A 576,716-nucleotide genomic window follows, 5' to 3' on the forward strand; every position below is an offset into this window, starting at 1 on the left:
AATATATAAGAAGTCATGCATAGAAAGGAATTGCCCTTTGGTTATTTTTTTAAAAAAGTTTTGGTTCGGATTTTTTTTTATGATAGAAAATGTAAAATTCATTTCACTAGGATATCAAGGAAGTAGTCAATTTTGTCATTGACTATTTTGCCCATATTTCCTAGGATATTATCAGAACAAGAATGTGTTCATTGCCCCAGGGAATTCCAATAAAGCAGAAATGATCTCCATGCAAGCTCTCAGATGGAGGTAATAGAAGCAAGCAGACCACAACTGCTCCTGCCTCCTTCAGAAATGGAGAAGTGAGGTGCTCCCCTTCCTTGTTCCCACCCGGATTATCTGTAGAGGCTTGATAGGAAAGCAGAAAAGCTTACCCTTCAGATTTCACAGTGACAATCAGAGAAATCCTAGTCTTGCTGGGAGCCACCTGGGCTCAGTGGGGCATGAAACTCATTCACATTCTTTTTTTAAAATTCTTTTTTTATTAATTAATTTAATTTAATTGGATATGTATGACAGCAGAATGCATTTTGATTCATTGTACACTTGCAGCACAACTTTTCATTCTCTGGTTGTACATGATGTAGGGTTACACCATATGTGTAGTCATACATGTACCTACAGTAATGATGTTCATCTCATTCCATCATCTTTCCTGCCCCCATGCCCACTCTCCACCTCTCCCTCTCCTTTGCCCAAAGTTCCTCCATTTTTCCTATGCCCCTCCCTCCATTATGGATCAGCATCCACGTATTAGAGAAAACAATTGGAATTGGCTTACTTCACTTAGCATGATATTCTCTAACTCCATCCACTTACCTGCAAATGCCATAATTTTATTCTCTTTTAATGCTGAGTAATATTTCATTGTGTATATATACCACAGTTTTTTTTAATCCATTCATCTATTGAAGGGATAGGTTGCTTCCATGGTTTAGCTATTATGAATTGAGCTGCTATAAACATTGATGTGGCTGCATTACTATAGTACCCTGATTTTAAGTCCTTTTGGTATAGACCGAGAAGTGGGATAGCTGGATCAAATGGTGGTTCCATTCCCAGTTTTCTAAGGAATTTCCATACTGTATGAATGTGCCTTTTCCCCTACATCCTCTCCAACTTATATTGTTGTCTATATTCTTGATAACTGCCATTCTGACTGGAGTGAGGTGAAATCTTAGAGTAGTGTTGATTTGCATTTATCTAATTATTAGAGATGTTGAATATTTTTTCATAAATTTGTTGATCGAATGTATATCTTCTGAAAAATATCTGTTTAGGTCCTTAGCCCATTTATTGATTAGATTATTATTATTATTATTATTTTTTTGGTGTGAAGTTTTTTTAGTTCTTTATACATCCTGGAGATTAGTGCTCTATCTGATATGCATGTGGCAAAAATTTGTTCCCAAAATGTAGGCTCTCTCTTCACCTCATTGATTGTTTCTTTTGCTGAAATGAAGCTTTTTAGTTTGAGTCCATCCTATTTATTAATTCTTGATTTTATTTCTTACACTTTAGGAATCTTGTTAAGGAAGTAAGGGTGTAATCTGATGTGATGAAGATTTGGGCCTAGTCTTTCCTCTGTTAGACACAGGGTCTCTGGTCTAATTGCTGGTCCTTGTCCACTTTGAGTTGAATTTTGTGCATGGTAAAAGATAGAGGTTTATTTTCATTTTGCTGCATATGGATTTCCAGTTCTCCCAGCACCATTTGTTCAGGTTATCTTTTCTCCAGTGAATGTTTTTGGCACCTTTGTCTAGTATGAGGTAACTGTATTTATATGGTTTTGTCTCTGTCTTCTATTCTGTACCATTGGTCTACATGTCTATTTTGGTGCCAAAACCATGCCATTTTTATTACTATAGCTTTGTTTTATACTTTAAGGTCTGGTGTTGTGATGCCTCCTGTTTCACTCTTCTTGGTAAGGATTGCTTTGGCTTCTTTGGATCTCTTATTTTTTCAAATGAATTTCATGATTGCCTTTTCTATTTCTATAAGGAATGACAATGGGATTTTAATTGGAATCGAATTGAGTCTGTATAGCACTTTGGGTAGTATGGCCATTTTGACAATATTAATTTTGCCTCTCCAAGAGTATGGGAAATATTTCCATCTTCTAAGGTCTTATTCAATTTCTTTCTTTAGTGTTCTGTAGTTTTTATTGTAGCGGTCTTTCATCTCTTTTGTTAAGTTGATTCCCAAGTTTTTTTGTTTTTGTTTTTTGTTTTTTTGAGGTTATTGCAAAACGAGTAGTTTTCCTAATTTCTCTTTCAGAGGATTCATCACTGATGTATAGAAATGCATTTGATTTATGGGAATTGATTTTATATCCTACTACTTTGCTGAATTCATTAATTAATTCTAGAGGTTTTTCTGGTGGAGTTTTTTGAATCCTCTAAGTATATAATCATGTCATCAGCAAATAATGATAGTTTGAGCTCTTCTTTTCCTATTCATATCCCTTTAATTTCTTTCATCTCTCTAATTGCTCTGGCTAGTGTTTCAAGGATTGTATTGAATAGAAGTGGAGAAAGAGAGCATCCCTGGCTTATTCCAGTTTTTAGAGGGAATGCTTCCAATTTTTCTCCATTTAGAACGATGTTGGCCTTGGATTTAGCATAGATAGCTTTTACAATGTTGAGGTATGTTTCTGCTATTCCTAGTTTTTCTAGTGTTTTGAACATGAAAGGATGTTGTATTTTGTTAAATGCTTTCTCTGTATCAATTGATAAAATCATATGACTCTTATCTTTGAGTATATCAAAATCTCTGAGATACAATGAAGGCAGTGCTAAGAGGAAAGTTCATTGCATTAAGCTCATTCATTAAAAGAAGAAAAAGTCAACAAATAAATGACCTTATATTACATCTCAAAGCTCTAAAAAAAGAAGAAAAAACCAACACCAAAAGTAGTAGAAGACAGGAAGTAATTAAAATCAGGGCAGAAAAAAATGAAATTGAAACAAAAGAAACAATTCAAAAAATTGAGAAAATAAAATCTGGTTATTTGAAAAAAAAATAAATAAAATTGACAAGCCCTTAGACACCTAATGAAAAGAAGGAGGGAGGAAACTCAAATTACTAAAATTTGAGATGAACAAGGAAATATCTTCTATATTGAAATATAGAAGAAAATTAGAAACTATTTGACAATTTATACTCTAATAAAATAGAAAAACTTGAAGATACCAATAAATTTCTAAAGGCATATGATCAACCCAAATCGAGTCAAGAAGTTATACACAATTTAAACAGATCAATTTCAAGCAAGGAAATAGAAGATGCCCATCAAAAGCTTACCAACCAAGAAAAGCCCAGGACCAGACAGGATTCACAGCTGAGTTCTATAAGACCTACACCAATATTCCTCAAATTATTCCATGAGAGAAAAAAGGAAGAAATCCTTCCCAGTGCATTCTATGAAGCTAGTATCATCCTGATATCAAAACCAGGCAGAGACACATCGAAGAAAGAAAATTTCAAACCAATATCCCTGATAAACATTGATGCAAAAATTCTCAGTAAAATTCTGGCAAATTGCATACAAAAATATATTTTTAAAAATAGTGCACCATGATCAAGTGGGGTTCATTCTAGGGATGCAAGGTTGGTTCAACATATGGATATCAATAAACATAATTCATCAGATCAGTAGACTTAAAGATAAGAATCATATGATTATATCAACCACATTCTTAAAACTCTGAAGTGAATGACAGAAGAGTCTCTTATAACCTCTTTAGAAATGTGGAACTCCTTTTCCAACTCTTCTTCTTTCCCTAGCCACCTTACACACTCCCTGCAGTACCCTAATTTGAAGAAGACTAATTTAAGGGGACAAATACAATAAGTGAGTTCTTACAAACAAAGCTCAGGCTATTCAGGGGATGATGGTATGGAAACTGAGATTTCAAAAAGGCAGGGAAGTTTATCAGGGAGAGCAAATATCATTATAGAAGAGAAAGAAAATGTTTGAATATTGCTCTTCAGGTTAAGCAGGAGCACATTGATAGGAAATGGTATGGCAACCACAGAGAGGTCTCAGAAATACACAAATAAGAGGGAAGGAAGCACAGCATAATAATTATGAGAAAAAATATTTTCCACACATATGTATAATATTCCATTTAAATATATGGATATTAATATTATATGTAGTGTTTTAGTTAGCTTTTCATTATTGTGACCAAAACACCTGACAAGAACAACTTAGAGAAGGTAAAATTTATTTGGATCTCATGGATTCAGATGTCTCAGTCCACGGATGGCCAACTTCATAGTTTCGGGCCCAAGGTGAGGCGATGCATCATGGGGGAAGGACCCCAGGGGAGGCAAGCTGCTCAGCACATGGAGGAGTCAGGAGGCAGAGAGAGAGAGAGGACTAAACTTCCCATGGTATGCCCCCAGTGACCCACCCACTTCAGCCATGCCCCACCTTCCTGCAGTTATCACCCCATCAGTCCATTCAATCTGGGATGGACCGATTTGGTTACAGCTTTCATAAACTAATCATTTTACCTCTGAATATTCTTGAATTAACAGGAACTTCAGGGAGAACACCTCATATCCAAACCATAACATATATGTGTATATTTTCTGCATAGATGGGAACACCATGGAAGATTTTTACTAAGAGCTAAAAATTTAGTTCTGGGGTGAGAAAAAAATTTATAAAAGTAAAGCTCAAAAATAAGATGATAACAGAATTGCAAAGAAAATAAAATTTGCAGATCAGAGGAAACAAATTGAGACCACTTTTAGAGAATGAATATAATTAAAACAGAGAAGAAAAGATAGATATGACAGAAAGTTGAATTCCTGGCAAGAGAGAAAACATGAAATAATTATAATTAAAATGGAAAAAGGGATGAAGAAAATCAGTGATTATGAGAGCTCTGGAAAGGGGGAGTCAACAGGAAGACAGAAGTTGTATTTGCATCAGGAAAACAACAAAAAGAATAGGGAAGGGATTAAAAACATGGACAAATTTCCCTGGAATTAAAATACACACACACACACACACACACACACACACCTGAATGTATGAACTGAAAAAATACTGTACATCCTATTTTGAGAAAAAAATAGCTATTGATATATAATTGAATGATTAAAAATCAAGGATGCAGTAAACATTCTTTAGATAGACAGGAAGAAAATCTTTCCACAGCAATGGAACAGTTGGGCTACCCTCAACCTTATTCAGTGCAACATTAATAAGGAAATATGAAGTTCTAAGAAAATACAAAATGGTGACCCAAACATTGTACACAGTCACATTAAAGCAAAAAGACAATAAACATTTCCAAACAGTAAAGAGGTCTGAAAATATAATATCTATGGGCTCTTTGTAAAAACAAAACAAAAAAATAAGCAAAAACATAGCAAGCAAAACCACCAAAAATCATTACCTAATAATAAAAACTAGCTAACCAAGAAACAAAGAAATAATAATAATAATAAAAGCCTCTGAGAAGGGTGAGAACTACAAAGTAAAACAAATGAGATAAACCTTAAAGTCATGTAAAAAATGGTATCAAAAAACAATTTGAAATTACCATCATCTTGTAGACAGAAAATTTTGTATGTTCTATCGATGGGAGACAATTCTCTGTGGGTCTTTCATGTTTCTTTCAAGCAGCAGCATTGACTATCTTTGTTCTGAACTATTCTTTCAAAGCTGATAGTAAACAGCCTTGGAAGACAGACACTGTATCTTCCTATGTAACAAATAGCAGCCCTGCTTACTGCCCACTATAAAACATAAGGGATATGTAAGTTTGAGGTTCGCCTCCTTTAGTGCAACTCACTGCAAGTACAGGGACCTAGTGGGGCCGGTCCAAATTGAGTTAAGGAATTTGAGGGCAAATGTAATGGATGAAAATGTGCTGGTGCATGGTGCTTGCTGTGCCCTGAGCAATATGTCCTTTGTTTCTGATTCATGAGTCTCATTTCTTATCTCAGTAATGGATCGCTAATATGTTAGCTTACATGTAGGATGAAATCTCAGATGAGCCACAGTTCTTGACACATGTCTAAATAAAAATAACATAGAATATAACAAAAATGGAAAGGAGGAGAAAAGAGGTAGATGGAAGAATGAATACTAATCTCATTTTTTGGCAGGATGACAATGAATAATATCTGAAATATAAAAATGTAATTTAGACAATAACTATATTGATATTTTAGTAATTCTTTTGTACTTATTTCTTTAGAAAAGAATACTTCTTATAAAGAAGGTTACCAATGAACTGAAGTTCAGGAATACTTTACATTTCTTTTTCCTCTATTACATCCAAGCAAAATTTAATCTAGTATGTTCTAATTATGTATAGCATGAATTACATAATCTCATGTTTTCATAAAATTACTTTTTATTCCATTTACTTATCATTTCATTTGCACACATTTAGAGAGAAATGTCTAGAATAATGTTCATCAAATGTTGACCTTGATTATTTCTGAGTGTTGGAACTTGGGTTGTTACTTTTTTCTTGTTAACTTAATAGACACATATAGTTTCTACAAGTAGTGAAATGTCATTATTCTTTAAACATGTAGAAAAATACTAAATATACGTGCATTTTCCTTGACAAAATTTCATCCAGAAAGCCTAGCTTTGATCTTTTTTTCTAATATTTTTTTTAGATGTCAATGGACCTTTCTTTTATTTATATGCAGTGCTGAGAATCGAACCCAGTGCTTCACACATGCTGGGCAAGTGCTCTACCACTGAGCCACAACCCCAGCCCTTAGCTTTGATCTTTACAGGTATTCTGTGCTAACAGAAACTTCAAAGTACATAATAAAGAGTTCAGATATCTTAAAACAAAAAGCAAGAGTTGATAAGTTTCTCTAAAAGAAAAGATTTCTTTATAGCATTGGGCTCAGAAACTAGTTTCTTCCACTTTGTCATGGGAGAACACACAGTGCCTTATTTTATAATGGCATCATTCAGAGCATTTATGTGAGAAGAGAGGAGTCCTTGAGAGTCAGTGTGTCACAGGACTCTGATAGTTTTGGTGACAGCACAGTGGACATAATGGAGCTAACAACATCACTCTGTGGAGGCCAGCAGGCCAGTGGAAACCCCTTCAGAATGAGCTCCTCATTCTTAACCTCTGGTAGCTGTGGAAAGAGAGTACCAGAAAAACTGAGCCCAAGAGAGGGTGATACATGAGAAATTGCTCATTGTTAAAAGTAAGAAACACCAGTTATTTTAAAACTTCAGATCCATGGGACTTGCAATTACCCCTTTGGCAAAATAAAATACCTGTAGTTAAAAGCAGAATATAACTAAATATTGACCAAATCAATGACTAGGAGTAAAATGACTAGATAATGAATAAATGCAGAGGGAATGTGTAAACCCTTGTTGTGCATATACAGTGTTTTAACAAATATGTACATACCTGCAAATAGCAATGCATATTGCAACCAACATGTACAAGTTCTTCAAATTGTCAGTAAATTATCAAAATTTGTATGGCCAAAAAGGAAGTAAGCACATAGTTTATTAAGTACAAAGTCCACACCATTTCCCCTACTGCTAAGAAAAAAGCAGCACAAATTAAGTGTCAAGGGGAGACACCTACTGGATTTGTCACATGAGGCTCAAGATGACAGTGTACAAACCAGCTTCTCTAAACCTGGAGTGAACAGCAGAGCAGGGGGCCCCTCTGTTGATGTCTGTCTTACTGGCCTCTAAGAACACATGACATTCCAGCAGGAGGTTTTCCCAAAGAGCTACAAAAACCATGTCTCCCTCCTCCGGACTGGGAAAGCTCTTTCCAAGCATCCAGGGAGAGGCTGCATAGTGGAGTTCTCAGAGGAAGGGCAGCTGTGGCAGGTTTGTAGGGGGCAAGGGCCAGAAATAGAGTCACAGTTTTAGGAGGAGTCTCTTCAATGCATCAATAGAGTCATACAAATATACATCTCACTTTGTTTTAAGATGTGGGTTCAAAGGTAAGAAAATATGGAAAGAATATCAATGACTAAGGGATTGAACTGTGAAATCTGCGGATCCGTGGAAAGTCAGATGGACAGTGAGGAAGCATGCACATACATCTCTCCCTCCCCCAAGTGATTTTCCAAGGGAGTAGCCTCATATAATACTTGCCAAGATCACACGGTGTCCAGGTCAAAGATCTCTAAACTGAGGTACCTGCTCTCCCTAGGGAAGTACATGGACAGAACAGAGGGGCAGGAATAAAATAGTACATTAACTGTTTGCATTTGTTTTTATTTTTGTTTTTATGGTATTTATAAATTCATAAACAAAACTATGCTTTTGGATGGGGTCAGTTGCTCCCAAAGTCTTTATTAATTAAGGTGGGTGATGAAATGATTACCACTGTTTACTCTGAAGACATTCAGTTTAGTAAGATGTATTTGCAGTTTCAAAAACTTGACCATATTCTTCTTATTCTGCTGGGGCTCCACCCTTGGGGGGTTCCTGTGTTGTATGTACCCTTCCTGGTCACCACCCCCATGGGTGCTGTGTACAGTGGGTAAGGCCCTGAGGAACAGAAGCTAGAAAGTGCCAGCACAGCCTCAGGGCTCAGGACCCTACAGAAATTATTATCCAGGAGGGACTGTTGATCTAAATTAGAGTGACACTGACGGCCCTCTAATTAGTGGAAATGAAAACTGTTAATTAAAACGGTAGCTTATTGTTCCCTGGTGTGGTTGCGATTTGCCACGTGGTTTTAATCAAAATCAAACCATTTGATAGAATTCTTCATCTTCAAAATAAACATTAAAAAGAGGGAGAAATAAAAGGGATCTCACAAAAATAGAAAAAAGACCAGTAAGGGATCAAGGGGAGGGAAAAAGGAAGGACAAAGCAAGGTCCAAGGGAATGAAATTGATCAAATTATGTTCTGTGCATGTAGTAATATGCCATAGCGAGACCCACTATTCTGTGTCATTATTATGCACCGATAAAATTTTTAAAGAGGAAAAAAACCTCATTTACTAAGAATCGTTTTTTTGCTGACAAATTACTTTATTCAAAGCTCATGCTCAGTGTGTTAAGTTTTAAAAATTTATTGAAATGTTTTTTGCCGCCAGTCATTACAGTCTGAAATATGTACCTTTCCCTCCTAAATTTTGAAGTCCTAATTGTCAGTATCCCAGAATGTGATTGTAATTGAAGATGGGGTCTTTTCCACGGTGATTAAAGTTAAATGAAGTAATTGAATGGGTCCCAGTTCAATATGAATGGTGTCCTTATAAGAAGAGGAGATTAAGATGTAGACAAGCAGAGAGAGAAGACCCTGCGCAGACACAGGGAAGGATGACCTGGATAAACCAAGGAGAGAGGCCTCAGCACAGACAGCTGTGTGGACACCTCATCTTGCTTCCAGAACCACGAGGAAAGGAGAAAAACACGTTTAAGCCCTTGGCTGTAGGAAGTGTGGCATCCTGTTACACGGTGTTTTGCCCTTTCCCCTTCTAAACACTGTAATGGGAGATGGGTTGTTTGTGTAAAGTACTCAGAAGAGAACTTGGCACACAATAAGCAATTGTGTACTTCTAGGATATAAAATTCAAATGTAATCAGGTTCCATTGCAAGTAGACAGCTGACAACAAGAGTTAAATACCTCCTTGAAACAGTCATAAAGACCCAGGTATCAGGTGTGCAAGCCTCACAGTTGGTTCAAGAAACTTCATCAGTAGTATTGATCACATCAAGCAGAATAAACTTTCCATTTTATTTTCAACTTCACCCATTAGTAAAGTGACTATAATTTATTGCTCAATTAAGATGTTTCTAAGATCAAAAGGGGTTCAACCACTGGTTGTACCAGGACACTGAGTAGCTTGTGAACGCCGGTCCCAAGCACACTCTCCCAAACGCCACCTCTGCCATTCATAACTCCACTGATCTTTTTTCACTTTGTTTCAGGAAACTTACATCCTCTTATGCCAGTATTGAAATTAGACTCTGTACCACTAGAATATTTGTATCTTCTTTTTTTAAATATTTATTTATTTACTTGTTTTTAGACTCTGTACCACTAGAATGTTTGTATCTTCTTTTTAAAAATATTTATTTATTTACTTGTTTTTATGTGGTGCTGAGGATTGAACCCAGGGTCTCATACCTGTGAGGCAAGTGCTGTATGACTGAGCCACAGCTACAGCCCCATTTGTATCTTCTTGTAGTTAATACCATGATGAATTGTCAAGACTTTATTAATAAATCATAGACCAAACGCTTTCCCTCAATGATAAAAATGCTGACCATACAACACATTCAATAACATCTATAAAAAGCTTCATATATAATGAAGACACTCTGAGGTCAAATAGAAGTCTCTTTCTCCAGAATAAGATTTGGAAATCTCTATTCTGAGATTCAGGCTTTCTGAGAAAGATGATTGGGATGTGAAATCATCTATCAAACTCATTAAATTATACACAAGCTTCTTTGGCTCAAGAGGTGTCTCAATGCATGGCTTTGTTTGATTGCTTTTCAGAAACTTTGGCATTTATTTAGTAATATAATATGTGTGATTTCTTTTTTGCACGGCTTTTGACATTGCTTCTAAGAAAAAATTCAGTTCTTTTTCCCAACCAGAAATAAAAACCCATTTCTCTAGAGTTCTCACTTTACTTACTCTGTTCTTTGATGTCTAAAAATCTCAGATTTATGTGGAGGTAAAACCCCAAATGGTGTCCAGAACTTAGGATTTCAAGTTTTAGTACTCTTTTTGCCCTAGCTATAAGGATATATATTCTCATTATTTTAACTAGGGTAAATTGTGAATATTTCATTGAAGTAATGATTCTCTAATTTTCCTAAGCCTTATATTTTACAATGGATTTTTGCACGGGTCATCTCACTTAATTTTTATAACAGATCCGCTGTCTGACTTGCTATGATGCTGTCTTGGAGCTCAGAATAAAGCTCAGACAGGTCGTACAACTTCAGGCTAGAAATGTCAGAGCTAGATTTGTACCCAACAGACTTGGGTCCATTCCAGTTCACAACATCACCATTGCTTCCTAACACTTATCTCAAGATAAATTACAACATGTGGATTTAGAAGGAGCCGATCAGCTTAGACTCTCATAATGGGAATCTTTTCTAATCTCTGAATTGGGCTCAAAGTACAACCCGTTATCTTCTCCTATTTCTTTCCGTCTCTTCTCTTCTTTGAATCATATCATTTTCTCTGGCATTTTCATGACTGTTGATGTTTTATGTCTCATCTCCATGGTAATAAAAGGGAGTTGCCTGTGAACCTCATTAAATAGAGCAGTAGGTTTAGTTTAGGAAACATCAGCCCAGATGCACACTTTCAAGTTTTTGGAAGCCCCCATAGAAAATTAAGCCAGCTCAGAAAATCTATTAAGAAAGAAATCTCTTCTGTCCAACCCCTTCCTCTGAAACTTCTAAGTTTTTTTAGAAATTTGGATTCAGAATCAATAAAGATTCATCTTGATTGGTTTTTTTTTTTTTTTTTTTTTTTTTGTTAAAGCAAAGGATGCAGCACATTGAAAACAACATATCTTCTGAAACCTACATAATACAGTCAGGTTTTGCTATTATTAACCTTGACATTTTAATATATTTCAAACAGATAACCTGCCTCAAAATTACCCAGAGTATCTGCTTAAAATACAATCTCTGGGCTCAATTTGCAAAATCAAAATATCTGGGAGAGGAGTTGTGAAACTTGCTATTTAAAGGAGAACCCAGGTGATTCTCAGGTGAAAGTCTAAGGATGGCAGTCCTAAGAAAGCAAACTCCCTCAGTTCACAGTGCTGCAACCACAGAGCTCTCATGGAGCTTGGAAATCGTTGGCAGTGAGCCTCAGAACTGCTGAGAAAGGGGACTGGGATGTTGAACCACCCATTCCTCTCATTACAACTGTAGGGACCTCAGTGAGATTATGGTACACATGCAATAGGTGGATGAGGAAAGTAAAGCCAGGGTAAATAACCAAGGAAAAGTTCTTTTTACTATTGTCCACAGCACCAGACAAAATGATGACTCAGTTTTTTCAGCTGTTTATAAATATCTACAGGCATTCTCCCAAAGAGATCTCATACATAATTCGGTATCTTTACAAGTGTTGAATTTAGATGCAAGTGATTAGTTGACATAATGTTATATTTTATAGACACTCAGTCAAATATTTGTTAACATTTATTAATTTGATAGAGCATCTTTCTTCAAAATAGGAAATCTCTACAGTAGAATCCAGTAATTAAGAGCCCTGGCATCAAATACTACCTTGGAGGTAGAGTTTAGTACAATATAACTGGTTGTCAAGCTGTGTCTTATCTCAAATTCCCATTTTTCAGTTCTCAAATTTTTCAGTTTCAAAAATGGTTTAATCACTTCACCCAAAAGTCATCAGGAAAATGTACTGACAAGAGATAGCTGGTAAACTGGAAATGTGATGAAAAATGTAGTAATCGATAATTCCCAATATTCCTGTCATCAGTGTGGCATGTAATCATCTCTGGAGGGAAAATATCTTAACTAAGTTGGGAAATCAGCCTGGTGATTGCATCTGAGAGTGAAGCAGTTTTTATTTTTGGTTATTTATCTTTTTATTTATTTTCCTTTTTTTACTATAGAGAGTATCTGGCTGTTTGATTGGATGTTTGTATTTATAGTCTAGGACAGTGCCTTCCAACCTTTGCTGGGATTACTGCTTTGTATAATGACTGTATTTTTAATTTTGTGAAAACCTGTTGCTCTGGACTAAATGTCTGTGTGATGGTTAATTTTATGTGTCAAATTGGCTGTGATTCTCTAAAGTACACTGGCTAATACAGTTTTGTATTCCCCGCAGATTCGTATGCTGAGACCCAATTGCCAGTGTGATGGTATTAAGAGCTCTGAACTTTGGAAGGTAAGCGGGGTGAACCCCTCATAAATGAGATTAGTGCCCTTATAACAGAGACATGAGAGAGATTGCTTCCTCTGTTTTCCATTGTGTCAGGATAAAAAGAGAAGACAGTCATCTGCAAAGCAGTAGGCAGGCCCTTATCAAACAGCAGGTCTGCTGGCACCATGATCTTGGGGTTTGCAGACTCTGAAACTGTGAAAAATAAATGTTCATGGGTTGCGCCACACAGTCTGCAATATATTTTTATTCTAGCAGTCTTAACTAACACCTGTCGAGCTTTACCCAAAATGGCTATAAATTTTTATGTTACTCTCTCAACAATGTGTGAGAGTTCCAATTGCTCCATATCCTTGTCAGCACTTGGTATCATCAATTATTTTTAACTTTAGCCATCCTAGTGGGCGTATGATACCTCAATTTATTTTAATTGCACATTCCTAATTATTCATGAGGTTGAAGACCATTTCACGTGTTTATTTGCTGTCTGTATCTCTTATTTAGTGAAGCCAAATCTTTTGCCTGTGTTTTTCCAGTGTTTTGTGGTATTTGTATACAGATTCTATAAATGCCTTGCTAGACCTGTGTCTAGATTTTACTCATTTTTTTTTAGTTTTAAAAAGAATTATTGCAAAATGGCACCTTTTAAAGCATTTTCAATGAGGTCCTACCATATGATTGTTTTTGGTATGTCTTTTTTTTTCTTTTCTTTCTTTCTTTTTTTTTTAAAGAGAATTATGTGTTCTGCAAATGGAGACAGTTTTATTTCTTCCTTCCCAATCAGCATACTCTCTATTTATGTCTATCTCTCCTTGCTATCATCTATTTTATCATCTCTCTTATCTTATTGAACTGACATAAAACTTCCAATATTGTGGTCCACAGGAATGGTGAGCATGGACATCCTGGTCTTGTTTTAGATCTTAGTTATTATATTTTTCAGTTTTGAAATCTCAACATGGATTTTTTTTATATCTTTTATTTCTTTGCTGAGGCTTTCTGTTTTTCCATTTCTTTCTAGAAAGTTCACAGTGCTGGTTGGAGAGAGTAGCATATACTCACTGCTTCTTTCCTGGAACCCAAATCCTTCTTGACTTTCCACATACATTGAATTTTTTAAAATAGCTCTATTGAGTTGCAATTTGCATACCACAAAATTCACCTATTGAAAGTGTGTAACTCAATGGTTTATGGAAAAGTTTTAGTGTATGTAAAATTTGTTCAAATACCACCATGATCCCCTCAAAGAACTCTCATCCTCATTAGCAGTTACTTCTCATGTCACTCAACTTCTATATCCCCCCACTTAGCCTCACTGAGTTACTTACTGTTTCTATAGATTTGCCTATTCTGGACATATAATTTAAATTAAATCATACAATATGGTCTTTTGTAATAGCTTCTTTCAATTATCATAGTATTTTCAAGGGCCTTCCATGTTTGAGGTATATTTGTCCTTTTTCCTTTCATTGCTGAATAATATTCCACTGCCTGGATATACCACATTCTATTTACTAGTTAACATTTGATGGCAATTTGGATTGTTTCAGTGTTTGGCTATCACGAATAATGCTGATGTGAACATTTCTGAGTAAGCTTTTATGTGAACGTATATTTTCATATTTATACCTATAAGTGGAGTTACCGGGTCACATGGTTAACTCTTAATATTTGTAGAAACTGCTAACAAGGGTTCATCATTTTCAATCTCACTAGTGCTGGAAAAGTGTTCCAATTTTCCACATTCTTGCCAACATTTGTTATCATCAGTCGTTTTTATCACCACCATTCTACTGGGTGTGAAGTTATTGTATATTATCCTCATTTTTATCCTTATAACAATGCCACATTGTCATTGCAGCTTTGTACTAACATTTGAAATCAGGAAATGCCAGTCCTCCAACTCTCTTCACCCTTTTCTTTTCTCTTCTTTTTTTCCTTCCTTTTTCTTTTTTGCCTATCCTGATTTCCTAGCATCTACATATGAAATTTATAATTGCTTGCTAATTTCTGCAAAGAACCCAGCTGTGGCTTTGATAAGGAGTGTGTGAATCTGTGGGTGGACATGGGCAATATTGTCATCTTAACAACATTAAGTCTTCAATCCATGAACCCCGGATGGATTTCCACTTAACCAGCTCTTCTTTAATTTCCTTAGGCAATGTTTTACAGTTTCAGAATATAAAGTTTGCATTTTTTATTAAATTTATTCAAGGTATTGTAAATATGTTGCTTCCTAATTTTTGTATTTTATATTCCATTCTGTGAATTTTAATTTTTGTATTCCCTGAAGTCCTGTTTGTATGCTTGTTCATACTAGCCTAGTAATTCATGTTTAATATATTATTTAATATAAAAATCAGATCATACTAGGTTCAGTGGTGGATGCCTATAATTCCAGAACATAGGAAGGCTGAGGCAGGAGTATTGCAAATTCAAAGCCAGCCTCAGCAACTTAGCAAGGCCCTAAACAACTAAGCAAGACCCTGTCTCAAAATAAAAAAAATAAATTAAAAGGAGCTGGTGAGATGGCTCAGTGATTAATTACCCTTGGATTCAATCTCTGGTACCAAAAACAAACAAAAAACCAAAAATAAAACATCAAATAATAAACCTCAATGTAAAACAAAAATGTATGAAAGCCCTAGGAGATAACAGGAGAAAGTATAGATAACCTTGGATTTGGCAATAACTCTTGCACAAAATGCCAAAGGCACAATCAAGAAGGAAAGAATTGACAAGGTAGATTTCATTAAAATTAAAGTTTTCTGCTCCATGAGAGACCATGTCAAGAGAATGAAAAGACAAGGCATAAAGTAGGAGAAAATATCTATAAGACATATCCCATAGAAGATCATTATTCATAATATCCAAGCACCATTTAATACTCAAGAATAGGGAAACAACTCCATCAAAAATGAGCCAAAGACTAACTGACACAAAAGGAGATATATAGATGGCAAATAAGCATATGGAAAGATGGGCCACCTTGATGTCATCAGGGAAATGTAAATACAACAACAGTAAGATACCACTGCAAATGTACCACAGTGGCCACGAGAACACTGAAACCCCTAACAGGAGGGGAACAGGAAACAGCAGGGACTCCTGTTCATTTCCTGTGGAAATGCAAAATGTTGCAGCCACCTTGGAAGACCTTTTGGTTGTTTCCTACAAAGCAACATAGACTCTCACTGTATGACCCAGAAATTCTGCTCCTTGGTGTTTGCAAAGATTTGGAAACTTATGTCCACACAAAATCCTACACAGGTTTATAACAGTTTTATTGCCAGTTGCCAAAACTTGAAAGCAATGAAGATGCCCTGCAGTAAATAAATAGATAAATTAACTGTAGTATATCCAGACAACGGAATATTCGGCACTAAAAAGAAATGTGCTATTAAGTTAGGAAAAGTCATGGAGAAGACTTAACACATTACCAAATGAAAAAAATCCAATATGAAAAGTGAACTATTCCAGCATGAACTATTCCAACCAGACAATATTCTGTGAAAGGCAAAACTATGGAAACAATAAAAAAATCCGTGGTTGCCAGAAGCTGGAGGAGGGAGGAATGAATAGGAGTGCAGAGGAGTTTTAGGGCAGTGAAAACACTCTAGGATAATGTATTGGTGGATATTTGCCTAATAACTTTCTTCCAACCCATGGAATATGCAACACCAAGCACGAAGCCAAATGTCCACTGTGGATGTTGGTGACAATGGTGTGTCAGTGTAGAACATAAGTTGTAACAATGGTGGGGTGTCGATGATGGGGGAGGTTATGCATATGTGGGTGCAGGGACATACGGGATATCTCTGTACTTTCTGCTCAACTTTGTTGGGAATCTAAAACTGCCCTAAAAATAAAGTCAATCATTAAAACAACAAGACAAAAAAAAAATACCATAAAACAACAATAAGAAAAAAAGATCCTATTCAGATCAATCAGATGTAGAACTTACACTGTAGGCTTCAAATATGGTTTATATTTCTTGGAACTTTAATTGCAGGACTGATATGAGGCTTAGTTTGATGGTACGCAGAAGATTTGAGTTTGCTTCTGCGAGGTTCTTGAGGACACTGCCTACCCACTTGGAGCTAAGTTTGCAGATGGGATTTTATCACACAGGAAGTACACATTCCTGTTCCAAAACCCCTGATTGCTAGTTTCTTGTTGGGGTTCTTTCAGGGAAACTTGTTTCCCCCTTGCTACTCACAAATCCTAGATCAGATAAGGTTATTGACTCTCTCCCTTCATATGGTTGTATTTTTCTATTTTATTCTATTTCTGAGCTTGTCTTATTTTCTAAGTTCCAGCTTTATGTGGGGTCAATTGTCCAAATCTCCAACCTGGTTTTGTTTTGTTTTGGTTTTGGGTTTTGTTCCAAGGGTTGAACTCAGAGGCACTTAACAATTGAGTCACATCCCCAGTATGTATGTATGTATGTATTTATCTCTCTATCTATTCATTAGTTCTGGTCAGTTTTATATGACAGTAAAAATCTCTTCAATTCATTGTACACAAATGGAGCAGAATTTTTCACTTCTTTGGTTGTATATGAAGTAGAGTCACATCATTTGTGCAATCATACATATACCTAGGGTAATGATGTCTGTCTCATTCCACTATCTTTCCTACCCCCTTGCTCCCTTCTCCCTATCCAAAGTTCCTCCACTCATTCCATGCCCCCCCCCATTATGGATTATCATCTACTTATTGGAGAAAACATTCGGCCCCTGGTTTTTTGAGATTGGCTTATTTTGCTTAACATAATATTCTCCAACTCCATCCATTTACCTGCAAACGTTATAGTTTTATTCTCTTTTCATGCTGAGTAATATTCCATTGTGTATATGTACCACAGTTTCTTTATCCATTCATCTATTGAAGGGCACCTAGGTTGGTTTCACAGTTTAGCAATTGTAAATTGTGCTGCTGTAAGCATTGAAGTGGCTGCATCACTGTAGTATGCTGTTTTTAAGTCTTTAGCATATCCCCAGTCTTTTTAAATTTTTAAATTTTGAGACAGGGTCTTGTTAAGTTGCTTAGGGCTTTGCTAACTTGCTGAGGCTGGTGGTGAACTTGGCGACCCTCCTGCATCAGCCTCCTCCCAAGTTTCTGAAATTACAGGTGTGTGCTATTAAACCCAGCTCAAGCTCCAGATTTTGTGTGTAGCTCTTTAAATTTTAGCATCCAGGACCCCAAGGATTGATAAAAACTACAGACACTACCACCCAGCACTCCTGTGCCATTCTAATTTGTTCTTATTTTGAACTTCTCATTATTTGTACTCTTCTATTAGCTCTTCAGTAATTAGAAAGCACTTTAAAATATCTTTAGCTGCAAATTTCCTTTCTTCTGAACATTAATTCTGCAATGTTACCTGTGATGGAACCCAATTAATATTTCTTTAATTTCAGTCCAATTGAAGTTGGAAGGTATGAAATTTGATTCTGGTTCTAACAGCATGAACTTTGGTAAGACTCTGATTCTCTTTGCCTTAATAGCTTCATCTGTGAAAACATGAGGGGATTAGACTAAAATGATCCCCACAGACGTTTCCAGCTATGTATGCACATGACTCTTAGATGCACTGATTCCTAATTGTGCAAAACTTTGATTGCTATTCATCACATTCGGGGAGTTATTTTACATTGGCAAGGATGAGATGTTTCTCAAGTATAGGTTTCCTCTGATCTGAGTGGCTTATTCATTTTCTCTTAGTGGGATCTCTTCTTCTTATTGGGGCCCATACATTTGATTGATGAGTATTGTAATTCTGCTTTAAAATACTCCTTATATATATAATATGTCAAAATACACTCTACTGTCATGTACATCTTAAAAGAATAAATTTAAAAAAATATTAAAAAATAAAACTAAATCTACCAAAGTAAAAGTTTGGGTTTCTTTTCTTCATGCAGATATCCTTGAAAATATTTCACAATGTCTACAAACTCTCCTTTCTCTTTTAGATTTCTTTAAGAGGTGCTGGCCGTAGAAATTTGAAAATTTCTGATAACATTCTGAGATATATTTTTTGCAGATTCTACACTTTCAAAGCCCTTCAAACAACAAACCATAAATTGGGAGCAGGCATTGAAAAGGAAAAATCATCTTGAAGCAAACACTGTTTATTGCTGAGAACCCATGAATCACAAAGAACAATGTAACCCAAGTGTGTTTTCCTTCTGCTATTTGCAGTTGCAAGAGCAAATTGTGGCCTTGAAGTAATGAAATGCATTGAGATGGTACAAAAATGCATTATTCAGTTGCTTGCTACCTAATGTGATTTAAATTGTTTTTCATTCCATTATCCTCGGCTCCTGGGCACTTAAGTTGAGGCAAATTTATGAGTATTTCATAATTAACAAGTGTTCCTCTCTGACAAAGAAAGTAGCCCAATTTCAGGGGAGGACAGGGGTCTTTTATTCTCTGTCCAAGCTGAATTTCTTCTTCAACGCCTTTACTTCTTACCCGTCTGTGACTCCATTAACTTTAAAAGCAAATTAGAATCTAGCCCCTTTAACTGTTCTCACTTCACTCAAATCAAAAGGCACTTAATTAGTTTGCTTCTAGGATATATTACTGCAATAACAGGATCTAATATAAACAATATAAAATGATGGTCTAAGACTGTGCGGGTTCAAAAAAACCTTGAACGAATTATGGTCAATGCCTAAAGGACATCTCGGACAAAGTCTCTGACTTTATCCAACATTTGCAAGACTTTCATCTGTATATAAAGCTTTAAAAGACCCATTTTCCATGTTTGGGAATAATAAAGCTTTTGACAAAAATAAAAGTTTGACAGTTCGTTGTTCCAAGGCGGTTTCAGCAGAGTCTGTTTATTCTTAGCAAATATGAGGGACTCTTGATGGAAAGTGACTTGCCTACCTTCCTTACCTTGACTCCAGCAAGGCTGGCACTTCAGGCCCTGTGGACTCTTGTTGGTGGTGGCAGGGTCACATACCAGGTCTTTGAGCTGCTCAAGAGGTAGCAAGACCTTCAAAATGGGAGGGCAGACATAGGAGGCTTCCTCTTCCTGTCTTAATGTTAATGTACTCTATTTTTACACTGTGTGGTCACTTTGGGGACATGCGTGGGCATTTCTTAAACCCCATACAGATTTAGAAAACATGATTCAAGTACTGCTGTGTGACTCCCAAGATTACTTAGTGAAACAACAACAACAACAAAAATGTACAGTCGTCCTTTGGTACCTGTGGGGACTGCTTCCAGGATGAACCCTCAGATACCAAAATCCTTATATAAAATTGCATGATATATCTATATAACCTACAAATATCCTTCCGGATGGTTTAAAAACCTTCTCTAAATTACTTACAACACCTAATACAATGCACATGTTATGTAAATAGTTGTTATATTGTATCAGTTAGGGAATAATCACAAGACAAAAGTCTGTACATGTTTATTACAGACAATTTTTTTTTCCAGTACTAGGGATTGAATCCAGGGGTTCTGTACCACCGAATGACATACTAGAGGAGTTTGTATATGGTGATAATCACCCAGATGAGCTGGAACAACTGAGAGGAGTGAGAAGGAAAGACACAGACACAGTCATCAAAAGTGCAGGAAAAGGGACTCCATCACTCTGGAAAGGCTGGTTGGGTTCAGAGCATTCGTGCTCCTTGCTGATATTGAAAGAGGTGGGAAAGTTGGCAGATTTGGGTAGATGAGAAAGTTCTCTGTTCATTGAATTCACTTCCACAAGGAATGAAGGGGAGCAACGGGCACCTACCTGTTTCTAAGCCTTAGTACTTTAGGCTTTTAAGAACAAAGGCAGCTTCTATTTAAAATGGGTGCAGGGAGGCAGTACAAATGTAGAGGATGAAAATCATTAAATAATATAGTTATAATGATTGAAAGAAACCCCTTTCTATATTCATAAGGTTTCAGAAAATGGAAATGATTAATTTGAGTCTAAAATAGTCAGATAAATAGTGTTTTGCATTTAATATTTTAGGCAAGTCAATTTTGCTGACAATGAAGAGAGACTTTCAAGAAGGTTAGGTAAACCCATTCCAGAAACCGGGGTGGGGCACAATTTTAAAAATACAAAAATGTTACCGAAAGTGACAAAGAAAAAAGAGAAATGGACTTACTCTATTTCTGAATTAGAAGTCCTGATTTAGGCTATCATATTAAAAAATGGCGTCTTTTAAAAGGAACTTGTCAAAATGATTATAAAATGTTTTGGGAAGAATGTATAGTTTTGGTTGAAATTTTTTTCTTGAGCAAAGAAGGCAGATTCTAAACATTTTGAAAGATTATAAAGATTAAGTTAGTATACTGTTAGCATAAGACTGGACAAACTAATGTGCAAAACAGGAAAGGAGAATAAAGAAACAGACTTCAAATTTTAAAATATTTGCACCACAAACTAGTGAAGGAAGAAGGATCATTCACTGTTTGAACTAAGAACCTGATTAGTTTTTGTTTTTAAAAATTTACATTCTCATCAGCATACTGTAAATAAATTTAGGAAGAATTAACGACTTATACAAAAATCAAACCATGTAAAAGATACAATATATTTTTCATATAATTTTAATTATCTTTGAGAAATACCATCTTAATCTTTTTTTTAATTAAATTTTTATTTGTTTTAATTAGTTATACATGACAGTATAATACATTTATGCACTTTGATATATTATACATAGATGGATATAGTTTCTCATTTTTCTGAGTATACGTGTTATAGAATCACATTCATCATGCAGTCATATATATATATATATAATTACTTTATATATATATATATATATATATATATATATATATATATATATACATATAAAGTAATAATGTCTATTTCATTCTACTATCCTTCCTATCCTCATATCCTTTTCTCTTCCCTCCTTTCCCTTCCCTCTACCTACTCTTAGGTAACTCTATCCTTATTTGGTGCCCCCCTCCCCATTGTGAATTAGCATTCACATATTAGAGAAAACATTTGGCCTTTGGTTTTTGGGGATTGACTTATTTTGTTTAGCATGATAGTTTCCAACTCCATCCATTTACTAGCAAATGCCATAATTTCATTCTTCTTTTAAGCTGAGTAATATTCCATTGAATATGTGTACCACATTTTCTTTATCCATTTATCTATTGAAGGACACCTAGGTTGGTTCCACAGTTCAGCTATTGTGAATTGAGCTGCTATAAACATTGATGTGGGGGCATTACTGTATTATGCTGATTTTAACTCCTTTGGGTATAAACCAAGGAGTGGGATAACTAGGTCAAATGGTGGTTCCATTTCAAGTTTTCTGAGGAATCTCCAAACTGCTTTTTATAGTGGTTGTACCAATTTGCAGTCACACCAGAAATGTATGAGTGTACCTTTTTCCCCACATCCTCACCAACATTTATTGTTGCCTGTATTCTTGATGACTGCCATTCTTATTGGAGTGAGATGAAATCTTAGTGTAGTTTTGATTTGAATTTCTCTGATTGCTAGAGATGTTGAACACTTTTTCATGTATTTAGTTGATCAGTTGTATTTCTTCTTCTGTGAAGTGTCTGTTCAGCTCCTTAACCCATTTATTGATTGGGTTATTTTTGTTTTTGGTGTTAAACTTTTTTGAGTTCTTTATATATCCTAGAGATTAATGTTTTATAGGAGGTGGATGTGGTAAAGATTTTCTCCCAATCTGTAGGCTCTCTCCTCATGTTATTGATTGTATCCTTTGCTGAGAAGAAGCTTTTTAATTTTAATCCATCCCATTTATTGATTCCTGATTTTACTTCTTGTACTTTAGGGGTCTTGTTAGGGAAGTCAGATCCTAGGCTGACATGATGAAGATTTGGGCCTACTTTTTCTTCTATTAGGTGCAGGGTCTCTGTTTTAGTGTCTAAATCTTTTATCCACTTTGAGTTGATTTTTGTGCAAGGTGAGAGATGGAGGTTTAATTTCATTTTGCTACATATGGAGTTCCAGTTTGCTAGCACCAATTGTTGAATAGGCTATCTTGTCTCCAGTGAATGTTTTTGGCACCCTTGTCTAGTATGAGATTATCGAATTTATGTAGGTTTGTCTCTGAGTCCTCTATTCTGTACCATTGGTCTACAAGTCTATTTTGGTGCCAATACCATACCATTTTTGTTACCCTACCACTGTAGTATAGTTTAAGGTCTGGTATTGTGATGCCTCCTGCTTCACTCTTCTTGGTAAGGATTGCTTTGGCTATTCTGGGTCTCTTATTTTTCCAAATAAATTTCATGATTGCTTTTTCTATTTCTATGAAGAATGTCATTGGGATTTCAATAGGAATTGCATTAAATCTGTATAATGCTTTTGGTAGTATGGCCATCTTGACAATATTAATTCTTCCCATCCAGGAGCAGGAAAGTTTTTTCCATCTTCTGAGATTTCCTTCGATTTCTTTTTTTTAATGTTTTGTAGTTTTCATTGTAGAGGTCTTTCATTGTTAGATTGAGTCTCAAGTTTTTTTTTTTTGAGGTACCAACCACCACCACTACTACCTCTATCTAACTTCTTAAAGCTTGAAAGACAACAAAACATTGACTATATAAAATGCTAAATTTTCCATTAAAAATATAAACAGAATTGAAAGACAAACTAAAAAACCCTATCAGAAATAAATAAACTCATTAAAATAAATAAGAAAAGTACTAAGTTCCGTTAGGTAAATGGACGAAGTATAAGCAGATATCTTACCAAGAAAAATATAAACTATTACTGAATGTTTGAAAACTGTAAATTTTCTGGAAATAAGTAAAATGGAAATGTAAACATTATTACTATTAATAAAAATATTACTATGATAATTTTGGTTGTTAAAATAGAAAAAAAGTTCTTTATATAACTTAGAACTTAGTAAGACATATGAGGAAATTGGTAGAAATTGGTAGGAAATTGGAAAGTGATTTTAGCAATATGTATTGGTAGGAAATCGGAAAGTGATTTTAGCAATATGTATCAAACACATAAACAATGTGTTTCCTCTTCTAAGGATTTAACCTTAAGAAAATAATCAGAAATGTGAACCTAAAGGAATGTAAATGATGTTCATTATATGTCTATTTATACCCATGAAAATTTTTTATATGTGTGTATAAACAAAGTGGGAAGGAAATGTATCAAAATGTTAACATTATTGTTCATTGTAATGAAATAATGAACAAGCACTATTTTCTTCTTAGCTATTTTCTAAATTTTCAAGATAAGCATATATTTTTCGTTATAATTTAAGGAAACTCTCTTTTTAAATGGAGGAATGTATCTGAAGTTCCATCAAATGAATTGTGTCCAGCTATCTGTTGATAATCCTAAATGTATTTCAATTAAGGAAAGAGAATTCTTATTTATAGCTGAAAACATAAGATAGCGAGAATACACATATCTCTATAAAAATTTAAATTTTCTACATTTACCATTTTAAGGTGAAAATAATAATTTTAAGGCCTTGTTTGTAATTTTTAAGATTGAAAACAAACCTATAGGCCATATTTTTTTAAGGTAACTGCTTGACTTCCTACTGACCTGCAATATTTCATATGAGCATATAACTCAAATTATTTATGCACATTAATAAAAATCACATAAGTATACATTTTTTTAAATCTTTTTTTGTCAATAGACCTTTATTTTATTTATTTATATGTGGTGCTGAGAATCGAACCCAGTGCCTCACACATGCTAGGCAAGCGCTCTACCACTGAGCCACAACCCCAGCCCCAAGTATATATTTTGATAAAATAAAATACTGAGAATGTGAAACAGATGTTTACAAAATACTTCCTTTAATATCCTAAGTGTGATAATTCTACCATTTTGTAGGTTGTCTAACTTAAAACACAAAATCTAGTCAAGTTGGTGACAAAAGAAATGCCTAGAGGACAAATGTGTAATTTATCCTTGTATATTATTAATTTATGAGAACTTTGCTTTGAAAATTTTATCTTTCATATATATCTCAAAAAAACTCATTTCTGTTATAAATGTTTTCACAAACAACACAATTTTATATTTAATTTAATTTCCATTATTATTTTCTAGAACAGTTTGCACACTAAAATATTAAAGAAGAAAGATTTTATATTGAACATATAACTTACAGCAACAGTAGGATCTGCTAGTTTATTTTTTATAAGATATTTTTTTTCTCATATTTTAAAAAATTCACAAGACATTCATCAAGGAAGTATTTTTCACATCATCAAAACACTGGCTTTACTTTTAAAATTCTGACTGTGTCCAAATTTATAGCATGTCCATTATTTTTGGGTGTGACAGCAGAAAGGCAAGGAAAAATCTTTAGAATGTAAAAAATAAATTCTGAAATATTTCCAGAGATACCATAATCAAGAAATAGCACACTAGACAGTGACATTATGAGGCCTAATTAATAATCGGCCACACGGAGGACCCTCATTTAACATTAAGATCCTTCTCATGCCTTTAATAACAAAGGCAATCCTTTGAGCATCCAGGAAGTTCTTCAGAGAACTCGGTAGAACTCTCTCCATGGAATTGCATGGAAATGGGCCAGCACAAGGAGAGGCCATTCCTTCAACTATGACCATCTTTGCTTATGGGTATCTCCAATTTTTTCTTTATTTTTTTGACGACGACCATTGGTTTCTTTACTGAATCTCAACCTCTTCCCTTTGTTTAAAATTGTAACGGAAGATTTGATGCTTGTCATGGAAGACATAAATCTTTCTTGTCTTTGCCTTGACGCAGATGCCTTTGGACTGTGTTTAAAAGTCACTTTATTTCAGGTACTTTAAAAACGTTTTGATCAAGGAACAATTAATAGTTTAACCTATTGCAGTGACAATAAAGCATAATTTCGAGCTGTAGGAGGTGGGGGTTGGCAGTCCTTTGCCACTTCACAGTTATGTGGCTATAAATGACTTGCCGCCACTCAGAGTCCTAGTTTCCACATCCTTGAAGGGGAAAAATTGCTTATTTCAAGGCTTAGAGTGAATGAAGCTTAGAAAAGATAAAGTTCTGAAAAGTACTCTGTACAGTGAAATACTAATACTCTTATTATTTTAAGACCATGTTTCTTTGTCTTCCCTTCCTCTTCGTGTCTCTGAGGCTTTCCAGATCTATAATTGAATCTGCTGCTTTGTCTTTGTTAATATTCTAAGTTTATGCTAAAACCTAAATGCAACCATGCTCTGGAGCCCACTTATTAGTACCGTATTCTTTTCCAGTTTATCTATAGGGTACAGGTGCCGTTCTAGGCAGAGGAGCGTGCAGTGTGGCACACTAAACTTTGAACAATGAAATGACAGAGATAAATTAGAATAGCAATGCAAAGAGCTGGTAAGAATGAGGCCAGTTTTCATTTTATTGCACAGTTCTTTGAGGCTGCTGTAATCATTCTACTATAAATCTGTAAACACAATAGGCACTGTATGATTTGAAACAAAATGATTCAGAGGAATAGACCAAGAGAGGCAGAGAAGACTTTTAAAATCCTAATATGTGTCTTTGAATTCTACGATGTATGACCTTACAAACAATTATAGTAATTTAACTCTTTATGCACTCAATGAAAGCATTTTCTTCAAGAATTTGCCAAAGTTGTACACATTCTTTAACTTAATCTTTCTAGTTCTAGAAGGGCCTGAGAATTTCCCTGGGTCTGACTAGCCATTTTAAGAATAGTTACCACTGTTTAGCATCCCTTTATTCACTCTATAAATATTCATTAAATATTTACCACATGCCAGTTTTCTAGGCCACACGTATACAGCACTACACAAAACAGTCACCCTCTCTCTCCCACCCCTCAAAGTCATTGAACCTACATTATGTTAGATCATAGGAAGCACTGGGAAGAAAAATAAAAGCTGTGAATGGAACAAAGTGTTGGGGGAAGGCTTTTGCTCATTTATTTGCTTGTTTGGTGATTTAGTTAGGATGGCCACAGAAAGCCATTTGAGAAAAAGTTTGCAGGAGGAAGTGGGGAACCACCAGTGTAAAGGTTCTGAGGGGTAGTGTTTGTGTGTCTGTCCCATCTGAGATCAGCAGGGAGACCAGTGTCCTTCATGGAGTGAGGAAGCTGGACGATTGGTGGAACTGTGGACAGGTGACGTTCTGTGGGGATAACTTTGGGAACTTAGAGAACTTGGTGACTATTAGCTTCTACTCTAAGAGAATGAGTGAGGAAAAATGGAGGGCAATGAGCAGAGGAGAGGCATAGGCAGATGTACATCTGAACAGAATCAGCTGATTACTGGAGAGGGGGCCTAGGGCAGAAGTGCAGAGAGCAGTTTGGAGCCACCGCAGTGATCCTGGCCAGAGCTGATGGAGGGTCAGGCCAGAGCTGTAATTCAGTCACCTAAAACATGTGAAAGACGCTGCATGGGGCACTCTTGTCAGGATCATCTGAAGGAGTGAGCAGGAGGGTGGTGGGTATGTGAGTCAGGAAAGCCTGCGTTCATAAGACGGGAGGAGGAAGAACAGTTTGCAAAGGATACCAAGCCTGGCTTAGGGCTGTAGGTGAGCTAGGCCTGTGCTGGACTTCCACCTCAGGAGAAGGACCAAGATGGTTCTCCTTCCTGGGGAGGCCACACAAAGATATCTGCCCTCACCCCCTGGGCTCAACATGGCACTGGATGTCCTACCCTGGAGCAGTCAACACTGGAAAAGAAATGGAAGACATGTAATTTTGAAAAGAAAGAGTGAAGTTTTATTTATTCTCAGCATAATCATCCATGAAATACTCTTAGGAAAACTGAACCTGGTCCTCTCCCACCCCCCAAAAAAAACCTATTTGAACCAATAAGTGAGTTCAGCAAGGTCACAGGATACCAGGTGAGTTTAAAAAAATCATGTTTCTTCAAAATGCCAAGCAATGCTTAGAAGTTGAATTTAAAAATGCATATGATAACAATGCAAATATGAAATATTAGGAATAAATTTATAACGGTTTTCAAGACCTGTGCATTAACAACTATAAAGATGTTGATAATGGGGCTGGGGATGTGGCTCAAACGGTAATGCACTTGCCTGGCATGCATGAGGTGCTGGGTTCGATCCTCAGCACCACATAAAAATAAAATAAAGATATTGTGTCCACCAAAAACTGAAAAATAAATATTAAAAAAATTCTCTCTCTCTTCTCTTTCTTTTTAAAAAAATATGTTGATAATGAAGATTAAAGAAAATCTAAATAAATGGATAGATCCTGATAAAGAACATGCATCCAGATATTTTTATATATTTATTTTTTAGTTGAAGTTGGACACAATACCTTTATTTTATTTATTTATATGTGGTGCTGAGGATCGAACCCCAAGGCCTCGCATGTGCTAGGCGAGTGCTCTACCAGTGGGCCACAACCCCAGACCTCAGATTTTTATTAACCACAACAACAACAACAAAAAAAATCCCTCTCGTTACTCCATACTCAACTCAATAAAATAAAATAGGCAAAAATTTGACACTTATACAGTGAAACATGGTCAATGTCATTAGTCATTAGGGAAATGGAATTAAAACCATAATGAGATACCACTCCATTTAAAATTAAACATATTTGAATCTGGGGAAGGAAACAAATATTCAACCCATAATAGATGAGGTATGGCACAGGAAATGAGGTGTTGGGGAAGAATTGGGAATACATTTGCTGGGTGGCAGATTCTACCAGTGGTAAAATGTTGCATCCCTTTGGGATATAGCATGAAGAGGTGGGGAGCCCTACTTGGAGGATGTTTTGTGCTTAGTTGGACCTGAGTACACAGGGCTTGGCATTAGAGATGTCACCAGGAGAGCCGTACCTCTAGATGGCCCCCAGGAACATGAACAAGGAATAGCCAGAATAAGCTGAAAGCTGAAAGATTTTTCTCTTGCCTTTCTCTAATTTCTGGTGTGCAGAAGCCTCTAGGTTCTTGTACCATGACAAAGGAGGGAAAAGCAGCCCTGAAAAGGATTTATCTTCCTTATACCTCTGTTCATGCTAGTGGCTAGATTTAAGTCAAATTAAATTAGAAAAATGAATGAATAAATGTTTCCAGCTCTTGAAATCTGTGGAGCAATCCCTAACTAACTGTTGTACATTTACAAATACCTACTACATTCCTGGGTCTGCTGAATAAAGAATAAAAAGGAGTAACAGCCCCTGTTCTCAAGTAGGTCATAGCGAGTGGGACATACAGAGATGCAAATAGTTAACAAAGAGTCTAGTAAGTTCAATCATAGGAATTAGTACACAGTAGTATAGAAATATGGAATAAGGGGGCCCTGTTGTGGCCACTCTGAAAGAGCAGGAAGGACTCCGACCCAAATTTTGGTTCAGATGTCAAGACTAATAATCCCCCATAAACCCTAAAGACTTTGGGAAGCTTTATTTTTTACAAAATTGAGGTCTGTAGGGAGAAGCCCCTCAAGAAAGTCCAAAATGGTTTGATAGGCGAGGCTTTTATTGTGGCCAGGGGTGGGGCTGGGCTTGAATCTCCTGATGGATCCAAAGGAGGGTGCAAAGGCTAGGTCCAGAGGCTGGGCTTTCTTATCAGTTTATCCAGATGTGGCACATACCACAATAGGGAGAGGGATGGGTAAAAATAGACAGCTAGCAACAGTCAGATATAAAAAATGGAGCCAGGTGCTTCATTGTAGCCCCTAGTCCATTTTCTGAGAAGTGGGGTGGAGACAGGAAGTTTTCTGAGAAAGGTTATATCAGAGGTAATATGAACCTTAAGGAATGAGTATTTCTGCATTTATCGATTGTTTCTATTTATAAATATATGGCAATTGCAAAAAGTTGACAAATACCAAAAAGTATAAAAAAAAATTAAAATTCACTCATGACTCTGCCATTCTAAATTTAACATTTTTGTTTAATGTTAAATTTTCCCCAACTGGGTAAATTTGATCATTAGAAAAAGTAAATGATCAAAAAATGAAAACGTGATTTTTTTTCTGGTATGCTTTTTACTAACTTCAGTTATTTTAAAGAACATGTGTCTTTTTCTCCATGATGTCTTGGTATCATTGTTATTGTTTTAAACTTCATGTATATTCAAATTTTCTTACTATACCTGATGATAATTTCCTATTCCATTACTTTAAACACAGTGGAACTGCAACTACTAAATTTTTTTAAAGTTTGCAAATCTACAATTTTATTTTTGTTTTTGTTAGAGTAGTGTTATTTTTACCACTATTCTCATTTTGCTGTCAGGAAATTCTGGAATTCAGACCTGACCTTTCCTGTTCAATGCCTCAAGAAGAGCTGAATTGCCAAAGGACCAACATTTGTAACTCCTCCATCAACAGCACAACCTACATTTGGAAATCCACATTCTCTCATTTTCACCTCTCAGGTGCTTAAGGAACCTGTCAAATTCAAAAAGACAATCAAATCCTTTCTGTTTAAAGAATTTCAAGGCAGTTTGTCAATAATGTTTCTAAAGACTGATAGAGTGGGTTCCCTTTATCCCTATAATCCTCACCTTTTCAAATTCCTTATTGGTTTATTTCATATTATTTTTATTGTCCCACATAGGGGAAAGGAGGAAAAGGAGTCCTCTTTCCTGTCTTGCTTATTCCCTAGTCTTCCTTGGTCATTTCTATTTCACTGTACTCTATTTGGTGAATAGCAGTCCACATACCCAATTATAAAAACAATGAAGTTATCTTGATCATGAGGCAAAGGTGGTTATAGCCTTGGGTTTTGCAAAGAAAAGCCTCAATGTGCAATCATCTTGAAAGACCTTGGTTCCCAAGATAATCCTTAGTAAATCCCCTTCCAGCTCATCCAAAGGAGACTGACTTTGGATCACAGAAACATGTGAATGTATTTGCAGTACCTTTGTTTTCATTAAGATATTTGCATGAAGTACATAATACAAACATATGCAGATTGGCATTTCTTTTTAAAAGGGGAAATGCATTTTAGATTCTTTACTTTCTGGAATCATCAGCTGTTCAGAACCAAAACCTGAAACATTTGTTATCTAGCCCTTTACAGAACAAGTTTGGGGATCCCTGATCCCATGCCCAAATTTACCAAAAGTTGGTAGTTGAAAAGAAATGATAAATATTTCAGGTGATGGATATGCCAGTTACTCTGATTCAATCGTCACATGTTCTATACAGATATTGAAATATCACACTCTAACCCATAAATCTGAATAATTATTATGTGTCAATTAGAACTTTAAAAGTACATATTTTTAAAGAGTTGATTGTTGATACAGTACTATAGGCATTTTATTAATTAAAAAGGAAATTGTTGGTAGTTACTCACATAAAATAACAACATTATTTATACCCATTGCAAAAATGTCTGTTGGACGGAGGGTATCATGGCCAGTTTGCACATGGACAAAATGTGAAGCAAGTGACTTCAAAAAGAATGCATGTGACTGTCATATAACTTTTTATTAGTGTTCATTAGTTTCTACAACTGAGCTATACTGTGAAAAAAAAATAAGTGCAGAAACTATATACCATTGAGGAAATGCACAATTAAGTGTCATCTTAATTAACAAATGTTGAAGGATCTTGGTTTGCTCTGTGTACAAAGCTATAAAAGTCTAGTTTGTCTCTAAAGAAGCTTAATCATAAAATCCACCAACATTTATGAAGCTACATGCCAAACATTCTAAGCACTTTGCCTGAATTATCTGTCTTCATTCTCCCAGTAGCACTATGAAGTAGGTACTACAGCATGAACTCATTTTAAAGAGGAAATCCCATGGCTCAGAAGGTTCAATCACTTGCCCAGGGCCATGCAACTATAAAGATTCAGAGTGTAACTAAGAGCTCAGAAACCCCACCATTGTGTACGCCATTTCCCCCAAATCCCCAGTTCTGTGTGGTCTGTGCTCTGATTGGGGGTGGGGGGTTATCATAAAACACTGTGGAGGAGGGTGGGATCCTGGAGAGGCCTTCTCAGAGAACCCAGTCTGGAATGATAAACAGGATGTGCGGGCAGTGGCAGGAGAATACATTTCAACCCTCCCCAGTAATTCTTCTCCTCCCCCAGCCCAACCTATGGCGTCCATTCTGAATGAAGCTGCCCTCCTCTTCCTTGTTAGGGGCTCTTGCTCTCTCCAGTGCACCCTCTAACGGCAGGATGCTGCTCTATGTTGTGTGCCTGCTGTGATCTTACTAATCCACCTCCCAGGGATGAATGACAGATGGCCTTTCAAGACCCTATCCTCATAATGAAGATGGCAGTGAACATCCGTATAGACCTTTGTGAGAATTTTACATGCTAGAGTGGAGTTGCTCAACCTTTGAGCCAGTCTGTGTGCCACACCCAAGCAAGGCACAGTCTTCTGTATACCAACATATACAACTGTGTACCAAATGCCAATATATAATATAGGTATTATACTTAACATTTTGTTACATTTGGCAAGTTAATACTTGACATTTGTCAGCACAATCCACATAGTCCTTAATATATCTGGTCTAAAACCACAAGCCAGATAATTCATGGCTACGTCCAGGATGCAGATCAAACTCTTAGCTGGAACTGGCTAGGCATTCACAGCTCTTGTTCTTACAACATTCTTACAACAGCTGAGCACTTGCTTGATGTGTTGTCCTCTGTGATTATTTGTCTCTGATTCCCATTTTACTGTGAGTTCTCCAGGGCGGGGAGGGCATGTTACCCATCTTTTAGATCCAGAGAGCAGGACATAGTGCGCAGCATAGGAGCACTTGATACGAGCCTATTTACCTGAACAGAGAGAAAACAGGATTGAAGAACCAGTTTGAGAGGAAAGAGGGTCACATTTTTGGCACATTGGAATTAAATAATCAGTTTAATTGATAGTGAAATGTTCATTTTATTTATTCAGAAAATCTAGAACTTCACATTTAAAACAGAAGAATGAGTTTGGAGACAAAGTTGCATTTGAGTCATCACGTTTGAGAGAGTTTGGGGACAAAGTACGATTGAGTCTTTACTAGTGAATTAATGAATTGCATGGAGAAATATATTGAGCGAACTATGGAAAATAGGTTTACTTTGCAGTCATGGAACGATGGTCCTCTGCCAAAGAAGGCCAGAGGAGGAAGCTTGGAAATAGTGTTATGGTTTAGGTAGGAGGTGTCTTCCAAAAGCTCATATGGGAGATATTGCAGGAAAGTTTAGAGGTGAAATGATTGGGTTATGACAGCCTTAACCTAATCAGTGCATTGATTCGCTGATATGGATTAACTGGGTGGTAACTGTCGGCAGGTAGAGTGTGGTTGGAGGAGGTATGTCACTGGAGGCATATCTTTGTGTTTATATTTTCCCTGGTAGCAGAGCTTTCTCTGCTTCCTGATTCCATGTCCTGAGCTGCTTTCCTCCTCCTGCCTCTCTGCCTTGATGTGCTGCCTCACCTCAGGCTAGGAGCGATGGAGTTGGCTGAGTCTCTCCAACTATGAGACCTAAACTTTTCCTCCTCTAATTGTTCTTGTCAGGTTTTTGGTCACAGAATTGAAAAACTAACTAAAATAAAGAGGGGCCTGAGGGGGAGACTCAGAAAGACAGGTTTAGCTACAAGAGAGGAATCATTGGGATGTCTCTACACCAAGGGGAGTCTGATGATCAGAGGAACAGGTGTCCTTTAGCACAAGGCAGTAGGCTCAGAATGAGACTGAGCAGAATCTGCCAAGTCTGAAAATTTATATTTAAGTAGTGTCTTCAATAGAGCCTATTAATTTATATTGACATTTAGAAATGTTCATCATTTTTATTTTATTTATCTTCCTTTTTGCCTTAGTTTCATTGTTGGACACTTGAAATACCTATATAAAGAAGAAATTCAGAATGTAATAGTGTAGAAAATATGGAATTTTACTGAAAGCAGTTACTTTAAAAATTTTTGCTTATCAATTACTTTATATCCTGCAGTTCTTTTATTTTTTAAACATTAGCTAATTCCCTTGTCTCATTATATCACATAAGAGTATCTCCAAAACTGTGGGAGCTTTGTATGTTTTAAAGAAAGGCACAATAGTGTGTTTTACCACCACATGCTAACATTGAAATCATTTGTTTCAAGAAACCTGCTTTTCCCCAGCAATTCCATGAGGAACTAGAAGATATATGAACATGGTTTTTGCAAGGTTACATAATATGTTATTATGTTCTTTTTTATTATCTGCTTTCTTCCTCATTGGATTTCCATTTTAATGAACATCCTAAGTTTCTTGTCAAAGAAATTTAAACACTTTCTTTTTATAATCTCATAGAACTTCTTGGAGAACACAGTTTTTGCGAAGATCTTAAATTTCTACCTCTTCAGAAAGAGTCTTCTTTATAGTCTTTATATTTTATAAATCCTTCATCATGATTTTTATAAGTTATTTCTTCCTTCCTTTTACCAATCAAAAGCATAATCTTTCAAAATTTTCTGGAAGGAAAGAGAAATTGCCTTAAGTCATTTTCTATTATTTCCAGGAATAGAATTAAATTAATGCAATAAAACTTAAAGAAGAGAGTCTTCCTTTCACATAGCTTTCATGCTCATTTCTTTTATTTCCTTTGCACCTGAAATTTACGTCTCTCTGTGCCCACAGTCAGTGACTTGTAAATTGTTTTTGCCCATCTACACTTCTGATTTCAGGCCCTGGAAAAAGATTTTTTTTTTTGAGTCTTGTGATTTCCTTTTGTACATCACTTTCAGGATGGTAGGTTGTGTTAAGGTGATTGTGATTAGGATGTAACTTGGGTTCTCTGGAACTCTGTCGGGCATGGTTAACCTTTGCTCACCTCTCTCCTATCTTTCACTAATATAGTAATTGGTGCTCATAACCCCAACGTGGCCACTCTGCCTTCTGAACCATCAAGGTTGTCAGCCTGGTTTTACTAGCTACTTTATTTATATAAGTCCTTTAAAAAGTTATAATCCTGTAGATCAGGGGTAGTGGCACAGCCTGTCTGAGGCAGGAAGGTGGAAAGTTTGAGTCCAGGCTGCACAATTTAGCAAAATACTGTCTCAAAAAATTATAAAAAAAAAAAAAATTTAAAAGGCTGGAAATGTACCTCAGTGGTAGAGTGGTAAGGTCTGGGTTCTATCCCCAGCACTGTCAAAAAAAGTTATTATCCTTTAGAAGGAATTCTTATTAATCAAATTATTTGGTTAACTAGATCACCTCTTTCTTTGCTCTATGCTGGATATCAGAAGACCTGGCCTAGTTTGAAGCTGGCTTTGTGTATTACAGTTTGGAAGTTGACTGTTCCCCAAAGTTTCTTGTGTTGTAGCTTGGTTCCCAGGGTGGTGTTGTTGAGAGGGTTATGGACCTTTAGGAGGAAGGGCTTTGTGGGAGGCCCTCAGATCATTGAGGGTGTGCTCTCAAAAAGGATTGCAAGGCCCTGGTCTCTTCCTCTTTCTCTTTTGCTTCCTGGCCATGGGGTGAGCAGTGTGCTGCACCATATGCTTCCTCCCATTGATGTGATTAGGACCCCATCAGAGGTCCTAAGTAATGGGTCCATCCAATCTTGGACTAGAACTGCCAAAACCATGAGCCAAAATAAATCTCTCCTTTTTATGAAATAATTACCTTAGGTATATTGTTATAGTGGTTTTAAGCTGACACAGTATGACTGCATGATTTTTAAACTTTTCATATGTAAATCCTATCTTGCATTTTTCTCTGTATTTTTTTTCTAAGAGTTAAAGTCTGGTTCGGGTGAATTGTGGTTGTTTTGCATCTGCATCTACATCTGTACATCTCCACGAGACAGAAAGACAAAACTCAATACTGATAACTGGTCTCAATTCAGGGTTATGACTTTAAACCTCTGGTGTGACCCCAGAATCCCTGACATGTTTGTTCTTGTTCTCCGGTTCATTCATGTCCCTGCCTCTTGGAGGACTGTTTCTGCGGTATCTCATAGCTCCCTTGCCTCCTGCTCTCTTAGCAAATGACCTGGACTCTGGTCATTAATCAGAACTTCCACCTCATATTCCACCAAATATACCAACCCACCTGAATCTGTCCCCACAGATTCCCCTATTACCATCTCCTCTGCTGCCACTCAGTCTCTCTTGGGTCAGCTCCAGCTGAGATAGCTCCAGACAACCCAGACATTGACCTCTGTGGTACCTGATCTAGGTCAGTTTTAGGTTTCATTTCTCTGGATACCTCAGCAGCACTGGACACAGTTGCCCTTCTTGGAACAGCTTTTCTTCCCTACCTCACTAGCTGCTCCTTTCCCCTCCCTTCTGTGGCTCTTTAGAGTCACTCGCAGTTTCTACATGTTGGAGTGCCCTATGTGTTAGTCTTAGCCTTCTTTAATCTAAACCCATTTGGTCCTATGACTCAAAGTACCAAAACTCTTGCTCCTTACCTTCCCTATGCCCAAGATTACTCTGTTTATGTCTTCTCTGCCTTAGGACAGAACAACTCATTCACTCAATGGGTCATGTCAAATATTTAGGAGTCGACGTTGGGTCCTCTCTTTCCTTTGTCTGCTTCCAGCAAGAACTAGAAATAGAAATTCTGAATGCTTCTTATCTTAAAGGTTTACCACTATTGTGCCCAAATCCAGGTGATGCCTAGCTCTTGCTGGAACTATGAAGTAGCTTTCTAAGTGCTCTCAATTCTTCTATTCTTGCAGCTCCTGTTAAATTATGAATCAGTTCACCTTGCTCCCTGGGCAATACCTTCAGTGGCTTCCAGCACATTTGCAATGAGCCCCAAAGCTTATAGTGATTTGGCTTTGCCTCCCTTTCTAGTCCAGTTGCTGCCCCTTTCCTCCACACTGACTGTGCTCCAGCACAGGGGCCTGCTTGCTGCTTCCCAGACACACCATGCGTGGTGCTGACCCATCCTTTCATTCACTGTTTCTCCACCCGGGATGCTCCTCCCATGGGAATCTCTTGACACATTTCCTTCCTTTCTCCACTTTATTTTTCTTTGTATTTTTGTCATCACCTGAAATGAGATAGTTATTTATTTATGCTCTATGGGGTAGAAACTTAGTCTTTCTTGGTTGCTATTGTTTCTGCATGCTTAGAACAGGGTTGGAAATAATGATAGACCCTCAATAAATAGTAAATAAAAGTAATTAATGGAAAAAGGTGTCTCTCATATTTTCAGCTTAGACCCACCCCACTGGTGCATATTCTTTGGTATATGCTTTCTTTGGTATATTCTTTGCTACATGCTTTCTTCAATATGTTTTTTCCTAAAGATGTTTCGGTTGATAAAACAAAACACATAGACTGAATGCCTTAAACAATAGATACTTAGTTTTCAAATTTCTGGAGGTTGGAAAATCCAAGATCAAGGTGCCAGAGGATTTGGTTCTATGGGATGTGGGGGGGACAGAAGAGAAGAGGGGAGGGGATATAACTCAGTTACATGCACAAGGCCCTGGGTTCAATCCCCAGCATGAGAGAGAGAGAGAGAGAGAGAGAGAGAGAGAGAGAGAGAGAAACTCAGCTGTTTTCTTATAATGGTAGGAATCTCATTGTGGGGGCTCCATGACGTCATCTAAACCTAATTAACTCCCAAAAGACCTACCTCCTGACCTCCACAGGGGGATTAGTGCTCCAACAGAATGGGTTTTGAGATGACACATACATTCAGACCTTATCACCTCTGTTGTAGCTCCAGCCCTCCCTCAGCTCCCAGCCCTACAGAATAGCTCTGATCTCTGTCATTATCAAGCTCATCCTCTGAGAGATGGTAAGTGTTCTGTTTTCATTATAATAGGCCATCTTGTGTCTTTCTACCGGGGTGCAAGTCATTCCTTCGGGCAGTGGGAGTTTTTATCACCTCTGTATTTGTTTGATGTGTTACTATGGAAATTCATAAGCACAGAGACTAATAAAGAGTGTAACAAATCCATAGTAATATCACTCAGCTTCAACAATTAACTCATTCTTAATCTTGTTTCATATATTATCACCCACTATCTCCTCAGATTATTCTGAAGTCAATCCCAGGCATTACGTAATTTCATCTGTAAATATTTCATCTCCAAAATATAAGGAATATCTACCTTAAAATGGACAGAAACAAAGAAAATGATTTGATGAAACAATGGCATATTCACTACAACCACAATTTTCCAAACTATGAAGTTGGTATGTCTGTATGTATGATGTGCACACACGAATGCCAATTTGGCAGAAATGTACTGCAAAATATATACATAGAGATACATACACAAAACTTTAAAAATAGGAAGGATTTTCAATAATGTTCACATTGGGGTTTTTTTCCTCTTCATAAAATTACTTGGTTTTCTGTTTTATATTTTCATTTTGTACCTTTGTTTTCCATGTGAACATACACAATATCTAAAATTTTTAAAGAATGAATGATATTAAACTATAGATACAAATTAGAATAGAAACACACAGGGGCTAGGGTTGTAGCTCAGCGGTACAGCACTTGGCTAGCAAGGGTGAGGCATTGGGTTCCATCCTCAGCACCACATAAAAAAATAAATAAATAAAACAAAGGTATTTAAAAAAAAAGAATAGAAACACACAGAAGTTTAAATTTCTTTCATTACTTTTTACATAAGGGATCTGCTGAATAATTGTGTCTGTTCTACTGAAAAAACTCTTCAAGAAATGTTTTATTAAAGCCTCACTATTACCTGAAAAAAGAAAAATGTGTTACTGTGATTACTGATAATAGTTTATCACAACTAGAAATTAACAATTTCTTAAATGTCAACAAATATCTAGTTACTGCTCACATATTTCTTCATTTTTAATAGTAATATTTTATGTTTGTTTGAATGAGGTTCCAGAAAAGATATCGATCTACATATCATGTCTTTGCAGAAGTCTCTTTCTTTCTGTCTTGATTGTTTTCCCCTTTTCCCTGATCCCCATTTTTCTTGAAGAAACCAGGTCATTTTGTTCTCATTGCTTCTCTCACATGTTCATGTGTTATATTTTCTATAAATTGATAGTTAGATGTAGAGCTTTGATCAGATTCTGGTGCAATATAGTTTTTGGCATGACTACTTCATAGGTGGCTTACTTTCAATAAGAAGTAAAAACAATGTCTGTTTCTCTCTCCTTTTGTGAGATTGTCAGATATTGCTTAGATCAGCACTCACCAAATTTTTGGTCTTAACACATGCATTTCCAAGCTTTTGTTCATGTGGAATTTATCTATTGATATTAGGAATCAGAAAGGAGGAAAATTTAAATTTTTACTTATTTGTGATGACTATGAAAACCCTGTACAAATCATAATAAGTGCCATACTTTTATTAGAAATAACTTCATCTTCCAAAATAAAAAAATTCATAAGAAGAGGGACAATGTTTATATTTTTTTATAAATCCCCTTTACAGTCTGGTTCCACAGAAGATGACAGCTAGACTCTTATCTGCCTCCCCATGCAGTCTGTTGCTTTAATTAAAGTTATGAATTTCATCTTCACAAAAATGTAGAGTTTGCAGTGCAAAGATTATTTTAGTACCCTTTTCAAGGAGTTGTGGATATTTTTCTTTATCAAAATGTGACAAATGGTAGTTTATTAGAAGTTAGTTGAGGTATGAAATCTGAAACCATGTCAATAAACTTTTTCACTCTGTAACATGAAGATTCATTGGTTTATCTTGCTGTTTATGTGTGGGGGAGGGGAGTGCGGGGAGGGGTAACCACGGATTGAACTCAGCATTGCTCAACCACTGAGCCACATCCCCAGCCCTATTTTGTATTTGAGTTGCTCAGCGCCTCACTGTTACTGAGGCTGGCTTTGAACTTGTGATCCTCATGCCTTAGCCTCCCAATTATCTTGCTCTTTTACTGGATCTCTTGCCTATGCATGATTTTGTAACATTATTTGGAATATATTGGGTCACTGATATATGTGATTTATAAATGTGGAAATATTTCACTATTCAATACTAAAGAGCAACATTATTAACTGTTAGTGTTATTAGAAAAGTCTATCAATATTGAGAATCTCTCAATTTCATGGTAGCAGATCAAAGCTTGCCAAAATTCAAATTTTATTTGAAAGCTTGAATATTACCACTGCCAAAAATACTGTTGGTGATTTACCTGATATGTCAGATTTATTTCATTCATTTTCAAGAAAATGCTGCCAAAGGATTGAATGTATATAACCATAAATTTTTCTGCCTGTCATTTTGCAAAATGAAAATGATGTGCCATGAAAAGTATGGCTAGTTCAGCTGGCAACTCAAGCAATCACATAGATGGTTCTCAAGGTCAGATGCATCCACGTGTCTCACAAGTCATTCTCATTGCATTATGTGGAATATTTTTTAAAAGTATACAAAGGTAAAGATTAATACAATTCATACTTTTTACTGCTTCATTAAGGAAATTCTTCACTGAAACTAATCCTGTCCCTTGTAATGCAATGTGGTAGAAAATGCAATTACTTCTAGTAGCATAGTGCCACTCATTGATGCTAGGGCACCAGCCCTTTTTGACCATCATGGTCTTTGCAGCATTAATGCAAAGTTAACAAAGAGAAAATGAGATTGAATTTGTGATCTTCCTAAAACAGTGTTAGGGATCTTCAGCAGTCCATATAGAAGATAAGCTGGCTGAGATCCATTCATGCATTAGGAGTTGCAAAGGAACTCTTCCTCGTCAATGATTTTGTTTCCTGGGGTACAGATCATATAGAAAAAAAAAACAGAAAAAAATGTTTGATTTACTTCCTTTATGTACCAGTTTTCAAAATGATAAAGTGGTTCTGAAATGTTCTCTAAAGGTTACTGTTAATCTGAACAATCAGAGAGAGATTCTCCAAAGAATAATGGTATTTACTTGAGATAGCATTACATTGGGAATATGGTGTCATAATAAGCTATGGCAAGTGTGCTTTCGATAGCATCTTGTCTCAATTGTTGCAGTCTTAGAGAATATCAAAGATAATCTTTGTTAAAGAAATTTGTACATATGTGTGCGGCTTACAAAGAGTGGGGTATGGCACAGAATATGAAGGAAAGTCCTTGAAATAGGATTTACTTCAGACAGGCAGGCAGGAGCTCTCTCCCTTCATCACTTTTTCAGACTCTATTTTTTTTCTAAGCCTGACATGAATAATTTTATGTTGGTATCAGCAACTTTCACTTGTCTAAAATAGCTTTTATCAATATCATTTCACTTGCATAAGGTTATGTAACCCAAGTTTGAAGCGCTATGTTAACTTTGCTGACATCAGATTGGGAAAAAAAAAAAAGTACTCCTAAGAACTGTCTATGTTCATTTAACAAAATACTGCACCAACAACCATTTTTACCCCCAGGAACTACTGGATTCATCTTTCCTTCTCTTCTTGAGTACATTTCAAAGGACAGAACTTTTGGAGATTGTAAGAGATGAGGTGATAAGAGTGTAAGAGTGTTTTTTAATGGACCTCATTTTATTTTCTATCATGAATACCATCTTTTTGCTCGGCACTCTTCCTGTGAGTGACCTCTCAGTCTATGACTTCTCGAATGTGTACGCCCCCTTCCTTCTTTAAAGAAAAGAAAGGCCTGTTAGCAATGAATAATCTAATGGCATCCTGCTGGTGTTCCCTACTGCTCCTTGTCGCTCCTTCTTTCAAATATGTGTTGTCACACACAAGTATAATGTCTGCAGCTCAGGCATATTAACAGACATCCCCACCCAGCCTGCCCTTAATTAAGGTGCCAACCCCACGCCTCATTCCCAGCGGTGAAGAAGAGATTGCCCCTTACATCACTCAAGCCCATTATTCTCTCTTCTCCCCACGACATATGTAACTTCTTGATGTTGTTTTAGCTCAGGGTTTAAGCCAAGACAAGACATATTTAGCATTTTAAGATTAATATTGTACATCCTCTACGTTTACAAGGCTAGACACCCTGGGGATTCACATTTAATAGATGTTAATGGAATTTAATTTTATACATGCTAGGTATGAACATCTGTCTCCTAAATAAAATAGTATAAAATCTTATGTGGCACCAAGAAATCTCCAAAACAAATTGTTTTTCACTCTGTAACCTGAAATTGAGTTACTGAGCAAAGCAGAAAAGCTGTTTTTTAATATGTGGAATTTAAAACCTGAATATAATTATCATTCATTAATTTCACTGAGTGCCAGTGCTAAGTTAACTTTGCACTTTGAAATCTGAAACCATGTCATATAGTGATTGTCATAGTTCTGAAACAGTACCTAAAATAAAACTCTCTCCACAACTGGTTTTCCCAGTGACTTTCATTAGGCAAGGAATCTTCCATGCAAAAAAGTCTCGCCTCAAATATATTAAGTAGTAATCAATATGATATATATTTTGAAATTTTTATCTAAAGGAAAACAATTCTTAGAAAGCATTATCACTCAAAAATATCTTGTAAAGTTAAACATACTTGACAACACATGCTAGGTAAATTAATTTGGAATTCAAGGCTGTACCTAGGATCATAAAAGCCACTTATTTTTAAAGTACATTTTTGTCTGCATGTCAAATATAATTTAATATCAAATTTTGGCTAATGTTATCATATATAGAATTTGTATATAGTAAAGATAGAAGGCAGAACCTTTGTACCTTTGTAATCTTCACAATTCGTGAACCAGCATATAAAAAACTACCAGTTATTCTGTACATATTTTAAATGCTGAAATCTCTTCAGTTACAATTAATGAAGAAAAACTCTTTTTGCTTCAGTGCCCCGTACTGAAGTGCCTATTTAATAAACATATGATGATTTTTAAAAATCATTTATGATTTTAAATAAATGATTTTGACAGTAGCCAAGTGCTCACAGCAAAAATGAGGTCATGCAGTGTACTGCAGTGAGCCATGCAAGGGACAGAGCTGAGTTCTTGTCCCAGTTCTGTCACCCATTAGCTGTGTGATCTTAGATAAGTTACTTGACCCTCCTGGACCACTTATTTACTTCATATAAATTTGGATGTCAGAGATAATAGCAAATAATGTTTGAGCTCTAAAAGGCTACAGTTCTAAATCTTTAAATTGTTCTTTCTTGTTCTTGGCAGTTTTATTGTGGACTTCATCCATATGTGTCTACAGAAAAGTAGAGTCATATTTAGACTATAGAAGTTCTGCTTTGTGCTTTCACATGTTAGCCTCTAGAAAAAAAATATTAAAAGGTTTAATATGCTAAGGCAGGTGGTGGAAAGGAAGAAGATTCCAGGGTTCATACAGAAGACTTGAGCAAGTGGGGGGAAGAGAAGGGAACCCTGGAAAGGAATCCTCTATAGCTCAGACTAATGAAGTCTCCAGATAGCAAGTTTTTCAAGAGGTCAAAATGAGGAGGTTTTATTTATGACAGATTAACAGATTATTAGTTCATAAAAGGTGTCCCTTCCAGAAAGAGCACCAGGATGCTTTATTTCCTAATTAGATGGTTTTCTGCACATAAATAAAGGAGAATCACTGCTGCCTGTCAGGGAGACCCTCTGACAAGACAGGGTCCTTCTTGTCTCTGTCCTGATTTACAATATGACCTTGGGCAAGTCATTCATCTTCCTCTAAACCAGTTTCCCTAATTATAAAATGGAAATAAAAATACTCACTGCCTTGGCTGAAGATTAATGAGACAAGATGAATCTCCCTAGGCTCCCAGAGGGTAAAGCTTGTGTATAAGAAGGCAAAGAACTAGTAAGAAGCACTGTTGGACTTTTCACACAACAGGGAGAATAAAAAACCAGGACAATAAAATCGTCTTCCTTTAAGTTTCCCGGTCTGAAAAAGAAAGAACCCAGTGTTCCCTGCTCATTACAGCACACCTGTAATTGGTGATAACTCTTGGGCAAATTAATGTTTTGGTGCCTCAATTTCTTCTCTGTAGGATATTGGATAATAATCCTACTCATCACATATGTATAGATAATACATATAGATGCCTTGCATATACTGATTTCCCCACAAATGTTTGTTTATAACCTCTCTTAGACCAATTCAAACTAGGAAATATTTTACTCTTAAAACTCAAGTTTTTATGAGAGAACACTGGGATGCAAAGATTAACATTATGTAAATATTGGTACTTAAATTTTTTTTTTTGTCGTTGTAGATGGACAGAATCCCTTTATTTATTTTTGTGTGGTGCTAAGGATTGAACCCAGTGCTTCATACGTGCTAGACAAGCACTCTGCCACTGAGCTATAGCCCTAGCCCAATATTTGTACTTTTAAAAGGTGGCGGGAAACTGGTAGCCATAAAACCCAATGCCTTCTGCTTGAATAAAATGAGTTTGGAGGACTTGGACAACGCCTTAAAAATTCGCCAGTGCGGACACGAGGGGGCACTGTGCGTCCGCTTTGGCGAGGGAGAGGCGGCCACCCGCGCGGGGCTGGGAGGATTGAGAGCATCCAGCATCCCAAGGCCCTGGCGCCTGGCGCTCCACCAGCGCCACAGATCCTAACCCGGACTCAAGAAAGGGCCGCCTGGGTGATCCAGGCCTGGGAGCGCTCTCAGCCCCACAACTATTCGCGTTCGTCTTTCCCTTCGCTGCCGAATATAAGGTTTTCTGGCAGCTGTTTTTAATATTAGATTCCCTGAGTTCCGGAGCTAGGGAATCGGGAACCAACTGCAAATGTAAAGGAACATTTTGGGCGCATCTACATTGCGCACCTCGGCATAAAGGAAAAAAGCTGTCAGATTCCGTAAGGGGTCCATGTCCAAAGATGTGCTTGAGTTCTTCCAATTTAGGGAAAGAGGAACGCCCGCCTCTCCCCGCCACACACACACGCCCAAAGGCTAAACACGCAGCAGACTGGGAAAGGACTCTAACATCACTACTTGTCCACTTCTCAGTGTCAGGGCGACAAGCTGGCACACCCCACGAACACGCCTTCCAAAAAAGGGTCCAAGGCAGGTCCCGAATGAAATCTTTCAGGTCTGAAATTGAACCGCACTTGTGCTAAAAGGAGACAGTGTGGCCTCGGTCCAAGATTCTTAACTACTCTTAGTACCCCGCCAAAGAGGCGTGATACCGGTAAAGTGATCCAGGCAGGATCTGTTCCACCTGACGCTTGGGTCCCCATCTCCTAAGGTTGCTCAAGCAGGATGAGGAGACTCTAGGGATTTTGCTAGTCTCTAGAGAGAAAGTGTCGCCGGCGGAGGTTGTCCTAGCGTCCCCTCTGTTACTAGAGGCATCTGGTTTATTGATTTCTTTGCGATCCTTGGGCGGACGAAGCGAGGGTCTGCTCTGATTCCCGGGCTCCAGGACCGAACACCTCGCTTGTCCGTTGAAAGTCATGTCACCCAGGGCGCTCGGATAGAATACAGGGTGGGGAGACCTGAGAAAGAGCATAGGGCAGGAGAGGGTGAGGGTAGCCAGCTGAAAGCAGAGCAGAACAGGCGGTTGCACTGGCCAAGGAGAAACCACAATCCATCCTAAACTTTCGGATATCTGGGAGCCTGGCAAGAATGAGCCAAGCGGGAGCAACAGCAGCCTCTCCACGCCGGCGTGCCCAGCTGTAGCAGGAGGTGCTGCACGCAGCGCGGGCTGGACGCGGGCGGTCCCCACGTCGCGCCCACCCGCCTGCCAAAGCGCCGCCGGTCGGTTCGGGACACAGAGCAAGTGACCACAGAAACAGCCAGATTGCGGGCTCCAGCCTTCACAGGAGCTCGGAGGAAGAAAGGGGGATTCAACGCGGATCGGAAAGGGAGAGAAGATACTCGATTTTGAAACCTTGCCTAGCTCTGTGTGGGTGGCGGGGTCTTGCCCTTGGGCGGCCTTGGGCACGCAAGCTGAAGTCAGGTAGACTCCGGAAGAAGTGAGCGCAGAGACTTTCACGGGCTAAGGAAGTCGAATTTAAAAAGAAATGTGGAAAGCAATCCAGGGTGGCCACTGGAGCCCGGTAGCTTAAAAACCACCCGATCCCCACTAGGAGGACGACAGTGACTGGCACTCGCGAAGACTCGGCGCTCCCGGGCAGCCGCTGGTCTGCGCGGAGGAGCCGCCTCCCCAGCGTGGGGCGCGCTTGCAAACGCCAACCGCGGCGGGCAGAAGGCGAGATGCGGTGCGCGGCCGCCGGACTGTCCGGGCTGGGGAAACTCTGGGGCTGCGCCGCTGGGTGCTGACCCAGGGCAGGTTCGAGGGGTGTGCCCGGCCCCGCCCGCCTCCGCCCCCTCCTGCGCCCCTCCCAGTGGCGGCGGCGCATCCAGGGGCGGTGCGGAGCGCAGCGGCTCGCTCAGCCGCCAGCTCCTGCGAGCTCCGAGGCTGCTCCGGGAATTCACTTTGCTGCTTTTAACGTGTCTCTCTCTCTCAGACCGCTTCGAATGGCTTTCGGTCTCTGGCCTGATCGTTTCCTTTAACAGGAAAACTTTACTGCGATTTCTTTTTCCCCTTCGAGGAGAGGATTAAAAGTTCCACGAACTGGTGCCGCCCGTGCCGCTTGGGCGCTGGGAAGGTGTTCGCCGGAGGGGTTCCCAGTCCCACCATGTGCACCAACATAGTTTACGAGTGGCTGAAAGCGCTGCAGCTCCCGCAGTACGCGGAATCCTTCGTGGATAACGGCTACGATGACCTGGAGGTGTGCAAGCAGATCGGAGATCCGGACCTGGACGCTATCGGGGTGCTGGCGCCCGCACACCGCCGACGCATCCTGGAGGCCGTGCGCCGGCTGCGGGAGCAGGATGCCGCCGCCGCGGGCCTCTACTTCACACTGGAGCCGCAGCCCGCGTCGCCGGGGCCTCCAGCGGACCACATGCCCCCCTGCCGCCGGGGGGAGCCGTGCGGCGGCCCAGCCCAGGGTACCTGCGGAGACCCCCGCGGCCAGACGACCGCCCCCCGGAGTAGGGAGCTGGTGAGCTACCCCAAACTGAAGCTGAAGATCATGATCAGGGATAAACTCGTTCGAGATGGCATCCACCTGAGCAAGCCCCCTTACTCCCGAAAGGTAAGGAGGCGCCGCCCAGGCGGCCCGGGCGGGAGGAGGGTGGGGACAGATCCAGACTGCTTGCGCCGGGCTGGGCAGCCCATTCCAGGTGACAAGGGGGAGGGCAGGATGGTTTGGGTGTCTGGAACTCTTCTCTTTTCTGTTATCTCTTTATTCCTTCCTTCCTTGTGTCACTAGTGGTTGATAAGACAAGATCCAGCACTCGGATATTAACTCAAAACTAGCTCGGATTCTCTGCGTAGTCATTGGGTCTCATCTGTTAGTGGTTGTGGACTTGGAGTTGCTTCTGGTAGTAGGGGGATTCCCAACGTCTCTGTGGTGCTTGGGTCTTCAGGATACCAGAAAACATGGTCAACACCGAACATTATATTCAACCTTCCTTTTCTTCTTTACTTTTCCGAGTTCTGATAAACTCCCCAAAGAAATAAATTGATGAACTCTCTTGAATAAAGAGTGGGAAGTTGGGCCCAGTTGCTCTCAGTTCTATAAAATAAATAACCCGGCCGCTGCTGCACATTTGAGGAGTGTACCATTAACCTGAACATCCTTGGGAGGGAGTTAATGAAACACGAAACATGTGCCCATGCACTTGAGTGAGACGCCTTCTTTGAACTTAACTATCCCGTGTTTGGTAATAAGGAACTGAAGACATTGGGAAATATGGGGCCAGAGGGCGCCCTTTGGAGGTCTGCGGTGTCAACTCTTTGGCTGCCATTGATCCAGATGAGATGAAGTAGGTACAACTGTGACTTACTTCTAGAGAGTCTGAGGTGACATTTCAGTTTCAAGAGAGGATTCTGCAAGGGGGCGGGAAGGGGTGGGGAGCACCTTGGAAATGCTCACAGCTGCTCTGGGAGCAAGGCTGAAATGTGCAGTGGGCTTTGAATAATTAGGTAACAGAAAGTGCTGTTTTACCCTGGAGCTCTGCCTCTGTCTCTTGGGTTAGTCCAGTTGAGGTTTCTGCAGCTGTCCACAGAGGCCTGACTTGACAGGAAATAAACAGCATAAGTAACCAACCTCGCCTAGATTGCACAGGAAAATGAACACCTCAACTTGAAAAATCAAGACTGGGAGAAGCCCAGGGAGAAAATGATGGCAAGGATGCTCATTTGACAGGGACTGAAAACAGCACCCTGGTGGGGAAATGGGGATGATCTAGTGTTTTGTGGGCATCTGGGGCCCTTGAATTGCTTTATATTCTTAAGTGTTGGTTATAATGCCTGGATTTAAGAAAGTTCAAGTGAAAGCTATGTAATAAGCAGATGGAAATATAGGGTTTGATATTATCCATCTATTATCTTGCAGGTAAGGGAATAACCTGCTTGAGAATATAAGTTGGTTTTTATTATTAAGAAGACAGGTCAGGAGGACAGTGGGCCTCCGTTTAAACATACGTTCCAGTTCCCTGCTCTGACAGTACTATTGATGTGTGCCAGGAGCAAGAATGGATGCAATTTGCCAAAGCAGTTAGCATTAGGTAGAGAGGGATCCTGGTCAGTCATACAGGAAGTTACTCCTGGAAGAAAGGAGGGCCAAGCCAGCTCCATGTTTGTTATGAATTGCCACCAGAATGTAGGTGGGCTTAGACTGAGAGACTGTAAGTACCTGGGCATGTGGTGAGGGCGCAGTTCAAGTCCTGGCCACAAAGGGCAGCAGACGGAAGGTGTGTCACTAGGGCTTGCTTAGTCTTCAGGAAAGCTGTGAGGTGACACAGCTGAGGAGGTGGGAGGCTGAGGACCTGGGTGATAGGAGTTGGCACTGTGATGTGTGTTAGTTCTGATCCTTACTAACCCAAAGACAGGCCTAAATATCAAACTTGGAAACTGTAAAAGATTTTAAGAATATGCAGTGTCTGACTGTAGGCTTTGAAACTGTGGACTCCTGCCTAGATCAGAGAGTGATAAAGCAGTGCGTTTTTCTAAGTTAGATTTATGTAAGAAAATTTTCACTTGCCTTGTTATGCTATTTACTTTCCACATAAAGAATTATTTCATTCAACTTTCATATAAATACAATAATGTTTGCTAATAAAGATATGGCCTGTTCACTTTCTGTACATACTAATTCTCTTTCTTGAACTGATAGAAGGATAAAAATGGGAGCAGAAGGGTTTTCATTACCTCCTTCATAGGTGCTCCAGCTGGGGACCCCCCCCCCAAAAAAAAAAATCAAAGCTGACAAACTTTCTTGTAAGAAAGAATAACTCACTTTGCCAAAAATTAAAATATAATTAAAGGACATGAAACCGCATAGAGGTGTGTAGTAGCAGATCCTGTTCATTTGGAATTTATTGCATGTGTATTCATTGCTTCCTAAGTTGTGGATTTAAATTATTTAGGGATTTTTTTTTTCCTTATGCACCTCATTCACTCATAAGCAGTTCAGGGAATTTTTCTTTAAAATGTGATCTGCATTATAATTTTTCCAGATTCCTTAGCTCTGTCATGATCAGCATGTGTAATATTTGTTGTGTGCATTTGGAATTCTGCTTGGAAGATAGGCTCCAGCCTCCTTTATGGTCATTTGCATTGTTGATCCTTGTGGTTTTATGCTTTGGTGAGAATATTAGATGGCTTAAAAGTGGATTATATCAAGGATGATCAGAGCATTTTTCCAAGAGTCACCAGGGTGGATTGTAGGATTTGCTCCAGTAACTATTCAGGTTTCTTGGTTTAGTAATCAGTGATTTAATATGGAATTAAAAAGCAAGTTTCTCCTTGTTTCCCAAAGGGAGTCTGTAGCTTTGGAAAACCAGGAGCTTTGAAAGAGCACCAGCTTTGAAATTGGAGATGAATCCCTCATCTGCTCTGTAGCTAGCTTCTTTGACAGCTGTGATTGTTGCCTTTACAAATAGAGATTTTTATATGTATATATATTTTTTAAACCAAGCTTCTCTATGTCATGACCTCTCTAGGTTACTGTGGTTGACGGGATGCAGAAGGCCTGCCCTCAGAGATCTTGGGATTTAGCAGAGAGAAAATACATAGAACAATAATGATGACTTGGAACAGTTGTACCCAGGTTAATTTTCAGGGACTGGTGATCAGCAAGGTCAGAGGAAAAGAGGAGGAAGTCCTATTTAGAAGTCCTGTTTAGAAGCCACTTGAAGCTCTGTTTTCAAGGAGGAAGTGACTTGTCAGAACAGGCAAAGATTCTAGTATATCTTGGTGAAATAGCAACCATGCCAACAAAGGCCTTTACAATAGACAATGAGAGTGGAGACATGGGGCATGCCCCTCTCTAAAATAGAGTTTGAGAAGGTGGATCTACAGCCACTGGAGGAAGAAGGGAGACTTTAGGTCAAGGGAAGTGTTTCGTGGGCTTGTGTTTGAGAATGAGAGAAACCGGAGCATGTCTAAGTGTTCATGGCAGTGGTGAGAGAAGGGGAGACAATGAAAGTATGGGAGGAATGGGAGAATTAGAGGTTAAAGGAGAACATTACTGATGTACAAATGTTAGTGGCTGTGATCAGACTTTTTAACCATGCCTAAATATAAACACTATGCAATAAAACACATAGAATTAAATACAGTTACACAGAGAAAGGTATCCTTGCCGTATATTCGTACCACAGGTTATAGGTTATGCATGGTGTTTCATTGAGTTCTATGAAATGTAACAATGCTTGTGAAGGGGTCTGGGGTAGGTGTGAATGGTAACAGGGCTTTAAAGATTCTTTCCACACTTGAAATGGTAGAGTGCAGGCCCCAGGGAGGTAGGAGGTGGAGCAGGCTTCTAGGCTTCTGGACTGAAATTACCTCTTGCCACATCTATCAGCTGAAACTATTTGAGTTAGTATGACTTATTGAATAATGCTGGAGAAGTGTTGATCTTCATTTGTACCTTAGTGCTAAATGAACTAATTAACAAGACTCCATGGTAAGAGGGCTCTCTATGGATACTCTGGAGGGACAGCCTAGAATGGAGGAATTTAGAGATGCAGAGGTGGCACGAAGGTTTCTCTGTATGGAGGAGAGAAGAAGGATTTAGAAAGGAAGGGGAGATGCCAGCAACAGACACACTTCTGTCATTTGGAGACCTGCCTGGGGTCGTGGCAGAAGTTGAAATGATAATAAATATTGCTTCTCCCAAGAATTCCTTCTGCCTTCATGATATTACCAGGACAGATTGGAGACTGGCAAACTTAAGATTTTCCCAGGTCAATCAAGATCCTCAAGTGTCCTCAGCCTAGATCCTAATGGGCTTTTTTGTCTTTGGTCCCTGATTGGAGAACTGAAGGAAGAAGGGATGGGACACAGACAAGAGCTTGGGCGGTGGTGGGGCTGCTGCTTTTCTCTTGCTCCTGTGGTTCTGTGTATGGAGTTTCTGTGTAAGTGGACCTGCAGACATCCTCCTGTCTGTTCATCTGTCTCTGTCCATCAACCCATTGTTCATTGATCCATACACCCATCCTCCAATTTTACCAATACTGAGCATGTGCCATGTGCTAGGTTTTCGGACTGGGATTGCAGGGAGCTAGACAGATGTGTGTTTATATGTGGAGGGCCTAACCCAGGATTTGGCCTGAAGTAGTTACATTATATCAAAGTTAGTTCTACAAACCTCAGGGGTTAGAGATTTTACACTTGTGTTCCTTTCAAATGTTAACAAAAGTTCAACTTTGGTGAGAACTTGAGTAAAGGTAATGAAAGATGAAGTTAAAAGTCAAAACATGTTTATTTCTTAAGTGTTATTGGAGAAGGACTGGGAATTAAAGTGCTGGTCCTCAGTTCAAATGGCAGTCTTCAAGGATACAAATCATAATAAATGCTGGCAAGGATGTAGGGGAAATGGTGCACTGAAACATTGTAGGTAGGACTGCAAATTAGTACAACCACTTGGGAAAGCAGTGTGGAGATTCCTTAAAAGCCTAGGACTAGAACAACCATATGACCCGTCTATTTCCACTCCTTGGAATTTATTCAAAAGAACTAAAATCAGCAAACTCTAGTAATCCAGGTACATCAGTGCTTGTAGCAGCCTAATTCACAATTGGCAAGTTATGGAACTAGCTCAGGTGCTTGTCAACAGATGAATGAATTGAGAAAATGTGATACATACACACAATGGAGTTTTACTTAGCCATGATGAATAAAATTATGGCATTTGCTGGTAAATGGATGGAATTGAAGAACATCATGTTAAGTGAAATCAGCTAGACTCAGAAGGTCAGACATCAAATGTTTTTTCTCACATACAGTAGCTAGAGAAAAGTAAAGGAAAACAAAATGTGTGTGTGTGTGTGTGGGGGGCTCTGATCCCATGAAAACAGAGGGGAGATCATTGGAATAGAGGAAGAGGATTGAGGAGAAGGGAATGAGGGAGGCAGAAGGAGGAGGAAAAAGGAAGCACTTTGGATTAAAGTTGAGCCAAGTATGGCTCAACCATATATAGCATGGACTATATATGATTAGGTCATAATGAATCCTACTTTTATGCTTGACTATAATACACTAATAAAAACATTTCAGAAAAAATGCTGATCCTGCAGGACATGCATAAGAAGATGTCTATAGCAGGGCCAGGAGAAGTGTGAGGTAGGTCAGGAGCTCAGGGTGCACAGATAAAGAGGTGCTTGCTCTCCAGGTGGTACTAGACATCCAGCCATCATTAACAACATTCCTTATCATGAAATTTCAAGTATGTGCAGGTATCCTCAGTGTCTCTCAAACTGCACACTAAGCATTCACCTACTCTTCCTACACCTAACTCCTACCCTCAGTAACAATGTGCTGAGAGCCATGATGATGTTGGTCTCCCGAACTCAAGCAAACATGGTTTCTGTGAGGTCTGGCAGGTCATAGGGTTCATCCAGGTGAGATCAATTCTGTGGATTGAGATTACGCTTTCTGACACCACAGGGTGGTGGTTATGAGTACAGGCTCAGATCCAGACTGCACAATTCATATCCCAGCTCTGATCCATACTAGATCACCCTTGGCTCCTCTGTGAAAAAAAAGGGCCTCACTAGTGACTACCTCATAGGATAGTTATGGAGATTAGATGAGCTCACACTCATGAACTTACTAGATCAAAATTTGTAACACTTGCCTAGAGCTGCCCCAACATGTTCCACAAACTGGGTGTTTGAAACAACAGAAATGTGTTCTCTCACAGTTTTGGAGACTGCAAGTCCAAGATCAAAGTCTTAGCAGAACTTTTAGGGCAAAGAGCCTTACTCTAAAATCCTAAGGACCTGTACCTAGATTCACCTAGACAGGCCTGCCAAAGGCTACAAACAGCATCCCTGTATCTGCTACTGACACCTCAAGCACCACTAGGTCTGCAGATCATGTGATCGAAGGTGGCAAAACAGCTCCAACTGCAGCTTGGGCCTGCAGCAGAGCCTTCTGTTGTTCTGGGCCTCACTCACTCAGAATTGGCAGCTTTTTGGGTCACACAGTAAGTGGGCTGGAGTAGCACTTTCAAATGAAGATGTGGCCTCCAAATAGAGGCACATTAGACATTGTGCTTCCTTCTTGGTTGTTGTAGGAGGTCAGACGCAACAACTTTATTCTTCACTTTAGAAAGGGTCTCTTGTTATGCTCCCCACCACTGGATCCCTGAAAATTTACTGAGGTGGAAGGCCCTGAGTCTATCAGGTTCATTTACCACTTTCTGACATGCAAAATGTCATACCAATGAATCAAGGGTGGTCACTTCATCTTGCTTACTAGTGTATTTCTACATCATGTACGACCCGAAGAATGAGAAGTTATATTCCATTTATGAATAATGTGTCAAAATGCATTCTACTTCATGTATAACTAATTAGAACAAATTTTAAAAGTCAGTAAAAACAATTACAGAATTTAAATATTCAAAATTATGTTGCAATTTTTAAGAAACAATCACTTGAAAGATAATATTGTTATCATTACTCAGATCATTTCTAGAACTTCATGCCCGTCTACAGTGGCGGCAAGCCCTTGTCCTCAGGTAGATCTGGTTTGGGGTAAATACTTAAAGTAATTTGCAATAAAGTCAGTCAATTGAGAATAATGACATTAAGTAAAATGTGAAATGGAGAATGGGGTCTCACTACTCTTGTTAGGACTTGCAAACTGGTTTTTGGATTTTATGATATTTATCATCCTTTTCCTATTTTTAAACCTTTAAAGTGTGCATCCATGTTTGCAAATATGGAAACTCCTCCAAATACTTTTCAGAATACAGAAGTCAGTTTCCTAGCATTTGTGAAGAACAAGACACAGTGATGGTCTTTCCCAGTAGGAAATAGCTGCAAAGTGCCTATGGTGCTGCTGAGAAGGAATCAGGTAAACTGCACAGACAGGAAAAAACTGTGATGCCCTTGGGTTACTCAGAATTGGGAAAGTGCAAGAAGGTTCATAGGCCTTTGTATTTGCTTGTCTTGATGTTCCTAGACAGCTCTCTTCCCTACATTGTTATGTCCGGTCTTAAAGGAGTTGTAGTTGAACTCATTTTTCCTTCTAGTCTCTTGACTAAAAAGATGCTCAAGTCAGGGGTACAGAATTAAAGCTTCCTTCTCCTAGGAGTAGGGTACTGTCTAAGGTAGTAAGACATATGTTTTTGTCAGCTTCTTTGCTTCTGTGACCAAAAGACCTGACAAGAACAATTTTAGAGGATTAAAAGTTTATTTGGGGGCTCACAGTTTCAGAGGTCTCAGTCCATAGATAGCTGGCTCCATTGCTCTGGGCCCAAGGTGAGGCAGAACATCATGGTGGAAGAGTGTGGTGGAGGAAAGTGGCTCAGGACATGGCCACCAGAAAACAGAAAGATTCTCTCACCAAGGACAAAATATATACCAAACAGGCATGACCCGGTGACCCACACATGAACTTTTGGGGGACACCACATATCTAAATCATAACAGTCAGAAACCATTATGTGTCATAGCTTCTCAAGGTCACAACCTATGTAGGGTTAGAGCCAACAGTGAGTCCTTGGCTACAGCAAAGACTTGTTTTTACCACCAGCAAAACTGAGCTGAAAGATTTTTAAGAGTTCTTTTCTAAGTTTTGTGAAATAATGCTGCTTCAGATCAACCACTGATTTGGACTTGTGGAGACCTAGGAAGAGAAGGAGGGAAATCTTTTTCTTAGTCAATACAAGAAATATTAAGGGACAAGCATGGTGGCACATGCCTGTAATCCCAGCTTCTGAAGAGGCTGAGGCAGGAGGATCTGAAGATCAGAGCCAGACTGGGTAACTCAGAGAGACCCTGTCTCAAAGTAAAAAGGGGAACTGGGAGGCAGAGCACCTGCCTGTAGTACTAGAAATTAAACCCAGTACTACAGAAATAAACAATTAAGGGCCATAACTGGGGATCATGCCAAAAGGCATTAAGCATATGATCTGTCTTACATAAAGGCTAAGTGATATCTAATAGTTTAAAGATTTCATTACTGCTTCTAATTGACATAAATAGTCTGAGGCTCTCTAAAAAGCTTATTGTTACATTTCCATAAAGTTATAAATACAAACAAAATAAGACCTATTTTATTTGGAGCATGTCAGAAAGAAAGACAATTGGTATGTATTTATTTTTATTATTTTTAACTTTTAAAAAAATTTCCTACATGACAATAGTGGAATGCATTACAATCATAATTATGCATACACGATTTTTGACTTAACCAAAATCATAATGACCACATGTGACAAAGTTTAAGATTTTTTTCCCCAAGAAAGTAATAATAGAGGCATACCTATTTGACACCCAGAATATGCCACTGTTTAATACCTACCTTTATTTGACAAAATTATTTTAAGTAATAGTCATGTAACATGCAGTGATTATTATTTTCTTAATTCCTTCTTTTGTTTTAAAGAAATGAACAATTGAAAGAAGAAATTCACTTAAATTTTAAAAGGATTCAAATTTAGTAAAAATAATTTCATCTATTGAATAGAATGTGCATTGAAATTTTTGCACTTTGCTGTTTGTATTCTGTCTTACTGTTTAAAGTTTTCAACACAAGTAAAACTAATATAAGAAAGAAGTGAAGTTATCCAAATGCTGTTTTTTTTTTTCATTTTTTACAAATCATGGTGCTATCATTATTTCAAGTTCACTGCTTAACTCAAGAGTATGTAATCCATGAAGGAGGTACAATAGCTTTACAGACTTATTGTCCAAAAGGACTGCGTAACCAAGTGTGTGGCTTGGGGTCAACTCTGTAACTGGGGACTCTGAATTAACTTCCAGTGACACTGCAGTGCTTATTGAAGGACAGGTAATGAGAGATGCCAATTCAAATCTTAGTGCAGATCATCGAAACCCAACAGACACTAAGAGCCGCAGTTATTTAGGCCAGCAAAAGACCCCCCCCCCATGAAAAACGTGTCTTGTCAGTGACATTGTTTAGAATGTCACTGAATTGTTAGTACAGCATTTTCCTAATGAAAGGTTTTACTCTGTTTTCAAGAACTCCTTCCTGTCTACAACTGGGGTGAGCCCTTCCCTATGCTTTGTTAGTACAAGATATGAAAAAGTTTTTTTCTTATGTAGAGCCCATATTTTTCTTACAACCTTGTAGTATGAATTTGATGGCATAATATATATGAAGTTTCTTTGTAAACTCTAAAAGAACTGTCCACATTTAAGGTGTCCTCCACTGATAGCAAATAAATGTTTATAACAAAATTTCAAAGGTATTTCTGTTGGAAAACAGCAAACACTCTGAATTGAGAAAATTGGGAGAAAAATTAACTGGACCAAGAGAAATTTTACATGGCCTATGTTGAAACATCTAATGTTATTCTCTATTCCTTTAAAAATATTTATGTGGGGCTGGGGATGTGGCTCAAGCGGTAGCAAGCTCACCTGGCATGCGTGCGGCCCGGGTTTGATCCTCAGCACCACATACAAACAAAGATGAGTGTTTGCTGAAAACTAAAAAATAAATATTAAAAATTCTCTCTCTCTCTCTCTCTCTTTAAAAAAATATTTATGTGTCAGAATATTTTTTTACTCATGCACTAAACTTATATCACATTGTGTGAGAATAAGGGTCAGGTTATTTTTGTGTAAACAGGTATTATTTGAAAAATGATTTTTCCACAGCTTTATTAAGATACAATTAACAAATAAAAATTATATATATATATATATTTTTTGCATAGTGTACAGTGTGATGTTTTGACATATGTGTTTATTATGAAATGATTAAGTCAAGCTAATTAGCTTTATTTATCACCTCACATATTTATCATGTTTTTATGGTGAAAAGATTTACTTAAGCTCTAATCTCTTAGCAGTTTTCAAGTATACAATACATTTTATTAACTATAATCCCAGTTCTGTATGAGGGAGCTCCAGAATTTATTCATCCTGTTTAATTGAAACTTTATACCATTCAACCAACATTTCCTCATTTTTCTCCCACTTGGAAAAAATGATTTTCATCCAAGAAATTTTCTATCTCAGGTCAATCATAATTAATTTAGGCATTCTCTTATTGGGTTGGAAACAATTTACATTAATTATTTTCACATTATTACCTATATTATTATTATTATTATTATTTTAATATTTTGTTAGTTGTTGATGGATCTTTATTTGTATGTGGTGCTGAGAATCGAACCCAGTGCCTCACACATGCTAGACAAACGCTCTACCACTGAGCCACAACCCCAGCCCCTACCTATATTATTGATTATTATAATTTTCATTATTTGAGCATGTCAACTTTGAGAAATGAAATTTTGGCATTATTTAAATTGTATTAAGACTATCAGTCTATATAATTTGATGTCTGTGGGTTTTTTAAATATCATGTATTCCTGTTCATGGTACTTGATTATTTTTTCTACTGGTCTTACACTACTTCTACTTGCTTTGCAAGAGGTATTCATGTATTAAGGACAATAATCATTACTTCACCGAAGTTGAAAAATTTGTCTCTCAAAAAGAATATGTTTAGTTTAGAATTTGATACTTTTTGGATATTCAGAAATTTAAAATTCTTATATATTATACCTTATCAGGAATTTTTTAGCTGTTTCTTCCAAGCTAGAGAACTATAGCTATTACAGACTCAGAATTGAGGTAGAATATTTTATTTAACCTTAATTGGAACAAGTTACTTAATCTCTCTAAACCTGAGTTGCCTCATTTATAAAATGCATATACTATCACCTGCTTCTTAAGGCTTTTGTGATGAATTAATGAGGCATTCACAAGAAGGGTCTCATGCAATACCTGACACACTGCAGTCATACTAAACATCTGGCTGATATTCATGCATTGTGCATAACTTAATAAACAAAGTTTTTCTCTAGATGAAATTCATATCCTAAATTATTTGTTCATCTCCTTGCCATTCAGTTGAGATGCATTCTTTTCACAATTAAAAAATTCTTTAACAAGAATAACATTTTTTTTCTGTTCCACCGTTGTAAATGTTTTGCTATTTATCATTTACCTTGTAGATTTTCTTTTTTTAATTAAGCATAATCAATCCTATTTTTGCAATTGCAATTATATTTATGAATCCCTTCACTAAGCCACAGTTAGTGTTTTTGTGTGTATATATCTATGCATACACACACACGTATATGCACACATATATACATCTTTTATTTTTATTGTTTCTTTTTTTAACATTTAGCTCTGTAATAAGTCTCTAATTTATTATGGTACATAATATAATCTAAAGCTCTAATTTTATACATAATTATACACACAATAAATGTATCTCCTATTTTACAGAAATTATAGCTCTCATATCTTTGTTCTGGTGTTATTGTGTTGGCTAGAATTTATAAAGCAGTGTTAAATAATAAATACAATTAGGCCTCTTCATCCTATTGCAAATTCTAATGAAAATGCCAATATTTTGCTATTATTTTTATTGGCTCTCAGTTTAGGACAGTAAAAAAAAAACATCCTTCACAATGTAAAGAAAACATCCTTCTTTTTCTAATTTTATAAGAATCTTTACTGGGAGTATATGTTTAATTATACAAAATGTCTTCTTAGCAACTTGAAAATAAGTTTTTTTCCTTATTATATCTCCTGTTGAGATGGACATTAATTGATTTCCTAAGATTAAACTGTTCTCACATAGCTCTGGTAAAGTAAAACATGAAATGTCTCTTGAATCAACCTGTGAGCACAGGAATTTATATTAATCTTTCTCCCAGGACATGATTACACTCTTCTACATTATATCTTTTCTGTCATGAATAATGTTTGACACTTACCTTTAGTTGTGTAACCAGTTCATCAATTATTTCCATGATGTTGTTACATTTGACTTCCTGCCAATAATTTTTTGGAAGTGATGGTTGTCTGTCTAGACAGGTATAGAGACTAGCAGTTTCCATACCCGAAAGGCAACAGCCATGTAATTGGAGGTAATAATTTAGTATTCTTGTCTATTTCTTGTATAGAAATTTTGTTTTTGAACAAGGGGGTGGAGACTCTGAAGTGGGTAAAGGGTTAGCCTATATCTCTGTTGATTTTACTGTTTTCATAGCAAAAAGGGTCTTTTCTTTCTCCAAGCATAGTTTAGGAAACTCCTGGATTCTGGAAACATATTCTTCTCCTTTCCTTTCCCACATTTCCCATCCTTCACTTCCCCCCAGTCGTCTGTTCCCTTTTTGACCCTTAACCACTCCCGTAGCCTTAGTGGAAGATATGGCATCTGGCAAGGAGTCCCTATCTATATAAAATTGAAAACCCTTATAAAAGAAATCAAATTGGCATTCATTTTAAATTGAATCTTTGGCTTTGCATAGCAAGAATAGCCCAATGTGTAACACAGATGAAATTGGAAAACTCTGAAAGAAGTATTAATTTAACAAACCTTGATTTGTATTTAAACATACAATGAAAGGGTCAAATAGATGGATTTTTTTTTTCTGATAAAGTCATTGAAGCAAGGATTAAAAATGGGGTGTAGGAATAGAATGTTTCTGGAGAAGATAATAAATCAGGTGCTGCACTCAGCTGAGTTTGCAGAAATGGATACACCCAACACTTCCCAAGCTGGCCATCAATCATGCAATAAAGATACAGCCACTTTCAAGTAACCATGTATCAACGCAGAAGTCAACACTGCTGTATTATGAAGGCTCCTCTGGGAAGCTCTTGATTGACAAAAATAGTACTGCTTTAAGTAGTAGCAATATTTTCATGGCCTGAAAGTAATAAAACTATAGATGAGCTTTATGAAGGGAAAATATTTTACATAAAAAAATTCCCCACAGAGCAATAGATGGGACTTGCTTCCTGCAGGATCAGGTTAAGGTGCAAAGTATCTCCACCTCATGTGGGAGAAGAAATTGATAATTCAATGTTATTTACATCCAAGTCACTGTCATTTATGGGCATCTAATGAAAGCATGGGATTATTTTCCATTTGGATCACATAAAATGTATCTCTAGCTTGCTTAGGCTTGTATGGTAGGAAAACAAATGCAGGGTAGCAGGATATGCCTATTGTACCCAGGGCTGAGCCAGAGGGTTTACAAATTCATTTACTCTTTGAGACCCACTTTGTTGCAGAGGGGTGAAAGAGAGAGTTAAATTGGAGAAATTAACTTTGAGTTTTATTATTATGTTATTTTAAATCAGTTTTTACTGCCACTTTTTTTGGCATAGGAATTTGGGTCAGTGTTTTTATCTATGATCCTTATATGGATGAATATACTCACCTTGAAAATGGTAGTTAATTGAATCTTATGATCATTTATTAAAACAGTATGTCAATGACCCAGCTGACCTGCTGGGGCCTTTTTAGGTGGATTTGTTGACAGGAAGTACAGTATGGTCCATCATCCCCAACATGGCTGTGCTAAGATGCACATGCTAAATTATATTACAAGTGCATTGTGGAGAAAGGGGGAGTGATTTCTTTTTTTAACTGAAAGCTGGAAAATTGAAAAAAGCAGAGATGAACAACGAACTGAAGCTATATTTTGAATTTTTTTTTCATTGTGCTTTGATTTCATTAATTGTGATAATTAGAATTATTCTGCACTTGACCATATGTTAATTAGTTGTTGGCTTTTCTCCTCACATCTGGAGGGGTCTTCTCGGCTTTGAGTCACCTCCTTTACTCTCTTTGTGGAGTATAGAAAGATTACTATTTTTCATCCCCACCTAGATTCACTTTTTAAGTCAGAGTTGGGCAAATTAGACAACAGCCTTAAATTTGCCAAATCATAACAACAGAGATGTTTATTTATTATTATTTCCAACAGGAGGTGGACATTAGTGTATTTCCTACACTATTTTGTTCATGTCTTGTGACACTCCTCTAATGTCGAAGTTATTCTTGTCATCCCTGTTTTTTACATGAGGAAAAATGAAGCTAAAAGAGTTTGGGCAACTTATGCAAAGTCACTCAACTAGTAAATTTCATTTGGAAACCATTTATGATTTCCAGAGCCAAGGGCCTCATCATTGTACAGTTCTCCCTAAAACCATTGCATCATGGGATTTGGGAACTATCTCTTGGTGAAAAATAGGTGTGAGATAGGCAATGGATATGTCTTAGAGATTTTATTGCTTTGTAAAAAAATTTTGATGGCATACTAATTAGTTTAAATTTCAAAGATGTTATGGTAGAATGAATCCATATTTTATATTTCATTTAAGATATAGGGAATTCCTTCATTCTTTCAATGTGTATTATAAGTACTGACGGACAATAGGAGGTATGAAGAAAAAGTCCTCTATAAATGAAATCACACTAATTTGGTAACAAAAGTTCATGTTATTAAACTTGAGCATCCAGCCTCTTGTTCCATGTTCTCTGTAGGATGAGAAAGTTATCAGTCTTTATTGGCCATATATGATTACTACTGTGGTACCCACTGTACAAAACAATATTGGTTTTCTTTGGTTCCGGTCTTTAGGAATTTTTACAATATTAAAATCTTCTCTAAATCCACACTTAAGATCTTAAGATCCAAGGCTTTTAAGATTAGAGATGGAGAATAACTTGGAGCCAGCAGCCATTTAATAAAATGATTCTTTTCTTACTTAGACTAAGTCTAGAAGTTAGTTGGTATTGCTTTTTGACCTCCAGCAGATTTTGAAGTGCCAGAATGACTTATTTGACATCTGGGGTTGGATTTGGAAACAGTTGTAAGTCATTTTGGTAGATAAAGTTAGCTAGTGACTAGTCCTGTTTTAAGTTCCAAATCCTTAAATTAAATAAAAAAAAATAAATAAACAAAAATGTGATTATGCAATGTCCAGACTGAAGTTCCACATCTCCAAATTAAATAAAAAAATAAACAAAAATGTGATTATGAAGTGTCCAGGCTGGTTTTGTAGATGTGGGCATTTGCAGGGGAATCAATGTCTTAATACCTTAATCATGTGTGTGGCTACACTGTGTCATGAACAAGTCTCCCAGGAAAAAATCGCTTTAAAAAATGCTTTTTTTGGGGGGAAGGGGGCATATATAAAGCTTGATTTTTTAAAAATGTACTTAGTCATTTCTAATAAGTATCCCCTCTATATAGATCATGCATTTGAATGGTCTTATTTTGCTATTAAAATTGAGAACAAATATTTAAAATTCAGTTAGTAGCAATTATGAACATAGGGAAACAGACTCCTTGTTCTCAAGCCTTAATTGTGAAAGAGGAAATTGACCTGTGCTGAGGAATTAGTATATTAGACAGCTCCAATAAGACTGGGCCGTGTTCCATCTGTGAAATCATGTGTGTTTTAATGGGAATAGGCCTGGGATACCTTGAAAACATAGGCGTGTGAATGAAAGATGTATATACCAAACAGTGGTTTTATTGTGTTGAAAAGAAGGAAAGGGGAGTTTGGAAATTATGAGAAAATATTGGTTATACTGTAATGTCTGCTAGGATTAGTAGCTGATTTTATAGGATATTCAACTCTCGAGTTTTGCTTTTCACATAGGTCACAGAGAGCCCCAAGAAAACATCCCTCCCATGTTAGCAATGAGAAAAAGATGAATAGTCTACAATGCCACTTGTTCTGTCCCCCCAGAGATCTGAGGTACAAAGGCAGCCAGGTGATCTAAATTCAGTTGAGAGAAGGGCGAGTCTTTGTTGTGTTTTTGGCAGAGCCTAAGGGGGAGGGTTAACAACCATCAAAGTAGATTTGAGAAAAACAACTAAAGTTTTTGTGAATTTTTAAAGGCCGCTATGGGTTAGCATGACAATTTGAATTCCCAGGAACCACAGGTAGAAAGATTTGTATCTTCATGCCAGATCTTTATAACAGGCCTCCAGTGGGTATTATGAGAACTATTAGGGGCAGAGCAGGAAACCCAGACAGATTCTAAGCTGGGTAAGTACACAGGTGGTGATCAGTTACCCCTGGAGAATATGCCCCAAATCCACCAGAGTCTGGGACCTTCTGTCATAGGACACAAAAACTTAGAGGTGGGGGCTCAGTAAACAAGAAACCTGCCCAAACACCTGACCCAGATAAAAATTGGCAGCTATTTGGGTAGATATTTAAAAAAAAAAAAAAAAAAAGATGCTTTCCTTGCCCTGTGCTGACACTAGATAAATCCCATCTGTACTAGGGGAGACCTAGGAAATCCACTTATACCCAGGATCTGAACAATACAATGTGGTGGTGTGCCGTAGCTGAAAGGATCAGGCTGAATCCAAGACCCACATCAATTCAAGGTCGAGATGGGCAGTCAGTCAGGGGTGGAATCATGTAGGAATACTGAGAGACTCTCATCCCTGAAGCTCCAGTGCAGAGTCCTTCAAAGACAGAAGCTGCAGCAGAGGAAGAACCTTCTTGACTCCCGTGTGAGACACCCCTGGAGCAACACGTCCCAAGCTGGGGGAAGAACGTGAGCACCCAGAACAGCACCCGCAGTGGCACAGGTGTGCAGAGACTGCAGAGAGAGGGTGGAGCAGGAGCACTCAGGAAAACTCTGTCACCCCAGGCTTCATAGAACAAGTTGGCTGGAATCCACTTCTAGAGGAGCTGGAAGTCCCTGCTGCACTGAAGGTTACTATAGTAACAACAAAATCCAAATCCAGCTCCACCACTACTTAGACTGACTGGACCACCCATAATAATGCCCATGGAAGAGATGTGCCCATTTCAGAAGGACATCGGTTTATCTCAGGCCCAGCTGTTCTTTTACATATGTTAAGTTTTACATTTAAGCAAAATTTACACATGGAAAAAAAAATGACTTACGGAGAAAAAAGTAGTTAGGAATGGCTAGGAATTTGGAACTGTCACATACAAACTGTAAAATGGATGTTAATTATTAAAAAAAGCATCATACTTGAGTAAAATGTTAATGGAAATGGTACAGGGGTAGATAGGATCTCTCTATACTATTTTTGTAATTTTTCTGTAAATCCAAAAATAAAGTTTAATACAAATTTATATTGTTAAGGAATACATTTGAGATCTATTGTTAGGGAGATGAAGGTCAAGCCAGAGATCAAGAAAATGTATTTCCAAATCACACTATTAATAAATGGTAACTGGAATAATAACTCTTATAACTCACTAATAAGAGCACACAGTAGACTCAGCTGAAAAATGGAGACATATTTAGACCTTCACCAAATAAGATATGCAGGTTACTGTTATGCATGTGAAAAGATAGCCAGCATTGTTAGTTGTCAGAGAAATGCAATTTTTGCCACAGTTTTAATGGCCTTTCAGAACCAAGTGCTTTTGATAATGTAAACATTAAGCAAACATCTCTACAAACATCTCTACAAAGACCTGTATATAAATAGACATAGCTGCTTCAATTAAAATTGCCCCAAATGTGAAACAACCGTAAGTATCATCTACTTGTTAATGCATCAACAGATTTCCATACATCTGTAACTACAGAATAAACTGGACAATAAAAAGGAACACATTACTTTCAACAACATGGAAAAACCTCAGAAACATCAGGTTGATGGAAAGAAGCCACACATAGAAGATTACATAGTGTGTAACTCCATTTATATGACATTCTATAAAAGCCAAAACTGAAGGGACAGAAAGCAGATATGTGTTCACCATGGGCTGGGATGGAGGGATGGGCTTGACTATAAAAGGGCACATGGAACATTGAGATGATAGTAATGTTATGAATCTTGATTATGGTGGTGATTACATGACCATATGCAATTCTCAAAACTTATTGAGCTGTAGACTTAAAAAGGGTAAGTAATTTACATTGTACCTCAACAAACTTGTCCAAGAATGCTGTTAAACTCTGGAAGAACAGATAGTGGGTTCTCATAAAATGCATGTTTAAAATGAAATTTAAGAAGCTTTTGGTAATTTTCTGTTCCTATCAGACTGTGCTGTCTGGTGGCATTGAGCCTACTAACCTCTCAGTGTCTTGTTTCCTTATATGTGAAATGGGATAACAGTCCTATCTTCTGCGACTATTTTTGTGTGTGTGTGTGTGTGTGTGAGCATTTAATTAATTAGTACACATAAAGTACCTAGAAAAATCCCAGAACATAGCAAGTACTCAGATGACATATCTGTGATGATGCTGATGGGGAATTAATTTTTATGTATAGTAGGGGCTGAAACGTTAGTTCTCCATGTACTAAGGAAAGAATTTACAGAAGCATCATGAGTTTTCTTCAAAATTGATGTTTGTGCTATTGACTGATCTCATTTCTGCATTAATTCAAGAAATCTGTTTTTGAGCACTCTCTATACAAGGCAGGTGGTAGAATTACCTTGATGAAGAAGACTTGGTGTGTGCCCTCAAAAACTTACTGTGGAACAGACCAATTTGTAGGGTCTGCATTCTCTGTGATAAGTAGTACTAGGAGTGAACAAGAGGACCTGCCAAGGTGGACCATGGTATAGGCATCTCCTATGGCAGAGAGGAAGATATTTCATGGAGTGGGTGATGGTATGGAGGTCCCTAAAGAGGCAAGCATGTCATCACTTTGACTCTCAGGAATAGTGATGCATTTAAAAAGTCTACGGAATACTCACACAGGAAGGGGAAAAAATTAAAAGTGGAATCTGTGTAAGGGATATTTGGTTTTGTAGTAAAGTCTGTTCATTGATATCCTAAGTATTGATTGGTAGCTAGGCTTTACAAAGCATGTAGTTCCCATTGTTTTCCATCACAATGGGAAGATCAAATTTAAAATAAACCAGAGCCATAAAAATTCTGAGGACATCAGTGCAGATTTTAATTAAGGTGTGAATGAGCCAGGGTGATTGGTCACCATGTGAGCAAAATCAACAGATGGCTGTGTCACAAAGTCTGGATAAAGAGAGACCTTTGTCAGCCTGTATTAGGAAGCAGTGGTTGCCGCCAGTGTTCCAAATGTGCTGGACAGATTTTGCTTCTTGAGCAGGACCAGTCTGTTGATCACGCACAGACAAACAGAACTAAGAAACCAGCTTGCCTTCTGGAAGGCTGGGTGGTTTTATGGTGGTCATAAGACATTCATCCCTAAACCAATTTTAAGTTCCAGCAATCAGGGACAGGTTTAGATTATCTGAGGCTGTATCACAGCAACCACACCTGGCTGCCTGTTGACACTTTGTCAGTGTCACCTTCATTCCATGCTCTTAAAATGGCCTGATAGAAATGAATTCTTGGGGTAGAGCTCAGACATGAAACAGGCTTGTTGGAATTCAGCTAAAAAGCTTGAACCTGTACAGAGGGAATGGGAACGGTGATTTTCTGGGGAAACACTAAACCTAGATTTTTTTAGACTTAGTGTTGGTGAATTTCACATTTAGTACTCTACCTTAGCGTATTACTTGGTTATTATTAATTAATATTGTTGGTTGCATTCAGCAAGTGTTTATAAAACATGAAGAATGTGCAAAACACTATTAGGTGTTAGATGGGGGAATTAACAGGTGACTGTAGCATAATTGTGTCCTGATCTGGAGAAGGGTACACATAGACACACGTTTCAGAGTTTGCACAGTTTAAACAATGTATATGGTCTCTGAGATATTCACGACTTATATTGCTTGATTTAAAGAAAAAAGTTAGTGAAAAAATAATTTCTAGTTTTAGAAATGGTTTGAGAGAACATTTAAAAACATATACATTTGGGAGTCTTCTGCACTCTTTCTTGTGGTGGTCTGTTTTCTTTCAAGTGGATTAGTCGTTACCATATATGGGGAAGATATTTTTCTGATATTTCGTTTCTGCTTAACAAAACTACCTAAGAACTATCAAACTAACCATTAAGAGGTTTTTTTTCACAGAAAGGAAAATGTTTGTTGTTTGTGTTTGAGATTTCTGTTCCTTGAGAGTTAAACTTATTATTATTTTTTAACTTTAAATAGAGGTAACATGGACAGGAATCACATTCATACCAGAGGAGGAATGATTTTTAGTAATACAGTAACAGCACCAGGTTGCTGTGTGCACAGGTGTGGACACATACACACCTGCGTGTCTCTGCACATTTTATTTGTTGGGATTTACCTTGGAGGAGTAAGGTGTGTGAGCAGGAGGCAGGTGCAGAAGGGTTTTTCCCAGTGATAGGCATGTCAGTTCTCATTTCCTCTCTGTTAAGGGGTATGAAGTGCAGCAGCCTTGGTGCCTTCTGGGGCCAGCCTGCTCCTTCCTTCCCCTGACTTCTTGGAGAAGTGCCATCAGATCTCAGCCCCTGCCTCCCCAGCCACAATTGGCTGTGGTTTTCCTTTTTGTCTTGTGGTCCCACTGAGGGTTGTGTAATTTAATTTAAGAAGCAGAACAACCAGTGAGAGGCAAATCTTGAAGACTGGGGAAGTTCCTGTAAGTGCTAAAAATCACCAACTGAAAAGAAAGGAATGTGGTGGTGGAGTTAAGGAATTAGTGAGATGCTGGCCAGGCCAGTGGTTCTCAAACACAAAAAAGAAGAATCTGGTCTTGGATTCTGAGCCCTGCATTTGCATAATCAGCCTTCTATGCAATTTGTACTTGATGTCTTAATCTGTTATTCTGAGAACTATGAAATCATGAAATGCAGATCCAAGTTACTCCAAGTTAACCTCTGAACTTGACCTAATTTCACTTGGAATTAGCCTTTTAAAAAACATTCTTTTTAGTGATATATAACACCAGACTATACCCTGACATAGTCACAGAAGCATGGAGTGCAACCTGCTCCAATTCCGTCCCCAGCACTCCCTGCCCCCTCCACTCCACCACTCCACCAAAGCCTCTTCAATTCATTTACAGTTTACTTTTTTTTTTTTTTTAAATTAGCGTCCTGGTCCTGTGGATACACCCGGTGCTGGGATCCACCATGCCACATCCATGAACACACATAAAAAAGTCCAGCCAGATTCTTTCCGCTGTTCTTCATTTTTCTTGTTTCTCCTTCCTCTTCAATCCCCTTAGTCTCCTCTGCTGATGATCTTTCTTTTGATAAAATTTCCTTTCACTTTTTTTCCCTTTCTCTCTCTTATTTTGGACTAGCTTCTGCATATCAAAGAAAACCTTCCACCTTTGACTTTTTGGGACTGGCTTATTTCACTTAGCACAATAGTCTTGTTTAAAATCTGAACTACTGTCTTGACTGTAGCAAATGAAACAGTGTTGTGTTTATTAAACTTATGCCCTCCCCTGTCCCACTACTACTGTAGATCTTTCCCTGCTTAGGAAGTCTGTATTAAAAAACCCAGAATATATATTTCATTTATCACAGGACATTTAAACTTCTAAGGATTTTAAAATAATACTTTTTAGTGGTAAAATAATTTCTTTAGGCTTGAAAATGTTCAATGAATTTTTGATCTAATGTTTTATAAAAATGCTTTGATCCTGTTTTTTGTGGATAAAGTCCAGTCCACATGTGAAATTACACTAAAGTCAGGATGATCAGTTATGATTATGTAAATTGTAGAACTGAATCTGGCTAAGCATTTAAAATACCCTGCCTCAAATTGCTGTATTTAATTGTAATCTTAGATTATTATCAGGATAATTGCTGTTTTAAGTCTTCTTATTTCCATGAGATGTGAAGGCAGACTCATGTCTTAGTTATTTCATCTGCGGAGCCCCCACACAAGGCCTGGAGGGTACCCAGTGAGCATGGCACTGAATGGAATGGTCACCCAGAGGACTCTTTCCTCCATTTTCGTTTTGTGCATGTCTGTAGAAAACATAGTCACCAAAATTTATGTCAGAACTATAGCATTATTATAGCAATAGGTTGTCTTCTCATATAAGACTTCAGCCAGAATCAACAAAAATGTTCTAATTCATTGGCTCTATGGTATATGATAATTTTGAGTTCATTTTTTTTTTTTTGTAAATTGTGTGCTACACATAATTTATTAAACAGGTTGTGTCCTTTATATCATCACTATTTATAATTTACAATAAATTATGAATATGTATATGTGCACACATTTTTCCTCCTCCAGAGCCAGTTTTTAAACCCTTAGCATCATATCACTGAGGAAGTCTTTTTATTCTATCTAGTTACTTCTAGGATTTTGGGTAATAAAGACTAACTAAGGTTCTTTTGAGCTGGGATTTGAAAGACAGCCATATATGACTTCTTTGTGCTCTGCGTTTTGGGGGACTGAACCCAGGGGTGTACTATTTAAAAAAAAAATTTTTTTTTTTTTTTTTTTTTGGTACCAGATGTTGAACTCTGAAGCTTTTGACCACTGAGCCACATCCCCGGTACTATTTTGTATTTTATTTAGAGACAGGGTCTCACGGAGTTGCCTAATACCTTGCTTTTGCTGAGGCTAGCTTTGAACTCTCCATCCTCTTGCCTCAGCCTCCTGAGCCACCGGGATTACAGGCATGTGCCACCATGCCCAGCTATTTTTTAAAATTTTGAGACAGGGTCTTGCTGAATTGCTGAGGCTGGCCTTGAATTTATCATCCTCCTACTTCAGCCTCTGAAGTTGCTGGGATCACAGGAGTGTGCCACCATGCCCAGCTCCTGCACTACACTCTGTATGGTGGAATGAAGGCAATGTAGCTGTGGCCCCATAATCAGGTCAGGCCTTGGGTTGGAGGGGCTTGGTATTCTGCTACAAGCCAGCAGAGCTCAGACCCCATGCCAAATCCCAGACCAATCCACGGAGTCCAGGGTAGATCCAGGGCTCCTAAAACATGATACACAAAATTTGGGGAGCCTCTTTAAGGCAACAGAATGAAAAGTTTAGGTAAAAGACTGGAAATCCCAGGTGAGTGGCCCTGTGGCTTCAACTTCCTGGTAGACCAGATTGGACCAAACTGAACATTTAAGAAACCACATAGGTTTGCAGCTCAAGAATGTGAAGGTAGATACTAAGATCTACAAGAATATCAGTGGAGGCAGAAGTCAGCAAACGGAGGGTCACCACCACTAGTTGGCTAGGATGAGGAGCCTTCTGCTAAAGGAACAGAACCATAGGCTTTCTGTCTGACTCTTTCTTCTGTTATTTTACGAAATTGACTCAGGCACTTGTAGGGGCCCAGTGGGTCTGAAATGTGCAGGACAGACCAACTGCTACAGATCCAAGGGTGAGCCGATGTTGCAATCTTGAGCCTGAAGGTAGTCTGGAAGCAGAATTCTTTTCTTCTTGAAAACATCAGTCTTTTCCGTTTTGATTGGATGAGGCCTACCCGCATTTTGCAGGATAATCTACTTGACTCAAAATGTTCCGCTTTAAATGCTAGTCACATGTTAAAAAAAGATGTTAAAGAGACATCAAGATGGGTATTTAATATAAAAACTGGTACCACTCCCAAGCCAGGTTGACACATAAAATTAACCATCCTGGTCTAGAGGAGGGCTTGTGAGGGCAGGCGACCCCTGCCACAGCATGGAGGTAGCCCGAGGCACCGAGAATGGAGGAAAAAGGCAGCAAGTGAAATATGGGGTTCAGCTCTCTGCAGTGCTCTTAGCTGGTTCAGTGGGGCCTCTGGGAGGTAAATCCTTTTATCCTTCCATCCTGAGCGAGTTTTCTGCCATGTAAAATAAGACATTTGTAGAGACATGCCACATCAGAAGTGACAGGACTGGGGTTTACATTGATTTTTTTTTTTTCCTTATGGAACCCTGTTGGAGGAAATCTGAACGCCCCCCCCCCGCCCCCAACAGTTAACAGTTGCTTATCTAAATCAATGTGAGGCACAGAACAGGAACCAGCTCCCTTGAGCAGGCTGCACATCTCTGGAACGTGGTATGAAAATCACTGGCGTCCATCTCCCCCCACTCCCCCACCATGTTTTCTTTTCTCTTTTCTTAACTAACTACTTCTCTTTTCTTAACTAACTACTTAACTCCTGAACTAGTGTCTATCCCATGATCGTGGAATAATAGAATCAAGAATCAAAGCCATTCCTTCTTAGCTGCAGAATTCTTCCTGTTGAAAGGCCTGTAGTCTTGCCCTTGCTTGCACTGATTTGCTAAAACATCCCCCCCCCACACACACCTTCTGATATCTGCTAACATTTTTACAATTTATAATAAGAGTTTCATGGCATACAGGACTCCACTTGTAAAGAAAAATTCTAATGATGGTGAGGTCAGAACCATAGATCTTAGCTGAAATTATGTGGAAGTGAGAAAATTTTTAACTTTCAACAAATATACTATTAAGGGTCTTCATATTGGTGTTTGTGTGTTTGAGCTGATCATACCCAATTATAACTGGGTATAATTGACAGGACTTGCAATATTTAGGCATAAATAACTTAAGAACACCTAATTCTGAAATTATGCAAGTATTGGTTATTTAGAATTATGGACAGTTTCTTTTAGCACTGAGATAGGTCTCTACTGATGAACTTAAGGTTGATAAGACAAATTTATAAAATATTAAATGCTCAAGTAAAGAGACACTTAAGGCAGCCAAGATGAGAAGTCAGGCTGATTATTAAAGGGACTGAGAGTTGTGAGTAGGGAGAATGAATTTCTCAGGAGGAGCTGGCCTGGGAATTAGAACATAAAGGGTGGACTCAGAGCCAGGTCTGGATCTGAGTGGGAAGGAGGAGATGGAAGGGTGTCAGCAGATGTGTAGCGTGGGAAAGAAATGCTCAAGGGAGCAAAGTCCTCTTCTCTCAAAGGCAATTGGAAAGGTATGTTTAAAATTAATATACTCAAAAGAGATTAAGGCCCCTTAAGATGCTGGCACATGGTGAATAGGAAATTACCACATATAAAATTTTATAAAAGACTCCCTGTGGAGGTACAGTGTTATTATAAGACAACTTGGTTAGCAGGGCTATCACCTCCATTGTGGACAACAGCCACATTGATAATAGATAGAAAATTTGGGTTTTCATAAGATGCTTTGTGTTGCTTCATGAGTTGTATGTTATAAACAGTATTTTATGTATATTCATGCCAGTTTAAGTATTTATGGAATGGTCATCTGACTCTAAAAGATGTACAGGTTTAATGTCTATAATCCAAAAAAATAAAATGCTCCAAAATCTGGAACTTTTGAGCATCAACATCATACCACAAATGGAAAATTCCACACCATGAAACTACATACTACATAACCAGTTACTGCATACAGTTATTAAAAATATTGTGTAAAATTACCTTCCTGCTATGTGTATAAAATATATATGAACTATAAACAAAACTTGTGTTATGTTTAGACTTAGGTCTTATTCCCAAGATATTTCAGTATGTTCAAATATTCCAGAATCTGAAAAAATCATCTGAAATGCTTTTGGGCCAAAGGTTTTTGGGTAAGGGGTACTCATCCTAAAATATCAGATTTTCCTGCCTACCTAGCAATTCTGCTCAAGAGTAACATTTTAAAAACTTCATATGTATAGCCCAACAACTGACCCATAGTTATAATAAATGTTTATAAGAAGCATATTCAAGATTTTAAAGTGGGAATTATTAAATTATTAGCCTTTAAGCTTACAAATTTATATCCAGAGACTGGCATTCCGTAAGAATGGCTTGCTGGCCCATCCTATCTTCAGTTCTTTTCTTTTTTTCTTCTTTTTTTTTTTAACCAGGAATTGAACCCAGGGCATTTAATCACTGGGCCACATCCCTGGCCCTTTTTATTTTGCATTTTGAGACAGGGTCTTGCTGAGTTGCTTAGGGCCTCACTAAATTGTTGAGGCTGGCTTTGAACTCGCGATCCTCCTGCCTCAGCCTCCCCAGCCCCTGGGCTTGCAGGTATGTTCATTTCTTAAGTGCACAAAAGTAACAGTGTAGCTCTAGTGTCCTTGATCTTATTTTTTTTTTTTTTCAAATTTAGTGACTTACTTTGTCATTTTTGTTAAGGAGGTTAATGCTGATGTTGCAAGATCTTGTAGTTGCCTCTGGTGAGGGTGAGTTTGGTAGTGACACTGCCATTGGCTCATGACTTTATATCCTTTTGGAAATAGTAAATTCCATTTGGTTTTTCCATTCTATTTTTGTTATTGTTTACTTGATAAATGTAAAATCCTGAGTGAATAAGAAAAAAAAAATCCAAGGAATTTTGCTCCAGAATCAACTCTTCAAATTTTACAGTATAAAATGTTCTTATTGCTCTAGACAGAGCAAAAGCTTTCAAAGTTAATTCTGCATAGCTGAAATTCTCTGGCACAAAATAATTCTGAATACTAGTAGAAAATTTATGGATTTCAATTAGAGTTTGTAGTGTATCATAATTCCAGTTTTATATTCCATGCAGTTCAGTGTTTTGGATTTTTAATGGGGCCAGTGCAGTAATAATAAAAGTGATTCAAAATGCACCCAGTAATTACAGAGATTTGCTGTTGCCTTTGCATTAAAAATGATGATGATTTATGCTCAGAGAAATTGCGGTCTGTGGCTCTATTTAGGGTATTCTTGCTATTAGGCTGCTTATTAGTTATGGTCAGTGATTTAAAGCTTAAGAGCTACATTAGAGGGCTGTAAAATTATTTATTTCTTAATAGATAATAGTAAATTTGAAACAGACGTTAGGTTAATTATAATCTTGTACATTAAAGAATATGTATTATCCCTTTGTCTCTTCTTAGGTCTTTTGAAATCCATTTCAAGTACATGGAAATACAGGTGATTGGACTAGACATCTGGTGTATTTACTTCTGCCTCCTGGTTTATAAATAGTTAACACCTTTTCTGAGTGTTCTCAAAACAGTTTTAACTTCTCATTGTGAATCCTTCTCCATGCTAAGCACATGATAGTCTTCACTATAACTTGTCGTTCCAGATTGACATTCCATGAATGAGGCTGAAAAGATCTGAGGGTCAGGGCCTTCTCCTGATCTGGGGTGGAGGCCGTGGGGGATGGGAATGCGAAGGCTAAGTATACTTTAATTTGGCATTGCTGGAGGAAGTTTGTCATTATTCCCATCATTAATAATTATGTATAAATTTACGTGTGTATATATACATGTACACACACTTGTAAAAATTAGGTTTTATATGCTTCTTATTATAACTCTATAAGAAATCATCCAGTGTAAACATCAAGATGCATCGGAATAAAAATTCCTTATAATATTTATTTTGATATTCAAATTCCTATTTAATGTTTAGGTGTTATATTAAATCAAGAGAAAAGTTATAGAGAAAGAGACTGTCTAGGAAGCTGTTAAATCAAATGAGAATATATGTATTTATCATAAGTTAGGCTATGCTTTTAAAAGGAGATATCAGCTCCTTTTCCCACACCCAACTCAAAACCTTAGCATCACAAATACTCTTTTGTGGGTTTGTGGAGACTTTTTTTTGCCTCAGTGACCTTCATCTTGTGGCCTAGCCTCTCAATACTGACTTCTTCGGGGACAGTGGCATAGGATGATTTTAGAGTGAGGCTTAGAAGAGACTTCTGTTGTTTCTGCTTACAACTCATCGATCAGAACTCCATCAGAGGAGGGCCTCGGCCTATGGTTAAGGAAACCTGGGAATGAAAGCCTTTTGGTGTGTTGAAGAAAAGGGAAACAAAATAGTAGTCTGTGAATATCACACGTTTTCTCTGCTGCAATATGTGAATGCTTCTGTGCTCAGCATGTACTATTGTGAATTTACAGCTAGGAAAATCATTAATATATGACATCTTTTAAGTAGTTTCACGATCTCCCTGCTACCTTCTGCCCCACATACTAATAAACGGAAAGAAAATCCGTTGGTTGCATCCAGATTCCTATCTCTCATGGCTTGGTACATGGTCATTTATCACAGTCGGCCTCTATCTTCCTTTAGAGCTGCTGGTTGCCTGGCCTAAATGCAACCCTGCCCACTGGGCAGATGATAGTCCCCATTAGTCTGTCCCACGTTGGGCCAGCCTTTCCATCACTGACCTCTCCTTCCTTGGTCCCCAGGGAATTCCCTCCCTTTCATGAAAATTAATGGTGCACATTCAGAAGATGCGAAAGAGTCATTATTTAACTGTTTAACAGAATACTGCAGATGATAAATCCAGTTACATATTGTATTAGTTTTCTATTGCTGCTTAATAAATGACTACAAACTTAGTAGCTAAAAATAACTCCCATTTATTATCTCATAGTTCTGTAGGTCAGAATTCTGAGCAAGTTCCAAGCTTGGTTAGTTGGGTTCTCTGCTCAGTGTCTTACTGAGCCAAATGCAAAGTATCAGCCAGTCTGGGCTCCTCTCTGGAGATTAGGAGGGAAAACCTGATTCCAGGCTCATTAAGGTTTTTGGAACTGTCTAGTTTCTTGCAACAGCAAAGTGAGGTTCCCATTTCTTTTGTTGGCTGTTACCGTGGGTCTGGGTCTAAAGACGGCCTCCTTCCTCTTCACCTGGCTCCTTCCATGTTTGACCAGTAGTAGTGGACTGTAGAGTTGTATCATCTTTGAGTTTTGCATGTCTCTGACTTCCTGTTTTCCAACCAGAGAAGCACAGTGCTTGAAAGGGCACATTGTACTAGGCTAGCCAACCTGAACTATTTTCCTTTTGTCACATACTGTCACCTTCTCATGGGAGTGTGACATCTCATGCATTTACAGATTTTATCCACACTCAGAAGGGAGGGCAAGAATCACTGGGCTTTTCTTAGAATTTTGTCTACTATGTGTTTCTTGCCCAGGAAAAATTAGGAATTTTTTGTTTAGTAGAACTGGCATTTTTGCTCAAACACAGTTTTGTCAAGTAAGAAATTCTTCTAAAATAAGAATTCAATGTGAGTATGGCTGGAATTGGTGGGAAAAGAGAATTTTCTTTCAAAAGCTTCTTGATGTCCAGAAAATGTTAAAAAAGAAAGTTCACTTAGGTCATGGGCATATAAAATAGTTCACTTGCTTGGTTTTAAAATTAAGAACAATATTTATAAAATTTAATTTATTAAGTACACTTAAAAAAGAGTAATAGTCAATAAAAGTAGAGAGATGTCATGGGAACTGGAATGTCCATTGAGATCTTAATAGGATAACAATAGCCCTAAGTGGGTCATCTTGCTAATATTTTTATAAAAAAACACTTTGTAAACCAGGCAGGGAGACACATTCCTGTAGTTCCAGTTACTCAGGAGGCTGAGGCAGGAGGATTGCTTGACCCCAGGAGTTTGAGACCAGCCAGGGCAACATAGCAAGACCTTTCCCAAAAACAAAACAAAAATTTATGATTTTACATAAGTGGTTTAATAATTTTCTTAAGTATTACTTCTCCAGAGAGATCATCCTTTGAAGACTGGCAGCCCTGTCCCTGCCTCTCACTGTCTTACTATTTTTACAGAATTTGACAGGATTTGAAATTATCTTGTGTGTTTACATGTGTCATTGTCTATTCTCCGCATCCCCACTTGAATACAGAATGATGACTGTAATGTTTTGTATCACTTTGACCCTGGAATACAAATACAGGAAACCGAGTCCTGGCTCCAGTTCTGTCATTAACTCGTTTAGATGTCAGCTAAGTGTCTGTGAAACAAAGAAATTCACAGTATAGGAACGAGATGATTTCTAGTGCTTCGGCCTCAGCTGGTCCCAATGTTTTGTTTTCTCCTTGGACAAAGGTCTACTGGAAATGACGTCCTTTCTTTGATTGGCACTTAATATTTCTAAATATTGAGTGGCCATGTGTATAAAGAAAAGAAGGCCCTATGAAGGAGTTTGCACAGGGTTCCTTAGAGTGAATTATTTCTCCGGCCTTTGACTTTCTGCCCATGGAATTGAGGTCCAGTGTATTATATTAGCTCTTAATTACCTCTCCTATATCCCCCCCATAGAAATATTGTTGGAAGTATTGTGTGTCCCAGTCTTGAACTATGACACGCTTTGGGCAACAAAAGGTGAGTAGAAGTGATGTGAATCTCTTCTAAGCAGAAACTTTACAAAACTCTGCATAGTTCAAAAATTTTAAATCTTTTTCTCTTTGTTATAATGACTGACAGTGTTTATAATAGAAATTCTTCTGTCAGCTTTGGATCTGGGGTGAAGAAAATGGCAAAGAACTATAGCCGATCCGTAGTAGATTTGTAGCATGACCGAGAAATAAACCCTTCTCTTTAAGCCATTAAAATTCTGGATCATTTGTTACTGCAGCATTAATTGGCCCATCCTGACTGATACACATGGCCTGATACTTATTTGCACCACTGAGATCATCTTGGCCTCAAGTCTTATTTTAGCTAATATTAAGCAAACAATTTGACATGGGCTTCAACAAGCACAGAACACAGGTGCAGTCTGACAGTTCACTGATTTAGGTACAGGCTTCCTGCTTTATGTCCAGAGACAATAGGAAGTCCAAGGAAATTCAAATCTTGGACAAGGCAACATGGACAAGTGGGAAATGGAAGCTGAGTCATAAATGTTTCCCTGCTCATTTTCTTCCTTGCACAGTTCTGAATGATACTTCCTAAGGCTCTTGGGGGAAAGTACTGTGTAATTTAGCAAAACATCCCCAGTGGTCAACCCCATCATACATCCTGTGTTGGTTTTCCCTTCCCTTCCTTGTACTCTCTGGAATTTTGGCTCCAAATAAATTGCCTGCTCATGAGCCTTTGTCTCAGATTCTGTTTGCTGGAAGAACCTGACTCATTACCACTTAGACCCTCTTTTAATTGGACTAATCAAAACATTACCCCCATCCAGAGTGAAATATTTAATTTCACAAGTAAAGGCTAATACTGTATACTTACAATAACTCACACAATATAAACATTTTGCTCTTAACACTGGAAGTTATTGTTAGGTTTTCTGGTCCAAAAATAAGTCCTCTCCCTGTCCCCACCACACAGATTGATCCCCTATCATTAGATACTTCTCAGTCCATCCTGATGATGGTGGTGTACAGGTATTAGATGGGAGGAATCCATGTTTTTGAGATTCAGCCAATTGTCGAATAGCACATTGGTAGGCAAATCTTTAAATTTTATGACATGGTTGACGCTTTGGCACAATAGTCATCCTTCACACCCACACCTTGTTGCCCACCAGCTCTGAGTGCCCTGTACAACAGTTGTCGGGTACCAGGGGAAATGCTGCCCTGCCCAGGCACTGAGTTGACCCCGTTTCCATAGTGCCTTGGCTCTTGCCCCTCCTGGACTCCTTGCCACTCTGTTCCCTTAGAATCCTAAAGTCCTAGCATGATAGAACCAGAGGATATTTTAAAATCATTTGGCCAGCCTCTTTATTTCATAGATCAGAAAATAAATCCATAGAGGTTAAGGAAAGTGATCTGTTTTGTGGGGTGGGGAGAAAAATTGAGGGGGATATAATTTGGACTGTTGAGAAGATACTGTTCTTTTTTGACATAATTAAATTCTTGATTGTGATGCTCTTAAATGAACCATGAAATTCTAAGCACTTACAATGCAAGTGTGATTTTTAACTAAGGCTCTTTCCACCCCATCTGAATGTTAAGGTGGCAGATGCATAACTAATCTTAGCTGAATCTATATTAAGAAATCAGCAAGGTGTCTTTATTTAACTTGCATGATCTGTGAATATAATGTAATGTTAAATAGCATGATTTTGCACGTTACATCCCAAAATAAAAACAACTTCTTCTTTAATGTGAAAGGTTATTTTATATTTAGGCTCAGAGGGAAAGAAAAGTACAGAAGGAAAAAATGGAAGAATTTGTTTCTAAATGTGATTTGAGCAGGTGTGTGTGTGTGTGTGTATGTATCTCTGATGGACCAAAGTCAATGCTTGGAATTGTGTCCTATGACATACACAGGAAGCTCCTATCAATAAGGGGGAGGGCATAACCTTCTTTATCAATAGAAGGGAGGGTAATACATTTTCAGGGTGGGGGGAACTGATCCCATTGAACCTCTGTGTTTTTACTCAGGTATGTTTCCATGGATCTGTATGAGTCCCAGGAAGTTTGTGTCCTTTCTATTTTGTTTTGGGAACCATGGCTCCTGCAGAAACTCCATGAGTTTAATCTCTGTTCTCTATTTAACATATTTGCTACAATGGGTCAGATTCCTGAAGGGGTGAACAATGAAATATTTTAAGGCCTTTGGAAGATTGTGTGGAGAGGAAATCCAGTTATTCTGAGTTAAGATGTAAAAAATGTTGGCCTTTAGCTTCTTGAAATGCTGCTGTCAACTTTTGCCTCTTGCATGCTGACCAGGGCAAACATGTAGGACCACTCGTGCTGATTCTTAAATTTGGATTCTGGAGTTTGACTCTTGCTTGGTTAACCATTTTTTAAAATTTTAATGTGTTTGAACTTCTTTAAGAATCCAATTCTAGCTTCTGATGATTCCATTTCCCCGTGAAAATACTCCCAGTGCCAGGAACACAGACGCTTGAGGAATAAATACAAGAGTCCCAGAACCTATTTGGGTATCAACTGTTGTCAGTGATGCTCCATAAATAATATGCTTTATATAAATATATGTGAAGTTGTTTCTAAATTTCTTGGTCTCTTTTAAAGCAGTGATTTTTTTCAATGTAAGAAAAATATAACAGTGAGGTTATGCTGTGTGAGTGTTTCTGCTTATATGCATACACACAGTCATGTGCAGTGTGGGGAGAGACTGTTTTTAAAACAATTAAAGAGGTCTTGATGCTTCAACAAGCTGAGAACTACTACCACAGTACTTATGTTCTATAGGGCATGCTTCACAAAGCTAAATGAAAAAATTTTTAAAGTTAATGGCTAAACGGTGCTTAAAGCACACGCATTATTCATGATTTATTTTAATAACATTTGTGGATGACTAACTTAATAATGCCACTGAACATCCATTATGTTTTTGTTCTGAAGATGTGCCTAAGTATCTATGTCTCCTCAGGGGTGGGTTTATATCACTCAGTGATTGAGCTGAGATGTATAAATTCCACATCTTTGTATAAGGCAGGCACTAGAAAAACATCCAGATAGACAAGCCAGATACTGTTCAAAGCAGACTTAAGATTTTAAGATTTTAGCTAATTTAATTGTCAACAGCCCCCTGTGATGGAGGTATTAGTCTTGTTCCTATTTTATAGGGGAAATTAAAGGAGAGAGTGGTTAGGTCCACTGGGCCCAAGGAACCCTATCTGGGAAGTGGCAGGGTTGGGGTTTGAATCTAGAGAGCAGATCCCTTACCCTGGGCTGCTTCCCCCAGGAATTTCCCATTAGTCCTGGCTGGACCAGATGAGATGACAGCCAGGGGTGGCTAGGGGCTGACTGGTTTGGTTTGAGGTAATAAAAGCCATGTGTCCTTCATTCCTCATGTTCCCTACTGTCTCCCCCAAAACTACCCCCCATACCCACCCTGTGCCCACTCTGAATACAACGCATTAGGTGACCTGGGAGTGACTGAGGGGCCAGATCTTCTCCGGGGAACTGCTACTTCCTAGGAGCAAGAGTGAGTGGTTAGGGTCTCCAGTGTGTGAAGCAGCTCAGCCCTACTCACATCTTTTGCTGCTTCGGGTAAGCTCTTACACTTCCTCAGAGTTCATTCGGACAAGGCTGGCCTCTGAGGGTTGTTTAGATGACTCCCTATGGCTGTCCTTTAAAACCCTTAGGTGGTGGTCCATCATAGCTTGCTGTTTTTGTTAGATGTCATAGTGTCACTTTTCACCTTTGCCAAAGCCAGACACAAGGTAGGGCAATAGAAAACAGCTCGAGCTCCCTGGATAGGCCCTCACTCTGGAAGCCACTAAACATGCAAATATGCCTTTTTGCAGAATTGCGAAAGAGGATTATGACAGTTGTCTTGCTTCCCTGCCCATTCCAACTTGGCAGGTGAGGTCAAGGCCCAGTGGAGGCCATGCTTCAGTGTGTAGGGGCTGAGACTGGATGCCAGGAGACAGGCAGCCGGTTATTTCGATGTGGCAGACTGGCAGTTCTCAGAATTGTCTGCATTGCTTTGAAAGGGACTGGCAAGCAAGTATCTCTGTCAAGCAGGTTTTTCTGAACCCACCAACCATCTCTGCAAATCCTCTCACGAGACATGAGTGAAAGGTCACCTCACCTTCCTGGCAGGAAGGTACCAATTTTTTGGAACCAAGCCAGATGGGAGGCCAGGAAAGCAAATGTGGACTGATTGCTAGAAAGGAGGTATCATGTGAGAGGGCAAATTTGTATTCCAGACTGATAGACTGGTCTAAGACTTGCTTGATGCTGTTTATGTGACATCTTCCCTGTTTCTTGGGTCCAGAGATGAAATCAAGCAGTGGTTCTTAAAGCATGGTCCAAAGACCCCTGTGGGTTATATAACCCTTTCAGGGGTCTGTGAGGTATAATTTCACAGTAGTACCAGGATGTTACTCATTTTTTTTCATGGTGTAGATGTTTGCACTGTTAGAAGAAAATCAAGGATGGCTGCAGATGCTGGCACATTTGTACCTGTCTGTATTAGTATGTTTTATATTCTTCACTCTCATGTTTGTCAACCCCCCCAAAAAACTATTGATGAAGCAATAGAAATTAATAAATTGATTAAATCTCAGCCTTTTTGCACATTTAAAAAAATTCTGTGTGACAAAATGGAACTACTAATGAAGCACTTCTTCAGAGGAAGTGTATATGACCCTTGTCACCTGGCCAGCCACTTATGCCATTGTGCAGGATGCCAGCTGAGCATCTTGCTTTGTCATACAACACCATGTGTACTTGAGAGGACATCTGCAGGGCAAACTGTGGTCATCTAGACTTGGGTATTTGCAGATTTCTTAATAATAAGTGAACCTAACCATTCAAGGAAAACAATTGACAATATTTGTTAATAATAAGCTGGATGGTTGAGGGAAAATTGGGAACTTAAAAAACGCCTATCTGTCACAGTGAGATTGACAGATTTCTAGGACTTGGAAACTTTTTTTTTTAACAAGACAGTTGGCAATATTATGTTTTTTTTAATGGCATAATTATTTGTGTCAACCTTTGGAAGATCTGCTTAACATAGGAACCCAATATTTTCCACATGAGCAATGCTTGATGTTATATAAAGTCATGTAATGAAAAGTACATTAAAAGTAGAAAATAGACCAGTGATTTTAATGGAGTAGCAGAGCACAAAAGGTTCATTGATACAGTTTCAGATTTCACATTGCAACTGATCTTTTAGAAACTGCCTGTTGCCATTTTAGAATGGTATCAAAAAGAATATCTATAATTATCTAAAAATACTTTTCAACTATTCCTCCCTTTTCCAGTGACACATCTGTTTGAGGCTGGATTTTCTTCATGTACTTCAACTGAAACACATGTTCTCTCTCACACATTGAATGTAGGAGATGAAAGTATTTTCAGTTTATCAGGCCAGACATAAAGAGATAGACCAAAATGTAAAACAATGCCACTCTTCTTAATTTTGGTGAGAAATATAGTTATTTGTGTTAACATATAGTGCATTTATGGGTGTTACTTTTTAAGGAATTAAATATTTTAAATATTTATCAGCTTTAATTCAAAATACAATAAATACCGATAATTATAACTCAAATAAACAAAATCACTTTAAAAGATGCAGACATCATCCCAAACTGAAATGTTTAAAAACTGCAAATGTAGAATATTGTAGTATTTTCATACTGGAAGTTTTTGAGCTGTCAAGAGAATTCAAAAAGGATTTCCAAATTAGGAATCATGACTGTTTCATTATGTATTATTAGATATATGAATAATGGTTATTTAAATATTTCTCCTTAACATGAAAAAGTCTTAGAGCTCAAATATACTTATATCACACATTAAACTCTCATTCTTAAAAACTGATATCAAAACAGAAAACTACTGAAAATTATGTTCAACTTTAATTCATCAGAGATAAATTTTGGCTACAACTACAGTGTGTCATTTGTAGAAAAATGTTTGGAAATAGCCACTGGAAACTTCTTTCTTATCTTGCAATTTAAAGGAAATTACAGTATTCAAGTAAATAATAAACTGGTAGACATTTTTAGCAAAAGAAAAAAAATAGTTCTGTATGTTAACTATTTGCTATTTTTGGTGCTGTAGCAGCTAGCTGCATCTCAGTATGCATTTTAATATACATTGTTCCACATATATATTATATATGTGTATGTAGTACATATTTTAATTTATTTTTATAAATTGAAATTATGTTTTCCCTTACATAATTAAGAGGTTTATATCACTAATTAAATAAGAAAAAGTCAATTTTTTCTTTATACATTATGAATGAGATTAAACATATCATCTAAATAAACATTTTGCACATTTTATATTCTGAATAAAAATAAAATACCTTTTGCCTATATTTACATTTGTGTTCACTTTCAGGAACAATGAAGCAATTAAATATATTCCTAAGAGCATTTGAGAAATTATGTATTTTGGTGAAGGGGCTCTGTATTAGTGTCCTAGGGCTGCTGTAACAAAGTACCACAAACCAGGTGGTTTGTAACAATCAATTGTTTCTCTCATAGTTCTCAGGGCTGGAACCAAGACATCAGCAGGGCTGTTCTTTCTTCTGTGTTAAATAAGGCCTTTGTCTCTTCCAGATTCTGGCCATTCATGACAATTGTTGACTTGTAATCGAATCTCTTCTCCTATCTTCGTGTGGCTTTCTTCCTTGTGTGCTCTCCTCATGAGGACATCAGTGGGCTGGGGATGTAGCTCTTGATAAGCATGCACAAAACTCTAGGTTCAATCCCTAGCACCAAAAAACCAAACCATAACAAAACAAAAATTACCAAGCCCCTCAAGAGGACACTAGTGATTGGATTTAGTGGCCATCTTAAATCCAGGATGATTTCATCCAGAGATTTTTTTTTTTTTTAACTAATTATATCTGTTTCCAAAAGCCCTATTTCCAACTAAGGTTACATTCTGAGGTTCTAGATGAAAGTGAATTTGGAGGGACATTGTTCAACTAATACAGATACCCGACTGAAAATGACTGTAGTGTATAGAAGTAATTTGATGAGGTTGGGTTTATTGTTGGACAGAAATCCTTTGCTCCTGGTTAGCAACTTGACCTTGGCAGATTATCTACACTTTAAATCTTTAGCTTCATGTATAAAGTTTGGTCCCAGATCAACATTGAGTTATCCTGGGTTGCCTAGAGGAGATTATGTATAAACACACCTTCTTTGCACAGTGCTTGCTACAGAGGTCATTCATCCAGTAATTAGTAATAGTAATTTTCAATTGTTGCTAGGGCAGGAGATAATAATAATCATAGTATGTATCATCAGCATACTGTTAGTGGCAGTTATATTGGAGATAATCAGAATAATAGCAGACTAATACTAGTGTTGATTTCAAAGACCATTAGTACTTGATAATGGATGATTTTACTGCGAGTACGTGGGTGAGACAGGCAGGAGAGGAGAACCTCCTTGAGCAGCCTGGGTGGAGACAGACGTCATCAGAAGAGTTCAACTACAGAGCCATCGAACGTGTTCAGCTCCTGTTCAACACACTCATGTTCAAATCGCTCTAGCGCTTATGTGTTCCTGTGTTCTGGGCCTTTATAGGCCTGTATCTTGGTTGCATTTTGGGTGGTACCAGAGACTTTTAAGCCTAATGCAGAGAAAGACTCTAAAGCCCACTGAACCTGCCTTCCTGCAGCAGCCAAGTCTTTGGGAGGTGATTTTAGACAACCCCACTTCCTACTCAGAGCTCTGCTCTTGCCCACTCCAGCATCCATTCTGCAGACAGCACCAGCTTCATCATCAGTTGCCCACTCCCTCCGTCCTTCACCTCCAATGTGTTGGCATCTTTACCCATCTAGTCTTCTTTACCTTGATATTTATTTATGTATTTATTATTTTGGTTACCAGGGATTGAACTCAGGGGCACTAGACCACTGAGCCACATCCCCTGCCCTATTTTGTATTTTATTTAGAGACACGGTTTTACTGAGTTACTTAGGGCCTCCCTTTCAGCTAAGGCTGGCTTTGAACTCACCATCCTCCTCCCCCAGCCTCCAGAGCCTCTGGGATTACACGTATGTGCCACTGCACCCAGTGTTTCCCTCTATTTTTGATGAGGAATTACTTCAATCCCCTCTCAGACTCTTAATGAGTACTCTTTTTTTTTTTTAAATTTCACTTATTTTCTTTTTTTTGTTGGTTGTTCAAAACATTACAAAACTCTTGACATATCATATTTCATACATTAGATTCAAGTGGGTTATGAACTCCCATTTTTACCCCAAATACAGATTGCAGAATCACATCGGTTACACATCCACATTTTTACATGATGCCCTATTAGTAACTGTTGTATTCTGCTACCTTTCCTATCCTCTACCATCCCCCCTCCCCTCCCCTCCCATCTTCTCTCTCTACCCCATCCACTGTAATTCATTTCTCTCCTTGTTTTTTTCCCATTCCCCTCACAACCTCTTATATGTAATTTTGTATAACAATGAGGGTCTCCTTCCATTTCCATGCAATTTCCTTTTTCTCTCCCTTTCCCTCCCACCTCATGTCTCAGTTTAATGTTAATCTTTTCCTCCTGCTCTTCCTCCCTGCTCTGTTTTTAGTTGCAGGGAGGACATTGCTGGTGGGACTGCAAATTGGTGTGGCCAATTTGGAAAGCAGTATGGAGATTCCCGGGAAAGCTGGGAATGGAACCACCATTTGACCCAGCTATTGCCCTTCTCAGACTATTCCCTGAAGACCTTAAAAGAGCGTACTACAGGGATACTGCCACATCGATGTTCATAGCAGCACAATTCACAATAGCTAGACTGTGGAACCAACCCAGATGCCCTTCAATAGATGAATGGATAAAAAAAATGTGGCATTTATACACAATGGAGTATTATTCTGCACTAAAAAATGACAAAATCATGGAATTTGCAGGGAAATGGATGGCACTAGAGCAGATTATGCTAAGTGAAGCTAGCCAATCCCTAAAAAACAAATGCCAAATGTCTTCTTTGATATAATGAGAGCAATTAATGAGTACTCTTAACGTAAGTAATGATTATGCCCCTGATTACCACCACCACCCTTTTGCCATTAGTCTCTCCATAGAAACTTTCCTCCCTATCTGTGTGTCCCCAGGCTCCCTCCCTGTTCTTAAAATCAATTGGCATTTCACCTCCTTAGCCAGACTACTAAACTTCATGAAAAAGTAATGACTTAGTCCTGGCTTCTTGTGACCAGAGGTTAATTTTTATAAAATTATTGAACATACAATACAAAATTCCCAGACAATAAGTTCCTGATCATTCCCTCTGCTGGGGGAGATGAGCTGTGATGTTACCTCCAGCTGTGGGGAGGTCCTGGACAGAAGGGAGCACCTGTAGCCAGTGGCAGACCTTGGTTCTTGTTCCTTGTGTGGGAAGTTCGCTGATTCAGAATATTCTGTGATGAGTGCAGCAAAGTGCTTTTAAAAGAGTTGCGAATTTACATAGCTATTCAGTTGGAAAAATTATAAAGTCAGTTAATGCCCTGAGGACAGCATAAACAAAGATGTTTTTGTTTTTTAACCTCTGAATAAGTTCCTGAGAGTTTTCTGAATAATAAATGAGTAGGAAAATTTCCAGCCAGCCTCTCTAGTGTAGTTGGTTGAAAAGCTGCAGATAAGTCCTTAGTGAATATTAGATCTGTGTGGGTCCAGAGGAGACTGTGAGAGGCAGTTTCTTATAACCCACTTAATTTGTCCCAGAAACTGAAATGCCATATCAGCACCTACCAACCTGTCAAGCACACACCATGCATGAAAACAGATCAGATGGTTAAATAGAGCAGTTTGTAATGGGACAACATTTGGGTATTTGTTTTTAAAGTCACACACACACACACGAAGAAGAAGAAGAAGAAGAAGAAGAAGAAGAAGAAGAAGAAGAAGAAGAAGAAGAAGAAGAAGAAGAAGAAGAAATCTGTGTAGCTTATTTCAGAATAGCTCAAATGTTTTTCTAGTCTATAGACTGAGGAACTCTATCCTGTAGGACTTCTCTAGTATAAAAAAGTGTAAAATATGGATTTTGCCCTTGGAGAGGTTAATAGTTAAAATGAGGCTATATTTAAATCCCCCCTCTAAGTAAATTCTCACCTTTCTTAGCCCCATAAATAAAGCCAGTGTGACATGGCTGAATATTGGAAATGTTTTAATCTATCATGAGGTTTAAAAAATATCCTATGTTTTATCACCAGTACCACTAACAGTTAAACTTTATATCCCTTCAGTCAACTACAAGAGAAGACAGTTGTTTGTATCGTCCTTAACTGTGTTTTGCCCCCCAAACTCTTTGGAAATTGCAGAGGCTATTAATTTTACACACCAGTTATTTTTTTTTTAATTTAAGAAACCAAATATGGAGAATTTGTGTATTGACTTTGCATCTACAGTTGAACTATGTATGCACTATACAGTAACATCACAATAGAGAGACATTTCTCAGTGGGTTTAGCCTGCATGCAACTCTGATTGCCTTTAATTAGGGGAAAATCAAAAGCTCAGAGAATAACAGATTTGAAGTCAGTTAAAATCAGAGTAATCAACTTAGAAAAAAAATCATCTCATAAATCTTAATTTTTAACCATAGGGTAATAGTTTAAGTATTGAATAACTTTTTCTGTCCCTTCATATTTCTCAAATTAGAGTACTAACATTGATAGAGTTGGCATGGGAGAACTGCCAAATCTCTGGGAAATGAGAGGCTCCTCCCTGCTTCATAAAAGCCTAGGGGAAGAAAAAACTGAGAAAGCCACAGTTCTGCCTGAGAATTATATTTGGATGGTCCTAATACAAGGGCTCTCTGATTGAGCATGGTCTCACAGTCAGGTACGGGGAGGAAACCAACTAGCCTTTTGGCTTTACTAGGAACAAGGAGATGATAATTTGGCACACTGCAGACAAACTGCTGGCAGTTTAATTTTTTTTCTCCCCAACCAGGCTTGTCTTTAAAAATAGGAAAATATTGGGGCATGGTGGCACATGCCGGTAAACCAGGTGACTCAGGAGATGGAGACAGGTGGATTGCCACCTTAGAGGTCAGCCTAGGCAACTTAGTAAGACCTGTCTCAAAATTAAAAAAAATAACAAGGGCTGGAGATGCAGCTTAGTAGTAAAGCACCTCTGGATTCAATCTCCAGTACTAAAAAAAATTTTTTTAACTTAAAAAAAAAAGGAAAACAGGCAGGCACAATAGCGTGCACCTATTGTTCCAGCTATTGGAGAGCCCCACCAAGACAGGAGGAACTCTTAAGCCCAGGGATTCAAGATCAGCCTGGGAAGCATATTGAGACCTATGTCTTAAAAAAAGAAAAAAGAAAAATGGGAAAACTTCAGGAGTATTATGAACCAAAAATAAAACATGGAATTTATTCTTCCCATGACTGGCTTTCATGAACTTTGAGAACTTAGAGGTGATTGCTTTCAGGATTTTTAAGCCTGTCTCATATAGAACTAAGGAAGAGGACAAACACATGTGAATAGACATCGTTTTCCTTGGAGTGAAGACAGCCCTGGTTTTCATGATAGGACTATCCCAGAACAGTTGGGAGAAAAATGAAATACATGGAGTGCATGTTTGCCTGTATTAGCTTCAAGATGGTCAGAATTTTAAAAAATCTGCTGATTTCTATTCCACTAGAAAAATGGGATCCATTAGGACCAGGCTCTGGGATGTCACAGTGTGTATCAGCCACCAGAGTATGATGAGTATTCGTGACATGGGAATTACTAATGTTTCCTATGATCATGAAGCAACGTGTGCAGTTAATTACTGTTGTCTGCGGCTGCTCTCACATCTTGAAACTCTCCATGACCCAACTGCAGAAATCCTGTTTATCTGCTTCCCACCACCTCCTCCAAAGAATGAAAAGTAGCAAATTGCAAGGCTGGGCTTGTTGGATGAATGTGATTTGTTTTTGTGGAACCAGAGGTTGTGGAGGCTGTTGGCTTGTCATTAGATTTGTGAAATGACTTCATGGTCAGCGTCTCCAGATGAGTTGCATGTGGAGGTGTGGATGTGTGCTAGATGAAAACCTGTCCGAATGTACTTCCTCTCTCTCTGTGTGTGTCCTGGATCATACAGTAGGTGAGGCCATCTTCCTGCTTTCATGCATGGGGCCAGGGTCCTGTGGCCCTTGCCTGTCCTAGCCCAAGTCGTCTTGTAACTCTGTGGCCTAAGGCTTCTTCTTTTTCTTTCTTTTTTTTTGGTTGTTGTTTTGGTATTTTCCCCTGATACAAATAGCTAATTATCTAATACTCTATAATAAATATAATTTTCATCACTAATGTGTTCTCATTTCTTCACTTCCTAGAGCATTAAAAAGCAAACATCTTTCTTCTTTATAATACACTTCTTTGTATTAAAGTGTATTTAGAGGACCTCCCTCACTACCCCACTCCCCCTCCAGAACACACCAACAACTTGGCTAATCAAAATAGATTAGCATTAACTTTTTCACAGATCATGATAGGAAGTGATATCAATATAGGAATTGTCATGGATATTGTTTTTTGAGGGTGACTATTTGAATATATTAGTTATTAGATATTTTTTTTAGTTGCAGCCAAAATAAACAAACAACGAAAGGCCTGAGAATAACTTGATTCTCTGGAGAAAGAAACACCCTTCCTGGATAGAAATACTTTCTATCATTTAGATGTGATTGCCTGGTGGTGTCACCCAAACTAATTAATAATGACATATTAGTTAACATGTTGCCATCAGCAGGTGGCTATTGGAACAGGGGTGAAAACAGCATGTGCTAAAACAAATTGTACCTTAGAGAAAATGTGCAGTTGTTCTTTAAAAGTCTTCATGATGGCCGGGCACAGTGGTGCATGCCTATTAACCCAGCAGCTTGAGAAGCTGAGGTAGGAGGATCACAAGTTTGAGGCCAGCCTTGGCAACTTAGTCAGACCTTCTAAGCAACTTAGCAAAACCCTGTTCCAAAATAAAATAAGTAAATCAAAAGATCTGAGGATATAGCTCAGTGGTAACACAACCCTGGATTCAATCCCCAGTATTACAAAAAGTCTTCAGGATATTTGCAATATGATTTTAAAATTTTTTTTAAGTTGTAAATGGACACAATAACTCCATTTATTTATTTATTCATTTATTTTTATGTGGTCCTAAGGGTCAAACCAAGGGTCTCAAACCTGCGAGGCAAGTGCTCTACCACTGAGCTACAGCCCCAGTTCTGCAGTATGATTTTTTTAAAAAATTTTTTTAGTTGTAGGTGGGCACTTATACCTTTTTTTTTCTTAATGTGGTGCCAAGACTCTAACCCAGTGCCTCACATGTTCTAGGCAAGTGCTCTACCACTGAGCTACATCCCCAGCCCACATATGATTTATATTTACTTATTTTTGACATTGGTTAAGCCTCAAAAGATAAAAAATTGTTGTGATATTGGAGAGATAGAGACTAGGAGGGAAAAAGAAAAAAAAATGATTCCACGTTTTCCAATTTAAAAAAGTTTTACTGAAGCAGCAGCCTCAAAATCCTGGGAAAAACTCGGGCATCCTTTTTCTCTCTTTGTATTCTCCTTTTCTTCCTGTTCTTTGTCCACCCTGGATCTGTCAAGGGATTCTCAGCACATGGTGTGGCTATGACAGATGGGCAGTAAATAATCTGCTGCTGTCTTTCAGTTTCAGGGGATCATTGTGACAGTGAAGGGGTTAAAACTGTCAACACCTATCAGAGCTTGCAGATAATTAGTGTAATATAAACCCGAGAACCTTGATGCTGATGACCACACAGCAAATGAATTCTACTAGTTTCCTGCTTTGTCAGAAATCCTTATTAATTTCTTTCTGACTTGTGTTACAGCTATGCTTTTTAAATGCCTGTGTGAAAAAATTATTGTTTATGCATATAAATGATAATGATTAAAGATGATTGTGAATCTTCCTTATCATAGAAGATGCATTTTGAATTAGCACTTGCAGATACAAGTTGAATAGATAAGTACCCTTTGGCACTTGAACATAAGATGGGTAGCCTTTACACTCAGGGAGAGTGTTGACTGTTGACTTTATTATTAAGGATGCAACGTGTAGTATTGAGTGATGTAGGGATGCAAACAGTTACAAAGTACACTTTAATCATACATTCTTTTTTATATAAAAGCAAAAGAAGTAGACTTTTAAAAATTAAACAGATTTGGGCTGGAGTTGTGGCTTAGAGGTGGAGTACTCACCTAGAGCATGCAAGGTCCTGGGTTCAATCCTCAGGACCATATAAAAATAAATAAATAAAACAAAGGTGTATAAAAAAACAGATTTGAAAAGAATAAAATCCATTCTTCATTTATTATCTTGAAAGAAAAACTTGCTACATAAAAAATCAGAGATTCTCAAAGCTTTTTTTTTTTTTTTTTTCCCAAAAGTCCACCTGGTAACCCAAGAGGAACAAATATGGCTTAAAAGCAGGAGCAGGAATCCCTGATGGACTAGGGGAAGAATGGGTAAAGGAGAACTTCAATAACCCAGATGTGTTCAAATCCGCAGGTCCCAATGGCTGGCATCCTAGAGTACTTAATGAATTGGCCGAAGTCGTCACAGAACCGCTAGATATCATTTTTGAGAACTCGTGGAGGACTGATGAGGTGCCTGAAGACTGGAAAAGGGCATATTTAGGATCTTCTTTCAAAAAGGGAAATGGATGGTGACCCTGGATATACTCATCAGCTTAACTTTTTGCTTGGAAAAATTCTGGAATAATCAACTTAGGAAACTGGGTAACTGACTTTTAAGAGCCAGAAATAAGGTAGTGAAATATCACAGATAAATTACTGAGTTCATTTTTTAAAACGGACACACCAGCATGAGACACAGTCTTATGCATACACTGGGGTCTTCCCCTCCATTCTGTCAATTCTTCATAAAAATAGATGATGTTAGTTAAGGCATTTGGGTAAAAATTATTTTAAGTATAATACAAAAAGTAGGTTTCTAATCATAATCTTTAATTATATCACTTCTAACTTTAATCTTAAACAATAGGCTTAATTTGATATGTTAACATACACATTCTTTCACTTCTTTTAGGACCCTCTTTTCATTAAGTTGTGATATTTCATAATTCTATATAGAATAGATTGGTGAAGGAATTCTTATTTTAAGGTGCTTTATAGTTATTTAATAAGTACAGACATAAAGCAAGTGAATTAAGGAACATAACCAAGGGAAGACAATTTCTTCTGACTTCTCTTTTTAAATCTGTTCTGGCTGAGGTTAGATATTCAGATTAAAAAGAGTGTCATGCTCTGACATATATCGAGCAAGTGCCAATTGTTTTGCTTCGGGGGCCTCTGAATTGCAGTGTCTTGGCCCACCTCCCTCCATGGGCCTGTGGGTCTGGGGACAGAGAGAAGGCAGTGGGCACGAACAGCCCTGAAGGAGAGGAGGTTGAGGATCAGGGAGGAAATTAAGGTGAAGCTGGAGTTTTTATGATTCCTATTGTTTTTTTTTTTTTTTCCTTTGGGTGTTGGTAGTTTTATTTTCTACTTAGAAAATGCAAGCTTGTTGATGGGACCAAAACTTATTCAAAAGGAGGCTGTGGAAGAAGATAGAGTAGTGGCTGGGAACTGTCAAGATCCCCTAAGCAGTATCGTGTTCTTGCACTGTGTGGAAGTATACAAGAGAGATAAGTTTACATCAACACAGGACAAGAATAGGAAACTCTCGGAGGAAAAGAGATTTAATGTTCATCTCCTGGAGCATACTGATCGCCAGGAATAGATAGATAATTAAGAAGGGATTAGGTCTCCAAGGACACTCCTAACACAATACTATTTTTTTTTAAATATAAGGTCTAAATAGTTCAGCTACTTTTAGAGATTAATTTAGACACTAAGTAAAGTATGTCTCACTCTTAAATACAAATAAAAGGAAATTCTAAAAGTGTGTGTAGGTTGCCCTTTAAACTACACCTAGCTGTGGTTTTGTAAGGATTATATACCAGTCAGCCTTTCATCAATTTTTGAAGTAGAGTCTTTAAAATTTTCAAGCTGGGTTTAATTAAGGGGTGGGGAGTCTATATTGATTATTGATATAATTTATTGTGATAGTAAATGGCTTCCTGTTTCAGACCTCATTTCCACGTGCAGCATCTGTGGCAGATTTATTTCACAGATGTACATTTGCATGTAGCTCTTGGGCTGTGGCTGCACAGGACTTGATTTCTGAAACGTCTATTATTTTCACTATGGGCATTATGATGCAGTCCACTACAACCCCCAAAATCAAAAAAGGCTCTTGGTCATTTCAAGTTTGATTTTTTTATTTGAGTAGTGACTGACTTCACTTATTTTGCCAAAGTTAAATCCTTTCTCTGAGTCTGCTGTTGAAATTTGAAAATATTTAATACTCTACCTAAATTAAGAGTCACAGTTTAGAATCATGAAATAGCCAAGAGATTTTAAAGACTTCTTAGTTAAAGCTATAGGAAGAAAATTTTTAAATAATAAGAGAAGTATTGAGGGAAGCCTTCTTTGCATTAAATAACATGAGGTCTAATATAAGAGAAAGGAATTATTCTTACCATGAATGGTATCTGGAGATAATTATTCTTAAGATGAGTTCTTCAGGTTTTTTATTCAGTTTATTTAAATACTAACGATAATTTTGAGTTTTGAATGTAAAGGAAATAGCAATTCACTAAGGGGAAAATATATTATCAAGACAAAGGGCAATCTTGATTTATATTTCCTATAACACCAAGAGAGATTTAAGTAAGACTGTTTTTATCACATTGAGGAATTTGGAGGATTGTAACACATTGTTTTTTTGGTTCATCTTAAAATTTGAGGGGTATGAAAGATTTTATTCACATAAAAGATTTCTTGGCATAGGGACACATACATTTAAGGGCTCTTTCCTCACCAGAGGGAGAGCTGAGCCAACAATCTTGGGAAAACTGGATGTGTAGCAACAAAAGTTGTTTCTCCATTCAGAGAACTCAGGCATTTTCTCAGTCCAGAGAAATCTCCTGCATGTTGCTGCTGTGACGTGAACACAGGAGGCATTGAGTTTTCACTTTGGAGTTACTCAGATCTCAGTTCAGATTCTAGAGTTTTCCTAATAGTGTTTTCCCCATGATGAAACTATTAAGAGCATAAGCTGTAGTGTAGCTTGGGAAAGGATCTTAAGTGGTGAGGACATTACTAAAGCTTCTTTTTCCTTGTTCATAAAATGGGAGAAATAAGTATAGTGCCTCCTACAGTTCTTAAGAGGCTCAAGACCTCTGTGGCTTATACCCACTTTTAGTTCTTGGTCCAGGATTGGCATGAAATAGGTGCTGACTCCTGTCTCCCTTTCCTTCCTGACTTTCTGTAATTTCCTCTTCTGTGGAACAGATTACTTTAAAACTGAGTAGAGAACTCAAGTGTAAATTGACATGCCCATCTGCCGCTGTAGCCCACAGCATAAAGACCTCCTTTGCTTTCTTTTTTGGAGACATGAAAAAAGGCTACCGTGTTTCCTCATGGTAGGAGTTCAGTAAATGTTTAGTGATTGAATGAAAAGAATATGATATTTAAAAAACAATCCTCAGATTCACAAAGACCAGCATTTTCAATTCTGGGGAAATAATCACATAGACACATGAAGGATTTTCATTACCTCTATGTTTCTTGTAGCATCTTCAGGTTTAAAAATTTGGAGTGTAAATGAATGAGTGGCAGATGTGCAGTTTCCAGTTTCCTCTGATTTTATGACTGGGGTTTATAAAGGAGGAGTGCAAATAGGCATTGCCCCCGTAGTAGCTTCTTCTGGGATGCATCCAGCCAAGAGATAAGGCTGATAATGGTGGATCAGCAAACTCTTCTCTATGGGAAGAGAAACCAGCTCAACCAGGGACTGGGAAGTACCTGTCTGAGGACTGAGATCGGCATGTCTGAATTTTTCTGTTACTAGGCTGAGTGCTGTAAATGGATCCCTTGTATAAGTGGTTGAAGAAGAACAAAAAGAGATTTAAGATAATAAAGTTCTTAGACAAAATGTTTGACTTAAATAATCTCTTACATGTAATAATGAGGTATCAAAATATGTCCAGGGAGCTGGAATATTTCAATATCTCAAAGTAAATAAGTGATAAATAATAGAATATTTTACCCAGGGACATGTGAGAAATGAGTGGGAACCTAATCCTAAATGACCAATTCTCAATTCCAACCAAGTGCCAGGTATCAGAAAATTCTTAAATAATATTAACTGATGATAACTTAGAAAAAAACTGCATAGGGTCACACATAGATGCTTTACTAAATAAAAAAAAATATTCAGAGCAAATCAAATTAAGCTTTTTTTTTTAGAATTTTCTAATTTTATTCTGATCTTTCCCAATTACATATCCCCACATCAGACATTTTACACTATTCAATTCTTTGATTTAAAACTCCTTTGCAGCTTTACCTTATTGATCTCTAATGAAATAAAATCAAATAACTTTCTAGTCCATGATTAGAAATATTTCGATATCACTCTTTGGGATGTTTCCATAAAAGGCAAATGGGGCAAAGATGTAGTTTAGAAAAATGAATAGCACAACTTTCTTTTTTTACTTATTGAATGAAAGTGAAACAGGAAAGTGATGTTTAAATAGTTTAAATTCTAGAGATGCTTTATTTTTTATTGTTTTTGTTAAAAGATACCTTTTTAGAGGAAAACAAGTAGTTAAATTCTCCATATTGAGAACTGGTGGTTGGTTTTTGTTTACAGTTTTGCCCCCAGAATTTTCTTCCACTGTACCAAAAGGAAATAAGGCAACTTTTAAACATTAATATGGGAAATGTCTACTATAGATTATATTCAGTATCCTGCTCTTTTTTTAGATGAATTTTTCCTTATTATTCTACAAATGAGATGCTGTGTGGACGATCTCAAGGACAAAGTGGTATATTGAGGGAGACAAATGTCAGACGTTTTACTGTTTATCACAGTTGTGGCCCTGTTTCCTAAGCTTAAGAATATTCTGAGATGCAGTTTGGGTTACTAAAGCCATTATTCATTGAAGAGTTGTGGCTACACAGAAGTATCTGCGGGGCCGGAACAATCAACATGTGTATATCTAAGTAGCCAAGCACAGATTTGTTCTAATTGAAAGCTACCATTTGGTTTTGTAAACACACTAATTTTTTCCCCTTTTCAGTTACATCTTTTTTAAGGGCTATATGTGAAGACTCCATGAGAAGCCTAATTGGAACGTCGTTATGAACCATGTAATGTAACCCGCACAGCTCTGTCATTTGCAAACATATGTCTACTTTTCAATAAATGTTATGGCTGCACAGCAGTTCTGCCTTGGCCTCTTTTGTGATCATTCTGCATTTTGATGAATGTGATCGTTTTTGCATTGTTTAAATTGACAATGTATAAATGTTCATGGTATTACAGTATTATGGTCAGCATGGGAAATCAGAGCTCTAACTGGAAAGAAAGGAAAATGCAAGTCTCTGCACACTGCATGCAGAATTCAGTTAACACCATCATACATATAGGGATGCTTTTGTCCTGTTGTGTGTGCTTCCTGTGGCCTTCTCTTGTGTAATTTTCTGCTGTCAGTGGCTCAGGCAGTGGGAGGTGGGGTAGTGGGGTATATCGAGTGGTAGGAGGGAGCTTGTGTGTGATCGTGTGATTCTGCTATGGCTTCTGCAGCACAGATTCCGCATCACCTGAAAAGAGAAGCAGTATCTCAGCAGTGGTTAAAACCAGTCTTGGATTCAGATCCCAACATAACTACATTCTGGTTTCAGAGCCTTGAAAAAATGGAATAATAATTGTACTTGATCAGCATACTCACTAGCCCAAAGAAATTTATCTGAAGAAGTTTGCAACAGTGCTTTGGGTTATATATAAATGTCATGATGTGCTGGGTCTTGATGGTTATCAGTGACTCTTTTTATTCCCACTGAATATGAGGAGAAAGATGTAAAAATTTAAATTCTGGAAATCAAAAAAGACCTTAAGATTCACCACATCAGATTCAGAAACTGCACAGTTCAAACACTAAAAAAAAAAAAAAAAAAATAAGAGTTTGTGGCATCTCATATGACACACCAGGATGGTGGCAGACAAGAAGTTTTCCCGGATCCTTTGCTACCGATTTTTTGTCCAATATAGATCTTAGAAAGTATACCTAAAGGGTTCCATGGCTTCTTTAAAAAAGACCCATCTTTCTAGATTGGACTTAGTTTGAACTTAGATCTGTGGTTTTAAGACATAGCCTTGACACATTCACAAACCAAACCTCCATGGAACCCTGATTTTCTGCAGGGGCCAGCACCAGGGTACAGAATCCTGATCTTCCCTCGTTCTTCACGTCTTCTTTGATCTCATAGTTCATGATATTGGTGAGTGGCACAAAAATATCTTTTTTATTTTTTTAGTTTTAGAAATAGGGAAATATGGGGTTGTGGCTCAGTGGTAGAGCACTTACCTAGCATGTACAAGGCCCTGGGTTTGATCCTCAGTACCACATAAAAATAAATAAAATAAAGGTACTGTGTCCAACTACAACTAAAAAAAAAAAAAAAAAAAAAACATTAAAAAAAAGAGAAAGGGAAATGCAGCAGTAAAGCTCACAAATAAATGTTTAAGAATAAGATGGTCTTTGTCATTAATAAAGTCACTTCACATTAGGCAGCTTTAAAAATGTCTTTCATCTGAATCTGGATAATGAAAACTTCTAGTCTCATTCTGGGCCATCTGCTGCCCCACTAAAGGTTTTTAATTTAAAAGAGAAGTCTTGAACAATTGCAAGTGAAAAACTTAGCCCAAGCCCTACCAGAGTTACTCTGAGGACAGAATGCATTCATGTAACCATGGACACTTTTTTGGCTAGCTCCTCTTCTTTAAAATACCTTCGTGTACCAATAACAGGATGTCTGTGGAGTCTCATCTGTTTCTTGGTTGAAAAGTAAGCACAGATCATGAACTGTATATATTCATTGTGTATTCTTTGACATCCCTTTTAGCTCAATCAATTTAACTCCAACTTCATTTTGGAAGTTAATCTACATAAGAGAGTTCACGAAAGTAGACGTTTTGAGTGAAGAATATATACATTTAGTTTTATTTCAGATCTTTGCCTATAAATCAGAAGCCCTGAATCCGGTCTTGGTTTTCCTAGGGAGTAGAGCTGTCTAAGACACTTCCTTTTACACCTTCGGTCACCCATCTGTAAAAGTGCTCAGGGAGCAGGATTGCCAAACACGCCCTGCGGAAGGTCTGAGAAACAGATGGTATCTGAATAACCTCACGTTCTTTAGAAGGAAGTCACTAAATGACTTACTCTGCTTGTTTTTTGCTGGTTTCCACCAGGCTGTGAGCACATCTGATTGCCCCCACTAGCTGCTTCCTCAGTTCCTAGTATGTGTTTGTCACCTTGTAGGTGTTCCATAATATTGTTGAGTGAATGAAGGACCGAGTGAGCTTTCTCCCATGCCTAAGGAAACTGAATCCTGAGGTTGTCTGAGCTGGTTCTACCAGGCATTGCCTATTTTGAGGGATGGTGGAGGAATACTGTGGCTTTATGTCTGTAGGATAGCAATGCCTTCCACCCTCAAATCTGGGAAACAAAAGTTTCTCTTTATTAGAAGTTTACCTTGGGGTATGGTTTTGCTTTTACTTGGGTCTTCTGACATTCTTGTTTTGTATAATTTCTCAAGTAAAATTTTATATATTCAATGAGGTCTCCTTTTGCAGGAATGTATTAAACACTGTGGTTGGCAAGGGCATGTGCTTAGACTAACATGACACACTATTTGAATTAAGGTTTTCTTTCCATCATTTTTTCCTAATCTGAATTGTGAGAGGATTGGCATCTATTCCTGCAAATTAAAACTAATAAGTACCAGCCTATCCCTGCAATTAGAGCTAATCAAACCCCTTAATTCTTTATCACATACATGTTAGCATATGGTATGCTGCTAGATAAACTGCAAAGACATTTTCAGAGCCGATTCTTCGCGCTTCGAACTTCCTTCCCAGCATTTTCACACACACCCCTTGCAGATATGAATTTGGGACCCATGATTTTTGTTCTTGGAAATAGAAACAACTTCAGGGAAGGTTTCTTTTGTTCTTATATTTTACCAATAGGAAGGCAGAAAAGAGTGGAGTAGTTAGGAACGGTCCAGGATTGTTCAGACCTGAGCTTGAGTCCCAATAAGCTGCTGAGAGGTAGAGTCCCTTGACCTAAGAGGGGCCTGTAGCTCTGTGGTGATTGCAAACAGTGTCTCTGTTCTTTTTCTGATGTGTGTGGAGTTTGTGGAAGGGAGGAAGAAACATTTCAGCTTTAGGGTCACAAAATTCTGGATACAAATCCCAGCTTCCCATGCTTGGCTGTGACTTATGCAAACTACTAAACCCTTTCCCATCTGCTCTATCACCTGGAAAATGAGGTAAATACCACCTCTTAAAATACCAGGTGTGATAACTGATAGAAGGCCTTATGTGTGAGGAACATAAGTACTTTTTTTAATTAAAAAATTCTTCTTTTTGTTTACATATGGCAATAGAATATATTATGGCATAATTATAAAAACATATAATTTGCTCTAATTCAGTCCCCAGAATTTCCCCTCCCCTCTCTTCCTCCCACCCAATTCCCTTCCCTCTACTCTATTGATCTTTCTGCTATTTTCGTATAGTTTTTTTTTTTTCTTTTTAAAACTAGTGTCATGTGATGTACATAGTGGTGAGGTTCACTGTGGTGTGTTTTACTACATCAGCTAGGTGGTGGTGGAAGGGGTGGGAAAAGAGATTTGTAACTCATGAATGAAAATTGTTTTCAAGATATGTTAGTGAAAAAGCTTGCATTCCTGAATCAACTACGAAGCAACATTAAAAATACAGTTGCCAGCATTTTTAAAAGAACATTTAATATATGTCAGGCCTATTCAAAGCACTTTACATGTATTAGTTCACTTAATCTTCACAACAACCTTATGAATTGATGTTGTTAATTTGCCCAAGGTCATATAGCCAGTGACCAAGTAAGCGGAAATTTAAGGCTCAGCAGTTTCACTTTAAGCCTATCCTCTTAACCTTTATGTCTTCTAAGAGTCAAATGTAATAAAGAATCAAATATAAGGACCATATATCAAGAAATAAGATTGACAAATTACCGTAAAAAGAGGGGATGCTCTAGGGATCAGGACACCAGCTAAAAATGTCGTCTTCGTCCATTTTGATTACTATGAACACCAGAGAGCAATTTATAAAAACAAATTATTTTCTGATAGTTCTGATGGATGGGAAGTTCTATCAGGGTATTGGCTGTTTTTTTTTTTTTTTTTCTGGTGAGGGTTTCATACACTGGGGGAAAGAATGCTGTGACCTTACATGGCATAGGCAGAATTGAAGAGATCAAGTGCTTCGTGAAGCTTCTTTTAAGGGCCTTAGTCTCATTCACAAGGGAGCAACTCCTGTGACCCAGGCACTTCTTAAAGGCCTCATCTCTTAATACTAACACACGGATAACATCTTAGTTTGGGAGGGGATACATCCAAACCATTGCATTCTGCTCTTGGCTTCCCAAAATTTGTGTCCTCTTTCCATGCAAAATGTAGTCACTCCATCCCAGAAGCCCCCATCTGAGATGCTGACTTGTTTCAGCATGAACTCAAAAGTTTAAGTCCACAGTCTCATCCATCACCTTCGTCAGGTGTGGGTAAGACTCAAAGATGCATTTCATCTTGAGGCCAGTTGCTCTGCAGCTCTGAACCTGTGCAATCAAACAAGTTATATGCTTCCTAAGTACAATGCTGGGGCAGGCATAGGGTGGACATTCCCATTCCAAAAGGAGCAATAAGAAAGAAGGAAGGAGTCACAAAGCAAGGCCAAAGCCCAACAATGCAAACATCGAATCTTAAGGCTCCAGAATAATCTTCCTTATTCCATGTCCCACCATCTGAACACACCAATCTAGGAGTTGGTCTTCAAGGTTCAGACAACCCCACTCTCTTTAAGCCACAGTTCTCATGGGATGGAGGCAGAAGCCTGAGGCTCTTACAAGTCTGGCTTTGCATTCTGGGGGTCACACCTGTCTGAGAGTTCCCTAAACCTTGCCCTAGAGCAGCCTGTCCCTTCCTAGGTCTCTGCCTGGGCCCCAAGGTGGTATTTTTTTGAAATCAGGGTGGTGGTAGCAGGGTCTCCACAGCCCATCCCTGCCTGCAGTATCCACCATGTGGATACCAGCAAGGCTTGCTGCATGTGCTTGCAGAATGCTGGCCCCAGTTGAACCCAAGTTCTTGCCACAGCTGGGGTAGCCACCGACTCCTGTGCTGGAATGTGGGGAGCAGCATCTTGAGGTGGCATTGGGTAGCAAGCATTGATATCCTGTGGATGTCCCCCCAAATTTATTCTGCTCTCAAGACTCTGGTATTATGGGTGTAGGATGGATGTATCAGCCTTGAAGATCTTTGAAATGCCTTCATAATCGTTCTGCCATCGTCTTGATAAACAGAACCTGGCTTCACACTATCTTATTAATCTCTGCACCCTTGATTTTCCCTCCTAAACATTTTTTTTTTTTTTTTTTTTTTTTTTTTTTTACTCTTTATATGGCCAGGCTGAGAATTTTCCAAATCTTTATGTTCTGCTTCCCTTCAATTATGAATTCTGTCTTTAAATCATTTCTGTTTTCTTGCATGTTGCTATAAGCAATTAAAAGAAGCTGTGCAGCTTCAGCACTTTGCTGCCTTGTGATTTCTTCAGTCAAATGGTCTCATCCGTCATTCTTAAGTTCTGCCTTCCTGAAAGTCCTAGAAGAACATAAGTCAGCTGGAATTCTTACCACTTTAAAATAAGGAGAGGCCTTGGGGGTGTAGCTCACTGGTATAGCGCATGTTCAGCATGTGTGAAGTCACAGGTTCTATCCCTAGCACGAGAAGAAAGAAAGACACTAGAAGAAGGGTGCCCTTTCCTCCCGTCTCCAGTGCCTTGTTCTTCATTTCTACGTGACACCTCATCAGAACAGCCTCCTGTCTCTCCATGTTTCTAGCGGCTTTCTACTCGGGACCACTTAGTCAATCTCGGGTGAGACTGAGGCTCTCCTCATCTCCTGCACCCTCACCAGAATCACCCTCCATGCTCCATTCTTGGTAGCAGAGGCAAACCCAACATTCACTTTAAAGCTGCTCTAGCTGTACCGATTACCCAGTGCCAAAGCGGCTTGCATATTGGTAGGTATTTGCTATAGCAGACCCCTAGTCTCAGCACCAGTTTTTGACTTCGTGTAGTTTGTGCTCCTACAACAGAAAATCTGAGACTGGATAAAAGGAAGAGAAATTTATTTCTCACAGTTCGGGATGCTGGGAAGTTCAAGATCAAAGAACTGTCAGATTCAGTTCTCTAGTGAGGACAACGTCCCCCAGAGAGAGTTCTCTGTGTCCTCACCTAGCTGAAGGCAGAGGGTAACAGACCAACAGCTGCACCTCTTTGGTAAAGATCTTAATCCCACTCACAAGGAAGAAGCCTTATGGATAGTCACCTCTCTAGGGCCCCACCTCTTAACACTATCACATTGGCAACACCTGGATTTTGGAGGGGACACATTCAAACCATAGTAGTCAGTGTCTGATATATTGCATTTCATCAAGTCTAAGATGGGGTCAAGTGAAAGATCATCATTAAGTATCACAAAGAAAGAAGGATGCCATCAGTCCTACTATAGAAAAAGTCCACAGTACTTTTTTATTTTCAACATATTAACAGAACCATCTGAGACTTATAAGTGGATGTTTATGATCTGTCACTCATACATAAAAATAAAGCTAAGTAAATGCAAGGTGACTCTATAACAGTTTTGCACATTTGCACATAGACTTCTCTGCACTACTTTTTGAGTCATGTACCTCTGTGGACCTGGGACCTCAAAGGTGTTCTGGCCAGCAGGAGTGTCGTTAGTACAGTTGTGAGAGTGTCTGGATTTTCTCCACACTCACACCCTTCTGTGAGTTTAGATGCTGGAACTCTCTTGGTCTTACTCATAGTTATTTGCAGCAATTCATTCTTCCCATGGCCACAAAATGCTGCTTTGGTTGAAGTGTCCCAAGCTTTCAGCTCTCTAGTTGTGCCACTAGCCTGCAGCCATGTTTCCACTTGTGCACAGGGTGGAAGCTGGGTCACCATAGTTCTCTAGTTATCGTTCTCCACCCTGGTTTCACACGTGTTTAAATGTGGAAATGCTGGCCACATGTTCCAAACCAATGAAATATGCTTGTCTATCAAGTTACAAGGAAATTTTGATGACCCATTTCATTTTATCTACAGTCCCTGACTGTGTTGATAATGACATATTAGTCATTTTGGTGTAACTATCTTGGACTCAGAATAAAAATTTATTTTGAGCTTTTTGGTAGTTGAGTCTGTGCTAATATTATTCTCTAGTGGTCTCTAACATGATTTACCCCACAGACATATAAGATATATGGGTTATTTTTGGCTTGCTGCCATTGTTCTGTATTTTATGGAGATCCCTGGCTCATGGAAAGTCTTTAAGCAATGATTTAAATATTACTTTATAGAATTTAGCACCTTCACCCATGGAATGATACTAGTTTGTAAGTGGATATTTTTATTATTAATAATGATGCCTAATTATGGGATGACCTCTTATACTACCAATACATATGCCCACTGTATGGTGCAGGAATGTTCTCACTACTGGTTCAGGATGAGAAGTACTATATGTTCCCATTAGGATTCCAAGTGACTGCTCAGAATTTACAGTTTGGCCTTTAAATCTTAGAAGTCTGTTGAACTATTTCTAAGTTCTTGAATATCAGGAACATTGAGGCTTCCATTCCTTGCGCTCAGAGGATGTGTGTTGCAGTGGACAGAGGGTGGGGCTTTGGGATCATGGAGAAAGGGTACCGAACTGTTCTACCACTGTGTGGTCTTTTTAACAAAGAAACATCAAGTACTTTCACTAGTTGGAGCAACCTATGTACAAATTTCAGTGAATTCTTCTAACAACCCAGTGAGGTCATTGCTGTGACAGGTGAGGAAACTAAGGTTCTGAGTGTGTATATGAACCACATTGGGCTGATTTGGTGATTGAAATGGAAACTAATTTTATTACTTTGATTTTTAATTGTGTCCTCCTTCCACCATTCCCTAAGGAGAATTAAATTGCCATTTGAAATTACTTTATGGATTTGGAGAGGAAAATAAGCTTTTTAGAATTAAAAACTTTTTTTTTTTTTTTTGCTGACAATGGACCTTTATTTTATTATTTATATGTGGTGCTGAGAATTGAACCCAGTGCCTCACACATGCTAGGCAAGCACTCTACCACTGAGCCACAACCCCAGCCCAAGCTTTTTAGAATTTTTAAACCCAAATAAAAATAATTTTCTATTCCTAATTTGATTTTCCCTGTTTTGTCATAAGTGATCACTCATCACCTTTTTTTTTTTAAATTAGAGAAGTCAGCAGGCAGATTAATATCAACCTGAGATTGTCTCCTGCCTGAATATTCTCCATGATCCCTAAATTGAAGGAATTTGTACTTAGAGCCACTAAGTGGATTTTCCCCCCAGCAGTTTTGAAGGAGGCAGCCTAACATCCTCTGAACTTTTGTGATTTGATGACTATCCATGGGTAATACAATAAACTGGGGATTCCAGTAGGTCTTATCTTTATACAATCTCAATGTCTGCATTAGAAATATTCCTTTTAGAAAATTGTTTTAATGCCTTCACAAATTATAAAACAGAGTAATATTTTGGGGTGATGGGGATTGAACCCAGACGCACTTTAGCACTGAGCCACACCCTCAGCCCTTAGTATTTTATTTTGAGACAGGGTCTGGCTAAGTTGCGGAGGCTGGCCTCAAACTTGTGATCCTCCTGCCTCAGCCTCTGGAGTTGCCGCCATTACTTCCAGGCATGCCCCATTATGCCCAGCAAAGCAGAGTCATATTTATATTCATGTTTAAAAAGAAGTTGCTTCGTTCATTTGGGAAGTATAATTAATTAAGTCATAGTTCTGAGAAATACTGCTATTGTTTCCTCAACTTTTAAAGCCTGTCCACCCGCTTGCCGGCTTCCTTCCCTCATTCTTTCTTTCCTTTTCTTGTTTTCTTTTTCTTTCTTGGAACTGACAACTGAATAAATCGAATGTCTCTCTTTTAGCCCACAAATCCTATTCATCTGCTTTTATTTTTCCATGCTTTAATCTTCTTCCAAGTACATTGGAAGAATAAGTAAGCATACTTTCTAAAAATCTTGGCACATCTCCTGGTTTGGGAGGTGTAAGGAGAGCACTGGCAAAAAAAGTGATTTTTGAATGAAAAATTAAGGCTATGCTTATATTTAAAATCCCCAGAGACATCACTGATATAAACCAAAGTAGCCATTTTCAGTAAGGAAAATAGCCAAGTTGTATGTGTTTTTTGGTGATTGAATTTTTGTAAAAGCATGTAACGCCCAAATATATATGGAAATCTAGTGTGTAGTATATTCATCACACAAACCACACACACACAGTGTAATCCCAACCAATAATTGGACAAAAATAAGCTGATGAAAGTTATAGTCTAGCCTCAAGTATACTATTATAAAGGTCCAATTTATTAAAATAATAGATCAGTTAAACACAATTTTAGGAAACAGGCAAAACTTCTTACTGTGCCACACAATGGAGAGAAGTTGAAACACATTTACAAAGCTGACTTTGTGGATTTATATATAGCAAAGAAAATAATAGGAAGGAAAAGGCCAACATTTTATGTACTAATGCATGTAGTGAGCTATGCCTTCAGCATACTAAACGTCAGAGGAGAGGCTTCCCTTGCCTTGGTAAGTTTATTGAATCTTGTTTTAGAATTTTTTAACTCTAATTATCAGTTGCTTAAGGTTTATTTTCATACCATACCTGCTTAGTTATGCTAGTGGAATGTTTGGGTGTGTTTTATATATAACTCATTTATTTACATATCTCATATATATACACACATATATATATATATATATATATATGATGCATACATTTTATACATAATTTACCTGGGTTCATAAACATTAAATAACGTTGAGAAATTAAATATACATGTTTCCACTCCCACCTCCTTGAAAGAGAGTGCTCTTATGTGACGATAGTTAACCTGCGCTGGGTACTGCTTCTCTGTGCTCACATTTATAGATGATAAGGGAGATTTTAGATTACACGAGTTATAAAAATTCCATGAGAATATATCTTTACAATAAAAGATTTTATTTATTTATTTTTTGTTTTCCTCTTTTACACAGTTGAATCAGTACCTAGCTAGAGGCATTTTTGTGAGAATATATTTATTCTTTGATTCAAACATAATTATGAAGCATCATCTACTTTTAGAAAAATAAATAGCGTAACTTTCTCTTTGATGGTTGAGTTGGTCATAGAAGGCATGGAGAATGATAAAATTATAAATATGAATAGGTTTTAGCCTGTGTTACTAGAAGGGTTCCAAAATAATTGGGAATGAGTAATCATAGGAGAATATATGGCAGAAGTTGTACATGTGGATAAGGGTTTTTCATATTTTATATATAGTATCAAGAGTAACATATACAAAGTGAACAAAACAAAAACAACAACAACAAAAAAAAACAGTCCACATTTGTTACCAATGACAAAACTCAGTGTATCAAAGGAAAGAAGAATTAGACATGGGTTGAATTCCTTTCTGACACCTAAATCCATATGGTCTTGGGCAAGTTACCTGCCCTATTTTAGAACTACAAGAGCTGTTTACTTAGTTGTATGTATATAGTAAGTGCCCAATAAATGTCTGCTGTCATCATTTTCATGTTCGACAGATATGCTGTTAGAACTGTTTAATGAATCGAGATCCAAAAACATCCTGCCTAAGCAAACAGTTTGAGAAGAATTTATTGATCAGTGTCTCCTGCTATAACTGTAGTGGGTTCCGAGAGAATGCAAGGAACGAACAAAGGATGTACCACGTGCAGCAAGAGACAGACGTTCAGAGAAGCAGTCTTCATCCCAATAGAGTGGCACTAGTGTCACATTCCTCCAGTGTGCTGGGAAGAAAAGAGACGCGTGTAATTGAGATGAGAAGTCTTAGAAGACACGGTGGGTAGGATTTAGGTTATTGAGGCATGGGAGTAGAGTGAAGGAAGGAGGACCCAGTGAGCTCCAGGAGCAAAGGCATAAAGGGAGGGTTCTGCAGGAGAAAGGGGATTGGCTGGCAGCTGGAGCTAAGGATGTGGGTGAAGAGAAGGGAAGGTGCATCTGGCATAGCATGGAAGCTTGCTTTTGAGTCTTACTTGGTATATTTAGAAGGAAAAGTTTTTTTTTTTTTTCTATTGGTATTTCTAAGCTTTCTTGCAGTTATGATGGATGGCATTCACAGGCGCAATATTTTCCCATGTGACAAGTATGTGTGGAATCCTTACTCTGTGGCGGGCACACGGCTGTCTGTGCCAGGGAAAAATAGACCTGGCATCTGCCACCATTGAGCTACTTCAAGAGGAATGGAGGTAAGGGCAATTCAATGCCAGCTAAGACTTTCTCTTTGACTCAAGAAGGAATATCAGAACGCAAGTCCATGCTCATCTGGTTATGACAGGAAGAGCCTGATACCAGCCCCTGAGAAGAGAGGAGGGTGGTCCAGAGAATAGACAGCAACCTTGGGCAGAGAGAGGGATGACTTTCAGGTTAAGGTGGATAGGATGGGTATGACTGTGGGTGCATAGATAGGCTCAATAAGTGGCTGTTGAGTAAGGTCCTGTCTGCATGCTGGCTTTGCCAAAACCAGTGTCATATGCAAGATTTCTCAAGTGACTTTTGCATTTGAATGCAGTTAATACAAATATCCTCATAAAAAGAATCAAAAATCAGATGTGCATCTGAAGTTGGTGTAGTGCTTTAGGAAAGCTGCCCTGTCCAGTGTCCTGTGCAGAAGGACTTGTCAACCGCAGTCTGATTGGAAGCTCTGTGATGAAGAGGCACATTAGGCATCCCCCTTGGCTACCTTAAAAGCAGAAAGCAAGCACGATAATTGTTTGGGTTTTACTTCTTTGCAGTTTGTATAAAAAGTTCATGGTTCTAATTTTTAAAAATCTATCAAAACATGCCCTTGAATGTCTTAAGGTGCAGAGACTTAGGCTGCAGGTGAGGCTCCTGATTGGCTGGGTGTTGTGATCAAAGGCCCTGGTTATCAGCACCTGCCATGTGCAGCAGGGGTGTGCCATGTGTGCCTGCCACGGTGTGCAGCTGAGACGTGACCTTTGCAGGTGCTAGAAAACACTATTTGAGTCAGGCATGTGGAGTGTGCTGGGATCTGGGTGGCATCCATGCCTGAGAAAATCTTATTATGCAAAATGAAAATATAACTAAACATTAAAATACTTAATGATTTCTTAAAGTAACATGCCCTTTCATTAAGTGAAAACAGGATGTATAAAATCCATATCTAGTTTTAAACATAGACATTTCATTACATGAATATTTCTCCAATATGAAGCTGAGCAGCTGTTTCTCCAGATGCCACATCAGGGCTCTGGAGGGAATTGTTGCTAAATCCAATGCCATAGTTAGCTGGATATTGCAAGAAACACTACAAGATGTATCCGATCTAATCAGTAAGCCTGAGCGAAGTAAAATTTAAACACACAGCATGGAATTAATATGGGAATTTCGATTACATTCTAAACAAGGGGAACGTAATTGCCGTGCTTTTGAGCTTGCACATTCTAATTTTTATTATTTAAACCCTATTAAGGATCCATCACAAGAACCTTCTTTGTTTTTCCTATAATCAGTTGTCATTGTGGCAGCCAATTGTTTGGAGAGACAAAGTACAACATTATTATTTATGAGGAAGAGCCAACACACACAGTCCACATGTCCCCAGGTGACTCTAAAGTGCCTGGGACAATATATTAAATTATGTGGGTAACTATAATCTTTCAAGAAGGATCCAGAAAGTTACAGGCCGTAAGTGCTATACAGGAAGCAACTATGGTGAAATGGAAAACTTCTGACCTTCTGTCTTGTAACCTGTTGCCATTCTATACCAAAGTGGCAAAATGAAGAACAGGCATATTTATGGAAGGATTGCATGGGTCTAGAAGAATTACTTGAAGCTGGGAGTGGTGGCTCATGCCTGTAATCCCAGTGACTCAAGAGGCTGAGGCCAGAGGATTACAAGTTTGAGGCCAGCCTCAGCAACTTAGTAAGACCCTGACTTAAAATTAAATAATAAAATGTGGGGGAGGTAGTGCGGGGGGGGGGGTGTAGCTCAGTGGTACAGTGTCCCTGGGGTTGATCCCCAGCACCAAAAATAAATAAATAAATAAGCAAATACAATACAATACAATAAATTAGAATGAATTACTTCAGAGCAATATAAAAAACTAAAAAAATATTTATAAAGATCGATGGTTTGTCTTGAAGGACATTTATTAGGCAAAAAACTAGTTGATATTTGATTTTGTCAAATAAAAGATAAATCTCTCATGTATTCTTTTCTTTCTAAGATATTCTAAAAATATTCACGTGTATCATCAAGCTTCAAATACTTTAAAATACTTCAAAGAATATTGATTTCAATACAAATACTTATAGTTTATACATTAGGAAAATACTGGAACATTAAATGGCAGTATGCTAACAGTTCTTACCTCTGATTGGTGTGGTATGGTCATTTTTATTATTTTTCTTTATTACTGAGTGTGAGCACTCAGCCTGTGTTAACTTCATGATTATTAAAACCACCAGCTACTAAACAAACAACCCCTAAGCATGTCACAGACTTTTATGAAAGGCTCTCACCTTGTTCAGGTATTCTTAGCCAGAGATTTTCTTTTGTGTCTCAAAAAAGTGTCTTTTGCTTTTACAGCATATTTTGTTGATGAGAGGTTCCTTTAATCTCTGTGATTTGATCCATTACTCCTGTGACTCTTCACTGTTCATGTTCTTTGACCCAGATATTACAGCACTGGAGTCCTGGACAGTGGTTACGTATCCTGACAGTTCTCCAGCCCACATCCCTCGAAGGCTTCTCCATGTCCTTCTCTCTCCGGGGCTGGGCCTAGGCCCACACTCCTTGTTCCCAGCTAATGAGGCCCAGAGAAAATGTCAACTTCCAGTGACATTTGTTGGCCTGATTCTACAAAACATTGTATCACTGATAAATTATTAGACATACGACAATTATATCTGTATTTCTGTTAGTGTGGTATGTCTTCTTGGAATGAGTAAATATGGACATGTATTTTTTTTTTTAAGTCTTTCAGGCCACTAATTAGGTTAGCTCGTGAGTGCCTAGCAAAATGTACCTTGAGTGTTATCCTTGGCAGATATGAAACCAGCTAGAAAACCTTGGTTAGAAAATGTGACAGGGAAAGAGGAATAGGAGAGAAAAATAATTGTTGACTTCACAAAAGCAACTGCTGGTAAATACAGATGTAACAAATCAATGGTTCTTGATACTTTAGAGAGTCTAAATGTAAGAGCACAATGGAAGTACTTGGAGAAATGGCGTTACTTCTAACACTTGAACCCATTCATGATTATTCTAAGTGCTTTCCCCCAACCTCAGATGCCCCACCACTTGAGTGAATCATTCTTCTTTGTGGGTGGTATGTTGGGGTGGGTGGGTGACAGACTGAAGACCATTAATAGTGACAGAAGATTCTGGAGACTGTCATGGCAGCGCTTAGGTGGAGGATCTGTTGTGGAGAGGAATGGAGGCCAACTGGAAGATTTTTAAACACTGACAGGTTCAAATGTTAAAGCCACAGAGATAACTCCCAATGCCATTGTGTTATCAGAGGGGATAGAAGCCAGCAAAGATGGGGATGGTGGAGTGGCAGCATGAACTATTTTCCAGTGACTGTTAAGTCAAAAAAATATTCTCCTAAAGTCAATAATTAATCTCACCAAAGGGAAGATTTTGCTCTTAAGAGCTGCCATGAGCTCTCTACTGCCTCTTATGAACTTTATGTAATGGCAAGGACTCTTAATGAGAAGGCAACAAAGTGCTTCTGTTAGAAGGAGCATTAACTCCTAGGAATTCATTGAATGCATTACTACTGCAGCATAAGAAATCACTCCTTAATGGCCTGAAAAAAGTATTCCCAAAGCATAACAGTTTACTCCCCTGTTAGCAGGACAAGCAAGTCCCATATGCAGCATTAAGAACCTGCCATCTCTTTGTCATTTATAAGAGAATTCTTAGCTTCTGTCTTTAATTACTTGTACACAAATTACACTTTATGAATTTTGAAAGAACTTTGATTTTCTTAAGTCCTAATGCCATCTCAGTTTGAGCGTGAGAATGTATGCATATGTTCACACACTGTGAGTGCTAAACCCAGATAGCGAAAAGTAAAAATTTACTATTGATGTAAGTCCTGTGGAAAGGACTGCAAAAGAGATAAGAGTTGTAATTGAAATCAAATTTTCTTCATGTCACAATTCTGAACAACTTGGTCATGACAACAAGAAATGGGTCACATCAAAGAATGGGGTGGAAGGTGAATATGAGCTTGGAGTGGAGAAAACAGACGTCCTTAAGGATGGCCATCACATGGCGCCATGATTAATTAAGGTATCTGCCAGTCATATGGGCTTGAATCATCACTTTGGAAAGGGCAGGGAGCCTCGATATTTACATAGGGATCACTCGCTCATATTCAGTGTGCTGTCATTGCTTCTCTTGGCAGCCTCTGACTTGTTGGCAAAATGTCTTCAATTATGGGCAAACTGCCTAGTCTCATATCATCATAGACCAATTTGTCAAGATGTGTGTATTTGGAAAGCAATGGAAACAGAAATATTTTACTTATTTTAAAAGGAAGGGAGGAAAACCTAGTGTATATACATTCAAAAAATATCAGATCTTATGAAATTTTACTCTTAGATAAATAAGATGCCCATGCCATCTGTAAAAGAAAAAAAAAAGAACTAGAGAAGAAATAGTTTGTTAATGATAGTGAGAAAGCTCTGTGGGTGTTTACAGAGAAATTGCCATATGGAGAAGATAAAATATTTCTACCTGAACTCCACATTGAAACTAATCAAGATTAGACTGATCTTACTTTTAATAAGTCCACATTGCCTAGATTAAAAAAATCATAATTTCCTTCATACTCTAATAATCACGGAGAATAAAGTATTAGCCATGATAATTTATATTATAAAGAATATAAAGATATAAGATAAATATAAAGATACATGGAATGTGGAAGAAAAATGTGGCAGCAAAAATAAAACAGAGTAAGGGCCAATTAATGAAATAAAAGCCAAAATGAAGGAATGCGTTAACATTCTTCCATTTTTCTGGTTCCTTGCCTCTTTCTTCAATACGCTGTAAGGAAAAAAAATCATGATTAAAGGAATGAATAACAATTATTAGTTCATAAATTATGTCAACCCACATTTTGTTACTTTTGATATACAGCTTTATATGTTATTTTAAACTTTGGAAAATAGCTGCTTTCCCACGAAGTGGATTGTAAAGTAAATACGTTTAAAACAAATATTATTTCCTATTAGATTTAGGTATGGAGCTTTAGGATATTTATTTATTTGTGAGTTTACTTGTTTAACCCATCTTCCCTGCTTGATTATAAACTTCAAGAGGGTAAGTACCATGTTTTTTTCCAACACCATATTTCTAGCACCTACATTCATTGTAATTCCTTGTAAAAATATTTTTCAGTGACTATTGAAGGCATAGTGATCTGCAAAAATATCACCTAATATAATAAATCTAAAATTTATTAAATATGGGTAAGAGATTATTTGCTCTCATGTTATAATGAGAATATTCTAATAAGCATCAGGGAAATGCCTTCTGGACTTAGAGTTGACCTTAAAGCTTCTTTTTTTCTTGTAGCATCTTTAAGTCCTGGTAGGATTCTTCCTCCTCCGGGGTCTTCCTCACCAGTCTCACATAGTTTGCCCTTCCATCTACTAGAGCAGTGACTTATTTTGGAATTACTTAGCTCCACTCCTCCACTCAAGTTGTAATAGCTATACCTCGGGATTCATCTGAACCATGTTTTATACAGTCTAGGGGATTTCTATATTTGCAGCTTTGCATTTTAGAAATTAATTGTGGATCCGTTATTTCCACTTCTAAAATTTAGACCTCTGTGCATAGACGTCTTAGAAGGAATGATGCTTATCCTCAAAAGTTTAATAAAAAAAGAAGCAATGAAATTAAGATGCTCAAGCAATGCTGCCTGGCAATGGCATGTTGAGGAACGAAGTCTGGAATAAAGTTGCTTTAGGTTCCCTTATTAATTATTAAGAGAAATCATTATATGTTGCTATACAAGCTTGGTGGGAATTTGAAACAGATATGCATCTAATTTATTTTCAGATATTTGAGATAAATACACAATATGAATAATATTGCCTGGTTTCCATAAATCCTTTTAGTTCCTTGAATAAAATGCTGTGTTTTATTACTCTGTGATGTGATTTTTGAAATAACTTTTGGAAGACTAATATTCAGTTTATCAAGATAATATACTTACATTGCTTATGAGGACCACTTAGGAAAAGCAGTATTGCCCCCCCCCCCCGCCACTTCCCCTTTACTCATTTTTTTCTGGTGCTCTGATTAAATACAGGCATGATTTTGTGCCAACTTCTCACCCCTGCCCTGTGCCTGTTGTCCTAGAACTGTTATCAACAGCTCCCACTCACGTGTACCTTTCAGTTGCAAAAGTCAGGACTGTTATATGGTCAGTCCTTCTACAATGACTACTTTGAGAGCACTTTCCACATATTTCTTCACACACTTTTTTCCCACTTTTCTTTACCATTGCTCCTCATAGACCTACCCTGCCATTCTTGGGTACACCACAGAGACAAATAAAACACGGCCATTCTGACACATGAAGAATTGGGAGCTGAGCCAGTCTAGCTGGGTCTGAAGCCCAGCTCTGTCATTCACTAGTTGTGTGACTTGGGGTGAGCAAGCCAGTCTCATCAAGTCCCAGGGTCCTCATTTGTCCATGAGGGTGCCAGTAACCCTTCTTATAAAGGAGTTACAAGTCTGCACTCTGGCACCCCATTAGTTGTCTAAGAATCCCAACTCCCCCACACCTTTGTAGGATAGCATCACAGGAATTGATAAATGCACAAGTTCTTAGAATAAAGCCTGATACAGGGAAAGTGCTCAGTGTTAGCAATTGTTATTAGTGTTCTGAGAATGACAGCATAAATGCAAGTGCCTACCACATAGCACTCAATAAGTGAGATCTAATTACATTATTGGGTACTTACGTGGCACATCTCTAGTTTCTGGCTCTTCCTAATCCCAGCAATAATGTATTCATCATAGACATTCTAAACATGCACATGCATATGTATGTGTATACAGACCCAGAATTAGAAACTCGCAACAGATATTGCTTCATATCTCCAAATAGATTGTTCAGGGATGCCAAAGTACAGTTAAAAATCTAGCAAAGTGCCAGCACGTTTCGAATAAGATGCAAATACAAAATCTACTTGCTCTTATAGGGTTTGTATAAAGGCTCTGCTAAATTAGAAATGCAGAGAAGGGAGGGTTTATTTATCCTGTTTATTCGAAGTGAGAGCCAGAATCATGATGCTTTAATGGTTCTAAATATTTTGTTGGATTTTTCCAGGAGAGAAATTATATTTGTCTCTAAAAAGGCCCATACATATCTCCCCATCTCCCCATTTGAACAGTGAGATGCTTTATTTTTTAAGAAGAAGGCATATAACGAAGCATGACTCCTTTGGAATCTGAGCTTTTCCAGTGAATGGGGAGAAGTGAATGTGGATGTCCTGACATCCCCCTCCGGTACCTAGCTTGGGGCTTTCCTGTGCTCTTAGAGCCTGCACTGAGAAGATCACATCACACAGGAGAGGAGACTCATGCCTGAACGCATCTTCTTTCTCTCTTTCCTCTTCTTTCCTAGGAACAAAGAATTCTACTTAACCTCCTGAGCAAGTGACTCTTTTTGCATAGTTTTGAACGTTTCTTTGGGACCAGCTTACATTTTAATGCTTCTTTCAGAAGGATGGGCATTCTAGCACAGATTCAATTCAGTCACACACCTGGATAACGTGCTGCTGAGTTTCCCATTGAAATGGAAATTTATTCACTTAAAAATAGGACACTTCTACTAAATTTGACTTATGGTACCTAGAATAAGGACATAAGGTTCACTGTAGAATTTTTGGAAACTGACTTAAGTTGTGACAAGCATGTAGCACCCATATGCGTTATATCTTCCCCACTCTTCAGGCAGTACCTGCTCTAGGGGCATGAAATCTGCAGTCCTGGGCTACCTCTGAGAAGGGCTTAGGGGAGTGTGGCCTCTCAGAAGATCTTCTGTCTCTTGAGATCTCTCCATGTCTCTGGCCTGGGGAAAAGGAAGCCACCAAGGAATCCGGAAAAACAGATTGATTAGAACTGGAAAGTTCTAGAGGATTTGGCTTTCCCTAGGCCCTGGAGTGCCTCGCCCCTCATAGTCAAAAAGACATTCTGGTTATTCCTAAACAGCAATTACTGTTAGAAATTGCTTCACTCCCCCAGTGCTTTCTTGTTCAGAGGCTCTTGTTTACAGGACAGTGTCTTCCTGGCACCATGCAAATGAAGAGGCAGCTCTGATGGGTTAGAGTCAGTAAGAGGTGAGCATGGGCCGCTGGGGGCTCAGAAAAGGCACCTGATTTGGTTGGGGAGGAAGAGAAAGAAGGGGAGGGGGAGGAGGAGGGAAAAAAGAGGAGGAGGAGGAGAAGGAGGAAGAGGAGGAAGATGAGGACAATGATGATTAGCTCCTGAATTGACCCCTGCTATTTTCTCAATTGCTGATACCCAGCAATGAGATGACGGAGCAATGTATGATGCCCACCTTAGCCATGGGCTTTGTGCAGGCTATCTAACTCTCCTGCTCATCTGTGAGACAGATGACGACACCCAAGTTAGAGGGGTGCTTGAGGAGTGAGAGAACACATGTGAAGTGCTCAGCTGGTACCCAGCGTAGGGATTCATAGATGCTGCAACAACTGTAAATGTTGTCCATTTTTCTTCCTCTGCACTCAGGATCCATTTTATCCACCCACTGCTGAGATCTTGAGCCTCCTTCAACCATGGTAGATCATAGATTCCTGGAGCTAGAAAAACTCAGTATTCTATAGTCTGTGGATTTCAGTTTTTAAAAACTATATAGTAGATGATTGGAACCCTGTAGAGTTAATTGTGTGGTATGTTGTGTTTAGATTAATGTGGGGCAGAAAAGATGTGGTACAAGGTGTGACTTCATTAGGTCACATCAGAAGTGAACAGCTGGGACTAGAATCCGGCACCCAAGCATTTGCTTATTCATTCATGCACTCATTTTGTTAATTCATTTTATTGAATACCGAGCACCTGCTCTGTATCACGAACTACTAAAACATCTGAATTTATAGTGCAAAATAAATCAGTGTTGCCTTCCTATCCTAACAGGGCTATCAGTCCAGTGCAGAGGTGGACAACATACAAATAACCCTGGGAGTAAGTATGTGATAAATACACTGAGGCGACAGAAGAGGACAACTAAGCAGGATGGATGGGGAACCTACTTTTGATTGAGGGACAGAGAAAGGCCCTCTTTACACCAAGTTACCAGTTGAATAGAGCCTCCATAAGTGCCACAACATGTTCAGTTAAAGTGTTTGAAATAGTGACCAATGCCCCAGCATTGTGTAGAAGCATTAGCTACTACTTATTTGCAGCTGGCTGAATGCAGCCCTTTTCAGATCACCTTACCTCAAGAATTATCAGAGACTGACACAACTTGAACACAGATTTCATGAGACTTGAGACTGCACAAGCAGTCCTCACCGTTTCACCCATGTGCTATCATCTCTCCACAAACATCTTGCACTTACTTTCCTTCTACATGTGGAAGGACTAGAGGAAGCATCCATTGTAGGAGGACTGCTTACTCTTTTGGTAAACTCACCCCAAGAATGTAAAATGAAAAGCAACAGGAGTGAAAGAGGAAAGAGCCACAGGGAGCACCTCCATTTCCCAGCTTAATTAGACTGTGGGTGAACAATCTGAGCACTCTGTTCGTCTCCCCCCACCCCTTCCCTTGCTCATCTTTTGCTCATTTCTTTGCTTGTTAAGACTTGATCAGAGGTTAGAAAAGAGCAGAAATAGGAAAATGTAATAGTCTCCATTCTTTTTTTACTAATAGTTCTTGCACAAGCTTTGGGTGGCAGGGAAGACTGAAGGTGAAATGAGATTATAACGAAGTTTATAGGTAATGCCATTGATTTTAATTATGTTAAGGTCTGAGTAGCAGAGATAATTAAGACTGAGTTTGTTTTACAAGTTTTCATCTAATCCATTATGTTACAAAGGCAGGTATTGGTAAATAGCTGTTTTCACCTTAAGGAATATTATTAGGCAGATGTAGTAGAATTATTGTGATGGTTGACTCTTTGTAGTAGTGAAAACCTGGACAGGAGTGTAGCTCAATGACAGAGCACTTGACTAGCGTGCATGAAGCTGTGGGTTCAATCCCTAGCACCGAGAAACAACAACAAAAGCGAACAAACCCCAGATGGAAAGACAGAGGCAGGAGAAAGGAGTAGGGGAAGTTCAGACTGCAGCTGGCTCTGGGGAAGGAGAACTTTAAACAGTCTTCACAACCATCAGTCAGAGATGGTCACCATCGGGTATCTCTCTAAACTCTGGCCACGTGAGGAATTGCGGTCCAGCCTGCTGGTCTTCAGATAGTTTTGGAGTTTGAAACTCCCTCTGAGGAAAGCTGAATTAAATTCTATGTCATTTCTTTAGGTATTTGTGTTTTCTTTCCTCAAAAGTTGGTGATAAGGGTCCCCCAAAATGTGACAGTTCTGTTTGCACCATAATAATTATTCAACTGACACATCCATCTCTAACCCCTCATGGAAAACATAACTTCACTAAAACTACAGGTGGAAGGTTGGTGGAGGAGCTGTTAGCTTTGCTCGGTGGGCTGATCTTCATGAACTGGCTTAGACCTTGCACTGCCTGTGAAGACCACTGTCATCTTGAGACTCCCTCTGCCTCAAGAAGCCCCTTAAAAATGCCCCAGTATACTTGAAATTTTTCATAAACAATGGAATATTTTTCAAAGTATCCACTATAATAAGTGAAAAGCTCTATATAACTGTATAACTTAATGTTCACATCTAGCCTATGAAGTGTCTCCTGGTATTTCTCCCTATTTAGTGGTCTGAAGCTTAGAAAAACTTTCCCAAGAGTTTCAGTGGCACTTGGATTTTAACTCAGGCCTTCATCCCAGTCTTTGAAAACTTGCTTTTCTGCCTTTCTAATGTCAGCGTGCTCAGGGGTAGGTGCCCTACTCCCTGCCAATCTTTAGTAGCCTCTGAACTCCTAAACTTTAATTCATAGGCAAGTCATCAATATTCCTCAGGCTTCAGTTTTCTTACCTGGAAAATAATGACAATGTGTGTCCTATATACAGCTTAATATTATTCTTAGGGTTTTTTTTAATGTGTCTGGGGTAACTGGGGCTCAAACCCATGGCCTTACCCATGCTAGGCAAGCACTCTACCACTGAGCTGTACCCCTGTCCCCATATAATTTTAATATCAAGACATGGATGAATGTGGTGTCGACCCTGAGTGGAATAGATTTCACTGGTTAGGCACAGCAAGGTAAAATGTTTGGGACCCAGCCTGTTATGGTTTGGGTATAAGGTATCCCCCAAAAGCTCACACGTGAGACCATGCAAGAAGGTTTGGAGGAGAAATGACTGGGTTCTAATCTTAAACTAATCAGTGAATTAATCCCTGAGTGGTAACTGGAGGCAGGTGGGGTGTGGCTATAGGACGTGGTTCACTGGGGGCATGGCTATGGGTATATTTTTTTATCCAGAGAGCAGAGTCTCTCTCTGCTTCCTGATCAACATGTGAGCTATTTCCTTCTGCCACACTCTTCCTCCATGATGTTCAGCCTCAACTTGAGCCCTAAGGAATGGAGTCTACCTACCTCTGAACTGAGAGCCCTCAGATCTTTTAGTCACAGCGGTGAAAAGCTGACTAAAACACAGTCTGTGTACATTTGCATTTAGTAATAACTTCTTTTATTTTTTCCAGGTTCCCAGTTACATAAGATATTCATGGCCATGTAAAAGTCATTGAAAATTGTATTGAAAATAGATTATTTTAGTAATTCCTTTCTCTTCCTTAACTTTTCCTTTGACCAGGATTATATATTTGTTTATTTCTCTTTTTTCCATAGGGTTTGTTTAAATAATGGCTCCTCTAGCTTTTGTCAACAATATGTGCTAGTGTAGACAGATTTATTGGTCTACACTTCCTTTGTCTATATTCATAGTGCATTCAGTACTATAAACTTTATTGTAAATATTCTCATGTTTTTTACCTAAGTATGATTTTTAAAAATTGTCTTAAAGGTTTATTTTCAGTTTCTGATTTATTAGTCCTACTAGGCTGTGGTTAGGGTCATATTGCTAGTTTGGCAACATTTGGGTTGTCTATGTGAGTGATTATTGGAGATGAACGTTCATTTTCTGAAAATATGTTTTCCAGAGAAAATAGGATTCTCATTTTCTCTTACAATATTATTTTAAAAATTCCATTTGAATAATGAGTCATCAAACAAGCTAGTGTTTCTCTTGCCCCAATTATTAATGAACCGTTACCCAAAACTTCATAAAGTTGTACAAATGATTTATAAACATCAAGATTTACTACAGTCATATTTCATTAATGGCATTTCTTTAAAAATTATCATTTTTCTAAACTTGACAAACATGCCCTTTTACTAATATGTGTACGTGCCTGCTTCATCTGTTGGGTGCTTTGGAAGAAGGGCCTAGGTTGTGCTTTGATTTCCCTTTAAATTCATTTTAAATTTGTTCAGAGCTTTATTTCTAGGAAATGGCTTCCTCTTTGGTGCCATATGATTCAAGTTCCAGATAAGCACCATTTGAGAACCCTTCATGTCTTAAGTGCTATGGTGCTGAGTCATGATAGTTACAGGGTCGGGGGTGGAGGTACTGGGTTTCAGTGACCAGCTCAGGACTCGCCAGGATTCATGGTGTAAGATCTGGGCTGCGACTGTCTAGTTAGCCAGTGAGTATTTTACGAGGATATTTATCTTATAGATAGTTCTGTAGAAAACGAGCAGTTTCTCAGCTATAAGGTTGATGATTTTTAGGATTAATTAGTAGGGTTATTAATCCAAACAATTAAATTCTTTCCTAAGAGTACAGCTGTCTGATTAATTAATCTATTAATTTATCAGTGGTTTCTCCAGATGTCTGTTGAGATACTGTCCCTTGAGCCCTGCTGGGATATGTTTTCAGACCATGAATTAATCCCTTTCACTTATTCAACTTCATAGTAAAAGGAGACTATTTATTAAGAGAGCCCTGTTGTGATTTTGCTGTGAGCAAAAATCTATTTGTAATTATTTCAGGTAATCCTTCTCACTCACGTATGTGACATACTTCTGTGTTGTGAATTGATAACGTTTGATAAAATCTTAATAGCTTTTCAGATGTATTTCCTCTCACCATACTGGAAGGTGTACTTACAAAATTAAACATTGCAGCTGAAAAGAGAAAATTCATCACATCCTAAAACATGATTTATTTATTTCAATAAAGTGAGAAAATTATACCGATATTTTTAGTCATATACATTTTATGACTTCTGTGAGACCCGTTGCTTTCCAAGGTAAAACTTTAATTGACAACCTGTTTTTTTTCTGACTCTGGCTTCAAATTCTTCGTCACTGCAGGTCACACGAGAAGTCTTTCTGTGACTCTTTCTGGAATACCCAGGAAGTCATGGGTCTAGTAACTTCTGGGCTGATGTCCTCTGCTGGGCATGGCTGAATGGCTGTGTTCTCTGGTCAGCCACAACTAAGTTGGGTACACTTCCTCTTCCCTGCAGGCCACATAGAACACTCCACCCGACATGGTGTCTCCTTCCACTTTAAGGCTGATTCCTTCCTGGCACCATACTACTTTGGCTAGAATTTGCCAGGCACTTCAGGCACAGCCTCACCACACCATTGATGCAGTGGAGTCTTGAAGTGGCAAAGCACCAGGGTATTCTTATAAAAATAGGAAAGAATGATTCTCTCTCCCCAACTTTGTGGGGGGTGTGTGTGTGTAGGGCTGGGCAACGTATTATAGCAGAAAACAACAGATCTTAGAATCAGAAAGACTTGGATCTGAAGCATTCATCAGCCAACTGTCTACAGAGGTTAAGAAAAGGAGAAGGATGAGGATGTTGACTTCACAGGATAGCTGTGGGCCATTGCAATTGAAATACGGAGTATAATCCAGGCATCTCTTCATCCTCTTCCTGGAATCCATCCTTGGAATCCTCTGCAGAGTTAATAATAGCTTCTTTACATCTGACAGGTGCATTCATTCATTCATTGTTCAGCCTGGAGCTATTGTATGTTCATTATGCAACATTGCTTTGGTTTATGTCACAAAATTGTGTCCCAGGTGTGTGAAGGTGGGGAAGAAAACCAGAGGGGGAGAAAAATCCTGGGTGGTTGTTGAGGCTGTGAATGCATTTGAGCTCAGCAGCATGAATATATACAAATTAAGAAGATGAGAGCTGAGGGCAGACTTCTGGGGGACAGGGGTATTTCAAGGGAGGACAGGAGGAGAACATTCATGAGCTGGAGGAGGAGATGTGGTCAGTGGAGTAGGAGACTGGCAGAGGGACAGAACCACAGTGGGGGTAGTCACAGAGACAAGGGAGTGTTCCAGGGGGCAAGTTTGAAATGTGCCCAGTGGCTCCAAGTGTCTCTTGATTGGGCAAGGCTAGGACATTGGCAAAGAAAGCCCAATTGCTTAATTTGAGAAGTGAGTAGAGAAAGAAGCATGAGTGGGAAGGAGAGAAGGCATTCAAGGAAGGAAACAGGGTCAGGAGTGGTTTGTACTTCACATGGAGGAGACTGGACATCTTATGATGAGTTCCAGATGGTTTTGCTTGTCAAAATAATTTAGAATTCACAATAAAATAAGGTTTTTAGAATTATAAAAAATGCCAATATGTCATCTCAATTTTAACTATTAAAGTAGGATATAAATTCAATCTAATTTAAATATAGGGTTTTCCCAGATTTGAAAGGGAAACTCATCATTTTTTTCCCTCAATCTCTTTTTTTTTTTTTGGCAGATTAAATATGACATTTTAACTCATGTCATACTTTGAGGTAAAAGTACAGTTCCAAACATTTTCTGTCTATGTCTTTGAGGCCTCAGTGTTCAACTCAGATGTTTCTTTCCTGTGTTAGATTTTGCAGCAATGAGAACCAGACCCATTATCAGTTCATAGTTCAGTCCCATTTCTTGTCATAAGAGATTTGTAAAAACATGAGCTGGCTTTGCTGGCCTGCTTGGTAAAGCATAAGACCTTGCATACATTACATTGGCTTTGGCTCGCTCTTTCATTCATTCATGAGTCTTATTTCATGTATTTTACTGGGCCAGCGTGGCCCAACACCAGTGTGGTGAGGACCTGGGGACTGGGGCTCTGAGAGATACTTAGAGCCGGAGCTCCAGGGCCTGAGTGGACACTTCCACCCCATCCTTCCTCCCTGTTTCTCCTGGAGCCTCCAGTGATAGGGACGAGAAGCCGTCTTATTAGCAGAGAGTAGAAGTTACGTGACAAGGGACCTCTTACGACGTGGGCAGAACTGGGTCTGCAGAGGCTCCTGCAGGATGGAGAAGGCCCGGCGATGGTTCCTCACGGACATTCCATTTGGTGATGGGCTGCGCTGGTGTTTTCAGCAGCTCTCCCAGATCCCACTCTTACAGCTGTGTCTGCTTTCTCTCCAGCTCCGTAGAGTTCATCTGGAAGTCAGTGTGTCCCCGCACAGGAACTGACCCAGTGCCCAGAGTTTGACATACCAAACTTTCCCTTTTCTTTTTATTTTCCTTTCTTGGTTTCAGACCAAGAAAAAAAAATTCTTTCTTCCTTGATAGATAAAAGAGGTTAAACGGAACCAAAAAAAAAAAAAAAAGGCCAATTTCTAGCCAGGTGCGGTGACACATGCCTGTTAATTCAGCGGCTCAGGAGGCTGAGGCAGGAACGTCGCGAGTTGAAAGCCAGCCTGAGCAAAAATTGAGGTGCTAAGCAACTCAGTGAGACCCTGTCTCTAAATTCAAAATACAAAACAGGGCTGGGATGTGACTCAGTGTTTGAGTGCCCCTGAGTTCAATCCCTGGTATCCCCCCCCAAAATAAAAAAAAAAAGACCAATCTCCCATTTCCTTTCTTTTGGGAGTTCTCTATGTAGCACCTCTTCAATCAAAGTCTATCTCTTCTGCAGGTTTGTCTTTCTCTTTAGCATGAAAATTAGATGAAGAAACCTATCTATTCCTGGATTACATTTCTTTCTCCCTACTTTCCCTCTCTTCATTTAGAATCCTATGTTTTGACATAATTTATCATGGGTTGTCACCTTTGATGATTAAAATAGGCACTAATGAGATGAAGCTTGTCAAGACTTGATCACAGGTCTCTGTACCGTCAGATGGTAATAGGACATCCTCGAGAGATGTTGAGAAAGCAAGAAGTGTGAGAACAAATTATGGATTTGTGAGGATGAGGGCAGAAGTGAGGTAAGCCTGCCCCACATCAGAATTCTTAAAGGAATCATCTGCCACTATAGCTGTCTCACCCTGGACTGCATGGGTAAGCAGAACATCGGGCAATGTGGATAGACGGATGCTAAAACTCAGAGTGAGATGTCCATACTAGGAATATCCTTAAAAACAGATGTTTTTCTTGATGCAATTGGGATGGAACTAAGAAGATTGCTTTATTTAAGTGACAGACATAACACAAGAGTCTGACACCTTAATTAGCTTTCCATTGGTTTTGGGGGATTCTGCAAATTGACCTCAGAGGAGGCCAAGTTTATATCCTACTCCAGTGGAACTTTCTATTGAAGATAGACCTTTTTGCTTTGTCCAGTGTGGTGTAGCTAGCAAGTTGGCAGCAGTTCATAAATGAACAAGTCATAAAATCCATCGGGTTAATGCCATACTAATAATATCCTAAATACCATCAATCAGAACTTTTGCTGGACTCTAGGCAACTATTTTATTAAGATATTTGGATCATCAGGACAACTTCTCCAACTCCTGTGAGAATTTAGTGTAAGATTTATATTTGATCATGACTTGGCAATTAATGATTTTTTTATTAAATTGTACTGGGTATCTGTTTAATATGTTTTCGAGTTGAAACCTCAATAGATCTTGAGAACACACTTTTTTTCAAACTTACACGAACGGACACATGCCCATATTGTTTGAAGATAAACATACCTTGGATCATAAGTCTCAATCTTGGTTATGAATTGGAACACTTGTTAAAAAAGATACAAAGTAAGAAAAAATAATTAAATCATATTTTTATCTGATGTTGCTGTTATCCCTGTCTCCCAGGGGACGAAAGGATTAACCTTGGTGTGCTGGTGGGTGGATGGATTTGACACAGCCTGCTTCACTAGGAAGGTGATTATGCATTTCAGGGTTTTCAGGGAGAGAGAAGTTGCTGCCAGAAGGAACGTGTGCTAGGGAGCGTTCATATTTTATGAAAACTACATTGGTCCATTGCCTCCTTCACTTGAATTAGCACTCAATTATCCACAAGGAAGGGCTGAAGACCCAGCAGAGTTGGAAGATAACTCCAGTCTCATTAGCCCAGCAGCAGCTGCCGAGTCCCTTCCCCTGACCACACTGCAACGGCTGGTTTCATCTTTGCTCTTGACTTTGTAAAAGACATAGATGCATTTTACATTTTTAAAAATGCCCCAGCACAGATTGGGAACCATGTAACAGCTTGAGAACTGGTAAAATCTCTCACCTTAAATACCACCCATTCCCATTTGAGATTGGCCAGGCTGAAGACTGCAATCTTTTTAAAAATCCTTCCGCAGGCTGGGGCTGGGGCTCAGCAGTGGAGCGCTCGCCTAGCACGTGCGAGGCACTGGGTTCGAGCCTCAGCACCACATACAAATAAAACAAACAAAATAAAGATATTGTGCCCAACTATAACTAAAAAAATATTTTAAAAAATTCTTTTGCCATCCAAGTGCATCGTTTTTGACATAATGTTTTTGATTCCGAATAGAATATTGGGATTGGAAAGAGTGATGGTGGTGAATTAGTGCTGTTAATTTTGGATCTTAAAAAATCATATTAACCTTTTAAAAAAATTACCTGTGGGGATAGTATATTGGCTATATTTTGGAAATGTCTCTTTGCTATGTCTGAGGGATCCTGGTGGAAGAAAAGAAGTCACATTTTTTTTTTAACTTAACAGAATTAGAGTAGCTCTAAAATAAGGAAAATTGTTAGGTAATTAGCAAGAGAGAGAAGAGAAATATATGTGAGCAAATGATACTCAAAAGCATGTGAATGAGGCAGTTGGGGGACACCGAAAGACTGTTTCTCCATGGAAATAGTGAAAAGGGGCGACATTATCTGAAGTCGATAAGCACCCGTTGGAATGGGTGTGATGGAAATATATATTCTAGGCATACACAAATTACCATGCTATAACTTTAAAGCCATGGGAAGGTTTAGATGAAATTGAAAAGATAAGATTGCTCAAGTTCAAGATTCTCATTCCTTAAAGAAGAAACCGATCTTATATTTCTTCCTGGGGAATTACATCGGATACATTAACTGCAGTTATTTCTGGGTGATTACCACAGAAATTAAATTGAGTTTGGGGGGGGGTTATTAATAAAAGAGTCTATCAGCATAATTTCAGGACCTCGGTTCTATTACCCAGGCAAATGTCATATTTTATGTACAGTCTACGATCAATTTTGTGGGCATGGAGGTGTCTATAAATGTTAATCTGGGTTTCTGTTGACAAACAGAGAAAGCTTTTTCATTAGATTTCTAGTTTTGACCTTTTCCATTAGACTCAGACAATCCTTACTTTAAACTACGGGCTCAGTGTTTCCAATTTGCTCTGGTTAGAAACTGACAATATTAAGTAAGTTGAGTTGAAGGGACAATGAGCACATGGCCCCCTGTCTCTCAGTGGCTGTGTCTCCCAGTGCCAGCGCCTGGCCTCTTCACAGCTGCCTGCTCCTGAGCTGTTTTGGGGCCCAGCCAGGGTGTGTCATTTACTCATTGGCATACAGCTAGTTGTGGAGAAGCCAGGTCTGGAACCCAGGTTTCTAAATTCCTTGCCCAGTACCTTTCTGCTAAGTCACTGCATGGAATTGGGGTGAGTTGGCTTTCTGTGTTATCTATGCGCGGAGTAAGCCCATCAATATGAGAATTGTCTTGCTGGGAGATAGAGTGCTAGATTTTCTGGCATATGTGCAGGAGTTGAAATCTGGGCAGGATGGAATTATTCTCTGTGTATTTCTAGCTTTGGTTGATACAGTGCTCCAATACTTTTTCTAGAAGACATTAAGTTATGAGGCTGCATATGTATTTTTAGGCCTTCATTTTCTATGGTAGTTAGATAAAAAAACACAAATTTAAATTTAGAAACCCTGATTTTTTAATCAGAATATAGGCTTAATCATACTAGAAAAATATTTTATTTCTGAACCTAAAGGATGGCAAATGGAGAAATTGTAAATTTAAAAAAAAAAAAAAAAACAACATCAAACTGAATTATCCCAGACTGACAAGATTGCTTTTTTTTTTTTTTTTTTGTACTAGGGATTTAACCCAGAGGTGCTTTACCACTGAACTACATCACCCCTTTTTTATTTTGAGACGGGGTCTCATTAAGATGTTTAGGGTCTTACTAAGTTGCTAAGGCTGGCCTTGAAGTTGTGATTCTCCTGTCTTAGCCTCAGTCTATGGAATTACAGGAGTGCGCCACCATGACCAGTTGCAAGATTGCTTTTCACATAGAAGTACTAAATTCTCTTTTAGTAAATGATGCCTAAATGTCAGTACTTATGGCTTGAGTTAGTGCTTAGATCAGTGAAAAATCTCATTTTAAGTGCTGCCTTTAATTTTCCCACTACAAAGACCTGGCAGTTCTTGATGAAGTGAGTTAAAAGGATAGCACACATGTTCTCACTTGGGATGGGATTGTGAGGGAATTATGCCCTTTCCCCCTACTACTTAAATTCCAGCCAGAAAAGAGTTCCCCTGTTAGGTTAAGTGCTATGCAATTACAAAAATCACTTTCAAGAGGGGAAAAAAATTAGTTGGCCAATTTGGGGAGTTTTGTAACATATGAGCCTGTGCCAACAGGGTTAGATGGGGATCCACTTTCAACTGTGGTTTTCAAAAGTGGAACTAGTCTTGGCTCGTCTTTCCTTGATGTGCCAAGGACCCTTTGCTCAGCTTGGTTGGAAGAGTTCTTTTGATTTGCTGACACATTGGCTTAATTAAGCTTCAGCATTATGGGATTTGTGAAGGAAGGCTGGTAAATTTGCTGAGTAGTTTACTGAGTACATAATTGTCTTAATAATGGTTTCCCAGGTAGGCCTTCTAAATAAAACACCTGTAGCCTGCATGCACTGATGTTAGGAAAACTCTGGGGTGTGCCTATTGGATAACTGGAGAACAAGATAACTATTTTTGAACAGATAGTGGTGAACCAGAATGTTTTCCAGTAAGAACTTCTAAAACTCTAAAATGTGGCCACTGATCTGTATCTTATGTGGGATAATTAGAGCCCTAACCACTAGATAAATAATCTATGGTCAGCTTGCATTTCCACATCAAAGGTTTCTTTGATTTAATCTTCTGTGTCACTTTCAGTGCTAGATTTGTGTCATGCTAATATTGCTGTTCTTATCACCAGAATTTTAACTTTATAAAGTGTATTGGAAGGAATGGATGGTAACAAATCTGTAAATAATCCTTGTGGTTTTAAGCCTATTCTGGAAATGAAAGTGTCATGTAATGTGCTTGGAAAATATTTTTTCAGGGTTTTATGTATATAATGCAATGTATAGAAAGTGAGGTGACTAGAGAGGATATCTTTAAAAGTATTAACCCATTTAAAAATCTATTGAAATTCTATTAAAATCAACCATTTATACCTTTATGTTTTTCTGCATTCAACAAAATTTATGCAACTAGATCAAACATTTTGCATGATTATCATGCAGCAAAGAAAGATGAAATGATGCATAGAGCCCAGCAGAAATTAACCATAAAGGCTGTATCTGCTTCTGGACAATGTATTTAAAAGAAAAAAATTCTACTTTTAAGGAGGGAAGCCAAAGTAGTAAAGGGAACAGAACTATCTTCCATGAGGGATTTTTGAGATGTAGGATGTTTATCACAGAGAAGATTCTAGCAGGCCTAGTGCTGTGTCCAGCATATCAGATGCATGAGTGAGCAACAGGCTTCAAATACTGGGGGATTATCATGTGAAAGAGGAATCAGATAGGTTCTGTTTATCCCACAATTAGAATGAGGGTCTATTCTGCTTGCCAAAAGGAAGGGTTTTTTACTTTCCTGATGTTTACAGGAAGACAGGTACTCTGTTTAAGGGGGGTTTGCTGCCTGGCACAGACTGGTTTTTCCTTAGGCACTTGTGTTAGTCAGCTTTCCATTACTGTAACAAATGTCTGAGAAAATTTGCTTATAAAGAGAAAAGGTTTATTTTGGCTTACTGTTTTGGAGGCTTCAGTCCATGTTGTTTGGCCTATTGCTTTTGGGCTTGTGGTGGCACAGTACATCATGGTAGAGGAAGCTGATCACCTCATGATCAGCCAGGAAGCAATGAGAGGGCTGGCTGAGCAGAGAAGAGATTGGGCTGGGATTCTAATATCTGCTTTGAGGACATGTCCCCAGTGACCTAACCTGCTCTCAGTGAGACCTGCCTCTTTAAGCTTTCAGCACTTCCCAGTAGTGCCACAGGCTGGGTACCAGGCCTTCAACAACACAAGGGCCAAACCACAGCAGCATGGGCGTCGAAGAAGACTAGCGACATCCAAGTGGGGTCAGGTGATTTTGGGGGCCTTTCTTGATTCTTACTCGCTGTAAGTCATATTTCATTGTTTCTTTGTTTTTCTTGGATTCTCACTTGATTTCCTTTCTCCACTGTAGCTAGTGGTTTAATAATGCCGTTGGACTTATTCAAACCCAACAAAACAGTCATGCATAAGATGAGACAGGTCCAGTGGCTCAAGGTAGATTCTCAGTTGCAATAGTCTTGATACATGCATAGCACAAGAAGCATCTCTTTCTATGGCATTTTAATATATTGATTGATGGATGGATGGATCTACAAAATGGAAGCTAACTTTTAATAGTTTTTACGCATAATTTTGAAAGAGTCTATCTAGAGCGGGTAGTGGATCCAGAGCCCAGAAACAACTTCAATAGTTAAGACTTCCAAAGCATTGCACAGGTCAGGGACTAGGTGAAGAAATATAAAAATCACATAAATGTACACATATACAGACTTGTTCTCATTCAGACCTCACATATTTATATTCCACATTTAGTTCTATATTTTCATGTTCCACATTTTGCAGATGTGGAAATGAGGAGCAGAGAGATTAGTCAACTTTTTCATAAGGCCACACAGTAGTGGAGCCAATAATGAATCCAGGCAGATTGCTCCAGAGTATGTACTTTCAGTGAGTGTTATACATGTTCCAAGGAGAAAAGCAGAGAGCCTGGTTCTCCAAAGTCAATCAAATCTAGCAGATTTATACAAAGAAAAGTACACATATGAAGTTTCTGCCTTCTGCTTTCTAAGTTGTAGGTCTGATGCTAGATTGCAAACACATTTGAAAACAGCAGTTTGTAACTGTGGTTGGCAATTACAGTCACTTGATGAGCCTTCAAAAATCTTTAGCTTTACCCAGGCATGGTGGCATATGTCTGTAATTCCAGCAGTTTGGAGGCTGAGGCAGGAGGATCATGAGTTCAAAGCCAGCCTCAACAACTTAGTGAGGCCCTAAGAAACTTAGTGAGACCCTGTCTCAAAATAAAAAGTTAAAAAAGGGGTGGGGATGTGGCTTAGTGGTTGAACACCCCTAGGTTCAATCCTCAGACTAAAACAAACAAACAAAAAACCTCTAGCTTCTACAATTGTTTTTACTAACTCAGATAGCATTTTGAAAGTCCTTTTGAAAATAGAAAGCAATCACTTTTTAAATGATAATTGTTTTCTTGTATCAAATAGGTAACATCTATTATGTTTTAAACTTCCTCTTAGGGTGTTTAATGGAGTCTCCCCTCAACCCCAAATTCATCTGCTCAAATCCTAACCCCGTTAGTACCTCAGAATATGACCCTGTTTGGAGATAGGCTCCTTATGAAGTAATCAAAGTGAAATGAACTCATTAGAGGGAACCCTAATCTAGTATAACATGTGTCCTTATAAAACAGAAGAAATCTGGGGAGATAATCTACAAGCCTGAGAGAGGCCTGGTGCAGATCCTTCCCTTGTAGCTCTCAGAAGAAGCCCACTCTGTTGACCTTGACCTTGGACATCCAACTTCCAGACTGTGAGATGGTACATCTGTTGTTTAAACCACCCACTCTGTGGTGCTTTGTTACAGAAGCCCTAATATAGAGCAGATTAATAGACTGCTTCAAAGACGAGACTTCACGTTTCTAGTAGATTATGAAAAAGAGAACATATTTATGAAATCAGGAAAAAACCTGACTTGTATAGTGCATTTATTTTCCTTAGATACCCCTGGATTAATATTCCTAACAGTCTAGTTTGCGTTAGCACCACTTGTGGCTTTGGTTGTTTTCCTTAAACAGTTGGGAAAATAGCCCCCCAAAAAGTATGATGCTCCCACATTACGCTGTACGCTGTGCTCTGTAAACTACAGGCATAATTTTCTCGCTTATGAAATACTTCCCATGCTGGGCACAAATCTCTTGTTACACCTCTTACATTCTACACGTTTGGGTTTACATTTGCATTTATATGTGAAAAGTATTTGGTCTGGCTGATAAACACAGGGAACGGAAGGAAATGGATAATTTACCTGAAGTATTTAGTCCTGAAGTATAATTTCCACTATTCCTAGCTGATCTACCCTTTTTGAGTAAAAAAAAAATAGAAGGAAAGAAATCTCCTATAAACAAGACATGTCTGTATTCAAGACATGACTGGCTTTGGTGCAGTGACTACACTCCTGGGAGCAATTGTCCTGCTAGGCAATGTTGTATGTAAGCTGTGCCCCGGGGATGTGATTCTATAGCAGTCTTTCCCCACCACCATCTGTTGTGCAATATATTTCCTATAAAATTGTATTCAAGCATGGAATTGAAATTTGTATCATTACCAGTAGTCTACTAGAGAAACACATTTGCTGGATATGCCAAAGTAACACCAGAATAGCTTTGAAATTCACATCACCTACCAGTCCTTTCCATCAGACCTTCATACACGCCCCAGGAGCATCACATCCGCCTCCGTCTTAGGAGACTGACAGTTTTAGTCAGCTTTGTGTCTCTGGGACCAAAAAACCTGGCAAGAAATACTTAGAGGTGGAAAAGTTTACTTTGGCTCAAAGTTTCAGAGGTTCAGTTCATGGTCGGCTGATTCCATTGCTCTGGACCTGGTGAGGCAGAACATCACGGCACAAGGGTGTGGTGGAGGAAAGCTGTTCAGTTCCTGGTCAGAAAGCAGAGAGAGCTTGAGTGCAAGAAGCCATGTGTAACATAAACCCCAAGGGCACACCCCCAGTGACCTACTCCTCCAACCACACCGTTCCTGTTACAGTTACCACCTATTAATCTATTCAAATTATTAAATGTATTAATCTACCAATTGGGTTATAGCTCTCAGTAATATAATCATTTTTACCTCTGAACATTCCTGTATTTTCTCATTCTTGAGCTTTTTTTTTTTTGGGAGACACCTCCTTATCCACACCATAAAACTGACCAGTTCTGGAGTTAGCATTCTGGAAGGGTTTGATCATCTTTCCCTTATGGCTGCCGAAGGTTTGATCAGGATTTGAGGTGGTGCCCAGAAGGATGCCCAGGGATGAGGGGGATAGATTGTGGAGACAGGTTGATGCTGAGAAATTCTGGGGTCAGTGAATGCCAGAGGTCTTTGTTAGAGGCCAAAGAGCCTGGCTCTGGAGTGACTGGTTGTGAATCCTTAGAAGATGCAAGAAAAAGATCTGAAAGAAGAGACTGACAATGAGCTTCAAGCAGGAGCTGGTCAGGAATCCCTGAGCAAAGTAAAGATCCACCACCGTGACCTCTAGTGTGGGTTTTTATGACGAGAAAGGTGAAGGCACATTGGACTCCTCTGAGCATTTAGAATTGAGGAGACAGTGTTCAGACTTATTGTGGGATAAATTCTTTAGTCAGGAGAAACAGAGATTCCTTGAGGTCACACAGAGGAAGACAGCCTGCTTACAAGGATCTGTGACTGGAATCTCACTCAGACGGGTTGCCCTGAGCCACGGGAGACATCATACAATGGAGCCTCTTGGAAGTGAAAACATCATCTGGGAAAGAATAATGATCAGCAGGCACCGGACAACTGGAACATCTGGTCATCTCCCTCCTGCCTGAGCACAACAGGTGTAGATACTTGTTAGAGTACGAGCTGGGGGTGTAGGCCAGTTCTCTGATTCTGTTTTCCTGTATAGGCCTTTTGGCTTCACTCCTATTAATAATTGCTGATCTATCATTACAAGTCTCAAGTTCGAGCTCTCAGAAAGCAAGGGTAGGAAGACTTTAGTTGGCCAGTCTATCACCTCATTGCTGTCCAGAAAGAAGAGGGGCTAAGCTTGCCTGTCTTTAGACTTGATGAGACAGCCACATGGCATCCACGTGGAGACTTATGTGAAGAACACTGTTGCTATTGGCAGGGCTGTGGGTTTGGTCCTGTTCTGAGACTTCTTTGGCCTACAGTACAACCTACCTAATAAGTCACAATGTGTACAACTGCTACACTAATCCAATGGCCTAAACATTGTTTATACCTTATATTTTCTCTGTTTTAAAATTCAGAACCTAATTTCACACTGCTTCCCAAGGATCCTATCTATACTTTATTGCAAAGTATTGAAGTCGTAGGAATCTGGTCTCAAACTATTTTCCTAACTTCCTCTTTTATTACCATTCTATTCTAACCTTCCTTACTATTTCAGTTGTTCTACTAAATGCCTTTACCTATTCCAATCCTGCTCCCAAATATGTTTGTTCATTTAATTTTAGACTGTTATTTAAACAAGGGCCTCAGAAAACCCCCAGAACACAGAGGAACATGATGTGACCTCTCTGGGTCACTGTCTTCATTTATAAAACATCCCAAGTTACATCATGTCATCCAAGTTCCATTCTAGCCATTGAGAGGACTCAGTCTTCTCTCTTTTTTACTGAAGTTATCACACTCAGTCTTAGCTTAGATATGAAAATTATGATCGGCTCTGACCTCGGTCCTGTAATCTGCTCCCACTTTCTGTACTCCCGGAATGGCTGTCCATGCAGCAGGAGGGGGTCCAATCAGTGGTCCTCACCCTGTGGATCTCCACATTTCCTTCTTTATTGAGACCCTGGTCCTCTTAAATATCTTCTGAGAGCACTCTGGACACCTTCTTGGCATTTGCCTCTGGGCACTTACCTTGCATTTCCCACAGGGTGATTCTCTAATCCCCACAATGCTTCTTCCACTGGCCAGAGGAGTCCACTCATTTTCTCTTCCCCCACTGCCCAGTGGCCATCACACTCATTGCCTGTTGTCTGGGAAGAAGATATATTGACACTTGGAGAAGCTCAAGTGAATTTCTTTAACTGTTTGTCAAATGAACCTGGTATCATAGTACATACCTGACATCTTAGCAACTCAAGAGGCTGAGGCAAGAGGATTGCTTGAGCTCACAAGTTCAAGACCAATCTGGGCAGCATAGTGAGATCCCATCTTAAACAAACAAACATCCCCCCCATTTTAAAAAAAATGAATTAACTAACACAAGAAGAGGAAAAATGAATATATAAAGCAAAGAAAGTAGAAAAGGAGATCAAGAGACACAAAAAGAGAGGGAAGGAGAGGAGGAGGAAGGCAGAAGGGGGAGGGATCAAGAAAGAGGAAATAAAGAGATTGCAGAGTGGGAAGGAGGGGAAGAGAATTATGAGAAGAAGTTTTTGCCTGAATTAAGCATCTTCCCTGTGGTTGCTCCTCCCATAGTCATTCACCATCAAGTAACTATACATCCCTCCTTTCCTTGTCCTGGTGTAATAGGGGCATCAACACTTCCTGTCCCCATCCCCAGGACAAACAACACAATCCATGAGGCAGATGGATTTTGTCTTAAGAATGATGACATAAACAGACAAGGAGCTTCTAATTTTGTCTGGGGAAATCCAGAAAGCTTGAAGGAGAAGACCACACTTGCCGCAGTCTGGCTGGGCACAAATGCCGCAGTCTGGCTGGGCACAGAATCACGAGCCACCACACAGCTTGTAGATTCAAACAGCAACTCTTTATTCCCGAACTCACACCAGCCGTCTACAATCACGTTCTGGGGAAATCCACGTTCTCTGCCCAAATCCACGTTCTCTGCCCAAATCCACCTTCTCTCCCAAATTCACCTCCACTGGGCTTCTATCTCCAAAATATACTGTCTGAATCCCGTGAGAACTCAAGGGGAACTCAGGCAGCAGGATACGCCCTATTCCCAGCAGGAATAATCTTAAACCTTAAACCTGGAACCTAAACTGGGAACGCCCTAAACAAGATTATCTTAAAACCGGGAACACCCTAATCTGCCTTGGTCCTTGAGCAAGGTTAAGTACATTCAATGTCACTGCAACATGGGGTACGCTGGCAAGGAAATTGTCATACTTACTTGGCTAATGGCTCCCAGCATCTCCCCCCTTCTGATTAATTAAACAACAAGCAATGCGGCTTAAGGACCGTGCCTGGTAGGTTGTCCAATTCAACATATGGTTCTTACCCGTCATCGGAAAACTGACCTTTAGGCGTCAGCCTCCTGTCTTAGGTTGATACCACTGCAATTGAATCATACCCGTCACTGACTACCGGTCCAGCATACAGCCATACTTGTGGATAGGTCTATGCACCAGTGGGGGGGTGAGGTTCTTTGCCTCACCTCTGTTGGCCCCCAAATTTGGCCTTGGTGCCAGTGGGGGAGTGAGGTTAATGTGGCTTATGGACCGTGCCTGGTAGGTTGTCCAATTCAACATATGGTTCTTACCCGTCATCGGAAAACTGACCTTTAGGCGTCAGCCTCCTGTCTTAGGTTGATACCACTGCAATTGGATCATACCCGTCACTGACTACCGGTCCAGCATAAGCCATTGGCCCCCAAATTTTAGACCATCACTAGCAGAAGGGAGGAGGATACAGAAATGCCACGACACCAAGCCAATTGACGGCTCCTTGGGAAAAATTGCATCACTGGTGACACCATCAGCAAAGATATGTCAGCACTACCACAATTAACATGGGGTGCGCTGGCAAGGAAATAAAAATTGCATCACTAGTGACACCATCAGCAAAGATATGCCAGCATTACCACAATTCGCTGCACCAAACGATAGTTACATAGTCCAGGCAAGTTCTGCAAGCAGTTCAAAGCAGAGGAATCTATCAATATGTCCATTTCCTCCCAAAATCCGTTTCCTCCCAAAGTAAGTTGACTCTTTGATTGAGCATTACTTGTTGAGTTCTTCACTGGCACTGGGATGGAGATAGGAATTCTGGCAATGATGCTAAAGAGACATTATCCTGAAAAGAATTATTAAATATAATGAAAAGGAAAGGTGAAAGTAAACAAACAGATCTGTTAACCTACTTTAAAAACAATGCTTAACAGCCTTTTACCTAATTTAAACTAGTAAACAAACAGATCTGTTAACCACCTTTAAAAACAATCCTTAACAGCTGTTTACATAATTTAAATTAAACCATTTAAATCACGTGAATAAAAAAATAATAATAATTCGGATCCATTTTTTCATGAGCGCTCCTCATATAAGAAATATGGACATACGCACATACAGACATACAACACAAAACACAAGAGTGTACACAAACGTACAACACATAATAGTAAAGGCCTTGTAGCTTTACCTGGGTGAAATCTCCATTGCAATGTTTAAAAACTCCACAGTCAAAAAATAAAACTGATCAGAAAAACATTAACCTAGGTTTGTATGAGCTCAAAAAATAAAAATAGAACCTTATGATGTGGAAAAATGCAATAATAAAATAGCTATTGAAAAAAGCATCCTGGTTAATCACTGTCGCAGATGTAAGAATGGCCAAGCTGGAGTTCTGGATATCAGCTGTTATGGATTTGAGTCAAATCATCTTCTTTTCGATCTGTAGAAACTGTTTTAGTTAATCTCTCTGGAATCCAAATGGGCTGCTGTTCTCCCTGTGGAAAAACACAAACAGACCCCCGACTCCAGACAATCACTGGGTCAGGACCTTTCCATTGTCCTGTTAGAATATCTTTCCAAAGTACTTTAGGCTTATGTACATTTTTTGGATACATATGCCTTTCCGCAGCACTAAGTCCTGATGAATCCAAATTTAAAAAGTTTAGAGTAAAAGGCGTTATTTTAAGTTTATCTGTGGGGGATATATATCCCCTTCTAATTCCCTCTTTTTGCTTTAATAAGTATATGTCTGTATCTAATAGTTGTCTTAGCTTTTTGCATTTTCTATCTGTGTAATACCTTACTTGACATTTTCAACCATTTTCTATCTTATTTCTATCTTCTAGTTTTTTTTTTTCCTAAGGTTTGTATTTTTACCCTTAGTTGCTTATTTTCCTCCTAGTTTTTTTTTTTTTTTCCTATTTTGTGGGTTTAAAATTTTTGTCTTCCTACATCTTTTCTATCTTTCTACATCTTCTTTATCTTTTTTCTTTTTAACTTTCTATACTTCTGTCTTTAAAGTTTTTCACTTTAAATTTTTAATCTTCTTTATCTAAATATCTTTTATCCTATTATCTTCCCATTTTTTTAAAGTAATGCCTTTAAGATTAAGCTTCTTTCCTCCATCGTGAAGGCATTTTAACCACCTTCAATTTAACCTTTTAAAGCCTTTTAATTATCATCTATACTGTACTTTTAAATGTACTTTTTCACCACCTACAGCTTCACTCTTTTAAATGAGGCTTAGATTTTGTTTAAATCGCTTCAATGTTAGTTTACATGGCTGCCTTTCAACCAAAGGCTTTTTTTTTAACTCCATGGAGAAGCTTTGTCTCAATCTGCCATGTACAAATACCTTTTTCTTCTTTCTTCCTTTCTCAAGCTTTTAAACTAAGTCTAGTTTCCTCAAAATCTTTTTAAATGGCATTTTACAACTTTTTACTTTACCACACAGAGATTATCTCATCTAGAAACATTTCTTTTTCCTTTAACCTTTTATATTAATATGTATTCCCACATTTTGAATCTTTTTATCTCTTTTTTAACTGTTAACCCTTCTTATAAATTTACATTCTGAAACAACTCTTATAAAATTTCTGATTTAGACAAATTACTCCACTTTAATAAGATGAAAGACTTTCATGTTTTTTATGATACTATAATACTATAATTGAAACCCAACTGAAACTTCTTATACTCTTTGTATATAAATTACACATGATAGAATCTTAACTCTTAGTAACCTTGTTTTAGCAAAGACACAGACCAAAGCAATATTAAACCTTTTTTCCATTCACCAATTTATGAAAACACACATGCTTAAATATATTACCTTATGTAACTTAATAAGTAAAGAGTGGTTGATGTTTCAACATTTTAGCTTTGTAAATTAATCAGAACTTTGTAGAAACCAAGATCTTAGACAAGTGTAGCAAACAGAACTAGCCATCTCTTTCTTGTTGAAGAAAAATCCTTCTACAGGATACCATGGTGGTCCCATTGATATACTTAATAACTCGTCTTTAAAAAGCCATGTGCTACATTTTTGTATTGTATCAACATATGTCCTAACTGTTCTTGGTCTTACTGGGGTGCCTCTTTCCTCTAACAATTTCTCTTCCTTGGAGGTGAACAACTTCAAATCTTGAGTCAACCATTTTCCCCAGTTTGCCTGAGAAAGTTCTAGGAACAGGCAACTTGAAATAAAAACAAAATAAATCAAAACAATAGCATATTGTTTTTTGAATTGGTCACCCATTCTTTCTCTCTTCCTCAAGGGTGAGAAATTTCACTTACCTCTAAGCTTTAGAAGTTCCCCGTACGGGCCACCAAATGCCGCAGTCTGGCTGGGCACAAATGCCGCAGTCTGGCTGGGCACAGAATCACGAGCCACCACACAGCTTGTAGATTCAAACAGCAACTCTTTATTCCCGAACTCACACCAGCCGTCTACAATCACGTTCTGGGGAAATCCACGTTCTCTGCCCAAATCCACGTTCTCTGCCCAAATCCACCTTCTCTCCCAAATTCACCTCCACTGGGCTTCTATCTCCAAAATATACTGTCTGAATCCCGTGAGAACTCAAGGGGAACTCAGGCAGCAGGATACGCCCTATTCCCAGCAGGAATAATCTTAAACCTTAAACCTGGAACCTAAACTGGGAACGCCCTAAACAAGATTATCTTAAAACCGGGAACACCCTAATCTGCCTTGGTCCTTGAGCAAGGTTAAGTACATTCAATGTCACTGCAACATGGGGTACGCTGGCAAGGAAATTGTCATACTTACTTGGCTAATGGCTCCCAGCACACACTGAGCGAGATCAGCAGGGTTTGTGAAGCCCAGATGTCCCTTAAGACTTGGACAGCAGCCTATATAAAGATAAGCTTATAGGATGAGTGCACAGCTAATACATGCAGCAATGTAGAAGAATCTCAGAAACACTGGGTTGACTAAAAGAAGCGAGACACAAGGGGACACACTGATGATCCCATGTCTGTGAGTTGAAAAACAGGTGCATTAGCTCCTCTCTATCATCATGACCAAAATACCTGATAAGAACAGTTCAGAGGAGGAAGAGTTTATTTTGACTCACGACTTCAGACGTTCAGTCCATGGTGGGCTGTCTTGCTGTAGGCCTGAGGTGAGGCAGAACACCATGGTGTCAAGATATGACAGAAGAAAGTGACTCAGCTCATGGAGGGTGGGAAGCAGAGAGAGAGGAAGTGGCCAGGGACAGATATAGTCCCCAAGGCTACTCTCTGCAGCCGATGCTCCATCTACCTATAGTTTTCAGCATCTCTCAGTAGTCCATTTAAATCATTAATCCACCAAATGGATTAATCCACTGATGAGGTCACGATCTCTCCTAATATAATCTTTCACCTCTAAACCTTGTGGTGTTGCCTAACACATGAGCCTTTGGGAGCAGCCCAAATCCAAACCATGACAATAAGCAAAATTAATGCAGGGTGTTGTATGCTATGAGCAGGTACGTGGGGTTGGGATAGTATTGCCTGGGAAGGGACCCAAGGGAACTTTTTGTAGTCTTGTGAGTTGGTTTGGATAGTGAATACCTGGATAAACCTATGCAAAAATTCATCAAGCTGCACTTCACTGAAGAATTTTGCATTTTACTTTATTTGAAGTCCACTACATTTAAAAAACTAAACAGAATGAAAGGATGCATATAGAAAAGTAGATTAAAAACAAAAATGCAGTCAAACAAAGCATCTCAGGCATTAGCCCTGATTTTATAATTCATATTTCTGTATTTAAAAGCTGGTTGAAATTTAAAATTAGGTTTCACTGATGCCATGGGAACACATTAGTGTTCTGATTTTAAAATTAGTTTCAACAAATGTGTACTTTTACATATTTATTAACTTAAAAATAGGTCACTAATAATGTTTGTCTAAATGCCTTTGAGCACCTACTTTCTATGACTGGGGGAAAGTACTCATTTTTATTTACATCAAAATAAGATTGAGAAAAAGTTGAGATTTTATTTATTTGAGGGGAAATACTATTTCATTCATAACTATGAACTTGTTTATAAAAACCCTCCAGAAAAAAAAAAAGTGGAAGAATTTGCTAGGCATACACTAGCAAAATCCAAATATTAGTAAATGTTTAGTTCTTTGAAATATGCCTGAAATGTGTGTCATTGTAAACATATCTTCCTCCACAGAGTGATATGAAAACATTGGCCGGGTTGACTCATTATTTTGCGAACTGAAAGTATATGCAGTCGAGTGTTAAATAAATAAGTATTCACCACACTTGGAAACACACTCTACCAACAATGTAAGAGTTTCTTCACTGTAACTCGGAAGTCCATGACTTTGACCTTGGCTTTTAAGCTGCTAGTAGAAGATTCTTCGAATTGTGCTGCTATGAACATCAATGTAGCAGTGTCCCTGTAGCATGCTCTTTTTAGGTCTTTAGGGAATAGACCGAGAAGGGGAATAGCTGGGTCAAATGGTGGTTCCATTCCCAGCTTTCCAAGAAATCTCCATACTGCTTTCCAAATTGGCTGCACCAATTTGCAGTCCCACCAGCAATGTACAAGTGTACCCTTTTCCCCACATCCTCGCCAGCACTTGTTGTTGTTTGACTTCATAATGGCTGCCAATCTTACTGGAGTGAGATGGTATCTTAGGGTGGTTTTGATTTGCATTTCTCTGACTGCTAGAGATGGTGAGCATTTTTTCATGTACTTGTTGATTGATTGTATGTCCTCCTCTGAGAAGTGTCTGTTCAGGTCCTTGGCCCATTTGTTGATTGAGTTATTTGTTATCTTATTGTCTAATTTTTTGAGTTCTTTGTATAATCTGGATATTAGGGCTCTATCTGAAGTGTGAGGAGTAAAGATTTGTTCCCAGGGTGTAGGCTCCCTATTTACCTCTCTTATTGTTTCTTTTGCTGAGAAAAAACTTTTTAGTTTGAGTAAGTCCCATTTGTTTATTCTAGTTATTAACTCTTGTGCTATGGGTGTCCTATTGAGGAATTTGGTGCCCGACCCCACAGTATGTAGATCGTAGCCAACTTTTTCTTCTATCAGACGCCGTGTCTCTGATTTGATATCAAGCTCCTTGATCCATTTTGAGTTAACTTTTGTGCATGGTGAGAGAAAGGGATTCAGTTTCATTCACACTAGCAAGACTGTGGAACCAACCTAGATGCCCTTCAATAGTCGAATGGATAAAAAAAATGTGGCATTTATACACAATGGAGTATTACTCTGCATTAAAAAATGACAAAATCATAGAATTTGCAGGGAAATGGATGGCATTAGAGCAGATTATGCTAAGTGAAGCTAGCCAATCCCTAAAAAACAAATGCCAAATATCTTCTTTGATATAAGGAGAGTAACTAAGAACAGAGTAGGGACGAAGAGCATGAGAAGAAGATTATCATTAAACAGGGATGAGAGGTGGGAGGGAAAGGGAGAGAGAGGGGAAATTGCATGGAAATGGAAGGAGACCCTCAGGGTTATACAAAATTACATACAAGAGGAAGTGAGGGGAAAGGGAAAAATAATACAAAGGAGAGAAATGAATGCCAGTAGAGGGGGTAGAGAGAGAAGAGGGGAGGGGAGGGGAGGGGAGGGGGGATAGTAGAGGATAGGAAAGGCAGCTGATTACAACAGACACTAGTATGGCAATATGTAAATCAATGGTTGTGTAACTGATGTGATTCTGCAATCTGTATATGGGGTAAAAATGGGAGTTCATAACCCACTTGAATCAAAGTGTGAAATATGATATATCAAGAACTATGTAATGTTTTGAACAACCAACAATAAAAATTAAAAAAAAATAGAATTAATACAAATGCATTGTTTTGGAAGAGTGGAATTTACTTTCTATTTGATACCTAATTGCTTTGATTTTTTGGATGATGTTGTTTATTATATGACAATGTGTTGTCTTAGAAGACTTATTTTATGTTACTAGACTTGTTAGCAATCACAATCATTAATTTTAATGTATTCATATTATTTTATCCACTTTTATACAAGAAAAACAACAAAAGCATTGTGTAAGAGAAGGTTCCAGAAGCTAAAAAATATTTCCTTTTTGTAATTGGTATGTGTATATTTATTTCTAGTGGAGTAAAGCAAAAATGTTTGAAAAAAAAAAAAGATTCTTCAAAAGGCCCTGGGAATAAGAAGGCAGTGAAATTCAAGTTCTGCAACTTGTTGTCTGACTTTGGGTCTTTGTGTTAACTTTTCGGAGGCTCGTGTCCTCTGTACGAGCTGAGCTGCTGGTACCTGCCTCAGTGTGGAGCCCTGTGAGGACGGAGTGACAGAAACTGACCGCGTGGGTCTGGCATATAACAGGTGCTCAATAAATGCTGTCCTCCCTCCCTCTGCTGGGGATTCTGTGGTCACTACAAACCCTCCATTAGGCAGCAATGGTGTCTACCCATCACACTTTTGCCTTTTAACTTTAATAGTTTGATTCATTTGGTGTACGATCATTTCAGAATATAAATTAGTAAACAGAGAGGGAGTGATATTTGTTTCAGATAATTTTTGTTTCCTTGTTTTCAGTGTTAATAAATAAATTCTAGATGGACAGAACAAGTTAAACTTATGGGACAAAAGTTTCTTGCCTGAGGTTTATTTATTGGGATTTATCTCCACCTGATTGAGGCACTGTGTGTGTGTGTGTGTGTGTGTGTGTTTGTGTAGTGCTGGGGATCAAACACAGACCTCACACATGCTAGGCAGTCACTCTGCCACTGAACTCCATCACTTTAGCATTGATCTCTCTTTCATGGTTACCTGAGGAGTATTGTGGACAGTCTTTGGGTGACTTTTATATCTGGAATGAGAGGGTGCTCTCTCATCTGAATGGGAGGTTTGCAGCATTATGGTAACTCAAAGGGTTAATAAGAAAAAAACATTGTATGTACTTGACAACAAGGTTGGAAATGCTCAGAAATTCCCACAGAAGCAGGATCTCTCTTGTAGGTTGTGTGTCCAACATTGGCTGCCATGTTACTGGGGCCTCCAATGACCAAAAAAGATAACCTGGCAAAAGCAACTTTTCTGATTCATTGGCCTTTGGAATTGGTTTGTGACTTATAGACTCTACTTAGAACATAATTATGCCATTTCCGTCTTCACAAATGTGGCATGCTCTCGAATCTAAGCTGCAGGGATAGCTTTATGAAATGAAATTGCTCCATAGTGCTTTAAATGGAAATTGCCGCACCAGCTACATGGCAGTATCTATTCTGGAAGCTAATTGAAATTGCTCTGGCAGATGCTGGAAACAAATGCTGGGTTATATTAGCTTATGAGGGTCACTTTCTCCACTGTGTCACATGCAAAACTCCCCACGTTGCCCTAGGTTCTAGGAAAGAGGAAAGGACCAGGAGAAAGGGAATTTGGCCGCTGTCCTCCATACAGACTCAATGTGTGAAAGTGTTTAAAAGATAAAACAGGTCAAGTGTGTCATTTAATTTTTAATACTGATTCTGTCTATATATCAATATATTCATTTAGTCTTTTATTCAACAAAAATTTATCGAGTGCCTAATAGTAATAACAAAAATTTATCGAAGGCTTAGAATATGCCAGAGTATTCTACTTTTTAAAAATGTTTTAACTCATTTAATCCAAACCAAAGCCCTATAAACTCTATTTTATAGATGAAAGAGACAAAGAGGTGAAGTGACTTCCTTAGTGTTGGTTAAGTGCTCTGAATATACTAAGTAGCGGGAGGAGTGATAGAAACACACAGATCTGTGAAATGCAGCTCAATGCTCTGGGGCATTAGAGTCTAGTGGAGTGGAGACAAGAACAGAGAAATTGACTAACCCATGGTTAAGCTAAGTGATGGAAAAATGGCTCAGTGCTGGGGATGGGGGGCAGCTTCATCATCCTATCCTGGGTCAAGAGAGGTCATCCAGTGGGGGACCAGTCTGCCAAACAAAGGAGGATGCCATATACTAGTGATGACTCTTAAACCCCTGGTGCCAGTGTCCCCAGGCTTCTCCAAGGCCCCGCAGGCTAGATTGATTCAGTGCAGAGGGTCTGGTGGATTCCTAGTAAATCTTGGGAACTTTCGGCTATCTTCTTTTCTGGTTAATGGCCTAGTGACACATTATTATTGCTGTTTAAATTATTATGGCTTCTCTATGAAGTATAATGTATTTTATCAATATAAGCAGTGTTAGTGTTTTGCCCTTGGAACCACATCTAACCCCTGCTGGAAAGGGCAGAGACACCATTGTCAGCGTCATAGTGCCAGGAAGCCCTGTGGATTCTTTCCTTTCCACAATCTTCTTCTTCCTCCACCCACCACCTGCTGTGCTTCTGCAAGTCCTTGCTGCCCTACACAATTCATTCACCACCTCCTTTTCTTCTTGTTCTGCTCCCTACCCACAGAATGACTTTGTCTCTTTTGCTTACAAAATCTAACTTCAGCTCTACTCCTGCATGCCCCTGTGGCCAGCTGACTTGCACCACCACTGTCCTTAGCTCTGCTCTCAGAACGAAGACCACAGTTCACAGCATTTGGTTTGCACTCTTATTCCCATAACCCATATTTACTGGGCACCAATTATCTGCAAAGCCCAGGTAGTAATTCTGCCTTCAAGGAAATACAAAGAAGTGGTAGAGATGGAGACACAGGCATGTCTGCTTCTGCTTTAAGGTATAAAATGCCCTAAAAGCCATAAGGTAAATTTCAGAGGGAGGAACTCTTCTAAAAGGACACGGAGAGATTGTGTGAAGGAGACTGTATTCTCGAAAGTGGAACTTTCTCACCAACGTGCGGGGACTTGGATACAAGGCAAATTAAATAGCCATCTCCTTAGTACAGAGCTTCCTGGAAGAACCTGGCTTTCCTGGAGGTTTATCTTGGAGGGTTGTATAAGGAATACCATCTCATCTAGGCACAGTCCCAATGTGAAACTGATGAGTAGCACTTACTTAAAGAAGCATTAGACATGAACATTGGGATTGTGTGTGTGAGGAGTAAGAAGGGAGATAAGGATAGAAGAAGGGACCCTAACCGCTGTGGTGGGCGTGGTGTGTGTCTGCAGCAATAAGCAGATCAGCAGTAGGCAAATGCAAGTAGTCAAAAAGAAAGGTGGATTAGAATTCAGGCTCTCAAATGTCAGGCTGAGCTTAAATTTTATTCTGAAGTTGGAGGAGTCAATAAAGATAGCAGAACTGTGTCATCCGAACAAAGCTTTGTGTAGATTTATGATGCTTCTCAGGTTACAGAAGGAAAAGAAACTAGAGGTGAGAAGAACTTTAGGAAGGTTTTTGAGGTTTTAGAAGTAAAGGACCAACATGAAATAGAGCAGTGATCGTGAGGTTGGGCAGACACAGGAGGTGTTTTGAAAGACCATCATGGAACTTGACCTCTGATTGGAGGAGCCAGTGTGTGAGTCAGGGGTGGAGGTGGAGGAGAGAGAGGGGAAGTCAGGGATGAGGCCAGGGCCCGGGGAGCCTGGTTTCTGGATCACATGTGTCATTGTAGCCACTCTAAGGTGACATCTTCCCTTCCACTTTGCTGACATAAGCTATTCCAATCTAAGGAATGACTAAAGATGGTCTGAGCCAGTCAAGGCCCTTCCTTTCCCTTTGCTAGTGACTGTTACAGATGTGACCCAGGTCTGGCTGACAATGAGAGAAGAGATCTAAGGGCTCCCTGACAAAAGAAAGAAGCTGAGGGGCACCTTTATTCTCTCTCCTTTTCTTCTTTTCTTTGGATGCTGTTTTGACACCTTGGTGGTGAAGGCATCTTGGAACCATGAAGGGGAGACCAAAAGCATCATGGAGAAACCAATCTGTCTTCCTTTTCCTCTCTCCCCCACCCTCTTTTTCTTTGCTGGAGATTGAACCCAAGGTTGTTTACCCCTGAGCTACATTCCAGTGTTTTAAATTTTATTTCTTTGAGACAGAATCTTGCTAAGTTTCTGAGGCTGACCTTGCACTTCGCAATCCTCCTACTTCGGTCTCCTAGTTGCTGAGATTATGGGTGTGGGCCACTGTACCTGGTGAGACACCAATCTAGAGTCCTGATAATGTTGAGTTTGGAATCAAACAAGGAACCCTGTGTCTGAAGATTTTCTTTCAATGTGAGACCATACATAACTGTACAGTTAGCATTTGGCTGTTTACAGCCAAACACATCTGAAATGATGAAATGATTAACAAGCACATGAGAGAGGACTGAGACGGTGTGATTGTGGTAGTGCAGCAAGATGAGGAGAGAAGGTGACCAGTTCTGTGTAAGGCTAAGTTTTCCCCCACCCCAATATAAGTATTTATTTTTTTCTAGTCACATAGGCTTTACCGTATAAATTTATGGGGTATAAAATTATGCTATGCTTTATAACTACAGCATAGGATAATGAAATCAAGCTAGTCAACATTTTCATCACCTTAAAGACTTTGCTTAGTTTTCAGTGAGAATAATTTGCTGTTTGGTCTGGTGGTTGGCCTTCCTCATTCCTCTTCTGGTGTATCTCCCCAGCTGGAGCAAAACATCCCCGGAGATGGGCAGTGTATTTACCACTGCTCCTTCCAACACACATGGCAGAAAGTAGCTTTAACTGACTTAAGATCCAAAGGAGAATTTACTATACATCTTGGGAGTGTTTTCTAGAAGCCCAGGGTGGCCGGGCAGCTGGACCTCAGGAAGGAATGGAGGCCTGGTTGGCAGAGCCAGATGGAGCTCTGTTCTGTCTCTTTTTCCTGGTGCAGTCTTCTTCCTTTCTCCACTTGATGGAGCAGGAAGATGACTGTGACCACGCCTCTTGTTCAGGAGACCAATCAGAATGGAAGTCACCTGGGCCTAAGCCTGCATTCGTGGATGCGCAGTCTGGCCTGGTTTAAGGAGCCACTCAGGACTGTGAGGTGACAGTTTACAAGTATAGAACTATGTGTGTACATAGGGGAGAGGGCGGCGGACAACCAGGAGGGGTCGAGCTTCACAGACACCCCAGAATATGTCTACTACTCTGACCACTTATTTAGCTGCTTGATTCCAACAAATTCCCCCAAACAAGAGGAATCTTAATAAATAACTCTCCTCATATAACTTTAATATTAAAATAATTATACAAATGTCAAAGGATTCAATATAAAAAATTGCACATCTGTATTTGGAGACATATGGTGTGCCTTGAATTGTAGGAAATATTCCGCTGGCCTGATGTGAGAAGTCTGTCCTGTCCTTCCCCTCTGCAGCAGCCATGGCAGGATGATGCAGTGGTGTGATATCATCTGCTATTTCCATGACTTACCTTCCTGTTGCCATACTTTCACTGAAGGAAATGATGTAACTCGCAACAGTTCTTCCGAAAAGCCCAATGTAGGGTACAAAGATAAGGTCTTGCTACTTTGATGGCATTGTGCCAGGTGTTTCTGAAAACTTAAGATCTCAAATGGTCCCAGAATTTAAGTAAGATTGAACCCATTAGAATGTTTTAATTAGAATGAAATTTAACTGAGGGCTTAAACATATATTTATTTCCTGGGTAGATTTATGTTATATTCTCAAGGTTTATAGTTCTGAAAGCTAAAGGGAGAAAAGTCTAAAATCACCCAGTTAGGTTAGGGGCCAATGGAATATTTCCTACAAGGTCTCAGACATAGGAACCAGGCACAGAGGCTGGCAGCCTCAGTTTTGCTTAATGTGAAATAATTAAAAAAAAAATAAACAAACTTTTGTTTTCAAGTAAAAAAGGAATAAATTATTATGGAGAGACCTCAATAAAAGATTGAAACATTAAATGTTTTTTTTTAAATTTGAAAACTGCCTGTTTAGGGCATTCCTCCTCTGGCTTGACCCAGTCCTGCAGTGCCACTGAAGTGAGGACAAAGATAGTTTTTATTCCAGACCAGGTCTTTGGCTGGTGTGGGTTTCAGGTGGGTGCGTGGAGGGTGCATGGGAATGTGGTAATTTTCTATGTGAATGTTCAGGCCTGTGAAGGGCCCTGACATTCATATAGAAATTTTTAATATTTTGTGGTTAATATTTTTTAGTTCATATGAACATGATGTTCCTACTATTTTGACTTTTAATCATTTTGATAAATGCTGCTGCTTCCATTTTTTAGGCTTTCCTGGCGTTAAAGTCACTCAGTCTTAGAGCTCAAAAGGGACAGTGGCTCGTCTAGTCTAACTCTCACCCTATAGAACTAAGTCTGAGCCTGGAAGAAATAAATTATTAGGGGAATTGCTGACAGTACTTGACTTAGTTTGGTGTGAAGTCACTCAGTTTTTATTAGGGGAACTGGTTAAAAATCTGGTTTTCTTAACTACCAGTCCTAATTCCTTTGAGAAAATGAACATATGGGTAGGGAGAAATGGTGGAGCTCACGAACGCTTTTGCAGATTGGAGTTTCTTCAGTGATGTCTTTGGTACCTTAGGCCATAACCCCTAGGTTGGCAAATGACAGGCCCACTCATGGTGTATTCTTAGACAGTCCACAAACTAAACATCTTTACAGGCCATAAGCAAATAACTACAAAAACAAAGACAAACATGTAGCAAAAACCAAATAATAGGTTCAAAATACTTAGTATCTGGTTCTTTGCAGAGGTTTGCTGGCCCCTAAGGTACCACAGCAGGCCATGGTAGCTCCAGCCTTGCTAACAGGACCTTACTTTAGTTCCTGGAAACATGGTGCCCACCTTCAGATAGTGGGCCAAAGCCAGTCATGATAATGCTATTCCATGTTTCTCTGCTTGATTTACTGTTGAAGGTAGTCATGTGACTTAGTTCTGACCCATGAGACCAAACTGTAAGCCTTTATCCAGGGGAGGAGGTGTGGTTTGGGGGATGTTTTGCTTTTCTGATGTATTCATTTCGTAGTGCTAGTCTCACTTCTTTGTAATGAAATGGCTGGAGTTGCAGTAGCTCTTTTATGACGGTGAAGTCAGGAGGCAAGAGGATTACAGCACCATTGCCCCTGACATTATTAAATCAGTGTCAGCAACTACGTATGTCAAGATGTCATGCTCTGTGTAAGAAAATTAAGCTTCTGTTTACTTAAGCCACTATAATTGCTTTATTGTTGCTTATATTCAAATATCTTCCTACTTATGGAGACACTACTCAGCTTCAGAAATACCTATTATTCTGAGGGTTCCCCCCAAACCCCTAGAAAATATTTTCAGGTCAATTAAGAGCTACTAGACATTTTCTGATCTATATTTTCCTAGTTGCCCTTCACTCCCTTACTGCATATTCTAACATAGACTTAGTTGTCATTAAGTGATATTTAAGTATAAAGATAAGCTACATCCTTGGATAATTATCCCTTTAGTTTCCAGATTTCTAAAATGCAAAAAAAAAAAAAAAAATTAAGGCATGAGAGCACTTGGCGTAGTTCATGGCCCATAATTAGCACTCAAAAATGTGTGTGGTTGTTGCTGTTCCGGTGGTTGTTATCTCCTGGTCCTCTTCTTCCTCCTCTTTCCTTCTGTAGGTCTTTAATAAAGCAGTGTGCACCTTAGATCATATATGCAGGCCCAGCCCTTTAATAATGGCAGGAAGGCAATGGCCTTGGAGCTGCTCAGGAAATATTTATCTAAGGAGGAGAGGCTTAACTTTTAAATTCAGTGTTGGAAATAACCTGAAGATTTCTCAATCCCTGGGAGTCATTCTGATATGAATATTGATATGAACCATCTTGGAATACAAAAGACAGCAGCAGAGGAACTGCCTCTTTCTTCTTCAGGGTTTTAGAAGTTACCTGGTAAACTGAATAAAGATATGGAGGAAAGAACTTGGCTCATGTCTAACTGTTTGGTGGCTTTAGAGGATGGGTGGGATGTGATGTCTGGGTGAGACACATTTGGTGTGAGATTTTTTTTTTTTTTTTATCAGACCAGTTTGTATTTCTCATAAAGAACCCTTGAGGTTTGGGCAGGAAAGAGAATCTATTTAGTCAAATTAGGAACTGGGGTGGGGGGAAGTGCTTCTTTTTTCAGTTGATGCTTCAAAAGGAGGAGTATTCCTATTGCAATAAATTATTTTTTGATTGCCTATATACCTCTTCCTGCTCCACATCCCCATGCTGAATGGCATCATTAAACAGTGCCCGATGTGAATATTAATGCAAGTCAGGAGAAGTCTGCCAGCCACACACAATGCATTCAGATGTTGGCTTTACATAATTATCCTTCCTTTTTCCTATGTTCTTTTATGATGCCCAGTCTAGATTTTGCAGTGCTATCTAGTAAATCTGCAGTGAAAAATTTCTTTGTATTTGGATGACAGCCTTAAAATATTGCCAGCCTTAGACCCAGATGAAATTTGTCTCAAAAGAACACAAGCTACTGGCAAAAGTGAAATTTTATTGGAATTTTAAAAATACTATTCACAGTCCACTGATATTTTCCTTCTTTGTTACAGATGTTCCCTGATACTGGATCTCATTGTTCTCATCTCTGTGTGTAAAAGGGTTAATAATGTTGGCCACGGTATCCCAATGCCTTGTATTTATTCAAAATAGTTTTTGAATACAGAATGAAAGGCCCAGTAAATATTTCTAATCTATGAAAACATGTAGTTCCTCGTGAATGAAAATATGATAGCTGTAGACCAAAGGATATCACTGGTGGATAGCTCATTTTCTTTTCCCTAATGTAGATGCCCCATTTTTAAAATCTAGTTACAGACTAGATTAGGTAAGGGACAAGGAGGACCCAAATAGAAAGAGATCATAAGGCAGCTTCTGATTCAACAACTTGGTATAAGTGAATTGTAATCAAGCATAGCAGAGGAATTTAAAAACCATATTTCTAGATCATGTTTAAGTATTGATCATGTTTAAGTAATTGTGGTTAATAGAAAGGTAATTTCTAAAATCTGACAACTTGGTAAATGAAATGTAGCCCTGATTTTCAATACACCCATCCCAGCCCAATGGAAGACAGATTCTTAAGTACGTTTCTAAAATTAAAACAAAAACGGAGCAGACCCCCAGGAGCCATGGGGCTTTGCTAAGATCCTTTGCTGTGTTGGCAGGATTACTGGAGGAAGGTCAGTGCAGTTGATCTGAATTTCAAAGGCATTTGTCCAAGGATCTCATGAGGAACGCATGGAAAATAGAAAAACTTAGCCTAAATCAATGGTTTTCAAAGGGTCATTAAACACCAAAGATTTTTTCCAAACAAAAAGTTGCAAGAAAATGGAATATGATTCCTTCCCAAATAAAAGGAAAAAAAAAAAGAGACAGAGTTAACATTAGGAGAGAAGACCCCCACCCTGTCGCCCTCACACCCAATCCCCACATCTTCTCCTTGCCCTCCATGGTCCCCAAGCATGGATCTTGTAACTCTGTGGAAAATCATGGGATAATAGGATAATACATTGGGCTGTGGCCATAATTAGTTGAGTGACTGTACCCAAAGAACTCATTATCACACTGGTGACAATCCAGCACATACCAGGGGGACATCACAGACCCTCATCTTCCTTTCCTTATGTCTTATTTTTAAAATTTCTTAGGTAGATAAAGATATTAGTGATGGAATTCCTGAATAGGAAGCTATGAGGAATATTAATGTATTGGAATGAAAGGCTAAAGAGATCTCAGAGGGGAAGAGTGGTTGACAAAGGAGATCCAACAAGGTAAAATTCAATGGAATAGATGGAAAACTCTGCCATTGGGCTAATAGAGCCAGGCATATATATTCAAGACAGGTGTTATAATTTGGAAGCACATATGAGAAAGTTTTGGCATTTGTAGCTGGTTTTACAGAAAATATCAGTCAAGAGTAATAAAAGGGTGCTGTCCAGGACAGGGCAACCGATGTTGCCGTCTTTGATGGTTAAAGCCAACTCAGGCGTGTATTCCGCATGGCGGTAGTAATGGTGAAGCGCTTACTCTGTGTCACACATTGTGTTTTTCCTTGTCCTCTCCTGTTCCCAGATTGCATTCCTCATTGAGATGCATCAGGAATCCTGTTTATATGCCACCCCCCTGCCCCACATCCAGCAGCATGGAGGCTTCTTCAGCTGCCCCTCAGCCCCATGTTATCTGGAGGGTCTGAGTCCAGCAAGGACCAGACCAGGAGTTTTCAGTCATGATTCCTCAGTTTTCTTAAGACAAACTAGTTTTGGCTTTTTCATCTATTTATTGCAAAGAATGAGCCAAAGGCTCAGAGGTGATTCAGACCCCAGAAGTGATGTGTGTCATTTAACAAGAGACCATGGTGTTGATATTTGATCTGTTCTAACCTGGCATCCGGTAGTAAAATTTGAAAGTATATGCAATGGCCAATGCCCTTTTAAAAATACTAAAAATCCTTAAATTAACGTTCTTTTCAAATTGATGATGTGACAGGTATTAGATCAGTTCCATTCATAACTGAAATTTTTACAGATTATTAAATCAGTGTTTCTATGCAGAAATTTTTATAATTAATCACATAATTAATGTGAATCCTTCCTTCCCTGAACCCTTTCCACATTCTTGTCTTCCCACCTTCTTAACTCACGTCCTTCCTCCCCCCTCCCTCTCCTTCCACACTTAATAAGGGTCTCCTATGCCACAGTTACTGTGGAACAGAGGAGAATAAAAGTTGGGTGTTCAGATATAACCCTTGGATGAAGAGGGAAACAGGGTGACATGACAGAGATATAGGCAATTTGTGTGTGTGTGTGTGTGTGTGTGTAGGAGGTGGGGATGCTTTCTTAAAGGGGATACACCAAAAAGAAAGACTGTCTTATTCAATGCCTAAGCTTAATTAACTTTGTTCCAAAATGTACCAAATAGAGCAAGAATCCAGGAGCCTACCTAGTCTTTTTGTTTTAAAACGGCAGTGACTGTTAAAGATAAACTTTACCACGGTTACCTGCTACTTGTGCTAAGAAGATGACAAATTCTAGCCGGCACCTCCGCTGCCTCTTCTCTTTGTGAGAAGAGAACCTCTTTGTGAGGTTTCCTGACCCGAGGGCTCCTTCAGGCTGTGGTTTCTTATTCCTTCTGACACCGGGGAGAAAAACAGCCAATGACACTATTGGCTTAGCTGCTTGCCGAATGGATTGGGAGTGACTAGGGGCATCTTGTGCTCATTCTGGCTCCCACAATCTAGCATTCCCTGGCCACAGCCTTAGGCAGGAAGCTTACACCCCCATCGGCTGACAACTGCTATTTTTCCACAGAAAGGAAACTTGACGTTAGTACAGAAGTGGTTTCCTCTGGAGGCTAGCCTGCAATGCGTCCATGTAAAGTACTGAAAACAATCTGGGAACTTGCGTAGACTTGAACATGTTAGACAGTAATTTTGTTTTTCCAGGTATTCAGTAAGTTGCAATGCTGACTCATCTTCTTCTTTTCCATCATTCCTTCATTTTTTTTTGTGTATGCTCAAAAAAAAAAAAAACTATCCATTCTCTCCTTTTTGATTTATAGAGGTACAATTAAAGTTACAGTTCAATGGTGATTGGCATATTTACAGTTACATAACCATTGCCAAAATCAAGTTTTGAATGTTTGAATCACTTGAGAAGAAACCCTGTATCCACCAATATTTATTTCCCATTTCACCTGTCTCCACCCAGCTCCCAGCAACTACTAATCTCTTTCTTGTACTACCAATTAGTTTTTTCTGGATATTTCATATAAATGGAATCATTCAATTTGTGGTCTTTTGTGATGGGCTTCTTCTACTTAACATAATGTATCCAAAGTCCACCTACATTGTATCCAGTATCAGTTCTTTGTTACTTTTCATGACTGACTGACTGACTACTATTTCATTGGATGGATATGCCGTATTTGATTCATTCATTTTTTTTTTCAAGGCACCAAACTTTTATTTCTTCTATAAGATTATAACTATTTTGAGGGGAGAGTTTTTCCCTCCACTAAACTTATATTGTGCACATAGAGTAAAAAAAATACCCTTTCTGTATCTTTTTTATTTTAACAGAGTAAAGGTTCATTAAGGAAAGAAAAGAGAGGGAAAGTGAGAGAAATAGTTTGACAGAATGGATTGAATGAGTAATTGTAGAAAAAAAAAGGTCAAATAAAGAGAAGCCCTTCCTCTTAGAAGGGCAGGGATGGCTTTGGAAGAAGACTCCTACTAGATAGAATTGGGAAAGCCACAGGGGACAAACAGACAAGCACAGGCAGTATGAGTAGAGGCCAGAATTTTAGGGCACTCATCTCAGATTACATTGACAGTCTTGGCAAGGGCATCTGTACGCAGTTTTATTCTTTACGTTGTATGTATATCGTAAAATGTCAAAATTTGAGTATTCCATTCATGAATAATTGAAATTCTTCATGATTTCGGCCATCCTCATCACCATTGTCACTGTTGTCAGCTCTCTGGCCACCATGAGATGGATGTTGGATCAAACTTAAATTAAAATAGCCATTTCTTGGTACTCAGGACAAGTATTAACTGCTGCTTGGTACTCAGGCACTTGGCACTGTGGTATTGAGTGTACTAAAATACTTCACATGACTTATTTATTTTATGAGTCTTTTTATAATCCTATGAGGTAGGACCTAATAGGATCCCCAGATGTACTTATGAGAGAAAGGTTTAACTGACTCTGATGTCTCTTCTTCTAGGTAATTTACAAGTGCAGCTCCCAAACTGTTAGTCTTATTTCTGCTTCTGTCTCTAGTGAGTTCATGACGATTTTTAGTTACAGTGGTTTGGATAATTGTTAGCAAATCTTCACATTTGAAATATTCACACCCCTGCATTCCCATGTCGGCACTTCCCACCTCTTTAATTTGGGTTCAAATGACTAGCATTAACCACTAGAATAGTGGGAGGCATGAGGTGGGCAGAGGCCTTAAAACTGTCTGCACTCTGGTTTGTCTTTCCTGTGTTAGTGGTCCCCCATGAGAAGAGGACACCAAATAGCCACTTCCCTTTCAGTTTGGACCCTAGAATGAACATGGATAGGGAGCAGACTTCAGCGAACCTGCCTGTGGCCATGCCCAATTGATTTTCACATTGGGTCAACTATGCACATTCATGAGCAAGAGAACAAACACTTGACATTGCCATCTGCTGGGTTGAGGTAGTTTGTTACACAGCCTGACTGACTATTACAATAGTTATCTATTTGTACTTTCAATCATGCATCCATTTAGTAATTAATTCAACCATGATTGATTTGACTGTGTAGTGTCTGTCACTCATAATTGTAGATGTTGGGCATATAAAGATGCAAAGATTTTTGTTTTGGTGATGTTTAGTGTTTAGTCAAGAGAGATAATATGCCCATACAGTATTAGAAGGCAGGTTAAAATCTGTAAATGCCTTGGCAGGCAACTATATCTATTCTTTGATAGTTCTGAGGAGAGGATTATTATTATGACTGATTGGAGGGATCTGGAAAGGCTAAGGTACAAGGAAATATGTCATTACTGGGAGAATTTAATGCCACTGAACACCAATAAATGCTGCATTGTGAGGTTTCTTTCATGATTTTAGCAAGCAGAAGTGAAACCCGCATCAAAAAGTTAGACACTAGATATTTCTTATCAAAAATTGAGAAATCAGAATCTCTCCCTATAATGTTGCTGTGAGCATGAAGTCAAGCATTTTCATGAAATCATGGGAATGAAACTATAGAATCCTTCCATTTTGTTCTTTTTCTGTTGCCTGGCCTGCATGATAGACTGTAAGATATCTGTCATCCAATTCCTGCATCTGTCACTTTTTACTAGTTTTGTTGTGTCCAGTGCTTGGCATGGTGGCCGGAGGTCGTGCTGTCCACTTATTAAGCATCTAGGCTCTGGGGATCTGTGATGATCCAGCCTCTCAGATCAGTTAGCATTTCTACACCTAGTCATCCTTCTACAGTGTCAGTCCTGCAGCAGACCGTTACCAGATGTTAAACATATTGTTCACAGTGTGGTCCCAACAACCCTAATGAACGAGCCTGGAGCCCAGAGCTACCTGCCAACACCCCACATTGTATTATGGTCAGTAGCCTAGTTTCCAATACCTTTCAGCCCAAACAGAGGGAATATGTTTTTTTAAAAATACATGGGTGGGCATGGAATGCTTCAGCCTGTTCAGCTAGATGGGAATACCAAACTCTCCTTATACCTTATGCTCAATACAATAAGCTTATTTCAGCTTCAGATTCCTGGGGAACCCGTGGTCAAGTGCCCTGATCCCTCAGAACTTCTACTTTCCCATCTGCAAAATGGGGATGGCAGTAACTACTTACCGCCATTGGAGTTATTTCAAGGATGGAATGAGATTAAAGGTTTAATTCTATTGTGATTATTTGATTTAAGGGATAAACGACTAGAAAGCTGTTATTACTTTCCACAAAGTAACAAGTACCTTGTTACTTTCCAGATATGACCAGGTTTTGCACCATGGCAGGGCTGGCTCTTTCAGTGATGATCTTAAAATATATATATATATACACACACACACACAAACACACACACACACACAGCCTAACTGGGAAACGTAGCTGTGGCTCATATGCCTTTTCACTTTGAAAAAGAAACAAAGAATCCTTCATCTCATAAATATTTTCAGCTTTTCTGAATTCACCTTTGTGCAGTAAAATGGTGCTCACTGAGGTGGGGGCACTAGGACTTACGAGTTCATTCTCTCTCCTTTGTGGGGCAGCTGTTTCAGGAAAATGAATGGTAGACTGTCATCACAGCGCTTTCCTGTGTGTGATTTAAACATCTTCCTTTTCATAAGCAAGTTCTGCATTTTTTTTTCATTTTAAACCAATTTAATACTTTTGTTCAGTACCAGCCATTATTAATTTCTCTCATGCACATATTTCAAATTCCTCACATGACAGTTTTGAGAAACTAATGAAAATTAGAGTGTGTTAGCATATCACATTCCTACAGAGACCTGCTAATACATTCAATTACATTTAGTAATGGTAATGGAGACTACAGAGAAAAGCGTTGCCATTTATACTTGCATGCTCAAATTCATTCTCTCTCTCTCCCTCCCTCCTTCCCTCCCTCTCTCTCCTCTTTCTCCCACCCTCACCAAATATTTGGAAAAAATAGAGCATAATGTAAAAGAAAAGTCATTTTCGATGCTATTTTGAAAAGTGGTTATTTCTGAAAATGCATTTCTTCTGGCTATGAAACAGGAGGGTGATAGCACGTCACTTACTTATTATTTGTCAGTTAGGAACATTAGTCCATTTATCTACACTATGGAGAATCTTCCTTTTTGCTCACCAAAGGCTTCAAAGGAATTACATAAAGATGTTTTTCTCCCTAGATACATACTTTGGCAATTTGATTTTGTTTTAAAGTAGCATAATTACATTTTCTCCATCCATTCTGTGAATCACAGCCATCTTGGGAATACCTTTGAAAACCCTGATTAGGGATGGGAGGTATGAGTGACAGGTGCATGAGCACATTCATGTTCACGTGTCTCCTGAGCCTGGTTTGAGATTAAGCTCTGCCCAGCAGGACTGGCCCTGGGTGTCATGGTGTTAGCTTGAGATGTCTGGGCTCAAGTAATTTGTGTGTGCTGTGGCCAGCAGGTTGGTCAAGCTATCTACACACAAATACATATGGAGGACTTCAATTCTTGATGCCAAATACTTTCATATCCCATTATGGAATAAAGCAAATGCATATTTATTTTGTCTAATTCTGTCCAATTTAATACTTTCTATTTCAGATGATGACATTCTGGAATTCAGGGACAGCATCACTAAATTTATTTTGTGTAACCTGTATATGCATTTTGACAAAAAATTAATAGTACATTTGCTTATTAAATAGTGATTTATTAGGCTAGTGTTTTACAATTTGTTTGTTAATTTGTTTGTGTCAGATCACATTCTGGTTTATTATTCTCATTAAGATAGGCTAGTTAGGACAGATATACTTTGGTTGACCTTCACAAGTTCAGTGTCAAGCATTATGCTGTGTTCATGGTACAGAGATGGAGAAGACCAAGTTAATATTTAAATTGCAATTACTTGACAAATGAAGTTACTTGGTATCTAACCTTTTTTGATTTTTTTAGTCTTGGAATCTATGCCAGGAAGACAGAATTTCTAGCTGTGATGAGGTTACAATTCTGATCTAAGCACAAGACTATAATTTGTCTGAACTAACAAAATGAAAAGTACAATTAATAAGGTTGCTCATTTAAAAAGTGCTGAATATTATCCAACAATTGTCTATGAAAATATGTGTGTTCAAGGTAAGGTTATTAAAGTTTTATTTCCATTAGCCAATGTATATATTTATGCATGTGAATGATGTTTTAATATTCGACTTTTCCTTTTTTATTTTTATTAGTGCATTGTAGTCATACATAATAGTGGCATTCATTTTGACATAATCATACATGCATGGAATATAATTTGCTCCATTCAGTCCCCAGTACTTTCTCTTTCCCTCACCTCCTCCATCCTCCTGTTCCTCTTCCTCTACTCTATTGGCCTTTCTATGATCTCTTTATAATTTTCTTTAAAATTAATACTTTTTAGATAAACATGAAGGTGAAATTCACTGTGGTATATTTGTATATAGTCATAGCATGACTCAGCCAATTTTATGACACTCTTCCTTCCTATTCCCATTCCTCCTCCCAACCTCTGAACTTCTTGCCTCTAATTACAGTGATTTTGCTTTTATTTTTTCTCTCCCTTTTCCCCTTATTTTTCTCTAGCTTCCACATATGAAACAAAACATTCAACCCTTGACCTTCTGAGTATAGTTTATTTTACTTAGCATGATGTTCTTCAGTTCCATCTATTTACCAGAAAATCCCATAGTTTTATTCTTCTTAATGGCTGAGTAAAACTCCATTATTTATGTATACCACATTTTCTTTACCCATTCATCTGTTGACAGGCAGCTTCCATAACTTGGCTATTGTGACTTGTGTTGCTATAAACATTGATGTACCTATGCTGATTTTATCCCTTTTGGATAAATACCATGGAGTAGGATACCTGGGTCATATGGGGTTCCATTCCTTTTGAGGAATCTCCATACTCAGTTCCAGTAATTTATAGTTCACCAACAATATATGAATGCACTTTCCCCCCAAATCCTTGCCAACAATGATTCTCAATGATTGCCGTTTTAACTGGAGTAAGATGAAATCTCAATGTAGTTTTGGTTTGCATTTTCAGGATTGCTGGGGATGTTGAACATTTTTTCACATATATGTTGGATATTTATATTTTTTCTTTGGAGAAGTATCTGTTTAGTTCTTTTGCCCATTCATTAGCTGGATTGCTTTTTGTGTTAAGCTTTTGGGGATTTTATATATTCTGGATATTATCTTGTCAGAGGAGCAACTGACAAAGATCTTCTCCCATTGGTATTTTGATGAGGATAGCATTGATTGTGTGTATGCTTTTGGTAGTATAGCCATTTTGGACAACATTAATTCTACCTATCCATGAGCCTATGAGGTCTTTCTGTCTTCTAGGGTCTTCAGTTGCTTTCTGCAGTTTTCTATAGTTTCCATTGTAGAAGTCTTTCACCTCCTTGGTTAAGTTTATTCCTAAGATTGTGTGTGTGTGTGTGTGTGTGTGTGTGTGTGTGTGTATTTAAGGTTATTGTGAATGGCATAGTTTTCCTGATTTCTTTCTCAACAGATTCTTATTCAAGTATAGGGAAGCAATTGATTTATGTTACTTGTATCCTGCTTCTTGGCTGAATTTGTTTACCAACCCTAGAAGTTTGCTCATGGAGATTTTCGGGAATTCTAGATACAGGATCATGTCATCAGCAGAGATAATTTAACTTCTTTTCCTTTTTGTATCCCTTTAAATTTCCTTTTCTTGCCAATTTCTCTAGCTAGAGTTTCAAGAACTATGTTGAATAGGAACAGTGAATGTGGGAATCCTTGCTTTATTCCTTATTTTTGAAGTAATGCTTTCAGTTTTTCTCCATTTAGTATGATGTTGGCCTTGGGTTTGTCATTTTACAATGTTGAGGTAAGTTCTTTCTATCCCTAGTTTCTCCACTATTTTTAACATGAATGGATGCTGGATTTTGTTGAATGCTTTTGCTGCATGTATTAAAATTTCCATGTGATTCTTGTCCTTAATTCTATTTATGTGTTGAATTGTATTTATTGATTTGCATACGTTGAAACAACCTTGTATCCCTGGGATGAAATTCACTTGATCATGGAATCCACCATCATGGTGTACTATCATATTTTGAATGTAGTAGTGTTTTGAATGTAGTTTGTCTATATTTTATTAGGATTTTTGCATCTATTTTCATCTGGCATATTGGTTTGAAGGTTTTCTGTCCTTGGTGTGTCTTTATCTGGTTTTGGTATAAGGATGATAATGGCTACATAGAATGAATGGAAGAGGTCCTGTCCTTTCTATTTCATGAAATATTTTGAGGAAGAATGGCATTAGTTCTTCAAAGGTCTGGTAGAACTCAGCTGAGAATCCATCTGGCCCTGGACTTTTCTTTTTTGTAAGTCTTTTAATTGTTGCTTCAATCTCATTGCTTGATATTGGTTTGTTTAAGTTTTCTACATCCTCATGGTTCAATTTGGGTAGGTCATATCTATCTATAAATTCATCAGTATCTTCTAGATTTTCCAGTTTATTAGAGTATAAATTTTCAAAATACTTTCTAATGAGTGTCTGGATTTCAGAAATATCTGTGGATGATGATATCTTCTTTCTCATCTCTAATTTTGTTGATTTGGATCTTTATTCTTTTTCTTTTGATTAGTCTGGCTAAGGATTTATCAATTTTTAACTTTTTAAAGAATCACCTTTCTTGAATTCATCCTTTCTATTTTTTCACTCTCAATTTCATCAGTTTTTGCTCTGATCTTAATTATTTCCTGTAGTCTACTGATTTTGGAATTAGTATTTTGGAATTTTGTCCTTCATTTTTAAGGACCTTGATGTATAATATTAAATTATTTATTCGAGATTTTTCTATTTTTTAATGTAAGAATTCAGTGCTATAAACTTTTTGTTAGAACTGCCTTCATACTGTCACAGATATTTTGATATGTTGTATCTCTCTTTTTTAACCTTTTATCCATCTTTTTAAAATTTCTTACATACATGACAATAGTAGAATGCATTACAATCATAATTATCCATGCACAACACCATTTTTTGTAACTCTGTATGTAAAGTATGTTCTCATCAAATTATGCCATTATACATGAGCTCTCTTATTATTATTATTATTATTATTATTATTATTATTATTATTTTGCATTAAAATTCTTAATACACCTTTATACCACAATTTATCATATCTCTGATTGTATATAAGATATGTTGACACCAAATTCACATCTTCATACATGTATTTTGTATAATGATGAGGGTCTCCTTCCACCATCCATTCTATTCCCTTTCTCCCTTCCTTTCCCTCCCACCCCTATTCCCTATCTAGAGGTAATCTTCCTCCCTTGCTCTCCCTCCCAACCCCATTTTGAGTCATTCCCCCCTTATATCAGAGAAGACATTTGGCATTTGTTTTTTGGGGATTGGCTAACTTCACTTAGCATAATCTTCTCTAATGTCATCCATTTCCCTGCAAATGAAATGATCTTATTCTTTTTTATTGCTGTCTAATAGAAAAAAAAGTAGGCCCTAATCTCCATTATATGGGGCTATGCCCCAACTTCCTTAATAAGATGCTTATAGCACAAGAATTAAAACCAAGAATAAACAAATGGGATGGATTCAAACTAAAAAGTTTTTTCTGAGCAAAATAATATGTGAGGTGAACAGGGAGCCTGCATCCTGGGAACAAGTTTTTACCCCTCACACATCAGATAGACCTCTAATCTCTGGGGTATATAAAGAGCTCAATAAGATAAGCACCAAAAAAACCCAAATAATCCAATCAATAAATGGGCCAAGGACCTGAACAGACACTTCTCAGAAGAGGATATACAATCAATCAACAAATATACGAAAAAATGCTCATCATCTCTAGCAATCAGAGAAATGCAAATTAAAACTACGCTAAGATACCATCTCACTCCAGTAAGAGTGGCAGCCATTATGAAGACAAACAACAATAAGTGTTGGCGAGGATGTGGGGAAAAAGGTACACTCATACACTGCTGGTGGGACTGCAAATTGGTGCAGCCAATTTGGAAAGCCATATGGAGATTCCTTGGAAAGCTGGGAATGGAACTACCATTTGACCCAGCTATTCCTCTTCTTGGACTATACCCAAAAGACCTAAAAACAGCATACTACAGGGACACAGCCACATAAATGTTTATAGCAGCACAATTCACAATAGCTAAACTGTGGAGCCAACCTAGATGTCCTTCAGTGATGAATGGATAAAAAATGTGGCATTTATACACAATGGATCTGTTGTATCTCTATTCTGATTTCTTTCTAATAATTTTTTTTTATTTCTTTCCAGATTTTCTATAGGATTCATTCCTTATTCAAAAGTGTATTAGTTAATCTGCAGGTGTTAATATGGTTTCTGTTTTTTATCTTATTTTTATAATTTCATTCCATTATGGTCTGATAGAATTTAATGAATTATCTTTAATTTTTTCATTTTTTGAGACTTGTGCCCTCAAATACGATCTGTTTTAGACAAACTTTCTATGTGGCACTGAGAATTAAATTCAGTTGTTGGTAGATGAGATATTCTTTAAACTCATTTAATTAATTTAATTAAGTTCATTTAATTAATAGTATTTTTTGGTTCTGAAGTGTCTTTACTTAGTTTGTGTCCAGATAACCTATCTAATAGTGAGAGTGTTGGGTTGAAATCACCCAGTATTTTTGTATTGTCATCTCTTGGACACTTTATGTTGAGAAAGATTTGTTTTATATCTGTAGGTGCACTGAAATTTGGGGCATAAATATTTACAACATTATATCTTATTGTTGGTTGGTTCTCTTAACCAGTATGAAGTCTCCTTCTTTGGTGTTATATATAATTTTGACTTGAAGTCTACTTTGTCTGATATGAAAATAGCTACTCCTGCTTGCTTTCAGTCTCCATTTGCATGGTATATCTTTTTCAATCCTTTCACCTTCAGCCTGGGAATGTCTTTGCATATAAGATGAGTCTTATGTAAATATGACATATGATTATGTTTTATCTGTCAACCTGTCTTTTGATTGGAGAGTTTTGGCCATTTACATTCAGTGTTGTTTTACAGATATAATTTTTATTTCCTGATATTTTGATTTCTAATGCTTAATTCAGAATTGATTCTTCTTAATTGACTATTTGAGTGAGATTTTCTAGCTCTGATTTTTATTTTTTATTTCTTCTTATTAAAATATTTTATTGAGTATGCTTTATAGTATAGATTTAGTGGTTATGTAGTCTTTTAGTTTTCTGCTTATCATGGAAGGCTTTATTTTATTTTCAATTTGAAGGTGTTTTTCTGGAAATAGGAATCTTGGTTGACACCAATTCTCTTTTAGGGCATGATATATATTATTCTAATACTTCCTGGATTTTAAGGTCTAGTCTAAAATTTAGTTGAAATCCTAATTAGCTTACTTATAAATGTGAATAATCATTTTTCTCTTGTGGCTTTTAAATTTTAATCCTTGTTCTATATATTATTCATTTTAAATATAATATGTCTTAAAGAGGATCTCTTTTAATCTTGCCTATTTGGGATTCTGAATGCATTTTGTATTTGGATTTCCATCTTTCTCCTGAGGTTTGGAAATTTTCTGATATTTTTTAAAAGGTTGTATACTCCTTTAGTTTGTATACACTGATGAGTCTTAGATTTTTTTTTAAATATTATACCAGATTTCTTGAATATTCTGGTCATGGTCTCTTAATGTCTTTTAGTAATTTTTTACTTTATTTTCAAGATCAGATACTTTGTCTTCAGGGTCTGGGAATCTGTATTCAAAGTGGCCATATCTATTGGTGATGCCTCCCACTGAATTTTTAATTTGATTTTTTGAGTCAGTCTTTCCAGGTTTTCTGTTTGGTTCTTTTTCCAATTCTTACCTCTTTATTGAAATGATCTTTCAATTTCTGAATTTTCCAAGTTCATTTATTGTATTTTCCTGATATTTTTGCTATGAACCTTCTAAATTATTTTTCCAACATTTTCTCCTTTGTGGTGTCAATAAACTCAGTCATGGAAGTGTTGCGGGCTATTTGTGGTGGTTTGTTCCCTTGCTTTTTCATACTGCTTGTATATCTACCCATCTTTGGGATGATTACTACTTATACCTTTTTGCAAGGGACAGTGAGCTTCTGGACTGATTGAATATTTAGGTATTCATATACACACTCAACATGAATCTTCTGCTGTTCCCAGTATCAGCACCATTTTGAGAGGAGATACTAAACCCTGTTAACTATAATCACTTCAGAGACAATCTATGTACTAATAAAATTCTCTCATCAGTTTTTCTTTCATTGCTTCCTTTCTGGGCTGTGAAGAGGTTGAGGATTGCTGCTGAGATATGCTCTGCCATCTACATTCTCTCATAATAGCAACCATTCTCTTTAAGCTTCATATATAATTGTGTTGTTCATATACCTCAAAGACAGTCCAAGTTGGGTCAGGAAGGATAAAGGATGATATTCTGGGCTTCCTGAGGATAGAGACTCAATTCATCTCAGTGGGCTCTGCCTCCAAAGTGTAGCACCCTCTACATCCCTATCTTTCCCAAACCCCAATGACCTTCACCCCTTTTGTTTTGAAGTCTTGGAGGAATAGCAAGAACAGATGGGAGCTTATGACTTGTGTTCCCTTATCACATTCACCTTTCTCACTAGGAAGGGTTGAGAAAGGTGCTTAGAAATTTCCTCTGCATCTTTCCATGGATTCTATGTGTAAATCCTAAGAGTTATTCAAACTTATCAGTTAGAATATCAACTCTGTTTTGTTTGGTAGTCCACCTTGTAAAACTTTCAGCATAGATTAATTGTGTGTGTGTGTGTGTGTGTGTGTGTGTGTGTGTTGGTGCAGGTTGAACCTAAGGCCTTATGCATGCCAGGCAAGAGCTTTACCACTGAAGTACATACCCAGCACAGTGTAGATTAATTTTTAAATAGTTTTATTTCTTGACAAATAATAATTGTATTTAGCATAGGTAATTTTTGATAACTGGGTAGAAACAGGGACAACTTCTAATTAAGATCTTTCTTTTTTTCTGTTAGAAAATGTTCCTGCTGACTCTAAAGGCAAGAATATTACAGGTTATTTTGTAAGGGTAGAAATGGGAAAAAGAATAACTAGCAATCTGAACTATTTGGCTGAAACCACATAGGACATGGCTAAATGGCTAAGTGGTAAAAGATGACAACATAAAATTAAGCAGATCTGTGCAGAATCTAACCAAGTTTCAAGGACAGACTCTAAAGTGTGGTTAAATGATTAAATTTTCCTCACATATTCTAGGAGATATTATTAACTTCAACATTTATCCAAATAAGCCAGTATTACTGTGTCCAGTTCTATTTAAAACAGGCTCAGTGGGAGGTATTCTTATGAAAAGAAATAAAATTTTATGATGCTGCATCTTTAATACAAAATCAAAACACCTAGAAAAGTTGTTAGGCCAAATGACCAGCAGCTTTAAGACACGACTGTCATTGCTCTGACCTGCAAAGTAAGACCTGGGACTTTCTCTTTAAGAGCACTCTGATGTTTATCTTGTTGCTTAGCAATTAAGTATTTTTTAATTTATTGTTAGCTTTGCTTGTTCTGCCTCCTCACCTCCTCAGATTCCCTTTGAAGATTCACTGAATTCTTGTAGAAACTCTAAAGTTGTCCAATAGTAAGTTTGGATTCTTAATCCTCTGTAAACTTGCTTTAACATCAGAAGACAGGAATAATGGCTGGACAATGACAGATGCTCCTCACTTTGCTGGATAAAGTGGGGACCAGGCCTTTTAACTTGATCCCTAAGTTCTTCTGTCAGGGTCAGCCTCCTCCACCCTCAGCTGCAAAAGTTAAGAAGAGATTTGATTCAATATGGAAGTCCAACATTGCAAGATTTCCCCTAAGAATTCCCATTTCTACGTGCTTCTGTTAAAAAGGACTTCAGCACACATGACAAAATTCTCCGGAGTTTATCTAGGGGCCGTGGACCCCTGGCTACAGGACATCAAAGAATCCTCATCACAGTGTGTGACAAGAGTCTCCCTTTCAGAGGATGAGCCTTCTGTGCATGGTAAAGCAAAGAGTTCCCAGAGAGGCAGAAGGAGGAGCACATTTCACAACTTTTTTTCTTTTTCTGTTGGCTTTTCCAAGTTGTTTTTTGCCTGATGAAATTATTCTCTTTCCTTTGCCGTCTTTTAAAATTAATTTTTCTCAAAAAGTAATGGTTGAATGACTAGACTTTCATCATAAAATTTCAGAATGTCTATAAAGAGCATGTGTGTTATAAATGATGATTCAGATCCTAAATTTTGAAGAGTTTCGTACATGATTAGCATCCAGCTGTCTCAAACACGCTGTGTGTTTCCTTTGGTATTCTGCCTTGTGTGCTGTTGCAAGACTTTTGCAGTGACATTTTTAGTGTATGGTGGGAGGCAGGAAACACAGAATCTGTTCATTTCACCTACAAACTGAATAGCTTTAAAAAGTTTTGAACTGAACTTCTTGTTTTTGTCACTGGAGTTTGAATTCATGATGCATTTTCTTAAAATTATTTTCTCCTTAATTAACTGTAAAATGCTTTGAAGGAAATCTTATCTTACAGTACTTGGTTTTTTGCTACCTTATAACAATGACACTCTAACTGAGATGTTTGATTTATTTTCCTGTGTTACTATTCTGTTTTAATTTTTACAGATCAGTATATAATGGAATTTGTTAAAACTTTACATTTTTAATGCAAAAGAGGACATGGGTTATTATGCACACATTACACAATGCTTTATTTTTTCCTTCTAAGGAAATAATGAACTGGATTGCAGCACGCTGTAAAAATGTATGTGGAACTTGAAGTTATTTCATAGTTTAAAAAAGTCCTCTTCCTTTTTTTAAACCTTACGACTTTAAAATTATGATAGCTTTATTTTCCAATTTTTCTCATTGAACTCATTGTTTTTAGTTCATTTAATTATATGTATCAAGTGATATGAAAAAGAACCTGAATAATGTCTCCCTTAATAGAAATGGTACTGTCTCAGTTTCCTCATCTGTAAAATAGGCAGTTTGCACTTGATGATCCCAATGGTCTCTTGAAGCTCCAGTATAGACGCCACTTTAATCAGGGCAGTGATCAGGTCTGAGATGTTGCAGTGGCTGAATTACCGTGTTCCTGTACCACCATCCTGATATGTGACCTTCCCATTAATACTGTAAGCCCTCTTCTGCATGTTCCCTGGAAGTCCTTCATTCTTTGGGTTTAGTATCAGCAGCTATCTAGCCCAACCCTTGCATTGTATAGAAAAGAAAAACAGGACAGTATTTTATTGAAACATCCATGTAAGAACAAAGAAATGGTCTTTTTTTTTCTTTCCAATAGATTGTGCAATCTGAGTCTTGCAATAAGTAATCTTAAACCAAGGCTGTTGAATCTCAGAGCTAATTCTGCAAACATTCCTGACTGAGATGGAAACCAACCCACCCATTCTAAAAGAGCCCTTCTTGCCTGTCTGGGGTGCAGGGCCTCAGTGCTAATGCAAATAGGGTCCCAGGGGTGAGTTGGCTGCTATCTGTACTATCATCATACTAAAATAAAGTCACCTAAGAGTGGCAACTTTATGTAATTGGGCACTTAGGTATGCCCAATTCTGTGAAGATAATTGTCCCTTCCCTAGATCCAAGAAATTTATCAAATGAGCTCATTATGTGCTAATAATAATTTTGTTCACTACAAATCCTGAGAGGGAGTACTTAGATGTTCCATCTATTTCCTACTCTCTGTTTCATTATTCTATCTGATATTGCAGATCTTCAGGTCAAAGGATATGTGAAGTTGTTGGTACGTCAAGAAGATGGTTTCATTCTGCTTATGAATGGTTCTAGAGTTTATTTTTGTTTAGAGTTAGCTCAAATATACTTTTATTCTGGGCTTCATCACTCCATCCATTTTTTTAAGGAAATGAAACATTTGTTTTGATGTTCCCTCCACAGTCCTTTTAATCACGTGGGTAGATGTTTTTCTTAATTATCTATGGTGGTGGGGACAAGATCAACTAAAATACACAGTAAAGAAGTTGATTTTATCCAACCGTGTAGTAGTTTTATTTCTTATTTTGATGCTAGTTTAGTAAAAGTGTAGATCACTGATATTACTTGAATTTCCCTTCTTTTAACCTATAGTGACATTTAGAGGGAAGAGGAATAAAATCTGCAAATGAAACGCATCCCCAATTCACTAGGTTTGTCACTCAGTTACCAATGAGAAGCAATTTTGAGTTCTGTTTTACTGCTCTAGTGAAGTGTGTAGTCTGACACATTGTGTTATGCAGAATTTGGCGTATTTTATGGATGACTACTAAAGCAACAATAACAACAACAACAACAAAAAACAAAACCAAAAACGCAAGAGGAAGAGATGAAGGAAGAGAGGAATAAGGAAAAGGAAGAAAAAAAATGATGAGTTCTTGGTTCTTGATATGTTAGCAAGTGTTTGGGATCTTAACTTGCCCCTGGGGTTAACTAGTATTGTAGGTCCAAGTAACTGGGTTTAAATGTCACATATAATGACAAGTAAGAAAATTGGGATGTTATTTGCATGTGAATGAGAATAGAGACGACTGGGTATTGATTCATTGTGTGAGGAATGCTTGCCCTTGGTGAAATGTGTTACCTTCTGTGAAATTATGAACACTATTTCTTGCTGACTGTAGAATGTAGACACCAAGTCTAGACATGTTTGCTCCTGAAGTGTGGCTCCAATGAGAGAATTGTTTTTAAACAAAAGGAAACAAAATGCAGAGGAGGTGAAGAGTCTTGAGTTCTGCATGCTTGAGTTTAGGACTCTACTTGGTGTCTCTCTTTAGTTTTAGGAGGGGGAATGGGAAGCCTCTTCCAAGAAGCATCCATGATTAGTGGACAAAGGCATTTTTCTCATATTCCTTGGGAAATAACTGATTTCTCTAGGAGGAATTAGATTAGTTCTTGTATTGTTTTATGTTATGAAAATTCCACTATATGTTGATTTAATGTGCTTTTTATTTATACAGCTAATACTTTTTACAGGAATAAACACAATCACAAATGAGAGACTATTAAGGAGAACATTACGTCTAGACAATGTGTCTATCTCAAGACATAATAAGAAGGTCTAAGAGTTTGATAAAAATATATACATACACACAAATATATTTGTTTCTTAATTGTTTCTGTAGAAACATTATCAAGAACTTTCATTGATTTGAAAATACTGATTTTTCCCAAGGCCATTTAGCTTCATAATCCTTTCATTCTATTAGATTATAATTAAAGCTTGATTTTTCTTAGTGTTTGTATTTGTAAATTTGCTGCATTATATTTAACCCTAAGCCAATAATTCTTCAAATCATCACAAGAGGAATAGGATTCCTGGAAGTCCTTTGATTATCTCAGGGTCAAACAATAAATTAGGATTAGGGTCAGAATCAGAGTTCACCAGCCATGTGATGCTGAATTCCAAGCTATTGTGGAAGCATGCTGGTTGTGTTTTGATCTGCATAGAACCCGAGGTCAGGATGCTGATAGTTGGGTTTTTGTACTCTGTGAAAAGCCACTACAAAACCGAACATCAGAAACTGTGCGGGAAGCCCCCTTCTGACAATGGGGAACACAAGCCTGCCGGGACTGTAACAATGAGATGCCATCATCAGAGGCCCCGTGGGGCTTGCCAAGCTGGGGCACCTGAACTCAACAGGACACCTCACTGATTTGAAGAAATGTCACTAGCAGCTGATGGCATGTGCAAGGAGGGATGATGATCCTCACTTGGGGGTCCCTTGTCCTGACATCGTTCTTTCAAGAAATTGAGCAAAGCCCCTAGGCTATGTGAGGTGAGCATTCAGTCCTCTAATATGTCACATGTGCCGTAGGTTTCTAAAGCAAAAAAAAAAATAAATAAATAACATCAACCCTTCCTCTGCTTCAAGTGATGATGCTGATTTTCACATTAGAATCAGAATTTTTCTAGAGCTTGTATATTTATAAATTAACTGTAGATTAAACGTGCAGGCCATCAGAGGAAAGAAAGAGCAAGTTATATGGAATTCTAATGTGCTACATAGGATCTTGTGCACGTATGTGCACACTTTTTGTCTCAAAGGATTTTTCATAATTTTGTCGAGGGCAGACGGTGGGACCACAAGCTGGAATGAGAACGAGGCAGGCTGGGGATGACAGCAGAAAGATTGACGACTTCTGGGAGAAACTGAGGCTCTGGTTTACCCACAGGAAGTCGGTACCACTTGGCTCCAGTTGCTGATCAGATGAGGAATACAGGCCCATTGCTATCAGATTTTAAGTCTTGTTTTCATAATGAATTATAACTCCAGGTTTCCAGGTGAAACTTCTCATTCTTTCATAACACCTTAAGCCAAAGGAAACAATCTGCAGGCAGAAATGGCCCTTGGGTGATCAGTCTAGCATCATTACCAGTGGCTTGCTACATGTGAAGCTTTGTGCCAAGCGTTGCACACAAAAGTGCTGCTTAAGCCTTCCCCACAGCCCTGCAGAATATGTGTCATATCCTGCTCTACTGATGAGGATGCTGAGATCCACTGCACTTAGGTAACTTGCATAGGCTTTAGCAGTTAGTCCTAGGAGATAAAGGTTTCTAATATCAAGCTCAGCATTTAAGTTAGTAAATGTCTATTGAATGTGGGGTATGTGTCTGGGACCTACAAGACTCTAGGGGGTCCTAAAAAGAATGAGGTAAATGCACAAGGCTTATAGTTTGTGTAGCTGAATACATCAGACGAGGGCAAATGTAAGATACTTTTAGAAGACAGAAGAGCAGAAGATTGCCAAGAGATGATGCTGATCTGAGACTTGAAGAGGTGAATAGGAATTGAACAAGTAAAGGGGTGAGAGGTCTTCTGGGTCTGCATGGTAGAAATTTCAGAGGTGAGAGAAGATGTGGATTCTGCCGTACAGAGTTGTTTGTGTAATTGGAAATAGAGCACAACACAAGGATTGTGAATGGCAGGAAGAGATGAAGTTGGAGAAATAAAACAGAGGGCTCACAAAGGAAATAAATTAGGGGATAAAACAGAGGGCTCACAAAAGATTAAGCCAGGGAAGGACTCCTGTTTTAAGATTGAACAGATTGGAGAGGTCACTGGATATGGGGGCAATGATAAAGGCAGGGAGACCTCTAAGAAGCAAATGGGAGTAATCAGAAGCAAGGATAATATCTTAAAGTAGTGATTGCAAAATTCATATTAAATGATGTAAGAAAAATTTTAAAATATAGAATAAACCAGAAATAGTGACTGAATAAATGCAGGGGATGAAGGAGAGAGGATAATCAAAGAGGAGAGTGTATTGTTTTTGATTGAAAAACCTTTTAATTAGTTTTTAAACAAGTGAAATATGCCCAAATGTACTCATAAATTTAAAAAGACAAATTTAAAGAGCACTGAGATACTGTTTTCATCTATTGACAAAACTTCACAAGTTTGACAACTTTGTTGTGAGGATATGAAGAAACAGATACCCGAATACATGGTTGATGGGAGTTCAAAATAGTATTATAATTCTCCTGGAGAGAAATCTGGCAAAACATATTAAGATTACAAATGTATTTACCTTTAACCCAGTAATTTCACTTCCCAGAATTTATTTTACAGATATATAATTTTATACATTTGTAGATTTATGTAGAAGCTTATTTATTGTAGCACTGTGTATGGAAAAACATTCATCAAAAGAGGTCTGGTTAAATAAACTACGGTAGATTCACACAAAAGGAATACCTTCCAGTCATAAAAAAGAATTAGGAAGCTGTATATCAAGATGAACAGAGATTCAGGATATATTGTTAAGAAAAAAAAGAACAAAGTAATGAATAGTGTATGTTGCAGCATGGTCCAACAGAAATATAATGTCTACTTGTATTTTTATTTTTATTTTTTAGGATTCCACAGTCTTTTTGGGAACTTGGTTTCCAGGGGCTTATTTTTGTTGTTGTTGTTGTTTTTGTTTTCAATTTTGTTTATGGTTGATGTGGAAATTTTTATTGAAACATTTTTATTGTGTATATTTAAGGAATACAATATGATAAAGATAAGGTAAAGGTTTCTGGTTTAACTGATAGTGTGGGTGGTAAAACCATTCACAGAGTGAAAAATTCACAGAGCTGGCTTTGGGGTATGGGTAAGGGCCAATAAATATATCCAATTCAGATGGGTTGAGTCTGAATTTTGAGGTACCATGGTATTCTCAGGTGGAAATATGTGGTCAGTTTGGAGATATGTGGTGGTCTGGGGAGTAACCTGGCTGCACAGGTAGGTTGTAGGTACTTTGTAAGTACTAGATGGCAATGGAAAGAAATCATGGAAGAGAATGAGTCAGCCATGATGGGGCACGTGTTAGGAGGAGCATAATCGCTCCCAGAAGATTAGTTCCAGACATTGCGAGTTGCTAATGGTTACCCACGGTTGGGCTTCTTGGTGCCCCAACAGATATCACTGAACAGATGAATTGTCACCATCATCTTTCAGAATTCATCTCCCAAGAGGAAATTTTCAGTGACTTGGGAGAATTGCTCCTGGAATAACCCACACATTCTTCTAAAAATGCCTCCTTTGAACTTGCCTCAATAAAAGTTAATTCCTCTATGATGCAGGTGATGGAGTGCCGACATTCACTTGAACCCAGTCTTCCACTGGGCCACTAAAAGAGATTAAATAAATTGATCAAGGTTATGTGATAGAATTTGAACCTAGGTCTTTGGGACTTAGTTGCATTCCAGGATCAGTTAGTGAGCTTGATCATGGTTTAGTGGGTGCACTTCACTCTGTCTGTTTTACAGAAGCAGATGTATGGAGTGCTTCCAAAGAACTAGGCCACTGCCAAAAGGGGAGGTCAGAGCCTCTGGCTGACTGAGGTGCACCCATATCTCTTCCTTTCAGTTCACGTATAAGACTTTATAACCATCACTCTGCTGGAAAGATAACTCTGCAAGAGATGTAAGCAAGAGCCTCCAATTTGGATCCTCGTAATGAGATATGACTTATTTTAAATATTTCCATTCAGGCAGAACAGATGTGCTTGTACTTTTTTGGACACATCTGCAAGTCAGCGAGAAAAATAGAGAAATGAACTAAAAGTAATTGGTCTGGAACTTTATTTGGAATTACAACTCAATCAAAAGTTTACTTTTAATTCCTGCATTTCAATACCAGTTAAAAGTTACTCACCAATGATGCTTCACCATATACGTGTAATCAACATAAAAACTTGATAAGTAAGAAACATGATTTCTGTTCTTCCATGTGAACATTCCATTAAGCTTTAGCCCTTTGGCTGATAAAATCCATCATTTTGCAAAGTAGAATTGATCGTGGAAGCACATTCACACAAAAAGACGTTTTTCAGATTACCTCTGCTGGGTTCTGATTAGCAATGTTTATGTTCCATTTAATGTTTTCCACATGCTGTTACCCTTTGAAAGTTTGGCCTGTGCATTTATTCTCATCACCAGCTGTGGAAGTCTAGACCCTAGGCAGCAGTTTCAAAACAAATGTCTGGAGATTCTGGAATTCTGACCACCAGAACAATTTATTTTAGTTTAGTTTTGCTTCAGTTTTCATGGAATGAGAGTTTGTGAATATAGCCATAAACTTCACATCTATTTTATCTTTTTAACAGGGTCATCTTGTCATATGCTTATTGACTTCCAACGTGAAGAATATTGGCACGTTCTCTAGCTCTACAGATAAAGCTGAATATTCTAAAAAATTCACATGAAATAAATTATACTTTTTTTTTTCAAAATTAGCTTTGTTATCTTGTAGAAGTGATGTATGTTCAATGAGTGGAAGAAAAGTCAGCCGAAGTGCAAAGTCACTTAAGATTTTACCAGCTGGACAATAACAGTTTAGTGACCATCCTTTCAAGATCTCTGACTATGAACATATTGCCAGGTTTTTTTTTTAAATGATATTAATTATTAGCAAAGTTATACATATAGCTTGTATGTTGACTCATAGTGACCAAATAATTTGTTGTCCTCACTTGGACACTTTGGAGAGTGAAAGGGGTGCTGTTAATAATCAGGTACACAATAGGTATGCACCTGGACTCTTCCAGGATTCTTGGACCAAGAGGGCCCCTTGCATGGATTCTTTGCTATATATGTATTTGTTCATTTGTCATACATTTACTGAACATTTATTATGTGCTATGTATTCATCAATAAAGAAAATAAGGCCAAGATTGACCTCAAGGACTCACAGTCCAGCAGCAGTTAAAATGCCATGGCATGGGGATCGCAGTGGAAGGCCATCTGTCATCTTATGAGAACCCTTCTGGGCCATTAGTGAAGGTTGAGGTGAATTTCAGAGGATTAGTGGAGTTAGCCTGGCAAAGAGGGGAACATTCCCTATAAGAAGGAGTGATGAATGCAAAGACAGATGGAAAAACATATATGAGATTTGGGGAAGCAGAAAAAGACTGGGGATGATTCTGCAGAAGGGTCCCGATCTTTGGTGGGAAAGGAGCAAGTGGCTTAAGAGGAGGCTGCCTGCAGTCAGAGGGCTGGTGATGAATCACCTGGAGGGTTTTGTTAAAGAGATTAGGTTTGGCCCTAAGGACACATTTTAATCAGAAAAGCCATTAGACCTGCATTTTAGAATCCTGGATGAAGATGCTATTCATGAGAAAGTTTGGGGTGTAACTGATAAAATTAAGGAGATTGCATCAACAGTGTTTGGGACAAGGGGAAAGAAGACATCAGGGAGTCAAACCCAGGTACCAGACTGGATGATGGAAGATTTGCAGAGACACAGAGCTCTCGGGGAGGAGCTGGCTTGGGAGGGAGCAATGCCATTTGAATTTGTTTGGTTTGAGTTTCCAAGAGGGCATCCAGGTAGGCATGTCAACCTACATGATCTTAACAGGTACTCCAGAGACAGACCTATGGTAGACTGAGAGATGGAGGAGTTGGTAGCTCATAGGTGGTATTTGAAGTCTTGGGAATTTGAGGCCAGTTGAATTTTTATTACTTATCATGAATTTCTATTAACTCTGGTTCAAGGTTATTGAATATGTAATAGAGTAGAATAAATGGTAGCTAAAATTATGACATTTTGAAATTCACTCACCCCCACCCATTTTTATGAAAGAAACATTTGTCTAGGACATGGAAAATACCACTATTCAGAATTTATTGTCCAGAGGAGTTGGCAGAGATTTTTAGTCAAAAATCAAATTTAGAAAAGTCCTCATTCATACTGGGGAGTGAAATATAAAAAGAAAGAATGAAAGAAAGAGAGGATCCTTTTCTTTCCCTTTCATAATGAAGAGACATGATTCAAGCTTCCTAGTTAAAAATAACAAATGACTACAGTTCAATCTGCACTGTGGGGACCTGATGCTTTGTTTCATTGCAGTCCATTAACAATTACAACATAAGGTAGTGGCTGCAACTTTCTCCATTGCAAACTCTTTAACATGATTTTCCCCCTGGGAATAGCTTGTCTTTCCAGTTACTGTGGTCTGGGTGTGTTCTCAACAAATTCATATGTTGAAATCCTGCCCTCCCTGCAGATAGTATTTGGAGGTGAGAGGTCACAAGGGTAGAGCCCTTAGAGTGAGATTAGTGCCCTTAGAAAAATAGGCTCAGTATAGAGAGTTAGGGGGTTGGGGGGGGGAGAGAAAGAAAGAAAATAGGCTCAGGGAGCTCATTTCTTGGCTCTTTGCACCAAGTGAGGTCACAGCTAGAGGTTGGCAGTCTGCATGAGAAGCTAGACCTCACCAGAACCCAACCATGCTGGCACTGATGACAACAGACTTCCCAGCCTCCGGAGCCATGAGAAATGAAGTTAGAAAGTGGTGGAGTTTAAATACCACATAGTCTAAGATATTATGTTACAGCAGCCTGCACAAATTAGGATACTTAGTGTTCAAATTTTACATGAAGTTCAAATCAAATTCAGTGGAGAGTAATCAGAAACTATTGGAGCTGTGAGTGACATTAGAGTCCTTATCCACGTGTCACATTTTAGACATGGCAACTGAAGACCACAGCAATTCAGTGCCTTCCCCCGAGGTCATGCACATGCCTGGACAGCAGGGGTTGAAATTATACAGCTCTGACACCTCCATCCATCCCCCTCCCAGATGGGGATCATGTGTCAAAGAAGGGTTAATATATTAATCATCCAATAAGTAAAATTCCCTCTCATCCCCTTCCTTCCTATTTAAAATACTATTAAAATACTAATAATACTATTTCAAAATACTAAAAATACTATTTCAAAATACTAAAAATGAGAGTGTCTGATAACCACATCTCAGTGGGTCATAAAGGAAAGAAAAAGAGGACAAAGGAGTCTGTCTTATGCTGTCCCCTTTGCATTTTTCTCTTTAATTCAGCATACACAAAATATTGTTCTCCATCTGGTTGCATGTCCCTTAGTTAATTGCACTAAAAACCATTTAGTTTCATCAGAAAAATTTGATTCTGTTTTAATAAGAGATTTTTTTTGTTCACTTTTTGAGGGTTTTTAAAAAAAGTACATTTGAAATTATGAATGTTTTATAACAATTGTTTGCCTCTCAATCTATCAAAATTATAGATATTGAAAAAAAAGTAGAGATTATGATGTTTTCTGTTGTCTTCTCCCTTTAATTTTCTATAATCCTATCAAAAACCTGAAGAATAAGTGCCAGGCATTGGTGACATTTGGCTCAGTAGAAATGACAGAGGAGGCTGGACGTGGGACTGGCAGGCCAAGTGTCCTTTGGGGGGCCCTCAATTCTGTTCTCTATCGATTCTCTCCTGGTTCTGTGAGAGTTGGGCCAGATTGCTTCTGCAGCTCCTTGTCTCTCAGTCTGTTACATATATTTTCATTTTCTCACAATTTTGGACTCCTCACACTTTCTCCTATCCTATCTAATGTGTTGCTGAATCCTGTCATTTTATTCGGCCAACATTAGTGTACTATTTCTTATTTATTCATTTGGTGCCAGCCACTGTCTCCGATGCTTTCTTTGCCTGTCATCTCTTACCCTCGTTAGACCTACCTTCCTGGGTGTGGAGAACACCCAATTCCTGCCACTTCCATTTGTTTCCTTCCCAGAGATTAAGTGTCCCTTCCTAGTGTACACATGCAATGCTCACACTGACGTACTTACCCTACCATGATCCCTTCCGAGTACTCCGAGGTGATGGTGTGTTGTCACCTTGATGTAGCATTAGAAAATGAGAAGCAACTTGAACAGATTAGGACCCATGTTTAAAATTCAGTTATTTCCTCTAAATGGATCAAATTGTCATCTAAATAGGAAGTGAGGTCCATTCAGAAGTAGATAAATACTCACACATAGAGTTAAATAGGTTTGCCTTACAGTCAAAAATTCAAAAAAGAAAATGTCCTAAAGCCTTGTTGCATGATTATTTGCTTTTAATTCCATATTCATTTGATTGTCTCATTTACAAAATGGCAGCTCAAGCCATTTAGGACAGTGGAAGCCTGAGTCTCTGCTGCACGTATCACAAATAGAGTGTGCATGTGAAGACCTCACACATCCATATGCATGTTATCCATGGCTCCATGGAGCAGTCCTCTTAATTACACTTTATATATGCTGTGTGCAGCCAGGCATTGATCTTTCAAGTGCTGTTGTCTGGTTCAAAGACTTGTAATTAGGCAGGAAGATCTGGTAAAATGGATTCTATGGAATTGTTCAAATGTTCCGTGTATATGAAATTGTTCATCTAGAATTATTTATCTGGAAAAAGACAGTTTCAAATATGCACCAAGCCTATTTTAAAATTTTTATTTTTTCTCATTATTTACTGTTAGTCCACGTGTTTCTCGGACATTTGCAAATTGCAGGGCTTTTCAGTTTTGCTATGAAATTGCTTTGTACTTTCCTGTGGGCCTGCTAATTGGTGAGCTCTTTATCCAGGAGATCAAGAATCAGGGGCTTTTTTTTTTTTAACCCATTGTGAGCTCTCAGATTGTCCATGGGTATGGAGAAGAGGAGAAAATGCCTTTGAGACTTTGTGGCTTTTCTATTCTTTTATTACCCTGGTGACAACCTAGAAGACATAATTCTGAGTGACAAGAAGAATTTAATCAACAATTTAGAATAGAATCCCCTGATATTGAGTAATCTGTAATGAGCCTTGTTTTGTTTAGTGTTTATCATTTCTTTGACTTATGCATTCTTTTTCCTGCAGGATAAAATCCTATTAGGGGTTTAAAATTGAATTCTGCATTGCAGTTCTGAAAACCATGAAAGGAACAATGTTTATTTTTCTGGAAGGCACTGTCCTGGCTTGTGGGTGGTGAAGTGAACATTCTTAGAATTTTCTCCTTTGAAGAAGAAAAGACCAGGAGATTCCTTGTTCCTCTTTTACACACAAATTCACCATCATCGCATACCTTTTTACAAAAGTATGAATTTCCTTACTAGATTGTTTAAGAAATGATCTCTGCACAAGGCACTCCATTGGGATTCACAAGTTTTAGAGCTGGGGTAAAGAGTGGAAGTAGCCCCTGGACAATTTCTGAGGCTCTTAGGAATGTAAGTTCTTTATTGCTACAAGGCTTATTGTTTTACCTATACACATGGCGTTCCTTTCTAGGGCTCCACTCTTGCTTCATTTTCGCATTTTCAGAGTGTGGTTTTTCATCCTTCAGATTAGCCTCTGCTTGCTGCTCCTGCTGCTGCTGTTGTTTGTACCCTGATGGAAGTGCCAGTGAGTGAGCAGCACCCTCCAGCCTGCAGGAGAGAATTTTCTTTTCCCCATAATTCTTAACAGCTTTTACATCAGAGTGATTTTCTGCTTGGTTGGGTTGACTATTTTATCTTAAAAAAATTTAGTGAATATATGTGTATATATGGAGCATGGACACACACACACACACACACACAACATCATGACATACCATTTTACAGAAGCATGTGCATCTCCTAAAAACCAAGTTCAACAGCATCCAGGAGATCTAGATAACCTCCCCAGCACTCTTGACATCTGTTTGCTGTGACTTGCCACCCATCCTCCTACCTTTGTCAGCAAAGGCATCTGTCAGCCTGGGCATTGATGGCCATCATATCTGGGGTCCTGTAGATTGACAAGCACAGCAAACCCAAGTGAGCAGGATTATGAGTGACAGCTCATCACATACATGTTTAGTCATCCCTGTGATGGGCATCCAGCGATTTGACTTTCAGGCACTGAAATCCATTTCATTCTTTCCCTGTGTCTTTTCCATGCCCTCCCTATATGTTTTCCTGAAGAATAGTTTGCTTTGCTTTATGTTTTGTTTCTCACATACACAGCCTGGGAAAAGAAGGATAAAAATGTGTGCAATGTGTGTCTCCTAGGCTTGTTTGAGCATACAAATTTTCCATTTCTGAAAGTATTTGCAAAGTGAAGAAGGCACTCTGGTGTACACACAGAAACAGACTTCACATACGAGTGTGAAAATAACACTTGACTAGCCATAAAGTCACCCACGTGACAGAAGTGATTCTACTAACTAGCTAGGCGGCTTAGACTTATGTTCTGTCACCAGTCGGGATTCAGTGCTGTCACATGTAGTATCTTCAAACTGAAATTTTCATTTATACAGATTTCTCTTCTGGAACAATGATAATGCATTCATGTCCACTTTGCCCTGAGTCTCTTATAATGTCTTACAGCTTCTCAGGTACATCTAGAATATTACTGAATGAACAGAAAAACTAATCTCTATGCAAAGACATTCAGAATGACATATTAATCAGAATCTGTGAACTAAAACCAGATTTTTCAGTATAGAATTATAACCAGCGTGAAATGCAAAAGAATGTTTATTTAATGTATTAATTGCAGTATCGCTTGGTTCTCTAGAATCCACATCAGAGAGGTTGTAAACTCTACATCTTACATCCAATTGATGACTATTTATTATATTTTTTCAGTATAAAGCTATGATGGTCATTAAAAAAATGTGTTAAATGGGGCTGAAGTTGTGGTTCAGTGGTGGAGTGCTCACCTAGCACGAGTGAGGAACTGGGTTCAATCCTCAGCACCATATAAAAATAAATAAATAAAATAAAAGTATTGTGTCCATCTACAACTAAAAATATATTTTAAAAGTGTGACCATAGGGTACAATAAAAGTGACTTTAAAAATCATGTAAATGCAAAAATCATATAGGTTTTCAGAAAAAGTGGACTTCACAATAAAATGTATTAAAAAGAAAGAAAAAATACTTTATAACACTAGAAGCCACATTTCCAACAAAATAGTAATGTAGTTATGAGAGTGTATACACCAAATAACACAGCAACTGCCTCTATAAAACCGAAAGCAATAAAATAGAATATAAACTCCAGAATAATTCAATTACATATAAAAATTCAGTATAAAATAAAACTATTATATCAAAATACTAAACAAACATGATGTTTTTGTAGTAAATAGTATTGGGGAAACTGAATGAAATTTTTTAAAATGACAAAATTGGACCCATTTCTCATACCTCACAGAAAAATAAAGTTCAAATTCATCACAGATCTAAAACAGAAAAAAAAATGAATGTATACGCATACTAGAAGAAAAATGGAATGAATCCCTCCAAAGCTTGGAATAGAAAAAGGCTAATTATTATTTGAAAGAAAACAAAAGATACATTTAGCTACATTAAAAATAAAACCTTTGGACATAAAAAAGCAGAACAAACAAAAACATTCAAAAAGACTGCAAGATAAATGTCTACTAAGAGAAAATACTGTCAGCATTCATCTTTGATAAAGGTATAAATGTGCATTAAAAATTAAGGGGAAAGTGAAGCTGGGTGTGGTGGTGCATGCTGTAATCCCAGTGACTCAGGAGTCTGAGGCAGGAGGATACCAAGGTGAAAGCCAGCCTCAGCAAAAGGAAAGCACTAAGGAACTCAGTGAGACCCTGTCTCTAAATAAAATGCAAAATAGTGCTGTGGACAAACAAATAAACAAAAAACTTAAGGAGAAAAATGAGCAAAATGCCTATAGAAAAATGGGCATAAGAAAGGAAAAAGCAATTCACAGAGAAAATTTTATGAAAAGATGTTAAAATCCACTCATACTAAGAGAAATGAAAATTGAAAAAACACCAATACTATTTTTCATCCGTTGATTTGCAAGCTTAGAAGTGTGATGATATATTCTGTTGGAAATGCTGAAGGAAAGAGGCTCTCAGCTACAGTGCTGATGAGAGTAGCAAGTGGTACCTCCCTGTAGAGGACAGTTTGCTAAATCTGGCACAAGTGCACATGCATTTGCCTTTTAACCTGGAATGCCACTCATCATAATGTACTCTGAAGGTAAATCTCCAACAATACCACATCCATCTGTCTATTTGCACACGCATATTTGTATGCATGTATATATGCATAAAGTATTCATTGAAGCATTTGCAAAGTATTTGAAACTACTCATCCAAACATAGATATTGATTACAAAAGTATAGAATATATGCATGCACTATTATGTATCTGTAAAAAATATGAGGAAGACCTTCACAAGAGAGTGGTTTCCAAGGCATTTATACTCAGGTGAGAAAGGCTATGTGGAAAGTATATTAATATGCTTCTGATGTGTATGAAATGTAGAAAATTTAGAAAATATGCAAATATCTGCTTATCTTTACTAAGAGACACACAGGAAGACTAAACCAGAAAACAATGAAATTGTTTAGTTGTAAAGGAGTTGAAAAAGAATAGGGCAGAGGGGATATAGAAAGCAATGATAGTTCTCTGACTAAATCTTTTTGTGCAGTTTTGACTTTTAAAAGCATGATAATATGTGCAAATTAAAAAAAAATACAATTTCTTCTGAGAATGGGCAGCAAACTAAAATAAATGTACTGCATTTCATAATGAATACTTTAACTACATTGAATAGGAGGAAAGGAAGCAATGAGAGAGGGAGGGAAGGAGGGAGGGAGGGAGGGAAACATCTATGTAACTTATTAACACGGAATTTGACTATCTGTCCTTAATCTTAGAAGCATGGAGTGGTGGTTGCATTCAAATCTTCAACACTATTTAGTAAGTTTGTTTTGGGTATGGGCAAAGCAATTTTCAAGCTATTTTAGATACATAATAAAATTGAGAAAATAAATAAATATGTTCATATTTCTGGAATCCAGGGTTCTCCCTGGATTTAATGTGGAAGAGACACATAAATATGAAATTGGAGGAAGCAAGAAAGAGCCATATGGGGATAAAGAGGAACTGGAGTTATCTCAGTGAACTCATGATGTGTAAAATATGTCTCTGTTTGTCATATGCATATGCACATATGGGTGTATATATAATTGTATTTATTATGCATATGTGGAGATCTTTATATATTTCTGGGATTTTTTTACTGAGTAGATAAGAAGGAAAGGCACCTGGTAGCATTGACCCTACCTTGTGTCCATATTTTGGTCTCTAATATCATTCACCTGTTCTAAAAGGAACCAAAAGCCCACAAAGAAATGGTTGATTTTAGGGTGGGGGCAGGATAGACAAAGATCCTGGACTTTGTTATACTACAAAGAAAGGAGATACTGAAAAAAAACGGTGAAATGTAGCAGCCAGCAGGAAGGGGATTCTCCTCGAGCACTGAAATGAACTGCAGTCATATGTCATTATCTATTGAAAACATTAGGAATTCATGCAACCATGCCAATAAAAAATAATGATTAAAAATTTAAAAAATAGGGCAATAAGAGGGCCCTGATTCTGGGAGAATGGCGATGGCAGACTGGTGTATGTGGAGGACTGGAGGGTGTGCAGGATTTGGAAAAGTAATAATAAAGATTGGATCAAAGCAGGTTGAGCAAATGATGCTAAACCTAGGGAGAAGTTTTGATGATAACTAATAGGATATTTAGATAGTTTCACATTGTTTTTCCCATGTACTTCTTGTTAATTTTGAAGGAGAAAATCTTTAACCAAATGATCAAAATGAACCTCACTAATGAGGGCTGGATCATACACCATTAGCTTTTTTTTTTTAAATTGATTTTTTAAAAAAATAAATGACAGTGGAATGCATTACAATTCTTATGACACATGTACAGCACAATTTTTCATATCTCTGGTTGTATATAAAGTAGCAAGGATGGTAGAATGTGATAGTCATCATTATCCAATGTACATGTATGAAGACACGAATTGGTGTCAACACACCATTAGATTTGATGCCCTGAGAGGGACACATTCCCATGCGGTGTTCCAGCCTAGAATAATATCTGAGTCTAATCCCAAGGAACTTCTGTAAAACTTGAAATGAGGAATATCCTATTCAAATAAATAATAAATGAGAGTGTGGGGAACTATATCTTCAAAAATATCTGTTCTGTAAAGACACAGAAAATTATCACAAGAGACTATGGAATGATCCAGATTAAAGGTTGTAGAGACTTGACAAGTAAAGGAAATATCTGAACCAAATCAAATCCTGTGCTGGAAAGTAGAAAAATGATGTAAAAGACTCATTTGGGACAACTGATAGAATCTGGAATGCTAATTGTGGAATAGATAGAATTATTACTTCCATGCTAAATTTACTGAAGTTGCTAACTATAGTGTGGCCATAGAAGAGAATACCTTTATTCTTAAGGGATAAAGGGCTTGATGTATGTAATTTATTTTGGGGACAAAGAGGGAACATGACCTACTTTCAAATTGTCCAGGAAAAAAAAATGAGAGAAAGGTGTACCTGGAGTGGGGAAGGAGGGAGGCAATGATAAAGCAATAGATAAAAATGGTGAAACTAGGTACTTTTGGTTGTCTTTGTCAATGCAGTCTGCTACAGTAAAACACCATAAACTGGGTAACTTATAAAGAACAGAAATTATTTCTTATAGTCCTAGTGCCTGGGAATTTCAAGGTCAAGGTGCCAGTAGATTCAGTGTCTGCTGCGGAGGGATGCTTCCTGGTTCTTGCATGGCCACCTTCTTGCTGGGTGTTCACATGGTGGAAGAGATGAGGCAGATCTCTGGGTCACTTTTGTAAGGACACTGACCCCATTTATGAGGATTCCATCCTAGTGACAAAGTCACTACCCAAAGGCCTCACCTCTTAATGTCACCACAGGGATTAGGATTTCAGTATATCAGTTTTGAGGGGACACAAACATCCAGTCTATAGCACTAGAAAAAGGGTAGATGAGCATTTTTTTTGTCCTATACTTGTTTTGCATTTTAAACGTAGTTTAAAACTGTTTCCAAATCAAAGGACCTTATAAATGGGGGGAAATAATGTCAAGTCTGTGTCCAAATGAAACTTACACAACTGTTAAAAGATAATCTGTCACCACGTTTGAGGATATCTTAATAAACCTTTTCTGTGGCTTCTGGGGTCAGTCCAGGGCTCTCCCCAGAATCCTATCCAATGCCTGAGCCCAGACCGGTGAGGAGTATGGTGTTGAATCTAGAGGGTGTTAATAATGAATTATCTGGGAACCAGTATTACATATTTCATAGCTGTGTGTGTGTGTGTGTGTGTGTGTACTGCAGAGGGAACAGAATCTATTTAATAAAGCCCACAAAACCAGAAGTGCCCAAGATGAAAGATCACAGTTATACGTGGAATTGTTGCTAGTGAAACTTTCCCTACAGGGTTGTGGTTGATTTAGCAAAGGAGACACTTGATACTATTCATCTCCAAATGTAGAAAACTTTGATGCAAAAGTGAAAGCAGCAGTTGTTAAAGTACTTGGTACAGATTTCTGGTCACCTGTATACTTAAAAATGATTCACTAACTGAGATGATAAGAGAGACAGGAAAGAGATTAAGAGCCAGATTGTCATTTCCTACTGAGCTAACAAGGGGTTTGCTCATTGTTGAGTCAGAACATGGGGTGAAGCACTCTTTGAGCATGTGGGATGAAGGTAAGAAGTGCCCTAAAGATGAGTGAAGATGAGATTTATTTTGTGAGGATCCATGTCAATCTTTCTTGGATATTAATGATGATGAAGAACTACTGTGCAAAACCCTCATATGGTTCTGCTGATTTCATCTACAGTGTCATGTCATATAATGATGTTTCACTCAATGATGGGCCACATGTACAATGGAGGTTCCATGAGATTGTAATGGAGCTGGAAAATTCTAATCACCTAGTGATGTTGTGGGCATTGTAAGTTCTAGTGCAACACTTGACCCACATATCTGTTGTGGTGGTGCTGGAGAAACAAACCTACTCTACTGCCAGAGTGTACGTAATACTTAATAGTTCTAGTAAACAACTATGTTACTGGTTTATGTATTTACTATACTATAGTATAGTAAATAGAGGCTACTCAGTTATATAAAAAGAAATTTGTTGTGAACAGTGTGCTGCATTCCTCTGGCAGTAGCCTCATCCAGTTTATGCTTTCTGTGTCCTTTGATTGCATCAAGAGGCCTCATCAAGTGGCTGACCTGCACCTTCTGCTTGTATAAAGACATTCTGTGATGTTGGAACAACAATAAAATCATCTAGCAATGCATTTCTCAGAGCGTATCCCGTCATTAAACAGTGCATGACTGTATGCTCATTCATCTTAGAGATGAGGAGACAGGAGCAAAGATATAATTTACTCAGTTTATAAGTGGTAATTACCCCAGAGCCTGAACTACTAAAGCTGATTGACTCTGAGATTAAAGGAATCTAGTAGAGAGTGAGCTTAAAGACACCTTCTCAAAGGCAAACTTCCTTCTAGCAAACCCTGAAGATTACGCTCTGTGACAGAATGGGCTGAAACATTTAGACCACTGTGTTCCTAACAGCTTTATAATTGGCAGGTGACAGTTGGTGTGCTGTGAATTGTTAATAGGTTAATAGGTTTTCTTTGGGGGAAATGAGTTTCCTAATCAAATAAGATTGGGAAACAAGGATAATTCTCAGAACATTAAAAAAATTAACTTTTACATTATTGATCCTGGCAACATGACTGAGAAATTTTTGTTTTTATCTCACTGCTTCTATAACATCAACTGTTTTGCTATTGTCAAGGCTTAAATTGCTTTGGTGGCCTATAAGATTCCCCAAGGGACCATGTAACTAGGACAAGATAACCAAAACAATAGGATTCATGTCTGTAGTTTTGGACACTTCTGTCTTTTATAGTAGCTCGACTTCTGTGTGATCAAATGGTGTGGTTTGAACGGTGGAAGGGCTATTCATTCCAAAAGATTCTTGGATGTGTTCAGGAAAAGAAGGAAGCACAACTTCACCTATGTTTCCTTCAAAGTATAGAAGAATGAGAATATGTCTGTTAAATTCTGTCACCATGTTCGGGGGCATCTTAGTAAATCTTTCCTGTGGCCTCTGGGGTCAATCCAGGTCTTTCTCCAGAATTTTCTCTAGTGCCTCAGCTCAGTGCAGTGAAGCTAAGGCATCGGAGAGGCATTGTTAAACAAAAATGAGAGAAGTTGCAGCTAGAATACAAGTAATGAGCTATAACAAACAATTCTTTGGAAATATCTAGCACTACGGCATATGTTTATAGCAAGAAGATACACTTCCCATGCTGACTCCCAACCCCCATGTTAGATTTTCTTAACTTGTAGTGGCTGAAAATAGAACTAGGAAAAGCTGTACTCAGTCTCCTGTAGGTCACCGCCCTGTTGTGCCTGTGGAAAGAAAGCAGCTCTGTGGGGAGGAGGGGAGGTGGCCACGAAGTCCTAATAGGCCATTTTCTGTCTTCTCCCTATGATTGTCCTCAATCACTTGGCAATCACGATGCTATTAGGAGCACCCTGACCGAATACACTCACATGCTTAGCTTTGCCATTAACAACATTGACAGGAAGCTTTGAGGTTGTTGGGAGCTGATGGGCCTTGAGAGCCTTGAATTAGACATCTGCCTGTCCCTATGACATGCTGAAATGGCCCCGCTCCTTCTAAGGAGGAATGCTCAGGCAAGAATTAGAACTGTACATGAGTGAACATCTAAATTGTTTTGTCTCCTGTGTGACTCTTTTCCTATTCCACCATTTGTCACGTGCAAGTGTAATAAGTCATGGTTTTGTGGCTTGTGCTAGAACTGAAGTTCGGTGTGCCTTGGGGAACAGGATTTATAGAGTGACCTGCAGAGCCCCTCCCTCCCAGACCTACATCCTGTGCCACCTCTCTACCCTGCTGAGCCAGTGGTGGGCAAAGCAGATATTTCCAAGTTTGAGCACCTGGTTGTGGTCCCGTGGGCCCTTTAGATCTCATGATCAGGTAGAAACTGTCAAATCAGGTCCAGGTTTCTTTAGGAAAAATGTTTCAAGACCCATTTCTTCAAGTTTCATTTTTAGATCATCTGTCCATTCTGCCAAGTGCTCAGTGAGGTTATGCACAGAGTTGTCCCTAACACATGGATCAGGAGGATAAGAATATCCAGCCCGGCTGCTGGTGTTGGTTCTGGATTGCAATACGCAGTAATATGTGTATAGTCCTTTTATGAACAAAGGTCACTAAACATTTTTTTTCTCTTTTTCAGGAAAAGAACAACCATGGCAGGGGGAGGGGGAGGTAGAATCTTGAGATCTCTAATAACTGTCACCCTTAAAAAGCATTTGCATTTGAGACCTTATCTTTAGATTTTTTAAAAAAATCTTCCTTTTAGGAGAATAACATTTTAAAATATAAAATTAAAGAACAAAAGCTTCTTTTTTTTTATACACCTGGAAGAAGTAAGACGTAACATATTTGGGAAAACACACCTGTGATCATTACAGATTATAATCAGACATGGTATTATAATGGAAAACAGTGTCTTTTATGTTTCAAGGCAGAAGTTTTATCTCAAACTTCTTACAGGGGCTTGGGCTGTAGCTTGGTGGTAGAGTGCTTGCTTAGCATGTGTGAGGTCCTGGGTTCGATCCCCAGCACAAAGTAAAAACTAAATAAACAAAATAAAGGTATTGTGTCCATCTACAACTAAAAATATTTTGGAAACAAACAAACAAACAAAAATTTCTTACAGACATCTTAGAAGTAGGGGGCATCATATGGTCTTGGAAGGAATTATTAGTTACCAAGTTATTATTCACTCTCAAATGAATACCAGTCATGTAGGAAACGGACTTGCTGGAAGCACAGTGCTAAGATTAGCAGAGAGTCCTTGCTCCCTAGGAGGACCAGGGTGTCGCCACTTGTTTAAGTTCATGGTTTCCCAACTTAGGGTTTCCCTCACTTATTTCCTCCCCTTCTTTATGCCTCACAAACAAATAGGGAGAAAGAGCATCAAAAGGGAAAAGAACCCATGTCATTCTATGGGGAAGACCACAGGACTGGGGCTACCCGTGATTCTGGGTGAGCAGTGTCACTCTGTTGTCATGGCCTGAATTAAGTGAACAATAAAAGAAGTCATGATATTTTATGTACTGCTATGCCTATGTTCTTAGGAACAGCTGAAGTTCATCCTGTTTGTAATTTACCAAGCTTTGGGAACAGAAAACAAATGAGGTTATAAGCATCTTCTTTCAGAGATGAATGCTCCAGGCAGACCTCTGGGACACCCTCGTCCTCTTGGCAATTAGCAGCCTCATTCAAACCTAGTGCACTGGCTCTCTGATTTATTTTGAAAATGGAAATGAATGAGGAAGTAAAACCTTAGAAACAGAGGAAAATGGCTAATTTCCATTTTGATATGTAAGAAAATTATGTGAATTAATGAAGGGTTTGAAAATTAAATATGGAACCGAGGAACCAGTTACTGAATTTGTGCAGTAAGTTGTATAATAAATGCAATCTCTCTGGGAACATTGATATCCTTCCCCTTACTAATGAATGCACATCAATGTGTCCAGATCCCTCTCTCCAAGCTCTGTACTGGGTGTGAGAATGTCCAGGTAAAGACATGGGTTTAGTGTCACTGATGGACTATTTCCAGTTTGGGACTCATTCTGTTGTCTGATTCTCCCAGAATAATAATTCTGGAGAATTCACCTCTTTTGCTGCATCACTTTTTGCCTGCATTTAATCATTTCAATCTGCTGTCAGTCCTTCTCTAAGCCATGTGCATAATTGGATACATGTACTACAACAAAAAGATCCACTTTGACACCTGCCACTTCAGAAAACAAGAGCACATAAAGAAATGAGGATATTATAATAGACAAATGTATTTATTGTGACAAGTGTGATTTGTTTTTAATTATTAATATTTCACAGCATACTAGTAACTGTCTTGTAAGATATTTTGTAAAAGCAATGACATCTGATAATCTGTCATTACCACATTAGCATACCTCTATGCAATTAAGGCTTTAGTCAGAAGAGGGGTTGACTTTCATTTTTAGTGTGAATTACCATGAAGCTAGAGAAAAATGTGAATATGAGAATAATAATGTTGCATTTATGTTGAGCTTTTCATCAAATGATTTGAAGACACTTGGTTTTTCCTGCCACTGTGAAATCCTAAAACCTTAATGCTAGAATTCCCAATTTTGTATATAGAATTCTAGAATTCTGTTATACCTGTCCATTTTTCTATTTTTTAAATGTGGCATGCATTTTTTTAAAAAAGAAATTTGCACACTTAATCTGTAACAGAGCATCACACATTTTTAGTTATAACTAATTAAGCTATGAGAATAAAGTTAAACTGAGAAAGGCTATAGTTCATATTTTGTTTTTGTTTCCATAATGATGAAGGAAATTGTAAGGAACTTTAGCAATTTTGTCAGTTGTGATCGTCTCATTTTAACTTCACTCTGCAATAGAAACTCCCCTAGTCAGTCTGCATCACCTCTATTTGAGTTCTGGTGTGAGTTTCCTTGACAAACTCACAACATTGAGAAGAAAGATATGGAAGGAAAGATCCTGCCCCTCCCCCATGGCCACAACCCTTTCAGAGACTAAAAAATCTGATTTTGCTTTAATTTGTACTCAGCAGTGTCAGCTCTGTGAGAGGAAAGGGCATCCCTGCTGACAGCAATCATTATAACTCCAGGAGACCAGCAGAGATAAATACACTATAAGCCATCTTCTGAGTAGGTCAAACTTGTCCTTATACTTTTGAGGTCCAGGTACTTTGCAAAGAGATTTCGTCCATCGGATGAGTTTCTCACTGATGCCCAAAACTGTGCTTCTTTGTGAATATGTTACACACTTAAATATTCCAGTTGTGTTTACTGAAAGATTCTTTTTAAGTGAAAATTTATGCAAATATTCAGCAAATGACAGTCTCCATGAAATGAAAACAAATAAAAACACAACTCTCCAGAAACCTTGAACATCATATGTAAATTTAACTGGCATTTCATTCTAATCTCTCATGATCGAATTGGATATTTGCAGAATTAATTGAAAATCAAATATACATTTGATATGTATGTCAAATTTAGAAGCATTAAAATATCTAGGTTTTTAGCCTTTTTTTTTTTCTTTTTTTGCAATTAGAAAGAAATCTCTAAATCCTTCAAAAGATAAAATAAATAGCACCAAGGAAGAATCTGCGGGTGGAATTAAATTATGTTGCTTTTCACTGCTGCTTTGAATGTTGTTGCTATTTCCTTTGTTCTCTGTGTTGGGCCTACTGCAGCCTTTATAAAATTTACTCAGGTAACAATTTCTTCATCATGTCCCAAGATTGCCGAGAAGCAAGTGGGGAATCACTCAGCCTTGTTTAACCAGAATGAGCATTTGTACTGTGACTGAGGAACATGTTTCCAATAATGAAGATCTTTCCCTAAAAGAATGTTTTTATTGTATTTTCTACTGTATTGCCTTAACTGCATTTAGAGAGCAAATTTAAGGAACTGAATCTATATACATAGTTTAATGTAGTTTCTATGATTTTGCAAGGATGATGCTTTTTCCACTTTGTATGGATAGATCTCTTTCCTTTTTATATTCATCATCAGATAAACCCTATGGTGTATCTTATGAGTTAATATTTCAAAAGTGTTGGAATAGCTCAGGAAAGAGGGGACATATCAAACAAAATTGTTATGTCTACATGGCAAGATTATGGATGAGCTTTATTTCATTTCTCAACTTGCCATTGAGAATTACATATATATATTTTTAATAACCAGAAGAGAAAAAGAATACTGTTTGAGGGAAAAAATAAATAAAAAGGACATCAGATCAGTGACAACCAGGCTGCCAATAGGTGTTCATGGGATTCCCACTGTGTACCTTCCACTAATCAACTCCAAGATTGGAGATTGAACTCAAGATTCCTGCCTGATACAATTAGTGACTTCCCACAGCTTTTGAACCTGCCTCTTCAACCAGCCTCAATAACCATTTCCACAACTGGAGTCTTCAAAATGTCAAGAAAACACTATTTTTTTCCAAGAGAATTCTTGGTGTAGTACCTTCTCTTGATAAAGATGTCTCTGATGTGAGTCTTTTTTAGAATTTAGTAAGGATGTATGTGTTTTTAAAATTTTTTTGCTCTCATTACAAAATGACTTGATAAAGTAGCCTTGCTTTGACTTAAAACCAAAGATTTGTATAGGGTGTATCCCAGCTTGTTGGGACTTGCATGTGTATTTAGAGAAGAGGGTTTTAAATAAAAATGTTTTCTAGGGAGCCCAAAATGACTTCATTCATACTCTACCCGGGGTGCGTCTGACAGCCATTTCAGTTTTCCCGTTGGTTGTCACAAGCTCCAGGGCCTTCCTTCTCAGATCCTGACTTCCAAACTGCTTTAGAAAGCAGATGATAACTGAAATAGTCTCCCCTGGTGGCCTCAAAAAGCCACACTCCATCTGCATCTAAAGTGGGAATAACTTTTCTTTTTGTGAACACAGTAGAAACAAAGTCATTTGGTAAGGATAATGCGTTTGGAGTTGATTTAAAAATGCCCACTTTAGTAAGTAAAATGAGATACAGGGAAGCCCTCATACTGTATAGCTTCTATAGACAAGAAATAAATCCCAAGCCAGAACCAAAGAAATCCATAGGATCCTCAGATGAGTAGAGATGTCTGAGATGCTGTTGATGGTTTTGCCCAGCTTTCTTTTTCAGGTTTATTCCCATAAATTAAATCTGCAGCCCTCTTCCCTGGACTGCTCCCCTACATCAAACTTCATCACCAGAGTACTGACACTTCTCACCCTCAATTCTTTCATGTCATGGGTCCTCCAGGTAGAGATGACATGTCGCTTCCACACAACAACTTTATAGAGTGTCTGGTTGGAAATAGCCCTTCTCTCCGTGAGCCATACTGTTATTAAAACTTTATAGAATTCAGCCTGGAATTAAAGTGGTTGTTTACATATCTGTTCTCACTATTACATTATTAGGGATTTTAGAGGTGAAAATAAGGCCGACGTCTTATTCATTTCTCATTTCCCCAGTTTATTGTTCAGAGTTTTGCACATATTAGGCACTAGGTAAGGTGTTATTGTTGTTGTTTAATTTGAATTCCCAACATGTATTTATTTTTATGGTGAGGTGTTGATTAGAGAAAGGAAAAAAAGCATTAAAAAGTAATTTGCAGGAATTGGTAATAATCACATCTAACAATTTGTATAGCGATTTGCAGTTTTACAAAGAGGCGTTGGCATATAATAATAAGAAAGACTTAATGGCAAAGCCTGGGCTGGCACATCTTTATGACAAAACCTGAAAAGGCTAAGAGAAAATTGAGAGGGGAGGTGTGTCCCCTGGTCCTGCCTGCCTCTTTCCTGTGCAAGGAAGGTTGCTCAGTGCTCTCCATTCATTGGTAGCTTTCTCAAGTCCGACTCCTGTCTGTCTGTATTATGGTAAGAAAAGAGCCCTTTTCAAAGGTGTTGATGTCTTCTACCACTCTGAGGTAGGTGACTAGCAACTTGGCAGTGAGAATACAATTGGACTTTTCATACACCTTTTGCAATTTTTTCCCCTCCTCTCTCTCTTCCCAGTCTCCTTTTCCACAGAAACTTATAAGCATAATGAAAAGAGAGAAAAAAAAAAATAGAAAATGTTGAAATAACGTTGAGAGTGAAAATGGAATGGATAATTTTGAAGTCTGTTCTGATTATAATTTTTCCTTATGAAAATTCCAGGGGATGAAAGTAACATTCTAACTAAAACAAAATTGATAAAGATATACATGTCATGAGCTTTTATTCTTTGGTAGATTAGTTTAAAATATCTTAAATATTGCAGTATAAAATATCTAATTACAAATTTCCAAATAAAATCTCAAACTTACAGTAGAATAATAATAATAATAAAGGCAGAAATTCACATTTACTTCACCAAGTAAATGTGAATTTCTGCCTTTATCATTCTGCCCTATCCTACTCTCTTTTTAAGAATGAAATTTTGTTAAATATCTTATGCATATTCTTATAAGATGTTTTGTACGCATTTATATACATTCATATGCATATAGAATATCATATGCAAAAATAACTTGCACCATACTATACATATTTTTCTGTAATTTTATTTTTTTTTTACTTTCAGTGTACCTTTGGAGATTTTTGTGTGTAGATATATAACACTCTACTATATTTTTTTATGGATACATAGTTTATGATCTTTCTGGTGATGATGGACAGGTAATTTCTAGGCTTTTTGGATGGCAAATATTATTGTGCATATATATGAATATATCTCTGGCATAGAGTTACAGAAATAAAATTGCTGGGTCAAGATTTAAGCACATTACATATGTAGAATTTCTGCCAAATTGTCACCAGAATGGTTGAATCATGTTACTGATATCAGTGGCATGAGAGAACATGGTTCCCCAATTGTCTTCCATGGGTGTTATTTTTTTTTTAATATAGTGTCAACAAATCTGGCAACAAGTAGCTCATTGCTTGTTATTTTTTCCTATCAGAGAAATGTAGAATCTTTTCAGTGTTTTCCAAACTTTTTGAACGGGAATTGCTAGTTTTCTTTCCTTCTGTTTCCATTTGTCTTTTTATGTAGTCCTGCTCCAAGGCCACATTTTGGAAGTTACTGAAAGTGTTTTAATACAGCTTGCATGTAGTAGAGCAAGTCCTTTCTCATTTTCCTTTTCCAGAATTTTCTTTTAGCTAATCTGTGTATTTACTCCTCCAGATGGATTTTTGGAATCAAACTTACAAATTCCACAGAAAATTCTCTTAGGAATTTTGAAGCAGTCTGCATTAAGTCTGTAAGTTAAAGTTAGTAAAGGTTACGTGCTTGTAATATTAAGTTTTCCAATTAGGAACATGGTTAGCCTCTCTACTTAAAGGTTTTTACATGACTTTCTATACAACATTACAGCATATGTGCATTTATCTTATTGCTAGAATTTTATGAAATTTTCCCATTACATGTTCTTATGATTATTAAGGATACAAAGAAAGCTATTGGTTTTGTTTGCCTAGTTCTGGACACTTTATGGTAGATTTTCATTAATTTTACAATATGTTCAGTGCATTTTCATGGATTAAGACATTTTTAAATTATAAAATAATATATACCTCAAAGTCAAATTTACAAAGTCTAAATTTATAAAATAAAAAGAAAATGTTCCTCCATCACTTTTAACAGTAAAATGTGAATATTTTTTCACTTATAATGTAACAAACTTCATGTTACATTCATGAATGAACCCTATTCTTTTGAAAAACTCTGTTGTTGGTATAGGAGAATCAATATTTTTTTTATTTTTTTCCACAAAAAGCATATATGTGTAGTTAAGTAAGCCAATAGAAAATAATAGTAAAAAGTTTATAATGAAAAAAAAAAAATCACAGCCCTCTCCATTCCATCCCATCCACCAGCCCTAGAGACCAATACTTGTAAGCCATTTTTTTATTACTTTTTCTGTTCATGTTTCTAAATGTTTTGATAACAGTGCTCTTTTATTAAAAATTTACTTCTTAACATATAATCATAAAAGTTGTATATATTAATGGGTACCATGTAATAACTTAATAATATACTGCCTTTTCTTGATATTTCAACTTCTGTTGGCTTGTCTTTTGCTCCTTAATGTCCTTCCAAGTAATATATATCACAATATTGTTTTAAACTTGTCACTACTGTTTAAACTTCTAACAATTTAATGCTATTTATTGTGGGACCAAATGGCACACCATGACTTGGTTTTTGTTTTATATCTTCTAGGTAAGCCTTATTACTTCTCTTCCTAAACTTATGGCACTTTTATCTTTTTCCTCTCTTATATTATTGGCTAAGACTTCTAGAATGGTGTTAAATAGTAACAATGATAGATACTACATTATTCTTATCTTGTCCTGGGCTCTTACAGAAGTGCCCTTGATTGTTAATTGTTCAGAAATCTACACTTAAATTTCTCAACCAAGATAATTTTTAATAAGAAAAAAATGTTTTTATAAAATAATGTTTTTGCCTATTTCTCTTGAAACTGCCACTTTAATGGAAATCTCCTTTATTGATGTTCTCAATTTTTTTCTTCCTTAAAAAAGTCCAAATTTATAACAAAACCATTATCAAATGCTGATTTTATTTTTTTTAAGCTCATATGTATCAAATCCATGAAAAACAAAGTTAAAGGAAAACAATAGACCCCCTAACCATCAATTCTTCAGTGAAGGGATTGCAATAAAGCTCAACAATATCTAGGGCAGTGTCAGCAGAGCAACATGAATTAGAGGTGGGAGGTGAGGAGAGGGCATGATCTAAGCTGTAATTATTTGGAAAGATCAGTAAGTATAACTGGAGGTATAATTACAATTGTTCCATGTCTACTTTACTGACATAATGTGCTGTAAATGTAAGTTGAAAACTACTTTTGTGTGCTTTTATTTCATGTCATTTTGGGATAAGAGAGAAAATGGGGACAGTGGTTATGATAAATTGTCATCTCCTAAGTGCTACATATCCCTGGAGATCCTTGCAGAGTTTGGAAGGTAAAGCAAGACAGTCTAAGCTTTTCCTAGGTAATGGAGATGGAAGAAATTGGAGGAGTGAGGGGAACTGCTAATGCCCCATCTGCCTGTCACAGCAGCAAATGCTTCCTGGGAGCTGGTATGCAGAGTCCCTGATTATTTGGGGCTCATAAATTCTGTTTCAAGCTGAAAATTCATGTTTCCACCATTCCCTTTTGATATCCTAGTACCAACCTGTAAGTCTAGAATAGCAGCATTAGATGCTAAACCTAATACAGTTTTTCCTTATTAAAGATCAAGTAGACAATCTCTAATCTGAGTCCTATCCTACACACTCCAACCAGGGTTTTAGGGTGGCACAGAAACCCTCCAGTACTGTGTGATGACCCTTTTCCATTATTGTATTCTGCTACAGAGCCCAGGATAAAATCTCTTACTGCTTGAAATACTTGGAGTGGATCCTGCTTTCCTGTTCAAACCCCAACAGATTTGGTATCATTCTCTCATTTCTTAATGTCCTGAGAGGTAGATAATTTTACTCTGCCTTATTAAAAGCAAAAGATATAAATGCATGACTTAGCAAAAAGATTATCTACGAGTGAGGAGAGACAGCTGAACAAAGCAACTGCCTATTCTCTTCCTACTGTTTTCCCATTCTTTCCAGATCTCAAGCTAGGTTTCTCTTCTTGCACATGCCTGCATCATACAATAAGGTACTATTATCCTTTGAAGCCAAGAGTAGCATATGTGAAACCACTAACTCTTGCCCATGGCAGACATCAATAATTGATCACAGCAATCTTGCCTGCTGATAGCCGATTTGGCCTACATTCTTCTTAGTACAATGATCTGGCCAGCCATGAGTAATTGATTGAAATTGGCATTAAAAAAATCCTTATGTGTTACTCCACGGCTTTGGAAAAAAAAAACAAACCCTCAAGGACATAAAAAAAATCATTATGTTTATACAAAAACAATTATACCAAGAGATTGACAGGAAAACCATACATGTTTTGTTTTATTGGTAACCTATCATTTTAACAAGGGTACTTAATGCTTTAATAATAACTAAAGTGTAGTTTCAGCCTGTGTTTGTAGGCTCCTTTTAGAATTGTAAGCATGGTTCCAAAATGTGAAGGACCCATACTGAACCTGCTCCTTCTGCTTAGCTATTGAATTGAGATCATCTTTGCAAGCAAGTACCTAATACATATCCTCACTATAAAATGTGACTATTTCTTCAACAACATAATTGAAATAGATGTTCTAGAGATTGTTTTACTCTTCAATGATGTCATCTAATTATCGATAAATCCTTCTTTGTTCTTTTGTGTGAGTCACTTTAGTTCATTCTTTGAGGCTTCTCTGTACAGAAGTTGTGGGTTGCTAGCTTATGATATTTTGATTGAGACTTATACATGATGTGTCATTAAGGTGTCACTGTCTTAAATTTACTGCATTTGATAGAGTATTGTAGCCATTTAATAGTCCAATAATATAATTTAGACATAGATTTGAGGTTAATTTTTGTACAAGGGGGAAATTGTAGTATTTTCATAGAATACATTTAAAATAAAATGACAATGATTTTTTTTTAAAATACAGAATTGCAGAGAATCACTTGAGTTCAAGGACAATTCATTGCATAAAATTCCTGGTCATTTGCATTAATAAAGTGCCATGCAAAAGAAATAAACTTTTTTCCCCTGCATTTTATTATACACTTCTAGATGTGTTCAAGAATGCCAAGAATTTAGCTTGAAGGTTTCATATATCCACACCAAGGACAGTTACCTTTTCAACTATTTTACAAGCTCTGAAAGCATGGAGTATGTTGCTTTTATGGTAATTGAAGTTCGTCATCTTTCACTCAGTTGCCTATTTGTAATGTTACCCCTGAGAAAAGTCATCTGAAAATGCAAAATGTACCCAGAAAAGAATAAGCAGAGCATGCTATAGGTTTTTAAGTTCAGATATATTTTTCTTTTCTTTTTTTTAAACTGCTGCCAGGTTTTGGGAACTCTTTGGGAAGCTGGAGGCAAAACATGCATAAGAAATAATCTCTGTCTTCCAGAATTCACTGTCCAACCCTGGACACCATGGTATTGGCAATCAACACTGATCCTGCGTTCTTCAACTGCAGGTTCCCTTCCTCGGCTCCTTGGTGTTTCCTCAGAGCTCACCTAATCAGCATGACTTCTTAGACCACCCAATTTCAACATTGCTGTTTCCCTTCCAACTCTTAGCACTCCCTGCTCGCTCTCTCTCTCGCTCTCTCTCTCTCTCTCTCAATATTTTTATTTGTAGATGGATGCATTACCTTTATTTTGTTTATTTAGGTTTTTTTTTTTTTTTCAAATATGGTGCTGGGGATGGAACCCAGTGCCCCATACATACTAGGCAAGTGCTCTACCACTGAGTCACACCCCCAGCCCACTGCTCTTCTCTTTAACAGCACTTTTATTAATAGATTAATGTACTGTTTATCCTTCTTGTTTATTGCCAATTCCTTCCTTCTTTTGTCCTGCTTCTTGATAGATCCGCACATCCTAACACATTGCTGACACATAGCGGGCAGTTCACAGTATACAAGAGGGATGGGAAGAGATTCAAAGAGAAAGTAGCATTCCATCCAGACCTTGAAGAAGAGACTGAGGGGTGCAACTTTCCAAGTAAAAAGATCACCATGAACAAAGGCACATATTTGCAGAGTAAAAAGTGGCCTGGGGGTGGCTCACAAGCCTGGGTTACACGTGGGAAGGAGATGCAGGACTGAGGGAAGATAAGGAAAAGGTAGGAAATGAAGGACAGTGGAACCAGATGGTGAAGGGCTAGATAATAATAAAATTGGCATACATGGAGTTGCTTTCCTAAATCAAAAGGAAAATTTTTCTTTTCATTCTTTCTTTTTTATACTGGATACTGATTCCAGGGATTCCAGAATGCTAGCCAGGTGCTCAACCATTGAACTATATCCCAAGTCCAAGAGAAATTTTTCTTTTTGAAGACAATGGCTGTTTTCTTGATTTTTATGACTTCATTTCATAAGCCAAATCTTCAAAGTTACTAACAGTGAACCTTCTAAGGGTTAGCAGCACAGGTGTGTTGAGGGGAGAGGTGGGCAGTGGACAGTCATCTGTGATTAGCAAGGGATGTCTCAGACATTGCATATCTGGACCCCCCTGTGTTGCACAAGGCTGAGAACTATCAGGAAGGGCCAGATGTTAAAGAAGTTATCATCTTGAATGAGTAGAATGTTTCTGAGGATTATGGCAGAGCCATCCCTGAAGTTTCTAAATAAAGTGGAGGGAGTGAAGAAAACAGGGCCTTTGATGTTCAGGAACTCCTGAGAGGAGCAGTCCCAGGATGTGGGGAGGCAGAAGAGAAGGAGAGCAAGTCTTTGAGGACCCCTGGCCCTGGTACTGGAGAAGGAAGGTTTTGAGCTTAAGAAAAACTAAGCTACATTTAATGTGAGAAAATAGAAGAAAATATTGGTTCTGTGGTCAAGTATGTCACAGAGGATGGGATTAAAAAATGCAGAATGGATGAGGTCCTCATAGGGGTCATCATGCGCTCTGGGTGGAAGAAGAGTTCCTGGTTAGGATGTAGGTTGTGGGGAGACACCCAGGAGGGTGTCTGGGGATACTAGGTGGCTCAGGAGTGAGGCCTTGGGGCAATACTACGGAGGCACTGGGAGATAGAGGGCATGGGGTGGGGTAACTACAGTCCATAGGGAACTTGTGAATCAACAGTATAGTCCCAACCAAAGAGTGAGCAAGCATTCCACTTCCAAGCTAGGATACTTGCTGATAATTGAAACACTCCTGGGGGATCCCAAGTGTCATCTTACATTACCCTGCAGATAGCTGCTTTACTTAGAGTTGCATTTAATAGAGCTTACGCAGAAAAAAAATAAAGAAGTGTACAATCTCTTCTCATTCTACATCTTTAGTTAAGGACTTTTATTCCACTGAGGGGTGGAGATGGGGGCAGAAATAATGTGTAATTTATGGTAAATTATCATAGATATTTATAGACACATTTTACTCTTAAGATTGTCTTATTGGTATTTTATATGCCTGACTTACAAAGCCAAGGCAATCTTGTATTTTCCTGTGCACATTAAAGCACACATATTCATTTATATTAGAATAACATTGATAGCATTTTGTGTCTTGTTACTATTAAAAATAAAACAGTAGAGTTTACAAAGAAAAACAAAATTTGTTACTGTAAAGTACCACGGTCCCTCATTGTTACGTGGTTACAGCATCTTCATATTTTAAGGAATTTGCAATCATGTAAAATGTATTGAATTTGATAGACTCCCACCATAAAACAGCTGAATGATTCATAACAACCAACAAAGGGGTTGCATTTTTTTTTCTGCTTGGCAGATTAACTGCTGGTTTTGTTTCCTGCCAGATAGCTCCTTGTAACGTAAGTAAGTAATAAATCAGGATTATTTTCTTCCTTTTTAGGGTTTAGTTTTTGTTTTTTCCAAAGCCTACCAATGCTCTCTTTTCTGGTGGGCAGAAAGACTTGGGACCTAATCTGCAGGTGCTTCTTCCTTCATCAATAATTTTATTCAAATTCAAACAGAAAGATAAAGTGGACGTAAGGATGCACTGGCATGGAGAAAGAAGGCAAAGAAGAGCAGCTTGAGAAGTGGAGTTCATGAGATAGGGTATTCCCATCAATATCACTTTGGCATGTTGTTGGCAAGAGTATCTGAGCTTCCTTGTTTTTAAAAATACCTTTAATGAGTTATACTTGATATACAGTGTACTGCATATAGTTTTGGTGTACAATTGTATGAGTTTTATATACACATATACTCATAAAATCATCATCACAATTAAGATAAAGAACATATCCACCACCTCCAAAAGTTTGTAATTGCTTTTTATAGATGGATGTGTCTGGCAATGGTATTGTAGATGAATGTATGCTTATGTCTACACCATAATTTATGGCTATAGATACATACTATAATTTTGTGGAAATACATAGACACAGTATACACACATTCATATTCATTCTCTCTCTCTCTCTCTCTCTCTCTCTCTCTCTCTCTCTCTCTCTCTCTCTCTCTCTTTCTGCTTATCCATTTACCTGTTGATGTATATTAGGATATTTCCAGTTTCTGACTATTACAAATAAAGTTTTATAAAGAACAAAGTTAGGGACGTTTATGTATACATTTTTGGGGAGAACATTTGCTTTTCTATCCCTAGGAATGGAATAGCCAGATGAAACAGTAGGTGTGTGTCCAACATTTCAAACACTAACTGATGGGTGAATGATTTTCCAAAGTGGTTGTGACATTTATATTTAGACAGGCATGTGTGAGAGTTCTGGTGGCTTCACATCCTATCCAATGCCTGGTCTCGTCGAGCTTTTTAATTTTATAAACTCAAACAGATTTCTAGTGGATTATAGTTTTAATTCTCTAATGATTGAGGGTATTAAGCATCTCTTTATATGATTGTTTGCATTTATATATTATTTGTTTGTATTTGTAATTGGTGAAATGTCTATTCCAATATTTTTTAGTTTAGGTTTGGTTTCATAATATTAAGTTTTGTGGTTTTTTTATTTATATGTTCTGGATCAAAGTCTTTTATCAGAAAGATGATTTTCAATTATTTTTTCCAGTTTAGGATAATTATTTCATTTTGATAATAATGATTTTCAAAGAGCAGGGTTTCTTAATTTTGATGAAGTCCAAAATTTTTTCTTTTTTCTTTTAATCATTCTTTGGGTGTCATATCTAAGAATTCTTTGCCTAACTGAACGTAGACATTTTCCTATGTTTTCTCCTAAAAGTTTTGTTTTGTATTAATTATCTTATGTCATATAAGAGATGGATGGAAACAACAATAACATTTTTTTGGCATATGATGTCCAATTGTTCCAGCTCCATTTGTTGAAAAGTTGTTTTCCCTTCTGAATTGTCTTTAAAACACTTTTCAAAAATCAGTGGATCCAACTGATCCAACTTGGTTGGTTTATTTCTGGACTCCCTGTTCTTGTCTATCTTGAAGTCACTGCCACACTATCTTTTGTATAATAATTTATAAAGAAAGGTTTATTTAGTTCACAGCTCTAAAGGCTGTAAGTTCAAAACCAGGTGGCTACATGTGGTGAGGATTTGCTTCTCTGTCAAACTACAGCAATGGTATCACATGGAAGAAGTATGTGCAGGAGTGGTGAGAGAGCATGTGTGGAGCAAACCAAACCTGTGGGGTGGTTTGCTTCATAGCAATCCACTCTGTCAGTAACCAAGCCAGTCCCATGAGGACTACACCACTCCCAAGGGTCTACCACTAATCACATCTGGGAATAGTGCTCCTATGACATAATCACCCCCTCCAGGCCCCACTTCTTAAACATTCTACCAACTTTCAAACCGTTACATTGAGGGATTAATCTTTTAGTACATCAATCGATGGCTGACAAACCATATCCAAATCATAGTAGATATTTTCGAGCGTTTTTAAAATTGGTTCATTAGTTATACATGACAGTAGAGTCCATTTTGATATAATTACACAAGCATGGAATATATCTTATTCTAATTAAGAACCCAGTCCTGTGAATGTACACAATGGTGAGTTTACAGTAAGTCTCTGAAGTCAGGTAGTATAACTCCAGCATTATTCTCCTTTTTAAAGTTGCTTTGGATTTTCTGAGTTCTTTGCATTTTCATATACATTTTAATTGAAATTGCAAAGAAGTTAGAGATTAATTTGGGAAGGGTTGACTCTTATCAATATTGAATCTTCTGATCCATTGATAACTCTCCATTTATTTCAGTCTGCATAAGTTCTTTAAGCAATAGTACATAATTTAAGTGTTCAGGTCTTAGCATTCTTTTTTTCAGATTCATTTTTTAGAATTTCACATTTTGCTATTATCTTAATTTTTTTTATTCCAGTTTCCAGTTGTTCATTCATTGATAGTATGTGGAAATACAAATAAATTTTATATATCAAACTTCTATCCTGCAAACTTGCTAAACTCACAAAATAGTTCTAGTAAACTCATTATCCTCTAAGCTTTTACATGTAGATGAACATTCCAGATGCAGTTAATGCTGGTCTTTTTTTCTTCCTGATCAGATGTTCTTTATTTCTTTTGACTATTATATTGTGTAGAACCCACATAACAGTGTTGAATAGATGTGGAATGTGGGAAGGGCTGGCTTCATTGCTTTATGGGTTTTTTTTGTTGTTGTTTGTTTGTTTGTTTTGTGGTGCTGGGGATTGAACCCAGTGCCTTGTCCTTGTGCATGTGAGACAAGCACTCAACCAACTGAGTTATAACCCTATCCCCATTGCGTTGTTCTTAATCTTATGTGAAAAACATTCAGTCTTTTCTTTAAGTCACATGTTAGCTCTAGGCTTTTGCAGATGCCCCATATCAAGATGAAAAAGTTTTCTTCCAAAGTTTGCTTAATTTTTATCCAGAATGGATACTGGATTTTGTCTGTCACTTCTTCCAAATCTAAAGTAATGTGTATGTGTGTGTGTGTGTGTGTGTGTATATACATATATGTATATGTATATATATTTTTGTCAATATGGTGAATTACATTGATAGAAATTTGAATGCCAAATCAACTTTTTATTCCTGAGATAAACTCACATGGTCATGTTGGATTATTATTTTTATATATTATTGGATTTGATTAGGTAAAGTTTTGTTAAGAATTTTGCATCTGTGTTCATGAAGGATAATTGTCTATAGTTTTCCTGTAATCATTTTTTTTTCATGGTTTTGGCCTGATGGCAATTCTTCCCTCAGAATGAATTTGGAAATACAGGTTAAGTATCCCTTTCCCAAAATGCTTGGAACCAGAAATGTTTTGGATTTCAAATTGGGTTTTTTGGATTTTGGACTATTTGCATGTATATAATGAGATATCTTGGGGATAGCACCCTAGTCAAAGCATTAAATTTATTTGTGTTTCATATAAACCTTAAGTGCATGACTTGATTTGGACAACTGTCTGTTTGGTTAGAACTGGAGGTCTCTGTGAGTTTTGGTGAACCCATAGATCTTCAGGTCACTCCAGCATGCACTCTATGGAATCCAAAGCCCTCAACAAAAGTTGCTAACCTTTCCTTGACATAGCTGTATGTATGCTAAAGTGGATTTTGCTTTACTTTACCCCCAAGGAAACCTGAACTATGTAGCTTTATTTTTAAAAATTAGAATCAGATCCTGGCTTAATATTTAGTTTACAAAATTCCAATCTCAGAGTTAATCAAGTAATAGATTCCAAATTATGTGCTGAGAATAGCAGAAAATTATCCTCATTAGTCTTGACATATTTAAACATTATCTTTATATGTAATATTTTTCTCACGAGTTCTTAGAATTGATATACCTTTCTTGTACATACATCTTGAGACGGTGATGAAATCTTCATTAACTCTTACTTATTTATAGGTATACCTTAACTTTACATACTACCTGTGCTGTACAAGAATCGGTAAATTCTAATGAAAAATATAGTTTGGGTTTTGTTTCTCATGAAGTTCTATGATAATCAAAGGTTTTATTTTGAATGAGAAATAACCATTCTTCTTTCTGCTCCATTGAGTCATACTTTCATTCATTCAATAAGTTGACAGCAAGTGACCTCACCCCCAATCCCTCTGCCTTGTCATTGGGAAATGTTGATTCCTGCAGCAGAGTTTGGGCTGAACTTTAACATTGCCTGTCACTTAAGGAGTCTGCTAACTAAACAAAACTTACAAATAGAATTGATTGCAAGATGAATATTTTGACTACTTCAGAGTTTTTAATACCTGAATGGGGACTTAAGTGAGATAAGTTGGAAAGTTATTTAAGATTCCATATTTCCTAAGAGTGATTCTCAAACTCTTTGGTCTTAGGACCTCCTTTTCCTCTTAAAAATTATTAAGGACTCCAAAGAGCTTTTCTTCGTGTCACTCATATCTATTGGTATTTACTATATTAGATAATAAAACCCAGAAGTGTTTAATAATATGAAAATACATGTATTGCATGCTATTTTTTTAGGCTTCGTCAATTATTCTGAAGTAAAATTGGTTCCCCCTCTCCCCTCTTTTTTTTTCTCTTCCTCTCTATTTCTCCCTCCTTCTTGTGAGTGCAGGGCAGAAAATCAGACAATGACAACTAGCACATTTTGGTGGCACTAATTGATTCATGCTTAAGAGACTGCAGTTTTCTATCCAATGCTTTTCTGGGATTAGTATAAATGACAACAGAGTAAAAAAAATCACATGATGTCTTCGTATTATTAAAAAACTAGTTTTGATCTTATAATCCCCAGAATATACTTTAAGTACCTTCAGGGTTTCTCAGACAATTTCAAAACTACTCATGAACTACTGCTTTGATGAAATAATTGCAAATACTTATATATTTAAAACAATATCCTTTGCTTTAATTTCTAACATCATTTTTGTTAAAGCAACAACATTCCTTCAGAACAGTGCACAAATCATGAACGTTCATTTTGGTCAGTTATCTCAAAGTGGACATGGCCATGTCCCACCACTCAGATCACAAGTCAGAACATAACCCACGGCCTAGAAGCCTTTACTCCATCCCACCCTCCATCTCCCTACTCCCTCCAGAACCATTTTCCCCCCATATTATCAGTTCTTTCTGTTCTTGTACTTTATAAAAATGGAATCAATTAGCACATATTCTTTTATGTCAGCTTCTTCACTTGACATCAGGCTTGCAAGATTCCTCCATGTTATTACATGTTGTTGTAATTGGTTCATTTCTGCTTATAAATAATTACATGTGATTGTATTATATACATATATATTTGTGAATGAATGTGCCATGGTCTATATGTGCATGCTACTGTGACCTCACCCCCAACCCCTCTGCCTTGTCATTGGGAGATGTTGATTCCTGGAGCAGAGTTTGGGCTGAACTCATTTATGTTTCTTGTTTTTGATCCTGAAGAGGAAGGCTATTCCACATGATGTTGCATATAACTTTTGGGGTTCTTTTCCTGCACATGCCTCTCTGGTGGGCTTCTACTAGAGATAACTAGGCTGGGTCATGGAATCATAGGTCACACATTCATGCAGCATCAGTGGATCCTGCTAAATAGTTTTCAAAGAGTTTTGAACACATTTACACCACCACCAACAGTGTCTGGGAATTCAAGTTTCTTTGTTTCCTGGCTAATGTTGAACATTGCCATCCTTTTTTGATTTAAGCATTCTGGGATATATGTTCGTGTTTTACTTTTTATTTCCTAGATGACTAATAAAATAGAGCATCTTTTTCCTATTCGATCAGCCTTAGCTTTGCACAGAATTGCAAAATTATCTTGTAAGATGAAACTGTGCAAAACTAACTTAACAATCAACAGAGAAAATTACAATGATTCTGGGACTTTTAAAACTTTTTGACAACATATTTTTTTAAAAAGCTCTAAGACTGTGGGTTATAAGTTTATAGGAAAGTAAAAAAAAAGAGTAGTACAACTAAAATGTGTTTAGTTTACTGTGATTAAAATATTGAGAACATTGAGAATGAAAGTATTTTATTTATAACGAGTTGAATTAAAGGAGTTAGGACAGTGCTTCTCATTGCACAACTTAGAGCAGGAACAAGCATCTTTGCTTTGCTTTAGTAAATTGTCAGACTCACTTCCAAGTTTGGACTATCTTCCAATGGTCTGTCCCTCACATTTCCATTCTGCAGGCTATAACTTCACTCTGTTACTGGATTCCTTTGCTGTGCAGGAGCTTTTTAATTTGACACAGTTCTGTTTGTGAATTCTTGCTATTATTTGCTGAGCTACTGGTGTCCTGTTCAGGAAGTCATTGCCAGTGCCCATATATTGAAGAGTTTCTTCTATTTTTTTTTTCCTAGAAGTTTCAGAGTTTTGGGTCATACAGTTAAGTCTTTGATCCATTTTGAGTTGATTTTTGTACAGGATGAGAGATGGGGATCTGTTTTTAATTTTCGACATATGGATATCCAGTTTTCTCAGAACCATTTGTTAAAGAATCTATTTTCTCCAGTGTGTGTTTTTGTTATCTTTTATCAAGAACCAGTAGACCAGTGGCATAGAAGAGAGGACACGGAGACAGACCCAACCAGGTGTGGGACATCTTAATCCTTTTCAACACAAGCTTGTCCCTCAGTTATGGATAAATGTGCCTCCATTGGGTTCCTCTGGCTGCACAGTCTGAGTCTCACATGACAGTAGTGTCCGCATTCCTATGGTCAGTTATTTCTTCTCTAAGTCCATTTATATTAAATATTGATTTCACTTCTAAATTATTCGTCTTTTTTTCCTTCTTCCTGATAGGTTTCACTACTTCTTTGTTGACCCATTCCCTCTGTTGATTAGCCTTTTGTGTAAATCATCGTGTGAGTTCATCCCTGGGTTAGGGAAAGCAACACGCTAGCTTCATGCTTCGTCATCAGTGTATGAACTAAATAACAGATGTGCAGTGGCCAATCACCGACAGGCTTTCAAAGAAGTAGTGTCATTCATCACTGATCATGATAAAACAACTATTATTTACTTAGTGATTTTAGGGGGCTTTAGAACTATAAGCCAAGTTTATATTTCATACAATTACAGATAAACCGTGGCATTGTAATGAAATTGGCATCATATTAGATGAGGTGTTGGCTGTCTTGTTGCTACTTCTGAGGTTTGTGCATATCACATGTAAGACTTACCAATATTTATCACTCACGTAGGTGTACTCTTTTGCAAAGTATCTATTTGTATCTTTTGCCCTTTCTTAAACAGCCAATTGTCTTCCTTATCAGTATGTAGGAATTCTTGATATAACCTGGAAATTAGTATTTCTTAATGTGTTGTGGATATCTTCTCTGACTCTGACTTGTCTTTTTATTGTGTTTTATAGCATCTTTCAATGCATGTAGTTTAGTTTATGAGTTGTGCCCTTTATAACTAATGCTCTTTATGTTGCATTTGCAAAATCTCGGGCAATTTCAAGGTCAAAAAATATTCCATTACCTTCTAAATGCTATATGATTTACCTTTCATAGTTAGAGGTATCATCATATGGATTGATTTATGTAATGAGATAAGGAGGGAGACAAGATTTACTTTGCCTCTCTGAATATCTAGTTCACCTGGTCGCATTTGTTAAGCATCCTGTACCTATGGCTGTGCTTTATCACTTTGTAACCTACCTGTTAGTTTTTACTACTTCTTTGTTGACCCATTGATTTCACTTCTAAATTAAGTAAGTGTGGGCCTGATTCTGGTCTCTCTGGTCTTTCTAGTGTTTTATATGTTATCTTTGAACCAATACTATACTAGCTTAATTACTAGATGTTTGCAAGAAGTCTTGGTGTACAATATAATAAATATGTCTTCACAATAGTTTTGGCCCCTGTGATTCCATGTTCATTTTAGAATCAGCTTATTAATTTAATAAAAGTAAATGCACTAGAATTTTAATTGAATATGCATTAAATTTATTAAAAAATTAGGAAAAAATGACATCTTTATTGTATATATGTATGTACACAAATACAGAGTTTTAAACTCCATCTCTCGTTTTTCTTCATTATCTAACATTCTTAGTAGTTTTTAATTTATCCCCAGGGGTATTACAGTAAAATATAGAGACAATTTGAAATTATCTTTATCCAAAGAAGATATACACATAGAACCACACATTTCTAAACCTCACAAGGCATAATTATTATATTATAAAATCAATATTCATTTAGATTTATTCTCATGTTTATTCTGTTTTACTTTATTTATTCCTCCTTCACACTTCCATGGGAATCATTTCCCTCTTGACTAAAGCTTGACCATTAGTGTATTTTAATGCACTCTTCCGGTGAAGAATATTAATTTTCACTTATCTGACAATATCTTCATTTTACTGTAATTTATAAAGGATATTTTATTTATAGAGGACATTATTAGTGTGAATAGAATGTTATGGTTGCTGTTCACTTTTAACATTTTGAAGATGCAATTCAATCATCCATTGACTTGTACTGTTGCTGCTGAGGTGTTAGCTGTCTTGTTACTACTTCTGGGAAGGTAAATTGGTTCCCCTCTCTGGTAGCAACATGAAATAGTAACATGACACCTGTTGGGTTTATTTTCTTGCTTGAAATTCACTGAATTTCTTGGAACTCTGCTTAAATTTTTCAACAATTTTAGAAAAATTTGAATTTCATCTCTTCATATATTTCCTATACTTTTGGTGTGCCGTTTTCTTTCTCCTCTCAATCTGGGCCTTGAATTACATTTATGTCCTAACTTTTTGCAGTGCACTGTATTCTGTTTTGTTAGTTTCTGTGTGTTATATTCATTTGATCTGTTTTCTTTGATTTTCCCCCTTCTTTTTTTCATTTTTGCTTTAATTTTGAATTTCTGCTAAAATTCTGTATCTTGTTTTTTAACTTCTAATTGTACTAATCTTAGTTTTAAGAACTTTTATTTCTGATAACACTAATATTGGAATATCTTGTGTCTTTCTCTGGTTTATATTGTCTTCTAATATTATGGTTAATTTTTTATGTATTACCAAATTTAATACACTAAAATGAAGAGGTAATTTGGAATTCTCCATGTTAATTATCTTTATCCAAAAAGGATGCAGTTTTATTTCAGGAAGCACTTAGGATAAGGGTGGTCATTTTAATCCACAGAGGGATTGAATTGATTTCGAATTTGTATTTAGATTTGTAAATGCTGGTCTGTTTACTTTTATTTTTAGGATAGAGCCTTTCTAAAATAGGGTCTACAATAAAATGCAGTGACCATAAAATCCAACTTTTGTCATTTCTGCTCTTTAAGACTGAAAGAAGTCCTCTGAAGCTTCTAATTCCCTGCTTAAGTACCTTTAGGTAAAATCCATGTCTGATACCAGGCTCATCTCTCTGAACCTCTCTTGGTCTCAGGGTTTGTATAGTAATCTAATCTCTATTGATTTGTATAGTCTCCAATATTTAAGAGAAAAATTTTGGGGGTCCAGCTTTTCAAATTGTTTCAAGTGGGACAGTTTATAACAAATTAGCTCACCATCACTAGGGATCAAAATCCTGGCTTCATTCATTACAGAGAAACCTAATCAGAAGTCTACTTGATATAGTTTTGTGAGGCAACAAAAAGGTTCCATGCTCAAGGTGACAATCAGGCTAATATAAAAACTCTTCCTAGAACCATCAATGTACAAAATAGTGGAAGTGTGCATTTCTGCTGAAGTCTTTCCATCTTTGGCATGTTCTCGGTTTGTATCCTTAGGTTAGCCTTTGAATTGAAGGGATGAAGCTTGCTGAGAGTCTTAGAAAGTTTTAGTAAGAGGGAGGTCATTAGGAAAGAGGAGCAAGACAAAAATCCATTTCTTTTTTTTAATCTTTTTTTTATTGGTTGTTCAAAACATTACAAAACTCTTGACATATCATATTTCATACATTAGATTCAAGTGGGTTATGAACTCCCATTTTTACCCCAAATACAGATTGCAGAATCACATCGGTTATACAACCACATTTCAAAAGCAATGATGTGAGGGCAGTGAACAAGAGAGCCCAGGCTGACAATCAACGTCTCCAAGATCGCCTGGATTGGAAAATGTTGAAAGTTAAATGCAAATTCTGTTTACCATACTGTTATTCTAAATTAGTGTAGTACTAAAAGGGAAGAAGCCAGCCCAGAGGGAATAGGTTCCAGACACAGCTCCAAAACATATCAGTTAATTACCTTAGAAAATCTAATGAAGTTTTCTGAACATCATTACCCTCATATGTAAAATGGTGACAATACCTCCCATTGCTAGTAGGAGGACAAAGTGAGTGGGTGGTGTTTATAAAGCATAGGGGCTAGCAGATGCTTACCTCTGTTAACTGTCTTCCTTTCTCCTATGAAATTTAATGGCATTGAAAATGGGTTTGTGTTTGTTTGTTTGTTAGGGAGGGGGAGGTCTTTGCAAGTGTACCTATATAGTAACATATTAAAAATTACAGTTCTGAAAAGACTGAAGATATGTTGGTACTTTAGGAGAACAATCATTTATTATCAGAAGCAATTCTGTCTTATTGCTATGGGGCTTTCTAGGAAATAGATAAGGTGAATGATTTTACTCTCTGTGGAAATATAATTGTCTCTGGGGTGATATGTGGCAAATTCATAGGGTGATGCTTATTGGAGTGAATGCAAAACCTTTACATTTCCTTAATCTCTGAAAAAGTTCTTTTGTTTGGAAAAATCAACGCACAAAAAAGTACTATCTTGGAACAATTTGAAAGAGAATTCTGCACTAATGCTAATGCTCAGACTGAGATCTGTAAATTAGAGCCTATCATAACTTTGCAGAGAAATGCCTCATTGTTTAAAAATGTCCCACAATGAAGAGCACCTAAACAGTACACTTTTTAATCCAAATTCAATCCAAATATTGATTTATACATGCAAATAAATATATTCACATATGTAATAATTAGCTTCAAACAAAAATTAGGACTATCTGTTTTTTGAAATCTAAATTTTAATTCTCCTACTATACAAACTCATATCTGCATTATACTTTATTTCATGGCACTTATCTTGATGCAGTGATTATTTTTAAAAATAAATATTGTTTTAGCTATTTGTTAACTAATGCTGGCCTATACCATACCTAATCTAAGGCACATCAACTTACAAGCGAAAAAAGAATCATCACATTTGTAATTAGATCTTTCTGGTTTGGGAGAGGGGATGTGTTTACATTTTTAATAGAAAAATTAATTGAACTTTTTGTGTGAGAAATTTTAAGATAACATTTGACAATGGATGAATAAAGCTGCTTTTTTTCTATCTAGTTCCAAATAATAAATTTATTATAAAATTAGAAAGAAAGAATGAGCCTAAGTGGACTTTTCTTATGGGTTTTTCAGCCAATTCTCTCCACTGTAGGAAGCATTCCACAAGGAACAGTGCCTGGTGGGCAAGGAATTAAAATAGAAAGGAACAGGCTTTGGAAGTGTGAGGCCCAGAGACCTGCTCATCCAGTGGGCTCATGTCATTATGCCAATGGTTGCTTGGTCGTGAAGACTAGTTTTTAGTTGTCTAAAATTGATAGCTAGTTGGGTGAATATTTAATAACAAGTTTTAACAGTTTTAATTTGTCTCCATTAAATCTCATTTCTAGAATAACAAGGTATAGTGGAAAATTGAAATGAGAAGTGTTTGATTCATCCTTTCATTCTTGTTCTAGGAATTAATAAAGTCTTTTTTCTTCTCTGAGCTAAACCCCCCTCACACACACACACACACACACACACATACAAAAAAAACAAAACAAAACAAAACAAAACATTTAGTACTTTTTCCATCTGTAATATGTCCATAAGTATCAACAGGGTTTAGTTACATCACCTAAAGGAATGAGTCCCGATTATTAAGTAAATATATAGTTCACCAACTCCCCATGTCTACGTGGCCAAATGAGTATTGAATTTTGGTTACTTAGGAAACTACAGATTTACTCTCCTTAAGCTGTCACTATTCCAACAGTCTCCTGACTCCTTTTTTTGGAGTTATCTTTAATCTCAGGCAGAAGCCACCCCAAGTAGCTACCTCCTTGCTTGGCAGTGGTGTGTCTCAGTCTTGAACCCAGGTGATATTTCTTGGCTCACAAGCTGGGCCCTCTTTTATTACTCTCACTTATGAAAGACAACACCATCCAGAAATCAAGGCCAATGTCACAGGAAGTTTTTTCAGTCTAAAATTGTTCTTTGCAAATATGAAGTACTACATAAATCTTGCTCAGGCGAATGTGCTGATGGGTCTGAAAATCATTCAGAGGGAATTTGAAACACGTCCAATGTGAACAATCACAGCCTTGTTGAAATACGTATGTAGGCTTCAAATATGAGTGGGATGTGTGTTATATACATATGTATTTCAGACAAGCAAACATGCCACATACACACACACACACCTCCTCCTGTGTAACCAAGTACAAAACATCATGACTTATGTTGTCTCATTTGATTCTTACAATATCAATTCAAGTGATTATTTCAGGGTGTTAACTTACCGAAATATGGGAATTCTTGTGTAGTTGTATTAAATGGAGTGTTCTAGAGAACAGCTGTGCCTTTCTTTAGTATGGTGCATTTCTACCCTTACAACCCTTTTAGTAAGTAACTCCTTTGCATTGTAAGTCTTAAATCACTTACTCTGCAGTTAAACAGACGTTCTTTTTACCCAGGTCTCAACATAAGGAACTATTTCCCATCACATGTAGGATCCCCTGTAATGTGCTTTCTGGCGTTGAAGGATCTCATTCTTCCTATGGTTGAAGCCATCATTTATTTAGCAGTTTTGTGGAACAGAGAAGAGGGGTCTGTCCCTGTGCATGTGTGTGTGCATATGTTTGTGTGTGTGTGTGTGTGAGAGAGAGAGAGAGAGAGTATGTTCGTAGGCCTTAGATAAGGTTAAACACCAAAAATGACTTACATCTGCATAACTAAGAAGCTGTTTATTTAGTGATAGCATCGTGGGACATAGGTGGCCATTACAGTCATTCAGACAGTGCAGGCTCAAGCACATTCTCTAAACTGTAACTCCTTGTAGCAAACACCTTGTAAGATACAATAAGCTAAGGACACAGGTGTTGGTACTATGGTCCCCACAGTGGTATCCATGAGATTTAGAGAGGCTGCTCTCTCAGAATTCTGGGACCTCTGAACCCACTCATAAATGTTTGCTTTTGGCAAATAATTGGGGATACAGGTTAGGCTCACAAAAATTCCTCTCAAATACTAATGATTATTTAAAAACAGATATGTAGGGATTGGCCCAGAATGAGTGCCGTTTCCTATAGCAGAGAATCTTTAAAAGTTCAGAAAAATCATCATGTTGGGGAGGGGTGGGGCCGACAACAGAAAAACCTGTCACCACTTACAAGAGCTTCATTTGGTTTTCAATCAATTGAAGGACTTTGCAGAAGATGGTACTTGTTAAATTGATCTCAATTAAAATCAGTCTGAGTGCACGCTCTGTCTCCGACAATAGCTACACGGGGTCTGGGAGAGGAGTCTTGCTATTCTGCCCCTAAGAGCCCCAGCACCTGTCTAGACGGTATTGGCACTTTTCCTTTTTTTAATTTTCACCTCAGCCTTTTCTTCTAAGCAGTCTTTGACCTCCCTGGCATCCCTAAAGAACTCCTTTCCAAGTGCCTGCGCCTCATCTTCCCCACATTGTAATGGAAATGCAGGGAGGAATCCAAGGCCGCCCAGCAGTCTTTCACCTCTGACAGCAGGGCCTGTGTGAGGCACACAGCTGTCAGGACACTGACAGGGCTGCTGCCGCAGGATAATTGGGTATTTGAGGAAGATTCATAAGGCAATGTGCTGCAGAGCCCCGTGTCCTGCCCTGGGGCAACAGGGGGCACAGAGGGGAAGGAAGAAAGAGAAAAGGGGATAGACAGTATCTGTTCCTGATAACTAATAATGTATTTATAACAGGAAATGATGAAGACTTGCTTACCCTCACACCATGATCCATGCAACTGCAGGAAGGGTTTTCTGGAGTTTGCAGGATTGTGCTCCGGGCAAGATGGACCAAAGCTAGGTTCCTGAGAGAATCTGAGAGACTGAAACAGTCCCATCCACAGTGAGTCCCAAGGCCAGGTCTGTTCCTACCAGGAAGTTGTTGTTTTTAATCAAAGCAAGGCATCTGACAGCTCATTATTAAGAGACAACAAGAAGTGACTTTATTAATATAGCATAGTGTTGGTTCCTCTGCAGATTAAAGCTCTTTGTTCACTGTGACAGTCTGCTTAGGCAGCAGCTGGTAAGGGGTGCCAGGTGGGTAAGTGTAATGTGCTAACAATTAACCTACAGTTCCTTTTTTCTGATATTGCCCCTTTCAGTGTTCATAGATGGGTTGTCATGAAAGGAGATGGAGACAGAATCTTCCCTGTGATTTCCTTGTGCAATAGACCCTGTGGCTGGCACAATCTGTCACAAACTTATCGGGGCTTCTTTTCCCAAATACTTGTGATTTTTGCTTATGGAACATGATATGTTGGTATGGTTTGCCTGCCTTGTTTATGAAAGGTCACACTTCTTCATCAAACTTAAAATTCTAGAAATAAAAATGAAATTGTGGTTGGTTGATTCAGGGTATGCTGCTTTTAAATATGAGATAGAAAATTTGGCAATAATTTGTAATATCAAAACTATGAAATGAGATTTTTCCTTCTGTAGTGATAGCCTGGGACTTCTGAGATCAAGTGTGAATAATAATAAAAAGTATTCTGATTGTAAGTGATTTATGTTTGGTAACCTGGAAAATGATTTTGAAAGGTGGATACTGGCATCAATAAATAACAGCCCATGATACAGAAGTCCCTACTCACATCAGAGTTCTGTCAGTCTGCATTTTGAAGGCAGTCACATCTCTCCTCCAGCCCAGGTACTTCCCTGTTACAACTGACTCCATGAAAGTCACGGCTCATTGAAGCTGCAAAACCAATGTGAGTTGTCCAGGCATTAAAATAAGAAAAGGGTTACATTTCTCCTTCTTGGACAATGAACAGACATTTTTAGGACTTGTTCAAACATCTTTTTCTCATTGGTTAGTTTATATCCTCAGAGATATATTTCCCCATTGGGTATTTTTTAATTAAAAGATTTACTTTGAATTTTTATATTTATCTCTCTCTCTCTCTCTCTCTATATATATATATATATATATTATATCTATATATCTATATATAGCAATATATAGATATATAGATATGCTATGTATCTATATAGCAATATATAGATATATAGATATCTAAATATCTATTTTTTTTACCATAAGACCTCTAGAAATCAAAAGCGTTGGTTCTTCTTAGTCCCGTTGTGCTTTTCAGATTGTTCCTTATTTGGAATGATAACTTAGGTGTTAACATAGCCTTTGTTTTCTGCAACCAGAGAATACAGGGCAATATAATAAGTGGATCAGGACATTAAATAGGTAAGTTATATGATGCTGCTAATTAATTTTGGGGTGGGGGTTAGCAGGGATTGAACCCAGGGACACTTGACCACTGAGCCACATACCCAGCCCTATTTTATATTTTATTAGAGAGAGGGTCTCACTAAATTGCTTAGCACCTTGCTTTCGCTGAGGCTGGCTTTGAACTTACAGTCCTCCTGTCTCAGCCTCCCAAACTGCTGGGATTACAGGCATATGCCACCAGGCCAGGCTTTTTTTTTCTTTTTTCTTTTTTAAATTAATGTTTTTGCTAGTAGAAATTAAGAATGTGATTGTTGTTTCAAGTTGCTTATGTCTTTAAAAAAAAAAAAACTATAGATGTTCTTCCTTTCATTCACTTACTCAAGCAGAATTTACAGAGTGTACCATGTGTCCAGTGTTGTGCAAGATACTCACACTATGAAGTAGGTAGGACTTCTGACTCCAAGGGAGTATGGTCTTACGCAAGACCATAAACACTGCAAGGGCAAGGTGAGAAGCTCACCAAAGGCACAGCAGGGACATGAAGCAGGTGTATGTGGTGTGTGTGTGAGCGTGTGTGTGTGATTGTGTGTGTGTACACACACACCTCTCGCAATTCTTACTTACATTGTATAAGTAATCCAAAAGTGGTTAGAGGCACAGAACATTTCTTCCTCTGCTTAATTCATCTCTCCTCTTCCAGATTTTCCGATAGTGATCAAATTAATGTCCTCCAGTTCAGAGTGTTTTCCTCCTCAGGCACACTCTGTTTCAGATGGAGATGAGCAGGCAGTTTCTGTGGGGGGCTGGAGGGAGCCAGGCTGGGCTCAGCTTTGGCATTCACTGAGGAGCATGCATTTTTCTGTGCTCCCTGTCCCCACCTCTTCTCCTTAGGCCAGGCTCCCTGGTACCCCACTTTGTCTTCCCCTTGCCCCTAAACTGGTTTTCCCTTCCTCCTCTCTTCATTCTTTTTAAACTAGTGCATAACAATTATACCTAATAATGGGCTCCATTGTGTCATATTTGTACAGGAATATAACATACTTGTATCTTTCTATCCCCTATCACTCCCCTCACTCTCCCCTCCCACCATCCCCTTCCTCTTCTCTAATAGTCTCTTTTACTTGCAGGCCATCTTCCCCCCCCCCCCCTGGATTCCACATGAAAAAAAAAAAAAAAAAAAAAAAAACATGCAATACTTGTCACTGTGAGTCTGACTTACTTCGCTTAATGTGATGATCTCCAGTTCCATCCATTTTCCTACAAATGACATGATTTCATTCTTCCTTATGGCCAAATAATACTTCATTGTGTATATACACCATATTTCCTTTTCCTATCCATCTGTTGGTGGGCACCTAGGCTGATCCCATACTTGGTATTGTAAATTGTGCTGTGGTAAACATGGAGATGTAGGCTTCTCTCTAGTATGCCAACTTTAATGCCTTCAGGTACATACTTGGATGTATGGAAAACCAGTTTAGGGGCAAGGGGAAGACAAAGTGGGGTACCAAGGACCCTGGCCCAAGGAGAAGAGGTGGGGACAGGGAGCATAGAAAAATGCATGCTCCTCAGTGAATGCCAAAGCTGAGCCCAGCCTGGCTCCCCCCAACTCCCCACAGAAACTGCCTGCTCATCCCCATCTGTAACAGAGTGTGCCTGAGGAGGAAAACACTCTAGACTGGAGGATGTTAATTTCATCAAAATCAGATCATATGGTAGTTCTGTTTTTGTTTTTGAGGAGCCTTCATACTGGTCTCCATAGTGACTGTGGAAATTGTTGACCAATTTACATTCCCACCGATGATGTATGAAGGTTCCTTTTTGCCACATTCTCACCAGCATTAATTGTTTTTGTATTCTTGATAATAGTCATTCTGTCATTCTGACTAGGGTGAGATGAAATTGCAATCTAGTTTTGATTTGCATTTCCTTGATGGATAAAGGTTTTGAATATATTTTAATGCAATTATTGGCCATTCTTACTTCTTTTGAGAAGTGTCCGTTGGGTTCATTTGTCCATTTGTTGTTTGGGTTATTTGCCTTTTGTTGTTGTTAAGTGTTCTGAGTTCTTTATATATTCTGGATATTAATCCTCTGTTGAAAGAGTTGCTGGCAAAGATTTTCTCCTGTTCTATAGGGCCAGCCCTTCACTGTTGATTGATTCCTTTGCTGTGCAGGAGCTGTTTAATTTGATGCGGTTCTATTTGTCAATTCTTGCTGTTATTTACTGAGCTACTGGAGTCCTGTTCAGCAAATCATTGCTGTGTCTATGTCTTGAAGGATTTATTTTCTTCTATCAGAATCAAAGTTTTGGGTCTCACACTTAGTTCTTTGATCTGCTTTGAATGTGTAGGTAGACCATATGGTAGTTCTATCTTTAGGTTTTTTGGGGGAGCCCTATACTAATTTCCACAGTGGCTCTATTAATTCATATCCCCCATCTACAGAATAGGAGGTTCCTTTTTCCTACATCCTCACCAGCAGTTATTGCATTTTGTATTCTTGATGAAAGTCATTCTGACTGGGGTTGGATAGAATCTCAATGTAGTTTCAATTTGCATTTCTCTGATGGTTAAAGATGTTGAGTATTTATTTCATATAATTAGTGGCCAGTTTTTTTTCTCCCTTCATTTCACAACTGAGTTTGTGCCCCCTTCTCTCCACCCTGCTCTGTGTGTTTGGGGGTGGGGCCTATCAAATTCAATATGTTACTTTATGTTAAATTCTAATGTGAATTCTATATTAAATTCTATGTTCTCATTCTGTATTAAATATTTCACAAAGCAACAAACATAGAACATTACTGTATTTGTTCAGGCATCCTGGAAACAGGTGATTAGGGTCTGAAGCAGTCATCCAAGGCTCCTGCCACCCATGCCTTACTGGCCACCACAAGCCAAGTAGAGTCGTGAGTCAGGCACACCTGTCACTCACACATGCCTGAGGCTGGCATCTGGATGGGGGTTCTGGTCCTTATAACATTTTGTCATTTCCTTAATTCCCTAAGACAAGAGGAAGGGACATCAAACTCCACAGTGCAGAGCTGTAGGGTAGGACTGCAGTATGCTGTGGATCTGGTTCTGTTCAGTTAGCTGAATGACTCTGAGAAATCTTCTTAACTTTTTTTGAATCTCAGTGCCCACTTCGTGGGTTGTAAGTGGACTCAATTCTGTGGGTTAATGTCCATAAGACAATCAGCATGGACTTTCAATGTAGTATGTGTTCCATTAAGTATCGAATACCCACTGTTTGTAGGTATTTTAGTCAAGGCCAGTGGGGCAGAGATTGAGTAAGAGAGAAAAAAAATATTTAGCATATTTCTTATCACAAAGCAAATAACTTATGTACTTTCATACTTGTATGTGCAAATGAGTTATACATACACGTGTGTGCTATGTACACACCTTTAGAGAGAGTGGTTTTAGATCAGGCTGTTATAACAAATTTTACCATAGACTGACAGGCTGGGCTGAAACAACAGACATTTACATCTCTCTCTTCTGAAGGCTGGGAAGTCCAAGATCAAGGTGCTGCCAGATGCTGAATTTAGTAGGACCTGCTTCCTGGTTTGCAAATGGCTGTCTTCTTGTGTCCTTGGGTGATGGAAAGAGCAGAGCGCTCTCTTGAGGTGACTTTTAAAAAGAGTACCAATCCCATTCAGGAAGGTTCCATCTCAGGACCTAATTATGTCCTAAAGGCCTCACCCCCTCACATTAGAGGTTAGGATTCAAACACATGGATTTTAGAGGGACACATTTGGTCCATAACAATAATGTTCCCTTGATGTGAAAAACACTTGCTCTCCATTCTCTTTGTTGTCCAGCTAAGTCTTTACCGCTTGGCTCAGATTTGGCATCCTGGGGGAAAAAAGGTTCAGACTCAAAAGTCTGATGTAACATCTTTCCTCCCCATCCTCCTAGTTCCCTGAGCAAACTTCTGTCCCGGGATAAATTTGTCATATAGAAATAATTTCATTCATTCATTCATTCATTCATTCACTTCACAAATTAATTCACACAAAGCATTCACTGGGCCCCCGGCGTACAGCTGAGCAGTTCAGGGAATGGTGGCCCAGGGCAGTCAAGGCCCTGCACTGGCACAGTTTCTATTCTAGTGGAGAGAAGCAGGTCATCAACAGGTCACCAACTAAACACAACTGTTGAGAATTGTGCTTTTGTGGAGATGAAAAGATACTGTATGGATTCCTGGGCTGAAGAGAGGGAAATCAGAAAACTGACAGATGGGGAGATTCCAGGCAGGGCTTTCTGCTGAGGAATCCAAGTGCAAATGCTCAGAAGAAGAAATCAGTGTGGCATGTTTGGGCAAAAGAAAGGAGCCTGGTAAGGCTGGGCAGTGGTGAGCTGGGGTGGCAGGGAGTGGTGTAGAAGACCAATCCATGAAAAGAATTTCCTCACCACCTACTAGGCGCTGAAGACCACCTGCATTAGATATCCTGATTTCTATCAACTCCCCAGTGGAATTTTATTTAGAGAACCCCTTTACTCCATCCCAACCCTCCAGCCCATAGTATCCTTGATCCATGGGGATTCAGATTCTTCAGCACCATGCACAATTTCTGGTACAGAGCAGGAGCTCATTAGGTGTCACCTGCATATTTGCATGAATTAGTTGAATACTGGACACAGGAGAAAATGAATTAATGCCTTGAGAAGATATTGCCCTTCCTCTTGAAGAAAAAATGACTTCCCTCTCTCTAAAAAAGGGGGGGCCTAATCTCTCTTACTTTACCCATGTGTTCTGCAGCACTAGAAGATTTTACAAGTTATTTCTTTTGAGAATTCTTGAATGCCATTTAGCATTGAACAAAATGCCCCCCTCCCGCTAATTATAATTATACAAGCAGTGAACTAAACAGTTGGGGGTGAAAGAAATTCTGATGATGATAAAAATGCAAATAGTTTTCACACCAGATTAATTCATTTAACTAACAGTCCTGATCTTTAAACATTAAATGTTTGAGTGTGAAGTATTTTATTCTTGAGGGAGATAGTCCTCCTCTGGATTGGGTCTCTAGCCCATTGCTCTGTCAGAAGTGATTCTAAAACAAACAGGATGCATATTGTTAGCTAGTTATTAACTAGCAAGTTGCAAATTCTTTAAAACAGGATGTAATTTACATGATTCAAGATTAGCAAGACTCAGGGCACTCCCAGGCTGTTGGAGGGTAGGAGAAGCAAGTCATTCAAGGATCTGAATGGATGTTTGTGTTATGCGTGTGTTTGACTAATATTTGAATTAAATGTTTTATATTTAATCAAAGTAAAATTGAAGTTCATTATTACTGCTGATATGCAGGACTAATTACAGGAAATAACCAGCCCTTCCCAGTTCAGTGCCAAATGCTGACAGAATGGCAATCTAATCCCTGGAGGAGGAAACTGTAGGCCTCAGATCTGGAGGAAAATTTTGTCATTTAATCATTTATATTAAATCCAGGCTTTCTTTTGATTTGGAAAAATAAAACTTACTTGTATTTCCCTTAACCTTTATTTTATTTAGTTTCCATTATTAGAACAATAATATTTTTCTAAATATAGGGTCAGATTATAACAGTAATGTCTCTCTTTCACCATCCTGGTTGGGAACCACCATTCTAACCTGGTCCCCCTCTGCACAACGAGAGTAAGAGGTTGTGTGTGATGAGGTTCTGAGATTAAGCTAAGTCACAGAGCTCTTTCAAGGTAAAGTGGGTGTATGGTAGGGATTCTGTTCCTGTATGTCTTATATAAGTCCTCTAGGAGTCCAGAAATTCAAATTCTGTTTTTTTTTCCTTCTTCAGTCATTCAGGCCTATTTCTTCTATCCCTGTGCATTCTACATGTTAGGTGGGTGGCCCCATGTGAGCTGGCATCTGCCTCATAGTCTCTGTGTACCTGTGTTTGACGTGTGTAGCAGCAAACATCTGACCCTGAGTGATTTTTTCTGCCAAGCATGATGAACTCTGGAAGTATTACCGAGTCTACATTAGAAGTATGTGCCACAGTCTTTTATAGGACTGGGTCCCAGCCCTGCGATTTCACACAGTAAAGAACAACTGGAATATTTTTAAACTATTAATGAGAAGGAATATGGTAAATAGGATCTGCTGGTGGGAAATTGAAATCACAGATTGAATTACATTCTTCCTTAATTCTTGGCTAATTTACTAGAACAGACCAGAGCAAAAGCCAGAAAAACATAGCCCTAAAGCATTAAATAAAAATTATCTGGTTGAAGAGGAAGATAAATCAGGGTGGAAGCAAGAGTCTTGCTAATGTGCCTGGTTGTAATTGTTTTTAGCTGGTTGAAAAGGATCTTGAAGCTTACATGTCCTGCTAGATAAATGAGCTGCTTCCCTCCTGTCGACTACATTCTAACTCGTTTCCTGAGCCTCTGCATGGGCAGGCAGAGGTTAGATAATAATACAATTATTTTTATAATAAATACTGAGCCACTACTTAAGGGGTTTAGACACAGGTTTCAACATCCTCACTAAAGGGCATGATGAAAGAAAAGTAATTAGATATTCATCAGTGCTTTACATTTTTTTTAAGTGCCAACGAAAGCATAACATGATAGATGTAAAAAATTGTATATGAACATGTATATGCACATTAGATGAAATGCACAATTTAGACGATGCATAATATATAGATGATATAAAATATTTTTAAAACTAATGTGTATTAAAGTAGAAGGGTTCATTTATTTTGGTTATGATCCCTTGATACAATTGTATATTTTTTAGATAGTCAAATTAATATGTCCCTAGATAGTCTTTGGATGAAACAGAGCTTGAAAGGTAGAAAGAAATATATTCCAAGATAAATCCAGAAAAAGCACATATAATAAATGAAAGAAATTCATGGAGAAGTTTGTTTTTAAATTATGAGCAGGCATGTGAAACCCATAGAAGATTGGGAAGTGGGAAGGGATCCAAGCAAGATCCCTATGCAAAGATTTAAAACCCTAGATGACAGGGTGGAGAACCTTTGCACATGATCAGAATCATAGCAAAGCCATGACATATGTTTGAACTGATTTATGGAGGAGAGGCGGTACATACAATGGGTGGTGAAAGGTTTTTACAGTTAGGGATAAAGCATGCTAATGAAAATAATGGTGTGTGAAGGTTGTTGCAGAGAGATGTTGAGGTCAATAAAAATAATTTGGAAAGCTAGAGAATCTAGGAGTTCATGTGCAAATAGCAGGGAAAACCCACCATTCTGTGGCCAGATGTTTAGTACTGAGTATCATTTTCAGCTGGGCACATGCTCTCTTGGCGGTGCACTATGCTGAATGCTCCTAATTTTGTTCCAGTAAGTGCCTCATCATGATGGGCCAGAGGAGCTGCTTGCCTCTCATATTTTAAGGGTTAGGAACATAGTAATTTGTGTTTGTGAAATACTGTATAATCTGTATGTGTATATGTGTTTCCCAGAAAATCTATATACAAACCCCTCTCTTTCCCATCTTGAACTCTGATTAATTGGCACTCAGGATCCTGTTCCTTTAGGCCAAGTATTGGGAAATTGAAAGCAGAGAATTCAGTAAGGACCTTACAAGAAGCTTTGGTCCTTTAAGTTTTAAATTTCTACTCATAGTGTGTCACAATACCTAGTCTGTTGACTCACTCATACTTTGAATATTTAATCTTTAGACTTAGTTTAAAAGTCGGCATTTCTTCCTCCCCACCTCCCCCAGTCGTTTGCAGAGTTAAAATAGAATCCTACTGTTAAAGATGTTTGTTAATGATGAAACACATTTCCACCCAGGCATTTTTATCAAGTAAAACCTCAGAGTACATAATAGCTTGGTTTACATATTGCTTGGTTATTCCAACTTTGTTTTATCTGGGAACTAAGAATAGACCAGAGATTTGAGCTACAAAGTCCAAACCTCTCAGCTAGAGACTGCCATAAATATCCCAACAAATATATTTTAAGTGAAAAGATATTGTGGAAGAGAAAGTACATTCCAAATGAACACACCTGTCTCCATCATGGGGAGGTGGAAGTAGAGAGCATTGTGGAGACAAAGCTGTGATAAAGGTGCAGATGTCCAAAAACTTGGTGCCTGAAGACATACCTAGGTGCACATGGAAATTCCACATTATCTTCAACTCTTCAAGAACAACTGAATTTTAATAATTTGCAAGATGAATTAGGAGATGGTTGAGGATCTTGCTTATAATGAAGGGCATATAGAAACTCTGAACATTTAATTTTCAAGGAAAAAAAAAAACCTCCACTTCTAATTATTGCCCAAACCCTTCTCATTTTATTAGGCACAATTCCATTAAATTATGTTCTTCACTCATCATCTCTTTAATGAAAAAAAATTACATTTAAATACTCATGTCAAATAGAAACCCATGCAAAATAGATTGGACTACTCTAGTAATCCCAGAAGAGAAATTTAAATCCTATAGTTAATTTGTAGCCAATTACAAATTGTACTTCCAGTGCAAATCAGAACAATGGGCTGTGACAGGTTGCGGGGGTGGAGTGGGGAAGAGTGGGAGAAGGATACATTGTCTTCTTGTGTTTTGATGGCCTTGGAAAAAAGACAACCAGATCCCTTTAAGCCTGGCAATAGTAAGTATCAAAATACACATGGTCCATACCTTCAAATGGCAAACAACAGAGAAAGACAGAAGCCTGTTTTTATGGGGGTTGGGGGTGGAGAGAAAGAAAGAAGAAAGAAGGAAATGGAAATGCCTAGAAAGCTGCTTCGTTGTAGCAGTCATCTTCCTCTTTGGGGAGCAGTTGACAGAGCTCTTTGAACCATGTTACTGGTCTGGTTGAGATAGCACATCAGATAAATCCATTGACATCTTGGTGAGGTGCTCTGTACACCAAGTGTAATGTTTTGTCAGTGCAGAGAAAGGGAGATGGAAATTATGAACAGTGATTTAGTAGATTGAAACACTTGTGCACAAAAAGCATTAGACATCTCCTCATTAGGCCAGTAAGGTGGAGGTGAACTGTGTAGGGCAGCAAGAAAGCTGGAGTAGAAATCAGATTTCACTGTTGCCCAGTGAAATATGCTTCAGTGTTTTGCATGTTCTCATTTTTCTTCTCTTAAGTAAACAAAAAAAAGGGGGGGGGGGCATGTGAATTTCACATGAACTTTCTTTGTAGAGAAATGTATTTTTTAGGAATGTATATAGAACTAAGGTAGATTTTGCCAAAGTAAATGGTTTACCTAATTGTGTCAGATTCTTATGTCTGCAAGAACTACCATCAAATTCTGGCTTTGGTATTATAAAAGGAATAATTTGCTGGAAAATTCTTGATACATCTATCCATTTAAATGGTCCTTCAAGTTTAGGCTATCATTTTATTTATAGATTACTGAAGTCTTTTTAAAGCTAGTAAAAGAACTTCAAATTTCTGCAGTGTTTCTGAAAGATTAAAGCAAAAGTCCACTAAGAAATGGAAGGGTTGAACTGTGTCTTCTTGTGTGTTACTTGCATTTTGCATTCCAAATAGGAACCATGTCAAGTGCATTGTGTATTAATCAATCAAAATGCAAAAGTAACAGAGAAATTTACCATAACAACTGAGAATATTCCTTAGGGGAGCTTTCATTGCACTGCCCAGGTTTCAACATAGAGTAACCCAGCTGTCCGGCTATTGATTTGGTCATAATTATCTGCTGCTTAGTAATTATTTACATATGCATTGGAATTATGTCACTATGCTTTTCAGTGGGATTAGAAGGAATGGTGAAAATATATGTACTCTTCAAGGGCAACTCTATGCTTTCCAAAGAAAAGGACCCATTAAGAGGCCTTTTAGTGGGCTGAATTTTTCACTGGACCTAGTCCCACTCAGACAGGCAAAGATGGCTAGATCCAGTTGTGTATCTTATTCCTACATACACTGGAGCTTGAAGTCATTTTCTAGTTTAAATTCATTAAAGTACGTGTGCTGGTGGTATGTGTGTCTCACTGGCAAGTATTACATTATAAGAAATTTTTATTATTAGGTAATTATTGTGGCTTGGATGAATGATCTTACCTTTTGACAAATTTTTATAAAGGAAAGGGGGGTAGAAGACAGTATTCAGTTTATTTTGTTGTATTGTATGAATAAAAAGAAAAACTAATTTAAAAACTAATTCATTTTCCTAAGAATAGAAGCTAAAATGAGGATTTATTTTTATTGCAATACTGTGGATCAAACCCAGAAACTTTTATATCATTAGACAAAGACCTTACCACTGAGCTACATCCCCAGCCCTAGAAGCTAAAATTAGGGTTTCTGGCATAAATACCCCATTGAGATGATACTAAAGATTGACTTCCTTTTGGTTCTTAGTTGTATAACTGTACAAGGATACTGAGATTTGGGGGTCCACACTCAGACTGAGATTGTGATCCTTTCATTTTTAATTTTGTCCAAGTTAATTTCTGATATAAATAGGGACTGATACATGATTATGTACAAAGCCAACTTCTGAAAGTTGTAGCTCAAGTTTCCTTTGAGGAACAGAGTTTCCAGTCATTAACAAGGTGCCCCTCATGTCCCTACGGTGTTCATCATGGTTATTTTCTAGTGTGTACATATTGGTAAAACTATTGGACATTTCATCTGACTTGCTCTTGAATTATTGAAAACTTAGTAAGACTTCTCTTTACATAATATTTTAATAAAGAGCCAAACTTTCAAAAGCGTTCATGTTAGAATTTGCTTTTATGATGTAAATAAAAATTTCTGTCAACTTTGTTTGAGCATTAATAAATGCTCACATTTGCATTGGGCATAATTTAAATACAAAAGAAACCTCTCTGTACTTTCTTCATGGCCCGCCTTCCATATCTGCATATGCCTTGGGAATACAAATATATTTCTAAAAATATTCCTACTTTGGTTCCCTTCTCTGTTTTCCAATCATTTTATCCAACTGCCATGTGTTGAGTGTCTACACATTTCATTTACAGAATTGTTTACGTTGTGGGAAGTGAAGGTGAACAAAATATTTAAAAGCTGTAATGGTCTGAAAATAATCAATTAATAAATAATTGAGTTGTTTTCTGGAGCTCCTGAAACCCCTCCCACAGGTGTTCTTGAACAGCAGGAGATGAAGACAATTTCCCTGAGCTGTAGACCAGCCTGATCTAAATACGAAACACACTCCACTTCCTTCCGGTCCTCCTTATTCTTTGCTAGTGTTTAATTGTAAAACCTTTAATTATCTATTTAACAGAGACATTCATTCAGAGTTTATCATTTATCTTTTGAACATGTTTGCATTGGTGTTTTCTATCATTAATTGAACACTCCTGGATTCTCTTATGTTCTGGATCTGAGATACTTATCACCATGTGATATTCAGGTGATTGTGGATTAGAGCAGTATCAGTGTGCCTTTATTTACACTCCTCTTGACCTCTTGTGGAAAATATTTTTTTTCCTTGCTTCATCAGCTGATTCTGTTTTGTACCACTGGTGACCCTAGAGATGAAGGATGAGGGGTTATGATATAGAGGGAAGGCAGGGGTGGGGAGAAATTCAGGGTGGTGAGGAAGAGCTCTTTGGAATTAGATGAATCCCAAGAATATTTACTTCCCAATTTACCATCTTTCTAATCTTGGATTTTCCAAACCCAAATTTGCTCATCTGTAAAATGAGATCATAATATCTATGTTATGGGCTAAACATTACTCCCTGCAAAATGTCATATGTTGAAGTCCTCACCCCGGCACTTCAGAAGGTGACTGCATCTTTACAGAGGGTATTTAAGATAACATGAGGTCATATGGGTGTGCCTAATCCAATATGATGAGTGTCCTTGTAAGAAGAGGAAATTCAAATGCAGAGGGGAAAATGTGAAGACACTAGAAAAAGATAGATATCTACAAACCAGAGACAGAAGCTTAGAATGGTTCATTCCATTTTTGTCCTGCAGAAGGAAGAAATCCTGCTGACACTTCCTTCTTGGATTCCAGCCTGCAGAATCATGAGAAATTTCTGTTGTTAAAGCCTCCCAGTCTATGCTACACTGTTACAGCAGCCCTAGCAAACTTATACAACCTATCTCATAGTTTTGTTGAAACTACACTAGATTCAATTTAAAAGTGCTTATGATGTGTAAGGATATCCAACAAGTAGTAGTTCAATAAAAATGATCAGAGAAAAGAGAAAGGAAGGAAAGTGGACACTTTTTTAGAAATGTATTTGTATTCTTAAAGACTGTGTAGAAAGTGGGTTACAAAGAAAATACAAAGAAGTTTCTTTTTGTTTAAATGAAGCCCCATGCAAACGTGAACATTTATGGATCAACTGTATTCAATTGTGTTTTCCTTTGTGTTTGTCCCTTTGGGATGATAAATGAATCCAAATGGTAACAAATGAGCCTCAGAGGAGAATTTATGACATTGAGCCATAGAGTTCAGATGGTATCTGCATGCTGAGTGCTTGGTAAAAATATGTAAGTACTGGTGTCCCAATCTATTTGGTTTTGTTGAATTGGTTTCACACTTCATTGCTTTCTGGCAAAGAAATATTGTGAGCCCAAATAATTTTTAAAATTGCCAGTGTTAAAATGATGCCTCCTGCTATTTCTTCATGCTCCTCTTTGAATAATCAGCGGTGGCTGTATTTATGTGGATCCAGAGTGCATTTTTAAACATTAGTTCTACATGCTGAGTTACCCCTTTTAACTTTAAAAAAAAAGTTCTTTTATTTATATGCTATTTTTCAAGATGAGTAAGTGTAAGATTCTTTTTTTCTTATTTTATAACTTCAAAGAATAAATCTTTCTAATTCAAATTGGGTAAAATTATAACTTAGAATAATTGCTTTTAAAATGCCTGAATTTCTTAGAAAAATGTCAGGGTCGACAAATTTCTTGATATTAGAATTCTTCAGCCACCTTGCCCTTCACCCACTCTGATGGGACGTGTCTTATTAAACACTCATAGGTCTTTCTGAATCATAGTGGCAGTACCTAGTGAAGGTCATTTAGGTGGGGGAGTTATATTTCAGGCAGTATTCTTTACTTCCATTCATATATAGAATTAAACCTTAATTGAATTGATCTTTGCTTTTCCATTCTTTCCTTTTTTTTTTCTTTTCTTAATATGCTAGGGATTTAATTCAGGGCCTTGCACATGGTAGGCAGTCTCAGCAATTTAGGGAGATTGTGTCTCAAAACAAAATATTAAAAGTGCTGAGTGTCTGCCTCAACCTCCCAAGTAGCTGGGATTGCTGGTGTGTGCTATAAGTGCCTGGCATCAAATTCATTCTCTAGGATGCCAATCAGATTTAAAAAAATAAGTTTGGTTTGTTTGGTTTTAAGGTGATTTTATAAAGAAAGTCCTCCTGGAACAGAAACAAGACAGTGCATCAACTAGGGAGTTAACCGGCTCTCCAGCTTGCTGGCCGCAGTTCTGGCTTAAGTACCGTGAGTCACAAAAGAAACACATAAGTGACCACAGCAAGTATGTGTGTTATAAACTGTTAACACCTGGCACAGTGGGGAAAAGACCTTAGCCTAATTGACAAGACAGAAACTTCCAGAAGTTTCCAGGACTGTTCTAAGTTTCAAAAAGGGATGATAAAAATTCTTCTCTGCATTTGGCTACCGTCGTCTCTTCCCTGGAGAAAGTCAAAGGCTTCACATCTGGTCTCACCACCTCGGCTCCTCCAGTACTTCCTCCCCCATCTTCCTAAAGCTCAGTTGCATCCCCTGCTGGAAAACCTGCACCTGCTCCAGGTTGTCTTCTAGGTGAAGTTTAAGTCCCTCCACAAGGCCCACCAAGTACTTCATTTTCTGGGACGACCTTTTACCTTTTTGTGCCCTTCCTCCAGACAGACAGAAACACCTGCCTTCTGGACTTTTTTTTTGTCCCTGTTAGTGTTTGTTCTCTTTTCCCCTCTTTTTAGATACACAGGACAGTAGAGTATATTTTGACATATTATATGTATATGGAGTACCACTTATTCTAAGTAGGATCCACTCTTGTGGTTGTACATGAAGAGGAGTTTCACTGGTGAGAATTCACATATGAACATAGGAAAGTCTGTCTGATTCATTTTACTGTTTTTCCTATTCCCATCCTCCCTCCCTTCTCTTTGTTTCTCTTTGCTACTCCAATGAACTTCTATCCCCTCCCCACCTCTTATTGTGTGATATCTTTGTGATATCCACATATCAAAGAGAACATTCGGCCTTTGTTTTTTTGAGATTGACTAATTTCACTTAGTGTGATAGTCTCCAGTTCCATACATTTACTGGAAAATGCCATAATTAAATTCTTTTTATGGCTGAGTGATATTCCATTGTGTACATAGACCACATTTTCTTATCCATTCATCTGTTGAAAGGTTCTTAGTTTGGTTCTATAGTTTGGCTGTTGTTAATTGAGCTGCTATAAACATTGATGTGGCTGTGTCACTGTAGTATGCTGATTTTAAGGCCTTTGGGCATAAAACAAGGAGTGGGATAGCTGGGTCAAATGGTGTGTCCCATCCCAAGTTTTCTGAGGAATCTCCATACTGCTTTCTATCATGGTTGCACCAATTGGCAGTCCCATCAGCAATGTGTGAGAGTTTCCTTTCCCCACATCCTCGCCAACATTTATTGTTACTTGTATTATTGATTAGTGCCACTCTGACTGGAGTGAGACGGAATCTCAGTGCAGTTTTAATTTGCATTTCTCTCATTGCTAGAGATGTTGAACATTTTTTTCATATAATCATTGGCCATTTGTATTTCTTCTTCTGTGAAATGCCTGTTCAGTTCTTTTGCCCATTTATTGATTGGATTGTTTGTTTGTTTTTTGAGTTCTTTATCTATCCTGGAGATTAATGCTCTATCTGAGGTACAGGTGGTAAAGATTTTCTCCCATTCTGTAGGCTCTCTATTAAGGTTCTTGATTATTTCCCTTGCTGTGAAGAAGCTTTTTAGTGTGATACCATCCCATTTATTGATTCTTGATTTTACTTCTTGTGCTTTAGGAATCTTGTTGAGGAAGTCGATTCCCAGGCCACATCATGGAGTGTTGGGCCTACATTTTTTTTCTGTTAGGTGCAGGGTCTCTGGCCTAATGCCTAAATCCTTGATCTACTTTGAATTGAGTTTTGTGCAGGGTGAGAGATAGGGACTAAATTCTATCCTACTACATATGGATTTCTAATTTTCCCAGCACCATTTGTTGAAGAGGCTATCTTTTGGGCCTTTGCACATGGTGCTCCTCTTTGTCTACAAGCTATCTACCATCCATATGCTTTTATCTAGCCACCCCCTGTTCTTCATCAACTCCATCTAGGCTTTCCAGCTCTGGGAAACATTCAGTGTACCTTCCGTGTGCTTCCCTCACTCTCCCAGCCACTTACCCTGTAGTTATCATTGTATTAAACATATTGATTACTGTTTTCTCCCACTAAATAGTAAGTAATTTGGGCACATGGACAGTATCTTGTTCCTGTTATAGACAATACCTAGGCAGTGTCTAAAGCACAAAAGAGTATGTACAATGAGAAGTAGGAAAGGAGAGAGGGAGGGAAGGGAGGAGGAAAGGAAGTCAGGAAGGAGGGAGAGAGGAGCAATGGAAAGTACTGAAGTGGAGGAAAGCGACCAGACTCCCTGACATGAACAGAGAACTCACTGTCCCACCCGTCTCTCTCATTCCGTCTGCTGATGCGTCTTGGAATCGGGAACCTTTATCTCTGATTACACATAAGTCAGTGGCCTCCAAGAGTGAGCCTGCTCCCAAGCATCTCACAGGCTGTACGACGTGGGTCTGGGATTTGAGTGCAGACCTGCCAGATCCCCAGACCTGTGCTCTTGCTCTGACCCTGTGCTCCCTCTCACAGCTCCAGCTGTCACAGGACCGAGAAGGGGAGGACACGTGATCACCTTGTGTTTCCCCACAGCCTTGATCAAGTCAAGCAGGTCTAATCTCAGCTGCTGCTCATTACCCAAGCCTTCCTGTGCTCCAGGCTGAAATAGAAATAAGCTTTAAACAAACCCACTGGTCTATTTTCGTTAATCACTATAAACTAGTGGCTGTAGCAGAGCTGATTCATCTAATTGAGGATGGAGAAAATATTGCAGAGACTAAAGAAAAGGCCAGGAATGCCAAATTAAATTTCTTGGAAAACTAGTGGTTTGCATTTTTCAAAGGGATCATTGCTGAATTCATAATCAGATTGTAATGAATTTCAGCCCCAGTATTAAGCCTGTGGTACCCAGAAACCAGGAGGTATGTTTGTGTTTTGAATTCCTTGCATCATGGAGTGTCATGTGCATAAGTACACTTAATTAGATACTCTGATGACATTAGTGACAGTGTCAAATGTCATGAATGGCTAATTGCTTGCCAATCGAAAACCCTATTTATATAAACACCAGGGGCTCACTCTGAGGTCTGAACCAACCATCTTTTAAGCCAAGACATATCTTTGTACAAAGAAACAAGCATTTTCATGCAGAAATCTAGGAGACATGGTTGGGGCAACAAGGACATTTTTAAAGAAATCACCTCTTATCTGATTTGAGATTAGAAACTATCAGAATTTTAAAAAATTACTAGCTACTAAAATGTGCAGTAGCATTTCATGGCCATTATATCTAACTAAAGCACAATACTATCTTCTACATCTTATATCTTCTAAGCATACTTTGATATTTGAATGGAAGGTTTCAGCCAAGCAGCTTAATTATATTTTGAAAGCAGTTCTGGTGTGTTAGCTTCACAAAGTTAACCTCCTACTTCTATTCCAACACCCACACATACTCACATCAAACGGAAAGAGAAAAACAACTGATGAATTTTTATCCAGGGACATTGCTTGTGGTTCAGACTTTTAAACAGAAAAGATGTTTTAAACAGAAAAGGAACAGTAAAGGAACTTCCATTAAACTTTCCTAACTTTGAAGGTGGGAAATGAAGCCCAGAGACTTTAAGTTCACCTAAAGTCACTGAGCTCAATGCTGTTTCCACTGTACCTCTATTATGGACTGAATGTTTGTGTCACCTGTCATTTTATATGTTAAGGCCTTTCCCCAGTGTGGTGGTATTCGGGATGATATCCCTGGGAGGTAATTGGGTTGAGATGAGATCATGAGGATGGGTCCCCCATGAGGATATTAGTGCCTGTAAGAAGAGGCAGAGAGGGATCTTTCTCCAAGGACATGCACCAAGGTACAGCTATGGAATATATCTTGAAAAGGCAGAGCTATCTACAAGATGTGGGTGTGCCCTCAGCAGACACCAAATCTGATGGTGCCTTATATTGCATTTCCCAGCCTCAGAAATAGAGAAATAAATTTCCATTCATATCTGTTGTAAATAATTTACACTATATAAGTCACCAAGTCTGTGGTATTTTGTTATAGACTAAAACAACCCTACTCACATGAAAAAGTTTGGAACAATTTGCTGGTTCCTATCAATCAATTTTGATAATTTATCTTCTCAAAAGTCTTGATATTGGCATCATTTCTTCTTCATTGAAAATTAGAAGATGTGAGAGTATCATTTTCTAAGTAGTATCTGGAGTAAAAGAAGAGAAAAAATCTTGTTTCAAGATTTCTACACATGGTGTCGTTCAGATGAGAAATTTCCCTTTTTTGTAAAGTATTGGCTTTGATCCTATAATAAAATTACTCTCAAGAAGTAGACTGCTTACTATATGAGGTGAATTAATTTTTACGGTGATGGAAATCAGCTCTTACAGGGCACTAGGGTATCATTGAGTACATTGGAAAAGGTAATTTTCTGAAGAGTGGTTTATTTATCGTCTACTAAGGTGAGCACTGAAGGGAGGATGCACACATCTCCCACTGAGTGTGTGGAGAAATTGCTCAATCAGGCATTGCACATGGAGGCTGGGCTTGTCTCTGAAGGCTACTTTACACTAAAATAAATTCTTTCCATGTTTTCCTAGTCTGCTGAGCTAAATGCAAGAAAGTTAGAGAAAGAACAGGAAGCCTCTGAAAGGTGTTCTTCACAGACACCTCTGTGTGGTGATCCGTCTTTACCTGCTCATGAGTTTTTGAGATTTTATTTCAGGATGAAGCAATTTCCACCATTTACTGAGGTAGAAAAGAATAGAGCTTGTGGTAGCTCGTTTTTCATGATTATGACAAAATATTGGAGACAATCTGTTTATAAGGAGGAAAGATCTATTTGGGCTCATGGTTTTAGAGGTTTCAGTTCTTCGTCAGTTGACGTCGTTGTCTTTGGGCCCCGTGGAAAGGCATACTTCATGGTGGGAGCAAAAGACGGAGGAAGGAATGAGCTGGGTTCCCAACATCCCCTTCAAGGGGACTCAAGGGCACACCTAATGTACTTCCATTAGGTCCCACCTTCTAAAGGTTCACCACCTCCAGTAGTACCTCAGGCTGGTGACCAGCCCTTTAATACAAGCAAAGTATGCCCAGGTAGAAACCTCAGGAATGGATGGTCTGGCCAGGTTTAACAGCAGCTTGTTCCTAGAAGATGTGGCTTCTATGTATGGTTTTTGGAAGGGGCTCTTTCTCTTCTATTAATTAAAAAAGAAAAAGGCACATAATTAGTCACCTGTGATGCAGAGAAGCCTTGAGAGGCGTGCCGATCTGTAGAGGCCAGCCGGTAGTGAGTGTGGCTTCTCTCTGATTCTGACCTCAGTGTCTTTCTTTGTCTTGTATTTCCCAATGCCAAATAGTCCAGAGGGAAATTAGCTCTCACGAATAGCACAATATCATTGAGATTAGCAGGAAGAGTTATTATAAAAAGGGGAGGGGGGCAGTGGAAGGAGCCAGAAAAGTCTGTCTTAGCACTGTAAATTCTTTTGTGGAAACAAGCTGGAATTCAGCGATGGTATCGGTGCAACAGCTATTCAAGTGAATCCCACGCTGCTGAGAGTCAGCCTCACATAGCGGTGGTAGTGAGGGGTTAGTGCTGTGAAGTCAAAAGGATGTTCTGTCTGCTCTAATCCATGCTCAGAAAGCTGATTTCACTGGGATAAGCTAAATCGAGACCTGGAGCATGAAGACAAGTATCAGAATTCCCCAGAGAAGCTCCAACAGATATCAGGAACACATTTCCCCTTGCTCACTGGGCTGCTTTTACTGGATTAGGGCTTTTTCCTGGAGTGTCCATTGTAAGGGTGATGGCTTTGAACCTAGAACACTGATAAAGTGATATCTGATTCCATCCATCAAGGGTTTGGGCCTTTGTTTAGCTCATTCTTAAACACTGAGCTCTTGAAGAAGGATATCATGACTAAACTTGAGCTGCCTCCTATTTGATAATATCATTCCCCCAGATTTCTGTACTTCACATGTTAATTCACCAGCAAGATACAGAGCTTCCTTCAGTATCCACTATGGTATATCTCAAGGTAGGTATGATTTACTACTAAGTTGTTGAAACAGTATGAGGAGGACTTGGCAGATCTGGTAAAGTATCCTGGGGCAAAGATGAAAACCACGATTTCTTTTGTTTAATTTTAAAATATTCAAATTATAATTTATATCCTAATTCATGCTATACCTATGTTTGATAATAAAAATGTAATATTTGCTTCAAAAGTATTTGAGAGAAATTAATGATATGGGAAAGTGGTCCACACTTATCCCTAGCACCTGAACACAACACACTTGCACACTCCCTGGGGTATACCTGTCTTTCTGAGAAGAGTGGGTGTGCATACAGTCTTTGCTATCCTAGATGTGCTTCATTCTCATTTAGTCTTTCAGGTCTAGAGAAAGGAATACAAGATTGCAATGAATGTAGAAATAAAAAGTGGGTAAATGTATTAGTCAGTGTTTTTGTTACCATAATGAAGTCCTTGAGGCAGACTACTTTATAAGGAATGAAGTTTACTCTGGCTCATGGTTTTGGAGGCTGAAGTCCAAAAAATATGGTGTAAGCTCTTGCTAGGGTTTCCCTTGTCTGTATCACATCATGGCGGATATATACATGTGTATCTCTATATCTCTGTGCTCTCTCTTCATATCAAACCACCTGGACATAGTCATGGGACCTTCACTCTAATGATCAAATCTAATATCATCATTTCCCAAAGGCCCCACCTCTACACACCAGAGTGGGATTAAGTTCCAACCCTCTTAGTACCATTAACATAAGAAATCATTCATAAGTCATGATTTTATGGGGACATCTACATTCATACCATTGGAGTAGAGTATCCGAAGTATCTAGTCATTGACATCTGGGTGAAAGGCAGGAAGAAGATCAGTGATGACAATGGTAATTTAAACCTTCCACAGCTCCCTGCTCCCAGGGGAAATTGCACAGTCTACATATTGTGTGTAGAGGTTGTGTGAAAGGAGTCAACTTCCTCACAGAAAGAATGGGAAGAAGAGCTAAGATTAATTTTGTCATATTCCTGAACTTCTCAGTACTTGTCTATAAATAAACTGCATTAACTACATATGAGAGCTTAAATTTCATAATGAAAATCAGTTTAAGCCAATTGTATTGAAAATTTTGTATAATTGCACCATTTCCTTAATACACTTTATATCCAACAGCTCTCAAAATCTTGGTTTGTTCTGGATGATTTCCAGAAGTTTATAATTTTTATATCCCCTGAAAACACACATGTTAATGTTTATGATGTTGTTCAAATACAGAAACTAATTATCATTAATGGAAAGTATTAAAAGTCATACAGTCCTCATATTTCAGCTTTTCAAAAAGAGAAAAGAAAAATGTTTGGTATCATTTTCTGTAAGATACATGCACGGAAATTTATTTAAATCTATGCCAATATTCTATCTTTGGGATAGATTATAGGATTTAATGATTACAGGTATTTTTCTTTTAAGATTATCTTTTAAATTAAATATCAGCAATCATCAGTATCAAGGAAATCCAGATTTGCCAATAATTGCTTATAGATGAGTCCACTCAGGAAACTTCCTTCCATGGCTAGCTAGTTATGTGGTAATGAGTCACTTTACCTCCAGCATGTAGTCAATTTGTTTTTCTTTGTGCAGAGAACAATTAGCATTGTATACTGATGCACATTCACAGACACCATGAAGGAAGCACCAAACAATGGGAGAACTGTATTTTCCCCTAATGCTTTATTGACCTAACTGTGCATTTGCCAATATTTCATGTCTTTTTCATCTGTCCAGACCTTTACACAAGCAATATTCTCTCCTGAAGTGCTCTTTCCACTTGTCCTTATGACAGAGTCTCATTTAATATCTCTTATTTACATTCCTTAGTACCTCTCCCTAGGCAGAAATGATTGCCCATTCCCCTATATAAGCAATATTTCTGTAACACTTTGAAACATTTCTAACACAACTCTTTGTTATAATACATTTTAGCTATTGACTTACAATCCTCTCCCCTAAATAGGAATTTAATGAAGACAAAGACTTGTTAATTCATATTTTCTCTTACTTTTGTACATGCCTTGTTACTTTTGATTGAACGCCAGACATTGTGTGTAGAAGAACAGAAGAAACTGAAGTAAATTTTATATTAATACCTAGAAATAGATACACTTCTTGTTCAATGGGGCCATTATTATAAGTGGTTGAGTTAGTCTAGTTTGTTTTTAGACTGGGTTTGGCTTTGTTGTTGCTATAGTTAATTTTCAGTGTAATGCAGCATGTTCTTCAAACTCCTCCATTGGTGAGCTACTCTTACCCTGTGCTATGGATCTGGGACACTGAAGGATATTTCCTACTATTCCTCTTTCATACTCGTATTTCTGCAGCCCCTGAACACCTGGACCATTCTTACCCTTCTTCCAGCAGCAGATTGCTATTGCTCATTACTAAGTGCTAGATTTGTGATTGGACCAATTGAGTGGAGGGTTGTTAACTGATGTGGCCCATCATCAACCCTAGGAAGGTCATGTGAGTCTAGAGACCCTGGGTCATAGGGGCAGGGCTTTCTCGGCTCTTCTGCTTCTTTCTTTCTTGTTCTTACCATAACAATCAACCCTGAGTAGACAAGAGTTTTCAGCTCCTTTTCCATCAGTAACAGATGGATTCTTACTCTCATTTGCAGATTTTGGTCTTAGGATTTCTCTCTTCCCTCTCCCCAGGACAGAAGACTTTTGCTTCTATCCTTCCCCCAGAAGATCTTTGAATCTTTTACTGGGTTTTCTAACCCTGCCTTAGCAGCTTAAGGGTTTTGTTTTATTGAACAGAAGTCGATGGGAAGGTAGCAGAACTTTGATGTTGTCCCTAAGTGGCAGCCAATTGCCTCTCACACTCCTGTGCCATTGCTGGGTCTTGTCCCTTATCCACAGCCCTGTGCATGATCACACAGCAGAGAGTTATAAGTAGGTGCAGATCCTTCTCATGTCTAGGGCTTCCAATCATTCTGAACTTTCAAGCTAGCCCACATTAGACTTTAAGAGTTCATAAAATTTAAGCTTTTCTTCCTACCAGTTCTCCCCATAGTCTACCAATAGCAGAACAGTTTGTTTCTTGGGAGGAAATTTCTCCATTTGAATTCAGTTCATTGTATTGCCTCGTGACTTAATTTTCCTGATAGTTACAGAAAGTTGTGATTTTGTAGATGATCTGCTTGTTTTTTCATTGTTAGTATGTGAGTGATATTCTTTTGCACCTGTCTACATTCCAAGGTGAAGTACAACTCTGATACCATCACCTAAGCACCCAGCCCTCTGTAGGAGGCCGGAACACAGGAGATACTCCTTAACCTATAGGGAGTCACATTTCTTCTCATTCACAAAATCCATGTAACATTGTGGGGGGGATACTTCAGCATTTCTTTTTAACATTTCTTTTCAAATCCTCTAATAAGAGTGAAATAGTTGAGGAAAAAATAATTTTTATTTTTTTACTTGATTTCCACCCCCCCAGGATTTACATTAAATAGCAACAGATTTTGAATGTTACCCAATGGTTATTAATCCGTTAGTCCTCATAGAAAAATAAGTCTGTCACAGATCAACATATTGGGCTATTTTTAAGGCAAATCTGAATCTATTTGTTGCCTGAAACAAAAATTCAGATAAGACAGTCAGGATGGTTTCTGACAAAAGTACTACTGAGCCATCTCTTTTGTCAATAGTAAAAACAATTATTTAAAAATTTTCAACATTGAAAAAGTCACCTAATCCTGTCTCCTGTGTAAATGGGCCGTACCCAAATGGCATCCTGTGGCTGCCCACAGTCAGGGTGTTGCAGACTGTCCTGCCAGTGCTTCTGGTTTTTGCAGTGAGGGGGAGGGGAGCAGGCTATTTGCAGCCTTGAGAAAAATCAATTTTCATCTTCAAAAGATGAAACTACCAAGCAAGATATTGACTTAGAAATAAAGTGTTTCTTAAAGACTTCCCATATCCTATAAATGTCAGACCCAAACCTAAGAGTTTGGTGATTTAAAGTTTATTGCTAATTTCAAACAAACATGCATATTGCTCTGCCCCAAGAAAAGAAATAGTTCTATATAATTTTCTTGCAAAACATTTTGTTACCAATGTATAACTAGTGTCAGAACCTGCAAAACATGTCATTTTTTTAACTGATAATATAACTTGATCCCTTTATATTTATTTTTTCATTCTAAGGTTTGATTCTTCTTTGTCTCTTTGATAAATTATTTCTACATTTTATGATAAATTTTATATGAACTTGGTTTGACATATTTTTACATGCAGTTTTTGCAATGTGCAATAGCTGCAGTTTAAATTTTAATGAGGAGATCTTTAGTTCTCTCCTGGCCTTGAAGGCTCAATGAGGTTGTTATGATTTGGATGTGAGGTGTCCCCCAAAAGCTCTCATGTGAGACAATGCAAGAAGGTTCAGGGGAGAAATGATTGGGTTATGAGACTCTTAACCTAATCAGTGAATTAATCTTGTGATTGGGATTAATTGAGCAGTAACTGAAAGCAGGTAGGTGTGCCTGGAGGAGATGGGTCCCTGGGGGTGTGCCTTTGGGGTATTTATTTTGTAGCTGGAGAGTGGAGTCTTTCTCTCTGCTTCTTGATTAACATGTGAGTGACTTACCTCTGCCACACTCTTCTTCCATCATGTCCTGCCTCACCCTGAGTTCTGACGAATGGAGCCAGCTATCTGTAGATTTAAACCTCTGAAACTCTGAGCCCCCAAATAACCTTTTCTCCTGTACCATTGTGCTGATCAGGTCATTCAGACACAGCAGGGTAAAAGCTGACTAAAACAAAGGTCAAATGATAGTATGGTTGCTATCCCAATTCTCAAAATACAGGTGCACCACTACGTCACAGGTTTGGGAGGTTGTGGGAGTAGGCAGGCCATCTCTGCAGGGTCTGAGCCAACCCACCTTTGGGAGAAGAACTTGGAGGATATTAGGAGTCTGGTGTCCTTGTCTGCTTCTTGGGAGTCCTGTGTTGGGCGGCTTTATCCTGATTTGAAGCCTCCACCTGGATGCTATTTTAGTAAGAGAAAAGAAGAGGCAGGAGAAGAAGAGAAACAGTGTGAAAGGCCGAGATTACTGTTTTCTTAAAGAGGGACTCAGCATAACCTAAAAGGTAATCAGACTAAGCTTTCAGCTGGATACGAATGTAATAGTTCAATGTTTCCCATGATTAACTCACTGAACAGAGCTACTGAGGATAACAGATTAGCTATAGATAAAATAAACTAATTACTTCTTTCCTTCTATATCATATTAGTTTTTTTTTATTAGGTATTAAATTTATAATCCTAATACACATTTTTGAGAAACTATTATTTACCAGAAACTGTGAGCAGTAAAAGAAATAGAATTTGGTTTCTGCTTCAAAAAAGGCTTTTTGCAAATGGAAAAATAGCCTGAAATGATCATCTTCTGCCCCCTAAAAACCACCCACTTCTGTTACTCCCTGCCTCTACCCGGTTTTTCCTATATCAAGGAACATCACTTGTATGGAGAACTTAGGGAATATTTTTGAATAACCACAGTAATAATACCCACAATTTACAGGAATTTTTTTCTTTGTAACAGACATTGCACATCTAATTTGCATATATTATTTTATTCCTCACAATAATCCTACAAAAAATATTTTAAGATATTTATCATTGCTTAAACTGAAGTTCAGGGAGATAGAGCAGCATTCTGCTTCAGATGAAGTCTCAGAGTCAGCCCAGTTCCCAGGCCTGGGCTCCTGACCCACACGTGGCCACTTCTTGACTCTTTTCACCCACCCCTTCTTACTTTTACGTGGTATTGGCATTAAGAGCAAGGACTTTGGAGCAGAAGCCCTGAACCTGAATCCAGACTCTGTTGTGGAAAGACCTCTGTGTTTCCAGACACATTCCTTAACCTTTGCTTGCCTAAGTGCCTTCACCTCCAATAGGGTGCACGTGGCCTGGAATGGTCCTAAGGATTCCAGGAGAGAGTACAGGGCTCAGACGGTACCTGACTTGGCTGCAATCGCTGTATAGGAACCCAATGGCGTTATTATTATTTTATACTTGCATTTAATTTTTAAAACTGCCTCTTCCTGTCACCTGAATTTCACTTAGACTTTGTTAATAGTCTCTTAATTGGTCCCCCTGACTCCAGCTACAACTCTCTCCTCACTTACTTTGACATAAATAGAAAGTAGCATTTCTAAAATTGCAAATGGTTCATATATTTTCCTGCTCAAAAACGTTGCATTTTCAGGCTCAAATTTCAAGTCCTTAGGAGAATGTCCAGTGTCTTCTGTGGCCTGTCCCCTGCCTGCCTATTAAGTTGCATTTTGCTTTATATGCCCTCAGATGTATTTTGTTCTAAGTACAGAGATCTATTGCCATTTTCTAAGCAGTTCATGGCCTCACAAGTCTGTTCCCTGTCTCTGGAAAACCTTTCCTTGCCTGATTTGCTTGGCAAACTCCTGCTCATCCCTCAAAGCCAGCATAAATGTGTCCTCCTGCAAGGAGTCTCCCCTGCATTCACCCTCTACAGACAGGCACCCTTCTAAATTGCTTTTATAATGTTTTAAGTGTACCTCTATCACAGCCCTTGCTGCATGGTATTGAAACTAATTGTCTGTCTGATCTTGATTTCCCACCAAACTCCTAATAGCTATTCTATTGCCTTATTCTTCCTGTTATTCTGAGGACCAGCACAAGGCAGACACTCAGTTCATTCTAGTAATGACAATGGAGAATAAACCTGGCCAAGTAGAGCATCTCTGTGACCTCATTTGGGGGACATTGTTCCGTCCATGGTGGTTTTCAATAGTAGGACTTCTAGAAGCTTTGGCACTGGCTCATATTTTTAGATTTGTCTTCTGAAGCTCACGTGAGGCCCCTGAACGAAAGAAACAATTATCCTCTTAGTTGTGTCAGCTAAAAAAAGGAGTCCTGTACCCAAAACATCAGGCTTCTTGAAAAGATTCTGCCTTTCTGTCTCAGAATAGTTCATGGTTTAAAACAAAAACCAACAACAACAAAAACTGATTGCATCAAGTATGATTTGAAAACTGGCAAATAGAAAGAACATAGCATTTCTCTGAGTTTTTTATACGAGCTCCATCAGTAAGAACCAATTGGTGATGGTGGTAGTGGGGAGGCTCTTTATACAAGTATTCTAATCCATAGATCAGAATTAAATAACAGAATTCTAGTAGCACCATTTTGAGCTACTTAACGTGTTCCCAGTATCTCTGGAGTCCAGTGTCAAGAGTAGAACCATCACAACAAGAGGGACAAGAGTCATCATGTGTTCCCCGATGGAAAAGCTAAAACAAATGGAATGTTCATCTCCCAGCGATTCACATGGTTTGCAATTTCTGCTGGGTCTTCAGTCTACTTCACCTTCTCTTAGAGACTCTCCTCTCCCAGGGCTGTTTTATCTAAAATTGCAAACCCCTCTCAGGATTTGCCTCCTCCTCTTTCTACTCTTTATTCTTTATCACTGCCTAAAATATGATATGCTTTATCTTGCTTATTCTTTGTTTCCCAACTAGAGAGTTCAAGATCCATGAAAATTAGAATTTCTACTTTTCTGGCAAAGAGATAGGATCTGATTCTGGACAGGCCTCTAGATACTGCTGCTGATTTGTAGGAAATACAGAGAGTAGTGAACTTCAGCCTAGTTATGTAAACTGCACAGAACAAATGAACCAGACTCTTCAGTAGGTAAAGAAAAGAAAGTTATGGGAAGGAAGAACACATCAGATCTGAAAGACAGGCAGGTCTAAACTGCAGTGTCTGGAAATCTTGCTACAGTGACAAAACTGTAAAGAAACTGAACGACTTGATTTCTATAAAGTCAGGATTGTGGCAAATCTCTTTATGTGTGCTGTTCTGCAAGATGTTGGCTTTTAATACATTCATTAAGTGATCTCTTTGTTTTGTGGGATTATCTATACCTGTGTTTTATTTTAAAATGAATAACAGAAAGTGCTCTTTAAAATAACTTTTGCAAAATAAATAAATAAATAAACAAATAAATAAATAAATAAAAATAACTTTGCACAAGGCTGTATTCGTCTGCTAGGGTTACAGAAACAAAATATCATGGACTGTGAACAACAGCAATTAATTTTTCCACAGTTTGAGAGTTTAGGAATCTGCAGTGAAGTTGCTGGTAGGTTTGGTTTCTTCTGAGGCCTCTCTTCGTGGATTGTAGATGGACACCTTTTTACTGTGTCCTCAGGTGTGGCCTTTACATCCCTGATATTTTGTTGTCTTCTTATAGGGATACCAGACATATTGAATTAGGGCCCCACCCTTATGATCTCTTTTAATTTTAGTTACCTCTTTACAAATCTCATTTCCAAATATAGTTACATTAAGAGTTAGGACTCAAACATATAAATTTGGGGGAGAGGATGTAACTTAGCCCAAAATAAAGATTTTTTTTTCTTTATTTTTACTACTAGCCACGCAAGATTGACCTTGCAGAATATTCTCAAGTGTCTTGGTGGAGGAGTTGGTTCACAGACACTAACTGATGTCACATCACGGGCCAGGAATGTTTATGAGTGCCAGAGATTCAATGTTGAATAAAATACATAAAAATTCTACTTTTTATGGATCTTGTACTCTCTAGTTGGGAAACAAAGAATAAGCAAGGTAAATCATATCATGTTTTTCGAAGTGATTAATGATAAAGAATAAAAAGTAGGAACAGGAGAAGGCAAAGCCAGGAAGGGGTTTGCAATTTTAGATAAAATAGCCTGTGGAGAGGAGTCCCTAAAAGAAGGTGAGTTAGATGAAAGTCCTCACGGAAATTGCAAACCATGTGGGTGGCTGACGATCGAACATTCCAGGCAGGGGCAACAACAGGGACCAAGATGTGGAGACATGGTGTGCCTTGTGTCTTTAAGAAGTAGCAGGGAAGGGCTGGGGATGTGGCTCAAGCGGTAGCGCGCTTGCCTGGCATGCATGCGGCCCGGGTTCGATCCTCAGCACCACATACAAACAAAGATGTTGTGTCCGCCAAGAACTAAATATATATATATATATATATATATATATATATATATATATATATATATGAAGAAGTAGCAGGGAAACCTGTGTGACTGGAGCAGCATGAATGAGAGGGAGACAAAGAGAAAGGGCAGCGGGAAGGCCTTGGGGGGGTCATGCCAGGCACAAAACATGGGCTCTTCCTCTAGCGGGAATGGGAGGCACTGGAGGATTTTGAGCAGAAGCATGAAGTTGTCTCACTTATATTAATGGGATCACTTTGACTGATGCATGAGAATAAAGCCAGACAAGGATAAAAGTAAGGGAGAATTTTCAGGAGCTCTTGCAGTAACCTAGGCAGTCAGTGGAAGAAGCTTGAGGGAGTAAAGAAGGCTGCAGGTGTTTGGATTCTGGATAAGTTTTAAAGGTGGAGCCAACTAGGAGAAGTCAAGATGTTCTAAATGTTTTGGACACCTGTAAGGAAGGACAGAGTTACCATTTTCCCTGGGATCGTTTTAGGGGGAAGATGGGCATTCAGCTGGAAGAGTGTTGCATTTGGGATGTCTAGCTCTAGAGTTCAGAGGAAGGATCTGGGACACATCTGCATGCAGATGGCATTGAAAGCCATGAGTCAGGATGAGGTCACCTAGGATAAGCATACGTAGAAAAAAGATGAGGTGCAAGATCTGAGCCCCCCCCCCCCAAAAAAAAAAGATCTGAGCCTCCGCATTCCAATGTTGGGTGGGAGAGGAGCACAAAATCAGACAAACAGGAGGGTGATGACTTGCAAGCAGGGAAAGGAAAGGTTTTAAGGATGGGAAGTGACCACTCTTCCAGGTGTGGTGATGCAGAAATGAGATGAGAACTCCGAATTGACCCTTGGCACGAGCAGTGTGGGGACCATTGGTGACTTTGATGAAACCAGTTTTAACGGAGGTAGTTGCAGAAGAGTGATTGGAGTGGATTCAAGAGAAAAATTGGGACCAGTGAATATGCACTATATTCTCAAGGAATTTTATTTAAAAGAAAAGGAAAGAGGAGAAATATTTTTTATTATTTGTGTGTGCTATTTTATGAATTCAAATTGGCTTTTACTATGTATCTGTCTGGCTCACGCCTGTAATCCCAGTAGCTTGGGAGGCTGAGGCAGGAGGATCTCGAGGTCAAAGCCAGCCTCAGCAACAGCAAAGTACTAAGCAACTCAGTGAGACCCTGTGTCTAAATAAAAAAAAATACAAAATACGGCTGAGGATATGGCTCAGTGGTTGAGACCCCTGAGTTCAGTCCCTGGTACCAAAGCAAACAATAACATAGTAACAGTGATTTTAATGAGTAAATACTGAACCTTGCCTCTGTGACAGATATAACATTTTAAGCACTTAAATAACTCTCAATCTTTTAAAAAAAATATTTTTAGTTGTAGGTGGACACATACCTTTATTTTGTTCATTTTTATGTCATGCTAAGAATCAAACTAAGTGCCTCACATGTGCTAAGCAAGTGGTAGTGCCTCTACCACTGAGCTACAACCCCAGACCATAACTTTCAATCTTGACCATCACCCTTTAGGGAGATATTAAAAATTCCTATTGTAGAGATGAAGAAGCTGAGGCACAGCAAAAGAGTTTGCTCTGTATTACACAGCTGGCAAGTAGTGGAAGCAGGCTGGAGCCAAGACATTTGACTCCAGCCCCCAGAGTCTGCCATCTCCCCAGTTTAACTGTGTTTTTATGATGGCAATGTCATTGTAGAGTATAATATATCTAGGGATGACACAGGTTGGTCAGAGGAACATAGAGTATATTTGAGAGAGTCTCCAAAGGCTAATTTATTTTTTAAAAAATGCTACTGTGCTCATTATAGCTTATTAATCCAGAGAGGAGTGCTATGAGCCTATGTGACAGAGAAAATAAACTTCATTTTCCTTGGTAGCTTAGCAAGACAATGCTGCTGAATAGATCTCAGCAGTCATAACCTTTGAAAACCTGTTTCTTTTATTCTGTTCTCTCTAGTCCTTACTCTCTGTCCTCCTAAACAGTCTGTTAGTTGCCCAGTCAATAATCCATGATTAGAATCACTATTAAACAGTTTGTTCTCTCTTTTCCTTCCCTAGCCATTACAGAAAAAAAAAGTATCCCAAATCACTGCTTCTTTGTTGATTGATTGATTCATTCATTCATTCATTCATTTACTTACTGTTTTATCCATTACTTTTGGCTCTGTAGTATAGCCATCAAAAGAATTTAGAGGGGCTTATTGTCATTCATTCATTTTCTGTATTTGTGAAGCAAAGGGCTGCTAAAGGTGAGGAATTACGTCAGGAGTGTATTAAGAGCCAAGACCTATAACCTTGCAAGTGAACCTGTGGCTGCAAAAAGAAACACACACGGCCCCAAGTGCTTAAACGTTTTCTGAAGCCTTGAGACTTGGAAGCAGAAAGCAAGGCTTTCAATGATGTGAAAACTCACAGTCAAACATTTTGTGGGCTAATGAGATTTTTCAATGAAAATGCAAAACCATAAAATATTACTATTAAATAGAGAACTGATGAAAAGCAATTATTGGAATGCAGCGTACTTAAAAAGAGGATTGGATGTCAGAAAAAGGACCATCAGCCGGCATCCCTCATTTTGCTTTGTAATTGTAATTTCTAGCCCATTCGAACAATCCTATGACCCTTGAGAAAAGAATTAGTGATTGCAATCACAGTCTCCTAATCAGGCGTCTTGAAAGGAGCAATACTTGAAAATCTTCCTGATATACAGGGCTTGCCAACTAGTTTTGCAATTTCTCTTCTATATTACTGCTATGATTTAGTGTTTCAGGTTTGCTAATAATTCTCTAATAAACTTAAATCAAACATGGAAGTTGAAATAAGGGAACCCATAATGTCATCTACAGAAAATGGGAGTGGTTGGTTTTATTTTTGTCACTTTATATGAAGCTTGGATTCTTGCAGGAAGTTGGTAGTAAACAGTACAATTGTCAAGGCAAGAGCCTGGCTGCTCATATGGTTAGAAATGATGAGGCAGGGACATTGCAAATAATTCACTATGAAAAACGAATGTGACGTTATTTGGATGCTTCAGATTTATTTTTGATGGAATGGGTCTTGTTTTCCCTGGTGTAATAATAGGTTTTGCAAGGGTATTTGTTTTTGGAGTCTTGTTAGAGGGGACCTGGCTTGGACCATAAAAGCCACAACATCTTTCCCTTTTCCTCTGCTAGTAACCAGCCTTCTCCAACAGAATCAGGAGAGCCATTTTTATGGATAAACACCTGTTGTTGGAAGCAGTGTTTTAAATAAGATATAGAGAAAGAATTCAAGGCACAAATGAATTATTCACTCTAAACGAAACAGAGCTGGCTGTAATTTGTAATTTAACAGGGTAGTTTTCTTGAAACATGCTGAGTCTATTAACTCCTTCATTTAAGGAGGGCCTTAGCATTACTGGAAGTTTCTGTGTATGTCTTTGGATGTCAGCTGATTGCATCTCATTCATAGCTGGGTCTGTCAGGCTGCCTACAGTTTGACATTTCTAGATTTTCTTTCTATTGGAGTTGAAGTGAATTCACATACAAATGAAAATATTATTGTTTAAATATTTAAATTTGTCTGATTGTGGGAGTAACATTAAGTTGGTCATAACAAAGGAATTACTAAGTTAACAACATAGAGTTTCAAAGAATGCCAATGATTAAATAGCCAAGCACTTTTAAAAAATCAACGTACATATGTTTTATAACAAGATCTTATTTGAGTAACATATATGGGTAATTCTTGTGTGTGTGTATGTGTGTGTGTGTGTGTGTTTAACCTTTTTATTTTTTCCTAGAAACATGGTTTTTATGTGGATCTTCTGCAGAGGGTACTTGTTTGCAGTGGTTTGGGGATTTGAAAATAAGGCTCTGAAACAGCTGGGCTGAGATTACCATTCTAATTTCACTATGGGCCTTTCTCACATCAGTGGTCACAATGATTTTTTAGTCACTCTGGTCAGGACTTGGATCCAACTACAGTCTCAGAGGTGAAGAGTCAAAGGGTAATCCATTTAGCCAGACAGTTCTCCAACTAGAACTTGGATAACCATTGCAATTATTTTATGCTCTCCTCCTTTGTCCAAGAATTGCTATAGCTGATGTCATGTTACAATTCCCATTATGATTCGTGTTTTCCTGAGATTTAAAATTATGAAAATTCTTCAGGCAGAAAATGGGCACATATGGTTATCACAGAAAAGCTGTTTTAAAGCCAATTTTAAGATGAGCTGCTGAGATTACACAGACTTAAAACACTTGCCCTGTGAAGGGGCCATTCCCTGGGACAATGCTAATTATCAGCAAGTTGAGTCAGTTTCCAGTTTCTTAAAATGTGAAATTATCCTTGTCTTTTCTCCACTGTCCAAAATGGAAAGGATCAGAAATAAGGTAAAACTGAGTATTTCAATCTTAACTCTTACATTTAAGGCTAAAATATTTTCCCCTATGATATAGAGTTGTCCTCATGACAAAACAAATTATATTGGAATAGCTGGAGAACCCCAATAGGTGTAGTGAGAGTTTATTTGTGTGAGTTTAGTCATAATTCCATCCTTTAAGTGGTTTGAGTCCTTATGTGTTGCATTTCCTAGCAAGGTTATTATGAAGGTTTTAGAAGGTGTGATTACTAAGGAAGGGCTACTATACTAAGGACTGCATTTCAGATTCTAGTAGGGTCTAATTTTTTTTTTCCTTTAGACTGAAAACTGACCTTACTGAGGAATCTAAGGCAAAGACAATAATGGGTTTTGCCTCTTTCTGTGAAGGTAAAAGCTTTATGTGTCTTTGCATTGTACATTCAGACTTAGAATACAAAAGCATCTATCTGAATAATTAAATCCAGAAGGCACACAACAGGCCTTCTGTAAATGTTTTTTTTTAAATGGATGAGAAACGAATGTTAACTAACAGTATTGTAAAGTGAAGCACATAGGTAGGATGCACCAATTTCCTTCTGCAATGTATCCACTCTTATTTCCATCATGCCTTGGTAGGGGCTGCCAAAATGATATTTGAGCCTAATATGTTCTCACCAGATCACATGAGTTTTGTTTTAAACACCAGCCACAATCAAGAGAGAGACAATTATATGAAAAGCATTTATTGACAGAGAGGGTAACGCACAATGGAATAGCTGGTTAAGCATTTCTGAAGGGAAAGCCTAGTGTTTACTCAAAAGAATCTTCCTTCTTTTACTGGTTTCCATTATTTCCAACTTGACAAATTGTGATCAATACTGTGTTATTGGTCTGATAATTAACAGATGATGGCCTGTCTGTATGAATAGTAAATGCTCTGTACTAATTAACATTTGTTTTGATCACTTGGCATTTAGTTGTCAAAGGCAGCTATTGTGATGGCAGTGAGTGTTAGAAGAGGGTTTTTTTTTTGTTGTAGCTTTTGATGGATATGGGAAACAATTTTTTAAAAAATTTCTGTGAAGGGACGCCTGATTTCTATTATTGCTACTGTAATGTAACTACAGTAGTCTGAGAGCTCATTTCAGATCCTGAGTATTCTAATGAACTGTAACTGTGACCTCTCAGCTTCAAGAAAAAGGGAAGGGGGGAGGGAGGGAGGGAGGAAGAGAGAGCGAGAGAGAGAGAGAGAGAGAGAGAGGGAGGATTTGAAATCAAGGTGGAGATGGTGGAATTCTTGAATAAGAACTTAAATTGCTAAATATGGGTGATTGGTATATAGCTGATTTAATTGAAATTTAAAGGCTAGTATGAGGTTTTAACAGTTTCAGAGATTGTATAATCTATTTTGAATTTTTTAAAAATCACCTATTTTTTTCCATTTACTGGGGCTTCAAGGTTATGTGGTCATCTATAGAGCCATCCACTTGGTCACCATTGTGGAATGAGTGTATGTTCTAGAAAGATGAGGTGATGATGTTTGCTTTTAATCTGAAATCACCACATCTATTTTCCATATGTTCATAGAAATACTTCAACAAAGTACAAAGCCTGTGGATCCTATATTTTAGGTGGACACAGCTGCAAATCCTGGCTTCAAGACTTGTTTGCTTCCAGGGAAGCCTTGGGCATCATACTGGAATCTGTTTCCTCACCTATAAATGTGACTAATATATGTGAGTGGCTATGAGGAGTAAGTGTGATCATATATGTTGAGATCCTATCATAAAACTTGGCACACAATTAAGAGAAGAAATTCCAGAGGTAGATTGGCTCCTTCTAAATCCGGGTGATGTCACATACTGGCCCAGGGATTTTGGGCAAGTAATGTAACATCTGAGTGTTTTGTTCGTTATCATTAAAAAGAAGATCCTGTTATCATTCACTCTTATGCAGGTTGCTTCCAGATTAAACTGTTGACACCTGCTAAGGTAATTAGAAAAATGTCTGGCACATCGTCCATGTTACGTGTAGTGTTTGCTATCACCACTAGGACCATAACTCTGGTGAGTGATAAATAGTTATGGTGATTTTACATGGTTTAATTCATTCAGGTTACTGATGGAAGCTTTCACCACAAAGACCCCTTCTTAACTGACTTGAACATTTGAAATGCCATCCATGAGGGGAAAGTCTTCCTTTCCGTAATGACTGAATTGACTCAATTTGCCTTCATTGAACAATTACTAAGCACAGTGTAACTCAGAAGAGGGAGCACGTGGACTTGGATGCAGGGAAGCAAAGGACTGATACATACCTGCACTGGTTATCGATATACCCTTTCTTGAAAGGATCTTTTGATGGGCTTGAGCATTGTGAAAAATAGCTTAAAAAGGCTATGTCAGACAAGACACTGGAGTTTCCACATTTTGACCAAAAAACCAACAAAAAAACCCCAAAACCCACTAAACATATTACATTTAAAAACTGTATTTTAAAGCATTTATCATAATATTTAGTCTCAAAGATGGATTTCTCTTTTTCTTTCTCAACTCATGAAGATTGAAGATGTAAATTTTAATTGGGGACCTGCTCTTAAAATCACTGATTTTATATGGTTAATGGATAAATACCAGATGTGTTGAAGGTATCTATATCCATTCATGTTAACTACAAAAGGCATGCCAGTCCTATTTGGGGTTTGAATTGTTCTCTGTGGATACCATAGTGATATTAAAAAATTAAAAACAGCAAATATTTAAATATAGAAGGTTGATTTGTGCTAGGGTTAACTTAGGCATATAGGTCTGTTATACCGATAATATGCTTCCATGATAGATCATGTATTACACATGCATTATAATATGCGCACTGTATATGAAAGGTGCACACGCAGTGACTTCTATACTTGACAGTCTGTCCCTCTCATCCTTGGGCAGGCTCTAGTCTTTCTGATTTCCCCTTTCATCATGCTTTTTCAGTATGATTTCAGTGGGCAACACTTAATTAAACTTCATCTCCTCTTTTTACGCTCCAGGTATTATTATGCCTCTCCCTTCAAGAAGTAATTTGCGCGCTGTTTATTGGAGCTGTGAATTTAATCATCTCAATCCCATGCTACCACGGGATGACTATAATAAGATGTATTGACATTTCTCTGGAACATATTTTTGCCTCCATTGTGTGTTGTTTTGTTGGAATACTGAAGGCGATGTTCCTCTTATGGTGCATCTAAATAAAAAGCACTTCCTCCTTTAAAGGCAATGAGAAGTTTAAGTTACTGTTCTCAGTAAGTGCCCTGGGAGCTGAAGTTTTTGAATAAGAGCGGTTCTAGAAAGGAGGCTTGAAGGGCTTCGAGGTACAGTTTGGGATGAAACAAAGGGGCTTGGAGCTAGGAGAGAAGGGTTTTCCCCCCTGGGCCATGACAGAGTAGGGTGTCAACCATAATTCTCCCACCTGACCTCTCCTGGATTACTTGTACACATGTATGTATTTTACGTCTCACCCATATCATCCACATACATAGAAATGCGTATATTTGTGTTTTTATGTGCAAGCTGGGACATAGCTTTTTCCCCATTCTATGCTCCAAGAGAGAAGAATGAACAGAGAGAAAGAAATGGTAGAGAGTAGGGAGGATGGAAAGAACGTAAAACCATTACGCAGTGGCACCCTTTGAGATGTAAGGTGCTTCATTGTAAACGTTTTACATACAGTAAGAGATATTGCAGTCACAAACCTGCCCTATAGCTGAGGGTGGAATAACTTAGCTATGGGCCTGAAAAATATTTCTGAATGTCTGTCTGCCGGTTTTCCTCTCTTGAAGTCCACAGGGTTCAAACAAGGTAATGCTGATAGTGAATCAGGACCAGCCCTTTCCTGAGGGCAGGAACCTGTCTGGTTGCCCCTGACTGTGGCTAAACCCAGATTTGGTATAGGTTCCAATCTTTAAAGAGAGGTCATTGATCTGGATATTTATATATAAAATATCTTGATTTTAATTTTTTGGGAAATAATTCAGACCCCCTTTTGATTACTCTGAAACACACCCCCACTGCCACCCACCACCTGCAGCAGCCTGTGGGCCACCTACAAGTTTAAGCCTCAAGAGTATGACAGACCTAGCATCAAGCCTTCTGGAAAACATGGGGGAGCAAACTGGGTCTTCTGTGGATTCTCCAGGAGGTCACCTGACTCTTGAACAGCTCTGCACATTCAGTGCAGTGTCTGGGGGAAAGCATCATGGTAATCATGACAGGTTGCCCTGTGTCCAGCAGGCCAGGGTTTCTAGAACTGTCTCCCGTATGCCTGGTGCTGAGGCTTGGGTCTTAAGTGTCTCCCCAAGTTCACGTGGTGAAGACTTAGTCTCCAACCTGTGGCAGTCCTGGGAGGTAGTGAAACCTTTAAGAGGTAGGGACTGGTGGATGGACCTCAGGTCACTGGAAGCATGACCTTGAAAGGGATCCTAAGACTCCATTCTGTCTTCTTTCTTTCTCTTTTGTGTCCTGGTCATTCGGTGAGTGGCTTTGCTACAGCACATGCTCCTGCCCTACTGTGCTGTCTTACCACAGGCCCCAAAGCTACAAGGGCCAACCGACCACAGACTGAAAACTCCCAAACTATGAGTGAAAAGCAAACAGTTGAGCAGTTGAGATTTCTGCCAGAAACCTAACTTCTCTTAAGTAACTACATGGCCTAGGTTTTAAAATGTGTTAAATAAGTTGCTTCATTTTTAAAATGAGAGATTTGCTTCCTGTGTATATATTCAAGCATTCACCATGGAATGACTTCCCTGGTGTTCTGCCTTAGATTCTTTTGAAAAAGGGCAGGGTAATCATGAGTTGGGTCAAATTCTTGTTTTTGTTATAAGATAGAATGTCTTAGTCTGATTTTGTTGCTTTAACAAAATACTAGTGACTGGTTGATAAAGAAAAGAAGGTTATGTAGCTCAAAGTTCTGGAAGTCCAAGAGCACAGCAGCATGGTCTGCTTGGCTCTGGCGAGGGCCTCATGGTAAATGGATTCTTGTAACAGGCAGAGAAGTAAGGAAGCAAGAGACCAGGGAAGAGTCAGGCTCCCTATTTTATAACAACCAACTCTAGTGGAAAATACCCTGTTCTTTAAGAACCACATCAAGTCCTTCTGAAGGTGGTGGCCCTAATTATCTCCCTTAATAGGCCTATTACCTTAACACTGTTAGCTTTCCTTCAGTGTTAGACCTCCCAGAGGCAAAGAGAATTTTTCTGTTCAAACCAGGGGTTTGAGAGACCCTAAGGGGAAACATTTTTCTTTTTGCTGGGGGTCTATAGACTATTGTCCTTGAAGCTAGTGACACATGATGAACACTCAGAAGAACCACCCACTCACAGGATGTTGTTATTCTTTGCTGTCTTAGGAGTCTTTGCTAAAAAGTCTTGAGAAGTCTTTGACTAGATAATTGCTCAAGTTGTTTTTGAGTTTCACGTTTGTTTGCAGGGGTCTAAGAGTTGTAGTGAATCAAGGGATTCCCTTGGCATGACGTGCTCATTGTAGAGTACTAGCATTTTCTGAGCTCTTGAAATGTATCTACTTTCAAACGCATTGGAAGTAGGTTAATATGAAAAAAGGGCACATGGAAATGGTGCTTCTGGAGAATAGTGGTGTTGCTGCTGTTTTCCATGAAGCTCACGTGTTATTGGCTGTAATCTCATGTGCCTTGTCCAAGGGTCTGGGTGGTACCCAGCGTCAGTCCTCACTGTGAGGAGGGAATGGTCCAGTGAGAACCTTGAATATGTACAAAACCAGTGTTTTGCAGGACCCTGATCTTTCTGGGGGTGACCGTGCTTGTATGTCCGCATAGCTTCTCCTGTGTTCTCATATGTTTTCAGGGCACATCATGTTGGCATTTCTTGGAAGAGATTTAAAAGGTTTCTTCCCAGACTCCTCTAAACAAGACCCTTCCTGTGTCTAATTCCTCTGGGTGCATGCTTGTATAAGAAACTAGGAAAGGATTTCTCATCGCCGTTTTGCAACCTACATTCAAAATGCAGTCTGAAGACGTTATAAACATTTATAAAACTTAACAATAAGATTCTAGTCAGTGACTGTGGCCTTTTAGTTTCCTAGACCTCTTCTTAAAAAAAATAAAAGGAAAAACACAAAAATGTGTTTTACATAGACAAGAATTTTAGTAACAACATCCCCACACAAAGAAATGATAAATGTTTAAGGAGGTGGCAATGCTAATTATCCTGTTTGATAATTACCCATTACATACATGTATTGAGTTATACAGTACTCTAAAGTAGGCACAATTAAAATATGTCAATAAAAATATTTCTTAGGAAAAATACAATGTCAATAAAACTGTAGTGGCATTTTTATGGAGCAGCTGCAGGTTGATTTGTATCCAGGTGGTCTTCAGCTCTGTCCATTTCTGAGCATGTTCACGTGTGTGTGTGTGTGTGTGTGTGTGTGTTTCCATTTTCTTGAGGGCAGAGAGGTTGCCTGCTATAGGCCTCTGGAGGTCTTGTGTATTTTTAATTGTTGAATGGAAATGGTTCTTAGCCATGTACTCTGGGACTAAACACTAATACTTTTCACATGACCTGCATGTTTTCGGGACGCTATCCTGGGGCTGTTCCTTCATGATAAACAGATCACACAGCTATTTTATGATGTACAAAATTACTATTAGATGAGAAAAAAGTCTTACCTGGAAAACACTTCATTCCTTATTTCAGAACTGCAATGGCCTTTGGCTTTCCTTCATATTTATAGTATTTGTCTGGGAAAGCATTCGGGTTGCCCCTAGAGAAACAAGCTGCTTGCCTGTTCTAAGCGGGCTGAAGGGAGACTGCTCTAGCCAGCGGGAACAACTGGGATGGTCGCCTCCGCAGTACAACAGAGGCTTCCAGAAGATCCAGGTGCTGAGGTTTCGTCCTGAGCACCTCTGCAGAGTATTTCAAAATACAGGTGAGCAACTAAAAGTTATTTTCCCTCATCAAGAAAGAACCAAGTTTTTACTCTTTTCCACCCCCCAAAAGTAATAGAGAAAACAATTAATTTGACCTTATTTGGAGTTGAGGATGTCACTATTGTCTTATCTGGAAACGTGTGTTTCAAATAAATCTTAAAATATGGATTGACAAGAAGGCCATTGTTCTCTAAATTACTATATTGCTCTAAAACCAAATACAAAGGGAATTTTAAAGAATACCACATTTTCCATTATTTTGACAATCCATCAATTTATAAAGGTAGTCTGAGCACACACTTCAATTTATTAGAGATAATTGTTCTGGGAATGTTAACACTCAAGCCCAATAAGATCAATAATAAGTTTATATCTGAACTTGGGGTTATGATTTAACTTTAATCCTGCCTATTTAACTTACTCCTGGACTATTCACATACTGTAGATTGTTTTTATTAAATATATTAAATAGAACATTCATCTTCTAAAATTCAATCACTTTATTTGAAGAAAATAAATGTGATTCTAACAGATTCTGATATTCTGCTTTTTCTTCTTAACTATTTCATTACATTTTATATATTTTTATTAGATGATAATTGATGTTCCCTTCATTAACTCATCCTGAAACTAGTGCATGCTAGGAATCCCTAGAGAAAAAGCACCCAAAGATTTTTAACTTAACAGTCTGTGTCCTGTGTTCATAACTATGTGGTTGATTATAAATTAAAATGTTTAAAAAGAGATGTCACAGTTAGGCCTTGAAATTCATTTCTGGAAGGGATTCATATTTAGTACTTATTCAGTGCTCACCATGTATTAAGAAAACAGAGGGTGTTGAGGGCCTCAGTAAATTATGGAGGCTGACCTTGAACTTATGATCTTCCTGCCTCAGCCTCCCTCCTGAGTTGCTGGGATTTCAGACATGTGTCATAGCAAAAGGGGTTGGGGATGTAGCTCAGTGGTAAAGCCCCTGGGTTAAATCCTCAGAGAGAGAGGGAGGGGGTAAAGAGGGAGAGAGATTGGGATATATAGAGAGAAACACAGAGGTTAAGTGAGCTTTATGTGGATATCATATCTGTTAAAAGGTGGTGACTACATTATTATGGAAATTAAATGAAGTAATATTTGGAATAAAATTAGAATAGTTCCTGACAGTATATGCTACATAAGTATTTAAGTAAAATAAATATATGTGTTGCCCAAGTAAATTTATATCTACAGGAACAAATGTGAACATTTCAGTTATTATAAGTAAAAAAGTTACCCTTGAGACGGACAAAGGAAAGTAGGATGCTTACACTGAAAGAAAAGTCATTTTTATATGGCTCACAGGATTCCGTGGGAAATTGTATCAACTGAAAGAGATGACCTAGTTTCTTCAACCAACAAAAGAAAAAAAAAATTTTTCTTAACCAGGAAAAAAGAAAGGAAGGAAAAGAAGAGAGTTGTAGATTGAAAGATCTGTGAGACGTAACCATTACAAAGGACGCACCTTACTTGGGATCCTATTCAAACTAAACTAACAAGAACATGAGAAATATGAACATTAACTGGAAATTTGATAATATCGAGCAATTACTGCTAAAATTTTGATTGTAGTATTATATTCTGGTTTTGCTTCTTTTCGAAAAAGCATCCCTCTGTTTTAGAGAATCATACACAAATATTTCCAGATGAAATTATGGCTGGAATTTGATCCAAAATGACTGAGTATATATATGCATATAGTATGTGTATGTGTGTTTGTGTCTGTCTGCCTGTCTGTGAGACTATAAATATAATTGTTAATGAGTTTATTAAAGCTAGCAGATAATTTTACAAAGGTTAATTATTGCTATTCTTTCTATTTCATACATATTATAAATTTTCCATAATAAAAATATTTTAAAATATAAAAAAAGAAAAAAAAAGTCTTTAGTGGCAAAGTCATTCTCAGAGTTGTTACCGTCAATAATAATATCTGATATTTACAGAGTGCTTTAGGTGAATTTTCTCATTTAATCTTTAAGATAACTCTAGGGGCCAGGTCTGATTATTAGATCCCTTGGAGAGATCACGCTGTGGAAGAGTCTCTGCCCTTCAGGAGTCTGTCTTCCCCAGGAGACAGATGCCTGGATCAGACAAGCACCTCCTGAGAGCTGTGGTCCAGAGGGGGACATCCACGCGACCTCCCGTCCTTGCCAATGGTGTTTTGCAAGAGCCCACACCTGGGTGTGTTAATCATAGTCCCCTCGAGTGTGATCAGTGACTTAGAAGAACAGGCTGGGCACTGAAAAGCTCCTAGGCTGTGTCTGTGCCTTTGAGCAAGTGACTGTCTTTATTGACTTCTGATTTCCTTGCCTATAAAATTTACTATGGAGTTCTTAATTCACTGGGTTTGTGATGATGGCATCACAAACCCATGAGGACCTGGAAGGGCTATATGGACAAGCAGGCTCCTCCGTATGCACAGAGCTCAGGTACAGCGAGGGTTCAGAAATGGGTTCTTCCTGGCTGCCTCCTTGTTTTGAGTTTGGTGAAAACTCCGAAGTGGTCCCCTTGGCCACTCAGACTCCTGGACTTAGCTTTCTGTCTTAAGGGGTGGCCGCGAAGAATGCATGAAGAGTGGAGGTGAAGTCACCTGGGCTGCTCTGCTCTTCTGCCAGGAACCAGTTACACATCCGTGTGCATACACTTGAGTGTGTGTACGTGCATGCACGCTCATGCGTGCGCACACACGTGTTGGGTTTTTTCCCAGGCCCTGGGTGGTTCCAGTAAAGGGTTTTGTCATTCTTTGTTTTTCTCTCATGTACTTTGTCAAACAGTGATCATTATTGTGGAAATAATAAAACAATTATCATCAAAGTGATAATTGATGAAGATGAAGAAGCAGAATTAGGGTACAAATTGAGACTGAAAACTACAGAGTTTGCTGATGTGTTTTCATAGTCAGTTGGATGTCTTTCAGACAGTGTGGCAGAAGGTCTGGGATGAGTTCTAATGACCAAAGGTGGGAAAAGTTGGATTTTAGGAACTTGGGGTAGGTCCTCAGTATTCAGAAGGGTAACCTGGTATATTTTACTAAACTTCTGGAACAAAAAGCAGGGGTGCCTAAGAGGCATCCTGGATTCAGCAAGAACAAGGCATCCACATTAGGCAAATTCTTTTAATTATGGGGTTACCAGAGTAGGATATGGCTCAGCAACACATGTGACCCTGTCAAGATTTCAGTGGTCTAATTACTGCAACTCTCAACTTATCCACATGGAATGCAAGTCATCTTAGGTATTTATCATAGCAATGAAAGGCTGACTAACACATGAGCCTTGGAAATGGAGTCCACCTTGTAGTGAGAAACAAGATGTCCACTGCTGCAGAAGGACATCCACTTGTACTCGTGTGTGGAGGAGGTGGGCTGTGGTGTAGTCTTTGTTCCAGAGCATGGATAGGTGGGATTAGAATCATGTTCCACCATTAACTAGCTGTGTGACTTTGGGCAAGTTACTTCAGTGCTCTGTTCCCCAGTTTCCTCACCTGTACAATAGGAAGAGTAATAGTGCCTCTCTTGTGTGGGGGTTGTGACTTCTTGTGAACAAATGAGCACTTCAGTGGTGCTTGGGTGGTGAGTACTATATAAATTGTTTTTTAAATCATTATCATATGGCCAATCAGATAGAGGATGTTTTCTTGAGGAACTACTAGAGAAAGGCTAATCACCTTCTTCACCCCTTCACCACCTCTCTGGGTTTGACAGTGGAGCCATATATCCGTTGGCTTATGAAAAAGGGAGGGAAGAGGAGATAGGGAGGAGGGAAAGAGAGGCCAGCCTAGATTACACTGCTTTTCTTCTCAATCAGGCAGTGAAGTCTTTGGAGCATCCATAGAAAATAATTCCCAAGGGAAAATAAATTTCAGAGTTTGTGCATACAGCAGTTGACTGATTATTATCAATTTTGCATCTGAAGTATTTATCCAGGAACACGACTAACCTAGATGGCCCAGGTAATCGGTCGTTTGATCTGAAAGTACAATTAGGTCAATGGATGGCTACTAAGCTACTCTCCATTTATTGATTGTTGTTGATTTAAAGGCCAAGGGCCTTCTCTCTGTCTAAACTGCATTTTAGTTAATGGCACTTAATGATATTTTTATGCTAATAACCTGAACTAGTTGACATCTTGAGATCCATCTCTTTGTTGCCCAGATTATAACTGTCTTTGCTACCCAACTTTTTTGAGAGGAAATTGTGTCTGTTAGTGAATAATTTGTGCAGACAGATCTAGTTGGGGTATGAAGCACCTATATGGCATAAGTTTTCAGTAAATATAGGTTGAGTCCAGTCGTATGACAGAGAAACCAGAGGCACTTCATGTTCCGTGCAAAATACTGACCATTAAGCTGAAAGGTGAAAGAGTCAAGGACGCATTGGTATTCGTTTTCCATGCTCAATGTAAGGAAAGTTACAATTCCTGAAAACAGACGAGTGATTGTTTTCCTGTTCTATGATTAGTTTCTGTGTCTAGTTTCTAAATGTGTATATACAAATAGCAATTAAATTGCAGTTTTCTTACATACAATCTTAATGTCAACACTGTGCAAATTGTTTCAATTTGCTGTCATTCAGACTTTGGATAAATTTATGCTTTCCTTTCCTCTCTCTCATTCCTGATCTGCTTGTTGCACATCCTGTCTCTCCCTGGAGAGAAACTGGTTCATTATATAGTACAAAATACAAGACATCCATATGTCTTGGCACATACGGGTGCCTTCCTGTAGGAGACATAGAATGATGCATTTTGCAGAACTTGGAGAGGATACAGACTTTACCTGCTTAGCTTACACTGGAACATATTGAGGGGTAGATTCTTTTTCTTAAGCAAAATGATTGCTGGTTAGAAGTCAAAATATAGACGTGAAGTGATGGCGCATCTTCCATATGCATAATTTGTGTGTGCAATCTGCTTTAAATAGTAGTTAATTAAAAATGTGCATTTTTTTGTTAGCTGAGTGAAAATATGAGCCTAAATTTCCTGAAAATAATGTATTTCACTTAGTTGGCTCTCTGTTGCCAACCTGCATCACCATATTATCAACCTATCTCAGTCACTCTTGTTTATTTACTTATTTATTTCCATTTCAGTGACAGAGAGATGTCCCTGACTTCCCACCTCCCTCAGAATAAAAGTCTGTCTCTAGCTTCATCTACTGTGTCCTTCCTTCCCTCTTATCCACCTGTTCAGACCAGGATTTTCACAGTTTGTTGAGGACCAGAATAATGGGGGAGGGTAGGGAGCTGTTAAAACACAGACGGATAGACCCTGGTCCTCAGCCGGGGTTATGACAAAGTAGATCTGGAAATTTGCATTTCTGACAAACTTTCAAATGTTGCTACTGCTGCTGATCAGGAGCCCATATCACTGCTCCAACTCACTCATTTACCTTCTATTCCTAGAGCAAACAGGTTTATTTCCACCTCAGGGCCTTTGTACTTGCTGTCTCCTCTGCCTGGAAAGCTCTTTCCCAGATATTCCTTAGGTATTTTCTTAAATATTCTTTTCTCTGGAGAGCTTCTTTGGCCACTAGACACTCCCTGTCTTTCTTCCCTGTGATACTTTTTTCCCTCCATTTCCCTCTCATCCATTTGATATATTATGAAGCTTATTTAATTATAGTATTACGTAATTTCTTTTTTCATCTGTGTCCCTACTAGAATATATGAACCCAAGGTGTAGGGATTGTTTATATATGGTGGGTCGGTCCCCTGTTGCACCCTGAGCAGCTTGAACACTTGGTACCTACCAAGTCTGTGTTGAATGAATGAATGTTGTAGTCAGCCTCTTTTGCTGCCATGACTAAAGGACCCGAACAGAATAATTTTAGAGGAGGAGAAGTTTATTTAGGCTCTCACAGTTTCAGAGGTCTCTATCCATAGACAGCTGGCTCCATTCCTAGGGGTTTAGGGTGAGGCAGGACATCATGGAGGAAGAGTGTGGCAGAGGGAAGCAGCTCACATGGTGATCAGGAAGCAAAGGGAGAGACTCCACTCACCAGATACAAATATATACCCCAAACCCATGCCCCCTATCCCCACCTCCTCCAGCCACACTCACCTGCCACCAGTTACCAGTCAGTTAATCCCATAAGGAGTTAATTCACTGGTTGGGTTAAGACTCTCACAACCCAATCATTTCTCCTCTGAACCTTTTTGCATTGAACATCCAAATCATAACAAGGAATGACTAAGATTAAGAATTTATAACAGGGAATACCTGAAACTGCAGGTACGCACATGTGTACACGCACACACACACACACAGGAAATGGTTTAGCCAGTGATTGTTCTAATTAATGAGTGATGAAGGTCTACAGCTCTCTAGGAGTGTGGAGAAACACTTTACCTTCAGGAGTTTATATCCTGAAAGACATGATTTTTTTTTTAAATTTTTTTTTATTGGTTGTTCAAAACATTATAAAGCTCTTGACATATCATATTTCATACATTAGATTCAAGTTGGTTATGAACTCCCAATTTTACCCCAAATACAGATTGCAGAATCACATCGGTTACACATCCACATTTTTACATAATGCCCTATTAGTAACTGTTGTATTCTGCTACCTTTCCTATCCTCTACCATCCCCCCTCCCTCCCCTCCCATCTTCTCTCTCTACCCCGTCCACTGTAATTCATATCTCTCCTTGTTTATTTTCCCATTCCCCTCACAACCTCTTATATGTAATTTTGTATAACAATGAGGGTCTCCATCCATTACCATGCAATTTCCCTTTTCTCTCCCTTTCCATCCCACCTCATGTATCTGTTTAATGTTAATCTTTTCTTCCTGCTCTTCCTCCCTGCTCTGTTGCTCTCATTATATCAAAGAAGACATTTGGTATTTGTTTTTTAGGGATTGGCTAGCTTCACTAAGCATAATCTGCTCTAGTGCCATCCATTTCCCTGCAAATTCTATGATTTTGTCATTTTTTAGTGCTGCGTAATACTCCATGGTGTATAAATGCCACATTTTTTTTATCCATTCATCTATTGAAGGGCATCTGGGTTGGTTCCACAGTCTAGCAATTGTGAATTGTGCTGCTATGAACATCGATGTAGCAGTATCCCTGTAGTACGCTCTTTTAAGGTCTTCAGGGAAAAATCCAAGAAGGGCAATAGCTGGGTCAAATGGTGGTTCCATTCCCAGCTTTCCCAGGAGTCTCCATACTGTTTTCCAGATTGGCCGCACCGGTTTGCAGTCCCACCAGCAATGTACAAGAGTACCCTTTTCCCCACATCCTCTCCAGCACTTGTTGTTGTTTGACTTCATAATGGCTGCCAATCTTACTGGAGTGAGATGGTATCTTAGGGTGGTTTTGATTTGCATTTCTCTGACTGCTAAAGATGGTGAGCATTTTTTCATGTACTTGTTGATTGATTGTATGTCCTCCTCTGAGAAGTGTCTGTTCAGTTCTTTGGCCCATTTGTTGATTGGGTTATTTGTTTTCTTATTGTTTAATTTTTTGAGTTCTTTGTATACTCTGGATATTAGGGCTGATTTTTAATCTCCATAAGGAAACTATCAAACTAGTATCAAACCACTAAATGTGTGGTTGAAGCCTAGTCTCCTGCAGGATACAAAAGAATTAAGATCTCAAAGTCTAGTACTCCCCATACCAGTATTTTTAATTTTTTTTCTTCTTTGGACTAGAGCATAATACTTTTATTAATGTTCATATTTTCCAGAAGAGGTCTGAGCTGACTCACAATAAATACAAATACACATAATAAGCAGAAGAAAGTACATGAATAAATATACAAAAATCTGATAAGGCAATAGACAGGTAATAACAACTTTTAATGGAAATTATCACTGCATATTGAATATCAATTGATCAGGTTGTAGCATTGTATCATAATGTTAAAACCATGTACATCCCTGGCTCTATGGTTTAATTTGTTGATAAAATAGATTGTGGTTATATTTAGAGGGTAAGGATATAACCCTGCATATTCCTCACTATTTCTGTGGTCAAACTGAAGGTCATCATCTTCTTCTAGATTCCTGATCTTGGTCATGTTTCTTGGCAAGTGCATCTTACTCATATCACCTCTGCCTTTGAAATTGAACTAGTGCCTTCACTGAAAACACAGAGACTACTTCTAAGTCTCAAATAATGCCGTCATCATTCATTGGGATATTAGTTCTCACTCTTTCTTAGCTATATTTTTAACCACCTAAATTTTAAGCCCAACAGTATGAATGTTTATCCCTGATTTATAGACTTGCAAAGTTTTCAATATATTGCCATGATGGAAATTTTTGGAAAGCAGAAGGAAATGTTCATTATTCTATCATCATTTGTAGGCATCTCTCTATAATCCTTTTCTGGAAATGGATAGAGATATTTTCAAGCCTTGCAAGTAATAATTATAGTATTGAAAAAATGACAGCTTGTGTGTGCTAACTGTGATCTGTGTACTTTTATTGGAAACATGCAAATTAGGGCTCATAGAGGGCTGCATAATAATAGCCTCTAATTAGGTCATATTTCCCTGAAATCATATCATATTTACATATGCTGGCACTGAGGATGACACCATGGAGGGCCCTTTGGTGACACACTTGTGGGATCCAACCTCGTGATGGCTCAGTCAGGACAGGAATGAACACGGGAAGCTCTGCGAACCAGGGGAGACTTCGGCACTCTGCACTTGAGCATTTCCCCAAAGAAATGTGGTAAGAGGCAATTTGAAGCCTGTTGGAATTTGTTTGGAATCCAGATTTCTGCTTTTAGAGGTACTCACTGTGTACTTAAGGAGTTCGCAGACAATTGGAAGCAATTTGTGGGTTCCTGCATTTATTTTTGCCTTACAGCCCTGTAGCAGTAAACTGTCAGAATACAACGGAATTGGAATGTAACGCGTGTTTCCTTTGATTTTACAAGGAGTATGACCGATTTCACTTTGAAAGAGAAATGTAACACTCAGTGCATTTGCTTAAACATTACTGTTATCAGTGCTGATTCTGACATTCAGAAAACCAGGGCTGCTTCCCTTTCCCTTAACCAGGGTGATTAAAACAGGCGCACACACGGGGAAGTGCTGTGTTCCTGGAAGGCAGGTGTGGCCCAGAGGACAGGAAGGTGTCCAGGCCTTCCAAAGAGCTTATCATATCAGAGGCATATAGCAAATGGGAAATCACACACCTGTCCATGCGCATACCTGCGTGCACACACACGCACATCACCCCTACCTATAGATTTAGCTGCTTCAATCTCATTAGTACAGCGTTCTTAATATTCAAAAATATGGTTAAGAACTGCAAAAGCCATCTTTGGCCTACAAGTATTAATATGTAATAACCATAGTCATTGATACTAATCTTGGTGTGCCTTTTCTTCTTCTTTTAGAAAGGGAAAATATACAAAAGTGCTTCTCTGAGACAGTGAATCAGTGAATTTTCTGTTAGCTATTAAAGACAAACCATGACCTTCTAATCGTACAGTTCAGCTCCAGCATCCCAACCTCGGGATCTGTCCTGCAGGATGCCCGCTGGGGTCAGCACAGGCTTTCTCACTCCTGATATGAATTCCATGCATTTCCATGCTTTGGGAATGGATTTTAACCTGGACAAGGTTAAGATCATATGTCAGTAACCCTTAGTGAGTGCAGCCTGTATACAGACTACCTCATTTTGCCAAGGGCTGTGGGGAGCCCTTAAAGGAGATACAGTGCTTCAGAGTTCATGGAAATTATAGAAATGGAGGCTATTATAAATAAAAAGATATTTAATTATAAAATATAAATTTTATTACTGACTTCTACAATGAACTTTCTCAAACTTCTTCGATGCTTTCCATTTCAAAAATGTTCAAAGGAATGCTTTCCATTTCAAAGGGTTTGAGTAGATAATATGAACTTGTCTGGTAAGGATCTTATTTCTTAAGATGGTTTTAGAACCATTGGCATATTTTGAATATTCTCAAATAAGGAAAAACAGATGTCATTTGCCAGAATTTTAGAAATAAACAAAAATCATTAGGAGCCCAGTCTAGGGAAGAAGATCTATAATCAGAGTGATGAACTTTGAGTTGGAATAAAACAAAACCCATGATTTTAGTCAAAGACTCACTGTACTAAAGCTGAAAGCCACTAGTTTTTGCCAGTGTACTTGTGTTGTATAGAATCCTTCAGTGTTTGAGAGTTTCAACATTTTGCTATACTGATAAAACTGATTGGGGCCATGTGGTACAATATGCAGCAGACACAGTAATCAGAATTTGTTACTTCAATAAAATTGGATATCAAAAAAAGAAACCTTGGTGTTTGATCATAATTTTGATACCTGTACTTTGTGAATCTTGGAGATGTTGGTGTTTTCCACTGAATCTTTTGTATCTAGGTTATATTAAAAGAAATATATATTTTTTTAATTTAAATAGTCAGTGTTGCTCTACGTTTTTTGAGGATGAAGCAAATGTGAGCCACCTTAACTATTTACACTGGTCACCCCAAATATGCAGTCTAGTGTTTCCAGAGAATTTTCTGAGATGTGGTGGTTCTTGGATTACATGAAATTGGTTTTAATTCTGCCATTTATGACTCATATGATTTGGGTTTCAGTCTCTTTATCTATTAACAAGATGAGGTTGGACCAAATGGACATTTATATCCTTTTCACCCCTACTATTTTATATTTTTTTCCTCCCTTTCATGTAAGTCATTAAGCCATCATTTTCATCTTAAATGATCTAAATCTTTGACATCTTTAACATTTTTACTAACGAATCCCAGAGATTGACCAGACAGTCCTTTGGTATAGTAGTGTAAACATCTCCTACAACCTCTTAAAAAGTTTGTTGGTATTAAAATCATGGTTCTCCACTTTCTTTTGTTCCCAGAAGCTTGTCTTAGCATTTCTTGTGGGTGTGTGGGAGATTTATCCCACAGAGCCCAACATTCATTTTTTGCTTCACGTGATCAGCCTCTTTTGTACTGACGTCAAGTAATATTCACTGCAGCTGTTAGTATATGACAGTCGACTGGCTGGACTTGGAAATACTGCTGCTCCTCGTTGAAACGTGTTGTCATATATTCCTGCCGCAGTGTGATTGCTCTTCTGCCTTCACGAGTTATTCAAGAAGAAAATTAGCCTCATTTCTTTACAGAGACACTTTGCATAAACACGCAGCCATCATTCATCCACAAATCCTGTGAAGTTAAATGTAATCAATTACATTTGTATAGAAGAAGTCAGGGTGCCACTATCGGGGTGTCCTTATTACCGATGGCTGAGAGGGGTTGATGGCATCAGAGCAGGGGCCTACATTCTTTTGCAGCTGGGATTCCTTGATTTAAGAATGTACTAAATGTTTTTATGGGTATAAATACTCACAGATGTCCTCATTTTCTCTGAGTGGTGCGGATGCCATTTTGAGACTGGTTAGAACCCCTTCCCCTCCACCACCGCCTTTGGTTAAGTGACAGAATTATGTTACATATAAGCCCACACAGTGCAATTCAAAAATCATTTATCTATTTGGCATCAATTCTGAGACTTCAGCTTTGTGCTGGTGTTTGTATCCTAGGAATAGATTCTGCTTAAGGGTCATCGATGCTGAGAATGTATCTTCAGAGAAGTGGTGTTGGAACAAGAGAAATTGCGTTTACATAGCAGAAACAAGTCATTAGGATTGGAAATGTTTTAGTCCTCAGAAATGTTGAGGTACTTTATTGCCTTATTTGCTAATTTATTCCATTATTTACTCAATACTTTCAGCAGAATAAAAAAGGTAAATGACATCCCTCTTTCCGGCCTCAATGCTGATTCTAAGGAGAGAGTCTGCTCTTTTAGTTGGGTCCCACTAACCTTTCAAAATGAAAACAAATAAACAAAGCAAGATCGCAAGGCCAGTGAGTTTTGCATCAGCTGGATGAAATCCTAAGTAAATTATTGCTTTAGACAGTGTTTGGCTCTATGATTTGTTGTTTAGTTTAGGATAAATTGTACGCACCGCTGCACCGTGGCAGCCTGCACTATGCCTACTTTGAGCAGCCTTGCTGGGTGTCAGAATGGGGTAACAGAGCCATAATTTATAGTCACTAATATGAAGATGTTATATCAATTACCTAAGGAAAAAATAACCCACTGGATTTATATTCTTTAGTTATTAAAAAGTGGCAGCTATCTTAAATTAGTTATAGAAAATAAAGAATTTAGCGACAGAAATTAATCACTGTCATGATCCATACACAGACTCCGAGTTCAGCGCTTGGCAAAACATTTGTTTGGGAAAGGAAAATTGCTATTATGGTCACCCTAATAGAAACAGACAATCAAACAAATCTTAATTTAAAAGATTTCATGTGGTCATAAATCATAATGGCATTGAGATTTAAGGCACAAAAAAGCAACTTCATAAAGAAATGAGGCATGCCATAGAGAGCCGGCAGCCAAAGCTGGTGCCCTCCTGTCCATCCATCCTATTAGCCATGCTGCAGATGTGATATTTCAGTCCCAAACTAGGCTGTTCATTTTGCAGGGAAATACAGCAATCTCCTAATCTGTTTTCCCACAATGGACATTGCAGTCTCTTCCAATCTGTTCTCCACCCAGCAAGTGCAAGGGGCAGCCTTAGAATACAAATAGAGTTATGACATCCTTCCTCATCAAAACTCACTAGTGACTTTCAGTTGCAGTTAGGATGAAATCCAGCTCCTCCCTCTCCCCAGTGGCCTATGAACCAGCATACTGGCCTTCCTTCACTTCCTTCCCTCCTGGGTACCCACACCATACTGATGTTTAATCTGCATTTGGTGTAACCCATTATTTCCCAAAACTACTTTTACTTTCACTTGAGCTGAGTCACACAGCAAATACCAAACCCAAACAACTAACAAGACCTTCTTAACCAGAGAAAAGAGGTAGGCACTAAACCAGTGGAATTGGAATCACTTCCTTAATAATTGTGTTATGCCATACACCATGCTGATTGTCATATTAGCTGAGTGTTGTGTCCTGTTTACACATGGTGAAATTTATGACACCTAAACTGAGATTTTTGTGGTGAAGCACAAATGTTTGCATGCCTGTGAGTGATAGATGCCCCATTATGGAGTATTACTTGGTAGTTGTGACATCCTCTTGGAAAGCAAACTACATCATCAACATAAGCTAAATTTTCCTCATTACTGCATTGCTTTACCATCTGTCTGCTTTGCTTTTTCAGGCTTCTTTAAATAGGCTTCAGACTGGCCAGTGTCACCAAGCATCCAGCCCTTACAGATGGGGCCTGGCTACAGGGCCAACTGGACTGCAGCTGTGTGTGGTACAGGCCAGGTCACACACTTTTTGGCCAGTAACTCTTGTTTGGTTTTGACAGTGATTAGATGGCATTAATATGTCAAAAAACAAAGACAAAAAACAAACTAAATAAATAAATTTTTGTCCATCTTGGTGAGATATATATAGGTGATAAATTTTAAACAAAAATATCCAAATTTCCAACTCTCAGAATAAGCAACTCCTTCTCAAAGACTGGATTCCCAAGTCAGAAGTAATGGGAGAATTATCTCGAGTCAATGAAGGGAGTCAGCATTTGGCAGTATGTTTTCAAAATGGAGTAATCAGTGTATTCTATATGGATTATTTGCAAGACCTCATTACAATCATTCTTTAGGATCAAAGAACAAATAGATTTGGGGAGAAAAATCAAATGTAATTTCTTTTTTTCCCCCAATATTACATTATATTGAAATGTGGATTTCAAAGCATCATTCTTCCTGAACATAATACAACCTCATGAAAATTGCATTTCTACACTCTTTCCTGTGAATGAATCATATAAAATATAACTCAAAATAGGAGAAAAGGAGACATAACTATATCTAATCGTTCTGCATGGCTCAATTACAAAGGACACAATTCAACGTTTCAAATAAACATACAGAATTAGTGGAAGTGTGTCTATCTGTGTAGTAAGATAGACTAATGGATCATTTTTCATAACCTGGGCCAGAAAGTAATGACTCAGATGTAGCTAATCTTTGTTTTGTAACCAAGGAGCATATTGATGGAAATGATGCCTCATTTCAAGGGCAGGTCTCCTTCCCACCACCATCTGCTAGTAGCAATGGGCAGTTAAGGTATGTTTGGATGTCTCTTTATAATAGCTTTATACTAAAGCATATCTTAAACTAAAACTGCCATAACAATCCAAATGCTTTTAAGATTCATTTGATTATTTTTGACTGTATTGAAAAATAACATGATATTTGGAAGTGTTATAATTTTCCAAAAATAGAAAAAGAAAAAGAAAGAAAGGAATTAACAAATTAAGACAACCCGAGCCTACCAGAACTAGCTAGCTGCCATTTTAAGTGCATTAAAATTATTAAAGCACATTAAAAAGTCACTTCCCACAGCTCCTTCCTTTTAAGGCATCTTACCAAGTTGCCAATAGGAACACACAGACGGGGCGCCATTTGTTTGTAGAATATTGAAAACACTCGTGTTAGTTGACGCTTCTTCACTGGGACAAAATACTTAGAGGAGGAAAGATATATTTTGGCTCATGATTCAGAGGTTTCAAATCATGTCAGATATGTCCATTGTTTTGGGACCTGCAATGAGGCACAATCTCATCAGGGGTGGAATGGTTTAGCAGAGCCAGGAAGCAGAGCGATAGGAGAGAGGAAGAGAAGAAGGGGCCTGGGACTAGATATAGTTCCCATGGGAATACCCACAGGGACTCACTCCCTATGAGGAGGTTCTACCTCTTACAATTTTTTTTTCTTTTTGCTTCCTAATGATCAGTTCATCATTGAATCCCTCAATGGATTAATCCAACCGTTTTATCCAACCATTTTCCCAAATCCTTACCTCTGAATATTGCTACACTGGGGACCAAACCTTCAACACATGAGCCCTTGGGGGACAGTGCACATCTAAGCCATAACAACACTGATGGTGCATTTAAGTGATTGCCTTTTCTCTTTACAAGGTCATGGGAGTGTAGGTAAGTGTAGGCAAACACATCTATATCTAGAATGATTTGTGAATGTTTGGCTTTGCCTAAACTTCTATTTAGTTTGCTTTAATTTCTCCATTGATATCCATCCTTCACGACAGCTGAAGTTTTATATTGATCTCTACTCAGTCAGAATTCATGAGGAATTTTAAAACAAGATAGAGATATGCTTACTTTTCTGTTTGGGGAGGAGAAGGAGATGATTTGATGAATAAATCACTTTGAATTCAAATAAAATCCCAAAATAACATTTATCATATATGCATGGAAAAAATGAATAATACATTTAAAACTTCTTTACCATTTCATTTCTATTTATAAATAATTTCTTAACAATTCTTTAAATAAAATCCTTTAAAATTTTTATTTTGTATCTTTGTGAGGAAATAAACTTTATTTAAAAAATAATTTTTGACTCCAACTTCTTACTTAACTTCAATCTTATATCTCTCATTTCTCAAACTGCTGAGTGATAATGCAGATGGTCCTTGACTTATGATTAGGTTGTAGCCCTGTAACCCCATTGTAAGTTGAAAATATCATAAATCAAAAATGCATTTGATATGCCTAACCTACGGAACATCAGAGCTTATTTAGCCCACTTTAAATGTTCTTGGAACACTCACATTAGCCTGTAGTTGGGCAAAGTCATCTAGCACAAAGCCTGTTTTATAATAAAGTATCAAACCCTGGATCCCCTCAAACCCTGACAATACAGTTCACTGAAGTGTCAGTTGTTCCCCCTGGTGATCATGTAGCAGAGTGAGAGGTGCTACTTGTTGCCAATGCCCAGCATCCTAAAAAAGCTGTGACCACAGCCCCCTAGCCTAGAAAAGGAGCAAAATTCAAAATCCGAAGTTAAGTTTCTACCGAGTGCTCATCACTGTGACACTGATGCATAGTTGACAAATCCCAAGTCAAATCATTGTTGGTTGGGGCCTGTCAGTGTATACCCTACAAGGCCTTAAGTACACTATTGCGTGCTGACTGTTCTGCTAATTTTAAAGATGTTACAAATTTGCTTGTTAGAACTGGGTGATAGGAGATAGATTACAATTCATATGTTTCAATGTAAAGTCTAGAAACGAGGATGCTTTGGTACAATTGTGTCATTACTAGACTAATTAAATCATAGAAATCTTAATGTTTGAAACAGTTTTGTCAGTTATGTTTTTTGTTTGTTTGTTTTCAGTACCAGGGGTTGAACCCAGGGGTGATTTCCACTGAGTCACATCCCTAGGTTTTTTTTTCTGTTGTTGTTGTTTTTAGGAGACAGGGTCTCACTGAGTTGCCTAGGGCCTCACTAAATTGCTGAGACTGGCTTTGAACTCATGATCCACCTGTCTCAGCCTCCCGAGCTGCTGGGACTACAGGCATGCCCCACTGTACCCAGTGAGTTATGGTTTTTGATCATATAAAGAAACATAGTCCTTATAACATTTTTAAATGTTCTATTCCAACTCTCTAGAAAATCACCTATAGTTAACCATAATGTAATTTTTCTATATTAAAAGTTGTATTTTAAAACTTCTGTACCAATTTTAGAATTTAAGTAACTTTTCCTATAGAATAATTGTTACAGATGTGTTGGATTCTACCAGAATATTTATATCAGATCAGTCATATTTTGAAAGTATGCTTTTATAGATTCTATAGTAATAAAAGAAATATTTTGTACATTTGGGGGGTGATAGTATTGAACTTAGGGCTTCTAATGTGCCAAGTACACACTCTGCTCCTGAGCTACACACCTCCAGTCCCATATTTTTTTTTTACATTTAGAGTAATAATTTAGGGTCCCAGTAGTGTATCTGTCCATTTCAAACTTTGGGGGTCAGTATCTCACCCCTGAAGATCTTTGATTTGTAACCACAATATAATATTTCACTTTTTAAATATTTTTAAGAGAGAGAGAGAGAGAGAGAGAGAGAGAGAGAATGAATTTTTTAAATAATTATTTTTTAGTTTTTGGTGAACACAACATCTTTATTTTATTTTTATGTGGTGCTGAGGATCAAACCCATATTTTACTTTTTGACCCTTAAAAATTTATGGATTCTTTGATAATCAAATCACTTTTATCTCATTTTGATGATATCAATGAATAACAGGGGGAAATTCAATTCTTTTATAGTTTTGTTTAATATGATTTTCTTAATTGCTGCAAGGTTTAAAAAAACTAAATTGAAAAATCACAAAATTCATAAACTCTTGAGTATGGGACATTTAGAAATCACATAGTTTAACCAATTTAACATATCAGAGCCTCAGTCCACTAAAATTGAAGCCTCCCCTGGGATTGTAGAGAACCCAAAACACTTTAGGGCTCTTCATTCTAGATTTAGTGCTTCATACCCGCTCTCCAATCAGTCAAAATATTTATTCAGTAGTTCATATAAAATATTAAAGCTTTAGAGAAGATTATAGGTACATTACAATATATTTCCTGTGTACAGGAGTGTAACCTATAACTGAGGAGTATATAAACTACTTAGATAAATATTAGTATTCCTCGGTAGAGTGTAATAACTTCTGTATTATACAAACTATAACATTATTCATCATAGCTACTTTTTGTTTATTTTTCAAACATACCACAAAACAAAAAATGGTAAATAAATACACAAACAAGCACCAATGTCATGTCAAGCTATACTGACATTTTTGTGAAAGCAAAAATTGACTATACAGATTTTATTTTAAGGTTTCAATCTTTTGTTAACTGTCCATTTTAAAAATTAACTAAACTCTATACTTCATTTACATTTACTTTGTTTTTACCTAATGTACTATTTTTGTTCCAGAATCCTGTCTGGAATACATTATCTTTACTTGTTATGCCACATAGATTTTTTTTTTTACAGTATTAATATTGGAAAGTATTTACTTTGTTTGGTTAGAATTTTGGCATCCATTTAGAGTTGTATCTGCAATGAGGGCCTCCCTTGCCTGGCTTAGACCCGATTGGGGTACACACACACACACACACACACACACGCATGTGCACAGATCATTTTATTCTATTTTAAACAGATGTTTATTTAGCTTCTTTTATCCAAAAGGAAGGCTTTTTGGATAAAAATGTGATTCTAGGATACAATTCAAAATAGGAGCATATTTCATAAATAACTCACTTATGTTAACTGGTATTTATGGATGAAGTTGCAAATTTCTGCTATAAATATCCAGAGTTCCACAGTATGCATTATCTGAACTCTGAGATCAAGCTTCATACTAGTGTAATAAAATGAAGACATAAACCTGACAAGCCAGAAGCCAGAGATAGGTCTGCCCTTCATCACAGCACATCTAGTAACATCCCATTTTTACCTTTAAGATCAATTTTGAATTTTTATAAATAAGTATGAAGTCTACATTTTGTTTTCTCAAAAATATCTCACTTAGTAACTTAAATGCAGGATAATTATTTTTGCCAGATGTTATTTACTGAAATAATTTCTGGACCAGACGATAGCATTTAACATTTGGTATAATGTTTTGAAGGTCTCTCATGCCCCAATGCATTTGGACTTATTACCAAACCATTACTACCAGACTGGAAGTTTCAATAATTTATAGAAGTCATTACGCCAGGAAGAGTAGTAACTCTGTCAAAGAGATGACTTAAATGTTCCACATACATCTCATAATCTTTACTCCCCTCATCTGAGTTTCTCTTATGCCTGTTTTTCTTATATATAAAAACAGCAATATTTTGAGCAAAATTTTGAAAGAAAGGCTCTATTTCATCACATGGCATAATTGTTTATTTTCTGTTTATAAATATTGTATACAATCCAATTTAATCATGTTACTATGTCCTTTCAATTATTTTCTGATTTCCTTTAGCGTTGAGATTGGACTTTGCTTTCTCTTGGTGTGCAGAATGCTTTGATATCATCATTCTAATTGCTGACTCAAAGATTACACAAAAGAGTAACATTTCTGATTTAGAATCCATATCACTCTGGAGAGATTTGCCTAATAGAAACAGTGCATGTCAAGTTCCCTTGCCTAAGCTTGTCTGTTCTGTTCAAATTTCACAATGTACATTCATGCCTACATTCTTTTACTTTACTAAATGGCTCTATAAAGAAAGGTGTATTTAAGGACACATTTAAAAAATCGTGCTGAGGTTTGCAGTAAAGCCATGGTTCTGTACATTTGAAAACAATTTTTTTTTCTGTTTTGAAACTATGAACTCTCCTTTGTTGGCTCAGTACCATGAATGAGCCATTTTTTTCGAGGTGAGGTAAATGAAGTCTCCTCTCGTGGAGAAGCTTAATTCTTGTATTAAATACTGCTTTTCAACCATAAAATGCTAAATGCATATTTGGAAATAAGACATATAACAGGACTTCTTCTTAAAATGACAATATACACACACATGCATTTTCTTCTCTTCAAACCCAGCTAAAGTGCATTAAGAGAACATGTATGTGTGTGTATGCGTGTGTGTGTATTCACAAGGACAAAGAGAACCAGACTTTTCAGATAAAAAAATTATTTAACAAACCTTGCTGAAGCAGAAGGCAAATAGAAATTGACTTATCAGAGCAGAGGTGATTTCCACCTGACCTACAGAGGACAATATCACCAAAGAAATGAGTTGGTTTGCTCCTTGGAACCCTACCTTGGGACACCAGAAACTGTCGAAGGCACAGATGAGGTGTGGGCGGAAAGTGCAGCTTTGGTGGGAAGACTGCACAACAGGTGCACATCACTTCTCCCCAACACATCACCCTGGGAGCCGTGTGGCTCTTGGCTCTTTTCACTGGAGAAACTCAGGGGCACCAGTTGAACACTGAAGTGAGCCCAAGGATAAATACAGACATCAACTTTAAATATTAAGAAAAAAAAATCACCTAACATTTTACAAAAGCCTCATATTGAGAGATAGGTAGATGTCTAGAAGGACTAAAGTTTTTCTGCGAGTAGAAAAAAGCTAAAGACAAAGTTGGCAATATCTACAAATATATGTGGAATATGTCTGTAATAAAAAGTAGCTCTGAAAAAGGAGCAGAGCCCAAGGAAAGTGCCTGGAAATTAGAAATATATTAGGCCACGTGAAAAAGCAGAGTACAAGGCTTGGAATGTCAATTCATGAGGATAGAAAATAAGAAGAAGGAATGAATTAGAAATAAAATTGTAGGATCAGTTTAAGAAGTCATTTTTCCCACTTAAGGATTCCTGAGAGGTAAGAAGAGACAATGAGGAGGAAAGTTAGCAAAGAAATAATGAAGTAAAATTCTTTTAGAATAAAAGAATACAGCAACTCAGGTTAAATGGATCCACTAGCCCAGCAAATAAAAAATGGATAATTGAAATCATCAGAACATTTCAGAACACTGGGAATAAATAATTTGTATATTGAAGGCCTTAATTTTCTTAAGCTTCAAGTGATATTTAGTCATTCATACCTAAAAATAAAAGAGTATCAGAAGGACTTTGGATAATTACTAACTACACTGAATCAATGAAATTTTAAAACTCTGGATAAAAAGTGTTTTTCAACCAAGAAATTTATGTCCAGCCAAACTATCAGTCACACTAGTGAAGGATGAAAGGTGTGGATATACCTCCCATGCATCCTGTCTTAGAGGACACTACTGAAGAACAGAATCCAGCAAAACAAGAATATTACCAAGAAAGATAAATGTGCCAGGTATGGTGGTACGTTCCTATCAGCCCAGCTACTTGGGAGGCTGAGACAGGAAAATCTCAAGTTCGAGGCCGGTCTGGAAAACTTAGTGAGACCATGTCTCAAATACAAAGGGCTGAGGATGTAGCTCAGTGGTACAGAGAACCTGAGTTCAATCCCCAGCACCAAACAAACAAACAAACAAACAAAAAAACAACAGCAAAAAAAAAATCATGTATGGGTTTTGTGAACAAAGTTTTTGACAGAAGAATAATAAAAGCAATTGTCAGTATGACATACAAACAGAACAATAGGTACTTATTAGAGCAAGTAGGTAGAGGGCTGCAGGAGAGAAATATCCAAAAGCCAAGAACAATTGTTAGAGTACTTATATGAGAAAGATTTGCAAAATTGATTGAGACATTCTACAGATCCATTGTTGGGAGAAAAGAAGTTCACAGAAACTAAGCCAATGAATAATGAAAGCTTCAATACTACTAAGACAAAATGTGTATGAGAAAGGCATGCTAATCACAGGATGCCATTTGGCTTGGCAGTGAGCAGTATTTCATTGTTACAGTGATACACACAGTGACTGAACCAAAAGTTGTGACTGAGTTACACTGAGAGTGTTAGGGAGGGAAGTGGGTATGTGCGCTAGACGAGCCACCACAACAGAAAGTCCGTACAGGCTGTCTTAGGCTGGATTCCCTGGAAAGCGCTCTCTGTGCAGGAAGCTTTTTAGTAATCTGTCTTTAGAATCAACAGCTGTGGAGGATGAAGGATGAGGCATGGGCAGGGAGGAGCTGAATTGTGATGGTGACGAAGCCACAATAAAACATCTTGCTCTGGAGCTGAGATGGTCTAGAGTCCACTAGTTATTGGGGCTGGAAGCCATGAGGGAGGTTCTATGGACCAAATGCTTGTCTCTCTCCCAAATTTGTATATTGAAGACCTTAATTCCCAAAGGGATGGTATTTCAGGGGTGGAATGGGAGATAATTAGGGTCAGATGAGGTTATGAGAGTGGGGTCCTCATAATGGAATTAATGTCCTTATAAAAAGAGAGACATCAGTGCTGGTTCCATCGCGTGAAGACAGCAAGAACGTGGTTGCCCTAAGCCAAGAAGAGAGCCCTCACCAGCACATTGATCTTAGTGAGAAACATCTGTTTTTTAAGCCACCCCATCTGTGGCGGTTTGTTGTAGTAGCCCAAGCTGACTGAGACAGTCAGGATCGTGACCTTGGGCAAGGTGGATCTTTTGACTGAAGGTTGTTCTCAGACTCATCTGGTGCCCAAGAGCCACTGGCATTGCCATTACTGGCAAAGGGAGGTAGGCATGTGGAGAAGAGTGATTGTCTTCCATTTCTGACCTATTTAACATTCTGATTTCAGCTGTGTGCTCATATAACATTGATAAAATTAAAAACTTAAAAAGCAAATTAGAGATAAAGCTGGGGTTCAATTATGGAAACAAAGTGTTAAATATAATATTGTTTTGTTGGTGGTACATAATAATGAAGTGTACCAATACCTTTTTATATTCAACATTGTCAGATGTTCGTGGAAACATACTGGTAATAACAACATTGATAACTATAGTAAATGAAACTCCTACTGTGGCCAGGCACTGTGCTAAGTGAATTTAATACATTATTTCATTTAACCACTGACTGTTTAAAGTGGGTTTTGTTATCTTCACTTTACTAAAATAGAAATTTGCACCTAGAGAGAAGCTGAAACTGTTACTCATGGTCACAGGACATTGTGCATAGCACAGCTAATGTTTGATTTTAGGTCTTGGTGTCATTCATAGCCACTGTACCTAATTAGGCAGCACACCTCTCCCCCACTCCTGTACATTTGCTTGAAAGTGTTTCCATGCCAGTCAGTTGGTGGCTCACATCAATAGTTTCTTGCACTTGGATGCCAAACACCACTGAGAAGCTGTGACATTCTTTCTCTGGTTTTCCTCTGTGGTGTTCTGTTTATATGGTAGAGATTAATAGTCATTAAAAAAAAAATCCCCAAACAAGCATGTGCAGGAAAACTCCATTTTTCCCTGTTTTATTTTTTATTTTTTTAGCTTTTTCATCCCTGTCACCAAAATACCTGACAAGAACAATTTAGAGGAGGAAAAAAAAAAACTTATTTGGGGCTCACAGTTTTGGAGGTTGCAGTGCATGGTCATCTGACTTCATTGCTCTGGGCCTGGGGTGAGGCAGCACTTCATGGGAGAAAGGGCCCAGCAGAGGAGAGCTGCTCCCAGAGTCGGGAAGGAGAGAGAGAAGAGAGATGCTTGAGCCTGACTGACTGCAGAGAGGACCAGAAGAGTCACCTTTCTAACCCGCCCCAGTGACCCACCCCCTCCAGTCTCAGGCCACCCTACCTGCCTACAGTTACCGCCCAGTCAGCTCATTCAAACTAGGATGGATGATTAGGTGACAGCTCTCATAGTCTAATAATTTTACATCTGAATAGTCCTGCCTTCACAGGAGCTTTTAAGGGACACCTCATATCCCAACCATAACATTCCCAAATGAATTAGCCGAGAAGGGACTACCTTGGAAGTAAATGAAAGACCTGGGAGCCAGGGTGTGTTCGGGTTCTCATTTCCTAACTTACTAGCTGTGTCATTTTGGGAAAGTCTCTTAAACATAACTAGGCTCCGAGCTCACCTTTAAAAGGTGGGTATAATACTACTACCCACCTCACTGAGTCCTGGGGAGGATGAAATGAATTCAGACACATAAAGCACTGAGGCTGTCCCTGGCCCTTTGTAGGTACCCAGTAGGTCTCAGCCATTATTACAGGTAAGCATGAAAGAGCGGAGTTACAATGGCTCAAGTGCTCTCAGGCTGCTTCTAATGAACAAAGCTCCATTATTCCATTTAAATACCATTAATTTCCTGCATTTCCATCCTTCCTCTTTTCAGTTTTGATTTCCTCTTCTGTCTTAAATAAGGAAATAATTGTGTAAAATTTAAGCTTTTATAAGGGCATTTAATTCAATGCCCTTACAATTACATATTTTCCCTGTGTTTCTCCTGTCCCTCTCCCTCCCAAGCACATTTTATTATTCATCAGTAATGGAATCAGGTACAATGTCACTGTCCTCTCCTGCCTTGCTTTTGGAAGAGAAAACAAGATTAATAAATCATAATCATTTGCACATGTTTACTCTCTTTTGCTAGAAGACAGCATCTTCATAACCTTTTAAGGTTCGTGTTAGTGATGTGTTCCCAAGGTGTAAATGATAATGTTTACACAGTTTGGTATGTTAATGGGCTTTCACTTCCCATTGCTGAATTTCTCTTTGCCATGCTTAACCCTGTGTTTCCTGCCTGAGAAAATTGGAGAATGAGACAAGATTGGTCTCATTTGGCCAGATTGTGTTTGTTTTCTTGGTTTATCTCACTATCTAGAAAGGAATTTATAGGTTCCCTTTGGTCTACTTAAACTCTCAAAGAAAGGTAAATCGCCCTGAAAACTTGCGATGGCAGAGAGTGGGGGCAAACCCTGTGTCACACGAGGACCAGAAGCCATTAGAATAACTGACACCTGGTGGAGTCCATGTGTGTCCTTCCTGTGAGCTGTCGAACGATGCCCTCTTTGGGAAGAGGCTAAATGCCTTCTGGCTTTACTCCAGTTTCTTAGCTGATGATTTTAAGATTGAAAAAGAAAATGCTTGGGTATGTAGCTGGGGATTATGATCAGATCAGCCCCCAGCTTATCCATTTCAAATCTCCATTTAGCCAAAGCTAAACACATTTTGGATTAGCTGCCTTTTGAGGTTATCTTGGTCCCTGCTGCCTTCTATTAGTCTTCACTATACTATATATATATATATATATATATATATATATATTTTTTTTTTCTCTTAATACCTAGTCTCTCAGTCTAGATTGAGGTCTTGCAGTAAAGGAGGCTCTCCTTTCTACATGGGGAAAAAGAGATTAAGGATCAGGATCATAGAGTCACTCAAAGGAGCAATTTCCCCCTAAGTCCACACGAATTTGTGACTATCAGTGTGATTTAAGTCATGAGACTGCTGAGTCAGGGTATCTGAATCTTTCACTACTAATTGATGAATTGAGTTGACCATAAAACCAAAGTGATTTTACTCACTATTTTCTTTGTCAATGTTAATCCTAAATGTGATGTGAAATGGGGACGCCATGAGGATTTTTTGGAAATCCAGTATATTGAGTATTTAAAGGGGTTTTGATTTTTATTTTGCTTTTACAAATGGAGTAGATTTAAATGGAGTAGATTTTAAGAGAAATTAAGAGGCTCTTACACAGATTCTAAGATGACTTGCTTTTGTGTGTGTGTGTGTGTGTGTGTGTGTGTGTGTCTGTGTGTGTGTCTGTCTGTGTGTGGTGCTGGTTGAACCCAGGGCCTTGTGTATGTGAGGCAAGCACTCTACCAACTGAACCGTATCCCTGGCCACCTGATTTGCTTTATTATTATTATAATTATTGTAGATCTTTGAATGTGTATCTTGTATTTCTTTTTGGAGAAATAAAACGAACATCTTTTAGAAAGTAAATTTCAGATCCTAGACAACTGAATGAGCGAGGAGGAAGTGTTCCATCCTTAGAAGCCAGCTAGTCCACATCTTAAGTAAAGGAAAAAAGGACAATAATTCATTAGTGATTGCTACTGAAACAAAGTTCATTCAAAAGAGATTATAAAAGCATAGGTTATAAATCCTCAGGCATTTGAGAGTAATTAGACTTTCAGATTAAGGACGATCCTTTCTAAAACCCCAAAATTATTTTAAAATATCAGCTCTTTCTTGGGGGAAAATATAAATGGTAGGCTGAGGCTTTGGGGATTGCTTTTTGTGGAAACTCCTGGAAAGACCCATCTCTGAACATGTCCATTCTGCCCTCCAAGGTGCTCTGGGTGGACTAGATGCTCACATGCTTTCTGGCTTTAGGACAAGCAGTGGGCCTGCCCAGGGTGACACAGACCTTCCGCTTGCTACAGGCCCACGTGGTTGTCATTACAGGCCCTACTCTCTATTCTTCTGCTCAACCGCATCCTATTTCCCAAAGCAGCCATGCTCTGCCCTGGTTATAAAAAAGAATGAAGTTTGGCACCTCACATCCTTTCTCTCTCTTCCTCTTTCCTTGATTCAATTAGAATTGAATTTGTCCTCATAGAAAGTGGATTCTTGTTGTGACAGTATCTGTTTGATGCTTAGTGTCTTAGAGGTGGGGGTCAGCATTATTCCTCTGTTGATTTCCAGCATAATGTGGTATCAAGAGCATTCTGATATGGGCTGTTTTGATAGAATTGAGTCAAAATGTGAAAAAAAAATGATTTAAATCAACAAATAATACCCATAATATAGAAAACCAAGTCAGACTGGAATTTTGAGCTTCACCCCATTTCTGGTCCAAAACCCCTCAACTCCACCCATCCCTAGGCCACAGGTGTTCTCCCTTTAACCCTGTGTTTATCAAGAAGGAAAGATAAGGGACAACAAGTATTAGTGGTTTAAAGAATGCAATATTTTATTTTATTATTAAAAAAATTTGGTTGTCATATATTATGTCAATACTGACATAATATATATATAATATATATCATTTATATATATATAAAATATATAAATATATATTATTTATATGTGGTGCTGAGAATCGAACCCAATACCTCACACATGCTAGGCAAGTGCTCTACCCTGAGCTATAACCCCAGCCTACAATATTTTATTTTTAACTAAAATTATTCCAAGGTTAATGGAACTATAAGGAATGGAACTATAAGTCAATTCAACTATAAGAGCTATAAGGGTACATTAAAAGACTTCCTGCCTACTCCTAGCACATACTAAGTGCTCAATGAACATTGGCTGAAAGCACATAATTTGATCTGGACACTTTAAGCTTTTATTCTGAAAAAGAGGTCTACGTACTCTATTGTCAGAGACTCAAAATCCAATCTTGTAAGTCTGAAACATCAGAGGTCTCCTTTCCTCCTTCACGAGACAGTAATTGAGTTCCAGTATGTGGGGATCTGCTACTAAATATGCACTTGCAATTTGCATTGAAATGTCAAATTCATTATTTGGGAATACTCCAGGTAACTTAGGAAGGTATTTAATTTAAAAACCTTCCTGGGGGGAAAAGCTTAGCCTACATCAGGTGAAACAGGAAGCATGGAACTTTTAGAAGTCAAGTGGTCAGTGGGATGCTCAGAACTTAGGAAAGGGCAGGGAGGACTTTCCATCCTGACTGGTGACATATCAAAGTATTTTAAAACATTTCACACTTACCTAAAATGTTTAAATGCTAGATAAGCACTGACAGCAAATTTTGAGACTATTAAATTTGGCTTCTGTATTCGTCTGCTTGGGCAGCCATAACAAAATATCACAGACTGGCAACGTAAACTACAGAAATCTATTTTCTTATAGTTCTGGGGGTTAGATGTCCAAGATCAAGGTGTTGGCAGATTTGGTTTCTTCTGAGGGCCACGAGGGAAAGAGCTGTTCCAGGCCACTGTCCTTGCTATCAGAGGCCAGCCTTCTCCCTGTGTCCCCAACAGGGTGTTTCTCCTGTGCCCTTGTTACAAGGACACCAGTCAGACTGCATTAAAGCCCATCCTTAGGACCTCATTAATCACCTCATTGAAGGTCCTGTCTCCAAAAGCAGTCACATTTGGAGGTACTGGGGTTAGAGCTTCAACATGAGTTTGGGGCAAAATAATCAGCCCATAACAATGTCTAAGCTTGAAGCTGCCTTAGAAACAGATGGCCTAGTCAGAAAGCAGGCATCAGATTCTCACCATGAATGCACCAGGGAGCAAGACGGTCATCCATATCATGTCTCTCATAGGGAGGTCCCCAGTCGCTTGGCAGTTGTCTTAAGTAAATCACAAAGCAAGTATTCTCAACCACTGGTCATTTGCACCACCACCCCAGGAGCCCTCCCTTCCTATGACGCGTCAGTATGCCTCACCTGCTGCATTGCGGGCTTTGAAATGTGCTCTTGGGAGACAGATGCTGCATGTGGGAATCTTGGGGTACACACTGCATAAAATACCAATGGGCTGTATTTACACCGATCCATTTCTCAGTTCCCAACAGACCCATTCATGTTGCACCCTGGTGTCTGAATGACCAGACAGATGGGCTAGGTTTGAAAACTGGCCCTGTCAGATACAGCTGGTATAATGTGGGAACTTGGGGTGGTCACTGTCTGTCTGTGAATCATGTTCTTTTGTCTATAAAGAGGAGAAAAGAGTGACTAAGTAGTGGGGGGGTGTCTTAGCCTACTTTGGATGCTATAACAGAATATCACAGACTGAGTGGTTCAGAAACAACACATTTATTTCTCATAGCTTAGAAGCTGGGAGTCCAAGATGAAGCTGCTAGCCCATCTTGTGTCTGGTGAGTGCCCATTTGATTCATAGATGGCTTTCCTCTTGCTGTATACTCATAATAGAAGAAGGGGCAAAGGAGCCCTTTGCGGTCTCTTTTTTTCTATCTCATTCATAAGAGCCCCATCCTTATGACCTAAACACCTCCTAAAATTTCTTCCTCTTTCTACCATGACCTGGGATGGGGGGAAGGATTTCAACATGAATTTTGGAGAGACATAATTATTCGGCACATTGCAGGAAGACTGAGAGAGATAATATGTACAAAAGGCCTTGTGTATAATAATGAATTCACAAAAGTAAATCTTTATGATATGCCTTACAATTTTACCTTTGAATTTGAACCAAATGACTCCTACCTCCTCCCCTTCATACATACACATGATTAAAAATAGCATGAGCACAGGCAGAGAAACAACCTCTAATCTGAAGTCTTGAGATTACAGAAAGGGCCCCAAAGGAAGTCCCTAAACAAGGCTAGGAAGAGATCCCTCCCTCATTGATACTTCTCAGCTATCCCAGAAGAAAATTGGAAGGGAGGGGTCTTGGGAAGGACATTCAGTTTTACTGAACTTACATGTGTCAGTCCATGGTCCCTGTCCAACAGCCTCACTGGGGAGACCTGAGCCTTGACGGGGTCCCTGGGAGGCCAGGTGTACAGTGACAGAGCTCACAGACCTTGGGTTCTCATGACCTGGGTTTACATCCTTACTCTGCCGACATCTAGCTGGGAGACTTTTCAAGTTAATTAACCTCTTTAAACCTCAGTCTTCTTATCTGTGAAGTGAGAATTCAAACAGTACCTCCTTCAGAGTGATGTGATCTATAAAAAGTGGGAATGAAGTGTAGGTAGCATGCCAGGCTGAGCTTCCTGAGGAAGCCCTTGATAAATACATGTTGACATTGGTGTGCTGGCCAGAGCTGGGACTCACAGTCATGGTCCTCCTTGGCACTCTCTTCTCCTGGCTTCTGTCTGGTTTCTCTCATTTTATCCTCCCCCACCCCCCACCACGTCACCATGAAGTTAGAGGAAGTTCTTCCAGCATACTGAAATGTTCTCCATGCTCCAGGCTCCTGACTGCCTCCTGTGTATGGGGGACGAGACACTGAAGGAGGATCAGGAGTCAGTCAGGAAATGGAAGAAGGAAGAGTGAGGTCATGACAGAAGGGTCATTGATTTGGGTGTTTAGGATCTGGGGAAGGAGAGGCTGAGTGTACTGCTCGGCTTCCCTGACCCGGAGCCACACCCAGAGTAAATGCCCTGAAGTTTCCCAGCTGTGTGATCCTGGTCAAGGAACATCTCACTCTGCCTCAGTTTCCTTCTCTGTGAATTGAGGACAGTGAGGATGATATCTGAAAGGGTTATTATGAGGGCATGAGGTGATATTTAGAAGGCATTTAGAACAGCGCTATAGAAGAAGCAGAATATGAATGGTGTTCATATTTTTTATAGCCAGAATAAGTGCTGGAAACAGACTGCTGATAAGATGATTCCCTCCCTAATCCCCATTAGCATGTGGTTAAGCTACTTCCTGAGGCTTCAGAATTTCCTTTTTTCATTTACCAGCTGGGTGACATTGGACACGTTGTTTAACATCTCTGTGCCTCAGATTCTTCATATAAGAATTAGAGATGAGAATACAGTGCCTAGATCAGTGTGATGGTGAATTTTTAGTTGTAGATGCACACATGCTTCTATTTGTTTGCTTATTTATTTGTTTACTTATTTTTATGTGGGGCTGAGGATTGAACCCAGTGCCTCACATGTGCTAGGCAACTGCTCTTCCACTGAGCCACAACCCCAGCACCGCCCCCTGCCCCCATATGTGAAGATTTTTGAAGGGTTGGCTCAGTGTGCTCGTGCTATTGTTGCTACTGTGTATTTTTGTCAGCAGAGCTGAGGTAAAAGTAACTCAAGTCTAGATTCTGTGAATACTTAGGTTCTCTTTGTCCTCAAGCAAATGAGGTTCCCTCCCCTGGCTGAGGGATCACTGAGGATGTTTCCAGCGTTGGCTTTCTCAGGACCTGGTCTTGGTAATAATCAGAATTATTAGGATTATTCCTTCTCAAAAAATTGATTATTTAGTTGTTTCTGGAAATTAAATAAGAAGTACAATGTAAATTTTAGATATAACCCAAAGAACCGTCTCAGCCTGGGGGCCAGTCGTCCGCTTGGACCAGTTCTCTATTTTTTTCCCCTTTGTTCTCTGACAAAGAGAAATAACTTGAATCATGAACTTCTTCACACTCTGGCAGGCAGATGCTTGGGTGTCGCCCTAAAAGGACATAAATCAAGATGTTTCAGAACTCCCCTGTGGAAACACCTCAAGTGTGTCTGGACCCACTCTCTCCCTGCCTCTTCTACCTGCAGGATGCTGCCTACAGTAGGGACGAAGCTCAGAAAGGCCTCCAAGAGGTGGACCTTGCAGTTTTTCTTCCTCTTTGAGCTTAAAGACAAACAATCGCTTTTAAAAGTGTGGAACTGTTCATACAGTTCAGTGACCTTCCATTAAAGGAATATTTAAAGTAGTATTTTGAAATGTGGTAACAAGGGATGTTGAGTAAATAGTCCTTCAAAGGAATTTTCCTGGAAAAACTGAACAGACTGGGGTTAATGTCTAGAGGTAATGGCCTCTCCCCGTGGGTCATTAATTCCCAGGAATTGGCCTGGGCTTCAATTGCTATTGCTTAAGTAAACAATAAATAACATCACACAGATATGTAATGAACTATAAAACGACCACTTCTCAACCTGCATTGTAGATATGCCTCCAGCCATACCAGACTGCCTCCGATTAATCACCTCCCAACTTGATTGATTAGTTTCAATCAGCACCCTGTCCCCTATTTTCTTTTAAAATAGATTAATTCCATACTTACGAGGGCAGGGAATAAAAGCATGAATGTTAGGCCCAGTAAAAATGGTGTCTGTGCTACAGTTTATATTGATATGTTTTTTCCTGTTTTTCCTCCCTCTATTTCTTTCTACCTTTTCTATTTTTCTGCAGCAATTAGTTACAATCCGTGCCATGCCACAGTAATACTAAGATTAGTGCTGATAATAGTGGTTAGTGGGAACTGAATGCATCTTCTGGAAGCAAGGACTGCTCTACTTGTGATAACCATAGGAGGGTTTTATGATCTCCAGTTTCTTCCACCATCTTTTCTCAGTTGTCTTGCTGGATCTCTCTGCAGCCTCTAAAATAATGATCTCCTTCTCCACAAAGCACTTTATCTGCTTGGCCTCCATCCTCTTTGGTTTCTTCCAACCTCATCATCGACTCTTTCTTGGTATCGTTTTTGATCCTCTTTTTTAAAAAATATTAACTATGGACACACACACACAATGAAGTTAATCATTTTAACTATTATTAACAGCACAATTCAGTAGAATCAAGTACATTCACAGCATTATGTAATCATTATCACTCTCTACTTTCAAAACATTTTAATCACTCAAAATGGAAACTTTGTACCATTAAGCAACGATTCCCCATTTATTCCTCTTCCAGGCCTTAGGATCCTCTATTCTACTTCTGGTATTAATGAATTTACCTATTCTAGATAAGTCATTTCCACTTTTTGCCTTTTGTGAATAAAACTGCTATAAATATGCATGCAAATAGTATGGAATTTCAGGGTCAGATGATAATTCTATTTTTTAACTTTCTAAGAAATAACCTGGGTGTTTTCCACAGTAGCTTCTGTACCATTTTACATTGTCATTGGCAATATCCTAGGGTTCCAATTTCTATACATCCTAACATTTGCCATTTCCCATTGTCCTTTTATAACAGGCAACTAGTACCCATTGATTGGGTGGGACCTCATTGTTTCTCTATCTTGACTCTCAAACTCATCATCATTGGAGCATTTGAGGACTTAGTCTCTGTGTCTTCTCTTTCCCATACACTTACCCTTTCAGAGATCTTCTTCTACCCCTGAGTTTAAATACCTCAGACATGCTGATATATATATATATATATATATATATATATATATATATATATATATATATATATGGCTGGCCCCACCTCCCCCTGTCCTCTAGGCTCTCGTGAGTCATTGCCTATTGAGCTTGTCTACTTGAATGTTCAATGGGCATCTTAACAATGAAATGTCCAAGACTGAAGTCACATGCCAAGCCTCTCCTTCTCCCACCAACCATGACTATTTCTCCCCAGACTGTCCCTGTCAATGGCATCTCCATTTTCCTAGCTTCTCAGACCCCAACCTGGCATTCATCCTTTACTTTTCTCTTCCCCTAGCCCTCCATATCCACCAGAAAATTCTTTTACCTCTATTTTGAAAGCACTCCGGAACATTGGCTGGGTCTCCCTTCAAATGCCACCTATACAAAAAGGAATTCTCTATCTAAAACAGTCCCTTCCCATTCACTGTCCATCCCCTTACCCTGTCCATTCTTCAGGACACTGTATGCCACATTATATTTGTCCCCTGAACCATACTGGCAGAGCAGGAGCTTGTCGATTTCTTTATTCTTGGTCTCCTTTGCCTATAATAGTATTGACCAAATGGATCAAAACTACCAAAACATGTCTATTTCAGTTGGAAGTGTTTGGCCATATGTTGGAGATTTTCCTTCTAAAAGAGAGAATTTGGGGCAACCTACATGAGCAGATATTATTGCTATAACACAGACACATTATTTGGTGGAGGCATCTTGGAGTTGGAGAGACCCCCTCCGTTTTTGAGGCCCTCTTCACATGGGGTTATTTGTCTTTGACACAGCTCTTTGTTAAGAATTTTGTCTTCAGCAAGAGAAGGGGAAAATGCTGTTATTAAAATACGAAATGTGTCTTGTCATTAAAAAACATTAGTGGCCTATGAATAATAAATAATTATATTATTATTACTGTAGAATTCTTTTGAAGATACTCGGGGTTAGAGATTCTATTAAATTTTAAGCTCCTTGAAAGCAGAGTGATGCCTGAGGCCACTCTGTGTTCCTCTCTTATTTAATAGGCACTCAGTAAGGAATTGCTGAGTGAAAGTATGGAACCTCTTCCACAAAGGAGAATTACCCTTTTTCTTTGTGCCTCCTGGAAGGAGAGAGAGCCATGCAATGAAGAGGGTGGGTGTGGGTTCAAGGTATGGCATTGACCAGCTGTGTGGCTTTGAGGAAATCATCGGAGACGTGGAAGTCCTTCTCTGTGAGAGGCGAAGGGAATCTTAGGCTCCAGCGTTTCCTGTCTGCATGGAGGAGACCTGCAGTCGTAGGAGGTGAACCAGGAGGTAAATCGCAGTCTAGACTTTGTTGCTGTTGTGATACTTTTCATAATGTTTCATTTTCATAGAATAAAAGAGTAGCAGGGAAGATGGAAACCGAGCTTTTGAAAGCTAACTGTGCCACCAATGAGCTGGGCACTCAACCAGGCATCTGCAGGCTTCGTCTCCTTTAATTTTACTTTTCTTTACATCACATTATTTTCATGTATAGATACTCTCAAAATTTCCTTCATTTTATTACTGCATTCTTGAATTATGTCTTAAAGTTGAAATCCCCTTAAGGAAATATTCTCTAAGTCAGGTCCAGATCAACTTTTTGAAAACAAGGCATTGTGAATCAATATTTTTGAGGAATTATTGAATTCTATAATTAAAGAAATGTAAAATAATCTTGTATGCAGGTGGATTTTTATTTGTTTTCCTGGAGCAAAATATTAGCTATTAAAATGCAACAATAATAAATTTTTTCATACAATAATAAATTCCCTTTAAAAAGTACAAGCCATTCAGAGAAAAGTTGGCAAGTTGTTTTTTGAATTTTTTAAAAATTAGTGACATATTTTAGTGGGACTTAGGACCTTACTGAACCTAATGTGCTAATATGTGAATCCTCTTATTCATTCAAATGCCCTTTATTACTTCATTGCTTTTCATAAAGTATTTTTAGCCTTTACTAAATATTAGAAAATAATTCATTTTGTTCAATGAAAAGAAAAAAATTATTGCTAGATCACCAATAGAAAATGGAAGGTGTGGGGCTGGGGTTGTGGCTCAGTGGTAGAGCACTGTCCTTGCACATGTGAGGCACTGGGTTCAATCCTCAGCACAACATAAAAACAAACAAACAAACAAACAAATAAAAGTATTGTGTCCAACTACAACTAAAAAAATATTTGAAAAAAGAAAATGAAAGGTATACACAATACACAAGCTCAATGTGTTAATAGTTTTCTGGTTTTTTAATTGACCTAATTTTTAAAAATGAAAGATAGTTTTGTCACGTGCCTTAAATTCGATGTTTCCTCTGAGACTCTAAGAGAAACATTCCTTGTCTAATTTAAATCTATGGATATCATGGCAATTGAAAGCCATCTGAAATCTCTAGGTGGAATATTTTAGTTAGAGTCATCTTCCTCAAAACTCTAAACTCACAGAGTGTTCTTTAGCCCATCCACTGTTGACAGAGCTCCAGTCCAGTCCTGACACTTTCTAGTTCTGGTTTTAAAGAGCCTATCCTCTGTGCTTCAATTTGTTCAACAATGAATAAGGATAATAACAGAAACACTGCCACATTTATTGATATATAAAATTGATATATGTTATAGTATTCTAATTTACAGAATTTTTATATGCATACATAAATTATGTAAACACACACACCCAATATCTTCAAAATAGTGCTGGCCACTTTATATGTTATTATGGTTTAGATATAAGGTATCTCCCAAAACTCATGTGTGAGACAACATAAGAATTTAGAGGAGAAATGATTGAGTTATTAAAGCCTTAACCCAATCAGTGAATGAATTCACTGAAGGAATTAATTGAGTGGTAAATGAAGGTAGGGAGGGTATGGCTGGAGGAGGTGGGCATTGGGGGCATGCTTTGGGGTATATATTTTGTATCTGGTGAGTGGAGTCTCTTTCTGCTTCCTGATCATTATGTGAGCTGGTTCCCTCTGCCACACTCTTCTGTCATGATGGTCTGCCTCACCTTGAGCCCTGAGGAATGGAGCCTGCATTCTATGGACTGAGACCTCTGGAACCCTGAGCCCCCAAATAAACTTTTCCTCCTCTATAGAGTTTCTGGTCGGGTCTTATAGTCACAGTAGCAAAAAACCAAACCAACCAAACAAACAAACAAACAAAATAACCTTATTAAAACATGCATGTTAAGTATTAGCTCTGATTAATGGTGGTGGTGGTGATACTGGTGATGAGGATGGTGGTGGGGGGGGGGTGGCTTAGTCCCAAGGTATCAAATAGTAACAACAACAACAAAAAAGAACCTCTTGTCATTGCTTATTCTGTCCTTCATGATGGGTCAAGTGATGCTATGCAGGGGAAGACAACGTGCACTCGAAGTGGGTTTTAATTCTATTGACAAATCATATGCTTATCTTTTTGAAGAAATATTTCCTAGAGCTGTCGATGCAATGCATTCACATTTTGTAATTCTACTTTATAAAATCCCACTGAGCTCTTTGAGATAGGAAAAAAAATCAGCTAAAAAGAATAAATGGCCAGAAGTCACACATTGGGAGAGGTCAAATAAAATAAATATGTTCAGCACTGGGCCTAAAGGTTGAAAAAGAGTAATTTAAGTGGTTCCACTTAGATAATATGACAAAGTTCCAACACTTTATAGCAGGCACAGTATTTCTTGCTTAAAAGTTGTGTTCAGATACATTCTTTCTTCATTCTCATCCAGCCTGTGCAAAGAGGCGCCAGTTATCTGCACCAAACTGTAGCAAGAAAGGAGGGTATGAGTATATGAACATGCCATCCAAGCTAATGATACTATGGATTATAATGCAATAAAATAATAATCCATCTCTGCTCCTAGCACAGTGATTTTTAATTCAGCCATGACATCCTATATGGAGATGTTTATCCTGCACTTCTTTCTCACTGTGGAAATTATTCTCCTGAAATCTGCAGGGGACTATCTGATGTCTCACCAATGGGGCTGTATCAGCCCCGGTGATTAAAAGGATTACTTATTTGCTTACTCAGAAAGGATTAATGGCCAGGAGCAAAGGCTTTGTTTAAAAATCATGTGCCATGATGTCCCGGAGCTTAAGGAAGAGAGTATAAAAGATATTAGCCCATTAGATGAAGAAGCTTTTTACACAAAAATTAAAATCTTCATCCAGCAAATGGACCCTCACTGATGAATTCTGAACTAGCATTAAATAAACAATAATTTTCTAGTAATGTGCTGCCATTGTGTTTTGGCATCCCTTTAATCCAGGGTCTGTTGGAACTATTTTACTCGAGCTGATTATTTGGGGAGATGATTTTTGTGTGTGTAATTGAAGTCTAAAATATGGAGTCCTTTATACTTAATTGCATACTAAAACAAAACAATAAGATTAAAAGAGCATTTAATTCTCACAATGCCTGGGGACTTACCATTTTACAGAGTATCTATAACATTCTAGTTTATATATAATGCAGGTCTTCATATTATTTTTTATTTTCTTTGTTTGAGCTAATAAACATAACAGCAATTACAATGTTTTCTGTGGTCCAAACATTACTTGCTGGCAGTTACTAAATTCTGAACCCTATGTATGAAATTCCAAAATTGAAAAAAGTCTCAGGATCTGGCTGTGATAACTGCTATTGGTATCGAAAATATCAAGAGTAATAATATACAAGAACATCAACAGAATAATTACAGCGTTGAACCTCAAAATGCATCAAGCGTTACCTAAAATCTATTCCTTTGTGAAATTTTCCATTTGGAAAATAATTATAGTGTCTCTCCATGTCACTTCCTGCTTAGCCTATAAGATTCTAATTATGGGGAATTTTTTTATTGAGATTCTTTCCCCCCACATGTTCTTCCAAGAAAAAGTTAGGATTAGAAATTGCCAGCTTTTCTCTCTGGAGCTACAAAGTGAATACTGTTTAGAGCATATGAGTGGATTAAGAGAGATTCTCAAGGTAGCCTTGGCCTACCTCTGGAGTCCTTAGGGCAGGGCAGGGTCTGTTGTGGAAATTCAGGTGAGGAGGAGGAAGCCACTTGGGGCCAAGGTGTGGATGGGCAAGACATGCCTTTATAATCTAAGGTTCTCCTTATCCTTACCTGGACCTCTGAGTATTTCCAGATCCATCACCCATCCCTGTAAGCAGTGATAGAACAGAAAAGTTATCCTCTTTCTTTTCTATCTGAAGTCGAATTAAGTTTCTTAAATTGAGGAGATTTTTAAGCTTAAGAGATGCTTAATTTCTTGGCCTAAGAAGCACAGATGGATACTACCTTCTTACATAATAATTAACTGTGACTAGTTAAATGACATCCATCAACAGTTTACCTTTCAATAAATACTGTTTCTCTCTGTCATGATCATTTTGTAAAACGTGTGAACCATTCTCACCTACTTGTGGCTTCACTGGTTTATCTTCCCAGACAATACAATCTTTTCATTTGTTTTATTTCCCATAAAAACGGAAAATTTTCTTATTAACCCCTGTGACATTGGAATGTATGTTTTGTTTGCTGCCAGACTCGACTAATTTTATTGATATATTTTACATTAAGCTGCCTGGTAAATCTGCAAATGCAGCAATTATTGCAGTGAATTGAATTTCAGAGGCAAGGCCCTGATTTTTCCTTCGAGACAATACAAATGATGCTGTCTAATGCTAGTGATAACTAGCCATGAGCCACATTCTCTCCAATGAATACCAGGTTTATAATGAGATGGTAGCTTTCCTTTTATAGACTGAAGGAAATTGGTAATGAAAATCTAGAATCCCCCGCCCCCTGAAAATTATTAAATCAAAAGAACCACAGTTTGCTGCATTAATACTATAACTGTAGCTAAAACAAACCGTTTTATATGTGTGATTACAAACATTCTAAAATTAAGGTAATATACAGGGTGTCAATTTCCTTTTTAAGTACTTGATTTTGTTCAAATAATTCGAAGTTTTATGTCAGCAGAGTATTTTTGCTACTTTCAATGAATTGTTCGAGTAGATTATCAAGTTATTTGAGATATAAGGATCCCTTGCTGCATTCATATGCTCTGATTATTTTTACCCATTTTTTAAAAAGAAGTATAAGGACAATGACTGTCCTTCTTCCCACCCAATATGCTGAAATCTTTATATTCCCTAAAGGCCACTCCCTCTCTGGTTCTGGAATTGTGCTGGCTTCTGGTTAGAGAACTGAAAGTATTTGACAGGTGACATTGCTTGCTTTCCTTACCTATCCCACTTCCTGGAACTGGCCTGTCCCCAATGCCTCCTCATTGTCCCAGCTCATTCCCCAGCTCTCCAAGTCTCAGACACTGTGCTTACCTGCTGCTGACCTCCCGCTGACTGGCCGGGCTGGATGGCCTTGGGTGTGGACTGCTTCTTGATGTGCACTTGATTTCCTTACCCAACCTTCATAGGTCTTTCCAGACTTCGGGTCCTGAGTGCTGCTGTCACTGCCAAACCCCCAGTCCACCCTGTTTCCAACCTTAATCCCAGACTTTCCTTAAATACTGAGAATTTGATGGGAAGGAAGCTTTTGAGAAGTGTGTGCCCAATGCCTCACAGCCACGTCCAGACTCTGATGAAGTTGAATATGTCAAAGTGCAGTGACATTTGAAGGAAAGCATAAATGAAGAGTACAAGAAACAAAAAACGTAAGTGCTTATTGACGAAGGCAAACGACTGAAGGAAAAAAGCATTGGTTGTTTGCAAGAAAGTCTCAAGAGATTGTTAATTCAATTCTTGCCAGATAATGACTTCTGATAAATTCTTAATTCCTAAGTTAAGAATGAAAATGAAGAACTGCTTCTTGAATCAGCCACATGATTTCAGTTTCCACCATGTGGAATGGGTCTTGGCATGACAGGGATGTGACCGTGTGTACCCTGGCTGCTTTCCAAGTGTGGCTAATCCCCTCCAGCCAACTCAGTTGCTTCTAATTTCATCAGGAATGCATGCTTATTTTTTCATCTTCTGTTTGCTTTGGAGCCTCGATTTTAGGAAAAGAAGACATTTGGGTTCTGTGGAACATCTCCTAAGCCTATTCATCTCCAGTCCCCTTGTTTTAACATGTTCCCCAAGCATCTGTATATTGCTTTAGCAGATTTGGATAACCTTTTTACATTTGCATCAACTGAAATTTGAAATAACTGGTTTTGATATACTGTTACTGCCGATGCTTTTGTTTATTTAATTGTAAACATTCCATAATAATCTATTATCCTTGAAAAACACTAATTTTTTTTAAATTGGAAGCTTGTATTATAGTTATGTTATTTCCATATGGATGAATATAGTGATCTGCAGTCTAATTTATTCATCTGGAAATTCAAAACTTCATTTTGTGAGGCAAATATGAGCTCAGCTACTCCCTTGTGGTAAATTTAAATGCATATTCTCATTGCTCCAGAATATATCATGCATACCTAGTTAAGAGACCTTGAAGCAAAATTGTTACTTCTGAATTTCATCAGGCAAAGTGTGTATTTGCGTTGGCTTTAAACTTAAAGGAGAAGGGCTGATGTGGAAAATTTTCTCAGGTGCAGAAATCAGCAGACTCTTCACATAGGGTGACATGGTTTCATTTGTGCATCCCAAGTTACGTGAGTTGAGCCCATTATGATGCTATTCATGTTGCTGCCAGTGGTTTTTGAATTTATTTTGAAGTCATTCACTTCTTCTTAATGTTTGTCCATACCAGGTGATGGGGATGAGAGAATCCTTGCCTTTGTGCATCAGCTAAACTGGAATATTCTAGCATGTTTGCCTTGATAGTTTAACTCCAATGGATGACACAGCACTCTGCATATATATTGATTTCTTAAAAATTTGAGTTCTCAACACTTAAAATATTTGCAAGGATATTTGCCTTCAGTATTGGTTAAATTTTACCTTGCATACAGAATTAAATAGTTTCATGAAGGGGAAAGGAGGAGAAAAATAATTTATGACAAGAAATCTACAAGCACAAGGAATGTACAGAAGTTGAGATGTAATGTTTAGCAAACAACCTTCAAAAATTATCCTGATAGGTTTATTTGCATGTTCATAGAAAGGACCTAAATTTGTGATATGGGCTCCTGATCATAAAGAGTTTTGTTACAGAAAAGTCTCAGTGACGAGGCTAATTTATTCTTGCCAATTGCCCATGGAAATGGAATTAAGCCTCGTTAACGTAAAAGGGAATGGATGTCCTCCATGATGGAGGAAGACAGTGTCTCTAAATAGCAGGTGCAAAGTCCTCAAAGTGTATTTTTCTCACCTGGATAGTCAAGGAGATTTCTAAAAATTACTTTATAAATCTTACTTTTTGATGATTTCTGAAATTGAATTCAGCTAAGCTGAAGCCTTTATTGCATTGAATTTTCATGTAAGGCAAGGACCACAGGACATGAATAAGAATTAAAGAGATCCACAAATAGAGCAATAAAAAAAATTCCACTTACATTGCACTTGGATACCACAATTGGACTGAGTCCTGAATCGTCATCGACAGCTTTCTCAATCTTGTCAGTAATGATGGCATCCCATGGTGGCAGCAAACAGAGAGCAATTTTCTGCAGTAGCTGTTGGGACCAGTTTGTATTAAGATGAAATGTTTTCATGAGACAAATACATACATGAAAGCCTTGTACTTGCTTTTGTCTGATGCAAGATGTTTTTTTCTCTGCTTGGTCAAGCATAGAGTGCCCTTTCTGAAATGATATTTGGAAAGGATCCAGTGGCAATGGGTTTCACAGTATCCATTGCATTCTTATTGAACACAGCGTTTTTATAGGAAGGCAGATTAAGTTAAGCTTACTATCTCTAGCAACATAGCTTATTGGACCATTTTAAGGCATCGTTTGTGCTACCAATAAGGAATGTATTTAGTTTATATCAAGGGTTACCTAAGTATTAAATGAATGGATAATAAGGCTTTTTGTTTTTAATGTGAAACAATAATTGGAAAAAAGTCTGCTTATATGTCAACCCAAACAGCTGAGCTTGCTATTTGATTAAGGAATTGGAACTGCAGGGATGAGTTTGTTAGAAATGGAAGACACTGAACTGACAGATGTCTGCCCTGAAGGTTTCTGATTCTAAATCTTTTGTTTTCAAAATACTTAGGGTATAGTGCTTACATTAAAACAACCCTATGGATATTTAAGTATAACGCCATTATAATTAAGACTGCCTAAATTATTTTGAAAGCTGATGACAACTACAGAGACTTCATACCACTAATTAAATGTAAAGAGAAATCCTGAAAGAGGATATTATGGAAGAGTTTGGCATGTTACCTTCTTGAACAAAATATCATATTCATGAACCTAGAATACTGTATTCAGTGATAAATGAAAGATGACTATAAAATTAATGAGGAAATGTTTGGAATTATTTTCCCTTGAGAATTAAAAGTCTGTACATGCTTTCAAAAGTAAGACTTTGCAATTCAGTACATCAATTTACAAGAAGCAGAATATAGCATAATGACTGAGAGTGTGTATGTTGGTTTAAAAATAATTCTGGAAACATATTAAGTACTCCATGACAATTAGCTCTTGGCTAATGGAGGTGTAATAATGCTTACCACTGAGTTACAGAAATAATTTAAGGATTTTGATCCAGGGCCCACTGAAAACCACCACTGTTCACATATGGAAATTTTATTACTTTTATAACACACTTCCTACTTAGGTCCTCCCCCGTATATTGTACTTGTAATTTTTGAGAGACGTTTTAGGGATGATTTTTATCAGGAGGCTGTTGTTGTTTGGTACTGGGGATTGAACTCAGGGGCACTTGACCACTGAGCCATATCCCCAGCCCTATTTTTGTATTTTATTTAGAGACAGGATCTCACTGAGTTGCTTAGGCCCTTCCTAAGTTGCTGAGGCTGGCTTTGAAATTGTGATCCTCCTGCCTCAGCTTCCTGAGCCACTGGGAATACAGGCCCACACTGCTGTGCCCAGTATAAGGTTTTTATTTTAGAATACTTTTAGATTTACTGAAAAGTTTCCAAAAAGAGCGCTGTTCTGTATACTTGACACAGATTTCCCCTATTACTAATGTCTGTGGATTTTGATATATTCACTATCATTAATAAATGAACATTGACATTATTATTATATTATTATTTAAAATAAAATCCATACTGTATTCAAATTTCCTTGATTTTTACTTGATGTCCTTTTTCTCTTCTAGGATCCCAAATACCATGTCACCTTCAGTATCAATGTCTTCATAGGTCCCTGTTGATTCTCATAGTTGCTCATATTTTCCTTCTTTATGATTCTGGTAATTTAGAAGAGTGCTGGTCAGGCATTTTATAAAATCTCAGTCCCTCAAGTAGGATTCATGTCCTGTTTTTCTCAAAGAAATTCAAATCAAAGCTACAGTGAGATACCACTGCATACCAATTAGAATGTCTGAAATTCCAAAGCTGACAATACTGATCACTGGCAAGCATACAGAGCAACAAAACCTTTCATTCATTGCTGATTGGAATGTCCATGCTATGGCCACATTGAAAAAAATTTGGGAGTTTCTTACGAAGTAAACATAGTCTAACCATAATCCAGCAATTGTGCTCCTAGTAATTTACTCAACTGGTCTGAAAACAAGTCTAAAAATGAACCTACTGCAATTCATAGAAGTTTTATTCAAAATTGTCAAGGTAAATCATAGATGAATGTACAAATAAGCTGTGGCAATGCAATACTATACAGTGTTAAAAAAGGAATGGACTAGAAGCCATCAAAGATGTGGAGGAATCTCTAATTTACAGTACTAAAAGAAGCCAGGCTGACAATGGCTACATATTATATTATTTTAAATTATATTACATTCTGGAAAAGACAAAACTGTAGAGTCAGTAAATGGATTGATGGTTATGATGTGTTTGAAGAGGGAGTGGAGTTGAATGGGTGGGACAGAGAGGATTATTAGGGCAGTAAAACTATTGTGTACGATACTGCCTATGCCATTATGTATTTGTTAGAATCCGCACAATTTTAAAGCACAATGACTCTTAATGCATACGAATTACAAAATCACTTAGGTGGTTGGGGAATCTTTGGATGGAATGTAGGATGATGAAGGAAATTATTTAAAATGTAGAAAATAACATCACTGAAGGAGGCAGGAGAAAAGTTGCTCACCTAAGTAACTTTGGAAGTAAGTGATTATTGTTAGGACAAAATGAAAGAAACTATACCTGAGCATTGTATTCTAGTTTATAAAAGGTTGCCACGTCTGAAGCCACTCTACTGGGGTACTAAAATAGAATCGGTAAGCAAATGAATGGTGAATGGTGTGGGAACCAGATTTTCTCTTGTGGAGTTTGCAAACAGGGAAGAGGATAAATCCATTTGGTGATGGATTAGAAATGCAGCCATGACTTATGGCTCATGTTTAGTTTAAAGAGAGACATATGTGTGTATATAGAGAGGGAAGCATTTATACATATATGTACATGTGAAAATTCACATACTGCTCCCTTGTCTTGCCAGATTAGAGAATCTAAAGACAACGATGCCACAACTGTGACAAGCACACCTAGTGCCCAGATCTTGGTTGATAATTTGATACTCTAATAAAAGGAAGCAGGGCTCCCTAGAGAAATGAATGATTCCAGGACTGGAGCAGGAAATAATACAAGATGAGCCTAGGGGATTTCATTATTAAGAGAGAGAGAGAGAGAAGGAAGGAAAGAAGGAAAGAAAATACTGAACAAGCATCAGCCAAAACCTAAACCAGCAAGCCAGAGGGACACAGACATCAACTGAAAGAGCACTCAGTGGCCAAAGCTGTAACAGTCAGAGCACAAAAATAAAGTATAATTGGATTGTAACTCAATAGTAAAAAATAAATATCTGTAAGTGCATTCTGACACCAATAAGTGACTATGTAAAGAAATAAATGGGGGGAAGAATAGACAAATCTTCCATGCAACGAATTTCAGGTAATTTATGTAGGTCATCTACTCTCCAAGAAGTGCAGCATAACCTCCCAGTTTCTGAGGGGGACCTTCACAGAGAGGCTTCCTTCCAGGAACTGCATGTGTGGGAACGATGAAAAGGAAGAGCTTTCCGATGGAGAAACCTGGCCAACACCACCTGAGCCAGGTGTCAGTGTCACCTGTGCCAGGAGCCTGTACCATTGACAAGATGTGGCACAAGTGAACTTTTACCTCTGTGATCTCATTCCCCAAAACCTAGAGACCCAGTCCAATTATGGGAAAAAAAAAAAAACAGACAAATCCCAACTGAGGGATGTTTTACAAAATGCCTCATCACACAGCCACTGTCCAGGCCATCATACTCAAGGGAAGTCAGGGTCTCAGGGCTCATGGCAACTAAATGTGATGTGGTCATGCATGGTATCCAGGAACAGAAAAGGGATAGTGAGTCAAAACGGAGGACGTCTGAGTAAAGTATGAACTTTACATATAACTAAAATATATATTTGTATATACATATAAAATATTTGTAGATACATATAATATAATCTCCATGTTTTTGAGCATAAATATATCTCTCTTTAACATGTCACTTTTCCATTGTATAAATCAGAAATACTGGGGGAAAAAATGAAACATTTATTTATGTGTATCTATTTGGGTTATCTCTGTTTTTTATTCTTTTGGACAATGGTGATTACATATATTTTGTACAAAAATGTTGACTATCTTTCTTTGGATCTACATTTGGATTCTCAGTTATTTTCCATAGTTCATTCTTTCACCAAAACCATACTGCCTCCCCTAAATTAGCTTTACAGTAAATCTTGGAATTGTATAATGTGAGGGGTCCGACTCTGTTCTTTAGTATCATGTTGGCCATTCTTATCATTTTACCTTTCTGAAAAGTTTTAGAGTCAGTTTGTTGATATCAACAGATTAGTTGACTAGTCATGATTCCTTTTCAGTTATTATACTTGGCTGTCAATAATTGTTTACTGTTCCAAAAATTTAAATACTGTCAAAAATTTGCCTTCATTGCTAATGTAGTCATCTGCAAAATAGTTCAACAATTGCAACACTATTGCAGAAAATGTGTCTAATCTCCCAAGGTGTCTTCTTTGATGAGCAGCACTTATTTGAATGCATGAAGTTGAATATTTAAATATTTAAATCCTATCTTTGATAAACATTGCATTATACAGTGGTTATGACACCTGTCCCCATCCCAACCCCAGGATTATTGGGAGAGTGAGTTGGTAAGATTTAAATATGTTCAGAGCTTTAAAATACTACTTATTCTTATATTTAACCGATTTTTTAAATTAAAATAGAAATCTTTGTGTAGAACTTAACCTCACATAACCATCCACTACAAAATTTATCATTTATTTAACTGTTGTTTAACATTAGACACTTTAAAAGCACAATAGTGCATTATATAAAAAGCCCACTGTTCTACAAAGGCATTTCATTTCACCTTCGGATACATTAAACGTTTGTAATGTTAAACTTAATGGATTTTGAGAAAGTATTAAATTTTTATTAAAAGAACAACTTTGAGACTATGTAAACACATTTAAAAATATAGTAAGATTATGAATATGGAGAACTTTTATAGACTTCCCCATTAAGTTTTTGTCCATATCATATGTTCATTCAGGATAAGACATAAGAAGCATAAAAATTGAATGTCCATTACCATAGACTGTACCAGAAGGACAGAACTGCAAGATTTCTGTGAGTGTATTCTATTCTTAGGTCGTATAGCCTGCAAAGATTCCGCTGGCAATATGTCATCCTTGGGCTCACTTGGCATTTGGCTTTGAGGATGACACAAACACCAAGAACAGCCTGAGCCATGGAGTAGGACAATTCAGAGAGCTCCTGTCCACATGGAGGGGCCACTAGGTGAAAGGTATAATCTATTTAGTACCAAAAATTTCACTGTACACCAGAATAAATATCACTTAGTATGAAATGAATTAACACATACCGTGCAGCATATTAATTTTCAGTGCTGGGATCAAGCCCTGGATCTCCTGCATGCTAGGCAAACACTCTACCACTGAGTTACACCCCCAGCCCATTTTTTTTTTTAATTTTGAGACAGGATCTCATGAAGTTGCCCAGGCTGGCCTTGAACTTATGATCATCCTGCCTCAGTCTCCCAAGTAGCTGGGATTACAGGTGTGCATCACCATACCTAGAACATTCTTTTATTTTTAAAAAGGGATCTCAAAAGATTTTCATCAGAGTAATTATTGGAAATAACATTGTTAGTGGTTGAATGTTTAGTGTTAACAGGCTAATGAACTATTAATATTTTAAAAATAGCATTAATAATAATGGTCCTCACAATGAATCAATTCAATAAATAATGTTTACAATGTATTGATTGGCAATTGCAATATCCAAATAGGTTAGTCACATTATTGAAACAAATACATTTATTCTCATAAGAGAAGAGAAAAATATTCTAACCAAGTTTTTACCCAATAGAACTAAAAATTATTTTATGATTTTATTAATAAAGAAATATAAAAAAATGCTTATAACTAAACAGGTGTTTGATTTGAATATTAAGTTTCATTGAAATTCATGTGTTTCGTGATGTCTGTTAAAATTGAGATGTCAAAAGTAATTCCTATTTTTAATATAATTACCAAAAAGAGACTTATTCCCCCACATATGGTGCTTCCCAGATAGCATCTAAAATTGAAGAATGATACGGTATGAGAATTAGTCCTGTTCACATATCCCATCATTATTAAAAATTCTGATAAACCACACACTGCAGGGAAAATAAAGGTTTATTTATTTTTTTATGGAATCCTAATTTTATCACTATTAAGTCATATAAGTGACTTTAATCACTCAACAGCTATATTTTGAGCTTCTTCTTGGTGTTTGTTTTTTTTTATGTATTCAACATATTTTTAATTATATTCTCTTTGTCATTATGCCCTGGAGTAAATATAGGAGATACAATAAAGAATGTGATAATCTGGTCTGGCTTTTGGGATGACACAAATACCAAGAGCAGCCAGTTACTTGTACCTGGCAGTTTGCTTGGTACCAAAACAAAGGCTGAAAATCCTCTATTAGGAGCAATGACTGAGGTAAGCACAGAATCAACTGAGGAGCCACAAGGAAAAGCCCCCATCTTGCTAGTGTGCTGGGTAGACCTGGTGTGGAGGGAGAGGAGAGCAGAGGTCAGTGACCATGGGATCTGGAAGGATAAGATGCTGACCCAGTTTAGATGAAGCAACTGCTTTCAGACCTTGGACAAGGCATAGCAAAGGGTTGTCATATTTGAAAGAATGAGAGTTCCACACCCAGCGTGAGCTTCTTCCTGGACTTACCATGGTATCACAGGGAAATGAGGCTGGAAGAGTGAGGAGCCTGTGTTATTGGCATTGGAACAGATAAACAAATCAATAGAACAGAATAAAGAGTACAGAATTAGATCCACACACATATGGTCAATTAATTTTTGGCAAGGTAACAAATAAGTTCCACAAAGAAAGGAAAAATCTTTTAAATCGATGGTGCTGGCATAACTAGATATCCATATGGAAAAAAGAACCTTGATCCCTATCTCATGCTGTACATCAAAATTAATTTGAGATGTATCATAGGCCCAAACATAAAAAGCTATAACTATAAAGCTTCTAGAAGGAAGAAAAGGAAACTATGTTTATGACCTTGGGAGGCACAAAGATTTCCTAGGACACAGAATTACTAATCATCACAGAGAAAGTTGGTAAACTGGATTTTATCAAAATTGAATACTTCTGTTCATTAGGAAACCCAATTAGGAAACGAATAGGCAAGCCACACACTGGGATAAAAAGTTTACAATACATATGTTTGCCAAGGGACTTGCAGCTAGAATATATAAATGACTGCTGGAATCTAGCTGTACAAAGACAAAATGCCTGATTTTTTAAAAAGGGGCAAAGTACTTAGAGACCTAACAAAAGCAAAATATGCAAATGGGCAGTAATTGTACAGGAAAGTGTTCAATATTATTGGTCATCAAAGGAATACAAAGTAAAACTAAATGCAGACCACTGTGAAAACACTGGAAAGGCTAAAATGAAAACCAAAACAAAACAAAACAACTAACAGCATCAAACATTGGCAGGGATGTGGAACAACTGAGCCCCATAGATTGCCCATGGGAGTATAAAATGGTACCACCAAATTTAGAAGGCAGCGTGGCAATTTCTTATGAAGTTAAATAAGCATGTATCCATGAATCAGAAATCCCACCCCTCGGTATAAAAGGAAGAAAGGAGAACATATGTCCACAAAATATTTATGCAAGAACTTTCAGAGCAGCATTATTCATAGTCTAAAACTGAAAACCATCCAATGTCCATCAAAAAATGGCTACACAATGAGTGGTATATTCCTACAATGGAATACTTTTCACCAACAAAAATAAATTAACTGTTTACACATTCAACAGAAATGAGAATCCCCCAAAAGACATGTTCAGTGCAAGAAACCAGATACACAAGTGTGCATAGTACGGGATTCCGTTTGTATAAAATCCTAGAGGAAGCAAAGCCACTCCTTTTTAAATATGTGTCACATGAATGGTTGCCCTTTGGGGGAGCATCTGTTGACTAGGAAAACATATGAAGGAATTTTCTATGGGTGTGCATACCTTGGTTGGGTGTGTACTATACAAATGTAATATTTACAAAAACAAACTCTCTGCTTAAGGTCTACACATTTCACCATATGTAAATTACACTTCAATCAACATCAGTAAATGTTGATTAATAAACATTTTTAAATAGTTCTTTTCTCTATAATATCTGAGACTTTCAGTTTTCCTTTGTGTATATTTGTGTGTTTTATATATAGCATATTGAATATGTTGCTAAATAAATTATAAACAAATTGTACGTTTCTTAATTGATGCCTATATATATGTATTTGTGTGTATGTTTGTGTGTGTATGTGTGTGTGTGACTTTGACTTTTTTCCTGCCTAAATCAGTCATTTGGAAGGCTCTGACTCTTCCATTTGCAAAACCTGTCCCTAATTCACCTCTGCCCTTGCGTGTTCAGCCATCATCATCTCTCATGTGTCTCCTACACAATGTCCCTGCTCTGATCAGTTCTTTCATCTGTGTTCTTTCAAGCTGAGGCTTTATCTCCCTAAACTTATAATATGCTTATACCACTTGATTAAAAACCTGCAGTGGTTCCCACTGTCCACATGCCTGTTCCTCATGGCATGTGATGATGTGCAAAGTGAAGGTCATCTGAAGGTCTTTGAGACCGCACGTTGTATATTTGCAATGTCATGCATACTTTGTTAGGATCCCCTGAGATGAGGTTGGTTACTCACCTACAGCATGTGGATGAGACAGTTAACAGCTTAGTTAAGCAAGTGGCTCCAAGTTGCATAAAAGGAAATAACAGGTCAGAATTTGGACCTGTGTTGGACCCCAGAGCCCAGATCCAGGCCCACTACACATACTGCCCCTCTCTTGAGTTGGGTAAAAAAGATTTACCAGCACAGACTTCAGACTCAGGCCTGGCTCCAGTGCCCCATCCATAGCCAGTGTCCCTGCAAGATTTGACACCTCCATTCTTTTGTTCCCTCTGCTCCCTCCAAAGCTGCTGCTCCTTCTGGCCTTGGGCTCTTCATCACTCAGATCCCCATGCAAGCGCCACTTGCTAGGAAGTTGCCTGGACTCCTGGGGCTGCTCATCGAGACACAGTAAAAGGTGCTGAGCATCAGAAATAAGGAAGCGTGCTGCCTGAGATCTAGAGACCTTCAGGAGTTTCTCTCCAGGCACAGCGCAAGTGAAACAAATTTAAAGAACATGCTGAGGAGTGACTCACAATTCACTGAGATTGAATGGCAACATGGATGGGAAGAAGGAAGAGATAGGAGGGAACAAGTCCACTTAAAGTTCTGATGTTTACAAGGGAAAGAAAAGGCTTGTGGTGCCTTTGAAGCAAACCACTCAGTCTATAGATCTGTTCAGCTGTCCCATTTAAAAAAAAATTATTTGTTCTAAGTTACACATGACAGCAGAATGCATTTTGTTCCATTATACACAAATAGAGCACAACTTTTCATTTCTCTGGTTGTACACAATGTAGAGTCACACCATTTGTGCAACCATTTTGGCCCTACATCCAGTCTTATCTCCATCATTTTTTTATGTTGAGGATGTGTTTCTGTATCCCCTCCCCTCACTGGAGCTCCTCCAAAACAAAGACTGTCTTCCTTATCTTTGTTTTCCCTGGTCCTTACATACAGAGAAGGTTCATAATAGCTGCTTGTTTACTAAATGAACGTCTCACTACTGATCTACCATCAAAGTTCCTCTGCCTCATTTTGACCTCCCACTGTAAATTATCTACAAGACAGTAATAAAAAATGGTTTAAAGCTCACCTGAAAAACTCAAAATCTAAAAAAGAGAAAAAGGCAGGGGGTATATTGCTTCTTAGGCCGAGCAACTACTCCTTAAGCGCACTGTAGAATGTTGAATTTTTTAGAGCTTAAAATGATTGGCTGAGATATTAAGCTGCTTTGCCAGCTGTTCAGAAAACGGATTGCTCCCAGCATATAAATAACTACTGTTATGTCTCTATAAAATTCTAGACCTTGGATGGCATATTTGATTAGAGCAAAATAAAAAAGAAAGAATTGTTATAAACAAGAAGCTGAGATTAAAAAGACGTACTCAGTAACTACCTATGGTGAGTTAAAATTGTCTTTCCATGAGTGAACATTGAAATTAAATAAAAGACTTGCAATCTTAAAGGTACTAAAACATAGACCTTCATGCAGTTTAATCACGCTCCTGGTGATCTCTCCTTATCCCCTTCAAATGGTTATTCCCTCCCCCACCCCACCAAAAGAGAATCAGTTGCAAGCTGGCTTAACAGTTTCTAGCCCATCTCAACGTAACATCTACTTTGTATGATGGTTGTTACGAGGAATTTTCTTGTGCTTCCGGTAGTAGTAATTACTGACCAGGTGCATCAGATACGAGCAATGGCAGCTTGTGGATGCCCATGTTCAGGTCTGAATCTCCTGTTTCCACTTTAAGTGGCCACTGTGTGTCTTTCCCAGTGATACTCCTTGCCCTACCTGATCTCAGCTGTGTGTGACATTATCGCTCTCGTTTGTGATGTTATCTGGTAGTAATGGAAATCCAGCTTCCTTTTTTGAAATGAAAACAATTAACAGACTTGAACAGACCTAGTATAAGGAACTTTGGTCAATAAAAATGTGGATGTTGAGGATGTTAAGAGAAAAAAAGGAAAAGTCTTGAACTAGGTATATTGTTTCATGCCAGCCAGTATTTACAGAGCAGTGAATTTTGTTCCCAGTTCTGCGTTAGCTCCTGAAGATATACTCAGACACACAGGAAGGCACAGGAGAGTCTTCTCAGGAAGCTCAGTGAGACACAGTAAAAGTTGTCAAGCATCAGAAATAAGGAAGTGTGCTGCCTGAGATCTAGAAACCTTCAGGGATTTCTTTCCAGGCACAGCGCAAGTGGAACAAAATTTAAAGAACATGCTGAGGAGTGACTCACAATTCACGGAGATTGAATGGCAACATGGATGGGAGGAAGGAAAAGGCAGGAAGGAACAAGTCCACTTAAAGTTCTGATGTTTACAAGGGAAAGAAAAGGCTTGTGGTGCCCTTGAAGCAAACGACTTGGTCTTGGTTTCATTCTCATGGTCTGCTGCATCAGGGCTCATCTGGGGAGCACGGCAAGCAGGAAACCATTTACGTAGTGAGAGGTTGACTGCCACCAAGGGAAGGAACCAGGAGGAGCCACAGATAGAGTAAGATGTGGAGCCAGATCCACAAAGAAGACAGAGAAATGGTGCCAACCCACAGGTTCTTTCAGGCCCTTGATCTGCTGGTGGGAGAATCAGTGAGCTGTGTATACGCCGAGAAGGCATCATGTGGCAAGATTATTAACCCATTCAGCTAGAACAGCACTTAGGGTCACCAACAGAGATTCACACCACTATGGGGATGGACACTAGGACTTCATGGACAGCTTCTTTTTTATTAATGAGAAAACTTTGAATGCTTTTGCTACCATTTCTATTCACATCCTTCAAACCCCATCCTTGGCACCTTTTAGAATGAAAATATTAATGGAGGTGTCAATTCCTGGGGTTGCAACATAAGGTGGTGTCTTGTATTTGTTTTGGCATATTTTGACTTTGGGGAACAGCTCCTACCTGCTCTGGAACTGAGCCTCCTTGCGTGCTCTGACCTCTATGGCGAGCATGTTTCATTGTTCTTAAACGTTTGCCTGGTGTACAGCACTGCACAAGGTCCTTCTTGATTGCTGGCTTTCCAGCCAAGCACAGAGCAATCCTCTAGGCAATTTTGAGAGTGCCATGGACTGAATTATATCTCCCCCAAATCCACATATTGACACCCTAACCCTCAGTGCGGTGGTGTTTGGAGAGGGAGCCTTTGGGAGGTGATTAGGCTTAGAGGTCCTGAGGGTGGGGATTAATGCCCTGTGGGAGACACCCAGAGCTGGGTCTACTGTCAGGGCAACCCAAGCTGATTAATACAGAGAGGGACTTTAAATGGTGGAAACAAGCCTGAGAGAAGATAAGCGCTTATTTCAGAATTCAGGTAAATAGTATTCCATTTTACTGAAATAACCTTTGCTCTTTTCACTTTTTTTTTTACTGAAATAACAAGCAGGAAATAACCTTTCACTCTTCACAGTATTGCATTAAAAGTTGGATAATGTGCTTCATCCCCATATTAAACATTTTCTATACTGAAAAAGGAGATGAGGTTTAAATTATCCATTTTTTCTTGTGGATAAACTGTTGAGGGCTACCACCTTAGACAATGACATGCATTCTTTATTTAGAAACATTTCACTGTTTTCTTCATATCTCTGTGACTTGCCTTTCTTATATGTGGACATGTATTTGCATAAGGGGGTGTACTGAAGCTACATCTATATCATTAGACTAGAGAACTTAGTCTATTGACTTTCTGAAATAAAACTCTCAGCTTAACACCAGAGACATGTGACTTCTGTTAAATAATACAACTGTGTGCTGCACAATGATGTTTCTGTCAGTGATGGACTGATAGACCTCATATAAGGTAGTGGTCTCAGAAGATTAATTTTTAATTGGACTGAAAAATTCCTCTTGCCTTGTATTCTTACTGTATGTTTTCTATGTTTAGGTGTACAATTACTTCAGCACACGTTACAGTCGCCTACCGTATTCAATACAGTAGCATGCATTATGTTCATCCATCAACAGATACCACACAGTCTAGGCGTAGGGCAGGCTACTCCATCTAAGTTTGTGTACACACACCAATGGTGTTCACACGACACCTTGCCTGGTGGACAAACACATTCCTCAGAGCCTATTGCCATAGTTAAGCATCACATAATTATACTGTCTTATGATAATGTTTTATCATATTTTAGTGAAATGTGGATAAGCAGAAAAATAGAAATAGAAATATGATTCTCATTTTTCTCTCAGCTGTCTTGCATGGTTTCTGAACTAAGACACATTTTTTTTCTCAAGAGTCCTCAGAGAAGAGGCTAGCCATGCTATTTGTGTCATTGTATGGAGAACAGTGATAGAGATCGGGCAGTTCCAGGAGGGGCAGCAGGCCTCATGTATGGGGCCAGCTACACATTCAGTCCTGTGCTCGTTATGCCCCTAGGTCACTGAGTCTTAACTTACATGTCACTAAAATTAAAATAGCATAATCTAAGGAATTATGAGATATGTATCTCTAGGATTGGTACTGTCAGAAAATCACTTGTTTAAAGTGTAGTTTAAGCAAAAATTCAGCTGTTCTATTTTCCCAGTTTATTTTAAGTGATTTGAATGTAAAATAGATGAAGTTTTGGCAATTCTTTTAGTGTTATTTCCTTGGCTGCATTTGAACCATACATCTCTTGGTTTGAAGAAGCTCTGCTTGAGTTATTCCTTTGAGGACAGAGTGGTGGATATACAGACAGGCAGATGGAGGGGAGGCAGAATAACAGGTTTCCTTTTAGAATGTATGGAGTCTAAGCCAAAGTCCAGCTTATTCATCTTAAGCAGTTCTTTTGAAACAAAATAAGGATTCCTCCACCAAACAATTTTTTGTTTTATATTTGCAAATGCACAGAAGTGATGTTTATGGTGTCAGTACTTCATTTAATGGATCTTGGATTGCATGTGTAGTGAGTTATGGCAAAAAAATAGAATTTAACATCTTCTAGTAAAACAGGCATTTATTACCAGAATCACTGATCTGCCCTGGAGATGTTTGTTTATCTTTTATGACATTTGTCAAAACAGGATTCTCTATTTATTTCTTCTCTATTCATTATTTTTTCCATCATTCATTTCTCTGAGGCTGATGATGTTTCCACAGTCTAAAAATCTCAGTGCTTTTCCTTCAGGTGGACATTTAGGTCTTTTCCAGAAAGTCAGTTCCGGGCCAGATGCACAGATGGTGACCCCATTCCTCCAAAGTGTGCCCCATGACTCTACCCTGGAATCATAGGTGCTTACTGAAATGGGGTTTCCAAAGCTGATGTCACTTGGGAAATCAAAAGAAGAAGAAGGAGGAGAAGAAAAAAGCTCAGGGGAAGTGACATTTCAGGTTATTTTCTTTTAAAAGAATAAATGCAATTAATACTCATGTGCAAGGCATTCAGAGAATTGATCAATTATTGGGAAAAAAATAGAAAAATAACTGTGGAGTGAGGTTCTTCATTTCTTTACTGACATGTGCTGCCTGGGTGTTGATTTCACTATCATTTTGGATTTAGGTCAATACCCCGAGTCTGTCTCAGGCTACTTTGGCACTGTGGACATTTGGAACTGGATCATTCCTGGCATGGGGACTGTCCTGTGCGTTATATAATGTTTAGCTAAATCTCTGATCTCTGTTAACTGGAGGCTGGTAGCATTGTTCCCCACCACCCAGCTAGGACAACTAAAAAGGTCTTCGGCCATTGCCTATGTCCCTGGAGACAAACTCCGTCCACTCCCTACTGAGACCCACTTGTCTTTATGTCCCTAGTAGTAGCTACCTCACCATTTATTTGAAAATATCTATTGGATGACTAAATGAAAAATTCAAACTAGTGGCTCTGTGTATATAGCTATTTCTTGGTGTCTGCAGAGAATTGATTTTGGGACCCCCACAGATACTCAAATCCACACATGCTCATGTCTTTTATATAAAATTATATAGGATTTGCTTACAACCTTATACAATTATCCTGTATACTTTAAATCATCTCTGGATTACTTATACCACATGCAATGTAAATACTATCTAATAGTTGTTCTCTTCTGTACCATTTAGGGAAAGATGACAAGAAAACAGTCTGTACATGTTCAGGACAGATGTAATTTTTTTCTGAATATTTTGACTTCCCATTGATTGAATCCATGGATGCAGAGCCACAGATATGAAGAGATGATTATAACCATTTATTTGGTGTTTGAATGTATGTGTATATATATATTTTAAACAGAGAGATTTTATAGAATAATTTTCTAGAAGAGCTTTCATCATTACTAAGATAATTTAAATATAATTATTAAATCATTCTCTTCATTATTTATAGGCATATAATAAACTTTTATCATATAGATGTTTCCCTATAAATTTAAGAGGCATTACTTATCAGTACCTTTATCATTTCTTTCTTGTAGCATATTATTGAATCTGGTCCTAGTAAAGGTTTATGATGTGTCTTTCAGAAAGGGTACTGGACTATATTGGTCCTTTTAGAACAAATGGTCCTCAGGAGTCAGTGACTCAGGAGTATGGATGTAGCCTCACCCCTTGGGGCAGCCTGGTAGGGAGATAGTCTTCAGGACCTCCTGGGAAGAGATGATTCTGAGTCACTGTCAGGGGAAACTGAGACAGTAAATAAAGGTGGGAGAAAAGCCAGGGACAGGGTAAAGCATGGTGAAGTACTCTTCCTCTTAAGGCTGTACTTTCACTTGGTCAACCACCAGCGTGACAGTGTTAGCATAATTATCATTCAGGTAACTGTTACAGGCACTGTGCTGAGCATGCTTCTAGATTCACTCATTTAATCCTAACAAGAAGGACACAGGAAGTGTGTTATCATTGTCGCCACTGTATAGCAAAGAAAACTGTAGCACAGAGTAGTCGATTCATATCATTCATAAATTCAGTAGCTATCACTGGATGATGTGCTAGGTATTGTGGTTATAATACCATGTCTTTATAAAGACATTATCCTTGACCTTGAAGAACCAGTGTCCTCTGGTAAAGAAGATCTTTTGAACATATGCAGGACCAACGCCATAATACATGAATACCATAAACGGGGAAGTAATAATGTGCATGTGATGCTTACTACACAACATTGAGCATGGTATTTAACTTCTCTAAACCTATTTTCTCATCTGTGAAATTGGAAGAATAATAAGACCCACTTATGGGGTTGTTGAGTGTACAATATCTGGCATGTTAGTAGGTGCTTAATAAATGTTATGTAGTAATAGAGTGATAGTGGAATGAGAGCCCATTTCCATTTGGGTATACAAGGTATTTCATGGAGGTAATATTTTAACTTATCCTAAAGGTTGACAACACAAACCTCTGATAATAGAGGGGGAAGTTCATTCTTAATGGAGGAAATAATACTAGTAGAATCTAGTGCAGGAAAGTGTGGGGGAGTGGGAGGAGAAAAGGTAGAAAGGTGCGTTCTGAGGGTACATCACTGCCTCTGCCTAAAACTCAGGACTTGGCACTTCTGTTAGGCAGTGTGGAACCCTGCTAGCTATGGAGTGGAAGGCCACCGTGCTTTAGGAAGATCTGTCTGCTTTTGAGATGCAGGATGGGCTTGTATAGGAGAGAGTGGCTTCCAGAGACACAATTGAAAGACATTTGCATTGAACAAAGTGTTCTGTGCTTGTCATAATAGGTCACAATGAACCCCACTGTAAAATGCATGAATGAAAACCATTAATAAAAAAGGCAGCTGCACTGGATCTCGCAGAAAGGAAGGAGGGTCCTCGGGGCCATGGCAGTGGCAGGCAAAGGGGACAGAGGGTCATTTGGATGATAGAACTGACTGACTCCTGTGGAAATGGATAAGGGGGTTGTTGCCAGAAAAGATTTTGAAGTGTTATAGATATGGAGATGAGGAACTGGGAGCTTTTACAGCAATGACGATTCAGGAAACTCAGCTTGAACCTGCCGGGGTTGCTAATGAGTTTACTTTGGACATCTTGAGTTAGAGGTGCCATCTGTTTGGGGATGAACAACGAGCAGTTCTCCTTTCCAGGGCAGAGATCTGGAGCCAGAACTCCAGAAAGTATTTAGGCTGATGTGGAAGTAGCAACTGGAGAAAGGAGAAGGGATCTCATTTGCATAAAGATAATATACAACTTAACAAGCACCTCCCCATGCCTGAAGAGACCAGGGAGAGCAGAAGGGAGTTTGAGAACCAAAGGAAACTTTGAGACGTCCAGAATGGAGGGTGACTCCAGAAAGCAGAGCTGGCTCAGGGACTCAGATATTTCAGAGAGGCTGAGGAGGAGCATATGGAGTTGGGAGAGCATAATATAGAATTGCAGATTTGTCTACGTGTTCCCAACCCTCATAAAACGCAAGAGCTATATTAGGAGATTTATCTTCACAATAAGCACTGTTGCCCTGTGACTGATGAAGAAACTTTGCAAAAAGAGAAAAAAAAGAAAAAAAAAGAGCAGCCGGTTCAAATGCCAACCTTGGCGACTTCCGATCAGAGGGGAGTTGGTCTTTGAAAATAGTGGGTGTCCAAGTGTGTGTAAGTGTGCACGAGTGTGTGTCCATGGAAGTACATAAGCAGGCATGAGCGTGCACCTGTGTGTGTGTGAGTGTGGTATGTACACGGGAAGGGTTTGGTGAGAAGGAGGGACCGGCCCTGTGTCAGCCCTGATTGATGGTTGCGATATGGGAACATCAGCCCAGCGTTGCCAGCAGTTTTCATTCTTGAAAGAAAAAGTTAATCTAGTGCTATATTCTTTACAAATGTGTAAGCTGCGTGTTCTTAACTGTTGGCTCAATTTTTTAAAAAATCTGTCTAAAAAAACCAAAGCATATCTATGGGTGGGACAGCCCATGAGGATCAGTTTGCTTCTCTGGTACAGACAGTGTGTTCTTGAAGGTTCTCTGTGAGAAGAAAGAGAGCACAGCTCCAAGAGTGGGCCTGGCTCATGACAGGCGGATGACTATTTGTTTAATGAGGAACTAAAAAATAATCTTCCCTCATCCTAGTTCCTCATTAATATCGACCTGTCAATATTGGCCTCTCATTACCTATTAATGTGACTGCATTCATACCACTTGTAATTGACAATGGCAGTAGAACAAAGATCAATTTGCAATATTGTTATATGAGCACCGTTGAAAGTTAGTAATGATTACAAGAGGAATGTGACTAAGTCAGTAGACAAGCACGCCTCATCGTCCCTAGTAATATATATATATTTGAAATTGTCATATTTTCTGCTTGTGTAAATTTAAGGCTGAGACACAGGTGGGTAGGGAGGGAGGGAGAGATTTAGAAGAATAGGGGTCTAGAAAATGCTTTGGCTCGGGTTCTCTGTAAATTCTCTCACTTTCTACAAATTATTTACTTCTACAAAGTCTCAGTCATAGACTTCTAAGGATATTTGTTCTGCTCAAACTTGCTAGAATTGAATTTACAAATAACTTATATCTAGATTATATAGATTTGTGAATGCCTGAAAGTATTCTGTGGGTACGGAGTTGGGAGATCATAGTTAGAATTGCAGATTTGTCTATGGGTTCCTAACCCCCATAAAATGCAAGTGCTATATTAGGAGATTTATCTTCATGATAAGCACTGTTGCCCTTTGACTGATGAAAAAACTGAGGCACAGGAAGGTCCAGAGACATGCTCAAGGTCACACACTTTGCAAGTTACTCAGCTGGCGTATAATGCAGTCTGACTCAGATGCCTGTATCTTGAGGCAGCATTAGCCAAACTAAGCTGCCAGTGACTCGTTCCATTGAGTTTCTGGAAGAAAGTTCTATTTTCTTCCTAAAGTAAAAATAGGCTTTTTTTTTTTTTTTTCATGCCAGCCTGCAGGGACAGCTACAGTTTTCTACTTTCCTAAGAGAAATTGCAGGAGTAACTCTTTGAACTCAGTCCCGGTGATTTCCAAGGGGACTCGTGGATCCGTGTCTGAATTGTAATTGTGAAAGCTAAGGAACTTTCAAGTTCTTATCTTTCTCTTGTTTTTAAAATCTTTTCCTTAAATAGCATTTTTTTTGACTGAGCTTGGGCATGTGTGAAATTCTAGAAAAAGAGGTCAAATGTCCTCTCTGTGTTCCTTGCCTCATTGTTCTTTTCCTAGTTAAATCTCTCAGGTCATGTTGTTCAGGGTCTATGCAACTGGGAGGGGAGGAGGACTTTTCAGACTACAAATAATTAACTTAATCTTTTGTAAAGCCTTCAAAAAGATGCCTACAGTTGTGTCAGGCATAAAGCCCAGTAGAAAGCATTAGTATGGTTATTTTTTTCCTCTAGAAGTTCAAATGTGTCTGCTCTTTGTCAATTTGAAAGAGCATCTAGGGTTTTGTCTTTTAACTTAATGTATGTGTGTATTTGAATGCAAAGGTATAAATATTTAAATATGTAATCTATAAATATATTCACACATACTCCAATGCAATCTATGTATTCCTTTAGACAGATGTTAATGAGATGATAAATATTAATACACTTTTCAGGTATACAACTTCGTGAGACTCAATTCTTTTTTTTTAGGCAAAAAATATGTTCCTCTGTAGCCATACCACACAGACTTAACATCTGTTTTAAAGTGTGTTAAAATCCAGCAACTCAATGTCAATTGGCTGTGGCGTCACGGTATGCTTGCTTGATTATGGCTCTCACTGGGGGTGCAGAGCTTTCCGGTATCATCCAAACCTCCAGAGCACCATTCAAAGCAGCTGGTATTCTATATATTACATAATTATGAAGCACACAGTGTAGTTTAGAATACTTAAGAGGCACTAGGGGCCCACTTCTCAAAATATTTACAGCCTTTTATTCTTCTAAAAACAATAATTTGCATGCCTAAAATGATTTGTGTACCTTTGCCATGCAAATTTCCTTTGGCCTCTTTTTTTCTGGTAAACCTTGCTCTGAAAATATCAGTGTTTAGCACTGAGTAGACCAGAGGGAGATGGAGTTGGCAAAAAACCGAAGACTTAAATGTGTGCCCCAAGTTTTGAGTGTTCCAGGGGAAATGTGAAATATCATAGAAGGAAGAAGGTCTGGGCTGGAGACATAGCTCCATGGTGGAGCACATGCCTAGCATGTGTGATGCCCTGGATTTGATCCCCAGGACTAAAAAAAATAAAAAGAGGAAGGCATGAGTGGAGAATCCTCTACTACGGACGTGCCTAACACCTGAGCAGAGAGGTTCTGATTAACTTCCAGCCTCTGCATTGAAAGGGACCTTCATGGCCTGGGTGCCCATCCAGTAGGCCAGCTCCAGTGACTGTCACCGAGATAAAACAGCTCTAAGGGGATTGATTTGGAGTGCCTACACCCCACAGGGAGGTGGTAAGGCCTAGCCTCCTACCAAGGGTTGGATAGTGACCATTCTCTGAGCTCAGCAAAACTGTCGTGCAGTGGGGCTGCCCCTGTGCACTTCCATCTTTCCAACTCTCACCTGTGCTTCCGGACCTCACCCACTCAGTCCCACACTAGACAAATGTAAATTGTGCCACCTGTGTGCTGGGCCCATGCTGGACCATGGGAATCTAAAGATAATTGTGATGCTGTAGTCCTTTAGAGACTCTATTTTTAAAGCACGAGAGAAAGGCATAAATTCTAGTAGGTATATCCAGGTGCCCATGGCATGATGGTAAAAGAAATGCCCCTTCTGTGTCACTTAACAACACATTCTGGGAAATGCATCACTAGGTGCTTTCATCCATGTGGAAACATCATAGAGTGAACTTGCACAAACCTGGATGGCAAATGTCAATCACTCCATGTGGGCCCTTCCGACTTAACTTATTATTTACTTTTTTGTTCACTTTCTGATTTATTATTTATGTTGATGTTGCAGGGCTGGCCTCAAACTCCTGGGCTCAAGCTTTGGTGTGGCCTCTTGACTTAACTGAGAGATGTGATAGACCTTTTGTCTGAGGCTGCCTGTCAGCATGTCCAACAGGCTATTTTATCATAAACCTGGGTGGTGGTTTCAATAATTAGAAGGAGTATACTCTAAAATAACAACTAAAAGTAGAGTACAGTGAATATGTGAAGGAGCAACATTTGTTATCATTATCAAGTCACGCACTACACAGGTGCTCGAGGCATGCTTGTGTACAACTAAAGTGCAGTGAGTTTGTTCACATCAGCATCACTGCCCACGCGTGAGTCGCTGATTGCACTGTGACATTTTGAGGATGCGGACATCACTGGGCCGAAGGAATTTTTGAGCTCCATTTTAATCTTATGCGCTTTGCAACTCAGGTGATTCCTAAGGCAGAGATGACAGGAGAACTCTCTCAAAATGCCTGGGGGTGTGAAGGGCACAGGGGGTTTGGAGTGTGGGGGTGGAGCAGGTCCTGTGCTAATATTTTCTTTGTTTAATGACTACATTTTTCAACGGAGCACTTTGAAGCTTTCCTAAGCTACCTATTTCTTGCTAGTGGTCTGTGTCTATTAGGGATCAAGGGCTTTAGTCTGTGGTATTTACTGAAAATACTCAATGGTATTTTGGTAGCATTGCTGGGCTGGTGGAATGGGCCCCCTTGAAGGAGTCAGATAGGGGCTGAATGTTCTGGGTCATTGTCACATGATTTATCTCCGGTGGCAGAGCATTTTATCTGGACTCCAACCCAATTTGAAAAATATAATTAAAAATGAGTGTGCTTTGGTAGTAAGTTCAAAATATAGAAGCTCTTTATGGAATTTAAGCTTAATATGCACCTTCTGTTTACAGGACTACTTTAATAAAAAGATATTAGAAAGAGGAATATATAACTGAATCAAAGTATTGATTAAACTTATCTAAGTATGTGTATAGGCACTTATACAACAGAAAGAAAAATATTGTACCATTGCACATATATGTGAAATTTATTAAAAAGAGATCAAATCTACAGATACAGAGAATAAGACAGTGGTTACCAGGGAGGGGGTGAGGGGAGAAAATGGAGAGATGTAAGTTAAAGGATGCTAAGTAGCAGATTTGTAGGAAGAACAAGTATAGAGATCTCATGTACAGCATGAGGACTATAGTTAACGAAATTGTCCTGTATTATGGATTTGTGTTAAGTAAGTAGATTTCAGTTGCTCTTGTCACACATACATAAAAGTGTGAGATGATGGATGTGATAATCCACTTCACTATAGCAACCATTTTACTCTCTGTATGTATCCCATAATGTCATGTTGTAAGCCTCAGATATGCACAATAATAATTTTTAAAATGGTATTAATACTAAATGTGTACATAATATATATTGAGTATACAATACTAAGTATATGCAGAGTACTTAATGCAATCTTACATACAAAAGGCAACAAAATGGGCAAAAGTCTTAGTGATGCTTATTTTGGACAAAATGTTACAATAGACAATTTTTTAAATGATTTTCTGTGTGTTTGCAAAGATGTGGAAAATGAAGCTATATTTCTTCCATAAACAAAAGATAGTGGTTTTTAGTTGTTCTCATAAGGAGTACAGTTTGAAGGTCGAAAATTAAACGAAATCATCTCCCAGAAAAGGACAGGAGAGTTACTGTTAAGCATCCCTAGAGGGCAGTCTTCAAGACTAGACTCACCTCAAACTCAGGCATTGAAGATGATGCAGTTTCTACTTTATTCCTTCATCCAGTAAGAGCACCTATTGTATGCTAATGCCAAAATACAAAAGAAAAGCTTGCCCATGACCTCAGAGGGCCTCCACTCTAGCTCAGCAAAGAGACAAGTAGGCAAACATTCAGAGACAACTAGCAGGTGTAACAAAGCAGCGAATGAGCAGGTTACAAAGAGAAAGTGGTTAATGAAAATGGAAACCTTGCCTAGAGTATCCCAAATCTCCTTGAGTCTGAAATAATACGCACCAGGCTTCCTGCCTGTGTTCTCTTCTTCCATCTTCATTGCAGCTTAATGTTCCATTGAGACCACATGCATTTCTGCCTTGATTTCAGATCCCTGAATACAGGAGAAATTCTGTATATATTAATAGGACAAATAAAAGCTCCAGTATTGTGTGGGCCTTTGTATACAGTGGTAATAGAAAATTGTTCATTTCAGATTCAACCAAACATTTGATTTTATAAATCTGGAAACTGTATAGTGAAGGAGAGGTAGCTACATCTGATCTAAGCAAGTAATGATTGATTGATGTTTCTTTCATTACCATGTGGTGAGGGAAATTGTTTTCTCATAAAATTTGTAGCCTTTAATATGCACCACAGTGTCTTTTTCTTAAAAAAAAAAAGTCTTATCTATCAGCCAAGGTCATATTATCTGTTATGCAGGGGGGAAAAATCACTCTTAGCAGTGCAAAAAGACAGCAGAAACTTCTATCAAATCATATTGCATGGTTTGCAAAAACGATACTATACAGAAAACAGTTGTATGTGGAAGGTTTGCTTGAATTATTACAATCTCCAAAGGGACCTGGCTTTTATCTGGTGTCCAGGAACTGCAGTGGGTAGCAGTATCCACTCTCTCAGTCCACAGGATCCAGTGCCCCTAGCGGGAGTGTGATCATTCAATTTTCACACAGCAAGAGTGACGGGAGCTAATTGTTTAGATCCTGTTCATGTCCTTCCAACCCCATGCACTTGACTTTACATAATAATCTGAACAGCTAGTTGGAATTCTACTAATAGAGCTCTAAGCCTGTAACTAGAATGTGCTAGAAAGGTTGGTTCTAAGTGTTGAATAGAAGACACATTTCAATGAAAAGAAATCATCCCCAAAACTTAACTTAGTTAAAATTTAGGCTTGGCTTTTGAAAAAATAACTCCTTTTAGTGCATAACACATTAAGGTGTATTGTGAAGGATGTTTCTATGTATGTGAAAACACACACACACACACACACACACACCTGTTTGATGTGGAATAAGTGATGGAATCATTTTGAGTCTTAGACAACTAGAAACTTGAGAGCTTCCTCAAGAACTTCTAATGGGAGGTAATGTGGGCCTCTTAGAGAATGAGACTGATGTTTTTTCCATTAAAATAATGCTCAAAATTTTGGTGTGCTAGGCCAAAAGCCTGAAGAATCTTTGGTAGATGATGTAAGACCATCTTGATCATGGTGGTGGTTTCATAGGAACACACACAAGTGAAAACTTATCTATTTATATACTTTTTTAAAAAATATTTTTTAGTTGTTGGTAGACCTTTGTTTTATTTATTTATATGCAGTGCTGAGAGTCAAACCTAGAGCCTCACACATGCCAGGCAAGTGTGCTAACACTGGGACCCAGACCAGCCCTATTTATGTACTTTTAATGTGTCCAGTTATTGTATGTTGCTTATTATTTCAATAATGAAAAAGCAGTTGTAGCGCACTGGACTAGAAAGCCCCATGCATACCTCTCATTGAGAATTGTGTGGGTCAACTAGAACAAAAACCAACGTGCTAACTTTGGCAAAGGTTCATGTGCGCCATTTCTCTGGTCATCCAGAATTCCTTTTGAGAACTAGGAAAATGAAAAATTGTGGGTGAGTTTAGTGCTAAACGTGTGTGTGCCCATTCAGCATCCAGGACAGATAACCACTGGCCTGGACCTGTCATTGGCCTGGAGAGAGATGGCAAGGTATTGCATCACTGAGGACACTAGGAAGGTGGTTAGAATCCAGAACGCAACTTAGCAACACCAGCAGGTTATAGTTATCCCTTGTGACTCTTCCATCCAACAGTTTGTGTCTTCTTACACTTAAAGGTCAGATCCACTTACTTTTAGCTGCCTCCTCCATACATTCTTGCTATTTACAACAAACGAAGCAGACCAAACTGTAAGAATAGGGCAGAAGAGAAAGAGTTTACAAATTCCAATGTTTTTTAACAAAGGGCAACAACTTGCTTGCAGGAGCTTCCTAACAGTATAAAGAGACTAGCCTCTAGTCACTAGTGCCAGCCTCCTGCTTTGGGGAGCTGGAACATAGCTCCAACATCTTCAGCTCTGTCCCCGGGGGAGGAAATCCTCAGGTCTGTGTCTATTGGGCCCAAGCCCAAGGCTTAGGCATGGACTGGGGCTTAGGTAGGTTTGAACAGTGGGTGAGAAGAGAGGCTGAGACCCAGAGGCAGCTAAGAGAAGTGGGATGTCCACTGCTCACCTGTTCCCATCCTTCCCAAGTCATGGTGGAGACTTCTCTCTTTCTGTCTTAATATCATGCATCCTGGCACATGGGTAAGGAGATAAAAAAGAACCAAGAAATTTGAGCCATCGTATCATGGGTTAGTATGGGGAAGACAGAAGAGAGAAAGGGGGCCATTTCCAGTGTGGAATATGGGATAAAAGGGTTTAAGGTGGTGCAGGACACATTCATTAGGTAAGGATTTCTTTGATCCTTTCTGTTGTAGAAATTAGGTACACATAGAGGGTTTTTTTTGAACCCCTTCTTTTATGTTCAGTGTTTCTTATTCTCCTGCCTGAAAAGTATTTCTCTTTCAATTCAAATTAGAATCAGCATTTGAAGTCCAGACTTATTTTTGAGATATGCATGTGGACACACTAGCATCCCAATACCCAAATGTTTAAAAGAACTTTAAAATTAAACAATGATCATGGCCACTTCTCTGAACATCTGAAAGAAGAAAGCACAATTATTCTTTATGGGCTGGAATATCCTATTATAATTATCTTTAATCCATACTAAATGGGCTTTAAGAAAAAGGCTTTCTTTACCTCAGTTTGATTGCATTTTTTCGGTTGTAATGATTCGAGGTAGCTCCTGCTAATTTTTGTTAGCCATGCACAAACGCAAATAGTAATGAGGCTTTTGTGTATGTGTGTGAAATTCAAAATCCACCCCTAGTCTATTAACTCTGTAAAGAAAGTTACACCATAGGAGTCCATAGGAGTCTGAACAAAAAGGCTTCTATTGTACAAAACCAATTTCCATGTAATCAAGTTGGGCGACAGTGTTTGCTCTTGAATGATATTTGTGCAGCGTTGGAGGCCTGAGCTATGGTCTGTGCAGGGGAGTTCTGTCACTTAGCCAGTGTAAAGGGCAAGGGGAAAAAAATGCTTCTTGATAGTCTCCTCTGAGACTGTGAAGCTTCATGGTGGCTGGCCTCAATCATTACTTTTGTCAAGCTAAGCTCTGATGAAGCTTGTGCGTCTTGTAACTGATTTACTTAGAAAACAGCAAGAGATTTCGGTAAATAGAAAAGTACCTCATCTGGGTCTTTAGGACCTTTCTTGTCTTTGATGTGTTTTGTTAAAGTTTTCGTTACCATAAAATGAATTTTTTTCCATGTTGTGTAGCAAACCACAGTGCACATAGTAGGAACTCAATAAATAATGCATTATATACTCATTATTATATGCATAATGAATGAAAGAATTAAATGTCTCCTAAACAACAGATGCACAATAGTGTGACTTAGTCTTAGGATTCTCTTCTAGAAACTCATTTTATTTTGATCTGAATGTGTTGATTTCCTACACCTTTCTTGTAATGGAAAAATTAACACAGTATTTTTCCATGGATGTGATGCAAAAGTACTTTTGGATTGAGGAAATATCTTTGTAAGATTAGAAATAAAATTTTACAATGTAGGCAGTCATTAGATGATTTTATACCCTCAATAGCACTTTAGCTCAGTGAAGAATCCCAGTGTACCCCCTGCATGGTTTTGCAGAAATCTCTGAAGTTTCTAAGCATCAACCTGATTGTCATAAAGGCGACCTGCAGAAGCTCTCGTGGGATTGCCCAGGAATCAAATACGGGAGCCAAGAGCTGCATTTAAGAAGCAGCACCATACTGGCATGCTGCGGGGTTCTGCCTGATAAATCGATGCTGATACAATTGTACAAGTCTGTAATCAGTTTGAGATCATGCTCTGGTGTGTTCTACAGCAGACAGATTGCAATTTTCACTTTAGTTTTCTAGTAAAACAGAAGATGATTGGGAAAGTTACCCTGCAGTGTACTTGTTAATAGTTTAAAAAGCGGCAGGGTGTGTGGGGGGTCTTCTTTTGTTCATTTGGTGACTACAAATTTGAAAGAGTAGATTTTAGTCCCTTCCTTTTGTAAGGCCTGATTTTTTTTTTCACTCTATATTTTACATGGACATTCCCTCCCCTATCCCCGCACTGCATGTTTCTCTAGAAATTTGTGCAGATGTTTCATATCTTTGTCTCCCTGGGAACTAGCACAATATCTAGAATTTTTCAGAATGAAGTAATAGACACATGCTTTTTAAAGTTAAAAAACAAGCAAAAAACAACACGAGGGTCTTTGGTGTTACTCAAAAATGCATTTTCTAATATTATGGATTTGCACCTCCACCTATAAACCTGCTAAGCATGAACTCTTGTGCAATCAGGCCAAACCAAACATACACATTAAATGCACACCAATTTATATAATCAATCCAGTTGGTACTGACAATATTCATTTCATGTGACAGGTAAAGTTTCATTGAAACTGGTTTAATGCTTGCAAATTTTAAAACATGTTTCCACTTTTTTCCCTTTCCTGTTGGAGTCTTTATAGTTTTGAAAAGGATGGACTGTTATTTAAATCATCATCATTGTGTCGGTTATTATTCTTTTTAACAGTGAACATGAATTTAAATCACCTTGTTTTGATAGGTTGATTAACTTAATAGAGCACCTCAAAATACACATTCTTTTTTTTAATACCGTATGTGGAAAATTCTTAATTGTATGTTTACTTCTATTCTTATTGTGAGTGAAATGCGTAAAGTGGGCATGTCCAGGGCCCTTCATGAACATGTTACTTGCAGTCACTGCTCTGAGTACCTCATGCTATGTCATCTCACAAGGTTTCAACTCGAGTGAGGTTTTCCTGGGGAGAAAATTGAATAATTTTATCACAGCTTTGTTATCGGGAGTCCTTCCCGTGTTGCAGAATTCTAATATTTCCTAAGATTTGCAAAACTAGAACTCATTCCTCCTATCTCCCTTGTGCCACAGTTTAGGAAACATTGCCACAAATGTTTTTTTAAGTAAATGAATGAAACATCATCAACGTGACCTCATTTAGAAGATTCTTTAAATAATAGAATACTAGTTTGCAAATTTTCTTTTGTGCTTGGTTTAGTTATATTTTTTCTTTGATTTAATGGAAGTAATAAAATTGCTCAATTTTTTGAAAACATGTTCGTTTTTCTTTGAAGGATTTCTGAAGTGTTTGCCTATAAAAAACTTTGGGAGATTTTTAAGCTTTCTGTTTCCTCAAAGATATAATTTTGTTTCCACCCCAAAATTTCCCAGGATTTAGCAGATTCCTAAAATTCAGAATCATTGGAATTATTTTAACTCTTTGCCACTATTTTTGTTAGTGGCTTAACAAATAAAACAAAGCACAAAATCTCAAAGTATAATGTAACACCTTAGGGTTCACCTATCAGCAATAGACTTGCAGTCTAATGCCTGCCATCTACCTTTTACAAGATAATTAGGCACTAGAAGAATTTCACTTGGTACTGTAGAGAAAGAGATGCAGCCTGGCTATTCAATGCTATTTTATATCCCTCTTTTTGTTTAACCATGAGCAGGGTGATTATTTTATAGCTTATTGAAGTTTTAGAGATTTTGAATAAAGTGAGAGCAATAATAACTTAGACTTAAATATTTAGAGGTAAATAAACAATTCTGTGACTCAGTTGAATGCACATGATCTCATTGATGCTCACAAAACTCATCTGCAAGGAAAGTTGTTATTGTTTCCACTTGGTATCAGGAAAGCATTTTCTAAGGGAGAATCCTGACAGTCCAGGTCTGTCAGCAGAGCTGGGGTACTTGGACAGGGGTGCAGCCCTTCCTTAGAGCCAGAGGTTTTTTCCAGGTGCTCAGATAGAGCCTACCTATCTTTAGAGCTTTGGTGTCTTTGAAGTCCTTGGCACCCTGGAGCTGGCTTCCAGTTTTAAATTCTGTGTCTTAAATTCTGAAGTTTTAATTTCTGTAGCTGATATTTTGCTTTGGAAAGTTGCAAAAAATTGATAGTTCTTAACATAATTCTAATGCATGAAATTTTGGAAGTGAGTCTGTGGTCACACTCTTAGGCTCTAAATATTCAGCATCTTTGGGGAACTATGAGAAATTCTTTGAAAATGGTTTAACTTGAAAAAAAGATCAGAGTTCAATATGCAAAGGTTTATATGGATGACACTCTGGAAAAAGAAGAAAACCTAATATAGGAAAAATATCTGAGAAAACAGGTAAATTAGAAATTAGCTAATTGTATTTTTTTTAAAAAATGAATTCTTTACTTTGTAAAATTAGGTCCCCAGGGTTCCTTTATATGCCTGGTTCTCATGGTGCATTTAATGTTTGATCATAGATCATTAACCACTTGATTCAATGGCTGGGGAAAAAACGAAGAGGAAAAATTGCTAAGGTTTGAGAATCAATACTAATTACAAAACAATCAAAAGGGAGGCATGCATATCTGAATTTAAAATGTGTATTTAAAATATAATGGGAAAGTTCCTTTTGACTGACTATAATTTTTCCTTTATGATTTTGCAAAAGACACTGTTGGCAACCTGAGGTTCTTTTTTACCCTCATTGCTAGTGTGTTTTGCTCATTTATTCATCTTTTGCAAATTTATCTATTTACTATCTAGTGTATTCCAGACACTGTAAAAAAGTCTCTGACCTCATAGAGCATGCATTCTGTTTATTAATTTTATTTTGAAATGTTATAAAAATGGTAATATGAAATGGTAATGAATAAGTTTAAAAACTCAAATGGCTCCATGTGATCACATCTTTGCCTTTTATAGTGTATCTTCTTTATACACTTTCTGAAATATATTATTATAATGAATGCTTATTATTTTCTGGATTATTTGTAAAAGATAAAAGGAAAAGCTTTCCTTAATTTGGTTCTTGGCATATTTATATGGATGTTTTGAGGCAATAGAAATGGCAATTATCATAAATATCCCAACTGGCACATTTTATTAGCACGAGCCCACATAACATAGGTGAATCAACTTGACACTTTTTTCCTTTAGCTCTTTGGTGACCATAAGAATGGTTCTATTATAGGTGAGTAGTGTACATTTAATTTCCTTTGGTAAGTCTGAGGGATTTAATCTCATCAGTGAATTATGAGTTGAAGGTGTATTTGTGAGTTTAAAAATCTCATAATTTTCATGAAGATCTCTCTGCACTATAGATTTCATGAAAGAAAGTAATCTATTAATACTTTACATATATTTACTTATTCGTGTGGAGTGGTGTTACAACTCCAAATTCTGTTTATATAAGCTATCCATAGGAACTGATTCTAATTCATTTATTTTTACAGTGATTATAACTTTTAGTTGAGCAAATATTGAACTTTATTAATCCCACCTGTGTATCCTGCTGGGTAATAATATGTATTGGCACATGTATTTAAGATTCTTCAGGCTTTGAACAAAAATGTTGCCATGGGAACCTGATTTCGTAGCCCATAGTCCTTTGCAGAACTACACCTGCCTTATGGTAGAGGTTTCCATGGCAACGGTTTTGTTCCGGGAACATAGAACTTGAGCAGAATATGCCACGAGTCTCTTTTAAATATGTGCATTGATAGTTGTGATATTGCTATAGTTGATGTGAGTATTAGAAATATGGGTGACCCCGTGGTGGGCAGCAGTGTGGTTCTTGTTTGCTGTGAATAGCTTCCTATCAAGTTCAGCAGTCACGATGTACTGGATTAGGAAATTAGAGCAATTTTTAGTCTCTTTTCCCTCTTTCCTCAATTCCCGTATTTGTCCCTTCTGGAGTATGGTGAAGAAATCTTTCTCAGTGTCTGGCATTACCAGTATGATCATTTGTGAGAATGCAAAACCACAGGAAAAGATGTCTAACTAATGTATGGCCAAGCTCAGCAGACTCTCTGCTCAAAGGGCAGCATCAATCTTGGGGCCCTCTAATGCTATAGAATATTCTACTAATGGCTCTTCAACTTCCTCACATAGACTTACTCCAGAGAAGGTCATGGGCTCCAATAACCAAGCCTCATGAAGATGGGGTGAGAATTAGTTTTTATATATTTTTTGATCCAGTGTCTTGACTCTTTATCTCTTAAATTAACTTTCAGTGTAAAAAGAAGTTGACAACTCTTAAATGAAAGTGACCCAAGTCCTTTCTTTGCTCATCCTTCATTTGTGTCATATTACATTAATAACTAAGGCCATGTGGAAAGAGTGTGCGATTGCCCTGTAACAGATAACCCAGGCTCATCATCGCTGTGTTATTAGGGTTCTATCAGCTGTTATATGTATTTTCATCCATCAGAGCCCTGCTCGCCATGCTGGCATGTGGCTGTTCGTTGGCAGTTCTCAACGCATGCAGCAGTAGAGTTTTAGAGCAGCTGCGGTGGTGGCTGCTCACATTCTAAAAGAGAAACTGAACGGGAGCTTTTATTAATGTCAATCATCCTCTGCCCACAGAGATATCAAAGGGACTTTTAGAGACCCCAAGGCTGCTTTCAGCCGAAACCCTGATAAGATCGTCTTCCTTGATCAGGGAAAGGGATATAGGAAAAGGAGTTGAGTTAAAGGCATTAGAACATGTCAATGCATTCAGAATGCATTTATGACAAATTAACTCAAAGTGCAAATAGAGATTGATTTGTCTGATTGAGTGGAAGCATAATTTAGATGCCTGAGGTCAGGCTTCTGCCAACGTAAGGGTTTGGACAGTTAAACAAATACAAGGTGGTATAAAAAAATCATGTCTTTTATGTTTATATAGAGGGAAGGAGGGAGGGAGGGTGGGCAAACATGCTAGTGAAATGATAAATTCAGTAAATGAATCTGGAAGAATGTCACTACAAGTGATGGCTACAAATTGTCAGGGAGTTTCAATAAGCGAAAAGTGGAAGGAATGTAGTGTAACTGGCCTAGGCCCAAGGTGAGAGTCTTGATCTTCGCACTCCCTGAAACCATAGATTTGTCTCTTCAGTTGCTTTTCTGTGAATTAAATATTGGGCCTGAGCCAAGATGTTAAAACTCTGTGCTCTGTGAATGTATATATAAACATGGTGGAGAAGCTCATAGGAAGGGCTTTTTGTTAAAAAAAAATCGTAGAAAAATGACTTTGACTAGAACAGTTTTTACTTGCTTAGCAATCTAGAGAGCTTCATTTGGAGAAGATGCTTCCTGAATCAGAGAAAGTTTCAAAACTGTTGAACTGCTGATTTCTTGCATTCTGTTCAGCAGTAATATTATAGTCTATGCCCCAATCTTTGTTAAGTGTATGCAGTGATGGATTTGAAACATTGTTTAAATATAGATACACTAGCATTCAGCTCATGGTCATTGCTCAGTTAATATTTCTTCAGCTCAACTGAAGTTTCTTCAGTCCTGGGAATGGACCATGAGGATTCTTTTCCTAAAATGCCAAAGAAATGCTCTGAATCATTAGGAAGGCTAGATACACAAACAGTGGCCTTGCTTTCAGGGTTTGGCCATACCTAGGAGATTTGGCCACTGAGCCTTCAATTCAATGGGAGATGAAGACCTAAAAGCCCCAGAAAGATGAGAAAGGGAGACTCCATCACCAGAATGCTCCAGGGAACAGAGACCAGCCAGCTACACCACAGGACAGATTAAACTATTAGGGATTTAGCCCTTCAACATGAAATCTGAAGGCACTGTGACCAAAGGCTACAACCTGTGAGGAATACAGATCAATGGGCATGGATTCATTCATCCTGAACATTATTACAAGTTCTTTGAGAACTTAGGGGGCGGACTGAGGTCTAGAAGAAAAGCTCCTTTACATAGGAAGCAGGTCTTTTAGTGGGTTAATTGCTTTCAGAGTTCAAATAAACTGGACATGTAAAACCTGAACCCAGTGAGGTCAACACAGCAGATTGATTGGGCCCAGCCTCTGGCAGTTTTCTTATGTGACCTGGCAACTGTGTCTAAGAAGAGGAGGAGAACCTCTGTGGCCTTCAGAATCTGCCCTCTGAAGGGTTATTCTACAGCTAAGATAGACCAGTGGTATTCTCCTGATTCACAATGGATTTCATACATTGAAGTCCCGCTTTCTGTACTTGATCTCACAGTTATATCCAACAAAGGGGAGAGGCAAATTCTTTTATGATTCTTTTTTTTCCCCAAAATTTTTGCTTATTTTGGCTGAAGTCTAGCAGGTGGCAATTTGGCATCAAATTATAAACACGCACACATATGAATATATACATAGATGCTTGTATGTATGTACGTGAATATGTGTTCACAGAACCTGTGTGTACATACAAGTCAATAGGGCAGTATGTCCTAGTGACCCACCAAGAGCCCTATGATTTGCAGATGTTCTTTAGGTGGATAGGATGGAGATGGGGACACTCCAGGTAAAGGCGAGCACATGCATTAATGCCCATAGGGAGGTTTAAATTCTAAGGAGCTACAGGTGGTGCTTGCAGGGCTGCTGGAACTTGGGGTGATGGTGGGCTATGCTAGGAAGTGGGATTAAAGAATACTAAGAGTGGTGATCTAAGTAGATGCCAGATAATGGGGAGTTTTGGATATTCTATTACAAATGTATTCATTATTTCATAGGTAACTTGGCACCATTGAACAGTTGTAAGCGAGATGATGAGCTGTATTTACGAAGGCTCATGCTGCAAGCTGGATAGAGAACAGATTGGTTGCAAGGGTGAGATCAAAGAGATCTGTTAGGTTAATGTGATTTGTTAATATGGGAGAGAGAGGCAGAAAAAAAAAAGAGTACCTCAATTTGCAAGCAGTAGCAATGGGGGTGGAGGGTAAGCATCTGAGATTTCAGGCTATTTTTGTATTTTACTCCTTTCTAATAAACTTTCCATTTACATTTCTATCTCAGTAAGTGGAGGAGGAAAGACAGGCAAACTGGTGAATTTTTTTTATCTTTGTTTGTCACCTGTTTTCATTTGCTCCCATTGTTCTACTTGTACCATTTAAGCCTTCTTGGTGTAGGAAAAGGAAGAGGGGGAAAATCATTCTAGTTCCTTAAAAGCAAAATAACTAATAGGTTATGAATGAGCTGAGTTTATTATTTCTTCACTAAGCCAGGATTTTCTGTAATGAATTTTGTCAGGAAGATCTAATTAGCCATAATAGCAGTCACTGAGAATAGTAACAGGAAACACGCTCAATAGGCTCTGGGTAGGCAATTTCTTGTCTCCTATTGTTGCCTCTTCTAACCTTTACAGTGCACTTTGCTCAAAGGAATATACAGTCTACATGCTGGAGAATTATTTAAGTGTGAAGTTACATACATCTTCCAAACACAAAAGCTCTGCCCTCTGGCACATGTAAAAGAAATAGAGATTCCTGTAGAAATGTAAGAAATGCCCTCTTTTGATCTGATGTGAAGATGATGATAAAAATATCTAGGTCTGACTAAAATACCCAGTCATTAAATAAATAACCCTAAGTCACAAAACAAGTTGAAGGGGAATGCAAACTGTTTCCATCTCAAAAATAAAACAAAGAGGATATTTATTATGGAATAAACATATCAAAGCGCCAATGAATAGGCAGGTCAAATTGTTAAACTCAAATCTCTCTCCCCATTTGTGCAGCTACCACACTTATTCATTTTATACTTTTAGTGGTAAATTTGAGCATATATGAATATATGAATATGAATATATATGAATGGCAGGGATCAGAAAAAAGAGACTTTTCCACCCCAAACCTGCTAGGGTTATTAGCATTCCCTCCGGTCCTGCTTTCCTCTTTTTCTCCCAACACAACATCTCGCAGCTTAAGATGAAAAGACTTATTGGATTCTCTGTTGTCAATTGGACAAGTCCTCTCTGGGGTCCTTTCTGTCAAGATCCTCGGATTCCATTTGAATTTAAAACAGACCTGTAGGCTTGGGACACGTGGCTGCCCTGTGTTCCAGGAAACAGAGGAAGAGTTATTTTTAAAGCATCCTACAAAGATCTTCATTCCTAAGGCTGGGTAGGGGAAATCAGCAGATGTCTCACAATGCTTGTAAGCAGTTAACTATGTCCAGGTCACCCATGAAGGAACAGGATCACTTAGGGCAGCAAAGATTGAATGTGCAGAGTTTTTCAACTCCTTCTTTTCATTTCCTTTCCCCTACCCACCCCTGGAGTTCCTGCTCTCTTTCCCTCCCCTTGTCTCCCCTCCCCTCCTCTACCTACCCTCCATATCCATCTTTCTTTCTTTCTTTCTTTCCTTCTTTCTTTCTTTCTTTCTTTCTTTCTTTCTTTCTTTCTTTCTTTCTTTCTTTCCTTCTTTCGGCTTGAGGAGCCATATAACCCAGTGACCTTTGGACTGTTCTGGCAAGACTTTTTTCTTTTGGTAGAATATCTGGCTATTTCTCCCTTTATATCCAAGAACTATGACATTACTCCCTTTTTAATTTAAATCTAGAAGATATTCTTTTATCACATTTTCTTCAAGAAGCTATATTCTGATTCTTAAAAACTAACTTATTTTGGTGAAATCTCAACTGTCAAAGCATTATCCTAATACTAAAATATTTTAAGTTAGATTGTGTGGTATAGTAGAAAAAGCAAGGGAAAGAGAAAATAATTCCGTTGTGAAACAAGAAGAAAAACAGAATGTGGCAAAAGCTATAATTGATGATAAATGCCTGTGGGACTTGTAAGAAGATTTTAGATATGAAAGTAAATTTAATTTTATTGTAAATTTTTCCCTTTCCCGTGTGTATTTTCTTTTTAAATTTTGTGTTTATGAAGTTCTTTTTTAAGATACTAGGGACAGAAGTGTTCCTACTTAACTTCACTTGTATGATTATCTAAACTGATATTTCTCTCCTTTTATCAATAGAACTATATAAAAAAAAAAAGAGGTGGATTTCCTTGTCTCTTTCTTGTACTTAACTCCAATTGATTTGCTGACAAGCATCCATATAGGAGAATTCCCCTAATATTCCACAACATGAAACTCTCCCTGCAATCTGTCTAGTCCCCTGATTGACCTCCCCATTCATCATCTCTGTTCTTTCCAGCTATCATCTCTTGTCTGCAGAGGTATCCCTTCCCTCCTCCTCCCTAGCAAAGTCACAGCCTGTCCCAGATCAGATCTCTGGGCTCTTTGGCTATTCTACATAATCTTGTATTTAGCCACCTACGTAATTAATTCTTTTTGATAGCTAATCATATTAATATATGCTGCTTCCTCCTCTAGTTCCAGGAACTAGGAAGATCACCTCATGTCACTTCTATATTGCAGAACCTACTTAGCATTTACAATTTACCAAAAGCTCCCAAATCCTAGTCCATAAAATAAGTGCCCCTCAAATGAAAGGAAATATGAGGACTAGAAGTGAAACTCAGTATTAGGGCTCTTGCCCTACTGATAACAATAAAATAATGTAATTGTTGAGCCACTAAGCTCAATTTATTTGATAATTTTTATTTTTCATAATGTCATTGCAAAAACTGTCATGTTAGAATGTCCTTCTTAGACATAAAATAGTAGCCGTTTTTAAATAGCAGGATTGTCGTTTTTAATTTTCTGAATAAAATAACAATTCAATGCCAGTCTTTCAAATTCTTTGAAATTGTAATTTCAACATCTGGAAACCAGTGGCCAACAGTCTACCCCATCAGGCCTAGCAGTTGTTCCCTTTTGGGACCTCCTGCATCTTTGTGTGTGACTCACAGACCACTCAGCTAAACTGTGGTACTTTTTATCCTTTTATATCTTTTCCTGTCTCTGTAGCTGACTCAGAGGAGAGCCCCACTGTATACCTACTTTGTGATGGCTAATTACAATTAAAATGTGGATATCAAATCTCAAAAATATGCATGTTGCATTATTGAGTACTCATAATTACTCCAAATTTGGAAAGCTAAAAGAAATCAAAAATTTTCATGGATTCATTGTTATTAGGTGAATTAAGATGATACATTTTAGATGCAAAAATAGCATAGACCATGATTAGAAAAAAAATCTTTAAAGTAAATTTCACACTGTGATTATGGAAAGGTACGAAAATCACATGGATTTTGTAAGTCCTACATAGAATGCTATCACCACAGACTTAAGAAAAGAAAGAAGACTAACAGGTCTGAATCATTTGCTAGTAAATTCTATCACCATAAACTTTATAGTGTTTCCAAGGCATGTTGTCTTTTTCCCTTATTAGGCATTTAAAATCATACCTTCTTCCTGTGTATGTAAACATAGTTTTAACATAATTTTTTAAATCAGGAAATATGTTTCTGTTTTCAAGTCATGTCTAGCTATCAGTCCCATTTTTACAAATATTCTTAGTCCGTGGGACATATTTTCTGCTGAGCACTGTGAAATTTAATTCAGAAGTGCTTTATTGATGCTTCGTTTTCGTGACCTTTCCAGTCCTGTGCTGGTGACATATTGGTCCTCAGTCTCCAGTGCTTTGAGAATCTAATAGATAGGATGGAATGGGTCAGATAATGAAAGTCCCTGGTACATTAACTTTCAATTTCATGAATGTCTGAATATTGCAGAGAAGATGAATAGCAAGACTTCCTTTGCTTTTACATTTTAACATTTATAAGCTAGTTAAATTTCCCTTGTATTATCAGCAGCCGAGTCCTAGTCTACAATATTAACACACACATTTATATTTTTGAGCAGTAGTGTAAGAGTTTAAAATAATTTATAAACCACAGAGCAGGCGACTTACAAATGCAAGCTACTAAAAGAGATGAATAAATAGGGGTTTCATTTCACATGAGTTACAATATGTGAAGGACACACGGAACAGGCTCCTCCTGTGTTTCTCTTTGTTTTACTGACATGAGAGGAGAGTTGGGAATGTAGTCAGTCACATGACTGATCTATTAGTAGGTAGTTACAATCAGTCCCAAAAGCAGTGTTACTGTTTTGAAGAAGCATTAATCTTCTTTGAAGACGTTATAGCAAGTGTAATCATTTGAAAGAATCGGCTGAAATGGACTAATCTCTGGGATGAGGCTCTAAATCACCAGAGTGATAGAAAATACAGAAGGAGACTGAGTGATTAGGTGAGGACAGGGACCAGAAGGCACCTAGTTGCTGAGTTGTTGGGGTTTGGATACTGACAGGTGAACTCATTTGTATTCTGTGGGGCTATTTTACAAGCCTTGTAAGCATCATCTGCTTCTGCCCTATTCCATGCTTAACACCATATTTATGGTCCCCATTTTTGTGAAATATGGCCAGAATTAGACAATACAGTGTGGGCTTTTGGATTGTGGTTGATATTCCAACTGTATTTAAAGATGTGCCCTCTCCTGCCATACTGGGCAAGCTATATTTTAAGACCTGAGATATATGCCCTAAAAGGGAAATTTGGTCATCAGGTTGACTCAGAATTCTGACATGGGAACTTCACCTAACTTGTGCTCCTTAAGTATATAATTAAATGTATATAGCATATGCTTTCATATTTTGATAAAGAAATCAAGAATGGGTTCACCTTGAGCTAGGGATTATATAGAGGTGAAATGGCTGTTGTGTTGAGATTGGTTTTGTTACCTGGTTTCTTTGAGATGTCAGCTCCTGGCTCCGGTAGCAGCCTCTCCCACAGTGAGAGGACATCAGTTGCTCAGTTGCTCCTTTACTTAAACATTTTTCCAGGAAGTATTTTTCTCCAGCTCATCTTAGTTCACCCCAGTCTGCATGTGCAGCCGCCAATCATGTTGTGCCATTTACACCTTCACTTACTACAGATGCACCAACTGACCTCCATCATACCTACTCCAGGGGGTGCTTTTGGAAGAGGGTTGATGGCATGGCTTTGCATTGCCTGCCATGCCATTCCTGGGTCTGTCTACTCTGAGGTCCATGTTTGACTCCTCCACTTTGCTCTGTTCTGTTCCACTTCCAAGCAGCTGACCAAGCAGGCCCCATGTTAGCTGGATTTTGGAAGGGTTGTGCCAATGGAGGAAACTCTAGAGGGGGAATTGCCAAGGGGGAGGAAGGAGCTGGGGCACTTCTCTCCCCTCAGGCAGTATGATCAGAAGATACTGCATTTCCTCCTGAGATCCTGCTCCTCCCAGGTATTCCTCCAAAGTTTCAGCTTTTACTAGGTGGCCAGGGCCTCTGGTCTCCATTACCCAATGTTATAGTTTACAAGTTAAAAATCCCCAGAGATCCATGTGTTAAAGACTTGGTCCCCAAGATGGCATTATTGGGAGAGAGTGGAACCTTTAGAATACAGCGCTTTGTAGAGATTGATTCATTTGGGGTGTACCCTCAAAGGAGATGGTGAAGTCCAATCTCCTTCTTTTCCTCTGTTTTTATTTCCTTCTTCATGATGTGAGCAGTTTGCCTCACAGCATGCTCTTGTCAATATTTTCTGCTCTTTCCAGAGAGCCATGCAAACTTGGATTAGAATCTCAGGAACAGGGAGTCAAAAGAACTCTTTTCTCTTTATAAATTAATTGTCTCAGGTATTTTTTTTTATAGTGACAGAAAGCTGACTAACACATCCCACATTCACTGTCTGTTTTAGCCAGCTTTTTACTGCTGTGACTAAAATATGCAACAAGTACAACTTACAAGAGGAAAGGTTTATTTTGAGTTCAAGGTTTCAGAGGTTTAGTCCATGGTCAGGCAACTCCCTTGTTTGGGGCCCTAGATGGGGCAGATGTTGGAAGGGCATGGCAGAGGAAAGTTGCTCTGCTCATGTTAGTCAGAAAGCAGAGAAGGAGAGAAGGAGGAGCCAGGAGAACAAGATATAATTCCTAAGGGAATGTCTCAGAGACTTGCTTCCTCCAACCACACCCCCCACCTGCCTACAATTACCATCCAGTTCAGTAGGTAGTCCTTTCAATTTATTAATTCATCATATGAATTAATCCACTGATGAGGTTATAGTTCTCATAATCTAATCATTTTACCTCTTGTATTAACACAGGAACTTTTGAGGGACACCTCATATAAACCCTAATATCCTCTGCCTGTCTCTGCTAAAGGTAACAGTGGCTTCCTGCTTTTCTTATCTGCAAGTGGCATGACTGTCCATATTTGGTTTTTCAGCTCTTCTGTTACCTGTATAAACAAGCCTTTACTTCAGATTTGCTCTTTTGAAATGCAAAGAGTGTGTGACTTCTGTCTTCCTAGTTGGAGCCTTATATGCCCACACTGTCACTGCTTCTTATATCTCCCACCCCCAACCACATTGCTCTCAAAGGAGGACACTTTCTTATCAAGCCAATAACTTCAGACACAGCAAACTTTCTCATTTCCCAATGAGTATAGTATCTTCAATATTTAACTGGTAAGTTTGCAGATTCAGAAAGATTACTACCCCAAACTTTCCTTGTCTTGTGCACATGATCAGAAACCATCTGCCTACTTACGGACTTTGAGAGTTTGTTTTTTTAAGCTTAAATTAATATCGATCTGCTTTATAATTACTTTTTGTTTTAATTAGTTATACATGACAGTAGAATGCATTTTTGCACTTTCATATATCATACATAGATGGGATATAATTTCTCATGTTGCAGAATCATATTATTCATGTAGTCCCATATATACATACAGTAATAATGTCTGTTTCATTCTATTGTCTTTTCTATTCCCTCGTCCTCTCCCTTTCCCTGCCATCACTTCCCTCTACTTAATCTAAGGTAATGCTATTCTACCCTATTGCCCCCAGCCTTGTTGTAAATTAACATATTAGAGAAAACACTTGGCCTTTGGTTTTAGGGGATTGGCTTATTTTGCTTAGCATGATATTCTCTAATTCCAGCCATTTACTAACAAATTTCATAATTTTACTCTTCTTTAAAGCTAAGTAATAGTCCATTGAAAAGCTTTTTCTCAGCAAAGGAAACAATAAAGTGGGTAGAGAGCCTACAGATTGGAAGAAAATCTTTACCACATCCACCTCCTGTAAAGCATTAATCTCTAGGAGTTCTTTATATAAAGAACTCAAAAAACTTAACACCAAAAAACAAAACAAAACAAAACAAATCTCTAGGAGTTCTTTATATAAAGAACTCAAAAAACTTAACACCAAAAAACAAAACAAAACAAATAACCCAATCAATAAGTGGGCTAAGGAAATGAACAGACACTTCACAGAAGAAGAAATACAATTGATCAACAAATATATGAAAAAGTGTTCAACATCTCTAACAATTAGAGAAATGCAAATCAAAACTACTCTAAGAGTTTATCTCACTCCTGTCATAATGGCAGTCATCAAGAATACAGGCAACAATAAATATTAGTGATGATATGGTGAAAAAGGTACACTCATACATCTGGTGGAACTGCAAATTGGTTTAACCACTATGGAAAGCAGTATGGAGATTCCTTGGAAAATTGGGAATGGAACCACCATTTGACCTAGCTATCCCACTCCTTGGTTTATATCCAAAGGACTTAAAATCAGCATACTTTAGTGCTACACCCACATCAATGTTTATAGCAACTCAATTCTCAATAGCTAGACTATGATTAATACTTATAAACATAATCTCCCAACCTTACTTGGAATATCCTTTAAATTCAGTCTTTGCATCTTCTCTCTTCCTCCCTCCCTACCTCTCTCCTTCTGTCTCTCTCTCACTTCTCCTCTCTCCCTCTCTCCCTCTCCCTCTCTCTTGCCCCTAGCACAATGTCATATACATATTAAGTGATCAAAAAAATTTGTCAAATAAGTCAATGACAAATGTTTTCCAACTAAAAATGAAGTTTGTATAAAAATGCTCCTTTGTTATTAATGATGTTATTGCTAGTTGCTGGAAAGAATTTAAAAACAAAAAGAGAAAACAGGGAACTTCTTTCTCTACAAAAATTGAGAGAATTGGGCTAATATATAAAAAACATCACAAACAATATACTGATAGAAATCTTGAAAGTTTTAATATGCTCTTCCTAGAGATAGACTCATATTTCAGTTACCAAGATAATTAATTCACTAGTTATTTTTTATAATTTTTTCCTGTGATATAATCAGACCCTCCTGGTTGCTGGTGGTCTAAAACAATCAAGAAATCCCCATTCTCTTTGTCATAGTAATTGGTTCAGATAACCTAGACATTAAACAATCATCTTGTGGCATTCCTCTGGTCAATCTGGACAGAAATTGGTTTCAAAAAGGGCACATGACTCAATTTAGGTGTGTGAGATATGAGTTAAAGTTGAAGGGCTTCTGGGGATAATTTTGGAAAATGTTGGTCTGCCCTGTCTGGACTGCACCGAAGGTCGCTGTGAAGCCCAGAACCATGTTGCCGCCATGATGGGAGCCAGTCTCAGGATGCAGCTTGACTTATGGAAGCCGCAGCAGGCAAATGGAAATACGCTGGGTCCTTGGTACCATCACTGGGCGGCTGATTCTGAATTACTCCTCCCTGTAAATTTTACTGTTTTATGAGCCAAACACTTTGAATAAGGCTTTAATTTAAATGCATTTTAAAGCATCTTGACTGATACTAAATGCTCATCTACTCAAATTCAAATGCTTGGTCAATGAATGCTCTAAACACAGGAGGATAAATTAGGCCATCAGAAGATGAATCAAGTGAACAGAACTGAGTGACTTGGTCTTCCTTCTTTCTTCCCTTTCTCCAAGTCACAAGTGTTTGGAGTTTCAATAAGAGGCAGGAGGCAGAACGTAGTTAAGACCTAAGCACAGGGTCCTTGGAATCACATAGGCTTTTGTGTTTGATTTCTGGCCCTACCTCTGTAAAGCTGGGTAATAATACCAGCTGATGGTGTTGTAAGAATTGAAAGAAATACACTTCTAGATGTCCATAGAATATTGTGTACATGCTAAAGCTACTGTGATTCTTCTGTTTTTATTAGCATTTTTAGTGTTACCATTAAGCAATAGCAGTTGGCTCTCAACTTTTTGTCTCTGATGCTATTTTTTCCTGAGTTGGTTCTGTCAACCTGACTCTACATAAGTAGACCTCCCCAACCCCAAATTTGTGTGAATATCTCTGAGTTGACATATCACAGGCACAGATGACAGGAAAATGAACTTATCTAGGGTTGGAGTTTAAGAACAAAGCTTATTAAAGGTAAGGCCATGCATACACGGCTAAGGCAGCAGTTCTTCCCATTCCCTGGGACTGTGTCACTGTGGAGACACGAGCCAGGCCAAAGGGACAACAGAAAAAGGCCAAAGCACATGCAAGAGTGAGGACAACAACTAAGCACTCAAAGTCAAATGTCAGGCCTTCTTGGCGCCTGGAATCAATCACACTGTTGGGTATTCACCGCCAACATTTTTATGGAAGTGGAAAAAAGTTTAACTGAATTTTTAATGGCTAGTTCAAATGTTACAAGTCCTGAGATACCATTGGCAATCCTCCCAACCTCAGCGCTTCCACCCAGGAACTAGTTCCTTCTGTGCCCTTGTCTATGTGACCACCATCTACAGTGTTGTATTTCAGGGCTCATGTGTGTTTGTCTCAAGAGCCAAACTCAGGATTTTGATAAATGAATACATGTCAAAGAATTGCAGTTGGGCAGAGCACTTTTTCTGCCAGGCCAGAGTTTAAGAGGCTTCAGTGTCCCAAGGTAAATCTTTAAAATAACATTTTTTTAAGTTTCCAAATTCCTAATTTACCTATAGAGAATTTCATATTTGGACCAATTCATGGCTTGTCAATTTTCTTCAGAAATAAGACCCTCTTATAAGAAAGAAGGAAAGAAGTGAAATGTATAAAGAGCCTGTTAGGTGTCCAATGGCTCTTGGCAGACATTGTCGCATTTGATCCTCACAATCATCAAATGAGGGAGATACTATTAAGCCTGTTTTAAAATGAAGAAACCAGAGCTCAGAAAAATATTCAATAACTTGTCTAAGGAAAGTGGCAGAGCCGAGAGGAGAAGCAGGCCTTTGATCCAAAGCCCGTGCTTTTTCGCTGTATTAGTTCTGATGTTTAATTTTTCAAAATACGTGTTCCTTTTCATTATGAGCTTTAGCATTCATCAAAGGAAATGTCTGTATATGTAAATTCCCTGCACTGATAGACCAAGTGATTATTTATAGCCTGTTGACATTTGCTGAGTTTTCCACTCACATTTACATTTGCCTGACATCCCCCAGAGAAGGCTTGGAAATGTTTTGATGGCATGTCAGAGATTTCTAAGTGTATATTCACTGGTTCATTCTACAAACATCTTTTGAATGTTTACTATGTTCAAGGCATTGTGCTGGGGTGAAACATACAAAAACTTTGAGGGGCAGTTCCCTGCAACGTTGATTACAAGGGCAACAATTCTTAAAGAATTATTCTAGGCAGGGGTCCAAAAATGCATGTAGCTGTCTTGTGTGGGTTTATCTGAGAGCCATGTACATTTCTGACAGCCCAAACTCGGGACAGGGGCCACCTGATCCAGACAGAAGGAAGAGAAAAACTCAAAGGGATGGTTGAAAGAGTTGAAGAAACCTGTACAATATTTATATTAGAAGGTGCTTTACCTAAAGCAGTGAAAGATATGAAACAGAAAACAAGGAGTCAAGAATTAGGCCTTCTGTTTAAGGGATGTTTGATTCTGAGCACATAATTACTTCATACTCAGTGGCAAAACATACTTAGTGGCAAAACATAGGTAATGACACTTTTTTCAAATGAGGGGATAACAGTTTGATAACATATGAAGTGGTACATAAATGCCAAAATGATATAATCATTAATATGCATTCTAAGCTTTCTTTGATGATCTGAAGATCTTGGAAATGTGTGGAAGTAAATGTTTTATGTATTGGACAGAATACATGACTGACCAGGCTTAGGGCCCAGAACTGGAAAGGCAGCTTTGTTGACACACATGTATCCACAGAGGCAAAATGATAGTTGGAAATGGAAAAGAAGCCTGGATTTTGAACTAGGAAAGTCAGAAATGTTTATTCAAAAGGCAGAGCACAATTAAACGGGAATGAGAAGAGTTATTTTTCTAGGATACACATAGCTAGTCCTCATCAAAATTTAAGAGACATCTAAATGAAATGGAGATTTGTGATTCTGCAAATGTACAAGCTTTGGCTTTTTATGTTCTGCTTCATTTATCTGCCTTTTGTTATCAGCCAGAGGAACATTTCTTGGTATGAAGCAAAAACTATTGAATCTGAGTTTAAGGTTAGATTATCCTGATTCACTGTCCTGCCACTCAAAGTTACCTGACCCACCTTTCATAAACTCAGAACACCAAAGAAGATTTTCTGTCTGAGCCATCCAGCAAATAAATAAATACATCAAACCACAGAGGTCTTTTTATTTGGGTTTGAAGATCAAGTTTAAAGTGGTCTTTAAAAATATTAAATCCAGCTATATTTGGGGTTTGCATTTAGTAGAATGAGAACTCAGTTCTCTTTCCCCTATTCACATTAGTTCAGGCCCAGAGGATATTTATTAAACAAAGAACAGCTGAAGAAACGAATGTTAAGGGAGGGAATTGCTTTTCCTGCAGTCCAACCTATTTTTAAATTAGCAGAAGCAAGTGCTAATATGAAACCCTCTGACCAGTAATCACATTTTCCTTTCACTTTGTTGGAACATTGCAGCAATCCATATTAGCATTTCACACTAGTTAAGAGAGCTCAGTAAAATGGTCCAGAGAGACTGGGCAGGGTGAGAGCTGGGGAGGGAGAGGTGATGTGGGCACAGAGGTTTCCTGGGAAAAGAACCTCAGTAGGCAATTTCATGTGGAAGCTAAAAAGCCTTTTTTTGGACAGCAATTTAGAACTAAAGCACAAAAGACAATGAACACGGCTCCACACCGAAGCTGGGTTATAGTTTACTCAGGTGCTGACACAAAATCGATATCGCCACCACCTATTGATGATTTATTTCAGTAATTACTCTTGAACCTATAACTAAAATGCTGTCAAAACAGGACAACCGTATGCTGCTAAATGCTTGTGCTTTCTTCTTTCAGTAGATTAATTTACATGTAATAATGAAAACAGCACCATTTCCTGATACTGACCAGTCAGCAATCTATTAAATGCTTTGGAAAATGAGGATGAAAAATTAACAATGGCTTTCAAACACCTTCAGCAGGGTGGCTTGGGATTAGACTGAACATGGGCAGTTATTTTCCCATTGATCTGGTTAAGGTGATGGGTCTCTAGGACACAATCTGGAAGTACAGGGACCTGACACCCTTTTTTTCCAAAGCAGAGCTCACTGGCTCAGGGAAGGGTCTTAGTCATTTTCCATTACAGTCCTCCCACTGGGCTTCTGGTGAAGGTTCTCTGGCTGCTGGGAAAATTTCTGAATAAGGAAATGTGTTCCCTTCCTAGGCAGCAGAGGAACATTTACAGACAGCTAAATATTAAATCATGTCTTATGATTTGTATTGAAATGCTTTAAAAGTCATATATTAGTGACAGTGTAGTATCTACCAGTTGATCCTAGCTTTCCCATCTGGAACTGGATGGAATAAATTTATTACTTTTTTGGAATCAGTGATTCTTTAACTCTGGATTTTTGAAATTGTATGTGGGAAAATGCATCTTTGTTTTCAGTAACATCCATCAGAACTCGAGAATTTATTTTAATTATAAATGTCCACAAGTACTCAACAGTAGTATTGGCAATGTCTGTCTATGGCTTTGAGACTGATAGAAATCACACATTTTCATGAAATTTTATTTGCTGCACATTTCTCAAAGTAGGTTTTGTGCTCACCACCTTTGATGACAGTTCTTTATTGTATTGATAGATATTATTTAAAGTTAAAAATGTCAGAAAATGTTTATTTTTAGAGCAGTTTGTCACTGAATTTCAACGAAATCAGTCTCATTTTAAATTCTATGTATTTTATGCTTTCCAAAATAGTTTTTCAGATAGCCTAGATAGCCTTTCAAGATGAATGACAGATTTAAATGTAAAACCTAAAACTGTAGAATATTTTAGAAAAACATATTCAGAATCTAAGCCTAGATTTTAGAAATGATACCAAAACACAATCTATAAAAGGAAAAACTGATATATTAGTTTTCATCAAAATTAAAAATCTTTGCTCTGTGAAAGACCCATTAAAAGGATGAAAAGTCACAAGTTGGGAGAAAACATTTATGAATTTTATGACTGCAAAAGAACTTGTATCTACAATACATAAAGAACTCTCAAAATCCAATAATTAAAGAATTAAAATAGTAAGAATACATGACTAGAAACTTTACCAACAAGTGTATACACAGGGAAAATATGCCCTAAAAGATATTTGATATCATTAGTCATAAGGGAAATGCAAATTAAAAATTACAGTTGAGATTTCACTACTTACCTATCAAAATGACTGAAAGAATATAGTGACACCACTAAATGCTAGTGAGGATAAAGGGAAATTAAATTACCCATATGTTGCTTGTGAAAAGGTGCATTGCTTAGGTGCCCTGAATAATAACTAAGCATATATAAGCATATATATATATATATATATATATATATATATATATATAGATAGATAGATAGATTTCTTTTATTCTAAGCAGCAATGTCTGTGCAACATTTCAAGCAGAACCAGTTTCTTCATGTAGTTAATATATATGTATATATATATATAATTTTTATATATTTTATATATTATATTTATATATTTTATATTTATATATAAAATATATTTTATTTGTCTTAGAGAAATAAAATCCTATCTTTACATTAAAATTTGTGCATAGTTGTTCACAGCAGCTTTATTTGCAACAGTTAAAAGCTGGAAACAATCCAGTTGTCCATCAAGAGGAATATGGTTAAATAAACTGTATTGCATCCACGCCATGGGATACTATTAAGCAACAAATAGCAGTGAACTATTAATATGTATTCTCTCAGGGGAATTATACTGAGTGAAAAAAATGCACCTAAGTTCAATACCATTTATATAACATATTTGAAATAAAAAATTATAGAAATAAAGAACAAATTGGTCATTTCCAAGGGTTAGGGATTTGAGGGACTGTGACTATAAAGGATAGCACAAGGGAGCCTAAAATGATTGAACATTTGTATCTTGATCGGAGTAGTGGCTACACACAGCCACATATTTAACAAAATTGCACAGAATTATACACATACATGCACACATGATGCATGAGTCAGTGTACAACCACTGAAATCTGTATAAAGCTTGCGGATCACGTCTGTGTCCGTGTCCTGGTTTTCACATTGAAGATGTTAACACTGGCGAAAGCTGGGGATAGGGCACACAGACCTTGTACACATCTTTACAACTGCAGGTTAACCTAGAATTATTTTCAAGTTGAAAGCTTTGGTGAAAAGCCCAAATAAACAAGAACACTATTAAGATGGACATTACCAGGCTGCCAAAGTGGTCTCTGGCACCAAAAACAAAGTTTAGGAACTCTTATTATAATCTCCTTTCAAAAATGGACTCCTTATACATGAGGAACTACTTGATCAGTGGGAACCAAGGACTTAACTAACTTCTGCTCAAAGCACAGTCGTCCTCTTGCTAGCCGCATGCACCTGAGTGAGGGCAAGCTCCTTCACTGGGTTTGTCCACCTGAGTTTGAACCAGTGATGCCCAGGGCTAGCCAGCCTCAGCCTCCTCTTGCTAGTGTTCTCATCTTCCTTCCTTCCTTTCTCTCTTCCTTCCTTCCGCTCTCCCTTCCTTACTTTGGGGAAAATTCCTGTGTTTATTAAACAGACTCATATATAATTTCTAGAGAAGACTTGCTTCTGAGTGGTCTTATTCAAGCACTTTCCTTTTAGAAGAAGCAATTAACTATATGTAGAAACTGGTTCTGCTTGAAATGTAGCACAGACATTGTTATTTAAGAAATCTATTCTAAGGTTTTTAAGTGGTCAATGAGAAGCATTTCCTATAAAAATTTTATATGACTGACACTTTAGTATTGTTGTCTTAGTGCAATAGTTTACTGATGTCAAGACTCAACACTTGTTGGCTAAAACAGACTCCTAAACAAATAAGAAGTTAAAAATTCTCTTTCTTGCAAGAAAAATAGAAGATTGAAAGAATATTACCTTGATGAGCAACATCGTAGTTCTCATTCTTTTGACCACTGGTGGGATATGACATTGTTCATTTTCCTAGAATATCAATGAGACAGACTCAAAGCAGGCAGATTTAGCCCCATCCCTTTAGTACCCACTGATCCCCACTTTTTTTCTCCAAAAAATCATTTTATTTCTCCATAACATAACTTTTTATATCTAAAATTTTGTTTTCAGAATAGAAAATACACTTGCCAAAATCTCACCACCGATGGACCTGGAGGGAAATAAGAAAATCCTGTTGGCAGTGTTTTCTACTGGAAAACATTTATACCATAAAACCTGCAGAATTGGACCAGAATGTCAATGTATCAGTGTCTATTTGCCTCAGTTTCCTCACCTAGAAAATGAAGGCATGGGCTTTGTGAGCTCTACAGTTATTTCTACTATTTATTTTTTTTCAGGATTCAGACATCTATGAGAGTCTAGAGACCTGTAATCCTGAAGTTTTAAGCCTTAGCTTAACTCGTAGCTTTGTGTTGGAAGATAGTGATAACTAATATTTACTGTGCATGTAGTCTAAGCTGGACATGGTGATTTTGTCATCCTGCAAACAACTCAGAGCATAGTTACACAACCTAGAAGTATGGAGCCATCTCTCTATATAGTACAGCCGACTGCTCGGAGGGTACAAACCTGCACAGGCATTATTGTGTTGAATGCTATCAGCAATTGTCCCATAATGCCAAGTATTTGTGTATTTTAAACATATAGAAATTGTACAGTAATAAAATGTGTAAAAGATGAAAATGGTAACACCTGTTCAGGCCACTTGTCATGAATGGAGCTTGCAGGACTGGAAGGTGCTCCAGGTGAGTGAGTCCGTGGTGAGTGAAGGTGGAGGCCTAGGATGTGACCTAAGCTACTGTAGACGTCATGAACGCTGCACACTTAGGCTATGCTAAATTATTTTTCAAATTCTTTTCTTTCTTCAATTTTAAATTAAAATTGGATTAGTATAACATTTTTACTTTATGAACTAATTTTTAACCTTTTGACTTGTTCATAATAACAGCTTAAAACATAAGCACATTTCACAGCTGTACAAAGATGTCTCTTTTTTTCAAATTAGATAAGCTTTTTTTCTATTAAAAAAAACCTTTTTTCCTTTTTAAGCCTTTTTGGTTGTTTGTTAAAAACTAAGAAGCAAATGCATGCATTTGCTGAGACACACACAGGGTAGGATGATCAGTATCACTGTCTTCCTCTCTGTCTTGTCCCACCAGAAGATCTCCAGGGCAATAATATGTATGAAGCTGTCACCTTCTGTATTGAAATTCCTTCTTCTAAAATCTCTCCTGAGGGATTTGCCTGAGGCTGTCTTGCAGCAACTGTTTTTTTTTCCCACACATATATATATAAGTTCACCAAAATCATTATAAAATGTACAGTACAATAAGTACATAAACCAGTAGCATAGCCATTTTCCACATGTCCTACACACAATTCTATGTCCCATACTTTTATATGACTCGCAGTGAGTAGGTTTGTTTGCACCAGCATCACCTCAATATGTGAGTAATGCATTGTTCTGTGACATTAGGATGGCTATGACATCAGTAGACAATAGGAATTTTTCAGTTATACTTTACTCTTATGGCACAACTGTTGTATGCATGGTCCTTTGGATGTAGCATCAGTACTGGGTGTGTGACTGTACTTACTTCACCCATCTTTATGTACTTAATCCCTGAAGCAACTCATTCAGAAAGGTGCTCTCACTTGTAATATCTTCATTTTAATGATGAGGAAACTAAAGCTGAGAAGATGAACATATTCAACTAATATATATGGCTAATAAATGGTCCAGATGAAACTTGGGCTGACTAGCTCTCAAACTTCAGTTCTTAACTGCTAAACCTTATTGTCCTATTAAATTTCAGAGTTTGCTCAAAGTATAAATAACACCCACTGCCCACTTAAGTAGTGATACACACATATGACCACACGTGGTGGGCACATAAGCCAGACCCCAAGCATACAACTTGGCCAACAATTCCTAGCAGTAGCACTTGGATACAACCAAACCATATTTTCTGTTTGTTGGGTACCTTTCTATCTAGGATGCATAAATTCTCCTAGGTATTTAGATTTGAATCATTTTTTTTTCATATGGAGTCAGAATTCTTCATATTTCTAAATTCTATAAACCAGGGAGTGACAAACTATCTGTAAAGAGTCAGTCAATAATTTAGGCTGTAAAGGCCCAAGAATGTGTCATAACTACTTACTGATGCTATTACAGCACAAAACCTTGCTGCAGTTTGCCACCCTCCTTTAGGTAACTCAGAATTCTCTGTGAGGGTTGCTCTGGGTAAGTCCAAGGCACATTCTAAATGATGATTATTTCAATGCTGCATTTTAGTGATCAGTCATAAGCAGATGCTCCCTAAATATCTGTTTTCTAAAAAAAAAAATCCTTCCCATTCATGTGCAAAAAATAATTCCTAAAAAATTGGACAGAAAAATTCACAGGTGCCATTTATCTGTCAGATATAATCAGAAAGAAGAAGAAGAATACTGTTTAATATTGAGAGCACTGTTTTAAAATTTATTTCTTTTATTTCCTATGGATGTTTTAGTATATTAGTAAATATTCCAAAATTTTCCAGCAGGCTCATTTGGTTCATTGTTTGTTTTATGATTTCTTTTCTTCTGCTTGTAAGAGAAATGCATGCTTTTTTTTCCTCCTAAGAATGGCTCCTATACAAAGGTTTTGATTTACTCAGAAGTAATGTTCAAGGTCATATTTTAGTACTATTAGTATTGTATTATATTGGTACTAAAGTGCTTAATGGACAGTGAGCATTAGTTTTTGTGTCCTGATTTAGCCCTAATGGTGGATTATTGCTGATCTATGCAGCTTTAGGATTAATTGTCCAAATTAGTTCAAGGCAGGCCTCAATGTGTGAAAAAAAGTTTGACGACACTCTATGCTACCACAGCGCCCAAGGCATGTTCACAATTGCCATTGCCTGTACAAGAATGCAGTCCATCACCCGAGGCTTTTTCAGGCAAGGGCAGGACTCAGGCTGGAGACAAGGTGTCAATCTGGGCAAAGAGTTAAATATTTATTGTTACACAGTGTTTGAATAAAATGTGTGCATGCAGTTTTATTCAATTTTTAGTTAGGTTGTGGCACACAGTGACAAAGGCATTTGTTTAAAAAAGAATAGTGACATACTTTTGATAAGATGTGTTCTGATGAAAATGGGGGAAAGCAAATAATATGGCTTAAGAGCAGTTTAATCTGTTTGGCATCTTTACTATGTATGCTTTCATACATTTGTTTAAACTTGACTTTGCAATCCTTTATTTTCATACAAAAACTCAAAGTGGCTTAGAGTGTCTTGAATGCTATTTGAATAGCTCTGGAATCTTGTGGAGACATATGTATACAAACCTGGCAAACTTCACAGTTTTCTTGCTTTGAAAGAACATTGTGAAAAACAGTGTACTTAATTATGAGTTAATTAAATGATAACATACCAAGGAAATTTATTATGGATACAAATAAAGCTCAGCTTTAAAAAGAAAACACATTGTTTGATAAATACAAAACATCTACATCTTGCTAGAGATGAAAATTAACTGTTTGTAAAATTAACCAGAAGAGGCCCATATCTAAAATTAAACTTGTATTATTTTTGCTAGATGAAATAAAATTCCATGTGAGAGCTTTTTAAAATATTTATGAGAGGTCGATATTTCAATAACAGTATCAAAAATATTGCAGCAATCTCAGCAAATAGGCGTCTTTGCTTTAAAAATGTCAGTTATTCAGTCTTACATTTTGTATTGTGTTGGTTTTAATTATTATAAAGTTGTACAGTATTCTGACTCTTACTATTTCATTAAATCATCTTTAAAACATAAGGCTTACTTAGAAAGCAACACTTCAAGGTGGAAGATTATAAAAGAATCATACAGTATATCTCAGAGGATCAGAAATGGCAGCATTCTGAATCCCACCTCAGTTCGTACCACCTCTTAATTTTTTTGTGAGCTCCAATTCATTATTTCCCGTCTGTTTTTTCAGCACCTATTAGTAGCACCTATATTATTAGTGATTATACTGACTTTAAATATAAAGCTCCATATACATATAGGCTACCTCAACTGTAATAGGTGGTATATATGGATATGTTCTATGCACCATATACATATGGTATAAATGTACATATGTTCCAAATACTTTTAGCCAAAATCAAGGAATGCTTTGGATTTACATATTTTTTTGCTTTGGATTTACATATTTTTTTTAACTTTTGAGAATATATTTGCTATCCAGAGGGAACGGTTAGATAATTACATAAGATCAACTCTTACTTCTCCCCAGCTTACCTCAAATCTTGCAGCAAATGTCCATCCAACAGGTCACAATTGGTTTGAGTATCTCAAGAAAATGTATAATAAAGTAGAACATCTAGATCTCTGTACTAGGAATGTTTCATTTGAATTGTATTAAGGAATAAATATTGCATGTCAATATGTAGGTATTTTTCTGAATGGCGGTGAAGTTTGACTTAGATATGTTTTATCCTTCAGGACAAAAACCTACTGTTGTTTATACTAGTCAAGTATATCTCTATGGTGTTGCAAAACTCCTAAAATAGATCTAAAAGTACTAGACTTTTTATACTTACTACCATTTACCTTGCAAAGCCCTAAAATTTATAGAAAAATATAATACCAGTTTTTACATTTCATAAATATTCTTGATCCTGCTTGATAAGCAAGTGTTTGTTTATTTAGCATACAGAAATACAGCACTCAGTAGTATGTACATTTATACCATACATATATGGTGCATAGAATATACCCATGTATACCACATATTACCGTTGAATATATATATATATATATATATATATATATATATATATATTTCAGTATAATTCCTAATAATACAATATCTATGATCTTTTAAATTAAAAGATTAATTAATAGTATTGGCATTTTTCTCTTTGGACAGAATGTGGGAAATATTTGAAGACCTGAGAATAATTATGTTATATATCTTAAGTATCTGCCTACTATATTATAAACATATTTTTAGTTTCTTCAATAAATTCTTAGTTATCCATATTTCCAATAATATAATAGTCCTTTAAAAAAAAGACAGTTAGCTGGAGGCTGTACTATTAAGACTGAATTGATTATATGCAAATTGATGCAAGATGCAAGCAGCAGTGCTTTAAAATAAGTTTAGACATGTGTTTTAATTGAAAAATACCTGCAAAGAACTGCTTCCTACTCTGCATTAATTCTCCAAGTGATTTCATCAGGATGATGCATAACAGAGGAGTAGTGTTCACTGTGAGCAATGAAGACAGCCAGTGTCTTAAATTAAAAATGCTCATAAGGAGATGGACAGAGAACTCCCCTTCCCCTCTTGAACCAACACATTGCTCTTTTCAATGGAAGCAGGACCACCCCCAGGCATCCATTCATTTGCATTAAATTACAGTCAATGCAAGTAATTTGTTGGAAATATTTTATAGTGCAAGAGTCCTATACAGCAGTCACATTCATTTCTTATAGGCCCTTAAAACACGTCTTTATTGTTCTTGGCTCTTTTGCATTAATAAAGGTGACTCCCTTCTGGTTCACTGGTCGAGTCAGTAAGGAACAAAACAGAAGATGCATCCTAAAGTTGAATTCGAGGTTTGTTAGCTTGTACAGAGTCTGATGTCTCCTTCAGTTTCCTTCTAAAGAATGGACACATCTGAAGCAATGCTCTCTGACAGGTCAAAGCCATTCCAGCCAACCAAATATATTGATGTTCTGTGCAGCAAATTTCTCTCATGGCCTCTTTCCTCTAAGTCTCCATAATAGGACTGTCACTGGGGTCCTTGCCATGGGAAATCTAAGAAAAAAACTGCTTCTCGAGAAAGAGGAGAGAAAGCTCTGTGAATGATATGAGGTGATAACACCTCCCTTGTCAGCCACTCCTGGCTCTTTTGAAAGACATATCCCAGAATCTGAACCTGTGAGCCACAGCAGAAAGCTAAATAAATACCACGCACCAAGAAACTTTGGGGTAATTCTCAAAATACCACTCAATGAGGAAACCTGTTAAATTATACCCCTGACCTGATCAGGCAGAAGCAGACAATCAATTTAATACTTTCAGAGGAGTTTTTTTTTTTTTTTTAATTTCTATATGGCAGTGGAATGCATTACAATTCATATTACACATATTGAGCACAAGTTTTCATATCTCTGGTTATATACAATGTATATTCACACCAATATGTGTCTTCATACATGTACTTTGGATAATGATGAGGTTTTTTTTTTTTCTCTGTGTCTTTTTTTATTAACCTGTATTAATTATACATTTTAACAGGGTTCATTGTGATAATTTCTTACATGCATACAACGTGCACTGGTCAAATTCAAACAAGCACTAAAGTAAACGAAGTAGCAAACAACCTAAATATGTCAACTGTATCCACATTTTTTTTTCTTTAGAAAAATTACCTTTTGAAGAACAGGAGAATGTTTTACTATAGCAGTTAGTATTTTCTTCCCAAAGCCTCAACCATTAATTTTCTACAAAAGGAAAACTTTGCTCTCTGAGACACCTATCCTAATGACTCTGACCTTTTAAGTTAGCACTGCATATAGAAAAAAAAATGCTTTATCATGATTAATGAATTTTTCTATATAACAATCCCTGTAAGTTGAGTAAGTATTATTCTGTTATCATTAATTTCCCTTATTGTCAGAAACAAAAAAATACAAGTACATCTCAAAACTATTCTGAATTTTCTTAGGGAACATTCCATTAGTGCTTTTTTTTAAAAAAAAAATCAATTCTCATTTCTACTGAAAAGGCTGATTACTTAAAAATACTCATTAAGGACCTATTCTGCAGCAGACATTATTGTGATTTAGAACAACTAGTATAGACATTGGTGTTTGAATAAACCTCTCCAAGTCATTCTTATGTGTAGCCCAGGTTGAAAATCATTGCTCAGGATGCCTGAGTATGGAAGGCGGCTAGGAGGCTTTCAGAGGGCAGGAGACATATCAGGTTCACCTGAAGTCTCCACCGTATCTCCCTGGGTGTACTCAGGCTTGTTTGACCTCAGAAACTAAGCATGGTTGGGCTTTGCTAGTGTGTGGAATGGAATTAGATCTGAAGAGAGGGTAGAAGTGTCCTAGTGAATGAGGAACAGAGGGGATTCTCTAGAAGGAGAAACAAGAAGTTTATATGCAATCAACCTTGGCAGGACTGGACACCTGCTGTTTTCATCAGCTTTTTCACTGCTGTGACTAAATGACCCACCCAGAACAATTGTAGAGGAGGAAAAATTCATTTGAGGGCTCACAGTTTCAGAGGTCTTTGTCCACAGGAAGGCGGCTCCATTCCTCAGGGTAGGAAGATGCAGTGGAGGGAAGCAGCTCACATCATGGTGATCAAGAAGCAGAGAGAGAGAGACTCCACTTTCCAGATACAAAGATATACCAAAGCCATGCCCCAATTCCCCCTCTCCAGCCACACCCTCCCACTTCAGTTACCACTGAGTTAATCCCTATCAGGGGATTAAGTCACTGATTGGGTTAAGCCTCTTACAATCGGATCATTTCTCCTCTGAAACTTCTTGCATTGTCTCACACGTGAGCTTTTGGGGGACACCTCACATCCAAACCATAACACTTGCTCCTTGGTGGGACAGAAGAAACAATAAGGTTGGTCAGGACCACACTGAAAAGAACCTTAAAACAATGCTGGGTAGGTCGATTTTACTCACAGGTCATGGAGAACCACTGAGTCTTAACATTCTGAATTAATAAATGCTGTATAAACTGACCAGTGTTTGAGAAGGGAACATTCAGGTGAGCGATGATGAGGGATTTAATAATGCTATAAAATAGGGTATTTAAGATAACAAGACACATACAATGTAGACAACCAGATCAACCATTCTAGTTTTGAGGCTGTCAGACCATTGAAGAAATGTTTTCTTAGAGAAGACGTTGTAGAGAAGGGATTACAGTGTGAGAACCTCTGAAAGGACAGGCATTTGTGTCATTTAGGTGAGCGATGCTGAGAGATTATGACCACTTCAAATTGACTTTCTCCACTGCATCTTGAATCACTAAGTAAGCATTATGACTTCCTGTGTACATTTTAAAATGTTTTCATCCTAATTCTTTTCCTTAAAATTTTGCATGATTTTATTTTATTTTATTATTTTTATTCTAATTTGTTATATATGACAGCAGAATGCATTACAATTAATATTATACATACAGAGCACAATTTTTCATATCTCTGATTGCACACAGAGTAAAGTAAGTCACACCATTCGTGTCTTCATACATTTTCTTTTTTTTTTTTTAATTTTTATTGTTGGTTGTTCAAAACATTACATAGTTCTTGATATATCATATTTCACACTTTGATTCAAGTGGGTTATGAACTCCCATTTTTACCCCGTATACAGATTGCAGAATCACGTCGGTTACACATCCACTGATTTACATATCGCCATACTATTTTCTTAGGGTAATGATATCCATCTCATTCCACTGCTTTTCCTACCCCCATGTCCCCTCCTTTCCCCTCTCTCCTCTTTGCTCTAGAGTTTGTCTGATCCTCCCACGATCCCCCCCAACCCCATTATGAATCAGCATCCTTATATCAGAGAAAACTCACACATTTCTGGTGAGACCGCAAATTGGTGCAGCCTAGATGGAAAGTAGTATGGAGATTCCTAGGAAAACTTGGAATGGAACCGCCATTTGACCCAGCTATCCCACTCCTTGGTCTATACCCAATGGACTTTAAAAGGGCATACTACAGGGACACAGCCACATCAATGTTTATAACAGCACAATTCACAATAGCTAAACTGTGGATGGAACCAACCTAGATGCCCTTCAGTTGATGAATGAATACAGAAAATGTGGTATGTATACACAATGGAATAGTATTCAGCACTAAACAAAATAAAATCATGATTTTATTTTATCTTTCAATTTTTAAAATTTGTTCTAATTAGTTATTATGCTAATTCTATGACAAAAAGATAATAGTGTCTTTGAATCACAGGTGTTGCAACAACTAATTTTTAGCACCAAAAAAGTAGATGATTTCTATAACACAGTGAAGAGAGCATTTAGTTCCAATTGTTCTTTTTTAAAAAGGAAATTTAAATATCCTAAAGAGATCTGAATCAATGAATTAATCAGTAGATGTACCTCCTCTACTTGAGGCACTATAAAGAATGTAGAGAGAACAAAGCCAGCACCCCTGAAGGAGTCTTGCACAAGACTGGGCCTGGTGGTAGGGCACACCTATAATCCCAGCTACTAGAGAGACTGAGACAGGAAGGTCCCTAGGTCAAGGCCGGCCTTGCATAGTTAGAGAGGCCCTGGGCACAAAAACAAAAAACAAAAAACAAAAAAAACATTAGGTGGAGGATGGGGGCCAGGGGTGTAGATCAGTGATGAGTGCTTGCCTACCATGCGTGAAGCCCTGTATTCAATTCCCAATACCATACATAGGGAAAATAATAATAGAGTGCACGATTTTGTACAAGTACAGGCAACATTTGGGATAAAAATAAATCAAAATTTTAGTAAACAAAGAAGGCTTGAGGAAGAACAATGAAACATTTTGTTTTACTCCTAGGGTATGTTAGATACATTTTTGGCTAATTCTTACCGTATTATACATTGTAAATGTTCTGGCTATTTATTGTTGAATGAATAAATAAATGAAATTGGTCATGAAATTTGCTAGGTAGATGGGTAAGGTTTGGGATTTAATAATGCTATAAAATAGGATATTTAAGATAACAAGGACACATACAATATAGACAACAAGATAAACCATTTTAGTTTTGATGCTGTCAGACCCATTGAAGAAACGTTTTCTTACAGAAAGCAAGATTGAAGACAAAAAAATAAAAAATAAAAAATGAATTCAAATACCTGAAAGGTTCTTTTACTAGAAAACTCTCACTTTCAAGAAAGGTGAGTTACACCCAAGATTGCATGCTTATGGGGTACTATACTTTCGTATAAACTGAGATTTTTATTTAGACATTAACTTGTTGAGATATTATAAAGGAGTTTAAAGCATCATTGCACTAGAAGATCTTCAACATTTATTATAACTCTTAGAGTTTATGTAGCAAATATTAGAATGTGTTTGGGTTCACTTGAAGGGCTGGATTCAATCCCCAGGACCATATACGGGAAAAAATATAATAGTCATAGTACATAGTTTTGTGCAAATACAGACAACATTCAGAATAAAAATAAATCAAGAACTAAAAATAAATCAAATCCTTCTGCTTAGCATGTCAATAATCCTAATACATGAAAATGGTCTCAATATTCAAATTAAAAGGCAAGGGTTCTCAGATTGGATTTTCAAAGCACAACCCAATTAATTGCTGCCTCTCAGAAACAAACTTACAACAGAAAGACACAAATTGTTTAAAAAGCAAAAGAATGAAAAAAGATATCTGATATTAACTGTAATGAAAAGAAAACTGGAATAGCTACATTAATATCAGACAAATTAGATTCATAGCAAACAATATAGCAACCATGAATAAAGTGCACAATTCATAATGGTAAAAGGGTGCCATCATCAAGAAGATATAAAATTGTTTCTTGCTGAGAACCACTGACTTAAATGGAATAGAAACTTTTTAAGAGACAAAAACTCCCCAAACTCAGAATAAATAGATAACTGGATAGCCTTATATAATTTCAAAAACAAGTTATGGTTAAAAATATTCATACATGTCACTGTGGAACTCACTAGTGAAATATACCCAAACACTTAAGGAAGAAATAACATCCAGTCTACAAAAACTTTTCAAAAAAATTGATGACTGGTGATTACTTACCAACTCATTCTATGAGACCAGAATAACTCTGATACCAAAACTAAATACATTGAGAGGATTTGAATGTTCCCAGCACAAGGAAATGATGAGTGTTTGAGGTGATGGATATGCTAATTACCATCATTATACCTTATGTACATGTATTGAAGTGTCAAATGTACCCCCTAAATATGTACAATTATTATGTGTTAATTAAAAATAAAAATATATTTAAAAAGAAAAAAAACTTCAAGAAAAAATGAAAACCAATATTCTTCCCCTACCACCCCCCACCCCCGCAACCCCATAGTATACTGGGGATTGAAACCAAAGGTGTTGTACCACCAGCTAGCTAGACCCCAATCCTTTTTATTTATTTTTTTTTAATTTTGAGATAAGGTCTCATTAAGTTGTCTAGTCTGGCCTGGAATTTGCAATCCTCCTTCCTCAGCCTCCTAAGTTGCTGGGATTTATAGGCATGCATCACTCTACCTGGATAAAACAATATTGTTCATGAATATAGATGCAAAAGTTCTCCAAAAAATGTTAGCAAATGGATTTCATTAATACTTTTAAAGGATAATATATCACAACCAAATAGGATCTATCTCTGGAATACAGGTTGGTTTAACATTTTAAAATTTATTATTATGATTTACCATATTAGCAAACTAAAAAAAAAAGGAAAAACAATATGATCATTTCAATAGACGTTTTTATTTATTTATTTATTTATTTTTGTACCAGGTTTGAAACCCAGGGTCACGTAACCACTGAGCACACCCCCAGCCCTTTATTTTTTAGTTTTTATTTTGAGACAGTGTCTCACCAAGTTGCTAGGCTGACTGGCTTTGTCTTTTGTTGTTGTTGTTGTTCTATTTTGTTTTGTTTTAATTTATTGTTTCATTTTTGGTGATACATGACAGAAGAATCCATTTTTATATAGTAATACAAGCGTGGAATATATCTTATTCTAGTTAGAGTCCCACTCTTATGGATATACATGGTAGTGGGATTCGATGGGTTGTTTTCATATATGTATTTGGGGAAACTATATCAGATTCATTCCACTGTCCTTCCTTTGATTCTTCCCCCTCCCTTACCTTCATTCTGCATTGCCCAATCTACTGCACTATTCTTCCCCTTAATTCCCCCACCATCATTGCTGGTTAGCTTCTACCTATCAGAGAAAACATTCAACCTTTGGTTTTTGGGGGGGACTGGCTTACTTCACTTGGCATGATAGTCTCCAGATCTATCCATTTGCTGGCAAAAGTCATAAAGTCACTCCTCTTTGTGGCTGAGTAATACTCTATTGTTTATATATAGACCACATTTTCTTTATCAATTCATCTATTGAAGGGCATTTAGGTTGATTCCATAATTTAGCTATTGTGAATTGAACTGCTATAAACATTGAAGAGGCTATGTCACTGCAGTATGCAGATTTTAAGTCCTTTGGATATATACCAAGGAGTGGGATAACTAGGTCAAAAGATGGTTACATTTCAAGTTTTTTGAGGAATCTTTATACTGCTTTCCAGAGTGGTTGCACCAATTTGCAGTCCGACCAGCAATGTGTGAGTATACCTGTTTCCCCACATCTTTGCCAACATTTGTTGTTATTTGTATTCTTGATATTTGCCGTTCTGACTGGAGTTAAGATAGAATCTCGGTGTAGTTTTAATTTACATTTCTGTAATTCCTAGAGATGTTGAACATTTTTTTTTCATTTATTTGTTGGCCATCATATTTCTTCTCCTGTGAAGTGTCTGTTCAGTCCCTTTACCAATTTATTGATTGGGTTACTAGGTGGGTTTTTTTGGGGGGGTATTAAGTTTTTCTACTTCTTTACATATCCTGGAAATGAATAATTAATACTCTATGAAAAGTACAGGTAGCAAAGATTTTCTTCGATTCTATAGGCTCTCTCTTTATGCTCTTGATTGTTTCCTTTGCTGTGAAGAAGCTTTTCAGTTTAATGCTATCCCATTTTTTTTTTATTATTGATTTTACTTCTTGTGCTTTAGGGGTCTTACTAAGGAAATCAGTTCCTAAGCCGATATGTTAGAGTGTTGGGCCAACCTTTTCTTCTTGTATGTGTATGGTTTCTGTCTCATACCTATGTCCTTGATCCACTTTGAACTGTTTTGTTCAGGGTGAGAGATAGGATTAAATTTGATCTACTACATATGGATTTCCAGTTTGCCCAGCACCATTGTTTGAAGAGGCTATCTTTTCTCCATTGTATGTTATTGGTGCCTTTGTCTAGTATGAGGCAACTGTTTTTATGGTTTTCTCTATGTTTTCTATTTGTCTTTGTGTCTGCTTTGGTGCCAATAACATGTTGTTTTTGTTACTATAGCTCTGCAGTATAATTTTAGGTCTGGTATTATGATGCTGAGGCTGGTTTTGAACTTGTGATCCTTCTGCCTCATCCTCCCCAGCCTCTGGGATTAAAGGTGTGTGTCATGCCTGGCTCTCAACAGATTTTTAAAAAAAAATGATAAATTTCAACATGAATTTCTGAGTATAAAAACTTTTGAGAAAACTAGAAATATGGAATGTCCTCAACTTAATGAAGGACATCTATAATATATCCATTTCTGACATTATAGTTAATAGAAAAAAAAGAAACTGTTTTCTCCCCAAGATCAGGAAGAAAGCAGAATATTTGCTCTCATCCCTTCTATTTAACCTTTTACTCAAGGTTCTAGCCAGATAGGCAATAAATAAAAATAAATAAATAGCCTCCAGATTCAAAAGGAAGAAGTAAAACTTTCTTCACAAATAACATGACCAATTACACAGAAAATTTGATTGAATCTACACAATAACTACTGGAAATATTAAGTGGGGTTAATAAGATTGAGGGGCACAAGATGACTATAAAACTCTGTTAAGCATCTATGCACTAGCAATGAGCAATTGAACTTATTAAAAATACCAGATATAATGGCATAAAAATATAAACTATTTAGAGATAAAGCTTAAAAGCAAATGTAAAAATACTAAAAACAACAGAATATTGCTGAGAAATTAAAGACCTAAACATAAGTTGAAATAGATTGTTCTCATGGGTCAGATATTATTAAAATGTTAATTCTTCTCCATTTTATGGATTCAATATAATACAACCACTTTGGAAAATAGTTTGGAAATTTCTTAAGAAATGTACCTATTGTATGTTCCAAGCTTGCTTTCATGATAGCATAACAACGGTAGTCAAGTTACAGTGGAGAGGATGAACAGCCTTCCGTTTCCATCTACTGCAGTTGTTTACCATCTGGATATTTCCTAAATGAACCTGATTGATGTTGCCCAGACAAATTACCACTGGTCCATTGGCCACAATTTATTAACTGACCATATTCAAATGTGTGGTTCACTCCCTTTGGGGCAACTATAGCTCTTGGGCCTTCCTCAAATATTTATTTTTATTGCTATACATATTCTTAAGTTGCTATGATTAAGGACTTTGAAAAGCACTGTTTAATTTTGTTTTTATTATCCTGTCCTTCTTGAGCAATTTATTGTGTTAGTTTAGGGGCACTGGAGGTACCTAATTCTCCTGCAGTAAATTTATGAAGCTCTTAGATATTGTGCACTTGTAAATGCTTCAAAAGTAGTTAAGCAGACCTGGCTTTGGCAGTTGGAGACAATCAATTCTCAAAAATGATAAAATACTTATAATGTACAATTGATGATGGAGAAGCAGTCCCCCATCAGTTCTACCGCTGACTCATTCCAATCCTCTGTGAGGCCTTCAAAATATAGAAGCATAATAACTGTCCTCAGTCAGTCTTATAAATTGGTCAGAACCTGTGGTTACATGTATGCTCTAAAGACTTCTGGTGCTTCACAATGAAAGCAAGTACTGGATTTTTCCTCCGTTGTTCATTTATTCAACAAGTGTATACTAAGTATCTACCAAACACCAGGCACTATTCTTTGAGAATACAATCATGAAACACAGAATCAAAAAATCCCTCTTAGAATTTGTGTTCCAGTGGGAAAAAAGACAATAAAACAGCATAAGTAAGATACTGTTTTGTGAATACATGTAAAGACAGAGAAAGAAAATGGAAAGGGAACTGAAACTCAAACAGAGAGTTTATATTTTTCACTAGGGACCAGAAAGAGCCTCATTGTTAAAGTGACTAGCAAGGAAAGACCCCATAATTGTAGTAATTGTCCAGAAAAGTGGATGCTCGTGACCCATCGAGATGGGCATTCCAGAGTGCCTCAGGGGCCCCTTATAGAACTCCCTCTGAGCGCTAATCTGCTGAGTCAAAGACATAGGTGGTCCTGATTAACCATGTATCCTCTAGTCACTCTGATCATGGTTAAGAGCTAGACTTGCTGGCATGATTTTCTTCCACCTTGATCTGAAACACTTTACCATATAGGCTGTGGTGTTTTGGGGATGTGGCCCCCCCAAAGTTCAAGTGTTGGAAGTTTAACCCCCATATTTATATGTTAATGGTATTCATAGATGGGGCTTGGGGAGGTAATTGGGATTTGAGAAGGTCATGACAATAGAGCCCCCACAATGGTATTAGTGGCTTTATAAGAAATGAGACCTGAACTAACACACTTGCCCTGTCTCACCACATGATGCCCTTCACCCCATTAGGATGCAGCAAGAAATCCCTCACCCCAAGCCAAGCACATTCCTGTGCTGTGATTGGATTTCTTAGCTTCCTTAGGGTGAAAGGATGGATGAAAGTATCTGGATTGCTGTGGATTTGGGAAAGGCTGTTTGGAAGGAAAGATGAAACAGAGATGATTAAACTTCATTGGCTTTCCTTCACAAGTTGACACATGATGAGACATCACATGGGTAGCTAAAAGATAAAATAGTTCTCCAGTTTTGATTTACCTGTGAATTTCATTTACCTGTGAATTTCACTGATAGCTGTCCAACAAGGGAACCAATGTTGATAATTAATCAATAGCACAACACACTGAAAAGCATTTTTGTTTTCCTTTAGGGCTACATCTAAATCCTAGTGCATGTTCTCCTGGCTTGTGGGCACAAGTTAATTATCTTTGTTCCTTTTTATTTATTTATTTATTTATTTTGGTTTTAGTCCCCTAACTAAATTGTTGAAAAGTTTTCTCTAGCATGTTATTGAAATTTAAAGTACTTATATGAGCATATATCAGAAAATAATTTGTATTCATTTATATTTAAACACAGTGGATATTATTTATATCAAGTACTAAATAAGAAAGTAAGTTTCCTATAATGCAAATTAACTATCATATTTGTTTTAAAATATTTAGAATAGTGTATTTATTTCACAGCGCTGCCCTCCTGAAATACCACCAATTGATTGGTTTAAAACAATAGTAATTTGTTATCTCTGGTTTGGACTCTAGAAGTCTGAAATCAAGTTCAGGGTCATACTCTCTCCAGGCTCTGGCCAGGGGGCCCTTCCTTGATTTCTCCTCACTTCCTGTGATTGCTAGAAGTCCCTGGCCTTCAGGGATTTGTGGATGCTACTGGAATCTCTGCCTCCCTTGCCACATGGCCTCCTCTCTGTATGTTCTGTTTGTTTTCTTCTCTTCTTATAAAGACACAAATAATATTGGATTAGAGCCAACCACAATCTCATATGATTTTACCTGAACTTGTTTATAATTATAAAGACCCTATTTCTAAATAAGATCACATTCATAGGTACCAGAGGTTAGGACTACAACATATCTTTTCTGAAGACACAATTCAACCTGTAACAACTTGTATCTTAACTAATGACCCCATTCAACCTAGAACTACTGCAGGTTTTTAAAGGGTCAAAATTTTAAGATACCCATTCATAGATATTCGTAAAGACGATTTTATACTTTGAAATCCTTGGAATTTGAATAAAGTCCATGCATTTCTTTGAACTGTGGAGATTTGATAAATGCCAGCAATAGATTTAGAAGTTATAATTTCTCAGGCTGATCATACCCCAACATGACCTTCAGACACACTGGAAAAGAAGTTGACTGTCAAAATATCAGCCTGCTTCTAATAGAAACACTAAAGTTAGGAGGTCTTAAGATAGCTTTCTTCAATAAAACCACATACTATGTTTTACTAACTTCCTTTGTCAAAACCTTAAGTATGACTTTTTTTTCCATGAATGGCTTCCATCAGAATATGTAATTTCAAAATAGGAAGTGAATGATTTCAATAAATTGATTTATGTCTCCCTTCTCACCACGAAACAATAATTAAAAATAATAAGAATATATAGAAAATAGTTTAACTATAAGACACATCTGCAGGAGTATGTAAAAGTTTTCTCTTTCTAACTGTGAGGGTCAACTGACCAAGAAAAGCAGAAATCAGGTCACTGGTCTTGCCAGCTGACAGCACTAATCATGTCTCTAGTCTCCTGACATTTCCGTTCCATTGTCAGGTAGGTGATGGTACACATAGAAAAGCCCTTCTCCAGGGCTGGGGATGCAACTTGTGGTAGAGCAATTGTCTAGCATGCTTCAGGTCCTGGGTCTCATCTCCAGCACCCCCAAAAAATGGTAGAAGAAGATTAAGGGGGCTTGAATTATACATGCTGGATACATGTATAAAAATACCACATAGAACCCTCTTAATATATACAATTAATGAAGATTAATAACAGTATTTTTTTAAAAAAGAAAACCCTCTTCATTTTTGCCACTATGATTATTTCTAAAAGTCACCTGGTTCGTCACAACCTCAGCTCCCTCCATCACAACCCAATGATTTCTGCCCAAGCTTGCAGCCTAGGTTCCTGTCTAGAAAGGGTAAACTTATTTGCATTACCTCTCAATTTGTGATGCTCATGGCCCATGGACATTTTTATATTACCAGGCTTCTTAAAATGATCCAAAAGAAATGTAGTTTTATTGTGGGACTGAGAAGAATTTCTGCAGGAGAGATCAGGGAATTAGCCTGAGTTTGCAGCTGACCTCCCTCCCTTGGGTTCACTTCTAAACCCTGACCTTCCTTTCCAGGACCCACCCTGCAAGCCCAGGGGGAAAACAGGCTGAAATAAATCCTGAAGTGAAATCTCTGAAGGGTGCTCCTTGTGTGAACTTGGGGCAGATATTCCTCCCTGGCTCTGTGACAGCAGCTGCTACTCAGTGACACAGAGCCAAGAGTAGCCCCACTGAGCATGCAGCCTGCACATAAATAGATACATTTCAGTGCTTCGTGATGGAGATGACAGCTCAGAAGAGAGAGAAGTCCAATGTGAGGCCAGAAAGCATCCTCAATAATAATTCTCTGAGGGTATCCTTTGCCTTCCTGAGTTTTTACCTTCCTTAATACAGAATCGTCCGGAAAAGTCTCTTCAATGCCAGTATAAGTTACAGACAAAGGAGATAAAAGATGGGATTTCTTTGGTGTTTAGATCCATATGTTTGTGTATATGTATGTATGTATACATATATATGTAATTATGTTTGCAGTTATCCAAATGCTCTGGAGAATTGGGTTGAGTGTTAGGAGGAGGTATGTATTGCCCTTCTTCCTTGAAAGTACTTCTAATGGCAGTCATCCTGTGGTACCCATGGTCCAGTACCAGACTTCAACCCTGCCAGGGGATCCTCTTCTTTGACAAACTTCCCAGAATTTGTCAATTCTCTCCATCAAGGTGGTTTTTTTCTTATCTTTTATTTCTTCAGTTTTCCCCAAATGTGTTCTTTTGACCAAGATAGAAGGACCCATCAGGACCCAAGGGTGTGAGAAACTCTACAGTCCCTACTACCCCAGCTTCTGGCATCCTCCAGAAATTTCCCTTGCACCCTGGGAGCTGGGATGGAGTTTGTTGTTTTGTTTATCTTAAACTTATTTTTAATTGGTTCTTTTTAGCTATACATGACAGCAGAATTCATTTTGACATAATTATACACGCATGGCATATCTTATTCTCATTAGGAGCCCAGTCTTGTGGATGTATGTACAGGATAGTGGGATTCACTATGCATTCATACATGTACATAGGGAAATTATTTCAGGTTCTTTCCAGAGTCTTTCCTTTTTCTATCCTCCTCCCTTCCCTTCATTCCCCGTTACCTAACCTACCGAATATCTATTCTTCCTCTCCCTCTTCTTATTGTGGGTTACCTTCCACACACCAGCAAAAACATCAGACCTGTGGCTTTGGGGGCCTGGCTTATTTCACTTAGCATGATAGTCTCTGGATCCATGGGATAGATTTTGAGAAGCTAGAGTTTGAGGGAAGAGCAGTTTCTTGCTATTCAGAATTTATTTCCTGGAATTAAATATAGTAATGTAACAAGTTTCCCCTAAAACAAATGTAGCATTTTATGTTGTCAAATAGAGGTCACATGTGAAAGTAAATATTAAGCAAAGCTTTATGTTAAACAAAATTTAGAATTCATTTTTATTGTCATTCCTGAAAATATTGCCAGATTTTGTATTTTTACATAAAAGTGGTATATGTTCTATAGAAATCAGTGTTTTGTGGTCAGTTTTATCTGATTTAAAGACAAGCTACCAATATGGAAACCACCCATTGTCTGGAATGTGTTTTGCCTTTTGGTCTTAGCTGGGATGAACATTTTCAAAGTACAATAACCACAGGCTCAGGAATCACACCAAGGGGTGCAGATGAAAGAATGAGAAATTCCAGCAGGTAAATGACTTTTCTTTACAAATTGATCTTATTAACAAGGGACTGGGGGAAGAAATCTTTTTTTTTTTTTTTTTAACCTGGCAGTATCAGTGTCATAGAAGGGTTATAATTTCATAGTTTTTCTAACCTTTATATTTATTATTTCAAATTTTGAATTGGTGCATTGTAAGTATGCATAATAGGGGATTCATTAAGTCATGCAATTAACATAATTTTATCAATCTCATTCCCCAGGACCTATCCTTACAAGGTCATAATTTTTAGAATCAATGTTTCTTGAAATTAAAATGTTTCTTGAAGACTGAGCATCTTCAACATTTTACTACATCTTCTGAAGTAATTTTTTACTTTGAAGGCCTAAGTTTCCCTTTAGCCTCAGAAATATTGTTTTAGAATTAATTCACATTAGTAAAGAAGGACTGGTGGGGAACAGGGCTGTCCCAGATGAAAAATTCTCTCTGATATAACTGCTTTGATTTATGAGGCTGAAAATTTCATCAACTAAAAATCACAACAGAAGTTGCAGAACACTTAAATATCCTTTGAAAGAGCACATTTACTGCCTCTAGTGATGATGTAAAGCTAGAAGACTTTGTTACCTATTGTAAAAACCACTGAAGTGAAACCTATGTAGAAGGTTGTTTATACGAAAATTGTAAAATGGAGCTAAAGATTAAGTTGGCCAACAACTTTTTCTCCCTCTTTTTGGTTTTCCTTTTATGATATTTTCTTCTATGCAGGCATATATAAGTGACAAATTTGTCAGGGCATCAAATAGGACCCAAGGTCTTACCTTTTACTGTTCACCTGTCACTTCTATCTTAGCTACCAACCCACCCCCCTCAGATATTAAGTTTTGCTTGTCACTGACAGTGGAAAAGAAGCCACTTTCTTATTTCTTCTCACGTTCCAGTTTGAATCTTTTTCTCTTTTAGAGGACAGTGCACAGATATCTGCCACCTAACAGCATAAACATCATCCTCACCCACACATGCTGAGGAACTTGGCTTAAAATGTCAGTTTCATTGTTTGAGAATTAAGAGAAACGATTGGTCCCTAACTGGAATTCAAATGGATGCAATTAGTTTTAACACTTTTCCTATTAACAAATCTTTTCATACTATTCTAGAAGTAAAGAAATTATTTGGTTAATAGATAAATGAAATCACTGAACCCACCATATTGTGCTGCATCTCTGAATGATGCTACACACAGTAACACCCCAGAAAAGCAGTACCTTTTTCACAATGCATTTTTGAAAGATCACAGAATGCCATGTTTGAAAGGAGCAATACTGGACATTTTATAAAACCCATTAAGTCAGAGATCTGTAAAGGAATCTTGTTGTGACAGAGGACAGCCAGCCTAAGGTCATCTTTTTTTTCTTTTTTTTTTTTTTTGATTATTTATTTTAGTGTGTGAATACAAGACTTTGTGTTATAGCTTTTCCAGTTACATAACTTTGACAAAACAAGCTCAACGAGTCTTACAGAAAAAGATGGCTGTTTTATGAATCTTATTACATCCCACATGTCTAGTCCTAATGTTTGAAATCTCCTAATTCTCCAGGGTTGTGTATTCTATATCATTGCCTGTTGCCCGGGGCTGATAATGTACAGCAGACAAACAAATTCTTCCAGGCTAAAATATCCAAAGGCAAACAACTTTAAAATAGGTTTCTTTATTGCAGGCATTCTTTCAGAGTCTTTACAATGCTAATACACATCGTAAAGCTACACTAGGGGAGTAAAATATATTGCTTTCCAAACTTATTTCACCAGGGAACCATTTGCTGGGCGGGCATCTTCTGAAGCCAGGGTTCCATGCATCATACATTCTTCTTACTTTACAATGAAATGAAGTTGAGACTCGATGGTAGGTAGGTGTATTGAGTATACCATGTATTATGAACCCATACATACAGACGGGGAGGGGGTATGACAGAGAGACACAGACAGACGGACGGAGTAGTGAAAAGGGAGGAAGATGAAAGATCTGTGGTCAGGTCACCTGATTGTTGGAACCTGGGAGTTGTGTAATATTTGGGCTGCACAGATGTCAGGCACTGGTGTATTTTTGCCTTCCTATTACATTGTTAAGTTCAGCCGCTTCTCTGTTCTATTGCTTGCCTTAGGTTAATAATTGTTGGGTGAATTAATATATGCATGAATGAATGCCTCCAAGATTTTCTTTTTTGTGTGTATGGTTGGTTTCCTGATATTTTCTGAAAGGATTTCAAACGAGAGCTCGTCTCTGGGGACCCATGTATGCCAGAGAAGGATAATTATTATGAATTTGCAAGACTGAGTCTTCCGTGTCTATTTCAGGGGGTATTATAAGGCAAAAGAACAAAACTCTTACTGTGTTTTTCTAAAACCTAGTAAGTTTTGAATACAACCAATTATAAACAGATGAGTAAATAACTGATTGTCTATTTAAACAGTAAGTGCATTTAAGCCTATTGATAACCTACTAGTCTAATAAGAAAAAAAAAATTCCAAAGCAAATTTGAATAATAGGTTTAATATAAAATATATTTTAAAGCTTTATTCTATTGAGTTCTTTTATGTTTTTCATTAAAATAATAAACCTGTATGTTTCTCATAGTTACCCTACTAAAAGAATCGAGTTTTGATTTACATAATTATATTTAATGTTTACTATTTAAACTATTATTGTTATCTAGTGAGCAGGGATTCCTCCCCCCCACCCCCATAAACTACTTCCAAAAATTCAGGAAATCAGGTAAATTTGTATATACCTGCAAGCAGACATAAACAGAGACATATCTATCTGTCTTCTGTGGATCCGTGTATAACTTGTCCATTGATGAGCAGAGATCTTAGTAAGTAGGTTTGAGCTCATTTCTTTTTTTTTTCTTTTTTGAGCTCATTTCTTGAAATCATTTTTGAGGCATCTGAAGCTTAATTATATGGGAAGAACCCAATTTTTCTGCTTTACACCAACAATGCATATAATTATAATAGGAAAGAGGCATTTCCTGAAGGAGGCAGATAAGACACCAAGACCACTGGGAAATGTTCAAAATGTAATGAAAAGAAGAGCAGCAAGGTACAAAACTATGAGGAAGGGTTCCACTATGTAATGGGTACATGGGAAGAAAAAAAAAGAAATTATACCAAAATGCTAATAATCTATCATTGATTGATGAGATAATAGACAATTTTAATTATATTCTTATACTTTTTTCTTATATTCCAAATTCCTACAATTTGAAAATGAATTTTTTGAAAGAATTCTAGACTCCCTCCTATATTCAGTTTCATTACGCTCCTCTTCCAAATAGGCAAAAAGGCAGGAAGCCCATTGCATGTTCCTAGAAGAACTTCTGCACCTCTGCATGAGGTACACTCTGGCTAAAGTCGTTTTTATTTTATTTTTTTTTTAATTTTTTTATTGTTGGTTGTTCAAAACATTACAAATTTCTTGATATATCATATTTCACACTTTGATTCAAGTGGGTTATGAACTCCCATTTTTACCCCATATACAGATTGCAGAATCACATCAGTTACACATCCATTGATTTACATATTGCCATACTAGTGTCTGTTGTGTTCTGCTGCCTTTCCTAACCTCTACTATCCCCCCTCCCCTCCCCTCCCCTCCCCTCTTCTCTCTCTACCCCCTCTACTGTCATTAAAGTCGTTTTTAAAGAGCACTAAATACTGTGCAGACACAAAACAATTAAAGAGGGAGCATGCCACAAATTAGACCTTGTTGGGCTTATTTCCTATAGAAGTATGTGACTTGAAGTTCTGTTGAAATGTATAGTTCATCCAGGACTATTCAAGAATTGAGTTACTGACCAGTATTGAGAAACTTTGTATGGAAAAGAAAGTTATCCAGAGGGAATGCTAAATAGCAATGGTTTTATGAATGCTAAGATCCAAATTGGGAGAAGGAAAAATTTTGTTTTTCTCTATTTACAGATGAGAGAGGAAACTAATTTATAAACAAATTGCTGCTAGCCTTATGACAGTAAAACACTGTTTTCCAATTATGCCTTTCATATATAATATATATATATATATATATATATATATATATATATATATATATATATATCCATAGATACATGCAGGTATATAGATATATACAGTGTATAGGAAAACTGGGTACAAGCTACTGTTATATATCTAGTCTTATTTTCTCACAATTGTGGCCAATTAGCTATACATTAATCTATTTGTTAATTTTTACTGTATACTGATGATGTTTTATATTTTATGGTTTAAAATATAGTCACTAGTGAATATATATAGTAATGAGAAAAATATCTTCAGATTTGCTAAACAATCTGAAAATATGTGAAACATATTTAAACTTTAGTAATAATATGTAAAATGCCTTTCTAAGGAATTCATGGTAAGGTCAGTATGTTTGTGATGGGAAGGAATGATTACTATTGTTGAGAAGAAAATGTATTAATTTCTCATGTGCCTACCCTGCCTCCTCCATCTTCCAACCACTTAGTATCATGAGATGCAGTCAGAGAGGCCAAGGACACCCTTTCTTTTGCCATCAGATACATGGCATGCCATCGATTCTTTTTAATAGCATCATAGAGATGTTAGCTGTAATATGCACAGTAGATTCCTCTAACCAGAGGAGGATACGTACTTCTAGTTTGCTTTTGTGTTTAGGTTTAAATGACTCCAGTCTTGTAATTCTATGGAGCTCCTGAGATTTAGCTTTGACAGGACAGTGTCCTGTTGGTTAACTGAAGATATTGTTGGCTGAATATTTGCATCTCTTCTCTTGCTGAAAAACAGTTCTGTTCCGTCGAGGTAATTTCCTACTAAGAACACAAGCCTAGAATGCAGATTTTAAAAAAGATTTTCCAACATTGCCAATGAATTTAATGTTATATATTTATTTCTCTTTGTCTTTAAGGCAAATCCTTTATGTCAGGTATAGTGAGTGGGTTGAAGAGAATGCAAATTATATATTTTTAGAGGATTGTGAATAAAATTAGAAATGCCATTAGAAAACTTATTTGGGAACAGATTGACTTACATTTATGATTATTCAAAGCTGAAAGAATATTGAATAGATGGAGGTAAATACATGGTGAAAATTCCTTCTACTGAAGCATGCTTGTAAGTTCTTTCAGATGGCTTCTTGGGTTATATAAATTTAGTTTGAGGTCATTATATGGATAATTTGTTACTAAGTAAAGTAGTTTGTCAGGTTACGAGACATTAATCTTCCAATAGGTCTTTAATTAGGACAGATGCACTAAATAATTCATAGCAAGACTTGGCCTGGAAACATTTATAATACTCAATTATACCATTTTACAGGCAATGGCAAATTGTTTTTGTGTAGTCTGGAAATTGTGGGACTTAATTAATTACCTTCAATGTTTTAGACATCTGCTCTGCACTCTTTTAAATGCATTAAATTGGCAACTCATGAAATGGCTAAAAATAGGGTTCAAATTCCCCAGATGGGAAAGGGTGAAGATCAACTATGACAGGAAGAAAAGTCCCAGTGTGGTGTACAGGAAATATGAAACCAAATTACATAGCCAGCAACATTTGGCTTTGAAGGCTCTCAAGTGTGTGATAATTATTTTTAAAAGAATGAAAATTTTACGTGGTTTTTAAAAGCACTTAACTTGCTGTTAAATACATTTCTTCCCTGGTTGCCTAAGATAGGCTGCCATCAACCAGTTGGGAAACCAGGCACAGGACAGATATAAAACATGTATCAATCTCTGTCATGTAAACACCTCTGAGTGAAATTTATTTCTGCACAAACAAATAACTTTGCCCCTCTAAGTTGTATCAAAGACGTGACAAAAATAAGTGCTCTGGAAGTATTTGCAGAAGCATTTTCATGTCACAGATCTTCAAGCGATGGAAAGGGGGAATTAAGAGCTTATTCCATTTGTAATTAGATCACAGAAAACAGATGGTGATGGCATTGCAGTGGGTAGGGGGAGGTGACCACTTAAGTAAACAAAGGAAAAAGGATCCTTCACTTCATTTTTCATCCTAGAAATCTCTCCAAGAAATACGTTGTCAGGATCTTCTGCTTAAGAATACTATGAGAGTGAATTACAAAGGAATGAAGCACATGCTGAAGTGGGGGGGGGCGGAGTTTTCAGAGACAGGGCTCCACACTTACCCTTGAGAGTGAGCATTGGACTGGGGGCCTGGCATAAAGTCGCTTCTGGTCTGGGAGCCCAGATTCCTGCAGCTTTCTGGAAAGACATTTCTTCTATGTCTGGGTACCCCCTCCAGGCTGGTGGGGTATAGGCCCCAGGTCCTGTCCCCCAACATAGACATTCTGGGACAGCAGGTGGGACATTGGAAGCAGTAGTGCTTTCTACTTGAGTAACTTTTGAAGAGGATGGAGATACATGGAGTTGACCATGGACATGCTCAGTGGGTGAACCAGAGCTCTGTCGCAAAATCACTCAGAGAGAATCTGAATGAGCGCTATCCAACAGACAACAAAATTCACATACGGTTTTTCACATTTTCTTGGGGTTACACCTTAAAAAGCAAAAAGAAACAGATGGAATGAGTTTTGATGACCTTTATTTAATTTGATAAGTCAAATGATCATTTCTACTTGTACTTACTGAGTTATTTGTGTGAAAATTTTATAAATTTTAATACAAGGTCTTCAAAATCCAGTGCATATTTACACGCATAGCACATCTCAACTTGGCTGAGCCACCTTTCAAGTGCTCAACAGCTCACTGTGGCTGTGGCTACCCTTTTGGACAGCACAGCTCTAGACGATGAGCAGGATAACAAGCTACATCCCCATCTGGGAGGAGGATAAGCAAGGTAGCATATAACCTGGGGTATGGGCCTACTGCAGTGTCTAGGACATCCACTAGTTAAAGAAAAGTTTTAGACAAATTAATTTAGCAAAGAACAATCCATGAATCTGGCAGCACTAAAACCAGGGGAGGTGCAGAGAACTCTCCCCAGCAACAAGTGCAGACAGTATTTACAGACAGAAAAAGAAGCTGAGATGCAGAAACAGCCTGATAGACATTTACCATATATAGACATGGTCTGATCAGATGGCAGCCTATGATTGACTAGAGCCAACTACTGTGATTGGCTGAGGCCCTACTTCTTACAAGAATATACTCTCTTAGGTTGTAGTTTGTTTATATATTAAGTTAGGTTGCAATTTGCTACCTATAGAAACAGTTTCAGTCCAAATTTAATTTAAGAAAATAAAATAAATGCTATTTATCATGATCCCCAAAATCCTATTTCCTTGTTTATTAAGCTCCAAATTCACATTCATATGATTTTCATTCACCTCCATTTCCTGCTTCTAAGACTAAAGGTTGCCCTTTTCTGTGCCACTGAAGCCTAGGAAGAGGGAAGGACTGTGGAGGGATAGGGAGAAATAAAGAAAACTTTGAAAAAAGCAGCTTCCCCCAAACTTACAAACCAGCATTTCCCGGAATTTCTCCACTGGATCATTTTGCTTTTGAGGACAATGTCCACCTTTGTAACATAGGGATGATACGGTTTGGGAATGGGGGTGGCAGTGGAAATATTTGTATGTATAATTGTTTGAAAGCCCTAGTGAGGTTTATAAAGGGAATGCTTGACTCTGTTGTTTTAGTATAACTATTCCTCTTTAGAAAAGAAAACAATGAGGCACTTGTACATTTCTGGCATGTTTTCTATAGACCAACTGACCATTAATACAAACCTAACCTAAATATTTTTTGACAGTGTTAATTTAATTAGAAACCTATTTCTTGACAGACTCATTTTTTTTCTTTTTTACTTAAATGGAGGAAAATCATATACAAATGAACTGATAGTTTGGAGTTACATATGACTTTAAAAGTAGTAGTTTTTTAATAATTATCAGTATAAAAAGTAATACACTTAGCTTAAGGATGGTACTGTAAAAACTATAGAAGTCCAACTGTAGCTGTCTGTCTTTGGTGCTACGAGACTGCTGTTGGAGGCTAACTGACCCACGGATATAATATACCAGACAAGACTGATCACTAAAATTCAATCTTGTTTTAAAGATTACCCAGCAGGAGGTGAGGAAGGAAGAGTTACAAAAGTAGGAAAAGTTGGGAATTTTCCTTATTTAGTATGTCAAAAAACAAAATTACAATATAAAATCACTTTGCTCCTTGGGCACCAACCACAGGTTCTAGAACAGCACTGTTTAGAACTTTGAATAGTAGAGTTTGGCCCTGCTTTGTCCTATAAGAGACATCAGCAAGAAATCATGGTAAAAATAAGTATATATGGTCAGGTATATCATTCAGAAATCTGTCACTTTGTTCCAGGTTCCTCTTGGACTTTCTTCCCTGACTGAAATTCCTCCCAAGCTCCAAATCTTATTTCCATAAGGCCAACCAATTGTTTCTAATACAGTGAATTAAATCTGCAACTATTTTTTTGTTTCCTAAGTAATTAAAGAAAGAGATGTTTCTGTGAAAAACTTAAAATACATATAAATAAAGTTCTTTTAACCTTAACAAATGATTCTAATTAAGAAGGGGAGAATAAGTGGGGCATGGTGTTGCACACTTGTAACCCTGGTGACTTGGGAGGCTGAGGCAGGAGGATTGCAAATTTAAGGCCAGCCTCAGCAACTTAGTGAGGCTCTGACTGAAAATAAGAAAAGGACTGAGGATGCAGCTTAGTGGTAAGTACCCCTGTGTTCAATTTAAAAAAAGAAAAAGAAGAAGAAGAAGAGGATGAGGAAGAAAAGAGAATATTCTTACCTACTAAGAAGAATCATGGGCTCTTTTCCAGTCTATAATCTCTTTATTCTGATTAATGGGAATAGTCAGCAGTTACTAGGAGCACATTGTATGCCATGCACTGTTAGTGCTTGGCCTGAATTAACTAATTTGATCCATAGAGCACCCCAACCAGGAAGGGTTATTATTCTCATTTTACAGATGACGAAGCAACACAGCAGAATGTTGGGTCACTTGGCAAAATTTCTGCTGGAAGGGCACAAAAGTATATCTGAACCCAGGCGTATAGGTCCCCTTTATGCTGTTTACCCTGCTGGAGTGTGGAATAAGGATTCATAGAGGCTGACATGTCATAGGACTTCCACGGACTGATCTTCTCCATGGTCCCCTGTGGAGCAGGTGTGAAGGAAATCCCTGTCCCATCACTTCACTAGGTCTGTGACACTGCTTAGGTCATCCTGAGGGCAAATTAAATTAGTCATGAATCTGGCAGCACTAAAACCAGGGGAGGTGCAGAGAACTCTCCCCAGCAACACCCCCTCCCCAACAACTCTCGTAGTTCCATGAGAATAGGAAGTGTTCCAATTAAATTTTCTTCTTTGATAGATATTCTGTAATCCACTTCAGACATAATGCACATACAAGTGTGCAATCAGCAAGTGTTTGATGAACTAAACTATCCACACCTTTGTAACACTGCCTGTAATAATTGCACTCCTAAATATCTCTAAAAACTAGCCATATGGTGAAAACATAGGTGAACAAATAAACATATTTATGTGACATCTATTTTTACTATGTTGTTAGTGGATTTTTCAATAGTGTAGGGTCTCTGTGGAAAGAAAATATGTTGCTATTAATTGTAATGTGAGTTTCATACAAAGAAGAAAATGAATAATCTAAGATATGTACATAACATTTTTAAAAAACATGATAAAAGAAAATATTCAGTGTGTATATTGTAGCAGCATTAATGGTACTTAGTTATTATAATGGATTATTCATTAAAAGTATAAATTTCTGATTAAACAGTTCTAATTTTATAACCAGAAAAATTTTAAAGTAACTGAGATAAAATAATGACTTGCTGCTTAATTTGGCTTCCTTTCCTTGTAATTACAAACTCAACACTTTCTTTTATCAGATTTATCATTACTTCTTTATTAATTGAACTAGCTACTGCAGTTTCCATGCCTACATTCTTTTAATGTCCTCTATACCTTTGGGAAAGTTAGGAAGTATTTCATGATGCATCACCAATGTTATTTCAAAATCCCCAAATTAGCAGTCAGCTCACTTTGTACAGAAAAGATGGAATTGAGTCAATGAATTGCTTGATACTACATGTCTCTTGAGAACAAGTTATCAAAAGTGACTGCATTTCTAAAAAATGTAACATCTAGAGTTGGATTCTATCTCAGTCTCTGCTACTATGGAACAGAATATGACATTTATTTAACTGCTTAAAACTTTGGACCATGCTAAGCAAGAAGACAAGCCTTTATCTTCGGTTGTGGAAATGTCCTGATTTGCTTCATTTTCCATAATCACGGCTTCTCAGTCATTACCCAAATATGATGTTTCTAATGTTTAAGATCTTCCCTCATTTCACATTAGATCTTAGGTTTCTTCATCCTGTTATTGATCTAAAATGTCTCTAGCTCTCTTGGGTGAAGGAAGAACATGCCTATGTGTTGCATCAGATAATTCCTATTATTGAAAAGCAGTGTTCAATCTCAAATGACCTTTTCTTATATTTATTGTCAAGCTAGTTTTACAGCCCACATTAAAGGCAAGCATTTGTGCAAAGGCTGAAAAGCATGTCACTGTGTCGGGGAATAATGTTCTAGAATGTTTGCTCGGCCAGCACTGCAGCTCTCCTGAAAGCAGGCAGTAGGGTCCTGAGCATTAGGTCCCATAGTCATTGCTACCTGTTGTTAAGCCTGCAATGAAAGCAAGGCCTTGTGTCTTAACATGGGCCCTAGGGAAAGATGGACGCATGCTCCTGTGAAGGATTTCATCTGCAAAGAGGGGCTCTATGCTTTTGCTTACAGCTTAAATACTTTGAAAAACATGGAACAAGAATTTTCTGGGTGTGGGAAGGGTCAAATGGACACTTGCACTTTTCATGAAAATAAATATAATATTCAGCATGTGGCTTTACTTTATGTGATCTTTTATGATTACATGTGCTTGTGATGACAGATTCAGTCCGTGGGATTTAGGCAAGACTTTGAAAATGGCCTAATTATTATGCTAAGCTCTGCTGAGAGTTTTTTTTTAGGAGGTCTGGGCCACTTCACCCTGAGAATGCCCACACTGTAAGAGGGTAAGAGATGAAGTCTCTTAATTGCCTCCTATTTACTCATGCTATTCTTTTTTTTTTTTCAAGTATAGATTATTCAAATACTTTCCTTTCAAGTTTGTGTTTATGTTTAGAATCTGAATTTTCAAACCTCTTCATTTAAAATAATAAATAATAATTTTTAAATTTCCATGTGGTTTGAAAATGAATTTCTCATACTTTAACACTAGTTTTGTACACTAACTTTCCCCCTTCAAGACTGAACCACTTCACTGGAGACGTGTGAGTTATATGCAGAGAATGCTAGGTTCTATTAAGCCCACCAGAGTTCTAGATACTGAAATTAGTACAGTAACCGCACCAATCAGAGGGATGGCAAGAGTGTGGCCCCAGTCAACTATTTTAACTGTGAGTTGAGACCTTAACAGTCCCAAGGGTCTGCAGTATGCATTCAAGTCCAGCCTTCCCAGTGGCATCATGCAGCAATATCTAATTTTTCCCTTTATACTTTCACATCCTTCTCTTGTTGCTGAGTCTCCCATCCTAGAATACTAGAGGAGAAACAAGGACCCCTTCATGGGTGCGTACCCTACTCACTCAGAAGGTCCCATGCTTGGTTGAATGCTCTGGACTCCCTACTGACTGGTTCAAAGTTAAAGAAGAAGAAACAAAACAAAACAAAAACTTTATTACCTCTGATACACTTCATGACACATTTTCAGAGGACAAAAATGCTGGCTTGTACAAAGAAAGAGTTTCCTCTGTTTGATTTGGCAGAGGATAGTGATGTCTTCATTTGGGACCAGGCTAGTCTAAGCCACTCTTTTGGGAGTTCTCATTTTCTTTTATTTCTGCTACCACTGCTAGAAAGTGGAATGTTTGAGTTAAGCAATTATGGGTGATCAAACAGCTGTTTGAGCCAATCATTGCCTCTGCCAGGGACTTTGCAAAGATCAATTGCAATGATAAGGATCATTGTATTAAAGTCAGTTGACATAGCCATCAATCATTGTTTGAAGTAGAGTTTTGGCAGACACTGGAGGTTAGTGGTTAGGAGTCTGCATTTGGTAGCAGACAGACTCCTGTTGAATCCAGAACCATCCCTTAATAGTAGGATCTTGGAAAAATTCTTTTTTTCCCCCAAATCTTAAGTTTTTTTTAAATCCACTTATAAGGAGGCTAATAGATTCTGCTATATGAGTTTGTTGTAAAGAAGATAATCCAAGTAAAATCCTGGTGCAACATAACATTAGAACTACTTCCTTTCCTCTGTGTTTTGGTATCAATTTTCCACCCTCTCACCATCCCTCTTACCCCATCTTTGTTTTGCTCCTTGTTGTAGGCTATAGTCCATGAAAATTAATCACATATTTCAAAATAACTAGTAAGGAATTAGAAGTTTCCTGACACAAGAAATGCTAATAATGAGGTGGAAATGCTAATTACCATAATTTGAGCAATATATACTATATACATGTATTGCATTATAATTTTTATATATAGTTATGATTTTAATACTATACCTCATAAATAAGTCTAAATTTTATATGTCAATTTAAAAATTCTAGTACGAGTGCCTGGCACATAATATGAGCTCAATATTGGTATTAAACTCTTGAGAAAAACTTAAAAATCAAGAACCATGAAAACTTAAGAGCTGTCACCAACTGAAATCTTGTAATCAAATTTTAGGTACTATACGTTTATATCTGTATATCTTCATCTATATCCTATTGGTCCTGTTTTTCTGGAAAATCTTGACTAGTACAAAAAAGTAATGAATTTTTTGCTTTTTTTTTCTTATCACCAGTATTAAACACAAATGTCTCACTGAAAATTTGACTCACAGAAATAAATATTTTGGAATGGAATTATTTTAAGGAGGTGCTGGGATGTTGAGTCTTTTCTGTGACATCAGATAAAGCCACTTTCCTATAATGGAAGAAATTGAATATCCACAAGAAGGCATGTAGGATCTGGGCGCATCTCACCATCCAGTGCTCGCCTCATATGCACCACGCTGCTTCCTGGGCTGTGCTGAAGGAGCTGCAGATCTCACCACTGCTCCTGGGCAAGCAATATTGATAAAGAGTTTTGCCTTCCCATGAAATGGCTCAGCTAGGGTAATTATTTATCTGCACAGGCGGATGCCTCCAGTTTAGTGTCTGTGGACTCCTGTGAGAGCAGAGCTGGGTGTGATTGACAGTAGCCGAAACTCTTGTCACCTGGGTAAAACCCTGCTGGTAATGAAGCATTCATACTCAGACCTCACCTTTCTGGACCTGCCAGGCTGCATTTGCTGGCAGCAACTCTGAAAGCTTTCCATGGGAAAATGATGTTTCAAAGGTGCCAATTACAGCACATATGTATTTCACCTTGAGAATTTCAATTGGCAAAGATAATATCATGGGTTGCCCTTAGAGTTTTGATGGGAGGTTCATTTGTACTAAGAAATCTGATCGAAATGCAGTTATTAACTGAGGCTTTTGAAAACAGTGAGCAAAAAGCAATAGGAGATTGTTTTTTTTAAAAGCATGACCTAAAGGACCATTTACCAGCTAGCTCTCAGCAAATGTTTTAAGAATAATGGTGTGCAAATAACTGTGTTCTCCTAGAAACCAACTGGATTTTGGTTCCCCAACGGAACATTGTATGTAAATATAAATTAGCTTTTTCTAACCCATGGTTTTGGACACTTGGAGGGGGTCTCTTTTCTTTTTTACACGACAGGATTGAGTGGGAAGGAAAACTGAACTTCCATTCTAGTTCATCAGCACCACTCACCCTTTCTTTTCAGGACAACTCTGAGGAAAAGAAATGAAGTCATAGAAACTAATGTGGCTAATAAAATGAATGCTTAGAGAATACCTACCTGAGCCAAATGTTTTATGTGCATTTTTTAGTTTAATCCTCACAAAAATCCTGTGAAATACAGAACATTTTTATTTCCATCTCCTCTGAGAGAAACAGGTTCTAAGATATCAAGTAACCACTCCAAGGTTGTCCCGATAAGTAAAGTTGCATGTTTGGCTCTTTCTCCTATAAGTATATAAGTCAGTCTCTCTCTCTCTCTCTCTCTCTCTCTCTCTCTCTCTCTCTCTCTCTCTCTCACACACACACACACACACACACACACACACACACAGAGCTGCCCTTCTGTAATTCCAATCCAGGCTTCTGTTGTATGGGGTGAAAACATGGGATAAACAGGCACAATTAAGCAGTAGAGTCTTAATCCAGTGTGCCTCTACTGGGCTTTTTTTTTAATTTTTGTTTTTAGTTGTAGATGGACACAATACCCTTATTTTATTTTTATGTAGTGCTGAGGATGGAACTCAGTGCCTCACACCTGCAATGCAAGTGTTTCTACCACTGAGATATACCTCCAGCCCAGCCCTGTCCTGGGCAGTTACTATAAAAGGTCAGAGAAAGGGCAGAGCTTAGTAGAAAGAATTGCTTTGTAAATGGATTTTCAAGATGGGTGAAGATTGTGGCTTTGGCCGGCACCTTCCTTACACCCTCAGCTCATCCCATTCAGGCTCTTCTGCCTGGCTCCTGTTGGGTTCCCTCACCCCAACTTCTCTTCCAGCCATCGCCTGCAATTGTAGCAGGTTTTCTGTGCTGTTCAGCCTCCACCTGACACATTGTTCCCACCATCCCACCAGTTAAACAGGGTCTTTCTAGAAGGCAGTTCCCATCAAATGTCAGTCAAATTCTTTGTAGAAGTGTGCTCGATTCTAAGGGGAAGAAAAATCTGAATTTAAAAGAACCCTTGACTTGAGAGCCTTCTCATTCTCAATAACCTCATCTTTGGGCAAGGATGTAAATCTACAAGCCTGTATACCCTAGACGCCTGCGGGATTCATTCTCCCTTCTTAACTTTCACTGGAGCAGTTTGACACAGGTTTTAGAAAAAGCAAGAAGCACATCCACCTGCCATAGACAGTAGGATGATAAGCCCCCTCTTCCACATGGATGACCGAATTCTATCACCTCAACCCGGGAGTAGCTCTGACAGCAACAGAACCCATTGGCTAGTTATTTTCAGAAATGACAGCTCTGTAGCAATTATGGGAAAACCAAGATCTTTGTTTTGGGCAGGAACTCTTAACGGGCAGAGGAGGGTGATATGCAGCAACACAGGAGAGTGAGGCAGTTCATTATCTAAGGGTAACATGGGCCGTCATTCTACCGGGCCCATTTAGATGCGGCTGCTCTCAAAATAAAGCTTTCTCCAAACCCCCCATCAAGGTTCCCTGTGGCAGAGGCAGATAAGTGGTACATCAAGCCTCACCCTCTTCAGTGGTCTTGTCACACCCTCCCTGGGGACATGATACAGCATCCTGGAGCATCAAAAGTCCAATATCACAGCTCACCTGTCATCTTACCCTGGGCCTGCACACAGGGGAGGTGTCCCTCCAGCTCTTGATTTTCTTTTTTTTTTTTTGGTGTTCTCTCTCTCTTTTTTTTTCTTTTTTTTTTTTTTATTTTTTAACAGCTCTTGATTTTCATAACAAAGCTCCAACTTGACTCCTGCTTGTCAGAGACCCCAGCCACCAGAGCGCTTTTGCTCCCACAACACACAATAGCTGCTGGCTGTGTTCTGCATCTCAATTCTGCAGTGTCTGCTCCCATCAAATTCTAGTGGAGAGAGCCGCCCAAGGGACCCGCCAGACATCAGCTCAGCTGCCCGTGAATTTCTTTCTTTTCTCAAGTCTGACCATCAAAAAAGTTAGAGACCTTGAGAACACGAAATCTCAGCTTCCCATAGCAAAGCCCTCATGGTACTACGAAATTAACACGATGCCCTTGGCTTTGATCAGGGGTCTATGTGAAAAATGACCACATGAAAAATGCCCCTGCATTTGGTGGAGCTGCTGGGAGAGTCCCATCCATTACCTCGGTCAGCGCCCCATATAAATATATGAGCAAGTCCTCGGAGTTCAGCGCTCGACCAAGGGGGCTTTCTTCTGATGAAAGTGTGCGTCTCTGTTTATAAGATAACAAGAGCTCTTTGACACATCCTATTTCCCTTCTTTGGCCTGAGCTGCAAGAGCCCCCAGTTAATATTTCTCCTCTGTTACAGCAACTTTCTTTGACTTAAGCTCAGAATGTAACTGTTCCCACTCTCTGGCCCCCTTATTACTTGGCATTCTCCTAGGAATGGAGTTGGACATTATTCTATTTATTCTCACAAGCACACCTAAGAGTATGTATTTGCTATCCTTGTTTGATAGATAGGGAAAATTAGGAAGAGAAAGATGAAGTGATTGATCACTTCTAACAAAAGTTATAAGCAATAAAAAAGGATACAGAAAAATTGAGGTGTATGGTCACAATAAATGCTTTAAGTAAAATGTTCCTGTGCTTGTCACCATGTGTAACCCTGGCAAAGCCACACATGGTGTTGATGTGGCGCTGGCTCAGCCAACTAGCATTTCATTATCACGGACAGGCTTGTGAGAGCCAAGAAAAACGTTCAAAACAGAAACTTACCATGGAACTCAGACATCTACGTTAGGAGAGAGAGCTCCTGTGTGTATATGTTTTGCCCTATTATTAAGGAAGCAAAATTTAGAAGACAAGTAATTATAATTTAAGTAATTTGCTTAATACAGTATCTAAAATTACTGTCAGATAAACATTTCTTGAGAAGATCAAAATATATGGTTATTTTACATTTTCCCATTTGGATCTCTTTCAATTTCTGCAGTTTATTAGCTTGGTTCAGTGTCTTTGAGCATTAGTCAACATTTAAAATGTAGGTTTTTATGATTCTGGGAGAAGCAATTGCTTCCAAGGGAGAAAACATTCTGTAAATTACATGTAAATGTTTTTACTTGGATGAGTTCTTTCGCATCTGTGCAGAGGATCATTTTAATTTACACAAGAATGAAGGTTTTCTGTGATTGAATGTAGTACGCACGCCTGTGTATCTAATTTCCACTTCATTTATACCGGAGTCTAGCAGACACAAGGGGCATTTTGTTATAATGTAAGTGCTACTTAAAAATAAAATAAAATTATAATAAAAAGCTAAGAATTAGTGTGCCATTTCTAATTTTATTTCAGAGCTGCCCCTCAGAGTGGGTTGGAGCAGATCTGAGTCATGTAATTTGGCATTATGATGCTCTAAAGATATAGGTCATAAAAACTTCATCCCAAGGACAAAACCGAAGAGAAGCTCAGAAACATGATTGACTAAAAACATCCAACCATCTCTCCGTTCCTCCCAGCTCCAGCTCAGACTAGAGTATATTCTGCCTGTGTAGGAAGCTGTTCTCAAAATCACTTCCACTTCTCTTTTCCTTAATCTCTGAGATTATATAGCCTTTATAAAAACTGGATATTTGAAAATCCCAAGGATTTTAAAGGTGGCAATTCATTCAGTTTCTTCTCCCTGTGCCATTAAAATCCTTTGGAGAAATAACCACCTTCTCGATTCTGTTTATTGACAGTGAAAAGGATGTGACATTTTGACCTTAACCAGTTGCTAGGGTGAAGACCAAGTTACAGGCTTTGATGTCCTAATTTTATTGTTCCATCCCTGAAGATGTAATAACAAAGAGCACTGAAATGTGGAAATGGGTTGGAATATTTTCCTCTTTCCAATTTAGAGCCACAAGACTTCTTTCTTGTTTATCTTATTAGACCTACATGATTAAATGCCCCAAATGAATGAAAGGTTGTAGCTGAAGAGTTCAAATTCATATAAACCAGACAGCTTTTGGTCTCTAGGGCTGTTCCTCCTTCTTTATGGCTTCTTTGTTAGCACGATTACATCTAGAAATTTACATCTACAACACATTTTTTTTTCCAGTTACTTCTACACTTTGGCTACCTTGGGAAAGAGTGGTGGAATTTCCTGACTTACAACAGGGAGCACTGAGGCTCTGGAGAAGGACAGGCATCTTGCCCAAGATTAGATTAGTGCTGGCAAGTAGAGCGGAGAGCTTCCCATTCTCCAGGGACGGTCAGCACATGGAAACAGGTGGTCCGAGTGGTGGGGGGAAAGACCAGCCAGCATGTGATAAGCTTTCTTTGCATCCACCAAGAAGCTGTCTTCTCACTTGGTCCAAGTGGGGCAAGTGGGGGGGACAGGCACCCCCCAGCAGGAACAGAGAGTTCCCCTTTACACCTGCTGCTGCAGTGTCCTCTGAAAGAGCTTGTGTTTTCAGGTTTGGGGACTATGTGCTCTAATTTCTGATATTTCTATAGTCAGTTACCTGCCTGTAGAACCACAATTTCTTTGGTAAATATTTTTCCTTATCAAAAATTAACTTTGAATTTATTTTAAAAATTCTCTCAAGTTCAGGTAACTAAATATATTAGTGGGTTGTTGTAATGACTCATTTGCATTGAAATAGTTGGAAAGGGGTATTAGACAAACTAAAACACACACCCACATACACACATACCCAATCTTAAGCATATTTTCATCATATATGTGATTTTTGCTTGTCTTGTATTATTTCAATTTAAGTGTTTTATATGGGATATGTTTCTTATACAGACACCAATTACTGGAATCCATTTAATTCTGTGGCATTCGGGGTTACCTTAAATACTGAATTGAATGACAACATTGAAATAAGACTGTATAACTTAACTGTCTGTCACAACGTTTGCATTATTGGGGAGCTGTCATTGTGGAAAGGGGAGAAACCTTGAACTATTCATTCACCAGAGTTTTACTGAATAAGAGATAGCTATTTCTATCTTAGAAGGTACTGCTTTTAACCTTACTTTTAAACCAGGATTCAATCCTTAAGGTTAAGAAGCATTAGTCACCTTTTATAAAAAGGTTTTTTAAAATCGTTGTTTTGTGGCAATTAATTTCGTTAGTCTAATGATATCAATATATTTCTTATCGATATATTCCTTCCTAACAGTCTACTGCATTGCCAGTATTATTTTTGTCTCTTGGGTATTTTCTCAGGCAGCCTTTAGAGTGTTGTCTAAACCCAGCAAACCCAAAACAAATTCAGTGCCATCTCTCATAGAGTTTAAAGGCTTCCATTTAATAGCAAGTTTCAACATCTAAGTTTGATCTTCTTTTTTAAAACTATAAAATAAGTCTGGGTCAAGATGGCAGTTGTAACAAAACATTTCATTTTCTCTTTTCCTCTAAATGCCTTCAAAATAAGGTGTGTAAGAATTGAGCCTTCAGGTAAACAACAAAGTGTACCATGAGAGAGTTAGAAATTTGGAAGAACTGCAAAAATTTTAAAAGCAAGCAAGATTGGGTCCACAGAGAAAGGAAATTGTAAAAAAGCAAAGCAAAACACAGCACACATGCAGGAAAAAGCACTGCTCAGATTAAGTGTAGGGGAGGATTACCATTGGGGTGGGAACTTTCCAGAGGCACTCCAGGCTTAGGAACAATGAGTAGTGGGAAAGGGCTCAGAGCAATGGGTTGGGTAATTATGCAGCAACTGCACTGGGAGCCACCCAGCCAACAAGCTCTTTTTTTATCCCTGGCTCCTGCTGCTCTGTGGGCAGCAAAAAATATGCCTAGATGGTTTCATGGGAAAATTCTGCTATATGTTTAAAGAACACATAATTCCTGTGTTACACAAATAGTTCCGAAGAGGAGAAAATGTTAGAAAGTTTTCCAACTCATTCTTTAAGACTAGCATAACACAATAAAATGTGATAAAATAAAGAGAAAGCTATAGTTCAAGCCTATTTCTGAACTTAGATGCAACAGCCCCTAAAGAAAATACTTACAAATCAAATCCAGAAGGATATTAAAAAGGGTATTTCCCAGGAAGACAATCATGACTTATCATTGAGTCTTCACATTATGGTGTATGGGAAATTAATATTACATCATATGTATTGGAAATAACTGTATTCACAGAATTTTAAAATTTAGTCCATATGCTCATCTCTACACATGCCAAAATTGCATTTGATGTAATTCAATGCCAAATTCCAACCAAAGCAATGAAATGAAAAAGATCACACAAACCCCAAACAAAATAACTCCCAAATCACATCCAGAATAGAAATGAAACTGGATAAAGGGCCTCTATCAAAAATGAAAGGCAAATTTTTAATGAATTTACCATTGTAAGGAAAGAGAATGTCTCTAGGGCTCCCTGCTGAGGTCTGCCTCTTGTGGGTCACACCTTTGTGGATTCCCTTTCCCTTGAGTGTGGGTGCGACCTGTAACTCCTAACCCACAGAATATGACAGAGTACGGAGAGGCCTCCTGGATTTCATTAAGTATAGGAGACTCCATTTCAGTAGTAGATTCAGTCCTATCTGGTGCTTAATTGGCCTAAAGAGGAGAGTGGCAGTATCATGAACAGGACAGGGAACTAACAATTGGCATCTAAGAACAGAAGGAAGGCTTTATTCAATAGTCAGCAAAGAATTCTGAAGCTTCCATGCCTTTATCCAGGAAATAAATTCTTCCTTCAGCAAGCTTAGAAGTGAATTCTCAAGTGGAGTCACCAGCAGCACAGCCCTGTCAACACTTTGACTGCAGCCACTGAGACCTTGATGCTGAGAGCCCAAAGCAACTGGCCTGTGCTGCTAACCCACATAAACTTGGGGAAATAATTGTGTGCTGTTTTAAACTGCTCAATGTTTATGTTTTTTTTTGCAGCAATAGGTACATAAACTATGGGGAAATAATTGTGTGCTGTTTTAAACTGCTCAATGTTTATGTTTTTTTGCAGCAATAGGTAACTAACACAGTCTGTTATTCATTTTTTTTTAATGTTTAGAGTTTTTTAGTGATGGCATTTAAAACATTTATTTGCATGCAAAAACCTTCAACTACAATTTGATAAATTCTGACATCTATGTACAATCATGAGGGCAACGCAGTAATTAAGAACATGACCATCATTCTCAATTTTCCTCAAGCCCTTCTGTGATCCGTCTCTTGTACGCCTTCCCCTGATTACTGAAATGACCACTGATTTGCTTTACAGATTAACTTGCATCTAAATTATAAAGCATATTCTTCTTTTGGTCTGGATTCTTTCACTCAGTGTAGTCAATTTGAGATTCATTCCTATGACAGCATATAAATAGTTCATTCCCTTTTTATTATTGAACAGCATTCCATTATATAGATAAACCACAATTTGTTTATCTTTCACCTGTTGATGGACATTTGGGTCCTCCCCTGCCTTCATGCTGTAACAAATAGAGCTCTGTGAACAATCATGCACAAGTCTTTACACAGACATACACTTTCCTCTCTGTACAGAAAATACCTGCAAGCAGAGTAAGTGGATTCTACAGTATGTATGATCAATTTTTAAGAAAATAGCAAACTATTTTTTAAGATGGGTGGACCATCTTACATTCTCAAAAAGCAATGTGTGCCAGTTTCACTTTCTCCATATCCTTGATAGGATCAGTCTTTTTGATAGTAGTCACCCCAGTTCTCATGTGAGTATATCGAAATATGATTTTAATTTGCATATCCTGATTAGTAGTGATGTTGAGCATCTTTTCGTCTTCTTAATTTTCATCCATGTATTTTCTTTGGTAAGTTGTCTTTTCAAATTTCTGGTTGCCCGTTTTATATTGGACTGTCTCTTCATTCTGTCAGTGATTTGCACATACTCCCTCTTATTTGCAAAATTGTCTTTTCATTCTCTTACTAGTGTCTTTCAAAGTGCAGAAATTCTTAATTTGGATGAAGTGCATCTCTTTTATGAATCACGCTTTCGGCATTTTATCTAGGAAATCTTTGCCTTCCTCAAATTCACAAAGATTTTCCCCAGTAATCTTTGTCATTTTGCAAGGATCAAGTTTCCTCTGTTATCACCTTTCTCACGCTTGAAGGACTTTAACATTTTTTGTAATGCAGGTCTGATGATGATGGATTCTTGGCCTGGACATGTGACTCAGTGGCAGAATGTTCGCCTAGTATGCTCCAGGTCCAGGGTTCAATTCCTAGTATCACAATTAAAAAATATTGCTGATGCTGATGATTTTTTTTCAGCTCTTATATTCCTAAAACCTTTGCATTGAGCCTCAATTTTGAAAGATATTTTCAATTGGTAGAGAATTCTAGTGGATAATGTTGTTCTCTCAGTACGTTTTGAGTTCATGGGGCACCATCTTTTAGCTTGCTTTGTTTCAAAGAGAAGTGTGCTGTAGTGCTTATCTTTCTTTCCTGGTATATAATATCTTTTTTTCTATGACTGCTTGGAAGATTTTCTTTGTATCTTTGCTTTCAAGTCATTTGATTATGATGTGCATTTGTGTAGTTTTCTTCATTTTTTGCTTCTTGTGGTCTGTTTTGTCTCCTATCCTTTGTATATTTTACATATAGATTCATATATTATACATATAGATTTAGTCACTTTATATATTATACATATAGATTTGGCTACTTGAAGTTATTCCCAGTTCACTCATTCTGTTAGTCCATTTTCCATTAACAAATAATGGACTAACACAATTAGTGAACTGGGAATAACTTCAAGTAGCCAAATATATATATATATATATATATATATATATATATATATATATATATGTATATATATATATATATACACACACACACACCACACACACATATATATACTCTCTCTCTCTCTCTCTCTCTATATATATATATATATATATATGAGACAAAATACCAGAGGCTAGATACTTCATAAAGAAGACATATTTAGCTCACAGGTCAGGTGGACACATTGGTTCGGCCTCCGATAAAGGGTCTTTTGGCTATTTCTCATTCTGGTGGATGAGCTGCTTTCAAGCAGTAGAGATCACTTGACAATATAGGAAGCCAGAGAGCAGGAAGGAGCTGGTCTTGCTCTTTTATAGTAACTAACTCTGATGGGAACTGAGGTCCCACAAGAACCTTCTGAGGATGATTCCCCTAATGACATCATCACCTCCCACAAGGATCTATTTCTTAACTTTCCATGACCTTCCAACATCAGAACTGAGCCCTTGGAGGCAAGGTTAATGTCCAAACCATACTACTGAGTACTGAAGGTATATTCTATTTTTTTGTTGTTGTTGTTTCACTCTGAACACTTCCTATTGCTTTGTCTTCCTGTTCACATTATTTTTCAGTCCCCAATGTCCTGTCTCCTATTAAATCCCATCAACTATATTTTTTAACCACACACATTTATTTTTCAACTTTAGAAGTTTACTTGGATCTTCCTAATATTTTCCATGCCTCTACTTAACTTATTCAGTCTTCCCTCTAGCTTTTCAAACACATGGAATACAGTTGTAACAATGATTTCAGTGTCTCTGTCTACTAATTCTATCATCTGTGTTATTTCTGGGTCAAATTATTATTAGATGCCAGACATTTTTAATTTTACCTTATGGAATTTTTATATTTCTAAAAATATTCTTGAATTTTTTTTCTGTCATGTAATATGGGTCAAAGGATTTTTTCCCATTATGGATGCAGGATAGGCTCCCAGCTTAAGAGGGCACAATGAGCCAGAGGTGACCTGACTGTTGGGAACGCACCCTCCTCCTGGCTCTTTGAGGGCTCTGGGCACTGTTGACTCTAATCCTTAAGGTGGTCCTTTCCCCAGCCTCAGGTACTCCCTCACACACGTGTTTATTAGAATGCAAATGAATTCCCATCAGTAACCCTCTGCAGATCTCTGGAGTTCTTTCTCTCTGTAGCTCTTCCTCTCTGATGTGCTGCCCTTGAGCACATGAATCCTGACCGCCAGACTCCCAACTCTGTCACCTCAACTCAGGAAGACTGCCAGTTTCTACCTGGGGTCCCCCTTTGCATTCTAAGGCTTAGAAACTCTCTCCAGGCAGTAAGTGAGGCCATTATAGTTTGTGTTTGTCTGTTTATTTGCAGTGCTGGGGATTGAATCCAGGGTCTTACACAAAAACTCTCTACTGAGCTATATTTCCAGTCCTTGTTCAGGATAGTCTCAAATTTGTACTCCTCTAGTCTCAACCTCCTCAGTAGCTGGAATTATAGGCATGGACCTGAAATTTATTTATTTTTAATAATATAAAAATGTTTAAATTTTCTGAGTTGGAAAAAATAACACCATAAGCAAGTATAAAGACAAATGTGAGATTAAGGGAAATAATTGCAACATGTGTGGAAGAGAAAAATTAATATTCAATATGTACAAAATATAAGTTATTAAGAAAAAAACAGTCAAATTCACAGAAGAAATAGACATGGCTAAAATGCATATAAACTTATACTTGACCTAATTAATCACCATGTAATATAAATGAGCCATATATTTTTTTTCAATTATCTGAGAGTAAGCAGCAAAAAAAAAAGATTAGTAAATTTCAGTGTTGGCACAAACAGGCATAGAAATGGAGACTTACAGAGACCAAGGATAGTAATATAGATTTCAGTAGGCTTCTTGAAGAGGTTAAGCAATTCTATTAAAAGATTTGATGTGCATGCTCTTAAACTCAATGAATCCAGTTTCAGCAGTCTGTCCTATATTTATACTTATTTACATATGTATGTATAAATTTTCAAGTAAGTACTTATGCAAAATAAAATCAGAAACCTAAATAACCATCCATTGGGAATGGTACAAAACAGGGTGGTGTATCCATAGTGTAGCACACTACAGAACAAAAAAGAATGTGGTAGTGTTCTATGATTTAACAAATGAATATTTCTAAAACATATTGTTAAGCATAAAATATTATGAAGTGATAGATATAACAAATTTCCATTTATGTTTACGATTTTTGTTTTTATGGTGCTAAGGATTGAACCCTTGTGTATGTGAAGCATGTGCTCTACCACTGAGATCGAACCTTAGCCACCATTTATGTTTTTAAAATTAGCTTCACATAAGAGTTTATAGTCTTATGAAAATATAAAAGCTTAAAAATAGACTGAAAGATTGTGACTTCAGTGGTCAACCAGAATTACCTCTTGAAAAGGAAGGAAATTAGGAAGTGGATTAACAGAGGAGACTTTTATACCTAAATTCTGTTTTGCTTGAAGTTCAAAAAATATTAAATGGAAAATTACAAAAATAAACAATATATAAGTTTTAAAAGGCACATTGTTCTGAGTAGTGTGATGAAATCTAGTACTGTCCTACAACTAGAAGGTGAATCGTCCCTTTGTCTGGCATATCTACCCAGTATATGCTACCCACCCATTAGTCACTTAGTGGCTGTCTGGTTTGTCAGATGACTATAGCAGCATTGCTGTGCTTGTGTTGTTACTAACTCACAAGAGTAAAGATAATTGCATTTGGATTTGACAGAGAAGCTATGATGTACTTCATTTAAGTATCATCTCATGTCATCACAAGAAGGATAAATATAGTACAATAAGACATTTTGAGAAAAAGAAAACATATACATATAACTTTATTACAGCATATTATTATAACTTTTCTATTATTGGTTCATACTGTTACTTTTTTTATTGGTTACTTATCCTAAGTCTAATTTATAAATTAAACTCTATCATAGGTTGTATATAAAGGAAAAAAAAACATAGTATGTATAGGTTCTGGTACTGTGGTTTTAAGTGTCCACTTGGGGTCTTGGAAGTATCTTGTGTGGATAAGAGAGGGGACTACAGTTTGTATAATTATAATATTAAAACATGAGATAAATTAAGTGTTAAAATAAGAAGGAAAGAAAAAAGAAAAAGAGGGGGAAATGCAGTTTTGGGATTTATAACTGGCTGGTGGAATAGCAACAGCTGGCATATACATTTGTGATCTGTTTTTGAGAGGTCCATAGGATATAGGGGAACATAATAGAATTTTAAGGGTGCTGGTAGTCGTTATTCATTTGTGGAATGTGAATTTGGGACCATGTGATAAGATTAAATGTGTAAGAGAGGCAATTCCATTTGAGGATGGAGGAAGGCAGAAGCTTTCGAATCTTCAGCTTATTGTTAAGGACAGACAGATAATATCATAAAACCTAATGTAAAAACCTGTAGTTTTTTTTTTTTTAATGGGAAATCCATTTCTGAACTCATTTAAGCATTCTGCCCAGATCTAAGATGAAAGCTCATCCATTGCAAATACTCCCCTCTTTCCACAGTGACAGAGTTTAAATTAAAACAAACAAACAAGAATCTGCAAGAATCTGGAGTTTCACAGGAGAGCTAGTACATTATGTGAGGCCCAGCAGAGGAAGAGTAGAGGCCAAGCTTCTGCCATGTCTTGTTTCTCCTGGCCCCAGCCCTCTTGTAAATTCTGGATTTCTCTGGCATGTTTCTTTAGACGACGATTTATCACTGGTCAACAGCCCTGACTGTGATCAGGGCACAGTGCACCAGCACTAGGCAGCAATCTGGGCACATCATCTGGCAAGCCTCAGGGCTGTGGTGGTGCAGGAGTCGGGCTCCCCTGGGTTGGTCATAATTGTCCAGAGACCATCCCCTCTATATTCCTCCTCCCTACTCTTCCTTTCTGCCTCTGGCCCTCCTTTTACTCCATTCAACAACAATTTATTGAGCAGTTCTGTGTCAGGTATTATTTACTGGACATGGGGGAGATACAGCAGTGAATTGGACAGAGGGAGAACCCTCATGGCTACCACTGTTTCATTCTTGGTCTGTTTTCAAACTTCCCAGTGTAAGAACTGGCTTTTCCATCAGGGAGAATATGTCCTGGCCAACCGATTGTGATTTTCTTGCTAGAGCTTCTAGTAGTTCATATAGTATGCTTGCCAATGAATTAACGTTCTGGTTAATAAGCCAAGTCCTCACTAATTTTCTTAGCATGAATTAAACTCCCTGAATAGAATTCTCTTTGCATCAACAGAATTCAAAATTAGGGACCTGTAAATCTGAGTTACATTCAGAGTTTGCTTTCCTAAAAGGCCCCTAGCTTCCTCCTTGAATGACATGGTTTCCCCATCTCCCAAATGCCTGGGCAATAGTCCTTCCTTAGAGGGTGCTCCAGTTGCTAATTAAAAAGAGTAATCAGAGAACTTGGAGTAGAGGTGGAGTGGGAGACATGGCACCTGACCCAGCAGAAACAAATCTGGGTGGACACCCATAGAGGCAAGCACCACCTGCTCACACATTTCAAAACTCCTTCAAATTGGATTTAGCTACTCCCCAGTCCTCTTGATTTAATCCATTTTTGCAACTTGAATACTCCTCTCTGGGTTTCTAAACCCATAAGTCTAGTCACTTCAGTCTCTGGAACTTTTTAATAGCAATAACCCACACTTTTAAAGTACTTCATAAACATTAGAAGCTATATTCACATTCTGAGAGTCACATTATAAGACAGGTGGTATTATCACCATTTAACAGAGGAAGAAACTGTGTGTTATGATTTAGATATTAGGTGTCCCCAAAAAAGCTCATGTGTAAGAATATTCAGAGGTGAAATGATTGGGCTATGAGACCTGTAAATTAATTAGAAAATTAATCCTCTGATAGGGATTAACTGAGTGGTAACTGAAGGCAGGTAGGATATGGTTGAAGGAGGTGGGTCTATGGGGGCGTGCCTTTGGAGTATATATTTTGTATCTGGTGAATGGAGTCTCTTTATGTTTCTGAGCTACTTCCCTCCACCTTAATCTTTCACCATGATGTTCTGCCTCATCTTGAGCCCTGAGGTGTGGAGTCCTCTGAAACTGTGAGCCCTCAAAGGAACTCTTCCTCCTCTAAAATCGTTCTTGTCATGTCTTTTAATTACAGCAGCAAAAAAGCTGATAAAACACTGGATTATGGAAGTTACATAATTTTTCCAAAGTCATTGGGCAAAGTCATTAGTAAGGTAGGAACCTGAATCTTTGCTTTATGTTTTAACTGAGTATTAAACCATGAGTGCCTTATCACTGAGCTACACCCCCAACCCTTTTTATTTTACATTTTGAAGCAGAGTCTTGCTAATTTGAAAGACTGGCCTTGAACTTGAGATCGTCCTGCCTCAGCCTCCCGAGTGGCTGGGATTATAGGTATGCACCAGCGCACCTGGCATGAACCAAAACTCAAAGCCAGAATCTAACTCCAGGGTTCACACTCTTACCTATGCTGTCTCACAATTATTGTTTAGAACAATATGATAATCAATACAAATCATGGGAATGTAACCCATAAGACTGTCAGAAGGACAAGCTAGGTAGGCATCTGGCTTTCTGAATAAACTTCACTTTCTCAGCTTTTGATTTGCTTGATTTGATCTACACTTATTCTTCTGTTCATAAGTTGAGTGCATTAATTTTTAGCATCCCTGTTAAACTACTATTCATACTAAATTTATAGTAATCTAAAATTAATTTCTAAGGTTGAAAAATAGCATTATGTAGGTCTTCACCATTTTCGTACCAGTATGGAGGTAATTCTGGTGTATTCCTTTCTGATCTTTTTCTCTAGACATAAATTTACATGTATACATCTATATAAAATGCTTGAATACATTTTTATCCAATAACCTACTCAGTTTTGTTTATAAACATCTCATGAATATTTCTCTATGTCATGTATGATTCTTCTAAAATGTGATTTTCAAAGGTTGCATGGAAACAGGTAGACTTAATTTAATCCATCATCACTTTAGTGTGTGCATAATTTTATATTGATTCTACAGGTCACTCAGATTAACTTCAAAATCTGTCTAGTTCCTAATGATGCAGTTCTCAGACTTGGTCCAATCCTGATGTTCAAAGATGCCAATAGTGCATTCACAAGACCTATTGAGGGGGGAATGTTTTGCAAATAGTATTTATTCTCCCTCTTCTGCAATTCCTTAGGAAATCCCTTGTTAATCACTATAGAAACAGACCCCATTTCTCTTTCAGGACATGAATATGCATATGAGTTTATGCAGATCATTTAATATTTGCGTGTAACTAATATTTGTAGTGTGCTTGACCATACACAAGATACATAAGCTCACTTCATCCTGAAGAGGAACCCATTTTACCAATGAAGTTACTGAGGATCAATTTTTGAATCTACCAGCTCAATAAGCAGCATAGGGAGGACTCACCTGAGTCTTACAATTCTAAATTCTATACTTGGGGCTGTCTATAGGATTAAATTTTGGTTCATTAGTATTTCATCAATAGGGGGCATTTGCCTGTCAGCAGGCTACCCAGGACCAAGTGGAGTGTTGTCACCTCATCTTTCATAAATAAAAATAACTTTGCAAGGAAAAAATTGCTACAAAACTTGATTAGTTAATAACCACTAGCCTAACTCCAACACCAAGATCCAGTAATTGATTTTGTTTGGTGAAAAGGGCAGCTGTCAGAGACTAGGGCTAGCCCTGGGCACTGCCCTGCCCTCCCTTCCAGATGCTGAAATACCCCCCTTAATGCATTGTCAGTTAGAAGTGGCAAAGTCCTTAACAGCTGTGCACATTACAAGTGCAACAATAAAATATTATTTTTCTCCCTTGGAAAATGCCCTTGTTACAGTGCTCCAAAAATGAGTTAGAAATGATTTCTTTGTTGCCCCATGGACCTTTTAGAATATATTCAAGGCTTTCCAGAGCTTGCATCCTTATAAATTTATTCTTGTCAGGTCTAGCCATATGTCAGACTCCCCGAGTGAAATATGAGACTGAAAATGGAGGCAGAATCAGGTGCTGACACCTTTGCCAGAGAGATTCAGAGTGAAGGAGACATTCCAAGGCAAAGCCACCGGCCCGAGACGGGGCATTGCAGGTGGTGCTGCTGCTCCCCCCTTATTCCTGCCTTTATTCAAATGCTGGAAAGCTGGCACATGAGAGGAAGGCTTGGCTTTGCTGCCAATCCTACACCCCCAAATAATAAGATCACATGGCACCTGAACTTAGGAGGTAGAATATGAGAAAAAGATAGCTACTGATGTGACCTTGGTCACATTAGAAAACCAGATTGCCTAGAGGGACCCACAATGATGGGATATTATCATAGTAAAATTCTGTCCAGGTAGACAGAGAGGCCACACTAAATCAACCATTCTCTTCTTAGGAAACCTGACCTGGAAATAGTGTCATCAAAGAGCATTTGGGAAAATAGGATTCCATCATCGGGGAGATTTATAGACAGCTGGCATTAAACACTAATATTTGATTAGCAAAGGCCAAAGGGAGTGTGTTGCCCATGGTAGACCTGTAGCATACCTATTTTATCTTTAAAATATTTTATTCATGTCTTATGTGACCTCTCTGTGATTCAAATGTTCTCTAGGTGGTCTGTGCGCCTGAGGCCTTTGAGAAAATTTGTTATTTTCCTTAATCCCCAAATGTGTCATGCAAGTGTTCGCTTACTTGAATTCTATAGGGACAGTGGGAATTCCTTCCTCCTGAAGGAACTCCTGAAGTTTGCAGTCTTTCCTCTGCTGAAATAAACTACAATAGATCAGCAGGAGAGAAAACACGGATTTGTGAGCATGGAGTCAACCTAGGAAGGTGGGTCCCTAAGGGCCCCGTGAGATTCAGAACTTATAAGCCTTTATTCATAGGGGAGGGCAAGATAGTGGGTGAGGGGAATTTAGAGGAGTACCAACTGATTTTTAGGGAAGATGGATGAGCTTGAAAATATAGATCAGGTCCTGGAACAAAGTTCTCTGTACTCCAAGTATGCTGTTTAATTTTCAGCCTCTTCTTCTATGATATGAGTTTAATTTTCCTTGATTAATGAAATTTCAGTAAGGAGATGGAAGAGAGATTCCTCCTTGGTAGATAGATGTGTTCTTTAAGTAGATGAGGGAACTTCAGAGAAAAACCTGCCTCCACTTTTTGCTGATTCCCATCAAATTAATATATTCAGCATACTAAGATGTCATGTTTGGGGGTACTGTTTTCTGAGCACCAAGGATTCAATTCAATCTATAACACTTCTGTTGAGAACAGTGTGTGACAGGCAGGAGTGGGTAAGGAATAAGGTGATTGAGGCCTGGTGCCTACCCTCACAGGATCCTCTTCAGGGCAGGGTCACTAGAGTAATTACTGGAATGTGCTGAGATAAGGGCTGGACTCTGAGCTACAGGCTTGGGACGCTCACAGGCGGGATCATTCATTCTGCCTGTGGATTTGAAGGGAGGGTTTCTGGTGTCACCAGGTTGATCTAAGAGCCCTGGAAGCAGAGGAGGTGCAAGCTCAGCGAGAGGCCAGAAGCCTCCCTCTGCAGAACAGTGGGAGCAGTCTGACCTAGCTGGCCTGGAAGAAAAAGGGAATGAGGGGAAGGAACGTACAAAAATTAATCCTGGAATGGATAGAGTGACGGACTGTGAATTTTAAAGTCATAGCATGATTGAAATTAAATTGAGAGAGAGTAGTTACGTTTCTCCTGGCTGAAATATATCCCTGTGGAAGTTCCTTCAAAAATTCACTGGAATAATAGAAAAGAACATTAACAAGAAAGCACATTATCAGCAGGGTTTGCACTTTGGGGTTTGGGCCACAAACCATCATTCTCCAAATCTTCATAGTACCATTAATGAAATATTGATACATGCTACAACCCGGAAGAACCTCATAAACACTATGGTGAGCAAAGAGGTCAGTCCAAAAGGACCACATGGCGCACAATTCTATCTATATGAAATATCCAGAATATGAAAATCTATGGAGACAGAAAGTGAAGGGGTGGATGCCTTGAGCTGGGTTGCGGTGGGGACTACTAGGGGTAGGAAATTTCTGAAGTTAAAAAAAAAAATCTTCTAAAATGAACATTTAATTAGATGAGACCATGTGAACACACTAAAATGATCAAATAGTATATTTTCAATGGGTAAATTTTATGGTATATGGATTATATCTCAATAAAGCTGTTTTAAAAAATCTACATAGTCACAGCTTTATAGGCTTAACCACAAGTTTCACTCACTTTTAAGTTTAGATACAAACTAGGAAGAGGGAAGGATGGCCTGCCTGGTTATGCCTGGAACACATTCTGGATGGAGCAGGAGACACTTCTTGAACTGCTTAGTCCTGGAACATGTGGAGATGCCCAAAGGAGGTCCCCTTGTTTGGAAATTTGCAGAAAATGGTCATGGCATGATAATTTCTACTATAACACCATTCAAGCCCTGAAGATATGGTGTGTAGGAAAGAGAACTGGCCTGATGGGGGAGATCAGGGTCCTGATTCAGCTGAGCTACTTACTAGTTGTGGCAAATCCCCTCATCCACCTGGGCCTTGGATTCTCCTCTAGCAAATAGGAATTTGGATTATAAGGAAGTGGCCAGGGGAGGGGTGTGAGGGTGCCAGCTGCCAGCTCTCATATGACCCTTCAGAAAATGTGCTGATGGTGAGGAATGTCCTGGGCTTCAGCAAACCAGTGGGTCCCATGTTTAATAGTGATTTATCTGTCCACATCTAGAACAAGACAGGTGGATTGTGTGATCAGATCAGTTTCTCTCCCATGGAAGTTCCTGAATGGGAACATCCTCTCTGAGACAAAAATCTTTACACCAAAGTCACCACCACCACTACCACCACCACCACCACCACTACCACCACTACACCAGCATCTGATCAAGTTCTTCTTACCCACTATTAGATTATAACCTATGTTTTTGCTCTTTCTAGTTTTAACCAGGAAAGATTTTTATCTTCAAGGTCTTCTTTTGTATAATCTGGTCTGATTCATTATGTGAAAATCCTCTAGTTTATCTTTAAGAACTTGAGGAGAGTTTTGCTGTCACCATATCACCACCTTATAGCAGATGATTATATATTACCATGTGTAATATATGTAACCCTATATATACCTATGTTCATATGTAATTATAATCATACTCAGTATGTGAATAATATGTCACTGTGTAGAGGATAATTAAAGCTTGCTGCTGATGATGTGCATTAACAGTGCATTAAAAATTAAAAATAATTTTCCTCATGTGAGATATTAATGGTCAACATTGGAACTAGATCTGATTAGGGCTATGAACACATACAATCAGAATACATGGCTGTATCTTGACCCTGAACCGTTGCACTCAGGGTAAAGTCAAGCTGGGAAGGAGATGATTATCCAAGGTGGTGTCTTAATGGCATGCCCTGAGGACTGATCAGCTCCAGTACTTTTATATGTTTTACAGTGGAGGAAAATCATTCCCTTCAAGTTGTAAAATCATCCATTTGGATCCTTTCCTGGGTAGAAGTTCTGGATGCATTGGGAGAGTCTGCCATGCCTAACGCTTGGGAGGCAGCCGAGGAAGGGTCCCAGAAAGAAAAGGAACAAGGGAAGCAAAAGGTATACAAGTGATGTCAAAAGCAAACCTGCAGCTATTTGATCATCTTGTTGAATTTTGTCTTTTAAAATACTCAGTCCCCATGAATCCTTGATGATTAAGTCCCAATCTGCATTTCTTGGAGCTCCACCAAGATTGTGTTTTTGGTTTTGAGTTAGCTAGCAGAGCCCCATACTAGGAGAAATTATAACAGCTGGAGAGTGGGCTCAGAGAAAGAATTGCCACCCTACCTGTTAGGACCTCTAGAAGGTGGACCGAAGGAGAGAGAAGGCTGTGACACATTGCTTATATTCACCAAAATGGCTCACGTGAAACAGTGATTATGATTATTTCCTTGATGTTGAGTGGATAAAAGTTTATCAGCCATGTTGCGTTCTCTGAACATGCAAGGAATTTGTAAGGGCTCACTGGGAAATGAGCCAACTGCACGATTCTGTCTTTTGTCATTTTGCTGGAGATGCAAACGTGTACACACAGGTCATTCATAATGAGCAGTGCTGTGGTAGTAAAACCAGCCCTTGTAATGAACAGGGTTGCCCTGGAACGTGACGTTGAAGCAGGTGAGATATGAGAAAGGTGGCTAATGGGTGCTTGGTTGGCAGGTCATCTGCCAAAGAGAAATGAAGAATCGCGCTAGTTTCCTAGACAATACTGGAAAAACAGAAATACTCTATTTTCTCACTAATTGTGCCAGTTATTTATGTCACTTTGAATGTAGGCAGCTCGACTACTCCCACACTGCAAGCCAACCTATTGCTGACAGATCCAAAGTAGGAAGGAGTCCAGGTGGTTCCCCAGATTAGATGCAAATGCCATCATGTCATTATTACTATCATTTTCAAAAGGAGAAAATTATTAGCCTGTCCCTTGGGAAGTTATTATAGATGTTTTGCCTAATCCAGTTTCCTCTATTATAAAAAGAAAGAACTAAGGATCTATTTAAATATCTGGGTAGAGTACCAAAAGGCTCAGAAACTGATTTTTCTGAAGGAAGGAGATTCCTGTGTACACAGAATAAATAAGATTAATAGCTTATCCATGTGATAGCCAGAGTTCAAATCACAGCTATGCCAACTACTAGCGACATCACTCTAAGCAAGTCACTTAACATCTCTGTGCCTCAGTTTCTTAATCTGTAAAATGATAGCACTAACATTATAGAGATGGTATGAAGATTATGAAGACCAAATAGGCTGATGTATGTAAAGAACTTAGAACAGTGCCTGGTGCATAGTACATTTTTGGTGTATGTCAGCTAATTTATGGTTTATTTGTCTATGAACAGCTCAGTTTGTAGAGAAGTATGATAGTTTATTGAAATAGTAAGATTTTTTTAAAAAAAACACATTTATCTCAATAGTGAGTAAGTGAAAAGCTATTCTGTGCCAAAAAGAGAGCTTATCAGGTGTCATTTTCAAGAGCATAAAACCGACCATCTGGTATAGCTAAATAAGAATATAAGTTGTCTTCTTAGGATCATCCTGCCTTCATTTGTTGTAATATGTTAAGAGAATGTGTGCTTTTTCTAACGTAGCTTTCCCCCCATGCTGGATCAAATAGACAATTTCACATTCTGATATGACCATTTCTATCAGCCTCAGGCTAGTGAGAGTCTTTTGCCAGAAGTAAGGGTAGGAAGATTGGCATCTGTATCAGGAGTGGAAAGGAGGCTGGAACGCAGTTCTCAATGACTCTGATTCTCAGCCCCTACATGATATTTGAGGATATTCTTTATAATCAAAATGGCCCTGTCTCCTCAGTTTCCATTGGTTTTAATATAATTTCTATTTCAGAAATCAATAGTTGCCTGTGGCGTAGGGCTTGAATATTTTCCATCATTACATTGCTTTCATCATTATGACTTTTCAATGTAAGCCTTAAATAATATAGCCATCAAGAGAAAAAAATCAATCACTTTTAGTTAGTCCAAAGATACCTCCACATCTCTGAGATGTCCCCAAACACTTTTTAGAACTTAACATTTGACATGTGTCACATTTGTTGCATTTAAAAATACCAATGTATCAAAACCACATTATAAATTCAGCCACGATTGAAACTTCCCCTAAGGTGTTATGTGAATGAACATACCCTCAGAAAGTTGTGTCTTGGTTTAGGCTTGAAAAATCCTTTGTTGCGCATCTTCCTCGGCTCATTGGCATAGCCTGGTCTCTGTCTAGCATACCATAATGAAACAGCCATAACCTTACTTAACCTCATATGTCTCTAACTTATTTTTGACCATGGGAACCTTGTTTTTCCTTAGAACCCACATTAACCTGTCATCAAATAAATGATCTGCAAACTCTTTGAGAAGACTGATCTAATGCATTGGATCTTTCTTTATAGCTATTTTGTAAGATTAATACTAATAAAATATTTAATTCTTCTCAATGTGATTCTAATTGTGAGAAATGTTCTGAGATCTTATATTTCTTATTCACTATCCTGATCTTGTCCACTGAATTTCTAACCATACTTGAAAGGAGAACTTAAAATCCATTGAAGTATTTTCTGATCCTTTCCCTATGCTCCAGTAATAAGTGATTTTCGGTAACCTTCCTACCACATCCTAATTTTTACCTTAATTAGGTGCATACTTATATATTATGGGACGTCAGAAATGGTGCAAAATTATTTTTTTTGGATTCCCCATAAACCTAGTTTATAATAGGTACTTAAAAATATTTTGGCTAAATTATAAGCAGTCAGTTTTTTGTAAGCCTCCCAAGAATTCATTTGCCAGAAGTTGTTTTTTAAGACTCCAACCTATTTGCCGTCTGTAATATCAAAGGATAAGGAGTAGTGTTAATTATTTTCTCTATGAGGTCAGGCCTTAAAGAGGGGCAGCAAATCTTTGAGCATACAGTTATAATGGAGTCACTGTTCCATGGCTAATTACTTATTAGTCATTTCATTGCTAATTTGATTAATAACATTAATATAAACCTTTATGTTGATTTTGTAAAATGCATTACAAGATAGGTCAATATTCTGGCCCTCATTATATGGATGGAGAAAGAAGACATAAAAAGTTGATCTGACTGATTACCTCAAGGTGATCCTTTATGGCAATGATAGAACAAAATAAAAGCTCATGCTAGTCAATGTCTAACACTTTGAACAGAACTTCAGGCTATAACAATGGAAACTAAACTGTATATTTTATTTAAATATGCCCTTTTTTCAGAACAGATTTTGAAGTTAGGCATAGCCAACGTTATTTTTTACTACTAGTCATTTCAAAATGGTGGACTGGCCTACAAATGGAATCTGATTTGCAGGCACATATATGCAGGACACTGGGAACTTTAAGCAATAATCTAGAAATATTAGATTTATTTGATATATAAATTCTAAGACTACTTAATATATTCATCCTTGTGAATTTTCAGGATGGTACTTTAATATGGAATCTTTCCAGATTCTTTGTCTATGAAGCACATTGCACAAAATGTTGTTCCATATGTTCCCCATACATGTTATCACTCTGCTCTAGGACCAGCCTCTAACTTCTACTAAATGTCTCATTCTTTTTTTTTAAATTTGTTCTTTTTAGATATACATGACAGTAGAGTGTATTTTGACATATTATACATACAAGGAGTATAACTTATTCTAATTAGGATCCTATTCTTGTGGTTGAACATGAAATAGAGTTACCCTGGTTGTGTAGTCGTATAAGAATGTGAAAGTTATATTCAATTCATTCTACTGTCCTTCCAATTCCCATCTCCCATCCCTTCCCTTCATTCCCCTTTGTCTAATCCAATGAACTTCTATTCTTCCCCTCCCAATCCTCCCTCATTGTGGTTTAGCATTTACATATCAGAAAGAACACACAGCCTTTCATTTTGGGGGACTGACTAATTTCATTTAGCATGATATTCTCCAGTTCCATCCATTTACCAGCAAATGCAACAATTCCATTATTCTTTATGACTGAATAATATTCCATTTTGTATTTAGACCACATTTTTTTAATCCATTCATTTGTTGAAGGGCACTTCAGTTGGTTCTGTAGCTTGGCTATTGTGAATTGAGCAGCTATGAACATTGATGTGGGCTGCATCAGAGTAGCATGCAGATTTTACGTCCTTTGGGTATAAACCTAGGAGTGGGATAACTGGGTCAAATGGTGGTTTCATTCCAAGTTTTCTAAGGAATCTCCATACTGTCTTCCAGAGTGGTTGCACCACTTTGCAGTCCCACCAGCAGTTTATGAGTGTGCCTTTTCCCCCGACATCCTCATCAACATTTATTATTACTTGTATTATTGATAATTGCCATTCTGACTGGAATAAAATGGAATCTCGGTGTAGTTTTAATTTGCATTTATCCAACCTCTGGAGTTGCTGAACATTTTTTCATATATTTGTTGACCATTTTTATTTCTTCTGTGTTGTCTGGACAGATGTGTTTCTGTCTATCACCTTGCAGCCCCTGCAGGTTAAGCTCAGGAGCTGAGGACTTTGACCAGTGGCTTTCCCTACTCTAAGTTGCCATCTTTGCCTTAGACATCCCTTCCTCCATCAGATAGAGTAGATTTGAAAGAAATTTTATAATTTTGGTCCACCTTTTTACATTGTCCATATGTATATATCTTCATTAGCACATAACTTAAGACAAATACAATGATTTTAAACTAGTTTATTATTATTTTTTATTTCAAATGGAACACACATTCATTTTAGAAATTTTATAAACTATGGGTAAGCAAAACTGAAAAAATAAAAAAATAAATGCCCTAATCTTGTCACCTGAGATAATCAATTTGGTATATAACTTATTGGTCAAATATATAACAGCAGTGTTAAAAATGAAAGTCACAGGTGGTCTAATTTTTATATAAGTTAAGTATGCCCTACATAGCTAATTAATTTTAAAGAAGAGTAAAAATTAACTTTTAGATGAGTTCCAAAAATCTGTGGGCCCACAAGATTATTTTCTTGTAAGTTTCCACTAGACCTGACCATACCCTGGACTTTCCATCCTCTCATTAGGCCAAAGGAGCACATAATTACTTCAAGCTCTCTTGAAAAACTCCCTTCTTTTAAACTCCCCTGATTATGAGCAATGTGAGGGCTGTGTGGTGCCTTTTCTCATTTTATATTCTATCCCCTCGCACACAACAAGAGCCCAGAAAATGCTTTTTGACTGTGGGAAAAGATATTTAAATTAGGCCATGTACAGTTTGTAAATCCTGTGCCCAAATATGTTTTCTAGAGAACTAGTAACTCAGCATCCTATACTAAATTGCTGAGATTTGAGAATGCTTTTAATGAGAAAGAAAGGAAAAATAATTTCTGGAGATTTTCCACCATAATTCTACTTGCTTCTCTGTTGACACATTTTTTCTCTAATTTGATTCCCTTGAAATTCTTTTCTGCCTTTTGGCAGTATTGGCAGGGCCTGGAGCCCATCCACAGACAAAGTTAGATTTAGAATTCATGTTCACATGCACTTTTGAAGATACACTGCCTATCAGGCGTATCTGGGCCTTCTACTCTTCATTGGTGAAATGAGGGAACTGGATTCAGGATTCAGTAGCCTCTGTCTTGCCTTCCTTCTGGCTTTCCACACCAGGATTCTGCAGACTCTCTCCCTGGCCAATGGAAAGTCCCTTAGCAATGCTCAGAAAGAAGAGGGCCAGGGCTAATAGGTAAATCCAGTGCCACTGACATAGTGAATTATTCTGGAAGAAGACCCTTCCCTGTTGATGCTTAGTTAGCAATGATTGTTGCTGAAAAAGGCATCAGTGGGATAATTCTTAAGTCGTTTTTGGTAGGATATCATTGTTCTCCATCTGGTGAAATAAGTATTTGTGCTTACATAAAACCTTTAAACTGCCTTAGGAATGGATCAAACAACATGACATGCAGATGTCTAGAAAAATCTTGCTACAGGTAACATTTTAAGTCTTTTCCCTAACATCTTTCCAATGGATTTCTTTTCACATTCCATGGGAGAATAGTCTTAACTTCAGCTGAGATAATTGTAGAAAGCTTAGTACTGTAGTCTATCAGCTGTAGCCTGAGGATTTAGATGGCTTTGCCCTGAATGGTAGTTTTTTTTTTTTCCAAAGTTACCTGCACATCTTCCTCTAACTATCTCCCTCTGCCTTTGTGGAACATTTTGATGCTTTAGATTTGCCTGTGTCTGAGTCATCTTCCTTTGACCTCAATGGGCAATGACTTCACAGAAATCCAGAGGATAAGTGAAAGAGCCTCCCTTGAAGCTCTGGTTTGTCCCAAAATTGCTTTTAATCTGGGAGAACCAAGTCTTTTGCAACTGGGCAGGATTCCCATTTAATACTCCAGATCCAACCAAAGGCCTCAGTCCACCCTGTAGCAACTGAAACCCTGGAGCCTCATAAAGTCCACCAACTTGATACCCATGGGTGTTTGGCTCAGCCCCTCACTGCACCTTTTTAATTTTCCATTGTAAAATATCTTCAAATTTTGCTGGAATTTATTGGAAGTAGATAGAAAATGGGAGAGAGTGTTTAATGATTAAGAAGAATTTGAAAAATCCTGCTTGGATCTCTCCACGTGTTTTTCAGTCATCACAGTTAGCCACACCTCTTACAAGGGATTGCCCTTGTTGGGATGGCCCACCCAGGATGCCGGGGACCCCTGGGCTCTGGGGAGCAGGCTTGTCTTCCCTCACAGGCAGGGACAGCTAGGAAACTGAACAGATGATGAAGCAGGTTCTACTCAAGTGATCTAGCTGGAAATGAGCCATGGAACCTGGAGAAGCCCACCCATGGCACCCTCCCTCTGCCCTAGGCTTGTCCCACACCAAACCATGAACCTTGCTGCTTGCCAAAGAAGTGAATGAGCAGCCCCTCCATGTCTGAGTGAGGGGCTCACTGCCACTCTCCTACCCACCACACACCCCTGCCCTACGTACCCCTCCCTCCTTCCTCCTTTTTCCTCTTCCTCCTCCTCTTCTTTGGCCTTGTCTTTCACTGACTTCCAGTTCCTTCTTCCCCTGTCTGGATGCTCTCCTTCCCACCCTTCATGTGGCAGCAAGAGGGTTGGTTGGCCAATCAGTTAGTCAGTTAGATTTACTTGCAGGCTTCCCTTATTCATGTGCTAACCCATCAACAATCAGAGCAATGGCTGATCAGCACAGAGTCCAGGAGGAAGGGTTGGGAGCTATATGGAACCTGGAACAAATGGCCTGAGAGAGTAGAGCACATGAAGCATAAGGCTGAGTCTCTTCACTTCATCTTCACTGCTATTTATCTTCCTAGCGACCTGCTCATGCCTTTATGTACAGAGATTGAAGTCAAATTCGGGTAACTAGCAAACAGATTTGTGATACAATTTGGTGGTCACCTACACATGGCTAAAAAGGTCCATCCCAGTCTGCAGAGAGTTGAAGTTAGGGATCCCAGTGGTGCAACAAGAATGTGACACTGAAAATGAGACTGGCGTCACCACATACCAGCTATGGCTTCAGGGGTGCAGTCCTCTACTCCCTGGACTGGTTTCCTTCCCATAAGATGGTCATGATAATACCTACCTCAGAGGCCATTGTGGAGACTGCAGGCAAGAGTCAGGGCTCAGTAAATATGATCTCCTCCCTTCTGTGCTTTTCCCAAGCTGGGCAGTGGCTCTGGAGGGTCCTGCCTATAGGTTACAGGCCCTGAGAGAAAAGTGTCTCCCATCTTACCTAACCAGGGAATATCTCTGTGTTCACAGGGACACTGTGGTTGGTAGGTGTTTTGGAAGTTTAACTCATCTTTTGGGGCAGGCAACATGTGAAAAACGGACACTGAAAAATAGCAGATGGTTGAGGCACAGTGAAGACAATACCGAGATGCAGTGGGAGTGGCATGTCATGGGAAGGAGTCTTTGCACTGCCATTGATACCTTGGATTGTATTAGAGGAGAGTTATTCCTTTAGCATGGATGGGATGCAATGAGAATGACCCCTTCGGCTACCATTGATGCCTTGGATTGTACTATTAGAGAATGATCCCTTTGACTGAAGGCCTTTGTTCCTATGAAAATGCAGACATTCCCAAGAGAGCAGCGCATGAAACCTTATCATCCATTTGCACAGTTCGTCTTTCAGTTCTGCTCTTTTTCTCTGTAATGATATATATATATATATATATATATATATATATATATATATATATATACCTGTATGAAATGTCACATGCTTAGATGCATCCATTTTATAGAGCTTTAAAGCTGATAACCTGAACCAAAATGCACATTTTTGGTATTTTCTTTTTTTTTTTTTTTTGCAGTAATTTCAAAGGTGTAACTGAGCTTAGCTGTAAATTGCTGGTTTTAGCTCTTCATGGCAGGCAGCATTTGATCATTGACAACTCTGTTTTCTTCATTGTTTCCTGACTAAAATCTCCACAGTCTCTATAAATATGTAAATTACCAAAATCACTAGTTTTCCATTATTTCTGCCCCTAAGCTGCTTAAAATGTTTCTATATTCCTACATTTGCAGTGCAAAACAGAGCAGCGGGTGACAGCTGAGTTTGGCTCTATTATCGAACCTCTATTTAGCAATTACTTGTTTCAAAATTTCTGATAATAAATTTTTCCCTGGGGTGGGCTCTGTGTCCTGTGTTGATACTGGCAAAGGCCGGGCTGCACCAGTTGTGGAGTAAAAATGTGAAAATATGTGTTTTGTGTGTGTGCGTGTGTGTGTGTGTGCGCACGCGCGTGCTTGCATGCACATACACTCACAGGGACTATGTGAATCTCATGTTACATGAAATTCTGGGTTTGAACTATGGTTTCTATGACATGGGACACAAAAGGAATTTTTTTTTTAACTATTGTTCCTTGAACTAGCAAAACTAATGAGCTTAACATGGTATCCATATATGATTTTGTTTTCCTTTCCTGATTCGTCACCCATTAATTGAATCTGTCATGAACTGGATCATTGGGTCTCCTTGTGGGCTTTCACTACTTGGCGACAGGGAAGGAGAAAAACTGTGTGTCACCTGTATATTCATATAGATACACATATGTGCGTACATTTACAGAGAAATCAACATAGCAGACTTTGAAAAAAGAAAAAAAATGTAAGAAAAAGGTGATTCCCAGTAAAACCTGTACAAGAGTCCTGGGATTTGTTTACCCAATTCAAACCCTGGAATATGAATGAGGTATCTCTGTTGACTGCACAATAAGTCTGAAACAGCTGCAAACGTGAAAGAGTATAATTTCAATATCAGACACAGGCCTGTACTAGGCATCCATCTATGCTAGGCTTTGATGTGGATGAGCCAAAGAACCTGTAAATCCATAGATGCATTCATTTGAACATTGGAAGAAATTTTGTGGAAAAGCAAAGAAGAATCTTTAAGAGGATTTTTGTTTTCTTTCAAACAATTTTGGGAAGATACTATCAAATCCCCAAAGACCCTTTCCCATCTGGCGAAGAAGATTATGATCGATAGCATTTTTTTAAGTTTACAATGACCACACTAGGCCCATTTAAGTAACAGATATCCCCTCAAATAGAAGGAACCACTTTTCACCAAAATAAATAGTAGCTCAGCAGCACCCATTTCTCCTTGCAATGTTTGTAGCTTCTTCTGGGATTACCTGTCCCATGCTCCTGCTGGCTGGCTCTTAGGGCTCCTGGCAAGTGTGTTTGAGGGGGAGGAGAAGCATCCCAAAGTCACCCTGCTCTCATTTTCAAAGGGATTGGAGAGAGCCATGGGAAGGGAGGGAATGTGTAAGGGGGGTTCCTGCAGTGAGCAGAGAGTTACCTAGAAGGCTCATGCTGCTTGGCCTAGAGGTATCTATTGTAAATGAATAAAATATCACTGAATTTATGTGCACTCAGTATGTTAAACAGATGAGCTAATTATTTGGAATCGTCCAGATTTATTCAAAATAAAACGGAGTTGTGTGAAGCCAGATGATTTGTGCTGGCCAGTTTATTTGTACAGAAAAAATGGGGGGCTGGAAAAAGAAAGAAATTTCCTCCCCACAGATACAACAAATCACACATAATTAATGCCCAGCTATATTTTCTTTGGAGAAATAGTCAGCAGTTTTACAAATATATTTTGCAATGATATTTTCAATTATCAGTGTGTTCAAACACACTAGCGAATATAAATAAAACCTGTATTTTTTATACCTCTTGGCAGACGGTACTAATTGTCAATGCTGGTCACATTTTCAGAAACAGAATTCATCTCTTTGTGATGTTTTCTCAAGAATTGAATGTTCTGTCAAATACTACATGAGCTCCTTCGAGGTAGCTGAACGTTATCCATCCTTGACTTAGCCTGTTACCTCTGGGCAAAATTATTTTTTAAAGGCCTTCATGTAACTGAACAGAAATGCTTACGGAGGGTAAACTTGCAAAGGGTGTTCTATGATCTCTTTCTTTAAAAATAGCTATAGAGAATGAGCAGGAAGATCCCTTCGGATGTTACCTTGACCGCATGGCTACAGCAATATTGTAACAGCATGGTTGCTTAGGAGAGGGGTTTGTTGCTTGGAGGATTCTTATCTTGCTGCCTGCCCTGCCTTTTAAAGTCAAGATTCACTGGTAAATGTACCAGAACTTAAGGCCTTAACCACATGAGGCTAACACACCAGCTGGCAAGTCAGAGTGGAATGGGATTTTTAAGATTTGGCCCCTTTTCTTCTATCACAAAAAAGAACACAGAGGTTCAGTGATGTGTCAGTAGCACATCACTGGTAAACACACACATGGACCCAAATGTAGAAGCCACATGCTCCTGTGATCTGTGGTGTACAATCCCTTAGCAATGTCCAGCCAACCCTTCCCTGGAGAACCCAATAGTAGCTTTCTTAGAAACATTTTTCCCTTTGACCAAGATCAACCTTGTACACATTGTAGATGTAGACAGAGTTGTCTTCAAGACAGTGCCATGACCTTTCTTGTACCAGTTCCATTAATGTCTAACAAACCACTCTAATAGTATCTTAATAAAGTGACCATGGATTTTTCATGAACCCATGGATCAGATGAGGAACTGATCTGGGTCACATCGGCTGAACTCAGGTGAGCTAGCCTATATCAGCTGTTGGCAGGTGGGTCGCTTGGGGACTGGCTGGCCTACAGGCCTCACTGAGCTGCCTGTTAAGTGGCTAAAGGTGATAGATAAGGACTGGGCTACATGTCTCTAGTCCCTCATCATGTTGGCCCAGGCTTTTTGGAAGGAATAGGGTTTCAAAAGAGTGAGTGGGAGCACCTCAGGGCTCCTGGGGCCTAGACTTAGAATGGGAACATTGTTAACGTCTCCTATGTCCTGTTGGCCAAAGCCAGTCAAAAGATGAGTCCAAATACAGAATTAGGGGAAAACAGTTCTACTTCTTGATGAGAAAAACATAATTTATATTGCAAAAAGTGTGGCTACAGGAAGGAATGAAGAACTAGGGCCATTTATTACAATGTATCTAAATATCTATGTCTGTATATAACCTAGGCCTGCATCCCTAATATAGGAGTTATTTTAAACTGGGAGATTTCTTAGGTATTATCCAGTCCTAGCCCTCTTAATTTATAAATGCAGAAATTGAGTTCTTCTCAGAACTGAGTTCTGAATTCCCTGTTTGGGCCAAGACCAAATCAGGTGAGTGATCTGTTTATCCTTTAACAGATATTAAGTAGAGTATGATTGTAGATCCATTAAGTATCTTTGCTTTTGCCCTTCAACCAAAAGGATACCCAACAATAAGAAAATACATATGCACAGGTAATTCATCATAAGAGTATTTGTACTTACACAATATTGGAAACCAATATGTCTAAGCCCAGAAAGTGATTGAAAGTAGGCATATATTCACCCTGGATTACTGTGCAACTAGAAAGAAAGAATGAGAAAGATCTCTAGAGACTGATACTAAAAGATTTTCAGAATATGTTTTTAAGGGAAAACGGTGACATGCAAAAGAACATATTAACATTTAATGAAAGAAATGAGGGCAATTATACAAATATGCATCTCTGCTCATCTTTACACAAAGAAACTCTGGAAAGTAACCAATCCTTGGTGGAGAGAGGATTGCAGTTCAGAAATGCTTCACAGTGAATCTTCTCATGAAGCTTTCTGATTTGCGAGCAAAACTCCATCTTTTCCATCCCAAGGTTAGAAAGGTAGTGCATATTCAGAAAATAAAAATGAAGCATTAAGGATAGAAAGGATAAAAAGAAAACAAAGCAAAACAAACAATTAAAAAAATCAAAAAACCTCGGCTGAGCCAGTCTCCATGGCACATTCCTGTAATCCGAGGGACTTAAGAGCTGAGGCAGTTCAAAGCCAGCCCTTGAAACTTAGCAAAGCCCTGAGCAACGTAGGGAGACCCTGTCTATAAATAAAAAATAAAAAAAGGCTGGGATGGAGCTTAGTAGTTAATGGTTAAGCATCCCTAGGGTCAATCCCTAGTACCAAAACAAGACAAAACAACTTTTTAAAAAGCTTGTGGTTTCAATAAACTGAATAAAATAAATTTAATTATATTTTAGATTAATTCCTCAACAGCACTAAAGGGAGAAAAAAGAAAGGAAGAACTAATCCAGGTTATTTCTTAGTATTGGGCAGATGGGGGTAAGGGCAGGGTGGAAGGCAAACCTTGTTAATGGGTTTGCTTTTTATATTCTTGTCGAGGTATGGGGGAAACAAGTTTTGAAATGATTTTTTAAGTACAGTATGATCAAATGAATAAATGAGGAAGAAGTGTCATGAAAATATAAAATGGGGAGAAAGAAAAAAAGAACCCTGTGAGGCGTGGATTAGAAATTGACTTATTATGTGAAGTCACTGTGTCTCTAAAAAACATTATCTATATGTACATATGTACATATCTCTATATATGTACATATATACTATACATATATGCACAGGTATTTATATGTATATACTTGTGTGTTATGTATATATGTGTGTACACGGGCATTCATGTTCATCTCTGTGTATGTATGAGTATGTGAATGTGTGTGTAAGCATTCACATACTTCCTCCTTCACCATAAAAGACCTATGAGCAATGAGCACACAGAGTCTCTGGACCTTTGTTTTTAAGACCATTCCTTACTCAAGAGCTCCTTGGAGAAATGAGTGACTGCAGTGGGGCAGGCTAGGAGGAGGCAAGGACATCTAGTCATACTGAAAAGTGAAGAGATGTTAAAATAACACAGACAAAACATTCCCCCAAAAAATAATGGCCATGAGGACCTAGAAACTAGCTATTAAGGATCTAAGACAATTTGAGGAACCAGCTAATTGAATATAGGAATTATTTGCAGAGTATTAAAAAATAGGAATTCATGCCTCCATACTGTCAATCAATTTATAAACCAACAACAGAATATTAAGGGTTCTTGCTGATAGCGAACGCTGATTGCAGAGTGCGGAGCTTAACGTCTGCCTTTTGCAGTCAACATAGTAAAGGGTGGATCAGGCAAAAATATCAAGAGTTGCTTAATTTAGAGGAATATTTGAATGAGGAACATGATATTTGATCACTTTAGAATGTGTCTTTGATGAGTGCTTTTTAACTGCAAGGGGAAAAATAATAATTTCATAGTGGAATAATCAGATGCTGTCTTGACTAAGTGATCAAAAATCTTGTCACCAATGAGTCCTATGTCTTCAGGAGTGTTGCATAAGAAGGACCACATAGGTGTTGGCATTATTAGGGTCAATTGACAAAATTGGAATACAAACTGTAGATTAGAGTATTATATTAATGTTAAATACACTAAAGCAAAAAAAAAAAAAACACTTCTCTGTGGTTATATAATATAACAACCTATTCTCATAAAATATATTCTGAAGTGTTCAGGAGAAAGGATTCTGGTGTATATTATCCTCTCAAGTGATTCTAAAACCACCATGGTATGTGACTTCTATATTTATAGGAAGATAGAATCTGTAATTGATAAGGCAAATGGGACAAGTGTTAGTTGAATCTTGTATTTGCAATTTTTCTGCAATTTTAAAATTATTTCTAGTTAAAAAGTTAAAAACTTAAAACATTTAGATTCTGGTCCACCACTGACTCTAAGCTAGTACTCTTCACTTCTGTGATCCACACCATCCCCCCGACCTTGGTGAAAGAAGAATGTCACCCTTCCTGTCTTTCCCCAAGATAAGACAGTGTATGTCACACAGCTGGCAAAGTGTCTGGTCCTACACATTCCACAAATGGCAGCTCTTCTAGTCATGGTTAATCATACCCGGTTGTATTTTACTTAACTGCTTCATTGGCAAGCATTCTGTATTTCAAAGTAATTTTAAAGCTCTAAGAGAGAAGAAAGTGCTTTATAGCTGCAGAGGGTTAACCCACAGCGGGCCCAGCACTAAGTAAAGGCAATCCCGTCCTCAGGTGGGGTCAGTGTAGCTCAGGGGCTCTGATGACCCTTTTGCAGAATGGCAGGTGTTGCTCGGTTGTCACCCCATGATCGAGAAGTCCTAAAAATAGAATATCACTGTCAGAAGATACTAATCATCACTAATGTTGACTGAGCCATATCTTTGCTCCACCAAAGCTCTAGAGATTTTAGGTGGGAGAGTAAAGCAGAGAGCTCTGTTCATCAAAGGGTTCCTTTGTCACGGCGAGGTCCCCTCATTCTTTAAGAATGTGAGTTATAATTTCTGGGCCAAGCTTTTCTAAATTCCAAGTGAGGGACGCTGCTCCTTAAGGTAAATTCTCCAGGACCTAACAGAAACCAATCCCAAAGGCAGTTAGCGTCTGCGTGCCCCACTGATTTATGGTGGGGAAGGAGGGTGAGATTTATAACCCTGGCGCACACAGCAAATATTCATTAGCATTAGCATTCAGAATATTCATGTGTTGTGGCTCTTTCATACTAAATATCTGTTTTGGGGTCTTTGAGGGGAAAAAAGACACTTTTCCTTTGGAAAGGCCTAATTATCTGTATATGGAGTACAACTATCCATTTTTTAAAGTTGATTTTGTTCTGACTTTCAAAATTGGTCCATGTTTTGTTTTCTCCTCTTCCTCATCTTCATGTCATTAGAGGGATGTAAAATTATAATACTCTACAACTAGAGGAAATTTGAGAGATTATCTCATCTGTCCTCCTCTGAGATGGAAGAGATGACATGATCGTGTAGGACTCCTGGGTAGTAAATATCATAAACACCAAGGACCTGGTGCCTCCTGTTCATGGCTTTTTTTTTTTTTTTTTTTAGAACTACACATAGTTTTTTCCTGAATCCCTTTTATTCAAAGGTGTTTAATTTTCAACATCTATTTGACTGAACTTAAGAATTATCCTAGACCAATCATTTAGCACTAGATATTTGTAGAGACTGTCAACCTCAAACTTTGTTTCTTCAAATTTACTTTAGGCTCATCAGGAGTCAGCAGTCCAAAGAGCTGTTGCAGGAAATAATGAGGAGAATTAGGAAGAGCCCTTGAATCCAAAGTGTGTTTAGCTTCATGGCATTCAAAAGTGAGAACTTCACTGTGCAGGCAATGGAGGTTCAAGTCTCTGAAGAGAATTCTTCCTCAGGAACAAAACATTATGGGGCCTCAGTAACATGTTAGATAAACCCAGAGTGAAAATGCAGCTTAGATTTCTCAAAACTTTAGTACCACTGTGATTTTATCTCTGAGATATGTGTGTATATGTGCATGTGTGTATAATATATATATATATATATATATATATATAATTTATAGATATATTTACATATATAAAAATTACAAATAGAAGAAAACAAAAAACATTCATAAAAATCTCAAATGTGAGTTGCCTTAACTCAGGCCTTTGTTAATAATTCCAATAATTCTTTAATTCACATATTAATAATAATTTATAAAGCAGCTATTAATAGCTATTGAGTAGCTATTAATGACAATTTATTGAGCCAGGCACTGGTCTAGGATAAGATGTTGTTGAATAGCAACAGCTCTCATGGAAGACAGAGTTGGGGGGCTGGGGTTATGGCTCAGCAGTAGAGTGTTCGTCTAGCATGTGCAAGGCCCTGGGTTCGATCCTCAGCACCACATAAAAATAAATAAATAAAATAAAGGTATTGTGTCCAACTACAACTAAAAAAATAATGAAAATAAATCTTTAAAAAAGAAGAAAGAAAAGATAGAGTTGAGACACAAAAATAGGCAAGCAAGAAATTGTGATCAAGTGGTAAAACCAGTTGGTGGTGGTTTTACTCCTTATCAACTTAATTCAACCATTATGGCTGAGAACACTTTCTAGAACAAAAGGGGAGTACATACACATATAAGCATGTGCGCGTGCATGCGCACATACACACACACACACACACTTCAAATTTGGACAATAAAGCAGTAAAGTCTCTGCAAAGAAGAGCTGAGGAGACGTGTCATCAATAGAATAAGTTTATTTTGCAGGCGGAATCTCAGCATCACCACCATAATCACACCTCACAGTTAGCTCAGCTGGTTACACTTTTTTAAAAAGTTAACTGTTCTCCAGCCTAAACTAGTGTTGAAATATGGAGTTGAGGTGAGAATTAGAAGAGGTTATAGAAATCTAGTGCAGCCCATTATTTTCCATTGAGTGGAGTCAGGGACAAGATGGCATCTCCAGGACCACCCAGAAGTTGTGTCCAAGCTACAGATGCCAGTTCCACTTCATCCCAAACACAGTGGGTTGGGAAGGTGCTGGAGACAAATCTTTCCATGGCAAGAACAATCCTGACACTTCTCCAAGAGGCCAGTGTCCCCCAGTGGGACACTCATATTTTGACCTCAAAATGAAGTTGAACCCTCAGATTTATTCCTTTCTGTACATAGAGCAACACATTTGTATAATAAGCATTTACTCTTCAAAGGAGAAAACATTTTGAAAAATATTTCATTATGGGAGAAACAAATACAAAGTAACAATGCACAACTATTCAACAAGCATGAAATATTGAAATATTTAACAAAATGGTCAGAGATGACCCTGAAGTGATAATGGATTCCACAAAGGAAAACACATTGCATTTGATCTTAAAGAATTATAACAACTCAATTCTACTTTTCTTTAAGTACAGAATCACCTCCTCCTAGACATTTCCCTGCACACGTATTCTTCTGACTTGGCAAGGTTCTTCCTGAATCCTCTGTGCCCTGTACTTATCTCTGCCACTGTACCCGGGTCCCTGAGCCAACATGGTACCTTCCTCATTCACTGGACAGAACCCTCTCCATGGCTTTTAAAGGAATTGAAATAAGTTAGAAGAGATGCAAGCATCTGCATGTTTTTTAATCCAATATTACTATTATATCTCGTAATGTGGGAAAAAATAGTTTCAGATATGTGTGGATGGTTAGGTAAAAATTTCCTAAAGAAAAAAAATTAGGAATATATGCTAACCTGAATCTAGAGTTAGAATTTTATTCAAATATTATGGGAATGAGTTGGGATAGGAGGAAGAAGGATATTTCTTCTATAGTAAAATAGAATTCCCCAATCAGTTCTGCTGTAATTAAATTAGAATTTAAAGCTAAAAATCCAGACGTTCGATGATGTGTTCAATAACTCGTGCTGGGATCTATTTTTTCAGTAATGCTTATCTTTCCAAGGGGCATAGTTAATTTCATTGGTACTCTATAAATTATTACAGAAATTACAAATCTACTAGAAAATCAATACAACTAATTGTAAATTAATAGATTTCTAAGTGTGAAAGAGCATGTAATAATGTAGATGAGTTCTTTAAAGCACATGCCAGTTCCAGTATGGAGGGCTCGGGGCTCCAGCTGTTTCATGTGACATCTTCAAGTGTAAACACATTTCTTTCTTTCCCCCAACTCTCCTCCTCTACCCCCTCACTTCCCACTGATTTAGTCTGCCACTGCCGCGAATAACATTTCCATTAGCCACCTACTGTTAAATCGCAGAGTAACGATGATAAAAAAAAAAATCCAACATGCAAACAAACCAATAGAGAAACAACTGGGGTTACCTTCTGTCTCAAACATTTTTTATGGGGCACACCAGTGTTCCAACTAAAGGAAAACAACATGTGAAGTTAAATAAATTGGATCTAATAGGGAGCTCTAGAGTGTGGGTTTATAACAAGTGCAAATCTGAATACAGCATAATTATAAATTTGACATGCTAACAAATAATTTTTACTATTGTATTTGGGTGTCCATGAATTTTAGCATAAAATTCATTATTTTCATGTGTATGCCAGCCGCATCATTGCCAATCAATTTTAGGCAATTATGAGCTTGTCAATAAAAAGGCCAATGATTATCATAATTGCATTGAAATAATCAATGATAGTGTGCCAAGGCCTTTCTACATCTTTGTATTTGTATGGATACAAAAAGAAACGATGTAAGAGTATATTAATTCAGTACTGTGCAATTTACAAAGTGTGTTTGGTTTAGACTCTTGGTTTTATAGTGGTAAATTAGGGTAGTTGTTAATCACATTCTATTGGTGAGAAAAACAGGCTCAGAGATCTTAAGAAACCTGGGTCAATAGCTGGTCACTTGTCAGGACACTTTCTCAGAACTTAGTCTTACTCCAGGAAGAGTAGACAACAGTGCTCTATTCTAATTCATAATGTGGTTCCAGTATTGTATTTGAATGTCAGATAGCTCAAAGTCAAGTTCTGGGTTTACACAATATGGGGCCATCTGCTCATAGAGGCTGAAGAACCCACAAAGACACCATTCCAGGAAGGAGCAGCATCACAAATAAAGCCTCTCCTCTAGGGGATGGAGAACAAAAACATTTGTTTCTCAAGCCAAGGCTGAGAGGTAGACCACAGGACATTCCCACCAGGACCTATTATTGCTGACAGTTGTTTAGCAGAGGAATGCTCTCACCTCTTTCTCTGTAGTTTTGCCTAAGAAAATAAAACACAATTTGAATATAACTACTTCATTTTAGTTCATCAGTAACGAGCAGTCTTATAGAATGCACGGATGCTAACATTTTAATGTAACATGATTTCACCAAGTTACACAGAGTCTTCCGATTACTATTATTTGACACTTAGGGTCTATAATCATATGTACACTATGTGATTTTCAGAACATAGGTCTGATCTGAAAATGTTAAATCTTAAATTGGCTTGTGAAACAGTCAATTAAATACTTTATTAACTTGAACCAGATTTTTTTCTAGCATTCACTATTCATGAGAAATAGACAAGTTCAATATATATACATAAACAAAATTAAAATAAAAACAAATTCATAAAACCTAAGTTGAGTGAAGATAGATGTTTTCAAAATTAAACTTCTAAAATTAGAACATAGGTAAATACAGATTCAACCCCATCTCCTCAACCTCTCTAATCTTTAATTATGAATGACTTATGATATTTAAAACTGTGACCTTGAGACACTGATTGACTAACAATTAAAAGAAGCTTAGTTTAATTTCTTTTATGTATTCAAGCAAATATTTCATAACAAAAATTTTGATGTAAAATGTTATGATTAAATATTTTTAAGCAGGGAGCAAAGTTAGTGTTATGGATTGAGTGTCTTTGTCCCTGCAAAAGTCATGTGTTGAAGCCCTAAATCCCAGTGTAACAGTATTAGGAGAGTGGTACTTTGGAAGGTAAATAGCTTGCCAGGGTGGAGCCTCCAGGAACAGGGTTAGTGCCTTTATTAGAAGAGACCTAAAGGAGTTTTCTTCCTCTCTCTTTCCATTGTGTGAGGATATAGCAAGAATATTTATAAGTCAGGATCAAACCAAGTCGACTGATATCTTGATCTTGGACTTCCAAATTCCTCTGTGGTATTCAGTTATGGCACGCAGAACTAAGTGGGCTTCCCCTGAATGATAAATGCTTGTTATAGAGCTGTGGAAAATTGAGGATACTTTTTAAAAATTTATTTTAGGAGTTTTAGTACACAAAGGGATTGCCTTCTAACTTTCTATAGTTGTATTTTTCCTAATAAATTAAAGAGTTTGATTTCTGATTTTTGTTTAATATATTATTGCTGCCTGTAGTTTCAAAATTCTCATCAAAGATTTTAAGGACTGTATAATTTTAATGGATATATGAAGAGTATATATGCTCAATGATTCCTCCATAAAGTCCTGACAAAGAGTTCTCAAGCTTACCCATCATCCTCGTCTAGAGCAGACACTCCCATGCATTCAGCCTATCCTGTACCAGTTCCAAAACACTTACTTTGTCCATGAAGCTTAACTATTTTCACTTTTGTAATGTGTTTATTCTCACACCTAGTGTCAAAGTCACTAAGTCGAGACATAAGTAGACTTAAGAGATTGAACTAGAAGGTGCTATGGAAATCTAGTCCAACCCATTGTGTTCCATTGAGTGAACTCGGGATAATATGGCTTCTCCAAGAACACACAATGGTTGACCAAGATAGCAGAACACCAGATCCCCGACCCTATGCTTCCTTCATGCCATTGCGTCTCAACCCTGTCACACCTAACACTCCTCTTTTATTTTTTTTTAATTTATATTTTAGTTGCAGTTGGACACAATACCTTTATTTTATTTATTTATTTTTATGTGGTGCTGAGGATCGATCCCAGGGTCTCGCACATGCTAGGCGAGCGCTCTACCACTGATCCACAACCCCTGCCCTGATACTCTAAATGTTTTCTCATTTTCCATTTCTTAGTCTGAAATGCCATTCATACATGATATAACTTACATACATATATTTTAAAATAAACCAAAAATTTAATATAATGAAGAAACAACAAAAAAAGCATAAAATGAGACACACTTCAATCTTTAATACTTGAACACAGCATACCTGGAAGATTTTGGATGTCAGATGGTCACATTTGTATGTAGGACATTATAAAAGTGACAGCCTCTAGCAGTAAATTAATTACTAATAACCTGATACACTCGGGTTATTAGTAATTAATTTATTGCTAGTGGGATTACCAAGGTTGATATGATTTTCTAAACTGGTGGACAAATCATGGTAAAACATTGAAAGTAAAAAGTACCATACTGCTTTCATATACACAGTATTTTAATTCCTAGAAAGTTCAAAGCAACCTAAAACCTTGAAAAAAATGATTTATATTTGAGTTTAAAACAGAGTTGGAGTGTGGACTCGGGTAACTACAAACTTGTTTTCATTTCCATAAATGGCCAGTAGGATATTCAAAAGCGAATGTGTGAAAAGCACAATGTGGACACAGTTCTTTACCGTGGGGAGCTCTCCTGCAAGCTGAAGAATGTGCAGCCTCCTTGGCATCCCCCACAGAGTGCAATTGACACCCCCCATCATTCTGACAAACCAAGACAGTGACCTCACACATTGCAAAAAAACCCCACAAATTCTCCTGCAAGATATCAGCATTTTAGAGAATCTCTGATACCTCCTGTTACTAAAAGATCTGGAGAATATTCTACATTGAGGCTTTTGGGTGAAATTTCTGTTCTTTCTGGAACAAAGGAGTGCTCTTTGTGAGTATAATCATACATCTTCTATTCTTTCTTATAATCTCTTAACACAGAATGTGGTTGTGAAAATGATGCAGATGATTTACACACTAGCTTGATGATGATGAAATGGAATCTGATAATTTTCTCTTATTTCTCAGATAAAATAATAGCCCCTCCTTATTTAGCCTTCCTGCCTCAAAAACACATTTCAGAATGTGTACTTTGGATTTATGCTTTATGTGACCTATTTTTTTCAAAATCATTTACTACAGACATAATCTTTGTTTCCTCCTCAGCAGAACCTAAGCCCAGTGGGACACAGATCCAAATGCAGGCTTGACTGACAATCCAGTCCATCAGAGTAATTCTCCAGTTACAATGTATAACAGCTAGTTCCAAAAGGAACATTCTAGAAATTAATATTTGGGATGTTCAGACCACGTCGACCTATGCACTTCTCTCTTTGATTCCATGTGTTTCTGAACAAGACATGGCAAAAATCAATAAATTCATATTTAACTTGCACAATGCCATATAAATTTTTGTTGTGCTGCAGAACAAGGAAACATGCTGCTAGTCTGTTCTTTCTGGTAAGAATACTCTTCTTTGAATAGCAATTTTACTATATATTTATCTTTATTTTACAAAAGCCCATGGCAATCAATGAGAGAGATGTTTGTATCTTTATTTCCATATAAATTTGCATATCAGAAATATACAATGATATAGTGGTATATCACATGGAAATATACAGTTCAATAAGCATAGTATTTTTTCTTGGCATATTTGAATGAAAAGAAACCTTAAAGGAATACTTTGTTTGAGCTCTAAATGTTTTCCGAAGAAATCCTCAACATCTATCCTTCATTTTAATGTTACATAAGGAGATAGAGAAATGTGATGATGTAATATTTTTTTGTATAATGACATTAAATTAGTCTCTTTCTTCTGGAATGCTAAGAGCACTTTTCTATTGCCTTGTTTTTATCATTATATATAGCAAATTTGTGGAGCAGGACAAGACAAGCATTATTCCTATTTTATAAGTAAGCACACTGAAATGCAGAGGTGTCCATAGACAAGCAAAGGCCTGCAAGAGAAGACTTCAAGAGGGGAATTTTCAGGAAGCTCACAGCAAACCTGTGAGGAGAAACCAGGTAGTCCCAGCCACCCACCTGGAGCCTGACCCCCACTCAGATGGGCTCAACTGTGTCTTGGGGGCCCTAGGGGCATCAGTTTGACTCAAATGAACTCAGCTACTTCACAGAACAGCAAGTCATTACAAGTAACTTAGGGATATTTTATTTTTCTGACAAACAACCAGAAGGATGATAATACTTTTACTTGAGTAAATAATAAAATTATTACCTTTCCCATGATTCTTCCTCTTTCTTCTTGAAAAACCTGCTCTAGCAGGTTTTATAGAGGGGTGTATGTGTGTGTGCACGTGCTGGGGAAAGGGAGAGAAATTAAGGTGTTGCTAAATCTTAGAAGAAGGAAAGTATGAGGTACCTGCACAGTCGGACTTCTGAGTAGCTGAGTTGCCTCAGAGAACACTTCCTGTTTACCTGGGTGTTCACATGTACACCTGGGCAGAGGCTGCTGATGGAGGGCAAGGCAGGTGGTTTGTCTATTACATATCATCTGAATAACTGTCCAGTGACGGATGCACTTCTCTTAAACTTTGATGAACTGATTTCAGTAGCAAAATCACAGTGATAATATAAAATCAGCATTTTAATCTTCACATTATAAGAAGAATGGGAGTCATCAATTTTCACATTTCCAAAGGGGAACAAGACAAGTAGGACACAAACCAGCCTGATAGTGAGCCTTTCGGGGAAATGTGGTGTCTTTGACCAAGCACAGAGCCACGTGACAGCTTACATAGGCTTCAGTTAACTTTCTCCTTGCCAACAGTGCGCTAAAGTCCCATCCCAGACAAAAGATGGAGAAGCATCAGTGGTTGCCATAGACACTAGATTTGACAAGTCGTGGTCATGGTCTGACACACCAGAACAATAAGTGAAGGACATGAGTATAAACTCATGAGATCAGATTAGAACACAAAAGTGGTGGGCTTTCAGACATAGCAGGTGGTGAGTGTGTGTGAGGTACGTGTGGGATACAGGGAAAGCAAAGTTGCAATCTTCTGAATCTACTGGTAAGGAGAAAAATACGAAATAATTGAAGAAAAACAGTCAAATTAGGAATTTCACAAGAATTTCAACATACAGTGCAGCTAATCCACGGTACCCAGTGACTTCTGCAGACTCACAAATACAGCCCTAGGGTGGAGATTGCATCGAGCTGGGGCCCGGGAGCTAAGGTTCTACCTTTTCCTTGCTGTGAAACCTTAGGCAAATATCCTTCTTCCATCTAGGCTTAGTTTCTTTATTTGCAAAAGGATTAAATTGGATGGAGGTGTTTTAGTAGCCCCTTGAAATTATAAACAATCTGAAATTCTGTGACACCTCAAAATAACCCAGAGGAATGCAAATGCCACTTTTTAATATCTGCCATTAAAAGCAACCAGAGTGCTAGGGCTGCTTATTGGCATTGGTTTTACCATGAGCCCAAATTGGGCATATTCATTACAAAGCAGAGAAAATTTATCTGGTCTGTTTTACAGAAATCACATCATCCCGAAGAAGAGAAATGTGTCAAAAGGTACCAGGTTATGTGCTGAAATAGGAAATATTGTTCTAGTTGCAGGTGACCTTTCATAGAGAGATCATTCACTGGCTGGTTATGCTGTCACGTAACTCGATATGCCCTTTAAAGGTCATTGCCAGGGGTGTGCCCCAGGGTACTTCCTAATATATGCCTCTGATTTACTTCTTCCCCATAAAATATACCCTAGCGTGAGACACAGTGTCACCACCTACTCAGTCTGGTGGCAATTGTGTTCATCTTGTATTATAAGCATAGCACATTTAGAGATATAGGTAGAGTGGAGAAAAGGAAGGATGTTTCCCTGAAAACCTTTGTTACCCACACTGATAAGGGAAGAAGTTATTCTAGTACAGGAATTTTCCAGATAGCTAGAATGGTAACTCTTTATGCGATATAACATTACACCTTAGAAAAAAAATTAAATTGGTATGGAACATAGAAAATATAGTCAGGCAAGCTCAAATACCTGGCAACATGTGACGGCATGCTGTGATTTTTATTTACATTATTGATCTTGAGATCTCTTTTGAGAGGGACTGTAAGCCAAGACAGCACTCTCTAGGAGTCTGCCTGGAAGAAAGGTCAAGTTTGTGTGTGTGTGTCAGGAAAGACACAGTGAAGAGATGGAACCTGAGTGCATAAAACCAAAGAAATTCATTTCTTATAGTCCCAGAGAGGTTAGGGGTGCTGACGGGGATGCCAATGGAAAGTCAAGAGGTAACAGAGAGCTCACCAGTGAGTGCGGAAAGGAGAGGGAGGGAAGTGTGGACATGGAGGGGAGAGACAGACTCACAGGACTTAAGGTTCATGGTGCTATCCCTTGAGCTTCCCTGCAGGAGTGTGTGCATGGACTGGTTCAAGGAACAAATGACTACAGGGTAGAACTTATTTACACGACTCTAGTGTTGACCATTGGATTTTATCCTGAGGAACAAATATACCAAATTGCAAAACCAAATTGCAAAGTGATAGGGTACTGCTGGATTTCAAACAACTTGTGCCAGGCCTAAAAAATGGATACCGAGGGCAGCAATTATGTTATGCACACTTACAACACTGCTTCTTAGTGATTCCATTTATTCTTTGTATCCATCTTTATTTACATTACTTTTTAAAATTTGTTTTAAATAATTATACATGACAGTAGAGTTCATTTTGATACACCATACATAAATGAAGTATACCCTCTCATTCTTCTGGTTGTACATGGTGTAGAATCACACTGGTCATGTAATCATATATTCACATAGGGTCATAATGTCCAATTCATTCTACTATCCTTCCTACCCCCATACCTCCTCCCCTTCCTTCACTCCCCTCTGTCTAATCCAAACTACCTCTCTTCTCCCCCCACCATTATTGTGAATTGGTATCTGCATATCAGAGAAAATATCTGGCCTTTGGTTCCTTATTTCATTTAGCATGATATTCTCCAGCTCCATCCATTTACTGGCAACTGTCATAATTTCATTCTGTTTTATGATGATGTAATACTCCATGTGTATATATATCACATTTTCTTCAACCACCTATCTGTTGAAGGGCATCTAGGATCCATAGTTTAGCTATTGTGAATTGAGCTGCTATAAATGTTGATGTGGCTGCATCACGGTAGTATGCTGATTTTGAGTGCTTTGGGTATAAATGGAGGAGTGGGATAGCTGGGTCAAATGCTGGTTCCATTTCAAGTTTTCTGAGGAATTTACATACTGCTTTCCAGAGTAGTTGCACCAGTTATAGTCCAGCAAGCAATGTGTGAGTGTGCCTTTTTCCTGTGCTTTAACAAAAACATCCTGAGAGACTCCAATGTGATTTTGTCCTGTACCAGGGTAAGAACAGACAATCACCTTGCTTTGCATAGGTTTGTGGTGTCCTCCAGGTATGACACTGAGACATGGCAGAGCATGGCTCAGTGCTACTAGGTCCTAGGCACAGCCCTGCCATCCTCTCCAGATCACTCAGGGCATTGCTAGTAGACTCTACTTCATAGTGGCATCACATGGCCTTAAGCCCAAAGGGGTTAAAAGCGAGGGAGGTACAGGGGTGTGAACAAACTCCATCCCACATCAGAAAACCCCACTGCCTTTCCACTTGTTATCCTGGGACACCATGTCTCCCTTCATCCTAGTCAGCTGCCATTTCCTTCCTCCCCAGGCCCCTTGCTGCTCCTCTGTAGGTCTTCACACATCCACCTCTCAGGCTTTTCTCTGGAAGGAAGTTGCCCTTTGGTAGATATTATGACCCTTTCCTTCATATCATCCACTTAATGGATATTTGTTAGTTGTGGTCTATGCACCAGGGATTGTTCTGAGTGTTGGGAATAACAGTAATTAACAGAGCAAACACAACTCTCTGCCTTCGTGGCATTGATGTTTGACTTGGAGGGAACAGACAAAAAACAAATAAATAATCTAGTCTGTTATGTGATGCCAATGTTGTAATAGGAGATAAAGCAGAAAGGGGAACCTGGTGTCTTGACTCAGAGGAGAGTGGGGGATTATCATTTTAAACCGTTTTCTCTCTGGTAAACCAACCCAACAAGTCTCAGCTTGAACTGGATACATTCTCTCTGGTAGATGTTCAGGGGTTGTGTGCTGGTTCCAAAGGAAGTTTTGTGCAGGTATTTCTGGTATCAGAAATCGGGGCTCCATAAAACCAAATTGTTACTGAAGCAGGAGACTGCCCTGTATCTCTAGTGGCTTTGGACAAGGCATATTGAGTGGCATCAGTCTGATCAGCTTGACTTTGGGACCAGGGGGTATCCCTGAATCACAGATGGGTGCTGGAGAGAGAATGTAAGGACCTGGACATTTGACAGGGCATCAGCAGGTGCAGAAAGGCCTTGGGTTGCTTTCATGCTGGTAAGTACCAAAACTCAGGCTCTGGATAGTTAGGAGCCTAAGATTAAAAAATCAGAGCTGCCAGCCTTCTCCTGCAGGTGTTACAGGGAAGCAATTTCCTGCTTTTGCAAAAGCACAGAGAGGGTTTGGTTTTTAGGGACTAGCAAGAAATGTCACTAGCTATACTTAGGTTTCCTCTTCAAGCTTTTCCAGTTCAAGTTGTTAGCCTTGGACAGGTTAAGTCATGGCAGGTTCTTATTCCCTGATAAAATAGACCAGGCCTCCAAGGCTGGAACCACCCAGTAAGGTGAGAGATGTCTACAAAGGGCTCAGAAATGTGTTGGGTAAAAAGAGGAGGATGGCCTGAGAAGACCCCCAGGAAAACCCATGTGAAGTCACACTACTGGGTTAGAGCCCCCAAGGTTCCTGGGTAGGAGGGGGAGTCCCTTGGCCTTAGATGGGTTTAACCCCAATCATGGAGAAATGGGAGTGGTGGTGGTCAGGTCACAGTGAAGATGCAAAAAAAAAAATGACCTCAGTCAGTAGTTGTTGAAAGGGAAAGGGAGGAGCTTTCCTTAAGAGCAGTGGCAGGCAAAGACTAGAAAAGTAGAGTTAACAATCAACAGGAACCAGATATCGAATAGTGTTAGTGCCTTAGTCTCCTTGAGCTAACCACCACAAACTTGGTGACTCACATAAGTTAATTCTCTGTTCAGGAGGCTGGAAGTCCAAAATCAAGGTGTCAGCGATATTGATTCCTCTGGAAGGTCTGAGGGTGAATCTGTTTCAACCTCTCTCCCAACTTCCTGTGACTCCAGCTGTATTTGGTGTTCCTTGGTGTTGGGCCCACCTCCCCAGTCTCAGCCAACGTCTTCACATGGTTTTTCTCCTGCATTTCTGTGTCCCAGTCCTCCTTTTCTTTCTGTTATAGACATCAGTCATTGGATTTAGCCATCCTGAATCTAGGATGGCTTCATCTCAAGATTCTTAACATTATCTATGAAGTTCCTATTTCCAAATAAGATCAGTCTGAGATGTCAGAGCTAAAGATTTGGACATATTCAGGGGGAGGGCATGACTCAAACCACTACATTGAGGTTATTATCTAACAAGATAATCACCAATTATAATGAATAAGAATATGGGCCAAAGAAGAGCTCTTCTCCTTCCATGTGAGCAAATAACTTGAGATACACTTCTATGCAAACAGGTTTGCACATCCTGGGAAACTGATCCATTCTTTTGTAAAATAAGCATTACATCCATGCCAGATTTGCCCTCTTGTAGAATGGATGCTGCACAGCTACCCTAGTTACAGGCCTGTCCTCATGGATGACTGTGCAACAGTGACTAATAACCAACTTCAATTTTAAAGCTACGACTATTCCTAGTAATGTGAAGCAGAAGTAGAGAAGGAATAATGTGAGCCAGCATATTTCAGAGTTAAGGTTATATCATAGAAAAGATAATTCATACTTAATATCCTGTGAATTGGCCTCTCGGTACTATGTCTACTGAAGCAGAATTTTTAAGTATTTTCATCCTCATGAATAAGTTTATTTAAAGAAAAATCTAATGTGTGGAAAGTCATCCTCTTTTATGAAACTGTATTTTAAAGGGACAGAGGTACCAAATTGGGAACCAAAAGATATGGTTCTAGAATGGACTGCACTGCCAACTTGGTGATGCTGGCAAGACTTCCCCAGGTCTTCTGCAACTTGCTGTCCTTTGTAAACCAGGGAATGCAAACTACCAACCTATCTACCTGACTGTGTGCCAGACTCAGACCCTAAGCCACTCTGTGCTCCAGAGCCTGACCACATTAGCAATTCCAGGGGTCAATCTCAAGGTCTTCTCACAGGGTCTGGGGCTTTAGAAGGGTTGCAGAGGTTTATAAAAGCTTCATCAGCCTTTTCCATTTTCTTTTCACTGTACAAATTTGCTAACCAGCAATGCTTGACCAGGCAGCCCTACTGAAACCGGAAGAGGGTACAGGATAGAATAAAGCCACAGATATCAGAAGTTTCTTATACAGGTGGGGGAGAAGAATGTTTTCCAGAGGGATATAAGGCAGAGTTGAAAATATTCTTGGGCCATCCCACTCTTTTGAGTCCCTTAACCTCCCTAGTGTGGACCATGACCTCCATATTTAACCTTAAAATGAGGGAAATTATTTTTTAGCCAGATAATCATCAGCAAAAAGAGCAAAGTCCTCCAGGGTAGAAAAACAATTCGTTTTCCTTCATTTTCCATTCATCGCTACCAGGTTCTATGCCAAAGAAAGTATAGAAGGAATTTTTCACTTCGGTAAATATATTCCTAGGGTCTTAGGAAAATGCTTTACCTTTACTAGATTTACCTCCAATCCTGGTATTCAAGACGTCAGATCAGATGTCATGGGCATTGACAGGGACTGTGCATGCAGAAGTATGTGTTTTGTGGGGTGAAGGAGAGTGGGAAGAGAGATATATGGAATTAACAAAAGAGGATTCTACTTTCCAGGGACATAAATAAAGACCAGAATATTAAACGAGCCTGGGCAGTAAGCAGCTGACACTCAGCAACCAACAATCATAATGCCACCAACTCACCCTTGTCCCTCCCATTTACCCTATAGGACAAAATACACAACTGAGTTGTTTCAGGCAAATGCATTTAAATTCTCCTAATCACCTCCACACCCCTTTTATTTTGAAATTCAGTCAACCACATTCTAAGAAAAAAGTATTGTTGACTGAATGCTATAGTCCAGAGATTATCCACATCTAAAGAAATTCAGATCCTCCAGGGAGGCAAGTTATCTGATCTTTAGCCATGCAGGTCTACCCAGCCTCAAAGCAGGGCTTTCCGCAGTTTTCCTAAACCAGGCTTATTGGGCTAGGTGGACCAACGAGTCACCAAACAAGGATTTTCAGGCACTCTACATAGGTAGAGTTGTCCAGGGTCGAAGATGTCCCAAGGGTCTGCCTCACCAGCTAGGAAATGATTTAGGGAGATGATTTAGAATGACTTAATCATTATTTTGCAGTACTGCACAAGGAGGAAGAATTGTATTTTAGTGGAATGATTCAAATGGAAGTCAGCATGTCCTTAGAAATTTCTTTAGGAAAGCATCAAGTGATATTAATAACCAGAGGGCAAAATTACTGTGAATAAATGATTATGTGAATTTTAATTCACATCATGGGGTTTGATATCGGCATATATCTTTTATTTTTAAAAAAAGTTAGAAATTGCCTAGGACTTTTCTCAAGCACTTGGTTTAAAAATCAAGATATAAAATGTGTGTGTGTTCATACCCAAAGATACACAGCCCTTCCAGGGACTAGTACTTCAAGCTCTCTAAGACACTTTAACTGTTGGGAATCTTTCAGTGGGAAAATTCATGGCTGGTTAAGTTGAGTCATTTATGAATAATAGTAGAGCTTCAAGCGAAGTGAAAATTCTTTGTAATTCAAGAGGTGATTGAGTCGTCAATGAACCTAGGCCTTGTGCTCCATTTCTAGGAAATACTGGCTTAAAGTAGGAGATTAATCTATATTAGAGAGTGTGTGATGGGGAGGAGTGGATGAGCGCTACTAATCTATTTTAAGCAAAGCTTCAATCTTTCAGTTATCCAGCCAGTTCTTTTGAAGACAATGAAAAAACATTTTTATTCAGACTTTCATTAAAAGATCAAGGAACTTTTATTAGTGGCGGTATTAAAAGTATATTAATCAAAGGAAAAAGATAATACTTTTTTTTCCAATGATTATTATTGAGCATCTCCTTTGTGCTGACTACTCTGTCAAATAATAGACCCTCGGTGGATATTACAGTACAAAATCTACACTCACAGAGTTAGTAGACTAGTGGGAGAGACTGATTAATAAACAGGCAATCACAGTATAAGGTGATAAGGTGACATCCTCTTTACCCTTGTCTGGGAAAAAACAAGTTTAGGACTTGACAGCCATATTAAACTATGGGCCAAATGTCCCCATGTCATGATGATATTCCCCGGAATGGGTACTCAATTCTGATTGGAGAATCAGAATCTCTTTTTTGCCTTTAGGATTGTGGTAGAGATGAAATGCTAATGTGTCAGAGTGGAATACATGAACTGACTAAATAGTTGCTGGGACCATTGGAGAAGAAATGGTTGACCTGGTGTGAATTATTTTTACCCTCAGTACTTAAGATATCAAATAAGTGGGGGTTTTCTCATAGATTCCCTAAATCTCTGGACACCACCTGGTTGAATTCAACTTAATTCTGACACCAACCCCACAGATTAAGGGCTCATCCCCTAACACTATTCCCATTGCAGATGCTAATTATAACAATTAGGTGCCTAGGGTGACCACACTTCTAACCTGGTTACAAATCCAGGGTCCCACAGCCCCCTCCTTGGTTTTGACAACTGGCAAAAATGGCTCACAGAACTCAGGAAGGCAGTTTACACAACTATTATCAGTTTATTATGTATTATTAAGGACATACCCAAGAACAAATAGAAAAGATGCAGAAGGCAAGTGTGTTGGCTTTTTGTGACCAAAATACCTGACAAGAACAACTTAGAGGAGGAAGTGTTTATTTTTAACTCACGGTTTCAGAGGGTTCACGGTTTCAGAGGGTTCAGTCCATGGTCAGATGGCTTCATTCTTTTGAGCCTGAGGAGAGGCAGAGCATCATGGAGGGAGGGCATGACAGAGGAAAGCTGCTTGGTTCATGGCAGTCAGTAGAGAAACAGAGAGGTGGAAGGGGACAGGAGTAGATACAGTTAGTACTCAAGGCCACACCTCCAATGACCAGCTTCCTCCAGCCATTCCCCAGTAGTCCATTCAGATTATAATCCTTCAAATGGATTAATCCATCCATGAGGTCGCAGCTCTCACGATTTATTCATTTCATCTCTGAACGTTGCTACATTGCCTAATGCGTGAGCTTTGCAGGGAGTCAGGGGGTTTCCAGATCTAAAACCCTATAGCAGCACATGGGGCAAAGGTCAGGCAACTTCCACATGCTCTCTGAGCATGTCCCCCCATCATCACATTGATATGTCCCTTGACTCAGAAAGTCTCTAAACCCCCCTGCCTAGGAGTTTTTATGGAGGTTCCATTATGGATTAAATCACTGGGCATTGGTGATTGATTCAATCTTCAGCTCCTCTTCCCTCCCTAGAGGTTGGAGGTGGGACTGGGATAGAAGACAGAGTGAAAATTACAGCCCTTTAATCACACCTTGATATTTCTGACAAGCCACCTCCATCCTGATCCTATTTGGAGGCCTAAAAAGAATGTCCTCCTTAGAACAAAAGTCACTCCTATCACTTAAGAAATTCTAGGGGGTTAAGGAACTATGTGCTACTAGCTGTGTGCTAGGGAACAAAGTATTTATTTTCACACCTCGCGTGGAGACACCTAACAGAGAAATAGAGCCTTCAGAGAGAAAGGAGTTATGTGAGCTATAAGAAGAGAAATGCTAATAAGAGACTGTAACCCACCAAATTGGGGAAGAGAAGGAGATGAAGCAGTCCACAGCCTCATTATGTAAGGGCTTCCCAGCCATGGAATTAATTGGTTCCCACATTTCTTGAGGCACTGTTGTTCAACTTTGCTCAGGTTCCATATACATGTATCTTGTATTCTTTTAGCCTTGAGTTGTTTAAAATGGGACTGTATTAGTTATGACCCCAAACTGTTGAATTCTAACACATATTCCTGTGGGGTCGTGAATGTTACGATATTGGTTCACCTGGGAAGGAAGTACTCAGTCATACGGGAACATGGGAAAATTCAAAATGATGTGCCATCTCATATGGGAATATGGAAAGGTTCCAAGCAAAGTACCATCTCAGCTGTGTTCCAAAGGGAATAGAAATCAGCCCAGGTAGAGAGCAGGCTTTTTAGGCAAAGGTTATAGCACATACTAAGCCCAGGGGTTAGATGGCATAACTCATTTTTAGGAGCTACAAAAGGTTCTCTGGGAGAAACCCGGGTAGGTACAGCTTGCATATTTGTGGGAGATCAGTATCAAAAGATGGCATTCCCATATGTTGGCAGAATTCATGTCTTTGCAGTTGTGCGTTTCATGGCAGCTTATTTCTTCAAAGCCACAAAGAGAGACAGACAGACACAAAGAGAGACAGAGAGAAAAGAGCAAGCATACACACTAGCAAGATTGAGTCTTACGTAACATAATGTAATCAGGGATGTGATATCGCCTTTGCCATGTTCTGTTGGTTGGAAGAGAATTGCACTCCAGGGCATGAAAGCCAGAAGTTGAAGCCACTGGGAAGCAAGATCACCACAGCCACCCCACCGTGTCTTCCCTCTTAGTCCATCTGCAAATTCACAGTGGGCTGCACAGCATTTTCTTGGGGACAATACTTGTGCTGTTCTGGAGGAACTTTGATCTTGAGAAAACTCTAGGAACTGAAGAGCCTACCAGGAAATATTTCCGAATGGTCAGCAAGTATCATATATTCTGCTTCACCACAAATATTGTATCTTTTGTCAACTGGTGGTCAAAGATGACATTCTAATTTAGAGTGTGTGATTAATGAAGTTACTCCAAAACATGTTTGGAGGCCTTCTGAAAAGTTGTTCAGTCAACTTTTGCAACCTATTTCCTGAATTGTTAGTGAATGAAACACCTTAAGGACTTTTCTTCCGACTTCTTGTTATGTGTGCTATTTTTCTCTTCATGCACTTTTATCTGTATTTTTTCTACTGAACACAAATATTAGAGGCAATACCTGACTATGTATGTTGTGTTTTGTACAATGTGTAGCACACTATTAAGAGCTCAGATCTCTGATGCAATGCCATCTGGTGATTCAATGATATGTCTCTGAACACACAGTGACTCTGCTGTTTCCTTGGTATGTGCATTTAATTAAGTGCACAGATTCCTACAGGCATGTGGTTAAAGGGGCTTTGGCAGATTTCCCCTCTGGAAGGCTTGGCTCTGTGTGGCTGGGAATCTCACTGGCATTGGAATTCCAAACATGCCTACATTTGTACCAATAAGTATTGGTTTAATACCATAGAAGATTTTGTCAGCTTCAATTTCAGTTTACAGCACAAGCACTTTAATAACTCATACTGAAATAGAATATAGTCAGTTTAGGCGTGCTGTATCTGATTACTTCACACAAATTAACATTTATGAACAGCAACAAAAAAGTAGGAAGACTGCAATATGAAAATACCAAAACAACCTGCAGATGAGCTTAATCCTCTCAGTAGTTCTTTTTCTGTTATTTTATTTTGTATTACAAAGCAACTTAATGAGAATGGCATTTAAATATAAAAACCTACAAATTGACCAAATTATGTTATGTGCATGTACAGATGTGCCACATGAATACCACTATTATGCATAATTATAATGCACCAATAAAAATAATAAATAAATATGTACATAAACAAAATGTTTCTAAAATGCAGTGACAAAAATATGGTACCTTAGAATCCAGCGGAACATATTTCAGACTAAATTTGATTGTGTGTGTGTGTGTGTGTATGTATGTACTTTTTCTAAATGGGCATATTTACCAGTAGATGGTATCGAGTTCCACTATTAGGTAGTTCAGGGGAAAGGCTAGGGAGAAATAACCAAGAAAAAAATCACCTTCAACTTTGGCATTCACGAGTTCTGTGATTTGAGGAACAATTAGTATTTCCTGGGCCTCAGTTTGGCTCTATTGCATTTCCCAGAAAAGATGCAAAATAAAAGTAAATATGAATGAGACAAGGTTGAATGTCCTGTATGTCTTGATCTTCAGGCACCAGGACATCTGTGTGACTAAATGCTCTGCTTAACTTCTCAGTAACCTCTTCATGATCAGCAAAACGTGGAGAGGAAGGTTGGGAGGGTGGGAAGCTCCTCAAGCTGTAAGCAACTGAAGAGATTATTGCGGTGGCTATGGGAACACAATGCTTCCTACAAAGCTCAGATATTGATCTGTTAGATGTTGACTAAGAGCTCCCCATGGAAAATCTGCAGCTATAGCTATAGAATCATAACCATGGCATGTTAAGGGGTTTGCTGAAAGAATCCCCAATTAGACCAAAGAATGAAGAGACAGTGTATTTATCTTTCTTCCTCTCTTATTACAATGAGCTGGAGATGAATCCTTTTGTCTGCTGATAGAGAGAGACATTGTAATTGAAAACAGCACAACTTTAAAAAAAATCATATATATATATATATGATGTATTATTATATATATATGATGCTTGTATTATTCCTGGTATTTCTTTCTATTGCTTCATCTTGCTTGAGAATACAAATCCAAGGACAGATACCTTTAATGTTTTGCAGTTTTGGAGACAAGAGACACCGTAGGAGCTATAACATCATTTAATCTGTTAATAAGTTTTCAGGCATCATTTTGAATGCCAAATACTGTTCCTTAGAAGATCAGTTGGCTTTTTCCTCTCTTAAGTCCTCTCTCCTGGTCATTAGTAGGAAAGTAGGAAATATAGTGTTTGCACTTGCTTGCCCGTGTCCTCACCCCCCACGATTTGTTTCTTTTCCCTTGAAACCAGACTTCCAATCAGTCACCTTCAGAAAAGTCCCCCAACGGAAGACATTCACTGCTGCCCTCCAGAATCACCTTTCTTGATTGCTCTGCATGTTTGGTTGCAAGAGCTGCTCCTGCTGCCAGCAAACCTCGTCCCTGGGCACTGGAATACCAAAGCCCCACCTCAGCTGGTCTTGCATTCTCCTATGCAGACTTCTCTAGTTTGGAGGATCCTTCTATTTCCCTCTCTGTTCTCCTCAAATATGTCATGTTTGTGGCTTTTCTCTAGTTGAACTCTGACCCTTCATCATCTCATCCGCCCTCTCCAGACTAGGGTATGTTCCAGGGAACTCAGAACTCTCCATCTGAGAATTCTTACCTGCACTCGTGGCACCGTGTTCCAGCCCTCTGAGGATACAGGTGGTGCTTAAAACTGCGTATGTCAAAATTGATCTCATCTCAGTACACATCATGCACCTGGTCACACTGGTCCATTTCCAGTCTTTTTGTCTCCTTTCCTTGGTTTTTTGATTGCTTGGAGGTCATTAGAATGTGCCTGACTGACCTCCTGATTGACAGAAGATGCCAGGGCTGCTTTTTGAGGTCATGGCCCAGGCCAGAGTCTGGCTCCTCTTTGACTGAGTGTGGGGAATGGGGAGACTAAGAACATCACTTCAAGGGAGAGGCTAAATATATCCCAATGGCTTTCCCATATCTTGCTTGGACTGCAGACTAGGTCACTTCTGTCCAACTTGCCCTCTCTTGCTCTCTCTCCCCCAACCCTCCTCATTCCATCCTTTCAGCTGATATTTCCTCCAAGAAAATCTTAACATGATTAATCTTATCTTAGCATCTAATTCTAAGAGGACCCAAACTTCACAAATTCCCACCCACAGGACTACTGACTATCCTAGCAGTGATTTTTAGAGCCATTTCCTTCTTTTCTCTTCACAGATCTCTGTGCATTTCCTAGAGTACAACAGCCTGGATTGCTCAAACAACAGAATTCAATGGTTTCATAATTCTGCAGAATTGAAGTACAAAATCAAGGTGTTCAGAGGGACGGTTCCCATTGCATGCTTTGAGGAGAAATCTGTTTCATGCAGTGTTTTAGCCCCTGGCAATGGGCAGCAGTGGTTGACATCCTTAGTGTGCAGATCCATCATTCCAGTCTCTCCTCCATCTTCACATGGAGTTTTCTCTGGGCAGGTCTTATAAACCCAAACTTAGCTATATTTAGCAACTCTTCCCATCAGTTCCATCCAAACTCCTACCAATCCCATCCAAACTCCTTAATGGACTGTTGATGAGCCCCTGAGATTTAGTTCCAACTTCTTTTACTGTCTGAGTGCCCCAATGGACACATTCTAGTCCAGTTGAGCCTGACTTGTCTACATTTTCAGCATGAGCCTGGACTCTCTCACCTCCTTGCTCTCTATCCCCCACTGTTTCATCATTAGGTCTCTCTTCTCTTTTCATGGCACACTTTTCAGAACCCAGGCTTTCCAAGTGCCTGTGTTTTAAGATAATCTACAGCCAGATCTAAGCTTTGTCTTCTCTGCTTCGTATTTTATTATTTACATATGTCTTATATCCAAATTGTACATTTCTTGAAGAACAGTATCTTTTGAGACTGTTAACCCCCAGAGATCACTTGCCTGTGTACAAATACATATCTGATACTCACTTAAAACTTGTTTAAAGGGATTAAATATGACCAAGTTGTAGAACTTTTTTTTAAATCAAAGATGATGAATTCATTGGAACTGATGCCAGGAATGTAATAGAAAGATACTCAGAAAATCATGGATAATCCCAAAGAGCAATGGAAGAAGGTGACAATGCTGGAGAGGAATTGGTGTGAGGTGGATGCTGTGGACATGCAGACATGGTGACTGAGCAGTGTTGGCAGAGTGGAATCAGCAGGGATGTGGGTTCAACCCTCCAGCTCCTGTGAGTGATGGAGAGTGAGGAATGCATTGCAATCCTTCATGTGCCCACGGATGGAAGGAACACAGTTTCTGGAGTGCTGCCCTATGTGAGGCTCTTCAGGCAGGATAGAGCTACACATGGTCACAGCAGCTGTCCTCACTAGTACATGTACCAAAGGCATTTTAGTTTCTGCATGATCTCTTGCTTCTGAAAGAGGTCAAGTACCAGGAAGCCATGGCCTTCTGGGATTTGCATCTCTCTTTCCCACCACATCATTGTGAGAAACACTCCTGAACTAAAATTGGCTGCCAATGGGACCCTGGATAGATTTTTGGTGGATCTGACTTGACCTATACACATATGGGATTTGACCTGGGAATGACTCACAGCCCCTACTCCAAAATCTCCACCTCCCCTTGTAGGCTTCAATGTTTCTCCATGAAATTTCTACAGCCTCACTACCCCCAAACTGCATGCCCTCTACAACATTTTTCTTGTACCTCTCTTGTGACCTTGTTCAGTTCTACCTCCTGTGTGGCCATCTTTTTTCTCTTCAACTGTGAGCTGCTTGGAACATCAGTGTTGTTTTTGTGATTTCCATGCAATGCCTATGACATTTTTTTACATATAGAAGGCACTCAACAAATATCTTTTGAATACATAAATGAATGGAGCAGCTGAGAATATTTTCATGGGGTGGTAAAGGGGATTTGTGTCTGTGACCCATTTCCTCAACTTTTTCCAGGTATACTTCATGTTCCATTATTTCTTTAAAAAGTCCAACTTGCTCTTCATGAGACTTGAGAATAGAAGAAACATTATTCTGTGTTTTAAAAATACAGTTGCTAAACTGACGCTGTTATTTATGTACTGGAGACTGTAAGTGCAAATACTTCTGGATGTGGATTAATTTCTAGTGTGCAGTCTCTGTGCTGTTCCCCCCCCCCCCCCGTTTCATGATGTATAGCTGAAGTAACAAAGCCAAGGTTTTTCATTGTCTAACTGATTAGCAACTGGAATTAGAAGGTTCATGCCAGTTGTAAATGTTTCTACTTTGAATAACTTGGCAATTAAAAATATTTTGGTTCAAAGTGAAGCTAAAATTACAGTGATCATTTTGTGATCACTTATCTGGGACTTGGGGGCCGAGAAACTATCATTATTGCTTCATTCTAAAAAACATTAAATGTGGCTTCACAAGCTACCTGCCTTCGTCTGATGCAGGCTGGGGATGGTCAGGCTCTGTTCTAGGGAGGCACAGACTTTGAAGACTTGATGGAGGTGGCTGCAAACTACACTTGGTGCAAGAAAAGTGTTTCATTTCCTTTCAGATTTCTGTTAACATTTCCCCCTTTGCCTACCTGAGATTATGTCACAGTGATTCAGGGGGCAATAAACTTACAGGGGTTTGTGCAACAAGACTGTCACTCACTCTTCACAAAACTCCTTCTGCATAGATGAATTAAAACATGGTTTTCTTCTAAAAACTTAATGATGTTCATTAAGAAAATATGGCAGTACAGGGACTGGGATAATGTAAGAATTATGACAAATGCCTTTAAATGATAGCATCGTAATCTCTGCATTACTTTCTTCTTTTCCTAGGTAAGTGGTGTTTTCTCTTCGTTGCTTTGGGGAGTGTGGATTGTCTGGTAAGTGTGGCTTTGTTGCAACCTGGTGTTATTTCAAGGCTTCGTGAGAATTGCTTGTGAGAACCACAGGGCAAACCGGAAAGCGCAGGAGGACTTTGGAAATGCTTTATGTTGAGAATTCTGGTGTGCATTAAGTTCGGTTGAGATTTTTTTTCCCTGAGATCTTACTTTGGAGTTATAACACACTTTGTTCCTAATTCTGGGAAAGGGCCCAGGGGCTGATTATGTGTTGATGAAAACTTGCCTTTCATAAATTCTTAAGTGGATTTCTTTTCTTTCTTTCTTTTTTCTTTTTTTTTAAACTTCTTCCTGTCTTTATTGGAATTTTTTAAATGCCTGCTCTTCAGATTGTGATCAAACCATAAATCTCCAGATAGAAGCATTTCGCTTAACGTTTTGCCTTGGCATGTTGTATTTTAGTGGCATTTTTGCCACATTGTTACCAAGAAACCTCCTTTAATCTTCTGGCCCCCCCATAGAGATTGACTTCATCTATACAGCTTTAGACGGCACAGTGGTACTGAGCACAATGTGATAAGTCCTATTTCACAGTAATATTTTTATTAAGTTACTAAAGCTGATATTCCCTATTTTTCCAGCTGTATGGACACAGCTACATTATTTTAGATATTTTTTTTCTTTAAATTAGTGACTGAGAGTTGTTGTATTTTTAGGTATATTGTTAACGTGAAGATTTCTCCTTTAAAAGAACGACTGAGGAATAATCCAGAAAGAAGAGAAAAAAAACCTAGAGTCTTTTGATTTACACACCAAATTTCACAGTAGAATATAGAGACGTGATGGTTCCATTTTATTTATTTATTTATTTATTTATTTATTTATTGATACTTGACTTTTCTACTTTTTTGAGCTGATGCAGAAACACCGAAGCATGTTGTGTTATGTGTAGAAGGCAGGGAGTTAAGTCTCCCTGCTCACTCGGATCTGGTTATGTTGCTATTTGTTCAGGTTATTGGTTCTGCATGCAGTCTCTCCTTAGAGGCATTGGTTTTGGTTCAGTTTGTTTTGTTATCCTTCATTTTCCTCATCAAAAAAAAAAATCTTTCTGTTGCATTAATAATTTATCTGAGATTTTTTTCTTTGGTATGGTTTGAAGAGACTTTTATTTAAACATTTAGATCTATCTGTTTTTTTTTTCTTTTAATAATCTGAGCTTAAAACATATTTTACTTGTGTTTATGTGTATTTAATATAACATGTTTGAAGAAGAGTCCCCAGAGTTCACCTAAGTTGCTCTTGGCACGTTCAAAAGACTACAGATGTTGCTTTAAATAACCTATAATGGGATTTTGACCCCATGCTGTTTTCAGTCTTGCAACAGAATTTTTCTATTAAAGATTCTGGATTAAAAAGATCAGAAAACAGGAGACAAAAAGATGGAAGGGCGAGGAAGGTTAGATTTCAACTTGCATAGGCTTTCTCCCAGACTTTGAAGCCCTATCAGAGGCCCACAGACATGTGAACCAAGACATTATTTGAACAGCTTGCTTAACAACGGCCTGGATGGTGAGCCACGTTTCAAATTGACAAAGTTAGCCTGTGCCGGGAGGTTTTTATTCTTTGCCTTTGACCTTATTGGATGCCATAAATGAAATATGGTGGTGTAGGTTTGAAAAGGCCAGGGGCTACTTATTTATACCACTCTTATGGCAGGAGAAAAACCAGGAGTGAACAAATGCAGTGTGTTTTAACTCTGAGTGTTAACTCGGTGTGTTTAACTCAGGAGCAGAAATATAAAGACGCTTTGGTTCCAATCTGTAACCCATTTTTGTAAGAATTCTTCTTTTGTTATTTTAAAATTCTTTCCTCTTACTCAGGTAAGTCATGCAGAAAGGTCAAATCAGAAGAAGTGACTGTGTTTTATTTTCACTATAGAAAGAACTAGAAAATACTTTATGTGAGATAAAGTCTATTTTTAACTTAGAGTTTCTGATTTATATCATACTTCTATTATCAACATCTTCCACTTTGCAATCAGATGTACTAGGGATTTTGCCAATGAACTTGCCTAAAATAGCCTTACTTTCCATACTAAAAAGGCCAATCTCACTATCTATAACATATAATGCCCCTACTGGATTTCCACAATTGGATAAAAGTAACTATATGATTACATGAATGATGATTGCATAACACTCACTTATGTATTGTTTGAAAATTCTCATGTGCTACTATTAGGTGAGATATTATACTTCTTCACAATAAAATTTTAATTATATTAGGTTCATCTTGTTATATAGCATTTATCACATAATCCAAATGTGGTTAAATATATTGAATAATTGGGTGAATTATGAAAGGCATAATTATTTTCTTTGCCATAGAGCCTTATGTTAGCACCATGCTGATAATGAAAAGTGTTACGTATCTTCTTTGTCTTCATGAAGATACAACATTGGGGAAGGGTAGAAGACATCCCAGTCTAAAAAAAAAAAAAAAAAAAAAAAAGCAAGATGAAATATGAAGCAAAGTGTAGAAAACAACAAGTGTCTTAGGAGAATGATGGGCATTGAAATTTGCACATGATTAGTTGTGTAGAAAAAAACATAGTTTCGATGTATGTACATTCCATGTATGTAATATATATCAAAATGCATTCTACTGTCATGTATGACTAAAAAAATAAATAAAAATTTTTTAAAAAGAACAATAAAATCACCAATGGAACAATTTAAAAAAAAGACAGTTTATTTTTAGTACTGATGTGATCATCTTGAATTCTTACCATATCAAGTGGGAAAGGCAGATTTGTTCAATTAACTTATCAGAGTCTTTCCTAATTTAAATAGTCTTCCTCTATTACAAAAATTCAGTCAAATTCAACTTCCTGCAGGTTCTGGTTAAGGCATCACTGCTCTGTTCACCAGCAGCCTCACCACAGGTTTGCCAGCTGCAGGAGGGAGTTTGGGGCATTGCCTCCCAGTACCATGCTGGTTTACACAGGGGCACTAGCTGATACCCACTACTAGGCTATGTCAGGGTTTGGGCATTCACACTGCTGCTATGAACTGTGTTTTATTTGTCGTTGTTGTTTTGTTTTGTTTTTTAACTTTCCTACTTGGTGTGTCCTCTTGAGGTCTAGCTAGCTCGCATTTGGCTTCCAGCTGATATGGTCATCCTTCACCATTTGGTATATGGTCAAGCTCCAGGGGGAGTTTTTTGCTGGAGAGCTCACATTTGGCACATTCAGCTGCCCCCTACTCCTTCATGATGGGGTGCAGTTACCTTAGGTTGGTTAGAGACCTTATGCTTCCTCATCACATCCAATCATTTGAACCTACTAGGTTGTTGCAAATGCACTCTTCAACAATCTATTCCAAGATACCCCAACGGGAAACAGGATAAGTCTATCCTCAGCCAATCTAATTCTCCAGCCTATTGGGATTGTGAAATAGAGGAAGTCAAAGTACCATTCTCTGTTTCTGTTGCCTCTGCATCATTCTCCTCTCACCATCCTTCTGGAATGAAGCCCATTTTCTTTACATTCTATCCTGAGCCCTCTCTAGTCCTGGCATGTAATAAATTCTAATTCTAAGATCTAGTATCCAGGCTTGAACCTCAGTCTGCTAAGGAAGAGCAAACAGAACTTTACAATATTCTATCCTCCCCAGTCCTGACCTTCAGGCCCATTGACTCAAATCACATATTCTATTTGCTCGTCAAAGACTGAATCCTAACACTTTCTTTTCACCCTCCCTCTCTTCTTTGCTGCTTTCTTTCATTTCTAACCACAGTCCTAAAGCTCTCTCTATACTGAGAAGGCTGATGCCTTGGGATCACAAGTGAGCTGCTCAGGTATGCAGAGATGCAAAACCTTACTAAAATGTGTCTAGCGTGTTTTGATCCTTGAAGGAGACTGGCATGAATTCAGAGGGATTATGTGTTTGGTCAGCAAAAGAGATATTCCACTCTGTTTATTATATTTGATGGGGTATGTGGGGGATATAGAGAAGGATTGGGGCTGGAATGAAGGGGAAGTTGGATGATTAAAGAGGTTCAATCATACATCCACATTCCAAAGTGCTTTGGCAAAGTAGTAGGTCAAGAAGATATTCTAAGCCATATGAAATAAACCTATTTGGGGTTGTTACATACAGTGTGTCAAGTTGCATAATATATGCTAGCATGTTAAGTTTCAGATAATTCCTGACATATGAGAATGAAACACCATTGAATCCATGTGGGCTATATGCATGTAGGATGCAGAGGACTGATACTAAAGTCTTGATGAGACTGGGGTGGGGATAGTTTTGGGTGGAAGCTAATGTAAGTAAAGACAAACTTTGGGAACTTTATGCCATTTTTATTGAGGACTTAGTATACACAAAGCACACTGTGATTGATCAATCCAAAACTGACTGTCAAACCAATTCTGTATCCTTAAGGATACAGAATTTCTCAAGATTGCTGACATTTTTTTTCAGAGGTATAAAATGTCAGCCATATACAGTCCATTACACAGAACAAAAAACAAACTACTATTTGTTCTTATGACATAGTGCAAACAAAATTATCTGCTTTAAAGTGCCAAGATAATTAGAGATTACCAGCATTTCCCCAAATAATTGCTTATAGCAAATGGCTTCCTTTGTTGAGTCAGCCTGATACATTAATGATGATGGATATCAATTATAGTCAATGCTTTGAACAAAACATCAAGATATAACTGAATATTTTTTTCAAGATAATATTGTTTGAACTAAGCCTTGTGTTGATCTTTGAAAGGATCTATATGAGATAAAACTCGGGGGGGGGGGGGTCTACATTTCATTTTGTAATGAATTATCTCCTTTTAAATTGAAAATGTTACAACTTTTTATGTTAATCATGATAGAATGCCTCAGAGGACTTTTTTAATTATGTTTTTATGGCTTGACCAATTTTATGTTTTAATTTTTAATTTCTTTCTCCTGCCTTCATAGAGTATTCTTCTTTTTAATGGGCTTTTATCTTCACCAAGTACCCTGCATACTCAGAACAGCCTACAGTCAATGTCAGCAATGCTAAGGGTCAAGAGCTCCCAAATTCATCCCATTCGAGGGAAGTTTCCCCCTTTTACAAAATGGAACTTATTTTGAAAATTATTACATATATTTAGATCTTTGTAGAACATAAGGGTCCAATATAAATCTAACCTACAACTTTTTGTTTATTCAGCTGCAAATTCTCTAGTTGTTTGGTCTTTTCCCTCTTTTCCTTTGGCCATCTCAGCCATCCTACTCCCAGAAGGTCTGTCAGGAAAAATAAGTGAATATGAAATTGAAGATAAAGGTTTGTGGAGAAAGACTAGAAGGATCACAGAGTGTCAGGGAGGGCCCATAGGACCTTAGAGAACATACACCCTGGTGTTCTGCTGACGTCAACCCTGTCCTTTGTCTCTTAACTCAGTTCTCTTTATATTGCACAAAACCAAATTTAAAGACATTTGAAACAATGTGTTTGAATGTTATTTGGTGATTATCTGTGGCAATAAGTCTGATTATTTTTAATTATGCTAAAACCAGCTAAAATATGAAATATACATAGTGTTGTATTAATGCCTAACATCATAACCTTCCTTCAGTTAGTTAGCATAATTATACATTGTAGATAAACCACTCATTATCGTTCAAAATATATATGCATGTGTATAATATACATATATATATATATACACACACACATATACATGTATATATATGTATGTATGTATAAAATAGGTCATAACATACCCCATGGTTTATTTGTCCATGCTAAAATGTGTCTTTGAGCACTTGTGTTAAGTGCAATACTTTTTTGCTAGTTGCTCTGCCAGGGAATGAACTACAATCATGATGGAGTTCAAACTTCATGTTATAATAAATTAATAAATTATTATCATTTGCTAGAAAAATTTAAAGCTATCCAAATCTTTATCACACAAAAAACTAAGAGAAACCCTCAGTACATTTTAATGTATAAACCATTTTGGAAAGACACTGGGTTGCTGAAAGGGTTAAGCTACCACAGACACATATTAGATTGGGCATGACATGTCTATCAATGTAATTGATGTTGTAAGCTGAAAGCATGCATGTGGTCAATTTTTTAAAAAATTTTACTTTCAGTGAAGTATTTTTACTCAGTAAATAAAGTCATTGTTTGATTGTCGTATATACCGAATTGTATTTAAAGCCTGAAATGGTCTGTGCTCCTACAAATTAAACTCACAAAGGGAAGCATGAAAGTGATCAAAGTCTATTGTAGGCTATCAGATGGAAAAACGGCACTTTCGTGATGAGATATTTGATGCTGTTTCATTTCAGATATGTTTGCCATTTGGTGAGTTAGCTATGAGTTCTTCCACATAGGGAGAAGATTTTATGTAATTCTGGAATTATTTAATAGAACTCTTTTTGTTTTGTTTTGGTACTGAGAATTGAATCTAGGAGTGCTTAACCACTGAGCCACATCTCCAACTTTTTTTTTTTTTTAATAAAGACAGAGTCTCACTGAGTTGCTTAGGGCCTTGCTAAATTGCTGAGGCTGGCTTTGAACTCACAATCCTCCTGTCTCAGCCTCCTGAGCCACTGGTATTACAGCTGAGTATAGTAGAACTAATGAAATTCTTTAGTGGTAAATTCTATAACTTTGTGCAACACCAAGTAAACTGATAGGGACTGAAAAATATTGCAGAGATATTGGTAATTCCATAATGATTTGCTTTAGTAATGACATTTAATTCCCCTTGTTTGAAATGAACAAAGAGTAAGGTAGATGTGACTTTATCTTGTTAAATTATAGGTCTTAATTTTGATTGCAATTCACCCAAGAGCACTTGGTTGAAGTATTTACCTGCATTAATTGGCACTATTCACACCCCAACTGTAATGGATTGAAGATCTGCTTTTAAAAAATTAAAAGTTAAATCATCTAATTTTATTACTTGCTGATAATATTTCAAGACAAGTGTATATCTTATTTTGTTGTCTTGATAAGCTCTAAAGCTTACTGTTTTTGTTTTTATAAAAATTAAAGTTAGCTAGGCACAGTGGTGCATGCCTGTAATCCCAATGGCTCAGGGAGACTAAGTCAAGTGGATCACAAGTTCAAAGTCAGCCTCAGAAAAAAAAGTAAGGTGCTAAGTAACTCAGTGAGACCCTGTCTCTAAATAAAACAAAAAATAGGGCTGAGGATGTTGCTCAGTTGTCAAGTGCCCCTGAATTCAATCCCTGATACCCTCTCCCCCAAAATTAAAGTTTGGAATCACCATTGAGAGTGTTTCCTACGGAAGAATGTATTTCTACTAAGATTATTTAAAATTTAATGCTCAAGAGTACAAAGAAGTATTAAAAATAATGTTATAGATCATAACAAAGCTTATGTTTTATTTTTTATAAAACATAAAATTAATTGGGATAGCTAAATCTATTAACAACAAAGAGTAAATCTATTTAAATGAAAAAAAATATTTTCATATGCAAGGTTTTTGTGCAATGCTTTATGAAAAAATATTCATGGAAATTTTTTCTTATACACTGAATCATTCACCTTATTTGATATATTTTCTTAGAGAACAAATATATTTTCCTTATTATATCCCTCTATGGAGATGTTAAAAATTATGTATAATATTTTAATTTTACAACCAGTGATGTAGCATTTGTACTGTTATCTCTGAGGACGGTATTCTGGATGCACCAATAAAAATGTTCTTGACACAGATTCTCCTCAATAAACTGATGTCACAAATGAGGAAGTACCATTTCACTTCTACAGTCTTACTTATTTCACCTTGTAACCAAACACAACAGCTATAATCCAGTTTTCCCCCTGTCCAACATCACTGTGGGTGGACAGGCTGTTTGTTTTTTACTCACCTGAGCCCCCTTTCTTAACCCATATTACAGCAGGATTCACAATGAGCAGAGAACTTTAATGACCAAGTTGAATTAAAAGTATCATCATCATGTGTCATTTTACCAATTCTACAGTGCCACCGGCAAGCCCTTTATAGACACTATTGTGTTGGTATGAATTTTTAAAAAATTTTTTTATTAGTTGCTCAAAACATTACAATGATCTTGGTATGCATTTTTTAATTGAAAAAGAAAAATACATGCTCTCCTCTATCACAAAGAAAAAAAATTTTAGTGAAAAGTGAGTGTGGACACACATCAAATAAAACTAATAGAACCACACTGACCTCTTTAGTGTTTTAATTTTTGCTTGCTTGATTTTAATACAACGTCAATAAGTTTGGCCTTTTGCAACATAGCACTCAGAAGTGAGATTCTTTTTGTTAAGGGTGTTAGAGAAAAGCTGAAACCCACTTGAATGCTAGGGGACTTGTAGCCCACCCTTCTCTTCTCTCCCTTCTGCCTCCACCTGCTGCTCAATTGATCAGAATCACTCTTGGCTGGATTGCAGGTAGGAATATGCCAAACTCCTTTTCATGGACTCTCTGCCTCGGCTTTTCTTTTTCTGTGACCCATGAGTTTCTAGGAGAGTCTGAGTCACTTGGCATGTTCCAGATTGAAAGGAGATTTGACCATTCCTAAACACCAGCATCTTAGGGAGTTTCCAAAGAAGACAAAACGGAGACCTTTCCCTGGAGCCTAAACTGAAGAGATTTCCCCTGTTCATAACTTTTGAAGCATAGTTGGTGTCTTTGTGGAAGTCCTGAGGGAAGGATGCCAAGTTTTATTTTTCTTCTTTCTGCTATAAGGCAAACACGCTCAGAAAGCATGTCCTAGTCTTTCTGAGTTTCCAAGGGCAGCGTCTGGTGAACTGGTGCCAAGACAGGGTGGTGTGATGGGATTGTGCTTCCAGGCATTGCCCCTCCTCTGCTGCAGAACCACGGAATAGCAGGTTTAGTCTAACTGAATTCCACTGCAGTTGCTTGTTTCAGTTTTGTCCAAGGAGTATTTCATTGCTTCAGATCGGTGCTCAGCACATGCTCTGAACAGTGCTCTATGTGATAAAATTCTGATAGGGACACAAATTTTAAGAATCTACCTCTTAGCCACAACCCCAGAACCCTGGGGTTGTGGCTCAGAGGTAGAGCACTCACCTAGCACGTGTGAGACACTGGGTTCGATTCTCAGCACCACATATAAATAAATGAATAAAATAAAGGTCCATCAAAAAAAAAAGAACATGTGTGCAGTAGATGTTCAATAATCATTATGCAGTAATCTAAGTAAATTAACTATTAAGAGTCCTAGAATTAATATGCTACATTTGAGAAAGTTTGTTCATCAAATAATAAAACCCCATAAGTGGGCTTTTTCTTTATGTATGGCTGCCTCAGTATTTGTAGAAATTTCAAAAACACCCCAGGTATTGATAAAACTTATGATCTCTCCTCTATCCCTAAGACAAAACAAACAAAAACAAAAACAAAACCATAATTATTAATGCACAATCATGCAAAAAATTATTCAAGATTTTGGTGCTCACAATTTGAGAAAAAAATGTGTATCACATACAAGGATACATTAATCATTCAATTAGGAATCAAATTAGAATGCCTTCAGTTATGACTTACAAAATTATGTAACTCATATAAATGTGAAATCATTTATCTAAATCCAGCTAATTAGTTGAATTATAGGAAAATTCAACTGTTTTTTAATCTGAAAAAAATGAAGGAATTGTATAGTTTAACTCAATACCCAGTAGTTGTACTGAGCACTATTATCGAGTTGAATTTTAACTTACTTGGGTAACTATTATTTAAAACTTAAAAAGCAATGAGTGTGACAGGCTGGGTCCTGTGACGCATGTGTGTAATTCCAGTCTCTCAGGAGGCTGAGACAGGAGGATCACAAGTTTAAAGCCAGCCTCAACAACTCAGGAAGGAAGGAAGGGAGGGAGGGAGGGAGGGAGGGAGGGAGGAGGAAAAAACCCCAATGAGTTCAACAATAAGAGTGATTTGATTAATAATAACAGAGCACATTCTTTATATTTTCTACTTGACAAAAATTGGCATCAGATTATTGTTTTTAATTCCAGGCTCCTTTCCAATTTATACCTTAGACCTATATTCCTAGATCTAAAGTGTTAGGTTACCATTTGGGGAAAAATCACATCAAAAACTAAAAACCTTCAAAAGCTTTGTATTTTCAGGGCTGGGGTGTAGCTCAGTGGTAGAACATATGCCATTGACAAGGCCTTGAGTTCACTCCCCAGAACAGCAAAACTTTATATTTTCCAAATAGCTCTTTGAATATATTGTCAGATTTATTTAGAGCTGAAATAATTGCTTTTGTTGAAAGATAAGGATGAAGTTCCTGTACCTATGAAGTCATTGAATTCTTCTTCAGTGCCTGGGGCAGAAGCAGCTCTGAGTGTTGAGCAGGCAAAACTCGCATGCTACTGCCAGAATGCAGTGATATAGCAGAGCCTCATTAGCTTGTAAATCTATCATTTGGACTCAGCACTAAAAAGCAGACAGTTTTGGAATATGCCAGGTAGCTTACTTTCCATTTCTGTGATAAAAGTATGCATGACAAAATAAAATTGGGGTCAGAGAGCCATTTGGGATAAAGAAACATGTTCACAAAGGAAACTCTAGAAATTATTTTTCCAGTGATTGGAGAAATCATCGTTTTCTGGGAAATAGTAGATATGTGTACAAATCAAATCACCTGAACATCTCACTTAAGCATTATGGCTGTAGCTGAATTTCTTGATGGAATTATACCTACATTACCACCAGCTGCCTCTTCTCAGTCTTAAGTATAATTCCATTTAGGGACTCTGTTATTATATCAAAACAGAATAAAAATCTAGTTAGATAGTTCAAGAGTCTTCACAATTGGGTGCTTTTTGATTGTGCATTGTGCGAACCACTCATCTGACTAACCTTTGATTCATCCTTATCACCTAGTTTTCTTTTAGCATCCTTGAACAGTATCTGCCTGGAAATGACTGCAGCAGTTCCAGTTGCATGGACAGTTTGTTCATAGGACAGTACGCAGAGAATTCGTAATGGGGAAGGGCCATTCAGCTCCAGAAGTTTCAGTGTCTCACCCAGGCACACAGCCACTTCCTGGCAGAGGAGAACGTTTTTTACTCATATGCTCATAGGTCAATACATTGCATGTAGGTAGAGGTCTTCTTCATTACCAACTCTACAGGAAAACATTCATCACCACTATATTCTTATTCCTATACAACCCTACAAGGATTCATTATATATGGTAAACTACATGAAAGCATTATGAGTCCCCATTAGAAATTTCCCTAAGAATAAATAATATATTTGTTTAGCACCTTTTTATAGTACGGAGGAAGTAGAATGTATTCCTGAATATAAGGCACTCAAATACCTTGGCTGTCTTAATTTTAAAGTAATGGACAGTGAATTTCTCTGCCTCCAACTCTGCTTAGGTAAAACCCACAGAAATCACAAACTTGGCTTGCAGTTCCTCAAAGGAGTTAATAATTCTGCTCTAAAGAAACAACATCAAAACAGGTTCAGAGTGATTAAAGTGCTTCAGGACCTCTCGGGGACTATTCACTTGTAATTTGTTATTTCTTGGACTGTCAAGGGCAGCTTTTATGAATGGGAAATGATTGTTATTTACAGACTTGTTTGCCTTTGTGGGGGCTCCTGTGCTGCCAAGGTTACCCTGGGTTTGAGAAGGAGGAAGATTCACTTTCTCTTTCTTTTTTTTTTAATATTAGTGGATTTTTGAATTTGAATTAAGAAAAAAAGAAAAAAGAAAGAAACCTTTCTTTTTGTTACATTAATAAAAAGAAAAGAAGAAGAAATGTGGAGTACCTTCATGTAGAGTGGATTGAAATAATGATTATGCCATCAAGTTATTTTGTATAATGTAAGCCATCAATATACAAACTGAATGCCACAAGTAAAATTTTTAGCCTGAAATATTTGATATTTCCATTGACATTCATTGTTTTGAATGAGTCTTGGGTTTTAAAAAAAAAAATCATAAGGGAAAACAAGAAAATGCAGATATTCAACAGCCGGGCGTGGTGGCACATGCCTATAATCCCAGCGACTTGGGAGGCTGAGGCAGGAGGATTAAGAATTCAAAGCCAGCCTCAGCAACAGCAAGGTGCTAAGCAATTCATGGAGACCCTGTCTCTGAATAAAATACAAAATAGAGCTGGGGATGTGGCTCAGTAGTTGAGTGCCCCTGAGTTCAAAAAAAAATTTTTTTAAAGTAGGTATTCAACAACCATTTTGAACAGAATTGAGGAAACCATTTCTATTCAAACAGGTGGGCATACTGTTCCCAATCTCTTAATTCTGCAGAGCTAGTGAATTCCTCTTGCCATTGAACTTGGCTCCTTCCTTACACAGTTTTAAAATATACACATTCAGTGATGGTGGTGTTGGCACTCGCGGGTCCCTCTGCTTCTGCAGCACAGCAGCAAGGCTGTCACATGCCATCATTGCCTCTCTGCCATAAAAATTCAACGAGAAACTCCTGGTGAAACGTAATTAAAAAGCTAAGGAAACAAATGCACCATGCGCTGGGCCTCACAACCTGCCAAAGTCTGGCTCTGCTGAACCACCCGAGTAAGGGAATTCCACAGGCCCTGAGCCCTCTCTGAGAAGTGCCGGGCTGGCAGTGATACACGTTCCTGGCCCTAACGACAAACTTGGGACCGAAAGCACATGTTCCTATAAATTAGTTGCTGAACAACTACTGCTTCATGTACCAAGACCCCCTCCTGGAATTCCTCCTGAAATATGCTCCCGGTCTGAAGGCCTTAAGAAATATGTGAGGACTTTAAATCTCCAGTTTGGGGTCTTCTATTGAGAAGTCAAGCTGTGCCTTGCTTACTGTTTACTGCCCCGTCTAGAGTGAATTCAGATTTGTGATCCTCTTTCTTTTCCCCTCCATAGTTCACAAATCTACCCGATTCAAAGAGTTTCCCCCTTTCACTCTCTCATTTCAAAATGAGAGTGAAAAGTATAGTTTCCAACAGCCATGGTTCAAATACAGGGTGTCCCTCCTGAAACACATGTTGAAATGTGATTCCATCATGGTGGTGTTGGAAGGTGGTGACTTCTAAGAGGTGATCAGGTTGTTAAGAGAGATGAATGCCTTTCTCGGGACTGGATTCATTCTTACAGGACTGGATTACTTATCCTAAGAGTGGCTTGTTATAAAAGTCAGGCATGGTGGCACACATGCCTATAATACTAGCAACTCAGGGGGCTAATGCAGAAGGATTGCAAGTTCAAGGCCAGCCTCAGCAGTTTAGCAAGAGTGTATCCAAATAAAAAAAGCTCAGTGGTAGAGCATCTCTGGGTTCAATCCCCAGTGCAAGGAAAAACAAAACAAAAGATAATTACAGAAATAAAAGTGGGTTCTCTTTTGCACATGTCTATTGCTTTGACCCTGTGCCCTGTTGTAATGTCCTGCTATGCTCTTGGGCTTCTCAGCCTCCATGATTATGAGCCAAAATCAATTACTGTTCTTTATGAATGACCCAGTCTCAGTCATTGTGTTATAGTGAAAGATAAGGGACTAAGATACAACCACTGGTTCTCCTGCTGCCATGGCGATGTCATTTATTGAGTTAGTGCCCTGGGCCAGGCATCACATTTGTGCTTAATAAATGAAGTTGATTGAAAGAGTACTCTATCATGAAATGGCCCTGCTGTTCCCTAGAATTGAAGAGGTTAAGTGACATATTCAGGGTCACACAGATTTTCAGTTGAGGCAGTGTGATTCTGGAACACATTTTCTCAAGCAAGACAGCCTTTCTAAGAACCTTGATTTTCTTTGAATCAAATTAACTAGATTCCTTTCATCCAGGGCTGGGTCTGGATATTTTTGAGGCCTAAACTTTATACAAATCTGGAGACCTTCTTTAAGAAATAAATACAAAATCAGGAATATAAAATCACCAATAAGGCCTGGGAAGGGGCAATGCATTAGGTGGGCCTGAAGGCTCAAGGTGGTTTCCTGATAAATGCCCCTGTCCTTTGTCTCACCTGTGGCCTCCAGCCCCAGAGCAGGACATCCTTCAAAGCAGCCACTCTGCAGCCAGTGAGCCAACCCAACAGTCCAGTTAAACCCATATGACTTTGACTAAGTCTCAGTACATCTTCTTGTAGCAGTTTACCCCTAGTTTCTAAAGTGAAAATCAAGGTTTCAAGAAAGGCTTTTTTTCCAAGATAGTTCTTTTTCCAAGAATTCAGAAAAAAATTATCTTGTGAGGCACGTGGAATAAGATATGTGATTATTGGCCTCATGTGTCTCACGGTCTTTAGGGCAAACAGACGTGTTCATGGCTATAGCCCAGTGAGGAAATCCTGTGACAGAAGAGCACACAGGATGCCCTACCAGTTTTCAGAGAATGGACTCCAGTTCTGTCATCTCCATGAAGCCTTCCCGTCCTTCTCTGTCCCTCACTGATCTCCTCGAGGAGATGCGGCACTTTGGATCTCTGCTGCGGTCACACGTGCCGACTTGAACAGTCAGCCTGATCTTCCCAAGTCACCTCCAGCCTCCTTGAAGGCAGGTGGTGTGCCTATCACCTCTGGCTCCAAAGGGTGAGGTTTTAGCAGCCTTTTCACTGCTGTGACTAAAAGGCCTGGCCATAAAGAACAATTAAAAAGGAGGAAGGGTTTATTTGGGGCCTCCTGGTTTCAGAGGTCTCAGTCCACAGACAGCTGGCCCCATTCTTCCAGGCTCAAGGTGAGGCTGAACATCATGGCAGAAAAGTGTGGTGGAGGGAAGCAGCTCACATGATGATCAGGAACCAGAGAGGCTGCACTCACCAGATACAAAATACATCCCTCAGAGGCACTCCCCAATGACCCACCTTCTCCAGCCACACCCCACCTGCCTTCAATCCGCACCCAGTTAATCGCATCATGGGGCTAATTCACTAATTGGATCCAAGCTCTCATAACTCTATCCTTTCTCCTCTAAATGCTAAATGCATTCTCTCACATTCTTGCATTGTCTCACACGTAAGCTTTTGGGGGATACCTCCCATCAAACCATAATAGAAGAACTGTGTAACTGAATGAATAACTGAGCCGTTGTGGGTACATGTCAATGGGTCACAACAATCTTTCTGAATAGTGTCTTTTAAAAGCCCTCAATAGAAGCCATCACTGAGCAAGGAAGTTAAGGTAGATTAATGGATAAAGAAAATGTCACACACACACACACACACATTGGAGTATTACTCAGCCATAAAGAAGAATAAAATGTCATTCACAGGAAAATGGATGGAAGTAGAGATCATTATATTCAGTGAAATAAATGAGACACAGAAAGACAAGGATGGGATGTTATTTTCATATATGTGGAATCTAGAATAGTTTTTTTAAAAAAGATGTCCTGAAAGCAGTAAAGGGAAGGAAGACTGGAAGGAATGGGGAGATATGGGAAGGTAAATGAGGGTAGTAGGGAGGGAGGATATGATCAAAGCATGATGTGTGCATGTATAAAAATATCACAGTGAAACACAATAATTTGTACAACTAATATGTGTTAATAATTTTAAAAATATATAAATCTACATTTTAGTGTGCTCTTGACAGTTAAACAGAACATTTAGCATTTTATCCCAAAAGAGGATTCTCAAGATTAATTTATTCAATATGATCTTTATTGAGGTGAAATTCACAAAACATAAAATGAGTCATTATAAGATGAACAATTTAGTGGTCCTTAATGCATTCATAATGTTATGCAATCACCACCTCTATCTAGTGCCAAATGATTTTCATGACTGCAGAAGGAAGCCATGTCCATTAAGCAGTTACTCCTCAACAAGCCCCTGGCAATCACCAACTGACCTCTGTGTTTAGGAATCACCTTTTCTGGTTTCTCCTATAATAGTCAAACCATACAAAATCATTTGCCTTTGACTTCTTTCATGTAGCATACTGCTTTTTATTTTTTTTCTTAGACATACATTACTGTAGAGTATATTTTGATATATTACACATACATGGGGTATAACTGCCCATTCTTGTGATTGTACATGATGTGGAGTTTCGCTGGTCATGTGTTCATATGTCAACATAGGAAAGTTATGTCCAGTTCATTCTACTATCTTTCCTAATCCCATCTCCCCTCCCTTCCCTTCATTCTCAATTTGTCTAATCCAGTGAACTTTATTCTTCCCTTCCCCCCTCCCTTATTGTGAGTCAGCATTTGCATAAAAGAGAGAACATTCAACATGTGGGTTTGGGGGACTAGCTTATTTCACTTAGCACGAGAGTCTCCAGTTCTACCCATTTACCAGTAAATGCCAAAATTTCATTCTTCTTTCTGGCTGATATTTTGTTGTGTATGTAAGCCACATTTTCTTTATCCATTCATCTGTTGAAGGGCATTATGTTGGTTCCATAGCTTAGCTATTGTGAATTGAATTGCTATAAACATTGAGGTGGCTGCATCATTATCGTACGCTGATTTTAAGTACTTTTGGTATATACTGAGAAGTAGAATAACTGGATCAAATGGTGGTTCCATTCCAAGTTTTCTGAGGAATCTTCCATACAGCTTTCCATAGTGGTTGCACCAATTTGAAGTCCCACTAGCAATGTACGAGTGTGCCTTTTGCCCACATCCTTGCCAAAATTTATTGTTACTTGTACTCTTTATAATGCCTTTCTGACTGGAGTGAGATGCAATCTCAGTGTAGTTTTAATTTAGCATACTGTTTTTTAACTTATTCCCCAAATGATGGTGCATATCATTGCTTCTTTCCTTTTATGACTAATATTGCATTGTAGGTACCCCACAATTTGTTCCATTTCCTGATGGCTGATTAGTTGTTTCCACATCTGGTTATTGTGAATAATGCTTCTGTGAACATACCTGTTGGAGGTATGTATCTGGATCCCTGTTTCCAATGTGAGGAGTGAAGTTTCTGGATCATGGAGTTATCCTAGGTTTAACTCTTTGAAGAACTGTGAAACTATTTTCCACAACAGCTGCACTGTTTTACATTCCCACCAGCAAAGTACAAGGTTGCCATATCACCACATCTTTATCAATACCTGCTATATTCCTTTTTTAAAAATTGTAGACATCCTAGTGCAACTGATATAAATTTTTTGTTCCAATTTCATCCTCATTTTTCAGAAGACACTCTATAGCCCTAAGGGTCAAGATATATTCAACTGCTGGTTTTCTACTTAAATTCCAAAGTCTCCAAATCTGATTGTTTTAAATATTTGTTAAGAATTATTAAGACAACCAGGACATCATATGTAAACAAAGTATGCCCAAGTGATGTGTCAGGAAAGAAGGATTCCTAGAAGAAAATTTGAAGAAAATTTTGAAGTTTTGCACAACAAAAATGAAAACTCACAGGCAATTTTCATTTCATCCTTTAGTCTTCATACCCTTGGACTTATTTGAAAAGTGGGTGTAGAGAAGTGAGTAAAAAATAAATACAGCCACATATTGATTATCCAAATTATATTTTATCCTGAGCAATTTGCTTGTTCTTAACTAATTTTAAACCAAATACTTGCATATCTTATACCTCTGGGTTAACTTCTATCCTTACATGTAGATCAGATATTTGAAGACCAGAAATGTCCAGTTGCATCTGTTTTGTCCAGTCTCTGATTGAGAGGATACACATTAGAAGTGAATCTGAGAACTGGTCTGCAGGAAAGTTTGCATGAGGATGAGGAGGTACGAAGTAGTTGTCTTCCTTGACTTTCCTTCCTGTAAATCACGGGCTCACAGGGACTTGGACTTGAAGGGAAGCTTTGGTGCCAGTGGTTTAAAAGCAGTTCTTTTAATAGAGTCTTCCCTCTCCCACTTTTTCCAATTAAATACTATGCAGAGCTCTTCCAGTAAACAAACAAACCCACAGCAATATTTTTAAGGCTTAATACAACTTGACAGATGCCCACAAATATTGCAGAGTGAAATTTGAAAATCCCTGGTCTGCTTCGTTGTCCTCTGACTGCCCTGGAAGTTTCCAGCTGCTGTTTGAACCTTATAAGTGACAAGGAGCTCACTCCCTCAGGGCATCCTGTTCCACTTGTGAATGAGTCCGAACATTAGACATGAATCTGATACATTGATGTGAACCTTTGTCCCTGTGACTTCAACCTGTTCTTGTCTTGCCTTGTGGAACTGTAAATCTCTCCTCCACAGGACAGCATTTCAAGTTTAGAAAGACAGGTGTTAATTATTTCTTTTTCTAGTTTAAATATCCCCACATAGATCCCCTGTGCACACATGATGTACCTTCAGACCATTCTATCTTTATCATCTTTGGAAGGGTTCCACTTTGTCCTGGGCGTCCACTCTCAGTGTGCTCTGACATGCATTGCACCCCAGGGGACCCATCTCCCCAGGGTTCTCCAGACTGGGCTTCCACCAAGGAAACTGAGGCCGGAACTTGTTTATTGGCTTCCCAGGTTCATCCTCAGCAACAATTAAGCTTGTGGTCAACAAAAGCCAAATCTTATCTACATGAACGGATGGTGACCAGTTACCTTAAGCCTTCACCAGGTTATAGTTCAAGATAAATCTGTAGAAGATTTAAGCTAGAAAATAATTACATAACATAGCAATGCTTTTATAATATTAATATTTTTCCAGTTTTCTACTATTAAGGATTATCCATAGTTTGGTCATACTATAGAAAGAAAAAAAATTGGTGAGTGACAGATTTTTTAATACAATAAATATATAAAACATATGTTACATAATGCATTCATTCATAGTAATACATAAATAAATATATTCTAGAAGGACTGATGGGATCATATTTCTTCTCTTCCTTGGGATCCCATAAGCCTTGTATGATTTGTCTAATTACAGTATTATAAATACCAATGATACCTCTCTTGATATTGTATATAATATTAAAAGCTTCAGTGGATATAGAGATTTAGGTTGTCAAGAAACTTCACTAAATATTACCACATTGGCTTCTCACCGTCCTCTGAGATAGGTCAGGTGGATACTGTTATTCCTCTTTTGCATATCAGGAAACTGAGGCCCAGAGACATTGGATGATCCATAAGGTTGCTCAGCAGTAATGACTGTGTCACTGTACATCCCAGTTCGCCTGGAAAGGTCTCACTTCATGCAAACTGTTCTAGCCACCTCATCAGCAACCCATTTTTTTCCCAGGTGAAAAAGAGAGAGAACATGCACTAGGTTTGGATGATAGTTTAGATGATTATCTCAGCTGACCCTCACTGCCTCTTTCTCCTGCTCCCTTGTGGATTGCCATGTGCTGGCAATGAGGAACTCACCGGAGAGCTGAGGTCACATTTCTTCATGACCTCTGGCCTTGGGAAGCCCACTTGGCCTGGAGCCTTTTGTCTTCAGTGGCTGCCGCTGCTGACAAGTCTGCCCCAAAGAGTCCCTTTCCATAGAATTCCAGTCACCAAAGTATTTCTAACCCACCAAATTGTGAAAGAAGGATCCTGCGATCTTTTCCATGATCCTAGAGGATATTTGGGGTCTGAAGGAGGGAAAGACTAAACCAGGGGCTCAAGAAGCCAGAGTTGTATAACTTTAGTTCTTTTTATCGTGTGAAATTTGAACATTGAATGATCTGCAAATGACAGGAAATTAGTTTAAAAGCAGAAAAATAGAGTGCTTCTCCCATATTTTCTCAGATCCCTAATATAAGCTGAAGAATGTTTAGAGATTTTTAAGAGGTATTTTGAAAGCTATTTTTAGGCATCATAAAGATTATCACATGCATGTATGGTAAGAAAGGTGAAGTGCTGTTCTGTCATCTTTCATAAATGCTTTCCTAGTATATAGACTATGCTAACCGCTAGGGCTCTATAACCAGAAGCTATATATAAAAAAAATAGCAGCACTCCATGAAAATACTCAGAAGATATTCTTGAAGATTTTTTTCAAGTATGTTTTGGTTTTCACTGAGATGACCATAGTAATATGAACAAGAAGCAATATTTTGGTACATAATGTACAATAGTGGTCTAATCAAGGTGTTTGAAAAGATAGTGACAATAATAAATGTCAGCTCTTGGTATTATTGTTTAGGGCATCTGTCAAGTTGTATTAAGCCTTAGATTTGCTTGATTAGCACGTTTGAGTTCTCATCAATCAGAAATCATTCCCAGAGGCAACAAATCATAGCAACTATTTCTCCTTGAGGACAAAGCCGCACTTAAAGAATTTAAGTCCAGCTAATGGCAGTCAAACCAAGTGTTATCAGGGGAAGGACACAGAGTGTCTTCTTTCCTTCTTTGCTTGGGAGCATTGGAAACAGTCACAAAACAACTGACTTTGATTTGACAGTTTCCAAAGCTTCGTTAAGATTTTCTATCATCATTTTTTAAAATTCCTTATAATTAAAAGAACTTACCTGTGATTAAGTCTATGTTTTATTGAGACTTCTCCCTCAAACTTCCAAGAACTAATTTTACCTATGTGAGGGGCGGTCTGTAGTGATTGTATACCTGTCTGGTATTCTTTGTGGTGTGATTGTAGATTTTTGTCTTAGAAAACTATAAGGAATCTTTGAAGTACCTTCATTACTCTATGAAGCTAATTTAATGAATTCCTCCACTCCATGTAGGACATTATCAAGACATCTGAGGCCTCAGAAGCCTAAGCCTTATAGACATTGGCTCCTACCCCATAGACACATACATTACACACACATAGGCCCAACTTTATGGACACATACTGGTTAGCAGATAGAGGCCTACATGGTTTAAACATATATAGGCCTATAACCATATAAACTTATTGGGGCTGTGTGAGTCACCTTTCCATTACTGTTACAAAACACCTAAGATAACTTAAAGGAGGAAAGATTTATTGTGGCTCATGGTTTCAGTTCATGGTTGCTTGGCCCCAGCAGTTTGGGCCTGTGGAGGTGAAGCAGAACATTGTGACAGGGAGTGCGTGGTGGAACAAAGATGCTCACCTCGGGCAGCTGGGAAACAAAAAGACAGAGAGAAGAGACTGGGGTCCCAGAATCTCCTTCCAGAGTGTGCCCCTAATGAGCTAAGTTTCTTCCACTAGGCCCCACCTCCTAAATTTTCTGTTTTCCCTCAATAGCACCACAGTCTGGCAACTATGCCTTTAGCACATGACTTTTTGGAAACATTTAAGCTCTAAAGCATAACAGAGGCCTGTGCCCTGAAGGCATGTGCAGGACTTTTACTGTGTATTCACATGTACTCCTGGAACTTAGAGGCACATAGAAGCCTACTCCTTATAGAAATAACCAAAAGTTCCTTGAGAACATTTTAAAGGCCCAAGATCACACCATTGAGATGTCTTCACCATCATAGGATTTTTAAACTTAGAGGTTCAACATCTGAGGCTCTGTCCTTGAATATTTGGTAGACAAGGAAGCTGAGATTCTAGGTCATCTGCATAAAGATTGAAGAATTGATGATTTAGGGTTAAGACATGGAGTGCTCTGATTTAACACTAGTATTTGTGGTCTAAGTATACACACTTACCTGTTCTTTAAACAAAGATTGTACAAACATTCAGACCATGGCATGGTGTGCTAAATTTGGAACATGATTTGCTATAGTAAATATGAACAGTTAAACTGTCATGATATATGTAGAGATTCCTATGCTGAAATCCTGACCTCCAAGGTATTAGAGGTGGGGCCTCGGGATGGGGTTAGGTCATGAGGATGGAACCCCCATGAATGGCATCAGTGTCCTTGTAGAAAAGGCCCAAGAGCCCCACTTGTCACTTCTACCACATGAGGACACAGAGAGAGGACTGCTACTGGTGAATCCACAAGGGAGCCCTCACTAGACAGTGAAGTTAGCCTGTACTTGGAATTTTCAGCCTCCAGAACTATGAGAAATTAATTTCTGTTTTTCATAACCTACCTGGTCTATGGTGTTTTGTCATAGCACACAGAATAGACCAAGTCACATCCTTTTTATGCAGTTTTTTTTTCTTCTTCACTTCTCTCATGCTATGTTCCTTTATATGCAGATTATCTAAAAATCCACCACAGTGTCAAAATGGAGTCTTATAAGATCCTCTAAAGCATTCTGATATTTTTGCAGCTAATATGTTTCATTTAAAACATCACCCAGGCAGATTGTTGTCAGCTTGTAATTTATTTAAATTGCTCTTGGCTTCATTTCCATTTTGTAGTCTCTAGCTTAACATTTCCAAGGCAGAGAGTGAGTTCAGAAAATGCAACATGTTTTTAAAATATATGTTGAATCTTGCAAGGCCTGTAAGTAATGACTCGTTTCAAAAATTAAAAATAAAAAGACCTAATGGGAAGTGGGGCACCTTCTTTTCAAAATGAGAAGGTGAACTCTTTAGAAAGGCCATCACGGATATTGGAAACTTCAGAGCAAGCTGGAGCAGGCTGGTCTAGTATCGATTCAGATGTCATAATTAAATGAATTGGAGACCAAGCTCAGATAGAGGGAAGATGGATAAAGAGTCAGGAAGAGAGATGAGTTAGAGCCTCTTTCCCTAATAGTACTTGTCAGAATTTCAAGGGTGAGAGGTTCTATCAATTGGAACAAGAACGGCGTGGGTGTGATGGGGTTTGGCACCTTATCAATTCTCTGCCTTCAAGAGAACATGTGTGTGACATCTGTGATTTATTTCCGATCTACCAGTCTGGTGAGCATGAGTCTAGAGTTTGCTGCCAAATGACTGTACTCGTCTACATGCTAAAAGGCTGCTGTCACATTTAAGAGTGTCAGAAATTCAAATCCTTCCCATGGGTGAGCCCAGAAAGCACACAGAATAGGGATTCACTTATGTTTGCGGTGAGCCACGTGTGGGAGTTATGCCCTTGCCAATTCACATTACACCAAATGAGCTTGTCCCTCTTAATTTCAGCATGTGTGGTCAAAACAATATTACAGTCATATCAATTAATAGAAAACATAATCTTATCACTGCAATGTGATCACTACCTCCCCAGCTTTCCCTCATCCAAATACATGCTATAATATTAACTTGTGTTACTCTTTGAAAAATGATTCTGGTTAACAGCAATTTATCCCCATAAGCCTATATCCCCTAAAGCTGGAGAGGGGGTTATATTTTGGGTTGAATGTGAATAAAGAAGAGTGTTCTGAAACCTGTGACCCACCATGGTATGGAAATGAATTAGATTACAAAAGCCCCTGAAAGGGATATGCATTTTCCTTATCTCTGCTGGGGCTCTCAGAAGGTTTTTTGGTTGCTAGCTAACTGTATGGAGTAGGATCCTTCATCTTTACATCCTTACCTCAAAGGACAGAAGCAGGTAATTTTCACACATAGGGAATCAGTGATATTTTATATTTTTTTTCTTTAAATGCCATCACTTCCTAGGCCTGGAGCAGGGAGAGAGATTTATAAACTTGATCCAGTAGTTCCTCTGGCCACTGAATTGTGACCTTCTGACCTGGGAGCTGGCCTGAATCCATGGGATTTACAGAAAGGACCTTAATATTGCAGAACAGCAGAGCCTGCCAACCACTGGCTCACCAACTCCCTCTTTCTGCTTTATTCTCATTATTAGAAGAGTCATTATCTTAAGCCAGTTGTCTTGGGAGATGTAAAATGGCCCTAGTTATAATTCCCTCCGGCACTTATCTGTATATAATGTTTCTCTGATCATTTGGCCTAACCTGCCCTCAAAATGAAATTCACAAAGTTTTTTTATCCTAAATACTTCACACAGAAAGGAATTTTGAGACCCATTTTCTTCCATAAGAAATGTGAATAAACTGGAAAACCAATGGGGTGTATTTTATTTATTGAGAAGCTAACCTTCTGTCATTTACAATATATAGGATACACATGTTTGAAAGTGGGCCCCCCAAAAATATATAATCTGTTTTATAAGCATTAGCAAGAAGAGACTTAAGACTGGAAAGGTTTCCAGTTATTTCATTGTGGGACTCTCTTAATTCCACACATAAGGTAAAGGAGGTTCTCTAGGATTAAGAGGAATGTTCCAGAACCCGAGACACCCAAAGGTGCAGCAAAGACTTCGGAGCCCAAAGTTTTGGTGTGAATCCCCTTTTTTGCAGGAGTCCTTGAGTGATTTACTCAGCTTCTCTCTGTCACCTCCGTGTCCCTGTGTAGACTGGAGAGAAGATAGCTACCTCTAAAGTTGTCATGAGGATTAAATGAGGCAACAAAATGCTTCACACCATTTCTGGCATGTTTTAGTCAGTGGGCACTAATCTTTAATCAATGGGAATGGCCCTTTAGGTGGGATATGGACAGGGTGGCAGCATCAGTGGAATTCCCATCCTAAAGCCACAACATCTTCAGTCCCCAAAACTCCATGCCTTCCTCTGTCCACGCATCCCTTGGTCTGAATGGAATCGGAGCCTGTTCTGAGGAAGCCCCAACTCGAAAGGAAGGCTTTTTCTTGTTGTAGTTAGAATTTCATCCTCATGCGTAGATGTGAGGAAAGTGTGTTGTGCATTTAGACGATCCCTGCTAGAAAGTGTTGCCAGAAATAAACAAGCTGTCAGGAGCAAATGATTCATTTCTCATCTACACACATGACATCTGGTTTAAGTGTGATGAATACGTGCTTGTTTAAATCATATGGTGACGGTGATGCTATCTGACAGAAATGTTTGCAAATATTTTGGGAATCCCCTAAGTGCTTGCTCCAAAGTGTAAGCTTATTTACAGGGGGAAAAAACAGGGTAAACTTCAGTCTATCAAATCCACGCTTGCCTCAGTCTCCCAATGCTAGGAAATTGGGAGGTACACCTGCCACACTACTGGGAGATCAAGAAGTGGCTATTTTGACATTTAATGTGGATGCCACTAGTGACATGCTGATGTGAAATAAACACTCAATGGTCATTGGGATATTCAGAAAGTAGCCTCTGAATAAAAGAAATGTCAAACATCCCTCCATGCTGAATGAACTTCAGTACGTTAATGATTTGGTTACTGCTTTCACTGCCTTTGCAGCTTTGCATTTAATAGTGATTAGTGGATTGCACCATGCCAAAGACAGAGGAGGCTAAGAGGAAATGGAAGATGTCTGCCTGCTGGGGACTTCACGTGGTCACTAGGGAAATAATCAGTCTTGACACAATGCTTGATTATTCAGATCCATAATGGACAGATGTGGCACATCCTGCAGGATGTCTCTGTGCTGGGCATTATCAGTTATTTTGGGTTTATTCTCGCCAAGGTGAATCCTTTCCATATCAAATAACCTGAGAATTAGCAGTACTTAGCTAAAATGCATTAGTAGTAATTTATATGTAGAGAATTTAAATTATATGTAGAAATTCTAAATTATCTGAATATTGAAAGTTGAAGGCTTATGCATAATGCATAGCAATTGCTCGGTGAGTTAGGCATAAACATTTACATGGAGAAAATCATGTGAAACATGTGTCAAAGCATAAAGAATGCATACTTGATATACAGCCCATTTAATAATATATTTATGCAAAGAAGAGAGAACAAATTTCACTTTTAATTCATGACATCAATTGGTACTGTTTGTATAGCACATTATAGTTTTTAAAATACTTTACATGAATTATATCATGTGAGATAATGATCCCATTTTTATTCCAGGTAATTAATTATATTTTTCAACAATATAATCGGCATTTCAAACATGTAGTTGTTTTCCTGAAACATCAATAAAACCAATTTTATGAGCTATTTAGATAAAGTAGGCCCCAAATATTTCAGAATAATTGATTTTTCATATTAAATCTATAATCTCTACTATTATATTATCTTCAAGTTATTTGTTGCTAATTTATGTTTGGAAATATAAGGAGGTTTATAAACTGCCTTATAGTGGGCATTTTATGGTACAACCCAAATTATGCCAATTTATACTTAACAAAAATTATGGAATTTTTTAGGCATGTCCTAAAGCATTAATAGTAATAGAGTAAATGCCCAGCAAGAAGAAATCAGATTTTCTCAGCTCAAATGAGACAGAGCTGAATTGAATAAGGAACGATTTGGTGATCTCAGATTGAACAGGGTCTTTGAGTGCTTTCCCCAGACTAGATTTTATAAAAATACAAAATTCAGAAAAGCATATAAAATATATATGTGAGAATGTGTGCACATAGGTATAAATTTTGCTGTTAATGTAGTATGTAAGTATGTAGGAAATGCCTGGAAGGGTTTATAAAACTGGCAAGTAATTTTCTTGGGAGAGCAGCACAAATGGGAAGGTGGTGAATGAGAAAGGCCTTTTATTTTTCACTCCATATATTTCTATGTTATTTTGTTTTTTTAACAATGAGAATATGCTCATCTATTACTTATGTAAAAATAAATAATAGATATGCCTAAAATGCACGATGATACTAAGAATGAAAGTCAGCCAGCCTGGCCAGATCTGCCTTTTTTTGTTTGTTGTCTTGTCAAGGAACTCTCTGGTTTTCCCTCAGGTGGAGCTGGTGCTGAGCTTCTCAAGATCCTGGAGAATCTCCAACTTTGGTCTTTCCTAACTCATTTACTCTATTTCTGACCAGTGATGTTGAACAACTGGGTTTGGAGATAGGTAAGGGGCTCTAATATATAGCATTTGCAGATTTCTGGAGTGTAAATCCTCTCTGGGTGACCCCTTTTAACCTACCAAGCTGATGTCAAATAGCTGACAAAGTCCCATGGAAAATGTGAGTTGGTATAATCCAGTGCTCAAATTTTGGCATCCAAAGTCTATTCTCCTCCGTAGGAATGCTTCTGTGGACTAGGTATCAGATTTTCCTGGAAGCCTGTGCTGTGGAAAGGGGAGGCTAATGACAGAATGAGCAAGGAAGACTGATTCAGTCATCAGTAGAACTGGAGGCCCCAAGCTGCGTCTCCCTGAGCCTGCCACCAGGTTGAGGTGCAGCTACCACCTTCCCCTTCAGGGCAGTGGGAATGTAGAGATGATGTAGAAGAAAGTTTAGTTGGCCTCTTTGAGCTCTTCATTATATAATTCAAAGGATGCCTAAGAAGTATGTCACTTTGAAAACAAAGTGCTTATGTTTAAATATTTCCACCCAATATGTTTTCTTCTTCAAATCAACACTTTGAAGGCAGTCCAGCTGTTTCCAAATGGTGCATTGTACGGTTCCTGTGGCTTTGTGTTCTCTTTCTACTCAGTACTAAAACAATTAGCCAGTGGTAAAGACTAAGAAAGCTGTCCTCTGAAACTGAGTGTCCTTCATTTTAAGGCACAGTTTGTAGTGAGAGCCAAGCTGTGCTCACCATATACTTTTGGCAGGGCAAAGTCGAGGACAGCTGCATTGAGGAAGGGGTTTTGACTTCATGAAGGTGAGGTCGTTTTCAAATGACTGCCTGGAAATCAGCAGAGAGGAGTCTGGGGGTGGACCTGACCTTCCTGCTCAAAGGGCAGAAGCTGCAAAGAGAGAATGGTGTTTGAGGCTTTAGGCAAAGACAGATTCCAATGATGAGAATGTTTTGTCTTGTGCCCAACCTGGGAATATCTTCAGTCATGGATGAGAGGGGAGGCTTTTCCTTTGTGAGGCAAACTCACAGCAAGTGGGAATTGTGTATATCAGTTTAAGGGAAGCTGCTGATGGACTTTATATTAGACATTTTGATGTGGGTCGGGGTCATTTTTTGTGATGCATTCTGGGTAAAGTACATTGATAAGGGGTGGTTCAGATTCTCCGTGAGGCTAACTTCACCCAGTATCCTACAGTGACCTTGGAAGGAATCGGGGCCTCTTTCTGCCTGCAGTCTACAGCTCTCTGGGGAAGCTCACATATGAAAGTGTTTGATTTGAGGATTACGGGCCTAAGAGAGGTAGCTTGAAGAATGTCTTCATCTCAGTTTGCTTTTGTTGCTTGCTGTGCATGCTCGCTCCACAGGAAGATTAGACCTTTCTTGTTTGTTTTAGAATACACATTCAGAAAACCCAGGGCCCTCAGCATCCTGCAGCTGCAGGGCAAGTTAAGGAGAAGTATGGATCCTTGTCTTGAACTAAAGGTTCTGGTTAAAATTTTCTTGTTTTCTGCCCTGGCCTAGACTTATGGTTAGTTGTATTTATTTTTTTCTTTGGTCTCTGTGCCTTTTTTATTTGATTTGATTCCTAGGGAGCATGCTGACTATAAACAATACCCCACCAGGTGCTTCTCGGAAGGTATTGGCCGAATTCAGCAGCTGTTAGGTCCTAGCATAAACCAAAACCAGTGCTGGCTAAGTGGTGTGACACTGGCCTTTCTGCATGCCAGTCCCAATCAAATACCAATCATCCTTCCTACCTGGTAGAATTATTTTCTAAAGTCGAGTGCCCTTCAGTCAAGATACATTAGCACAGTGACCAAAAGTTCCTAGTGCCTTCCCAAATGTCAGACTGCAGGGATTGGAGTGTTTCCCTCTGAGTGTGGCTATATTTGCATGTTGGTTGCAGTGGATTGAGTTGCTTCTTTTTCTGTTGTTTGGACTCTGAAGATGGCTATCATTTTCCAACTCTATTCACTTTTCACTTTTCTGTTGAATATATTTCTTTCTGTGCAGTTATGCCCCTTAACCTGAGGAGAATATGTTCGAAGACCCCCAGTGGATGCACACAACCATGACTAGGACCGAACCCTTGACATTGTGTTTTCCTGTGACATTGTCACCTAGTACCCAGAACCAAAATTAATCTGTCCAAATTTTATGCCTTGGTCCCTCCTTTACATCACTACTCTCATGCTTTAGAGCCATAATTAAATAAAACAAGTGTTACCTAAACACAAATATGACAATATGGCAACAGATAATCTGATAAGTAAGATAGCTTCCAAGTGACTAGTGGGCAGGTGACATTTCCAGTATGGATACACTGGATAATGGGATGATTCATGAATCAGACAGGACAGAGTGGGATGGCGTGAAATTTCATCATGCTTCTCAGAATGGGGGCACAATTAGAACATATGAATTATTTATTCCTGGAATTTTCCACTTAATATTTTTGGACTGTGGTTGACCTAGGAAAACTGAAACATGGAAAAAGAAAACTGCAGATAAGTATGGACTACTGAATCTCTATTTCTCATCCCTGCATAACCCCCTACAGTATTTGAGTAGTATATCTGAGGTTGCTATTATTTGTCCTACCTATATGATGCATTGGGAAGAAATATGTCCAGTGTCTTGTTCAAATTTCTGTAAATTGAGATTATTGGATGGTATCTGGTAAATTGCATTAGCAATAAAATAAAGAATTGGTCATGGATTTCCTATCACCATCTATGCAATATATGAGCTCAGTGAAGTGAATAGACTACACTTTCTACCAGGTGAATGATTGACAGACAGTGGGTTAATAATAGTTACTATTACTGAGCCTTTTCTGCACCAGGTGACATGATAGATGTTTTACATATTTCATTTTTTTGAACCTCTGAAAGTAGTTCAAGAACTAGGCAGTATTTTTACATTTTATAATGTGAATCAAGGTAAAGTCATTTGTCCAGAATTAATACCTTCTGAATAAGTGGTAGAGCTGCATTTGAACCTGGATCTCTGACACCAAAATTCTCATTCTGTTCATCATTCATTGCAATCTTTATGGAAAATTAGCAAGTGACAGGAAGTGGCTGGCCACATGTCTACAGAAACACTACTGTAGAGAGGGGCTTTCTTCTACACAATGTGTCAAATAACTGCTGGCTTCTTCCGAGTTAAATAAATCCTTTTAATGGAAGAAGATGCTCTGGGGAGATAGGATTAACAGAGAAGGTGCTTAGCATTCATTCCCCCACATTTCAAACAGAAGCAAGAGTTGTTTTGATAAATGAATTGAACAACTAGGCAATTTCACTATTGCTTCTAGAAATAGCTGTCAAATGTAGTGAGAAAAAGTTTAGTGTTATCACAAAACTTCCCCATAAAGAATTGAAAGTCGTGTTTTCTTTTGCAGGCCTTTTGAGTGTTAAATTCTTCTTCTTTATAGATGGTTGATTGAGATTATTTCCCCTATGTATAGAAAGCATTTAAGCCCATAGCAGCTTTTCTCAAGGATGATGGCAAGAATGTACATCTAATTTTAGCAATCAAGACTATTGAGAACAAAGAGGATACAAGTTTAAGACTAAACGATTCTTCACTGGCTTTGGATATGATATTCTTCCCTTTTTCTAGTTGCTCTCCACGCCCCACCCCATTTGGCCTTGCAGTGAGTAAAGAGATCATGCTTTAAATGGTTCAGCTACTGGAAATAATCCTATAGAAAAATTTTGAAATAAGGGATGGTTAGAAAGGGGCATTCTGGGGACCCGGCACATACATATGCCACACATATGGGCATATTACACACACTCACACCACTAAACAAGACACATAACATGCATGTGCACAGCCACCAATCACATTTGCACAGACACATAGGCATACCCACACCCACCACACACGAGCTAATGAGGTAAATGTGCAGATACCATAATCAGAGCTCCTGTCTTCAAGGAGTAAGGTGCGCCTTCTGCTCCATTCAACATATATTATTCTGCTTTTTTGTTTTTTTCCTCACACTTGCTCCATAAGAGAAGTGCCATGATTATCATCATTTTACAGATGAGGAATTGGGCTTGGAGAATACAGAAGAAAGGAGAGAAGAAACGCATGGTTCTCTGGTCTGCACTTAAACTCTGCATATAATCTCAAACCCCCCAAGCAAGCAGCTTCAATCTGTTGCTTTGGCAACCTTTTCTTTCTGCCACACAGCCATGTTGGATTGTACTCAATGATTATGATGCAGACTAGAATGCTTGCAAAAGCTTTCAGGACTATGGCACCTGCCTTAATTTAGGCCCCGACAACTGCTCCCTGGATGACACCATTGTCTCTGGAAAAGCAAGGCCACCTCTGCCTCTCCCCCTCCCCCATCCATTCTCCCCACTGCCAGGGGAAAATCTCCTAAAATACAGACCTGAGTGTCACTATCCTGCAAAAATATCCTACAGTGAAACAACATACCTTCTAATCTTGAGCATGACTTTAAAGGCAAACTTTATCTACCAAACAACCATACACAAATCAGACCATTCCAACTCAGAATCTTCTCTGTTTCCATCCCCTCTCCTTCTGAGGCATATTCTTCTTTTTTATTCAAGTCCTGGTTCACATGCCACTCTTCTGATGTGCCTACCCCAGCTCCTCTGCAAATGCATTTTATTTTAGCCTTTATGATATTACACTGACTTTGCTAATACGTGATCCCCTTCACTGGACTTTCAGCTACCTGGCAGCAAAAGCTGTAGTGTCCTTATCTTTGTTTCTCAAATGATTAGCACAGCGATTGGAATGTAACAACACTCAAAATACTCTATTGTACTTGTTTAATGTTAAGTGAGTGGATAAATTTCTTCACCCTGTTGTTGAGTCACTTCTACCTAGAACTTTCCTTGTAGTTAGTTGCATGTAGTATTTTGCAATACGTGGACTTTGCACTTTAATACAGGCTACTTTTCAGGGTCCCTGCCCCTAACCAGGTCATTACTTTAGGGCTGTATGTGTTCTTTCTATTTCCCCTACAAAAATGTTCATGTTTTACTTGCTCTTCTCTGAACAAAGATATTTATGAAGCAATGTTTCATAGCAGTTAAGCGCCTGGGCCTGTGCTTGTGATCTGGGGCTGCTGCTCTGTGATGCAGCCAGTTGCTGATGGCCACTTCTGCAGCTGTCAAGGGGACATGGAGTCCCACCCAAGTCACATGCAGGAGGAGGAACCAGCACTTGTCTCTTTCATCCCAGCCACAAAGGAAGGTCTTGAGGAGCAACTGCCTCCTCTGTGTTCTCTTGGTTGCTAATGAAATTGTAATCAGATTCTGGAATGGAATTCTCTTGTGAACTGTGTCACCCTTAAGTGTGAGCATGTCCAGATGAATTTTAAGCTATGAGAAAGCAATGAGTATGTCAGAAAGAGGAAAAATGACTTTCCCAGTTCTTTTAGGAAGCAGGCGAGATATGTCATAAATTATAAAGAAGTTATTGAGAAAGAAAATTCTTACCAATGTTATTTAGAATATCCTCCCCTTATAACTTTAAAATATAAGTATATTTTAATCGCTTGTTTATCAAGCCAATATGAAAGTTAGAACTAGTGAATATATGAACTGGAATGAGCTTCCAGACTTAGCCAAATAATAAGTTTGTAGGCATTCCTGAGTTGATCTGACCCCTTTCCACACATATGATTGTAAAACTGCTTAGGCTGTGATTTACTTTAAACAAAACCAGCACCTAACATTTAAAGGTGCTCAAATATTGATTTTCCTTCTTCTGTACTTCATTTGCAAAGCTAACTAGAAACCCTGAGTCTGGAAGACTCCAAATTCACACTTCTGAAGAGCTCATTGCTGAGCAGAAATTGAAAGGGACAGCCTCCCTGGTGGAGGGGCCGAGTTGCACCCTGGTTCCCCTCTACTTCCAATGGAAATTCAGATTCTCACAGTAGCTTGATACCCTGGGTGATATTCATGACTAGGTTTTTCTTTTGGTTCTATGCTTGGAGGTTAATTTTAATGGCTCCAGCAGGATGGAAAACAAATATCTCTACTTATAGGTCATCATAATTATATTCCCAAATGTGTCCATTTTTTTTGTAGTGCCATTACTGATAGTGTGTTGCCTATATTCATGCCACAGAGCATAGTGTCCAAACATGTGTGTGTTTATGAGTCATGAATGGCTTGGAGGAGAAAGAGTAAAACGGAGTATCAGAAGATGACCAGTGGTGCCTCTGTATATGCATGTGGTGCCATGACATTGACACTCATGATACCTTTCATGAGTGCACTTACCATGTCAATGTCTACATATTTAATCTTAATATTTAAGGAACAGAGGCTGTTGACAATTTGACTCTTCCTTCTGATGACCTGTGGACAAGAGGAGGGAACAAGATCCAAAGAGACAGAACTGGCAACGGCCACTTTGTCTCTCACTGGAGATGGGGGTGGAGGAGAGAAGGTTATATTTCCTGGAGTGTTTTTCATGTATCTTATTTCTTAACTTCCACAAGTCCATGATTTAAAAAAAAAAAAAAAATTTTTTTCAAGCCATGAAAACCATTCTGTGGTTTATATATTCCAGTAAGGGAAGGTGTAGATATTGACTGGGAAGCATTTTTTCCATCTCAAACATTTGAATCTCTTTTTAAATTCAGTTCTTAATTCTACCTGAGTCCAAATCAACCTTTCATAACCCAGTGTTCCCAAAAGCGAGGGTATAATTTTAAGCCCCCATTAGCTTCTGTTGTTGGTGGGGGGTGTTAAGAAGGGCATGGAAACAGAATTGGAGTCTTGTGGGGTGTGATTACTCTTTTGTGTTGCTCTGAAAATATGTGTCTATTCCATGTTTGCCAAATCTATTTGCCTTCCTCTTGGTGTCATTAAGAAACAAAGCATGTTGCTGAACAAAGCGTGAGCAATGTGAGGTTTAACAAGATTTTGAGGTTTGCAGATTCTCAAATCCTGCAGGCATGGGCCTTCCTGCAGGTAACATTAAGACACAAGAAGATTCAGAAACAGAATGAATGGACAGTTGTATTTCTCCATCCAGAGTATCACAAGCCCTGATGTTACCTTTAAGGGAAGGAAAAGCACATTCTGAGTTTGAAACATGGTTTATGTCTGAAAAATAACCAACTTCATGAGGGGTGTAACTTGTGTGTGTGTGCATGCAAGTGTGGGTGTGTGTGTATGTTTTCAACCCCTGAGACAAGATGGAGACACAAAGCTTCAGTCCTAAGCAAGGTTTCTAAAAAAGGAAAGAGTAAAATCTATTCCTGCTCTTCCAGCTTGCAGTTCCAAAGGAACTGATTGAAAAATCTAAACAAAACCAATGTGAAATTCATTGTGAAGCCAAGGCTTTCTATCACCACGTCTGGTTCAAAAGTGAGTTGTTATAGCAACAGGAGAAAAGTAAATGAGCATTTCATGTTGTAAAATTACCCCTGTCTCTGCTCTAAACAGCTCTGTCCAGGCAGTCAAATGAGCCCAAGTCATTTAAAGGAGAAGAATTCCATTTTAATTGTTGAGGCTTGCACTGAACCTACCTTTAAAACCAAAAGTTCATTTCAATTAACCTTCTTCCCCAAATCGATGTAATAAATTCTCTGGCAGGATGAGACTGAGCAACGTCCTGTCTGATGAAGATGACCTCGGGAAAATATGGTGGCAAGGATTTCAGCCCTGAAGAATAGCCAAAGTGCCGAGTGGCGCTGAGCTCCTGGCCCGGGCAGAGAGCCTTTCACCTCTAAATCATTGTTTTTAATCCAGTATAGATTGGAAGCAGGCGAGAGACCTTGCTTTTTAACACTTGTTCACTGACCTGTGTTAAATTGGATGTTGATCTGGGTCTAGCTTCAAACAGGCCTCCGTACGGTGGACATTTTCTGATCCCCCCACTGGTTTCAAGAAAGGGGTGAAAGGCTGCATGAGACAAGAGGATTTTTTGTTTGGGTTTTGTTTTTCCCCTTCTGTAAATGTCCCCTCTATCACTGATGGGGTATATGGCGGGGAGATTTCTTGGATTGCTGGGTGTATCTTATAAGGAGCTCATCTCAAGATTGACATGTATCTATTTAGTAAGCATTTATAATTATCAATGTTGCAGATTATCACATTTAAATTAATTTGTAAATATGTAAAACAACAAGGGAAGGCGAACCAACCCTTAGTCCCTAAGAGCGAACCTCCCACAAAGCCTAAGGCACATTTTAATTATTAGCTATAACCGATCTATATAATTAGCCTTGGCTAATATTCCCTCACGACTTTCTATTTAAAGAGACACACTATTTACAGACACAGACACGTCTGTAATTCCTAGAAATCATCTCCATGTTGGGAATGAGAGGCACTAAGTGAATGGAGAGGGGTGCTTTGGGACTGTAGGGGGAACCAAGGCTCATAAAGCCCTTGCCAGAGGGGTGCAATTGTACACCAGAGGGAGGCAGAGGAAGAGAGTCAGATTTCGAGCCTCAGGCTCCTTGCCCCCAGGAATGCATTGGTCCTAGGCCCCCTGTTGTGAGTGGAGGAAGCAGTGCTGTCCCTGCCAACCCACACCTCTCTGGCAACAGTAGACCCAGCCTGCTCCTATAACCTGCATGGGGGTCCCAACATAACTGACCATCTGATCCTCCAAGGTACAACAGAAAGAGGGTTCTCTGACCTCCATCACTGTGATTTTGGTTCAGCAAGTATTGGATGGAAATTAGGAATTTGCATTTTAAAATGTATTTTAATTTTAATTGACACATAATAATTGTATCTGTTTATGGGGTACAATGTGACATTTCAGTTCATATTATGCAATACCATAATGATCAAGTCAGGGTAATTGGCCCATCTATCACCTCAAACATTTATCATGTCTTTGTGTGGGGAACATTCAACATATCTGCACTAGCTATTTTGAAGTATAAAATTAATTGCTGTCAATCATAGATATCTATTCTGCCCTAGAACATAGAACCTGCATTTTAATAGGCTCTCCGAGTTATTCTGATCAAGAGTTGGAAACCACTGCTGCACCCTCTCACCTTGAGGGGCGCGGAGGGCCAGGAAGAGGGAATTTCTTCTGTTCATCAGTGAAATTGGTCCCACATGGTTGGGACTTAGGTATAAGATCCTCAGAACATCCAAATCCATGTGTTCCTTTCCACCAGTCATTTTCCAGGGTGTCTAATACTTAAGACTATCACAAATTCTTGTACAGTTTGATGTAATTTTATAACTTCTAAAAAGAAAGTATGAATACAAGCAAAACTCTGAATCTTGGGCAAAGGTCCTGCGACAGCCTCTCTTTGTACCCTCTTCTGATCCCCTTTCTGCTTCAGCCAAAGTCTTGATTGCTCACTGTATCTGTGCTCTTCTGTCTGATATTTCCCCAGGAATATCTACCTGGCTGTCTATGTCTTGTCCCTCGGATGCCAGCTCACCGCTCACCTCCAGTGCCATCTTCTGAGATACTCCATGGAGTAGGTCCCCGACTCCCCACCACACCCCCCCTCCAGGTGTTGCTCCACTAAAGGCCACATTTCTTTCCTTCCAGCTCCTTAAAATACTCTGCAAATATGTGACATATTTTTTGTTCTTATATCTATCTTATTGCTCTTCCCCACTGAAGTATAGAGTCCCTGAGGTCAGAGCTGGTGATTGCTGCAAAGGTGATAGGTTGCTCCCCTACTCAGAGAATGCAGCTAGTGCCTGAGAACAGTGGACCCAGGCTAGCCAGCTCTGAGTCTTCCTGTGGCACTGCTGGGGACAGAGATGTGGCTCCATCTTTCAATGTCATTGTCATGCTGACAGAGCAGATGTAATCGTTAGGAGTGTGTACATTCTGAATGACAAATGAAGATAACTGTAAGTTGAGAATTCTAAGTTTTATTAGAATTTATGGGACACTTTTATGGGCTTTTTTTCCCCCTTCTTGTTACAGGAAGAAGTTCACTGAGGACCATTTCCCCATCTTTCAGTCTTGTGTCTTCAGCACAGGGACATTCTTATTCTACTTTGTAGTTATTATCCTGACTGAGGAGATTGACAAGATTGCTAACAAAAATAACCTTAGACATACAGTTAAAATAGGGAAAGAAACATTCAAGCAACATGACATGTGAAAATAAGAGAAACTACGGGGGAAGATGAATTCAGATGGATTGGCCACCGTTATCAGAATATGTTTGTAGAGTGAGGTAGGGAAATACCACAGCCTCTCTCAAGGTCCCTCGAGCTAGGGGCTGCTAACATTAAAACCCGAAGGAGTTCTTATTACACAATTTGGCATTAGTGTTCAAGTTATTTTAAATTCAGATTTTCTTTAAATATTTCTGGTAATCATCCCTTTTTTATTCTTCTAAAGCTCCTCTTCCCAACCCCCTTCCCAACCCAAATACATTTTTTCCTTTAATTTTTTTTTTTTGCAAGAGAACTGCCAAAGAATTGACACTTGGCATGTGGTGATTCAAAAAATACACTGTCCCTTCTCACCACCCCTGATGTCTTTATCTGACAAAATCCATATGCTGTGTGATCACCATGGCAACTAAGTAGAGTTGTAATTGCAACCCTGGAAAGCTAATTTTTTCACTCAAATAGTGGCATACGTTTAACCTGTCTGAAGTTTCAACAAACCATCTTTTAATGACAAGTGTTTTGAAAGGTCTAATTTAGTCTGTTTGTTTGAAGGCACATTTCTTCCTTTTTTAACTTAATAAACCACTCTCAGGGGGGGTGCGGTGGGGGAGAGGCTGCAATATTTTCTGACCTTGCCTTATAAAATTATACCTGATCGTTTATGGCAATAAAATCTGCATGTATGGCTCTTTCTGAAGAGTAAACAGACAGCAGTGGCCTCAGACTCTGAGGTAGGACCCAAACAAGGATCCAGGGAGATACCACTGTGAAGACAAAGGGGCGTCCAGGACTAAGCTCCAAACCCCTCTCTCCCACCTGCCCACCCGAAAGCAAGCATTGCCTTCCTTTCAAATGACATGCAATGGCTAGACCGTTGTTGAATTTATTTCTCATTAACAAAGTTCAGCCGAGGTTACATTTTATTTTTTCTTTTTTTTTTTTTGCTCTGGTTCACAGTAATTTTTTTTTTTGTTCCAGATGAAGCCTGACTTTTAGAAAGAGCTTGAGTTTAATCATCAGATTTCCTGGGGATGGGAGAGAGGTAAAGTGTCCAGTGGGGAAGTTTTGAGAACCTAGCTCTAGTGCAGCCAACAATGAGAGGTATTGGCCTCGGGGAGCCTACACTGTGGCTACCTGGAACTTCACAGTGTGCCAGCAGCAACACAGGCATGGAACTCAGAAGAACTGGGGTTCTAGTTCTGGCTTGATCAGTTTCTAGTTATATGGCTGCAAGTCAGCCACATGCAAGTGTACACTTGATAATATGAGTTCTGTGCCCCCGGAACACAATATAGCAGTTGGTTAATGGTGCATATCCCCCAGCCCCTTCCCACACACCAGTCCAAGCATGTTGGGACCCCTCATAGATAGAACACCAGAGAAGAGATTGTGGTCAATAGGGTAAAACAGAGAAAAGAGCCTTTTTGCTCAGGTGACTACACTTCTCAATTTGTCTGGAATAATCTTGGCTTCATATATGTTGTCCTGCAAGACTATTTGGATATTAAAATGTGTGATCACTTACTTTTGATAGTATCTATGTATACTGAAGCTAGGAGGTGGTGCTGCCTTGTGGTGTCACAAGGCCAAAATCAAAGTGTTGGTCATCTGTGCTCTTACCTGGCAGATCTTAGAGGTGACTGGGAAGATCCTCATCTAGACTCATTCAGATTATTGCCCCAGCTCTGAGGGGCTATAGCCTCCCCCTTTCCTTCCTGGCTGTCAGATGGATGATGTTCTCAGCTTCTCGAGGCTGTCCCTATTCCCTACCTCATGGTACCTATGATGACTCATTTCAAGTGTCAATATGACTAGGCCAAAGGGTGACTAGAAATTTGGCCAAATATTTTTCTGGTTGTATCTGTGAGCATGTTTTTGTATGAGATTTACATTTAAATGTGTGAACTAGTGAAGTGGATTGCCCTCCCTCTTGTGGGTAAGCCTCATTCAGCCTGTTGAAGACCTTAATAGAGCAAAAGGCTGATCGCCCTTTGAACTGGCACATGGGATTTTTTCTTGCCTTTGGACACAGACTGAAATATTGGCTCTTTCTTGGTCTTAAGCCTGCTGGACCTTGGGCTAAAACTAAACTGTCAGCTCTCATGGGTCCCAAGCATGGAGGCTCACTCTGCAGATCGTGGGACTTGTCAGCCTCCACAATGATGTGGCCTAGTTCCTTATACCCCATCTCTTTGGTATGAATATGCATCCTGTTGATTCTGTTGCCCTGGAGAGTCCCAACTAGTGAAGACCCCTTCAAGGCTGAGTCCTTCTCATGTGTTTGAGCCACTTCACTTTCTTTTCTAATGTGTCTTTCTTCTGCCTATGAGTGGAGAAAGTTCTGTTTTTAAAATCTCATGTGATTATATTGCGTTCTCCCAATAACCTCCCTGTTTCAGTCCCATAATCTGAGTTCCATCTGCAAAATCTCTTTCATCACATGTCAAGACCTGACATGACCAAGGCAAGCCACCAGAGGGGTGGAGGTCACTGGAGCCATAAGTCTGATTACCCAAAAACTTAGTATCTCAAAAGATTGGCCAGCCTGACTATTCTTCTTGTAGCTCCCTCTTTGACCCCACCCCAGTCTTCTGAGTTCCATGCCTGTGTTGCTTCTGGCACCCTGTGAAGTTCCAGATAGCGCAGTGTGAGAGGGAACCGCTCAAGAAACAAGAGAAGAGATAGAAAGTGGGAAGCCCCCGAAGCCCACTCAGAGGTAGAGATCACCTGAGGACTGTGAGCGCTTTCCATGGAGAGTATGGTCACTTCCAGGCCAAACAGATGACACAGACCATTCCCTACAGTCCTTGTCCAATGCCTGCATAATCTGGTCTCAAAGGAGCCCACAGGAGCCCAAGGCAGTCCCGGAAGAGAGCAGCCAGGTGCCTACACCAGGAGTGTGAGCTTACTTAATATATATTTTCATTTTTAATTGAAACACGATAATTATATATATTTAAGAGGTTCAATGTGATATTTCAATACCTCTATACAATGTATCATCATCAGATCAGAGTGACTGGCATTTCCATCACCTCAGGTCATTTGTGTGCATTGGGGCCATTCAGAAATCCTCTCCACAAACTGTTCTGAAATATACAATTAATTGTTGTCATCCACAATACCCTACTGTGCTGCAGAATATTATGAGATGTCCCTCCTGTCTGACCCTAGGACCTGCCAACCATCCTCTCTCCATTCCCTTATGCCCTACCCTTCCTTCTCAGCCTCTGGTAATCAAGATTGTACTCTCTACTTCTCTGAGAGCAACTTTTTTTTAAACTTCCACACATAGGTGAGATTATGCCATATTTCTCCTTCTGTGACTGATTATTTTACTTGACCTAATAATGTTCTCCAGGCTCATCTATGTTTCTACCAAGTAACAGAATTCTATTCCTTTTATGGCTGTGTAGTGTCCTATTATGTAAATGTGCCACATTTTCTTTATCTTTTTATCTATCAGTGAACACCTAAGCTGCTATCTTGGCTTTTGTGAATAGTGCTGCAAAGAACATGTGAATACAGATGTGTCTTTCCATGTACTGATTTCAGTTCCTCTAGATATGTACCCCATAGTAGGACTGCTGGGTCAAATGGTAATTCTATGTCTAGTTTTTTGGGGAATCTCCATACTGTTTTCCATACTAGCTGTGCCATCTACATTCTCCCATCAATGCATGAGAGTCCCCATTCTCTGTGTCTTTGCCAGCATTTATTTGTGTGTGTGTGTGTGTGTGTGTGTTTCTGATAATAGCCATTCTAACTGGGGTGAGATGATATCTCTTTGGGGTTCTGATTTGCAATGCCCTAGTGATTAAAGATGCTGAGCATTTTTCATACACTTGTCAGCCATTTGTGTATCTTCTTTTGTCTTCATTTATAAAGGGCCAGCCTAGAAGTCAGCAAGATATAGGAGAAAAGGCTACCAAAATGGAAATGATGTTTAAAAAAAAAAATCTTTAGAATAGTTTTCTTTTTTTTTTTTTTTTAAAAAAAAAGCACTGTATAGATTTAAATGCACAGAGAGTGAATACAAGCAGATATGATATCCCATTTAACCTTGGTGACTTTCTTTTTTAATTTTTTTTAGTTGTAGTTGGACAGAGTACATTTATTAATTTTTATTTTTATGTGGTGCTGAGGCTTGAACCCAGTGCCTCGCACATGCACATGCTAGGCTGGTGCTCTACCACTGAGCCACAACCCCAGCCCCAACCTTGGTGACTTTCTAACCTCGAGAACCCGCTTTTGCCCTAATGCTAGCTGATGCTCTCACCCAGCATTTTCCAAAATCACTAGCTTGGCTGGATAGGTACCCTCAGTTGTGTGATCAAGCTGAGTCAAATTAGCAGGAAACACTGAAACTGAAAGAGAAGAGGGGCTGATAAGTAACCTGGATCAAGATCCACATTTTTCAACTTATAAATTAGAAACTCAAAAGTGGAGGTCAATGTGGTCTCAGGACAGTTATTAAAACTGAGTTTTCAGCATTCTCCTATGTAGTACTGCAAAATTGTTTTTGTAGGAAAGAAAGCAATTCGTGTTTCTTGTCTGCTGTCATTATAAAAGAAGTCACAGCTATAAGTCTAGACTTTATGATTATTTCACAAGGACTTGTCCTTATGAAATAATCATTGCTTTATGTCAGCCATAGTTTATTGATCTGTGGAATGCCTGAAATTATTTAGATAGGGAAAATAAGACTTTCTTCTCTTTCCAGCATGCAGAGAAAAATTGTCCTAGGCGCCTGAGAATAAAATAAGCATCTGATATTGGAAACACATTGGACTCACATTTTTTATTTATTAAGACTCATTTACAATATGCTCCATATTCAAAGTTTTTTCTATCTTCCCATTGAGAAAAGAATTTTTCTACTTTAACTTGCCAGTAGTTTTTGTTTTCACAAAATAAGAAGAAAAAAGGGAAGGGGAAGATTAGGAAAAAGGAAAGGCAGAAAGAGGAGGAGGGGGGTAAAAGAGAGGAAAAAGGAAAGTGGGAAAGGCAAAGAACAGAAAGAAGAGACAGAGTCTGTACAGTGCTCTGGATTTTTATAGTCCCTCTTTGAGCAGGTAGCGCCTATGAGGAAGGATAGGGTTAAAATATTTATGTCAGTGACTGTGAGGTCACCAGCTAATGTGTCCTGGCCTGGAGGGAAAATTCTTATGTCCTCTAGCTTCAGCTTGTAATGGTGTCTCCATGATTCATTGTCTGATCACCAAATAATTTGGGGAGTAGTTCATGGCAGATGTCTCTCTCTGTATCATTTTTACATGCTACAGGAATCCCTCTTTCTGTTTTGCAGATGAAAGTGTAGCATTCAGGTGCTAATGTACGACACCTGTTCATATTGATAGGAAAGTATGCCCTGTGTGACTCAATATTAACCTCCAATATTTCTTTTTTTATTTATGCAGAGGTGAGATAATTCAGTGAATTATATTTCCTGCTGATGAGTGTCAATTACATTTTTCCTAATGTCACCTACTGCAAACAATCCATGTCAGAGAAGGTGGCCAGGCCCACTGAAATGCCATAAGACCTTGTAGAGGAGGCCTGGGTTGCGTGTTCTTTTCCTACACTGTCCACAAACACCATAAATTTGCCCAAGTTAGATTTTGAGCACCCTTTTTGCTCCCTGTGGAGTGTCTCTTTTCTTTCATTACTTGGTAACACAGAACTGTAAACACTATTTCAATGCCTCCCGATGCAACTTTAGAAGTGTTCTGTGGATTAGATTAAAAGTCTTCCCCCCCAAACCAGGTCAGAAATATCATTTCTTAGGCTATCTTCTAGAACTTTGATAATTTTATATTCTACTTGAAGTCTCATTGATCATTGTTTATGGTGTGAGGTAAGGATCTGATTCCCTTTTCCAAACGACTAACTTAAAAGTTGGTCTCAGACCTATGTTGAAGGTTCTTGCTCTCCACACTGATGGGGAGCACAATTCTGAAATAAATTGCACCTCTTCGATATTCCCATACCATACACTCCTAATCCTTATGTTCCATAATAATCCCTCATTTCTGGTAAATTGAAATGAAAATTGTTTTCTCTTTCTAAAAAATATATTGAGTATTCATGGCCCTTTGTTCCTCCATTTACATTTTAGAATCAGTTCATTTTACCCACAAGACAACAACACAGGCAGACAGAATGTGCTGGGTTTTTGGATTGGAATTTTGATTGAACTTGAATTGAAAGATCAGTTCATTAAGAATTTATCTTATGATAGTTTTAGTCATCCTATCTCTGAACATGAGATATCTTTTGTGGGAGGAAGGAGAGTCCTTAAAGTTTTTCAATCAAGTATTTATCCTTGGGAAATTTATATTTTGATCATTTTGATGCTATTATAAATAGTATCTTTTTAAATTTAATTTTCTGATGTGTAGAAGAACTTCAATTTGTATCTGGATAACTCTAAGGAATGCAAATTACCCAGAAAGTTCATAAAACTTTTTGTTAAGGCAGCATATAATACTTTATCTGTAAATTCTCTAGTCTTTTTATATAGACTTATCTTCGGTAAATGACAGTTTTCTTTCTATTTCTCTTATTGCTACTTCCACTTCCAATAAAGCATTTAAAAGAAGTTAATGTAGGTACTTTGTGATTTGTTTGTTTGTTTTTTAGTATTGGGGATTTAACTCAGGGTTGCTAAGCTATATCCCCAGTTGTTTTTTTGTTTTGTTTTGTTTTGTTTTGTTTTGAGATAGAATCTCACTAAATTGCTAAGGGCCTAGCACTTGTGATCCTCCTGTCTCAGCCTCCCAAGTCATTGAGATTATAGGCATGTACCATTGCCACAGATTTTAATCTTAGAGGCAATATTTTAATGTGACACACTGAGTATTGTGTATATTTTTTATACCTATTCTTTTTTGAGTTTTATCAGTCCTTACTTTGCTAAAAATTTGAATGTTACCCAGTACTTTTTAAAAAAAAATATTGAGACCGTTTTATGCTATTTTTATTTTTGGATCTGCTAATGTGATGAAATGTATCAATAAAGTGTCTTTTATTAAACTACTTTGCACACCCTGAGTTAAACCCAACTTATCATCTTTTAAGTTTTTGCTGAGTTCCATAAGTTTCTTAATATATTCAAGATTTTTTCACCTGTTTTGTATTAATTAGTCTAGGAACAAAGGTGCAGTAACAAATAGACCCAACATATATAGAATACATAAGATGGACTGTGCTTTCCTGTCTGGAGTAGGAAATGGTCTATGGGAGTAATTTTGGGAGTAGTTCATGGCAGATGTCTCTGTCTGTATATCATTTTTACATGCTACAGGAATCCCATCTTTCTGTTTTGCAGATGAAAGTGTTAAGTATAGCATTCAGGTGCTAATGTACGACATCTGTTCATATTGATAGGAAAGTATGCCCTGTGCAACTCAATATTAACCTCCAAAGCCCGGCAGCTTTGTATATTATGTATTTGGCTCCCAAATCATCACTGTTTCTCACAATTGAAACAGTCAGAGAGTCCTGAACATTCTTCTTGAAAAGATAACCAGGAAATTTCCCTCCTCTTATCCATTAATGTGTCATTCATCCAGTTAATTCCATGGCTAATATTAGCTACAAGAGAGGCAGAAAATTATTTTCTGGGCCAGGTGGCTATAAGCCTGGGTTATACAAACTTCTGTGCAAATTTCTAGTACTAAAGGAAACAAAGGAAAAGTTCAAGCTGGGAGACAGTTAACAGTCTCCAAAACATATAGCTATAAGTATATACTATAATTTTGTTGTCATGTCCTTGTCTCAGGTTTTGACATCAAAATCATGTTGTGTGTCCCATCAAAAAATTAGTTTGGCAAATATTCTCTTTTACTGTCATTTGATATAATTTGGGCAATGTTGTGACTAAAAATATTTGGTGGAATTTATGGGTAAATAAATACCATCCTGATTTTCCTCTTAAGAAATATTTTTATTTAATGATCTTAAATGTTCAACAATCAGGATATTATTAAGCCTTTCCATTTGTCCACGAGTCAGTCTTGGGTGTAGTTTTTGAAGTAATTTATCTGTTACCATCAAGTTATTAAAAAATTCTTTCGCTACATTTTTAGACTTTTGCAAAAGCACTTGCATTTATTTCATCCTTTCATTCTGAATATAATTTAATTATTCTTCTCTCTCTCCCAATTTTTTTTCTCAAAACATTTTTGTAAATTTTATTCTTCTGTTCAAGAATGACTTTGGTCTGCCTTAACCCCCTCTGTTATATGTTTGGTTTTTATTCCAGTCACTCTGTTCTCATTTCCTGCTTCTTTTTGTCCTCTTTGTTTCTATTCTGATGGTCTTGGAACTTCTTCAGACACATGCTTCAGTGTTCCTATGTTTTCATATTCAGAATCATCATTAGAATTTAGTTCTATATATTTTCTAATTTTATCATTTTTTCTTTTTTAAGGTTTTCAATTTTTAGATTAAAAATGTTTCCCTAAGAAGCAAAATTAAAACTGTATGTATCATATACTACTTCTTGTATAAGAACAAGAAATGAAAAAAAATTCATATACCTGCAACTAATTGCCAAAACAGACAAGAAGAGTAATTTAACTATGTTTTAATTCCACAAGGTTTTGCTGCCTACAAGTGGCAGTGGCTATTACAGGAGAAGAAACTGGACAGGATGCCATGTCTCATACCTTTTTTTTTTTTTTTGCATAGGTTTTGTTTTTAGAAGAATTTTAATGTGTACATATTCAAAATAATAAATTCAACTAGGTTGGAATGAAAAGAAAAACTAAAATTGAATGCAAACTAAACAAATTAACCCCAATTTTATTTCCAGTGAATTCCATAACCACATGGACAGAATTTTTTTTACACTAATCCAAGTACCTTATGAAAACAGAATTTGACTGTATACTGTCTACTTTAATTGGCACATTTGCTTTATTTATTTATTTTAAAAACAAACTGAGTTTTAACATTTTTCCCTTGTTGTTCATTTCATCACATTGAAACTGAGGAAAACAAAAGTGGCTTTGAATGCACTCAATATTTTGGAGTCCTCAGATGAAGGAAACATTGCACATACACTTGGATCAAAGAGAGAGAGAGGAAAGCAGACTCCCAAGGCCCACATGCACCAGATCAAAACATTGGGATACAGTGCAAGAATTTCTCTGAATAATTGGACCATCATTACCAAAAACTCACCATAATAACACCAGGAAACAGAGAAAGTGTTCCAGACTTTTTGAGATTTGGGACTTTTCCTTTTTTTTAAAAAAAAAATGTGTGCCACACTGAGAGAAAGAAGGCTATTGGGTGGGAGAGGACAGATTGACAGAGGCAAGCAGGACAGGAAAGGAGACTTCAGAGTGGAGTTCAGAGTGGGCAGGAGAGACAGGGCTCCGGAGAGGGGAAGCCATCCTCGAAGGTCAGGCATGTTCCAGGTGAGCTCGCATTCTTCCTCTCTACCCACATCTTGGGGACACTTTCCTTAGGTTGGCCTCATCTGGGCTTCTGTCTTCTCTTGGGGCTGGCTGCTCTGGGCAGTCTCGGATAGGGGCAGGACTGTTGCCTTGGCTCAGCAGAGTGACAGCAGCAGCGGGCACCTGGGCTTGTTTAGGCTCCTCCTTGGCCGGCTCCTCCTCTTGGGCCTTGCAGGACAAGGACAAGGAGTTGTCAGTAGAAGCTTTAGTGCACTCTCTGTCTCAGCAGAGCTGGCCTTTTCCTCCAAGAGGGTGGGATCTGTCACCTTCTCCAAAGGGGGGCTGCTTGGCCTGGCTGATCAGACTTGAGCCCAGTGGCCAGGGGCCACTCTGACAGTGGGGTCAAAGTCAGTTGGTGGGAACTTCTCCCTCCTTCTGCCCTTTCAAGCTTTGTCTTCTAGTTTGATTCTTTCTTTTTCAGCTTTTGATTTTCGTCATTGTTCTCAGTCTGTTTGGTTCTTCTCCTGAAGCACAGCATGGTGTATGGTCTCTCGCCCTCTTCCTGCCCTCTCTCCTTTACCCCTCGTTTAAGCTGGAGTTCTTTAGAGTGGATTTTGGTTTCTATAGTGGGACAGGAAAAGAAAAATTTGGAAACATTAAGATGTATTATAGGATCAAACAAGTGAGTAAACGTGTCAACACTGGGAGCTGAGTTTGTTACTATGAAAGATGGGACATACAAATATTGAATGAGGCAAGGCAGGGATGAATTGGAATCGGAGCAATCGATGTACATTTATAATTTCTACAATATGTGTAGTTGTTTGAATGGGTAATTCCTGTGATAGGAGCATGTGCGTGAATATATGTGCGCACATACATTTATATTTGCCTATGTATATGTGTATGTATGTATACATACATACAGGTACTTTATAGCTTACTGAAAGGGCCTTGAAACAAAGTCTCGTCAGTAACTATGAGAAGAGCACCTAGCATCCTGACCTTAGATTTGAATACCATGCCTAACTAAGAGGATTATGCCATGGTTCTGCTAAGCAATGACTCTGGTTTTCTTTTTCTTAAGATGTCTTTACTGTGCCTTTGTTTTTGAAAGATAGTGTCACTGAGCCTACATACTTTGGTTGATGCATTAGTCTTTCTCCATCCACATGTTGTCATTTTTGCATTGTTACTTTTAAGAAGTAATCTCTTAAATGAAAAACCTTTGCCAAATTCAACTTAGCAGAATTTATTTGAGCAAAGAACAATTTATGAACTGGACAGCACTTAGAACCAGAAGAGGTTCAACAGCTGTCCGCTGCAACCTGACAGTGAGCACTTAAGAACAGAATAAAAAACAAAGCACAGAACAGCTGGGCTGTTCACAGATGGGCCTTTGTCTCATTTGGACCTGGTCTTCAAATCAGCTGGCTGTTTGTGTTTGACCGAGACATGGCTATTGACTATTTTTTACCAAAATTAGATTCCTGAGTTGGGTTTTGATTCTTTTATGTACTAACTTAGGTTGCAACTAGTTATGTAGGAGACAGCCTCAGGCCAATGATCTCCTGCAGGTTTAATCTAACAACTCTCAATGGAGTTGTTATTTCTTGTAGGTAATTTATTCCACCACTTACTCCTCTGTTTTTAAGATGGTTTCCTTGTCTTTAGTATTCTGGAATTTGCTATTCTGTGACTATTAAAATTATTTATTAATGCTATTCAGTATAGAACATATAAAACAATACATGAATAGTGTAAATAGTATGCAACTGAGGAATTTTTATTCATTAATTCTTCAAATCTTATTTCTCATATTCTTATTTCCTTCCAGATTTACTGAAATATATACTCTTTACCTTCCCACCCTATTGTCTATATTACCAGACTAGTTTTTTGTATTTCTCATCTCTGTCTCTGCATTTTGTTCTGATAATTTCTATAGATCTAGTTCCAAATTCATCGATTCTCTATAAGCTATATATGTAAAAACTCTGATAAAATGAGATTATAATTCCAAAGACAGTCTTTGGAATTATAAGCTCATTATATCAGTGACCCCCATCTTTTCATTTTAAGTTTTTACAAATTAAGTAACATATGAAGTATAAATCATGTGGAGTTGACTAAAATCATTACAGGAGACTTCTAGAAGTTTCTGGCAGCCCAATGGACCAGACACTTTGACTAACACCCTCCACTTCAGGAAATGGCCAAAAATTCAAAATAAAATAATAAAAATAACCTATGACATTTCTAGAAGTCCTATTATCTTACAAATAGTTCATCTTTTATTAAGTATCTTATCTTTTTAGTTATGTTTTCAAACTTGTTGGATTTTTTGCATATTAAAAATAATTATTTTATATTCCATGCTTGACAATTCTAATATCCAAAAAGTTGCAAGTCTAATTTTACACTTTCTTTTTTCTGAGCTCTTGTGTTCTTGAAGCTCTCAGTTTGGGGGCTTTTTCTCTTCCTTATCATGAAGGGAATGTGATCTTTGATGCCCCTTTCTCTTTGCATGCAGACTAACCCTTTTAGCGGACCCCAAATTAGAGAGCTTATCTTTGTGTTCTGCCAAGTGTTCCCTTAGATTGTGAAAAGTGATGCTCAGATTCATTCTGAGGTAAATACCCTCAGAGCGAGGGTCATCTGTAGTGCTTACCTTACCTGTTTAGTTCTTTCCTTCATTTGATTTTGGCCTTTCTGTCATAGGTTATTTTTATTATTTTATTTTGACTTTTTGGGCATTTCTCTGAAGTAGGGGTGTGTTAGTCAAAGTGTCTGCTCCATCATGCTGCTAGAAACTTCTAGAAGTCTCCTGTATTTATTTTAGTCGTCAACTTCATATAATTTATACTTCATATATTATTTAATTTTTATATCTTAAAATGAAAAGATGGGGGTCACTGATATAATCCAGTCACCTACAAAGAAAAAGGAATAGCAGTACCAAAGTGTGGCTCCCATCCTCTGATGCCCTCTCTAGTATCTTTCTGTGACTAAGGCACAGGCAGCAGGAGCAGGGGGATGTTAGTCTGAGGGCTAAGATTTAATATTGTTGGTATAGCAGAGTTTGTGACTATAACCTTTTTGGGCATGTAGATCACCTTCTATCCACACGCAACCTCTGCTCTCTTGAAACTGTTAGACTCAGCCTTCATTGGAGGTGCATTCTCAAAACTAGCAACCCTGGAAATTCACCAAAAATCTGTTTTCATATGTATTCAGATGCTGAATTCTACCAGTTCTAACACTGGGTTAAATTTCCTTTTTTTTTATTAAATAATATCTCCTGAGCATTAAGCATCCTAAGGACTTCAGGGCAGCACTGTCCTCCACAGGTGTGTGGGTGAGCCACATGTGAACATTTTTTCATTGTTAGCACATTCAAGTGGCTTCTAACTCCTTGATCTTACAAAGTGATCCACTGCAAATGCCCCTATAGTTCATCTTTCTTTACTTAACATATTTAATTACCTGCTTAACCTAAATTCCCAGAAGTTAAATTGTGAGGTCATGGGACATTCATATTTTTAAGGCTGGTGGTATTTTCACAATTTGCTTGAACTAAATAGCAATGTCACAGTAAATGAGCAGACTACTTTCCTATGGTTAGCTCCTTCACTTATTGTTTGTCCACAGATCTGGTGGTGGTAATTCCCAGTGAGTCCCCTGTCACTGATGTGCATTACAAATGGGAATGGTTTTTTTGACATGAAATCTGCCTGGATTTGATCACATAAGAGTCCATCGATATCCTTTCTAGCAGATAACATTGAAATATGGATCATACAAAGTAAACTAGAGTCTGGCTACTCAGCATGGTTTTAAATTTGTTTCTCTTCATAGGAGGCAGGATTTTAGACCTCTTGCTGCCTAAAAGTCAAAGTCCACTGTCTCGCCTCTCCTGTTCTTGTGATGGTGCTGTATAAAATGGCATTTCTACATTAAAGCTTTGGGGCAGTAGGCACCAGACTAGCTAGGATGTATCTGAAATGTTTATTTCTTTCTTCCCACGATGGAAAGATTTAAGCATCTGTAACTCTTTTACCAACTAACCTCTGTCAGTTATGCCATATACAAATTTATCAGCTGGGAATTAGAACCTATTCATAAAATGCTTGTTTACAGACTTCTGTCATGGAGACTGTTCAGATTGTAAGTTCTATTGCAAAGAGAAGATGGGGCCCAGTGTGCTCAAGTTTAAGTTACATTTAAACATGGAAGGGGCATGGCTACTACACAAAAGCTGCTTTTCTGAGTGAAGGTGAGAAAAATTGGATGTGCAGCTGGCTTGAGTCATTAGTGATCTTATCAAAGCTTAACTCTTCTCCAACATTTTGGGTGAATTTTCCTGGTTGTTTGTGTTTGCACATTTAGTTATAATGACGACCTTTTACAAAGATTTTATGTTGGTTTTTCTGTTCAGTTTGAGGCTCACAATATAGTGGATATTGAGTTTGGGCAGAGTAAACTCATAAAAACTGAGTCAGAGAGAGAAGGACAATGATTACTCTTAATTTGGTATAAAATCGGACACAGACTCAAAAACAACTATATGATCTGTAAAAATGAAGCAAGAAGAGAATTTATGCACTGAGAACAAAATTTTAGAAAATTTGTGTATGCATAGATTTCTATGGACATCTACCAGGTTATTTGTATAAGGGCATGACTTTATCATAGACTTGATGCCTATAGATTTTTTGGTGTTGTTCTTATTCTTTGTATGCCATTGAATCATTGTAATTCTCAGGTCAAGCTTACAGAGTAGATTTTACCTTTAAGAATGAGAACAATGCACAAAGATTATCTGGGAGATTTATTTAAATAGCAGATTTGGAGTGCTATCAGTTAAAATTCTACTCCAGCATGCTATGAATGGAGCCTAGGGATGCCTTACCAACAAGCACCCCCAAAATTCTGATTTGGTTGGTCCCCACAACAGGAAAACAGTGTTAAAAATATAATTTTTTTAAAAAGGATAAAAATTAAGGGAATAAGATTTAGCTTTGTAGAAACTGTAAATGGGGAATCTTGTTTCCTGGATAATTTATTTTTGTAAATAAATATATGTTTATAATTTTTTATTTAGAGTCCTGACTCCTTAAGCATCAAGGCAGATTTTACTGTGGTTAGTATGCAAGTTTGTAGGCTCCAGTGCCAGAGACTCTTTGAAGACCACCCCTGCCTGAGAACCACTGTTTCTCTGTCCTCATGCTGCTTTGTGCCTCTTTGCCCTCCCCTCTGTGGAAATGGGTGTGGAGAGCAAAATCTTTCAACCACCTACAGATCCTGAATGCAAAGCAAAACATCCCTGTGGTTGCTTTGTAAATCCAAACTGGTATCAATATATTCAACACTTGGTGAATGCTTAATTCCTTCCAATTTGTTGAATTTAATGTTCCACAATCACAAATGTATACGCACTAAAGTCTGACCCTAAACTAGGTAACTAAAGCTTTGAAGGGTAATGCAAGGTCACAGTCAAATCTCATGTAAACTAATCCCGAAAGACAAGATCTTAAAGACTGATAGAAAAAGAAATTTCACAGCAAATTTCATATTGAGGCCTGACAGTTGTGTGTTATAGGGCTTAAAATCTCTCAACAGAACTCCTCCTGCAGTCTCACTCCAAACTCCTCCTGCATGTCTACATGGTTAAGCCTCGTTCTAGCTTGTGCTTGGGATAAAGGGAAGCCTAGACTGACAAGTGGAAAGTCTCCTTAGTGTTGTCCGTGTTGCTTTCATGCAGAACATACTGCCAGTTCCTTTGGCCTTTTCACTTACGGCCACAAAAAATATTCCATCTATATTTTGACCTTTGCTTCTTTTCATTCCAGGAACTAAAGAGTAATTGATGATGACAAGGACTGGCTCTTACATGGGGAATCTGTCCCTGAGCTTTGTTACTATGGTTGAGTGAATTTCCTCAAAGACCTTTAAAAAAAAATCCTACTGAGTTCATCAGGACATTTCTTCATCAGTCAAATAGCATGAGTGTTGCAAGTCAATTTCATCTCCCTGTCCTTGGTTTCCCTCAATGGAGGGACTTGAACTAGATGCTCCTGGTTTTGTCCCAAAGCTTTGGGAATCGTTTATTGCAGTATTGGATGAGATTAGCGTAGAGTGATTAGAGGAAATAAGAACTGTTTTTTGTTTTTTGTTTAATGGAGCATTGTTGATTTCTTACCCCCCACCCTTTTTTTTTGCTTTTGAATATAACATTATTTTTCTAAGAAAACATCTGATGGTGATGAAGGTGGTCTCTTGGTCTCTGGAAGAAGGAGAGATAGAAAGAGAGTGAGTGAGAGAAAGAGAGGAGGAAGGAAAGTAGAAGAGATAGGAATGAAAAGATAAACAGAGAGGGAAGGAATGGAAAGAAGGAGATAAAGTAGGAACCAGAGAAACACGTAATAGATGCCACCGATGCAGTTAAAACTCAACCAAGCTTGTTTGTGGTGCCTGAGAATCCTCTGCCTAAGTGCATGGACCAAAGTTTACCAGGCCCCTCATGGTGTGGGACCTAACATACTGCCCTACTGTCTCCTAAGACACAATATTTTATGGCATTTCTTTCAATTCTCCTTTCCCTAGCATCCATTTTTATTTATGGATTTAAATTTCACACACAGAATTAATAGCCTGCTAAGGTATTTTTTCCTTCATCATCCTTTCATCTTGCTCAGTGCAGTAACCCTGGGGGCTTTATTGAAGGCCATACTGCAGGATCACCTCGCAGAGTTCCCCATGTAGCCTTTAAGAACCTTAAACTGAAACTTCTTTCATGTTCCTGTGGATTCGAAATGACTCTCTGGTTACACATTCACTCTCACAGAGTACAAAGAAGTAACCTCTTGTCTCTGTCCTTCAGAGGACAGTAGATGCCCTTGCCAGAGATGGCAGGAGAGCTGAGGATGGCATGGATCTGAACAAATATTGCTCCCTGCTTGTGCTAGAGAGATCACTTTGGTGCTCTGCACTCTAACTTCAGGACACTGAAGGAGCTGATTCTGAAGAAACACTTACACTTTGATATCAAATCAACTAGAATTTCATTGGTCTGACAGTTCCTCTTGTCTACCTTGAGTAGTGAGAAATCTTGACAGCAGGTCTCAAGAAGAAGTGGTCCAGCATGGGGCCTCCTGCTTCTCACCAAGGAAGATGGTCCTGCTAGTGTGACCTGACCCCACTGTTGCCACATCCCAAGCATCTTTTTTGAGAGAGTCGGGCATTGGTGATTTCACCTTAATCCCTGAGGACTTACTGGAGACATAAAATTAAGGAAAACAAATTAGAACCCACATAGGTATGGAGAGACCCGTGTGATCCCTCTACAACTCATATTAGAAGCCAGAAAGATCCTCCCAGTAGATAGAAAAAGAAGTTTCACAGCAAATTATGGGTTAAAAAGCATATCCTTTCTATTCTTATGAGCATTTTCCTTATTTCCTAAAATCTCATGCTACTCTAGTTTGCAGTTGAAGGGTGGGATTTATGTCCATATGCTCAATATTTTCAAGCCTGGCTGCCTATTTTACTGAAACCCAACAACACAGATTCTAGCAAGATCTCAATATGTGGTAAATGCAAAGTTTCTTGTTTCAGGAAGAGGTATGCAGTGAGAATTTTAGGTTTGAAGTTATATATAAACCCTTAGTTGGTTTTATTCTTATTATTTAGTCCACATGTAGATTTTTCTCCTGGTAATTTATTCTCTGCAGAATGTGCTAGGGAAAAAAGTTGGAAATTTATGAAAGCAAGAGCTATAAATCAACTACAGCTTCCATCAGGGCAGTGCATCTAAATTTTTCATTGTTTTTTAAGGATTTTCCAGATAGCTCCTATTCACGTTAATTAATATAACTTTGTCAGTGTGGAAAACTCAGAGTTAGACAGTGTCAAGTGCTACATTGACTATACAGAACCCAGTTGAAACTATGATTGTTTTCCACATACCTTATGCTGGTATCTTTTTCTACACATTCATATTCTTATTATCCTCAGTTACATTTATTACCAAATTGCTTTAATGTTGTTGCCTTCATCCAAAACTCTGTGTCCAAATGCATTTGAAAGGAGGTAGACTGTCTATCTTTTCTCTTTCAAAGTGTAGAAGAAGGTCTTGTCTTGATATAAAGAAAGTAAACCGTGTTTTGTAAGCTGTACTTCGTGTTTTTGATTAAAGTATTTATGGGAATCCCTGTGACCTCTCTGGACACTGCCTTACAGGCTGGTCAGGCAAACATAGCATTCTTACTTTCAGCCTCAAATGTTACAGAGGTAAAGTTGAACTTCCTCTACCATTTATGTCCTCCTTGTTCTTAGGAAAAGTAAAATAGCCAAATACATGTTTTAGCTCCAATGTGGAAAATATTGGAATATATAATTATTTGCCTTAGGCTATGTAGAGTCTTGTTTTTTAAAGATATATCTTGATTAAACTTAAGTCAGATAAACTATCTGTTATGGTGTAGATGTGGTGTCTCCCAAAAGCTCACATGTGAGATACCGCAAGAAGGTTTGAAGGAGAAATGATTAGGTTATTACCTTTACCTAATCATTTCTCCTTCAAAAATTTACCCACCAGGGATTAATTTAGTGGTAGCTGGAGACAGGTGGGGTGTGGCAGGAGGAAGTGGTTTGTTGGGGGTGTGGCTATGGGGTATATGTTTTGTATCTGGAGAGTTGATTCTCTCTCTGCTTGTTGATCACCATGGGAGCTGCTTCCCTCTGCCACACTCTTCCGCCATGATGTTCTGCCTCACTTGAGCCCTGAGGAATGGAGCCAGCTTTCTGTGGACTAAGACCTCTAAAACCATGAGCCCCCGAATAAACTTTTTCTCCTCTACAGTCATGCTGAGCAGCTCACTTAGTCACAGCATTAAAGAAAGCTAAAACATTCTCTAACTTACAAAACAAATTATTTTAAGACTCTTCCTTCTAAAGTTCAATATGGGAATTGTTACTAAGATTAGATCCTTTATGTTTTTGTGCATAGACTCCCTATACATATGAGGAATTTGATAATACTGATTCTGACAATAATTTAACAGGAAGTCATCACCCAAGATTGATCACTAATTCAATGCCTTTTCTGCATTAAAGTTACAGAAACAGTGTTTAGCATTTCAGTAATACTGCTATATTGATAATCACATTTAATTCACTAATCTAGATGGCTTCTTTCTTCACACTTTTAAAGGAAATAGTTGGTTAAGGTGCTGAGGTGCATTTCAGCCTTAAAACCTTATGATTTGTGTTCTATGAGATAAACTGGCCGTCTTGTCCTCTATACGACCCCACTCCTAACTCAGATATAGCCTTTCCCCGATTCTCGATAGGAAGCATCCAAAATATTTTATGGGTAGAATATTTTATAATGTAATAAAATGAAGACATGAAGACTAAATCAACTCAGATTACAGTGAAACAGAGTGACATTTAGAAGATATTACTAACTTGAAAATGTTTAAGTCACCTTCTCTTTAGAATGACCTAGTTTATGCTATGCTATATCCCATGATGTGACACCAGTAGCCTTGTGGAGTATTAAGATCCCAATGAAATGATGCCATTAAACCAATAAGGCACCTGCTCTTTGATTCTTTTCTTGATATGAATACAATGCCAATCCATTTGGGCACTCACCAAGCAAGAATGTGCTGGGCACTATCCTGAAGTCTTAACCATGGTTCTAAACCAGCACTAGTGTCATTTCCTGTAAAAAGGAAAGGAATAAGTGGAGAAGTGTGATGAAGGGGGAGGCCACCATGCCCCCCACCATTAGGAAGGGAAGGTCTTTCTTTAGAGACTGATCTGTATCATGAGTACATTTCATTCATTCATTCATGCAAGCATTTACTTTTAAGCACGGATGGGTAGAGCCCCTCTAGTTCCTCACTGGTTACTTCCTAGAATCACTCCCCATGCTAGTACCTCTGATCCTTCCAGGAAAGTTGATCAGCACAAAGCCAATGCATGGGAATCTTATCCCAAGTCACCTTTTTCTCCATCCAGACAATCTGTGGAATCCTCATGGGCATTTTGCATAATTACCCTTTGCCGTTTCCTAGTCAAAGGCCCCATAGGAAGGGAAAGTTGAATTACCTCCTTGGATTTCTGTGCTCCTGGGGAACTTCATCTTAAACCATTTTTTAATTAGACTGCCTTATTCCAGGGGTTTCTGAAACCCCACTTTTTGAGTGGCTGGGGTTTTTTCCGCCTACACAGAGATGGCTGGAGGCTTACCACACAGTCTTCTGCACAGATTCCTGCTGATTCCATTGACCCATTCAGGACCCAGTGATTTCCTGGCCATGTAGGTCTTTTCTAAGTGGACAGCCAGTCACACGGAAAGGGATGTTTGAATGGAGGGCAACTGTCCACCAGAGACTCATACAAGGCTATCAAATCATTATTTTTCTGCAACCTAAGGTGAACCCAAAGACCAAACCAAAGAAAAGGCTTTTTCCTAGTTCTTTATATTATTTATGACATCCTTCATCCTCACTGCCCCCAACTTGTTCTCCTTTATTTCTGGAACTGAATTAAATAACGGCTACTCTGTCAGGCATTTCCATAAGGTTAAGATGAGGTAACCTGTTTAACAAGTATTTCATTAGGGAGAATAAAAAAGGTAGACTGAGAAATTCCAGTAAAAGTTTGTTATATAATTTTAAATGCTTTAGAATAACGTCACAATATCCTGCTTAAAAAAAGATCGGTCCTTTGTGGGAGATGTTATTAGTGAAGTCCTTGAAGCAAGTGGTGGAAAATGGCTTTTTCATTACTTCAAAGGCAATATTAAAGGACCATGAAATTCAAAGCTCCTGGTTTTATCACAGACATTTTTATGTCAGGATTTAAACATTTTCCGACTCAACATTCTGCTAACAACTCTAGTTTTATAGGAAAGAATGGTTCTAATTGGCCTGGATCATAGTATGATTATTAAATGATAGACATCAATTAAACTTATATTTAAATTGAAGATATTCACGTCAGATAAGAGGAAAGTATGATTATAATTAAATGCGTAAAATGTATAATCTGCTTTGAGAGTGCACTTTAAACCTATTAAGAGGATAAAATGTGATTATTTGTTGGAATATAAACTGTCACAAAAATTCTTCTGCCTATTTCCCCCCTGCTTACTGTCACTAAGCATAAATAAAATGTCTCATACATATTTTCCTTAATCTTAATATGATTATGGGGTACTTTATGTAGATTACCATGGTGAGGCCGTGTCATTTAGGAATAAGAAGAAACAGTCAGACAGGAAATGTTGGAAATAATAATACAGTTTTGCTCTTGTGAATCAAAGTTGTCAACACACTTGTGTTCCCCAAATTAACCTTTTGGTTCCCAGAATTTAACCACATGCCATTATTATAGCCTTTGCATGAATACAATAATATGATAACAAGGAGTTCAGCACTTAGGAGCTCAACAATTGCATATATTTATTAATGTGGAAATGTAGAAAAGTATAAAACCTGCCAAATGGCAACATGTTGAAGTTTAAAGTATTATTTGTCCACCTACTGGGTATCAGAACTAAAAAACAAATCAGATTTCTACCTAATACCTGATTAATGCAAACAAACAAAAAGTTCACTGAGACCCCAAAATGACTCTCTCAGAGTTTTCATGTATCTTTTCACTTGAAAACTCCTAAAAATAGGAGGGTTCTTCAGTGACATTCTCTGTCTTCTCAAAATGGCTTTTTCTGTTCCTTTCATATATTCTTCACTGGGTCCCTCAGGAATTGACAGTTATTCATTGGTGTTGACCCTACTCCACTGTGTTAATGTGGGATGGCAGCCCCAACCTTCTCGATGTAGTTCTTGCCCAGACATGACTGTGTGATCTGGTTTTATCCCTTTAAGTGAGACTCTGGATTTTTGTTTAATGATAAAAGAAGAGGTCTTCACCTACCCATGTAATCCCATCATACATGCTTTGGAGAAGGTAGTACATTTCTTGGATTCCAGCTGCAGACATCTAATGATGCCAGGTGAAGCCATCCTGGGGCTAAAGCAAAAGAGAGAATAGCAGGGATTGGACTCAGACCTCTAACTGGATTACACCAACCTCCCCAGCTCTTCACTCTCCGTTTCATGAGCCAATTAATTTCTTTCATGACTGAAGCCTTGTGTTAATGTCCTTCTGTTGTTTGTAACTCAAAGCATCCTGCCAGATACAGAATGTGGTACTAAGAGTGATAGTATTTTGCACCTAATCAATCCTAAAGTTTTGAACGAATGGCACCTAGGTGAGCAGGACGAATGAGGAAAGATCCTCTTTTTCTTTTTTATGATTGGAAGTTGATAAATCTTAGTATACACTCACACAATGAATGGCTGAATGATTGCCTGTTGTACCTTATAGCAGAGTTCAAGTGCCAACCAAGATGGTAGCATTTAGTCATTTGGTAGGGGAAAGTTATAGCTTTCACTAACATCCTTCAGAAGAAAGACAAGCTTGATACTAACCAATCTGAAAGAAGACAGTGTGACTTTTCTAAGAGAAGCCCTTACAAAATGACTTTTCTTTCTCAACAGATAAAATCTATTTATCTAGAGACTGACAAAGTGAAAAGAACTGAATTCCCAAAGAATCCTCAAGCCAGTGGTGTAACTATTGTTGATCACTAGGATCATCTCCAAGGTCTAATAATCACACACTCAGGCCCCCTAAAGAGAGAACACTTTCAAATGTCCATCTTTGAAGTAATGCTACAAAAGAAAGGATAGGGAAGATCCTCCCAGACAGTAGGAGTTAAGGTTTACAAGACCAGCTCACTAAATCATTTAGGTTCATGTAAGGCAAAGATCACACACGGACTGTGTTATGGACCAATGTCCACTCCATGTTGCTTCACATTCTTCGTAAAAAGTCACGTTGCAGCTCGCCATTCTCTCTCCACCACTATATGTTTGGGAGAGTAGGTGATGTGTCGTTTATCATTTATGTACTGGTTACTTGCCATTAGATGTTATATAAGAATTTGACTAAAAAAGGATTTCATCCAGAAATTCCACACTTGATCTCTTGGTAACTAGAAGAGACTTGGTTATCTCCCTTGAGATGGTGGTTCTCAACAGTGGTTGCACAACTGAATGACCAGGAAAAGTTTTAGAAATTCCTCTGAACAAGATGTGCCTCACATTATTTAGGATTCTCCAAGGAATATTGGATCTGAGGCATCAGGTGATTTCAGAATGTAGCCTAGAGGGCCACGCCTTCCGTTTCAAGGCTTGTATTTGGAGAACTTGGTATGGAGAAGTGGGATGTGTATGGATATTGGTTGGCAAAAAGTGGCAGTGTCCCTTTTGTCTTGTTCCTCAAATCATTTTGCCTCTCTCCCATTGGGTGACCGTACTCAGTTGGCCCAACACTAGCTTTAGTCCGTCATAGGAACAAGCACACATAGGAACAAACAGGAGAGGAGCACTTCCTGAACAACTGCCTTGAGTGCAAATCATCAAATTAAAGCCTGTGGTGATCCTCACTGGTGCCAAGTTCTGTGTAAAGCCTGGGATTGATGGATGTGACTGACCAGCTCAGTAACCAATCCCCTTTTCTAAAAACATAGACTCCTTATATGTCTCCTATTTTGCATTTTCAATGCAATACCAAAACATATGTTGAATAAGATGCATGGTGGAATCTAATTTTAGAGATAAAGTCCAGAGAGATCATCTGATAAACCAGTCATGTTTTATATAAAGAAACTGAGGTCCAGTATGATTATAGGACTTTTTCTAACCCTCAAGACAGCTTCATGGCAAAGACAGTGCTTAAAGTCAATACATTTTTTTTGTGTCATAGGCTACTTGACTAGTGCTGTACCCAACTTTGGATTCCAGTCATTTGTTCATATTATGTTTTCTCTATGTAAAGACAAATCATTGCCTTTGTTTATACAGAATTGTGTCTCAATGGTTGAATTATTAAAGATGAACATGGTATCTATGCATATGATAAATGTAAATCAAGGATTCTTAAACATAGAAACCATGGGGTTGGTCAATTCTTGAGCCACAGAAGAGACTGAAACAGAAAGATATGTGACTCAAGGAAATAAAGGGCATAGACTGTATCCTTCACTTATTCTGGGCACAGAGTAGGTGTTCAAGAAACACTTGTTGGGTGAAGCATAGTGAGGTCCACAGGTCATGTGGAAGAGATGTTTCCAGGGTCAATAGAGGAAAATATGTAGACACACTTAGAAAAATTGCAATAGAGAAAATGGACCTTGTGTGACGAGATGAAGGCATTGATTGTTCTCTTGGTAGAGGTATAAAATTCAGGATGTTGAAGAGCATTAAGTTTATTCCTGAGTGATATTTCTGACATAAAAGGACAGATATTCACCCTAGGGTGTGTCCATATGTGTGTACACGTGTGTGTGTGTGTGTGTGTGTGTGTGTGTAGTGTATGCTTTTGTTATTCTTTAACAAGGTCTTACGTAAATGTTCAAGCTGAACCATAAGTAATTAAGAAAGAAACCACCTGGCCTATTTCAGATAGCATTTTAAATGAAGGGTCTCATCCCTGGAAGCCAGCAAAAACATGATTCATGTGACTTGGGAAAGATGGACAAGACACTGGTGAACGTGGGAATAACAGTTGAGACCATGGTCTAGTCCACCCTTTGTCATCACAGTCTTCATGGAGGCCCTGGCTTATGTTTTCTTAAAAAATTGACAGATGTTTCTTACACAAGCCCAGAAGGATTTTTATTTAAAATAAATAAACAATGCCTTAAACCTCCAGGGCTTTAGCATATACCTTTAGCAAGTACTTCTTTGTCATCTCAGAGAGTTTGTTGATCTAGTTTGAAGGGGTTGGATATGGTTTCTGTCCTGTCTCTAAGGAAAGATCATTCTAAACCATATCTTTTAATGGAGGATAACCTGGGGAAATTCTGTTTTAAAACGATAGAAAGTAAATTATTTACCTACACTTGGAGTATCCAAGATCAAATCAATATGAACTTATGAACTTGAAATGAAATTCTAGAAGTGTCCATTTTTTTCCTTTTAATGCTTCAAAACCCAGAGACCAAAAAGATATAATGCCCCGATAACAGTAGTCTAAAATTCTCTTAGTAGTCCAGTCCCCATACTAAAAGAAAAAAAAAATTATCAAGAGGAATTAGGGAAGTTTGCCATGAAATTAAGCTTTCTTAAATCACTTGTTATATTCCATGTAGTTTTTACCTGTTTTAAACCTTATCTCACTAAATCTTTAGTCTACTTCTAAATATTAACTTGTATATGAAGTAAACAATTATATAGTAAGGTGGAATAATTTTCACAAGGTAGCAACTATGGCTTTAAACCCATATGAGTCAAGCTCAAAAGTATAGGAGGAAAATAAATCAGTTGCAAAATTTAAATAATGATGAAAAATTTTTATTTTTTTTGTAAAGTGTGTCAGTCTAGTTTTGTTATCATAATGAAATAAGCATTCAAACTAACATTATTTTTAAAAAGAAGTTTATTTAACTCTTGATTCTTGAGGCTGAAGGGTATGGTGCCAACAGCAACTTGGTTGTATTCAAGATAGAGTTCTCATTAGACTTTAGAGATGGGAGAAGACCACCGTTGATGATCCTTGTAACCTGAGAAAAACATTTGCCCTTGGTGACAGAAGAATCACTTTAGCCTTTTTCCTAGCCATTTCTCTCTCTCCTTTCCAATTGCCTTAAATATACTCAAACCCTTGGCACATCATCTTCCTCTCACTCTCCATCTTTGACTTATCCAGAAACACGCCCTGTGGACTTCCACTGGTCAGGTCTGAGAAATTCAAGATTTAAGACTACTTGTTAACATTTTCTTTACACTTACTATGTACCAGCAAATTGCCTCAGTTTTTTAGAATATGTTTACTCATTAAATGGTCATAAACAACCCTCTGTGTACTTTTGTTGTCTCTCATCTATCTATAAAGAAACTAAGATCTGGGGCTGGGGTTGTGGCTCAGTGGTAGCACGCTCACCTAGCGCATGCGGGGTGCTGGGTTTGATCCTCAGCACCACGTAAAAATAAAATAAAGGTATTGTGTCCAACTACAAATAAAACAAAATATATATGTAAAAAAGAAATTAAAATCCTACGGTGCCATGGTCACACTCTCAGGAAGAATAGAGGCATTATTGATAAGAGGCAATGAAGTTAAGTTAGGTAAAGATATAGGTAAATTCTTAGATGGAATGAAGAAAAATTGAAAGTAATTATTTTTATCTTCTTCAACAAATCAGAGGCAGTCTGCAGAGAGGCTGGTGACAGGGAATTAAAAATAGAACTAGTGTTACTTTTGCTAGTCACTTGAATCATGCACTTCACATAAAACTCTTACCTAATTCTTACAACAGGCCCTCTATAAAGGATATATTCCAGTTCACACACAAAAAGGCACCCTCAGGCTAGGGCTATAGCTCAGTGGTAGAGCGCTTGCCTAGCACGTGTGAGGCACTCGGTTTGATCCTCAACACCACATAAAAATAAATTAATTAAATAAAGGTATTGTGTCCATCTATAACTAATTTTTTTAAAAGGCACTCATTTAAATATTTAAGACCTTAAGTGGCTTACTAAAGGTCACACAGTCCAAACATTCATCATGGCTTGCCACCAAATCTTAGATATATCCTTTGTGCCATTTTACATCTTAATCCTCAAGTTGATGGAAATGAACTTGAGAAATTAAGAAAAGTATGGCTGGGCATGGTGATGCACAACTGTAATCTGAACGGCTGGGAAGGTTGAGATGGGAGGATCATGAGTTCAAAGTCAGCCTCAGCAACTGTGAGGCTCTAAGCAACTCAGTTGTGACTCTGTCTCTAAATAAAATACAAAATAGGGCTGGGGATGTGGCTCAGTGATGGAGTGCCCCTGAGTTCAATCCACAGTACCAAAAAAAAAAAAGAAGAAGAAGAAGAAGAGGAGGAGGAGGAGGAGGAGAAGGAGGAGGAGGAGGAGAAGGAGGAGGAGGAGGAGGAGGAGGAGGAAGAAAGAAAAGAAAACAAAGGCGGGCAATTTGGAACAGAAAATGTGAGGAATGAAACTCACAGCTAGATGTAAGTGAGCGGAGAATTTCCCAGCAAATCCAAGCACCAGATCTGGTGATTTGGGGTCATAAAGCATGATATCCAAGTGGAGTCTCTCTGATTGACTGATTCTCCATGCAAGGCAGTGTGTAAGTGTGAAGCTTCAAGCTGTAGAGGCATAGAGCTAAATACAATGATCCTAGTAACACTTATGATGTTGATGTACATAATACCTAGAATACAAGACAAAGTTATATGCGATATGTACCATAAGAGATGAACAGAGAGAGTTGAAGTCCCCTAACTGTAACTAAAATCTCAGATTTTAATGCCTTGAAATTGGGATGTATATTTTGTCAGTATCTTTTCACCCATGGCCAAGTAGCTATCTTGACTTAGTTGCAATCCTATGCACATTCTTGACCTGGGTCATGGGTGTTCTTTATATCATTTGGGCTATATTCATTGTGGGTACTACAAGTACCAAGTTGTAGCACCATTTAAAATGTCTCCTTAAAATATGATTTCTCATTGGAAAAAATTATTATATAACAAAAGCATGGAAATAGTGCTGAGGCATATATAATATATTCATGAAGCAGACAGTTATATTAATAAAGTAAATATGACCATAAGTCTGTATTTTTTTGTGTTAGCAGCAATCTAAGTATGTTACATGGCCAGCAACCAGAAGTAGATGCAGTGGCTGTGTTTATTCCCAAGAAAACTGAAAAAGGATTGCTTAGTACAGATCAAGGAATGTAACTACGGGTATGAGATAGCCAAATTCTTGGGAATGGATATATTTCTAGTACATATTAGATCACTCCAAAACCTGATGGCTTAAAACAATACCAGTCATTTTATTACAGCTTCTCACTCCAGGTCTCTCCTACAGTTGCAGTCAAGAGGGAGCTAGAGAGGAGACAGCTGGTAGGTAAAGCAACTGGAGGCTGCAAGGGCAGCTTCCTCTTTATGTAGTTCTGAGTCTCTCCCTGTGGTCTCTCTGCATGGGTTACTTTGAGCTGTGAAACATCTGGACAGTCCCAGAACAGCCAGCCTGTTCACATGGCAGCAGAAGGCTTCCAGAGTAAGTATTCCATGGAGCAAGATGGAAGCCGGTCACCTTTTGTGACCTGGCTTCTAGAATCACAGATTCGCTTGTGCAGTCTCTTTGCTACAAGTGAGTCAGTTAGAGGCTGCCCAGATTCAAGGGGAGGAGAATAAACTTCACCTCTTGATCGGGGAGTAGCAATCTTCTAGAAAAGCACACAGTCTGCAAGCTATCGTTGCAGCTGTATTTGGAAAATACAATCTGCCACAAGATGAAAGAAAAGTCAAAGTGACAAGAAGCTGGCATTACCCATTCATTCATCGTCCAGGACTTAACACTACAGTCCTGAACTTCCATTATGCTTCCTGCTGACTAAACAGAAGCCATCCAACGTCCAGCAAGGTGTGATTGAGTCAGGGTAAAAAAAAAAAAAATAGAAAAATAAGTTGAAACGACAAGGTTATGCTCATTAAACCCTGATGTTCATGAACGATGTTGTCAATGTTAAAGGAATTACAGAGGTCAAATTTGTGATCAACAGTTACATGCCTTCCACATCCACATAATCCTGGAGCAGCTCATTCAGTAAATTAAAATAAGAATTTGAAAGAATAAGAAAACACTCTAACTGCAACATTTTTTCTCCATGGTGCATAAAATAATGATGTGTCTTGCAGTCTCTGACATCTTCTGCTTTGATGAAATACAGTAGGTGCCGTGACAGTGTGAAATCAGCAGAAGTTCCTTTTGCCTGGGATAGTCAGACAAGACCTCAGGGAAGAAACAGTACTGGGGCTTCGTAGACTTTGGAAGTAGAAATGAGACTTGAGGATGAAGCAGAAAGTCAAGGAGCATGTTTGAAAAGCACATTAGATTGAGCCCCACCCCCTCCACCAGGCTTTGCTTTACCATTCTGTATGTTATTGCTGCTCTAATCAGTCTTTTCCACCTCCCCTATGGAATTCGCCTGCCAGTCCTCCAGGATCCCTTACAGGTCTTGCTAACTCCATGTTGGGAAGTTTTCTCCTTTGCTGCCTCTGAAGGGCAGGGGGTGGGCTGGCACCAGCCTCGTAGAGGGTAGAGTTTTGCGTGTCTATTTTATCTACTGGGATTTTTCATAAGGTTTCTAATGATGAAAAAGTTTCTAGGTTTTCACAAATTAAAAATAAAATTAAAATGTGAGCACTGCAATAGACCACACACTGCCTTGCTCTGCCACCGGGCAGCTCACCGACAAGCCATGCTCCATTCATTCAATTAGTGCCTATTTGTCAAGCATCCGCTGGTGTCTCGTACTTTGTGAGCCAGTGGCTGCTCCTGTTATATCTGGCTTCATGGAACTTCTGAATTAGAAAGAAAGGAATTAAAATTTGTTATTATGAATTAGAAATTGATGGGAAGTTAATAATGTCACTAAAAAAAAGTCAGGGGTGACATGGTTTTGATGGGGCATTTGAACAAATTTTAAGTCTAAATCTTTGTAAAGGTGTGTTGTGTTATACCATATTTTCTTAACCAATGTGAAGCTGAATTAATTTGATTGCTTTATAACTCTGAGTTTTACTCCGCATTAAATATGGGATATGATTCTCTCAGCAGTTACTGAAAATAATAGAACTTAATTACTGAGAAATACTTCACATGCATTTTCTCATTAATTCTCACAACAATGCTATGGCATAAGTACTGTTCTCATTCTCCTTTATAATAGATACCAACTGAGAGAGGGAATAAGAAACTCGCCCAGCCAGAGTCACACTGCAGGCAGCCAAGCTGAGAGCCTTTGCTTTTAATATATGAGCTATTTTATAACCATCATGAATGCACTGATTCCCTCATATTTTGTAATTAAAGCTTATATACGTTTTTAAAGTTTTTCTGCCTCCTCCTTTACTTTCTCTAATCATCCTTACTGTGCTATAATTTACACACTATCAATGGTGTGCCTTTCACACTCTGAACATGATGATATTTGCATTGTACCACCATGAAAACTAGATGGCAGATTTCCAAACACCCCCCAAAAGTTTTCTGTGTGCTTTTTCACCCATTTCTTGATCTTCCCCAAAACCAAAACAACCACCAAAGGACTGGGGGGAATCATATAATATGTTCTCTCTTGTGTTTCTATGTCTAGCATCTTTCTCTCAGCACTATGCTAAGATTCATCCAGGTTGTGGCATGTACTAGGAATACCAATAATTAGATTTTTTTTAAACTAAAGTGATTATGTTGTAAGTATAGATTGCAACATATTTATCCATTTCACCTGTTGATGAACATTTGAGTGATTTCCAGTTGTTAGTTATTTGGAATGAAACTGCTGTGAATGTTTGTCTACATGTCATGAAGTGGAAATCGTATAGTCTTCTGCCTTTGGGGCAAATATCTGGGAGTAGAATTGCTGGATTATGTGATAACTGTGTTTGTTAAAGTAGCTGTACCATGTTACTTGCTCACCAGCAGTCTGATGAACATTCTAGTTGTTCCACATCCTCCACAACACTTGGTATGATTGGTCTTTTTTAAAATTTTAGCTATTCTATGGATGTACATTAATATATCACTGTGTTTTTAATTTGTACTCCCTTGATGACAAATGATATTGAGCATATTTTGTATGCTTAGTGGACAATTGCATTTCTTTTTCTTTTTTTTAATTTAATTGATTTTATTTTTTTCAATACATGACAGTGGAATGCATTACAATTCTTATTACACATATAGAGCACAATTTTTCATATCTTTGTATATAAAGTATGTCCACATCAATTCATGCCTTTATACATGTACTTTGTGGGGTTTTTTGCATTACAATTCATATTACACATACATACCACAACTTTTCATATCTCTGTTTGTATATAAAGTAGGTTGACACACAATTTGTGTCTTCACACATGTACTTTGGATAATGATGTCCATCACATTCCACCATCCTTGCTAATCCCCTGCCTCCTCCCTTTCCTTCCCACCCCTCTTCCCTATCTAGAATTCATCTATTACCCCCATGCTCCCCCTCCCTACCCCACTATAATTCAGCCTCCTTATATCAGAGAAAACATTCAGCATTTTTTTTACTTCACTTAGCATTACCTTCTCCAATGCCATCCATTTACCTGCAAATTCCATGATTTTATTTTCCTTTATTGCTGAGTAAAATTCCACATATGCCACTTTTTAAAATCTATTCATCCACTGGAGGGCAACTAGGTTTGCTCCACAGTTTAGCTATTGTGAATTGTGCTACTATAAACATTGATGTGGCTGCGTCCCTGTAGTATGCTATTTTTCAGTTTCTATGGGTATATTATGAAATGTCTGTCCACATCTTTGGCCAGTTTAGTTGGAATTTTAATCTTAATTTTTATTTTTAAAGTTATTTTTTATAATTTCTGTACATACAATTTTTTTGTGTCACTTATATATTATGACTGTTTTCTCCTGTTCTGTAGTGTGCTTTTCATTTTCTTTTTAATTTTTTTAAACTTTTTAATTTGTTCTAATTAGCTATGCATGACAGTAGAATGCATTTTGACCTATTATACACAATTGGAGCACAACTGCTCATTCCTCTGGCTATACATGGTGCAGAGTCACACCAATAGTGTAACCATACATCTATATAGGGTAATAATGTCCATCTCATTCCACAACTTTTTCATTTTCTAATGGTACACTTTAAAGAGCAAAGTTTTACCTTTTAATTAAGTAAAATCGATAAAAATTTTCCTTTATGGTTCATGCTTTTTGTGTTACATTCAAAAAATTAGTTGCTAGCTAGGTATGGTGGCACACACTTATAATTCCAGCAGCTTGGGAGGCTGAGGCAGGAGGATTGTGAGTTCAAAGCCAGCCTCAGCAATTTATAAAGGCCCTAAACAACTCAGCAAGACCCTGTTTTGAAATAAAATATAAAAAAGGGCTGGGGAAGGGTGTTGTGGCTCAGAGGTAGAGCACTCACCTAGCATGCATAAGGCACGGGGTTCAATCCTCAGCACCACATAAAAATAAAATGAGGGTATTGTGTCCATCTACAACTAAAAAAAAAAAATGTTTAAAAAAAAGGGGGCGGGGCTGGGGAATGTGACTCAGTGGTTTCCCCATACCAAAAAAAAAAAAAAAATTTAAGTTGCTAACACCAAAGTTACAAAGATATTATTTAATAATTTTTTCTAGAACTATTACAGTTTTAAACTTTACATACAGATACATATCCATTTCTGATCAGTTTCTAATATGAGGTAAGATGGCAGTTAATGTTTTTTAAATTTCCACTTATTTTTCAACTGGCACCACTTCCTCCTGTTACTGCTCTCCTATTTTTAGGCTCTCTGACCTCTTTGTGACTTGCTGATTCTAGTTCTAGAAACCCAGACAATCGAGCTCATGGAAAAGACAATAAGCAAAAGACTTGAGCCAAAACCTGGAGAATACAATTTCTAAATGAGGATTGAAGTGTCTGTTTTGGTAATACAGAAGCCTGGCTTGAAGCGTCTTATGTATTCAAGATAGCCACATAATAGGACCTCTGGAGAAGTGCTGGTGGAGTCCTTGTGCTGTATTATTTGATTTTGTTTCATTTTATGGCACGTAGTTTATTTAATCACAGGCCTTATATTTTACTTTTAGTAATTCTACATACCGCGCCTAGCATAATGCCTATCACATAAAAAGTATTTGATAGCATTGAATATGTTTAGTGGTTGACAGCAATCAATCACTAAAACATATTTAATGCTATATGATAAGCAAATAGAAATGACAGTTTTTCAGACACTGTTTTCCAGAGCAGTGGACTTATTCTGTGTGTTTGTTTTGTTTTCTTGTGTGTTTTTTTTTGATTATGCATTCTCCAATGAATGTATGTTTGCTTATTTATAGATTATCTACATATAATATCATTATATTTGTCACTTATAATTTAAAAAGTAGAAATTGAAAAGAATGAAATGAAATAAATCTAAAACAAATTTCCAATTTTTCATCTCACGCTCAGTGAATCATATTATGAGCTTGAACTCAGAGACACAACATAGGATTGTTAAGTTTTAGAGTAGTTTCTGAAATTAAGCATTGGTGTATGAATATAATAATGAAATTTCACACATTGGATTGTTGAATAATCAGAAGAGGGATTATGTTCACTAATAATTAGACTATTATCATTAGAAACCATATGTCATAATAATAAAAAATATTTTCTTTTGTAATGATATAATGAATCATTAACAATAAAACAGTCCTTTTAAAAAGTAAAATATCACATCCTCAGTTTTGGCCAATGGTTATTTGTTGCTTAAAAAATAAGCATTTCTAAATTGCTCTGCTCAAAACCACCACAGAGTTGCGGAGAGAATTGCTATGCATTTCTTAAGAAAGCATTTGGAAACCACCCCCCCCACCCCCGTACATCTGTACAATTCTGATATTTGTAATCATTCATATTCAGTATGCGCCTTTTAAATATGCCAGGGAAAAAATAAAATGATTACTTTTCCTCAAATGTTCAGCAGGCACTCTAAATTAGCCAGCTGGTCTCTTGTCATGGCTGAAAATATATAGTCTTTTTATAAAAAGTGACAGTAAATACGTCCATGGCACCAGTCACTTTATATGCAAGAGGAAATTCCATCGGTGCAATGACTTATGATTGGAGAAAAACAAACAAAAAAAAGTGTGTAAAAACGGAGAATCGATATGAAGAGGGCTTCGTGAGTCTTGCAATAGCTCACAGAGGATCATTTATTTTAAGGAAGTGAAATTACCTTGTTTTATAGCAAGACAGTAATCTCAAGGTCCACATGTTAAGTTTTTATTATTATTATTGATGATTCTGAAGTCATTTAAAACCTGATCTATTAGAACAATTCGATGCACTAAGTCCATTTGCAAAAGCCATGTTGCAAATTGTGATTTGTGATGTGACTCTAACCAGTACACGGGGTGAGAAATTCATCTCTTGATGCATCCTATGTATGTGCTTCCCCTTATGTAATGTAATAGTTCCCCACAGTTTTATCTATTTTCTTCTCCTTTTTTCTCCACTTTGTTTTGTTATTTCATTCTGCCTTTGTTCTGTTTTAAACTACCTATCTATCTTTTGAACTCTAACTTGCATCCAGTATTATAGAATGTATGATAGGGACAAAATACAGTAATAAATAACACCATTTGTATTTTCACTAAAACTCTGGGCTTCAAATTCCTTACAGATTAGGAAATAGTAAATAAATGAATGGCTAGCTATTAGAGCTGGGAAGGACTTTAAAGACTTTCTAGGCTCTTCTCCATATTAAAGACAAGAAACTGAACTCCACAGAGGCAAAATGGACCCACCCATAATTCCTCTACAGTGACAACTCAGACTCACCCTAGTCACAGACTAGCACTTCCTCTCCTCTGTCTTAGTTTTCTTTGTGATTAAAAGCAAATAAATTGTTCCAGGAAGTCATCATCTTGATGGCTAAATTACGTGAGGCAATTGCCGCTTCCCTTGAGAATTCATTCACCCAGTACCTGTGAGTACTGGCTCAGCACCGATCATGAGCCAGGCACCAGGGAGGATCCAGCAGTAAGTAAGAAACTCAAGTCCCTGACAGAGACAGCTCAGCCCATTAACAGCACAGATGAGTGCCATGTACAGTATGGTAGACAGCACACATGCCTAGAGGAAAAACCAGGCAGGGAAAAGAGATGGGGCATATATTTTAGTTCTTGTGTTGCAAAGGAAGGGTGGGAAAGATGAGTAAAATTTTAAGTAAGGTAGCCATAAGATGTCACAGAAAAGGTAACATTGGAGAAAAAAATTGAGGAGGTAGAGAAGTATGTGATCCATTTCCTTTGTGCCTATGGGAAGTCTTGCCTTCTTCATGAGACGAAAGTCAAGATTTTCCAAACATTGCTCCTATATCTTCCGCAAATATTCAGCTCCACCAAATGAGCATCCTGAGCTAGGCATTCTTTTCTTTAAATGTTTGCAGCAATCACAGAGTTTCTTTTCTGTTCCATGTCTATATGTAAATGATCAAAGCCATTATAGTTCCATTATGGACAATGGACAATGTAAATGTGCTTGGCTGGCCTTTCATAGCCTGGCAGAGGAAACTATGTTTGCTCCAGGTGTGTCCTGGCTGCTTCTCTTTACTCCCTGCCCATCCGTTTGGCTTAGTTTGCAGGGCTCAGGTGAATCATAGCCTGAAAGGTCACTGCCACTTGAAAATACTTTATCCTGAAGCCCAGAAACAAGAGAACAGGAGAAAAGTCATCTGTGAACTTGAAAATGAAGGAGTTTCTGACAATGGTCATATCCTTGAATGTCTTTTGAAGAAGAGAGTTCTAAATGTGCTTAGGAGTCTTAGCCGTTAACTGACATTCACTGCAGATAGAAGAGTATTAACTTTGTGATTATGAATTTTCTCACATTCTGTATGATGTTAAAAGAAGAAAAGATTCTTTGATTTAAAAAAAATTTCAAGTATTTCTGTATCACTATAGAGAATGATAAATGTGAGATTAATGAGCCAAAACCCTTTCATGAATGCATGAAATACATAAGCTATACACCTATATATAACTAAATTTGCCTAAGAGGCTTACAGATTTCATTTATATGTCTCAGTTACAAAAATTGTATCATCTCAGAGGGGGAGATATTTTCATCAAATTCCCAATTCCATCTATTTACTCATTCACAGATATTTACTGAATATATATTACATGCTAGGCACTATACTAGCACAGACTATCCATGAATTCTAAAGCCACCTTTTCTAAACTTTGTATATTTACTTATTCCTTGATATCAAAGTCAGGTGTAATTTGATGTTTACTGTATAAATGCCTTTCCAAATTTATGTACTAATACATTGTAAAATATAATGAGATATAAATTGTACCATATAATTGTACCATCAGCTTCTGAGGAGAATGTTCAAGTTCAAATTAATTTACATGTTAAGGCATAAAGAATCCCAATACAATGTAAGTGTGCCTCACTTTAGAAGAACAGACTGTTTAGAGAAGCAACAGGTCAATTATAAGGACAGTGATATTAATGAGTGATAAGTTTCAAACATTTCAATCTTCTAAATAGACCTTTAGTGATAATACAATATCAATGGAGATATCAAATCTAATTTCAGCCAAGTCATGGATATTTAGATTCTTTACAAATTTCAGTACCACAAAAACTTCTACTTTTGGAAAGGTAAAATGGACATACTTTTTTGTATTTCTTCTGCTAAAATACAACTAAGACCTCTGGATTTTATATGGGAAATAAACATGAGAAGACTTTGAAAAGTGAAGAGAAAAAGACCAAATTGGGATGCTGGAAACAAGGGAATGACAACAGCCCAGCCGTAAAGTTAGTGAGTTTTCTTTGGGGCTTATATATCCCAGATTTACTGTTAATGAAGCCAGGAATCTGGAACGCCAATGGGTACAAGCAAAAACAGCCCAACACATCCTGCTCTCTCTAGCCAAAGGACCAAAAAAGGAAAGAAGTATTTGATAACTGCTGCATTCTACACATACACTCATAAGGGAATTCCAGCCTCTGCTAGGCTTCATGTCGCACTTAAGCAAGGGAGAGTTGAGAAATACTAGCAAAAGTCAGAGCCCAGGGGCATAGACCCACTAATGTTGTGAATGAATCAAAACATTATCCACGGCTTCTCCTCTTCAAGGTAAAACTGATCAAAATAGAAAGGAGATATGGACAGATACACAGTTACAGTTGGAGGCTTTAATACTGCTCTCTCAATAATTATTAGAACAACTAGAAAAAAAGCCAACAAGAATATGGAAGAGTTCAACATCATCAACCAAAAGAATTGAATCAATATTTATAGGCCAAGTCCATCCATTGACAGCAGAATACCCACTCATTCCAAGCGCCCAAGGAACATATATCAAGACAGATCACACCAGGGACCATAAAACAAACCTCAACAAACTTAAAGAACTGAAGCCATATAGAATCTATTGCATAAAGAAAACAGGAAAATCTCCAAATACTTGGAACTAAGTAATATACTTGTAAGTAATCATAGGCCAGAGGAAGTCTCAAAGGAAAATTTTTTTAAATTACATTGAACTGAATAAACATGAAAAATACTAAAACTTGTAGAAAATGGCTAACTGGCTAATGCAATGCTGAGAGGCAAAAGTACAGCACTAAACATTAAAAAAAAAAAAAAGGAAATGTTTCAAGGCTGTATTCTAAGATCCCACCCAAGAACCTAGAAAAAGAACATCAAGATAAACTTACAGCAAGTAGGAGGAAGGAGGTAATACCAATATTAACAAAACTAAAAGCAGAAAATCAGTAGAAAAAAATTCCGTGAAATAAAATCTAATTCTTTGGAAAGACAAAATTGAGAAGAAAGAAGGGACAAATGACCCATATCAGGAATGAAGATGTGGATGTTACTAGGGGACCTGTGTATTTGTTTTCTAGGGCAGCCATAACAAAGCACCGCACAGTAGGTGGTTTAAATAACAGAAATTTATTTTTTCAGAAGACAGACTAGAAGTCCAAGATGAAGATGTTAATAGAATTCATTCTTGCTAAGAGTTGTAAAGGAAAGAACTATTCCAAGCCTTTCTTATCCGCTTATAGATGGCTATTTTCTTCTCATGTCTCTTTGCCTTGACTTCCCTCCACGCATAGCCCTATATTTAAATTCCCCCTTTTTATAGACACTGGTCATACTGGTCTGGGGCTCATCAGGATGATCTCACTTTAAGTTAATTGTTTCGGTAAGGACCCTTCCTCCAAATAAGGTCACATTCTGAGAACTAGGGGGCAGTATTTAAAAATATGAATTTTGGTAGAACACCATTCAATACATAAACAGCAAAAGAATACAAAGGGAAGGCTATAAATAAGAAACTCTCTACACACATAGGATTCGTAATTTAGATGAATTGTGCTAACTGCTTGTAAAATACAATCTACTATATAGCCCATAATTGTTAAAGAAATTGAACCCATTATTTAGAAATTCAAAAACAACAAAAGCAATTTGAAAACTTGGATGGTTTTACTGGTGAATTACACAAAACATTTGAAGAATTATAATCAATTCTACACAAATTCTTTCAGAAAATAGGAGAATGCTTCCCAAGACATTTTATAAACCTGGAATTACCTTTATACCAAAACTGAACTAATCATCATCATAATAACTAAAGACCAATTTTCTTCACACATCAAGATGCAAAAATCCTTTGAAAATATTAACAAATAGAATACAGGAATTTAAAAATAATATATTCCACGAACCAAATGAGTTTATTCCAGAAATATAAAGCTGATTCAGGCTAAAGAAGAAAATTTAAAGAACAGAAAAACTATAATTGATGCTTAAAAAGCATTTGACAAAATTCAATACCTGTTCTTGTTTTTAAAAAAAATATTTCAGGAAAACTAGAAATAGAGGAGAATTTACTCAATTTGACAAAGAACATCTACCCAAAACCTGCAACTAAAATTATTCTTAATGAGGAAAGACTGAATATTTTCCCTTTAAGATCAGGAAAAACACAAATATGTCTGATCAGTAAATCAGAACAGAGAACCCAGAAATAGATGCACATGCATATGTTCATGACTTGAAAAAGGTGCAGGAACCATTCTATGTAAGAAACCCTTTTGACAGATGGTGCTGAAGCAATTGGACATCCAAATACAACAAGAGTGAACCTAAAGTCTCTCTCCTTATAGAAATTTATTGCACAATGGATCATGAACTTAAACATAAAATGTTTAACTAAATTAAAAAAAAATAAGAGAAAATCTTTGGCATCTAGGGCTATGCAAAGAGTCCTTAGTTTCAGCACCAAAATACAACCCATGAAAGGAAAAATCAATAAATTGGATTCCATCAAAATTAAAAACTTTTGCTTTGTGTAAACCTTGTTAAGAAGTAAAACCAATCTATGGTGTGGAAGAAAATACAAACCACATGTTTTTCAAAGGATTAGTAATTAGAAAACACAAAGAACTATCAAACAAACATTAAAAACAAATTAGAAAGTGGACATGAAGAGACACTTCCTCAAAGAGGAAGTATCATATATGGATGGTCAATAAACACAGGAAAAGGTATCTGACATCATAAGGGAAATGCAAATTAAAGTCGCATTGAGATCCTCTTCACACACCAATCAGAAGGACTAAGACAAAGAGTAAAAGCAGCAAATGCTGTTGAGGATGCTGAGAAACTGAACCACTCAGAATCTGCTGGTGGGAATGTTCAGTGGTACAGCCACACTGGAAAACACTGTAGCCGTATCTTTAGGTTCAACTGTCATGTATTATTTCACCCAGTAACTGCCTTCCTAAACTTTTATTTCAGAGAAATGAAAACTTACATTCCAGAGAAATGAAACCCAGACATGACAACTTTATTCATAATAACCAAAAACTCAAAGCAGCCCAGATGTCCATCCATAAATGGGTGGTTAAACAGTGATTCATCCATACTGTGAAGTAGAAATAAAAAACACCAAACTGCTGATACGAACAACCTAGATCAGTCTCCATAGAGTTATGCTGAGTGAAAAAAGTCAATCCTAAAAGATTACATTCTGTACAGCTTTACATAACATTATTGAAATGATTAAAATTACAGAAATGGAGAACCTCTTAAAGACTCTAGGGCTTTAGGTGGGTGGGGGTGAGAGGGAAGTGGGTGTGGCTATAGACAGGCAACCTGTGGGATCCTGCGAGAATACAAGTATTCTGTACCAGCCAACGTCAATATTCAGATTGTGATATTGTGCTACATCTATTGTGCTACGTGTAGTTGGTGCGATGTTATCTTGGGGAAAAACGAGTAGAAGGTATGTAAGATTTCTCTATGAATTCTTATAACTGTCAATCTATAATTGTGTGAAATTAAAATTCTCATTTAAAAAATTCTTCTTAACTCAAAATGAACTCATCTTTTCTTACATTTACCCTTTATATTTTCAGTATTATAAAAGGTATTCTGAGAAAGACTGAATAGATTTTAAATTCTGTAATTATCTTCTTTATGAAGAAATTGGTAAATTAGTGAAGAGATTTGTTAATTACTGTAAGGATTTATTTCATAATTTTATTAGCTTATTAGTAAGCCACATGTATAGCAGAAAATCAAAATGAATAGGTCCAAATTTGTTTTCTTTTTTAGTCCATAGTTGTAGTCTCCCTTAATCAAATCAAATAGAAATTATAAATTGTCCTATGATTCTTGCTCCCATAGGGAATCATCTATTTCTTTGTATGAGAACCGTTAAAATACACACTTCATAGTTCTCTTTTACAGAACTGGAGAAGGACTCTAGGTTTGATATTCTGTCACTCATTCCTCCATCCAACATTTAGTGAGAAACTACTATGTGCCAAGCACTGCTCCAGATTCTGAGTTTCCAGAGGTAAAGCAGAGGCCTGCAGTCCATCTAAGAGAAGGTAAAGAGCAGGGGGAGTGAGTTCTCCTCCCAACCCACATCTGCTCCCAGATGTGTCTCCTGCAAGCTCTCACGTTTACATCTGCCTAAAGGCAAAGAAATGATGGGTTGGTTCTGCAGGAACAGAAGGAAGAGCCTATTATTCTACAAGTTTTCCTTGTTTCTCAATAGAATAAACAACTGATCACTTCTCCTCCTTCCTTCATGCATGTGTGAAGCTCCGTGTATAAAATTTCTTGTGATCCTGCTTTAACTTTGCCATGGGTCATGGTTCAAGCATGGTTCATTTTAGGTGTCCATTGGGCTGGAGGAAGGAATACCTAGAAACATGTACAAAGGAGGTTAGTCTGAGTAGAAAAGGTGGAGAATATCCATCCTCCATGTGAGTGGCAGCATCCAAACAGCTGGGGTTCTGAGGAGATCAAATACAGAAGACAAGTTGGTATCTCTGCAGAGAGCTGTCCCCCGCCTTAGACATCAGAAATCCAGGTTTTCCAGCCTTTTTACCTGAGGACGTCTCAATAGGTTCATCCTCAGGTACACAGGCTTTTGGCCTTGAACTGAGAGCCACACCATCAGCTTCCTTGATTCTGGGCCTTTGGGCTTGGACTAAGACATACCTCTGGCATCCCAGACTCTTGAGTCTGTAAACAACTTGTCATGGGACTCCTGGGCATCCATACTCATGAGCCAATCCCCTAATACATCCTCTCTCATCTATCTGTGTACATACCCTATTGGTTGTCTCTCTGAAGGACCCTGATATAAAGTACAAGATCCATTCATTCTTTAGAGTCTAGACTAAATCTAAATCTTGGTGACAGATTTCAGCTTCTGTCAATCTCAATAACATACAAGGAAAGATTCTCCAAAGGTTAATGACTTTACTTGGGAGTAGCAGAGCATCCCAATGGGCATACAGCTGCTGAACTCAACTCCAAGCTCATTCCAGGAGGTGGAGGACAGGGTAAGACTTTAAAAGCAAAACGAGGAGGGTTATATAAGATAAAGCAATAATCCTTAGTTACAAGGATGGGTAACAAGGGTAGTGCCCATCCAACATGAAACAAGCAGTCCTTACAGAACTATTTTCTATATAAGGTTGGATGGGTCTTTGTGCAAGGTTGAAGATCCAGCAGTCTTATGAGTAGATCTGGGCATCTTGTGCATGTGTTTGAGATCCCTTCCTTCAAACATCCCAGTTTGTTTGCTTGTTTGCTTGTTTATTTTTGACAAATGTGACTCCATTTTGATTCTGACAACTTTCACAATTCATTCATGTTCTGCTAGAAAATATGGTGGTAGATTGTTCAGGATACTTTGAATTTCATTTCTATTTATAACATACTCAGAAACAATCTGACTTTACCAGGAGCATCAGAGAAATCTAAAGGAAAAAAGACAGAAAAAGAGTTGAGAAAAATCCTGAGTCCCCATCATCTCAGCTGTGATAGGGAAGGCTTGCCCTATGGATTGGAAGGTTAGGTTAGCTGTCTCCTTTTATGAATATTTTACTTTTTTACTAAATGTAAATCCTGTGGATGCTGTATTCATTAAAGCTGCTTAAGTGATTTTTGTGACCTAGAATTGGATAAGATATCTGATTATGAATAAGAATTGGCGGCAGAGTAGTGTAACAAGGGTAATGAGGTAGACTTAGGTCACTGAAATCCACTGGCGGGGCTAAGTAAAGAACAGTAAATAGATAAAAGCAGTGTGCAGTAAAGGGGTTTGGTGCCTTCTCCCAGACTCATGGTGTACCTTCGACAAAAACAGTTTTCCTTCTTTGTAAAGTACATGAATTGTTCTAAGAGCCAATGCCCAGGTGGAGCATGGAATCACCAGCAGAGAGGAGCATGGTGGGCCACACCTGCCCACTGTAGCAGGGGCAAACTGCAGCTAGGTCTGATTCATCTAAAAGTGATGCACAATATCCATCTTTATGCCAGGATCTCCTTCAGCTACGCAAAGGCACCAAACCAAACCCTCTCTTGGTAGGAGGTGAGGGGCCAGGGCAAAGCACCCTCCTCCTTTTATTCTCCCTCCAGCCAGGCACAGCTCACCAGGTTCCATCCTTAACCCCAGTACTAATTCTCTAGGTCTTTATCTGAACTACTTTTAAATTAAATTTAAGCAACTATTTGCTCCATTAATCCATGCAGCCCATTAGCACACTGTGTGCATTTACTGTACAATATTTCAAATGAAGTAAAACTTCAAAGCCATTTGATAGGAATGGGAAAAGGGGGGCCTGATATAGCCAGAAGGAAGTACTAATCTCCCAAGGATTTCAGCAGGAGAGCTAAACTTAGCGGCAGACTTCGCTTTCCATTTAACTTTAAATGCGTAGCTCCCTGGCAGCTGGGGATGCTGCCTCATGTTGCAGAAAAATCCTTAGGAGTGAGGAGGGGAATGCCATACCTGGTCACAATGACGATTTCTGATCATCTTCAATTCTCTTTCCTTGCTCTAGTTACCAAGGAAACCAAGTTCTTGAAGCTTTCCTTGAAACTATATGTCCTTTACCTTGAAACAGAAGCTCTACTGGGGAGGAGGGATTAGAGTGAGAGGGAGACAGAGGGCTAGCTGGAAAGAAGCAGGGTCAAAGGGCAAAGGCTCAGGAACTGGGGCTGTAGCTCAGTGGCAAAGTGCTCACCTAGCATGTGTGAGGCCCTGGGTTCGATCCTCAGCGCCACATAAAAATAAATAAATAAAGATATTGTGTACAACTACAACTAAAAAATAAATATTTCTCTTTTTTAAAAAAAAAAGGGCAAAGGCTCAGGAGTTAGTTCAGCAACTGGTGTCTGGCTTCTGGGAGATTCTCTAGATCAAGCCATCTCATTTCTAGCCTGGTAGGAACTGAGATACACAAAAGATCCATGCATTTCTCTGTTTTGACTTTCATTTTCAGAAGCTAATGAGACCAAAACAGGTCTTTCCCGCAAGCTGGAAGTAGATTAGCATGGCTCCAACTTCTGCAGGCTACCTATGGCTCCCAGTCACAGAAACCACACACACACACACACACACACACACACACACACACCATTTAGCAGTATAGACTCATGACCTTTATAACAGCATTCAGTCAATGGTAGTCCCATAAGATGATAATGGAGGTGAAAATTTTCTATTGCCTAATGATATCATAATGTTGTAGTGCAAAGTTTCTCTCATTTGGGGTGATGCTGGTATAAATAAACCTATCATATCACCATTGGTATAAAAGTCTAGCACGTGCAGTTTTGTGTAGTATGTGATACAGGATAATGAATGGCTATGCCACTCCTTTATAGATGTACTATATTATACCTCTTAATATTATATTAGAGTATACTTTTATGTGTAAAATAAAAGTTCACTGTAAAACTGTGTCCTGTGTTACAACAGCACAGCCTTATCTATCTCCCGTTGCTGTGTCTCTTTATTACTTTGATACCCCATTAAGTGATTGACGGCTACCTCATAGGTCTGTGTGAGTACATTCTATGGTGTTCACACAATGACAAAATTATCTCATGACACATTACTCAGAATGTCTCCTTAAGCAACATATGACTGTATTCCAGCTTTCTCCATTTGCAACTCATAAATGTGAATACTAACTGTCTCTACAATATGGTGAGGAGGGCACATAATTAAATTGTCCTGTCCGAAAAGGAAAAGAAAGTTTTGTTTCAATATCTCTCTCTGCAAACAAATTGTCTTTTGTCTAAGTACTAGAGTCTTTTAGGCTCTAGTCAATAAGTTCTCTTCTCATTTTTCAAACATTAATTCTATAGAAATCTATCATACCAGGGTTTCCCCCCAGAAACAATTAAACATGAAAACACAGAAAGTTCTAGATGATGGATAATGAAGTGCTAAAAGGAATACTCAGATACAAAAAAAAAAGTTTCAGGGAGTGTGCTGGGGCTGGAATTCAGGGGTGTAATTAGGGAGTGACAAATGAGGGTGAGTGGCAGGTTCTCATTGCAAAGTGAACACAGTAAATGGATGCCTGCTTTAGAGACCTATCTGGAGGTTCTCTTCAGTGTGGCCTTATTTCCCCCCGGGGTGAGTCTTCCTGGTTGTTTGTTCAGTTTTTAAAGCTGAAACTCATCTTCGTTTTAGGTCACAGTTAGTTGGTGAGGAATAGCACAGTTAGAATGCTTATGTGAAAAGCAAACATCCCCTTCCCAGGAGTTGGCACCAACCTGCTGAGTAAGAAGTTGCTATTGGTTACCTGTGCGCTTGACCACGCTTTAGGCTTGGGTGTGCATTGTGTGATAATTGCTCAAGGAAATCGCCTTTCTATCTTCAGATCCATATGTAGCCTTATATTGCTGATGTTGTAATAAAAGTTTTTCTTTTCATATAAAAAGTGAGTTTGACGCAGATAAAGAGAGATGCATTTGATTGCCCTCAATCAGGCTCTGGCTTTGGGTTGTCATTAAATCAGAGGCTTATTTGAAATCTGTTATTGGCAGTAACCCATTCTTAGCCTGCTTACGTGATTCTCGAGTTCATGTGTAATTTCATGTTTTATTTGTTCTTCATGTGCTGCTTCTGAGATGTGCTCATTGTTATGCACTGTTTCTGGGGAGTCTCACCTTGGAGCGTGCTTAGAAAGCTGGCAAAAAAAAAAAAACAGTATTCAGTCTGAGAGTTAGCCATGTGGAAATGACAGTATAAAAATCAAATTGAATTTAGAAGTCAAGTTCTTCATTCCTTGCTTAAGATTGTGACTGCATTTTGAAATGGCATTATCTTAACATTTTTTAGTTTCTTTACAGACGCAGTAAGTAATGCTCAGAGTCAGCTAAAATCATTAAACCTTTCCAATTTCCATAAAAATTCTCTTTGGACTTAAAAAAAATGTGACTACCTCAGGCTGATAGTGAACTGAAATCTTCTTGTGAAACTAGAGCTTGGAGGTGTGGTTGTTCCACTTCCATATGTGTGGATGGTGATTCTAGAAGAATGTATCTTATAAATGTATATATTTGTGCCCGTGAATGCAGAGATATTTTCATATTGAATTATTTCTCCCCTCCTAGCTTTCTGTGCCTGTTAAATCTTTCTCAGGTGGTAATATTCATGTCATGCATTACTGTAAGTAAATAAGTGTGTATGTTAAGATCATTTCTTACCCATATGTCACCTCTAACCTTTGTGTAAAATGTCTTTTACATTAGCATAAATATTAAGAAGATGCCATTTCTGCTATATATAGGACTGCCTTCAGCTAATCAGTTTTTCATGCATTTAAATAGGAATATTAGAATGATGGTAATTACTTTAGTTTTCCATGAATGATCCATCAAGACATTGCCTTTCACTGGGTGGTGTTGCTCAGGGTAAGTAGGACAGAATTCAATTGTTCGCAGGGTTAGAATATCTTCAGTGTTTTGTTGGTGACTTTCAAAAAAAATTATCCTTAATTCTGTTATCTTTTCTAAGAGTAAATGCCCAAGGGAGAGCAATCTGAAGTACATGGAAACCAAGAGAAATTGTAATTAATTTTAAATAAGACCTGTTTATTAAATGCATGAAAAACAAAAGAATTTTCAGGCAAATAACCAAACCTCTCTCCCTCTTTTTCTCACTCTCTGTGTCATACACATACATACATACACACACACACACACACACACACACACACCACTGGGTGAATGTGAGGAAATTCATATATATAAAGTACCTTTTATAAAAATAAGACTTTTTTCTTTTCACAAATACATTTGTGATTTTACAAATTATTTTCACACATGAAGTAAAACTTTATAAGCAACTTGAACTTTTATGCAATCTGTACATACACTTAAACTACCTTTACTTCACCAGAGTTAAATGTCACTGGTGAACAAATATTTTAAACCATTGCACATTAGCACTGCCTGGTGGCTGATGGTCCTGTTCCGCCATGTTTCCCTCTTTGTCCACACAGCAGTATTTGTTTGGACCAAGATATTGAAATAATTGTATGCTTTGCTTCATTGTTTTATAAAATTAGTAGAAAATTGGAGAAAATTATTGGTTTGAAACTACAAAAAGCTTAGTCTTTCAAATTCACAATCAGATAAGGAAAGAAAGCATGATGCATGCTGAAAGTAGTAAGTCTTTATTTCAACAGGATAATTGTCAGACTTAAGAAGACAAATATCTATTCAACAAGAAAGAAAAGAATAAAACTGAAAATGATATTTTCATATTATTTGTCTTTGACAAAATTGTGTTTATACATGTTTGTATATACTTGGATAGAGTTTTATTGTTTATTCTTGTAAATGCATAGAATGGAACATACTGGACTGATAGCAGTTATTACCTCAAGTGACAAGAGTGGGGTTTGCAAAGACAGAAAAAAGCCTTACCTGAGTAACATCTACAGTTTCATAATGTGTTTACCTATATTTATATATGTATATGTGTCATGGTAATTAAAAATAATAACAAACAACTAAAAAATGTATAAAAAGCTTAAAATATATTGGTGATATTTCTATCTAAAGGTGATATTTGATTAAAGATTTTAGAATGTTTTTATGGATTAGAAAATTTTTTTAAAAAATCTCTTTATAACACTCCAGTCTCTTTGAGAAGTCAGTCTCTTATATTTTCTCAGGAAACTAAGTTTCATGCACAAAAACTCTGGATTCCCTGTATAGGCATGGTGAAATTGAATTCTCCGCACATCCCCATGGTGTCCACACAGCAAGCACAGTGATTTCTTATTTATCCGTCAGCTGACAATACTGAGACTGGAGGAGGTTTGCAAGCAATTTGCTCAAGTTCATCCGGTCATAGGTGTTATGAACACAAACCTGCAAGAACATCTTTGTGCAGAGGTCCAATGTGCCTCACTGGTGGAAAGGCTCAAAGGCAAAGTCAGCCCATCATCTGTTATCCCACAAAACCTCTTTCACCCTACCAAGGAACAAACTGCATTAGCTGCCTTTTTAAAAACATCAACCAATATTCACTTGAATAGAGTTACCTGAAGCATGTTATTGGAGTAAAGAAAAGAACAGTGGGTACAAAGGCAAGCACAGCGCAGGACTGTCAGCCATCCTTAGACAAATGCCTCCTCACACCATTAACAAGTACCAAATGGCTCTGTGAACTCTGAAGATAACAGTTGGGGGCTTTTTTTTTTTTTTTTTTTTTTTGTCTAGGTCCCACAGAGTTGCCCAGGCTGGCCTTGAATTTGCAATTCTCCTACTTTGGCTTCCAGAGTAGCTAGGGTTACAGGCATGAACCACCACCCTCAACTACTATTGGGCTTTTTTGTCTACAGCAGCATAGAAAGAACATGAACTTTGCAATCAGACAGACCTGGACTCAAATTCTAGCTCTGCCACTTAAAACTGTGGAATTGAGTCCTTAGGCCAAATCTCAGTTCTATAGAAATTAGACTTGTACTTTCATCTTGGTTTGTAGCTAACAGAATTGTGAGAATTAAAGGAACAACACACATTGAATGATTCCCTCAACTTGTGGCCTAAGCTATGTCCCCAGAACATGCCAAGCCCCTGTTCTTTTCCTTTCTTATTTTTTTCATATGTTTTTGCCTCACTGCTTCTTTTATTTTGCTTCTTTCTATCCCTGCATTTTTTTGCAAAATGTTTTCTGTTTTTATTTTGCAAGTATGTTGCACAGAGCTTAAACCTAAAGACAAACTGTTAGACTTTATATTTATGTGGTAGTTTGATTTTAACAAAATAATTCCACATATCCTCCTCTTATTTTTTCATCTTAAAAAAATATATTATTAACTATCAGCTCTCGTTATTAACTTCCCCCTTATCAGCCAGTTGCTCCTGTGTCACTGGAGTCTAGAATATTAACTCCAGGAGATACAAATTTAGTGTCAACATAAAGCTCAAGAGACTGTGTTTTATGTGCTCCCATGTCTCATGCCATCAGCATATTATAACAACACTTTGAAAAAAGTTTAAGTAGATATTGGCTTTTGTTGCCTATACCAAGATTTATTGGCTCAAGAGTTATTGATCATGGGCAAATCTCAGCCATTATTATGCCTTCAGGACAAATAAATCTTTATCAGCTGAACATGAATCAATATAATTATGCTTCACTTATGCACATCTTTTTCCTAACCATATTGGGTTTTCAACCAAATCATGAAATATGGGAGAAACTACTTAGGGAGGCAGCTGTGAGGAATTAGGCCAAGAGCATTCCTATGTTTTGCAGCAGTGCCCACAACTAGATAAAGCCCAGCTTTCCTGCACTTGCTAACAGAATTGAAGTAGTCTAGGCAAAATGTAGGAGTTAAACTTTTACTAACTCAGATGCACAAAAACATCATGGGATAGAACAAAAGACTTGTAGAGCAAGAAGCATTTGGAACAACTGCATCATATGCTAGAACAGGCATCAGAGAGAGGTCTAGAAAGGGGAACCAGAAAAGCTGTGTAAAGCTTTTTGTTTATTACGTATGTTAATCCTTTCCCAGTGATTCTAATGTGCAGCCTTTGAAGGATGACTTACCCCTTTATAATATGCAAAAAAAAAAAATCTCTCTTTCAAAATCTTTCTATTAGCATAGATTAATTTCAAATCTTTTTTAGTTAAAACAACCATATCACTTTGGATGACACTAAACCTTTCAGCTCTGTATTATGTGATCTTTGGCTAAGCTAGGCCATCGGCCTTTGCTTATGACCTACTTTGCATCTACTCTAAATGTGAGATTTTTTTTTTCCTGCTAAGTCAGCTTGCTGTGGGTTTGGTGTTCAAGCTGCCAAATACTTTTGTGTTTTGATTGTCACATGAGTTCATTACCCTGCCCAGTTTTGTTTCATTTGTTCTTTTGATCAGCATCCTTCCCTATCTCAGTCCAGGTACTAATAGAAGTTGGAGAGCAGGAGCCAGGCAGAGTCTCAGAGCACCCCCGAAGCCATACTTTATTATTGTATAACAACTGAGGGGGCCTCCTGCTAGCCTATTTCTCATCTTACGCACATGGTTTTATGTTTATAAAATGAAATGGTGAAACTTTTTAAAAAAATTTAACAGGACTGATGATTTCTAGTTAGCACCAAGCTGCCTGCCAAAACACAAACACAACATTAATTGTGTGAGAGTGTGATTAATATCAGACAGACAACTCTGAACTCTTAGGTACAACAAATCTCTCTTTTATTCTGATCCCACTGTCAAGTTCAAACCAGCTTTGTCGTTAGTGCCTTTTGATCTCTGGTTGACCCCACAGCTAAGTCCAAAACCAAAGCTCACTGGGCCAGTATTATAAATGGAAACTGGAAGAGCTGCATGTTGTAGAATTCCATTCTTCATGATTGTTTTGTCCATGATCCAAGCAGATGCATCAAAGCAAATTGAGCCAATTAGGGATGGCCTGGTAAATCTCATGGGGTGTAATGTGGAGCTCTCAGAATCCAATAGAGAATATAAAGAGGCAAGAGAGGAAAAGAATCATCACGCTTCCTTAAAGTTTCTTGGTGAAAATATTATTTCTGTCCTATCTATAAATTAAAGCATAGCACCTCAAATGTGGATGGTAGTGATTACAGGGACAGAAGCCTGAGCTTAGCCAAAGATCACATAATACAGAGCTGAAAGTTTTAGTGTCTGATTACTCAAACCATACAAAACAGTAATGGTATAGAACAGCACAAGCCATATGTCACCACTTCTCAATTGACTCATCTGGCATTAATCCCATGAAGCTACTCACTGACTTGGAGAGCAGAGCAGACATAGAAGGTTCTGCAGAGTCGAAGCCTTTTTTTCTTTTCTTTTTTTTTGAGAAGCAGCTTTATTATGGAATGGTCGGTGCCTTCGAAAAAAAATCCACCGTCAAGTTCTACAGCCATATACATTCATTCTGTACTTCATTCTCCCGTACCTGTTGCACTTGCTCTACAATCGGCAGAACACTTGGGGAGACTCAAGCCAACTTGCTCCTTTACCCCACTTTGGGTTGCAAGGCTGTGTGGTCTATAAACTTGCTCCAGGACTCCTGCTTCTCACGGTAGGGTGGGAGCTGACCCTGCACCATTGGTAGAAGTTTCCAGCTCCCTCAACTCTTGAAACAAAGCTCCCTGCTTCTCTATGTAATATTCTTCTCTATTTCTGCATATATCAAAAGTCATTAAGACCTCCTGCAGCCCTCTGTTTACTTTAAGGATGACGGCAGCCTGGATTCTGGTATTCTCTCATCTACTTGCCCTGTCTTTCTCACCCAAACCAGGTCCTTCCAGAAAAGAATGTTTTATTACAAGTGGGTCACACACAGTAGGCATTGGATACTTCTTCATGATGATTACATGAAGTCCTGTCAGGTGCTATTATTCTGTTTACAGACTTTATTTCTAAACTTTATCTTCCTTGTTTAGTGGTGTGTTTATCTACTTGCCAAGTTTAATGAACTAATACTAGGACATTACTTTGCTTATAAATGAATATTTTTCTAATGGTATGGTAAGAAGATCCCCAAATCAGATATTAGATCTGTGGTGTAAACCTATATTTACTGTCAATTTATGTGACTTGTGCATCCTTCTAGGTGAGGGGTAGGGGTCACCAACGTGAAGGACATCCTCCAGGGAGGGGAATCCTGGGTCTCCTGGTGTCATAGAGAGAGCACTGGAGTACAAGTTTGAGGACCAGGACCCAGAAGTGGCTGTGCTAGTCTTGTACCATGGGATTCAGACTCTGTGAAGACAGCCCATGATATGCTATAGAAATTTAAGAAAAATTGCCATAGTATGCAGATGTTCTGGAAATCATAAGAAGGTATTTCCTTTGCAGATGCTGAATCCACCTCTTAAAATATATACCAGGAAAATATCTTTTAGTGCAGACTCACACCATTTCCTATGACCACTGTTATCACTCTCAAATAGGAAACATGTAAATATGGCAACACACGTGGTATCCACGGACCTTGGGTAGACATAATTTAAATAAATGAGTGGTCTTTGCCCGGCTCCCCCTGATTCCTCTCCTCTCTAGCTTACATAGTAAGTACAGCTCAGGCAAGGATGACATTTCAGCATAAAGCCAACCAGTGTATACTGGACAATCCCTGAGTTAGCTCAAGGGTGGGTGCTTCCTTCTCTCCTGTTCCTGTTCTGGTCCTTGAATACCTATTTCTTAGACAATTCAGAGGTGAGTGAGTAAAAGAGATTGCTTAAAGAGATTTTTGAGGCAGGAAGTTGAAACACGTCTCTGTTATAAAAGCGATCAAGAGCTATCAAACCACTTTAGCAGAGGATAGGAGTCATCACTCTGAAAAGGCTGCACACGTTGCAGGAAAACAGGACAGGGAAGGGGGACAGAGCAAACCAGCCAGAGTGGACCGTGATAAGATCGTGTCACCACGGCTTCATAAACAAAAGCTCTTCCGCAAAAACCCATGTCAGCAGAAGGTGCACTTATTCTTGCTTTACTGAGCATGAAATGGGATTGAAAGATGGTATTAAATGGATTATTAAACTGAAGAAATGATGTCTTGTGATCTTTCACACCAAAGCCCCCACTTGAGACATGCATTGTCTGTCTGTAAAAAACTCTCCAAAGACTCAGGTCATTTACATGGAACCTGGGGCTTTTAATTCTTAATCTGAAAGTTTCTCTTTTCATCTCCATGCTGGAAGGGTGATCCCCTGGGGCAGATCATTGTTGCTCTCAGTTATTTTATTCCTATGTGAACATGTAGGAAAGGAATCTTTGTGGGAGTTCGTAAAGTTCAAACTCGGAAAACTCTTTATTTTTTCTGTTCCAATAATGGAAGAGGAAGTTAGTTTTAAATATATACACTTTTTTTTTTTAGTGTCTAGCATTTTCTTCACTAGTTATATTTTAAATTCTAACAGGTCCCAGGTTAAAACATGAGCCATGTGTTAAAATCGTGGCTGGCTTCAGATTCTTAAAACAAGTTATATAATGAGGTATTGATTATTAAAAATTTAAAGAACTAGCTGGATGCAGTGGCACATGCCTGTAATCCTAGCGGCTCAGGAGGCTGAGACAGGAGGATCACGAGTTCAAAGCCAGCCTCAGCAATGGCAAGGTGCTAAGCAACTCAGTGAGACCCTGTCTCTAAATAAAATACAAAATTGTTGTGGATGTGGCTTAGTGATGGATTGTCCCTGAGTTCAATGCCCAGTACCCCCCCCCAAAAAAAATTAAAGAACTAAAAGGATAAAATAATAATAATATTAACTTACTTTATTTTTGTTATTAATACACATTAATTGTTCAAATTAACAGACTTCACTGTGAATTTCCTACATGTATAAATCATGTCCACCCTTTTCTACCCTCTCCTCTTTCCTCTCCTTCTCCCCAGTCCCCTTCCCATTTCCTAATAGTCCCTTTTCTTCTTTCAGGTCATCTTTTTATTTATGTTTTTTAGGTTTCCACATTTGTGAGAGAAAACAGAAAACATGCAATACTTGTCTTTATCTGACTTAGCATGACGTCCTCCAGTTCCATTCATTTTCCTGCAAATGGCATGATTCTGTTCTTTGTTACAGCTGAATGATAATCCATTATGTATATATGCCACATTTTCTTTATCTGTTCACCTGTTGATGGAATCAAGGTCAGTTCCACATCATGGCTATTGTGAACTGTGCCACAATAAATGTGGGTATGCACGTGTCTCTTTTTATGTTGATTTTTATTCCTTTGGATCTATACCAAAAAATGGTATAGATAGATCACATGGTATTTCTCTTTTTAGGTTTTCCAGGACCCTCCATACTGATTTCCATAGTGACTGTACTAATTTACATTTCTACCAACAGTGGAAAAGGGTTCTTTTCTCTCCACACCTTCATCAGCATTTGTTATTTTATTTCTTTTTATCATAGCCATTCTGACTGGGGCATGATATAATGTAAATGTGATTTGATTTTACATTTCCCTGATGGCTAAAAATATTGAGCATTTTTTATATACTCATTGGCCATTTGTACTTTTTTTTCAGAAGTTCTATTCAGATCACTTACATGAGAATAAAATAATTGTAATTCTCCATTCTTATGCAATAAATCTGACATTCTTATATATCGAAGATCCAAGCCACAAAATGAGGTTGGCATCAAATACATACTTTACTGTTCTGAAAGTTGTGGTTATTTTAATATAGTGTCTTAGCTAAGCAAATAATATCAATCCCAAATATGGTTTTTCCAGGCTTCAAACAGACTGCTAGTTTTGTTTTTGGTGATATCATAGATAATCATAAACTCTACAATTTGAATAGAACCTCCCTCTGAAAAGAACTGAATGTATTGGACTTTTAGAAAGGCTTCAGATGTTCATATGAAATAGCAAGAATGTTAAAAATTCACGAAGACCAAAAAACTACTAGAAGTGGGAACCAGAGATATAAACTGAATCCAGCATTTAACTTGAGGACATTTTCTCCAGTTGATGTTGAGCTTTATGGTCTCAAGGTGAACAGGAGACATAGATTAAGGGAATCTTTCCCAGGATGGTGAATCCTGTAGGAATTACTCCTAGGATAAAGTGTAAAGACAGACTAGAAATAAACTAGTCCTTCAATATGTATCTGTTCCCTAGGAGAAGCAAAGAAAATTGACTAACTGGGTACAGAAACAAAATTGGCACTTGGAGGAAAATATTTCCCCAGAAATCCTATAATACCATCAGACCTCAGATGGGTTTACAGACCAAATTTATACTCGGCAATTGCCCAAAACCTTGAGTTGAGAGTTCCTTTTACAGTATTCCTGGACTAAAGATTCTATCCATAACATCACAGAGTCAAATCAAATCCTCTATAAAAACCCACCTTCCCAGGCTGGGGTTGTGGCTCAGTGGTAGAGCACTTGCCTAGCATGTGAGGCACTGAGTTTGATCCTCAGCACTGCATATAAATAAATAGATAAAATAAAGATTCATCAAGAACTAATAAAAATATTTTTAAAAACCCATCTGTAATTCAGGCCTTAAATAATTGTCATATATGTGTGAAAGAATAATGACCTTACAATGGAAAACTAAGCACTTAAGCAAACAAGTCTCTGTAAGTAAGACTTAGGAACTGAAATGATAAGAAACAGAATATAAAATGAGTATATTTACTATATTTAAGGAAACAAAATATGGGTTTGAAAATATATGTCATAAGCAAGAGACTATTTTTAAAAATGACCAAGGAGGTTTGCAAAGGAACTAAGTGAAACCTCTAGAAATATATAATGTATGAAATTATAGTCAACAGAAGATTGGGCTTGGCTGAAGATAAAATTAGAAAATGGAAAAATAGATTAAAATAAATTTTTCAGATTATAGCAGAGAAAGGCAAAAGTATCCATAATATGAAGAATAGTTAAGAAACATGTAGTGAGGTATAAGAAGGATAACATTAGTATAATCAGAGTCCAGCAAAGAAAATGTAAAGAATATTAATCCTCAGAATCTAGAAGCCCTACAAATTCAAATCAGAATAAATGAATACAAAGAGGTCTGTATTGAAAAAGTTTATAGTGAAGCTGAAAAACATCAAAGACAAAGAGATTACAGAGAGGTAAGATAAGGCCAATTATAATAAAGGAACAACACTTACACTGATAGACATTCAAAAGGATGCACTTCAGGGAGGGACCTGAGATGCAAAAATGAATGATGAGCAAGAAGGGGGTCAACCTTTATTAGATGATTATGTAAAAGGATAACAATAATCTCATATGTGGTAAAGTCAGACTACAGATAGGCTGGGATACATAATAACATCCTACAGATCTAAAGTAGTGTGATCAGAGGAGTCAGAAGGGCCCTGTATTAATTGAAAGGTAGAAATAACTTCATTATTTTTGAGTATTGATCAATTAAGTATGCATGTAAAAAAACACCTAGGATAATCACTGAAAGATTAAACAGAGACAAAGAAAATAGATAATAGAAAAGTTTACTGAGCTTCCAAACTAACTTAAGGGTAAAAATATATGAGAAAAATACTTTAAACAGGCAGGAAAAGAGGAGACAAATAGACAAAAAAGACAAAAATAAAAGGATAGAAATGATTTAATCCAAATACTATAGGCACTCTTTATCCTTGGGTTTCACATCCATGGGTTCAATCAACCATGGACTGAAAATACTTTTTTTAAAAAGGGTCTCATATTAGACATGTGCAGATTTTTTTTTCTGTCATTATTCCCTAAAAACTACAAGGTAGTACCTATTTACACAACATTTACATTGTGTTGGGTATTATACGTAATCTAGAGGTGACTCAGAGTGTATGTGGAATGGAAATAGGTCCTATGGGGAACTGGATCATCCATAGTTTTTGGAATCCCTAAGGGGTTCTGGAATCAGTCCCCCATACTGAGAAGTGATAGCATATCACTAGTTTTAAATACAGTGTGTGCATTAAATTCTCAGTTACAAGAGAAAGATTGTCAGACTGTCTATAATACTGTTTAGAAGAACAACTAAAACACAGGCAATCAGAATAGTTACAAGTCAATAGATGGGAAAATGAGGGAAGAACACACTAATCAAAACAAAGACTGTGCAACTACATTAATATGAAATTAATACAGCTTTTAAGACAAATTACATTTCTAGAGATTAAAATGCTCACAGACAAAATCTTAGAAGACTCAGTCGACAGACTCTATTCATAACTGATAGATCAAACAAACAAAAAATTCAAGCTGTAGATTTATACATAAGTCTGATCTAATTAATTATATAAAATACTCTTTCCCAAAACTTATGAATATGTATGTGTCTTGACATTTTCCATTACACAAAACTGAAGAAAAAAATAAAACAGTCTCATGATTGGGACCATGAAAACCACATTCTCTGACAACACTGCAGGTAAAAGAGAACACCAAAACAAACAAACAAAAAATCCTCTGTGTTTAGTCATTAACTTCCTGATATGCATGTAAGAATAAATACTAACAGCATATGTAGATCACTAGATAGATACAGTGACTCTTAGAACAAAACTATAGATGATACTTGTGACAACTTGTGAGGCATGGCTAACATGGATCTCAGAGCGAATAAATATACTTAAAATTCTAATATTAGGAAAGAAAGGCTAAGGGCTGGGGATATGGCTAAGTACAGTGCTTGCCCCACACCTGTGAAGCCCTGGGCCCAATCTCTAGCACCACAAATAAAAAGGCTAAAAATTAAGGAGTATCTAACTTACAGAGTTAAAGAAAGAACAACAAAGTAAACCTTGCTAGGGTAGAATAAAGGAGCTGATAAAGTCATGAAATGGAAATAAGATATAATAAAGAAATTAGATACCAAAAAATGATTCTTTGAAAAATTAATAACATTAGCAAGCTATGGAATTACGATTTTTTTAAATGACACAGAAACATGTGTGAGTTTGAGAATTTAAAGGATGCTCTACAAAACTATGCCAAAATTTAAAACTAATAATATGGAATATTAAGATTTTAATACCAATAAATTGAACAAGTTAAGTAAAGCAAGAAATACAACACCTCTGTCCCTGAGTAATTTACCAAATTTTATCCAAGGAAATAGGAACCTGATGCTTCTATAATTAGTAAAGAAAGTGAGTTAAAAAGTAAAAGTCTCCAAGGAAGAAAATTCAGCTCAAATGGTTTCAACAGGAAATTTACCAGATAGTCAAGAATTAATTTAAATCATATACAAATAATTTACAAATAGTTGTACAAAAAAAGGTGAACACCCTAGACATTTTATGAAGAAAGGAATTTGAGGAATTGAAAATGAGAATTTAAGGAAATAGAACTATTCATTTCTAGTAGTAAAAATAGTATCATTTTCCCCATAGATAGCTTAAAAATAAATTTTATTTACAAGTCCATTAAAGTCAACAAAGTTTGTCAAAATGTGAGGTTTTTACTCTTATCTTTTAATTGAATTCCAGAGGATGATATGCTGCATAGACGATGCCTTTATAAAATAACAGGCTGGAACCAGAAAGAGTTTTCAGTGCATTTAAGGAAGCTATTTGATTTTATTTAATATTTAAATATTTAAAGTAAATATTTACCAACATATTTTATGTTGAGAAATGCATGAAATAAACCAGCAAGGGAAAGAAGGCACCTAAGGTGAAGAACTCATTGCTTCAAGGTAAAGAAAGGTACCCACTCTTGACCTCAGTGATTTTCTTGTAGACAACTGATGAGTTTGGAATAAGAACAGATACTAAATTTCCCAAGAAAAAGCTAATAGTTCAAGTTGAAATACAATGGAAATTACTCTTTCAAAAGGCAATTTTTAAAAAAATCATAATAAAACCTGGGGTATGACTATATGCTTTTTTTCCTCAAATCTCAAATTGACACATAATGCTTGAGTGAAGACAAGATAATGCTAATGGAAGGCAGTATCATCGTTTCAGTTTGCATTTTTGCATTTTTGGTAACTATTCCGTCAGTCTAAAGCACAGTAGCAATTTACTGAGAGAAGACTAGAGATGGAAGTGGTGGTGTTTGTTAAAGAGAGATTGATGTACTTCTTTCCTTGAAAAATCCATTCTTTTATTTAATTCATAAAGAATCCTGCCTTGAATGTCCAATTAGACAGTCAGCTACAGGATCTTTCAGATTCATCAATTGGAGTAAAATGTGGGTTGCCTAAATTTTGGCATTCCGAATGATGATGAACTACTTCTTAAAGTGCAGTAGTAGAAGAAACTAATAAAAGATTCCTTAGTGAGAATTTTTAGCCTTAAAAGGAAGAGTTACTTTTCAACTTTAAAATAATTTTTATCATTCATGCAAAAAAAGTATCTCTGGGGAAAAAAAAATCTGTGTTCCACGGTGCTTAGCTTCTAAGAAAAAATGAGCTATGAAGCTGAGTGAAGTCACCAGGGGACTGGATAAGGACAGAGTAGAAAAGAGGTATAAGGCGTGAATTCAAAGTGAGTCCAACAAACACGGGTTCTGTTTTCTCTGTCCACACGCAGGTGTGGAATACATGGGATTTCACAAGCCTCAGGTTTTGTCCTACTAGTAAATCAAAATGAGAGGATATAAAGGAGTTATTCTTTTTTTAAAAAAAAAATTTAAAATTTTGTTCTTTTTAGTTGTATATGACAGTAGAATATATTTTGACATATCATACATACATGGAGTGCAACTTCCCATTCTTGTTCTTGTACATGTGGAGTTATACTGGTCATGTATTCATATATGAACATAGGAGTTTATGTCTGATTCATTCTACTGTCTGCTAATTGTTATTCCCTTCATTCCCATTTGTCTAATTCAATGAACTTCTATTGCCCACCCTTATTGTGTGTTAGCATCCACATAGCAGAGAGAACATTATGCCTTTGGTTTTTTGGGATTGACTTATTTCAATTAGCATGATAGTCTCCAGTTCCATTCACTTACTACTAAATGCCATGATTTCATTCTTCTTTATGACTGAGCAATATTCCATTGGGTATACTTATAACACATTTTCTTTATCCATTCATCAGTTGAAGGGCAACTAGGTTGGTTCCAGAATTTAGCTATTATAAATTGAGCTGCTATAAACATTGATGCAACTGTGTTACTATAATATACTGATTATATATTATATTATATATATATATATATATATATATATATATATTTAGTTGTAGATGGATACAATATTTTATTTATTTATATGTGGTGCTGAGGATCTTACCTAGTGCCTCATGTAAGCTAGGCAAGTGCTGTACTACTGAGCCACAACCTCATCCCCTAATATGCTGATTTTAAGTACTTTGGGTATATATTGAGGAACAGGATAACTTGATCAAATGGTGGTTCCATTGCAAGTTTTTTGAGGAATCTCTATACTGCTTTCCAGAGTGGTTGCACCAATTTGCAGTCCTACCAGCAATACATGAGTGTGCCTTTCCCCCTACATTCTCACCTACATTTATTGTTACTTGTATTCTTGATCATCGTCATTCTGACTGGAGTGAGATAAAATCTCAGTGTAATTTTAATTTGCACTTCTCTAATTGCTAGAGATGTTGAACAGTTTTTCATATATGTATCTACTAGTCATATTTCTTCTTCTGCAAAGTGACTGTGCAGTTCCTCTGTCTATATAATGTTTGGATTATTTGTTTTGGGATTTGTTTCTGGTATTAAGTTTTTTGAGTTATTTGTATATCCTGGAGATTTATGCTGTATCTGAAGTTCAGGTGGCAAAGATTTTCTCTGGTTCTGTAGGGTGTCCCTTCAGGTTCTTGATTGTTTCTTTTGCTGTTGAAGAAGCTTTGTGGTTTGATACCATCCCATTATTTATTCTTGATTTTACTTCTTGCACTTTAGGAGTCATGTGAGGAATTCCATCCTAAGCTGACATGATGGAGAGTTGGGCCTACTTTTTCTTCTAGTAGGTTCAAGGTCTCTGATCTAATGCCTAGGACCTTGACCCGCTTTGAGTTGACTTTTGTGCAGGGTGAGTGATAGGGGTTTAGTTTCATTTTTGCTACATATGGATTTCCAGTTTTCCCAGCACCAATTGTTGAAGAGGCTCTTTTTTCCAACGTATGTTTGTGGCTTTCGTCTAATATGAGATAGCTGTATATATGTGGTTTGTCTGTGTCTTCTGTTCTGTATCATGAGTCTTCATGTGTGTTTTGGTGCCAACACCATGCTGTTTTTATTACTGTAGCTCTATAATATGATTTAAGGTCTGATATTGTGATGCTTTCTGCTTCTTTTCTCACTGAGAATTGTTTTGGCTACTCTGAGCCTCTTATTTTTCCAAATGAATTTATGACTGCTTTTTCTATTTCTACAAAGAATGTCATTGGAATTTTAATAGAAATTAGATTAAATCCGTATAATGCTTTTGGTAATATGGCCATTTTGACATTAATCCTGCTTATCTAAGAACATGGGAGATCTTTCCATCTTCTAAGGTCTTCTTCAATTTCTTTCTTTAGCATTCTGAAGTTTTCATTGTAACAGTCTTTCAACTCTTTTGTTAGATTCATTCCCAAATATTTTATTTTCTTTGAGGCTATTGTGAATGGGATAGTTTCCCTAACTTCTCTGTCAGTTGATTCATCACTGATGTATAGGAATGCAATTGATTTGTGGCCATTAATTTTATATCCTGCTACTTTGCTGAATTCATTTATGAGTTCTAGAAGTTTTCTTATAGAGATTTGTGACTTCAAAATACAGATCATCTTGTCAGCAAATAGGGATAGTTTGAGTTCTTCTTTTCCTATTCATATCCATTTAATTTCTTTCTTCTAAGTACTCTGGCTAGAGTTTCAAGGAATATGTTGAATAGAAGTGGTAAAAGAAGGCATCCTTGTCTTGTTCCAGTTTCTAGAGGGAGATCTTTCAATTTTTCTCCATTTAGAATGATGTTCGCCTTGGGTCTAACATACATAGCTTTTACAAGGTTGAGGTATGTTCCTACTATCCCTAGTTTTTCTAGTGTTTTGAATAAGAATGAATGCCGTATTTTGTCAAATGCTTTTTCTGCATCTATTGATATAATCATGGGATTATTGACTTTAAGTCTAGCGATGTGATGAAGTACATTTATTGAGGGAGATGGCAAGGTCTATCGTTCTGGGTTTTGCACTACAGTTTCATTATTTGGCAAATTGCAAACAAAAACTTATTTAAAAGATAGTGCACCATGATTAAATTGGTTCATCCTAGAGATGCAAGGTTTCTTCAGTATACATAGAGGAGTTATTTTGATAATTGGCCATGAGGAATGGAGGACATGGGGACAGTGAGGACATGAGAAAAGGATGAGAGTGAAAAGGGAGAACTGATGAACAGAAGCTGATAGGGCTGCAGGTTTGGAATGAGAATCTCAGAGGGATGAGCAAGAAATATGTGGGGTGGTGATAATAGATGCTGGCAGTAAAAATTATGTAGTGGTTACTGGAAACGATAAGGTCTAGGTGTGATATCCAGGGGTTGAGGGGCTGAGGTAGGTGGAAGACAAGATAATTGGAAGCGAGTGAGAGGCTAACATGCTGGAAGAATTTTACTACACAGATAAAAAAAAATGCCAACAATTATAACAGGAGTGAGTTGGGCACTAAAATCTTCAAGAAGAGCAAGTGCCTGGTGCTTGGTAGTTGTTACTATTCAAAGACATGAAACTCAAAGGTGTCTATTTTTTAAGCAAGAATGAGGAAAAATGATCCAGAAGGAGCAATGAAGGTTCAGGAAGATTTGTACCTCACCTCTGAGCCCAGTGAAAGGCAAGTTTATAGGGAGAAATGGTTTCTACTAGGTAGGGCATCAGGAAGAAGGGTTTTCTTATGAGGGAGCCATCAGACAAGGCAAGATGCAATGGGAACATTCAGAAAAGAGCAGCTATGGAGACATTAGTCCTGAAGCCTCTAGGAAGAAAGTGGTGAGAATACCATCAACAGCATCAGGCAAGATCAGGTTACTGACCAGAGTGTGCTAGATTCTCAGAGTCCCTTTGGCCCCTGATAATGAAAGCAGGATCATGCTGGAGATTTCTGAATCAGTATTAGACATGGTCAGATTGTTATCTAATTTGTGTGTGCTTGACTTTCCAGGGAGATAGCAAGGTCTATCATTGTGGGTTTTGCACCACTTTCTTTCTGTACTTGCCTATAGTGCCTGTTACGGGTTGAACGGAGTGCTCCCTTGCTCCCAAACTCATATGTGGAAGTCCTAATCCCACATACCTCAGAATGCCACCTTCTTTGGAGACAGAGTCTTCACAGGGGTAATACCATTAAAGTGTGGTCGTCAGGATGGGACCTAATATGGCTGAGTGCTTACTAAAATGCGGAACTGGGGTACAGACAGTTTGTTACAAGGAGAATGCCACATGATCAGGAAGATGGCTTCAAACCTAAGAGAGGTTTGGCATGGGTCTTCCCAGCACAGCCCACAGAAGGACTGGATCCTGCCAACACCTTCATCTGGGACTTCTATCCACCAGACCGTGAGATTATAGATTCCTGATGTGTGAGCCACACAGGTTGAGGTCCTTCAGTACAGCAGCACTAAGGAACTGTCACAGTCCTCCTCTCTGGTGAGCCTGAGAGCAAGAACTGAATTTCATCTGTGTTTCTCAGGCCTAGCAGCCCAGTACACATCTTTCCCTCACTCAGATTTAACTGCCATTTGTGTCTTATGTGAGTATATTTTTTTAATTTAGTTATAGAGCAACTAGAGAAAGGGCCAGTGGGGACATCTGAAAAATTAGTAAACAATGTTAAATGATTATGGGAATACAAAAAATCGTCTCCTGAAGCCATATTATGGTTGTGCTGTTATAAGCAGCCCAGAGCCAGCGCTAGGGACCAAAATGCCATTGACTGACTCCAGACTCCCACATCCACAGGTCCTTAGTTGTCTTCCCCTGGCTCTACTGTTTAGTTGACTGAGCCCAGCTTGCATCAACACAGTCCTTTCCCCTGGATCCAGTTCAAAGGACTTATGTTGGACCTATGTATGACTTTGCCTGTGTCTTCATACCAAATCAGTTGAAGGCATTTTAAAAACACCTGCTTCTATTGAGAGCAGGTGGGGACTGGATCAAGTATACCTTTGATATATTCTGATAATTTATTGAAAGAAGAGAGAATAATTTGGGGAACTTTGTCAACCTACATGAATAGAATTGATGATAGGGGAAACTTTATTATAAATAGCCTCAGGAGTGGAATATATTTGAATGGGATTAAAGATATTTATCAGCAATAAGGGCAACAGTTCACAGAGTGATGTGCTTGGCTATTCAGCTTCTGAATATGATGGGATCCCTCTAACTCAACTTCCAAAGCTACTCTCAAAATTTATAGTTCAAATGCCCACAAGCAGTAAGATTATCATTAAAAACCAACTTCAGCAAAAAAAAAGAAAGAAAAGAAACAAGAATGTCAGCAGAAATGCAAAGTTCTAAATTAAGTTTGAGAAATTATGCAGGATTTGGAACTGTCTGAAGTGAACTTTCAGATGTCTCACTCTCTCCCTCTTTTTTTTTCCCTCTTTATACATATGTGGTCATCTTTCATGTCTGTGGGTTCTGCATCTGTCGATTCAACCAACCACTGATCAAAACCATTTGGGAAAAAAAAAATCATGTTGTTGCTGATTTGTACACAGCTAAGCCTACAATGGTTGCTTCTGTACTGAACACGTACAGGTTTTTTTTCTTGTCACTGTTCCCTAAACAATCCAGTGTGACAACTATCTACATAGCATTTACTTTGTGTTAGCTATTTTAAGTAATCTTGCAATGATTTAAAGTCTGCAGGAGGCTGTGCATAGGTTATATGCAAATGCTATACCATTTTATATAAAGGACTTGAGCATCTGCAGATTTTAGCATCCTCCAGGGATTCTGAAATCAATCCTCCTCAGAAACTGATGGAAGATTGTACTTATATATGTACATGTAAATTTTTTGTTAGAGGAATAAACTTTAAAAAGTAGAAAATTTTAAAGATTTTTATGCATCTCTGACCTCTTCTCATTTATGATACATACCTATATGTTATACGCAACAAAACCACAATTGATGTCAGGCAATGAAAGTGAAAACACTGCAGGTTGTGAGTGAACTAGTTGTGCTAGTTCTCTACTGCTATATAACACATTATCTCAAAACAAAGTGGCTAAAGTAAATATTACCTCTTAGTGTTGTAGAGTTGATTGGTTTCAGCTAGACGGCTCTCTCTTGGGTGTCATCAAGAGATTGGGTGCATTTGCAATCAGTAGCTGGGTCTAGAGTCATTTCAAAGGATTTCTCAGTCATGAGTCTGTAATTAATATTGGCTGACTGTTGTGATCTTAGTTTGGGTTTTCAGCAGAACACTTCTAGGTGACCTCTCCTTCTTCATAGCATAGCATCTATTTTTCCTAAAGCAAGCATCCCCCCCACCAAAAAAAAAACAGGTTGAAACTCCATCTTCGTGTATGACCGGGCCTTGGGAGTATGACCTTTCCTCTGAAGTCTCATGCTTGGCTTAATTCAAAGGCACACAACATATCAAGTTGTAAGCAAACGTAGGAAGGGAGACTTTGTTGTGGTCATCTTGAAAGATATAATCTGGCTCTCTGCTTCCTGGCTGCCTAAGCTGAGCAGCTTTTTACTACCATGCCCTTCCACCTGAGGCCCAAAGCAATGGAATTCACTGATCATGGACTGAAACTCTTAAACCATGTGCCCCAAACAAACTTGCCCTCTCTAAAGAAAAAGAAACAAAACAGGAAAAGATGCGATCTGCTATGTCTCCCTCTTCCAAAAGAAATCACACCCTTCTCATATGCAAAACATATTTGTTCCCTCTTCTCAAGAACCCAAGACTCAATGCAGTGAAGCACAGGTCAACAGCTGATCATCATCTATACCACTAGTGACTATCCTTGAGGGTGGCTCTTTGGGCACAGCCCCTTTAGTACCATTCCTCCCCATCTGAAAACCTGTGAACTAGAAATACAAGCCCTCCTCTGGCCCCACACACCCGACATCTAATGGTAAGATAGGCTGGGATCACCGCTACACTTACCCTCATCCAAAAAAGGTGAGAAGCCAGAGTCACACAGCAGTCACTGTTTCTGTTCTGAAACTTAGCTGAGCACATACTACTAGTCCCTTCTTTAGGGCTCAGACCCCTGCCTTCTGTTCTTCACTGTAACTCGGGCTCTGCTCTCTGAGCATTTTAGTTCTGTCCTCTAAGCCACACTGTCTGAGTAGCTTCCTCATCCTGCTTTGGGTCACAATACCTACAGAGTCCAATGGTTTCTCTTCACTTATTAAAGTCTCTGTCTTTTCTGGCACAAGTTAATTGTGTTTCTGCCAAAAATTGTTTTATTAAAAACCTTGTGGTTTGTGTGTGTGCAAATATATTCATTTATGACCTCCTCCATTAGAAAATGTCACATCTACAGATCTCTTAGAGATGAGCCTTTCTTCCTCTTCAGATGGTGGTCAGACTCCCGTGGGAAAATACCCTTCATGTGCTGTCATGGAGGGATTTTTTTTTCCACCTTAGATTTTTTTTCAAGATCTTAGCAAAGTATTTTTATAGTCTCACTTTTGGCTTCATCCTCAGGACACTTTTTGGAAAAACTTCTTACCACTTTTTACCCCCAATTTGATCTCTTAGAAGGCATTTCTTGGCTCTAGAATCATTTGCTGCCTAGAGAGGTCAGTGAGAAAGAGTATTATTTCAGATCCAACAAATCTTCTCTCCTTTAAATAAAACAGTTCTTTCTTCCATGTGTCTCCATCTTTTTGCATTTCATCGTAGGCCACAGGAAATCAGGTGGCGATTTCCATAATTTGCCTAGGACTCTTTCTACTCAGATGTTTGACAGTTGGGACTGGCTGCCTGCTGGAACCTCTGCTGAGGCTGTTGCCTGGAGCACCCACGTGTGGTCTCTCCTGTGGCCTGAGCTTCCTTACAGCACAGCAGTGGCCTTCCAAGAGCAAGTACCCCAGGAGAGGCCAGGTGGACGCTATATTGGCTTTTATAGCCCAGACAGAAGTTACACTGCATTTCTACTTGTACATTGCAGACCCACTCAAATTCAAAGGACAGGAATACAGACCTCCAAATTTCACTCAGAGGAGTAGCAATGGGACATTTTTTTTTTTAAATGCATGTGGGATGGGAACTCTTGTTGCAGCCATCTTGGAAAATCCAATCGGCCGTACCAGAGGTATCCACAAAATGCAGCTATAATCATTGTTTGTTTGAAACCATCAGGTCACTCTAAGAAGTTGCAATAAATGATAAACTATAAATGATTCATAATAAATGATAAATTTTTAAGTGATTACAGATAAATCGCTTAAAAAGTTATCAATAGCATACAGAATAAAATTTATAGACTTGATGATTTTTAGCCCCATTGTACAAAGTTTTATATTAAATAGCTTATATTTGAATATTGGAAAGGAATGGATGAAAATGAAGAAATTTATTTTTCTTTTTTGTTCTATGGTCAGAAAGCCTACCCCAGTAGATAAATCCGAGGAAAACTTATCACATGATAATTTGGCAAGGTGGGCAGTAGAGCAACTTCCTTAACACAATTGTGTTCCCCACGCCTCCCCCAAATCACCCATGATGAACTCAACCCATCCCAAAGAAACCACCTGACCTCCTACATTTAAATCCTGATGCAAGTCCTTGAAATGAAAATGACCATCAAAATAGCACAGTCAACATGTGCACTTTCCATGATTATAATTTTCAATACAAAAATTTCATGTATTGAAGCCCGGGCTAGAAGAACCAATTGTAAGAGGACAACCTAAGGCAGACAGCCACTCTGTGAGTGACGAGGCATCAGCCACATCCAGAGGCCAGGCTGGGGCTGCTTCAAGTCTGCAAGGCCTTCAGGTGCATTTCTTATCAAGACTCTGGCAGCATCACTGAAATTATTTCTTCCACTTCGAAGCAAGAAGAGCTCAGCATTTCAAAAATGCTTCATTCATTTGAAGCTTCCCTGAGGGTACGCATGCTAATGAAAACTCTTTGGAATCTTATGCTTGTAATCTGAACCTAAGAAAACTATTTAGTTGAGCAGAGAAGGAAAAATTTAAGGTTTTCCATAGTAATTCTCCCAAATATTAAGACTGTCTTTTTAAAAAATTAAGCTGGTTTCCTTCATGTACAGGATCATTTTATTTCCATCAATATCTTTATAAGGAAAGAATTCCTGTTCCAGTACTAAAACTGTGTTTATCAAATTCCACTAATGTTCCTTCAATTTCTGTGCTGTACTAGGATCTTAAATTTGCATCTCTGTCCCCTAGCCCTACTGAAGCTGCAGGAGACATGAATGACACAGATTAACCCTTAGAGAATAGTTACAAGGAGGAAAGGGGTTGATATAAAACACACATATAATTATTAAGCGAGCATTGGACCTGGGGTCAGAATACCTCTGTTTTGTGTAACTTCTGGCAAGTCACAAAACTTCCTTTAACCTAAATTGCTTTATAGTTAATAAATACTAATTATTAGCATAATGATCATAATACCTTTCTCATAGTTTTTTTTCTAAAAATATATAATTTGGGCTCAGTAAAATGCTTGGCCCAGCACCTGGTGCATAGCAAGTGCTCAGGAAGTGTGAATTTCATCATGATGTTGAATCGATGGTGGTGGGAGTACTGGGGAATGTCTTTTAAATGTACAGTCATAGCAACAAAGTATGGCCAGTCATAAAAGGCAGAATATTGGTAACATTAGATAGATAAAAGCCTATCATTCTCTGCCTGCCCTTCGGTGCTTCCAAATTCCACCTTTGGCTGTTTCTGGAAGCCTTGGGATGCTCTTCAACTTCTACGCCCAATGTCTTCTGCTGGGACTCCCTGCTCCACCCATCACCCTGATCTCACCACTCACAGCCAACTTCATAGGCCATCTCAGCTATAAATTAGCCCAATTCCCTGAGTTGAACATGTACCCCACCCTACATTCCCTTTGCACTTTCTTCACATCATGTTTCCAGAATGGCTTTTGTCTTATTCCTGTCTGCATCCCGGTGCCCAGAATAGTCCGTAGCATGTGATGAATGCTGATGTGCATCCGATGTTAACTCAGTAGAAGTCTTAATGAGAATCAAAGGAAGAGATATGCAGCACACATGCCTCTTGGACAGATCCCTGACTTTGGACCAGGTTGTAGCTCTGACTTTTCCCGACTTGCTAGATGACTTTGAGCACATGAATTTTAAAATGTGCTGTTGAACTTGTCATTTTTCTCATCTGAAAAAAATATCTAATGACAGCCCAAAACAATTGCAGTGTGCTTCAAACCCGGTTTTGCTTTCTCTGATTTCATTTACCTTTGGTCAACCACCATCTGAAAATATTAAATGGAAAATTCCAGGAATAAATAATTCATAATATTAAAATAATTTTATTGTAGTCTACTGTTAAAATTCTCCTATTTTATTATGAGTTATTATTGTTACTGTGCCTAATTTATAAACTTTATTGTATATATATATATATATATATATATATATACATATATATATATAATAGTATATATAAAATTCAGTGCTATGTGAGCTTTCAGACATACCAAGGTCTTGGAACGAATTCCCCAAGGGTAAGGTGAGGAAGATGACCTTCAGAGACACATTTATGTGTGCTGCAGGCAGATCTGTCCATCTGAACCTGAATTCCTACTGCACCCTACTTTATCAGAACAAAGAATGTCTGATATAGATCACTTTGGCTCTGAATTCCAAAATATCATGACATCACTCCCCTCTATCTCCTGTTCTCCATTTTTCATAAGGAAGCCATTCCAAGCCTGCATCATGCCCTTGTGTAGTGGTATTCAAGCCTTATCTATTAACTCATGGAGGTCAAAGCCATTAGTCCACCTCCTACTTTTCTCCCTGAAAAGCAGTTGCTGTGGCTGGTGGTGGGGCCCAGCAGTGATTCACTGTACTTTGAACCAAACAAGAAGTCTCAGGAGTCAGATAAGACCTCGCCAAAAGCACAACCACTGTGCTTTTCATTTTTGCTTTTTTCTTGGATGCTTATACCCAAGGCAATCCACCAGGTATTTAAGTAGCATTTTGGTAAATAATTTCAAATGAATTCCTGATTATCCTGTTTCTCAGACTTGGCATTATTGGCATTTTGGACTGGATAATTCTTTCTGATGTCAGACTGTCCTGTACACTATGCGATGATTAGCAATACCTAGGATCCCTACCTACTAGAAGCCTTCAAGTAGCATCACCACATTTGATCATGATAGCCTACAATGTCTCCAAATACTGCCAAGTGTCTCTTGGAGGGAAAAGTCCCCTATCCCCCTGCCTCCCAGCTTCTCCATCATCATTTGAGAACCACTGAACTAGATTGGACTATCTAGGTGGGCTGGCCTTTATTTATTGTTGCAAACTGAAAGCTTATGTCTCTCCCCCCAAAAACTCATATGTTGAAATCCAACCCCAATGTGATGGTATTAGGGATTTGGGGGACATAAGTAGGTTATAATGCACGAGAGTCATGCTTTATAAGAGAGAGAACAACTTCTTCTCCCTTGCACATGCTCATCCCCCCCCCCCACTATAGCAGAACACAACCAGTTGGGTGCAAACCAGGAAGTAGGTCCTCATCTGATCTACTGGTACCTTGCTCTTGAACTTTACAGCTTCCAAAACTATGAGAAATGAATGTGTGTTATAGAAGCCAATCAGGCTCTAAACGGACTAAGGCAATTACTTTGTAAACCTAGTTTTGAAAAAAAAATGTGTACCTAATGAAGTTAGAAAGAATGTCAATTGGGGAAGACATTTCTTCTCTCTAGGCAAGAACTCTGCCCCTGGAGCTCACCTCTCACTGGAATATGACAATCCAGGACTTTGTTTTAGGACTGTGACACATGATCTTAAAAAGCCAGAACAACAAAAGCGATGTTCTGGTTTTGTTACACCGGCGTGTCCCTAAAATTCAAAGCTACAGGTTTATCAAGATGTATTCCCCTGTCACCAAGGCCACCTCTTGTTGCGTTGGACTGCAAAGAAAAGACAAGGAATGATTGAGTGGGGGTTTCTCCTGTTCGTGTTTTGTACCTGAGTTCTGTCTTAGTCTGCTTCCTAAATAGAATAATCAATGCCATTATCTCTTCCTCCCTCATCTAAATCACATCAGGCCTCTACAGTAGATCAATAGTTACAACAAAGAAGGCCAGGACTTTCATTCCAGGGGGACTCATTACTCTGCCGCCCAGGAGCGGGGTGCAGGTTCCTCCTAAGGTTATCGACTCTTCCACAGGAGTTAACAACAGCTGTCAGTTATTAATCCCTCGCTGTGACCCGCCCACCAGGTTGCCTGTGCATGGAGAACCATCCGGAACCAAATAAGCCTGCTTCCTTCTTCCCCCCTTCTTTTGGTTTCCTCTTTATCTTCATATTATTTAAAAATTGTCTTGTCTAGCAATCTAAAATGTTTGGGACTTCATTGAGATTCTCAGCAAGTAGTGGTTGCATTTAAGCAGATTCACATCTGCTGTAGTATTACAAAGACTAATTAAAATAAATTCAGATCTTAAATTAGTCCTTTCAGTAACATTTATTGCCTAAGCCACTGGGCAATAAAGTATGTAATTCGGTTAAGCTGAAGAGAAAAGTGGTATTTTGATTATATTTCCTAACCAGTCCCCCCAAAAGGAGGGTGAGATAAAGAGACTGACTCTGTGCCCACTTGCCAATTTTTCCAAACACAGTGTGTCCCCTCTTGGCCTCGGTGCCATCCTCTTTGACTGCTATCCAGGACTAGCCTGTCTACCTTGTGAGCTAAACAATGCCATGGACAGACCAGAGGGAAGCCTCTCTTAGTAAAAAGGCTGATCACTGTTGCTTTGGGTTATCTCACCACCCTGAGATTCTGCAGTGGCCTCATTGAGGGGTCTTTGTTAGGAAAGCTCTATAAATCAGGGAGGATAGAATTTATGTTGACTTGTCCCCAAGTATTCAATCCCTTATATGTTTTTTTTTTACTGACTACCAATGTGCTATTTTAGTATTTTAACTCTGCAACTAGAATTTAATACAGCTCTACCTAGCTCTGTATATCTCATTGTGTCAAAGTGAGTTACCCATGGACTTCAAAGACCTAAACTTTATTTTTTCAAAGAAGAGATTCATTTTCAAGTTCAAGAAATCTTTATTGGAAGTCTGCAGTCTGTATATTGCCCAAATTCCAGTCTACATGTATTTATTGCTGTTTGGGGTTTGTTTTAAAGAAAAATGCAGCAAAGAAACAGAAGTGCCATGCATTTTTGCACCTCTGTACAACTCTCCAGAGAGTTTCTTTTTAATACTGACCAGCCAGATTTCCTTGATATCCTCCAAAATACCCTGGTAACTGCAGCCAGTAAGCAGTTTCCGTCCATCTACTAGAAAGTGTGTTGCTGTGTCCAGCTGGAGCTGGAGCATGGGGCCCCTCCGATCTCTCCTCTTCTGGCAACTTGGGAAGACCTGGAGCAACGAAGACTTGAGCCAGGTGCTGCTTCCAGATACACAGAGGTCAGAGAAGTTGTGCATCCATCTCCACCAGAACAGCTGGAACGACGGAGGCCTCTACATCCAGGCCATGGAGCTGATGACTGAGCTGCCAGCAAACTTGCTTAACTAGAATGGAGGCCATTAAGAAAATATTTGAAGTTGTGGAATTTCCTCTGAAAACTTTGCTTCTGACAATTTTTTTTTAATTCCCTTTAGCAGTAGTATGCCCATGTACATTGAACTTTGTATGTCATAATATTTTTATTGAAAATAGTTGGCATTGTGTTTATTTAGTCTGCTTACCATTGGCCCTAATTATTCAACAGCAATTCTTGTGATAACGTTTTTCTTATATCTTTCTCTGTTCCTTTGGTATTTCTGCTATGGTTGCCTAATGTTTGTATATATAACGTTTTGCTACAGTGTTTTCCTTTGTGACTCAACCCAGCCTCCATACTATCCCCTTAGAAACAAAGGAAATGGCACTAACAAACTTCCCAGTGTGTTTTTCACTGTGTCTTGGGATGTCCCCCTTGACCTGACTGTGACTGACATCTTTGGCTTCTCTTCACCAGCTGCCCAACTCTGGGGATTGTGTCATGAAATGTGCTGCCCCCCACCTTCATCTCTTTGCAGATGTAATGTTGTTAGACATTTTTCTACACACTTCTCTGAGTTCTTTTCTGCTTAATCACCTGTCTTGATATTAAAAGATGTTACCTGCCTTCCTGTGGTGAGAAAGGATTAATGGGGGAAGGCTTGCTTTTCTGGATACTCATTTGATTACTGTGTTAGCATTTTATTTCAAGAATGATTTATATCCATTTTTAATTTCTCATGTAGTTTTCTCCTTAGGACTAATTCTTTTTAAATTGCAATTAGAGGAGATAGTGTATGTAGGTACACACACACATGCACACACAGACATACATACACGCGTTAAACACAATGTATTTAGGAGCTTTTTGGAATAAGAACATGTTCCCTGTTGCTCTGCTTTCCTGCTTTAGGATAATAACCAATAGGGGAACTATTGGGAACCCCCTCATGACCCTTTTAGAAGTTCTTAATTAGAGTTAATTTTAAAAATTAAAAGCTGACAACACAATTACATAGGAAATGTTCAAGAAGCTAGGAGTTTGAGAAAAATTTTTGGTTTCAGAAGAAACCCTGGCCTGACCTGACGACAAAACACACCCCTCCCCCCAAACAAAACATACATACACATATATCCCATACCCCAGGAGCTTCAAGGTCTCTGGGATGGAATTGGATTGACCAGGTGGGTAAGGGGAGTCTTCTTTATCTTTTCTTCACCGTTTCCTTCCTTCCTTCCTTCTTTCCTTTCTTCTTTTTCTTTCTGTTTCAGAATTCCAGTGTGAAATATTGACTGACTTATGCCTGGGTACATTTTCCCCAGACCAATTCCTAATTAGAGGCCATTTAGTAAATTGGGGCCATATCGCCTGCAGGTTTTGACCTTTGCTCCCAGATCGTCTCCCATTAGTCCCTGTGCCCTCCAGTGACAGAAACCTTGAAACTTTGGGAATTCCTTGATTCTGGTTTCATTTGTGGACCTTCTGAGCTCACTGGAATCTTTAGGAGGTTTCCTTGTGCTAATAACCATCTGTCATGCCCCTGTTTTACTGCAGTAGCTCTTGCTGCTGGATATCCAGCCGGGGCCCTGAGCAAACTGCGTGGATCTTTAAATCAAAGAGTGATCGTTAAGTAACATACCCCCAACATCTTTGCCATATAAAACTGCAAAGTTACATTAGGTGTAGCACTTTAACCTTTGCCATGTTGTAGAGGTAATGGTATCAGAATTTGACTTCCATCCTCAAGGGCCTATAAATAAGCCTTGTAGACTCCAGTTTATAGATCTCGGACTTACAATATGTACTCCTGGTTCCTGGTTCCTGTACCTCTCTCACTTTCACAACAAGGCAACTGGTAAATTGCCCAGCATCCTGGATGACCTACCTCTGTAGCTCACCTTGCAAGTTCTCTGAAACTGTTTGCTATTCAAAGGAAAGATAGCTGACTACAGGCTCCTAGCACAGCTCAGAACTGCCTGTGATACTGAGTCCTTCTCCACCCTGGAGGGTGGGCTGGGGACTTTTTTCTGAATTCTCAGGAAAGACTCAACTCTTTCTCCTTGTCCCCCTCTACCTTATCAAGGTGTGTGAATGCCAAAAAGACAAAAAATTCTCTTATGTGCAATGTTTTTAAAAAGATTTAAATAATTCAAGTCTATCTTACTGAATAGGTTGGGCAAAAGAATCTGAGAACACATTAACTACTGAAAGGTCACCTGCTCAATAATAGCATCAGAATAAGAATTTAAGGAAATTTTAGAAACATAAGCAAACAAAAAACAATCCTGCTATAAATATCACCATATTACTATGCATTTCTCTCTTCCTTCTCTCCTTCTTTCTTTCTATTCCTTCCTTCCTTTCCCCCCCCTCCTTTCTCTCTTCCTTCCCCCCACTCCTTTCTCTCTTCCTTCCTATGCCCCCTGTTCTTAAAAATGTCTCTCTTCTGGTGTTAAGCACATCTCAGAGATAAGTTTCTAGAAAGAGTAGCCAACACTTGCCGATACTTGTTTCTACTTCCTCACCTCCTATCCTTCCTTGATCCACAGGAATTTGGGTTCCACTCCTGACAGCTTGCTGAAGTTTCCTTCCCTAAAGTCACACATGATGTTGCTCCTCACTGGGACATCCAGTAGGCAGTTTTGAGACCCTATCATGATTGCCTTCTCTGCATTGTTTGAACATTGGATGATTCTCTCCACTGTAAACCTGTTTCCTTACAATCTCAAGCATCCAGTTCTCCATAGATCTTGCTAATTGCTCTTCTTCTGTTTCCTTCCTGGGTTCTGCCTCCCACACCTGTTAAAGAACCACGCTGTGGGGCATAGAGGCATCATACAGGTGAGCTCTGCTAGACACAAGCACACAGCATCACAAGGCAGAAGGGCTCAAGAGACAAGGCAGCACTGTGCATGGTTCAGAGGAAGAGCGGATGGAGAGTCCGTGTTAGAGTAGTTCTGCAAGCCCATGGTGAGAGTGTGGCACTTGGGGTTTTCGGTCTGTGTTTGGAACCCAGCACTGGCAGCCAAAGGAAACTTGGGCAAGTTCCTTAATTATAATAAGCAGTTGGTGAGAATTGTCTCATAGAAGGGCCAGGGAATACTTATCCCCATAGAATACTTCTCTCAGTTGGCAGTATTTTTATTGTTAGCTCATATGTGAGTCATGAACTTGTGATCATTTCCTTAACTCTTCAAGAAGGAGCTTTTCTCTCCCTCATCCTGATGAAGCAGGAGGAGCTCCAGGAGAGGAATGGAGAAGCACAGATGATCCTTCCCCCTAGGTGACCTGCTCCTGCTGTGGTCTGCCAAGCCTCAGTCAGCCTAAGCTGGGGAGAGCAGCTGGTAGATGACGAGAAGCCCTTTGACTAGTGTCAGAAATGTGCCTGGAAGAGGGATGGGACCTGGCTAAGGCTTCCCCTGGGTACATAGAATGGTTCAAAGAACTTTCCAGAAGGCATTGGAATGAAAAAACACCCAGTTGTTGTTAACTTCACCTATATCAAGTTTGTCCAGTTCAATAAACTTGTTCTATATACTTACAAATCATTGACAGGTAGCACTTGTTATACACTACAGATAAAGTAGTGAAGTAATATCCAATAGAGAAATAGAAGCATTTCAGTGGGTCTCCTGCACACCTTCACATGGGGAATACTGCAAAGGGAGGCCCCCATTGGGGCTGCAAATGCCAGTGGAGGACAGGTGGTTCATGAGCTGTGGAGACAGAGAAATGGGTGGTAGGCATGGGGTGGCAGTATCTTTGATAGACCACGTGGGAGGGAAAGACATGCAGAAGAACAAGAATTAAGGATCTTAAGATCCAGACCATATTGGGGCAACTAAGAGCATCGTGTGAAAACAATTGAAAATGAAGAAGCCGAGAATGACAGGGAAGCCCAAGGAGAGAAGGGGGAAGCAAAGACATTGTGTGACCGTCCAGAGAAGAGTAGCCACGCCTAACAAGGTGGGAGTAGTTGAGTAGCCCCAGGAAGCTTATTAAAAGGGAAGTTAACTTATAGAGCAGGCAGTGATGGAGTAAAATTGGAAAGACAAAAAGAAAGAGGCTAAGACAATTGACATCATGGGGAACAGGTGTATGAGCCCCTGGTAGAGGAGTGCATTCTCGAAAGAATTGCTGAAAACTCAGTCGTCTCAGTAAAGCAAGATGGGATGAGAATTTAAGAATCCATCAGTCCTGGTTTGGCAGGTGATAGGCAGAATAATCAGCCAGGCCTTCTCCTGCTCCATTCCTTGGATGCAGAGATGCTGAGCAGGAGTCATTTGCGACACAGCAAGGGGATAGTTGGAAGGGACTTGACTTGCGGAAAAGCATCTCTTCATAGTGATATTCTTCAGGCTCAGAAAGATTAAATTGGAAGCCTTAGTGCTCTTGTCATCTCGGAACACATACTGAGTGCAAAGGAAAGCAGCCTCTAACAGAAATTTTTGATTTCCCCTTTCTTTGTCATTATTCAAATCTTGCAACTCAGCTTTTACAGGTGAACTTCTAATTTGAAGAAGCAATGCCATCACTACCAGTTCCCTCCCCAAGTAGCCCACTGTGAGCTGGGCCTCAAGGGGAGTAAGAGACTAGGACTCCCCTTGCTGGAGACAAGCAGAATAGTATAATGGAACTCTCCATTCTGGATCAGTGGCTTCTGACCCCAGGGGTGTCACGCAGAGCTGTGACTGAGGAAAGCCACAGAGCAACCTTGAGTTTGGAGTCCCCTGTTGATAGTATGATGTATGTTGCTGTCTGATTGTTCAGGACATTTCCTTGCAAGGCCTGGTCCCATAGCACTCTAATTAGGCTGTTTGGGATAACAGAATTGGCATCACTGTTTGGACTGGAGATTTTAAGAATGACAAATTAAAGATGCCTGAAAAATACACGCTGTCCATTCTGCCAGGATTTCTATCAATATGAATTCTAGAGTAGTGATATAAAGAAATCAGTAACTTCTTATAAAATCAAGGAAAGAAATTACCATGTACTCTTAAAGAATGTGCTCTTTCTATGCCTGATTTGATTGTAATCCTCAAAACTTATGTGATGCTACCCTAGTTTAATATACTCTTGAGATTTTTAAATTGCTTTCACCTAGACTTCCTCACCCAGTTATCACAGTGCCCCTATCCAGTTAGGTACAGAGGCATTATTTGACTTTCTTTACAGATGAGATTCGGAGAGTCTAAATTGGCCAATATCACATAGCAGAAACACAGGCTCCCAGAGCCGATGATCTTTGCTATAACAGTGTGCTTCCTTAGAAATTAGATGAGCCTATCTTGCAGGAGTTGTTCATCTTCTAAACCTGTAACAGGAGTCCCAGGTAAAGAGTCAAGTGACCTTAGGGAGAGATGTCTGGAAGCACGTGTCTGAAGTCCCAGAGCTGGCTGTTCTGTCCACAGGCTGGGCAGTGGCAAAGCAGACACAGGGACTAGGCTGCAGGCAGTGGACCTTGGTGTTTAAATGCAGATGAGGAGACTGGCTTCTTTGCTCCTTCAGACGTGCCCTCCACCCTTCACCCTGTTCTGTGCTCCATGCCAGGATCAAAGTACACCCCCACTCTCTGGCCTGCTATTATCTTGCCAGTGAGGAGCAGCCTCAGGCAGTCAGAGGATAAGGCAGAGTGAGTTGCCATGAGCCAGGCCTGTAGACTGTGATCCCCGTGTGCCTAACTTCTGGTGGATAAAAATGTGAATCAAAAGCACATGTGACTCATAACCCTTCCCTCACCATCCCTGACCTTCTCCAGCTCTCATTCAGGGTGATGGGGGCTACAGTGCCATCCATCATTCACTCATTCATTTCTTTCATTCATTCCCTGAAACAAGATCTGGGGGTGCAGCTTCTCAAGGAGTCACTCAAATGCCCTTTAATTAAGCTGGTAACAATTGTGACACCCTGTTGAGACACTAGATGATATTCACGTGGTATTTCAGGTGCATATCCTGTAGTGGATGAAGCATGAGATTCTGTGCATTAGGCTCCATCTCCATCCTTTTTCCCTTTGAAAATGATAATCATTTTTACTGAGTACCCACTTTGCACCAGGTGTTCTGAAGCCTTATGCTGTGATAAGTATTAAAATGGGGGCTTATAGGATGCTGTAACTAATTTCAGCCTCATTCGGCAGTTAGGCATCAAGAATCTTCTTACTAATACACAGGGAGTGGTTGCTGATAATAGACACATTATCGAGCCCAAAGGCTTCTTGGCAGTGCAGGCTGGGGGAGGGGGGAAATGGGAAGCTTTCAAGGAATTCTCCTAATATGGTTGTGTCCATATTCCGCATATGGCTTTTTAAAATATTTTCAACCTAAGAAGATCCTTAAAAGCGGATGCAGGCAAGCTCTGGAGAGATATACCAGGAGATGTTTCCTAGAGAATGTCCTTCTAGTGTTCATTTATCTACATTCTGTCACTCAGCATGGATCAGTTGCTCAACAGCGCCTGTGATCATCTGCAAGCCCCTTTAAATACAGATTTTTATCTCCCCAGATAATTCATAAAGAAGGAAAAAAAATACCTCATGAGTATCTGTGTTCATGGATACTGATTAGAAAATGTACTTGTAAAAATTAAATGATTGAATCAAAGTTACACCGTGATGAACACTTTGTGGGTCATTTTCTTGAGGCCATCAATGGGTTTAAATAATTTTGCCCTTGTGAGAGCAAACCATCCCCTGGAGTCAGAGTTCTGAAGTGGAGAACAGTGTGAAATGCTGCTTTGGGTGGGGGCTGAATCCCCCAGCTCCCTTTTCTAAAGGAGTTGGGCAGAGGTAGATGTGATGGTGTGGATGGGCAGAAGTGGATGGTAGGGGTGCCGACAGGCTGAGAGTGGACGATGAGAGTGTGGATGGATGGGGGTGGGGGGCTGTGTGGACAGACAGAGGTGAAGTGAGGATATGGATGTGCAGAGGCAGAAGCAACTATGTCCTGATTCCCTTGTACAACAAATTTTATTACAGATACTTTTGCCCATCAAACGCATTGTTGGATGTGAGTGTCCCATGTGCCTTCACAGATGTTATTTCAGATTACGCCACAGGCAGCAGGGACTGGACGTGGCTTGCATTTCCCTCTCCACTTGCTAGCATCCCTTGTCCCGGCAGTCATTTGCAAAGCCACATTACTTGCATAACAATTGAGCTGATCTGATGTCTTAGGTAATGATGTCAAGATATATTAAACTGCAACCTACTGACTTAAAAAACAGCCAAAGAAAGAGAGTGATTAGGGCCAAGTTGGGAATGAAAGGGACCTAAGGGAATGTCATCTGTTATGAGAATCTTAAAAGCTTCTAATGACCTGTTATTCCCAAGTGGTTCATGCTCTGTGACTATTGAATTTATTTTTTACTAAACAAGCTTTGCATCTAATGCTATCTTTCTTTATGGAGTAAGGTAGACCCATGAGAACATATTTTACATTTTTTCTGGATGAAATACTTAGTTGACAACTTATTAGGCAGACATCATCTTTTTTTTTAACGTTCCTATATGTATGTTATCATCAATTTATTGTTTTCTGTTAAGATACTCTTCTGTTTAATAACATTTGACAGGCTGAATCTTAAAGGCCAAGCGTCATCTTTACTTTTGTAAATATATTTTATGTTCTTTAACTGAAGATGCTGTCCCAGAACATTTTCATAGCACAGAATGTACTCAGCAAAGCTCAAAATTAAAAGCAAACCTCTTGAACTTAACAGCTGTGATTAATAACCAGTGTTTTTAGGGTAACACATCATATGAATAATTCCCTCTCCATTCTACATGGTAAAGTCTATGATCAGAGAGGCCTTGTCTGTTCCTGATGGCATATAACAGGTATTCATATTGGATGGACAGATGGATGGATGGATGGAGGGATGCAGTATATAACTATGTGATTTGGGATTGAGGCTGTGTGGGGTTTTTTCCCCCTGTGATCCTGGGCTTCAGTGAGGCTGCTTTGCATCACTGAGCTTTACAAACATTTATGGGAAGTCAACATCCTGCTGTTCACATGACGAAGCCAAAGTGCCAAAGGCTAATGAACTCTTAGGAGGAGGATATGACTTTCTATTAAGTGAAGGCACTTTATTTGTGGCTTGGAAAATGAGTTAAAATTTGAAACTGCTTTCCCGCAAACAGTTTCAGCTTTCAACTTAAAGTACCATCCTGGAAATTAGAAATCTTTTGTAAAAATGTAGAAAAGTCCCCAAATGTGATACACCCATTGAAAAGGGCTCCTTCCTCGATTTGGCGGTTCAGCTCCTGAGGATGGACCTGGGCACAAAGGCAAAAGTGGCAGACACTCTTAAGTGTCTTTGGGTGTGAATTTATTGGATTTTTTCATGTTTTTCACTTCCACATGCCTTGAAAAGACTTCATTAGCTCAACCCCACGACAGACTTCAAATAGTGCTGGGAAGCAGAAATAATATATTATTCTGTTGAGTTTATTAATATTTGGGCAGAAAAGGATGAATTCTTTTTATAGTTAGGCATCATTTTAACATGCACATTATAGGTGCTGGCTTTTTTTTTTTTTAACAGAAATAAATGTAGCTGTCCCCTAACAGGAGCAATTTCCCTTCATATTTCTTGCAGCTCTTGTCCCATGAGGCGACAGATGAGGATGTGATAGCAATACTGATTCTAGTGCTGAGATGCCATCTGATCCACCGGGAGAGCTGGTGGATTCAAATCAATGTCAGCTCATGCCTTCTGGGCAGCCGTCTTTTAGTGCAGGATTTGCTCTATGGATCAGAAAAACAGCTGGCGACTCACAATATGTTATACAAAAGACCTTTAAAATGTTATGTTGTTTCCAGCTATGATGCAGTATGAGAGTCGCTTCAAATACATATAAATTTTTATTTGTACACCTTTTTGATGGAACCAAATCCTGTTGAAGCAACTGGTAAAAACATAATGAAAGCTTAAACTGGTGTTTGTAGAATACTGAGGCTTAGAAGTAGCTAGAAATGTTTCTGCTTTAATGTACATTTTACTGTAAAATGTTATCCTCAGGAATCATTTATTGAAAAATCCAGTCCAGATATGGCCTGTAAAACACAGGCAGATACAAGAACAAACAATCCTTGTGAGTTTTTCAGAATTCTTGGAAAACAGGAACTTTCACCCAGTTATTTTGCTAAGTTACAGAGTAGTTATTTGCTTCCAGGATATGTTGCTTCTATATGATAGAATTTTGGACTTGCCTCTCTTTTGGGTCAAGGTTTTTTTTTCCCATAAAAAAATGTATATTCATTTCCATTAACATTAAAATATTTATGTTTGGGGAGACACTCTGTCCTACACCAGAGCTAAGCTTCTTCCCCTCACTGAGTTTTTTGGTTCTTGTGTCAGTTTCTCATGTTTTTTTATTGGATTTTTTTCACATTAAAAAAAATCATTTCCTGACTCTCTAGTCCAAGTTTCTGGTAACAATTAGTGTCACTAGTGCTGAAATATTATGTATGTCTAGAAAAAAAGACAAAAAAATAGCAAGGTTCTTGGAAGTTCTGGATTGCCTAAAAGAGAAAGGATTTTAAATTTTCTGAATGTGTTTGACCGATTTTCATGCAGTTAACAGGTATTTGGTCTAATGAGTATCCTAAATCAGACGTGTATTAGTCAAATTTACACCCCAGATATCCATATCCATAGCGAAGAATGATGACCTCAGATGCATCAATTGAGTGGTTCTTTATTGTCTACAAATTGCTTTCCATAACTCTCAGTTGAATACTTTGATGAAATAATTAAATGGATGTCAACCATGCTGGACATTCTGTGGATAAAGAACTATGTGAAGTACTAGCCTATTCAATATTTGTGTGGTGTGAATGCTGAGACTGTGATCCTCTCAAGGAGTCTCTTAATACCTTTGACTATAAGCATAATTAGATGGCATTCAATCTTCAAAGAATTTTGATTGATTGATTGATTGATTGGATGGTGTTTTAAGCCTTGTCAAGCCCAGGCAAAATAAATTACCAAGTTCATCCATCTTGCATAGCTATTTTTGTATGTATTTGAATATTTATCGATGCTAATATCCACGATGTACAATGGCCTCTGATCAGGTGGAGAAGCAATTTTTAAGGGCAGATGATATTTCAAGGAGGGAAAGGAATACCAGAACAAAAGAGCATTTCCTGAATTGTGTCTGGAAATATTAATTCCTAGAGAAATTAATAGGGTTTGAAGAAGAAAGTGGATACACCAGTGAAAGAGACATGCTAAGATATACCAAGTCAACTTATTTTCTTTATTTGAGGACTCATGAGCTTTTACCTCACAGGGCTTCCCCCAGTTGTTCAGGGAAGCAACTCTCCTGCCTCCCATTTCCTATTTTTACCCCCAAAGAATATTTTGAAAAACAACCTTCTATGATGTTGGCTTAGTAAATATAAACTTTAAATAATATTAGATATAATTGAATTAAATCCGATTTTTCCTCATTAATTTTTTAACCTATCATTTATTAGAGGCCAGGTGAGTGCCAGACACTAAGCTAAGTCCTTTTACAAAATAGCCTATGAAGCAGATCATTTTCCTCATTTAGTGGAGAAGGAATTGATGCTTAGAGGAAATTTATAACTTTCCCAAGTTTGCAGCTATAAAGTGGTAGAGATAGAATCCAAACCCGAACCAGAACTGGGTCTGTTAATCATGATACTTCAATGATAATATAGATTTTGTATGATTCTCAAAAGCATCTGTGACCTAAAAAGTTTCGAGAATCGCTGAATCCATATCTATGTTCAGAGACCCAGAATGATGATGTCCTTTTCTCAGTGACACACCACTAATTGGTGAACAGTAGGAGATAGAACCACACCCTCTGGACTCCCCTGTAATGCTGAGACACTGTATCATCATTGATGGTATTTAAATTAGTTGGTTTCAGAAATTGAAGGAAGAATATATTGCTGCTAAAAGTTTAGAGCCGTGTTGTTAGTAGATTATGGAAGTTTTCTATTCAGTTCATTCATTGCTTCATGGTGAAACACTGGAAATGTTTCCTAACAGAAAACAAGACTGTATACATGCTAAGGATACTTAAATCTTTAAAAATTATCTGAGTGTTGATGTGGGTGATGAAAGATAATACCCACCAAGAATACTATCAAGCAATGATATTGGAATGGTAAGTGACTCAACTGAAGTAGAATGCAGACTTTTATTTTTGAAGCTCAAAAGCTTAAGCCCAGCTTTCTGAATGGGGATAATAGTCACTTCTGCAGTGTGATTTGAGATGAGGAAGTACCATCTTGCTGCAGTGTCTCTATTTCTACTCTTACATGCATTATATTACATTAAAGCAATATGTCTTGGTAACCATCTGCTTCAATGAAAATGACTCTGGAATAGAAATACATAAAGCAGATTCTCAAATATGAAACTCAAGGTGAGCTTGGACTTGGCGTATCTCTTTCTCTTGGTGTCAGGGAATATAAAAGATAAATCTTAATGGGAGGAGTCTCATGGAAATGATTAGAAAAATGAAAGAGTGCCTAAGGCAGACAGTCTGAGTTCAGGCAGCAATAATGAACACTAATGTGTAGGAGATGTAGAAAGTGAGATCAGCAGAGGAAAGATGATCCCTGGTGATCCAAGCAGGAGACGTTGGGCAGTACTAAAGATGGTATTGAATATTTTACCTTGCCATGATACAATCCAATCTTTTGCAAATCACCTCTTAACTATACAGCAACATATATGTATAAGCCTCTCAGCTTTTAAAATGTTTATATATTTAAAATGGTTGGGAAAGAAAGTCTGGAGGAATCTAACTCTGGCACTGTCCTTGACCAGCTCCCATTAGGTGTAGCAACTGCTGTGTATGTAAGAGAAGTAGTAGGAGGAGGGTGATAGGGAAATAAAATAGGCTGTTCCAATGTGATCTCCTGAAATAGATAGAAGACTTGCAATTTCACACCAAGATCCACAGCCTGGCCTTGTTTTCTGGTTGCAAATCTGAAATAGCAGCAATCCATCTGTCAAGATGACATCTTTTTATGTTCCCTTTCAATCACTCCCAGAAAAAAAAAAATTCCAGATTGATTCTGATTTGGCAGCTTTCTTATTGCCTATCACGTTACAGATATTAAAAGAGAGTAACGAATTTCATTTTCTCTGATCCTGCACATTTTTAAAGTTGGAATTTTATCCATTCCATTTGGGTCCCAAGAATAAAAATAATATAACTTGCAGATAACTGACTAATATAATGATCTGGAGAGCTATTCTGTTTGCCTTAACATAAATTCTAAAAGATGATAGCAGAGGTTTACTCATTCATTAAAAAAAAAAATGAACCAGTCACATAACAGAAACCTGGGAAGTGAGATTCCTAAGGAGATGTCATTCTGAGTTGAACAAGGCTCTGTCAGAAGCAGCAGAACTGAGACTCAGAATGAGAATGAAGAAGGTGACAAGTTCCCTATGTGGAACAACAGACTACTCATATCAGATAGATTCAACTGGAAACTGTGATGGAGATTTAGGAAATTCAGCGTATGGTGAAAGACTAGGAGGTTAATTGATGTCAGGGTATGTGGAGACCAAAATCTAGGTGTGTCATCAGTTGCTGTATCAGGAAGCAGGGTTCATGGCCTCAGGTCTTGAAGAATAAGCTCTTTGCTGTCCATCTCACCTTATTTTGCCTAATGGCTGGGGGTGATCCGAATGGTGCCTTGTTCATCAAAAGCTCAATAATTGATTGACACAGGATTCCATGCTTTGAGAGAAATCCATTTATATAACACCAGAGTGCACATCAGAATATGTAACAGAAAGTATGCAGTGACATCATCTATTGAAGAACGAGTCAGTGTTCTTCTGAGCATCATGCCATAGAGCCAGCTTGCTTCTGAATTCTGAGAATCTTAGTAGTTCTTTCAAAGCAAACAGGAGTTGTACAAAAGTACTATGGACTGGGTGAGAAGACCAAGCCTTAAGAAGTACAATTTATTTCTATATTTGGAGGTAGAGAGTTTTGTATGTTTGTTAGTTTTATTTTGTTTGGGAGGGGAGGATAGTTTTGTTTTTTATAGGAAAATTAAATTTTGTGATTCAGAAACATTCTGTTTTAAAAGTTGGACTCATTTTTTAGTGATTTTCACATTTTTATTCTTTTATTAGAATTCCAATTTATAATCTAATTGTATTAACCTCTATAGATTTCACATGAATATAAAATCGGTTAGTAACCACCTTTGTGAAAAAGAGCCAACTAACTGTAAAGTCTCATCTTTTTTTCCCTTTGACTTTGGAATTTGATTCGTGATAACTTGAAAGACTTTGGAGTCAACTGACAATACAGCAGATTAATAAAGATCTGTTTGAATTTGGAGACCTCCCCATCTCTTCTGATTGGAATTAATTATGCCCGCCTCCTGCACCTGTTGCATTGTTAAGTGGTCATGGAGCTAGTTGAATTTATGAACACATATCTATCACTTCATTTAGATTGAAAGCTTCTTCAAGGCAGAAATTGGGTCATTCATCTTTGGATCCTCAGTGGTAATCCCTGAGTCTGGCATATAATTAATGTTCAGTTTGTTTTTAATAAGTCAAGGAAAGTAGGGACGATATCATCATAGTAATGAGTAAGTGTAACTTTTTGAAAGGTGAGATTTTAACACTTGGGAAATGAATGTTACCTTGAAAGGGAGGAGAGAGCCAGAGAGAGAATGAAAGAAAAGAAAAAGAAGATAATTCAGGGTGGTCTAAGAATCATTTGTTTGGAAGAAAACAAATATTCTGACAAAGAACATGAAGATAATGCAGAGAAAGGGCATCTTAAATTCCTTCAGTGGGATAAGTAAGGAATCTAGTACCATATAGTTTCCATTAGGGGGCAGTCACACCTTTTTTGTAGTTATGGACTTGTATGTATGAACAGGGAACAATCTAATATCTGCCTTCTCCATACTTAATCCGAGATGGTGGTGAAGTACCCTTTTGTACCTGTGAGATAGGGCAAATAGACGTAAGGAAATTAATTTTTTTCCCATTTTCTAAGAGCTTTGTTGAGGTATAATCTACATGCCATAAAGTTCCCCGGTTTAAAGCCTACAATTCAGTGCTCATTGTCACATTTTTGTTTATCATTCATCAGTTGATAATTAGTTGGATTGTTTCAGTCTTTTGACTTTATATCCTCTTTTTAAAAGCAATTGACCATAAATACATGGGTTTATTTCTGTACTCATTTTTATTCCATTTATTTATATATGTATCCTATGTCCAGTGTAATTTTAGGCATTAAAATTAAGAAATTAAAAGCATCCAATATAGAAAGGATAAAGTAATAATGTGTCAGCTTGCAAAAGACATGATCTAATATATACTTAAAACTCTTAAAGATTCTACTAAAAAAAAAGCCATTGGAAATAATAAGTGAATTGAGTAAAATTGCCGGATAGAAAATCACCTCACAAAAATCAGTTGCATGTAGTCGGGTAGGGAGAGGGAGCATGGGAGGAATAGATGAACTGTAGATAGGGCAGAGGCATGAGAGGGGAAGGGAGGGAGGGGGCATGGGGTAATTGATGATGGTGGAATGTGATGACCATTATTATCCAAAGTACATGTATGAAGACACAAATTGGTGTGAGTATACTATGTATACAACCAGAGACATGAAAAATCGTACTCTTTATATGTAATAAGAATTGTAATGCATTCTGCTGTTATATATAAATAAAAACAAAACAAAATAAAATAAATCAGTTGCATTTGTTTACACTAACAACAACCAACCCAAAAAAAGATATTAAGAAAAAAATGCTATTTAGAGTAGTATCAGAAAGAATAAAATACATAGGAATAAACTTAACCAAGGATATGAAAGTTTGATGCACTGAAAACTATAAAATATTGATTCAAGAAACTGAAGAAGGGCTAGGATTATGGCTCAGTGGTAGAGCAATTGCCTAATACATGTGACGCACTGGGTTCGATTCTCAGCACCACATGAAAAATAAAGATATAGTGTGTCGCAGCCTGGCTGGCTGGCTGGGCAAAATAGCCAGGGGGTGACGAGCAACTTGTGTACATTGATACAGCAGGAGTGGGAGCCGTTTATTGTAGGACAGGAGGGGTATATATACATTACACATAGCTTATCTTAATTAACATAAACTAGATACAGCAGTCAACCAATAAGGAATCTCCACACTTAATGGCTCGCTGGCGTTACTTTACAAACCACTCCCTCTGGCAAAATGCCAGGCGCCATCCTGACTTGTTTACAGACCCTAACAATAGTGTCCATCTGCAACTAAAAGTATTTTAAAAAGAAAGAAACTGAAGAAGATGCCAAGCATCATGCCTGTAATCCCAGCAGATCTGAAGGCTGAGGTAGTAGGATGGCACAGCCAGCCTCAGCAACTTAACGAGGCCCTGAGCAACTTGGTGAGACTCTGTCTCAAAATCAAATTTAAAAAAAAAGCTGGGGATGTGGCTCAGTGGTTAAGCACCCCTGAGTTCAATTCCTGGTAGAAGAAAGGAAGGAAGGAAGGAGAAGAAGATACAAATAAATGAAAAAATATCCTGTATTTATGAGCTGGAAGAATTAATATTGTTAAAATGTCCACACTACCCAAGGTTACCTATAAAGTAACTACAATCCCTATCAAAATTCTAATGATTTTTCACATAAATAGAAAAAAATCCTAAAATTCCTATGGAATCACAAAAGACACAAATTATCTAAATCAGTCTTAAGAAAGAATAACAATTCTGGTGGCAACTTACATCCTGATTTCAAATTGTGTATTTTGGAACTATAATAAACAAAACAAAATGGTACTGGTAATAAAAATAGACAAATTGACCACTGAAAAAAAATAGGGCTAGAAATAACCTAACACTAAAGTCAACTAATGTTCCCCAAAGATTGTACATCAAGAATACACAATGGAGACTCTTTAATAAGTGGTATTGGGAAAACTAATTATCTATATGCAGAAGGGTGAAACTGGACCCTTATCTTACACCATACACAAAAATTAACTTGAATTTAATTACAGATGTCAATAAAAACCTGAACCTGTAAAACTTCTAGAAGGAAACATAGAAGGAAAGCTCCTTGACATTGGTCTTGGCATGATTTTGTGTATGACTCCAAAACTGTAGGTAGCAAAAGCAAAATAAACAAGTAAGACTGTATCAAATTAACCTTTTCTGCACAGCAATGGAAATAATCACCAACATGAAATGGAAACAAGTGCAAATATCTGCAAACCATATTTCCAACAAGAAGTTAATAACCAAAATATATAAGTAACTTATAAAACTCAATAACAACAACAATAACCCCAATAACAAAAAAGCAAATAACAAGAAATGTTGGTAATAATGTAGAGTAAAAGGAACCTTTTGAGGCTGGGGTTGTGGCTCATTGGTGGAGTGCTTGCCTGGCATGTGTGAGGCACTGGGTTTGATTCTCAGCACCACATATAAATAAATAAATAAATAAAAATTTCATCAACAATTAATAAAAATATTTTTAAAAAGAACCTTTGTCCACTCGTCGTTGGGATGTAAATTGGTACAGTCATTATGGAAAACAATATGGAATTTCATCAGAAAATACCCAGTAGAGCTACATGATCCAGCAGTCCTACTGTTGTCTATATACCCAAAGGAATTGAAATCACTATCAATAAGAGATATCTACACCCCATGTTCATTACAGCATTATTCACAATAGCTAAGATATGGAAACAAGTGTCCATTGACAAATGAACAAAAAAAATTACACACACACACACACACACATACACACTAGAATATTAAATAAATAGCCTTTAAATGTTAAATAAATAGCCTTTAAAATGAAGACAACCCTGTTACTCACAGCATGGCTGAACCTAGAGGATACTATACTCAGTGAACGAAGCCAGACACAGACAAATATTGCATATAGATCTAAAAGGGTCAAATTAATGGCAATTGAGGATAGGATGTTGATCACCAAAGGATAGTGGAGAGGCAGAGGATGAGAATATGTCTGTCAGAAAATACAGATCTTGAGCTTGAGATGAAAATTTCTGGAAACCTCATGCATAGCACCATGAAGGAGGTTAATAACAATGTTCTATATACTTGAAATTTGCTCAGAGCAGAGCATAGACATCCCACTAGAAAAGAGGTGGGTTACTATGTGAGGTGGTGGGTGGGTTTAATTAGGTTGGTTTGGTCTTCATTTCACAATGTGGATGTATTTCAAATCATCACATCATGCATCTCAAATATATACTATTTTTATTTATTAATCACCAATAAAGGAAGGTGGGAAATTCTGTAAATGGAGCCAGCAGAAAAAGCACCTGCTTCTTTGTTGCTAAGTCCTTAATACTAGAATTGTACTCAGCTAGGGCATCTATGCATAATTATTCTACAGTTTCTAGTTTGACACTGGTGAATGAGTATATGTTTTTTTCAGTTTACTTTTAGAAATACCTTCCAGGGCCTGGGAGTGGGGCTGTAGCTCAGTGGCAGAGTGCTTGCCTAGCATGTGTGAGGCGCTGTCTTCAATCCTCAGCACCACATAAAAATAAACAAATCAAATAAAGGCATTCTGTCCATCTAGAACGACAAAAATAAATTTTAAAAAAAGATACCTTCCACCAGCTACCCATTTTCATGCTGGCAATTGTAATGTGAATGAACAGAATATTAAGGCTCATGATGAGATTTTACCACGTTCTGTGTTTTCATTGTCATAATATTGGAATTGCCCCTAGGCCCTTAAAACATTTTTTTTTCTTTTCAGTAATCACCAAGATAGAAATTTATATTAAAGTCCCAGGTCATTCCTCATAAATGTGCTGATATTTTGAGAGGATGAAGCATTATGTGTTCATGTTGATCTTGAAACTTCTGATAGACTGTTAGAGAATCCCATTTAGGGCATTCACTGGGTTGGCAATCTTGACATTCTTCGTTGAATGGCCTGTGAAACCAATTTTATAATCATCCTCTTAGTAGTCGATCATTTCTTTCTTCAGAATTTAGCACCAAAATTCAGTGGCTTCTTAAGTAACTCAAGGTAGTTCAATCTAACATGAATGGAATGCCATCTAACGACACACCTTAGTGTACCTATTCAGGGTACAATGATCTACATTCATTTGTATTTTGATCAAAAACCTTTATGTAACCATTATGGGCGACTCATAGCCCATGGAAAATTTTGCCACTAATAAATAATTCTTTTGGTCCAACTCTGTAACCAAGGATTTTGTTATTTTATGGATGTTAACTAATTCACTGGATTTCAGAAAAGTGATTTGAATGGTAAGACATTTCAAACTTTTATACTTGAAGCTACAAAAAAAATGGTTAGAAATAAATGAAGTCTCTCCAGTATTGAGAAAGATACCAGATTTATAGACTGAAATACTCAATACTTTCGATATGTCAATTTTTCCCAAATGGATCAACGTATTCAATGCAAACCCAGTGAAAATTCCAGCAGATTTATGTGGAAAATGACTAGTTGATGCAAGTGCTAAGATGCTGAAATATGGATGGAGTCTAGGGAATTGTTCAAGAACTCAGATTCTAGACTTAGGCTCTTGGCTTTATCATTTTCTACCTCTTTGTGTGACTTTTGACAGACAAAGCTTCACTATTGTTCTTTGTGCAATCTGGTATGCCCACTTAGTTTTTAAATATTTAGATTTTCTGTAAACTGTTCTATTTGTGATTTTTCAAGTGGTCCGCCTACTATGGCCTCATAACAGAGAAAATACCATAAAAACTTGGCTATCTCTGAAATTTTCTTGTCTCATTTCTAGAGAGAATAATAAGAGAAATCTGTTTCATGTAATTTCTGGCATGATTAAATGAGATAATGCAAACTACTTAGCATAGTCCCTGGCACATAATAGGTACTCGATAAATTGTAAATTATCTAAAGGGAGAAAAAAAAGAACAGTCATGAATGGAAACTGAATGTTCATATTGCCTTTTAGCTCACACAATATTGGTCATGGAAAAATTAAACAAGATCACCTCCATATAGAAAATGTCAGCTACGCAAATACAAAGAAAAAAGTGATTATTTTGGAGAAAGATAAGCACTTAATCTATGGCATATTGGTGGATTTGATCAGGCAGAACCATTATGACCAGTAAGAAATAAGGATTTATCACAGAACTTACTCTGTGGTGGGGGTTGATGATGATACATATGGAAAGCTGTTGTCTTGGTGTTTGGGCTTGGGCCTGAATTCATGGTTGTAAGCAGGGTATAATTACAGATAAGAAGCTGGACATGGAATGGGTGAAAGCAAAGGTAAATTGGAATATTAAGATAAACAGAAATCCAAAAGGCACACTGGAAACTTCCCACAGTTCTCTCACTCTGCCTAAACCTGATCACACATGTGACCTGCAGATAACACTGGTAGGCTTAATCTCAAGTGGCATATATGCTTGGCACAAAACCAAGAGAAGCTGAAGTAGCCGAAGATCCAGCAGCTGCCTGACATCAGCTCAGTGCATCTGCAGATCAGCAATAGCATGTTCAAGCTGCAAGCCCTGGTCTTTGTTGTGCTCTGACTTTCCAACCCATTAGCTACTGCTTCACACTCTTTCAAATCTTACATAAGCTATTCGGTGGCCAACCCTAACCTGGAATCTTACAGGGAAGAAAACACAGGGAAATACATTTTAGCCTAGCTTACTTGTCATAAGCAAAACCATCACAAATGGAAAGAGAATCCTTTTCAATATCTTTCAATAAGACAATTTCTCAGCCCATATGTTAAAATTTCATGTCTTATTTCTATCATTGAGCATTCAATCTTATGACAAATATGCAAGGAGAAAGGCTTTGCATGAGTCTGAGATATTAAAAACTGTCATGTGTTGATAAATAAATGCATAAAAGAAAAATTTTAAATATATGTGTACTGTCTTTCAATCCTTGAGCATTAGATGTCTTCTTATTTATTTAGATCTTTAATTTCTTTCAACAATATTTTGTAGTTTTCAGCATTTGTCTTGCACTTCCCTTGTTAAATTTATTCCTAATATTTTATTCTTTTGATGATATTGCAGATGAAATTGTTTTCTTATTTCATTTCCTGATTGTTTATTACTAGTTTATAGAAGTATAATTAGTTTTCGTGTGTTGATCTTGTGCCCTGAAACCTTGCTCAGGTCACTTATTAGCTCTAATAGGTTTTAAGTGGATTCTTTAGAATTTTTTCTATATAAGTTCATGTCAACTGCTATTAAAGGATGTTTTGAAATCCACAAAAAGTTAAAGAGTGGAAGTACTTACTGTAAGAATAAATTAAATCTTTGGACCAGAGTAAACAATAAAAGCCATAATGTTCTCTTTAGGAACAGCCCATAGTGAAAATCAGATGGAAATTGTCATGAAAAGCTCATTTTGGATACAAACTGAAAAAAAACTGGCAGCCAAAATAAGTTTAGTTCTTGATGAAGAGGTGACATCGTGGCTTTCAAGGTTTTAACAACAAAAATCTGCCAAGGACTAACCACCACCAATCACAGTGCTAGACCTGGCATTTAAATGTTTAGGTCCTCTGCTCCTGACTTCTCAGCTAAACAAGAGGGACAGATTTGAGTATCTCAGAGATCTCCTTTCAGAACAAAAGTATAAAAGAAGGAGGAGGAGCAGGAGAAAAGAAATTGAGGTGATTTATATAAATTTCATCCAAGATAAAGATGACTAAGGAAAAACAGAACAATGATTGGAAGAGAGTCATGTAGAGAGATTTTCCATTCCTCCCTACTCCTCTCGTTTGTGGGCCATCTCCTTTCCTGATGACCATCTTTCCCCATGTTGGCTTGGCTCACTTGGCTGGTGTTGGTCACTCAGAGGTTATTCAAGCACATGGGAGGCTGAGGCTGAGGTTCTGATAAGTTGAAATGAAGGATATGTCAAGTTTGAGGTGGTCTGAGAAATGCAAATGAAGGTACTGAATGAGGTGAATAATTAATTTAAGGATTTGATAACCCCATGTGGACTAAGGGAAAAGGAAAGTTTACGCCTCAGTAGTTAAAAGAAAGATGGCAGGAAGCAGGAATTCAATGGAAGAGCGGGTTTTGACAGAAAGATGGTGGGATCAGTCTTAGAAGATGATGATGTCACTCTCAGGGGGTCTGATAAGGTCTGGAGACCTCTACTCATTCCCTCCGGACTCTTGACTCAGTTGCAGAAAAGAGTTTAAGGACAAGTCAGGTTTTAGCAGAGAGGAAGGGCTTCATTAGAAAGCAAAAGATAAAGGTATGTGCTCTCAGAGGAAGAAGCAAGCAATCTCAGGACTGAGAAGCCCCGCCAAGGATTAAGGTTGGGGTTTACTAAGGTGCATAATTAGGTGGAATATGTATGATCCAAAGGGTCTGGGCTTCCCTTGAGATTGGGAAATATTGTGCAAGGTCATGTTTCCCCATTGGGGGATCTGGTCTGGCATGGAGGTCTCAGCTCACATCATCTTCTCTGGAAGTCAAATTGTTTATCAGGGAATCCAGTTAGGGGCTCATGGTCCCAAGGTTAGCCTAGCCTCACAAGGTTAATAGTCTCTTTCTATCAAAGTCTTATTCCTATTTTGTTACATTGCATAAATCTTACAGGGGGGCCTGGAAAGTTAGCAATTAATCTGTAAGTTATTTAGTACATCCTTACATTTTGGTTCCTTCGTCTGGCTCCCACGTTGTTTGTTCTGTATTTTAATAGGAATATTTTTCCTTTAGCAATCCAGTATTCTCTGTATCCCTAAATTTCTATCCCAAGGAGACTGAAAATTTGACATTGATTAGTTTATCTTCAGTATTCAAATGAAAAGTGAGGAACTGCTTCCGGGGCAGACTAGACAGACATGGCAATCAATCCACCCAGGGGCTGGAGGGCTGCTTTTGCTCTAAAGAACTTTAGAGACAATCTGCAAAACTCTATTGGGTCTTTGGGCAAAGTGCATGCAGGAGTTCTTTGTACTATTTTTGTAGTAATTTTGTGTGTATATGTGGCCCTGGGGATTGAACCCAGGACCTTGTGCATGCAAGGCAAGCATTCTACCAACTGAGCTATATCCCCGGCCCATAGTTGTTATTTTTTTGTTTTTGTTTTTTAAAGAGAGAGAGAGAGAAGAGAGAAAGAGAGAGAATTTTTTAATATTTATTTCTCAGTTTTTTGATGGACACAACATCTTTATTTATTTATTTTTTTTTTATGTGATGCTGAGGATCGAACCTAGCACCGGGTGCATGCCAGGTGAGCGCGCTACCGCTTGAACCACAACCCCAGCCCGCATAGTTTTTTTTGTAAATTCAAAATTATTCAAAAAAGCAGAAAGAAAAAAACACATTACTTTCTGAGACAAAAAGTTGACATTACCAATATATCTTAAGATATGGGAGATATGCATGTAGACATTCACAAATAATTCCACTCTAAGACTATCCTGAAAGAATCATATTAAACACAAATTTAGCTCAAGATAGCATCATTCAGAATTGCAATATAAGAAACTATCAAAATAGCCTACTCCCCAGAAATGACTAACTAAATACTTGTCTGTCCACTTGATGAATGCTGCTCTATTAATATTTCAGTTTGACATGATGACCGGATGGCAACATGTGCACCTCTCTGGTTTGCAATTAAATGGAAAATTCGAATACAATCGAGATATTAACTGCTTTTAACATGTTCAATTGTGGATATAAAATACACCCAAATAATACAGAAGCTTCAAAAGAGTGATGTTTTTCAACTGATCGATGTGTTCATGTTGTTTTCATGATTATAAAAGTATTTCAGATCAAAAGGTCAAGAAGTATTTTGTGCAAACTCGGGACAGGTGGTTTTGTATTTAGGGTTACTTGCCACAGAGTGGTAACTGTGTTGGCCAAAGTCTTTGAGTAGAAGAATGGAGAGAAAGGGGATTGAAGTGGGTCAACAGGGAGCCATGGAAGGTTCCACATCTGGAGGAGGAGAGGACCACGTTGAGGGGGAAGTTGATGGAGGATTAACTAGAAAGGACAACACTGAAATATATGTGGTTGGTTGGTATCTGTAGGCTGTTGGTGCTAAAAGGGGGTGGAGTTTAAGATAATCAGACCCTGAAAAGGGCTGAGGAGAAAGGGGACTGAATAAAGAACTTACCTATTTACTAGGGATTTCCTACAGAGGGATCTTTAATACAAACTGGCTGCTGTATTCAATTCAAGCACAACTTGTCTTCTGCTGTTAATTCTTATGGTTCGAATTGATGCTCTCACATGAGAGATGGAGTTTAGAAACTGCCATGAAAGGGATTTGGGCCCTGATAAAATATTTGCAAGCCCCTCCTGGTGACCTTGGAACTGAAAGAAACTCTGCTTTCCTGTGTGGGAGAAGGTTCCTGACTGCCCTTCCAGCAGCATTTATCATCAGAAAACGGCTCACTTCATAAGGTTTATAACCTTCCATAAAACTGCAGAACATTTTATTCTTTTTTCATTAAGCCACCTTTGGAATCCTTTTGGTCCCTTTATAGTCTCTTATTTAATCTGTTTTTTCATAGACTAAAGGGAGAAAAAATTCTATCAGTGGTCAAAATAGTAATTAGATGGTATAAGTCACAGCCTAATGGCTGGAAGGCATGCGTCCTTCCTAGTTATCGCCTCCATCTGCCTTCATCAGTGAATTCTTTTAACTCCCAAACACATCTTCACCTTCTTCTCCAACAATGGGAAAAGAAATCACCCAACTGTGCATTTTCCCAATTACAAGAGTTACTAATGTTTGCATTCTTTTCTATTAAAGCATCATTCCCATGGCGTGAAAGATCTTCTACCAAACTCTACAGAAAGCATGAATTAATAAAGCATCAAGAGATTCTATTTCCTATATTGAAAACTCTTCCATTTGCATAAAAATCACTGAATATTTTGGAAATAACTTTAATCACAGAGAAAGGACCATTAAAAAAAAAGGAACCCTGCTACAAAATAAAGCTAAAAACCACATGCAGGTTTAAAAAGAAGAAAATATCAGCTCTACTTATTCCTGAAGGATTTTTTTTTAAATCTTTTAATTAATGACAGCCCTCAGGGCACTGAGCAATTGTTAATTAAAACAAGGAGCAAAGTAGAGGAAGTAGGCAAAAATGCTAAGATGAACACATTTCCTTTTCTCTGCAGGAGAATAACATTACCAAGCCAACATTAATAAATATGAATACTTTTGAGAGAGAGTATATAAAAATGTTAAAAGAAATTCTAACTCAGCTTGGCATGCACTAGCAGGTGCATAAATTAATTGGGGCTCCTCAAGAATTATAAACCACAGGGTGTCACCTTTTGTCTAATTGAGTGGTGGCAGCGACCTCCCCACCTAGGACAGGATAGAGTGCTTCATTCTTGGCACAAGCTGACTTCTGTCGGGGGTAGTGCCTGATCAAAGGTCTTCTAAGGGATTTCATGCACTTTTATTCTACCTCTGGGCGGGCACTCACGTTGGCAACCGCCATCATTATGAAACATTTCTTAAACGATTGGAGTTGGGAGAGATCCTAGCTGCCCATTCAATTTATTGGCCTTTCCCTTCTCAACCATTAAATTATTACTTAAAAAAAAGATAATAATAATGATCAGACCTTTTGGTTCACCCCCGGTGCTTACCTAATTTGGGCAGGTTATTAGTGATGACTTTTTCCTGTCCTTCCCTATCACTTTTCCCTGTACCCCACATGAAAAAGGCTTTTATCTTTCTCATGTGCTCAGAAATCTACTTAACAAGCAGAGCTTTAGAAGTCCTGAACAAAAAAAAAAAGCAAGAAAATCTGTTTCTTTATTTGGAAGATGACAGAAGCCAGAACCCCTATAGACTGTAGGTTTAGGATGAATAAAGTCATTCTTTGAAGTTAGCGCAACCTGAGGTAGCTTTTCCCAATTTTTCTATGAACCTGGTTTTACATAGCCTTATAGACTTTGTATCAAAATTGATTTTCAAAAATAGAACTCAACTCCTTAGGGTTTGGGGTTCTTTTCCCCTTTAGTCTGTGTGTGCACGTTCCTTTGATGTCCTGCATGGGAGGACATCAGGGTCAGCTCATGGGGGTCAGTGTCATTTACCAAATTTCTCAGATGCCAGGTAAGATCAGTAGCTAGGAGACAACTTTGAATTTCATTTTGCTGTTTGTAGTCGGAATATATTCTTCACTACAGATAAGATCTTGCCCCCCTACCTCTCTGTCTCTAAAAGGGCAAGCTTTAGGTAACCAGAAAGCTATATTGTTCTTCAAAAAAAAAGAAAGAAGGAAAGAAAGGACTAAATTCCTGCTTATTTTAGCCAATAACTTGGTCAAGCATAGATACCAGGATAGAAAAAAACTCTGAATCTTCTCTTTTCCTTGCTGTGAGGATGTCTGTTGGAAGACTCCTGATTTTCCTCAGATGCCCTAAAAATGCTTTGTCCGTTGCTTATGCTTATGCTTATGAACCAAAAGAGATCATTTACAAGGGCTTGAAGGGAAAATATCTAACCCATCTACACTGTATGAATTTTTTGTTCTCTTCACTTATGCATGATTAATTAGGGATAATAGTTTAAATATTATTTTAAAAGAAAAAATTAAAACTTTTTGCTTTGTTTTGTAATGTGAACCTGCCTAAGAATCACTGTGCATGCTCATGAACAGAACTGTTTGTGGGTGAGGGACATCCTCATGTTAGAGTGCTTGTTAGCTTCTGTGAGGCGGTGGGTTTGATCCCCAGCTCACAAAACAAACAAACAAACAAACAAGCAAGCAACCAAAAAAAAACTCTTTTTGTTCTCTCCCCCCACTGCACAGATATGGAGGCAGGACCCAGGAATGAATAAATATATATATATATATATATATATATATATATATATATATATATATATATATTTTTTTTAAACAAGTGACTGTGTGACATCTTTAAAAAATGACTGTGAGTCATTGATAGACCAAATGTTTCATAGGATCATATGATATTTTACTGCAATATATAAGAATATGGTATATAACTTATAAAATGTTTTGTTGATTTTTATTCCTATATGAAGCATGTATTATGAATACATGTAGTTATGATATGTAGTTGCAAATACCTATGATACTCCACCCAAACTCCTATCCCTCAGTAGTAGCAAGTACATCAGACTCAGAAATATAACCTAGAGTCCAGGTCCAGGAGTTTGAGCCATAGCTGGAGAGCAGAGTCAAGGTCAGGTTATGATGTTAAGGTGGGATATACCCAGAAGCAAGAAGAGGAGAAAGAGGGAGAGAAGATGTGAAGAGAAGGGGGTAGGGAAAGAGCAAGATTCCAGGCGTGGAGACAGGGAGTGGGCAGGTGAAATTCTAACCACACCAGGTTTGGAACTATGGACTCACCTTTCCCCCATGGGATTTTAAACTGCAGACTGGTATTTGAGATATTTAAGTTATTTTCAAACCCGATGTCCAGCCACAGTGGAAGTGAAGCCGGCATAGAAGGAAACAAAGACCTTGGCCGGTTCCAATGTAGACTGCTCTTTGACGAGGAGGTGCTGAAGTTCTGAAGCGAGCTGTTCCCCACCTCCTTGTCACCTGCCAAGAGACGTCATATTCTGGATCCAGTCACATTCATTTGGGAGTTCACTGAGAAGAGCTTTAATGGGTCTCCCATAGGGATGCCGGGTGCAATGGGGTAGAATTATTTTTAACTCCAGTGTTGCTTCGAGTAAGATAGATGATAACTAAAATTTCCAGAGAACTTTAAAGAAGCTTTTACCTTTCAGTGATTTCTTCAACCCACTTCAATCCTTTCACTGGGTTGTTGCCTTGATTAGCATTTGATATCAGCAAGTGTGAATACACACTCCATGTGATGTGTGCAGCCTGACACATGAGCTCTCTTCAGACTTTTGCTAATCAGAGTTTGTGAGCTGTCTCCAAATTGAATTGCCTCCCTCCTCTAAGACTTGGGTAACTATGACAGACTCATCAATGCAGCTTGGAGGAAGGTTTTGACAGCTTTATATTTTAAAATGTTCATTTATAAATATATAAAAAGTATATATTTCTCAGCAAAAAGCATTTCTGGAAGCCTTCTCAATACATTGATGATTGTTATGGTTCAGATATGAGGTGTCCCCCTGAAGTTCTTGTGTTAGTGCAAGAATTTTCAGAGTTGAAATGATTGGGTTATGGGAGCCTTAACCTAATCCATTGATATGGATTAATTTGGCAGTAACTGTAGGCAGGAAGGGTGTGGCTAAAGAAGGCAGGTCACTGAAGGCATGGCTTTGAGTTTAATGTTTTGTCCTGGTGAGCAGAGCTCTCTCTGCTTCCTGCTGCCATGTCCTGAGCTGCTGTCCTCCTCCACACCCTTCTTACATGATGTTCTGACCCATTTGATCCCAGGGCAATGGAGTCAGCCATCTATGAACTGAGACCTCTGAAATTGTAAGCTAAATAAACTTTTCCTCCTCTAATTGTTCTTGTCAGTTCTTTTGGTCACAGTGACACAAAGCTGACCAAAACAATGGTTGAAACTAAGAGTAATAATAATTTTTAAATATGCTTAGCAGTAGCATCGTTACATATCTTTTTATGTCTTTGTATGCATTAGATTTCACTGTTAAACCTAGGAAGATCTTATGGTATTAGGGAATTTGGATTCTATTTCTTTGTATCATTCACAAACAATGCATTTTCAATTTTTAAGTAGTTCAACATATGGAGAGAATGTTACACTCTGAAAGGGCAGATTCAGATAGCACTGAGACCTCAGTGTATCCCCATCACCACCCACGCTTCCTGTTATTTGATGTTTATATACCATTCCTACACTCAGCGCTTTGCCCTGTCAAATTTTGTGTGTGTGTGTTCTCTTCACTGTGCATCATTTCTACCCAACATTGATTGAGGGTGGATATTTATAACTTGTTTAAAAGGAAAAATTGAAAGAAAAACCCTACTATATGCCTGGCACAGTGGCGCATGCCTGTAATCCCAGTGGCTCAGGAGGCTGAGGCAGGAGGATTGTGAGTTCAAAGCCAGCCTCAGCAAAAGAGAGGCAGTAAGCAACTCAGTGAGACCCAGTCTTTAAGTAAAAATTAAAAATATGGCTGGGGATGTGGTTCCTTGGTTGAATGCCCCTAAATTCAATCCCCAGTATCCCCCCATACCACCACCAAAAAAAAAGAAAGAAAGAAAAGAAAAGAAAAACCCTACTGTATTTTTCAAAGTGTGGAGAATCACCTGGTGATTTACCAATCTAGGTGCCAGGTTAGGAATCTGTATTTAGAAATCTGTCCAGTGATTCTCATGTATAAGAAATACCAATAGACCCGAAGTTTTCATCATAAGTCAGCAGTCTTTGCATTGTGCCTCAACCCCAACCCACACCCCGTGGGTCTCTAAGTCATGATGATTCTGAACCCTCCCTCCTGGACTCCTCCTCCATTCTATCCCTTCTGCTTCTGTGGCCCATAGTTCATTATATCTGGTACCTGGTCTCTGGTTTGACCCCTCCAACCTACCATGCACATTATCTGTGTGGTTTTGGTTAACCCTAAAATGACAATTTTATTTACTGATTCACTAACTCCACATTGTATGTTGAAATCTAAACCCCTGGATGTGGCTTGCAAGGCTAACCCTTTGTGATAGGTCTCCAGGCTCCCCATCCTCCTGTGATCCCACCTGACACTCTACTCAAACCACACTGAACAGTTTTTCATTTTCTGGAGACACACACTCTCTCTCTTTCACCAGTGTACCCGGGCACCTTCTCCCATGCTGCACACTGCCTAGAATAACCACACTCCTCCTCCCACCTCACCCCTGCCCTTTACCATGTGGGGAAATCCTATTCAGCCCTCAGAATCTACTCTAAAGTTTCTGCTATGGTTTAATGTGTCCCCTCCTAAAGCAGGTGTTTTGAATGTGACAGTATTAAGAGGTGAGGACTCAAGAGGTAGGTGGCTGACCATGAGGGCTCCTTCCTCCTTTCCTGAACCTAACCATGGGCCTTACAGAGGATTTTGAAAGGGGATGCTCTCCCTCTCTTGCTTTTCTGCCTTCTGCCACAAGAGGGCAGTGTGATTCTCTCTGAGGGATGCCACTCTCACCAGATACCAAATGCCAGGGCCTTGATGTGGGACTTCCAGCCTCCAGAACTGCGGCAGGTTCCTGTTCTTTACAATTACCCGGTCTGTGGTATTCTGTGATAGTAGCACAAAACGGAATAAGACAGTTTCCTTCTCTGTGATTCTCCCGGCTGATTGAGGCCCTTTTCCTGTGCTCCATAGACCCGGCATAGCTGTCAGTCTGAACTCTTGTCACACATGCGGCGTTGGTGTTTTGTGTCTCTCTGTGGCTCATCTTGTGTCCTTGGGATGAGGGAGCAAAGGGACCTGGTGCCAGGGACCTGGGCCAGCTGGGATGCCAAAATCCAGGTAGGAAATCAGGTGTGAACTCTACACAGTTGGAAACAGCGTCAGCCCCCAAAGTGATTGTGCACTGAAAGGAGAAAGAAAAATTTGGGACACGAAAAGATTCAAGTTTTTCAGCTAATGAAAGAATGCCACAGAGTTCGTCATGGCATCCACAGGAAACCAAACATGGGTTTAAATTTAAGCAGAACATATTTCACCGGAATCTAAGGAAAGAGAGCTATACTACAGAGCTAATAAAAGACTGAAAGAGAATAGCAAGAAAAATTATAGAATTAGGTTCTCTTCTGTCTCTCAAATGAGAATAGGTAAGTGTGTATCTACTGGTGACCTTGGGGAAGGTAGTGCAATTTACCTTTCTTAAATCTTTCCACATATTTTGAATAAAGTTGAGATTCATTGTTAAATGTGTCCTCATTTCTTCTGATTGCTTTAGGATAATTTCCTAGAAGTGTAATTAATTGATCAAAAGATATAAACCTTTTGAACATCCTTGATGTATATTGCTAAATTGATTTTCAGAAAACACTTGTCAATATTTCCTCTTCTGATGAGTAGAAAGGGCATTAATTGTTATTTTATTTATTCCTTCATGTATTTGTCAAATATTTCTGTAGAACTAGCCATTCCAGTTTCTCAGTTTATAAATTGGTTAGTTTTTATTTCCATTCTTCTCCTGAGTCTTAGCATTTTTCTTTATTTGAAAGAGTTCTCTTGAAGTGAAACTATTAATCCTTTGTTTCATTTCTAGAACTTATTTCCTTAATTACTATTTGAATTTTCACTTTATTAGTGTTGTTTTGACATATGGAAATGTACCAGGGTTATAAATCCACTCAGTACAGTGTTTCAATGTGTAGATACAATATGGTGTGGTTATTTTTTCTGTAATTTTTCTGGTCTTCCTTAAAAGCTCTCATTCACTTAGTAGGAAGGCAAAATGAACATTTAGGCATTTTAAAAATTTTAAATCTAGTCTGAGTGGATCATTTAAATAATCCTTTTGAAAGTTTGGGGGGTTTTTTTGTTTTTTTTTTGTTTGTTTGTGTTTTTGTTTTTTGTTTTGTTTTGTTTTTTGGTATAACAGCTCAGTCTCAGTTGTTCCACCCCCTTCTCTGGCTCTGTTCCAAGATGGAATTGCGTGCCCCCGGCAGAGGGGGCTCTGGTGCCTCTTGTTGGTGTGGTGAAGAGCGACTTGGATCCTCCTGATTATTGGGAGCACTCACAGCCTCTTCATCTAATCAATCCCCCCTCCAGCTGGGCTCTCTTTGAATGGTTGCTATGGCGCTCTCTCCTCTCTGCCTGGATCTCCTGGGGAGGAAGGCTCAGCCCCAGCCCCGGCCCCTCACCCTCACCATGGTGTGCCTCGTGCCAGGTTAGCAGGCTCTTAATTCAGTTCCAAGAACCTGGAGGCAGCAGGTCCCCGAAAGCCACCCTTTCCAGGCCACCTTGCACCTGCCCAGCTACCACCGGGTTTACCTTGATGGGGTTGCTCCCGGGTGGGGGGGGAGCCGTGCCGAAGCTCTGTGTATCTGACACAGGTGCTGGGATAGAGACAGATTCCTCCCCCTGATCCCCCAGATCAGGGCCTATGCCAGGACACACTCTTCTGGACTTGTCTTTTCTCCTATCTTATTTCTTCCTTCTTCCTCACAGAATCCCTCTGTGGATTTTTGTTTATTAACTTACTGTTTTAATCAGCTTTTGTGTCACTAACACCTGACAAGAACAACTTAGAGGAGGAAATTTATTTGAGGCTCATGATTTCCAAGGTCTTAGTCCAGAGACTGCTGACTCCATTGCTCTGGGCCAAGGTGAGGCCGGACATCAGGACGGGAGGCTGTGAAGGAGTCCTGATTCATTGTTCATGGTGGCCAGGAGGCACAGAGAGAGGAAGGGGCTGCAGGGAAGATGCCCTTCCAGGGCAGCCCCCAGTAAGGCACCTCCTCCAGCCTCACCCCCACCTGCCTACAGTTACCACCCAGTCAGGCCTTCAAACTAGGATGGACTGATCAGGTGACAGTTCTCACAATTCTATCATTTCACCTCTGAATAGGTGCACTAACAGGAGCTTTGGGGGGACACCTCACATCCAAACTCTGACACTTGCCCTGCAGTCAAAGCATCTTCTTAGCAATTAGGAGTAACAGTCCCAGCCTCAGCCTCCTGGGAGAAGAAGCACATCTTCTCTCCACTGCGGGAGGATCCCCGGCGGTACAATGCACTCCTCCCACCTCTTGATTATGCTCCATGGTAGCTAAACAGACTTCAGCGTTGACTGAGCTCCTCCATCCTGATTTTCCAGGCTAGCTCAGCTGAGCAACTGACCATCTCCTCTGCCCTGGGGAAGTCACCCATGTGGCCCACCCTCTAACGATGAGACTAAAAATGGTACATGAATAGTGGGAAAATTAGGATTCATCTGTTTAATCTTGGCAAAATATTGTCCGGATTATATACATTTTCAATTTATGTGTAGCCATATCTTATGTTGTATAATGGTTATGTGTGAACTTAACTGACCCACCAGGTACCCGGTTATTTGCTCAAACATCCTGGATGTTTCTGTTAGGGTGGTTTTGGATGAGATTAACATTTAAATCAATAGATTCACTAAAGCAGATAGCCCTCCTTACTGTGGGTGGGCTTCATCCAATCAGTAGAAGAGCTGAAAGGAACTGAAGAGTGATCCTTTGTATAGTAGGAGAGGACCTCTTCTGCTTGATGGCCTTGGATTCAAAGGGAGAAATCTCCTCTTATGTCTCAGGTCTACTGACTTTCAGATGGGAACTACACTACCAGTTCTCCTGGGGTTCCTGATTACCAGCCCACCATACAGATCTTGGGACTTGCGGGCCTCCAATGATCACATGAACAATTTCCTTATAATAATTCTCTGAAAACAAAATATATATATATCATCTCCAAATGGTTATATATGTTACAAATTATTACTTCAAGTGCCCCTTAAGATACAAGTCTCCTTCATAATGGTTTATTTCTCTGAAGAACCCTGACTAAAACACATTGCTTTTACTTGTGGAAAGTTATTTACCATTTACCTCTCAGGCAAATGTTCATCTGTAGCTTCTTTTATTTTTTGAAGAATTCTGTTCCTTTTTAAAAGTCTCAAGTCCATATGGGATGTATTTGAGCAAATGTTGTGAATTAAAAGTTCAAGCCATTTTATTTTAAAATAAATAGTGTTCTCACAGCCTTTAAATATTCTCTTCCTTGGCTCACACATGCTACAATTTTCTAGTAGTTTTTTCTTCTTCCTTTCTGCTCTTAAATGCGAACATTCCGTATGTTCCATGTTTTCCCTTTTCTTCACCACCCACGTTCTTGTAACATCACATATACACTTTCTGTAGCGATGTCTCCAATGTGTAGGGACGGAGGCTGGAGGCTGTGTTTTAACCTGGACATCTTTGCTAGACTTTTGCCCCAGCCTTCTAACTTCACATGAAAGAGCCAAATCTACAGCCAATGAATGCATCCTACGGGTCCGCTGCTGAGCCCCAACCTTCCTCTCCCCTCCCCTCACTACTCATCCTCCATACTTCTCGATCCCAGCCATTCGAGACCCCTCCTTCAAGTGTTGCCAAGATCGT

The 576,716-nt window shown here is 38.1% G+C and overlaps 1 protein-coding gene across 2 annotated transcripts; it reads left to right on the top strand.

Annotated features, from left to right (window-relative positions):
• Positions 1-45,046: 45,046 nt before the first annotated feature.
• On the top strand, positions 45,047-437,096 carry Samd5 (sterile alpha motif domain containing 5). 2 transcript variants are annotated; one of them, XM_058573611.1, is made up of 2 exons: positions 45,047-46,708; positions 435,985-437,096. In XM_058573611.1, exons 1-2 carry the CDS (start codon positions 46,250-46,252, stop codon positions 436,033-436,035), a joined length of 510 nt encoding a protein of 169 aa, XP_058429594.1. In that variant the 5' UTR covers positions 45,047-46,249; the 3' UTR covers positions 436,036-437,096. The 2 variants fall into 2 exon arrangements, with proteins under 2 accessions (XP_058429594.1, XP_046283313.1); XM_046427357.2 differs by lacking the exon at positions 435,985-437,096 and adding an exon at positions 91,376-96,161 and having other exon boundaries at positions 45,919-46,708.
• Positions 437,097-576,716: the final 139,620 nt, after the last annotated feature.

Source organism: Marmota monax, unplaced genomic scaffold (assembly GCF_021218885.2).
Source record: "Marmota monax isolate L192 unplaced genomic scaffold, Marmota_monax_Labrador192_F-V1.1 WCK01_AAM20220418_F8-fsc00114, whole genome shotgun sequence".
Taxonomy (NCBI): domain Eukaryota; kingdom Metazoa; phylum Chordata; class Mammalia; order Rodentia; family Sciuridae; genus Marmota; species Marmota monax.

Bases quoted from the DNA above. Each gene is read 5' to 3' on its own strand.
- Samd5 (XM_046427357.2), top strand. From the start codon at position 46,250: ATGTGCACCAACATAGTTTACGAGTGGCTGAAAGCGCTGCAGCTCCCG. The intron at 46,709-91,375 runs GTAAGGAGGCGC...TCAAATCCGCAG, and splicing joins AGCCCCCTTACTCCCGAAAG to GTCCCAATGGCTGGCATCCT.